The following is a 540,102-nucleotide window of genomic DNA, read 5'->3' on the forward strand; positions in this document are numbered from 1 at the left end:
AAGTAACTTGGGGATTGTTCGTGTTGTGTTTCCTTATTCAAGACTATATATAAAGGTTGCAACGAAATAAGAAAAAGCAAAAGATGAAAAGAGTCGAAGAATATCCTGGAGTAGAAAAAATAAAAAAAGGGGCGTCCAGCGCAGTCGAATGTCAACAACCGCCGAGGTGAAGTGGAGATTTTGTGGCGCAGTGTGCGCGCGTGACCGTCCCATCTCGACCAACACTTCGGGATGTATTTATTATACTACTACTATGTCGAATGGTTATTTTGATTCTCCCCCCCAAAAAAGCTATATACATTATACACGTATTTATATAATCCCGAAAAGTTTCAGTTCCTGCCGCGTCATTGCTGCGCTTGTCTCTCTTCAATCCACTCTTCTCTATGCATTTTTATAAGCTCTTCTTCTTTCTCTCGCCCAGTTGCTCCTCTATAGTGCCGGGCCAACAGTGTGTTTATTTTTATGCCTATTGCCAGCACCTCCTACAACATTCTCACCTTTCTTTTCGTCCTCTCTCTTAGCTTATAGCACAACTGAGCTCTGCTGATGTTTGGCTTCTCCCGAAATTGTTTCGGCACGTTTCGACCGAAAAAAAATAACGGCAGGGGGTTCACGCCTACAGCAGCATGGCCCTTCTGGTGTAATAAAAGTTAAGTCGGCTGATCACACATTTTTCTGTTAATCACAAGAGTTGGCGCGCTTGGTCTTTTACCGGCGAAATTCTCAGAGTTTAAGAAGTAACAAAAACTGTGTCAGAACATTTTTTTAGTTACGGTTATATTGCAGCGTTCTTTCAAGTTTCTTTTTCTCCCGTCGGATATTGCCATCGTTATAACCAAGTTGCCACTATTGGGACTCTTACTTTATATACATTATATTACGAGCTGTGTGTGTGTGAGTGTGTGTGTTGTGCTATTGTGTGCACGCTTGTTTCTATTTGGGGCTCGATAGTTAACGCCTTTCCGGAGCTCGTCCGAACGCTCGTTCCTTAGATTCGTGATTGTGTTATATAACGTGCGCGCACCGTTTTCTTTTTCTTTCTTTTAAAAAAATATACTTTATACACTTGTATATATATATATACAGAGAGAGAGAGAGAGTTAGACGCTATTATGTTTCTTTTCTTTTGTCACGCCGTAAATCACTTTATTTCTCGCTGCAGACTCCCAAAAGAATAAATAGATGTATACTATATTATATTTCCGCTTAAAGGGAGAACACACAGCGGCAAATAACAACAACAACTTTTCTTTCTCTCGTTCGTTTTCGCTTTGCAACAACAATGTGTGTGCTGTATGTATATATTTATAAGCGCGAGAGAGAGAGAGATATAGCGGGCCGCGCCATGTATTAGTCGAGTCTGTATTATAAACACACGTCGTCGTCTCTCTCTCCCGCGTTGTTGCGCAAAAAGGGGCTACCGGGGAGGAGGCCGGCGGCGAACAATTCGCCTCATTATGATGTACACATAACATAGAGACCCACCATGCAGGCACGTCGTGCATCTCTTCATAACAATCGCCAAAACAGCAGCCAGCAGCAGCCAACACAAAGAATAAGAAAATTGTTATTGCTGCTGCTGCTGCTGACGTTGGCTGCCTTTTGTTAAATGATGGATGCGAATGGGTCAAACATTTCCCAGATTCCAAATATACAACACACAGAGAGAAAAAACACATTCTAGCGATGGTTTATACATATATATTTCGAAATGGAAAAAAAGGGCTATTAAAAACAAGGCGACAGTTAGACAGATGAGTACAGTCTACGCATAGCTAGTAGATATGGACAATGTAAAGTGGAGAGAGAAAGTCGCGGGGTCTTTCTTGTTATAATAGCTACTGGCACTTAAACAGCGCCATGGCAATAATAATATTATATCCCCCGAGAGAGAGAGAGTATAATAGAAGAGATACTATAACAATGAAACACAAATCCGCGCGCTGGCAATTAGAAAATGGAACTCGTATGTATGAGCGTCTATATACAACACACACATTCGCTGTCTGCGCTGTGTTATGATGGATGCTGTGTCGACTGTCGACCATCCAGCAGCAGTCTCTCCTTTATTGTTAATTCCATATCACCGTTTTGCTGGAAGCCGGGCACACAGCTGGATCGCATAGATATAGTATATGTACATGGCCACTCGGTTTTTAGACTCTGGGGCACAGCTGGAGATCTTCCAAAATGAGACGAAAAGGAGAAAAATAAAAAAGAGAATGTCTTTAGTAGACTGTGAGATCTGCTCAGCGTAGATGTGTAAACGATTCGCCCATTCATCAATGGAGGGAACCAGTCGAGTTATAAAAAGTTTGAAAACACACACACACAAAAACTTTCTCTCTCTTCATGACATGTGTGTGTGTGTGCTGGTTATTATCATGACGTTGTTGTTGGTTGTTTCGAAACCTTTCATTGTTTGCTCATTGACTGATTGGGGGGGTTCCAGACGGTAGGCAGGCAGAACAGTGGCTACTGGTACACACATATTTTTCCCCTTCTCATTTTGTTCATTTTTATTTGTACACAGGATCTGGTAGACGCCGGATAGGACCCTGTATCATAGCATGGAAAAACAAAAACGACCTTGTCATGAGACCAACGTCCCCCAAAAGTCTCTCCCCGGGTCCCCGCGTCTCCTATATGGTAGCCAAGGACCTGCTAAGGGACCCCCCTCGTGAGGAAGATTAATGAAATAAAACATAAGAGAGAAAGGAACAAAAGGGAAAAGGATCCTCTTCTGTTTTGGTTCTCTCAACATGGGGGGTCAGGCCATCAGTAGGAGCCAACAGCCAGGTCCCAGCCGAGTTAAAATAAAATAGAAAAAGAAGATGGTCACTGCTGCTGCTGACTGTGAATAGATCCTATGCATATTGTTTTGGTTATAAGTGCAGTGTATAGATGTTAGTTTAGCAAAGATCAACATTTACAGATAAACTTTTTCCCTTTCTTTTCAACCCTTTTTGGGTAAAGGGGGGAGATTGTTTTGTTGTCCAGAAAATCTATTCGAATGATATTTAGCCATCAGGGGATGTAGATATGTTTGTTTTCACGCTGTCAGTGAAATGGAGACTGGGCCATTGAGCTGGAATATATACGTGTCTGTCTGCATCTCACGATGGATGGCAGCTGGAAAAAAAGTGTAGCAAACGCGGCGGTCGTGACATCGGGACTAGTGCCAGCGCACGGCCCTGCATGCAACCACAACACAAACAGAGCGGAGTACAAAGAATTCAATGAAGAAGAATGGAAATGTTAGAGATGATGATGATGATGGCGGAAGAGAGAGGAAAGACCACCGTGACGGTTGAATGGAAATCATCTCAGAATTCTGCCAAGGTTCATCGGCTTTTTCATCGACTCTCGACTGCCAGTCGACTGCTCGGCTGTCGTCGCCCGCTGAAAATGTCAAATATCGTGAGTCAAAATTTTGATTTTAGAAATATAAGAATTGAGGAATCTATAAGAGATCTGCTGCCGCCCTTGAACAAACAATCAAACGGATACAGTCAAAATTCAAATTCAATGTTGAAGACGGACCGCCGGAACAATCGAACCGAAACGCTTTTATATGATCGATCGCATAGATTCGTATATATCGAATTATTGCGCGCCGGTCTACGAGTGTGGACCCTTCTGGAAGCCAACAAACAACCGGAGTGAACCTTTTCCCCTTTTCAAAACCAAAAATTTCAAATAATATTCAAAGAAATTGTGTTTTTGTTTGTTAGTTTTTTGCGCAAGAACCGGGCGACCACCAGAAATGTGAAACCGGAGAACTGTTGCTGATGTTGTCCAGCCATTTTGTTCACATTATACAGCGGCTCAGTCGGAGGAAATTGAGACGACAGGATGAAGAGAGGAGCTAAATATACAAAAAAGAAAAAAAAGTTGTGTAAGACATTAACAAAAACCAAAGTCGAAGAATCCGTGACCGCCCACGAATCGGTTGCTGAGAGCTGCCACCCGAGTGTTTTTTGGCCTTTATGTCCCAGCTGGGGCCCCCACACAGCAAGTCGTTTGCTGGCTTTGGTCCATTATAACTGGCCATGCCATGGGGCCGTCATCCGTACGGATGATGGAAAAGCTCCCAACAGTATATCCGATACCGGCACTACATACGCCGTACTACTTTTGTAATGAAGAAGATGGACACTCTTCCGAGTCCCCCCTCTTCACTATACAACACATTGTCCAGCTATATAGACAACAAACAAGGGGGGAACAACCGGCTGAAAAATGAAACCTTTTTGAGGTGATTTTCCTTGGGTTCCCTCATTCTTTTTTTTGCTGTCGTCGTTATGGCCCTACACTTAAGAAAATGAGGTACTAGAGCGAATGGGTTCGCCCGGTACAGGCTCGACACACAATGTTCAGTTGGCCACCAAAACTTATTCCCGGAAAATCAAATAAAACAAAATCTAACGAGTGTTTGGGTGCGTTGTAAAACAAACCATAAGGCCCAGAAGAAACACATCACGCAAACTGAGACACCCTTGATGTTTTACTATATGGCAGCCAGCAGCTTATGTATACATGTATATACGATTTATACGTTCAGCAGAGGGGGTCTTTTATATTGTAGACTTTTTTGGGGTTTGTGTGTGTGGGCCGTAAAAATAATAAGAGAGACGCGAAAATCAAATAAAAAACAAATTTCCCCCAAAATCCCGAAGAAGAAGAAGAAAAACAAAAGATTTTTTTTGAAAAACTGAATCTTTTTCCCGCCTTTGATTTCTTAGATTTTATATTCCGTTGGCTTCGAGATGCTTATCAAGTTGCAGAGACTTTCTTTCTTCTGAGGATGAGGGGTGCTGGGCGGGCGATGGAAACCGCAAGCGAAGCTGTACAACTGCCCATAAATCAATGAGCAGTATATTATATCATCATTATTATATGGGATTTTTGATTCATATTTTCTTTAGAAAATTTATTTTATTGAATCTGATGGGAATTATTATTTCCAGTTTTCTCTCTCCGTTTATCGCCGAGTAAAATGCGCACACGGTCGGAATGTGGGCACATTGAAGGCCGCGTCACGTTGAATAGAAAGAGAAAATGGCGAACGAAATGATGATGACGGACATGCGTGAATCCAAAGAAGAAGAAAACAATAATCATCATTCCGCAGAGCGGAAATTGATTTAAGACGGAAATCAAACAACAAATTAAAAAAAAAAAAAAAAAAAAAAAACAACTGAAAAATCATAAAGCCCGCGCGCTTGTCACGGCAGAGTGCAGACACACGAACCCGACCCGTTTGGCTGGCGCGCAATATAAAATGTGACGAATTTACGGCGAAGAAAAAACAAAACAAAAAAATCCTTGTGAGTCGGCTGTGTCATAAGAATTACGACGTCCGACCAGTTGAGTTGTGTCCCACTGACAACAGTGTCCTTATCCGACATTCTGAAATAAATATGGTGTTGCTGCTGGATTGGATCAACTGCTGCGGAAAAAACGAACTTTTTTGGCGCATTTTGTGCTTGCTGGGCCGGCCGCTCGATACAGTACTCTGTTCTGTGTTTCCTCTCCAGTGAATTCGGCCGGCCATGAAGAAGAATGTTTGTGACACATGGGCCGATGCAGGACAGATACTTTTTTTCTATTTAAAAAAAAAAGAACTCTATGAGGATATGATGCTGATAGGTCTGAGAAGGGGGGGGACCCAACGACGATGGATGTATTCGGGTACACTGTACATATCCGATAAGGATCAAAGAGGCTCGGCAAAAAAAAGAAGAAAAAAGACGAGGAAGCTTCGAGTGCTGGGTCGCCGTCCGGATCCAATCAGCACGGCCCATCTTTTGTCTTCCAGTACTTTTTATTTTTCTCTTCTCTAGAAAATTTTTAGTTTTTATTTCAGCGTGTATATCAGATAGCTGCATCTTTGTATACGTCAGTTCTCCCCTTTTCGTCGGCTGGGCATATCTTCCCGCTATGCCCTCCAATGAAGTCGAACCATCCAGCCAGCCCCAACAACATCCACATAGGCTCTCTTCTCTTCATCCACCCACGGCTCATGTCAACCCCTTTTATTTTTCTTTTCTTTTTTCTTCCGCGTATGCTTTATTGAGCGGCTATGTGGATACACTCGTCGAGTTTGCTCGATCGTGGGGAGGCTCTCTTCCTGGCGTATAGTCTCGATCATCCGTTGCGCCTCGGCTCGTGAAAAAATTGGAAAAATGCCGTTCGTGCGGAATCGTGTCGAGTGGCGGAACCCCACCCGCCAATATCCGGATCCACTCCAATGTCAACAACAAAACAAAAAAAAAAGGAAGAAGGGCATTCCTTATATAATCTTTTTTTCTTTCAAATTTCACAATTTCCAGGGCCGGAGGAGGAAAAAGAAGAAAAAAAATAACGCGATTCCATCAATTTTTTTTTTCCTTTGAACAATTGAAAAAAGAAAAGAAAAATAATAATAAGTCGAGTTCCTATTGTGTCTAGTCTATGCACATTTATATACCTTTTTTAAAAAGATAAAAAAAAAAATAGAATTGACGTAATCGATTTGCGTCCGTCCAGGAAGTCACGTTTTTTGTCTGTGTGTCCGTGCGCGTACCAGATTGTTGTCGTCATTATTTTCGTTCGTTCGGATCACATTGTCGTGGTCAAGAGGTTTATAGACACGAAACTTTATTTTTTTTTTGTGCACCGTGAGTACATATTGAAACGGCGGATTATAAGAACTCTAATAAACTCTCCGTAGCAAATTAAGAACTTTTTTCCGAGCGTAGATTCCGCCGTTGTCTCTTGCGCACTGCATCCGCCTTTGATAGCGCCATCTCATCCGTCCGACGTTATCGATCGAAAAAATGAGCGGAATGAAGCGGAGAAAAATGGCGAGGAAAGATAAACGTCGCCGAATGACACCACTATACAGCGGCACTCACTTTTTACTTTGAATAAATTGCGATATGACGTCAGAGAGTGCGACTATACGATTGAAATTGAAATAATCATTTTCCCGTTTTCTGTTGTTCAGCTAGTTTTTTTCACGCTCCGGCGGGCCGCGTTGCTGAGACTCGTGATCGTCTCCAACGAACCCGAACCAAAAGAAGAAGAAAGAAATGATGAAAACAAGTGTAGACAATGGATACAAAAAGAAAGAAGAAGAAATAGAAAAAGAGAATAGAAATACATTTCGTTTCGGCTGTTTGTGTGCGGATATAATCAAGTCACGGTCCGTCAAGATCATTTGGCAGGTCAACGACGGCGACAGCCATATACTATCGAATAACAGTTGAAATATGTCCGTCTATATTCCCTTTGTGCGTGTGTGTGTGTGCTGGGGGAATAATCTAACCCGAAAGAAATAATGTAGATGTCTAAAAAAATGCATTCTAGATATTACTTTTGGGTTGGTGTGTAGTATGGTAATGGGTTTATACACGGAACTTGTGGTTGGCACATCTGATCTGGCCGCGACTTGACGGGTTTATTTTATTTTATTACATTTTTTTTTTGTTTCTCTGTTTCTTTCTTTCTCTCTCTTATTTTGGGTGTTTCGTGTGTTGGCGGCCATAGAGTCGCTTATATAGTGGACATATGGCCGCTCTCTCTCTCCGTCGTCTCTTTGTCTTTTGCCTGGACACAGGCAATGGCCATTCATCTCTCTTTTCCCCCAGCTCGTCTTGCCTTTTTATTTATAAAGATGGGGCTATAGCACAGGGCCCTAACCCTATTACAGGCGTTGTATATAAATAAAAAGATGGAGACTTTCCACTAATAGATAGCGCGTATAGAAGAGGAAAGAAAAAAGGTCCCACTAATAAATTTCGAGCCTTATTTTCAACTGGTCACTGTATCTCTTTCTCCTATTCTGCCGTGTATGTATACAACAAACAGCCAGTGAAGAGGACAAACAGAGAGGGGCCCACCAAGAGGCCCAGCACAACACTCGGCACTCGGCTCGGCTCGGCTGTTGGTGACAATATGCCGGAGAGTTCAAAACCCCAAGAAGTCGCAGCATCCCAGAAAATTTGAAAGAAAAAGGAAAAAGACAAGAGGCAGCAACAGCAGCCAGTAACCCCCGTAAGGTTCACAGAGTGCTTCCACTAATAAAATAAATAAAAGCCCGGGTCATCTCACCATTAGTTGAGTTGGGCTATCACGGGTCCGCCATCACCCGTCCGTCCATCCGTCCGTCCCCCCTTTTGAAAACTATATAGCAAGCATAAATATAAATATAAATACACACACACACACACAACTGAATGGCTGGCTAAAAGGAGTCCTCCTCACCAGAAATATAAGGAGCTCAAAACCCTATTGGGCGCCTCCTGCATGTCTCCGCACTATAACGCTCCCAGATTGTTATTGTCATTTGGAGTGAAAAATAAAAAGAACAAGTTGAGAGAACGGAGCAGAGAAAATGCTGTTTTCTCTTTTTTTGGTTTGTTTGTTCCAGGGAGCTGCAACTTTCACACACATATCATCCGACGAGATTTACTCACCGTCTTCCGCCAAGTCTCTCTGGCGGACGACGACGAGTTGAATGAAATTTTTCTTGACGACATTGTTGTTCTCTATACGCCGTATCCATTTTAACCGTGCGACACATCCATCAATGCGCCCTGGATGTGTACATGTGTGTGTAGATGGCCCATCTGCTGTGAGACTTGCGCGCCTGGCGTCAAGTAAAAAACATTTCCAGGACGAGACGCGGCCGTAAAAACCAGAAACGAACGGTTGACGGCGGGATAAAACCAGTAACACGCGCATCAAATAAATTTTTTGGGGGTTATACTTTCTTTCTTCTGGTTTGTGTGTGTGCGCATGTTGTTTCTTTGAATGTAAGACATCACCGGGGTCGTGTCGTCGCCGGGAATATCTTTTTTGTTTCTCTTTACAAGACATTTCTGAAGGATATATAGAAAATGATTTCTGGTTTTTTTTGTTTTGTTTCCTTTTGTTTCTGTTTCTTTGCTCTGGCTGCTGCTGATTGATGGAATGAGCTGAGCACAACAGCCGTCAGATGACTTATTCCCGAATAGTTTGTCTTTCATCTTTTCTTGTCTGGCATATTTTCTCTTCTCTCCCACACAAGAAGAAGAAGAAGAAGAAGAAGAAATGTGTGGCTCTGTCATTCTCTTTCCCTTCCGTCATCCACTCCGGTGGCTAATTTGTTCAACACGCAAAGGGATGAAGAAGCTATCATCATCATCAGTAAAAATATGTATATGGCTACTATACTATATAGACAAGACAAGCTCTTTCTTTGCTGGTGCTGCTGCGCTCTTCTCTCATTTCTCTCTCGTACGACACATTTCCGGCCTTGCAACGTGAGATCTTTCACACATTTCCGTCTCCTCCCTTGTTCCTCATGTGACAAATTTAACTCTCGCGTCCCACCCTTGGAAGAAAAAAGAGTACGAATTGATTTCTAGTTCCTCCATCCGGCTGGGTTTTCCAACAGGGCAATGAGAAACCTTCAAATGTCTTTTTTCTATAGCTCCCATTACAACAAAAGACATTATTCTCTCCTCTTGTGGGACCAAATTGGTGATTTCCTTCGACTCGTATTTCTTTTTCTTTTTTTCGAAAACAACTTCAAGATTCCCAATAAGTTTGTCCTGATTCTTTTTTTACACTCCGGGTCAAAAGGATCTACGACTTTCAGAAAATATTTTTAGTTTTAGTTTTTGGTTCTGGTTTTTTCTGTTTGCGGCGCGTGTGTGTGTGGCCTCATCATTAAGCTCTCACCTTCGAGACAAACCGATGGGGGAACATGTACACCTATAGACTAGATAGAGTCGTATATCCTCCGCTATGGATGTTGTATATAACCTATAAGGGAATTCCATGACCGGGTTCCACCACCACCAACGGGAAAAAATCGAAGAAGATGACCCGGTATGTGCACATTCCATCTTCCCCTGCTGCTCGTCCGTTATCCCTATGGCCCCCCGACACTCTAAGAGGCAAACAACAACATTTGTTTGTCTGAGACGAGTCAGAGTTGTTGTTGTTGTAGGCGGCAAGAGGCGCGCAATTGTCAAATGCGGTTGATGGAATGGAAGTGGCATAGGAAAAAGAAGAAGAAGAGAGCGGAGGAATCTCTTTTTTTCTTATCTGAGACCGGAATCCGCGCGCGGGCGGACAATAAATTCCTCGACTCTAACTGGGAGACGAGAGATGCCCAGCATCTACACAGCAAAAACATCACGGACGACGACATACTGTACAACATCTGACGCTATAGACGTCCCTCACAGTCTTTGGGCCATGAAGCGGAACGACGTGATTCCGCATCTTCTCCGCCTGCTGGGAAAATCTAAAAGAAATACATATCACACAAAAAAGTCATCTCTCTCTTTTGATCTCTGTTATTCTTATTCTTTCGCGCATTTGCCAGCACTTTTGCCTCCATCCGAGTTGTTGTTTATCTTGACCGGCAGATCACAATGTCTCGTATCTGTACACGGAGAAATGGGGCGCATCATGCAGATGCCGGGCGATGAATACAACAACAACAACAACCGTACACCATCCGTTTGTAGGGCGATGTTTTCGAAAGGTGGCCACAGCTAGAGAGAGAGAGAAACTGACAGAGTGGGCGTCTCCATAACAACAGACGTCAGTCTTATACTCTTACATAAGAAAAAAATGACTTTCCATATAATGCGTCTATCTTTTTAATTTTTTCGTTCATTCTATTTTTCTAGAAATGTTGCGGCACTCGGATGAACGGGAAAAAAAGAGTCTGGGAATGCATATCATAATACAGACGACGACACTACTGGCAAAGCTTAGATGTAGGCCTGCTCTCGACCGCGCCTCTTTTCGATCTATAACCACACGACTGCGCAGCGTGATACCATAGAGTCATGCTATACAGACATGTGTGTGTGTGTCTATATGCCTTTTCTCTGCGACGTGTTTTTTGTACACAGCAGCAGTACAAACACATATAGACGACAACAGCGACCTTGATGTACACGAGCGAGCGTCTAAAAGAAATGTACATTATAATCCAAGCACACTCGCTCGTCTATAGCTGTGTTTTGATGTTATAGAGTTCCTTTTTGTCGTTGACTCTTTTATCTCTTTTCGCCATCTCTTTTTCACTTAGCAATTCCCCCCTTTTTTTCTCTTTTTGGGCCCATTTTCGTTGTTGTTGTTGTTGTTGCTCCGCTTGTCTCTTTTCGGCCGATCTCCTGCAGCGATAGGGTCTACCGTTTTTGGGCCTATCCTATCTCTCTCTCTCTCTCCATGTGAGATGGTTGAGACCTTCTAACAGTAGTTGACGATCGAGAGACTCATGAGGGGAATGTGGCAGGGAAATGATCGCCAGACGATCGCTCTGAATTCCGACATACCAAACGACATTTCAAGTACTGCAGACTGTCTATACTCCCAGCGTGTAGGCCCTGCTGCCAGCAACACAAAAGAGAAATTCAGACTAAAATATTTCATTCAAATCACATCTATATGTTGTTGGAAGACGTGTGCTGTGTACATTTGCGATCAAAGCCAAATGTGACAATACACCAGAAATGGACTCGATGCGCATCGTCAGCTCAATCAGAGCCAATGCTTTGCCTTGTGGCGTGTCCATTTTGAAAAGTGGAAGGATGTTTTCACCCGATTCTCTCCTATAGTTGGAAAAGGAAAAATAACATCTTCAATCATCGCGTGTCCTCCTTTTTGTGATGCCATCCGCTCTTCTTCGATCGGGAACAAGTTTTCAACATTTTTTCTTGGCTTTCCTGATGACGCGGTGATTGTAGATGCGGGAGAGGGACTTGTTTCCATCGTGTGAACATTTGTTTAGACACACAATTGAACAAATGAAACATTCGGGAACATGAATATACTAGCGTCGTTTTATATTCCCAGCATTTTGTCGGCCGTCACCATTTCTTTTCATGGCACGGCCGTGTCACGATTGCGTCATCTTCTTTCCTTGTGACGTAATATTAGCGATGGCCTTTGAGATTGCCCTGCCAGACAATATACCGAGAAATATAACAAACTACGCCGGCATCGAATGAATTACGTCAAAGTCAAACTCGTTGTCGACGCGCTTGACGTGTCTGTATGTTTCTACATATCGTCGCATCGTCTGCTGCTGGGGCGACTTTCTTCCGAGAATCTCTCAAATGCTTCACAAAAGCCTGTATATGTGATTGTCATCATCTGACGCATTATAACTTATTTGTTACACGTGAAATGGACACACAGGAGAGCGGAGGTGATAGCGTCGCAAACGCGAGGACCCGGTGACATTCATAAAAATTCGAAACTCTTTTTGATTATTTCTTCCATCATTAATATATTCTCGTTTTGTATGATTCGTCTCTCCCCGCGGCCTCTCACTCATCTGTTCTGCTGTTTATTATCAACGTTGTATAATGTAGAACGTATACACGGCGGAGCGTGAAATTCACAAGGCAGCCTCTTCTATCTGCGCACTACTATAGAGTATATTCACTGTAGGCTATTCTATACTACTCTCCCTGATGAATATAAGGATAACAGCGGCAAGATATATATCCTTCGGGAGTGGTGTGAGGGGGGCCTACCACTGCTGTGCTGCAGTCAGCACCGATCTACACACACATCCAGCACCTACACACACTCTTGACTCTATTCTATGTGTGTATGCTGTATATACAAAAACATTCAGTGGCCCGAGATATGTGCACAGTAAAAATAAAAGAGATGGAAGGCGGTACATGAGATTATAATGGATTCCTATATATCCTACAGACAGACAGCAGACTTCTTCTTCTTGCTTAGCTTCTCATTCTTTTTTTTGAGTTTTATTTCCAGTTTCGGGAGCTGCCGCATCAGCAGCGGGCCATCTATTAACGGGAGACGAAGAAGAAAGATGAAAAGCAACGACATGTACTCAACCAAAATAAAAATAAGAGGACCCGGCCTCTTAGAGAGAAGCTTAAGATAGCTGCGTTTATATATTATATGCATCTATACGTTCTTCAAGCCAAGAGAGGCCAAGAGAAAGAGAGAATAGTGCAAGTATAAATATAAAAGAATAAACTATCTATATGGGGAGATTCCAATCTGCATCCTTATTCCTAAATGGATAGACGCTATATAGCTGCTGCTGCTGCTGCTGCACTATTCAATACGCCAAACGTCGTCCACCCAGCGGTCGCTGCTGGTAGCGGTTACACTCCGCTAAAACAAAAAACAAACAAAAAATGTTACGCACACACTCACGCTGCTATACTCTCTGGTGCAAGAAAGAGCCGACCCAGCACGAAACTTGTTGTTGTTGGTGGGAGATTTTGTTCCCCAGAAAATCAATGGGGGAAGATGTCGAAACGTTATATAAATACGGCGGAAAAGACACACAAAAGAGAAGGAAATCTCAAATGGTTATCTGCTGTGCTGCTGAACTATCCACGAAAATATAAAGAAAAGAGGAAAAAAAGAATGAAGACGAACGGGTAGGTATAATATAGGAATCTTCTTCTTCTTCTACTGCTGGAAAAAGGTTTATATATCCAAGGAGAGACTCTTATAATAAAAACGTCTTTAATGTCGCACAGTCGGCGGTTGACGGTCGTGATCGTGCTGATGGCTCAGAAGCTTTCCCGTGTGAATTGATAAAAAAGAAAAGAGGAACCCAAATTGTCATTATAGCTCTTTGGTTTGTTTCTTTTTGTTTCTTTTTTAGTGTGTTATTATGTGGAGAAAGGTTACAAGAGAGCCGCTGCGGAAGCGATCGTCTCGGCTGCCGAATGAGCGCGTCTTGGTCTGTCACCTGTTCGTCGATCCTCCGTCCGTTTTCGGATGTTATTTAATTCTTTTCTTCTTCTATTTTATGTCGTTCTTTTTCTCATCTATCTCATTGACAGCCTTATAGAATGACAGCGTTAAACAGACGACAAATATCAACATTAGAGCGGGAGCAATTTGTTATTTTAATTCCTTTCACGAGCCCGCGCTTTCAATATATGCAAAAGATGTTGCCTCTTTCACAGCAGTTCCCTATAGCTTAAACTTCTTCCTATTCAATTGCGGCTTTTATAGTCTGATGCTGGCGCACTATATGGCAGTCTCTCTCTACACTCACAATGCCTTCATTACCGCCTCCTTATATTCCCATCAGTCGGTCCCCCAGATATGTGCCGGGCATCGCCAGCACAACAAATCCTGTTTGTCCCGAAAAGCGATGGGAATGACAGGATTTTCTCAAATCCCAACAGGGCCAGGAGAGAGATGATAGAAGGGGGCGGCCGGAAAACGTTTCATAATCCAATAATCACTTTGGTTCTATCGCGCTGCTGGGGCTCTTCTTCGGCCGCATTTATATACACAGATAGACCGGCGCTACAGGGGAATAAATATAATAATGTGAATAAATGAATGAATAATAAATAAATAACGATAAAAATACTATCAGGTTTTTCCTTTTTGGAAAATAAAAATAAAAATAAAAATAGTTGGAGTTTCACAGGGTCCGGAGTGAAGAAATCTATAGGCCTATACCACATCACAGAGGAAAAAGCCGAATATAATCATTCGAAAAACACACACAGACAATCTGTCTCTCTTGTCAGTCAAACTCAAGAGGCTTTTTTTTTTCATTTGAGGGAGAGAGGGGAAATATGTAAACGAATGTATAGATAGTAAATACATATAGGGGAGGAAAAAATAGCCGACAGAGTATTTCAAGTTTAAGTGTTTCACATTGTATAGAAGATCTATACAGTATATAGCTAAGATACTATAACCGGCGAGTTTATTTTCGTTCTGGTTTATTATTGACAGTCATTGGAGACCGGTCGCGGTTGTGTCAACATATATAAGGGAAACGGTCGTCGTCCAGCAGGGGCGGACAGAGTGTGTGTGTGGGCAACTGCGTCGCTGTTGATTTATTCAAAAGCTGCGAGTCCGTGATTCGTCCCCCCCAGAACAGAAAAAGGAAAGTCTTCAAAGGAGAACCGGATAACTATTTGAACAGGACGAGAACGTTTAAGAGAAGTTTTTTTTGTTCCAACTTGACATATAGACGTGCACAAACCTTGTGAGCTGCTGTTGGAAAGTTGACTCTAACCATCAGCATAGCGCAAACTTGGCGACGAGAGTTGACTGGTTCAAAAGTCGCCCCCAAGTTTGACTTTTTCCAAAGAAAAAGCCGAAACCAAAAAGGGGATCAACACAGCACCAGCAGATGCTTCAAGTTGATTTACCGTTGCTAGTGAAAATCCTCTGGAATAAAATGTATAGACTTTTTGAGAAGTTAACGGCTTGATTTCGTTACATCTTCCCTTAACCACGCACTCGCCTTTCCACCACCACCACCACGTAGACCATATAGGCTACTACTCAAACTGACACAAAGACAATAGCCAAAAAAGAAAGAAAGAAGGAGGCGAAAGTTGGCATGGGGCGCAATAAATTACCGAGCGCCGAAATAAGAACAACTCAGCTTCAACTATAGCTACAGTCTCTCACCGTCCGTTTCGTGTCCAGCAACAGCCAACGACGCGCAAAGATTTTTTCTCGGGTGACAGGAAAAGAAATGGGCCTTTAAAGAGTCGTATTGTGTTACTCGAAACCTGCTAAAACTAATGACTGTTTCTTTCTTTTCTTTTCAAACTGACTTCTATTCGAAATGTATTTCATTAAAGACGGACTGTGCATATGGTATAGGGGCGGTACGGTCAGCTTATCCGATATTCATTGCTTTCCGGGGTGAAAATAAGATATTGCGGACTTATAAGTATACGCGTAAACTTGTGGATGGCCTATGTATTTCACTCGCCAGACAGTCTCTATAACATGTCCCACGACGACAACCTGAACAATAACGAACGTAGGATACACCTAGCTCTCTGTAAATCCTTCTTCCTGCTGGTGTATGGTGTAGCTATTTTATTTATTATGGAGACTGAAAGAGAGACAAGAGCTGTTGTGACGCTGCATTTCCAATGGAAGCTTTTCCCAACTGATTAATGGTAGAGAGACTGTCGACGTGAAAGTATCATCACACCAAGAGGCATCCCGTTGGCCGCTGCATTCGTCGTCGTGTTGGTGTTTGCCGCTCGTTTGTCACTTGAAACTTCTATAGGCCACAAGTCCCGTTGAATGTTTATGCGTAACCGCTGTTGGAGGCGCCAAAATTTCAAATGTTAGTCCGAAGAAAAAAATAGGTGTATTGAATAGGCATGTCGTAAGTAGGAAGCGAACAAGGAACAATCAAATTATCTTGAAAAAAATAGAGAAAACACTGTCGTAATTTAATGAGATTTTGGCCTGGTCCTTTTCCTGTAACATCCATGTCTTTTCGATCATTAAATTAAATTGGTCATGTGGCTTTAGTTATAACAATGGCTGATAGATGTCAGAAGCTATCGGGACGGGTGTAAAAAACAATTGACTTCAAAAAAAAAGAGACGGGAATAATCGGGAGTTATTACGTAGATATAGTATTTTAAAACCACGACAAAAAACATTGAGTTAAATTAGTATTTACCTAGGCAGCATGTTTCTATGGCTACGTGCACGTCACTTAGAAAATTAAATGATGCGGATGTCGTAGGCGTATTCGCCGGCCAATCGGCCAACCATGCATACCTTTACGGTATGTTTAGGACTTAAGACCTACTTAAGCTTCTTAAAGGAAGAAAATAAACTTAAGGGATGAGTCAGCAAAAAAGCCTTTTATTTCGTAGCTCCTGCCTACTTTGCTGTCTGTTGATAAATCCCGCTGGCGGTGGCCTTCATATTATTGGAAGCGAGTGTACGTACAGCACAGTATATGATGTCTCCTAGCAACAGATAGTGCAACATGTCATTTGTATCATAATCTTCAATCCCAAAAGATATCTATGCAGTGCTGTTAAATTAGATAATCAAACATGCGGCAAACTCAGGTGTGATCAGTATTATTATGTTTGTTTGATTTTTCAGTTTTTTGTAAGTTTAGAAAAGTAAAGTTTCACGTATTAATAGGCTTCTGCAAAAAAGGCAATATTTTCCCTTGGGTTTCCTAAACTTTTTCGTAGTGTCTTGTTGAGTTGTAGTAGCCTACCTTCGCCTGTTAATATACATGTGTAACAATTGCGCTAATTTTGTATCCAAATAAGTGTAAGTAAATTATTGAGAATGATGTAACGCTGACTTCATATTTCAACGTGTAAAACGTGCTTTATTGCGCTTTATTGAACGCTTGGTGTTCCTTTAAAGGACGTATTGAGGATTAATGTTTCGCATGTACGTGATTTAAGGGAAATTAGATTTCCGTGACTGTAACCTAAACGTTTCTAGAATTGCGCAGTTGGACGTCAACTGATCCATTTCCAGTAATGGAAATGTTTGGGTGTATATAAGATTATGTTGACTAGTTAGATGATTGCCATTACCATTGTGTTGCATTGCTATTGGAGCGTTCAGATCAGACCAGAATTTATCTAGAGTTAGCTCTGGAAACGGAACTTTTACACATGCACAAGTGATGCGCTTTTCTTCCAGGTACCTCTGTGAAAAATAATTTCCCACGCGACTTTATATACCTTACTAAGGAATTTCTTAATTTAAAAATTAGAATAAATCTATCAATAATATATTAAGAGTTCTGAAGAAATGACAGGTAAATGTCAACAAAATTGCTTTTCAAGAAAAAAAAATAAGACCAAGGTCTTAGCACAAGAGAATAACGTTAACACTGCGCCGGTGAAATTTATTCGACTCTTTCGTTTTGCATCGAGGAATGACGCAATGTTGATATCCGTATCTGTCACGGCTTCCATATTAAATGGAATATGCCTTCCCCTAATGGTACTCCTTTGGGGAGACCTTTCCAACGTCATCATTGCAAATTATGATCCCGGAACAAATAATACAGACATCACCAACACAACGACTTGCCCATCCCATTCCAATGCAACCCAACATGTCCCTATTTTCACGTATATTTTACTGATCAAGCATTTAAATCAAAGCCCAATTAATAATTCTATATTTTTTTCGTGAATTGCAGATTATTTACACCTGATAGCCGAGATATTATGGACGCTGTCGTCCTCTTTGCGATTGGCACAACTGTTATAGGATTAATCTCAGTTTCGCTGAATTTCATATTCATTACATGTCTGAATATCTCAGCTGAGAACCAAGTGAGTGACGATTCTGATTATGTTTAAAATTATAAATCGTTCTTTGCTGATGTTTACTTACCAGATTTACAGATTACGGAGCTTGGTTGTGAAAGCCATTTTGGCCCAGGAAATTAGTTGGCATGACTCGAGAACAACTGACGGATTGGCGGTTCGGGTTTCAGAGTATAAAAGAGTGATTAATCAAAATCAGGAAAAGTATTTTTATTCCAATCGGTTTATATAGAGACTTGACGAAAATTCAGGATGGAATCGGCGAAAAAGTGGGACTTTTCTTGACGTACAGTTCCATTTCACTGTGCTCTCTTATTGCCGCTTTTTATTTCGGATGGGAGTTGGCACTCATTACATTAGTGGCCTTACCCATTCTGACCATCACCGCCGGAATTCTGGCCAAAATTCAATCCACTCTCACAACCAAAGAGTCCGAAGCTTACGCATCAGCTGGAAGTTTAGCCGAAGAGATCATTGGAGCTATAAAAACCGTGACCATGTTTGGTGCCCAAGAGAAAGAAGTTGAACGATTCGAAGCTTCCATCAAACCGGCACGAAGAGCAGGAATCAAACGAGGATTTGCCACAGGAATTGGAAGCGGATTGGTGTGGATTCTCACTTACTCCAGCTATGCGCTAACATTTTGGTACGGCATCAAACTCATCCTCGAATCGACGTGCGGTGGTGAAAACACAAGCAAGTACGACGCTGGGACGCTGAACATTGTATTTTTCAACATGCTTTATGCTGCTCTAAACCTGGGCAAGTTGCTCCCTTTCGTCGAGGCTTTTAACACAGCTCGAGTTGCGGCCGGAAGTATCTATCACATCCTCGGTCAAATCCCGGAGATAGACAGTTCGTCATCGGCTGGGAAACTCCCGACAAACGTCCACGGTCACATCAAAATTGAGAATGTCGATTTCAGTTATTCATCTCGTCCGGATGTCCCCATACTTCGAGAGATCAGCTTTGAAGTAGCCGCCGGAAGAACAGTGGCTTTGGTTGGACAAAGTGGTTGCGGTAAATCTACTTGCATTCAATTACTGCAACGATTTTACGATCCCATTCGAGGCAAAATAACCATAGACGGACATGATGTGAAAGAACTCAACGTGCGCTGGTTGCGGGAAAATATTGGCGTTGTCGGACAAGAGCCTGTACTGTTCAGCATGAGCATACGTGATAATATTCGGTACGGACATCCTCGCTATGATGGCATTTCACAAGAAGATGTCGAGCTTGCTGCAAGGCAGGCTAACGCTCACGATTTCATCGCATCGCTACCAAACGGTTACGACACGCTAGTAGGAGAACGTGGTGCTCATCTCAGTGGCGGTCAGAAACAGCGGATCGCAATTGCCCGTGCCCTCGTTCGGAATCCCAAAATTCTGCTATTTGATGAAGCAACATCAGCCCTAGGTTTATTTTTTTAAATTTGAGTTTCACCACGGTAATTGGTAAACTATTTTAAAATTTTTATTTCAGATACAAATAGTGAAGCCGTGGTTCAACAAGCTTTAGATCAGGCAAGGCAAGGGCGGACAACTCTAATCGTTGCCCATCGACTCACTACTATCCGCAATGCCGATTCTATTTTGGTTTTCAACAGCGGAGTGATTCAAGTAAATGTATTTGGTTTTATGTTCAATGGTTATTGATAAATGAAAATCGTTTTTAATAGGAAGAAGGCGACCACGACAGCCTAATGAATAAGAGAGGGCTCTATCACCGTTTAGTGGAATCACAGGAACACAATGTCACATCAGACGAAGTAGATGAGCATCAGGAATTCAACTTAGAACCTCTGGAACAAGACAATTCAAACACGGACGCATTATCCCAAATTTCGCCAATAACTCAGCCGCAAACAGAAGAGAAAACTAACATTTCTACACAGCAACCTCTTCCGCTGCAGTCTGTCAACAAAGACAAGGATATTTCCATGTGGGAAATATTGAAATTGAACAAACCCGAATGGGTATACATAACTTTGGGTGTGATCGGTTCAGCCCTACTCGGATTGAGCACCCCGGTCTATGCGATGGTGTACGGCGAACTAATGGGTTTACTTGATCCGTCCCTTCCGGTAGACGAAGCAAAGCAGTCGAACAATACTCTTGCACTGGTAATTACATCTATTTTTACCAACTATTGAAAATTAAACTTTTGATTAAACGAAATTTTTATAAATTTTTAGATTTTCTTGGGTATCGCGTTGGGTACCGGTTTGGGCGCTTTTATGCAGACCTTCATGTTAACCATCGCTGGAGAGAAGCTGACTTTCCGCTTGAGGACACTTTCTTTCCGATCTATCCTTTGGAAAGAGATTGGCTGGTTCGATCAACTCGAAAATTCCGTCGGCTCGTTGTGTGTTCGACTCTCCGGTGACTCTTCGGCCATCCAAGGAGCTACTGGAGCAAGAATAGGCCTCCTCGTTCAGGTTTCAGTCAGCATTTTATTTGCCCTGACACTGTCGCTGGTTTACGACTGGAAACTAGCGTTAGCTAGCGGCATATTCGTACCCATTGTCCTCTTGTCGGGCCTCCTGGAAGTCAAAATGAACATGGGTCAGAATGCGAAAAAGGCAAAAGCTCTGGAACGATCCACTCGGCTGGCGACTGAAGCCATTTCCAATATCCGGACAGTAGCCAGCCTCGGTCTTGAAGAAACTTTTAATGCCAAATACATGGATTCCCTCCACGAGCCCTACAAGGTTGCCAAGAAACTGACACACGTCCGTGCGCTGATTTTCGGATTAACGTGCAACATGTCGTGCTTCGCATCAGTCGTCTGCATGTCCTACGGCGGCTATTTAATTCAAAACGAAGGCTTGGCTTACAAAGAAGTCTTCAAAATCTGTGAAGCGCTTGTGTTTGGCATGGAGATGGTTGGACAGACACTTGCATTCACGCCCAATTACGGCCGTGCCAAAACAGCGGCCAAAAGAATTTTCCATCTCATTGAAGGCAATTTTGCGACTCCGAAAACAAACATCTCTCCACCGCAACCTAAAAATTTAATCGTCGAAGGAAAAGTGGAATTACACGACGTCCATTTCTGTTATCCAACAAGGGCGGATGTCTCTGTTCTGAGAGGCTTATCCACCACCATCTTACCTGGCCGGACAGTGGCCCTTGTCGGCCACAGCGGTTGCGGGAAATCGACAATCATCCAACTCCTCCAGCGTTTCTACGAGCCTCATTCCGGCTGTATTTTGGTCGACGGGAAGGACATCACTCTCCTCTCGGCTGATTTGCTTCGATCAAATGTTGGCATTGTGTCACAAGAGCCTGTGCTCTTTAACCGAACCATTGCGGAGAATATCGCTTACGGCGATTTGAGTCGAACGATAGCCATGCCAGAAATCATTGAGGTCGCCAGACAAGCCAACATCCACAACTTCATTCAATCTCTACCACTCGGGTACGAAACGGCGGTCGGACAAAGAGGCGCCCAGTTGAGCGGTGGGCAGAAACAGCGGGTGGCCATCGCACGGGCGCTCATTCGCCATCCCAGGATCCTTCTGCTGGATGAGGCGACCTCGGCGCTGGATGCGGAAAGCGAAAAAGTCGTTCAAGAAGCGCTGGATCGTGCAAGTCAAGGACGGACGTGCATTATAATCGCTCACCGGCTCAGCACAGTCAAGGATGTCGACGAGATCCTGGTTGTTGATAAAGGTCAAATTAAAGAAAACGGCAAACACGAGGATTTGATTCAGTTGAAAGGAATTTACTACCAGTTGTGGACTATACAGGGTTTAAACAACCAATAATGTAATCAAATTGGTAGAAAAATGCTTTTTCAAGGATGGAAAATAAAAAAAAATTTACGTCAGATGTTTGAACACATAATTGGTTAATACAAAATCAATTTAGATCGTCTGTTTGCATTTCCTGAATTTCATGGTCATATCGCGCATGGTTGCATACTGCGGTACAATGTTGTCGAACGCAAATATTCGTTCAATCTAATGACAGCCTGTTAATTTCATCAATATCTGGATTAGATATTTACATATTGCTAATTGGTTAGTGTGTTTGCATTTTTTGTGTAGATTTTGCGGCCATCTCTCGTGTGCAGTTGATCAAACGTCCATTTTCGATTGACACAAGAACAGTATAAAAAGAGAGTCCCCGTTGAAACTGAGACATACAACAGCGAACTGCATCGACTCTTGTGTACCCGCAACTGCAATTCTCCTCATTTCACGTTCTCAAAATGCGTCTTTTGGTTCAAATGGTATAAAAATTTCTATTTATTTCACAATCAATTTTTGCAAAAACTTTTTTCTGAATTTATCCTAATATGTTCAGCTCCTTCTTGTCGTTATTTGTGCGGCTTACTATCCCGGAGCCTTTTCAGCTCCGAGTAGTGCTGAATACGATGATGAATCTTTCCGAGAACTGGTGAAATCCATGAGGAATGAGGCAGGCGAGCTGGACGAAGGCTTTTTCTCTTTCTTATCTAATCTCTGGAAGAAAATTAGGAATTTTGTTAAGGTGACGTATACCTAATTTCAAATAGAGTTTGATTAGAATAATTCATTGGCGTATATTGTTATGAGTCAAGCATGTAGTAAACGACTTAATTCAATTATGGAAGCTAAAATTGCATTTCTTCCGAGTAGAAGATAGGATGTGTTGTTGCAAAAGCTGGTAAGAAACTTTGCGATTCCGGTTTTCTTGGACGTGACGCAGAATACGCCGACGAAGGTATATATAGTCATCCTGTATTATTATTATTTGTTTCAAATTTATTTCCTATCAAACCCTTCTTGACATACAGTTCTAAGAACGCTGATTAATATGGACCGAAATGTGCCATTGAATATGACGGCTTTGGGCTTTGACGAAAACGAAGAAGTTGATCAAATTACTATCAGTGAAGCTGCGGCAGCGGTGAAGGTAATAATTTAAACTGTTTTGTATGGTTCTGTAATAATATGAGTAGAAGGTACATGTATAATCATTTCGCATTATTTTTTTTATTACAGAAATATGGTTGCCCAGCCTTTGAAAAAGTGAACGCAGTTTGCTAATGATGCCAATCACAGTTCTTCGTTACAATTTTTTAGCATGTGGTCACACACTTCAACGAGCCCAACCTAGTCATTTTTAGTTTTTTGGTTAATCTTTTGCATTGGGATAAAATCTGTAGTTTTTTTACTTGCAATTTTCAAGAATTAATACACACAGGAAAAAAATAGAAGAAAAATTGTAGCCTTACTAATTAATTAGAGAAAAAACAGGTTTTTATTGAAATTTGTCTAAAGTCTTAATAAGAAAAGATCGAAATATCCATTTCGAGAAGCGCACGCATTACAATTCACTCTTCCTGAATTCAAACTACCGAGATGACGTAAAATGTAACGCCTCTAATTCTGCTCGTTCGCGCAACTGGTTGCGAGAAATCTTGCCCATAACATTTCTAGGAATTTCGTCGATAAACACAAGTCCTCCTCGGAGCATAGCTTCGTCGTGAACTCGATCTGAAATTGAAATAAAAAATTATACTTTATTATTATTCTACAGTGGTTTTCTAAATAATAGTAATAGTTGTCAGGGGCGATTCTTAGATGGCGTGTGAGCAGCCAGTGGAGCAGACGAACTCGAGTCGCACGTGAGCAGTTGGAAAGACGAGTGTACTGTATCTAATCTAACGAGTACGAGTAACATATGGAGTCCGTGTGACAGGACAACGCACTGTGTAAAAAGTTGATCAGCTTGGTTGCTTCCAGTTTATCATATCCGGGTTTCTTCATGGCATACGCCATGGGCAATTCGCCGCAATCTTCACACTTGATTCCCACGACTGCAGCGTCCTCGACTCCTGGGTGAGATTTCAAAATCGTCTCGAGCTGGGATGGAATCACCTGCCAAAATCATGTAAGTGCTATATCTCCAACACGTAAGCTCATCATTTATTTTCGTGTATACGTGATGGCCGAGATATTTGATTAATTCTTTGCTTCTCCGGGCGTAAAATATGTCTCCTTCGTTATCGTAGTAGCCGATATCGCCTGTGTGGAGCCATCCGTCAATTATGATATCAGCCGTTGCCTGATTAAGAATATTTAGAAAAATCATTTCCAGGCAACTCTAAACTTGTAAATGAGTGCAACGCTTATATGTAGTACCTCTGGATTATTCCAATATCCTTTGAACACGGAAGGCCCTTTAAAGCACAACTCACCTGCTTGGTTTGGTCCCAACATTTCTCGCGTACATTCATCCACGACCTGAGATAGAGACCTGAGTTTAATTACTTGACTTTTAATGTACACATTTACACCGGCACGGCGGCACCTATAGCATTAATGCCTACCTTCATTTGATTCATTGGACACAATTGCCCAATTGACTCTGGTTTAGAACGATGGTTTTCTTCTAAAATATGGCAACGATTCACCGAGGTTATTAAATATTTTCCAAATTAGTGTAAATGATTCTTACTTAGCACTTCGACGCGGTGAATGTTTTGCTCATAATCGCTGAAGGGCCGCATTGTCGCAATGGCAAGTTCAGTCATACCGTAAAACTGTACTTAACATTGTTAGAGTTTTATCATTTTTAGAAAACAAGCTTTGCCTCGCTGCTTATTCACTTAGTTGACCAATTTAACTTATTGACTATAATTGACTCACCATAAAAAAGGTCTTCAGCGAAGGTAGTTTTAGAAAGAATTTTTGTTGCAAGTTCTTGCTAACTGACATTCCGGCTGTAAATACGGCTTCAATACTAGACAAGTCGCTCGCTTCTGATTTGGGATGTTTAGTTATGGCCAATATGTGAGGTAAGTAGAGCATAGCGCGTTCCGGCTTGATGTCGCAAAAAGAAATTAAGAAAAGGTCAATGGAACGCCCAATTTTTCATACTTTGATTTCCTCAATGGCTTGGAATAACCACTCGTCCTTGTAGGAAGACATCAGGTATGTTTTAGTGTAAATAAGCGCACCTCTCAGACCAAACACGAGACCCATGACATTGCCTATCCGCGGAACGAAGAGCGTTTTCATCCCAGGTCTGTTAGCGTTTGGTCTGTCAAAAGGAGAATACAACTGTTACTATGAGAATAAATGTTTAGGGCTTAAATTTGATATCATACCTTGCAGTGAGGAGGTAACTATAAATGTTTAAATGCGTCAAAAGAATTCCTTTCGGTTCTCCCGTAGTGCCACTCGAGAAAACCATGGATACCGTTTCATTCGGGTCGTAGGGATCGGATCTTTTGAGTTCGTCTACGGAATTAGTGATGGCGGAGTGAATATCAAATATATTGATTTTTAAATATCTGGAGGCTTACCAATAGTAAAAGCCTTCCGTTCAATAAGCCGATTGAAAGAAACGCAGCCCTTGAACTCGCCCAAAACGAACACTTCTAGTTCATTGCATTCAGCTTTAGCAGCCAAGCATCTCTCCGCACCTTCCTGATCGCACAGAAGCAGCCGAGTACGACTAGTTTGCAATAATTTCAACAAAAGATCTAAAGTGCAAAGGAAACAAAATGGTTGACAAACTTTTCGTAACGATGTAACAGTAAGTGAACCTTGGGAGAACGAGTGTTGTAAAGAAGACAATATGCAGCCTGACATCCATGTTGCCAAAAGGAAGCTGTAATAATTGACGTCACTGTGAACCAAGCAAGAGATCACTTCACCAGGTTGAAAGCCTCTTCTCTTAAACTCTGAAGCGATTTTGTAAGCATCTTCAATCAGCTGACTGGATGTCACGCATGATCCTGTGTTCCAGTCCGTCTGAAACACCAAGATGTAGGGATCATTAGACTGGTAAAATACGGCGGACATGGTAAGAGAATTTTTGAACTGAAACGACTTACAAAAAGTTGCTCATCGCCGTAACGTTCCTTAAGTTTCTCAACTTCCGCGACGAGAAAATCAGAAATGCGTTGGTTTGGAAATTCATCTTCTACATTCCGTTGGATGTTAGGAAGCAGAACTTTATTTTCTACTTGGGCCATTTATAGATTTCTCTATTACGAGAATAGAAAAGCTTCCCACTCAACGGCAGCGATCACTAAACTGTCGATAAGTTGTCACATTATTTATACTATAGCTAGTTTTTAATGTTACATTTCTCGATCAAATCCTTCCAAGAACCATGACACTTTTATTTCTGTATGTTTTTGTCATGTTACTAAAGTTGAACACGGTACCATTATATTCGCTAAACAACTTTATTCCTCAACTCCTTCTGTTACCCTGCAGGTATAAGGGAAAGATCCTTGATGGTAAAACAAACTTGTTATTTTTACATTTCTCATGGGTTTTCTGTTAACAAAAATTTCAAATCAACATATTTTCTTGGCTACACAAAAGAACATTGCTGTGTAATCAATCGGAAGTTCCGGAGGCCGTAAATTTCGCGGTAATTCATGCCAGGTAACAATTTCACACCCTGCATTTTGCAAGGCCAAGTTGATCATCTCCCGAGTGAGTTTGATCCTTGGAATCTTTCGGTCTCGAATAAAGTAATGTTCACCTTCTAATCCTCCCTGTGTATGAATAAAAGAAATGTTAGAAAAATGTATTGCCTTAGGAATGATATACCAGGTAATGTTTACCATCATGATGAGGTGTCCAGAAGGATTCAAGAGGCGGACTACATTGGAGACAGTACTCGGATATTCTTTTGGGGATGATACGGCGCATTCAAGACAAAATACCGAAATGATGATGTCGAATGGGGACTCTGTGTGGCCCAAAATCGGATCACTTTGCAGCACGTCACACGGTATTACACATCGAACGGAATGACGGACGCGGTCCAAAACGAGAAATGCGGATTCTTTATCGGCACTAGTATCGACACAAAACGTTTTGGTGAAAGAAATTAAGAATGTTTAAATTCCATGTTACCTTTCAGACTCCAATTGTGCAACATAAAGAGCATACGATGACCAAATCTCGTCAGCCTCCCGTCCATCTGAGAGCCATTGGGTCAACTTTTCTCTGTTTTGTTGGAGGAAGTCGCTACAGACAATTGAATTACTCCAACGACTTGCTGACATTACGTAAAGTGGTACAGGTCCCGAACCAACTTCCAAAACTTTTTTCCTGTTTTTATTTTCCCCACATTCTGCATCAATTAAGTTTTTAAGTGTATTTATGATTTGTTAATACGCAATAAAATCTTTTGCGCAAATTTTTACGGTCGTCATTGCACGTTTACTGTGCATTTTAGTTCAAGTAATTGATGGGCACTGTTTTACCTTGTTCAAAGAATTGATGAAGATTCTTTAGACAGAACTCGTTTCCAGCATCTATGCCCGAATAATATCGATTAATGTAATAATCCGGTTGAAATTCCTCTTGGTACACCTGACTCAACGTTTTGTTCTCTTCTTTGCTTGCCATATTACTGCCAAGGCTTCCTCACCCATTCTATTTGATTAAAGAGTGAACAAATAAGTAAGGTCATCAGAAGAAACCATACAGAAGACCGGAAGACTGGCGCTACTCGCCAGTTGAGTTGTTACAATCAATAAAGCAATTTGATTAAATGACGCAGGTTAGACATGAACGTTTGTGCTAGTTTTACAAATAAGTAGTTTCATGAAGAAAAGAGCAGAAAAAATCCATTTTGGTTATTTGCTTGATAACCTCCATTTTCCTTGATTGTTTTAGAAACAACGGCAATTTGAATAATATGTAAAAAACAACCGCACGATAAGGATCACGACGTCAACGAACGACGCACTCAAATTTTTAAAAATCACACAACGTAACGTAAAAGGAGGCGTTTATTTACCGCTATTACTTCACTGTTCACTAGTTCACTATACAATTCACAAACTGATAAAAATATTTAAGCAAAACGTTAGCTGTCCGTCTGGATTTGTTGCCGAAACCACTCACTTGGTCGCAGGATTGCCGCAGTGGTAAAATTGCATGTCTTGAATCTAATTTTCTATATTTACATTTACAATCGATCCATGTAATTGTTAAGGGAAAAGGGTAGGATTAAATTACTAATTTATTTACTGATTTGGGAAGGCTTTTATGGGTCAAGGACAAATACACGAATGAAAGAGTGAGTCGCAAACAAGAGTCCTTGAGCTTGGGTGGTAATCGGGGGATGGGAAGCTCGTGTTTACTATCAGAATTTTTTCTCTCGACATCATGCAAGCCTTATGTTTGGTGAGAACTAGACATACAAATTCTGCCAGCAGTTAGTTGTCATAAAGGAATTACACTCACGACAAAATGGTTGAGCCAATCTTTGACTATCAGTTCAGAATCATTATAATTGGAAACAGTACTGTTGGCAAAAGTTCACTGCTCAAGTATTTTACTGATGGGAGATTTGCAGAGGTAACTATGTAACATCTGCCTGTGTTTTCATTGTTTAAATGCGTCGTTAGATGCATACTTGATATTTTTATTTCAGTCTAAGTCCTTCTTTTAATCAAATTTTTTTCCATGTGTGATTTAAGTGATTTGAAGAGCAATATTTTGTAAGTTGCCTTTATTTGTTGTTGAGTAAGTGCATGTCTTTTATTATAACAGTAGCAAAGGTCAATTGTATTTAGGCTTAGTCATTGCAGATAAATATCTAGAGTGAAATGGAATTTTGATTTTGTGTTTTATCTATAGGTCTCTGACCCTACAGTGGGGGTTGATTTCTTCGCACGATTATTGCAGGTTGAAGATGGTACAAGGATAAAACTGCAATTATGGGATACCGCAGGTACAAAATGAACAAGTATTAAAGCTACATATTCAATATTAAAGTGTTGTGTTCTTTTATTGCTATAGGCCAAGAAAGATTTCGATCAATCACCAAATCTTACTTCAGAAATTCGGTACAGTTTGTTTAATTCATCCTTTAGAAAAAGATCACTATATTCAACCAATTTCTTTTTCAGGTTGGAGTTCTTTTAGTCTTTGACATTTGCTGCAGAAAAAGTTTTGAAAATGTTCCTGCCTGGATGAATGAAGCCAAAATGCATATTGAGCCACACAGAGCAGTTTTTATCCTTGTTGGATGTAAACTGGATTTGAAAGAGCAAAGAGAAGTTTCCAGTGAAGAAGCTGAAAGGTTTGCTAATTTCAATGAAATGCCATTTGTTGAAACCTCTGCCAAAACAGGTAAATCTAATCTCAATCATATTCAGTACGTCGTTATACATTCAATTTTGTAGGTGAAAATGTTGAAGAAGCGTTCCGTATTGTAGGCCAAGAAATTTACAACCGCGTTCAATTAGGTACGGTGTTTTAAATTTTTATATTCTAAAATCTCACTAAACATATGTACAAATTATTCCTATTGCATAGGGGAATATTCAATTCACGACGGCTGGGACGGTGTTAAAGCCGGTTACCGACGAGCGGGCCGAGATTACGGTCTTGTAGAAGCCGAAGCTGCTAAGACTTCATGTTGCTGAATGAATCCGTTCTTCCTGAGTACCCCTTTTTTAGACCTTGTACATTTACATATGACATGACAATTTTCAACATTATTCTATAGCAAACTTGTACAGTAAATTTAACCAACGACTGCATAGGCTCAATCTTATTTTGATGTTCACCTTTACCATTATTCATAGTGGAGATGCTCCTCAGCAAGATTCTAATTGCTATTATAATTACGTGATCACGTTTCGTCCTCAACCTGTAGCATTTGAATCCCTTATTATGCTTCGTGATTCTTCTTAAAAGTGTGCGAGACCTTAATAGTACGCCTCAATGACGTACAAAATATAAAATTGATATTGGACGTAAGAAATTTTGTATTGATTAATGTATCAGGAAACGCAAGGATATAAAGATAATTAGGCAACCGATTTCCTTAGAGAAACTACAATGTCGTTTGGAAATCGACTGACGGTATACTCAGAAATAACATCTTTCAGGCAGGTTAAGACAAAGATTCACTTCTTTTTCTTCAAGTCCTCGAAACGGCGAGTAAGATCGTCAAAATCAATGTCGTCATCTGCATCTTTCCCGCCAGGTCCATTCAAATTATCTTCTGGGACAGACGGTAGATCAGGAAGATCCATATCTGACGGTGGACTATTCAGTTTTGTTCGGGGACTTGGTTTCGGATGCTGGTTAATCTGTCATTTAAGTAAATAATTTTTAACCAGCGTTTCTTAATAACAATTATTAGTTGAACAAACTACTTGTAAATTTGTGTTTAGCGGTTTACTATTTCCAGTAGGTGAGTTATCTTTTGAGGATGAGTTGCTGTTCCCTCCCAGATTGTTTGGTGGGATATTAAACGACGATGGTTTCTTTTCATCAGTCACTGGATGAGGAGCCGATGCTAAGGGCGGTTTTTCTTCTTGTTGGTAACTTGGCGGCAATGGATACCCATATGGCGGAGGTGGTGACATAACACCCATCGGTGGTCCGTATGCACCACCTGGATAAGGAGCGTAACCTGCCTGGGGAGGTGGCATCCAGCCTTGAGGTGGTCCTCCAACTGCTCCAGCAACAGGCTGCCCTGGATGAACCCAACCAACTGCCCCACCCATTTTTCCTGCTTCAGTCGCGTTGAAATCGATTAAAAGAGCTTCTTCAGCAGCCGCTGCTTCTCGCATTATCTGTTTTTAAACAACCACAATAACAAAACGAATTGATTTATGAGACAATGGTTCATTACCTGAGGATCCGGTTCGTAGAAAACGTTGTAGTTTTTGGCGATTTCAATCAAGTATTTCTCAACTAAAATTTTCGGTGGAGCTTGTACACTGAGTTTGTGCATCAGTTTTGGAGCAACGGTGCCTATGGCATTATCGCGACAAGCTAAACTGTACGGTTTACCGTACTTAACACCTAATTGCTCTGCAATAATTTTCAATTCAGCCACATCAGCTAGCATTCGGGGTGCTACCCAGATTAGGCTTGAGATGGCCTCTGACAACCCTTCATCTAAAGTTTTCATTTGTTGTACAAGTCCAAATCTGGCAAGTAGCAAGTCACAGTACATTTCAAGTATTTCCATGGCTTCAACTAAGTAATCCTCCCTAATGATTTGTTCGACTCGAATTTTAGCTGGAAAAATAAAGAAATGTTGACAAATACTAGAACAATAACAGGTTGAAAGAAAAGTATTGTAACCTCTTTCAGCTTTGCCAGCAGCAATGTAATCTGCTATTTCCTTGCGGGCCTTTAATGCAAGCTCAGTATTTTTCTTCTCCAGAAGCTTGAGACGATTGACTGCCAATCTAAATGACAAAAAATTCTTTAATTTATTATAAAAGTCAAAAAAGTATAAAAAATAAAGTTAACCTCAGGTTGGTTTTTAGTTTACTGTAGTTGGGTCCACTTTCAAACATGATGAATGCTTAATGATCTATATGAAATAAAACGAAATCAAATGAAAGATAGTCGGGACTCGGGAATCCTGAGATTTCGCAACACATGAGTCATCATTTACAACACTGGATGGATACTATGTTAGGTGTGACAACAAAAACTTACCTTTATTATAGAATAAAGACAGTTCGAAACAGTTGAAGCGAACTTTAAAATGACGTATAGTTAACTTTACTTCACAAAAAAGGAAAACAATTTGATTAGAGAGTGTCACTGACAGACCTGTTAGCTATTGCTACAGAAAAACAACAAAATACAAATGCAGTCTGCACTCTTGAATCGTTAGATTGTGTCAAAATAGAAGTCTCTTCTCACTAGATCCCACTAGATGTCGCGCGAAACCATACAGGAAAAAAACAAACAGGAACAGGATACAGATACAGGCATACAGTGCGATAAAATAGATTAAGTCATGTAAATGGGCAAGTATTTTATTTTTTTTTATTTCTTAATTTTTAGTCATAATAAACGGGAAGTTGCATGAATATCTGTTATCTTATTATACACCTGCTTCTTTATATATTTGATCTTTCATCTTTGTTATCTCCCTCGATAAGAGTTGACATTTCAATCATTGCTAATGGCTTGATGATTCAATCGAAAGGAATTTTATGCGCAACTATCTCCTCTGCGATAAAAATCTATTATTCGCAATGATTTCATGCGAAATTCTACGAAAAAATAGAAGCCAATCAAGCCATAGCCAGCACAGAAGAACAATCAGAAAGATAGAGACCGGTCACCGGTGTTGAACGGTGATCGATGTTACATCTTTTTTTTTATATTAATTTTAAAAAAAATACAGAAACGTTTTTTCTTTGAAAATACGAATGTACATGAAAAATAACATAAATTATTTTGTAAGTTACGTAATAATTTCGTAAGGTGTCGCCGACTAACTTCCGTTAAAAATATCAACAATAGGTAGCGCCACCGTAGCTACCTTAACCCCTCCCTCCCTCTCCCTTTCTTATTGCTTGTGTCCTTTTTTCAGATTGTGTGTGTGGTCTGTAGAGAGAGAGAGTTTTGGCCGTAACTTTAAGCATGATTGGGGATATACTTGGGGAAATCTTGTCGAGTGAGTGTTGGTGAATAACTCCATAGATTTTGTTAGTTTAATCAATAGCCAGAGCACGGTTTTCGGGCCGAAGTGAACAGTAGTGAACTCAAGTAACACAATCTCTCTCTTGAAGTAGTCTGCATGTTATTTTCAAAATAGTGAAACGCGAGGAAGGGCGGCTCTTCACAGAGTTCGACAGTCATTAATCGAAGGCTGGTCGGATGGTTGTGATCGAATTCGACGTACCCCGATCCGTCTCTCTCTCCGCGCTGGACGAAAACAATGTGACCCTTAAAGATTCCCCCGAGAATGGGGGACAGGAATCCAACAAGATGGTTCCAAGAGCAACACTCATCTGTAGACCAAATTCACACCCTTTCCAGGTACTACACAAGCCTCTGCTAAAGCATATTTTGATCAAAGTAATAAGATATGTTATGGTTCGCAGGAGAGAAATCTCAGCCTGGAAAGTGCCATGAAAGTTGGGCGCTCAGTGGCAAGAGTGAAGCCTGCTGTCAACAATGCCATATTTGATTGTAAAGTGTTATCTAGGAACCATGCTTTGCTATGGTACAAAGATGGAAAGGTATTTTTAGAGTGTTGTATTCTATATAAGGTGCGAAAAGCATATAAATGTTTAATTTCATTTTTAGTTTTATTTACAAGACACCAAAAGCAGTAATGGCACATTTGTGAACAATCAGAGATTAAGTAAAGGATCTGAAGAATCAGCACCAAGAGAAGTGTGCTCTGGTGATATAGTACAGTTTGGAGTAGATGTTATGGAAAATTCAAGAAAAGGTATCTACCTTGAATTTTAACATATTCCTAGAATGGTGCATAATCCATGATTCTTTGGAATGCTATAGTTACTCATGGTTGTATTGTAGCCACTGTAAAGCTATATTTACCTGATGGCAAAGAAGCCAAAGCCAGGTAAATTAAAAAACAATTTTCAATGATAGCTTGAATCTGATGAACTGTGTGTATTTTTTTTAAGTCCTTCAACTGGAATTCAAGAAGAGGAAGACAGTTGTGAACTTGGCAAACAAGATCTCTATCAGCTTAATCAATGGATACAGGTAAGGAATCTTATAAATGTTTTTTCACTATTTGTTTTATTTTATTATTTTTACTTTTTCATCTATGTTATTCATTCATGTTTATGTTTGTTAATATCTAGGAAGCAGTAATCAGAGAACAAGTATTAGAAACGAAATTAGGATCGTTGCAGCGTATTGTGAGCGCTACTCGTGAAGCAGCTGAAATGGGCTGGACGGCGCTGATGGAGGAAGATAGACTATTGACTCGAATAGAATCTCTCGAAAATCAGCTTGTCGTCTCTTCTAAAGTACGTATTTTTTATTGGATCATGGAAAAATGTTGTATTTATTTACTTTATCGCATATATTTTGTAAAGAACTTTCACGAAGACAAATTACGTGAAGAGATCCGTAAGTTGTATGACGAGAAAAACATTTATCAGGATGTTTCGAAAGAATCATTACGGAAAGTGCTCACAGAGAAAATGGAAACTTTGAAGAAGTTACAGGAAACTGAACGGTGAATACCACTTCATTGTGATTAATTAACTTCATACATTAAATCATTGTGCGTTTTCTTGACAGATCATTGAGTAACGCTGAAGACGAACGCGACAACATGAAAGAATTGAACGATAAACTGAATGAACAAATACTAGAATTAGCCGAGAAATTCGAAAAAGAATCGGAAGAGTTACAGTCGTGCAAGAAAAAGTTGCAAGAAGCCGACAACCAACAACTTCGTCATGAGCAGGAGATGCAATCAAGGCAAGAAGCCCTTCGAGAAGCTCAAGAAAAAGAAACGATTCTTCTAGCTCAGGTAGATTTTCCATTCATTTCATTTCAAGTTTTTATTTGAAAGTCGTTATCTGTATAACAGGTGGAAAGTAGACAAGCGGAAATCGATTTCACCAAAGAGCAGCTCGCCAATCTCAGACTACGTCTCGATTCAATGAAAGCAACAGAAGAATTGAAGAAGGATGAGAACGAAATAAGCGGGGATGAAGTGGAAGATAAGAGCAACGTCAAAGAAAACCAGACGGAAACATTGAGACAAAGGGTGATCCAGCTCGAGTCGCAACTTAAAACTTCCCATGCAAAGGTAAATCAATATCACTGAAACATCTTTAATGAATACTCACAGGTTTTTTGTTTTCCCTTAGAATCTAAATGGAGACTTTGTCCCAGATCCTATTGGATACAAGTCAAAAGAAGTGGATCGCCTACAAGGTATGAGTTATGTGTTACTTTATCTTGAAAGAATGTAGAATTACTTAAGAGAATCTAGAATCTTTAGAGAAATTTTCAATGTGGTATTGGACTTCTGGTTGTTTATTAAGTCTTTTTGTTTGGCTTCATCATTACTTTTTGTGATTCCTTGTGTTATAATGTCTTGCCCTTTCTCTGACTCGGTTTTTTCTCTTTTCCGCCCAAAAAAATTAATCCATTAAACCCCCTAGTGAGCGTAACATTGCTGCCTATCATCGCTTCCGACTTGTTCGGATACTTGACGTTTTTTTGTTAATTGATGTGTGTAGGTTCATGCACGTGGGATTGTTATCTTTACCGCAATCAGTTGGCATGTTGTAGTTTAATTTTACAAGGTGAATTGTACTAACTCTTTCTTGGCTCTACTCCAGCTTTTCATTGCGTTTTTTGCTGCTTGCCCATTTTGTTTTTTTCTCTTTCTTTGGCTGACATGGAACATTTGCTGTCTCTTTTTTCTACTCTGCTAAATTGATCGCGTCGAGCTTTACATTAGCTGTTCGCTACGAAAATGGATGATGGCTAAGTTATTCCTTTGTTTGGATTGGTGCAGAGCTTTTGGAAGAAACGCGCGCCAAGTGCCGTGTACTTGAGTCAGAAGTGGAGAGACGGCAGTTAGAGGCACAAGATGGTTGGTCTACAGCCGCACATCTACAGCAATACTTTAGAAACCTGCACAACGTTCTCAAAGGCTCATCTGAGCAGGAAGATGAATCCGCTGATGAACCATCTGAGCTCGCTGAGCTCGTCCGTTCCAGTATCGTTTCACTCAATAATGAGTACCAAGAACTTCGAGAAGCTAATGCGAAGAATAAGGATCTTATTTCGCTATTGACCTGTAAGCAAGGAATTTGTTTATCACTTTTTTATGCCAAATACTTCATTTGCAACAACGATATTTCAGTACGACTAAGTAATTACGAAAAGGAAGAGAAAGCCAATCGTGTCAGTGAAACCACCGCTCAGAGAGGTTCAACCTCAGAATTGGAATATCTCAGGGACGAAGTTGCTATCCTCACCATCCAGTTGAAAGAGTAACAAGAAACCATTTTCTATCCATAATTAATTTTCTATTTAACCTCTTTTATTTATTTATTTTTAGGATGGAAGTGTCGAGGATAGAGCAAATTGAGGAACGCCAGAAATGGCAACAAGCCTACCAGTCGCTAGCTCTCAGCGTAGAGAATCGGGACAGTGGAGTGGTTAGCGGATTTAGCAGTCCAATCAGTAATCCACCGAGTTCCCGTGATCCTGAAATGAGAGATTCTGGCATCCGGGAACTTAATTCCGGAGAAGATGCTAATTCGGAAGAATATGTTACCATGCAGGTAAAACAAAATTTTATTTGAAAATTTCTTGAGGCACAGTTTTTAATTTATGTTTTTTTGTTTTTGTTATTTTAAGCAATTGTCTGAGGTACGAAACGAACTCGAAGCTTTACGGCGCCACTACGAAAATGTACAAACGGAAAAGAAGGAGCTAGAAGAAGAATTCTCCCAGTTAAAGGACAACTACTCGTTACTATCTTCTCAGTCAAAAACGGTAAGTCCAGTCACGGTCGTCTCCGTTTCTTCCAAATCTTCTTTCACTGTTTTATGCACAATTTTAATTTGTAAGTTTTCTTCATTATTCTTTGGTTCGTTGATAATTCTATCCATCCATTCTTCTTTTTTCTTTTCTGTTCTCTTTATTTTTCTTTTCTTTTGAATGCCGAATGCATTTTCTAGGTTGGCCGCTGGATGTATGTAGTCCCGTTGGCCGTCCTTGTCTTGGCGGTCCTCATAGCTTTCAGGCCATCGGATTGAAATAACGATAAATTAAAAGACAGAAAAGGGGAAGCACCAATTCTATTTCATCCTTTGTCTTCCTTTAGAAAACTAAATGTGTGTGCCTTCTAAAAGACATATTCTTTTTGTCAGCTGAGAGTCCGTCAACTCTTTTTTTTTCCTCACGTGAAACTGAACGAAGAGGGAATAAGAAAAGGATTTGAACACAAAACAAATAAGAAGCTATTTGAATTCTTCGATAGTCTGCTTGATTTTGGATTCTCCTTTTCCCTCTCGCTTAGGTTCTGTTTTCTCACATTTTTTTTTCTTCAGCTGTATTTGTTACCTTCTTATTATTGGCTTTCTTTTCTCTCGTTCGTCGACTTGTGTTTATGTGCCTTCAAAATTTATTTTAGAGATGAATTTATTGTTTTTGTTAGTTCAATATCCGTGGCCAAAAAAACAACGCAAACAAAAACAACAAAACATTTTTCGCTCTGTATGTTTGCTTCGATTTACTTTATTCTTTAACTTTCATTTTTTTTCTCGTCTTAAACTAACACCGCATTGACGTAAGAAATTTATGCTAACGGTGGACATATAGAGAACAAAAAAAAGCTGATCCATCGATTATTTTCCTTTCTCTCTTTTTCTCTGTTTGTTTGTTTTTTTTTTTGTTTTTTTTTGCTGTGCCTCTTGTTTGTTTTTTTTCGTGTTTGTCTGCGCGTTTTCTGTAGGCGACGGCGTTGTGTCTCATGCCCTTGCTCGTATTGTTCATCTCGTTCTTCCTGGCCTTCTACCGCTTCTTCTCGCGGCTGACGGCTACATTCGAGCCCTGAGAGATTTTGCCGGACAACACGGAAGAAAAATAAGGAGAGAGACAATAACAGCAACAACAAAAACATCATCATCATCATCAATTGTTTTTTTCGTGTTCTTCTACCGATTGTAAGCTTTTTTTTTTTCAATTACTTCTATCTACGCAAATGGCGGGATATGCAGATAATATCCCTTTTTTCGTGTTTTCTTTTGAAACATATTTGCTAGCGACAGCAGCTTTTTAATTTTACCAAGTGCCATCAATATGACAAAAGAGTGATGTCATTAACTAGTGTGTGTTTTCCGTCATCGCTACAGAAAATGGCTTAGTCTCCTTTCTGTGTGTGTATGTAAAACGTACAACGTCGGTGGGGAGGGGGAGAGTCGAATCCTCTTTCCTCCACCTTCTAACAGGACCTGTGCAGAGTTATTTTTTCCTTTGCTATCTCTCTCTCTCTCCATGATTTTCTACTGTCACACAAAACACACACCCCTCCGAAGAATGTTGTTCCTCTTTGTTTTTCAAATGCTTAGTTTTACGGCATAGTTGGCGTGCAATAATAGGCTCCCCTCAATGATTTTTCTTCCTTTTATTTTTTTTTTCTTTTGCTGTCCGTCCTACCTCTGTCTATCCACCAGCTCATTATCGTCGACATCTTTCTCTTGTGTGTGAGGGAAAGTTTAATATTTTTCTCACCAGCCAACGACATTATTTTCAGCTTCGCGCGTCTTCGACTTGAAAGAGTAAGAGTGGATCACATAATATTGATTTGATGGGTCATTGATTTACTCGTTCTGCTCTCCAGTTTTGTGTCACTTTTCCTCCTTAAGGTCTTTGGCGGATAACCATCCGGCGAGATGGATAACCATCGCTGGGAGGCCTCGGATCTTAAGGAGTTTATGAAAAATTTCAACCAACAACAAACATGTTCTATGTTTTGTAGTCTAGTCCTCTTCTACGGATATTGTACACACTCCCCATTTTCTCTCTTTACTATCCCACCTGCCCCTGCCCCGTGTCCTGTTATTTAACTCGCCCCATTAAACATCAGCAACAAAAAAAAAGAAAGAAGAGAAAATGAAAAGAAACTAACAAGACAATACAATACTTTGTTTTTTTCTTTCTTGGTCTGGATCTATGACCGAGTATTGATGCTCATCGCGCTGCGGAACCGAAAGATTATCTGAAGACAATCGTGTCGGTTCTGTTTTCGTGAAGTGGATCGGAGCGACTTTTATGTACATTTTCTTCTCTCATGCAAGTAAGTATAGATGATATGCTGTTTCTTCGTGTTGTAGTTCAAGGTGGCAGCGAAAGCGAGTTGCGGTTATATCCCCGACGTTTTCGTAACTTTCCACTCGACACTGAAGAGTATAGCGCACAGCACGATTCGTATGAAATTCCGTTATTTTATTATTCATCGTTTTTTGTTACGATCCAAGATTTTCTTTGCCTTCCTTTTTGGTCAAACTTGATGTGGAATGATGACCAGCCGAGAGCCAGCTGGACAATCGTGCACGGCTGGAAATGAAATCCCGCCGTGCGCTCGGCTATGCTGTTGCCGTTGGTTCTCTGTGTGTGTGTGTGTGGTGCGTCGTTGAGCGTGTTGAGTGTAAGTACTTTTTTCACCTATTTGAACATCGAGCGCGGGCAAAAAGAGATTTTTTCCCTCGACGCGTCTATATAAGGATCGACCGTTCCGGCGGAGGAGAGAGGAGAACGCGGGGAACAACAAAAAAAAAGAATAACGCACGCGTGCAGAGTGAGACGTTGAGTGTCTGTGTAGAATAGATGCGTAGCTTTTCTTTGATGGAAAAAAAAGAAGGAAATCCTTTTTTGAAAAAGTCGAGTTCCAACATCGTAAATAATGTATTATTGTTTCAGAAAGGGGAGAAGAAAAGGTGCGGAGAGAGTACATCATCGTGGTCCGCTGAACCGAACGCTGAAAATGCCTTACAGCCTTCGGGACGGCCAGCGATGGAGGCCGTCGTTGTCTATCGCTGTTGTCGCAGTCGATTGTGAGGAGCGGGTGAGACGTAACGGAACAACTGGAAGCGGCCGCGACATTTTTGTCTGTCGCTGTAGTTGGATTAAAGTTGTGCGTGTGCGGAGGAGGGCAATTTCGAACGACGTGTTCAGACGTCGAATTCCCTGGCCCATTTAAGGTCTTTCCGAATCGGAGTTAACGATTTTGTCAACAGTTCTCAGTTTTTAAGGTATGTGTCTTTTTGTTTTTTTTTCTCTTTTATTTGGTTGCTCTGCACGTCATAGCGATATACGTTTCGAACCGTGAATGAATCATCCCCGTATAAGTAGACTGTGGGGTCACCTCCCCTCGGCTCCTTTTTATTTTTCTCTTCATCTTTTTTGTTTTCCCAACTGCCTCCTATGTGCTGTACCACTTCCTAACCTCTGCCGTTCTTTTCGGGGGCTGTTGTCAGTCGGTGTGGGAGGAATGTCTCTCTTCACTCCTACCGACGACGACGACCACCCCCCCCCCCTCTCCTTCTACCGCCTCCTCCTCCTCCACCCGCGCACGCTATGGCGAAGAATTTCTGAAACGGTGATGGCGTGGGCTATTTTTAAAAAAATCCGTCGTAGAGACGAACGGGATCTATGCAAGAGAGTAGTCCGGAGCGGCTACATTATAAGAGAAACGACGGCGCAGCCCTCCCACCACCCCGAAAAACCTACAAACCAAAAAACCTTTCGCTCTCTCTTCTGTCTACAACAGACGTCGACACAGACACACGCCACTTTTTCTCGCATTCGCTCTCATCGTGCCGTGCAGTGAGGGTAAACGCTTGCCATATTAGCCGTTTTGCGTCTGTGTTGGTCCAGTTGGTCCAGAGAGTTGCAGCACCCCTGCCCCTCTCGAGAACATCGGGCCGTTCGCGGTCGGTAAAAGCCCAGAACAAACGGAGATTGATCGAGGGAGAAAAAAAACAAACAATCGTATCGGATATTCTTAGCAAACCAACAAAGGATTCGTCACCGTCAATTCCGTAAGAATCTTTTAACATTGTTTTTTTTTGTTCACCTTCCTTTCTGTTGTGTTTAAAAAACAGACAAATTCTTCCATTTCGTTATTGGATCCTCGTTTGTTTGCGTCGTCGTCAATGGAATGACGACGACGAGGGCGCTTAGTTACACGGATGACAAGACGTGACAAGTTAGTGGAATCCAATCAACTTTTGTGCTGTTTGTTGATACGGTCCTGGCCGATCCAGCGATCCTCGTACCGGGATCGGTGTCGCTTGGCGCCGCCAGCGCCATCTATGGGCACCCATCTCTTATGCACGTCAGCAGAGGAATGAAGATGAACATGTCGGCAGAAGGCGGCTTTAGGGCTCATTCCGCAATGTTGGGCAATCAATTCGTCAGAGTCCTTTTATGGAATGAAAAGCGAAGGAAAAATGAAGACAAGTTGTTGTAATAATGAACGAAGAAAAGAAGATTGGCAACAAAAGCCGAAATCTCGGCAATATCCTGCCGACTGACCCAAATCTGATAGAGTGCTGACGTACAAACCACCTACTACTGTTTTACACTTTTTTCCCCCCTTTTTGTAAACGCATTCGCCAAATGAAATTGCCGGTAAAATAACATCATTAAGCAGCGCAGATACGAGCGCTTAATTGCTGTCTTGGGGAAGAATAATAACTCGCTGTAGGAAATAACTTAACCTACTACTCCTTTGGGCTTTCAGAAACGAATCAAATCAATCATTTCTTATTTTGGTATGTACCAGTTGACAGGTAATTGCTTTACCGCAGGTGGTGATTGGATTACAACATTGCGTTCGTTTGTTATACCCCATTCATTTTCTGTGCTGTAGTTTCTGTCGTCGGCAATGACGAATTTTTTTAAATTTAGCGGCGAGCTTATAAGTGATCCAGCTGTTCTCATTCCATCCTTAAAGCGGAGGGGGGAAAGAAACCAAACGGAAAAAGATGAAAGAGAGGGGGGGGGGGGGGTGGATAAACGTGCCACCACCAAACCACGCCCGTCAATCTGTTCCTATTTTCTTTTGTTTCCATTCCAACGAAATGAATCATTTATCCCAAATAGATATTTCTCTTTTCTCAATGCTAGAAACTAATTTCCTGACATTTTGTTTCGTCCGTTTGTTCAAGGTTTTCTTTGATTTCTTCCGCTATTAGGTAATATTGCGTCATGTTGCACAATTAATGGTATTTTTTTTGAATTCGATTGAAATTAGACTCAACAGGTGGCGATTGAATCGCCAAAGGAGCGAAGCCGAGAGACAAGCGTGATTGGACCGAACCCATCGGTCGGTGTGTTCGTGTGTGTGCGACTCTGGTCTTGTGGCCTCTATCTGAATAGCCCGGCGGGCGGGAGCAAAGCGGCAGCTACAGGCTTTACACCATGAGTCAACAGGGAGGAGATGTCAGTTTGGCCCGCGACAGCCCGGCCGAGCAGGTGGTCTCGTCCGTCATTAGCCAGTTACAACAGCAGCATCAGCAGCAGCAGCAGCAACTTCAACAGCAAGAAGGAGCAGGCAATCAACAACAGAGCAGCGCCGAAGACGATCAAGTCATGGTGGCAACGGAACGAGATCTGGCCGAGGATGCCCAGTGGAAGCGCATCCAGCAAAACACATTTACACGATGGGCCAACGAGCACCTGAAAACCGTCGACAAATTCATCGGCAGTTTGGAGACGGACCTGTCGGACGGACTCAAACTGATCGCCCTCGTCGAAGTCTTGTCCGGCAAGAAATTGCCCAAGCACACCAAGAAGCCCACCTTCCGTTCGCAGAAGCTCGAGAACGTTTCCGTGGCTCTGAAATTCCTGGAGCATGACGAAGGCATCCGCATCGTCAATATTGGTGAGTCCCATTTCATTTATTTATTTTTATTTTATTTTATTCCGTAGTTTTTCTGTGGATTTTCTGTTCGTCCCACTTTCTTTTCCGCTCGTTTCCAACTGACCATTTGCTTGGTATTGTTGGCTATTTTTTGTTACGAGTCATCGCTCGTTCCGTACATTAGCCTCTTCTTGTTTCTGTTTCCCCTCAAATCAATTCGTCGGGCATCCGCCGTACTCAATGTCACACATCCGAGAGAGTCAGAGACTAGTTAGAGAGAACCAGAGAAACGGAACATTTCTCTGACCCTCTGGGATGGAAGAGACGAAACAAAAAAAAAGAGTCGAGGTGAAATCGTGACTGAGTATATAACCGAGGGAAACATCTGCCAAACTTCACGCGCTCCCATCGTTTGCGTTATGTGTTATTTCAACCACGTCTTCTTCTTCTTCTTCTTCTTCTTCTTGGTTCTTCTCCTTCCAGCATTTTATTACGGCAGGGTTGGCAGCGTTTGTTTTTTGGTTTCCTCGGTGCCGTTTTTCTTTGCACTGTTTATGGTCTAAAGTCAACACGTGCACGCTGTAGAGCAGCAACAACACGACTAAAAAAGAACCCCCAACTATGATTTCTTATCAGGGATATCACCTATATTTTTTTTATATAGTACGGCCATGTTATCTGCTTAGCTTGTGAACTGGAATCTTTGGGCTTGACGGGAGGGTTTTGATCTGGTAAAAAGTCCGTGGACCGGTCGGCGGGTTTTGCCAGTTTCTAACCCGCCCTTTTTTGTGTGATTGTTTGAACGGTCGACGTAATACCAACGGAATGTCCGTGCTGTTGACTTTGTATAAGCGGCGGGGGTAAAGAGAAAAGAAGAGGAAAAAAAAAACGGGACCATGCGAATGAAAAAAAATGGTTGGATGTTTAGAAGAAAGCGGACGGAAGGGATTCTGCAATACGCCCAGGCTTTTTATCAGTGAATGGATCATCGTCGCAGTCCAATCCCAACGCTGGGCAGCTTCTAAGAAGGGAGGGAGAGTCTTTGAAGCAGCTGTCTCGACCGTATCGGGAAAAATGGTGGGGGGGAATAAGTCAGAAAAAGAAACCCCACAAAAATGATTGCGTGATTTCTGGCTAGACACCGTCTACGGAATTTGGCATCGTTCTTCTCTTTTTTTGTGTAGCACACCATCGCCAGTTTTTCCAGTCATGGATGCATTGATTGGACCTCCTCGCTGGATGGTATACAATGGACCGTATCGCTCGCCTCCCGTATCAATTTGTTTTTGCTTATTCTCTTCCATCGTGCGATTGTCCAACCAAAACTCAGTGGGAGCCCAAGAAGACACGCAATAAAATACGCCGGCAACAAACCAAAAAAAAAAAAAAAACCTCCAGGAAATAAAACACACGCCGTTGAATATCAACAAAACCAGAAAAAGAAATAGAAAAAAAAAGGGAAAGTTTCTCTCGTGTGGGATGGAACTGACGTAGACGGTCAGAGGCTGTTGGTACCGTTCCAAAGTGCCAGAAGAAGAAAAGGGTCAGTTGACGCATCGATGGTCGACTCTCTTGCTAGCTGTCAATCTGGGATTTCTTATATTGCCTTGGATTACGCGCGTCTCTTGATGTGTGAAAAACGGCCCATGTGGCATCATCAAATCCCTCCCGAGATTGTCAAACATCCATTTGCGTTCCTAGTGGTCACACTCACGCATTGGGTTGGCGTATTTTGGTTGTTTTCTATTTCTCCTTTTTTATTTTTTCGTCGAGTGGGCGTTCAATGGTGCCATTGAATTATTGCCCGGAGAGAGATTCTTTATCCTTCGCTTCTTCTTCTTCTTCTTCTTCTTCGTTTGCTTCTTCTTCTTTTTCTTCTTCTTCCTCCGTGGATACAGAAGGAAAAAAAGTAGGCGGAGTTTGACAAAGAGAAAAGAACCCTCGTCGCTAGCTAGTGGCCATATATGGTCTCCTCATGATGTTTCCTTTTTTTATTCTCTAAATTCTCTCTTGCGTTGCCCGTCTAGTTTGTTATGGTAGAGGAATAAGGGAGGCTGCCCTGGCCGGCATATAACCTACTTTAAGAGGGCGAGCAGCGTACACCTTTCGCTTGCGTTGCGTGCGTCCCGTTACGCACGCAACGCCACCTTTTACAGTGCGCCCGTAATAACAATAATAGGTACCGCAAGACGTAGTTGCAGCAGCAGCAGGGCTGTATAATTCCATCTGCACGTAGGGGAGTCTGGATGAGAAGCTGCAAGTCAAATTATTTCAAAACGATCGCCCGTGGTCCGACATGAACAAACAAAAAAACCTACACGAAATAGCCCCAGTTTTGTGTTTCCATGATTATGACATTGTGGTTTTTATTTTTGTGGAAAGAAAAAAAAAATGTCTTCCCTTCTTGAAAGCACAATTTATTATCACCAGTATAATATTATAACCGCAAATTCCTCTATGCGGCGTTGCGGCGGAACAGAAGGAGGTCGATTACAATCGCGAGCTCCTGGGTTATTCTCATGTGGTTCGAACTCGGTGTGCATTATACACAATAAAACATGGACAATTTTCAATTGAAGCCTGAAGGAATTTCTTTCCTTTTTTGTCTATAAAATATGACGACAAATGACTCGTAACAGATTGAATGTAATTTTTTTTTGTTTTGGAACGACCCACGCGTTTCTTTGCGTGGGCTTCCATTATGGTCCGTATCCCGGACCTGCTGATCCAATGCTATTTATTTTATTTGGTTCCACAAAACGGGAGAGAAACATGTTTCGTTTGGTTGTTTTGTTTGTATTTTTCGTGTTTCTTTTTTTTATATTTTTCCTGTTGGCTTTATTTCGTCTACTAATACGTATATAGTCTTCCTCCAGTTGTTGCCATTCACTTCATTGTGTTACTGGCAAACATGCAGCAGGTCGGAGACTGCACGCAAGTCTTGACAGTTATCTCATTTCCTTCTTTTGTTTTCTTTACGAATTTATTGGCCTCTTCTTGCGCCTTATTGCGACGACGTTTCTCATTGAAATTGCTTAAATTTATTTGCGGCTTTTCTTCCATTTTGATTCGGGACTTTTGAGGGGGCGGTAATGCGGCCGCACCATTGACTGACTTCATTCCTTCCAGATTATTCAAATCTCGGCTGTGCATGAGAAACACGTACCACACAGCACACAAGAAGAGATTAGAAACTTTCCCTGCTGTGTTCTAAACGATGGTGCCGTGATGATTGCCTTCTTTTTTGCGTATAGTTAAATGCAACAAATCTTCGAGTCACGCCGGTGTTTTTCTTCTGCTTCTTTTGTCCTCTCTATAACCCCCTCGGCTTTTGAGAAAGAAAAAAGATCACACCATCAGTTGATTTCGTAATTCAAATGGCAAGGCACACACCAGAACGGTTAACCAAAACATATATGGTGCCGGGGATGCAGGTGAATAATATTTCGGCCAAAAAAAAAAAAAAAAGCGCAAGAAAACAGACGCCGGGTTAACACTTAAAAGTGTTGTTGCAATATAAACAGAAAAAAAACAGCAAAACGCGGACTCTCGGTCGCCAGTCACGTTCGCCAGCAGTCTGCCATCGACCCTTTTCCCGCAGACAAGTTCATCGGAGAAAATCAACGTGCACGATTTCACTCCATTTCTCCACATATTGGGCATATAGGTGGCTGGTGGTTGCCGATGATGCCTGGGCTACTCTGGATATTGTTATTAAAAGAATTAGCTTTTTTTCTTCGCTCTCAAGTGGGCCACTAACAGGCTCGGCAGAGAGAGCGCGCGGACAGCACTGCTGATGAGTGAGCCACTGAGAGCTGCATTGAAAATGCAGTCCCTCTCTATGTGCTCCACTCCGCTTATAGGACTTTTTTTATTTTTTAAATAGCAACTAAAAAAGAAAATTACAAATTACAGTCAATATATAGGCGGGGAGAGTTGTTCCATGGCTGTTTTTGCTGACTTGTGTTTCCAGCTCCTTTTAAGGTCAACAGATTCTTTCCCGACCGACCTTATTCGATCTCTCTCGGGGCGCATGCGTGCCCGCGCTGGACGACGTCACCTGCAACTTGTTTCTTTTCTATCATTCCTTTCTTCTGATTCTTTTTTCTCGGTATTCTTATATACTCCTCCAATCATTGCCGAATGAAGAAACCCACAGATGTATAATCTGCATTTTTCGTCCTCGCTCTGTCGTCCGGCTTGGAGGTGGACCAACAAAAACCCAAACCAAACAAACAAACGAAAAAGAAAACCGGGACCCACCGCCAGAGTCTTCAGTCTCCGCCACTAACTTGATCTATTGGCTGAATGAAGATTATTATAATGGTGCGGATGAGAAATACCCTACAAGGAGTGGCTAGCTAGCTAGCTCGTTCATTCAAACATGGCGAGTAGGGTGAAAGTCTTGCGGGTAAATAAGAAATGGCTATACTTAAACAAGAGATACTGTCGACCTCTTCCCAGCTGGGACAGTGTACAATGAAATGGACCGAGGTCGCAGGCTCGCGGTTTTGTCAAATCCTTGTATTGACGTCAATGAACGATCAAGTCTTTTTCTCTCTCTCTCTCTTTCTCTGGTTGAATTGAAAAATAGTCGTAAAAACGGCAGCAGTCAGCAACAATCAACAATAACAAAACGCTTTTCCCTTTTGAGTTTCTGGTTTGTTTACAAATTCGTCGTTTTGAATAAATAATAACCGAAATTTCACTTGACCATATCGAGGAATAAGAGTCTGCAGCAGTTATGCATCATTCTAATGCAAAGTATGTCGAAATATTTTCGATTAGGATAATGAGATAAAAAAAAAAAGAAAATAATAATAAATACCTGTCCGTATTCCTCGAATGTTTTTTTTTGTTGTCTACTCTTCGTGATTTTGTTTGGGAGCAGATAACACCTTCCGGCTGTCGGGATTGAAATATACGTTCTGTGCGGTCCCGCCCGAACCCATTGCTCCTCTGCTTTTTTTTAAAAAAAGAAGTAATGCCGTCGAGTTGGATTTCGCGCCCACTCAGTCTTACCTTTATTTGGAGATGGATGGATGGATGGGAGAAGATGAAGAAAAAAAAAACACAGACATTTGAATATTTAGACTTCACCGCGCTATTTTGTGTGCGTGTGTGTTGTGGTCCGTCGTTTGGCCAGTCAAACATGTCGCGCTCTTATTCCCTTTTTTTCCGAACATGTAAACTACTCTGTAAACGTCACGTCGAGCCACCCCTCTAGCATTGGTAACCTTAGATGGGAAAAGATCGACGCCTTTTTATTTTCCTGTTGTTGTTTTCTCCCGAAAGCCGACGGGATCGACATCATCGCCGTCATCCCGTCATCACAGGGAAAGAAAATGTTTCCTTTTACCATCCCCAGAATAAAGAGGGGGCTAGAATGCCATATTTGGTCATAGAGGACTACCCTCTATGGCAAGGCCGTCTACCGACAGACTGACGTCCAAAAGGAAAGAAGAAAAAGTCCCAACTTTTGCCTTGTATGGCCATGCCGGCGATGGCTGAGGTGACCCACTGGGTTTTGGTTCTACCTTTTTCTTTTTCTTTCCTTCATCGGAGGACAGCGACACGCAGCTTATTCGTGGATAGCTTGGAAAGCCAACGATTCCTACATAGATTATGCATAGTGTACGTCTATCACTTTTTTCCCTATGGCCGTCGTCATGACATATACACAGGGGCAAGATGGAGCCCTTGTGATATGTATATGGGTCTCTCTCCTTATTTCTATTACCCCCAAGTTCTATATACCTCGTTATGGACATGTCACGCGTAACCGAATATTTCTTTGATTTGGATATACGGCTGGATGGCGAGCGCGCGCGCGTGTGGCCACCTTATTCGGTTGAGCGTGTTGTATATAGGCTAGAGCTGCCGTACAATTTACATTTGTGGTAATGCAAATAACGTTCTCTGTTGTGTGCAGATTCCAGCGACATCGTCGACTGCAAATTAAAATTGATCCTTGGCCTAATATGGACGCTCATCTTGCACTATTCCATCTCGATGCCCATGTGGGAAGGAGACGACGGCAGCCGCGACGGCAAAGGACCTACGCCCAAGCAACGGTACGAAATCAACTCGCCCAATATTCTATGCAGATTTCCGTTTTCTTTTCTTCTTTTATTTTCCTCTCGCCATATGGTTATATGGCTTATCGCTAAATCATCGCACACGGCTTTTATCATAAATCATGTCTTTTGTGTGTTTTAATCGGATAAAAACAACAGATTGATGGGATGGATCCAGTCCAAGATCCCCGATATGCCCATCACCAATTTCACCAATGACTGGAACGATGGACGCGCCATCGGTGCCCTCGTTGACGGTGTCGCTCCCGGTACGACCAGAATTTCGCGATTTTGTCTGTTTGATTTTGTTGGACGTAATATTCATACTTTCTCTGTCTTGGTGCGTGTGGAACAGGTTTGTGTCCCGACTGGAGCGATTGGGATCCCAAAGATGCCCTACAGAATGCGACTGAAGCCATGGGCTTGGCCGACGATTGGCTCAAGATCCCTCAGGTATGTTAGACGCCATTTGTCTTGACTTTCATCCGTCCTTCTCTCACAAATATGGCGTTTACCCAAAACATTTTCCAGCTGGTCAAACCCGAAGAGATGGTTAACCCCAATGTGGATGAACTCTCCATGATGACCTACCTGTCGCAGTACCCAAATGCCAAACTGCAACCCAACGCCCCTCTCCGCCCCAAAGCCAATCCCAACAGGTAAATCACCGGCCAACCGGTGTGGCAGTTTTCTTTTCTTTTCTTTAAAAATCATTTTTATTTTGGAAACAGGACGAAAAATTGGGGTAACTCGTATTGATGTTTTTCTCTTATTTCTCTTTTTTATTTTTGCGACCATATTTTAAACTCTACGCGAACGGTACGCGTGACAATTTAATGCGAACGGTATTAAAACATTGCGAAACACGTGGGCGTGTGTTTGAATATTCAGACCGGCTCCACCCAGGTACTACTACTGCCCGTGAATTCATCTATCACGTTCTATCTCGCTATCTGTTGCCTCGTGAAATCACATGAGAATCACCCTACATATTTTCACACTTTCATCAGCATGTCGAACCGCTGATAGTCCCGCATCGTGGTTTATCTCAAGCCAAAACCAAAGATCTTTTTAAAATTTTAAACAAAAACCAAAACTATTCAAAAAAAGCGCATCAATAAAAACAACAATCATATCCGTAATCAAGAGCTCTAATAAATGTAAACGCTCGTCCTCGTCATATGTCATCTTTAAAGCAGACTCGATTGCGACTGTTATAGTAATATCTAGATCAATCACGGCTTTATTGACAGCATGTATCTGGTGTCGTCGCAAATTGTACATCCTGTATAGTTTCTCATTATTCATCCTTGGATTTTTGAATTAATTCTGGTTTTTATTTTACACAACCAATAACAATAGGGTCCGTGCTTACGGTCCTGGTGTTGAGCCAACCGGCCCCGTTGTCGGAGCACCAGCCAATTTCACCGTCGAAACCTTTTCGGCCGGTAAAGGCAATGTCGAAGTGTCTGTGGATGATCCCCGCGGTCAAAAGATCGCTGTAAGTTAGTTAGACTCATAAATTCCAGTTGAATTGGTCTAATAAAAATGTTGTTGGTGTTTCTAGGCTGAGGTCAAGTTCAACAACGACCGCAATCTGTCGTACGCGTGCTCTTACACGCCTCTAATGGAAGGTGTTCACCGCGTCATCGTAAGACTCACTTAAACAATTTATTTACAAATCACTGACATGCTCAAATCATTTTCACGTTTAGGTGAAATACAACGGATTGGATATTCCCAAATCACCGTTTGAAGTTAAAGTGGAGGGTCACGCTGGCGATGCATCCAAAGTGACTGCATCCGGACCGGGATTGGAGCCGGAGGGAGTTGTCGTCAATAGACCCACCTATTTCGACATCTTCACAAAAGATGCGGGGAAAGGCGTTCCTGAAGTGATCGTCCTCGATCCGGCCGGCCAACGTAATACGGTGCCAGTTAAATTGCGTCAAATCAGCCCGGAAGTGTGGCGATGCGAATACGTCGCCAGCGGGACCGGAGTCCATTCAATCAACGTGTTTTTCGCTGGACAACCGATCCCCAAGAGTCCGTACGGTGTCCGCATTTCACCCGTATCGGATGCCCGCAAAGTTCGCGCTTCCGGCCGTGGTATTCAACCGAACGGCGTCCGCGTCCGCGACGTCGCCGATTTCCGCGTCCACACTGAAGGCGCCGGAGAAGGCCAGCTCGACATCCGTGTCATCGGTCCTGGCGGAAGCAACGAAGCGGTTAAATTGCGCAAAATTGACGAACACACGACCGAAGCCGTGTACCATCCGACGAAAGAAGGACGCCATGTCGTCATGGTTTCCTACGGGGGACAGGAGATTCCAAAGTCGCCTTTCGAAGTCAACGTCGGCCCTTACAAGGAGACGGAAATTGTTGTCTATGGCCCTGGATTGTATGGCGGTGTCGTCGATCATCCCGCCTTGTTCACTGTCGAGACCAACGGCAACAATGGCGCTCTTGGTATTGCTCTTTTTTTTTCTTCATATTTTGTTCTCTTAGACTGAATCTATTTGCATCCAAATCGAATGCTTAGTAGATGAATCTTTTTTTTTCTGGTTTGGTTTGGCAGGATTCAGCATTGAAGGTCCATCGCAAGCCAAAATTGAATGTCATGACAATGGCGACGGTTCAGCCGATGTTCGTTACTATCCGGTGGCGCCTGGCGAGTATGCCGTCCACATCCTTTGTGACAACGAGGACATCCCCAAATCGCCTTACATGGCCAACATTCTGCCAAAGTCCAACTATTATCCAGAAAAGGTAAACCGTGTACTTTGGAATTATTATTACTTATTAGTTAGTATATGTCTGGAATTTGTTCCTTTTTACCTTTTATCTTTTTCTTTTTATGATAAAAGTAGCTTTTAGAATATCTCTGATCTAATCCTTTTACAATAAATCTTTGATATATTACCTTTCAAAAAGAAACGAGTGTTGCGTGAAACTGAAAACTGTTGGACCCGTTTTTTCTCAGGGTCCTTTTCAAATGTATAATAACACTTGACTGGCTCGTCGTTTAATGTTACGCTGAAAGACGTGTGTAATCACCCGTCTCAAATGTTATCAGCTCTTTATTTGTAACCGTCTCAATTGACATCCTGTCATAACCATCAAAGTAGACGGGAAATCACTGACAGGGAGTCACACGCAATCAAACCAAAATCATCGCGCAATCGAAAAAGCAAAAAAACTTCAAATGTAACCGGTTTCCGCTTTGAATTTTTTCCGTTTTTACCCAGGTTGAATGCTTCGGTCCCGGTCTGGAGAAGACGGGCGTCTTGTCTGGCAAATTGGCTCCGTTCACCGTCGATAGTCGCAAATCTGGTGACACATCGGTGCCCGTCGATGTCAGCGTGATGGACGTCGATTACCACTCTGTTCCCGTCAAGAAAGTCGAGAAAGCTAAAGGGCTGTACGAGTGCAGCTACGTGCCCGAGAGAGGCGTCAAGCACACTGTCCAAGTGAACCAGGGCGGTGTGGCCGTCAAGAACAGTCCGTTCCGCGTCTACGTCTCAGCGCCCACCGATTCCAGCAAAGTCCAAGTGTTCGGACCCGGCGTCGAAAAGGGAGTCAAATCCAACACGCCAACTCATTTTAACGTCGATGCTCGCGATGCTGGACCAGGTCAGCTGATTCTTCCATCAAATCAATGAAATAGGATGATGAATTAATCGATGTATGTCTTTATTTAGGCGATTTGAACGTTAGCATCACCAATGAAAAGAATCAACCGGTACCCGTCCAGGTGGATGATAATGGTGACGGTACCTATTCCGTCGGTTACACGCCGTCCGCCCCCGGACCGCTTAAAGTGAACGTTTTGTACGCCGGAAAACTGATCCCCAAATCGCCAATTGCCGTCCAGGTCCTGCCGCATGTGGACGTCTCCAAAGTGAAAGTCGACGGACTCGATCCCAGTAAGTTTTTCTGTCCTTCAATTTCAAACGTGTTGGGCAAACTTTATTTTGTTGTCGGGAGTTTGGGGGGGAACAATTCTGACGGGCCAGAAAGATCAGTCAGTATGTTACACACAAAAAGAGGTAGAAGATGATGCGTGCCTGTACAGTTGCTCCCGTCAACAGCCCGCAGCAGTTCAGAGTCATCGATTTGGCCGCCGTTGGATACCTGGCCGACGTCGCTGTGGCCATCACGTCTCCTTCAGGTGGCCGCGTCAAGTCCACCATTGCACCGATCCGTGACGGCTCCTTGCCGGGCTACTGGATCGAATACACGCCATCCGAGTTGGGTGACCACCTGGTCGACATCCTCTACGGAGGCGAACTCTTATTGAATCGAGGTGGAATTCCTTATCGCGTTCGTTGCGTCCTGCCGCCAGCCGCCGCCGCCGAGATAGTGCGGGCTTACGGGCCGGGACTATCGGGCGGCATGGCCGGCAGAGCGGCCGAATTTGTCATCGACACTCGAGGTGCCGGACCGGGCGGATTGGGTGTGACGGTCGAAGGTCCGTCTGAAGCGGCCATCCAGTGCCGGGACAATGGCGACGGGACCTGTTCCGTGGCTTACCTACCGTCCACCAGCGGTGACTATCACGTGAACATCAGTTTCAACAATCAGCCCATCAGCGGATCGCCGTTTGTGGCTCGCGTCATTGACAATCCTGTCTCCAAGGTCCGCACCTACGGAAGTGGAATCCAGCGCGACAACGGTACGGGATGCGAGGATGCCTTCACTGCGTGCATCTTGTCATTTCTTCTGCACCACAACTTGAACACGCCAGAAAGAATTCAACGGGAAAGGAAATTCCCGCTGTTTATAGCTCCTCTCCTCAACCACTACGTCCGTTTCTCTTCCATTTGTTGTGATGAATTTTCATTTTGTTTTTCCTTAGACATCTCAAATTTGATGCAACTATAGTCATTCCTTGCTCATCAATTTGATTTGAACCTCGTCTTCGTCTCAGTTTCTCTCTTTTTTCCGACTGGATTCTTCAAATGGATCTCGTCGTATTACATAAATCCATCACTACTTTTTGGAATATGTTGGTTGTTCAATAGCCGAAGCATGTTCCCAATTGGACACCATTTCCCCACAGAAGATTTTTTCCCTTTTATTTTGGAATTTTGCCTTGTCGGCCCCCCTATTTTATTTTTTTCAAAACATTTTTTGATGCATGAAACTGCGTGCGGGATTCGATTCTCTGTTGTTTTGTCGTTGTGGTTTCTATAGTTGTTTCCTCTTTTTCGGTGTATTTCTGTGACCGAATCCTTCGGTGGAAAAACGATTGAAAAAGATATTGTTGCGGAAGTTGTTAATAACCTGAATTTTGTTTTGAATTTTGTAGCGGTTTTCTTGGATTCACCGACTGAATTCACTGTGGATTCACGAGCCGTTCCCAAGAAACCTGGCGATGGCCCGGGAAAAGTGACTTGCTTGGTTCATAATCCATCAGGTTCCTTCTCGGAACCGGTCATCACCAGTCAGCCGGATGGCCAGAACCGTGTTGCTTACACTCCGTTTGAAGAAGGTAAACGGCAGCAAAATTAAAATTTGCCTAAACTGAAATATGATATTTAATTGAATTTTTAATTGTACAGGACCCCACAAAATTGATGTCATGTACGATGGCGTTCCAGTGCCCGGTTCTCCGTTCACTGTCAACGCCCGTCGTGGTTGCGATCCCAGCAAAGTGAAAGCTTTCGGACCCGGCCTGGAACGTGGCGTGGTCAATGAGCCCAACATTTTCACCATCGAGACTAAAGGTGCTGGATCGGGAGGCCTAGGCTTGGCCATTGAAGGTCCTTCCGAGGCCAAAATGACATGCCGTGACAATCGTGACGGTTCTTGCACTGTCGAGTACGTGCCTACCGAGGCCGGCGATTACGACATCAGTATCAAATTCGCCGACCAGTTCATTCCCGGCTCTCCGTTCAAGGTATGCACGCTCGGACCATTATTCATAGGTTTATCTCATTTGCATCAGATTATGTACTAGAAGTAGAATTCTAGCGTGTTCGTCAGTGCTTCCATCATTTATCCCGACTGATTCTGTGGGACATTGCTCTCTCATTCATCATCTAATGAGAAAGGTTGGAATTTCAAGTGGAGGGAGAAATCATATTTTGTTATTAATATTTCAGGAAATACGGTTGCCGACGAGCTCGTTGAGTGATGGTTGATGGTAGGGTGTCCAATAAAAATGTTGATTGCCGCGGTTAGGTCAGAATTTTTTTAAAGCTGCCAACACGTTTACGATAACTATAATATACACGATACATTCGCCTAAGAGACTTCGTTTTTAAAAGACTAGAACGAGATAATAAATTTATTTTTAAGATCGCTGGTCTAAATATTTGGTTGGCCTCGATTGCTGCACGAAAAAGAAGTTTTATCCACTTTTTTTTTGGAACGTAATGAAGAGAAATTCTTTTTGGGGATGGATCGTCTTCCTCTTATCTCCCATCCAACGGTTACTATCGAATGGATTATTCCGCTGCTGTGAGAAACTACGGAAACATAGTTACACGTGTCGGGACGGGGCCAATTTTAGAACGGAGCGCAGACGGTAGAGGTCATTTTTTGACTTCCACCTTCTTCAGCCAGATTTCGGAAATAAATCAAGTCTTTGGCACTGTTTCGAAACCATAACCGTTAAACTTTGTAAGATTTAATTCACCTAGACATAGACAGATTGACTTTACCCATTGTAGAATGGCAAATAAAAATTGCGCACTTGATATCAGCGATATACTAGTTTTAAAAGAAAAAGGGCAAAAGTATGTTCTATCTTTATGGGACAGTTTGAAATGTCAGAATTTGTGTTGTGGTTCTTATATACTGTGTTTCGACATACCCTTAACTCGTACCGCATGTCCTTTTTACTTCCTTCTCTGCCAACAATTCCGACAATTCCGGGAAGAAAAACAGTATTTACATGAGTTGTTGGCAACGCTATGACCCTCACCTACCACCGATGTATTCGCGATTTCAGATCGACTCTGTTTACCGTCTCTACGAAATTAGAAATTTGACTATGCGTCTAACCGTCTGCATTTTTTTCTGTCCCAACGCAGGTGCCGGTCGACCGATACGTAGATGCTAATTCGGTTCGAGCTTACGGTCCAGGTCTGGAGCCGAATAATTGTCGCGCTAACATCCCTCAACGTTTCAAGATTGATGCCACCAAATCGGGAAAAGCCCCACTGGCCGTTGACATCCGTTCCGATAAGGGACCACTGGCCCAGAAACCTGAAATCATCGACCATGGCGATGGAACTTATGATGTCACCTACATGCCACCGCCGGAGAATTCAACTTGCAAAGTCCGTGTCACTTATGGTGGCAAAGATATCCCCAAGAGGTGCGTGTTTCAAATTGTTATTGTTACCAACAATTATGCAAAGCGTAGCTAATTCGTCATATTTGCATGGCAAAAGTCCGTTTGAGATGAAAGTCCGACCTACGGTGGAGCCCAAGAACGTCAAAGTCACTGGCCCCGGTGTGTCCAGCAAAGGCATTCCGGCTTCAATTCCAGCGGATTTTGTCGTCGACACGACTGAAGCTGGCTACGGCGACCTCCAAGTCCAAGTTCTGGTGAGTTCCCCCTTGTGTCCTTTATTTGCTTTCTCCATTAATCTAAGTGAGTGTTCTATAATTTTAACTTTCCAACACAAACAAAAGGGCCCGGATGGATATCCGCGCAAAGTCAAGGTATCCGACAACGGCGACGGAACTTTCAAAGCTACCTACACGCCCGATGATCTTGGCCAGTACAAGGTAAACGTCAAGTACGGCGGCAAGGAAGTCCCGCACGCTCCGTTCAACGTCCAGGCCCATCCTACTGGAAAGGTGAGTGGAAGCCGGAATTTGTCTTCGACCGGAATTATAATTTAGGGCGAAAATAGGGAACGAGATACATTTGTGTTTTAATGGGTAGGCGGAAAGCTGTAAGATTACTGAAGGCATCCAACAGACTCTATCTATTGGCGAAGAGTATTGCATCTCCGTCAATGCCAAGAATGCTGGAAATGGTGCCGTCACTTGCCGAATCCGCGGTACTTCCGGCAGGTAATCATCCGACTGAATCATACCGTCATTTTTAAAAATTTCCTTTCAATTCACGCGCGTATTCTTTTTTCCTCAAAATTACACTTGATGCAGCGACATGGACATTGATATTGATGATAACGGAGACGGAACTTTCAGCGTTTACTACACTGTCAAAGACGCCGGCGAGTACACACTGAGCATCAAGTTTGGCGGCAATCCCGTCCCAGATGGTGTCTACAATTTCACCGTAAGTTTCACGCTTTGACGTTATATTCTCGCTATTTGGACGTGCTATCCAACAAAATAAGCAACAGACGAACACACACACGCACACATTAAAAAAAAAAGAATTTTACTATACGGTTGGCGCCGATGAAAAACAATTTTTTTTACCCTTGGCGTCTCGGTCTCCCGAGACGTCACATTCTTCGTGTTCCGTGTTTCGTTTGAACTTTTATGGGGCGCGACATTTTCCGTTTTTTTTTTTTTTGTTTATTTATTTGCTTAGTGCATTTTTAAAGAAACTGCGCACTTGACAGGTGGTCCAACTGCTGGGCGCTCTATTTGCAGTAGTCCGTGACATAGAGCGGGATTATTTATATGCGACGCATCTTTCTCCGTCGTGTCAATTTCGCCTTCTCTTTCAACGCCCAGACTGCTGCTAGGGTTAATTTTTTTTTTCGAGAGAGAGAGAGAGAGGAACCTCATAAGATATGATTGTGCTTTCCGGATTCTTCGTCTAGTCATGTACACTCCTTTTCTTTATCATAGTATGCACGAATCGTTCCGTCAAAGTCACGAAAAGCCAGTGGAGCGCACAGAGTGTACGTGCCTGAGAAACGTATCGGGATGCTACTAACCTAAATCTGAATGCTCTCATTCAATAAAGGCCCAAAAGCCGACGTGATTGGAAGGTAGAAAAAGGCAATTTAGACGCGTTCGTTATTACATCTTTCTTAGAAAAGAACTTGAAGAAGAAGAAGAAATGGTTTGCAGACGAGAAAATACGAGAAGGACCGTCAGACTGGATCTCATTTAGACGCGTCCGGTTACGTGTGTTGCAATCGTTTCTGTTTTTCTCTTCTTGTTTGTTTCTCTTTCTGTTCAAATTTATTCCAGATGTGCGCATTGGGTTTGTTTGTTTCTCGTGGCACGTTATGAACGCCGACAAATGGCGACAAAAATCTAGAGTTCCATTGGCGGGTAGTTCTCAATGCCAGGCCACACTCCATTAAAAACACGCACACAAACACACGCACAAGGAAGCTCTTTTAATGTCGGCTGGCTATTTTCGTTTTAGCTCCTTGGTTGCTCTCTATTCGGTAACGGCAGCAAATTCTTAAAAAAGATTTTATTTTATTTTTTCCCCTATTTTACTGTTTTGCGTTTCAATAAACGTAGGGCCGGAGAAAAGTCAAATAGCAAGTTGCGTAATTCTTTTTAGCCAGCACAATAGTAGACTGCCAATACTCTAGACGACTTGGTCGCCAATAAAACAGAATTTACTCGAGGCACCAGTTGTTTCGAATGGAATGAGCCGTCTATTTTCGTACGGCTCGTTGTGATTGGATATATTACTAGCTGGCTACAGTATTTTCCGCCCTTGTTCAATTGTTTTTATTTATTTCAACTACGGCTACAGGGCCGTAGAATGATAACTGGAGAAGCTTCCAGCAAATTTTGCAGACATAATGGCTTTAATTGTTTCATGCGCTCAACTGATTCCTCCTAATCATGTGACGTTCTGTAAATGGCGAAGGATGATGGAAGCCCGGTCGTTCACTTAGTTTGGCTCTCGGTGCGAAGTTCGTCAGAGTTCACTTTGGCACAAGATAATTAACGAAGGATTCCAAAGTGATATGTCGTTATTTTGCGCAGTACCGTAATTGTTTTTACGTGTCACGTTACCCCTCTGGGCCTATCCAGCTGAGCGGGAGTATCTCTTGCCAAATTTGACTGCTACCTCCGTTTTGTCCTGTAATAAATTTAGAGGTAATTGGCAGATGGGAATGAGCAACGAGTTGTAATAGATGTCACATAATAATAACCGCGCTAAATCGCACTGCCGAGGGGGTGGTACCGTTAGTTTGCTGCTGTTGACTTGGTTATATGTTCCCCTTGTATCCCAGTTTGCTCTTTGGCGATCTGGAGGAGGCTGTATGCGTAAAGAAGTTCAGGAAAACTGTTTGGACAAGTGCTCGTAAATCCGTCGGGTTCTTGTTGCTCCGCGCCATTGACCAGCTAGGACGATGCAGCAACCGTTCTCATTTTAATGCCCCCACCATTCTGCTATTCTCTCGTTGGTGTTGGACCAGTTTATTTGTAGACCGACCTTTATCTCTCAGCCGTGACCGTTTCTTTTTCTTTCTTAAGAAAAGATTCTTCTCTTTTCTCTTGTTGTTGCTACACTTCGAACTTGCTAGAACGCGTAGCGCATTTATAGGCTCGTTTGGCTTAGGATGAAATCGCCCCCTCGGGAATCGTAAACAATAAATCTGGCGTGCGGTTGATTCAGCAATATTAGTTAATAGGTATTGAATCGTTCTCAAAAATTCTCACGAGGAATTTCTTAGCTTTTTGTTGGCTGTCAAATGATCTATGTACATCTATGTAAGCCGGCGTGTTTCTTATATGGCCGAACGGGGATCTATTTTGAACAGCCGACTTGATTTACTGACCTTCTGGAATGCCGCCTACCGTATTCTCCCTGTTGCCTAGTGTTGACAACTGGCCGGCCGGTCAAATGGATCCATCCGGATAACTTTTCAGAAATTAAAATTGCAGCCTCACGCTCATTTTTTTGTTTTCTAGCTAAAAAGATTTTTGGGAGGAATTTTTCTTTGTGGATTTTAAGAGACAACTACGGATTTAGCGGATTGGTTTAAATAATGGGAATAAAAGTGAGGAGCAGTCGCAAGAAGAGAATAGAAAGGAAAAGTCGTCATGTTTTATTACTTTTTGTTTGCCTTGTTGATGGCTCTACTGTGTCGGATCGCTTGAAGTGGCAACAAGAGAGCGAGAGAAAAGGGGCAAACTCCTCGGTCACGGGTTTGTTGCTCAGACCCAAGTTGTCTTGACAGATCTTGGCAAAGTACGGCCAGCTGTTTCCTCAGCAGCAGCACGCCACTTTTAAAACAGTGAACAACCAACGACGGTTCCCCCTCAATCGCCCGCTTTCGAACAGTAGACTTCTTCCACCACCAACGACTCTATCTCTGTCTTTAGAACTGCTTCCTTTTGAACTGTAGAATTTTTGTAATAAACTACACGCAGGAGCTAGGGAAAAAATTACATTTTTTAAGGCCATGCTCCGGAGAGTTCCTCCCAGAGTTATCCAGCTAGCAGCTTTCATCGACGTCGTTCTTGACTTGACGATAGTTGTTTTGATGACTAAAAGAGAAAAAGAAATAGGTGCGAGTTGATATTAATAGACGAGAGGGCTAGACCGCGGAGTAGTACGTACCTTAAATTTCTTTCCTTTTTCGTCGGAGACTCTGAAGAATAATAGATGGATCCAGCTGATCCAGTGTCGTCCGGATCGGCCAGCAGAGAATCCATCAGCCATATCCGGGGAAGGAGGGATATCATACGTAATATATATACGCCTCGGTGCATCGATCGCATTGTACAGTATACGGTGTAAATATAGGATGGTATGGCATTGTGATAGTGTCCTGAGAGCAGAATTGAGACCTCGGCGACGATCACCAAATAATCTTGAGAGAGTCTTTTAGTTTTTTTATGGGTTGCGCAGAGGCGGACGCGCAGAATCTCGTGAGTTTGTGCAATATGGCTGTTTACAACTGAGCGCACCCGAAAATCTGGGGATGTGCGGGAAAGAAATAGAAGGAAAAAAGAGGAGGGTGTTTGGGTCAAACGAGAGAATCCTCGTAGCTCCGTCGAGGACTTTTTGATCCTCCCACTCTCGCACATCCTTTGCCGGGGACTCATCCGCAGCTGCTGAGGCCAGTCTTCCGTCGGTGCTAGACACGCTCGAGGCCATCATTCGCCTAGCGACACTCTCTCACAGCTGCTGCTGCTGCTGTTGTGCTTATTGACTCTTCCCTAGACTCGTAACACTCAAACCTCGTTTACATTCAAACGAATTAAGGAACCATTTTTCCAATTCAATCTTTCAAGTGGGTTTTAGGATTGAACCACCCCACCGCTACCTTTGCGCTAATACCTCCAGGTAAGGACAACAATCCCGTTGCATGTCGAGTCTCTTGCTATGCCCCTTTTGATATCGTATAAATAGTTGCTCTCACGAGAGAAAGGAGCTAGATCTCAGCCAAAGGTTCCGCTTCGTCATCGGTGGAGGCTCTCGTGCTGCTTATCCTTAAATGGGAAGGTGCTGCGCGCTTCCCACCTTTTAATAGCTTCAACCCGTTGTCACTCTCTGAACGAAAGGAGAGGCGTTTCCCTTATTTGCATCTCTCTTTCTCTTTGACTTGTAATGCATCAATTTGATCACGAAGAAAAATTATGAACGAAGCCAGGCAGAAGAGGGGAGGGGCAATTCGACGGTCGCACGTTCCCGATTTGGTATCGTTGGGGCGGAGTGCATGGACCAGCGAACTAATTACCATTTTGGTCCCAAACCTGTTTTCTTTTTATATATCCCCTACGAGCTATCCATTAACCAACGCCCCATCATCCATCGAATTCATTTGGCATTTCAAAAATGACTGAGTGGTTGTCACGGGTGCAGTGCTAAGATGACGAATTTCTACTTTGTCACACGCCGTGAAATTTCATTGATCGCAAAGAAACGGCGATCCCAATCTTTTTTCGCGTTTATTATTATTATTTTCGGTTTTGTTTTAGTTTTATTTTGCCCAGTCCTCATTCAACACGAAACGTGTGCCAGGCAATGATAGATCTAGATCATTCAATAGCCAAGATTTCTTATACATGTAGTATACATATCCAGCCAGCTTAATGTTTCTCTCCTCTTTCGAGGGCTTCCGTTTTTTTGTTTTTTTGCTCTGTCAGCATTCCGGCTGTTGATCGATCGAATGCGTCGTCAACTTCAAGAGACAAAAAGGAAATTACATAAAAAAAGAAATCGTGGGAGAAAAAAAAGGGACTTTTGTTTGGTGTATAGACAAAGGCTTTTTTGGAAGGGACTTGAAAAAGTATTCAAACAAACAATCTATTCTAGGGCGAAAAGAAACATTACCATCGCAGAATTGCCGATTCGCAAAAGAACGTGAATCCTTCCCCAGGTCGTTTGGTAGTTGGAACGTCCCGGCTAAAGTTTCAAATTTTTTATGTCAGTTGTTACATGCCTTGGCATTTGACGCCACTCTGCCAAACAAATAACAGATTATAAATGCTCGGAATTGATACGGCAACGAAAGATGCGGCGCCATTTCCTAGGCGCTTTTAATCAGGTGGATAAAAAAGTAATGGCCTTTTGTATAGGCCAGATAAAACGTCGGATTCCAAACCCCAAGGCTTTTTTCTTTTTTAATCTAGGGAATTAATGACTTTATGACCCATGATGATGAACGGGAAGTTGCATAATAACAATTTTCGGTTTGATCGATGCGCCTGCCATAACTGAAGAGAAGGACATGTTGATCGAAAGATTCGATCCAACGTTGGTGGAAAGATCGATGTACGGTTATTTCTTCTCTCAACATGGAGTGTCTCCTTAACTCTCTACACATCGACTCATTGAGATTGGAGAGAAATCTGTTTTAGCTTCTTCGGCGATGTTATTTCGTCAGATGAAAGCTGCAGCACGAGAATTGTGTGTTGTCCTTATAAAGACATGCAAAACAGTCAGGGTGGAGGTCGTTCGGTTGTTGCTGCTGCTGCTTTACATCCAAAGCCTTTTAGAATTCTCTCTCTCTCTCTCTTTCTCGACGAGTGAACCACCTAACCTACTACCCAGTCTCGCGAACCCGTCATTTTTGTTGTGCTGATAGGCGAAGCGATTTGGTGGCCAGGTGGCCATTGCGCAAGTGGCGTTTAGGCCGGTTGGTTTTGTCTCAACGCTTCTCTTTACTTTGCCCTTTGCTTTTGAACGTGCGTGCGTGATTCTAAATGGCGGCAGCCAGAGTGGTGTCGCCCAAATCAGTTGGTTATTTGAACAATCAGCCACCAAACCGTGCGTCGATGGCGTCATCAACGTCGCGGCGGATTAGTTCGAGTCCGTCGGCAACGGCGACGAAGACGACGTCTCCCGTCGGACGTCTGGCTGATCATTCTGCACGCTCGCCAAGTCGTCAATCAGGCCCCGTTCTTTACCGAAGGCGTTTATTATTTCTGCTGAACGCCGAAACAACTCCCGAATTCCCGTTTTGTGAAGAGGCCTATCAGGCCCGTTCTCGCATTCACTGGCCGCCATGGCCTCATCGACTCGATTCTGGCCACCCCAAGGTATATTTGATTATGTATACAGTCCCGAGACCCGTTTCGTTAAGATAATTCAATTGAGGGCAAAATGGAAATCAACATTTTGAGTTGGTTAGGTTTTTATGGCTCGATTTGGTGGGCACAAACAGGAGGAGGAGGAGGACTGGGCGTTGTAAAAGGGACTACTAGATCATCGGGCGTGTCCAACATCTTTCGGTCTCTCTCCTTTCCGGATCTGTTGGTTTTCTTTTGCATGTTTTTAAAATTCTCCTTCTTTTTTTTTCTGTGTGCATGGCACGATCCTAACGAAGTCAACCATGTAAAATAGACGACACAGCCACGTCCCAGATTTTGTAACCATAGAAGGTCTCCGCTCCAACACACAAGGCACATAGAGACCGCACACGGCTTTTTGTTTCCCTTATTCCTAGGGCGGTGCGGAATTCGACCGATACGTTACGAAACTTTGTAACTTACGCGCTAACTTCACCTCCGTATATATGAGAGAGCAGAAACTGAGATAAAATGTTTTGTATAGGGCGTCTGATAAGTCGACTAGGCCACCTGGCTTACGAGGTTTAACATATCCTTGTTTCGAAGTCTCCCAATCGTTTTTCGTAATCAGATATTTTCTTCATCAGTTACGTACATGTACTTGTCATTTTTCCTTCTTTTGATTATTTGTTGACGGTTAAGATAGGTAGGCCTTTGTAGTCCATTTCTCTCTTGCGTATTGTGTATACTCCACTTTGGGCGTGGCTGTAAAGCTGCCACACGCATTCACGTCGTAACAAACTGTACACAACACACTAGCCGTCGACGATTATCTGTACAGCGATCATGAACACCATCGATAAGCACGCAATATGAAAACTGAGACGATAGCACGTACTCTTGTTTTTTTTTTTAAAGTTTTGTTGTTATTGTTGTTTTGGTAGAATCTATGACGTGGAGATATTTTTATATTTTTATGATTTGGGAAGGTCATTGGCTGTCTGCATTTTTTCCGTAGTCTAAAATCCTGTGTTGTTGTTGGACTGGGTTAGATTTTGCATAGTTGTCTTTTTTATTTGGCAACTTCACATGTTGTGATATGAGGAATATAAAACAAAAGTTCAAGCTGCCATCGAAAGTATTCATGAAGTTAATGGCAGTAGAGATGCTCCCGAGTTCCATCCTAATTAAAAATTTTTGAACAATTATCTTGCGCTCCCGAAAGCTGCATCTGATTTTTACGGAAATTTATACAAATAAATTCGTTTTTGTGTGTGTGTGTGTTTAACTTGTATTGTTACTCATGAAATCCTGTTTTCAATATAGGCTCAATCCGGAGACGAACCTGTCAAGAGAAGCCCAAGCGATTCGAAATATCGACCGGTTGAGTTACACAATATCCCCTTGCCAACCACCGGCGGTCAAGTTACAGGTATACTCGACCGTGAATAGTTATTAATAGCCAACATATACAAATCACCACCATCCTTGCTATTATACAGGAGAAGTAAAAATGCCGAGCGGCAAAATCGACAAAGCTTTGATTAAGGACAACCGTGATGGTACTGTTAGCATTCAGTACGAACCCCGTGAGGAGGGTCTTCACGAGTTGCACATTCACTACAACAGCGAGCACGTCCAAGGTTTGTACAAGTTGAAAGCAAATAATGTTATTCTCAGAACCCGCAATGATTAACAAACGTTTCAATTTGAAGGATCGCCGTTCAAGTTTTTCGTGGATTCAGTTCAAAATGGCTTGGTGACCGCCTATGGTTCCGGTCTCACTCACGGTGTCTGTGGAGAAGCTTGCAACTTCACCATTTCGACCAAGAATGCCGGATCGGGTGGTCTGTCATTGGCCGTCGAAGGCCCCAGCAAAGCCGACATCGGCTGCAATGACAACAAGGACGGAACCGTGTCCGTCTCTTATCTGCCACTCGCTCCCGGTGAGTACAAGGTGTCAGTCAAATACGCCGACAAGCACATCGCCGGAAGCCCCTTCGCCGCAAAGATCACCGGAGAAGGCCGTAAGCGCAACCAGATTTCGGTTGGCTCAAACAGCGAAGTCCCGTTGCCCGCTGCCGGTCGTGTGGCTGACGCCGAACTCCGCGCTTTGAACGCATCTATCCAGGCGCCTTCGGGACTCGAGGAGCCTTGCTTCTTGAAAATGCTTCCCAATGGCAATCTTGGCATTTCGTTCACTCCGCGTGAGATCGGCGATCACTACGTGTCCGTCAAGAAGTTGGGCAAACAGATCCAAGGATCGCCGTTCAAGATCAAGGTTGGCGAACGCGAAGTTGGTGACGCCAAGAAGGTCACCGTCAGCGGCAAAGCTCTGTTGGAAGGCAAAACGCACACCGACAACACCTTTAATGTTGACACTCGCAAGGCCGGCTACGGTGGTCTGTCGTTGTCCATCGAAGGTCCGAGCAAAGCTGAGATCAAGTGCAAGGACAACGAGAACGGCACCCTGGACATCTCTTACCGTCCGACTGAGCCTGGCTATTATATCATGAACCTCAAGTTTGCCGATCACCACGTCGAAGGATCACCGTACACCATCAAGGTTGCGGGTGAAGGTTCCAACACCCAGACGGAACGCATCAAGCGTGAACGCCCCTCTGTGCCTCAGACGGAGGTGGGCAGCAAATGCCGATTAGCTTTCAAGATTCCTGGTGTCTCCACCATGGATTTGTCGGCTTGCGTCACTTCACCATCCGGCGTTACCGAAGGAGCTGACATCGGTGAAACCGAGGACGGAAGTTATGGAGTCTCGTTCGTTCCCACCATGTTGGGCGTTCACAGTAAGACTTCATCATCATTTGTTACTATCAAATTCTCGCCTGTATAACATATCTCTTGATTTCTTGTTAACTAGCCGTGTCCGTCAAGTATAACGATGTGCACATCCCCGGCTCTCCGTTCCAGTTTACGGTTGGCCCGCTCCGTGACGGTGGATCTCACAGGGTCCACGCTGGCGGTCCAGGTCTTGAGCGCGGTGAGCAAGGGCAGCCGTGCGAGTTCAACGTCTGGACCCGCGAGGCTGGTGCTGGATCGCTCGCCATCTCGGTTGAAGGTCCCAGCAAGGCTCAAATCGATTTCAAGGACCGTAAAGATGGCTCATGCTACGTCGTCTACAACGTCTCTGAACCAGGTAACTTTTTCTCGCCTCCCACCTGGGTCCCTTCCGTTCCAAAGCCGTCCATTTGGGTGGTGACTGGTGAATGAGTGGGTGGTAATGTTATGACAGGTGACTCACTTCCAGTTGCTGGGGCGATTCCCGACTTTCTGAGCTCAGAAACAAACGACTTATATGGAGTCAAGCGGTTTTGCTGCGGCTTTTTTGGCCCTTTCCTCTCTTCGTGAGCCATAATTAGATATTTTCGGTCGCTCCAGTGAGTCCAGGTGTAAACTTGGCCATATTTCTCAATGGCCTGGCGAATGAAAGGAAGCGAGAGTCAAAACCTAAACACACAGGAGTTTAGAAATTTCACTGGTGGTTCTCGCCAGTCGTTGCTCCTACCTCACATGAACCGGTTGCCTGTGATATATTTTTGGAAAGTGCAAGGAATTCATCAATCACAATCATGTCAGTGATTCGCCATTGTACCACTCACGAGTTATACATTCAACAGCAGGATGTACCAAGAGAAGACGATGGTCGACCCTTTGAATTGCCCAGTTAAACTTGAGAATGCCTTCTATATTGTCCCGTTTCTATTTTCCCAGGTGAATATCGTGTCGGTGTCAAGTTCAACGACAAGCACATCCCCGAATCGCCGTTCCGCGTTTACATCAGCCCGGAACAAGGTGATGCACACAAGATTGAAATCGGTCAGTTCCCGGAATCCGGTTGTGCACCCAATAAACCACAAGCCTTCATCGTTCGTAAGAATGGTGCCAAGGGAGAATTCGACGCCAAGGTACATTTAAATATTCCAAAAAAATTATTCACGACGAACATTTAATTTAACAACAACTCGATAACTATAAATAGGTGGTTTCTCCATCTGGAAGTGAAGACGATTGTTTCATTTCTGCCATCGACACTGATATCTACTCTGTGCGCTTTTTGCCACGCGATAACGGTGTCCACTACGTTCACGTCAAATTCAATGGCGTTCATATCCCCGGCTCACCTTTCCCCCTCAAAGTAGGCAAAGAAGATGCGGATCCGGCAGCAGTTCACGCAGCTGGCCCCGGACTTGTTAAATCGCAGACTGGTATGTTCATTTCTTCAATCTTGATCTCTTTTTTGGATCGTGTAAATAATGATTTATTTTCCGTTTGACATAGGTCACAAAACTGACTTTATCGTCAACACTTGCAGCGCCGGTTGCGGTACGTTAGCGGTTACCATCGACGGTCCGTCAAAGGCCTCAATGGATTGTACCGACGTGGAGGAAGGTTACAAAGTGCGGTACACTCCACTGGTGCCAGGCGATTATTTTATCGCCGTCAAGTATAACGGTTTCCACATTGTTGGCTCGCCATTCCGAGTACCCTGCACGGGAGAACTGTTGGCTTCGAAGGGTGTCACAGAAACATCATCCGTCATGGTCGAAACGGTAACCAAGGTGTCCAAGAAATCGTCTCAAGTATCACTTCCCGTGTTCAAGTCTGACGCCTCCAAAGTCACCAGCAAAGGCATGGGACTCAAGAGGGCTTACATGAATAAACAGAACACCTTCAGCATCTCAGCGTCTGATGCCGGTACGTTAATAAATTTAAACTTAAATAATTAATACTAAACGCGATGTTAATTGGTAATTTTTTTTTCCTTATAGGTGCTAACTTGCTCTTCGTGGCCGTCTATGGACCCAAAGGCCCATGCGAGGAAGTTTTTGTCAAACACTTGGGTCACAACAGCTACCAAGTGAATTACGCCGTCCGTGATCGAGGTGATTACGTCATCATCGTCAAATGGGGAGAAGATCATATTCCCGGATCGCCTTTCAAAGTCGAAGTGTAGAAGGAGTTTACACCACACGCTGAATTTTAATCGGTTGACGAGAGATTTCCCAAATTGAAAAAAAATTTTAAAAACAAAAAATTCTAAGTAGATTTTGCCCAAGAAAAAAAGCACAAAAAAATTATTATGTTGAAAACTTACCCCTCCCTTTTCCCAATCCTTCTTTATCGCCAAACTCACCTGCTGATTAGACGAGCAAGAACACAAGAACGACTGGCTATAGACACTGCCAAATAGCACACAAACAGAGGTGGAAACGAAGGACTTGTCGAAATCGTCACCAACTTGAGGAAAAAGATAAAATAAGTGATTGCAGACGAGTGAACATTTATTGTCTAACACAGACTTCCGGAATACATCCTTGCCAGCCTTTTGAGTGCCCTATCTATATCCATGACACCCTCTCCTCCTCTCTTCAATCGCTTGGTCACCGTAGTGCTTTTAAACTCTAATTTTAGAGTCTTAGAGCATGGTAGCGAACCCGCTAAACGTTTTTGTTTTTGTTTTCAAAAATTAGTCTTGTACGAAAAACTGCCTTTGATTTCCCGTCTTTGTCATCTCTTTTTCTGTTTTGACGTTTATTTCTTTTTTCAACGGTGTTTTGGGAAAAATGGAGCTGTCGCTATATCACGATAATGCCTTTTTCCGTATCAATCTCTACTTTCAGTTGTTCAATTTTATTATCCTTATACCTTATTTTTTGCTTTTTCGCTTTTGATAGAACTCACAACTTTTTTTGGCTCTCCCCCTCTCCGTCTTTCTTCTCTTTAGCTCTTTTATTGTATGAGAAATATAAATAAAATACATTCACGGTTTGAAAAAAATGTCAGACCGCATCCGGCCAAAAATAGCAAGTAAATCCCCGTTTGTCGATTCTTAAGGGGATTGGTGGCTCTAGTCTAGTATTGCCACAAGTTTAACTATGGTCTTTGGATTAATAATTCAACTCCGGCATTCATCCGGATTCCGGTGTTCGATCTGAGGGACCGTTCAGTCTATGCTTAGGAATCTGTCGCCCGTCACTAGATGGCGGAGTGTCCATCCACCATTTGCTTTTCAGACAGTAGACACTAGACAGAAATGTGTAAATGTGTTGCTGCTCAAGTGCTCATTACGGTGTATTTCGATTCGATATTTTACATTTTATGAAATGGAAAAAGGTAATTCTGTTATTTTGATTGAAGGTTTGGATTCTCCTAGCCTCCTAGGTTATCGAATGTGAAATATTTTTGTGTGGATTTCATAATTTAATTTCCACTGGGGCGACTGGGCCAAATCATCTATTGCATTTACCTGACAGCTGTCCATTTTGCATTTGCAGATATCATCTCTTGCTACCTTTACTGGCTATTTGTCTCATCCATTGCTGTTTCACTTCACTGCAAAAGTAATTATGTCGATTACATTTTATTGCTAGAAAGCTAGATCCCTTTACAGTCTTGTTGAATTTTAGAGAAGTTGACCTTGGACATGCTTTTATGTAATTCTATTTCCATTTATTTGAACAAGAGTTTTTTTTTTTTTTTTTTTTTTATATAAATGGGGAAAATCTTGGCAGCTGTAGAATCCTCATAAATTTTAACATCAAAATAATTATGAGGGACTGCATAGTTTTTACTGTTCACTACTCTCCTATTCGTTTTCCCATAAAGAAAATGAATATTTCGTCATACCTACATTACTATTTTCATCAAATTGAACAGCAATTAGTTTAAGAACAATCTACAGCCATTAATGATGAATAGTGCCAAATCAAGGGAGCTTATTAGCAGGAATCTAATGTGAAATATGAAAGCAAAATTATCAATGTGAAGACATGCTATTGATTCTATGCCTTTCATTCAAAACAATATAATCTGTTAAGTTGCAAAGTTCAGTGTTACCATGAATGATTTACATCTAAAATTACCCAAGTAACATTTTTTTATTTTAAATATCTTTATAGGGATTGATTTCTGTGACTTAAGCTACGTCATCGACCATTATCCTCGAGTTTCTTGGTGGAGATGGATAGAAGTATTTTTTTCCAGCCACAGGCAGGAAAATTATACTTTTCTTCAGAAAATTGTAAGTTTAATTTTTTTCTTGACCCCCAATACTTTCTGTTAATATTATAGATTTTTATGTTGAAAGAGTTGAAAAGTCTGAAAAGCTAACTAAAAATTAACTAAAAACTGTGTGTATTCGTGTCATAGGGAAAGCTGCTGGAGTAATCTGGTATTGATGCTCATTTGATTAATTTCGTGCCAGGCTGCCAGCTAGTGAAAGCAAAAGGCATGTCGAATTCAAGTTGTTGAGCTGCTGCGTGCTGTCTGCAAGCAAGCAATCCAGATTCCAGCCGTTGCGTTCAGTTATTTGAACAGGAATCTCTTTGGCTGTCAATAGTTGGCTGAAATGTCCACCAGGTAGCGCGAGTGTCTTCAGGGACGCATATCGGCCATTTTGTTCCTAGACGCAGCAGAAATGGGTTGCTGGTCGTGACGTTTCTCACGATGAAAATTAAAAGGTATTTATTGTTAATTTCCTATTGTTATTGAATGTATAATGTTGTTGTGAAAATTTACAGGTGATTTAGCATGTGCAAACCAATTTGCCAAATCATTCAACTCAGACTTGGATCTTTGAAGTGCCTGTACATTGCCGAAATGGCGTGCCTCGTGCGTCTCGCTGCCTGTTCTTAGGCGTATGTCCCATCCCATGCAACAGCAAAAAGTAATTATGTTGATCAAATGTCTTGCAAAAGTACTACAGATTTAGTTAACATGACTAGAGAGTAGACCAATTTGCTCCACTACTATAGATATTTTGAATTCCTTGCCTTTGTAAGATGCATGTGTACACAGTTGTGTTTCTCGAAAATAACTTTCTTTTCTTAAATAGGTATAACAAACACTTCTTTAACGCTGTTGGTTACCTTGTTGCTGCCAAATGGTGAAAGGAAGAAGAGTACGAAGACGGATTGAACCATTGTATGCAGCATGTGGTTGCAGTGTAATCCAGAAGTAGCTGTGATGGTGTTATCCTGAAATTGCTGTGCCTGTTGTAGCTGAGCTGTTCCATCTGGGTTCCTGACTTGAAAATTTTTGTGTTGTTGTTTGCCTGCCAGTATTTTGTGTTGTGACTTCAAATAGTTTGATCTGTCGTCTTTTGAGTTTTCATTCAATCATGCAGTATACGACTGAGGCAACCTGATCAATATCAGGTTTGACACAGTCGAGAACTGCTAGATTAAACAAGCTTTCTGCGCCAAACAAATAATAACTTGCACATAAATTGCATCATGTTATTATCGCGGTAGAGAAAGCGACAGGCCCCCCCCCCTGGGGGCCATAGGAAAAATAAATGTATGTGAATATTAAAAAATAAACTTTTGAAAGAAATAAAATATTCTGATTAAATTTTTTCACAATGAATTTTTTAAAAACTTCGTGTAAGGGGGACTTTTTAAAAAAAATTTTCAAAAACAAAAGTCTGGACTTAGCGAAGCGAAATAATGGAAGGAAAGACTTTGAATTTTTAGGAGAAATATTGGTTGGACTTTGAATTTTAATGATAGAAAATGGAATTTAAATTTTGAAATGTAAAACAAAATGAGTCTTAAGTTTATAATATTGTATTTTGCAGATTTATTTGTAAGTTTACATAGCACTCAGAAATATTTCTCACATCATGCAATTATCAGGAGGAAAGGTACTTCAGATTCAGGAGAAAATAGAGACATACACGTGACTTATCGATCAATCTTGTATTTCAGCAATCTTTCAACACATCCAGAGAAATATTTCAGAACTTCGATGTATAGGTCAGAGCAACATAAGTAGTGGTGACATAGTCAGGAGAATTGCTGGTGAAATACATATGAACCTCAGATGGTAGTAGTTTGGAGCAGGATAATACTTAAATTCCTCGATGTGGTATACCAGGCAGCGTATGTGGTTGTGTAATGGGCGGCTTTTTCGGTGTAGTACTTGGGGCTGCGGTGTTGTAGCTAGGTGTAGCGTAGGTCGTGGTGAAGTAAAATGGAGCATCACTGTAGTATTTCCGCTCGATGTAGTACGAAAGAGCAGCTTCTGTGAAGTAAGTCGGGACTGCGTAATACTTGGCCGCCTCAGTTGTGGTTGTGTAGATCGGGGCAGAGTAGTACTTTGGCGCTTCGGTGTAGTATTCGACCGTTTTGGTGGAGTAATAAGTGGGAACCTCGGTGTAGCAACTGGGAAAAGAGTAGTAATTAGGAAAACATGTGCAGTAAGTAGCTGAGAACAGAGTAATACTTAGGAGCCTCGGTGTAGTAGGATGGGCAGCATACGTAGTCATGTAGTACTCCGTCGCCTTGGTGGTGTAGTAACTCCAGGCAGCATGCGTAGTCATGTAGTACTCCGTCGCCTAGATGGTGTAGTAACTGGGGGCAGAGATATACTTCGGGGCAGAGTTATACTTCAGGGCGTCAGTGTAGTGCCTCGGGGCAGCGTAAGTTGTGGTATAAAACTCCAGTGCTTTAGTGGTGTAGTACTTGAAGACCTCGGTGCAGGAACTGGTCGTTGCGTAAGTTGTGTAGGAAGGCGCCGGCGTTGCGGTTTGGTTTGCACCATACCAAGGAGACATCGGTACACCAGTGGTCGATCCAGCCTTCAACGATACAACACCCAACAGGAGCACGACGCCATAGTTATCTAAACAAGAAATAAATTTCAACATTAGAACAACATTAGAAAAAAAAAAATTGATACAAAAATCAATGTAAAAATAAGTATATTTACCCATAATTGCGAATCGGTTACACGACGAGAAATGCAGTTGGTGACAGATAAGGCACTCGGTTCGGGAACGACTTCTTTTTTTTTAGACGACTCCTTTTACGCACACTAATACTTCGGGACGTAGGTGTAGTAGCTCGGGGCAACGTAGGTTGTAGTGTAGTACTTGAGCGCTTCGGTGTTGTAGTAATGCGGGGCCTCGGTGTAGTATGCCGGGGCAGCATACGTAGTCGTGTAGTATTCCGGTGCCTTAGTGATGTAGTACTTTAGAAAATCGGTGTAGTAGTCCGGCTCTCTAGGGATGTAACTCGGGGCAGAGTTATACTTCGGGATTCGGTGTAGCAGCTCGGAGCATCATAAATTGTGGTGTAATACTCTGGAACCTTGGTGGTCTAGGAAGCGGTTGTTGCGTATGTTGTTGTTGTGTATTAAGGCGGCAGCGTTGCAGTTTGGTTTGCTACATACCCCAGGAGACATCGGTACACCAGTGGTCGACCCAGCTATCAACGATACAACACCCAACAGCATACGACGCCTTAGATAACTACACAGTAAACAAATTCAAACATTAATATTAAATGTTAACAGGCATATCAACATATAGAAAAAATAAAATTGACACAAAACTCTATGTAAAGACAGAATATTTACCCATGGTTGCGAACTGACAATTCGGTGAAGAAGGCAGATAGTGACAGATGGAGCGCTGCAGTTGTTTCCGTGCCGGAGATGCTCACTCGACTGATTTTCTATCGCCGTTTCTCTCGCCTTTTATACGATTTTTTTCTCACCCTCACCTCTAAAGCCTTGCGGTTATTTTACCTGCTTGATAATGATTGCAACACGTGTCGTTCTCACCCAGCCTCTACACCTCTGCATGACACGTTTTACGTAAAGATCTCCGTGACCTTCGAGTGTGACTGTCCTTTCCTTTTGCAGGTTGACGTTGCTGGGGATGGGTCTACACACCAAATGCAAATGGTTATTTAACACGTCTCGTTCTTACCCAACCTCTACATGACACGCTTTATGTAATGATCTCCGTGACCTTCGATTGTGAAGGAAATGCGAATGCGAATGCAGGTTGACGTTGCTGGGGCTGGGTGCAATAAAGTAAAGGTTTTCTTTGGTGTGCCATCTATCTTCATAGTTTCGCACCTAGGAGAAATGAAAAATGGCCGCTTTTTTCTTGTTTTTTAAATCTTAAAAAAAAAACTCGCAAAAGAACATCGCAATTTTTTCGGAAAACGCGTTCGCACACCGTGTTTCGGTAAATTTAAAATTCCAATTGTTTTTTTTTTTTTTTATTATTAAATTAAAATCATGAACAGCCATTCGGGACAACGCAAGTAAATGACAATTTAAGTAAGAGCTCTTTTTTGCTCCGAAGTTTTTTTCAAATTGTAAAGCAGACCGATTCTTTTAATGGCTCCTTTCTTTTCCCCTTGCAATTATCTATTATTCTATCTCGGCAGGCGCTCTAAATTGTCTAGACGATTTCTTTCTCTCCGGTTGACCTCCATTTACCACACTTCCAACTTTAAGGTTTCGTTTCTTTTTATTTTGACAGAAGAATGAAGAGAAAAAAACAAAAGGCTGAGCTAACGATCCGACAAGGGCTTTTAACGAGATCTATCTTGAGAACCGAGTCTTTTTCAATGTTTTTTTGCCACCAAATAAGATGTGTGTGTATTTTGACGAACCGAACGCGACTGAATTTCTAAATTCCAAAAAGCTATTTGAATCTATCCAAATCTATATGTATGTACAGATGGTTGTGTCGACGGTTGCGTTCAATAAGTGAGTTGCTCAAATATTTAGACGGTAGTACAAGAGATACGATGATTTTTGAATCCCGCTGGACAAATAAACACAATACAGGTTGGAGGGAATAAGAAAAAAGAAAGAGAAACCGTCTAAAACAAAGCAAAAAAAAAAAAAAAAAACACAATAAACGAAAGATATCTCGGGAAGGGGGTGGGAGAGAAGTGAAGCATTGTAATCTTTTACAGCGTGTTATTGTTGTTGTTTTTTTGTTTGACATTTTCAGCAATTTATTCCCGATATTTGAAGGCCATGCCGTTCACAGTAACGCAGCTGGGCTTGGCGCATTAAGCGCTGTTTTCGTTCCTGCAATGACAGGCCACGCTCGTGAACCAATTTGCTGAAAGAAGACGCAGCAACTTGTTGCAACTGCGACGAAGCACCCAACGGTTTAAAGTTGGAAGGGCCAGCTTGTGACGACGGCCCCGACGGAGCGCTCTCTACCCTCGTCACGACAGGCTCGGGAATGAAAGGGACAACACCTTCCACTAAATTTGCCACCGTGGCATCCACACTATTAGTGCGACCTACGTACGAAAATAAAAATAGAAACGTTAATGTGTGATTTGATTCAACAAAAAACTAGTTATTTTACTTAGATCGCTCAAAATGACAGCCATCGGTACATGTGGTAGCACTTCTTTGACCTGACTGGCCATCACTTGCCATCGATTGTTGGGTCGTTGAACAGGGCGAGGAGGTTGAGCTTCAAATCGTTTTCTTTTGATTAGTTCAGCCTAAAGAAATCATTTTATTACTATAAACGAATGACCAAAGTTATAAAGAGCAACGTCTTCACCTTGTCTTTGGCTGTGAAAGATGTAACGGTAACGCCGAGGTCTTGGCTGACAGTCGATTCTATCCGATTGACGTAAGCTTCGAGTTCTTCATCTTCACGGCATTGAGTCGGTTCCAGAAATCTAAAATAAAAACCGCCATTAGAATCGCTGGATACTTGAGTCAACAAAGTTAAATTTAGCATTACTTAATGTTGAAAATTGTGCAGGGGCTGAAAAGGAGGAAGAACACATCCGTCCAGGACTGGCTGTCAAGAACTGTGATGGCAAAAGACGGGAAAGGACGTGAAATCCTCAAAGAGAGCGGCTGAACCGGAAGGCTCGGGTTGTTTCGTTTGTGTTGTTCAAAGCTTCTGAGCTGAAATTTGAGAAGTCCTGATTTGGCTGTTGTTGTTTCTTCCTCTGGAAAGGTGGTGATGACTCCTTTCTTATCTGCAATAACTTGAAGCACAATTGAATCAAAGGGGCTGCAGTGATTTGCGACCCAGACAGCATTTTCTTGAACAACTGCCTTGTTTGAGTATTTCTCATTCACAAAGACGCCCAGCATGAATCCACACACCCTCAACAAGTACCTGAACATGTGGAATCAAACATCATGATAGTTTGCCATATTTATTTTTAAATGAGGTAGACTGTTACCTTTTGATAGGTTGGTATGGCATGTACAGAAACATGAGATAGAATTGAATGAGAGCAAATATTCTCATTACTAGCAACAACAGCCCTAAAGGGGTGTAAAATACCAACAACAGCAATGTCCAATCCCATTGTGTAATCCTGGAAAAAAAGAAACAATAAGAATTATAAAATAAAACATTACATATCTAGCAATAACACAAAGTTTTTAAGGGAAGAGAACGATTCCACACAGCCCAAGGGCAAGCAAATCATAACATCTGCTGCTGTATGGGCATATTTCTATTAAGAATCTGTAATGAACGCGATGACAATTTATGCTGACTAAAAGGTCTTAGTAGGACTTGATAATCTCGTAAATTCAAAGTTTAGACCGATCTGCAAGATCCTGTAGCATATTGCATAGCGAAAAACCTACTTGGAACGATAGTTTCATGTCAGACCTTAGCTACAAAATAGAGGCTGCTATTTAAAATTTGTAACAGCAGACTGAAAGATGTTTGAAAATTGGATGAATGTCATACGAAAATTCGAGGAAACTTTACCTTGAATCCTCAAATAACTCTTCTAAATTAGGAGAAGCCATTACTATCGACACGTAAACAGACCCCTGCAAATACGTCGGAACTACTAAACAGCAACCAGTCGATTTGTTGATGACGTCAGAATCGAGTCAATATTGACCAGTCCATTTGTCCAAAAAGAAAGCTCTGTTATCACGCTAATACGAAGCATAGAACGGATTATGTCATAACTTAAATATAGTTGGTAACTTGCCACGATTCTTTAAGACAGCAGCATGTCTACTACCGTACTACGTGTTTCAAATTTTAAAAAAGACCCGACCATCGTCCTTTAATTGTCTGGCCTCATTTATTTACAACACAATTTCAACAGCTTTTTCGGTATCCGAAATTAAACGATACGAAGGCCACAGCGCTTTCTAAAGACACCGGGGATAACATGGAATAAAGCAAAACTAAAAAAAAACCTGCATGCGGAACAGTATAAGCTAATTACCAGCATCCGTTCAGCATGAAGTAATATAAGAAAATCCCATGGGAGATGCGGACTGGCGCCCGTATTATTATTCCGCGACGACGTATTTACAGTAGTGACAGTATACTAAAAGATATTGGACATTGGCAAAAAAAAAAAGTAAAAATTGGGAACGATCCGTAACGAAACGTTCGGCGTCCCTTTTGGGCAAGTGCGCACCTCAGACCGAGGGTCCAATAATATCGCCGATTTTATAATAGAAAAGGTAAGTTTCCTTTTTGTTGTTGAAAATAGAAGAAGAGCCGCTATGGTTTTCTAAAGAAAATGGCCTACCGGCGCATTCGTTCCGCTACCGAAGTAGCAGCATTTACAAGTAATATTCATCCAGCAATTGTCGACATTGCCCCCCAAACTACTTTCGTAAAAGTCGTAAACTTTGACCGAGAAACATATCGATTCGGCAGTAGAAGGTTGAGTATTAAAGAAATAAACTGATGTACAATAAAAAGAATTGGAAAAAATAGGTACTCTGGTCGTTTAAATGGTAAGTGGGGCGTTTGCAACGGAGGCTGATTCACCTGAGAGTCCAACTATAGTTTACGACAAGTATAAAAATATAAAAGAGATATCGTTTTAAAAGAACAGAGGGCGGTATACACTATACACATCTTTGTGTATTCCAGTCTGCTTCGATATTGATCCGAGACGGAGTGAAAAAACACGAAACAAAACATCACCGTGGGAAAACGGCGGAAAAAGCGCGCGAGAGAAATGTAATTTAAAATTGATTCGCCGCAATGGCTCGCAATTTACTCTCGGAATATGTGTTCATATGAAATGTAATCAAGAAAACGTGTTTATTTCATGAAGCAAGAGATCGATATCACATGCGAAAGTATGTGTACTACACACATGTGTGTGACGATTTATTTTCGGCGACCCCAACAACAAAAATAAATGAAGAAGAACCGGACTGAAACGGTTTCAATTATTTGCTCGGTATTTTTGTTCCCATTACACTACGCACGTACGCTTTGAGAGCCCAAACGTGCCGAGAAAAAATTCCCAACATTAGTGAGTTAATTGAATTCCATTGGGTTTGAACACACACTATGGGGCGGATACTTTACTCACATGAGGAATTCATCTGTTTCTCCTGTTATTTGGTTTTAATGAACGCCGCCACAAGACCCTTTTTGTTTAACTTTTCCTTTTTTAATCTGGTATTTCCAGTTTGGGGATATCTGTCGTATCTCACGGAAATTCTTTCATTTATCCGAGGAAATTTTGATACGGATGAAAAGACTAGAATAATGAAAGCGTTAAATCCCTGTAGACGAAAGGCTAAGAGATTCAGCAGGTTTCGTTGATAAATTGTTCAGCAATTGAAGTGAACAAATGGATAAATTCTAGATAATCTAATGGGAGGGCTTCTTTTTAATGATGTACACACCAAGAAACAATAATAAGGAAAAAAATATCCTTATTCTTGTGAAATTCAATTGTCTCGACGGATATCTAAGACGACCGAGAAGTATATTCTAGTCTATAATATAACGAGAACCATCCTCGGGTTGTTGCCTGCCTGCGCCATTGTCTGTCTTCTATCGCCTGTGAAACAAACCGAGAAGCGGAGAAGAAAAGGTGTCGCCGCCATCACAAGAGATGCCAACCCACCTGGGACATTGCCCAAACGTGGGAACATGAACCTGTTTTTTTCTCCTTAACTAAAATATAAGAAGACGTCGGCTGTCCATGGGAGAACTGCATACACACCCTATACCAACCGATCTATAGAAAAGAGTCGAAGATGTATATACACACTAATATAAGGCGGCGGATCAATGCGTCAAAGAATATAGGCGACAGGAACAACGGGAACGCTTCTTATCCTCTCGATATTCCCACGTCCAACTCCCCCCTTATATACTTATTCGAAGGGGGTACGTTGTTTTCTTGACTGATGTTTCTCTTTTTATTCTGTCGTGTTTTGCTTCCGCACCGGAAAATAAAAAGGAAACCATTTTCTCCCCCCTTTTTTTCCCTTCTTCCGTCATATTGCCTGCGTGATCGAATTACCTCGCACTGTACTCTCTATGGTCTCTTTTGTTATTCTTGTTTCTCTTTCGGTGGAGCACCACCGAAAAAGAGAATAACAGGAAGGCGGGTGAAGGAAATCGAATTGTTCGGCTCCTATATACTCACATGAAGGGGTCAGTCGCTATCATCACGATCGAGGTAATCGATTCGTGTTGAATATAATCATTCAGACCACGAAAGAAAAACAATTGGGTGTAGACGAGTGAGATAATAACCAACCAAGTACAACTTGTTATTTCGTTAAAAAATGATTGCCATCGCTTTTTTCCTGTATTGATAATCATTTCACAATTATTTAAAAATTGAAGAAGGGAAAACCAGACACCCACATTCAAACACACACACACACACACACAAAAGAGGAGGGGACGTTATTATTTGTTGAATAAAGAATTTTGGTGTTGGGCAAAGTGATGGGAGAGAGTGCAGTTCGAAAAAGTAGTACAATGTATATCATATAAAGTGTAGATTCGATATAAAACGCAAACAAATAATCTGTCGGACTGACAGCTCGTCTCTCCGATGAACAAAAAAATAATAAGGGGAAGAAACTTTTTCCGTGACATCAAGAAAGAAAAAAGATAGACTCGTCCGTATAAGAAAGAGATGGATATACACACACAACAAAATATCGTACAGCTCGATACCTCCTTTTTCAAGTTTGTTTCCACCCCACCACCACCACTTTCTTTTTTTTTCTCCTGCGTAATAACAGTTTTTTCTTCTTTTAATTTTTTTTTTGCTTATCTACACACAAATGTAATTCACGAACGCTCACTAGAGAAAGGGGAAATTTTTTTTCTTGGGGTTTGAAAACCAAATTACAATAACACGTGAGGCGAAAAAAAGGAAATAAATCTTTTTTTCCCTGTTTCAAATTGTTGTGTGTGTGTTTGTTTGCTGGCTCTGAATTCATAATACCAACAACTCTGCGTTCATTTTGTACACGCCGACCACTGTTTGATTCAAATGATTTGAAATTCTGAATGTGTCGTGATCAATTGGAAAAAGGAGAATATGGACGAAAGGAGAAATGGATGAAAGGAGTTGAAGGGTTTCGAATGCCTGTGACTTTTTGGAGTTAACCGACTAGGGCACCGAGTTTGGGAGGGAGAAAGGAAAACACCATTTCATTTTGTTGACTTTTGGAGGAGGACAGAAAAAGGAAGAAATGCGCATCGGTCGGATTATTAACCTAGGATCGGTAGGCTCGAATGACGTCGCGGATAGGTGCCCGGCAGATGGGACACAATCCTTGGCCGCCGGCTGTTCTCCCGCCGTGGTAGAGCGTCAAAGCGCAATCGTAGCATAGGCACATGTGACCGCACGAGTAGAGGACGCAGTCGACGCTGCGCTCGTAGCAGACGGTGCACTCGCTGCTGGCACCACCGCTAGCCGTTTGGCAGTTGAGACTCTGCGTCAGAGTCTCCACGTAAGACGAGGCCGTGCCGGAAGATAAAACGCCCGCCGGAATGGTCGGCTGCATCATGTGAGTTGCTGACCCGATGCTTTGATAAATCGGCTGTTGTTGCTGCTGTTGCTGGGGGCGAGGCGGACTCATACGGGGCGGTGCCTGGTAGATGACAGCGGGCGGTTCCGGCACGGACTGAGGTGGCGAGATGGTGCCTAGGAGGCGGACGGCTCTGGTGCTGCCGTAGACGTCAAAGATGGCCCACAAGGGTAGGGAAACGTCAACATGCATCAAAAGAGTGGCAGAGCCTCGGTTTCTCATCATCGTCACTTCGCCGCTGTGCGACAGATGAAATTCGATCTCATCGCCCAGGATGGGCCCATGCGCAACATCCTTGGAGATAACCCAATACTCCGGTCTGCAAATAAAAATAAAAATTTGCATATTATTATTTCCATTCATTTTCCATCGCTATTTAAAAATAAGAAAAGCGAAAAATTGGAAAAGACAAAATTTACCGGTCGAGAAGTTGATCGGCATCGTCGGGCAAGTCAGTGGATGACAGAGACGCCGGATTGCAAGTGGTGAATCCGAATCCCATTCCGCCGACGTAGATGGATTCCGTCTGGACAATCTGGACGACCCACGACTCTCCTGGACTGATGGGCCTGGACGAAAGGACGTATCCATTGCAGAATTCGGCGTCGTGGCGGACGGCCGTTCTGCAGTCGGATCCCATGCGGATGTTGACTCCGTGAGTGCGCGGGTGAAACGTCAGCGGCTGGAAAGAGTGATGGCGGTAGTGGCGCAGAGGCGGAGGAGGTGGGAAGTTTTGGAGGACGGCGGGTGGTGCGGGCGGCTGTATCGTGTTGTTGGTCTGCAGCTGCTGCTGGAGGTGGTGGTGACCAGCCGAGCCCGGAATGGGCGGAAGGGGCAAGGACGGGATTTGGTGCGGCCCTCGGTTCAGGTTGAGCGCGTTCATAGAGACGAGGAGGTCGGCCTCGCTGCGCGGCCGTGGCATTTGCTGCTGGTGGTGCATCTGCTGATGGGCCAGGTGGTGCGGGCGTTGGTTCATGTCGTTGGCAGCCAAGGTGCCGCTGATTCCGCTGCTGGATGCGCTCGAATGCAACGAGGTGGTACTCCTCCGTGTCGGCGAGTTGCGCATGGGATTATTGTTCAAACTGCCTCGAGGATCTTTAAAGAAAAAAAAGAAGCGATGGATTAGTTCGTGCGGATGGGAATGAAGGATGGTGAGTGAAGGACTTACCGACAAATTGGACGGCTGTCGTGTTGCCGTAAATGTCAACCATAATCCAAAGGGGAGTGCGGGCATCGACGCCCGTCAAAAAGACGCCCTTATCTTGTCCGTTGACGTTGAGCATGACGTCGCCGCTGGCCGTGAAATGGAACGAGAACAAGACGCCGGCCTCGACGTAGCGCTCGGGCAAAGCCTTGCCCCAAAATCCTGGACGGCTCGTCAAATCTGTTTCCGAAACACACAAAACGTAAATAAGAATTTGCCGGAATGTGACAGGAATTGAGAGAGGGGACGTACCGGGACAAGCGTATTTGGGCAAGACGCCGCTGAAAGAGGCCGGATTGCATGAAGTGAACCCGATGCGGAGTACTCCATTCCACGAGGTGGAACATTCCGCCACACGTAAATAAACCTGGACAATGGCAAAGAAAGAAGAAAAACGGTTAGGAAAAATGTGTTTTTGAATAGAATTTTCTTTCTATTTTTAGAGAGCTAAAAGATGTTGATTTAAATGTTGAACTTGTTTGTTAGTGTTATACCTTTTCGTTGGGACGGACAGTGCGCTGAGAGAAAGCGATGCCTTTGCAGAAAGAATCGACTCGACGAGCCGTGCTCCGATCGGCCGATAAGCGGACGTGCTCTCCGCGCGTGTTGTGAAACTGGAGGACCGGCTGGGACGCGCTGCCGTCGCCATTGTTCGAGCCTGAATAACCAAATAGAAAAGAAAAAGAAATTTAACAAAAGAGTTCTCTTTTTATTCATCCAACGCGTCTCCGATTCCTCCTCCCCCCCTCTCGCTGTGATCCAATTCGATAAAAGCACGCGCATTCCTCCCTATTGAAAGAGACCCTCATTCCGGTGTTGCATGTTGGATGAAATTTTCTTTTTGTGAACGTCATCGTATCAACAATCCCCACCTCCCCTCTCTTCTGCGTGCCTTAACTTGGACCTCCCATACCTTTTTTTTTCAATTCTTTTCTATTTTGCATTCGATTTCAATAGATTTTGGATGTGTCACATAGAATGGGAGAACATCTGCGGAGAAGAGTTGGAGGGGGTGTAGTAGAGACAATTCACCCGGAGGCACACGCCTACGACCGGATGGATCCTCCGGAAGTATTTGAAAAAAAATCACGTCGAGTTAAAATCGGAAAAGAGATTTCAACTTTGAACCACTTGAAAAAAAATAAATAAAACCGGACGGAAGCCGTCACGACCCAAAGACTTTTGAAGCGGGACCCGAACAACAAAAAAAAGGACCGGAAAACGTCATCAGCGGTCAGAAGAAGAAAAGTGGGGGAGTTAAAATTATTAAAAAATATCTGCCCAGAGGCCTGATGGCCAATTATGTACACTCAAAAAAAGAAATTACTTTAGCTGGACCTCGGCCTGCCCGGAAACCGCACAGATTTTTTCTTATTTTCTACATGAAAAATCTCAACAGGAAACGTCCAAATAGGAAAAAAGAGACTCACCTAATCCAATGCGCCCTTTGAGTTTCTTGATGACTTTCATCGCACCTTTGAGCGACTTTGGACTGGACTTGGTCTTCCCCGAGTCGGACGTGATCAACTCGGTCACCATTTGACCAGACAATTGAGTTTGCAGGTTTCAGAAATTTGAACACAAACAAACAAAATGCGAGCCAGCGAGAGCTCGACAAAATCTCAAAATTCCTCGGCTGGTTTTTTAGAAAATTTCCCACGGAAGGAAAATGCAACGGAACTTTGAACACACTCACACAAACCAAACACGGGTGGAAATGGAGGAACTAAAAAACACTGGGTCACACGTACACGGACCAACTTTGGGAGTGGGGAGTAGAGAGAGGTCCACACGGCCGGATGGTCGGCTTTCGAATGGCGCTACTGAACCGGTGGAGCTTGAAAGTCTATTGACGTTCCGGCTGCTGCTGCTGCTGCTGGCCCCTGTGGTGGAAGTGTGCACAGCTGCCGCAAGCCAGTCAGCACGGCTGGAACATGTATACAGCCGGATCGCTTCTGGCAGCCCCTCCAGGCTTTTCAAAGAAGAGGATGGTGGGGGGAGTCGTCAGAAGGGAAGAAAAAGGGGAGGAACAAATAATAAAAGAGGATAAACTATGGACATGAGCAGCTATAAGGTGGAACCCCACCACCACCACGACAAACTTTTTTCAAAAGAAAAAGAGAAGCAGACGGCGACGCTCATACAGAAAGAAGGGGGGGATCCATGAATGAAAAGATCCTGGAACTTGTGGAGCGGAAACGAGACGTGCGCTGCTGTTGTACCGAGAGGGGGGAAGCGCATCATCTCCGTCGGTCCAACATTTCAAAACAGAAAACGACGCCCAGCGACGCCCCCTCCTTCCAACCATGTGACTTTCTTGGGGTTCTAAAATAGAGAAAGAAGCCAGATCCCCCTTTCCTTCTTAACCAAGAAATGAGTAATCGAAGAAGACATAAACAACATTCAAGCCTTTGCCCTCCTCTTTTCTTTTATGTATTGGCCAAATAGATTCTTACAAGGAACCGATCCTTCCGGCCCTCATGAAAACCCTTCCGGTCGACGCTCTACAGGGGTGGGACAGCTAAATGTTTCCCCTACAGAATGAAACACAACACGTGTTTCCGTCCACGTCCTTTTTCGCTCATCATGTACGTACGACGACGTCACAGTCCGTCAAGTGACGGAAACGGAGAAAAAGTTACGTTCCAATTTTAGCGCAACAACTTAATCTGGCTGTAAACATTTCCAGGGTGGGGTGGAGAAGAAATAAAACAATTTTGCGGGGGCGTGATGTGGGCCGGCAGCTGCCCGGGTTTCCACGCAAGGCAAATAATCAAAACCTGATGAAAAACACCGAGGTCCAAAAGTGAGCACAGGGCATCGAAACAATTCCGATCTACCGTACAGCAGGAGCCGAAAGCAGCACAGGAGAAACATATACTCGAGCGAGTGCATCAGTATGTTTATATCGAGTGTGTGTGTGCCGCTATTATTCGATGGAACAGGGGGAGGGGGAACCTTACAACATCACAAGTCTAAGGCCGTCGGCATCTATTGTTGATCGATATTTTTAGGATCGACCGATGGTGTTTCACAGTGTAATGGTCCTCCATATATATAAGAGCAGCTGCTGCAGTGTTCCATAAGGTCCTCAGCAGCCCAACTCGCCTTTTGTGTCTGATAAATGCATTTATATACAGCGCACACATTTGAATGGAAAAAGAATAGAGGGGGGAGAGAGAGAGATAGGGTCGTCGGCTGCTTGTGAAGCAGATGATACACACAGAGGACTGCTGGCTGGCTGGCTGGCTGGACGGACTAAGGGGATTGGGTGGAGGTGTCCGCCAGGTGTTGGGTTTACCAGCATATGCCGGGCTGCCGAGGGACGACGCCATGTGTGTAGTGTCTGTCACGATTTTCACCAGCAGCAGCAGCAGCAGCACAGCAGAGTGTGTGGTTTAACGATTAACACGGAGAGAGGAAAGAAAAAACTTCTCCCTTTGGTCGGTGTTGTGGGCTCCTTACAGGAGGGCCCAAGGGCGAAACAGGCGCGTGTCGTCGTCGTCACCCACCACCGACGAAAAAATAAAAAAATTTGATATTTCTCAGAAAATGGTGTGCGCAGTACATTTAAAAATTAGTAAATCACCTCGACACAATGTCGTGCGATGTGGAAAAAAACCCAGAAAATTCCTGGCATTCAAATAATTAAGTGCGAGTAGTACAATAATGAACGACATTCGTTCGTGACTTTTGCCCGACTTGCTTCACATTTCTCGTCCCTATTGTACTGAGGGCTCTTATCAAAATTATCCGCAACGAGAGATTACACATGACGGTGGACTTGAAACTTTTTTTCGGGGTACCGGTATAACTTTGGGCTTCCGAGTTTTCTGGGGTGTGTATACACAGAACAAGTTCGGTGTACACACACACACCCAGAGAACCGTCACACACTTGATTCTCTATTTATTTTGGTTTCCCGCGACTGGCTAGTTTTTTTTTTCGACGGAACGAATCCCGCACAGGTTTCTTTCTTTTTGCGGGAGTGACCCAAGTGCAGTTCACGATCCACACCCACAGAGACGTTTGCAAACTCCCGACAGAACAACACGGACGCCGCCAAAGTCGCCACTCTATTGCCGAAAAACTTGTGACGTGACGCATCGCACTGGCCAGCCAACCAGCGGCCAGCCCAACTCGGCTCGAGATTTCCAGTCAGATGATGAATCACCAGAACGGAGTTTGCAACTTTTTTCCTATTATTTTGAAATCATTTAACTTTAATCGGCATCAAATTTCCCCGAAGCCTTAAAGCGAATTTGGCGTAAATGGTTCGTGAGCAAGTGATGGGGCAGGTGAACGGGAAGTAGTCCCGGACGGACTAATAACAGAAATGGGCCGATGCCCTTCGACTATGACTATAGGCGAGCGCTACGTATGGAGTCAAAGACTATCGGGAGTTTAGGGCTGCACGCGCGAGCGCTCCATTAAAATGATATTGGGCAATCGGCAGAGAGGAAGGAAGGAAAGAGGAAGTTATATATTTAAGACGTCCGGCCGGACATGAAACCGCAACGCCCAGAAAATGTTGGCGGTATATACTTCTTCTGATGTGTTTTTCGAGAAGAAGAAGAGGGAAAAGAAAAATGGGGGCGATCATCAACGACCAAACATTGTCGGCCGGTGCGCTGCTGCAGAAACTGCCGCAGAAGCGGAAATGATTTTCAATCCATTTTCTGAAAAGTTGTTGTTGTTGTTGGATTTTCCAACCGAGAACAAAAATGGAAGGTAATAAATAAAAAAAGGAAAGAAAAAAGAAAGTCGGGGATGTGGTGTACGTGTGTGTCCGGCGTGACGGATAACCGCAGAGTCACGCGCCGCGGCGTGCGGCGTCTACAGAAACACGAAGGACGACCGGCGCTCGTGTGTCTTGTCTGCGGGTATCCAACAGAAAATAGAAATGGGGAAAAAGTTACGCGTATTCATCATCATATCCAGTTGCACAACTCGGGCATTATTAACTCGACATTTCAAATCAATAGCCGTAAAAATGTTATTCCTTTGTTCAAAATCTCATTGAATTGTACATCAAAATGTGCAGAGAGAGAGAGCTAAGCCAAACACCATTAGCACACTACTCTCTTATAGTTAGTGTGTGTACATATCTATATCCTACTGCCAGTTCGTTAGCGAGGGGATAAAAACGAGAGGCAGCTGCCTGGAACTGGTCGGCCGACCGTCAAACGAGGGTCTTGTGACCAGATGGTAAAGCCGAATTTCAACACATACTCGCATATTGGAAACAGTTGCAGAGACCCTTGGGTTTCTCCTACACGCCTCCTCCACAACCCCATTTCACCCATCGCCTTTTTGCCTGCCCCGTTTGACTTTTCACCATCACGTGCTGCTACTATATACCTCCTCCTTTGGTAAATGTACAAGTTTAAAAAACCCCTGTCGCGTGCCATTTGGCCGATGGGAGTTTACTAGCTCCTGACCGGAACTAGAGCAACTTTTTTGGGACATTTAAAAAATGGGAATAGACAAAACGGACTAGGGTGTGAGGGGCTGCTGACCTAACAGACAACGAAAAAAGTTAGTGCGGCTCTTTTTTTCCTGGAGAAAAGAATATGGCAGACACACACTTAACGATGTCGATAGACCAACAGAGGCCAGTGTATATATATTCTCTCCATTTTTTTATCCAGCAGATAAAAAGTAGCTGGTCGGCACTTTTCCTTCGGCGCATTTTCCTGATTAGACTCTTTTCGTTACGGGTTGGTGGGCGACGACCATGTGGCGTCAAGGGGCGGCCCAGGTAAACGGACGTCAAAAACAACCATCAGCTGCCGCTGTTGTTTCACGTCCTTACACAGGAAACAGCTTGACTTGTAGCGCCCAAGACATGACTGCAATGACTCCCTAAGCTCTTTAGTTCACCTTTTCCCTCCCTAAAACTCTTCTGCTATTAAGGAATCGGTTTCGTAACTTTTCCATCGACAAAGGAATCCCCAAAAAAGAAGGTTCTGCTTTTTTTCGACCTACCAGTTCAATTCCTCACACAATTGGCTCTCTACAAACACCATTAGGTGGTGGGTGAGGAAGAAGGGGTTCATGAAAGAAGGAAAGTAAACAGTGGCAGGTATATATCTTGCCCCAACAATAAAAATAAAAGGATCTGCCTGGCCAGCAATGCTGTTTACACAATGGCATTTCAATAACAGGCGAAAAAGGAAGTTTGAACAGATGAAACATGAGCAGATATACCCTGTACGAGTACTGAAAATGGATTCTATTCAAAACTGATCAAATTCCCACAGCTGTTCCTTGAATTGTACGTATCAATTCATAAATCTGATTGCTATCAAGAATCGGGTTTCAAGCTGTCATCAACATGTGGAGCATCTGCTTATCCAACTAATGGTCTCTAACATCACCGTGCGTGAAGGTTGAAAAAAAAAAAAATACCAGCAGGATGAACGATAACAAATAAGGAAAAGACATTGAGATGCACCTGTCTTGTTTTCCAGTTGGACTAGTGCCAACCTTCCCACACGAAGTGAACCGATCCGACAAAAAATTTCCTTTCTAATAAATAAGAAAAAAACACAACTTACTTGATAAGCTGCTCAGTGTGATTCCAATGGTTTGTCCCATGATTTAAACTGCATTCAATTTATAAAGGCACTATTATCACAGAAATAAGAATCATCAATTTACTGAAATACTGAATTACATCAATTATCAAAATTTTGTTTCGTCTTGAATGACAACAAGTCGTTGCTTCGCCATCTGGCGAAGATTCAGCGAACTTCTAGGGAGTTCATCCGCACACATGAACACGGAAAGAGCGTAAAAAACCACAGTGGGCGATAAGTTTCGCTTGTGACGTAAAAAAGATTGGAGCGAACGATAACAAATCGATGAAAAATTCAATGCGTTCTGTTCTAATCTTAAACGTATCTAGGAATGTCGGGAGTGTGAGTTGAAAACACAGACTGTCAAAGGCTTTGACCGGTTTGTGAAAACGAAGGTTTAGCCGTACCCTAACCTTCTGGCTGTCAAAAAGTCAAAGCAAAAGCAAAAACCTTTGGAAAAAATCGGCCTTTAGAAGAGAAGGAGTTACTGGTGTGCCCTCAATATTATTAGTTAGTTATTCAAGTGCTTTTTCTTAAAGACAATTTAGATCAGTGGCGTGTGTTTTAAAATGTTAAGAACATGACGGAAGAGGAATTATTGGTTAAAGCGGCCGAAGAAAGAGCAGCCATCGTCAACAAATATGATCGCGGCCGAGAAAATGCTGAACAGATAGATCCGTGGGAGGATCCTGGTTTTGAAATATACCATGCCACTGACAGATATGGTTTTATACAGTAAGTATATTTTTAAGTGTTGGGTTGTGAATTCTTAAACATATGTTTATGTCGTCACCTACAGTGATAAACGACTGCCTTCAATTCAGCGGATAGAAATAAGGGATAAGGAGTTGGAGAACAGTCGTCTTAAAAAATGGTCCAAAATGCTTCACCCAAACTCCACCAAAGTGTGGGATAAGGACATGAAAAGTGGCAAGTTGAAAAAACGACTGTACAAAGGTGTGCCTGATGCAGTCAGAGGAGAAGTCTGGTCACGCTTGTTGCATATCAAGAAAACGAAGGAAGAACAAATAGGGAAATATGAGGTAATTGTTTCCTGCCTTTTATCTGCTTGCCCATTAAACATTTCTCTTTCCTTAACCCAGAAAACAAATATCGTGTGGTGTCTATTTAGTGTCTTCTATTTGAAACTTTGCTCATATTCAGTTATTAAAGAATTGGTTTTGATTCTCAAACTTTTGTATGATTTTCCTAAAAATATAGGAAATGCGCAAATTAGCTCGGTTGTGGTCACCGGATCTACGTCAAATAGATCTTGATGTCAACAGAACATACCGGGATCATCTTATGTTTCGAGAACGTTATGGGTTGAAACAACAGGCCCTGTTCCATGTTTTAGGAGCCTATTCTGTGTATAATTCTGAAATAGGTACGACAGAGTTTATTTCATTATTCCATCGTGTTAAAGCATGGCTAATATATTTATAGGTTATTGCCAAGGCATGTCACAAATTGCTGCATTGCTGTTGATGTACCTCAATGAAGAAGACGCATTTTGGGGTCTCAGCAATTTAATGGCTGACCCTAAATGGGCAATGCACGGTTAGTTTGGTTGCTTTTTTCGACTCTCAACGTGCGGTTTACTAACCCCCTTTCTCCTTTTTTCCAACTTAGGATTTTTCATTCCTGGCTTTCCGAAACTACTTCGCTTTCAGCAACAACATGACAAAATATTCGCCAAATTTCTTCCTAAACTGAAGAAACATTTCGACCGGCAAAATATCGACGCGGGACTTTACACCCTAAAATGGTTTTTCCAGTGCTTTCTTGATAGAGTAAGTTTATCATTTGAAACCTTCCATGGATTATATGGAAATTGACCGTAATACGCCCCCTCCCCAAATGAAACATTATACTTTGGTTTCGTTACCAAGTGTGCATATACGTGCGTCTGGCGCTTTTTCATATGGTTTCCGTGTAACCAGTGACTAACGCGTGACAGTTTTCCCATAGTAATATGATCAAATTCGTATCCTTTTTATAGGTTCCTTTCTCTTTGGCCATACGATTGTGGGACATTTACCTCTTTGAGGGTGAAAATTTGCTATTAACCATGTCGTATGGCCTCTTAAAACTGCATCGGCGATCTCTCAGCCGAATGGGGATGGAGGAGATTGTCGAATTTTTACAGATTCACCTTTCCCAGAATTTCGGCTATTCCGATAATGTAGTCATCGAAAATGTGGAAAAGTGCATGGAAGAACTTCGACGAGCGAAACTCGACCAGAATTCCAAGCAAATCCCCGCAAGCGAACTAGCTCAGAACCCATTTGGAGCTTTCGTTACCCCTTCGATTGACGTCTCTATTGGTCGGCGACGAGCGGAATTTTCCGACGAGGAAAGAGTGGCTCGAGCAGCTGTCGTCGCCCGTATGGAGTTGCAGGTTAGTTGTCCCGTTGGAAATAGGGCATTCAACCAGTTTGACCAACTAATTCGGATAACTTGTATTTCAGTCGAGGTCCCAACAACCCGGTTCCTATCTGTCTATCGATGATGTTTCGTTCGATCCAAGCATCGATGACGTCAGTTCCGGTTTGCAACGCAGTTGTCGAAGTTCTTTGGCTGGGACAAGTGTCACGTCTGCGGCTGATATTAGCACCCTCTCCGTCACCACATCTCAGCGTTATTTGTATAACGACAATGATGAAGGCGATTCGGGTTCTATCGGTAGAAACAGTGTCATATCCGTCGATCGAGAAGCAAATGCCCAAGGTTCGCCCACAACTCTTACAGAATTCGCCGTCGTTCATCGGTCACGAGCTGGCGAAGACGTTTTCATCCTTCCACCACCTTATCCCACACCCACCGCATCTTCATTATCATCGCCACAGACCCCAAGTTACCCAATTCTTCCTTCCTCAGAGACCACGCCAACCACGTCACTTGAAACACCTACTTACCCAGCTCCACCACCACTTTTCAGCAATTCATTCCAGAGTAATAGTTTTCCTAATGAGCCGATATCCAAGGTAGTACACTTCAAACCGTTTTCTATTTTTAAAATGTCGTCCTTGGTGATTAATCGTCCGTCTTTTGTATGTTTATCTTAGACTTCTTCAAGGCCAGAGAATAGGGAACAAACTGCTGCTTTCCGAACCTCGAAATCTCCAGACCGAAGAATGGATCCAGACCATACCATATCGCCTGACCGCGTTCGGATTTATGTGCCCTTCAGAGACGACTCGTCCTTCGAACTTCCTACTGTCTTGAACGGATCGAACGTCAGTAACGGTGTCTCTCCTACCAGTCTCAATATGTCGTCTTTAGAAGATCCCAATCGCGTCGTTATTCAAGTGAATGACCGAACGGCAAGTGGGGAGACCTCAATTTCTTCCAGTACGCCCATTAGTAAGAAAAGCAAATCGCCCACAAAGAAGGGAACCAAGTCCAAATCAACTGGAAGTCGCCTCTGAGTCCGACGTTTTCTTCTCATCAAAGGGAACGCAATAAGTCTTTAACATCTCCTCCATAGTGCTGATGTTCATTTCTTTTTAAATACTTATTTTTGTTATCCACCCGGACTGTGTGGAAACAAAGTTGGGATAATCTCATTTCAATCGTGAAATCAAGATCATTTCCCTTTAAAAACTCGAGTTGCCTCGCTGTTGTCATCGTCAACTTGGTACACGCATCAAGCAGTCGATATGTTCTAGCCGTTCTTCGTGTTCCATTCCTTTGTCTTTCTTGAGTTGTCGCCGTTTATAATGTGAAGTTTAATCTTCGTCTTTGTCGAACAGGTCCATCAGCTCGCTTATCTGTTCTTTATTTTTCTTCCTTTATTTTGCGTTGTTGAACTTCTGTGAACACATACATCACGTGACATCTGTAGATAATCGTACCATCTAGGATTTTCCTCTACCTGCTGTTTTTTCACAATTTCTTAATCTCACCTTTTTCATTGAGTGTCTCGATTTCAAACAGCTGTTACATATACATAAGAAAATTTGTAGTGAGATTTGTACATACATTACAGTACAAAATCCAAAAAAATTACCTGTTTAAATTTCACATAGGCTAACATGGTGAAAAACACTAAGACAGTAATCAAAATTGAAAAATATTATTAAGATAAGAAACTTTAAAAATATTAGTAAGCAAAGAAAAGGTAATCAAGGAATAAGTTTTTTGGCTACTCCTCGGCGGGCCTTTTGCGCTGGTGCAGTAGGCGCTACCTTTTTGGGCGGAGTGAATCTTGGATTTTCATCAGCTTCTCGGTTAGCAGGACGACTTCGATTTCTATTTTTCATTCGACAGGTGATGCACTAAAAGAAAGAAAATAGCTAAGTCATGGATCTCATAAAATTAAGAATAGCAGAATTGTGTACCTCTTGATCGAGCCAGTCCAGCAAATCTTGAGCTTTACAACGGATACGATCCTTACGGATTTCGGCAAACAAATATTCGAAAGAAATTGGCTCATACGTTAGGACAAGTTTGTGGATATCTGGACGCTTTTTTAGAAACTCTTTCATGTGATCCTTTAAGGAAACAGCCTTTCGAGGGCTATCGGGTTGGCTATCGGATATTTCTCGATCCAATTCCATAACGATCATACTCTCTTCGTCCTCTTGAGAGTGTCCGCTTTCGCTGTCGTCATAACTAGAAGTATCACGCAAACTTTTCGGAGGGCTTGCTGGTACCGCACGGATCGACTGATGAGTCCGCCGTTGTTCAACGACAGCCCCTCTTTCTGGGGTATCCTGAAAACTGCTCTCGGAATCGGTAACCAATGGGTGAAGTTCCTCGTAGATGTGATGAAGAAGTTTCACGGCGTTTGATCGTTTGAGTGGCTTGAGGCCATATTTGACCAACTCTTGCTACAAAAACAAATTAAAACAAACATTGTTGACGGACTGCACTAGGGAGAATAATACAATATCGAATATCTAAAATCAATAAACTTGACGGATAGCGTGTTTCATACTTTCAGTAGGGGCGTTTCCATCGATTGGTAATCGGGAAGCGGAGTAACATCCATTTTGCGTTTTTTAGCTTGACGAGGTCCTTCAGGAGTATTGATGTCGACAGCAACGCCATCTGCGCTACACGGGATAGCTAAAGATACTGTTGCACGCATAGGCGAAGGTTCGTGCACCTGCCCAAAAATCGAATCAAGCTCGTCAGGAAACTCGTCATCTACATATTGATCGGTTTCGGTTCTTGGTTTTGCAGCTCCAACTTTCTTCTTTTCTAATTGAGGAGACGTTTCTGCCACTGGACTGCCATTGCCAATATCACCTCCATAGCAACTCCACGAAGAGAAGGAATCATGGATTAAGTATGAAGGAGTAGCTCTAGAACACGAGGCCACTACATTGTCCGGAGAATTTTGAAGGAGATTTTTCGGACTTTGTAACAACGATGGACTTTGCAAAAACGATGGGTTCGGAGGACTCGAGGTAATTGAATATTCCGCCACGGCAACGTCCGCCTTGTCCAAAGAATTTTCGTTCATTTCACAAGAACCAGCCGCAGGAGAGAAGGATCGTTCACTTTGTCTGTCCGAATTTGTTTCTTGAGTTAAATCAACGACATCTTCAGCAGATTTTGATTCTTCATCTGAATATGTAAGGGTTTCATGAAACATATCGGGAGATAAAGGCAATATTTTATTAGTGATGTTGCTGCTGATTTCCATGTCCATGGCTGACGTTATCGTCCGCCCCATTGGGTGAATTTCACTGGAAACCTCTTTAGTAGGAGTGTTTTGTACATTTTGATTTGCATCCTTTTCCACATCCAAAATCGACAGCTCTACATTTTTAATCGATTCCGAGTGTTGCGACACGGAAACGGAGCGTGATTCAGAGTGAGCGTCGAATTCTTCTTTATCGTCGTTTTCTTTTTCTTCCATCTCCTCTTGGCTGGTTTCAGAAAATCGCACGCTCTTTTGAAACGCGGATAGTCCTGACAAATCATCTGCAGCGAACGATTCCTTTTTGGAAGATTTCGGGCTGGAATCGAGTTCAAAATTTATTCCCTGTAAGCTATCATCCTCATCTTCCTCACTCGTTCCAGCATCACTTTCATATTGATTAGGGAGCAAATCGATTAGTTCATTGATTCCATGTCGGCGAGCGATACGATATACATCGCGCGCATCTTCTTCGTCGTGCTTATATGAAGCAGCGTAGATGAAGCGAAGTACTTTGAGAGCAGAAGATGCCGAATAAGAAGTCCAGTTGAGAACGAATCCATCGGTTGAATTCTTGTTAACTATGTGGTTTACTATCCTCGGAAAACGAGCAGTAAAAACCAAGCGATGGGCACTGATATCTGTACTCTTGGTCCGAATAGTCATATCACTCATCAACGGATTATTTATGAATAGGGACCAATCGTCAGTTAACTTCGTGACAGCAGATGGTAAAGCAGAAGTGGCAACAACATTTTCAGGAGGATTAGGCTCATCCAAAAATCCTCCTTCTGCTGCAAAAGCCAACTCCTCTAATATACATTGAGTATTCGAAAAGGACTCCATCTGGGAAAAAAAAAATACTATATCTCATTCAAAATTTAAAATATGCTAACCGTGAAATACCTGAGATGAATTCCGCCCTGGCAATTGAGAAACGTGAAACATAATGTTAGTATAGCCACACTTCTTTGTAGGGGGACTTATCACCGAACCAAAGGCACTAACATAGAAGACGTCTAACTGATCAACATTAGACATGTCGTTCAGTGAAGCGCGTTGCCATAAAGACCTTTCATCTTGAGAGTACTTCCGAAGGTAGTTTGAGACAGGTCGAGGATGAGTAAATGTCACCTTAGGAGGCTTCAGAGGATCATCTGGTTCGTGATTTAGCACTGAAGCGGCTCGATCGGCAATTAAACGCTCCCGTTCAGCATGGGAACGAAGAGCAAGTGTATATTGCAATGGTTCTCTTTTCGCAGCCACTTTAGCTTTCGCTTTTCGTCTCACTTTAGTTACAACAGGAACATCGGCTGGCATGGGAAATACATGACTCAAAATGGTCCCGGTACCCTGTTCTTCATCTTTCCGGAGATCTGATATAACTTCCGTGAAGTTTTCCTAAAAGAAAAGGATACTTATAACAATTCTTAACAACTGCAAATGTGTGATAAATTTTCTTTAACTGTTAGCAGTAACTCCTCCTCAAGTTGTTTGGCATTTTCGTTGGCTGACTGCAAGGATTCAGACAAAGCAATCGCAAGAGAAAGGTCACTAGGATCAACCGCTTTTCGACGTGTCGGTTTCCTTCGTTGAAGTTGTGGGAGTCTTGGAGATAATTGTTCACTTACTTTTACGCTATCGGGAACTCCATGTTTAAGCAATTGTGATCTTTCACTTGGGACAACGTTTTTTATAGTATCACATGTTTCAGTTTTCTCTGGAGCACTTAGTATTGTTGAAGTTTCATTTGATTCCACAAATTCACTTTCACTTTTAGCCTGAGTTAATTTTAGTTTCTTTTGAACTAATTTACTTTGTGTTTGATCATCAACACTGCTGGAAACTGATGCACCGTTGTTACTTTTTATAGTTGCTTTCCTTGAAAATTGTTAAAATTTATTTGTTTCTATAAAATATGGTTTTTAAATTCTCACCTTTCTGCCCTCAGTGGGCGAGTTACAATGAAATCATCCATGCTGTCATCCAATGGTGCATCATCCTCATCCTTTTTAAGTTTTTGGCCATGATTTCTGGAAAGCTTCAATAACTTCTTATTTGGTAACATTTTTGTGTTCAAAAGTAAATGCCTTTATTTTGGTCAAACAAAAGAATACAAATTACTACATTCCATCATCTTTAAACACAAACATGTCCATACTACCAGGAGATTTTACAACTCTATTATCTTCGCTGATTTCTTTCTTCTCCAACTAAGTTTACCATGTCTTCTTGTTTGATTTCAACTGATGATTTAAACCAAGGTTTTGGTTTACTTCTCTCTGTACTAGTGACATCAACTCCATACTTTGCAAGACTAGATGAAAAACGATCCCAAGCAGAAAAACTAGAAAAAAACATTTTGACCTTATAAATACTTGTAATAGAAAATATATTACTCAAGCACAAGGGCTTACTTACTGGACTACTAGGCCAATCACAGTTGATATTCCTAAGATTCCAAAAGCAAATTTATTGGCAAGTGCATTTGCAGCAGTCCCTCTTAGTCTTCTTGGCTTAAGTGGTGGCCTATTTTCCATAATATATTTGGTATAAAATATTGTTTGTGATAAGAATGCTAGACTGCCGTTCAGTGTTCAGTTCAGAAGTTCTTAAATTTTAAATGACCAATTCTGTTCCATGAATGTTTTCGCGATCGCATTGAAAATTGAAGAAGAGCAGACGAATGGCTTTCTTTAACGATCATTTGTTTTGTGTAGGCAAATTCCAAGGTTGTAATTTCGATAATAATTAGAAAACTTATCAAAAACAATCCCACTATTCTGAAAAATTGTTTGTAAAAATCAAGAAATGAACAAACGAGATTTACATAACATTAAATTAAAAGATAGATTTTTTTATCACAACATAGCAACGCCACCAACTGGGTAATGTACACGTACACGCGTCAAATCGTGGTTTGACGTTTATCTCAGTTACGCTACCTTTTTGTCCTTGTGTCAAACCGGCTTTGTTTTTAACGTGCGATATAACAAACGCAGTAAATCTATTTGGAAAAAGAAACAAAATAATAAGCTTACATTCCTGAAACAATACAAGAATCAATATCTTTCTAAAAATGGTAAACAATTTTTTAATTTGCACATAAAACTGATAAAAGCTTTGAAGTTATTAAGTATGCATTTATTACATTTACAGATTAGCGTGGAATCTATGAGTCGTTATGTTTCACCAGTCAATCCATCTGTTTATCCACATCTTTCAGTTCTTTTACTGCTGATTGGAACATTCTTCACAGCTTGGTTTTTTGTCTATGAAGTGACCAGCACAAAGATTACCCGGGACCTGTCAAAAGAGCTGCTGATTGCATTTGTTGCCTCCCTATTTATGGGGTTTGGATTGATGTTCCTAATGCTTTGGGTTGGAATATATGTTTGAACATTGCTGCTTCATTGTTAATACAGAAAATCTGAATTCTAGTCAGTGAGTTATCATTTTGGACCATCTACTACCGTGATCTTTTTTCGATGTCAAGGGTTGACTGGTAAGACACAAGTGTAGTAAAATTAAATTATTGTTTTTCAACCAAGATTGAAAGCTTTTCAATTTTGCTGTTTGTCAGTTGTCCTCAACTGATCAACATAGAATTACAAATACTTAAGAAATATTCAATTTCAACTGTTATCGTTTGGCTTCCAAGCCAAAATAAGTACCACCATGTATTCCAAATGAAGCACATGGTTATAGAGCACATGTTAAAAGGTTTATATTGCAATAATTCCAATTACATTATTGTCCTTGTTCTTCATTGAATTCAAACTTTATTTGCTCCATTCTTTCCAGGAAATGAAAACAAAATGTATAAATAGTTTAAATATAGCAAAAAATTCCATGTGGAAGTAGGGAAGGGCAGGTGTCAAACATCTACCGTTTCCAACTTTCCGCCTTTTACCGCTTTTACCAAACAAGTTCGTTGAATAATCTAACAACGTGGCAACGTTCAACCAACGACTTTTACCGCCAGGTGTCAGTCGACAAAAATAAATGTCCACGCGTTGATGGGCTCTTCAATTCCGGCAAAATTTAACCATTTATACGCAGTTTTCTAGTAAGTAACACTTAAAATATGTAAAAGTTCACTTAGTTTTAGTGTTGTGTTGGGTTAAATGTGTACCAGGACAGTTAATGTTGATACATAACTTGCTTAAATAGTGATGGGTATGGCCCAGTCTTCTTCCATACAGCGTAACGTGCAGACGCATGTTGGAGGGCGCGCCATCTTTGTTTAAAGGAAAGGGTGAACCTTGAATACCATTCCTCAACGAGGGCTTAAAAATTGGCCCTATTTGTTTTCAAATTATTTTTTCGGAATTTTATCGGTATCTGATAATTCTATATTGCGATTGTGCTATCGTTAGACGTTTATCAAAGTATTTTTGCATTATTTTCGTTTTTTCATGTCCATCCACTCTTCGTTTTTGTTTTCCATTACGACATTCATCGTCTTTAACAACTGGGTTTCTGTTAGTGCCTCAAATATTTAGGTACTATATTTGCTATTTAGACACTTACGTGTCTAGATGTACGCAAAAGTTGGCTATTTTGCTACATTTTAAATTTTTACGATTTGGAGATAGCCTAAAAATTATCTTACGTTCATTAGTCAAAGTAGTAGAACACGTCATTCTCGTTCAACATCGTGAAAAATAAGATATTGTAAAGGTACCAAAATACGTATTGGATTCAAAGGGCTCTTTTTTCCTAATTATAGATTGTCTTTATTGTTTTCGTATTTTTTGCGTATATATTTAATGTATCTATCATCATTAGCTGTCTATTTGTTTCCATTTCCGTCTCTTTTTTAAATAATTTTTCAAGATTCCTGTGTTTAATTAGGAACAAAAGAGAACATTTTTGTCGTTGTAATTATTCGTAGACCGTAGTTTAACCGGCTTCGGTTACTATGATACATAATAGATGAGTCTAGGTTCACATGAAATTTACTTTATTTACTCAAAAGAGATGTCTATCAGGTTCATAGTTGTCAAGAATGTACATTTTTCAAAATCATATAAAATTTAGTCCAACAATATCATTGAGATTTCAATGGTACAATCAATCTTGGGGGGAGGGGGTAACGCAAATAACGCATTCGGGGCTTCAAATAATCTTCTTTATCATTTTGAAGTTGTATCAACAGCTTTATTATTGGGGTGGGGGGAAATCAGCTTAGAATGTAGCTACTTGAAGAAGTATGCTAATAGAACGTGTCAAGAGTGAAACAAAATTTGAAAATTAAATGTACTCATAGGAGTACATTTCCCTGCAGTTATTCTAGCTTCGAGCTATTCGAAAAGATTGGTTTAGTAAAACACCCCTTCTTTCTTTAAAAGACGCGACTCTCCCCTCTCCGTTTTATCTTGGTACCTGCTCTTTATCCTTGAAAAATTTTTACGTAGTGAAGCTTGTTCTCATTGCTGAAATTTATTTAACATGCGTATGTGAATATGTTATTAAATAGTTCATTTATTTAGAGATAAGAGTGTTGTTAAGCTATTGTTAATAAATTGAAAGTTCTCTTGATTTAATTTTGATTATTTTTGCAGGTTCATTATTTTTATACTCTCAGGCAACCATAAATTCGTATTCGAATTTGGATTGTCATTAAAATGGTTCGCCCCTGCTGTATATGTGGCGTCAAGAAGAATAGCGAGGCAGCAGCAAATGGAATTCGATTTTTCAAGTAAATAAAACAAAACAAAAAATAATAATAATAATAAAAAATTTTGTGTCAATATTTTTATTTAACAGATTTCCAAGTGCTAAAAGCGAATCACATTCTAATTGGATAAAGACAATACGTCATCACTCCACGAAAATCTCACGTCAGTTTACTCCTAGGAGGAATTCCATCGTCTGCTCCAGTCATTTTGAGGACAGTTGTTTTAATCGTAGCTACAGGAAGTTACAATTGAAACAGGGCTCTATTCCAACAATTTTCAAGTTTGACGATTCATCCAAACAGGTATAAAATATTAAAGCTAAGATTTATAGAAATGACGATAAGTTTTTATGTTTAATTCTTAGGTGGCCTTAACTCAATGCGATGAGGCATCCAAAGTGGAAGAAGAGAAAGGAGGTAATTCCGAAGGCAATACCGAAGGCAATACCGAAGGCAATACAGAAGGCAATACAGAAGGAAATACAGAAGGAAATACAGAAGGAAATACTAGCACTTCAGCTATGCGGGACTATGTATCCGATGGATCTTCTTCTTTGTCTCCTCCCGTGCTTGTCCCTCTCCAAGATGTCAATTCAGATTTTGAAGAAACTATCGAAGACCCACCTGACTTAGAATTATATGAAATCAATCGTGGTACATTTTTAAATTTTGGACTAGCAGACGATATTTTATTGATCTCTTTTATGTTTCTTACAGATTATGACGAGAGTACAGGCTTGACAAGTTTTGCCGACTTGGACATGATCAAAATGGACCATATTGGAAGTGTAGCCGATATCTTGGGACCAGATCCGTACATGCAAGATGAAAGTATTGTAATGGATGAGCGACCCGATTCTAGTATTGGAGAAGAGAGAGATGAAGTGGATGGCCAGACCATCTTGTCATTCACGAGTGCAGAAGAAATGCATGAGTTTGCTCACCGAGAAGCAAGCAGCAGATTGACAAAAACAAACGACTTTAGACAAATCAAGGGATGGAGGAACAAGTTCCATCAATTGACGCCTTCATTGTCTCCATCTCCCTGCTCATCACCTGTTTCAATTCCGGCTCGGTCTGCAGTTTCCGCCTCCGAAAATTCTAAGTCACCACTTCCCTCGCACTTTTCTAGATTGCGTGATATACCAAGCACTTCTTTTGAAGTTGAAAATGACAAAAAATGTGCTGCGATGTGTGAAAAAATGTCTCCTAATTCCAACAAACAGAGACCAACTAGTCCAGTTGAGGAGGCTGTTGTTATTCCATCAGAAGAAACGGTTGAGCCATTAGAAGAAAAGGCGAATTCGTCTTTAGAAACGACTGTGCCGTTGGATGATGTAATTACACGTCCAGAAGAAATGGAGGAACCTTTAGAAGAAACAGCCGAAACAGAAGAAACGGCCGAACCTTCAGACGAATCAACTGAAGCTTTTCCTGATCTCGGAGTCGATGGTTCAATTTCGTACGACTATGCCAAGTTTGCTGCGTCAGCCGCCTGCTTTCCTTTTGGTGAAAAACGTGGCAAGGTAGCAAAGAAGGCAGATAATCCTCCTCCTGCAAGTAAAAAAGTTTCTCTTCGACCAAAGAATTCTGCTACTCGTGTGCGTCCAGTTAAACAATTGGTAGTACAAGATACTCAAATATTGCCTAATGTGGACATTGACGAAGTTCCAAGCAGTGACATTATCGGCTTTGACGATTCAATTGAAGATGTTCTCGTCCAAGAAGAGGAGTACGTTGAAGTTTATGGTAATTTTATTCTATTTTCATTTAAAATAAGACGAAAAAAAAATTTAATCTGCTGTTGCTTTTTCAACTAGATGTTCCGGGAAATTTGGAGCTCCCTACCGTTGATTGCGGCCAACTATTCTGCAGACTAGGCTGCATCTGTGACACATTAGTAAAAACTAGGAATCGCCCAAAAATGTCAATGGAGCATTGTGGTTTACCCGAATGCATGCTGCAATGTGTCTGTGGATATCAGCAAGGCAAACCTTCAAGTCGCAAATGCTTTGCCTCGCTACTTAAGGGAAACGAGTCTTTTTACAGCAAGATTAATTGGTCAGGTGAGCGACGGCGACGTGAAAGAAGAGTGCCTGAACGCTTCTCCGAGTTCCACCTCGGAAATGAATCTTCATCGTCTGTTTCAAATCGTTCGTCGGAAGAATTCAAGCCTGTTGAATCGAAGAGCAAAAATAGCCACCATCGGGCGAGTAATTCCAATGCATCTCGTCCATCAAGCCCGTTTAAGAATGCAAGCCCGCCGCAACAAGGTTCAATGCCGCCGCAAAGTGTTGTTCGAGACTCACCCTCAGCGAGTAGGAAATGGGAACCTTTCCGCGTCAAAGTCTGTGCCGACGAGATCAAATTATTGCGCTGGGATAGTTTCGTCAGCCTCTCGAAGGTTTACGTTGCTCCTGATCACGATATTTTCTGCATGGAACACACGATGTACGGCTGCCCCTGCATTGAAACCGATCGAAGAATCATTCGCATTGCGTCAAAATACGTACCATTGCCACTTATTGATACCACTAGAAATGCCGATATCAAGTCACCAACTTCATCTGCCAAAAAATTTAAAGCACGAAATGTTACAAACAGTCCGACGTCCACGTCCAAAAACGTTGCGAAAAAACACACGAATCCCAATATGAGATTTGCCACCAAATCAAAAGTAACAGAGGAGACTGCAGAACCCCCTCCTCAAGAACCGGTCGCTAAAACATCTTCATTGTCTAAAATGCGCAAGTTACTAAGTGACGAGCGCTTTCAATTGCAGAAGCTCATGACAGAAGAAAAAAAGCGTGCGTTTGACGAAGAAGTTGATTTGACCGTTCGACAAGGCCAAACGGTTCAATTGGTAGCTTGGATTCGTTTCCATCGGATTTATCACGCTGGGCGTATCCACATCCGTTTCCTAAGTCGCCGTGCTGGACCAGTTATCTTGGTTATGCGCCCAACTGAGATTGTAGCAGCAGACATAACGTGTGATATTCAAGATATGAAGTGCAACAACAACTCTCCGGAAATCGTGAAAGAATTGCTCGACCCTTGTATTTCACCTGAGGAGACTTCGCGATACGCCTTTCTTCTTTGTGACGGAGTTAAGTGGGAATTGGTGGGTTGTCTTTCTTTGAAGGCTTCCAATGATGCACCGACTTCCACTGCACCGCCTCCGGTTCCATTGGACACTCCGGCATTACCTCAATCTCCTCCGCCGTCCCAACATTCGATCTTCACGAACGAGCTCCCTCCTGTAGTACTAGAAGAACAAGATGCTCAACGGAAACGAATTACCAGTCAAATGAAGTTTCTCGCCAAAATGCCGAATAGGAAAGATAACTCGATCTATCCTTCACCTATTGAACGCTCCAGTGCGTTGGAACTGAAACGTTTGCTGTTGGAACAAAGGCTCAGCGTAATCAATTCAAAGCTTACCTTGCCACAACCGAAACAGAGCGCAAATTCTAAGCAACTAAAACACAGAAGTCGGGCATTAACTGCTCCGAATCTGCCCACTGCTCCGAATTTGCCCACTGCTCCGGTGGTCGAGAAAACAGTCATCGCCGAAGAGTTGCCGCCTTTGTCACTTCCTGAAGCAGATCCTTCCATCCAAGCACCTCCGAAAACTGCCCGGCGCAAATGGAAACGTAAACCGGACATGACTTACCTTATTCCGGATCAGTGTATTTTGCCGGATGACCTGGAAGATGTGCCGAATGTCTCTCTCACTGAAACACTGCCCGAACGACAGCCGAAAAGCAAAATTCACATCTTACCCGATTTGGCGATCGGTCAATTAGGGAATGAATTTAGCCAATCGTTGTATCCTGCAGCCGAGAAGCTTGCCATGTTTTCTCGGCTCATCCAAAATAGTCGAAATGATTCCTTCGGTGGTGGTAATTCTTCAAATTTTGATGACACATCGATGCTTGTCTCGGATCGTAGTCGCCCGGCAAAACGTTCGCATCCGAAAGTAGAACGTCTTTCTCTGCCTGTTGCTGTACCTACTCCACTGATTGCTTCCGAGTGTGCTGTGCCAAACAAACCGCCATCAGAAGTTACTGTATTGAAGCTTCAGCCAATTGGATCATCCCTCCCTAGTGGTGTTACTGGACAGAATACAGTGAGACGCATCCGCATTCTTACACCTCAGTCAAACGGAGGAGGAGGAAACGGCCTTGTACCAGTATTGACATCTCGGAACGGCCTGGAACCTACCGTAATTCAACAACAGCGGCTGCACTGGAGCAGTAAAGGAGTAAAGCCACCGGTCAACACGAAATGCACCCCAACACCCTCAATATCCGAATCTTTGATAACCGTCCTGCCCATTCCGACACCTGCTGTAGTCGGGCAGAATGTACCAGCTCTATCGTCGAAGACCGTTGACGCAAGTGATATTGTACAATGTACCGATCTTATTCCAAACAAAGATGGAAAAACACCTCTGATCACTTCAGCTTTACCGATTCCGGATTGGTCAACCCAACTGTTGATGAAGGCAAACGCAGCCGCTTCAGAAAACGCTTCTAATGGTGGTGTTAAGCTTCTAGAAAAGGAAGAAAGGGTAGAAAAGGAAAGAGAACAACCGAGGAAGTCAACATCTCCTCCTATTGTAATTGCAGAATCATCAACAGAGGCCGAATCATCAACAAGCTGTGTATTCCCCAAAATCTCGACAGCCGAGGTCATTACCGTGAAATCTCCTCCAGGAAATGCATCTCATAGACTGAAAATCATCTTGGAAGCCATGGAGGGCGAGCACCGATATCTCTGCCCAAATCGTGCCAGCATGATTCTGCCATTACATAACATCGATGATCAGTGGTGCATTGTTTCGATCGATCATGTCCCAGACAGTGGATTTCAAGTCCCTGGAGTGACAGTGTTTATTCCACGTGAAATGCTAGGGCGCGCAGCTTCCACAGCGATTGAACGCAAAGCTCGCGTCTCACTTTCATTGCATTTCAAATTGAAGAACGAAGGCTCTGCCCTCAAATCTGGCTTTGAAGTCTATGGCACACACCAACTTCCACGTCATGTTTTTCTCGGACCATTTCCGTTCAATTACCTCGAAAGCTGCGCTCCGTTTCCAATGCTAAACAGCAATGTTTGCATGTCCGTCATCAAATTGACCAAATCTATACCTGCATCAGTTGCCGATTGCGACAAAGAGGTAAAGCAACTTAAACCGACGGAACAGATTGAGGAAGCAATACAGTCTCCTCGTCAACAGGAGTCAACAGTCAATTCTCTTGAGCCTGAAAGTGATTCTCCTACTACCATAGTAGACGACGACTCTGCTATAAAAACTCTCACCAGTTCAATTGAAGCGACAAGCGGAGTTGAGGAAACCTTAAGTAGTGTGGCAACCGGAGTGCCAGAACGCACGCTTTTATGTCATAATCCAAAAGATTCGGAAAGTGACGGAATCGAAATAATCGATGAAAAAGTTAGTTTGAACCCGGATTTCCTGCTTCAACTACCTGCATCTAGTCTATTGCGGAAGCCAACTCAATCTGAAATAATGAAAAGAACACCAATGCGAATGTTCGTCGCGCGTACACCGGGTCTACCTCCTGTCAACATTAAATTGTTCTCCGAAAATTCAGTTGTAGTCGATCACCCTTTCTTGCATGGTGAAAAGAAGATGTTCACATCTATCGATAACGCCAAGACTTGGTTGCAGACTCTGGCCATACGCAACTGTAAGAGTAAAGGATTAAGTAGCACCGCAAGTAACAGTGGAAGTGATAAATCAAAAACGAGTAATTCGACTGAAGATTCTTTTGCCAATTCTGAGTTTACTGAAGACGAAGAAATCGATGTTTGTAGCCGAACTCAGGGAGAGTCTCAAGAGCAGGAAGAAACAATCGACTCAGCATCGACAACGTCTCGAAGCCCTAAACGGATCCGGCGCTTGACAGAGAAAGCCAGAATTTTGGCCGCAACCAAATCAAAGTCGCATCGAAATAGCGATTCTACCCACGCAAGTTCTTTGAGACGTTCTCAAGATAGACCGCCTCAACCGCGCAGGGTGGGACCATCGCGCAAAAACTCGATTCAGCGAATGCTGCATATTCAAAAAGAACAGGTAAACAAAATTACGTGAATTTCAAAATCACTTTCGTTTTTAATATTTGCGTATTTCTCAGGAGCGAAGAGGACTGTTGGGCAAGTTAATTCGAGATCTCGACGAGTTGTGCGCACCGGGTATTGGCCCAAGAGCAAAAATTGTCGTTTTGAAAAACGTAATTGAAGAGTTTTTTTTTTTAATTCAACTTTTCTTCAATTTTGATTTTGAGAAATTTAAATTTTTTGACCAACCCCTAGGCCACTACTATTGTCAAGCACTTGGAACAACAGGCGAAGGCAATGGAAAACGTTTACCATGGTTTAAAACTGCGGCGGACAGCTCTTCTCACTCAAAGAGAGCAGACATTTAACCGTAATTGAAATTTGTTTTCGCTTTGTAAAATTATTTTGCTTTAATTGAAGCTTACATTTATTCTGTTTTCCAATTCTTAGAACTACCGTCCAGCTGCAAACAAATTTTCAGCTGTTTGATGGATTCAGTGCCTCTTCCTTCTCGACATTTAACCATGACTGTGAGTGACCGTTCCAAGCGATGCCGGACTTCTTCACAAACTGATGACCAGCAAAGTCGCAATCGTGTTGCAGTTGTAGGGCCCAACAACGCTCTTTTACGCGAATCTGTTAACCGTGATATGACACAAGGCTATGTCTTGACTGGGGTAGAATCGTAAGAGAGAAAACGATGAAAAGAAAACAACGTGGAGTCTTAGTTTCTTCTTTAAAATTAAAAATTCAATTTTGACTATTTACTTCTATTACATGTAGCGCTTCTAGTAGTCATGTGATTTCTTTACTTTTTTTTTCATACCAAAATTTTGTTTACTGCTTTCTAAATGCATGAAAATGTGATCATGTGGATCAAAAATTTCACAAATAAAAATTCTGTATGTATTTGTAATATTCACACAGCCATTACTTATATCCATGGAAGTTCTCCCTAAAAGAAGGGTTTAACACAACCATTTCATTATGCTCAATAAATGAAGCAAATCTAGCCATGTGAAAAGATTCAAAGAGACCAATGATGGTAAGTCATGATCTCAACTTTAACCTCATCCTCCTCCTGTTCCACAAGGTGGTGCAGCGACTCCACTGACATTTCCTGGTCTACCTATACGTCTTTGGGTGCCACTACCACTTTTTAATGAGCAAGAAACAGACAAATATTAAAATGTATTGATGTTAAGGAATAGAAATAATTTACCTTGCTCCTGGTGTGCCATACTGGGTGACATATCTACTACCTCTTCGGTTAGACCCAGGGCTTACAAGAGTTTGAAAGCTGAAACAAACATGAACATTTAATAAATAAAACCTTTTTTGACACTTTTTTTTCTTTGCTTTACTAACAATAAAAGAACTCCGTCAATGAAATTCCAGAATGTTCTCTTAACTTTCTGGATTGACCAACCGCCATCGTTCTGGACAAGTTGCCCACCTGATGTAACGAAAGGAATTCCATTACTCAGTTTACATTAGAACATTCAAAAAATACATTACTACTACCTGAAGATATGTAAACCATGATTTCAAATTCAAATTCAAATCTATAAAACTAATGGCATAACGAACAAGGTCACTTGCAACTCGTCAGCATCACTTTCTAACGTCGACTGTTGTCTGCTGTTGCAATAATGACAAGCAAATGTCTAATCACAATAACAAACACGACTCCCTCTCGTGGTTAGTCGCCGAACTTCCTATTTTACTTCTACCAATGCGCTTTGCTCCTTGGAGAGGTTCCCGAAGGGCTTTTTTTTTGTGTTAAATGTGGTTTTGTAGTAAAGGTGTAAAGAAAGAAAAAAACGGCGCATTCAATCAAACTCACATTTACAATATTTAGAAGCGTCGAATAGTGAGCTTTGATGAGATTTACTCGTAGAGGATAGATGGAAGAGCCGTTTGAGTTGTGTAAAATGTAATTTGTAAATATTGTTGTATGGTTGTGTTAGTAATTCCGATCTCTTGCTAAGCGCGCGAGTTTCCCGATAGAGGTCGCATAATTTCATCGGGAGTTGCTGTCCTTGGTTTTAAAACCTGAAATGTTTAATTGCTGGTGTTCGGAGGAAACCGCTATCACGCTTGATCAGTAAGCCCCGCTCGGCAAGACTTGCGATTCGCCAAAAAAGGCGGCTTTAGTGCAGCCAAACAATCGAAATTGTATTTCCCATAAATTAATGACACAATTTCGGGTGGTTATTTAATTTTAAATAAGCAAATAATTTGAATGAAAGGCTAAGAATTTCAAGGATTCAAAGTCGGTGAAATTAAAAGTGAGCGAAGCTGAGTCTTGACGGGCTTCAAAGCTTCGACGTCTTCGTCCCAGTCAGTGTCGCTGGGAATGGCCAAGATGTCGTCTTGGTGATTGGCCAACGACGGGCTAATATCTGTCAGTCAGCAGGGTCTCGTACAACTTGGTGGCCGTGATTTTACGAACGCGAGGGAACCGATTCACTAGCAGATTTAACAGGTGAATGATTGATTTAGCGAACGTCACTTGATCACCTCTGAGTAGGTGACAGTACAAATCCACCGACGATATCAACAACTGTAAAAAAAGATGATAATCAACAGTCTAAATTAGATTTCTAAATATTTAAATTCGTAATTTAATTTAAATGAATACTTTTAACGGTTTACCGCCATTAGTCATTTCAGTACGAATCAAGGTCAACAGCGACCGTGACATGGATTTGAAAACGGAATCCAAACATCCGGACGACAAGAGATGGTCCAGGAAGTTGAAAATGTACGGCATCAGTCGGACACTATTCAAATTCTCTTGAAACACGTTTAGAATATCCCGGGTGACCAAATTCAGTTCATCCAATTTGTTCTCGGCCACCAACTGGCGGAGGTAACTCATGAATGGAGCGCTGGAACTTTTAACCTGCGAGACAACAAGTTAGGTCATAAGCAATACTCGAGGTGTTGCTTAATAAATGCAAATGCATACCAAACTCTCCGTGAGACTGCCGATGCTGGAAACAAGTCCGGTGATGACGGCTTTGCGGTAAGTGTCGAGCCGCATCACCTTCATCCACAAATCGAAACATTCCTTCTCGGTCGAAATGTCCAGCGGAGGCGGTGGAATGATGGAACGCAATTCTTCCAACTGCTCAATGTGAGGAATGGTGGGATCACTAAAACAAACATCAATTCGTTATAGGTATTAAAGTAAGAATTAAGTTGTTTTCTGTAAGAACCAGTAGACGAGAGAAGAAAAGAAGTTGGGGGCCAACATCCGGTTACGACGTTCCGTCGATTGTTTAGCCACCGCATGCAATACGGAGCGGATCAGGTCAGCTTCAAGTAGGTCTGGTTGCGAGGTGTTGGTCAATACCTAAACAACATGTAGAAATATTCAAATGTTTTCTTTCGATTTATTTTATTTGAAATAAAAGAATTCTAAACGGAGCCTGAATAGAATACATTGCCGATTCACGAACGAAAGCTCCAATATCTCCACGGCTATCCAACGTGTAATTTTCAAGGCCATCGATGAATGTGCGGAATATTCCGGTCAGTGTCATTTGATCAACCCCACCTGTGAAATAATAAATAAAATTAGGAATGTTGGTCGCAGCACAGCATGTGCATGCTCCATCATTTGTTCTCTCTGCCCATGTTTGAATACGCCGGCCGACAGTTTGAGCTTGACAGTTATTTTCAAGTTGAAAACAAAAGGGCAAACCTCATGAGCCCAATTGATGAATCAAATAGATAGAAATCTTTGACATCAGGCCTTGTAAGATAGATTGCCGATACATAAAAGGCCATGTCCTGAGCTTTTGTTGTCCCAGCCAGGTATTTCTTACAGACATTCAGAATTCTGAAAGAAATTTTAATCATCTTAATTCAAAAGACATCAATATTGTTTAATTTTGTTCTTACCTTTCCATGATTGGCTCTGAAGTGCTGGTGTCAAATCGCTAAAGGTGGAATGGGATTTTAACTACAATGCTGAGCCAGAGAAGCAAGCCGTAATGAGTCTCCTATTTTAGTTGCACACCAGGGTCTTGGTTTTCCAAGTAATGTAGCAAAGGATCCAGTTCGGCAGTCTAGAAAGAATTTTGATTTAGCTGATTAGATCACAGGGAAACTCTAAAGTACATTACCTCATGAGGAAGATGTCTTGCTACAACTTTGTAGCCCCTGACTTTCGATATAAAGTAGAGGCATCGGAAGGCCACATGTTTCACCTCATAATCCAGCCCTTCCTCTCAAATGATGTTGATGATTTTAGTGAGTAGTCCATCGAGGTGTGAATCAACCAAATGTGGTTGCTCTTGGTATTGATCTAGAATGAACGAAAACCTTTACCAGTTTCTCTCCACTAAACGAATATCCGTTTGGTTTGTCTGATGTTGGGCTGACGTCCTCAGTTCGTCAATGAGTTTTTCAACCTCCGAGTGCTCAGTAAATGATTCTTTTGAGTTTTGAGCACCCAAGTCCAATGGGCAATGACATCGATTTCTTTTTCGGTGCACTCATCTGCAACTTCTAGAGTCATTTTTATTTCTCAAAAAAGTTGTCAAAGAAGAAGAAGGTATGAGATTAAGTCGTCTGCTTTGTTTGTATTTTACCAAGTTGAAATTATGGCTGCCGTTTATTTCTTTTTCATTTTTTAAATAATTTAATAATTACGACAAATGGAATTCTATGGCGTGAAAACGTTAACAGAACATTTTTATCCGTAATTATTAATCCTTAAAATTCTTTCCCGAATTAGTTCTATGTACCTTAGGAAAACTCCAAAGCCATCTATTGAGCTTAGCAGGCGGATTTCATTCGTTTCCACATTCCTCCAACCCCACCAACCCCAAAATGCCTCGCCCTAAATCCCTTCGGGAAATTTTGATTACGCAAAACATTGTGAAAGGATATAAGGCAGGATTCTTGTAAAGAATTTTGTTAAGATAAAGAATTAATTGCTGCAATGAAATCTTCCGGAGTTGGTTTTCTGCAAACTCGGCTAACGGAAATGTTGGAATCCTGCAAAGCACGTTCTGTAGTAGAACCTATGCTAATAATCTAAGCAATAAAAAAATGTATTTGTTTTTAAACAACCCTCTAAAAAAATACAAGTTCATACTTTAGAATTGGCGATTAAGCCCAATTCCCGAATGAATGGTAAACTGAAATTCACGCCAGAAGGGCTAAAAAAAACTAGATAATCAGGTACCTGAAAAAAAGAAAAGAATTAGCGACACTGTAAGAATTATATTGTTTTATATTTTACTTTATGGGACAGTTGAAGAACAAAGTCCTGTAAAAGTGGGTGGGGAACAGTCACGTAGCTGTTTACTATTTCAATGGATACATCGTGTTCTGCTAGTGTTCGCGGAAGAGTATCCATCTTTAAGCTACTACACGGAAATAGGAGTGGCAGCGGGAGATAACCATTTTGAAATTCTATATGTTAAATGATAGTATACAAATTTATAAATAAAAAATTATTTTTCTGTCAAACCCTGCACTATTAATGAACTGAGATTCGCTGCATTTCCGCAATCTTGTCCTGCCAGATTCTTTAAGCCAAGAAGCGTCGCAGCCGTTTCTGCGGTTTTAATACCAACACAATAGTGTCGCTTCTCTTTCCATGCATCAGACAAATCAGCAACGGCTTTATTAACAGATTCTGCAGATCTCTGGCTCGTTAATATCATTCCTATAAAAATAAAAATCGAAGTAAATAGCTTATTAAAAACAGCAAATAAAACGGCCAGGTAAAGCGTCAACACCTGAGTATTTTTCCGGTTGATTAAGACATTCTCTTAGATGTTCTGTTTGAAACTGAAATGAGAGTGTTGGGACCAACATTCCTATAAAGTTGTTCTCTTCTAGAATGGATAAGTAGCGATCGTCATTAGAAGTAGTTTCATCCGTAGATTTGAAAAGAGCCACTATGCCTCGTGAACCACCTGACATCGCTCGATTGCAACGGAACCCTAAAAAACAACAATAAAAAATTATTAGATTACAGATCGCCCTTTAAATACGTAAAGCAATTCAGTTGAAACACTAATCAGAAAAGAACAGTCTATAAATTCAAGAACCGAAATAGACCTTGTACTGCGGCAGATAAGACGTGACACCACTCTTCCTTGAGAAGCCGAAAACTAGACACGACTAAAGTGCGATGAGCAGTTTGATAAAGATGAACAACATTTGCGATGAGTCGGATCTCCGAAACTCCGATGACTGTCAATCTGGTCAATCTGTAAATATCATAAACGCTTCTCCTGTTTACGTTGTTACTGAATTGTAATTGATTATTTTCATGTATAATTAAAATAGAACAAATTTTTCAAATTAACTTGAACAAGGTGATGGAAAATGTCATGCAACACTGACGGTTCAATTGCAGACGAAATTATGTCAAGTGTTTCAAAAGTGATTACATAAGTGTAGTCTCATTCATGGGATTTTATAATTATCGTCACTGCCAGTCCTTGAATTTGTGTGTTTTTAAGAAAATTGCCTTACAAATACAAAGCAATAGAAAAATGACAACTTCACAATACATAAAAGAAAACCTGGAATTTGTAAAAGCCAAAATGATGGCAGCCTCTTTGAAAAGAGTCCAAGAGGTATGTACCTTACTGTCTTACTTTAACTTGTAAACTACAATTGTCCTATAAACGGGATTTTTCCTTTACCTTGTAGGCTGCCGCTTTTAAAGCACCTACATTAGTAGCTGTTTCAAAAACTAAACCAGTGGATGATGTCATTGAGGCTTATCATGGTGGACAAAGACATTTTGGAGAGAACTATATTCCAGAGCTGGGAGGAAAATCAACTGATCCAAAAGTCTGTAAATTTGTTAATGATATACTTGAATTATTACTGTTGTTTTAAATCTAAATTGAGTAGTACCATTCCTAGATTTTGGAAGAGTGCCCAGACATTCGTTGGCATATGATTGGCCATCTGCAAAGTAACAAAATGAAGAAACTGGCTTCTGTGCAAAATTTGTACATGGTAGAAACAATTGATTCAGTTAAAATAGCTGATGCTTTAAACAAATCCTGGGTAAAACTTAATAAAATGGAGAAACTGAAAGTTATGGTGCAGGTTAAGACCAGTGATGAAGAAAGTAAATTAAACAAGAAAATTTAAAAATCATACTGCTTACTATTTGTTTCTTCAATGTTTACAGGCAAAAATGGAGTTGAGCCTTCTGAAGCTATTAAGTTGGCCAAATTCATAATAGAAAAATGTTCAGAATTAGAGTTTTGCGGATTGATGACAATTGGCGCCTCTAATCATGACGTTTCTTTGGGACCTAACCCAGATTTTCTTGTAAGGTTTGCGGTATCTATAATTATTGCTAAAATAATACTAATTTTTGTTTACTTCCAATAGAAAATGATTGAATGTCACAAGGAAATCATTTGCATCCCTGATTTACCAAAAGAGTCTTTAGAATTATCAATGGGAATGTCTTCCGACTACGAACATGCGGTAATTTTCATGCCAAAATTTGAAGGAAAAAAATTTATTTTTTGAAATCATTCCTGTAAACTATTTAGATTGAGCTTGGAAGCACAAACGTAAGGGTCGGAAGCCTTATTTTTGGGTCGAGAGCCCCAAAACATGAAAAAAGTAGCAACGAATAATGAAGTGCACATGTTAAACGATGACGTTAAAATGCAAAATCCAGCAATAAAGAAAATCCACTCAACCTAGAGGTTACGCATTGAAATTTTGTTTGCGAAGCAAAGCGAGACGCTCTGATACAATTTGTAAATCTCTAAGTCGCTGTGGAGTACTTATACTAACACTTAATGGAGTAGCTTTACTTTGAGTGTCGGATGGAGTGAATTGTTCCTGAGACTCGACCGCGAAAATTTGGCTAGATTGAGTAGATTTCAGCGTTCCTTCCAGTGTAGAGAGCTCTTCCAAAAGATCTGGTAAAAAATTCAATTTAAAAAAATAAGTTATTGTATGGTACTAGAGAAACGTACTTAATAGTAAACAAGAAAAACATACTTGTCAAATCGAAAGATTCTGAAATATTAGAAATTTCGTGTTTCACTTCCATATCCAGAATGGATTCCTCTCTTGTAGGTATAGTAGTGCAACGAGTTCTCCAAGTTTGTTTTGTATCGATGAAGCGAGACATTTCTGATACATCTTGCTCACTTGTTTCTTGGCAGTAATTTGAATGGAGAATTTTCCGTTTGGGTAAGCGTCCAATTCGTGTTGAGTTGGGATTATATAACAGAGTTGTACCCCGTACACTTTTTACTGGGTCACAGGGTAAATCAATGACGTCATCTGGGAATAGCATGATGGATGGAGTGCCCTTGATTTCGTTTCTTAAAGTTTCTTGTACTGTTAGATGCAGTTCAGATTCCTGCATTTGCTTCATTGAATCAATGCACTTCATTAGGTATTTGAGCACGAGTTCGGCTCTCTTCAACATCGATCTATGACCACTAAGATCGCTGACGTTTCCTACCGCTAACAAGGCAGCACCACGAAACTCCCGAAGGGCTATTAAAATTAACAGTTAAAATACCTAGAAATTATCTGGCAACAACCGTAACGTATTTTCGTCCTACCAAGATGAACTTCCTTTAGATAAATTTTAGCTTTAGTTGCATCGTCCCAATTTTGCCCTTCTACAATTGCCAAACATCGTGTGGTGATCAGTACAATCGGGCGACAGTGACGTTCAAGTAATACCACGTCCTGGACGTAAACATTTTTTCTAAGTTCAGTAATGTGGTTATTCAAAACCTTTTCTGCAACCTAAATTTGAAAATGATTGTAAATAACAGACATAAGAAGTTCTTTTTTCTAACACCGTACGTGACAGAAAGCAATGGGATCGGCGATAGAATCCAAGCTAGTTTGCATGTGCGTGCAGTGCTCTTGGAAGGAACGCCATAGAAATTGTAGGTGGCAACTCGCTGCTTTGTTCGTAGGATCCAAGTAGCAACTGTAAATTGCCGGTACCATTTCAGCTTCAAGTGATTCAAGGAGCTTAAGAGCGCATCTAATTACTTGAATTTCTAAGGCATACAAAATAAGTGGAAATTAAGTTGGTCGAATTACCAAATATTAAAAATTATACTTGGAAGATCTGCGGTCGATGACAGTGCAAAAAAACAGGTTTGTAAGACCCGTTCCATAACCTACAGGGTTTATTTGGGAAACATAAGATTGTACCATGGGTTGATTGTTCTATAATTTTAACTGTGTTTTAAAAATACTTACATTGTCAAATTCTTCCACTTCAGCTGCGAGGTCAGAAGTATCTCGTGATGAATCCAACTCGTTATTTTTAATTGGACATTGGTGTATGAGTCTTCGTATCGGTTCAGTGCAAATAGATAAATTCTGCAAAATTAGGTAATTATTAATAATTTGATAAGCGCGTTTAGATTTCTTAATTAACCTCGACCATCATTCTAAGCAAAGAATGGTTGACACTCTGTTCCATGAGTTCCAAGAAATCACGGAAAATGTCGACGGCCAGTGATATATCACTGGGTGAGTTTTCTAAATTGTGTAGCAAAGATTGTAGTGATCGATATTCGTTCAAAACACGTTGAGAATGAAGAGTTATCTGAATCCGATCTTCTTCGCACGAAAACTTGGATACGGTCATGGCGTGCTGCAGAATGAGATTCATTCGCCAACCCATTTCTTCGTCCTCGAAATGACTACATTCAAGTTGTTCCAATACGTCGTCAATAGCGCCAAGGAAAGATGTGCCATCGCGAATATCTTCAGCTGACTGCTCTAAACCAAGAAGTTCGCTTATCTCGTCAAGCAACGAAACCAACTCTTTCACGACAAACTCCTTCGAAATCTAAAAATGAACGATCATAAAATAAATTCACAAAAGAACTTGTTTAATATATGCCTTGCTATGTTTGCTCCAGGGATAGCAAGCTATGTTCTTGATAACTTCAGCAAAGGAAGTTACTAATTTGCGAATGCAATTGAGGTGAATCCAGAATTCATTTTGCAACTTGTGATCAAGTAAATCTTGAATACGATGAGACAATTTTTCAGAGAAACTTCCAAACCGTATGATGAATTCCTGTGCAAAATAAAATTAAACAATTTTGATCAATTGAAATCTTAATACTAGATATGGCACCCTACTTTGTATAAAGACAGAATTTCATGAAGAAACTGTGTGTTCCTCATATTATAAAGAGGTTCTTTTAAGTAGTTGATGGAATGTTGAAAACTTTTAATGAGCTGCTGATCCCAAAAAACAAAAATCCTTAAAAGAACTTCTAAAAGCCCAGCAATTTTCTCCTGGAATGTTTCCAAACTTGTTTCATCTGCTGTAAGCCAAAGAGAATATGTTGCTGCTTCTTCTGCTGTCATTAGCATCTCCTTGAATGTTTCAAAAGTGTTGATCGAAGGGTTAAGGTTCTTTAATTTCCTAGCGAGAAGGTCACAAAGCTGTTGGGTTGATAACCTGATGCCATCTGAGAGATGTTCTAAGCTCTGTCTCAGATGGGGCTTTTCTTCCAAATCTTTTGTTGTCAATGAGCTGATTTCTAATACCTAAACATGGAAAAAGGTACATGATTAATGCAGAGTAAAACAATTTCTAATTCAAAAACCCTCATTAAATTTGACGGCTTATTCACTAGTCACTACAACAAAAAAGGGTCCATATCGTACTTGCTCGGTGAGTAATTCCAATGCATTTGTAAGAGATTTTGTCTTGATTCCATCAGCCAAATCCTCCATCATATATTTAAATTTTATAAACTTATTAGGTGTAAGCAAAAAGTTATGTTGTTGATATTTAATACTGGAAGCTCTTTTCTGTATAAAAAAACGTCAGAACTCAGAAAATTGACGAACCCACTCCTCCGTTTTTAAACTTCAAAAACATGTTCGATGGCGCGATGTTGCCATTTTCGATTAACGCTCTCTTCATAAAAAAAAATAATTTCTTCGAATCGGATTTCAAAGTTGAAAATAAAATAGTAAATAAATCACTTTATTATTTCCTCACTGAAAAAATCATGAGCAATTATTTTTAATCAGGTGCATCTAAACTTTTTTCTGAAACGTTATTTTCAGTTTCATCAGCTGTTTCTTTTTGGCTTGACGTCGTTGACGAAGGATGTGTCGAATTTGAGACATGTGATTCGCATTCAGTGCTGCAATTATCATGGATGGGAGACTTGAATGTCAAGTGTTTTACGTGTAAATCATCCTTGATCGATGACTTATCAGTATCTGGAGAAACTTTGGAATGGCCAACGTTAAGCATCACTGTCACAGATCTCGTGGTGGTCACTCCATCAGAAGCATGGCGGTGGGCTGGCGATTCAACGTCTTCCACAGGAGCAACATCGACGTCGACAGTGGCAGCACGCTCGTAGTTGCAACAGGTTCTTGACTTGCAACCATCCTTATTACAGGTTAGTACACAGGTTGTACTTTGTGCTGGTGTCAAATTTCCAAACTAAGGTAAAACCATAGCTAAACTATTTAATTTATTATTGATTCATGAAAGCATTAGATTTACCTTGTAGAATTCTGGTTGTAGTGTTACTCGAGTGATACCTTGACCAAGGAAAAAAATTCTGATGGGTTCCTTGACACTTAGATAAACATTTTCGTTCATGAAGACTAAATGCGCAGTAGAAATGACTCGTTCGGGAGTTAAAGCCCATACGTGTAAATCGTGAATGTTAACGACAGACGGGAAAGCATCTTTTAATCTTGTTTTCAGTTCACCAACGTCGATGTGGGCCGGTGTAGTTTGCAAAAGTATCTGTCCGGCTTGAATAACTACGATATTTCAAAAATATAAAGGTTTATAATGCGAATTGATGGGAATAGAGGTACCAAATTGTGTTTTGTAAGCTCACTGAAAGGGTAAGATGTGATGACAAGAATAGCAACAGAAACGATTGATAGAATGGGATCGATTAGTAGAGAAATTAAACTCTCTCCGTTTTTGTATACGACTGCAGCTGAGATCAGGGCGATGACAGTACCTGTAAAAATGACACCGAATTAGAAACTTGATTGGTTTACGGTATTTAATTGACTTTGAATTTTATTTTACTTGCGTTGTCACGAAAGACAGAGTACATTGTTGGCCATCTTTGTGAAACTCTGGCAATAACGCCTTTAACTTTCGCATTGGAGGGTTCCATTTGCGGAATCATGCCATCCACTTCGGTTTCTTCAATATCTTGTGGTTTCCCACCAGAGCATTCATTTCTATCTGTACTTGCCAGACGGCGTAATCCTCGACGGACAGCGTCTTCGGTGGCGACTCCATGCTGGACGACCACATCCCCTCCCGGTGTCAGAGCTAGAAAACTCCCTTGATGATGAGTAAAGCCTACGGTAAGAAAGCGTTCATCCTGTCTAGATTTGTTGTTCCCTTTTTTTCGATAAAAATTGATTTGTATACCTCCGATGAGCAGAATGCAAATGCAGTTGAATACTATTCCAACCCCAGCGACGATGCAGATAATCTCCGGTTGATGCATAGAATCCATGTGATCGGAATGGATAAGAGTTTGAATAGCCTCCACAACCAAGGAGAAATCCAGTGCGCTTAGAAATAGAAGGTTAACCACTGTCGATAGTACCTCCAGACGAGCCTATCATGATAGAAAGAAGGGGGGAATAAACGTGATAAACACAGCCGATTAAAATTCACACATCAAACATTTACAAGCCCAACAGTCACACCAGTCGTAATAATTTTTTTAAATGCGTAACCTTAGAACTAATCTTGGAGCCCATTTATTATTTGTTACGTGCCTACAACAGATAAGAGTTGTAAGTGCTCCAATGGATTTTGGGTTACAAAGTTTACTCATTCTAGTTCAAAGGCATGGTTTCGATGTTTTATGTCTTTGAATAACACGAGCGATTGCGCTATTTTTCTTCAGTTGAAAGCCATTGTTCTATTCTTAAATAATCGTTGAATTCATTATTCCTTATCTTAGTAGCACTCTGTTTCCCGAATTTTGAAAGACCATTAAAACAAAGTTTTGTAAAAGTATTTTTCATTGATTTTTTCAGTAAATAGTTTTTAAATAGATAATCTAGTCCTTGCTTGGATTTCTTATTCAACAAAAAGTAATATAACGTAATGGCTTTCTCAGAAAAAGAAAACATCTTGTTCCTAAAACCTTATTAATGGTGTGAGCTGTCTAATATTTGGTAGACCATGAACAGCAATAAATGCTGCACAAATTTTTTTAATTACCCATCCAAATGTGTTTGACACGCTGGATCCACGTTGGCACATCTGCATTATTCAAAAAAGAAAAAAAAAAGGACATGTTAACAACATGGTAACAACAGCAACAGAACATAATAATTTTTTTTGCGATTTGAATTGACTCTTTGGACTTTGACGATTTAAAAACAAAACTGGACTTTGTGACGCTACGTGCAAAGATATCTTTAAGATTTTATTTGAACTTCGTCGCCGCTTCAATCTTCGCTCAAGTCCAAGTATTGTTTACATTTACGTACGAAGGTTCTCGTCTATGGCGATGCCCTCTTGACATTGAAATGCGCAATTCAATTGATTGTACATTCTGTACACCAGAAATTGAAAATAGGAATTGTTGAATACCTTGATGGTGGTGATGCAACCAACTAGCGAGAATATGTTGTACAGCATGTGGTAGGCGGCCGCAAGGAGCGTGAGGGAATGAGTTATGTGACTCATAATGATTTGAACCAAAAACAAGGCGACACTAGCCACTAGAACACATATCAGCCGGTCTAGCCCGGGCTGCTTCCACAGTATATTTTTCATTTTGTGTTTATTTCTTCCACCTTCGTGCAAATTGCAGCTGAAGGGCAAGAAAAGTACAATGCACCAACACTGAACTTTCAGCTGATCTGCTCTCGAAGCTATCTAGGTCACAACTGGTTTTTTTATTTGAAGGTTTTTTGGAGGGGTGAGACTTGTTGCTAGGCAGTTTTCCGGTTCGCGTCCATGGGTAACCTAACTATGTCCTGCAGTTGACATTTGTGAAATGTTCGATTGTATTCGATAGATAGAATTCGAGTTTAAAAAAAAAAAAAAAAAAATCGGGGAGTAGGTGTCGACTAATTGACAGCCAGCGCACAAGCGTCGGAGCAATCAAGCCTTAAGAGGCGTATCTGAAGCATGGAAAAATTAAGAGAGATAGCCAGTTGGGGAACGCCCATTTTTGCTTCTTCACCTCCGGACGCGACAACTGCTTCAATGGATTTGCCCAGTAGTTGAACACGATTATTCTACAATGTCAGACGCATATCTTTTCTCCCTTGGGGGAAGCCTTGCAATATGTGGCCGGTTTATCGCTTAAAAAAATCAGTCAGACCACAATCTAATATGTACTTGTCGCAAGACTCGTCAAGTGAGATAACCAAAGTGCGTCAATACAAAATGCCCTCATGCCGTCAGTCAATGCTATCAAATATCTGACATGTTGAAACCAGACAATAAATGTAAAGCCTAGGTTTTTTAGCCTAGTTTAAAGTCCGCTGCATGAAAAGAGTTGAAGGTTTTTGTTATCCAAATATTATTCATTCAATGCCGTTCATTCAAGGCTAGAGAACTATTAACGTCTCGAACGAAATAGAAATGCGAAATACAGCGTAATGGTATAATACGTACAGTGCTTGCATTGTCAATTTGCCAAAATGTAGCCCGTGCACGAGGTTTCTATCTGTCAAGAAATTATGCAACTAAGCATTTTGAACGCGATATTGGCTACGCGAAATTCTGCGGTTTTTTGCGATTTGGCGTGAAAAAAGGCGAACGGTTTAGCGATGAAGTGAATCATCAGGAGGTTATAGGTTTGGCTTACAACAAACAAGAATCAACACGAAGAGAAGGAAATATAGAAGGCGGGGATGGAGGAAGAGCGTGAAAGTAAAGAAGAGAGTGAAAAAAATGTTGCGGGAATGTTCATTTTAGGAGTGGCACAGAAATAGCTCGGAACGCACAACCCGTACCAAGAAGAACTAGGCGGCGGCGACGGCGACCGGCCGGTCTCCTATAGCTATGGAGCGCTACCATTCTCGCTGTTTTGTCGCTGCGATTGGTGCCGGGAGCCGCGCTGATTGTTGGTTTTGCCTTCACACAGCAGCTGAAACTGGAAAGTGTGGTAGTAGCTTGTTGGAGCATAGAGGCAGCCGCCCCGGTCCCCCCTCATACCAACCAAGGGCAGCAGCAGCAGCCGAGAGCAGGGCCAGGCTATACGCACACCCACCTTCTTGAATTTCTCTCTAGCTAAAGCCGAGCCGTTAAGGGCCAACAACTAAATATGGAACGACTCAACGGCAGTCAGCTGCGATAGTTCCCCATTTTCTTTTTGCGTTCCCTCAATTCCCGCTTTGTCCTTTGCTGCTCACCGGTGTTCTTCGGGGCGAGGAAATTTGTATCCGGAAACCGCGAGCTGTTTGAAATGGAATCAAGGCTCTTGTTTCTTGTTATTTAACGGATCATTGCCCTCAGATTCCTATGCTGAGGGAATGTAAAGTTAGAACTTTCCAGATTCCCTTTTCATTGCTCAGTGAAAAGTCACTTTTAATTGGTATACCTGTGTAATTATTGTCCGGTAACATTTGTCCGCCAAATAAGCCAACAGTTTGCAATGCATTGTTAACTTTAATACTCGATACTTTTATGAATGAGTTTGAAGTCGATGGTGGATTGCTTAAAAAGAAATTTGATACCAGTCACTCTCTGATTGATTTGAAAGAGTTTATAACTCTGAAAAGTTGCTGATAGGAAAGAATGCTCATTGAAATTCCATTGGAGAATTAACTCGTGTAAACAACGCTTAACGCCCAGGGAATAGTCTTTGATATTATGGGGAACATCCGTAATGAGATCCAAAAACTCTGCCCTTGTTTGTATTGGCATCGCCATACAGTTGATGAGATTTGTATACAGTCTACGCAAAAATAGAGGCGCGGATGACTCATCGGCATCATACTCTCAACTGCATAACTTTGAGTTGGTGTACAAAGTAAACGTGAAATATTTACAGAGTAAAAAAAACTATTCTTAGAGTCGATTTCGAATGTTGCCGGATGGGTTGGCTATATCTCATTATCATTCTAGTTCTTAGATACTTTTCTTTTTATTTGTATTCCGGAAGTGTCCAAAAGAAAGCAAAAACTTGTAGACTTTTCGTATCATTTTGGTCCCTGGATAGGACAGTAAGTCTACGACGTTGGTTTCGCCCAATGCTGTGTGCACGTATTAGGTGTAGAAGAAACGGGGTCGGTAGTGCAGATAGATTTTTATTCGTCCGGACTGTACTACTCTAGAAGAAAGATGCTTGCTGGTCTTGTCTTCTTTGCTCTGCCGTCTTGGTGCCCCTGCTGACGACTAAAAATAGGTAGCCATCCCTTCCGCCCGGAACGGAGGAAGCGCTTACACGGTGGCTTTTGGCCTAATAAACCGAGGAGGAGAGAGTATGGACGGCGTGCAGGTCTTGTGTTGACGTCAGCTCTAACCGTTCCAGCCGCGTTCCGTGCCGTGGTACACGAGTTTATTAGGACTCGAGAACGGATTGTCCCAGTCGCTCTTTGCGTGGCAGCCCGAGTGGTTTCCAGTCGCGAACGGCTCGTTCCAGACTCCGGTGCTGCCTTTACGCTCAAGTCAACTCCACACAGACCATTCGTGTCGCCCTTCCCCCACTGTTTCTTTTTTGATCGTTTAACGTCGAAGCTTTTGTGAGTACAACAACGTCCAAGTGAAAACAATTTTCGTACCCCAAAATATTTAAAAACATAAAAATCACACACAAGCCAAAATCCAAACGGAAGTTTCTGCAACCGACCGGAAGTGCGGATGCAGAAACACCGACTTCCTCCACTTTCAACTTGAACTAACGAAACATTTTTGATTGTTTTTTTTTTGTTTTTTTTCTATTTTGATTTCATTCTTTCCATTTACCGAATTCACACCTATAACGTCGACTTTGGGCTGCAGAAAACTTTTCAACCATGTCTGATGAAGAAGAGTACTCGTAAGTTTGAATTTTTCGCATTGCATTTTTGTGTTTTTTGGAATTGTTAGCGGAGCTGCGTACTTTCTCCCGTTTTACACAAAGTCTAAAATGGGGACCCGTATTTTAGCGATGTATATACGAGACGTGTGCGATAGGGTATATAAAGTTCTTTTGCCCATAGTCGGACATGAAGTCTGTAGCGCGTTCCGACAACTGCGCGTTGGCTATATTTAAACGTGCTAAGCTTAGCAGCAGCAACCCAATTCTTTCTATCCTCATTCCGTCTACTACTACTACTATCCACTACCCTAGCCTCCTACCCCCCACCCACTCTTTTTCTACCACCTTTCGTCGCCCGTCTCGACGAGTCTTGGCCGTCGTGTTTATTTCCATACATCGAGGCGGGACATCCAGCAAATACTCCGTTAGAGCCAACACACACACCACCTTTTGAGTCCTACATTCCTCTCAAATTATTTTCTCAAACACACGAAAACACAGTTATTTTTTTTGTGTAGGCTCTATTAAGTTATTACCTAATTATATTGTGCTATTATTGTATGCAACTGTGATATTTAATGCATTTCTTCTTTTTTGTCTCTTTTTCATGTTACCCAACGGAGCAGTGATGAGGAGGAGGTGTAAGTCATCATTTTATTCTGCCAATTTTATCTTTCCATTACGAAACAGAGACGTTCGTCTACGTCGCACATTATCATTCATGATTACATTTAGCGAAACAATTTCATCTCGTGCTAAAGTTCAGTCTGGCTGTCAGACGATCGGTACATATCAGGAGGGTTGGGACGTGGGAGGGCGTGAGAAAAAGGGCAGAGTGCGTACGTGTTCAACTGGATCGACGTTTATTAGGCACTGTGATTCGTTTCATTAACCCGAGCTTTTTCGGACTGAAACTGTTACTATTCAACATTTTTTTTTTCTTTCGCTGTCCAATCCGGTCTAACAACTTCTGTTACTCACATTTACTTTTTTTTTTTTAAGTAACGAACGACAGATTTCCATTAAATTTGTTCCTGAAAGTCAAATCATTTTCTATTAATACTCACAAACTTGATTTCTTGGTCACTCAAATGATTCAAACGCTTTCTGGGTTCACTTCATTTCAACCGCTTTCATAATGGAATTCATAATTACATTCTTTTCCGGCCGAATTTTCCATATAACTACAGCACTAAATCGTGTTAACACGCCTTTCACACAACACAATCCTGCTTACTATCTATACATTCATGGATTGCCTGACTGCCAATAATAATTCGAATGTTTTTCTCCTCTTTTCTTTCTCTCTTTCTGTTTGTCTTGTCCTTTCTGTTTTTTACAGGTCCAAGTAAGCCATCGTCTCTGCCTTTTTTTCTGAACAACAACGTGACCGTATCGTTTATTAATCGTTTCTATCGGTTGTACATATATAAGTATAGTATAGAGGTCCAGTTAAATAATTCCATCTCAACTGATAATTTACTTAGAAATACTACGTTTATTATGGGCCCCGTAACCTCCTCTCTCCGCAAAACCCGCAAACATTTCCCCTTGTCCAAACACAAATATGTTCAAGTTGCAGGGCTTTCCACGATCGATTATTCTTCGTCGTGATCGAGTGTAATAATATTCTAATTCCATGGCAAAATTCCAAAATTACGAGTAACGAGAACTCTTGGAACTAATCCACATTTCTTACACCCTCTTTTATTATTTCGAAGTATTGTTACTTGTTATTTGATTTACCTTTTATTTTTTAATTTTCATTCGTCGTAAATGAGAATAATCCGCTTGCATTATAGCTTTCACGTATCTACCCAGTCGTAGTGATTTCGACTACGAAACAATTTTTTATTTAAATTTTCTCTCATTTTACTGATTGGCTTTTTTTGTTTAAATTTATTTTTTTCATCCAATTTGTCCACCTCAAAAAAAAAAAAAAATACTCGAAACAAAAACAAACAAACAAAACAAAAACAAAAATACAAACAAAAACAAACATCGCACGGCAGAAAGGAGCCCGAAAAGAAGTAAGTTGTTTAATCAAAAACAGCCATCAGCAAACACACACACACATACATACATACATAAAAGACACGAGCCTATTGCACAAATATTGCACACCTTTTCAGCACCGAAAAAAGGGAAGGTTCACCTGCAGCGCTTGGCTTGCCGCTTTTAAACGACGTATTATCACTTACTCGATTTCTACAGCAAATTAAAGCTTTCAATGTTGACTCGTTTACGTCCGAAAAAAAACAAACAAAAATAAAAAATTTCTCCTATCCTTTCCCGTCCAACTCTGTCAAATCCAACTGATAAGTCTTTCGGATATCAGGAAATTTAATGTTGTGTTATTCTGTTTTTTCTCTGATTCATAATTTCTTTTCTTTATCTATTTTTTTTTTTTGTTCACTCTCTCTCACCCACTTGCTTGTCTCCCCTTCTCCTTTTATTCCGCGATCAATCCTGGGCCAACTCTATCACTCTTATACGATGTAACTTGCGCTCAATTCCGTCCATATCTATCCTGTCGGTTCGTACCTCAGGAAACCCCAGAAAAAGGGGTAAGTTAATACAGACGCCTGCCAAAATGAGTGAGCATGGCTGATGCTGTGGTGTATACACTTTTGATTTCCTTGGTTTTTCATTTTTCCCGGTTTCTGGGTATTCCCTCCACGGAAGACATTTTTATACTACACAGGAGCGTTGTGCAATCCGGGTCTTTCGACTTTCTCTGGTTTTCTGATTTTTGAATTTCCCCCACTTTGCAAGGTTTTTTTCCCCCTAATGGGTTTGGTTTTTATTCTCTCTTGCCCTCCTCCCATCTCCTGATTCCATCAACTCCTGTTTTTAAAAAATCATTTTGTCGGACGAAGAGTTTTGCATGAATCATCAGTCAATCCATCCAATCCAACAAATCAAGCACCTCCTTCCCGATCTATCGTGTTTTTTTTTCCTAGTGTGCTTTCACGTTTGTAAAACTTTGTTTTTACTGGGTTTGGGCTTTTATTGGCCATGTGTTGATTTAGATTCTATAGTTTGTAGTGGTGATGATGTTTTAGATTTCTACCTCACTTCTGTGTCCCTTCTTTAATTATTTTCAAAGAGTGTCTGTTTTTCTCTTCACTTTTATAGAGTCATTATCCCGTCTGAAAACGGATGTCTTTGTGTGATGAATGTGTGATTTGATGCGCGCTGAAGCCAAAAACACATTAGAAATTCCTCCTCCTAAAATTAGAAACAAACAAACAGACAAAACACCTCGAGTGAACGAGGCTGTCGAGTTTGATTGTCTTTTTTTTTAAATAGATAGTCTTTTTAGAACTTGTTACCCCTTGGATAAATAATAGATTTATCCTTTTTATTTGACACATCACAAACACATTAGTAGAAAAAAAATGAATTAGAACATTTTTTTAGTTCCTTTTATGGATTGTGGGTTATCTAATCGTAATGCGTGTGTTTATTAGAGCTCCGGCTCCGGCTCATCATGAAGATGAAGGACCCCAAGGTGCTGATGTCCTCAAGGTACAGACGCATCATTTCCTCTTGTTTGTCATCAAAGCTAATGCCCTTATTTAATCGCAGCACCGTCAAGACCAGAAACGAGCTGAGTTGGAGATTCAGCTGAAGGAATACATCGACGAATGGCGCAAACAGCGCGTCAAGGAAGAAGAGGACCTCAAGCGTCTCAAGGAAAAGCAAGCCAAGCGCAAGGTATAACTCCTCTCTCAAAGTTCTGCTTACTGGATTTGATTAACCTTTTGAATGATGTCAATTGATTACAGGTGTTGCGTGAGGAAGAAGACAAGAAATTGGCAACGATGAAGAAAGAGGAAGAAGACCGTCTTCGCCGCTTGGTTGAGGAGAAGAAGCAAGGTGAGTTGGAGGAGAAACGAAGACGATTGGCTGAAGTTGAACAGAAGCGACAGGCTGCTGATAAAGTCTCCAAGGTAACACATGATTAATTTTGAATTGTTCAGGGCTTGAAACTTAATTCGGACTATTATTTGGGCATTCTAGGACAAGGCCGCCATCAGCTCCAACTTCAAAGTTGTTAAGAAAGGAACCGCCGATCCTACCGCTGCCCAGGCATCCACTGGTGGTATGGACAAAGTATGTGTCGCCCATCACCAGAAACGTTCTATCAATTCCTAGCTAACTCTTGCTGTTGTTTAACTCGATAGTTCTCCAACGTGGAATCGGCCCGTAACGACTTGTTGAAGTCCAAAGAGCAGTTGGAAGAAGAAAAGAAAATTTCGCTCTCCTTCCGTATCAAACCTTTGGAAATCGATGGCCTGGGTGCGTCTAAAAATCCTGTTGTTTCCGTATTTTTTAGCATCACTCGATTGATCAAATTAATTATTTGAATCAGGTTGCGATGGTCTTAGAAAGAAGGCCGCCGAACTTTGGCAGACAATCGTCACCTTAGAAACTGAGAAGTACGATCTTGAAGAGCGCTCCAAGCGTCAAGACTACGACGTAAGATCAAACATTCCTTTCATTTGTTCTTATTTTTTTACTTATAGTTGTTGATACCCTAATCATGACGTTGAAACAGGGCGATTTTTGGTAGAGACCTATAACTTAATTGTGGGAGGGTTGCAGTAAGCTGTTTGCAATTTGAAATTACTTAATTTTGATTTCGGATGTTGTCGAATCTAGTTGAAAGAGTTGAAGGAAAGGCAGAGGCAGCAGAACAGGCAAAAAGCCTTGAAACTTGGATTGGACCCAGAGTAAGTCGTTGGGGATGTCGGTAGTTTTGTAGTGTACAAAAGTGGTTGCAAATAGCGTGCAACAGCATCGAATGAGCCATCCAACCTGTTCATTTTAAACAAAAACAAAACGAGTGTTTAAATAAATAGGAGACGCAAACAGTAGTAGATTGTGCTGTCCCACTAGTGCTGTAATTAGCTGGCTCTCATTATATATTTGCAGTTGTACAGCGCCAAATTCACCTACACCATCGATGTTCACGATAAATAGAGTTTAGATATTGCTTGGTGTATCACAGTTATAGAGTAGATAACTGATGACAGTTACGAACGCGATGTTTTGTTTGTGGTAGTTTAATGAGTGATGACTAATTCTCTTTCACGTTTTTCCCATTATTTTGTCGCCCATCCAATTGATGGTGATTATTAAAAAACACACCTTGTGTGTGTGTTTGTAGCTCAAAGAGCTGAAAGAGAGGCAGAAGCAGCAGCTTAGGCATAAAGCTCTTAAGAGAGGATTAGATCCTGAGTAAGTGATCGTGTCGCCCTTTTATGTGTAACTTCACTTCATTTGTACATCCTTTCAATAACGGGCACAAATTATTATTTCTTTGAGTTTTTATATTACCGACGGCGAAATAATTGACCAGCTTTTTTTTTATGTTCATTCATTTCTCTATCTCTCAATCGGTTCGATTTTTGATAACCGAATTTTTTAGACCCACTTTTTGCGGACCGGCCGTTTCTCCTTGGCAAATTATTAAATTCAGTTTTTTAATAAGATTCAAACATAACTGCCTGCGCCGTTTTATTTTCAGTTTATTGGCTTTTCTCCTCCTCAGCTTGTTTGGCTTTGTGTTGAAATACCTGCGGAATGAATTATGCGTTATCATTTGCATGCGTTTATACTTTCGTGTTTTATTTACCAAACAAATCACAATTCAATTCCATGTCAACTAATTCTTGTTTTATCTTTGAACAGGGCTTTAACTGGAAAGTACCCGGTAAGCTACCATTTTCCATTTTCTAGTCATATTTTACAATTTTATTAGCATTTTACAAAAAAAAACTTATTATTTACAGTAATTTACTCTAGTATACCATTACATTAAGTACCCTAGTTAAGTTGAAATGAAGCAGTGAACCGTTGTTTTAATAATATTCGCTAATCCCGTCTCCAACCAAAAATCAACCGTCATCATTCAGCCCAAAGTCAAGTTGGCTTCCAAGTTTGAGCGAAAGTTCGATCAGCGCACATTCGTCGACAAGAAAGGCCTTTTCGATGGTGTAAGTTTTGTGGACGCGTCGTCTCCACCTTCCTCCAAGCTCCTTCCACGGCCCCCTTCGCCTCCCCCCAAAACAAAAAAGAGTCGAATCAATCCAAACGATCGTTTTTCAACAACATTCCAAATTGACTATTTTTTTTTCTTTCCACTGCGGATGTGCATACATAATTTGTTAGTGCCATTTCGGAAACGCGACGGCACCGCTACAGCCTACAGCACGCGTCCGGTCTTAAAGCACCAAAAAACTGCTGATCTTTATTTTTGACAAAAAAACACGATCACGCGATCACAAAAATAAGCAGAAGCTCAAAACAAAAACAAAAACCCAACAAACAAAACAAAAAATCACACATACACACTTTTAATACGGTACGTGTAGTAACACAAACTGCATCGAACAAAAGCAAGTTGCAAGTATCCTCTTTGACAAACCGACCACACCCGACTTTGTACACCCCCAGCCAAACTACATATACTGCCTTGATCATGTTTGCCAGAGCAAAGCAGAATCGAACTCAAAAAAACATCAGCCAATCGCTGCTGACGGAAGTTAACCACCAAACCTCATGATCCCTCCCTGTACCTCCAATTATGATGTTAGCAAAAATCCCTCCCAGAAAAATCCACCCAACCTCAAACTATTGCGAAAGGAATCAATTAGAAGCTGAGAACATTGACAATTGATTGTTGACAAATCACAGCATTTTGTTTGAACCGAACGCAGTACGATGTATATACATATATCGCATGTTTATATTGTATCATCCACTCATAGTTATGATGGTTATGTGAAACATCCGATAGTCCGGATTCGAATAGTCCCCCCTCTCCTACAAGCAGTTGCAGGTTCCTTTTTTTAAACGAAAGAATCGGTTCCTCGATGCTCGATAGACCTACTTAGAAGTTATTTTTTACGATTGATGATTAAGCACAAGTACAGTACTCTAGTAGAATTATTCGATACAATGTTTTGGGGATTTGATTTTGAACGTATCAATTGCCCAATTCTGATCCCCCACTCTTTTTCCACCATCCACCGCTTGCTGCCTTTCCGGTATGTCGTTGACCACAACCAACAACTAGCCCAAAATCGCACTGGCCTCGAAATTTGAGCGCCGTGTCGACCACAGGACTTACTCGGATAAGAAGGACCTCTTTGCCGGTGTAAGTAAACCCCCACCACCTTTCACTCCATCCACCCTCCACACAAAAACAAAACATTTTAAAAGCCATTATTTTTCTTGCTTCTTTATTCGTCGTTTTTTTCTTTTCTTTTTCATGATTTTTCATTTCCTCTGAAAGATAATTTTCTTTTGTCTTGTTTTTGTCACTTTTCTTGAATTATTTTTAAAAAATTTTCGTCGCTTTTTTATTTATTTATTTTTTCATTTTCTTCGTTCGATATTCGACCGTTGTCCGTTTTCCGTGAGGTTTCATTGGCATTTTTTTTCGTGACCGTTTTGGAGGTGTATCCCAACGTCTTTATTTCCAAATTCTTTGACTTCCATTCTCGGATGCGGTCCCGTCATTCCTCCCGTCCATCCCGCTCCTGTGTATATTTACTGAAACTTGCATGCGGCTTTTATTACTGGCACGCCTTTGGAACGGTATGCATGCAACACAAAAATCGAATCGCTTCATATTTGGCTACTTGTTGCGTGTTCGTTTCCACAACACTTTATGCACCTCAACATAATGCGTATTAACGCAATTGTTTGTTGATTTCCAATTTCATTGGATTTTTAATTGCGTTCCGTTTTCCGCTTTTCTCATCTGTTTTAAAACGATCTTTGATCGAGTTTCACGTCATGTCGACTGCCTTTTTAAAAAATTCAGTCTCTCGTCATCTGTACCGTCCTTTGGACTGATTCGCTCTTCTTCTTGTTCTCGTTTTCGTGTTTACTTTTGTCTTAATTTTTATATTCTCTATTTTTTCATTCATTCATTTTTGGTTTCATTTAATGACACAAAAATGTCATCGTCACACGTGTTCTTCGACACCGTCACCTGAATCTGGCTGAATTCAATTTTGAACACGAAATTTTAAAAAACACATATCAAACACACAAACAAAGGGATGGGACGTTATTGTGAAAGACGTCGATGAAAAGTCCTGGCAGGAGAAGTACACCGAGTATACGACTCGCCCCAAGAGTAAGTCTTTGATGCCCAGCGCATCATCGATTGTAAACTCTGATGATGATGTTCCTTAAGAAAACACACACACACATAAAAAGAGCACTCAGTGATTTTCTTAATTTTTAAGGCTTCCGCTTCCGAAATGCCGATTTTTTTACATCTACACACACTTGCTTTGCTTTTAATTCCCATTCTTTAATTTTTTGTTAAAATTCCCGCCATGTTTGTTAGAAATTGATTGATTTTCTTTTAAAACCTGAAACGGGTGTGGGTGTGTCTCGTAATAATTGCAATCATTTCGAAAATTCCGACTCGCGCCAACTGATCAAAATCTTTAAGGTAAGCGACGGTGTCTCGCCAAAATTGATTCAACCGAGCACGTGTGACGAAATTTTATTATTATTTACTTTTAAAAAACATTTCTTTTATTTCTCCAGTCTGTATTCTACAATTCTTTCTTTAAACTTTTATTTTTACTGTCTGGCACGTTATATCGTTCCTCTCCGACTCTCCTCCGACCACAATTTCTCTCCTTTTTATCTAACTTTTTTAAAAACTGAAACACGAGCCCATCTTTAACTTTCGGATGCTTTTTCGGATATTGGTGGGTATCCATCCCCGTTTCTGTTTTTATAGGGCTGGATTGCCACATACTCTGAAGGCGAAGAGAAAGCCTGGAAGGACAAATACGAGGCTTTCCAGACCCGCGAATACAAAGGTATGTCCTTTCGATCTATCCTCGCCAATTGGACTTATCGAGTGGTTTTTTTTTACCCCGTCTCTTTTCCATATTACCTCTGTCTATCCTCCCTCTCTTACCTTTTAGAATTGTTCAATGCTCGCGTTATTTTCTGTTTTTGTGTGTGAGTTAATCGTCAGTGAGATTCGCCACCTTGTAGCTTATAGCCTTGAATAGCAGACGATTGAGACTCTGCTATTGACAAGAAGTCCAACTAGGTTTATTCCAATGATTGATCGTAAGTATAGTGTTAAGTTTGCGTTCAAATGGGGAATATAATTCCTTGAAACTAAAAACAAATTCATCGTGTGCGTGTGTTCGTTCAACAAAAATGGATCTAACATTGTGTCAAATCATGTTTAAAATTCTCAAAATTTGATTCGAGTAGAATTGTCAATTCGTCCACTAGTCGTGTGATTGTCGTGTGACGCAGTAGTAAACTGTGTTGCACATTGTTGTTGTGTTCAAAGCTTGCTCCGCTGAGATAGGCAAAAAAGATTACGTGTTGATTGTGTTTGATTGCTTATTGGAATCTTATTAACAATTGACTTAACCGACAGCTAAACTCCCCAAATGGTTCGGTGAGCGACCTGGCAAAAAGAAGGGAGATACCGACAGCCCGGACGGAGAGGAAGCCGAGCCCAAGGACGTGGATGATTTCCTGGAACCTCCACCCCCAGTCGTTGAAGAGGAGGAAGAAGAGGCAGCAGAAGAAGAGGAAGAGGAGGAGGAAGAAGAGGAAGAAGAGGAAGAGGAAGAAGAAGAGGAGGAAGAGGAAGAAGAATAGATCCTTCGTAACTCTTCATACTTCAACTTTATACTTGATTCTTCCCTCTTTCGAATTGCTTCGTTTCGTATGTCAAATAATTCTGAAAAACGGACAACCTTATCTCTGCCATTGTATCATTTATTGGTTTAACCTTTTTCTTTGATTGGAAATCTATCCCACCTCCTTTTTTGTTTTTTTGTTGGATTATTTTTCTGAATGGAGCCACTCTGATCGAATCAAGAGAAACCACCAACGTCTATGCGAGAAAATATCAGCAACAAATAAAACGCGTAGTCGTCTCTTCTCTGGTCATGTTATAAGCCTATCTACCCAATCTTTTTTTTTTTTTTAAATTTTACTTTCACTTTTCTAATTCTTCAATGTGTAACTTCTCCTTACAGCTGTTTCCTTTATTCTTCTCTCTTATTTCTATCTCCACTTGATTCTTTCACCCACCTATTTTGCCTTCTTCTCCTCTTTATGTTCTAGGCTTGATTACGGTTGAGTTCACTGTGTGTTGCATATTATATCTATCTTTACCAGACAAGTTGTACGTTATACCGACATACACATGGCTACCACTTATTAACTGCGTTATTGCTGTGTACATTCTATTTTTAAACGGTCCGTTAGTCAGTTTTGTTTTAAGTTTTAATGCCATCCGACTAGATCGACGTTACCCTTATTATATAGCGAACAGCCAGAAAACAGATACGTATTGAACTTTATTTCCTAGATTAGTAGATCACAGACCTTAAATTTCCTCTTTGCTTTCAAGAGGGTCCTGTAGAGTTTTATTTTGGTGGTTTCGGTCTAAAAGTAATTAAATTGTCCGGGGATTTCGTGCAAATTTTTACTTTTTATTTGACTGTGGTAGGTAAGGGGGGGGGGGGGCTTAGTGTAACTATTTGATACTAAAATAATCCCGATCCGTTCAGCGGATGTCGAGCGCGTGTGACTAAACCACTTGCGCTTTTAGTCTTTTACCGTTTGTCATAGTTTTACATGGAAGGGATCGATATAAATTTTTCTATCGATTCCTAAGAAAAGTGTCGTCTGCTTTCGTTATGTTTACAAGTTTCAAAAAGAGAGAGACGAAGTTTGTGTGTTTAAGATTACAAACAAAACGGAATGATAATTTTTCGAAATTCAGCTGAAGGTAAAACACAATTTTAAGTGATTAAATGTATTGTTGAAGTATATCTGTGTTCACAATCTATATATGGAAAGTAATAATGGAGATATCAGTGATATCAGAAAACATGGTAGGCCTAAATACAAAATTTTCTATTTGCTCTTTGCTTTTTTAAAAAGGTTAAAGTTTAAAAAATGTTGAATTTTTAAAACATCACATAGGTTGTTTGTGAGTAAATCAATCCAATGTTGTTCCTACAAGAAAATCACAGGTGTATGTGAAAAACGATCATGTTAATATTAGAAAACATGGTAGAGATAATAGAAACAATTTCATTATTCCATTAAAGTTTTTTTAGCTGTTTTGTGCTTATTTCTGTTTCAGTGTTATCATTGGATATCATTGTAGTTTATAGTTAACTTTGCAAAAATATTCTTGCTTGTAATTTTAAATATTCTGGTTTTATTGGAGGAACAGCAATTTAATGATTATTTATTGAAAAACCTGTGTTTCAAAATTAAGATTGCTGAATGATTTTCAAATTTTAAAAATAACTTAACTTTCAACACTAAAAGCAAAGTGCAACTGGAAAATTTTATGACCGAGACTTCGAGAGGGACCACGCTGCAACGGCATCTCCTCGTATAACTTGTAAATTGTAATTGGATAAATTGTGTACACTCCTACTACTATATCATAGCTATAGATTGACTATAATACTTATGCTTTCCTATCTGGCATTAAAATCATACCAGAATGACTATTACAATAACTATTTCTTTCCTCGAATACTCTCATAAGCTCGCGTTCTCGTAAATTATATGGCTCCCGACACCACCATAGTTAACTGACTTCAAAAACGAAAGTAGAAAACTTCCATTAAGAAACTTAACAGTGCCAAAGAAACCCCGATACCAAGAATGAAGAACGCGCTGGTCAAATCAACGAGCTTTATGGGTTTCTGACGGGCTGATTCATTACTATTCGCCAGGCACTTGTCTACGTATGGTAGATTGTTTTTTAGCCAATGAATCATTAAACCAGTCTCCCAAAGGATCTGAAGCCTAAAAAATTAATTTCGCACATAATTCAGATCAGTTTTATAAGTGTGCTAATCAATTGTAGTACTTCTCGCTAAGTAGTTGATTGAGTTTGTTGCCTTTCTGTAATCCAAGAGTGAAAGCCCCCTCTGATATTGGGATACGACCGGTTACGTGAAATCTACATTTCTTGCTTTGTTTTAGATCGATGTTGATTAAGTAAGTTATGTATGATTCAATCTGTAGAAAGCAAGCAATACTAAAGTATATTATAATTCAAAATAAAAAATTAGTTCAGAATTGAGAAGAAGAAACTTACTGTAGGGAAAACGTACTTCAAAGAAAAGATGTTGGACACGCCCTTTTCTGGCGTGGGGTAAATGCTTTCTGGTTTTCTGCGCATTGCATCTCCTATGGCTTTTAACGTAGCGGAAGTGGTGTTCTGTAAAGTATAACAAAAATATTCCTTAACTAATTATTCAAATTATTTTAATAGTTTAATGCTGCCATTTACAAGAACCGTATTAGCCATGACACTGTTGGCGCTGGCTGTCATAGTCAAATCCTGACTGGCAGCTAAATCTTCCAAAGAATTCACGGTAGGCTTGAATTTTGTCAAAGTTAATGAAGACATCAGAGTTCCGGAGTAGCAGTTGACTAGTACCGTGGCCGCCAATAACCACATCCCGGCCATAACACGAAATGAAGTTTGACGGACATTAATGTTCAGTCCTATGTAATAATAGTTACCGTACCAGGGCACGAGTGTCACATTCTTTCTAGTTTTATCTATTAAGTGCTGTATTCAGCTCAATGAATACCTTGATTTGTACAGACAGAAGCAATGTACATCGCGTAACTACCGAAAATGGTAAACATGTTCTTCTTTGCACCATAAAATTCACTATTTGGCAAATTAGGCCAATGAGAGTAGCACCAAGATAAATATGAGAAAATCGCCAATACAGACACGATACTCAATAGTATGCAACCCCAAACCTGCAATTTTCAAAATCTCAATATTCGATGTGGGAAAAAGAAATAATTTGAAAACAGCTATATAGCTTACTTACCGAATACTGAAAAGGTCTGATCGGACCCCAGAGTCGGCTTTCCTCATCTGGTTTAGGGACCATAAATTTATAGGATTCGATTGCTACCGGATATGAAAATTCCATATACTGAGTTCTACGGAATTAAAAATTTGCAAATTAAGTTAGTTAAATAAATTTCCACTACCGATACTGGTCCGATATAGTTAACCTTTCCAATGTGGGAAGAAAGCAGAGAGTGGAAATATCGACTTCCTGAGTAAATTGAAACATATTTTCATTTGCAAAGTATTCACTGTTAAAATATGCTACATCAGAGATAAGACTAACTTACTTTATTGATGATTTGATTTAGACCTGCTAGAACGGATCCCAATTTAGCAATCTCGGTGTTGTTTACCGGGAATAAATCATACCTAGAGCGAGAAAGACGGGGAAAGATTTGTTGCCCAAATATACAGTACAGCGATAGCTTAGAATGATATCTTACGTAAAATTAAATTTTTCTGCCATCCAGTAGATTATATTGGGAGTGCTTCCAACATAACGAAAGGTTCCATTAGCTTCATAAATCAAAAGTTGATAAGGAGGGAACTGCAAATGAGAGAAAGGTGTGCAATTTAGTTAAAATTTTCCAAACTTCCACATTCAAATTTATGGAAAATTCTTTTATTTGAAACTTACATGATGAGCGGACACTCGAAAGTATGCTCCGCTCAGTCCATTCCGGATAATCGAATTTGAAGATAAAGGATAAAACAACATAAACGTGGTGATAGCAATCTGTAATTGATTTCCTCGCAGAAGTCTAGACATTTTTTAAGTGTAATCGCTGCCGTATCGTCTACTGTATGATGTCTCATTCCGCGGGGCTTGCCGATTTTATACCAGATTCATTCCCAAAAAGACTGTGAGAAAAGACAAGCAACATCACGCAGAAAAAAGTCGGCTACACGACTAACAGAATAAGTCATGATAGGGAATTTAAAGTTTGTTTGGATATACTATTGGCTTTAAAAAAAAAACATTAAATATGGGTTTTGTAAGAATATTTTTTATTTGGTCCCATGTTCTAAGCAGCTGTAACTTTTCTCTTGAGGTTGAAATCCTAATGACCTTTAAAATAATAGTAAAAGTGTATCAAACGTATTTTTTTATTTATTTGTCGCCATGGAAGCTGTATTTTTCCCCCACCGAAACATTCTGTTGTATTTTTCGAATTCTATTTGGTATTTCAGATTCTAAATACTAAATGAAACAGTTGGACGATGCGGAGATGCTACTGTTAGTGTCTCTACTCTCTAGTGTGTGCGTAGCAATTCTTTTGAATAAAATATTAAATATTATCGTCTACTAACATTTTTTTAGTTTCTTTTTGTAAAGTTATAGTTTTTTTAGTTCAGTTTCCTTAGCGACGTTTTGTTTCTATACTTCATAAAATTTTGAAGCGGGGGGACTGCGGGATAAACCGATCTTTTCTTTACAGCGGCAACGTTGTTTCCATAGGCAAAAGGCAAATAAACATCAACACTGTGCCGATTGCCGAATACCTTCAAAGAGCCAATTCTTATGAACTGTGCAGTAAAAGTTGCAATAAATGTTGTACCAAAATGTCCGTTTATTTTTGCAATCTAGAGGTAGCCCTAGTATTAGGGGACAAACTTACCGTTGCCTCTATGTTCACCAAAACCTTTGCGGAGCTGAGAAAAGAGGAACGACACCGGTTAAGTCTGTTCAGCCAACTTCAAAGAATGATCAAGTCGGTGTTCCTTTAGGTGCCAAAGGTATTTTTATCACAAGTCAAGATCAATAAAATACGGTTGTGTAAAACTTATCTACTTTTTTTCAGTTAAAGATGCTGGTAAAACTGTCTGGTATACTGGAATTGTTGTACTCGGCTTCCTTGCAACTGGTGCCCTTCTTTTTGCTGTGTTTAAAGAACTTTTCTGGAGCGAAAGCCCTCAATCAGTATATTCAGATGCTTTAAAAAAATGTACAGACTATCCCAGAATGAAAGATTTGCTTGGAGAACCAATAACTGGATTCTGTGATGGGTCTGGGCGGAGAGGCCGTACTAATCTCAGGTTAGTATTATTCAACAAAAATACTTAGTTATAATTCTGAATTGAACTTTAAACTTTTACTTTAATTAATTAAATTATGACATATTCAGACATAGCTTGTACATTAAGGATGGTATAGAACACTTACAAATCAGGTACTAAAAAATGTTTTGCTTGCTGATAGAAAAATATTTAATCATTTCCATGTTTTCCTTAGGTTCTATGTCAAAGGGATTCGCAACCAAGCCACGGTTCATGCGGTCATGGAAAAGAAAGACGGAAAATTCGAATACAAATACTTGGTGGCAGAGACAGAAAATTACCCCAAAGAGAAAATTTTTTTAATTGATAACAGAAAACATGAATTGAATTTCCAGGAATTTTAAATAGCTTCAGAGAAAAATTGGTAATAAATATATCATTTACTTGTAAATTGTGTGTATTTTAAAACTTTCATTGGCTGGAATTCTTCAGTCAGAAGATGCGATGGACGGAATGGTTTTACATATTTAAGATGCACTTTCACAAAAATGTGTCATTGGAAAAACTACCATTATGAGCGTCCTATAAACTTATAGGCAAAAATTGCTAATACACCAATAAAAATGAGGTTTAAACTGGAACTCAATGAAGATCCTGTCAACTGTAATAAAAAAAGAATTATATGTATAGATTATTACAGTACTCATATAAACAAAACCTAGAGATGTAAGTTGTACCGTAACAAAGTAGTTGCAACGATCACCCTGACAGCATTCTGAACATCTCCAGTCCAGATACCAAATTCTTTCACAATAAGGAAGTGTTTCATTCCAAGTCTTCTCACAGAAACTCTTTGTAGCACACTGTTTTGAGACATAATACTGTTTGTCAGCATTAATAGTCCAATATGGGTGGCCTAGTGACAAAGATGAGCATATGTTATTGGAGTAAGATAATAAAAATCCCAGTTGTGAATGAAATCCTGTTTCAATCACACATAATAACGAGGGTACTTACTTCCCCATGCAATTGTGGTTAAACAATAGTCTTCCCCAGGTTCACAAGTTCTAATTGTTCTGAGACACTTTTCCGTATTTCCATTTTGTGTGGTGCATACATAACATTCGAGGGAATCACCTAAATCAAATAATTTCATAAATTAATGAATCCCAATAGTTGGCATATGTATTTGAAACATGCTTGAGAGGGATACAACTTACCAAAGTGGAGCAATATAACGAAGTAAAATATAGCCGCTAAAAACTTTGTGCTGAAATCCATCTCCGCTGAATGCGAAGAAGTGTTTATATTTTTTACAGTTTTGGTGGAATTCCGTCAATAAAACGTCTAAAAATTTTGATTAAAAAGAGAAAACAAACGAATAAAGAAGGAAAAAAAAACAGTCAGATGCAACGCCCTTGCAGGATGCCAGATTTCAAAATATGGCTGTTCTATAAATCATTCTGCCCGTTTTTCGCATCCATAAAATCCAAATCACCGAATTTTGCTAATTAAATTAAGTTTAACATGGGTTACATAAATATAATCCAATCAGTACACGTAATACAATTTCGAATAAGTTTTCGCGTGTGTGTGTGACATAACAGGAATTATATGACTAATCGAGTAAACTAAACAGTACACAAACAGAGCTCGAAGCGGCGGCGTAAAAGGGCAAATTTGTGGGGTAGTATACTACGGCAGCACGGGTAGTCGGATACTATGCACCACAGGACCAGCCAGCAGCACCTCAAGGGAAATGGAAATCAATGCCGCGGTGGTCTATGCATTACGCATGGTTTTTCTATGACGCAATGAAAGCAGGCGGGGCATACGCAAGACCTTGAAACGAGATTTGCTTTGGAATATCGGGATTCGGGATTCACTTTTTGGAGAAGTTGATATAGCTGCTGTAATAACAAGCCCATTTTAAGCGTGCGTAGAAGCTAAGAAGTATCATTGACACATGTTGGTTTGGAATAGTTTCCCCGTGTGCTTCGAACTTAATTTCGTAATCAAGAATGACTTCACAACAGTTATTTCGTTTACACTGGAAAAACCACTCGCCAAATTTTGTCAGTGTTTTTTCTCAGTTGTTGAATACAGAATCCCTTGTGGATGTCACACTGGCTTGTGATGGAAAACAAATCCAGGCTCATCGTGTTGTATTGTCAGCTTGCAGCACTTATTTTCAGGTATATTAAGTTTCATGTGTGTGAATACTGCAATTTCTTAACTACTTTTTTGCTTATTACTTTAGGAGCTCTTTGTTTCACATCCATGCCAGCATCCAATTGTCTTACTTAAAGACATCAAATTTGAAGACCTTCACACCGTCATTCATTTTATGTATTATGGAGAAGTAAACATACAACACGATCAACTGAATTCAATTCTAAAGGTAAATTCAAACATTTGTTTTGTGAGTGATTAATTCTTTAACAATATAGAGAGAAATCTTTATATTAATTTCTGGATAAAAAGTTTTTGATGCAGTTAATTGTAATTTTTTAACTTTTGCTTGAAATTTACAGTGAAGAAATCAGGCTAAACTAATACTCTTCGTAATTCTACTAATATGACTAATATGATGTTTGTTTGTTCAAAAATGTTTATTTAACTGTCATATTTCTTACAATTTTTAACAGACTGCAGAGGTTCTACATGTCAAGGGATTCGCTGACGTAGCAGATAAAGAATCGTTTAGTGCGGCACTTCTGACCCAACAAAATCAGCCGCTAGAAAATCTGTCTGAAAGTCGACAGCATTCAGAACATTCACAAGAGTTTCTGGACGATTGTTCCTTGGCTGCCAAACGTAAACGCCAAAGAAATGGATCAGGAAGCAGCCAAATGAAATCTGGGTCTCAAGAGCAACTATCGTCTCATTCACCGCTGTTAAAGAGACAAAACTTTCAGAGTAGCAAGGAAGCTACAGACTCATCTATGAGGTTAATTTACTCCACTTATCAGAATTTGTTGATTATTTCTGACATGTAACTCTTGTATCATAGATCGTCAAGTAGTTTAGATAGCAACTCGGTCATCAAATCACAAAGCAGTCTTGCGGGGCAAAGTTCCGTAGAATCTAATGTTGACAACGAATATTTTTTCCCTAGAGAAAACGATTCTAAACCAGTGAGTTGCTATTTTTTCTAATTTTAACTACTATGAAAGCTTATTTGTTTCTTCATTGTATAGCCAATTTGTTCAACTGGTTCTCTGGATACTGCCACCGCTATGATGGAAAATGGCGCGTCCTGTGGTCTACCTCTTTCCAAGCAAAAAAGAACGCGTACTTTGATGCGCCAAGATTGCGTGACGCGAAAAGAAGGTGACAAAGATGCCACAGGCGGTGTTGAAAACGAACGTGCCTCTCCTATTATTCATACATTTCAGCCCATCCTCCCCAAGTATGTATTGTTGGTATACGAGATGGTTTCATATCGATTGTAGCAGTTTTTTGGTTCAAAGGACACAAAAAAGCATAAGTGAGACTGAATTGGCCGAGTTGAGACAAAGGTCCCAAACTACAACAACATATCTTCAAATACCTCCACGACAGACTGCACCGCAATTGACTCGGCAGCGATCTCAACCAATTCAACCTCGCCCGTCAGGTACCACCTTGTCACCTGCCTCGGGCAACGTTTCATCGACAACTCCTCCCCCACCTCAGTCAATGAACATACCTACACTAGCTGTTACACCTGTCAGTTCCGCTCCAAACATTGTAATCGAGCATTACCCTACCATTATACGTTTAGTTTCCATTGAGGAAATGAATACAGGAACAGATCCTCCACCCTCTACAATCCCTACACTTACTAGAGCTTCAAGTTGTACAGGTAAGATTGAAATTATTTTAATGGTAAAAACCTGGTAAAGACGATAAGGAATAAAGCGACATTTTTAAACACTTAACTTCCATAAACGATGCTCCATTCGACGCTACTAATGATTTGTTTTCTTTTGTATAGGAGGTACTTCTACAGATACTTTACAAGTACCTTGTTTTGCTACGGATTCTGTGCCATCGTCTTCCTCTCACAGTCCGTCAAAACTTCGAGTAAGTTTAGAAAATAGCAAAAAGGCTGTAAGAAATTGACTTGACCTTTCAAACTTTTTAATCAGCAGGTTAAGGCTGAGGAAAATTTGAGAAGATCAATTTCTAATCCTGGCGTGTCCTCTTCACCACCCGTCTCGACTCCTAGCACCAACGGCCATTGTCCAGTGCTCCGAACAGGAGCAGCTCTTGGATGCAACTATTGCTGGAACACGAATGATAGCCACGGTCGGATTCTTAGACGGAAAACCAAGTACCATTGTCCAGATTGCCAGGCAAACTTGTGTATTGTTCCCTGCTTCCAGGTAAACTCATAAACATTTCAGGGTTTTGACAAACCTGTAATGCTGCTCTTAATTTTTAACAGGAATTTCACGAAAAGTTTGTTTCCTCCAATGAAACAAAATCTAGTGGATCACAGCAAAAAGGATCCAGTACCAGCCACCAAATGTCCAAAATGAGCTCATTTTGAAATGAAACGGTTAGTGATTGAAGGAACGGTTATTTTTATGCGCTTATCGCAAAACTATTCCTCCATCTTTCTATTTATCGATTTTCTCACAATTCTCTTGTCACGGACCCGGTTCTGTACGATGTCTATCTATCTATATAATTGCACAACGATATTCCGTTTGTTCAATTAAATTCAGCACCTTTTTTAAATGATGAGACATCGTTTCGTGATCACGAAGTATATTTACGATGTAAACTCATTCTCGTTCAAAAATTTAACAAAAAAAAAAAGAGAAATCATTCCGATGCCGAAAGGCCATATATAGTTACTTATCAAAGTACGTTTTTAAGCCATGCATTTTCCACCGACAATCCTTCGTGTTAAGGACTTCCATGTTCTGATGCGCAATCAAGATTTGTTACTTACAAATTTGTCTACATTTGAGTCAGTTAACCAAAGTTCAATTTTGCGAATGCTTTCACACTTGTTCTTTTCCCTCGTCTAGGGTGCCTTTCCCTGTTGTTTGTGTCGCCGAATTTCCCCCTTAAAAAGTTCTTGTTAATTTTGATTCATTGGATTATTTGCCTAATCTACTACTGTATATACGACGACCATTCACCTTCTATGTAGAGTGTACAGTTATCAATGTTTTCAAATTAATATTTTTCCACGCGAGAGATATGTTCTTGCAAAAAATGATTCGTCATTCACATTTAATTAACATAACATTTAATGCACGCGGTGCCATTGTTTCCCCCTTCAAAATATATATAAATGCTTGAAATTGAACAGGCATTGCTTTTCATTTGCGTCTCAAGATTCACGGTATATCTATCTAAAATATAAAATGGAACTTTAAACTAAATTTTATTTTTCATTTCAGATCAATATGATTTGTATTATTTAATGACAGTGATGTAAAACATGAGCAGGTAAACAGACATTCTTTCTGCCCCTCTAGTTGAACTGTATAGTATAAATTCGGTTATAAGAAGTTCTTAACGTCTAAAACTATTAAACCATTCTATGGAATGGCAGTGGAAGCCTAAACTCCGAATAAGTTTAATGGCACATAAGAATTCGTTATTTTTGGGACAAGGAAAAATCCAATCTACATGTTACGACTCAAGTGAAATTTACAACCCTCTGGATGGAGAAACTAGTGACAAAGTATTAAATTAGACATTTCTTTTTTTGTGAAAGCTTATGTATAGCTGGCTCGAACACATCGTTCACCTTTCGGAAGACAAGGTCGGTAGTTTGTCAAGATGCATTCGGCCATCTCATTTGCGGCGCAGCATTGCTCCTTGTCTCCGCAATACATTGCGCGGAAGGCTTCCAGCTACAAAAGTGCGGAATCCAAGCAATAAGTTGCTTGATTGTGTTTGTTAATTTATGTTTTTCCTTTTACCTGCTCATGCGACATTTGAATCGGTTCCTTATAGACAATCCAGATCACACACTCAGAGCAAGGAGGTGTGGTTAACGAACCCAAATATGTCCAATAAGATCGTGGTTCGTTGACTAAAAGGTGTAGGGAAAAAATATAACGTCACAATTTTCTCGTCTTCCGGCGCAACGAAGGATAGAACGCGTTTTCGTTTAAGTCTCACCTGGCATAAGTTTAGAAGGATCTAGTTCTAGGTGATCGTTGAATTTTACTGTTTCATCTTTAAATCGAATGTTATTTAGGGCCGCGATCAAATTATTTGCCTCGCCGTGTTCTTTACCGACCTGGAATTAATTTCGAGTTGTATTACTTCATATTACTTGATTGATATTATGTAGATTCAATTAAAATACCTCCACAAAGACGCCCAATACGGCCAGACCATCGCCGTGCTTTAATGCCTCGCTAAAACTGCCGTACTTTGTATTCCAGTGAACGAAGTGAAGCTACCAGTCGAATTATATTGAGTATAGAGTTAAATTGGATGAACAGAGTGACCCATAAAATTAAGCGTCTCACCTCAGCAGCATAAGCCTTCCCGTCGACCAGATGTTCAGATCCAACATTATCTATTTCAATGCAGGAAATAATGTAATATTGATGCTATTAATTATTTATGAAGGGAAATATTTTACCGTTTACTCCCCAGTGACAATGATATTGTTCTAATTGATACTTGTCCTTCAGTGGACCGCCTTCTAGACTCGATTCTTCGCCATGTACGTGCGCTTTCCAACAATATCCCGTATTGGTTACGTCGACGGTGTGTTTAGGCCAGTTCCAAGTCAGTTGTCGGCTACTCAGTTTAGGATCGAGCGTTACATCGGATGTTTGAATGTCGATGGGGGATTGACGTTCGCCGGCGGCTTCCGCGTAGTGTTCAGCCCAGGTATGAGGTCCTAATTACAGGATAAATTAAGGTGTATTATTCTATCTTAATTGTTAATTGGCTTTCAACCATTTTTGCATTTTGTATATGGTCGATATTTAAAAATTATATCTATCGATTCCTAAGAAAAATGTCGTCTGCTTTCATTTTGTTTACAATAAGTTTCAAAAAAGAGACGAAGACGAAATTGATTACAAGCGAATGAAGTGATTCAAGCAAAACGGAAAGTTCGAAATTCAGCTGAAGGTAAAGTGGAATTTCAAATGATTAAATTTAAATATATTATTGGTTAAGTATTCCTATGTTTGCATTCTATTTGCTTATGGTATGGTAAGCAATCGTGTTGATATGCGAAAACATGGTAGCTAAACACAAAGTTTTCTATTTTGTTCTTTGCTTTTAGAGATTAAAGTTAAAATATGTTTTTTTTTCAAGCTGAAAATGATTCAACAATCTGAATTGTGAAACATACGTAGGTTGTTTGTACGGGCAAATCAATGCGGTATTGTCCCTGCAGGAAAATCACAAGTTATGTGAAAAACAACCAAGTTGATGGTTCAGAAAACCTGGTAAACGTACACTTTTTTTTCATGCAAGTTTTATTTTATGGCTCTTTTGTTCTTCAGTATTAATCACTTTAGTTTCAACAGTTTACTTTGCAAACATATTCTTGCTCGTAATTTTAAACATTCTGATTTTCATGCAGGAACAGCAGTGGAATGATTTGACAACAAACCTATATTTCACAACTTAGATTGATTAATGATATTCAAATTCAAAATTTCTTTTAATTTTAAACACAGCAAAGTGTAACTTTAACATTTTGTGACCAAGAGGGACCTGCCGCCGCAGCGGCACTTCCCCGTTAGAAGTAGGCTATTTCTACTGAATTATTTATATCGACTAATAGAATCTATAAGATGAAATCACGCACTTTGGTGAGTGCTATTTTTCGTGGCAACCAATTACATCCCTCGCGTATCTTGCTCATCATTTATCGTGCATCCAATTTTCTTTCTGTCCCTAACGCGCATTTTGTGATCAGCGCAAACGTCACGCTCGCTGAATGAGGAAATCTGTGTCAGTCATCTGACGGATGTCTTTATACTCGTTCAAGGAACGTTGCAATTGTTATTGCCAATCAAAGAATGCCAGTTTCGTCAGACGGCACTCACTTGAACATGTAACAAAATTTAAATTCAGACTTTGAATTACCATTTGTGCTTTTGTAACCCCAGTTGTGAGCCATGTCTCAGTCGGTTGCTAGTTGTTTTTGGTTGACGGTCGCAATTAGACGATTCACCTTTTTTTTTTGTTTAAAGACACCTGAAGATTGTCGTGAAACGCAAGCGTGCAACTGCAACTGTGACACGATCGAAGGGATTGATCTCTTTAGGATTCTTTGGTCTTTATATAGAATCCACTGACCCGGACTTCCATCTTGGGAGGTGTGCCTTTTATAATGGGCGGGATTCCCGTTCAATTTTTCGCTCTCTCTCTCTGCCTCTGTTTTCCTGGTGAGCGGGAATAATGTCCTTCATTTTGACACGAGCCATCGCCTTGGATAAAAATCACGCGTTAGCGGCGGTGATCCCGTGATTCGTTTTGTTGAATCGTCCTACATTCTAAACAGTGGTGACGGTATTAGTCATCGTCGCATTGACATCGTAATGGCATTACTAAATCGTGGCGTGTTTCTTACTTGATCACAAGAGTGGTCCATTTAATTGCGTGGTCCGTTATTAGCATTTCACGCCGCGTACCAAATTTTTTTAGTAAGACTTTTAGAAGTTTCTCCAATTCGTCCGCCTTTCTTTCTATCTTTTAATTAAGTGCTTATATTATTTGGTGATTGCAATTTACCTGTTTAATTGAGAATTATTCTGTTGTTGGTGAAATTCAGTTTTGGTTAATTGGCGATGGAAAGTGAATATAAGGCGCGTCACGGGACGTCAACTCACGAGGCTTGAATGAAAAGAGACGAGAATAAAAAGCTGGACACAAAATAATGCATCACATGAGAGTGAAGTGAACTGCGATCGGTAGCGTCCGATTGTAATAATAAATTAGTGGGTCGTATTAGAGTTATTAATGAGGTGCATACTAATGGTTTCCAAAAGAAAAAGTCGACTTTCACTTATTTAACTCTCATACACTACGTGCATGTATAATTGTATAGTATTTTCACTTTAATTGACTTTAATTAATTGAAATACGTTTGTCGCGGTTGTCTCTTTAAACCTACTTGAAGTTACTAGCTAAGTCTAAAGGGTGAATCCACAACTCTTTATTGCCAATGCGTTTAAAAGCAAAGTGACTGATTGAAAATTGTCTCTTTCTTGCGTTCAAATTTGAAACCCTGTGGCCTGCCCGTGTAATAGAAACCTTTGTTATTTTCCATACGAATCACGAAATGCAAATCGAGTTAGGCTACTGACTTTTTATGAGCTATATTCATCAGAATGACGTAATCTAAAATATTTCGACTTTGTAAAGGTGTACACATGAATTAATGGCTCTTCCCTACCAAGACAAGTTTTTTGCTATCGAAAAACGATTAATACAGGGTTGTAGATCTTTTTATGCTGATCATTTTTCATATATGGTTTAGGGTGTGCAAATGAGCGGGAGTGCCCGTAAAACGCGTTCAAAGTTTCGAGTTTTACGGGGCTGACGCGCAGCCCACGCCGGCCAGAAAGGGGGTCGAGCGGGGGGGTGGCGCGTACCCATGGGAGAGGGGTGAGTGAAGGGGGGTATACCTGGGCCATACTATACGAGCCCATGTTTCCCCATGTGCTCCCATGTCACCGGTGGTCTAATGGTCAGCATCCCGGGCTGATATGTCGAAGGACCGAGGTTCGAATTTTGTAATGTAACTGTTGATGGGACTGTGATGCAAACGCAATCTAATACGAGCGCATAAGTTACTGTCTTTCCAAAGTTTAAGGTTATTGATGTATCAGCTATGAGAGTATGTGTGTGATTATACATGCGATTAATAACCCGATTATTTTGGAAAAACAAGAAGGACACGCGACAAAAGAGGGACAACTTATGTTTATTGACGAGTCGATCGTGTCGTTGTGCCTAATAAATTTTCACGCTCGGTCTCCTCTCAAGGATTTCGGAAAAAATTAAGCGTTAACGATCTCTTTCCTCTCGATTGAATGCGATGGTCACTACGACATCATGCGTGTATTCGCATAATGACGCCTTATTCATTGGGCAATCAGCGCGCGAGGGAGGCGACAGGTGCGCACAAAGTGTTCGATCGGCCGTTCATAATTCGCTGTGAAATTTCAGAGATCATTTCGCGTCCTATGCGCGCATCAATTGGAATTTTTATCCCGTTTTACACGGGGATCGTATAGTTCCATTCGTCTGTTGACGTTTAAAGGTCAAAGTATGCCTCGATCAAAGTTGTTTTGTGTATTTGTCGTGGGAAATCTTATCTGCTGAAAACTGATAATCACTAGGAAGTGATACCGCCACCTTGTGCATTGCACGAACCATAAAAATATTGCATTTTTACTGTTTTTATCAATTGTATCAGAAATTTGCCCATGGCGTGTTGGTTAGACATCGGAATAATGTTTAATCCGTTATTAGAATTCATTGAAGTCTAGCGTGTATAGGAGAGCCACTTAACTAATATTCTCTCAAACATTTTTCCCCTTTGATTTTGCTGTCATGGTTTTAACAGAAGATGAGTACCGAGAAGCAAAATCTAATTCCAGACTCTCTAATTTGTTCAAGTTACGTAATGTTACAAAGAGCTACATTATTCAGTGCCTGGCAGACAGAGAAATTCAACGTTCTATCAACAACCTAGGGCAGCAATCCAAAGCGTATGGATACAATTGCAAGGTGATCCACTCTCCTGAGATGTACGCTGACGTAAGTTTGTTACAGTGTTCCGTCATAATTTTAACAACTTTACGTCCAAGCGCGTCCAAATCATGTAGCATAAATATTGTATAATGTTATGTGCATGAACAGGTTGAAGCCGTGCTGTGTGAGGGTTGGGATTCAATTAATAACAAACCATGCTGTAAACCACGGATATTATCTCATTTGAGTGCTGGAACTCAAGATGGACAGCAATTAAATAAAATCATAGAATTGAAATCGCAAATCACAAATTTAGAGAAGACCATTATCGACTTGAAAAGAGAAAATTTTCGCCAATGTCAAAAGAATCAGCAAGTGAAAGCCCCTGCAAGCGAAAAGAAAAACTCATTCACAGTTTCAAAAGTACAATCTGCTAGAATTCAGCAACTGGAAGCTCTTGTCGCTTCTAGAGAAAGAGCGATTCTTGCTTTTGAGGCATCAAACAAACGTTTGGAACGTGCACTAATAAACACCCTTAATGGTTCGAATGCCTACAAGGGTGTATCTAATGGATCCAACGAAGGAAATAAGACTCCAAGCGACGCATCCTCTTTGATGAATTTGCAGAATTTATTGATTTCCACCGGAATTTGCTTAATCGTCTATAAAAAACCCGAATTAGTCCATTGGGTCTCAAAGAAATTTGTTGAATTATCAAGAATCATCTCCGTTTATTTTCTTTACAGCTTTATTTGAAAAATGCTTTATTGATCCATTTTTCTGATAGCCATCCCTCTGAATGTAGTTGCAACAAAATAGTTGTACAGTATGTGTAACCCATTGTGCCCCATTCCGCTTTATCTCAGTCCTTTTCGTGTCAGTCCTTTTCTCCGAAAAAATTTAATCATATGCGTTGAGATATGCTTGCTGGATGGATAAATGCCGTCTGCGGCTTCCATTTGAGTGTTAGTAAAATCATACATTTTAGCTGCTGATAGTTTTGATGATTTTCTTTCGCTATTGTCATATTTTACTGACAGCGCACAACACTGTGACATGTGGAACAACAAATACATTTTCAACTGCTTTATTTGAAATGAAAAGAGCGAAAGGAGGCAGTAAGCAAAGCAAGAAAATTACATTTAAATTTTACTCAAGGTTGATCGCCTTTTGCGCGGAACATACCATTCCGTGTGCAACATCGAGAAAACCAAACCCCTTAGGATGCACGCCGTAGACAAATAGAAGCTTTCCCACATTGTTGATACTCCCTGAGTATATTACAGTTTGTTCTTACTGTCTCCTCACTGATCCGATCCGCCATGGTTTTAACAGTAGAACAGTTTATTCAGGCCTGTGAAAAAGTTGAAACTAATTTTACTTTGAATCGTTTGTTTAGTTTACGTACAACTACCAAGAGCTACATTATCCAGTGCCTAGCCGACAGAGAAATACAGAAGATCGTGAAAAAGAATGTGATATTTAATGTAAATGATGGCGATCGAGCATATGGGCATAACTCTAAAGTGATCCACTCTCCTCACTTGTATTCACGGGTAAATATTTTTAAAATGTCAATAATATCTAATTTCACAGTCGAGACTTTAAATATTTATTCGTTGCTGGATTAACAGGCGAATGCAGTTGACGGTCTAGGATGGAATTCGCGAACTTCTCAGCCAATTCAATGCCGCTTGATGCAGAATTTTGCTGAGGACCAACAGAATTTTAAAATTCAGGAACTGGAGAAGCAGCTCGCTGATAAAAATAAGGAGGTTTCTTATTGGAAAATGACCGCAAAATCTTCCAGAGAAAACCAACTCCGGTTAATAAACGATTTGAATAGGAAACAATGCGAAATAGATGAGTTACTTAATCGAATTCAAACTGAAAGTGCTATAGAAAAAGTTTTTAATTTCGTAACATCGTTTTTTCGTGACATTATAGCATTTTGTTGGTTTTTACTTCACGGGTCAATATTACTGTTAATATTCTTGATGTTAGTATCATTCGTAGTGTAATTCATTATATTCGTACTGGCCAAACGTCTTGAGTTATATAAAACTTTTTATTGCTTTTTAAATTATTTCTAAACCTTCATCAGAGATGACTCTGCCTTCATTGAAATTTGAATTTACGCAAAAACTGGAATATAAGTTGTGCGGACCATTTCATATTTTTTGTATATTTTTTTATTGTTTTTCTTGGTGTGTCACATTGGCGGTGAAAAGTTTGGAGAATCGTAAAGCATTAGTTTCGTTATAAATTTTTGAAAAATTTTAAATGTTTGAATAATTTAAGTATTTATAGTTAAGCGTTCACCACGAGTTTAACACTTCATAATTTTTTTTTATATTATAACAATAAATAAATAAGCTTCAGACTGTAGACATTTTCGACAGTCTTATACGTCCAGCTTACGTCTCAGTCTGACACTGTCAGTCTCACGCAGAGAAAGGTTTCACGTCTGTGACAGTATATTTAGTAGTGGGCCTGCCGTGCCTACTATTTGTTTGTCAACTTTATCCGGAATAACTATGGTTATAACAAACGAGGAACATGAAAAGGCCAAATTGGCCGCTGAACGTGATCCTAAATTGACATCTTTATTCCAATTAAGAAACACGACCAACCATTACCTTATTCAGTGCTTGGCTGACAGAGAAATACAAAAAGTTGTTTGGAACGGTCGTAATAACTTGAATACGCTCGCGGTTGAGCATCTGAAATCCAAGGCGTATCAGTACAACTGCAGAATTATTCACTCTCCCCATAATTACGCAAAGGTACAAACGCGGGAAATGTAAAGTATCAATTCATATTTTAAGTTATTGATACCTGTTGATTCCTTAATGGTTAGGTAGCAGCAATCGACGGACTCGGTTGGGAATCGAACACTTCCAAACCATGCGGAAAGTTTCGTTCATCCAGAGACGATACCTTATTAGAAGAATATCTGTTGAGTGATGATTCCAAAAGGTTCAATCGTTTTAAACAAGAATCCGCTTCTGACAAGATTGAACGGTTGCAGCAACTTCTTAAGGAAAAAGAAATAATTATTGAGCGACTGATAACATCCAAGAAACATCTCCGAAATCATGTCCGCAAATCCGGTGCATTCGAGAAAGATTGGCAATGCTGATTGAAAAAAAATATCATTTCTTATTTTTTTTAAACTTGGATTGAAGACCGCGGCGCATTATTTTAAAAACAACTTAACAAACTAAACAATTTAACAACTTATACGATTTTTCAATTTATATGTGTGAATTAAGAATCTACGATAATCACTGAACTAATTGGAGACATTCCCTCATTCCCTGTTGTGTAAACACACACACATACATTCACTGGAATTTTACTTTTTCGTACGGTATGCATTCAACGCCGATGGTCGGTACACTTCCCAGTTGTACAGATCCCTAACGAAAAAGAAAAATGATCAAATATGTCTATTCTGAAATACAGAACAACGTTTTTGTAGTATCGTTCGACAATAATCCTTCCTATTTTAGGTTCATCAAACGAGTTTCGATCGCTGACCCGAACTCGATCTTAACGCGGCCTTCCGTTTGTTTATCATATAATTTGGGAGAAAATAAAAATTATTGTTTACATTATTGAGGTTAGAACTATTTCCTTATCTAATCACTCTGTGCATTATTTTCTCTTTGAAAAAAACAAACAGTCAAAATCAAATCAAGCAATAGATATTAGCACTATGCAGCGCTAGATGGGGATATAAGCATTACAGGGGGGGAAATAGCCTAGTGGCTACACGATTTTCATTTTCTCCATTACCAACAGAGCCATGCAGAGCCATTAAAGGGCTCTGATTACAAGTTGATTGCCTGTTTTGCGCGGATCATATACCATTCCGTATACAATATCGAGAAAACCCCTTACGGTGCACGAGCATGCCTTTGCGAAATACAAACGTTTTTACATTGTTTATTGATTCATGCATACACCCTTCTCCGCATACAGTCAGTTTTTTTTTAATTCTCCTCACCAATCCCATCAGCCATGGTTTTAACAGTAGAACAGTTTAACTATGCCATTGAAAAAGTTGAACCTAATTTTATTTTGAAACGTTTGTTCGATCTTCGTACAGCTACCAAGAGCTACATAATTCAGTGCCTAGCCGACAGGGAGATTCAAAAGATCGTGAAAAAGAATGTGATATTTGATGTAAATGATGGCGATCGTTATCGGCATTCTCTAGCATATGGACATAACTCCAAAGTGATCCACACCCCTCACTACTATTCCCGGGTAAGTAACACAATTTTACATATACTATAAATTTATCTCACGGCCGAGACTTTAAATATTTGTTCGTTATTTCTGGATTAACAGGCGGAGGCATCTGACGGTCTAGGATGGAATTCACGTTTCTCCCAGCCTATTCAATGCCGCTGGATGTTGACTGATGTTGAGGATCAAAATTGTAAAATTTGGGAACTGGAGAAACAACTGGCAGATAAAAATAAGGAGATTTCTTATTGGAAAACAGCTGCGGGATCCTCCAGAGAAAACCAGCTTCGATTTGAAAGTACGAGAGAGAAGTTCGACCAATTCTTAGCTTCTCTTTCTCGTGACATTGAAGATTTTTTTAAAACTTTTGGATGGGCAATCGGCGCAATAATAGTAGTGCTACTATTAATGTACACTTTTAACGGTGATTTTAACAACCGCAGGAATCGACGCTTTGACTGAATAATTGTTTTCTTATTGAGCTTAATTTGTGAATCGAACGCAATAACAAGAATATAAGCTGTCCGGATCATTTTATAATTTTTTCACTTGTTTTTTATTTTACTTTTTCCGAAGGCGAAATTCAAAATTGTATCATACTTTCCTTCACTAATATATACAGGTGGACTCCCTGAATTTATATATTGCCGTCATCTTATATCTTTATCGCGCTGAACGAGATAAGCGGTTTTTCCCTCTTGGCTTCCAAGAGGGATGTGGGAGGGGGGCAATCGAGGAATTAATTATTTTTTTTTTTGGGGGGGGGGGGGAGGTTTACCGGGTAATTATATCCAACAGAAATGGTATTAGATTTCAACTAAAATTTATTCCCTTGTCGTTTTTGAGCGGTTTGGATTTTGAGGGGGGAGTAAGCATGCTGATTAGAAGCAAATTGGACAAGTGTCGTCTGCTTCTTTCAGTTTGAAATTTCGAAAAAAGTCAGAGACAAAATTCAAGATTTATTGTTATAGATTTATTTGTTTTTTAAACCGTCATACTCCATGCTGTTTAGCGGGTAAATAAAACTAAGATTAAAAATAGAAAGATTGTGGAAGCTATAGAAGAGTTGAACCTGTTCCAAATTGGTGAAATGTTAGTTCCTGGCTAGCATTTACCATGTGATTGCCCTTTCGATGCATGGCAGTTTGTTTGTAACGTAACCTTTTTCTTTTTTGCAGATTTTAGGCCTGATCCAGCCATCATAACAACACAATATGCAAGTTTTTCTTGTGCAGCTGTTAACCTGTTAGCAACAATCTCAGGATCATCGCTTGGGTAATGACTTTACTTTACTTTTATCGCTTTTATTGACCTGTGACCTACTAGATATTTTAATGCTGCATTACCTGCATCAATGCAGTGTATTACATGTAAAACTTTAAGTCTCCCATTTATTAACAATTAGGGTTTACCCAGTGTCTCGTTTTCAACTTTCCCTGACTTGTTATTTTTTCGTAACCCATTTTCTATTTTTATTTAGATAAAAGCCAGCAACCCATATAACTACCGATGTCAATCGAGCTACGGATCTCTCTTCTTCCCCCTTCTTTCAATGTCCTCGTGTATGCCCATGTGAATATGGGTATATTCACGAGGACACCCTTTGTCCCTATCCCGTCCGGTGTAAATGAACTCTTCAGCGGATGGATGGAGCAACTGTAGTTGCCTGGCTGTATTTCCCAGGCATATAAAGGTAGGAAAAAATTGATCTCTATTCTTCCTTTTTGACAGTTTTTCGTGGCGTTGATTATAAATCGTTACGTAGTCACGGAGTACGTTTATTCCTGAGCTAGGCGGTTGCTTGACTGCAACCATTTTCTCTCTTCGTTTTTGTTTTTTCTCAGTAATGGTTTACTAAAAATCTCATTAATGTCGAACGACTGCAGATCAGGCCTGTTGTTTTTTGTACCTCACAATTTTGTCTGTGAGTAAACCATCACATTCGAAAATATTTGAACAAAGTGCAACTAGAGAATTTTTTTACCAAGAGGGACTTGCCGCCACACCGGCACCTCCTCGTTTGTTTCGTTATTGCTGGGTTAACAGGTCGAGGCATCTGATAGTCTAGGATGGAATTCACGTTTTTCCCAGCCCATTCAATGGGGCTGGATGCAGACTGAGGCTGAGGATCAAAATTGTCGCTGGAAAGTTGGAAAGAAATAATTGCGCATTGTGGTTAAATAACTATGTCTTTATCTAACCACTCTGTGTATTAATTTCTTTTTTTAAAACATAGTCAGTATTAAAGTATATCAATTCTACCTCAACTGAACCAGCCAGGAACATCAATCATAAACAATATCAATTCATATTATAAATGATACAGAGAGCTTGTTTATCGTCGAAAAAAGAGTGGACATTTTTCTTGTTTTTTATTCCGTCATCAACTTCTGACTATATAGAAACCTACCGCGAGATTGAATAAGTATTTGTTGTTTTGTCTGTTGCTATGGGATTTTACTTCTAATAGTGGCAAGACTATGGATATCCGCCATCGCCTTTGAATTATTTGAAAAATGATTTCCCCCCTTTAAAATTTTATTGCTGATTTGAGCACAAAGCACCTGTCCGGGCAGCATCATCAGATCTCAATAAGTGTCTTGTCAAACTCGTATACAACGATTCCAATTCCCGATGGCAATATTACATGGGGGTTATTGATTATTTTTTGTTTTCTTTTGGCAACTGCGAGGGAAATGGGGACTATATTAGGACTAGATGACAGATATATAATCTGATCAGATCGTGATTTTGTAAGTCTATTTCTTCGTCGTCCTTCATCGTTTGTCATGTTTACAACCATGTTAGAATGCTGAGAGAAATTAAGGCTACACACGCGATAGATAATTCTCTCATGGTCAAATACGTTCAATCACTGGGCGTGTGTATGTTGCGTTCATCCACTTGCTTTTTTCGTCAAATAGTAAAATGCTTCCTATTCAAAATCACATCGTTAATATAATGCCATCACCTACCTTCGCGGCTTTATATCTGTTGCGGTTTTTGGCACGTTGACCAACGCCATCGCTTCAAAAACCAGCAACAACAACAACAAACAACAACATAAAAAGACACAATATTAACAAGACATCAATGACAAAATATCAGGGATTTCCCAATCGCAATAATATTTCCCCCTCTCGTCGCTACTTTTAAAAAATGGAATGGACACAACGGCGTCATTTTCTGGCTTATTCGAATTTGGTTTTCTTTAAGTTGACGCGCTCTGTCATATTTAATATGCCCGTCGCCTTGATTCGATTTGTTTCTTTGATTTCGGATTTTTTTTTTGAATTGTGGCGTGAAAGAGGAAGTCAACAAACACACGTTACAATGAAAAGAACACATTAAAAAACACAATCAGTTACTGTTTTGGTAAATTCAGTAATGTAAACTAGATATATAATATTATATGATGATGCTGGGCAAACAAACAAAAAAAGGAATATCTACTTTTCTCGGCGCCGGTTGTTGCGACACGTCGGCTTGCTCTCCTGGATGCAAGTGGACGCTGGGAGGACGTTGCCGATGTTCACGGTTTTCCAGACGCCACTTCGATTGACCTCCTCGGAAATGTTCATGGCCTTATTGGCACCGCCGCCGCCACCGCCGGTTCCACCTGCCGTTGAACTATCGACAGGGATGTTCATGATGTTTCCGTTGGGCAGCTGGATCTGGAAGTTTTTCCCGCTGTGACTGGTGTAGTCCGTCATTGCCATTTGACTGACCGCGGCGACGCTTGTCCCGCCCGCCTAGAGGTTATAGAGTGTGTTTAATTAGCCTATTATTTTGATTGAAATTATGTAATCGAGAAAGAAATGTTGATACTAGAGTAGTTACTTCTTCGTCTTCCTCGTCCTTGTGCTTCGTGTTACTTTCGGGCATCAGATCGTCCAGCACTTTCAGTTCGTACTTGGTGAAAATGAAATCGAGAGATTTTCTCACGCCAATCATGACCACCAACTGGGCAATCAAAATCATTAGCATTTCAGTGTGTAAGGGGGGAAAAGGTTAGACCGTCTTACCATCAGGGGGAAAGCGATAGAAATGGCGTTGATTTCTTTGACGGCCCACAGGACAATGAAGCAGAGCAACTGGATGAAGGTGAACAGGTGGACGCGGCGGAGCGTCACCTTGCGTAGATAGATGTGGTCCGGTTGGTATTTCGTCGGCATAAAGAGAAGTAAGAGTCGATCGTAGAATTGCATGTCGGCCAGCGGAGAAGTGCCCATGTACAGGAAGACTCCAAATAGAACGGGCATGGGAATATACGTCAGAATGGGCGTCATGAAAACGGACAGGCCAATCATCACAGAGATCATAATCAAAGTCATTCTCTGTTCTCTGTATAATTCAATCGAGAATAAATTGAGAATCTTTTCATTGAAATGAAATTAAATTCTAATGGGTGTTACTTGACTCCCAAGAATTGGGGTTTTTCGCCAGGAGCGGCGCATTCCGTCTGGAGTTTGAGAGCGTTGACGTGATTGATGGAGAGGACGGTAGCGGCCACAAACCAAGGGAGGCCCAGAATTGATTTGACGACGATTAAAATGGCCAACACAAACAAATCCAAGTGATAGCCACACCCTTTCTGTCAATCCGATAAGAAAAGCTAATGACGAATTTGGTTCAATTTTGGTAAAAACAGAAATTTCTTTTACTTTGAGCTTGTTTTCACGACGATTGACGATGACGGCCGTGATTTGCTGATCCATGAAGATGAGAATAGTGGCCAGCATGGCGGGAGCAATCGCAGCAGGAATGGTCCACCATGGATTGTTGAATGGCGACACGACCCATCCGCGCCCTTCCCAAGTCGGTTTAAATTCATCCGGCACGAGGAGTTTTGGCGTGCGGACGTCAGCCAGGGCATCCATTAGAGACATGGAGCAAATGGTGATGAAAACACCGAAATCACTAATCACTTGTCTCACCTGTAAATACGTCCATTCAATTAAATTTAAATAGTATTTAAATGATATTGAATTCTCGTACGCTATTGGGGAAGAAATTTGTTCGCTTCATGTTCTTCAGCGTTACACAGAGGAAGTAGGTGGTGACGCACAGGATAATCGACATCAGAAAGACTGTAAATTCACAATTTCGGGTTTATAGAATCTCACAGAATAATTGAATTATTGATAATGAGTTTACCGTTCGGGTACCAAGGTTTGTTGACAAGGTGACAATCCTCTCCTTCCAGAGTTCCATTGTACACCTTAAAAAAGAATTGAGTGTGACATAATCGAAACGACGAAAAGAGAATAATAATGAGTAACCAACCGATTGGCATTCTTGCCAAGATATTCCCGACCAGCTGGTACTGATATCGTCTCTAGCTTCAATGGTGAAATTGGACGGTAGGCAGCGGCAGTCGCTGATGACGGGTGGATTCATCGGATACTTTTGCCCAATCGATAACACTTTCTCAATAGCCTTCGCGGGGGTTTGAAAAAAAATTAGCGTGCAATTTCGTGAGTTAGAAACCATCAGATTGGAAAAATTACCTTGTAGATGAAAATGGTGGCAATTAGAAGGGCGAAATTCTCTTCGGTAAATCGGGTAATGTAGCAAACGATAGCCGATGCGTCTATGGCCACCAGTACGATCAGAATAAATGCAATCCACATGCCAATCCAAAATCGCAGCCCCAAGTAATCTAGCTCGTTCCTCCTGGTGGGGTTGTTTATAGTTGGGAGAATCAATCAATTAACCACGGCCGAGAAGATATCGACTATTGTCTCATCACTGCTGCTGGCAGCCCCATCTTACTTGCAGAAATCGTAGAGAATGTTTTCAAAGACGAGAACGGGTCCGGTGGAGCCGAGGATGGTGAGCGGCTGGCCGGAGAAAATGCCGTAAACGATTCCGCAGAGGAAGCCGGAGCAGAGGGATTCCATTGTGCCCAAACGGTTTTCGGTGGCGTCGCCCAGCAGACCGCCGAACGTGATTAATGGTGTCAGACAGGCGAAGTAGAGGAAAGTGAAGGCGGCCAGACACTGAATGGACATGGCGTCCTTGTAGTCGGACCAGTACCACGGCACTTTTCGTTTGACGTCGTTGATGAGGCCGCCAAAGAGTCGGCCCGTTCGGTACAGGCCGGCAGTCTCGCGAACCTTACTCTCCTCCTCTTCTTCGTTGACTTCTTCTTTGTTCTTTTCGGGGAATTTTCTCGTGTTCTGTCAATTCGATTCGTTGATTTAATTGCTACTATACCGAGTAAAATTAAGGCAATTAAAGGGGTTCCATTACCTGAGATGGAATGGCTGCCGGCGGTTCAATACGAATCCTGTTTGAATGAGTTTCAAAAGAATAACTCTGTTAATAATTTGATCGCTCACTTATTTGAAACAAATTGCGTTATTCATTACTGGGGATCCCATTCGCCTGGCGGCAAGACGGTGACGGCGTCGAGGAACTCGTCAACGCCGGCCAATAGGTGATCGCGATTCTTGGCCCGGTAGGCGACTTCGTGAAACACTTCGTCTGACATTAACGTGGCCATAGCCCTGCCGACTTCGTGATAACTGGCTTGGCCACCCTAAACACATCAGTTTTATTGTAAATATTGTTATTTGTTTCACAAAAACGTCCAAGACAAAACAGAAGGAGAGAATATGAAGCCGATCGATGGAGCATCACGAATGTGCAGCTGCGCTATTTATATGTGCTATACACACACACGCACTAAAAGATTTATGTTTTCTTCTCGTTGCCGTAGCGACTGCAAGAGAGTCAGAATATGGATATATAGATGCACAGCATATAGGGTAATGAAGCGTGCATGTATATAGCTATAGTAAATCCTTCTTCACTAACCACTGGTCCTAGGAGTATGAAAACGAAGCGGGTCGGGACGGGAACTTCGGTTAAATCGCCCAAAACGACAGGTTGAACCAGCCGGATGAAGGCTGAAACGGGTTTTTCCAGGCAATCGACTTCGCCGACAAGTACATTTGAGGCTTCGGCTCCCGCTGGAATCTTTTTCAAGAACGACGTATTCCCCTGTTGGTGTTATACACACGTCCAAAAAAGAAAATGTTTAAAGCCCGGCATTCTCAATTAGGAATAAATCATATGATGCTGCTGTTATTATTATCATAGTACATCATTACTTTGTGAACGTCTCCGTTTCCGTTGCCCATGTCTTTTTCGCTCGTGTTGCGCAGCATCGAAGCTGCACTGGGACTCGTAGCCATGGCAGCGTGCGAGGCTGTACCTGATACCCAAGCGCCCAAAATATTCGTGTCAGCAGAAGATGATGACATGAGACAGACCGTACATGAAAACACGACGTCATTAGTACCAATATCACAACCAAACATTCGTTTTTTATCGCTCCGAATTTTTTAAATTTTTCTTTACCGATAATTAATCGTATTAATAATATTAATAGACAGTCGCAAATGTCGTCCAAAAAGCTTAATAAGGAAAACACGAAAATACTGTCTGGAAGAAATTGTTCAATTCTATTTGCAAACCACTTTCCTAAAGTGGTGTAATGGTGTTATGCATGCCGTGCTTGAACAAAAAATGTCTTTTTATTATAATATTGCGTGGATGCGTGATTTACGTGACCATGCTTGGCTTTTTGTCTTCTGTCCCGCCGTCTATTGTTGTCGACATGTCGATGATGTGTTTTGACAACTACGTCAGACCACAAACTACAGGTATATTACTATACACAAAAGAGGTGAACGTGCAAAGTCTCTGATCCCGCGTCGGACATTTTGAATCACAGCTAGCCGTTACAGCGTGTCGGAAACTGAACGAATCAATAATTTGATGCAAGGCGCAGAGCTAGCTGGTGTATATATAGAGCTGCAGTGATTTATCGATCCAGTTCAGCCAGTCATCCAGCAGCACTCCAGCTCAGTGAGGGGGGGGGGGGGTCTTATTGCAAATGATACATAGCAGTTATATATATATATCTTTCTTCTCTTTTGAATTATGGGTCGAGATGGCAGCCCAGCGGGTCGATCCCGAAGGAGCCATTCGCCATTCGGGTTGACGTAACTTTTGTTATGTAGTAGTTGGGGGTTTAAATGTATCGAGCGTTTTGCTGAACTGCAGGTTATTAAGGGGGTGGGGGGTTTCTATCGGACATGGGATTAATTAGCTCAAATTAAATGCACGTGCGTCATGGACCCCGGCAAACGGTTAATTGACTGCCAATCGCGTGTGTCGTTGTTTTTAGTAGATGCTCAGTGCTGAAGGCCAGTCATATAAAGATGGTGGATAGTATTGTATTACCCCACGATGACCGCCTATCATTCGGGAGGGCAAGAAACGGGTCGTCCGTTGGCAAGTGATGATGGTCGAACCTAATGCGACGAGTGTTGCTGGCCGTCGGCACGAGATGCTCCAACAAAACGATTTCGCTTCCGTCGCGGCTATCGGCCTCCGTGAGCGTGACTTTTATGGCTGTCATTGACGTCACCGGAACGTCCGTCATCATCAGCGAACCTAATCAATCACGATTGGGCGGTTTGTCTCATCCAATTCAATTGAAACTACAAGGGTTTCCCTTTTGTGGTACCGTGTGTGGTCATTACAATTAATAATATCGTGCAGAAAACCAAAAAAGTCCGTTTGATTTGTTCTTTTCCGTCAAATTCTACCAAAAGAATCTCTACACACCGAGGGTTTTTGTCGAGTAAAGGAAAGAAAAATAGAAACAGAGAGGATGTCATAGAGATGTTTGAGCACCTGACGGCACGTTTAAACACGATTCGGGCGACTGCAATTGTTTCTTGGCATCAGCGGAGGCGGCGGCGGGCGACGACGAGGCCAGCACCGCCCGATCCTGTTCAACGGGATCCTCTTCCGCGATGTCGTCGCTACTTTTCGTGAATGACCGCTTCGCCCCAATCGGAAGATGATGCTGGTGGTGGTGGTGAGGGTATGGAAGCGGGTCTATTTGCACGCACACACAGATAGATACGTCGGTGGGGGGTTTGGCGTTGTTTTTGTTACGTAATGAAGACGGTGAAGGGGGTTGAAAAAATAGTAAAAATAGATGTAGGCTACTAATTTAGAAAAATAAAAAGAACTCGGGGGTATAAGTTTAACAAGCCAACTACTAATTTATGTAATAACAACATTCGGGGAATTGCGTCCGTTTCTCAATCTTGTTATTTGGTTTCGTGTGTTATTTGTGCGAGTCGTGGGCGTTCTGGATTGGCGCAATGCCAATTAACGCGCCGAGACTATTAGAGACCATAGGGAGGGAACTTCTTTTTGATCGAATAAGGAAATAAAAGGTCTTAAAAAAATTAAGGTAATTCGTTCTTTTTTTGTTAGAGCCATCTGGTGTGTTGAGCTTATTTGCTGTTCAATATTACCCATCACACAAGTGAATCTATATAAACCTGAATCAATTGTTGTTCGCGACCATCTCTAGCTCTCAATAATGGATAGGTTGTATACGAATCACTGCGAGAATCACGAACAGGGCCCGGCACGCACAAGTGCAATGTAGCGTGTCATGCACTGTGCGTGCGTGTGTATAAGGATCGGTTTTGAAATTTGGGATAGTAATAGAATGATGGCGGGTACTCACTTCGCGATTGAGAATAATTGCGGCCAATGTCGGCCAGAGAGCGGATAATGGGCAGCTTAGCAGCGCTGTTCTCTTTGTTCTTCTCGTAGAGATGGCGATGGCGTCTGAGAAGAGCCTCGCGAACCTTTTGTGATTCAATTGTTTCAAAATGGGTCGAAATTCGATCGTCATATTATTAGCGCGTCTCGCTATTTTAAAAAATGTATACCCTCTCTTTGGAGTTGAATGGAAGGTGGCCGGAATTGGCCATCATGTCGATGGCGAGATCAGTTATCTGGACGAGTGTCTGAGCATCGGCATCCAGCAGGACGGGTCCGTTGAGCAGGAGACTGCGAAGTTCGAACAGCGAATGGAGCGATAGAGTCGCTACGTGAGGCTTAGACCAACGGCTACCACCTTCTTCCACGTCTTCCTCGAACTTCACCCAACTATTGGAAAACGCCAAAAAGTTAACTCGTGTCGGCCGCCGAATAAGTTTCCCCGCCAGAAATCCGCATGCGGATGTTCAATTAGCATTTAACTCAAGTCTGCTGGAATAAGCTCTCGGACCGTCATCTTTTCATCCACATTTGTGGAAGGCTAATTTGTACGGCCCTGTATACAATTATGACGCAGTCTCACTCTGCATGTCTAAACATGGACTACTACTGACCGTGCCGTTTCGTTCCATTCGACTTCTCCGGCGTCGTGATTGTAGCAGAGTTCTTCCATTTCGGAGAAAAGCGGATGGGCTTCGTGAGTTCCGTCATCTCCGTCGGCCTCTTCACCCAAGATGAATTGAACGCGCTGCGACGGTGGAATGGCCGCTTCAAAAGTATATGCAAATCATCAAAAAATAGAAATAGATCAGTACGGCCGGCGGCCCTCCCTCCCTGAGAAAAAAGATGAACCAAAAAATCTTTTATTAAAAATTCACAACGTACAGTTATCAGCTGGAGAGGCCTCTTCAGCTATGCCGGGCTGATGTTGGTGCCGATGGTGATGGCGGTGCCGCCTGTGATGTGAACGCCGCTTGTTCCCGTTGGACGGAACGTGAACACCCACGTACATAGTGTGAGCCCGGTGGCCTACATCATGAATAATCGTTATATGTTATTTATAACGCGCGTGGAATAAAAGCCATGCGGAAGATTCTAAAGTTGACTCGAGTTTATACCAAAGCGATATAATTGATCACAGTTGGTTTAAACGGTTAGAATTTTCTATATAACAATAATGGACCGTGTTGGCATGGGAAGAAAAGAAAACAATCTGACTTTGACATTGGGTTTTGGCTGCGGGCCCGAATTGGGGGCTGTTCGATTTTCCCTGATTGTTTTCTTTTTCATTTCCGTACCATGTTCTTTCTGTTGGATTTCTTTTCTTTTCTTTTTTGTGTGTGTCGCTATTTTCTCTCGATCGAGCAATTGTCTCGGTTATTTGATCGATAGGGCAAAAGGAACAAGACCATATCTGGGATTATATAGTATAGGAATCTTCTAGCGCGTCACTGGGCTGTTAAGCCCGATCCTCCCGTCATCAATATATATCGCAAACTGTGACTGTCTCCGTCTTATTCGACCGATCGATACAAAAGAAAAGTCCTCGCTGCACAGTGTAGTCTCTTGACTGACGGACCAATAGGAGCGTGAGACGAGAGCTTATCGGTTATTACTGGCGAATAACTCTCCAACGGTTTTTCCTAGTTATGCTAATGACCGTCTCGAGTACCACACACTAACACACATAGAAATCACTTGACACTCGATTACTGGGAAGAACATTTTCTTACCTTCGAAATCCTTTTCCGTGTAGGATTGGTGACAGTTTGACGCGATCCCAGGATCTTTGGGTGCGTCTCCGGGTCCCGTCCGTGGGACCGGCAACGGTGAATTGTCGGCCATGTCGAAGCGCAGGGAGGGCTAGCGGATGATTCGATAACAACTCTGCGATATCAAAAAAAAAAAGAAAAGAAATGGAATTGACTTTTATTTTTTTAAATAATGCCATTTTTTTCATCGTCCTATATCGAGAGATATGAGAACCAGTTTTCGGCCCTCGGGCAAATCCGTCCAATCCGGAAATAAAAAAGGCTTCACTTTGACTGTACGTCCCCTTCTCTTGAACCATGGGCGGGATTATAGGAATGCGCCCAACGGCCTTAGTCGCAGGCCGAAACGGTATACTCGCATAGGTATTACGGTCGACTTTCCACCGTGCTGTTCGATCGATCGATCGATAGTGTCAATTCAGTTCCCTCCCATTCTAGACAGGACCAGAGCTCGCCGGAACACACAAAAGAAAATTCGATATCAAAAAAAGGAAAAAAATGGGATCTAATCTCCGGCAATCCCACCAAAACTAATTCCATAACGTCTTTTAGAATGGCCAACAACTCCCATCGCGGCGGAAGGATTCGCTATAGAATTTTCTTTTCGGGGTAAAAACGACATCAAAGATGAATGGCAGATGAAGAATAACCCCCACACAAGTTTTACACGTGTTATACAAGAACTAGTATATAACATCCCAGGCTACATTATTATGACTGTTGCTGTGTGTGTGTGTTTGATTTGCCCAGCGATGCGCTTTTTTTGTTTACAACTGGTCCCGAAAACAAACCCCGAAAAAGACCGGACCAAAAGTGAAATGTTTATTCCTTTGTACACACGGAGATACTAGAAATCCACTGCTGAGGCTTGTTGTCATGGTCTTTTCTCCTTGCACGCGTTTATGTCTGGACACACTCGTCACCACGTCGGCGAAAAAGTCAACGTGCTTCGATTTCTTTTAGATTTTTCTCTCTCCCATCATCGGCGAAGCTTTTCAACATTGGCGCTGGATTGATACACGTACGGTACGGCGGATGCCAGCAAAATGCTTACGCCATCTCATTTTTTGGCAAATCCCACGCAGATCAAACGAGATAACAATACGTGGTCTAGCATCACGACCGCGAACCTTTTCATGCGCTCACGTTTGATGAGAAACTCGAATGCAAACGTTGAAGATGCAGCGGATGTGACGACAGGAGATCGAGAGAGAAAAAGAGAGAATCGATTGGTAGATGATACATAGACTAAGAAAATGGCAATTCTTATATGTATAAGAAATCCGCGGTTTGCCGAACCGTAGCGAAGGAAGCTCCTGGGCTCCTGACAATGGACGCAAGTCGAGTTCCACTCGGGCTCGTGCCACCGCCGTGTATAAACACAGATCAATACAAAATGGTGGGATAGAAAAGCGGGAGAGAACCGACAGACACACACACAGAGAGGGAAAAAGATGAGGTGAACAGCGGGATAGACTCACGCTTCTTCTATATGAGTTATACAAGCTAAAGTCTATGTACTAGTGGGGCGCCAAATGAAAAGGTTGCAAGCATTCCCACGGCGCGGGAATTCATATACATGTACACACGTCTGTCAAAGTAGTCTACTTGCATAATAAGTCTTCTTCGTCCCCTCAACATTTTAATTTCGTCTAGTCAAAGATTCGTGAGTGGTTGATTTGTGCGTGGCTAATTTCTTCGTTTGGTTCATTGTTCGAGACCCTTTTTGTTCTTGGATGCTATAGGCAAGTCTTTGGCCAGATTTGGACGGTGCGGAGACACACACTCACGGGGGAGAGTCTGCTGTCATATAGGCACACAAGATCGATTCAAAATGTCTACCTTAATCGGAGAGGATCAAAAAGGATGTCCTCGTGTATATCTCGGAGCTTTTCTTCTGTTCTTCTTTTCAGTGGTCCGTTGACAAGTCAGCGGAGGCCATGAAACTTATTCCACTTTGGTTAGATTCGTGGGAGAAGATTTCCAAATTGTATCCGGTTGGTGGGCACAATCTCGGCTTGAAATACGACACTTTTGGCAAAATAAAGCTCGTCAAATGTTGCGATAAATGCCAAACAAATCGACTTGATAGAGAGAAGAAGAAAATAATTCAGATGAAAGAATAAACAAGGAGAGATAGAAAGAGCTAGAATGGACGATGAAGATGCGGCTGGTTGGATGTGACAGAGTTGGAAGCCGATTGAAGACTGGACGAGGGTGTACAGACGTACAAGAGCAGCAGCGTCGGTGGGAGCGTGTGTTTACCCCGACGCTCCCTCCCTTTCTCCCGCCTCCGAAGAGAGACCCTCCTTTTCTATATATCCTCCTGCGTTTGTGTAGAACCCCGTCTCATTTCTCTTCGCCCTTTCCTTTCCCTGGAACTATACACAAGTGGAGAGGCTCTTCTCCTACTTTTGTGTATATTAGAATGGCGCAAAGGCAAGACGGCCACGGTGTATAGTGTAGCACAACATCATGCGCCCACACAGATGTCGTCTCTTTTCCGACTCGCTTTAAATATTTTTGGCTCGCAGTTGGGTGTGTTTTTTCGTCGGTCTTTATATAATTTGTTTGTTTTCTTTTTCAGTCTCATTCCGGATGGGTCTCTTTCACAGGCTGTGACGCCCAAGTCGCACACGTTATCCCTTTGTTTTCACAGGCTGGTAAATTTTACACGGCGACTCTTTTTTGGCAAAGTCACTGTTAGCAATTTGTCACGTCTGACTGAATTTTTTTAAATTCGAATTGAGATCAATACCCAACTTGCCCTTATGAATGCAGTCGCCATTTCTGGTGTTTATATTGGTACGAACTCTGTTTCAATTTGGGTTCATCGCTAGAACGCGTCAGTGTATAACTTACAAAAGTATCGAAGGAAAAAAACGTGGATTAAGACGCACTCGCAGTCTTACTTTGGTGGAAAGCAAAGTTCTTGCTTTCTTATTATCGTTTCAAAGTGCTCTGTAAGGCTTCGTGCCGAGTGAAAGAAAGAAAGAAAGGGGCTAGCGCACGTTCTCCGTTCCCTTCGGTCGTCCAACGACAAAAATAACGTTCGCTTTTTCAAGTAGCTTTAAGGAAAACCATTAATGACGAGAGGAGAAGGAAATGTGTTGAACTTGGGATGTTTCGTATCTTGTCTGTAATGCGCAAAACAGTCGCTACAATGCACAAAGGCAGATAACGAGACAGCTTTATTCCTTAAACGCTTTTTAGACACGTAAGTGCTACCACTCTATTATGCAAATATTTTTTATAGCCAGATTTATTTTCCTTATATCGTTGCTTAGTTGCTCTGTCGAGCTGCAGTCTGCGATTTTAAAATAGGATTAAATTGCTAAACACTGGTTGCAATGTTTTCTTTTGAAAAAAAAAAAATCCTACTGCTTGTTGTTGTGTCCTCCACCACCACTAGAGATATGAAATTGGTATACTTAAAATATGGCTTTCTACTACGTTGATCGCTAGGTGGCAGCTGCAACAAAAACACATGAAAATTGCAGACGATATTTTTTCCTGAATTTTCACAAAAGTTTCATCTTCCACACTACTACGCTGAACACTACTGACTGCCTACCGCCAGGCACTTCAATTGTTAGGTAACATATAGATAAATGTTGGCTTTGTAACACAGAATGAACACATTTTTCAAACTTAGCAAATTAACCTTTTATCGTCCAGTCACTGCTGCTCGTCTCGTAAGATTCAATATCGAAAACAGAGTCAACATGTCACAGGTATAAAAAAATCTCAGTATTTATCAGTTCTTTGGTTTAAAACCCCTATTCTTTGTTTAAAAATTAGACTGCTAATGAAGGCAAGCAAGAAAAAATCCTTCTAGCTCTTGATTTCGACCATACAATTATCAATGACAACAGTGACACGTATGTCACAAAGCTGGCACCAAAAGGAAAGATACCCCCAGAAATCAAATCCCTCTACAGTGATCAAGGTTGGACTCTTTTCATGTCTGAAATATTTCGCTATCTTCACTCCAACAACACCACTCCTGAGCAAATCTTGGAATGCATGACTGAAATATCATTTTCGCCTGGAATGGTTGATCTGTTGAAAACTCTTGATCAATCGAAAGCCGAAACCATTGTTATATCAGATGCAAATTATGTGTTTATTGATCACATCTTGAGTTTCCATGGACTCAAAGATAGGGTTAATAAGATTTTTACAAATCCTGCCAAGTTTAATGATGATGGCCTCCTCGAACTCGAAATGTACCATGTCCAAGACTCCTGCTCCTTGAGCACAATCAATCTTTGTAAGGGCCAAATTTTGGAATCTTACATTGAAGAAAGAGCCAAAGAAAATATTGTTTTCACACACGTTGCATTTATCGGAGATGGCGAAAATGATTTCTGTCCCAGTTTGAGGCTCTCTCCTAAAGATTTTGTCTTCCCCCGAGAAGGTTATTCCCTAGTCAAACATATTGAGAAAATGAAAACCGAAAAAGACCTTCACATTAAAGCTAATATTCACACCTGGAAATCGGGGTTGGATATTCTAAAAGTTCTTTCCGATAGAGTTCCATTGCTCGCTCAAACAACAACTGCATAAGTCAGATGATTTATTTCAAGCTTTTACCATTGTTTTCGATTGAACCCGTGAATAATACAGTACAATTCGTCACTGCATACATCAATTTCAATGTCTTTCTATCAATTGACAGTCGCGATTTTTCACGCTTAAAATTTCCTTTTTCGAATTCGAATCGTTGTCGTTGAGCGCCACCTGTACAGAATGCACCGAAGGGAAAACGGGAAAACCGTCTCGTTGTGGTGTCGTGCCAAAACAATTCAGCAACAACACCGTAACCTAAAAAAAAAAACCACAAGTCTTATTCGCTGACCTCTTAGGTAACAAGTTGGCTAGATAGTAAGGAATAGCTTAATAAAAATACATTCAGTTTAGTCAGGTTGCCTCTTTCATTTTTTAGCCTCTAACGATTATGATAACGATGATTTGTGACGCCGGTTTTTCCATTCGCTTGGCGTCACTGTGTTGGGTTTATTCAGGAAATTGCGAAGCATTGCAACATCAGGCAGCAGCTTAATATTATTCTAACCGTTTGGAGGAATACCTACACATCTCGTATTGTGCAATAGAGGAACTTGGCGCAGCTGGTTTTCGATGGATGGATTTTCAAAAGGTATCGCCCTCCGTTTTCTTCGAACTGAATGCACAAACGCGTTTATTTATATAAATAATCGGCCACTTTTCCTTGACGATTCGCTTTGTCTTAATTTGGTTTTGGTACGTTGGACACGGAATGACATAATAAATTCACCCAAAGTCGCGCATATTGATTTGCTTTTTCGAATTTTCCAGTGTCTGCCAACTGATGAAATGCGAAGAACTTTACTAAGACGTCAACATTTCTCACCAAACTGGTATGGAGGCGGTCGAAGCGAAAAACTAGCTACCATTTGGAAAAATCTCTGTTGGGAGTTTCAATTATAAACCCGGCGAGTCTATTAGAAATGCAAGGTAGAAAATTAAAATCCCACACGTGTGTGAGTGAAATGCCAAATGAGAAAAAGGTATTTTGATCTTTTCAGATGTCATATCAATGCAATACCAAAAGGTGTATTGACATGACATAAGCGTCAACAGCAATCTAATGGTGGCGTCCCAATGTTATCGAATCTCATCACGGTTTGTATTTTTACGGCTAGAGTTACAATACGTATATACCTGTCAAGAAAAACGAATTTCTAAAAAGGATTAAGTAAATAAAAGAGATAAATTGATCAACTTGTGGCGCCGCGTTGTAGAAAGCAATACTTTTTAGGAACCAATGTAGGTTATTTCACTGGAAATAAGGAGGTTACTTTCTTGCTGGCGGCTTTTCATCGAAAGCTTTTTTCGTTTCATTCTAATCATGGTCAACTAGTTCAAATGTGCGTAAAGCGGGATTTTTTGTATTGACACTGCGGGGCGAAATCGAACCGTCATTGATTGTGCACGGGTGACGCCTAATCTCCCAGGGTTTTAAAATAGTCACCGCGACTGTTAAACGGTTTCATCGACGACGCGTCGTTCTTGCGTGTGTGTGTTTTTTTGTTGTTTACGATCATGACCCAATCTCGAATTTCTCGATCTCTTGCGACATTGAAATGTCCCCTCCACTGTCGTAGACGCCAACCAGCCACTTTCTGGACGACGTGACTCATTTATTTCTAGACATTTTTCTCTTATGTTTAACTGTGTCCTGACCTCAATTTTTACCTAATGGAATCTACTCCCAACTGAATAATAGCCTCTCCCTACCTATACCCATGCTTGTTTTTTTTGTGAAACGATTTCATTTCAAAAAGTTATAACAACGAAACTGCGTCCAAATAGAATGACTGACAACAGTCTCGACGAGTGCTATCCGTTGTCAGTGAGTTACAGAGTCGAGGAGAAAAGGGTATTTTTTTATTGTATGCAAATACTTGTAGAGTGAAATGTTGAATCAAAGCTTTCACGACAGAGTCTCGTGCACACAACGGTCGGCTCCGCCTTTCGTTCGTGCAGCCGGCGGTTGGTTTTCCCGTCGTTCGTAAACCAACCAGCCGCCGACTGTCCTGCTGTACCATCGCGTACCATCTACCCTTAAGGGGATTCTTCCTTCTTCTTTTTCTTTATTCTTTCTCTCTTTCTTTAATATTTTTCTTTGGTTTACGTGATCTTACAAGAAGACAAGAAACCAGAAAAGCCGCCGGCTTTTTGTCAGTCCGTGCCACTCTGTCCAAGTTGGGTCTCTCTGTTCTCCAATGGGAACTTTGATCCGAGTATATGTAGAAATACTGCACGTCTAGGCGAAAAGGAAAAAAAACGGCCGAGTTCTGTGAACGGCGTCATGGATCGAACGGGAACAAAAAAGAATGAGGTGACCTGTTGCACCGTGGCACATGGAGAAAGGTGTTTGACAGGAGAGCGACCGTGAAATGAGTTTGAGAAACTGGAAATGTATTCGTAAAATTGCTCTGCCAGTCCTGTAAGTAGAGGACGCTTAGTAAGTAGCCATCGCTTCACGTTAGTTTCACGAAATGAGGCATGCAACGCGGTGAAAAACACTCGAACGCCATTTGAGTAGATGCGTGCGTCGACATCGTCGCATGGCGCATTAACGATTCTTCCGGCTGAAATTCAGGGAAATAAATCACAACAAGCAGTCGCAGTTTAATTCATCGGTGATGTAGACGATTGAAAAGCCGTGGCCTTGGGGGAAAGAGAAATTTAAACGGTCGCAATAGAGTCGCGCAACGTTATATAAGAAAGACTGTGATTGACAATCAATAAGTGTCGACGGTCTTTGATTACTAAATTTTTATTTTTACCAGTTCCAATGAGAATACCTATCACGTTTGTGTCGTCTCATTCTGATACTCTGCGACAGTGCTCACACCATGTTCGCCTGATAGGAACGCCCTTTTTATCTCCAATCGGAATAGCACCTTGCATACTACCTGAGCTTCTTTGCATTTATCGCCGTGGCTTCGTAAACTTTCCAGCGAGAGCTTCGAGGGGTTTGCTATGTGTTCTTTAGCCATCATAATGGATAGCTGGTTTCAACCAGTATTATCCAACATGTCGGCCGATCTCTCTTCCTCTCTGCTATCCTTACATTTCCCTTCCAGCCCGCTTAATCGCGCTACCTTTTCTTATGACGTCACATTCTCTATTCAATTATTTTCTGCCAGTGGCTAGTTGAATGTAATGGTGTCTGCCAAGTCTTCCGACTAAATTCTCTTCTTCCTGATGGACCGGCGCAAGTAACAACTCTTTCCCTCGCCGTATAATATCAGTTAAACCCGTTTGATAGCGTACAACTAATTCAGAATTGGTTGCCTCTGATCTGTGTTTTAAAAAGTGTTAAATAAAAATTTCCATAATGTCTGGTATTTATACACTTGTAGACGTGGTCAAATAATACAAACGACACATTGTACATTCTCGTCGACACAACGACCGACATGTGTGTGTCCCTTGATAAAAGAAAAAAATAATAGCTATGTTTGTTCAAGTGTTTGTTATGATTCGGAAGCCGCGCCTCCTTGCTCAGTCCGTTCCTCCCAACACCAGAGCGAGAATGCCTCACGTAGTACGCACGTATTCATGTGGGGTTTGGTTTGGTGAAGCCGTCCGGCAGAGGTGGTGGTCAAATGCGACTGTCTCCGACTCTCTTACCTTCAGTTTCTACTGGACCGACGTCCACTTTGCCACGAAGAATAGAAGCTCCTGCAAGGACCTAAGAGTCCGCTCAAGTATTCGTCATGGCTACCAATGAGCCGCCCAGCATTCTCTTAGAAAGTAATTATAATTACAGATTTGTTTTAAACATTTTAAGAGTTTTATTTAATCGTATTTTTCTTGTGTAACATTTAAAGGTGAAGCGAATGCAGGAGTCAGGGTTGTGGGCCCGTCTCCTGGCGTCAAAAGACGATCACTTCGCAATCGGAGGTCAGAGGCAATGCAAGGTAAAGAATTAGAACTAAGTAAAATGAATCAGTTTCTAATATTATGTGAACTTTTTAGATTTGCCACCGAGCATGCGAGTTCGCTTTATCTTGGGCGAGGATGCCGATAAACCGGGTCAGAATGAACCACGTCCCGTCTTCTCCGAAATGGAGGAATTTAAAAGCGAAGACGGTACCGGTGGCGAATGGAAGGAAGTTGCCCGGTAATTGGTTCAAGCTCTGAGTATAAATTAAACAAATTGACTTAGACTGTCTGTGAAAATCGTAGCTGGATCAAGTTTGAAGAAGATGTGGAAGACGGTGGCAATCGGTGGACCAAGCCGTTTGTCGGGACTCTGTCGCTTCACGCTCTATTCGAATTGCGTAGTGCGCTGTTAAACGGAACCCTACTGCTGGATGCCGAAGCCACGACTGTCGACGAAGTGATCAACGTCATTGTCGATAAAGTGTGCTCAACTCACCAACTAACGGCCGAACAAAAGAATCAAGTTTGTAACCCTTGATCATTTTATGTTACAGGAAAAAGGACGTGCAATATTAATTCTTGGAATTTTGTTTCTAGATGACGGAAGTCATGTGTTGCCCCCATCGACATCTTTACGAAGTCGTCAAGTCCGCACCACTTTTGATGAGCGAGAAAAGCCGCAACAGCTCCGCAAAAAGTAGGTTCAACGGAATACATTTCATTTAGAACAATGTCTCTAGTCTAGGTCGAAATGTTGGTGGTTGTTGCTATATTATTGAAGTCGTAGCTTATCCGTTATGTTGTTCGAAACGGAAGGAACTCGTATGCAATTATTAATGTGTTGTTTATATACGTGGACGTTTTAAGATTTGACCGAATCCCGTTCGAAAATGGGTCTGGCTTTACCCAGCGTCCCATCTATGGCGGCCGTCACCGGCGCAAAAGTATGCGTTTTTAATTTTTCCAATTGATTCTTTATGGAACACGGGGTCGCTACTTTGTGGCCCTAGTCACGTGAATTGTGTGCTGCGTGTTTTTGTTCGTTTTTTTCAACTCATTTTTTTCTATTTGTGTCACTTTTGAAGGGCAATTCACCGTTCATGAAGAAGATTCCGCCCGGAGCCGAAGTGAATAACGTTCTAGTGGGCGAGGTTGATTTTCTGGACAAGCCAGTTTCGGCTTTTGTTCGACTTTCCAAGGCCACGATTCTCGGTGATTTCGCCGAGGTTCGGCTGCCGTCGCGTTTCGTTTTTCTACTTCTCGGGCCCAAGGTATTTTATCAAATCTAGATTGCTATAGGTGCCACAATTTGAATAATTGGTCAGCATAAGCCTTTCCCGAGACAAACCCAAAAATGGATAGAAAAAAAAATTCCAGTTTCATTTAACTGACCTGAATCACACGAACGCATTAGTCTGCTTGCATGGCACTTGCTTGGTCATGACGGGCTGATAAGCCAGTGTGATGGATAAGGCCGCAAGCATTTGAAAAATGGGGTTTTCGGGCAATAATCCGGGTATTAATCTAGCGCTTTAAACAAAAAAATTTATTGCGGTAAACATAACTTTGAATAAGCTCCCCCTTCTAAATAACGTATCGTCTGTTATCCTTGGGAGTTCAAGGCTCGTTCCTTTTCAAATATGAAAAACAAAACCCGCTGCCCCTCCCGGAGGTTGTACCATCCGGTTACTGTCGCATGTTTGTAGTTTATAACCGTGTCATATCAAAAGGATCATTGGGTTTACTGATTTCAACAGGAGATTACCGAATTATTTTAGTCTGACGTTAACGTCTGTTGGAGGGGGGATTAGAATCTCGCAGATAAAAACAATAACACATTTGCTTATTTTCAGGGTCAATTGGAAGACTATCGCGAAGTTGGCCGTGTGGTAGCCACGTTGATGTCCGATGAAGTCTTCAATGCCGTGGCCTACCGCGCCAAGAATCGCGACCATCTCTTAGCCGGAATCGATGAGTTTATGGATGCCGTCACCATTCTGCCGCCCGGTGAATGGGATCCGTCCATTCGTATCGAGCCGCCGACCAAAATTCCCTCGCAGGAACCGCGAAAGAATCCCGACAAGCCACCTGAAGAAAAAGAAGATCCTGCTTTAGAAGAATTGAAAGTTTTAGAAAGTCAGGGACTCGTCCGCACCGGTCGTTTCTTTGGCGGTTTGATCGACGACGTTAAGCGCAAACTTCCTTTGTATGACATTTTTTAAGGACAAATTATTAATGAGCAGAAGATAATTTATACTTATCCTTTAGCTATAAATCGGATTTCACTGACGCTTTCGCCGTCCAAAGCATCGCGTCAATCACGTTCTTGTACTTTGCTTCCTTGTCGCCGATTATCACCTTTGGCGGACTGTTGGGCGATGCCACCGAAAACCGCCTGGCGGCGCTTGAATCTCTTTGCGCTGGATGCATTTGTGGAATGTAAAAACACGATTTTTTCCTTCAATCTTTTAGTATTCTATCCTTTAATTGAAAAAGAAATTCATCACGACTTCTCACGTTCCCATTCCAGAATTTATTCCTTGTTTGCTGGACAACCTCTCGCCCTGTTGAACGCCACCGGCCCTGTACTAGTTTTCGAAGGCATTCTCTACAGTTTCTGCAGGTAATATTTCATTTTGATTTAGTTTTACCGGTTACAAAAAATGTTAACCCCAACCGTTTTTTGTGTGTTTATTTCGTGAAGTAAAAACGGCTACGACTACCTTTCACTCCGGTTATGGGTGGGTGTTTGGATGGGTGTCTTTATGATCACCCTTTGCGCCTTCGAAATCTCCGCCTGGGTGGCCTTCATCACACGTTTCACCGAGGAGAACTTTGCTCTCCTTATCGCTACCATCTACGTGTACAAGGTAACGGTTCCGTTTTTTTTGGCGTGATGACACGTCACAAAAAATTCCATCCAAACACATTTTTCATAACATGCGAGTCTTAATCATACAGGCGGTAGAGAAAATCATTTACATAGGACTAGACAATCCGCTAAATCCACCAGAACCCAAACTGAATGCCACCGACTGCTATTGCTTTCCGCATAATGATACCATTGATAGCCTGATGGGATCCGTCCAAGGCGGTAGTGGACCTTTCAATTGGACGGGATTGGCAACCAACAGTTGCGCAGAGGTAAGAAACTAATTGATCAAATTCATTCATTCGTGAAAAAATATTTAATCTACATTTTATTTGAATTGAAGATGTGGAATGGCACACTGAAGGGAGAGGACTGTTTCCCGAAGGAGTGGTATCCCAATGTTTTCCTGATGTCCGTACTCTTGTCCGTTTTTACGTACAGCGTCTGCGTGACTCTTAAAGGACTCAAACACACTCTCTACTTCCCTTACAAAGTATAGCTACTTTTTCTACAATTCTTTTCCCATTTTTGTATTTAAATAGCACTTTCCTTTTGTGTACGAAATAGGTTCGCAGCACGATTAGTGATTTCGCCGTCTTTATCGCCATTTGTTCAATGACTGGCTTGGATTACTACGCCGGTGTTCACACTCCCAAGCTTCATGTAAAGAAACGTACTTACTAATCAATTGAAAGACATTTTCTGTAACTGATATAACTTATTAGGTTCCCAGTGATTTCAAGCCAACTTGGTCAGGACGTGGCTGGACTGTCAACCCTATCCATCCGGACAATCCTTGGTGGATCATTCCGGGTGCCATGTTGCCAGCCGCCCTAGCAACCATTCTACTTTTCCTTGACCAGCAAATTACTGCAGTCATCGTCAACCGCAAAGAGAACAAACTGAAAGTGAGTGGCTGTGAAAGTCTTGGCCACTGTTGTCTGTGGCGCCATGACGCGCACGATTTTTACGAATTAAGATTCATCAAGTTTTCTAATTTCGAAATTTTTGTTGTTTGCCTTCAAACAGAAAGGATGCGGCTACCATTTGGATTTGTTTGTTTTGGCCATTCTGACGGCTCTGATGGGTATCTTGGGACTGCCGTGGCATGTGGCCGGCACTGTCATCTGCATCAACCACGTCAATTCACTGAAACAAGAATCAGAGACGGCCGCACCTGGTGAAAAGCCCGTCTTCCTCGGTGTTCGGTAACCAACAAGACATTTTTTCGGCTGGTCATAGCGCCAAATATCTTATTTAGAAAATGTTGTTGAATATTTTAGAGAGCAGCGCGTCACTCACTTGATCATCTTCTTGCTGGTTGGTTTGTCCGTCTTCATGACACCAATCCTCAAGTTCATTCCCATGCCCGTCCTCTACGGTGTCTTCTTGTACATGGGCACGGCACCGTTGGCAGAGATGCACTTTTTCGATCGTCTACGAATCGTGTTCATGCCCGCCAAATACCAACCGGATTTCAACTACTTGAGGAAAGTGCCGCTCAAGCGCGTTCACATGTACACTGCCATCCAGTTGGTTTGCTTTGCCATTCTCTGGGTCGTCAAAACCAACGAAACGATTTCCATTTCTTTCCCTTTGATGGTCAGTACTAAGTAGTCATTTTCTCTGGACACATTTTTTATTTGACCACCACAAAGCTCTTCAATCATTCCTTTTATGATATTTTTAGTTGGTGATCATGATCTTTATCCGAAAATCCTTGGACTATGTTTTCACCAGAGAAGAGCTTCACGTTTTGGACTCTGTTATCCCGCCGTTCCGCAGGAAGAAGCAAGAACCCCTTGTCGAAGTAAGTATTTTTGGCATTTTACTTTCAAAGAGAACAAAATGTTTTTTAACAGTAATTTGTTTCTTTTCTCGCTCAAGTCTGGATCCAAATCGCACATCAATGGCAAAGGACAGAGTTACTCGGCTATTCCCAAAAACAGCTCGAAAGTCAACATCAGTGACGAAGTGGCTAGATCGGGCGCTTGGCTCCACGTCAATCAGAGCAAAGCTTCATTCCAAGAGTAGGTTTTTCGATTGGTCTCAGGTTTGAGTTGGAGTTGAAACTGACTTAGGATTTTTTCTTTTACAATTGTAGCGGTACTGAGATGACTAGCTACCGAAGGAAGGATTATGGTGGTGAAAAAGTGAGCGATGACGAAAGTGAACCCCTGACGTTCTTGTCAGGTACCAAAAGAATTCAAATACAGGTATTGCATACAAATTTTTGGTATTGCATACAAATTTTTCATTCGAATATCCATGTATTTATAAATCGATGTTCTTATTTCTTATTTAGCCGGGCAGTAAAAACAACCAATGAGCCCATTTTGTTATCCACTTCGGTTAAATAAGAAGACGTAAAGAAGATATCAGAAGCCCTCTGCTCGTGAACTATTGGATTCTTCATCCAAATTAGGCAATACATAATTTAATAAGGAGACCGAATCATTCAAATTCTACAGAGGCTTATTACCATCAAGGATGGGATATAGTACAAACTCACGAGCTCTTACTGTATCGAATGTCGAATCTTATTATAATATGCTTCCTCCAATTTTACAAACAAAACACATACCAAGCGCTAGCGTTTATGATATAGTCATATAGCCAATATGGAAGGCTTTTATTACTGTTACATCAGTTGATTTTGCCGATGAAATTTCGTGCATTCGTAGTGGCTTGATCATGTTTGTGGTATTTCATACTTTAGTTCAGGTGCTGTTGTCGCTATTTTCAGAAAATTATTCATTCATTCCAATGGATTTGTAATATACACGATCTTACTATCTCTCTGTCGTATTTTTTCAATTTTCCTATGACTTTAAGCGAGTAGAAAACGTCCAAAATTTTAATGCATTTTTTTTCAGATTCAGCTGCAAGTTTGTTGTGTGGCAACGTATAGCTGGCCTTGCTTTCTTCTATGCAGTGATTCTATTATTATTACGGCAGAGTACGTTCTGAAGGTAAGACAGCCTTCTATTTCGGCTGTTTTCATCGCTGCTGTTCCATATTTTTTGGGGCGTTAACCATCGTGCAATGACTGGTAACTGTTTTCTGTAGCACTTTCTTTTAGTGACCAATTCTCAATTGCAATTGTTTTGTTTTTTTACTAAACGAATCAATACGCCATTGATTTTGCAAAGAAATATTTACTGGAGACGACAAACAATATGTGATCCGCCCAATAAAAGGAAAAGGCCAAGGACGGGACACGCTTACATTCGACGTGAAATGCCAAAATGACGCTCATATTGCATTGCTCAGCAGCGAAGAAATTACGTCACCCATGATTGAAATTTTCATCGGTGGATGGGGTAACCAGAAATCGGCCATTCGTTTCAATCAAAGCCGGCCCGATAAGGCTGAAGAACCAACGCCGGATGTTGTCTGCTGCGAAGAGTACCGTCGTTTCTGGATTCGCTTCCATCAGAACGTTATTCAAGTTGGAAGAGAGGGGGATGCAGATCCGTTTCTCAGTTGGGAAAACACAGAAGAGCCGTTCAACGTGACTCACTTTGCCTTCGCAACCGGTTGGGGTTCCGTAGGAACTTGGATCTTTGACGACGGTCAGTCAAAATGGTAAAAATTCGAAATTTTGTATCCTTTTTCAAATCTGTTATCGTTTCAGAGGAGCAATCTTCGTCGTCGTCTTCTTCTTCGTCGGAGGAGGAAGACCCTGAAAAGATCCGCCAGCGTAAGCGTTCGATTTTTTATTTACATAGACTTTTCCCGTGTTTATTCTTATCTTACCGTTTCCAGGGGGTAAGAAGCCGTTCTATCGTCGCCCGGGAGTCTGGTTAGATATGAAAGATGGGAAAGTTCCGATGAGGGCTGTCATTGGTGGAGTTGACGCATCGGGAGAGAAAATCTACGTTGGTCGTGTCAAAAAAGACGGGACTCTTCTGCCCGGAAAAATTGTTCCCTCACATAACTGTTGCTACGTGGCAAAAGGCGGTGAAGAATTCGGCTCCTCAAAATACCAGGTAATTTTTTTTTCTGTCATCTACCTCTCGAAAATTAAAGTAAATGGTGCTGCCCATCGATAGGTTTTAGTTCGCAACAAATGCTGTGAACTAATTTGGGTCCCCGCAAGTGATGGAAGTATTCCATTTGGAGCGCTTCAAGGAGGATTTTCGACCGACAAAGAATCGGTCTTTATTGGGCGAGTAGTGCACGACGGAGCCACTTCAATTGGATTGGTAATTTTAAATGATTTTCTATTTTTCTATTTCTCATTGATTTTGTCATTATCAGGTGCATCCATCACGTGGAATTTGCTTGTGCACTTATGGAGGAGAGGAGATTAGTCATAACGACTACGAAGTTCTCGTTGTCAAAACTATCCCACTTTAAACTTGGTGTTGACTGAATCTGTGATAATTGGCATCTTTCATTAGGCATTTACAAATGCGCCAGTAATAAATTGGCAACAATGTAATCATGTCAAAAACAAAAAACAAATACTTGTTTACTCTTTAAGGTTGGAAATCTTTTATTAAGCTATCAAAAGCTTGCAGAAATATCTTTTTAAAGTTACTTAAATTAAATTCTTTAGCCGAATTCGAAGCAGTGACCGCAGCTGGCGTTGCTGAATAGGATCTTTGTTTAACGAGGTAGTTCAGTTTATTTTCTATATCTTCCTGCCAAGACTAAGTTAAACATTATCGCCAATTAGAAAGATAAAATCATAAACATAGTGCACTTATTACCTGATCGATATTTAGATGTTCAACAGGTAGTAGAGCTTTTTCAAGTAAATCAACATTTCGCTTTTTAACACTGTCAGTTTCCATTTTGAGTAAAGACAGAATACATTTGAGTGAGCCTTCCAACGAGTAAGTGGCAGTTTCAAATTTCTAGTGGTGAATCAAACACAAAAATGAGTCAATGTGATCCAACCACTTGAGTTTTGTTGACTGATACCTCTTGCAACAACTCAACTTGTTGTACGCAACGACTGACGTGGTCTTGAGCTAACTGCACAGCGGTAAAAGTGCCTTGAGTGAGATCGACCGTCTTGGTATTGAGAATCTTGTTATGGAATACGCGTTGAATGATCTGGAACTGACGGCTGGTTTGGCCAAGTTTCATCTTAAGACGAGGCATGACACAGTTGACGGTTGAACTTGGATACGTGCTTTTGTATTAGTTTTGCTTACCATTTCTTTTCTCAATTCCGTGTAGAGGGTATAGTGAGACTCAACCTGATTCCATATTTCCTGAATGGGAAAGGGTGAGTCTAAATTCACTTGTAGATTTTCCGCTTCGCTAAAGTGAAGACGTAATCGCCTCTGCAGATCATCGACTAGTAAAGCTAGCGCCGCCAAACTGTCTGACTGTAACCGATATTTGTTTGTGGTTTTGGAGACCAGAAGGGACACTATTGTCCCATTACGATGCTTGAAAGCAATCACGTTAGACATGGAATCTTCCACTGGAAAATCTAAAATTCAATTATTTATTTTTTTTTTTTAAATTAAGCTCAGTAACTTAAACATTTTGAGTACCTTGAAAGAGATGGACTAAATTGGCAGCCGGCTGATTCGTCGATAGAGTTACTTTGATATGGGCTTCACGCACCGGCACTGAAAGGCTTGCAACCAGCTGCAATGGCAAGTCGAAATGTCTCGTCATTGAACAAGTTCCTGTCAACATTGTAACGACGGAAACTTCCACACGCAGTGAAGCAACCATTCCGCTTTTTGTTGGGACAGCGTGGAACATGACAGGCAAATCAGCTTCTCCTACACCTATCGTGCAACTCAAAGATTGTTATTTTTGTTTTTTAAGCGGTTAATTTTTTGGCTTACTATTGAGTTGAAGGCAGGTTTCGGAAGGTGTGGCAGTAATCAATGGATCACAGTTAAATAACACTCGGATATTTCCGTGCGGATTTTTCGGCATAGCAATTTTTATATGACCTTTGATTGCTTCTACTAATTCTTGTGTTTCCAAGTATTCGCTACAGTTGCTGGAATCGAGTTTTAGATCCAGTTCCATTTCTTTTTCTTTTGGTGCTACTGTAGTTAATTTAATGTAGAGTTTATAGGTTATTGTCTATGGCTATAAAGATTGAAATGTATTTAGAAAGTACAGTCTTTCAGTTGTCCTGAACGAAGAGACTTTGTAAGTTGTTGGACTTCCTTAAGCCCGCGTTCATAATTAACTGGACGCTGGGAAGCTTCGTGGAGAAAACCGTACTGCACTTGTTGTGTTCCCATGTACAAAACGTTCAGTTGGCCAACGTCAGATAGAGAGATTATCAATCCTTTTATGGACTAAACAAACAATTGTCATTGTACAAGTTTAATAGTGTAGAAGCAGAATCGTGGTACCTGTATAGTTGCTGTTTTAATAACTAACGGCGTAACGGGTAACTTGCAATTCCATTCGACCAAATTGTCCTTATAGACAAGTAAAGTATGCGCATCTGTGCATACTAAAACTACAAAGCTATCAGGGGAGTCCGCTAACGATTAACAAACATATTTAACGACTAAAATTTCATAAAGCTAATTAAATTATGCTGTACAAACGTGGAATCAAGAGAGTGCAGCACATCGGGTGATAGTCTAGTTTTCTAGTCCACACAATAGTTCCGTCGGTATCCTTTAGGCAATAAAGATGTCTTTCGCCCAATGTGACAACATATGTGCCAATGTATTGCACGTCTAGCGCTGCTTCCCCAAGTTCAAATTCCCAATCAGACAAAAGTTTGTTCGATGCACGAGATCCTTCTACCGTCGAGTTCGCCAACGATTGATAGCTAAAGCAAATGCGAAATTGTAATAGAATTAGTTTATTTTTTATTTTTGAATTGTTACTTGTAGCTGTGAAGATTCCAAGACGAATCGCAAACGATGAAGCTTTCAGTTGAAGAAACATAACACATGGGTGACGGAAGAAGATGAAGAGTAGGTAATTTGAAACTCACGCCGACTCTCTCATTCTCGAAAAACATAAGCGTTCCCTCGGTCAGTGACTGCACGCATAGCTAAAAGAGACAAAGCTTTCATTTAAAACTGGCGAATTACGTTAGGCGCCTAATTTAGATTTACTTACCACGTTCGATGGTCCAGCAATAAGCGTGTATCCATGTAAGGGCAGTTTATGCTCGTACATAAAATCCACAGTACAATGAGAATTTAATTGGGTATTCTCATTAATCATAATGCGAAGAACGCGTAAGTGCTTTGGGTGAAGTACGGCTACATGTAATCCCTCAGTACTGTAACGTAATCAATATAAACTAATAAGACCAAGTGCCTAAAAAATAATTAGATTTAATATGCTTTAGGTACTTGTTGAATCGCCCTGATAAAACTGCTAGGACTGGTAGTGCTAATTGTGTTTCGAGTTGTAAATCCGAAGAACAAGAATTCTCATCAGCTGATGATGACTGCGGTTGTGGATCGTAAATTCGAAGGTAGCCCTCCAAACTGCCTACTATGATTATTTGCTTGACAACGCCATTGATTACGCTTTCATAGTCGGCCACACACATGTGAAAGGCACCAAATGTTTCATCTATTCCGCAATTTGTACTCCACCATTCTCGCGATTTGAACAAGGACATGATCACTCACTCCGTTATGAAAACCTTGTTTGTTTTTCAAATTTTTGATGTTACTATGGCAACTGCGCAAATTCGTGTTTGATCGGCAACGCCGGCCGCATGACATTTTGAAAGGAGAATTCACTTTTGGTCTGCTTGGTGAGTTTCGTGCTTAACAAGTAACAATTCACTGTGTACATTCCTCTTATTTTTATCATACCAAAAAGTCTTCCCAGAGGAGCATAATTTGCATAGCTTTCGAAAATGGATGATGAAGAGTTGTCCTCCTTGGTTCAAGCAGCTGAACAGCTTGCCTCTCAGCTTGACGATGGAAGTCTGGGTGAACTTCCTAGAGTTGAACGCAATTTGCGGCAAATTATGGAAGCAAGCAACCAGCTTTGGATAAGAACATCTCAAAGTGGAGGTCAAGAAAGTCAAGGGTACAGATGACTGAATTGTTAATTATCCATGTCTGTGTCAGGCCTAACTTTTTTTGTGTTTCACAGCGCTGCATTGTTGGGATCGGTTGGATTAGATCTTCCTCGTGTAGCCCACAAATTGGATGTCCTGAGCACCATTTCAAACTTTGAGCCTCTGGAGCCTATACGTGAAACAGATATTAAGGGTTTCTTGAAGAATGAACGAGAAAATGCTATATTAGCTGTGATTGAGGAGACTCGGCGAATGGTAAAAAATCAAGCTTTATAAAGTAATTTGAAAGAACACATTTTAATCATTTCCTTTCCAGAGTTTTAATCATGCCCAACAAATGTACTGGGATTCAGTAAAAAGTGAATGGGAGAAAGAAAAGCAGCAAATTTTGAGTGCCCTAACTGAGTCTAGTGATGAATTGTTGGACATTTCCCTTCCAATTGCTGAAGTAATTTTTACTGAATCTAGTTAAATTAATGCATGTAATAACTGTCTGTCTTCCATTCAACAGATGACTTCTGGAGGAATGCTCCCAATTTCCTCAAAAAGTGTTTTGGACTTCCAAGAAATGGCATATGTCAAAGCAGTCATGGAATACAATGATCAGACTTTGAAGGGAGGCATCAAACCTAGCTTAGCTGAAAAATTTGCACAAACTGCCCAAGCTTTTAACGATCAAGTAACAATCATACAGTTTTCAAAGTTAAATCATAGAATTAATTTTTCTTTTTCTTTCAAGAACGTCTCTGACATATGGGATATGGTACGAATGATGGTCGATGTGCCAGTCAAAATCAGTGGTGACAATATCTTGAAATCTCGAGGAAGTGCTTTAATGCAAAGAGCCTTTATGAATCAAGGTCGTCGTTATCTTGAAGATCGGTAATTTACACAAGGCCAAATATTGACTGTAGATTTTATTTTAATTGAATTCAATTTTTTTCAGATACAAATCCTATATTCGTCAGACTGTGTACAGCAATTTAGGAGCGGCCAAATTGGGAGGAATCCCAGGAACGTTTCCTCTTGTGCGGAGTTTTGTTTCTGCACGCCAAATTTCGCGTACAACAGGGTTAGAAGATGGATTTGTCGATGGTGAACCTGTTTGGCCACTGATTTACTACTGCCTGCGCTGTGGAGACGTCAGTGCCGCTTTACAGGCATCCAAACAAGCGGGGTATTTTAGTGTTTGATCATACAACAGGTTTTCATTTAATATAATTATTAACTTCTGCGTTACTATAGGGCTATTGTTGCAGAATTCACGAGACTTTTGGAAGAATTAATCCAAAGTGGTGATCGCAATCTAAGCCCCAGTATGGAAACCAATGCAAAATTGATGTATAAAAAAATAATTCGTACATCGACGGACCCCTACAAACGGTATCAACAAATTCTTATACATTTGTTTAAAACATGGCTTTATAAAATTTTCGAAATTCAGTGCTTCTTATTGTGTCGTGGCTGCTTGTGATGTCAATGATGACCACACTGAAGTAGCGCAATCAACAGATGATTACTTGTGGATTAAACTTTGTCAACTTAAAGAAGATGAGCTGGCTGGGCATGACTCATCTCACGAGCGTGTTACCTACTCTCAATTTCAATCACTTGTTTTGGAAGAATATGGTATTTTGATTTATCTTTTGACAACATCGATTAGATATTTAATATTTTGATTTTATTTGAATAGGTGAACGTCATTTCAAAGCTTACCAGGAACCTTTTCTTTATTTTGAAGTTCTTTTCCTCACTGGACAATTCGAAGCCGCTATTGATTTTTTCGCTCGCATTGAAAGACTTCGTTGTCATTCACTTCACGTGGCTCTGGCGTTATTTGAAAGTCAATTTTTGGCTCTACCAAGTAACGTTCAGTCACCACTGAGTAAGATTCTCGTATATTAGAACTGAAATTAAATCTTACTATAAATATTTATTGTTAGTTTCCAAGGAGCAAACAGACAAACCACCGTTGAGACGACTAAATATTGCACGCCTTGTTATGCTTTATACCCGCAAGTTTGAAGCCACTGATCCCAAAGAGGCACTGCACTATTTCTACTTTTTAAGGTATGGTCTTGAAATATAGGTTCACTGGTGAAGGAATCTAATGAATTCGATTATTTCACAGAGGGATTAAAGGTTCTAAAGGAGACTCTCTTTTCACTGCTTGCGTAAGTGAGCTTGTCCTTGAATCGCGAAACTTTGACTTATTACTTGGTCGACTCGAGGTAGATGGAACCCGAACTCAAGGATTTTTGAACCATTTCAAAGGAACGCAGGTAAATACTCGATTAAAGTATCAATATTGTAAAACATTTTCAATCACTCTTAATAAAACTCTTTATCTAAACTTAGGTTGACACACAAAAGATCATCGAGTTGGTGGCGAGAGATTCTGAGACTAAGGGATTGCATGAAGATGCCGTTCACCTTTATGAGCTAGCAAAAGACGATGCAAAAGTTATAGAACTACTTTGCCGACTCTTGAGCAGCTCTATCTCTCAACCAGCTGCTATTGAATCGGAAAGTTGGAGGGTGCAGAATAGGGCTCTAGCCTTCGCCCAGCGATTAAAAGCCTCTGGATCACTGTTGCCTAATATTGCAGCAACTTTCTTCCTTCTTCTTGATCTCGGTATATTTTTCTCTCTGTATCACGAAGAGAAATATCACGAAGCTTTTGAAGTAAGTCACTGATTCATAAGTTAAATCTGTACAACAGTAATTATATGTGGTTTCCGATATTACTTCGTTTCCTTATAGACAATCGCCAAACTAAGACTCATTCCTCTATCTCCCGATGAAGTTGAGTCTCGGGTATCAAATTTCCGGAACTTAAGCGATGATATCCGTCGGAATATTCCAGATGTTTTGTTAGCGACAATGAATATTCTACACAAAAAATACAAGCAATCAAAGTTCGTTAAACCACAGTTTCCATTTAAATTTATCACTAAAATATTGTTAATCAATTATTTAGGGCACCCAGGGGATTTGTTCAAACTCGAAGAGATGATGGAGATACTGATGAGGTAATTTGAATGCCAGTTTTATCAATTTTATTTCATAATTTAACGTTTTCTTTTAGTTTATGGACCAGATTAGGAAACAGGCACGTGCTTTAACTACGTTCATTGGAATGATCCCCTACCGAATGCCAGGTGACACTCACGCAAGATTGGTTCATTTACAGTCAATGATGATTTGAAAGAATAGAGCTCGAGCTCATAAGAGTGGTAATAGATTTTTAATAAAAAAGGCGAGTTCTGTTGGCCTTGGCCCAACTAATAAAATCTGCGAAAAACCCATTTTCTGTAATACACTTTGCCATTTCCCATGATTGCTTTTCTCTCTAACATTCAAAAGTAATCTGTTTATATAAAATTAGCAGTTATGTAAAAAGAAGTTTGAAGGTTCACGCAGGAATGCAATAGTTAACATACAAAAAGTGTTTTTTTTTTTTCCAAAATAAAATAGTAAAAACAACAAAAACAATTCATTCAGTTAAAAGTGTTTTCGCGCGAAAATGCCATCTAGTGAATGATTCTGACGTTAATTCTTCCATACATTCCATTCATTGCTTTAGTCCTAGATTGGAAAATTGACTTCACCGTCTTCACAGGAGTCAGGTCGTCTTACTCGCGTTGATCAGGGCTTATTATTGTCTGGTTTCTTCCAGATTGTCGAAGCTAAAGCAATCGTGTTCTTTTGTAAGTTGGTAAATTTTACATCATATTGTCGTACTTACGTTAAAAATGTATATGCATAAGTTGAACTACTTTTGAATTTTGTACTTTCATTCGTTATTGTACAGGTCTTCAGAGCTTACGAAAATGTCGGAACCTAAGGATATACCAGCTTCCCCTGGTCTAACGCACAACACCTCATTGGGTTCGATTAGCGAATCACCTTCAGGAAGAAGTTCATTGATTCCGAATCCTATCATCACGAAAAGGACCAGAACACTATCTATGTAATAAAATGCTAACACAAGTCTTGTTATCAAAGATCGAAACTTGAAAACTTAATCAATTGACAGGCTGGAAATGGCAATGGAGAATCCAATAGAACATGGTGTGATCAAAAGTTTTTGCAGAGTGAAGGGCCATGGCTTCATCAAGAAAGATGATGGTGAAGATATATTTGTCCATGTGTCAGAGTATGATTTTTTTTCCATAAATTCTAAAAAAGTTCTCGAAACTTTGTGAATTTATAATAGATAATATTATTTATTTAGCATTGATGGAGAATATGTTCCAAGAGTTGGAGATGAAGTGTCCTTCAGGAAACTGCAAATTCCACCAAAGATGGAAAAATTCCAAGCTGTTCATGTTCAAATAACAAACTTTACTCCTGAAGTTCATCAGCGTTGGACATCCCCTCTTACACCGGAGGAAGGTCGTGAGGGTTCTCGACCGTCATCTCCAACATCTCCCCAAAAAAAGAAATAGATGGACGACGAATGTTGTTGGTTACTATAATGTCCAACAATCTCTAGAATTCCTATCTATCTCTTGACAAGTATTGGAACTAAATGTCTTAGCTAGTCCACACTTTCCTATTCCTAATTCCATAGCATCACATGAAAATGATCTCTGTTGTTAAAAAATTGGGAAACATTTGGAGTAGTTAAACTTGAATTTGATTGTTTTTAGCTTTTCTACATTTCTTGAGAGATGTGGGGATTTTTGGAATTGTTGATGCACAGATCATTGTTGAAACATTGTTATTACAGCCATTCCATCTACAACCGATCTTTCCCAGTTCTTCATTCATCCCCCTAAGTACCCAACCACGTACGAATGACCATTGTTTTTAAACTAGAATTTAGTGTAGTTTTTAACATGAAAGATGAAACCCTTCATTAGCAAAAAAAATAATCTGAATATTTTCATCCGGATAAAGCCATCTAGCGGTAGGTTTGTACTTTTTCAAGAAGAAAGACAAAGCAATCCACTGCCCGTAAGCGCCTCACCGCCTCAGCTCAACGGTTCAACCAAACCAAACTATCCAACCGTCGTGTTACATCGGTGTTATTCAGTTATTGTTAACCGGTGATCAGTGATTCCTGTTGCTGTTATTGACTTTTTGTTTGACTTGTTGGAAGTGTTTGAAATCGATATGTAAGTCCTACTCTTAAATTTTCTATAAGCTTTTAATTTAATACCTTTAAAGATATTCATAAAAATAACTGTCAAAACGCCATTTAGTGTGGAAATAATGTCAGATCAAGAGGACAGACCTTCTTCCGGTCATAATGCTTCTTTAAGCTCGATTAATGAAGGATCTCCTTCGGCACTCCTACCGAATCCCATCATAACGAAGAGAACAAGAACTCAGTCCATGTATTTTTAATTTATTTTTATGTTATTAATTATAAAATTATGACAGAAATTTTTATTGACAGGTTGGAACTAGCTTTAGATAACCCTGTTGAACATGGTGTGATTAAAAGTTTTTGCAGAGTAAAGGGTCATGGCTTCATCAAGAAAGATGATGGTGATGAAATATTTGTACATGTGTCAGAGTATGTAGGCATATATCTTATTATTTTAGTTTCTTTATTAATTGGCAAGTTCTAAAAATGTTCTATTCCATGTGTTATCAGCATTGATGGAGAGTATGTTCCAAGAATTGGAGATGAAGTATCTTTTAGAAAACTACTAGTTCCACCAAAATTAGAGAAATACCAGGTATACAAATTATATATTAAAAACAATAAGAAATAGTTTACTTAAATTACTCATTTTTGTGATTTTCTCTTCAGGCCGTTCATGTTCAAATAACGAATTTCACTCCGGAGGTTCATCAGCGTTGGACATCAGGTATACTTAAAAATCAGTCCTACATCAGTTGCTTGAGACTTTTCCTACCTAATAAAAATTTATTGTTCCAGCTCTTACAGCGGAAGAAAGTCACGAAGGGTCGAGACCAAATTCGCCCAGCAGCATGAACGTAGATTCATAGTCCCAGTTGTCCTTAATCATGACACAAATGTCTTCATAATTCCTATCAACTAAGCTCTACAACTTTTTTCCTGGAACCATTCTATTTAAATAACACCCTTTTTGTTGATTGTTCAGACTACAAATAACATCACTCATCATGGTCTCCTCTATGTTAACATTATGTTTTTCATTCTTAATCACATGAAATCCTGATTAATCTTATAATTTATTTTGATTAATGAAAGCACAACATCTTGATTTGTGACATTGTTAAATTGCAGTCAAATGGGGGAAATCTTTGGAGTAGTAAACATTTAACAAACTTAATTTCAAGTGTTATTTTGAGTTTTAAACAAATGTCTGAATGAGATTTGTGAAATTCATCTTTCACAAATCAATGTTAAATAAATAAACAGACATTCCAACTGCATGGAAACTAAGTATAAGCTATAGAACCATTTTAAATATAGAAATGTCAACTACATTTCCATGCACACACTCCCAGGTTACTGTTGAGAAACATGTAAATAATATTTTTGGTTTCATATGAAATCTCCAAGGCAAATGTTTCCCCCACAACACAATGCCAGGAGGGACCACATCTTTTATCAAGAGTTTCTTTGATCTGTTTAGCTGCTGCCTACATACAACAAATAAAGATTAAAAAACAACTCAATGATTTGTAAGACTCAAAGCACTAAAACCTCATGATTTGAGGGAAATTTTTCACAAGATGCAACGATGATTTCCACACATTCATGTTTTGTTTCTTCACACAAATCTGCATGCTAATGACACATTCAATCAATGGTAGAAAAAAGTTAGCAAAGCCAGTAACAGTAATTAGAATGGTATATTTACCCGAATAAGTGGATAATAATGAATAGCCTTTCTTGATGCGGCCATGTCTAGATCGTCCGCTCCCCGTCTGTTGAAATCTGCGGTTGTTTCCATGATATTATAGGAGAACTTTTAATAAATCAATAGTTGACGTCGAAAAAGTAACAAGTTGATGGGGAGGAAAATCAATTTAGGGTTTACGGCCCACGACTGCTTCTTTGTTTCGTTTCGTGATGCGTTTTATTATGACAACCAATTGTTTTATCTTTCTTATAACCTCAATTGGAGCACTCCTATTTCTCTATTGACAAAACAGACACCTGCCCTGACAGCTAGAATACAAGGTAGACAGAATGCTCGCTAGATGGTGCGATTGATTTAAATTGCAAATTTTACATGTCGTCTACTAGTCTGATAACACGTGCTGATGAACTGTTTCAAAATTTTTTCGAAGTTAAAATTCGTATGTAATTTGAGTATTTCTTTTTTCCAGCAGAAAAGAGTTAACTTTGACTGTTTTGTCATAGCCAGAAAGCTTCATTCAACTGCCATCATGACAGATACTATCAAAACCGAGAATACTTCAATCGAGATCAAGACTGAATCTGATCCTTCAGCTAGTGTCCATCAATCTGTGATAGAATCCCACGATAATGACCAAATATCGGCAGCAGAAAATGTTTCCAAAGAGAAAGCTGATGAAGTTTTACCAGTCAAGGTGGAACAGCCATTGGCATCCGAGGATTTGGAAAAGCTGATCATCAAGAAAGACGATTCTCAGGAAGAGAATACTGAAACAGTCATCAATTCAGAGGTATGTAAGATCTTTCAAGTCCTTTAAACTGTATACATCCAATTACCACAAACCTAGTTCTCCTGGAAACTTCCCGTCATTTTGATAGAAACCTGAATGTGGCAATTCAATCAATTTCTCTAAATCACCCAAATCTTCAAATTTCTTGACGATGGTAATTTGATCTAGCACTTCTATTCAACTGAGCTCTCATTTTATCTAATGGATTGCTGAAGTATGCATTTGTGTTTAAGGACTATCGTGCTGTATGTCAAACTTGCAGTCTGACTTCCAATTCTATTTGAGCTTTGGCCTACAGAATTACAGTTGATGTATAAGTTAGAATAGGGTATCATTGTGTGTCATTATCTCTACTGGCCATCTGCTTCCATTTGGTCCAAACCAGTTTGTTTGTACAAGATCTGAGGTAGCAGCACTTTCTGCTGTACCTCCCCCCCCCCCCCTCCCCCTTGACGCTCACACGCCGCTCGGTATTGTTAAGAGCAGTCAGAAACAACAAGCTGCGTGTTGTAAGCGGCCCAAGAAATCGACTAATACTGCGCCCACGTTCCAGAATATTCCAACAGCGACCCCACTTACATAAGTTTGCGTACTGCCCTTTTCAATTCCCCGTTGACGTGCCTGCCAGGTCACGTTTCCAATTATGGTCGTCAGTATTCTGTATAATGTAATTCGCTCTAAAAGTTCGGTTGTAAGGCGCCTTGATGCTTCCTTGGGACTCTACGTCAAAAACCTTAAGGGCGTGAAAGTCCTAGACGTAAGTCATTTTATCTATCCTTTGAATGTGAGGAACAAGTAAAGCTGCTGCTGTACGTAGTATTTTCTTGGTGGGATCCTCTTGAACGTGCTTTCATCATTAGAATTCGCCTGGCATTTTGGCCTTGCATTTGACGGTTGTGCACTTGTTCCCCAGACTAACCAACCCAGCTGTTACAGCCCTTGTCCAAATGATACTTCAAGTTTCCTTCTGTAATCCTGGAAAAATGGTCCATCTCCTTGTCCAAAATTTCAAAACAGACGGAGCAGCTCGACACCATTTTGATGCAACAAAAAAACAATTTTTGTGATAGTCGTCGCATTCACGAGCTGTTTTTTTTTCTCTCTTCCGTTTGACATCTCATTTTTCCAGCACAGAGGCGCATCGGTTTCGCTCTCTCAACCAAGTGCAGTGGGTAGCACAGTTGCGTTGTCACGACAGCGTGAGAGAGGGAGAGGTTGCAAGTTCAGCTCGGTGAAATGAAAACTGTCTGTGCGTGTTGTTGCATGAGTCTCGAGCCTTTGAAACCTCCCATCGGCCTCAAAAAACGGGGTCTAAGTAAATATAGACTGGGTTACACTTCCTATATCTCAGCTTTGTCTTCCATCCAAGTTCTTGGCAAGCTGCTGTAGGGTAGTAGTAGTAGACTGCTGTTGCCCCCGTTAGCCTTGACGCAATCGTTCGCGACCGACTATATCTGGCTCTTGTTGGTGTAGGGGAACTCGAAGCCCATTAGGTTAGACTCTGCAAGTCTTTGACGTAACCAAGACTCTTGCGCAATCATGCTTGAACGACACCCATCGGCCATAATTCACAACAGACTTCCTGATCTCCACCAACCAATTTATTCTGCCAGGAAAGCACTTCTTGTCGTTTGTTGTTTTTTCCTCCCCGTTTTTATTCGGTTCTTTACTGGATTTTTGTAATGGGCGAAAATGGGATCCCTGCTGACGGTTTTTTCTCACGCCACGATAAGATTCGCCGTAGCAAATCTTTCAGACTCAAAAATTTGAATTTATGAGCCTTTTCTGTTTCAATATCTGCACTGGTGGATTTGGTTGGGTGCAGCTTTACTTCTTAAAGCGTTTTCAATTGTTTTCTCAGCATTTGCTTGTCTTGGTTGTGGTTTCTCGCCCCAGCCTTTTCAATCATTCTGGCCATATTTCTTTCATGTACGCCAAACCAGCCCCAGTACTTTTTTTGGTTGTATGAAAGCGTTGCATTTATATTTTAAAAAAAGTGTCAAATGCAGGCTTTATGCAACGTTTCCTTTCGTGGAATGCGTAAGCCAGATCAATTGCAGAAAGTTGACTTGGTTCTTTCTCAATAACACACAAAAAAAGTTCGAGATCTGGCAGAGTTGAAAATGAAATAAAAACCAAAACAAGATGTGGAGATGGAAGTAAAGTTGACAACTTTCTGGCTGTCCGCCCATCCGCCCCAACTTCTCCAATTTTTTTTTTGTGCGTATGTGTGCAAGATAACTTTAATCCAAATGTTTGTTTCGCGTTGTAAGGAGGCGGTGTCACCTGCCACGATCGAAAAAATGCTGCCTACCCGTTTTTGTTTTGTTTGTTTTAAGAGTTCCGTGGAATCTCTTCTGATTTTTCAATGCCAGTCAAACATTTTTACATTGGTCGATTTCGAAAGATTTTTGACATTTAACTTGATTCGTTCTATTGTTGTTGGTATTTAATTACGACGGCACTTGCTCTTCATTAGCGGCGGAAACGGCAGGAAGGAAGGTGCATTTTCTAATGTCGATAGGAAACAGAGCATGTACGAAAAGTAAACGAGACGGGCACGCACGCGCTGGCCGAGAGGGAGAGAGAAAGAGGATCAGTAGAGAAGAAGGAGGAGGAGACGAGAGTAGTATAGTAGTAGTACCAGTGTGCGTGTGTATATCGATGCCAGTGCGCGTTCTGTTGCGATAGACTTTGGTCGAACCGCTTGAAGCCGCGCTCAGTCGACGCGCTCTGCTCGACACGGCATCATCCTCAATCCATTCGATCCTTCCTTAGTGTATTTACTCGGTTTTTATCACGTGAGAGAGAGAGAGAGAGAGTCTGTTATTGTTGAACCCAATAGAACTTGACTTGAAAGAAAAAAGAAAATCCTTCGGCCGTTTTGTTGTTGGTGTTCCTGCCCGTTTGAACTTTGAGCGGTCATCGTTTTCAAGTGTCGCCGTTCTCGGTCCAGCCACTTGAAAAGAGTCCAGAGGCAGAGAGAAGGAGAGACAAACACTCACTTATGCACGTCTCTTTCCAGTTGTTGTTGTTGTTGTTGTTTAGCATCGGTTGAATTGAGTTTGAAGCGAAACAATTGAAAGGTGACGGAAATGCAGCATCCGTGGCTATTACCGTTTCTTCATCCGTTAACAACAGCGCCGCCCATCCAGCTAACTCTGCCACCACCGCAGCATCAGCCTCATCATCATCCTCACCACCATCCCCATCAGCACCACCACCACCCTCATGCCCATCATATCCAGCAGCAGCCTCAGCAGCAGCCTCATCCGCATGCCCACCATGTCCATCATCACGCTGCCGCCCATCAGCTGCCCTCGACGTCGATGGGACTGACCCTACAGCCAATGCTGACCCCATCGGGGGCTCTGCTCCTGCCGGCCCTGCAACAAAACGCGGCGGCCGCCGTGGCAGCTTTTGCCGCCGCCGCTCATCAACTGGCCGCACACCAGCAAGGATCAGCCGTGGCCGCTTACAGCGCCATGGCCGCCACCAATTCGCCCGTTCTCATGGCCCCGTTTCAACCGCAACGTAGTCGTCTCAAGGTAGTAAACACTCGATCCAGCCCAAAAAAAGGGGGTAGGGAATCAAAAGATGGACCCTAAGACCCATCATATATCAGATGTGTTAGCCTTAACGCTATGATGTACTCGTGTGTATGAGTGTGTGTGCATACCTTGTTAGACGTGGGGTCTGTTTATTTACCCAATGCCTGGCGTGTTGGCTATAGCGTGTAGGAGTGGTGGTGGTGGTGGAATGCTGTCGTCATTCGGACGCAAACAAGTGTCGGGCAAAAGTCATACTCTATATCTAACCTTTTAAAAAATTTGCGCCTTTTGTTTTTGTAAGGCTCGGCGTGTGTGTGTTGATGGAAGCGATAAAATTCACTGGAAATGTTTGCACCTCATGTTCGCCTAAACATGAGTTTTTGAAGGGGTAGGAAGGCGGGCTGACTGCTAGTCTCTTCCAGATGAGCCAATCGATCCAGTTGCCTTAGACCATCTATTTTTTATTTTATTTTTTTGGTGGGGGAAGAGGGGGAAGAAGGGGAGGTGATGGAAAATGATTTTGGCATCCTGGAAAAAAATCGTCTCGAAAGGAGGATCGAATGAAGATGCGATAAAGAAAGAAGATTGCCACCAGGTTTTTTTTTTTTATCGATGGATTTGTGTTTGGTCTGTTGGAATTGATGTACTGGGATTGACAGAAACACGGATCTCTTGTCACTACTCTCACAGTAGAGGGACAGGATTTCTGCGATACAAGTGGCAGTAGGTTTCCAAGTCGATTCAAGACTCTCCTATCGTTTTCACAATCCTTTTGAGCTGCTTTTCTCCATCGACAATCCAACGGTGATTTGCATTGGAACCGATTAGAATGTCTGTATTCCTGTCTTCTTGTTGCCTGCTTTTCTTTAGGCTACGCTACTCCTAAAAAAAAGGCTCAAAGTCTATCTCTCTTGCCTTTATTTTTTTTTCTTTTGCTCGATGAAAACGGGAGCGAGGAATATTCCTCTTTCCGGCGGGAGAGTAAAGGATTTCCGCAGTTCTTTGTGTGAAATCTCTCTTTACTCGTGGTGCAATATATATTTATATGCGTTCCAGACCAGTAGAAAATCGGCCCTTTTTTTCTTTTTCTTCTTCGACTTTTTCGTCCTATTTGTACCGTAAGACGAAAGGGAAAAAAGAGGCTCTTTGTGTGTTTTCGCCTGCGTGTGTGGATGTTGCTGCTTCTGCCTTCATCGCGAAGATTTCGAGAGAGCCAAAAAGAGCCAGTCTGAGAGATCGATCGTTCCCGATCGTCAAAAGAGACAAGGCCGTGAGCGACTACTACCACCGCCGCCAATGCTCCTGCCGCACACACACACACACACACACAGACCCTTATATAGCCGGAAGCGGCAACTCTATTTCTGTGAGTTCCCCAAGTAAACAAGAGAAACAGACACGGGAAACTTCCTGAAAATCAAAACGGAAATTCTTAGATCTATATTTTTTTCTCTCTACTCTCCCTACGACTTTTCTTTGAAATTGACCGAAATTCTTTCGTTCGCTGTTGCCGTTTGTTCGTTATGTACCCTCATTTTTTGTTTTCTTCTAGTTTCATAATTCGACCGAGCACGCGAAAGATGATCTCCACCCAATTTCAATGCGCGGAGAGACGAAATTTATTTTCTTTTTCTTAAAGGGGTTCGGATTTCTCATTATAGGTCCCGTCTCTTTCTCTCTTTCTCAGTCAATTTGATCTTTGGTTAACACGCAACTTATTTCTTGGCCTATTTTTGCTTTTTGTTTTTCGGTTTTGTTTTTTATCTCCCATGTGTCGAGCGCACTGGAAAATCGGAAAATGATGAAGAAGAGTAAGAAGAGGAGAAGATTCTTACTGGTTGGGTTGCTGCAAGATCAGCTCGTTACTTTGATTTTAATGCGGCAATTACAACAGCGCCACATCTTGGAGCGTTAGTAACCTAGGAGTGGCACTAGAGGAATAAGAGCGATATAGAGTGTCTTATGGCGCAAATTTGATACTTGGGGCCCCCTGCTTCGAACGTCAAACATTCTTCACCCATTTTTCACTTGACTTTTACTTGACTCTACCCGTTGTTGGCTCCCGTCTTTTCAGAGATGTGGATCCATCTTTTCGACCGCGGTAATTCACTCCATTCGCAACATCATCATTAAAATGTTTTTTTAAACATTTTCTTTGCCATATGCTGTTTACGGCAAAAAGGAGTTGATCAAAGAAAAAACAAAAATCACGCCCATGTTACTACTCTTCTCGCTGGGAAATCGTCGACAACCGACCATAATAAAAGAAATTTATTTTAAAAGAGAAAAACGGAACAGAAGGAAAAATGTAGTGATGTTGCGCGCATCGCCGGAATGACGGCATGTAATCGGATAAGCTTCCAACCAACGTGTTTGCCTTGTAGGCCCATCTATTTTTTCTTTCTTTAAAAGGAAGTAGGAAAAATAAAGAGACAAATAAAATAAAAAGGAACTCAAGTGAGAAGAAAAAATATATAACCCCAATTTAGGGCTCCAATTTGATGGGATTTTGAAGGGAGACTTTAAGGAGGGAAACAAAAACTGTAAAAGAAAAAAAGATTTTATGTGAGGGGTGGGGGGAGGTTAGTAGACGGAAGTTTCTTTTGCTTACGTAATGATGTCTCTTTTCAGTCTCCAAAGCTACTATACGGTTCGTTAAAGGAATGAGGAACTTTTGCTGATTTTGGCACCCGAGCGCCTGAACGTTTTGAACTCGGTAACCCCTCATTTTCGTTCATTGTTTTTACTGGGTTGGGGGCCGGTTGGTCTGCTCCTGGGCCGTGTTGATGGGTTAGCAAGAGGCTCATTTTGGTGAGTGGGGAAAACAAACACCCCCACACACTCTTTTGGCTGAACGAAAGTGATAAAGACGATAGGAGATCGGAATGATTGCCATTCTGGAACTTTTCAAATCGCCCTATAAATGTTGGGAAAAGTTGTGCGGACGAGTTAAAGAAAAAAAAAAGAAACCAAATTTAATTGAAGGCACGCAGAGATTGGGCAACAGCATCTCGTAACATCTGTTATGCGTTTTTTTTTCTTTCTTTTTCTTGGTTTTTTATAATTTCTCCGAAACCGAGATGTGGAACCGAATGAAGTAAGAAGCCGCCGCATGGTGGAACGCATTCCGTAGATTGTTTTGCTTTGTATTTATTTTTTTCCCCTGCTTGGGGTTTGTGGGGGGGCTTAGTAGTTATTCTTGTGCATTTTTTTTTTTCCTCCAGTGAAAATGAAAAAGAGAAAACAAAAAAGTGCCACTCCTTAGGTTGTGGCTGAAAGATCCCAGTGTAGCAGAAAAGGCGGAATGAATTGAGAAGAAGGAACGTCTTCTCTTAAGTTGCTGGGAGGATACCCGAGGCGCACGACACAGGCCCCGGCATGGCACGCGCTCCACTGTTGGTGGATTCCGGAGGAGGTTTTCCACAACTGATGGATTGCCGAGATAGCTACTTGTCACTGGGCGTCGTTGTTGCAATAGCAGAGCAAAGAGAGAGAGAAAGAGAGTAGCTTTTACTCCGTCCTTCTTTTTCCTACTCACTCCCCCACCCCCCACCCCCTCCTTATGATTATATATATATTTTGTTTTCGTGGTCGGTGTAGTAGGAAGAAAATGAGAGACCGAGAGAGAGGAGATACCAGCGGTGTTGGGAGGGCATAGAAGAATGTCTGGAAATAGAAATAGTTTCCAGCTTTTTTGGCTTGGTCTATGTGTGTGTCGTGTGTGCGCGTTGTGTGGTGGTGTGTGGTGTTTACTGGTCTATAGTCGTTTCTCCGACTTTCCTTGGGCTGGCACAGATGATTTCGATATTGGAGGGGAGCCCACCATTGTGTTTTGGATCTCTCGCCCCCGTGTGCCGACTTTTACCAACGTCAGAAAAGAGGGGGATAGGAGCAAATATTTCCCTTGTTGTGATGACATTCTGACGTCACTGTGATCCATCACGCGGAATGTCACTGATGCTGTAAGCTAAGAATTTTCGGCTCCCGGGGGCCGACGGTCGAAAGGGGGAGAAAATGAAATTTAAATAAGGTTTATTTTTGTTTGCCCCTGTCTATTGGCGCCTGTCTCTTTCCCCTCGGTTCAAATAGTCTCTTTACCTGGTTTGAAGGCTTGTCAACATATGGGCTCCTCGCCACGCCTAAAGAAATCCGGATTTGTGGGAGGCATTTCCCTGTGTGGCGGGGTCCTGTTGTTTGGCCAAGGATCCCTGTTTTTTGAAAGTTTCTTTTTGTTTGCATCTTTCATTCCACCCTCCTATAGCAGACTTTGCCAGAGCAGGCCATTGCGAATTAATTAGATTGCACGCTTCTCTTGTATTTTGCATACCGCTGTTGAATTACGTCATTGTAGCCGTAAAGGTCATCGAGTTCAAGTTTTGATGTCATCGTAAATCTTGTTGGCCGCTCTTGGGTGATCCCCAGAAATATGCTCATCCTCTTTTTTAATTGTCGGTTTCTTTGTAGAGTTTGTGGGATTCTTTGTAGAGCGAGAGACCAGACCAGTCGCCTGTGTTTTATGTTTTGGTTTCTTTCGGTTGAATAAAGTTGGCATTGGACTCCCATTCGGTTGGGCGAATGTGTTTATGATCCGGGAGCCAATTAATTTCTGAGGCCTGTTGCCGTTTCTTGACTTGTAGGCGACGCAGGATTTTGGGTGGGGCACGGCAGGTTCGTTGCCAACTTGAAGTTGATTTGGAACGGTGTCAACTAGTTTGAACATTCGCGAATTTAAATAATTTTGATGAGAGAGGGAGGATTCGATTCCAGAATATGCTCTTTAGAAACTTTGGGTGTGAGTTGTTAATTGGCTCTCCGATCAAACCTTTTCTTTTTTTCTTTTTTGATCCTACCATTATTCTTCACCTTTTGGTTCGTAGTCGTTGAAAGTTGAAATAGTTTTGACGCCTGTCGGTTTCAGCGGTCGCTGTGTGTCAGCTGGAGAGAGAAGCAACTTTGTCCGAACTTTGCTCATTATCCGACAGCCATCGCCCCACAAAAGTATGTGTTCGTGGGTCGAGTCGATTCGTTTAACCGACAAAGACTCTCTCGAGTCGCCCCTCTCTATCCGTGTGCCGCCGTGTCGTGCCAAAAACTTTTATTTTTCTTTCACTCCGAGTCCTTTTTTTTCGTTTGGAGTTCTCGGAATATCTCAATCCTTCGGGACGGAACATTTGACTTTTCCGTCCGAGACACGCATTTCCCAGTGTGTTATATGTTGGGAGGGGGGGGGGGAACCTTTTCTCCTCTTTTCTTTCCGCTCTCCCTCTCGTTAAACGCCAGTAATGAAATCAACGCTTTCTCTCGTCTTATTTCGTATTTTTTTACGGACGCAACACAATAAGGTGTCGGAGCGGCTCCCGGAGTCCCTAATGCCAACTGAATATACAACGACGCATCTATAGCCCGGGCTCTCCCGCTAGGCAACGGGAGACGGTGGTAGGGGGGGGACGCATTTCATCGTGCTCTGTTTTAATGACGTCGTTATTCGGACTGGGGTAGTAATCCTCTTCTTGTTCCTGTATATATATATATATATATTCTTTTTCTTGGATCGTCGTCTTATACGATGAGTGGGAGCTGGGGAGCTATGTAACAAAACGTAACGAGCACACGCACCTTTGTATATCCATCTATTCCCCAGCTGAAACACTTGTGCTGCGTTCTTTCGACTTCTGGCTGCCTTCCTACACCACACATATACCCCCCTCGCAGACAATATCAAAATTAATTGATGATATTGTTTCCCTCCCGACTTGTTTATTGCTTTTAGTTTTGTTTTTTTCGTGTGTCCCGCCCTGATGGTGTAGACTCAGTTGCCCAGGAAACGTAAACCAATTGTCTGGTTTTTTTTTCCCCGAATAAAAAAAAGAAACGAGAGAAAATCGATAGCAAGAGATGATGAAATGCCAACGCCAATTATGGCCCAGTTATCGATTATACTTTATTATTTATTATTGAAAAAATATATGATAGAAGGGAGGCTAAGCATTATTAACAAGATATTGATCGTTTTAATGCAACGTGGATTAGTACCTTATTAATTAAACATGACTAATAATTACAAGTTGGGGACAAACTCCCAGTGTACACTCTCTCGCCGCGTGTGTGTGATGTGCGTACATTTCTTGGGAGTTTCTGTTGATTCTTCGCGCTGCTCGCAACTTTCTCGCTGCTATTTGCTCATCTCATTGTCGTCCTTTCTGACAAGGGCTGGCAGCTCCTCTTGTCTTGTATTGATACAACTCTTCTTACCTACTTGCTCGCCACTCTTGCCCAAGAGCAAAAGAGGTCAGAAAAATAGAAAAGACGTGTCTTGTTTGCATTTGACGCCTTCAAATAATCATTCGTCCTATAAAGACTCTTGTTATTTATTTATTTATTTCCGTGTTTATTCTGTTGGCGATATTTACTTCGTTTTTTTTTCTCTCTTCCCCCGTCCTGTTCCGTTTCGACATGTCAAAAAAAAACGGGACAGACAACTCAAAGTGGCCCATTGAGTAGTTATCCAGACGAAGAAAGAACACGATCCCTTACTCTAGCTCAACTCTTTTCAAGTATTTAAAGTCAGCTCAAGTATTTGAGTCATGGCTATACACTCTGCCAGTGTGCGTGTGAGTGGCGCGGCATTGACGTCAGCTCCGCGATGCTGTGAATGATTCAATTCACTTTCCCCAGTATTGTTTGTAGTATTTTTTCTCGCACTCAGTTTCGCCTGTCTGTCTTTTTATTTTTCTCTTATCACTTCACCCTCCTCTTTTTTTTTCTTCATTCGCGATGATTTATGAGGAATTGATCATGCAAAACTGATGGAGCTTGTGCCTGCTTGCTTGCCTTCGACGCGTCTCATAATCCAGTTGGAATATGAATCCCTCCCTCATCCCCTCATCAACAATTCAAATGCAAAGACGATTTCAGATGGCAACCTCAATATTCCGTTTTGACGTTTGCTTTCATCAACCTGTTCCCTCCTCCCTTTTTAAAAAATATTTTTCGCTCTCTTTTCTTTTGATTCCATTTGGCACTCTCATCATTATCATCGAGTGTATTTGGGAAGCGACGGGCTAACGTTACCCCTCGGTCCCGCTCTCAATGCTTTTGGGATTCATTAAGAGTTGGGAACTCTAGAGCCGTAACTCGTGCCCGACTACTACTACCACTACGCTCGCTAAAGAGTCAAAAGTTCCGTTCCCAAAAGGCTTCGAATCAGACCAAGAGACAGAGAACACGCGCGGATAGTAGAGGATAGAAATATAAAATGTATAAAAGTCCGACATTTTATTTCTTTTGAAAGGTCATCACCTAAACCTCTCAATTTATGTCCTTCTGCCGCTTCGTTGTCGTTTAACGACTTCTGTTGTGACGGGGGGGGGGGGGGAGGAATCATTTTAGACGACACAATCCACCAAATAATTTGATGACACACGGGGCCATCTAGAATTGTCCTCTGAGTAGAAAGTTGTGTTGCTTCGTAAATAAAATGTATTAATGGTGGAATTGTTTTTATTTTTGTTTGCTCAGGTGTCCGAACGAGAGAATCGGCCCGTGGAGGCCAATGGCAGCGCTGCAGCAGTGGCCGCCATGATCAACGCGGGAGTCGCTTCGGAGGCCAAAAGGAAACATCACGATGATCAAATTGAGCCTTTTAAAGATGTTAAGCGAGTAAGTAGATTTATTTTTTATTTTTACTCTTTAAAATTGAATTTTTGTCAGGAAGGAAAATAAATTACTTCGGGGGGCCTTAATTATATTTTCCCCGAAGTTCAATATTTAAAAAAAGAAACTAGAATTTAATGAATTCTCCAGAATCATAAATTCCCCCTTTTATTTCTGGCCGTGACTTTTTTTAATTATGCACAAGGAGCTTGGTGTAGCGTGAGAAAAAGTCTTATCAAAATGTGATTCGAGGTGTGATCAAACGTTTGACAGTGGTGGGAAAAGTCTTAAGCACTATGCTCGTATCGGCTCTCGGCTTTTTGGTTTTTATTCAACAGTTTATTTTTCTTCCATCCTTCTCGGTTGAAGAAACTGTCAAACTTTGAGCCCCTTTGAGATTGTGTTATTATACAGATTGCCCCTATTGTTATTCAAACTTTTTCATTTTGCCTGGGCGCTCACACGAGGCGAGAAATACGGGGAAAATGAGGCTAGCGATTTTGAAATTGAAATGCTTTCGATTGTGTCTCCCAGCCAGAGTCAACTGAATTTCTGATTTTTAAATTGTTCAATGTTTGCTGTTTTTTTTCTTTCGTGTTAAAAGGCTAAAATTGAGACGCGGGCGTTGAAAGCCAAGCGCCCTGGATTTACCGACGAGCGCTACAGCGAGACCGAATACTTTTTTGAAAATGGTAAGTCGCCCTTTTCTTTAAAGCTTTTTTTTTTCTTTTTCTTTGACGCATCCCAGTTTTTGACGTCTATGGACTTTGCCAGCCAAAATCTCTGGGTCCCATATTTTTTGACACTCCGGATGGAGTTGTGCGTCAGCTTTTCTCGATACTTGTGTAGTATGTGTATGTGTGTCCGATTCGCTCCGATGGAATCAAATTTCCTCCCTCCTCGTCGTATTTTAAGGGGAGAGTGAGAGAGAGAGAGGGAGACGAACCTTTTTGGATTGCATCATGATGAATGTCGTGATGGAATCGGAGCGGAAAGCCCTCGCTGGACAATGATCCCATGACTTGGTTGCGTGAAGGGAGAAGGAGGGGTTCTCCGGTTCGGTCGCCCCAACTGGGCGAAAAATAAGAAAATTGAGGGTATGGTGACAAGAGGAAGGCCAACGAAACAAAAGAAATGTCGACAAGAGAAGAAGTGGTCGTGGACATTATCATGGATATGAATAGGGTATGCAGAGGGTGGGGTCGGAGTCAAGTTTTCCTTTTGGTTGGAGTAGTAGTAGCAGTAGTCGTAATAGTGTGGTGTGTACTATATGACTCGCTGGCGATGATGTCTTGATTGCCTTGTTAACGACTGGGCGAACCCGAATGGGTGGTAGACCACATTCGCCCCATTAGCGTCGCATGTTTGTTGGGTGAGCGAGAAGGGGATGATTGGGTATTGAGGATGGGAACGTTGGCGGAGGGCAATGCGCAGAGATTTGATCGTCGAATGCCCAGTTCTTGCGTGTAACCCAGCAGCGGTTGTTTCTTTTTGTTGACTTAACTTGTTTAGCGCTGGAAGAAAATGGATTTGTTGTCTTTTGTTTGGTTTTGTTTGTTTCTCTCGGGGAAATGGGAAGGAGTAGCAAGTGGAGTCTTGACGTGATTTGTTAACCAGACGAATTGAATTTGCCGTCTCGGTTCCCCCCTCCCTCTTGTAGATCGCAGTTGGTTGTGCGGACACAATCCTCGTATCCGGTTTGAGATGCGGAGGGAGGAGGGATTGAGTCGTCGAGTCCGACTCGCTTCAACGAGAGAGACCAGATGACTGGAAATGTAATTCACGTTGCCCAGTTCACCGACTTTGGTGAACCGCTACTGGAATGAATAACGAGATGAAGGAGATTATTATTCCTTCAATCTTTCGTGGGTTTCCCTTTTTTTTTCTTTCTCCGTGGGAATAAGGTCCTGGTCTTTCCTGGTCCCTTTTTGGTTCTTTTTCTCTGATGTTTTCTCTCCCCACGTCTCACGCCAACGGTCTTATTTCTCGTTGTCGCTGGCCAGCTCGTTGGACTGTGGTGGGCAGCGACTCGCACTGGACATTTCACGCATCGTTGCTCCGATCCTCCTTTGACTTGACGTTACATTATTTATTTATTTATTTATTTATTGATGTGCCATTTTCCCTGGAGATCTCGGCTCGTCTCTCTTGTATATGGAAGACCACCTCGGATAATGGAACCTGGCTTCATCCCAGCTCCCCTTTTTTTTTATTTTTTCGTTCCACTATTTTTTCACTCTGGGACTGAATCCACTACGGGTTTTCACGCTCCGACTCAAATTCAGTTTGTTTTCTTCTTCTTCTTCTCTACTTTGAGAACTGCAAATTAGACATTTCTGTCTAGCTGTTCAATTCTCCATGTTTCTCATTATTTCGACTTGTCCAGGACTGCGATATTCCTGTAGATCTGTCCCGAATTTTCTGGGCGTGTGTGTGCGTGTGTGTGTTGATCCAAGATCAATAAATAGCATTCACCTCTCGGTCGGCCCCGAGTTATATAACCGTCAATATCCGCTGTTTGAACGATGAATTTTTTTTCTTTTTCATTTCGATAGGATCGATGGTTTGAAGGGGTGTGAAGAAAAGTTGTTCCGACAGTATGGAAATGAGACTGGGGGGGGGGGGGGGACCGGGGGTCGAGTCATATAAGACTAGAAATGGACAAAAAGTTGCTGGAATAAAATAAACCACCGAAAAGATCTGCATTCGTGCAACACTTGATGCTCCGTTACTGGGTGCGCCCTTTTCTTTCCAGCCTTTTTATTTAGTTTTTCCTCAACGTTTCCTTCTCGAACATTGGGTGTTGGCGGGTTATTTCATCTGCCACTTTTGTGTATTGACTCGCTCCACAATACACTTCAGTTCTTTGGGTCAATACGTCCAACAATTTTCGAGAGAGCCAGCCACTAACTCTGCCAGTCAATTCTTGTTCACGGAGATTTGAAGTAGAAAAAAGGCCGGGGGTTTCATTTCCTTTTTGGCAGTCCAAGATTCAAATTTATTTTTGAGTTTACTCTTTTCAATCACTCACGTTATTGCTGGGCGGGATGATCTGACCAGGATCCAACATCAACAAACAACAGCACCGATGGATGGATTGTTGATTCTCTGAATAGCAGAGAAGTGGGTGAACGTTTGGGTTTGTTGGTCCACTTTTGATTCATTAACTGGACATGGAAAAGTTTGGAAACGTTCAATCATTACTTCACACAATGGACCATTAACCGTTTTTCACTTTTTTTCCCTGTGCGTGTTTGCGTGCGTGTCGTGGAAAAAAGATGATTGACGAATCATCGATTCGATCCTGGAGCCGGAAGTGGTAGCCTCGCTAGGAGAGGAAAAAAAAGACGGTCTAGACTGTTTACTAGGACATGGGTGGGACTGCGTTTTAGTGTGCCACTCGTTGACCCTGCTGTTTTGGTTCTACAAATGCCTTTATACCGATGGACGTGATTCTTTTCTTCCGGGAATCCTCTGGGAGGGACGTAAAAAGGAATCGTGAGTGCATTGACAGTGTTTACCGTCAGCTCGTCCCTGTGTTTACCTCCGCCGTCCATTTTCTCCTTTGTGTGCGTGTGTGTGCAGGGTGATTTATGTTTTATAAATAGGGTCGCGGTACCATCGAATCTCTGAGCAATTCTGATTTTGGTATTTATGAAGGCAGTATATTTCTAGCGAAATCTTGGGTATTGCTCTCGTATTTTATGGAACAGGCAACTTTGTTTTATCACTTTTTTCTTTATTGAAAGTTAAAAAGAAGAAAAAAAGGATTCTTAGATGTGTTTGTTTTTGTTGTTTTTGTTGTTTTTTTTTTTTTTTCGGGTATTTTGTTCGGCGTGAGAAAAGATCGGCAATAATTCCCTTGATCTCTTTCTCTCTCTTTTTCCCCGAAAATATCCGTGGGATTCTCTTGCTTGTTACCCAACAGGCTCTCCCGATCCTGCGTCGGGATTGTAACGATCTGAGAGCGGGGAGAAAAGAAACGTGGGAGGGGGATCTCCCTGGTTTCCTCCCGACAGAAAGAAAAGGGAACCCATCACTTTCTCACACATTCTCAATTGTTCGCCAGGATCCTTTTTGTTGTCCCTGTTATTTATTTGTTTGTTTTCCTTTCTTTCTTTTCCTCTTTTCTTTCTTCTTTTTCCGCAAGAGCTTTGACTGTCGGGAAAAGATTTTCCTGTCACCATATGGAGGCGAAAGGGGTTATCGGAAATGTGCGCTGTTTTAGCCGGCCCTCCCAAACTCTCCTCGTGATTGGGTTTCTCGGTATTCGGTCGTCTTTTGTGTTGCATTATCTCGCATTCTCTCCTTCGACTGGCTCCCCTCTCTTCGTCTTGTGAGTGAGTGCCACGTGATTTCTTTGATGACAAATCACGTCAATGGTTTTGACGGGCGTCAAAGTCGTTTGAAAACTCTGTCGCTGGATTGCAATGGAGTCGATCGGCAGTTGTTTACCGGGCCGCTTAGCTGTTTTGTGTGTGTGTGTTTTCCTGTCTATTTCCGTACGCGAGAAGCATAGAGAGATAATCGTCGTTGCAGTTTTCTATGTTTTTGTGTTTTGGGAGTTAAAAACATTCACGCACGACACCGAGCCACACACGAAACTGTTTTTTTCCAGAAGAGGTGCGGTCCTGACATGTCCTCTCCTCCTCTATTTTCACAGCCGTGAAGAAGAAACAAAAAAAAAAAAATCCACTCGACTCACGCGAAGATTGTAAATCAAAGTGGGTAATCTCCTTTGGTCGTGTGACATTGACCCCTAACTCATTTTTCCTCGGTAGACGCCAGTCTCCCGTTTTCTCTCTCTCTCTCTTAACCCCTTTTTTTTCGTATTTTTGTTTTTTATTTATTTATCTCTCTCACAATCTCATTGGGGGGTGGGTGGGGTGTCTGTTTACGTCTTGCGTCTCCTAGAAAAGAGATATCCTTCATTGTCTCCTCCATTTGTTGCCCTAGCCCGTCATTCCAGCTGCTGCTGCTGCTACTGCCGGGCCGTTTTGCGGTGCTAATCAATACCCCTTCCCTCAGGCTCACTACTACCATTATGATGCCCTTTTGTGAGTGTGTGTGTGTGTGTGTGTTCCACGGTCGAAGAGACTCGACAGAAATGATCGATTCTCTCTATTCGTTTGCGCCCCTCGTCTCCCGCATTACGCGTCTTTTCGCCTTTTGGGCGTCGTCGTCCAGTTTTTCTCTTATTTTTTTCCATTTTTATTTAGACCGTCTCGTTGCTCGCTATTTAATGAGGCCTTGACGATTCGAGAGCGACGCGCGCGTGTGTGTCGTACAGACAACAGGAGCGAGAGCAGCTGGTTGACCGAAAAGCGCAAGAAATAACGAAAGGAGCAAAAAGGAACAACAGAGAGAAAGAGCCATCCGGATTGTTATCTTTGATGTGTCGCTGGCGTGTCTCTTTCGTGACGCCAAATTATGATTGAGGACGAGATAAGAAGGGAGTGGGGTGGGAGGTGATGAGGGCAAGAATTTATTTATTTTTTCTTCTTCTTCCTCTTCTTTCACATTCTCCTGCGCCTTTTAACTGCTCTTTGTTAGTTCGGGGAAGTGTGTTCCACTCTGCGCTGTAAGATTGGCCAGTGTCGCGAGAAAAAACCGGGCGACGGAGATGGAAGGGAAATATTGTTGGATCAATTTCAATTTCATTTTCAATGGCTGATGTTGATGGATGATCGGGCTTGTAAAGAAAAGAAAAGTAAAGAAAAAGATGATTAATTCGGAAGTCTGCTGGTTTTTAATATCCCCCATTTTTCTCTCTCGCCGTGCGATTCCGATGACGTCAGCGCACACACATGGATATAGTAACTATATGGGGGGGGGGGGACTATAATTGAAACCTTATCAAGAGTGGTGTGTGTGTGGGTTTGTTGTTTGTCGGGTACGAATACGATCCCTTCCTTTATTTGTCGGTGGGTCTGTCTGTCTGTGATGTGGTGATGATTGGAGGGGACCACCACCATTGGCTTCAATCCATTTGATTGGCTTCTTCTTGTCCCGTTGGTTTTTATCGGTGGTGATGGTGCGGCGGGGAGGGCTGCTCGCTGCTCATCGTTCGGTTCCGACCCCGCGGGATCCCCACCGACCGCTTAATTACATTTGTTGACAACCCTCATCTCCTTTTCTTTCGCCCTCGCCTCCTACCCCTTTTTCTCTCTCATCTTTTTTGTTTTCGTATTTTTATTTTGTTATTGCCAATTGTCAGCGGGCAAGCGACGGCGGCGGCGGCTCCTTTCGCTCGGCAGTTGTTGTTGTTTCGTCCTGTTCGGGACCTGTAAAATGAACTCTGATCACATCCTGTAACACATGAAGAAGGGAAAAAATGTGAGAGAGAAGATAGTTATTTTAGGGTCCTCTTGTAAACGTTGTGAAACGGAAGTTCCGCCAGCCGGGCCGGACCCAACTCGTCGTCGACTTGACGGTTTAACCGGATTGTGAAACGTTAGTCGGTCGAATTTTGGTTTGTTTGATGTCTGACGTTGTCGCTTGATGTGAGTGACATCTCGGACTTTGAAAAGTTGTTGGTTGGATGCATCACGAGCGGTTAGGTTAGATTAAGTTTTGCGCGCCGTTATTTAAATGATAACGCATCTTACTTTAAACGACGGTCACTTCCCCGGCGTGACTATTCCTGGGGGGAGCATTGCTCACGAGAGGGGAGGATAAACAACAACCCAAAAGGAGAGAGAGTCGAAAGTCTTTTTTTGCGGCCGATGTTGTTGTTGTTGTTGTTGCTGCTGTTGGGTTGAGAGTTGAGGACGAGGACAAATAGCCCGAAATAGCAGCTCCCAAGCAGTTTGCAGGAGCACTGCGGGCAAAATAAAATGGACATGACATCGGACTTGTTGGATTCCCGCACACACCTCTGCGCACACTGCAACGGGGAAAAAATAAAAATAAACAAATAAAAAGAGGAGCAAAAAGTAAAGTGAAAGTATTGTGTCCTGTTTCCTTTCTTTGGCCAAGTGATTGCTCTATCGGGGGAGAGATTGAATATAAGAAGATGAAGATGCCGTAAGGGGGATGTTGGATATTGTGAGCCGGAGCTTTTTAAGCTTGAGCTCTCCTTTCCTGTGGATATTGGGTCCCCGGTTACCCAAACGGTTGTCCGTCCCCCCAACACGATGCAAAGGTCCATAAAGAAGCCAAGTCGCGGACTTTGATTGCGGAAAACAAAAACAAACGACGGGATACGACGTCCGATTTTAGACGCTAAGGCGGCGGCGGTGGTGGTAGTAGTAGTTGGATGTTTGCGGTTACAAAACAAACCGCAGTGGGGGCAAGTTGTTATTGCCCACCGCCGCTTCCTCCAATTGGGCTGCGCGATTTATTTGAATAATAAAATAGGGTGGGCGGCCAACAGCTCAGCTGGGACACACTCGATTTGCTTGTCGGGCGGCTTCCAATCTCAATATCTTTCAAGCCTTAATTATTATGGAGGGACTTGTTATTACCTGCCGACTTCCCAACACGTTATTAGACTGGACGAGAAATGACCCCCATTTGGGTTACGCAACGCCAACTCCCTCCCTCCCTCCCTCCTTCCGTTTTTTTTCCCCCGGCTGATTTAAGAAAATCGTCCGACCAGTGACTATTTGTACGTTTTGTGATTTTAAAGTTTTGGTTTTTCTTGACCTGTCAAACGACCCCCTAGAGAGAAACGGAGGGGAGTCGCGTGTTTCGTTTTCGACGGGAATACTTTGGCATTTTTTATTTGCTTTTCTTGTCCCGGCTAACGGGAGCGCAGTTGAGGAAACTGGCTATATAATTCAGTGGCCGTTCCGATCTATTATTAACGAGTGGACGAAAGAAGAGAAATAATAACAACAACAACACAAAAGAGGGGGGGGGGGGGACTGTTATTTGGCCAAGTCTTTTGCGAAAAGCCGACCTCGTCCGCGTTTACATAATAATGGCGATTCTATCCCGCCCGAGCCGGAACTGTCGTCATCATCATCATCGTCACGTTGCCTTCCAAAAGAGGAGAGGTGGATAGATATGGAAGGAGTAAGGCTGACAAATGGGAATGGCTTAAACTGCAAAATGTTGTCCCAATTTGTCTAACGAAATTATATATCTCCCGTCGCGTTGCTTTTTTCTTTCCTTTCCCAATGGTTGGCCGTTGGAGAGATTTCTCTGAGAAAATGAAATACTTGTGCCCGCCATCATTAGAGTCGACTCGAGGAAAGTTTGTAAACACATTGGTCGAAATTTACAGACACGCCAGGCGTCCCAGAGAAAATAAAGGAGGACGTCGTCGTAATCACACACTTGTAGTCGTTTCCTTCTTAAACTTTAAAGCAGAGGATCTTCAATAGGATTTGTCGGTGGCATGCGTGTGTGCATCAACGGTTATGCAGATGCGCTGGGGAAGGGCAAGGTCCTCCGCAATCTAAATTTAGCCGATGGCACCTCTCAGCTCTTTTTTTTTTCTCCATCCGCCGTGTGGGTTGGTGGTGCGCTGCTATAACCAGCACACGTTACATCAGAGGCCGTTACGCCCATGTGTGGATCTGGTCGCAGGATCCTACGGACTCTGTACAATGTCTCATTTGTTTTTTTCTTTTCCCTCCCTCCGGTTTTTTAATGGGCTCTGTTATGGCCAGCGAGACGGAATTTGATTTCTAGCTCATTTTCATCACGTCCGTTTTATAACTGGCAAGCCACACAACTCTCCGTGCAACATGATGAAGAGTGTAGCAAATCATGTCCTTGTTCTTTTTGTTGTCCTGCTTTGGGGTTTTTCTCGACGTCGTCTTTGGGTCGGATAACAAACGGTGGGTAATTTTCGTGATTTGTGGCATCCAATTGCCGACTGCTTACCACCCGTCGACGTTTTTTGGTGCATGAAATTCAATTAGTTGTTAGGTTGGTTATCTTTAGTTAAACGCGAGTAAAATTTTGCTTTCAAACGAATTCAATAAGGGAAAGATCGAACTTGTTTGCGGTGCGGGCAGACGGCCAACAGTGTCATCTGTTGGCCATTTGTATGGAGCTAAATAGCCGATCAGTTTTGGGCCGGACATGAATGGACATCACGGCAGAATGGCGGCAGCGGCCGGAGCAACCAGGGACGAGGGTTCTTTGGTGAACACACACAAATGAGATTGCCGTCGGTCCATTCGTCCAGGACGGACGGACGGACGGGAGAGTGGACAAAAGTTTTGCTCGTTCTGTCGGATCCTGGCGAGTTGCGCATCCATTGCGTCCTTTCGTGTCTGAAATAAGAGATGACATCGTTCGTTTTCTTTTGTTTTCCTCTTCTTATTCTTCTCTTTTTTCGTTCGTTCGTTCGTTTGTGAGTTCGTTTCTACTCGGAGGAGAGGGGAAATGAAAAGAAATGGGACGGAGGAATAAAAATAAAAAAAAAAGAGTCGGTTGAAGCCCTACGGGATCGGGGCGAGGCGTTGAACCGAGCGAATGTTTCAGTGACAGACATAATACCCCCCCCCCCCCCCCGTCCCTTTCCACTGGGTTTTCCGGCCGTCAATCCATCCGCATCCGTGTAATGAAAATAGGCTGCGACTTGGTTGAGTTAAGTACTACGTAGAGCCACCCACCCCCCACAGTATACAGGGCATTTGTCATTTCGAGTGGATTGTACAGTCCCTTGTTCTTCTTCTTTTCATGCTTCCGGATTGGACCGCAAAATCCTACCCCTCTCCTTTTTTTCTTGTTTTGCCCGTGACTGGATGACAAACCTGTCGTATCAATCTCTATGATTTCGAAAGATAAATTTATTTATTTTGGAATGGAAACATTTGTCAGGATTCGTATTATCCGGTCGAGGAGGGAAGATCTAAAGCTGGGCTAGATTCTTTTTTTTTTCCTGCTGACATTCTTTTTCCCCTTTTTCTTTTCTTTGTTCGCATTTTTTTCTCCTTTTCGTATTAATCCGCCAAATTCCGCAGCTAGAGTCTTCCAGCCCCCTCCTTCCCGTCTTTTCCGAGAATGCCACGGAAGGATTATTGCTGCTCCCAATCGCTTTTACCGTCATCATAGCCTTCTTGTTCCGATTTACTCTCATCATTCGCCGTCTTGTTTAGTTTTCGTGAAGAAGAAAAAAAAATAAAAAAGCCTACGTGGCACACCGTAGGGTTTTCGGTTACGTTGACTCAACTGCGCGTCTCTCCGATTGACGTCATATCCCCAAACCATCTGCGATCCTTCTGCTTGGCTCGACCAGCGACCTGCCCCGTTGTTGAATTATGCACACCGCATCACCCGATATCCTTCCCCTCCTCCTCCCCCCCCCCCTACATTGTAAGATGAAAGCCGTTTATTAGTTGGCCATCCATCCGTCCGTCCGTCCCTGCGTTCGCTTGCTCCCTTTCCGTCCGAGTGCGGCGGTATAGAGAGTAATGCTTCTTAAATAGGGTTCTCCACCGAGGCAAAGATAATCTTATGGTAAATAACATCTCGGAATCATTAGCCTTGCTATTGACTGATGGCAACAGCCTCGCATTCGGTAGGGAAAAGAAGAAGTAGCCTGGGTGGGTGGGATCTCTCTATCGTGTGTGTCCAGGGGTGGGGGCTTGGTTCTTTTCTAACGATGTCGTCTTTTCTTTTTTCTTGGTGGTTGAATCCATTCGTTTTCGACATTTGTAACGCCTTTTGTCATCTGTTTGTTATTGTGCCATAGCAGCGGTCGTGCTCCCGTAACTTGCCACGGGAGATGGGTAGAAAGCGATTCGATCGATGATTGTAGCCGCCGGGATCGGATGTGAATGGCAGTCAATTTGTGCACGAGTTATACGACGGACGGAGGTAGAAGAGCGAGAAAGCCAGGGCTACTCTTGAAGCAGGAAAGGAAAAGAAAAAATGGATACACGGTCAGCTGGGATGAATAGCCAACCATTGATAAAGATCCCAATTTTTTTTTTTTTTTTCTGGCGAGGCTATGTCCATCAGTTTGGCACGCTGACGTCAGTAAATGGCCAGCACCACTAAAGGCCGTATTATTCTTTTGGAGCTCCTTCTTTTCATATTTCATCTCCGAGTAGAGAGTGTACCATACAGTGAAAGCAGAGAGGTGTGGTCCGCCTGTTTGGTGAATGCCAAACGTGTGTTTTTTGGGGCCTTGGCTGTGCCAAACATTGACAGCGTAACGTTACGCGACATTATTTAAGTTTCCTTGGCGTCCTCTTCGGTATTTTGTGCGCGTTGCTAGGGGGTAGAGAGACATTTTTTAAAATATTTTTTAATGTTTTTATTTTATTTTTTTTCTGATCATCATTTTCTTATTTTGAAATTTAAGTGTCTTCGCGTCGGTTTTTCGTCGTTGGCCGACTGTCTGTTCATACGTCGTTTAATGGCCGCGGGGTTATCGTAAAGCTTTCAAAGTCGTCGTACTATGTATATATAGATTACGTAGTACTAGTTAGACATCCACTCTGAGCCACCAGTGGCATTGTGGTGTGTGGGTTCTGCTGATTCTCAAAGGAAGAAAGATGGCGACACTTTGAGTGGAGGGAAAGGCGTTTCAAACGTCAAGTCGTTTACATACTTCATAATAATGCTCATTAAATCTGTTCGCTACTTCCTCGTCGTCTTGTTTTTAGATTTCAACTACTTCAGACACCTTTGTCTCGTCATTCGAATAATCAATGCGCCGCCCAACTGATGGATATATGTCCGACCCTTTCCGTTTCTTCTTCTTTGTCGTCGTTTTTTATTTTCCTTCTCATTCCTATCCATACACACTTGAATAGTAGATGCGATTTTGCTTTAGACTATTTCATATTTAGGAATTTGGAAAGCGATCCCCCTTTTGAAATGTTAAGTCGTTCGACGACGCCAGCCATCTCTTGACTTTTTCCACTTCGCTTGCTCTTGCGACCTTTAGCCGTTGAAATAGTTGAAAGAGAAGAAGAGTGAATGTCAATGTTGTCCGTATTTTTCAATTTTGGCGCGTCTTTTTCATCTCTCTCTCTCTTGCTCTTTATTGGATCGCGCTGTGGCTATAGTCTCGATCCCGCTCGCTTTGAAAGGAAACCAAATTCACGAACGAGACTGCTGCACTATGTGTGTGCTATGGGTCTTGTTTTGTGGCGTCTGTACGCACTATATATTTATAGAAATTGAGTCTCTCCTTCTTCTCTCTTCTCTACAGACGTGGTGGCCGTCGGGCAGGTTGGCATCAGTTCCACTTTTTTTTCTTCTTCTTTTCTTTTCTTTTCTCCCTCTTTTCACATTCTCTTCTTCTCTCGTCATTTAAACCTCGACGTCGTCGCTCTCGTTTCTTATTCTACGCGGAGGCCCAAACCTTATTTTCTTGTTCGCCTTTCCCTCGCGAGTCGTCGCTGCATTCAAAAAGCAGCTAGAAGAGGGGATGTGTACGGAGAGAGAGAGAGAAAGTCTCTGGCAGTTTCTCTCCTCGTCGATATTGCGCGTCTATAAGGCCAAAGAGAAGGAGGAGAAGGGAGGAATCTTGCGTGCTTCATATTCTATGGTGTACATGGAAGAATAAGGGAACCCTCGCACCACCCCCTCTCTCTCCTTCGCATGTTCGTCTTTTCTTGTGATGAGAAGTTTTTGAATAGAACCATAGTTCCCGCCTCCTATTCTTCTGTGTCGATTTTCCACACAAAAAGGAGAAGAAGAAAATGATGAACAAGTTATATAGAAGGGAGGGTGCGGCCGCCGGTTCGCGATCCAATATCATATCTGCTCAAGTTTAGATTTTTTTTTTCAACGTGCAGAGAGTAGAAGACCGAGGAAAATAGGAACTGTGTTGCAGCTAGATGGAAAGAAAGAAAAAAAATTGTCAAGTTTTGCGACGTCGTCGAATATAACTTTATCCGGTATTCCAAGTCCGAGCGTCGATGGGTCGGGAAAACTTCTCCGGGGGCGGTGGTTGAATGTCACATGGTGAAAACGAAGGGCATCACTTTTGTGTGCAGACTCTCGACAATTGAACTCGACCGCGTCTTATCTTTAGAGAAACAGATTGAACTTGACGGGATCTGTTTTTTTCTTCTTCTTTTATCTCCGGTCTAAATATCGTCATCGTAATCGATCTTGGCAGTTTCCTACTTGCAATTCGAGACGGCAGAGGTAGAGGGTTAGTGGCCCGGGAAAAATGGGCAAAATCGATTGGCAAAAGAATAAAATATGAGAAAAAATAAACAGAATCAAGAGAAAATGGGAATAGAGAGAGTGTGCATTGGCCTTATAGGCTAACTATGCTCGGTCGCTCGAGTGTCTACTGTCAATCGAACAACGGTCAGACTGTAAAAGGGTGGGGTGGGAATAAGGGCTATTAGAACAGAGCACTCAATATTTTATGAATAAAAGCGAAAGTGCTCAAAGTACAGTGTACCTACTCCTTGGATATTATTTATTTAACTTTTTATATTTTGCTCAAAAAGAAAAGAAAATAAAAAATAAATAGGAGGAGAGATGGTGTGTACCGTTGGCGCGGCTGGATCGATGAGAGCCAACAATGGCCTAAAAGCCTTCTTCCTCCCTTTTCTCTCCCGGCTCTCTCTCTCTGGCCGACGTAATTGTCACCGGAAGGTTGGTCAGCGGCGCTTTAAGGTCCAAGTAGAAAAAGAAGGGGCCGGGACTGCGGAGAGAGTTGCGGGCAAAGGTTTGCAAGGGGGGCTGGCGGGAAAGAAAAAAGAAATTGGGAAAGAGAGAGAGTCTGGACGACTTCTTTTGGTCTTTTATGAGGCGACGTGTCGACCATTGATAATCAAAAAGGAGCGAGAGACACTTCTCTTCTGTATGTATGTGTGCGTGTGCTTTTCTTTCTGCTTTGGCTGTTAAAGACAGTGAAGAAGAAAGAAAAATAAAATGAGGAAGAAGAAGAAGGCGTTTTTTCTTTGCCGTCTCTTCGTCGTCATTGCACGACAGACGGACACAATGTGTCAGTCTCTGGAGAGAGACGACGAAGGGGGGGGGGGGGGGGAACCGGGCAGGGTTGGCCGGCGAGAGATCGTCTTAGCAACTCGGTCGAGGCTATTTGAAACTACTGAAGCAGCAGACAATGGTCAGTGGCCGTTGAATAGGATGGAGGACTTACTGCTCTGCATCAGTCGGGTCGAGTCTGCTGGATGCAGTTGAGCAATGGAATGGCTATGATGGGATGGGGTTGGAGTGTCTCTCTCTCCTTTTTGACTAGGAAAGGAGGATCTTTCCAGCACTTGAGAATACAGTCTGCACTATTTTCCATTTGCTTCTTATTATCAACTGCGTAAATGACTCTGCAGACTTGCCATTGAACTGGGAGAGATGATGTGGCTTGTTACGATCCCCCGTCTCCTTCGTGCACCCCGGGACCCGGCGTTAGGCAGGCACACACACCATTCAACCCGTTTTTCCCTCGTGTAACAGGATGCTGAAATCGATAGGGGGGACGGACGGGCGGACTTGATGCTGTTGAAAAACGACGCTGCGTCTAACGACGTCACGTCACATTGGGCTGACGTCGCTCGCTCGTCGTACGCCGTACGCCTGGAAAAACTGATGACATGCTTTCGTTTGTTGGCGGGTTTACAGGGCCGGGTTAACAAAACACGAGCAGGGCAGGGCCGGGCACAAAGTAGAGCACTCGAAATCTTGAACGCCGGAAAATCAAACGGGTGTAAAAGGGATAAATAGCCTACAGCCTTTTATAGTAGACGTCGTGGGCTGCTACTGCTGTGCTGCTGTGTTGTGTATATACGTATCAGCAACTTGAGAGAAGAAGAAAAGGAAATGGAGTGTACGGAAGCGAAGGAAAAGAGAGAGAAAAAAAAGGAGAAGAAGAGCTATCCCACGTGAAGCAGAGGTTAGACGTCGATGCCGAAGCTCTAGCTATCCTTCTTCCGCTTGACTTGATCTGGATGTTTTCTTCCTTAGCTTCTTTTCCTCACCCGAGGAATGAATTGATGATCAATGATGGATTGAACTGTGATTAGATTTCATCCCGTAATCGACCGAAACCATTTTTTCCTCCCTCTCTACAGACGCCGAATCGATGGAATTGGAATTCTTCCATCTCTTAACTCTCTCTCCCCCTTCCGTCGTGGTGGGGGGGACTGTATCAAGTTTTTTTCCTTCTATTTGATTACTCCCCAGTTGCCCTTGGGAAGGGAATGCTAAGGTTGTTTTTATGTCTTCCATTTCACGAGCTCTTCAAACTCTTTGCGCTTTGAAAGAATTTGACGACCGTTCTCTTCCGTTTTATTGCGGAACTTTTGGATGCGTCAGTAGGAAAAACGGATGCTGGATGGAGACTATGGGTCTTCCTTTTTTCTTTCTGTCTCTATTTTTATTTTCTCTTTTTCTTTCTTACTTTGTTCTTTTTCTTTGGATAACGAACTTGTCGGTACGTCGTAATTGATCAGTGATGGAACGAAGAAACTCTTCTCTTCTCTTTCTTTCTTTCTCTCTCTCCTCGACTGTCTTGGCGCTCTCTTTCCTTCCGCTATCCCAAAGTGATAATCAAATGACGGAGCGAGTCTTGGTGGTGGTGGTGGTGGGCCTCGCCCACTCACCCGACCCTCCTCCTCTCTCTATCCTTTACACGCCACGGTTTTATATAAACAGGAGCTGGGAGGGATGTGGGGGGGATGTGGGGGCTTCGTGTCGTTATTCTCACTCACGCTGCCTCTTTCTCTCGTCTCTCTTCCCATGTCACGGTTCCGCCTATCATCCGACGTGTTCCACCACCGTTTCCGCCCAAAATCGACTTCTAGCCTCTCTCTCTCTCTTTCTTGTTTCGCCTTTTCCTATTCTATGTTTAACTTTTTCTCTTGGCGGTCTGAAAGGTCAAGTCATCAGCTGCGTTAGAAATGTCTATGTCAACCAAAATGCGCCTTTGTATTCGTGTCGTGTTGAGTTGATGATGAAGTCTCCCCCTTTTACGGCCACCTTATTAACGATTTAGAGCAAAATGTTTTTTTTTGGGGAGTGGGGGGGATGGAACGTGTACAATTTTCGTGGAAGAAAAAAATTCTTTCAGACTAAGCGCAGAAAAAAAAAGAAAAAACAAAAAAAACATAATGGACTAAAAGCTTCCTGACGGGAAGGGAGTGTCGCCAGTTAGTTGGAGGTTTTGGGATTTGACTGAGATCCCGAACGGTGCAATTGCGATGCATGAATAGCATGCCATTGACTACTACTACTACCAACCGCTACTTGCCGTCTTGCACCACACATTTTCCTCTTTGCTTCTTTTTCCACGCCAGACTGGCGGTAACTTGATTCGAATTCTGCTCTCTCGCTGTTACCTGATTAAATCAGATTTATTCAGGTGGAATGGACCGTATCCATAAAACCCCTAGATACATCCGATCCGTGCGTATATTTATGTTCCGTGTGTGTACCATCCGTGTAGCTCAGGAGTAGCTATTCGATTTCTTCCTCAGGTGTATCCCCTTCATTCCATCCTAAGTTTCCTACTACGATACGCGTACACTGACAGACACGCACGAACGTCTAATCATTTCATCCTCCCATTATCTTGGTGATAATGGCGATTGTGTTACACACACACACACACCTAGCGCTCCTTGTTTTCCTTTTTTCTTGCTCCGCTTGTCGCCCAAGGTGTAGTATTGATATATAATAGGGCCGCTAGCATTTCATTAATTCGGATGATGTCGTTATTAATGCTCCTCTTTCCTCGCCTTTGTCCGGCGCTTGTCAAATCGCCGTGCAAGAAGGAAGATGGATGCGGCCCAGCAGATAATGATGGCACGGCCACACTTGGCTGAACTTTGCGATCCTCGGTGAGAGGAAAAGAAAGAAGAGAGCCTTAGGTCATGGAATAACATAGCCGTTTCTTATAGTTTGTTTTATTATCATTTAAAAGGGAAAGCAATAGCGAAAAAGGGGGAAAAAAAGGAAATGCAGTAAATTCTTTTTGATGGATCATTCATCAAAGGTTGCCAGAGGCTTGATTGCACTGCGACACGGACCGCGTCGTCAATGGATCTTCTCCTATTTCTTGCGCTTTCTTCTTCTTCTTCTTCTCTGTACGAAATGTGTGTGTGGGTGCACCTAACGAAAAGGGAATCGCAGGACGATGAGAGACCCGTGGAACGGGCGACATCTTTCTTGCTTGGCCCGTTCGGACGAAATAAGTGGATGGGTGGGGGATGATGAATGATAAAGAGTAGTCGAAGAAGAATCGCCTTCCTCTACTTGTACTTCTCTCCGTTCGCTTGCTTTTCTTTCTCCCGTCTCTCCTCTCCTCCATTCATCTTCTTGTTCTCTACTGAAGCGAGCTATATTGCTTTCTAGTAGAGTATTAGGCTTATATCCTTCATGTTCCTCGTCTTCTTTCATTTTTGCATCGACGAAAACTTGAAGGGGACCAAGACTTTTTATCCCGCAAAAGCTGTTCCGCTTGAATAGTAACGATTAGCCATCCCTTCTTCTTCTTCTTTACGTTCGATGGTCGCCTGCTGTTACGCACTGCTTATAAACTTGTCGTGTCACAGAGAAAAGGAACGAACGAACGAACACACTGCACGCAACTCTAGGCCGGCACGCACATTCAGGAAGATGTCCTCGTTGCTGGCTCGTTGTGTTTCTTTTGTAAGCAAGAGATTACCAGTTATTATTTCCATCCAGGGGCTGGCAGACGATAAAATACAGTTAATGACCAGGAAAATAAAGAAAGAAATATAGCCCCTCTCTTTCTTTCTCTCTATATCTCTCTAGTTTCATTGTCGCATTCTGCAATGTTGATCTGTTGCCAAAACGAAACAACAAAAAAGATAGAGGGGGGGACAAGAAGTAAAGACACAAAAACAACTTTCTGGTTCATCTCTTTTTCTTACAAGTTAGATTGAATGGACTCTTTTTTCTTTATTTTATTTTATTCTCTTAATCTTTGTTAGCATTTGATTCTCAACGACGCAGGAACTCCTGGCTAGTTTCCCTTCTCAACCAATCCAGTTACTATACTATATAACTCCGAGAATGTTTTTCGGATCTTAACTTTATTTGATGTGAATGACAAAAGGGGGGAGGGGGATGTTTGGGTTTGAGGTCGTCAAACAATAGGAGAGAGCACAAATATAATACTACTAAAAGGAAAGGAAGTATAATGTAAAAAAAGAAGAAGAATAGTCGGAGAGAGAGAAAACGGAGAGGTCAATATCAGGAAGTAATTGGTTCTGGGGTTTCCGCTTTTTCCTTGTATGTTGTGTAAGGACGGGCAAGTTAAAAAGGACTTCGAGTGCTGCCCAGGGACAAACCGACCGACGCCGTGTCCAGTCAACGTATACAGTATAGCTTAGACTGGACTTTGTGTGTGTCACGTAAATGGCACCGTCGAATAGGTTTTCAAAGAAAATGAGAGGCAATAGCTGGTCGGGTACTCCTGACGCTGTCGCTTCATCATCAGAACTCGATTGGGTTTATCTTCTTTTATTTTCGAGAAATGAATGAGTCTTTGCATGAGCCGGGGAGTGGCTGGGGCTGGGCTCTGCTGGCCAGATAGAGAATCGATGACTGTACCAAAACTCCCTTTTTGATTTGAAAAGCCACCAAAGATGTAGATGTAGATGCCGTCGTGAAAGAAAAGTCGACGGTGGGGTGGGGAACGTGACTGGACAATAGACAGTCGCCCATCTCGAAAGATGAGAGAGAGAGGAAAAAAAAGTGCTGCTGTGTGTCAATGCCTCCTCGACTCTTTTGAGTCGATAACGAACAAGAGGAGGATATCCAGCAACTCATCAAATGTTGTTTAGGCTTTCACGACGCGCCATTTCCGCCCTTTTGTGCGGATCTCTGTGCAACTCTGCATGTGGGGTGTGTGTGTGTGTGTGTGTGTGTGTTTGACTTGAAATAGTTATAGATTCCCCTATTTATTGTGTGATACCAAACAGAAGCCTTTTCTTGTTTCTCTCTATTTTTTATTACGTTTTCCGTATTGGGGTGGGGTGGGGTGGGGGAACCTTCGCGGGCGGCTGTGGGATATAAATAGAAGTTACAGGAGAGAGACAGGTTTCTTTTGTGGGTGTCGCCGGGAAACGTGTTGGGCATTTTGAGTCGAGGTCAGCACTTCAGAAAAGGCAAGAATTCGTGGATCTCGTGACACGCGGCGCTATCGTCGCCGTGTCGCGTATACGGATTGCGTGAAATGGGTGTCGCAAACATTAACATGACGCGCCCATCAAGTTTTTTTTTCCATCTTTTCGAATTTTCGAAATAAAACAAACACAAAGCGGACGTTCGTGACAGAGTAGGAAAAAAATAAAATAAAAATTGTGCGTGTTTCTACGCAGTTGTGACGGATGTTTAACTGTTGACGAGTTTTTTTTTTATTGTTTAAGTTCGCAATTTATTTGGCGTTTTCGGTGCTTGACCTTTTCAATGTTTGTGATTTTGATTTGTTGGATTTATTTTTGTCGTCATTTTTATTTAGGTCTCCGCAAAGTGTACCCGTACTACTTTACTTTCACGACGTTCACCAAAGGTCGCTGGGTTGGAGAAAAGATCCTTGACGTCTTTGCCAGAGAGTTCCGAGCCCATCCCGTCGAGGAATACGTAAGTCACTTTTGATTTACAGTCATAAAAGTTGTTGTTGAATTTGAAATGTGAGAGATTCGCTCTGCTTTATTTTATTTTATTTTTTATTTTATTATTGTCAACCGAAGGGACTCGGTTGACGGGGGGAACTGAAATCAGGTTTAAACTTGTTATGTCCCTCCTGCTGCGTGTTATGTATACTTGATACTACTACCGTACCCCCTTCTCTATCCGCCCGTTCGTTCGTTCGTCTGTCTATCCGCTTGAAAAGTGGGAAACACGCGCTGTCATTCTTCTTGACGGTAGCAGCTGCAGAAACACGGGGCCTCCTGTCGGTTGACACACACGCGAACAAACGCGTGACTCTTTGGTTTTCAATCTTGTCGGGTCGTCATTTCACGCTTTAGCTGTTCTTTTCTTGATTCTTCTTTCGTTTCTTGTTTTTTTTTGGGGGGGAAGGAGGATTCGTTTTCTTGATTTTTTTCAATTTGATTTTCCCTCTGTGTGTGTGTGTGTTTGCTCGGTTGCCGTTTCCACGGGATGTTATTTATCCCGTCTGCTTTTGACCGACAATTTCCTGCCAGGGGGTGTCTCGTAGGAGGAACGGGTCGAGCGTGATTGAAGGAAAATATTGGGGCGGATCTTATTGGTTTCACGTTTCGAATCGTTAATTTTCGAGGAGAAAATCGTTGACGTTCCATTTGTTGTTGTCGCAGGAGCGGTGCATTAAATCCGGATCGCTGACCGTCAACTATGAGAAGGTGGATATCGACTACCGACTGAAGCACAACGACCTTTTGGCCAACATCGTGCACAGGTAAGAAGCCGCCGCAATCATCTCATCTTTTCTCTTTCTTTTTCTTTGTAGTCACTTTGATCGTGTTTCTTTTTTATCTGATTTTGGAGGGATTTTTATTTTCTGAATTAGTTTTAAAAGAGAATTCAATTGGCTTGTAGCGATCACCGACGTTAGCTCATTGAAATTTCAAACGTCGATGATTCGTGCGAATTAAAAAACAAACAAAAACTCAAACCGGCATGATAGGCTAATAGCTCTATACACGTATCATAGACGAAAACGAGAAACATGACGTCGCTCTAACCACGTTGTTGTTGATTGTGTGTTGTTCTGCTTGCGACCTGCTGATTGAATGGCGATGGACAAACAAACTGTACAATTAAAAAAAAAAAAATCAAACAAACAAACGAACGAAACAAAAATAAAAACGGCTGCGCAGACACGAGAGGCCCGTGATTGGGGATGCAGTGAGCATCGTCCACCTCGACGAGGACTTGGTGGTTGTGCACAAGCCTCCCTCCGTCCCTGTAAGTTGTCACTCTTCTTTAATGATGTTCGTTGTTGTTGTTGTCATTGTTCTTGTCGTGATCGTTCGTTGACTGGCAAATCCCTAAAAACAACCAATCCCTTGTGGCGTCATTGTCTTTCTTCATTCCTCATGACGAAAAAAAGAAAAAATCCTTTTCTACCCCCCTATCCTTGGTCCCCCTATTTTTCTTTTTCTTTTTTTTATTCCTGGAAGATAACGAAAAATTTAATCCCTCCCCGCCTAATCCTCCCTTGCAATCTGGTGCACAACATATATATATATATCTAGTAGTACGTGAAAACCGAACCAATCAGCATTCAGTCGTGCTGGGCATCTCTCTAGTTGTGTATGGAGTACGTATCGAAAATCCCTCAAGGCATCCACAACATCCGTCTCCCCCTCCCTATCCCCATTCCGTTCGTGATTAGGATACGATCCGGAAACGAAAGAAGATTTTGAGGGGAGGTAGACGTTGTGCATCTCTTTGATCCTGGAGAGAGTTTGGAGTGCTGCCGAGTTTGTGAAGGATTTCAAAGACAATCAACAACAGTAGAGAGAGCTAGAGAGAGAGAGCAAAGCTAATATCGCCCACATGATTAGCAACCGTTTCTTGCATCACATCACAGCAGCTTGCGTACGTGGGGCTCGGGAACACATAGGCCCAAACACTTGGACCAAGTGACGGGCGCCTAGAGAAAACGGACGGAGACCTTCCTGCGAGGCATCTCATAACAGATGTCTATATATTTACTGGGGAGAAATAAAGATTGGAAGCGGAGGGGAAATGTGGAATGGAACCCAGACGACTGATCGAGTATCGATCGAGGATCGCTTGACACTCGAGCGAAAATGCTTGAAACATAAAAGACAAGAAGAACGATGGAACGATATCGCCGTCTTGGCCGAGACCAAATGTCTCTCCGATAATGAGATTACAAGACTCGATAGTAGAGTTATCATGTGAGAAACGAGGCGTAACGATGCCAGAGGAGGCAGAGAACATTCTTTTGATCTGATTCTGGCCGCTTCCTGGAATGAAGAAGAAGAAGAGAAAAAGTCGTGTTGCGAGTTTTTCTGTTTCTTCCCTCTCTCGAATTTGAACGAAATTTGTTTCCTCTCAAATCGTACGTTGAAGTCGATTTTTTCGTCGTCATTAACGACGACATAATTGCTCGCATTGGACACGAATTTAAGACCTGAAGGTTGATGGATAATTGAAGAATTGAAATCAACTTGAGTGCAGACGAGAAGAATAAGAATGCGACATGTACATTTCAAGTTGCCAAGAACGGCGGAAGGGACTGCTGTGATTTCGGCGGATGCGCACGGCCTTCATCCGCTTGTCCACGAGAAAAGACGACGGACTTTGGTTCAGCGTCGCATCAATTTGGCGCATAAAAAGAAACGAATAAAAACGCAAGGCGGATTTGTTCCCCTATCTTCTCCCTACTCGCCCTAGTTTCGACCAGATTGAATCGGATGCGATTACAAAAGACACAAAAGAATGGCAGAGTTGTCGTCACGCATCTCGTCGGTTGTCTGCCGAGACGTGGCAGGTGGACGTGTGGTGCGCATCTCAATCGTCTCCATGTTCTATAGGGTTTGGAGAACTTTCACCATCACTCACACCCATGAAAAGAAATGATGGTATTTGTAGTCTTCTTTTCTTTTCTTTTTTACCCCCCTTTTCTTTCCTATTTTCTGTCCCTCTGCCATTTTATTTCCGTGTCTCTTGTGGGATAAGGAACGGGCGAAAGGTCCTGCTTCTGTCTGTTTGAATAAGACTTGGACGTGTTCCGCTTTTCTTCGCCGGCTGTGTCGTCGTCGTTTTTTGGTCTGGCAGAACTACTATGTCATTGTCGGCTTGGGGCGAATAACATCCGTACGGTTTTCTGTGCCCCCCTTTTTTTCTCTGCTGCGCCTCAATAGTCTTACCACCACCAGCCTTGCTGGTCTCTTTATGTCTGTGTCTATATACACCTTGAATCTCCGGCAAATGTATAAGAGCAATGTGTGTAAAAAGGATGCGTGGAATTGGCGATCGATCGATTGACTTACGCCCCTGCGCATACTCGAAGCAACTCGATGGATGTAATGGAGTTGATCTTTTTTTGCTCTTCCTCTCACCCTCTCTCGCGTGTGCTTTTTTTTTCTATTTGTACGCCTTGGCAAAGACTGTGCGGTAGTTTATTTTTTCGGGGAGGGAAAAAAAAATCCAATCAGAAGGCAGCCATCCATTGGTGTAATTTTGAAATAGGAGCGCGAGAATCTTGAATGCGTAGGCGCCGCCACCTATCTCGAGCGACAAAGTCATAAAGTTGTTAAGAGCTACAGCAAATAAGGCCCTGCGATCTTTCCAACTTTTTCTTTTATTTTCTCTTTTTTATTATTTTTTATCATTTATTCCGGAGTCGTCTTTATACTCTGAGTCTTCGCAGTTGACTGGTTCTAGGAGTGTAATGAAATGAAGCCAATCGCCTTGATGAAGGAACTCACTCGAGAGAGACAGAGTGAAAGTCGTCCGTTTACGCCGTTTGCACTCGCCACCTCTTTGTCGAGAGACGCTTGCCGACACATCCGACACGTTTTTTTTTTATTTTTCTCTCTCCTGTCGTTTTTGTTCCCTTTGTGCTTTGCTCGCCCTTCCGCAACTATTGCCATGGCGTAAACAATCGAGAGATCAACCAATAAACAAACGCCTTGCGTTTGCGTCGGTGAGCGCACGTGTTTTCTTTTTTCTGGGGATTGTTCTACCGAATTTTTGCTGTTTATTTTTGATTGAATCTTTTTAGTTTTAGTTTTTTTTACTTTTACTTTTCTTCTTCTTCTATTATATCTTTGTTTTTCCAGTTCTGAATGTTGATGTGTGCATTTTTTTGTTTTGTTTATTTGATTTTATCTATTGATTCGAACCCCCCTTATTGCCTTGCATCCCATCCACCGTACGCGCTTGATGGAAAAATATCGGGACCTTATTTGATTGACGCTGATGCCGTTTTGCTGCTTGGCCGCTCCCATCCGAATATTACCAACGACTCATTCTGGCTTTCCTCGGTTCACAAATGACACAGACATGAGGTGCCGGTAGAGTCGAAGATCATCGAAATCGTCTATCAAGATGACGACATGATTGTGATAGACAAGCCATGTTCCGTACCGGTACGTAAAAATAAAAAAGTCGAATGTAGATTCGGCACGAGACTTAGCCATCGGCCGTCTCTTTTGAAAACGTGCACTTAACACAAGCGCTCTCACTTTAAATGTAATTTGACGTATATTTTGACTCAATTGGAACCATCTTTTCCCCCTCTCTTCAAAGTGGGCTACTTTCTACTTTACTCGGTTGTTTTGACTTGTGTTTGCCAACTGCGGCTCAACTCTTTCCCGTTTCGCTCCCCCCTTCCTTCTTGGGTTTTTATGACCTAAGACATCGTTGGCCTTTTGGATTTGATGATAAGAGAGAAGGACGATGAAGAAGCCTGGCTCTCTCTCTCACTCGACTCTCTTAACGTCTCAATCTTGTTGCAATGTTTCCTCGACTCCACTTCTCTTTGGACGACATGCGATTCGAGAGAAACATATCCATTACAGAAAATAGGATCGCCATCTCTATGCTCCACGACTCGGAACGCTCGATTGCCTCGCTCGGTTTATTTTTTGAGTGTATGGAGTCACTTGGGGGGCCAATCCGAGGGATGATGTTGTTGCTGCTGCCTCGTCGGGAGGGTTTTAGTCTAACACCGACTTGGGGGGAAAGAATAGAACAGATAGAGTAGGAGTAGGGAAAAAACGGAGATTTTGTTTAGTGTTACAAGGGATACTAGATGGATAGACAAGCCCAATCTCGGCTCACGCACGTGCCTCACTGAAGATGATAGTGTACCAGGTTGTACATCCCGATGTTTGTATTCTCTTCTCCCTAATCTTCCTCACCTTACTTCTCACTCTCTCTCTCTCTTTATCCCTTATTTATTTTGCCGTTTGCCAAGGATTGTTGTCTCCTTATTACGACCCATTTTCGTTTCGTGTTGGCTGTAAACTTTTCGCTATTTCCCCGCCACTTTTGTTTTCATGTTCCGACGTGTCACCTTGTCCACGTCTGTAGATAGGAGACGCCATCCTGGCTCAATCGTTCCGGTGACTGCTGGCGCGGGTTGCAATAGCAGACTCTAATCAAATATGCACTCTAGTGTATGCAGAATTGCAGATGATGCTCGACTACATTATCTGCGTATGTCTGCCTGCTCCTGCCACCCAGCAGTCGACATGAATATTGGATTTGGACGTTTTTTTCTAAAGGGAGGGAGCACGTAGAACTTTTTTGGGGAAAAAGGAGTAGAAATCGATTGGTAAATACGGGTTTTCTATATCTGGTTCAGTCTACGGATAGTTCAATCCAATAAAGACGGAAACCCTGGAACGATTAGCTGGATGGCGATACGTGCTTTCGATCTAACCTTTTACCTCCTAGCTTTCGCCCTCACCCCCGCCCATCATTCCGTCTCAATTGAAAATGAAATTCTTTTGATGTTCAACCGGCATTAACTGGTTCGTTTCCGGACGGCGCGTGTATGTGTGTTATTTAGGTTCATCCGTGCGGACGCTACCGCCACAACACGGTGGCTTTCATCTTGGCCAAAGAGCACAACTTGCGCAACTTACGGACGATCCATCGACTGGATCGGCTCACGTCCGGTCTGTTAATGTTCGGCAGGAACCAGGAGAAAGCCCGACAGATGGAAGTGCAGATCCGCACGCGCCTCGTCTCCAAGGAGTACGTCTGCAGAGTCGGAGGCGAATTCCCGAGGTAATTTCACTGACAATTGCTTCCCCTTGACATGCTTTGCTGCCCTTTCTCTCTCTCTTATCTTCCTTCCACTCCCTCCTCCTCCTCCTTCCTTCCTTCCCTGTTCTAATATTAATTGGTTTATTTGTTACAATCAAGCTATGGAGTCATCATAACCGAGTCGGTTCTTTGTATAGGACATGTTTGGATGTCTCGTTATTTTATTGACTTTGCCCCATTGGTCGTTGTGAAAATGCATAGAAGCTAATCCGTGTTCCGGATGATCGCATTCTGTGTACGGCCCTTTGATTTGTTGTAATCATATTCCAAATTGATTTTCGTTTGCCAGTGGACACATCATGTGCACGGAACCGATCGAAGTGGTCAGCTACAAAATCGGTGTTTGCCGGGTCTCCCCCAAAGGCAAGGACTGTCAAACGGAGTTCGAGCGCCTCTCGTACAATGGAAAGACCAGCGTCGTCCTTTGCAAGCCTCGCACCGGCCGGATGCACCAGATCAGAGTTCATCTGCAGTACCTCGGTAAGTCAAGGGAATTTCACGTCCGTCTCGGGGGAATCGCGAGCGACGGGGTGACTTACTTACTTACTCAACAAAAACCTGCACGCCCATTGTTAATTGGATCCGAGGTCTTTCCGTCATGATCACAAGAGTGGAATTTGGATCGCTGAATCGCTGGATCGCTGATTATTCAGTTAAATTGACTTGCCCTCGGTCGAGCGACTTGCATTAGTTAAAATCCTTCTGTACTGGTACTTGACTCAACGACGGGTATAGTGCTTGTTATGCCGCACCCATAGTTGCTTTGAAATTGTTCGTACTTTTGCCCACCTGTCATCTGAAATCGTGCGTAACTAGACGCCAGTAAATGTTGTGCTCACCGGAGACTTAAGGATCACTATCCACTTATTAATCATAAACGTGGAGGGAGGCAGTAACAGTAAACAGTCCTTGGACGATATGGCAAGCTCAAGTCGCTCATTATTATGTGGAGGAAGCGGAGTATCTGGATTTAACGACGCAATATTGTTTTTATCTTTCCAGGATATCCGATTGCCAACGACCCCTTGTACAATCACGTTGTTTTCGGTCCGGAGAAAGGCAAAGATGGCAACATTGGAAAGACGGACGAAGAATTGATCCATGACTTGATCTCGATCCACAACGCCGAAAACTGGCTGGGAGGCGAAGGTGATGACTTTGCCCCCAACTTTTTTAGTGGCGTCATACCACCGGAAGCGACAGGCGTAGCGACTCCGTCGAGCAGCTCTGGGGGAATGGCCAGTGGAGTCTCTAGCCGAAGCCAAACTCCTGATGCCGCCGCATCCAAAGAGGCGCCAACGGCAGTCGTATCGCTTCCGGAATTCAAACCCAACAGCGCCGACACGGAAATTGAGGCGACCCAGGATCAAGTCAGCACCGAGACGCTGACCGATCCGTCTCCCTTGGCTACATTATCCCTATCGCCCTCGGGAGCTGTGCTCGAGTCCGAGTGTTCCGTTAATGAGAAACCGGCCAGCCCAACGGACAACGTCAAAAGTGAGAATGACGGTGTCGCTGACGATAGCGCAGTTAAACCGGAAGAAAACACAGATCACATTGATCGCAATTCACCTGAGGCCCCCAATAAAACAAATGACGGTCAGTTTTGTTGTTAAGTTATTACCATTGTTGTATCGTTTCTCATTGCTATGATTTAAAATCATTATTATAGATTCAGCCGTTGATAGCTACAATTCCGACAAAGTTACATTCGATGAGCATTGCTTCGAATGTAAGACGCGCTTCCGTGATCCCAAGCCTAAAGACTTGATGATGTTCCTTCACGCTTGGCGTTACAAGGTATGGATAAAACAAAAAATGTTTGATAGGGGCCTGGATGGTCGTACGAAACACAGTTACCCACCTGGGCGCAATCCGATTGGCAAAATGACGAATATTAGGGATAATGTCGAAAATCACATTTGTGATTCCTCGGTCCGGTAACTTTGGTCTACCAACTAGGAGAATGAAGAAAGAGGAGTAAAACATATAATTACTAAGTTGAGAATGAATATGTTGTTCAATATTGATTGAAAGGAAAAAGTTAATGACAGTGTCCACTCATCAGACAGTGGGGAACTCAAACTCACGTCTGTAGCGAAAGATTGATTACCTTAGTGGTCATCTACGCGTCTCTTGTCTGTGTGTCATTTGTGCCTTGTTTTCTTTTTCGAGTGCAGTTCGCGTTATTGTCGTATTCCGGCCGATTGAGTTGTGAACATATCAAGAGACAAAATGTTTTCAGTTTTCTGTTCTCCTCAACGATTTACTTTGAAATACATCTGACCCGGCGTAGGCATCCCATCGACATTGTTTCGATAGATATGATCATGCCGGAGTCAATAAATGTTGATTGTCTATCAAAAGAAAAAAGTAGAAGAAAGAACGAAAGAAAGAAAAGATATCCCCCTTAACGAAATCTAAGAACAGAAGTAAAATTATTTTTCAAGAGAAACAAAAGTTGTCGAATGGCAATAGTTCCAGGAATCTTTCATCAACGATTCCTTCGGCCGACAGTCTCCACTATGGTACTCCATTGGTGTTTTTTTGTGAACCTTTTTCTCTTTTCACTTACTTACTTTACAGCTTTCCGTCTTCTTTATTCATTCTTTATTATTTGACACAACTTTAATTGAAATTCAACCCAATGCAGTGCAGGTCACTGCTCGCGCACTGTGGAAAACATCGGCTACCACGGATGTGTCCCTTCCTTTATTACCCGTAGCTTGTTGGGACTGTAATTTCACATTATAGTGATCCTTATTTTCAATTTCATTTCTTATTCTCGGTCCTCTTGTGTTGTGTTCTGTAGTATTCGACTAATACAATTAGCCCTTTAAAGGGCAAGCCCACATTATCCTTCGACATTCGCGAAATGTTTTCTAAAAGTATCATTTCTTAGGACCCGACACTTTGCTTCACTTGTTTTCACTTGCACAAAAACAGCTGTCTAGAAATTTCAACAAAACATTTTAGAGAAAGAAATTAAGTGGATTGATTTTAGTTAACAGGATAATCACTCAGCCATATAGTAAGACATGAGCACTTTGTATTTTGTCATCACCAAATTCACAACTCGGTTTCACTTCAATAATTCATTAAATTTAGGGACAAATGGAATGTAGATTGGGACGGATTGTAAAAAAAAAGGAGTAATCATGTTTAGAGTCAACATTAAAAATTATGTCAATTTTGGAAGATCCGTTGAGATTGGCAAAAAAAAATAAGTATCTTTAAATCCCACGCGTAATAAAATCTCTTCTAGATCCTTCCTCTACCACTGTTTTTAGTTTCAAAAAGTTTCTTAACAAAGTAAACCTGTACAACAAAGCAAGCAATAACCACGACGCACTGAGCAATAGACCAATTTTGCACGTAAGTCTCGTTATCCAATAGAAGATTGTAGTCACGGGCTTCTCTGCTTCTGGCCAATTGCTGCATTTGTAAAATTCCTTGAATTCGTTTATCGACGCCTTGAAGTATATTCTAAGGGGTTAAAATTATGGAAATGAGCACAGTACCGGATGCACGAAATTTCTTTAACTTACTGTGCAGTTTTCGGCACTAACGTCAATATCTTTTAGTTCCTGAGTAAATTTTTCCCATTGGTCATACCTAATTGAGAAAAAAAATAGAATTTCAAACATGGAAAAGTTCCAAATGTGAAATGCCTACCTGAAGGTTGTGATATAAAGATTGACTAATTTGGCAGCAAATCGAGAGAACTGATTGTCCACACAGATCCCATAATATCCACCAGTAGGTGATACTTCTTGGAACTCAGATGCAGGTTTCCATTGATAAGGATGAACTAACTGGCCGCTAGGGTTTCTTATTGCAAATCCAGCCATACCATCTCCTCCACGAAGAACCTGAATGGGAATTAGGGAAATTAGAAAATTAAGGAAACTGCAGAATAACATTCGAGCTAAGAAATGTGTTTACCTGAAAGCTGACATAAATAGTTGCGCCTTTCTGGACAAATTGGAAATAACACTCCTCTTTTCCAGGATCAACATGAACCTTGTATTCCATGGCAACAGCAGGAGCATCATCAGCATTTTCATCAAAGAGTGGCATGGTCATAGGAGGCTGTGCAATATGGATTGGTGGTTGACCTGGATGTGGTTGAGGAGGCATTTGCCCTTGGCCAGGATGAATCGGCATCATCGGTACTTGGCCAGGATGCATTTGTTGCATGGGAACCTGACCAGGATGCATTTGTTGCATGGGAACCTGACCAGGATGCATTTGCTGCATCGGTACTTGTCCTTGGATTGGCATTTGCTGCATCGGTACTTGTCCTTGCATTGGTATTTGCTGTTGCATAGGTACTTGCTGTGGCATAGGTACTTGCTGTGGCATAGGTACTTGCTGTGGCATAGGTACTTGTTGTTGCATAGGTACTTGCTGCATCGGAACTTGTCCTTGGATTGGTTGTTGCTGTTGTATTGGTTGTTGCTGTTGTATCGGAATTTGCTGTTGTATCGGAGCTTGTCCTGGAACTTGTTGCTGCATCGGTACCTAAGTAAGGAAAAATGTTATAACCATTTAAAACTTTTATCTATTTTATGATTCATTTGTACTTGTCCTTGTTGTTGGATTGGTTGTTGCTGCCCAGGTTGAGCATGTTGTCCATTTACACGAGATACAATTAAGAGCATAAAAATTAAAAACATTTTAAAAAAAGTAAAAATTATCCGGTCCGATTCCATATTGTCAAAGCCAGAAGTTGACACGACGTGTACCTCAAAACAGCAAGGCCAGGTATTATTTTAATTTCGTACCTGTCAAAATTAAATGTTTGAAAATATTATGTAACAAATAATAAAATATTACGAATAAAATCCTAAATATAAATAGAGCATGAAAAAACCAGACTATACTGTTATGAATATTCATAAAGTTTGTCCCGAAATAAATTGAACAAGTTGGCAACAGCCACTGAATGCGACTGAAGAAAACATATTACGTCGACTCAAATTCTTTGAAAGTATGAACGGTTCATTCTTAGTTCTTACGTTAGTGGTTATTTGATTATTTACGAATGGAGAAAAGCAAACAACATTCTTATTTGACTAGGCGCAACAAGGCAGCAAATTTTGAAGAAAATGAAAATCCCGGAAAAAAGTCGCCAGCTTTGTCCAGGATTAAAAATGTCGAAACTGCTGAAGTTGCAAAATACATCATGATTTCTGGATATGCCAGTCCACCTTGTAGGCAGCCGAACACATTTAGCCAGCAAAGCGAAAGTGAAGTCGTATGGGACTTGACTTCACCAAGTGCAAGGAAATATCAAGTAATGCTAAGTGATAAAAAGACAAGCACACCAAACCAAACTCCTACCCGTAAAAGGGAGCTGAGACCTCATATTGCTCGATGTAAGAAGAATATTGTGCTTGCAGAAGACAAAAATAATGATGTAGTGAACGAACTTGCAATGTTAAATGATTTGCTCAATAAACAAGCACAAACAATCATGACTCCCCCTCGTTCTGCCAAAGGAAGTGTCATAGACAGTAGTGAGTTGCTGATTGATAAAAATAAATCTGTCTTACAAGGTAAGAAACTTATAATTTGTTTATTTTAAAATTTTATGTAATTGACACTATTTCTGCAATTTAGAGAGCCTGAATACCAGTGATGCATTTGGCAATGACAGCTTCTTCAGTGAATCAGTACTTTTAAGCACTCAAGCTTTGGAAGAGGAAGCAATTGGTTGTAACCCAACTCCATCCAAAAAGAAGAAAAATGAATCTTTAATAACTCCATCCTCATCCCCAACAAACAATTCCACTATCTTTGTGTTTAATCAGCCAAGTCCAGAGAATGTTGCTCGTAGAAGTTTTGATTTGGATTCTGAAGACTTAATTCCAAACAAGAGTCTTGATAATTTTGGTAAGTATTCTTTTACTTAAAACACTTAATCGACATCTCATTAAATCCCTGTATTTTTGTTATTTAGTATCGCCGAAATCAGTTACCACAAAACTTCCGGTTGCAATAGATCAACGAGCAATACCCTTGGCTTCACAACCTCGAACACTTCACAACTCCACAGCATGTGTCAACCAATCTTCTTCGTCGAAAGTGGGAAAACCCAGCACATTTAATCTAACAGAAAAAATTATTCCTAAACCGCAAGTAAACGAAGTAAAACCAACCTACAGGGCCGGAACGTCAATTCCATCGTTAAGGTCCAACCAAACTCCCCAATATGCCAATGCAGATCGCAATAGAAACGTGTGCCCCGACTCATCTAGATCTCAAAAATCAACTTTGTCTGTTCAAGTGAAACCGTTTTCAGGAATTTCTCACGGCATTGGGATTACAAGACTAGTGAATAATCCAGTCAATAATAAGAAACCAGTTCATCAAACCAATTTTGTTGCGCCACCTGAAAAGATTAAATCACAAGATCCATTTGATGACGACGACGATGATCTTCTTTGTGCAATGAGTGCTGTCGCGAAAGAAGCTGAAAGCCAATATGGTAAATTTCGATATAAAAGTATAGTTCAATTCAATTAGAAACTAATTTGTTTTTCTTCTAATTGGTAACTTAGTGCCAGTAACCTGTAAAACAGAATTTGACGATGACGACGACTTTACCCAGCCAGATGTACTGGCGTTTATCAGTCAAATCGAAAGTAATACCTTGTATAAATTTTAAAAGATTCAAAATTTAATTAGCATTTATCTGTCTCTCTTAAACAGCACAAGCAATTCAGACAGTAAAGTCAACAGCCGAACTGTTGGAAGAAAAAAGGCAAGCGGCTATCCGGAAACGCGAACAGAGATTGATGAGCCGCCGTTAAGAGTATTTGCGTTTCCTACCGTACTGCTGGCATGAGCATGAATATCTTTGTTCTTTTGTCAATCAATGAGCATGGTTTGTAAGTTATGATTCAGAATTTAAAATATTTCGCTAGAATTACATAAACTCGGTAAAGTTAAAAACAAACGTCTTATGGATGGCTTGCTTGATACAGCTATATATGTTACTTTGTATTCGATTATAGACTCTTTTCTCATTGTTACCTACAGCAAAGTAACATAAAAGGAAGAATAGAAAGTTATGAAAAGAAAAGAAACCCAACAAAAGAGGCTGATGCGGGGGCAAAGGGAATGTAGTACTTTTGTGTTGTGATAGTAGCTGGTACGATTCCCACTGGGAAATGATCTTCGATCGATGAACCGCGAACAAGAAAACGGAAATATAAGTTGGAGAGAAAGGAAAAGTTACCAGGACACGATGAACGCATTCCCTCACGATTTGTCGTCCATCTCGCAGTTCAATGACTTAATACTACCCAGTAAGTAACGTTAGTAGAATCGAAGCTAGATTTTATATATCTTCGTATTTGGGAACGTTCACGTGAGATAATAATAAGATAAAGTTGTTTGAATACTCAGTTTGATCTTTTGACACCCGAATTAACACAGGAGTCAACTGGAAAAAAAAATTAGGTGAAGATCAAAGGGGAAAAAAATCAGCTCCATCGACCCTATAATTAACATGTAAGATACAAAGCTATATAAGAGAACGCCGGTTGAGGGTATATCGTAACAATCCGGCAAACAGAAAACGGGAAGGTAAGAAAGAATTTAAGACATAATGATACAGGAACACTGCCCTCGAGCTGACAAACAATTTTCCCCCTTGTCATGTTTCCAACAAGATTTTCATATAGTAGTAGTAGTTCTTTTTCGAATTCGAAAGGAAGGAGGAGTCGAGGAATTTAAGTTTTTTTGTATTTTTTCGTGTGTGTTGGGTAATGGAGAAGCAGCAGCAGCCTTCCGAGAATTCGCCAGTCCCGATATAAATGATCACGCGTCAATAAGGAGCCGAGTCGGGGAATTGTGAAGAAGTTTGGTAGGTATTAATCAGATTTGACAGCATAACATGTAATAATTGCAATATAGTAGCATTTCGTGGTGAAGTTTACGATAGGACATTTACCGAGGAGAATGAAAGAGATGTATAACAATGCCATAAACTCAGAAATTCGAACGGAAAGCTCAACGTCGATATGGTGGAAAGGAAATCGATAGAGAAAGAGAGGAAAAGAAGAGGAGCAAGATCGTCCCTGGTTGTTGCGTTTTCTTCCGTATTTTTTTTTTAAAGAGTATATGGGAGGGAGAGGAGAATTTGTTTTTGTTGGGATTTGTTTTTGTTTGGATTTTTTTCAAGTTTTGGTGGTTTACTGCTTCACTTCTTTTGTTTAATTAATTTGTCCGATTCTATTTGCGAGCCTTCTTACGTTCTTCGTGGGCTTTCTTGACTATAGCTAGTTTGGAATGTTTATCACCAGCTGGGAGACCGACGTAAGGAGCGTCCCGTGTCCCGTGAAGCATCAGAGTCCATTCACGTAGCCAACCGCTCTGCTTGGCGCCAGTAGGGGAATTGAAACGGACCTACCACAAATCAATATAGAACGTGTTTTTTTTTATGGGAATGAATTAGTTGAGCAAACAAATCCACGAGTTTTACCTCCAATGTCCAACGCCCACGAGGGTCCTCGCCCCATGTGTGCGTAGTCATGAACGGCCATTTGGTGAATCCATCGCGGCTGTCATCATCATTCGGTCGGCGGCTCAGAATCATGGATCTATGATGCAAGCGAAATTTACATAATTTTGAATATTACACATCTAAATTCTAAATTTTTTTCTTTCCTACACGAGAGATAAGGTAAGAGACTTGGAAGAGGAAAGGGGCGTAAAAATACGAAATTTTACCAAAAATGAGAAAATTTACATAAGAAGAAAGTCGTTTTTTCTAAAATTCAAAATGTTTCTCTTCCCTACACGAGAGGAAGGGTAAGATATTTTACATTTTGGCAGTAAAGAGGTAGGGGGTGAAATGAGACAAAAATTGGGAAAATTTACATAGAAGTCTTTTTTTTTTCTTGCCCTTCCTTTTCTCTGTTGTTCTTTTCGTTTCCCCTCCTCTAAATATTACAATTAAGTACAACCCCCCTCTCAGTTATCGTCATTGTCTTGCTGACTGTCGGTGTCGGATCACGTAGACGTATTGATTTACCTCGTTCCCATAGGTGAAGTCAGAAACATCTCGACTTCGCCTCGACGTGTCGTGTTTAGGCTGATAACGGCCTGAACGTGTTCCAGATAATCAACTTCAGTTTCACTTCCTTGGCATGAACGTGTGTCTAGTGTCAAAATCAGAGAGCCGTTGGTTGGGATTGGTCTGAAATGTGCAAAAAAGAAATTCGTTTTTAGTGAAAGTTAGTTTCATAGTGTGTGCTTCAGAAATTTTTACTTGGGTTGCATCATGGCGCCACCTTGACAATGAAAACGGGCTGGAACCGATCGCCATGCTTTAGCCAACGTGACCATCGAGCCAGCATCCAGGACGCCGAAACCGAAGAGGTGATTGAACTCCAAGCCCACGCCGTTCATGGTCCATTCGAATCGACGCTTGGCATCGAAGAGGGAATTGCGTTTAGATGTCAACACAGTCAAGTGCTGGATGTCCCTCCACGTCAACGACGGACTGGCGAGAAAAAGAAACGACATGAATGCACCATCACGACGCTGCTAAAAGGTAAGTTTTTGATTTCATTTACTTGGCTTCCAAAGCGAGAGCGAATACGCCAGCAGCTTCCGGTGCGGCTGCCGAAGTTCCCGAATGCGTTTTCGTGCATTTACCGTACAAGTCGGTGGTGGCCTGTTTTGTCAAGTAGAAACCTCTCTTTTTTTATAGAGTACATATTTATTTTTTTATTACGTTCATGCACGACACAAGTTTCCTTGGAACCTTTTTCGACGTCCAAGAAAATGTCTCGGTAAAATGACGCCCACCATTTATTTCTTATGTCACAGCAACCAAGCTCGTTTACGCGATAATTTGGCTTGCCAGTCGATGCGAAAAGAGAGTGCAGGCTTTAGAGTGTGGCTTAAGGTAACATGGCTAGAGAAAGCAAGTGGGAATATCGCCTTTTCCGGGAACAACTAGGGGGGCTGGCACTAGCTCGGCAATCAGGACTAAACGCACAATCGAGTACACAGGATCTTGCGACATTTTCTCTCAATCTCCGTCCATTTAGTGTTTTACTCGTTTTACTTCGACTTCCTCTTGGCTTCCAATTACCGCTGCATGTAGTGAGCAGTGGCGGAACCGCCTTATCGACTCTCTCGACAAGGCAGGTCTTGATTACTTTCTTTATTTCCGTTCGTCTCTTCATTCGCTGATGAATGTTGATGACGGTTTTCAATCACGCCAAATAGTCAATGGATTTATCTCATTCATGGCGACGACCTATTTTTTGATTGTCTTGTTGTACTCATCTCTATCCATGACATGTTTGTTCATCCTACTTTTTTATTATAATTCTCGTGAGGATAATCAAATTGTTGTCTATTCTTTTCTGTTGATATTGCGCAAGCTAGAATACGCTTGACTGGTTAAGTTTGATGAAAGGGAAAATGGCAAACGTAAATCGGGTTTTTCTTTGTCATTCTAAACCAGAATTTAGTTTCATTCCGACATGTTGATAAACAGTTTCAATATGTGGGCCTAACAATTTCGGCGATTTTGGAATCCCGTCTCATTTTTCGCTTATTAAGCTCGTGAATTCTGGATTTTTGACATTTAATCAAGGGAATTGTTGTAAGAAATATGCGACACTAACATCATCTTTTTTAAACTAAAAAAAGCCAGGGATCACCATCAATGTCACTTGATTTACTTTAGAGCGTCTATGCCCCTGACTATATCCGTAACTCTTGCTTAATGAGCTTTATCTCCCTCATTGAACGAACCAATAATCATAAATAAACAGTCAACAAAGTTAGCCAGAAAAAAAAGAGAGCGAAAATACAACGAGTTATTGCGAACTTACGACTCCGGTGTTTGGATCTTTGGCACCGTTACTAAATGTCGAAGCCAAGGTGGAAGAACAGCTCTCGTCGTAATGGGCGTTCTGCCCGTCGTTGATTGCCGAATTGATGGATATTGTCCACATTGAAGCCGCGTATCCATCGCAATTGCAATCGTCGTCGGAACCGCCGTCGCCGCTAGCCCACACGTAGATGTTGCCCAGTCCACGTCGACCTTCGTTGACTCCTCGAACAATGGCCCTCATGGTGGCGTTTCGTGGGCCGTCCACTGTTTTACCGTCGTCCGTAGGGCCCCAAGATGCGCTGTAGATGTCAATCAAGTGCGGTTCGTGACCCATCGAGTTTGCTTCAATCAGGTCCGTCATATAGGGCTGATCCAGCATTCGGATTCCTTTTATTTTTTGGTATGGAAGAAAAATGCTAGTTTAATATAAAACCTTCTGCGTCCCTTGCATCCCCCCCCCCCCAGTGTTTTTTATGGCCAAGAGATAAAACGAGACGATCGATAAGTTGTCAAAGACTGCTGCTGTCATCTGACGGACCGATGTAAACCATGGCGGATCCTGGACGGTCTATGCGTCCCGCTTGTTTCAATCATCTTGTCTATCAACTCTTCAGTTGGCTGACGTCACGAGTCAATTTGATCGACAAGTTGGAAGGTTACCTACGCCTCTTTTTTTTATTGAAGTAATTTTATCGAATTTTGAGCTGGGAGGAAAACAATATTGAACATGTTTGACACAACCTTGCGCGTTATTAACTGCTTATACTGAGCAAGTTTATTTCTCCTTCGCCTTTTGTGCCTTCTGGTAGAAACATGTCGTTCAGTCATCGTCACCCAAACTACTTTTCTTTTATGGAGTCGCGTAAAAGTTGCAGGTTGTGAAATAAGCTAGAGGGAAAACAATTTATTTGTCAAGTGCTCAGGTAAAAGTTTCGCCGACATGCTGTGTTTACAGTCGCTTGAGCTCGGTTACGTCTTTTTCTTCGTTGTTTGTGAATTGTTTTATTTACGATATTTTTAGTGTCGGGTATTCTATTTTTGCGAATGCGTCATCGTGTTCAATATAATCGTCCATAAAATATCAAGGTTTCTGAGCTTCGGCCCATCTTTGATAGCTGATTAATCAAGCCGTTGGCTGAGTTACAACTCGAAATTTTTGAGATTTACAATCATCTTGTCTGTTACTGGGGCTCAGTCGACGGTCGGGTTTCTCGGCCGGTTGCTATTTGCCGAGTTGGATATGGGAAACTGGTTCTTGTCACGAATTGAGAGAAGATTGTTGCTTACCTGCCACTTTGGAATCGTAGGCGACGCCGACGCCACACACCTGGTTGTCACGGGCGGCAGACACCTCTCCAGCGCAACGGGTTCCATGGCTACAGAAAAAAGAAAAGCGTCATGACACGAGTATTAGTTTACGGCTAACTTGAAATCACTAACACACTAGTTGTACTAGTCGTAAGCGCACAAGTTTAGAGTTGAGATTCGTGGAATCGGTTCGCTGGGATGACTCGAGATAAACAGTCTATATATCAAGGGGCACAGACGTTGGTCAATAACATGTCAACATGGGACTCGGGACAACTTTAGCTGGGATGAAACGGCAGCGTCTATAATCCTCTTGACTGGGCCCATTGTTGCGTGAAAGGGATGCGAGGGCACCTCATAAAAGGGGGAAGAGCGCAGATCGGGATTTAAGATGTGTGGGAATGGCCTATGACGTCTGTTGATGGACTACATTAGTTGACGTTTCTTTAGACACTTTTTATTTTTACTATCGCTCAGAACATTCTCGGCGATTCCAATTTGGAAATGGTAAAAGAAAAATCACGGCAAACTCTTTCGGGGAAAACGAATCGAGGACTTGGGATTTGTGGAATTTTAGATTTTCTCCGGTTTGTTATTTTAATACAAGTAAAAGGAAACCCAACGGGAGAAAGGCGTTGGATATAATCCCTGGAAATAGGAATGGGGGTGGTGAACACGCATACAAGTTAGTTAACTTTGATGTGTGAGAAAAGAACGAAGAACCCCCGCAAGCTACCGAGTTGTTAATTGTGCACGCCAAGCGTTGGAACTAGCGACTTTAATCTATTAAAAGCAAATGGAGATTCACGGTAGGGTGTCTATCTTTGTTCGTTCTATACACATGGAGCTAGCAGACAGCTGACTGATGTGGCTAGAATAAATCGACCATTGAGGTGCTGAGAAAAGGTTGCATCTTGATTGAATTTTCATAATGGGAAACAAACCGCCGAGTGGGTATTAAATGCGAAGCAAATGCATAGGACTTGACACCCTTTCTAAAGTTGCGTTTAGAGTTCAAAGTGCGCCGCAAGAAAAAAGGCAATTACATTGGAATGAAACTTTTAACACAAGTATACATTCATGAACTGGCTCGAGTCAATATTTGAGCTCCCGGACTTGGAAAGTTCAAAGGGAAGCGAACTGAATTTATCATTGAAATGAATGTCAACAGGACCGACGGAGTAGAACGCATCTGTAATAGATTTTCCCATTGAATCATTCACGATCTCGCAGTCGTTACAGACTCTGGGGGGGGGGGGGGGATCGATATGGGCTAGCTTCTGAGATTGTGTACTGGCCTTGCAAGTTCATATAGGCTGAGGTTACATTTCTCTCTTGTTACAGTGTGTCTGTGGTATGGTATTACACTCTGTACCGCCCCAACATGGGCTCGGTAATGACGGTTGGTGTGTATGAAAGGCAGAAGTACATAGTCTCACAAGAAGAATAGAGTCTGCAGCTATATAATGGCGGCGTGAGTGCAATCTCGACTAGGCGGGGTAGGTGTTTCCGGGCGGTGACGCACGTAGCCTCGTGCCACGCACAGGTAGAGTCCCCTTTTTTGTCGGAATCAGAAAATATTGCGTTTCCTTTCAGATGATTTACCTCGTCGTCTGCTATTTCTAATTGTAATACTATAGCGGGTCGATGCTACTACTACGTCAATGAATCGAAATTGCCTAAAAACAAATTACCTGTTGAACCAATCGTCGGTGTATCTTGGATAAGGGAATGGATCGTTGCTGCTAAAATCGTAGCTGGCTTTGGCGTTCTAAAATTTCAGACAAGAAATGTGTTGTTTTTAATTTGGAATATCGTGTAACGTTTAAGAACCTTACGTAATTGTTTCGGAGATCTGGGTGCATGTAGTCCACACCTGTGCGTCGTAATTTTTGACAAAAGGAAATATTAATTATGCAATCGGATACAAATGTTTGATCTAGAATCAGGCTAGTTTATTTGAAGCCTGATTGTAGAATATCGTTTTTCAGTCATGTGATCTTTTAAATTACTCCAAAGTGGCCGGTCTCTCAATAGCCCGGGAGAGAGCACAGTATAACTGCGTCACTGGAGATGCACGAAATGCACTGGCTCTTTTGTCTCCCGGGAAAATAAAAATAAAAAGGGATATGTGAATTGCCATTCCAGTTTGATTACAGCTGAAAGTCATTTCTCATGGGCTTTTTGAAAAGGTCACAATGCACTTACGGCACTATGGGATCAAGAATGAGAATTGGGGGCCACTTACCGTCATCCATAATAGCCGTTGTGACATTTTTGCCAGTAACTCCTTGAGCCCAAGCCGCTTCTACATTCAAATCCAGTCGAGGTTTGCCTCCATTCTGTCCAGTATTTTTCTGTCGGGGGGAGCAAAATACAATTACTGTTGTTAATAATTTGATTTCGGGATTTCCAACTTCTGCACGGTTGGACTGTGCCGAGCAATGAGCACCAAGAAATCTCTTTTTTTGATTTCCCGGATAAACGGGAAATGCTGGCAACATCACGTACGATTTTCCCTTTGCACCCAAGAGCCCTTGGCAACGAATGCTATGCCATCTGAATTCCCGGCTTAGGGACGACATCAAATGCGATACAGTGAGTTCCAATTTGCGAGCAACGGCGAATACTCATCATTAGTTTAGATGTTACTTGTTGACAGAGAGGCACGTACAAGAGTCTACAACAAACTTCCCGCTACATATATATATTTTTTGTGTGTGTGTACAAGTATGCTGCACAAGACTACTCTCTCGCAATCAGGACCGGCTGAGTTGACGAGAGCGTGCAGTCGAAGGCAATCTATTTGGCTGTATATATGTATATCACGTACACATATAAACTTTAGGTGGGCTCTGGTTTAACTTCTAATTGAAATCGTTTTTTCAATCCCAGCGCTGTTTAATCGAAGCTTTCAATTTGCATCGCGTAGCTACATCATTGGTTTTTGCATTTCAATCAATTCAACTTCACCCAAGATATTCGTTTTGACAGGAGCCAGTCATGCGTGCCTTCGAGTGGGCGACTGACGGAAAAAGCAATAAAGTCTGTTTCGCAGCTGTGTTGGAGGAAGCGCAGCAAACAAATATATATAGGAGAAAAATATATAAACTCTGGGATCTGGAAATGTCTTCCAATCTCTTTTATATACCGACTGAACTGTTCCGGAAGTTGAAACTAATTTGCGGTACGGAATTCTAGGTAAAGACCTGAAGCTTTCTATGGCAACTTTTAAAGGTACGGACTTTTTTTTTAAATTGGAACAGTCGACAGACTGTCTGAACTTGACGGAGGCGGCTCAAACTTGTCATTCTGCTCTCCTGCTCATCAAAGTCGAACGCCATTTTGAAATTGATTTTACTATTTTCCCGTCATGGTCGCCCATTGTGTCTTCAATTTTCTTTAAAAAAAAATATTTAAACGCATCAATTGATCTATTTGCGGTTTCCAATCTGTGTCTGCATTCATCTACTGTTTAGAATTCCTTGTAACCTTTCACGGGACGTTAAGCAACGGTGGAAATAATTTCATCTTGTTTTCATATATATCGCTTTCCCAGAAAAAATCTTTCATAACTTGTCGCATCGAGCTCGTTGTTTGCTCAAAAGTGCGTAAATTTAATCTATGCAGGGCTATAGGAGACTGTAATAAGAATCAAAGTAGCTAGCGTCGTTCTCTCGGCAGCTTTTCAGTAGAAGAGTGTATATCGAGTAACGGGTGTTGCGTACATAGAAGGGCAGAGACCATTTCATTTTGAATCCCGCGACGCGACATCTTATCTCTGGATCACGTATATAAGTCGACAAACTGTTTAAACAGTAGAGAAATTATATGACAGGCGTGTCACTCGAGTTTTCAGCCGCTCTCTTTTTTTTTTTTTTTTTTTTTTTTGTCGTTCAAACTTGCCCTTCTGTTTCACCACGATACGACCGACCTCCGTGCTGTTCCCTCACCAACTCCCGATCAATATTGCGTCCTTCCCGGTGCTGCTGCCCTGTGTGCGCCGCTATATTATAATGCCTGCCGCCATATGGGAAGAAAGAGAGAGAGAGAGCGGGATTATATGGTCGCATAATATATCCAGCGAACGGATATGAGAATCTTTTGTGACTCGACAACCTAATTAGAAATGACGACGAGGAGACTCGATGTTTGCCTAATTGCTTATTGTTGCTATTATTATATATTCCCCGTCGATGATGATCAGGCACTTTTACGGCCTAAATAAGTCCTGATAACTTTTGATGAAGAGTGAAATTGCCTCGTCGGAGCTTGTCATCGTCTTGTGTGCTCTCGAACAAACGTAATCATAAAAATGCTTGCGTCGTTGTTGCCGTTCTTCACGTAACATATTTTTGTCAAAGCAACAATAACGGCGTGACAAATAAGGGTGGAAAACGCGTAGTTAGTTCCGAGGCAATAAAAAACACGAACTTCATTATAGAGCCCGTCTTCACGCAACCTCGATCATTCTCCCGCGCGTACCTCATTTTAACTGGCAACGAACAAAGCCTATATATGTAGCTCTTGTTTGCTTATCAGGTTTAAGTTGGTTTCGTATTGACACAAAGGACCAACAGAGTTTCCCCCCATTGCAAATCACAACAAAGGGGAAACCGGTTTCAAGATTCTAGCTGTTCACTTCCGTTTGCGTGTGTGTGTTCACTTACCAGATACCATTGATATGTGAAGTAGGGATCGGTTGGATCTCTGTGCTCTTTGGCTGCTGCGGCGATGGCTGCGGCCGGGTCGATGGGCGTCGCCAATGGTTTCTTGTAGCCGCGCTTGAACCGACGGAAACCTACTTGCTGAACGGCGCTGTGAATCTGCGTACATAATAGAAACGAATGTGTAACAAGATGAGCATTTTGCCAACAATCCGGAAACATTTTCAAATTGTTTGCTGAGACGCCAGCACGACGAACGGGTTAGATGTTCATTTTATTCCCTTGAAACGTTCTTTGACCTTTTCGTGCAACGCTGAACGCGGTCTCCACGGTAAATAATTGCTGTTTGTTGGCACGTTAAAGCATGTAATCCTTTAAGCATCTCTTGCATTGATCATTGTGAAATTCGTACGCGTCTGTCCCAGTGCTTCTAGTGACAAGGAAAGAAATGTACAATGCAGGAGGCTATGTTTAATTGCATTCATGTCTGAATCATTCACTCGAAGGCCTTTGGTTCTATTTCCGACGTCAAACAGGGGATCGTGAATGTGCCAGGGTCATTACGGTCGTCGTTTATAAATGCACCGAGAGTCGGTCTCCCTTGACAGCGACGACACGCCCCTCGACAAACGCAGTTTCATTGGAAAGTCAAACGACGAAGAGAGAGATGAAAGTCGAGGTTTAAAGCCTGGGGAAAGTTTCGAGGAATTGAAATTTATCTTGGAGAGAGAGAAGCTCTTGCGTACGGGAAATAAGCCAATCTTCGCGTGCGGATTCGATCGGTTTGTGAGCGTCTTGACATGAAAGCATTCCACGAGAGCACCTGAAAAGGGCTAACGGCTAAATTGCGACCGTGAGGAGGCTCGTTTTATAACAGTCTGGCGAGCTGTGTGCGCAGCAGCAGGAACCACTTGACATTTTACTTGAACTATACGACGAGGAAAAAATCAACTTAACGGGCGGGGATCGTGGCGCCAACATCAATTGTCCAATCATGTTTGCGTGACCGGTTAGCAAAGGTAAAAGAGAACCCGATGACGTCCAAAGTTTCTTCTTCATTCAGCAGCCCTCCAATAACTTGTTTTTGAACGTACATTGTCGGCTATAGTCAATGTAAGTCATACAATTCTATTGGACGTACTCTTTAACGTATCCTTCGTAGTTGGAAATTGGAAACGGTCGGTGCTCCTCTTTCCTGTTTCTCAAAATTGAATTGTGTCTCCCATATCTATGGTTTCCTCTTCTTCTCAAAATTGATTTGGCTGCTGCCGCATCCGCATCCGTCGATGGGGAAACTGAAGGAGCAACCCAAGTCGTTGATATACGTCGCATCTCGATCGATCCGCTGTGTGTTGGTCGAAGCTTTGAAGCTACTTCAAAAACTCTCCATTCTCTGCGAGTCGGGATCAAGGGATATTCCGGACATAACTCTAAAGCGGGTAGTTCTTATAAGCGGGTAGTTCTTATATAACTGCGCAGCAGCATCGCGATTGAAAAAAGTATGATCTGTTTGTCTTTCGGATTTTTTATTTTATTATTTTTATTTAATTTTTTTGTCTATTTTTGATTCCATCTGGGGTGAGGGCGGGTGAACTTGCGTGAACGATGGAACTTGGAAGAAAAAATAAGGGACAATTTGATAAAGAAATTGGGCCTGACGGTACACAGTAACGGTTAAAAGGAATATAAGTGGGCTGAAAATAGGTCAATTGGTGTTTCTTTTCCAATTGCTTCGATCGTTTGTGCGGCCTTGGTGATATTGGATGCACTCTCCTTGACGACATTGACTAGACAAAACTGAGCTGCAATACAAGGACATAAATCTGTGGGAGGGTTTTTTTTATTTCCAAGTTGTTGATGAAATATATAAATGCGGATGAAAAATGAAGGTTATGCCGGAAAAGAATGAGTACTCGACGGGATTAGTCGAGGAAAAATGGGCGACTAGTTACATAATGGAGACGAATGCCGTCGCTTACAGTTGCGGCCTTGTTTGTGCTCAATGAATGGTTAATACCGTTTCGTTGTACCGTTTTTCAAAGTCGACTCTACTTATATCTTCCCTTGCTATTTCGTCACCGACTCTCTCTCCTCTATAGCTACTAATGAAATCTTTCAACTTGTCAATGTCCTTCGGGGAGAATTGAACGTTCTTGTTGGAGCGATTTCGGCATCCAGACTGCAGCAAAGAGAGGGGCAATAACGGAAAATGAATTATAATCGCTTTTTCCTGTTCTTTTTTTTTTTTGGCTTCCGTTTTTATCTCAGAAAATCTTTACTAAATCTTTCTTTCAATGTCGTGCGTCAAAGGTACTGTCTTATACTCTGCTTATTTATTGGAATCCACTTTTTTTGGCGGGGGAGTATTCGCGAGTTAAGGCCTATATTGGCAAAGCTTGAAAGAGATTGATGTAGCCTACCTGCATGCAAATAGTCTTAGGCTAGTCTCAATCTTTTCTCGTCTCTAATAATAAGAGAGACAGCAACTTGTTGGATCGATAAAAAGCTTTTGAAAGGTTTTTTTGTGTGTGAGTGGAATTGCCACAAAAGAACAAAATAAAAGTGTAAAAGGTACCGGGCGAAAAAAAAAATATCAAAAGAAATGGCGGCATATTTGGGGAATGGAGGGATAAAAACACATTAGAATGCGACGGCATAGAAACAAAGTTAACAAAACAAAAAAGAGAGTGGTGGTCCATGTCTATATATACATAGATGTATGCAGCAGCTAGGCAAAACTGGATAAAAGAGTGAAGTCTGGTAAAAATGGCATGGCGCATACTACTCACCAGTGGGTCGGCTTTGAGTTGGCGGGTGTGCAACACGCTGCGTTTGGTCCGTGCGTGTGGCAGAGCATGGTGCACAAAGTGGTAATCGTGATCGGAGCCGATAACCTGCAACGAAAGAAAAAGCAGAACAAAAAGAAACATTTGAATGTATTACAATTTTCGCTGGCAGGGTCAAACGGAACAATGAACTGTGCACGACAGTCGTGTATATTTCTCGGAAGGAAATGGTCGGCGAAATTGTTACTAGATTATTGGGATATTTCTAGGTCGTTGCTAGGGGTCGCTTGCAGGATGTTCGTTCGATTGCCTTCACCACCGAAAGGCTAAAGACGGGAGAGAAGATTGATCGCAATAATCAAAAGGTCAGCGCTAATAACTTGTTCGATCTGGTTTGCTTCGACGAGTAAATGTCTTGGGGGTTAAATGTGTCACCTGAATTAAGTAATCTGTTGCGAGGGGAAGAAAGTTGTGTTTTTTTTCGGGAGTAGCTGCTCACGAGGCTTATCGACTTGTTATCGAGGGGATTGCATTTTTGATCAGATGCCTTTTAATCTGGAGGTCTCAACTCGTTCGTGCTGTAGGCGATGACTTTGTCTGACTTTATTTATTCAAGACTCAAGTGCATGCAGTCATCAAGACTTCGTCATCGGGATTAATGCACATGAACCCCTCGTCCCCACCCACGCTGCTTTTTCCTGCCGTGCTCACGGGGGGAAGCACGCATCCCGTAGGCGGAACAAACCCACGCATATGAAAGGGAAGAATTGTTTTTCCAACATCCGCATAATTGCTGCTCACATTTTTCTTTGACGTTTCTGTTCATCGGAAGAAATATATCGCCAGTCACGTTATATCTTTATCGGTCGCTAAATGCGGTAGTTGTTCGATGACTGTAATCTGGTGGCCATTGGAAAGCTTATCACGCCAAGTAGAAAAAAGGAATATTGCCAAACACGCACAGCAAATCACTGCGCGAGTCGAACATTGCCAGGCCAAAATGGTTACATCGGTCGAAAATCGAGGTCAAGACCAGATGACGCTCAATTTGTTTTGCCGCCGTGTCCGATGTGATCGGGTTAACGGAGCACGGCGGCAGCGACGACTGATGGTCTTGACTGGACTAGATAGTCTTTTCAATCACCCACATCCCACAGTTATATTCCAGCAGCGTGACTATGTAGGCCTATGAGCGGCCCACATTCAATAAGAGGCTCAAGGGCTGACCCCGTGTTCTTTATAGCCACCAACAAATCAACCAGACAGGCCACTATACTATCTATCAGGTTATATTTTCGCGGTAGAAAAAAGACCAGCAGCAGCAGCAGCAGCAGTGGCTGATGGAATCAAATAGATAAGAAAGTAAAAAGAAGAAAAAGAACGACCCAATGGTTTTTGTTTGTTTGTTTTTTGGGGGGGGTGCGCGACTGTTGTGTTCCCGTATCGATTTCTCCCGACTGGATTCGGTTCTCTCAGTGGATGTATACGTGCTGCTGTGTGTATATAGGCCCATATATTTACGTGGAGAACTTTGAACTGTTGCGTGCGACTCCCATAACGTATAAAGTTTGATTACTCGCTTCAATGATGGTGCAATTTTATGTAGCGTCTGCAGAGTGAGCAAAACATCTGTGCTCTCTAATGTTATATAGTGTGTGACAGCTATTGGTGCGGGGGATTGAGATCAATCGTTGGGATATGTGTCCTGTCCGTCAGCATATGACGTTGGGAGACGAAACCGAAAGCCATTTTCCTTCATCTTTTGGGCGCAGTAGAGAATAAGGAGCCGATGCATCGATTTTTCGATATGGTTGTGGTGTTACTAGGGAATATAAGGCGAGAGATTCGAGCTTCGTATTGCACACCTTAGTAGCACTTATAGTATTACCTATTACTGGGTGCCGAAACTGCTTTCTATTTCTTTTATCTCGTGCTATATACAATGTACCGTTTCCGTTGCTTTCTGTAACTGGATGCGGGAAATGAGTTATTGATTAGGCAGTGGTGACGGTGGTGTTCGATTTGGTACGCCACCCTCATGTACATGTATATACACACCCTCTTTTTTTGGGGAGGGGATGTTTTTGTTTGCGGTGAATGTCACAGTGCTGCTGCCAGGATGAAACGAAGGATCCTGAGAGGACCACAATGCTCCTTGCGTCTATTGTGCCCAAGCAAATGTGCAGTATTAGGAGCAGCGGAACGTCGCGAGAAAAGAAAGATGGCGTCGTGTGTCGGGTGTGTGTTTCTCGCGTCTATTGCGCCGTTCACACTCTGATGGTCTCGCGTGGATCGATGGTGGGGAGGAAGCAATATGAGAAGAGAAGATAAGAGAGCGGAAGAAGGTTGGGGTGGGGTGGAGAAGACGAGAGAGAGAAAAAGGGATGGAGAACACGGGGCTGAGATATACAACTTTTAGTGCTGCAGAGAGCCGAGGGAGGAGCTACAACCTGTCCACCAACATCAGGATCGATGTTGTTGATTCAACCGGATTCAACATTTTCCATTCACAATCTCGGACTTGTCGATTTATTAGAAAGACATTCTAGCCGCATTTTGCAGAGGGGAATCTAATCGATAATTTAGACAGTAAAGAAGAGATTTGATAATATTTACCGATCCCCAGTTTTCGAATCCATTGCGGCGAGCTATCAAGTCAGCCTGCTGTCGATCCTGTACGCCGCGGAGCTTGACTAGAAACGAGTTGGTAAAGACTTGGGGCAGGGATGAACCGAATCGGCTAGCGGTGGCTGGCGGTGGGGCTGAAGATGATGCGACAGTGACCAGGACGACGGTCAAGCTGGCCAGCAGTAGAGTGCAGCAGACTGACGGCGACGTCCCGGCCTTGCAGGAGCGTGAGGTCGCTCTTAACATGGCCCGCGGATTGGAAACCTCGCGGACGGTTGGAATATTACCACCCGTTTTGTTGTCTCGACTTTCTGACAAGTTGCTGGCCTCTGAGCGAATCAACCGACGTCCTCTTCGACTTCTGGAACGAATTGGCGGAATTTTTCAAAACGCGTGTTTCTCTTTTTCACCATCCGAATCTGTCGCCCCAATCGAAAATAGCCAATAAACCCCAAACAGAACGGAATCGATCGTCACTTGGATCGCACTGGGATGTTTTTTTTTTTAAAGAACAGAACGGACCTCAAGATACCACCCCTTTTCTTGCTGGTATCTTGGACTTTTGAGGTGGGGGTCCGGTCTGCTGACTGTGGTCTCTTGACACAGCCGAATAGGACGGCCGCCTTTGAAACGCACGAGCTGCCGGTCCAACGGAGAAAAAGGGAATGAAGTCTTTGACTTGGATTCACTCCGGGTTACACCACTACACACACACACACACACACTGGATGACGTGTTAGCCGAAAAAGGGGGCGGCATCCAATGGGGAGGGACTTGTTTCCTAATGTCGCTCCTACTGGGATCCTCCTCTTGAACGATGGGTGTCTTTTGCGCCTGCTCCCAATGGTTCATGCTTTTCCGAATCCCTTGTGTTTTTTCCATTTTCTTTTTAAAAAATACAATAGACTGCGAAGCATCACGCCGGCAGCCCTGGTCGTACCGCCCCGCGAGACTAGATCCTTTGATTGAGGCTGCTGGGCTGGCCAACCGAGTTGGCTAAAACCTCTGTGATGCGACGAGGATCAATTATTGCATTTGTGCCAACTGAATCCACAACACTGTAGATAACACAGTTGACCTGAATACTTTTAAATCACGGACAAACCAACCATTTGAGGGTTCTAAGAAATTGGAGAACCCCAAAAACATTGAAATTCTTTGTGAACTATTACATGCTTACTATTTAGATGATCCAATTAATTTTGTGGGCCCTTAATTCTCTCTTAATTGGTACAGACTAGGATTTCGAAAATGCTGCGTTTCTACACGAAGCTTTATCCCCGCACTACAGCGGATTATACACTGTGATTGTCTCTTGCTCGTTGGTTGTTGTCTATACTTGGGTTGTTTGTTGTTGTTTTTTGGTAAGGCCTAATAATGTGGTGCCTGTCTGCTATAGGCGCCGAGTTTGACGATCGATCGATGCCGGTCGATCGGAAAACGATGGGAGATTCAGAGAACCGGCATCATCATCGATATAGAGCTGCTAATCACAAACGTCGACCAGCGATTACTTATACATTTGCGATGATCTCTGATGCTTGTCCTTAATTTCTGCTTGCGTCAGCGCAAATGGCGAAGAAACTTTCCTCTCCCAACGTATATAATGAGTCGACTAACGCCGTACTTCCTTTTTATTTTTTTTTGTGAACCCTACACAACAACAAAGCCATTGCTGCTGCCGTGGTAGCAGCTCCTTTTTCTGACGTCGAGTGTCATATATTCGGATATACTATTCAGCTGATTATCTGAATGATCCATCTACGGGAAAAGGTGCTGCTGTACCGAGTATAAAGTCGTCAGGGAGTAGACCAGTCGCCATGACGAGCACGGCTGTCATATGGGGCTGCCACGAAATTATGGTGGCGCCGCAGCAGCAGCAGCAGGTTCATTGCAGCACAACTCGTCTCTGCTGCCACCGACTAAACATGAATACAAATCTATCATGTCAATCTAGACTGTGCAGCGTAGTGTGTACAGTGGAAGAAAAAAAAGAGCGTCTCGCATGCGGGTGGCTCTAATTTATGGAGGATATGCTGCTGCTGCCCTCGTAAATGTTTAATAGCCCTGGTTACCGTGAAAAACCCCGTCTGATATCCACGCGGATAATCGACACACACACACGGAGAAGTGAACACGGTTTTTGAAAATCGACAAACGTCTAGAGCAGACTAGGCTCTAAAGAACTGGGGGATAAAAGTTTTTCCAAAGCAACTATACTGTGGGCACACACAGAGTGACACCCCGCCTCGAGAGGTTTGCTGGCCGCTCCTCCTGCACTTAGAGCCTCCTCCTATGGGTAACTTGTGTCTCTACTGTTTGCACGACCGACGTCACCGTTGACGTCACGGCATTGATTTCTCAACCTCCCTTTTTACCCCGCTTTGCCTCCTCCCATCCACTTATCCATTCCCGAGCTTCCCGAGACACTCGGCCTTAGCGCGCCAGCAGCCGAGTCCATCCACTAGTATGTGTGTCTTATTGCAATTCTCCCTGACTGCTGGTGAATATAACCTATGCGCCTCCATATAGAGTTTATATACGTACCACACACCGCACGTGCATTTCACCAGTATAATGGATGTACATAAAAGAGCTGGAATCCAAATGAGGTGCGGGAAAGAGATGGAGAGATATAGCATAAATAAAATAAAAGCTCGTGAATCAAAAAAAGAGTTATTTTTTAGAAGTCTGACTGTTTTAATAGTTGATTCGAAAACTTGGGGCCTTCCTTGCCTTCAGGGAGGGTTCTGAACTGCTCCGACTATTTTTAAAAGTAAAAAGAAAAAGATTGCGAGTGGTCGAGAAAATTTAATCTGGGGACCGTGAGAACTTTTGAATGCTGCGAAAAACTTTGGTTTCTTATTTTTTCTTATGTATTCTGAGCTTAATAAGGTTTTTCGGGTTTTTCATATGGATCGAGTGTCTTGAGAGAGATTGATTTCCTTCTAGGAATATAGTGTAGTGTTTTTGTTGCTGCTAGGAGGAATCGATAGTGATTCGATTGAAAAGAAATGCTGGCCCATAGAATAATCTGAACACAAGAGCCATGTTTTCTCAGTAGAGTAGAAAACTAGAAGTAGTAGTAGTAGAATGGTATTGACGTGCTAGTGCCTACTGCGTGTGGTAATGGCGGATATCTCTACCGCTGCAGCCGCTGCTGCTGCTGCTGTTTCCGAGTTGTGTCGTCGTCAATGTACTGACTAGACTATACAATCAAGGCCTCTCGGCCTGGTATCGATTTGGGGGGGCCCCATATAGCCTTAGATGTACAGCGCGCTGTATAGCGTATAGATTGCGCGATATATAGAACGCAATATAATGCGCGTTTTCTCTACTTACATCCCTATCTTGCACACACTCCATTATCAGGCGGCAGTATAGGAAAGAAGGCTGGCGTATACACAGCGTGAACAACACACACTGAACGGTAATGATTTATCGATACGGTCTGCTGCTGTGGCAATAATAATAAGGCTGACGGGGATCCAAGCTTCGACTCTATGGCACTCACCCAGCGGGTTGTTTAGAAAGAGGCCAAGTCCTTCCTGCATATTTAAAGATAAACAGGGACGACGCCCGTGCAACTTTGTTATCATTACCACTGCGACGATCTATAAATCCATTGCTGCATTTTCTTTTTCTTGACGTAACTCTTGGCTATCGGCTTTTTTTTTTGCCCACGCACTCGTGTCTGATATTGACCTGTTTATTTTTATTCTCAAACTTGATGAAAGAAAATTATATTGACAATCGAATTTTGCTGTTCAGAGAAATGTTGAGAAGAGAAGTGCGTCAGACTCTAGAATGAACACAGTTGCTGCTGCTGAGGGATGTAATGAATTAATGATGCATTCTCAATTAGGCGCTCCATCCGTGTATAGTAGAACACGTCGGTGGATAGCTGGGGAAAATAGAAGAAAAGTCGTTCAGCATTTGGTCGGTATGCGGGCCTTTCCCGTCTAGAACTAATCGAATCTATATGCCGGACAGGGCCACATGCATGATTGACTCCTTCTTGTCCGCGTCATACAAAAGGAGACGGCCGGAAAATGTCTACGGCAAAGCCCTTTTTTCTCCCCGTTATTTCCATTCAATATGACCGGTTTCAACTTTCAGACTGCTGGATCTTTTCAGACATTTCTTCGCCTTTTCAATCAACGGGGTACAAGTCAGGTCAGATCATTCAATTTGATGAAAGCGGAGAAAGTTTTTGAGAATGATTAAACTCTCGCGCAGCGTGCCCATCCTTTTCATCTACTGCGAATCTTTCATCGATCCGACACTGGAGATAAATCAGATGACATTTTAAAATTTCAAGAAACGGCGCAATTTTTAACAAATTCACCAAGTGGGAAGTTTATTTCTAGAAATGAACGATCGGTAGTTATTCAAACTTTACCAGGACGTAATAGAATGAGACTGATAATGCAGTTCATGTAATCAGCTGTTGAACTTTTAATCGATCTCTGCTGCTGCTCTTTCGCTGGCGAACTTTGGCATCTCTCGAATTTTTATTTTTTGGACAAAGAATAGATTCCAAAATCCGTTTCACTTTTTGCCGCTGCGCCATAACCGACTGAATATGGACAGATGTGTACTTTTGACTATCTAGCCCGCATCATTCTGTATTGCGGCCATTGTTGCAATGGCTGCTATTCCCAGAAATTCAGAACAATTTGGCGTTTATATAGTACCTCCGTTCAGCGTTGGAACTGGCCTAAAATGCTGCAACTATGTGAAAAGGGGCTTTTGATGGAACTTGTATCGATTTGTATCCTAACAAAAGCAGAATTCAATAGTATTCCCAACACAACACCTTTAAAAAACGGGCAAATTTTTAAGGCGAAAAAAAGTTAAGGGACGGCAGCTTGTGTAACCGTTGCATCTGGTTCTATTTTTGATTGAGGGTGACACGTAGAAAATAAAAGTTCAAACTAAATTGAATTTGACTCTCTCCATTTCCGCGTCCAACGGTGTTAATTTAAAAATCAAAAGCTTATAGACGCGGAAGAGATAAGATTTTGTCGAGTACGTCATTATTGAGATTCTCTCAGACTGACATCAATTTTTAACTTATCTGCAAAGGTGGCAGAGGCTTGCGCAGCTCAAAGTTACGAAAACAACTCAATAATGGAGATGCTAGAACTTTAGCCATGACTTACTTACCTTCTGGTTCCTGAATCGATAAACAAATAGTTGGGGGATCAGCAGGCAACTGCTGGCAACCTGTTCAAGATATTGACTTGGATTTTGTCTGGCGTGTGTAACCTATGGACTCTGTGATAGAAACACGAATCGAATGACATCCATTCCGCCTTCTTATCGATGTTCTTTGTTGGGGTTTACTGATAGGACACGGCCGCCAGACTGGCCATCTCAATGACGGAGGCGATGATAGGGTTTACATCGCGAAATAGTAAGAGACGCCATATATAAAAAGGCGTCCGTTTTTTCCCTTTAGTCACTTCATTCGCTGCAGCAACTCGAAAAAAAACGGCCAAAATGTTGAAAGTAGCCATTGCTTGTGCTCTCCTCTTCGTCGCCGTCTCGGCCACACCCTACAGGGATTGCGGTAATTCTTTATCAATATTGTTTTGTTTTTCACGCCAAGGATCATAGTCGAGAGGAAAGTTCTCCATTTTTAATTGATTTGGCTTTCTTCGCACGATTCAGGATCGACCGCCGCACTGACCGCTGTGCGTGTCCCGGGTTGCAATGCCTTGCCTTGCATCGTCTACCGTGGAACTAACGTGACCGTCGAGTACGACTTCACAGCTGGTGTGTTCAAAATAGTCGATAATATTTTTATATATTGACCGACTAACGGTTGACTTTTATTCAGTTGATCCATCCACCACACTGACGACCGATGTTAAAGGCGTCATCAGCGGAGCAACTCTCCCTTGGTGAGCTGTTAATTAGACGCAATGTCGATTTCAAAGAGCTTTTTCATTAACAGACATGTGATTGATGTGTAGGCCCGGTCAGTTCCCTCCTGCTTGCGAAGATGTGAAAGTTGGTGATTGCCCAGTGGCCGTGGCCGAACCTATTACCATGGCAACTGTTCTGGTCTTATCCCCTGCCTTCCCTTCGGTAATTATTGCCGCCAAAGAAATATCGTTCTTTTTTTGTTTTTAGTTCTTTCAATCATTCGAAACTTGTTTGTAGGTGAACGCAAAGGCAATCTGGACCCTCCGTAATGATAACGACGGTCCTATCGTCTGCTTCGAAGTTACTGTCACTCTTTTGTAAATTTTGTATCTCTGCAAACAAAATTGTGGATTTAAAAAAACTAAAATGCAAATCAATAAATCACCGTGAAATTAAATACTCAGTAATGAGTGCTATTTTACTAGCAAACTACACTTAAATATATAATTGCGAGGCTTGATGGTAATTCAATTTTAAAAAGAACAATTTCCTTTTGTTTTTCTTTCGTGCTATTGACATTGAATGATTTTCTCGGTTTTCCCATTTAGCGCGTGTTAGGGGCGTCACGTCGTCACGAAATTATCTCTGTTTCTCTCTTTGAAATGGAATCAACTTTCGCGGATTTTCCATTGCGTAATCTCAGTATAGGTCAATGGTTGGTCATAGATTATCAGAGAATGAACTGATGACTAGCAGAATAAACGCTTCGCCAATGGAAAAGATCGAATTCATAGCAGTTTTCTGGTCAATCCACACATATAAAAGCAATGATGAAAACTGAGCATGAATGTCAGTCACTTGGTTTTAAGCGCTGTTCTTCCGTCTTCCATTTCTGTCTCGATTAAATCCAGTTGATTGTGTGATTGACATTTTCACGATGGGCTCATCGATGAAGTTATTCACTTTGACGTTTGTACTGCTCGCCTTAATCGAGCTGGGCTTTGGACTTATTTGTAGTAATCCAGAAGCTTATAAAAATACCTTTGTAGCTGATCCTAAAGGTAAACAAAAAGGCGAATGCGTATCCTTTTATAAGGTGAATATTTTCTTCTATTTGTCGGCTTTTTGTCTATTTTTTCTTTTTCGTCTTCTAAAAACCCATTAATTAAGATTCCATGACTTTTATAATAGACGTGTTCGAAAGATCCTCGTAATACTACGTTATGGAGAAAAGGAGTACAAGTGAAAAATAATAAAAATATACCATACGGTACGGGAATAGCAACTTTCACCAATGGAGATCTTTACGTCGGGAGTAAATGTGGCAGACCACTTCCTTGTGGTCACGTTGCGATTTATGTTGGCCAGAATTCACAGGGGATCCAAGTCTGGGATCAATGGAAAAGTAGACCTGTTAGCAATCGTACAATTTTCTTTGATGGCCGCCGCACCAGCAGTAATGATGGAAATCAATTCTATGTCATCAACTAAACTGATTTCCATTAAGATGTCTAAACCCAAGCCGACGAAAATGTTGCAGACCATTTATCTTCTTGTAGTCGTTTTACCTAGCTGAACTCGGGAATCCAAAGGGTAGTGCATTAGTGCAATGTCTGTCATCTTACCTGCTTATGTAGTGTTAAAGAATATAATACATATGATAGAGCATTGAATAATGAGGTAAATCTTCAACTAAACTTTTGAAATTGTATTCGAGTTGCCATATCCGTTTGACGCGCAATATACTACCTTCGTCAAATTTATGTGTACTTCAAATGTCTTCACGCTATTTTTCTCACCAACAGTGGTGAAATTCTATTATATTTAAGTTGCGCAGAATGTAGACATTACTTTAGCTGCTGCGCAGACCTTGGCATGAATGCACGAATATATATCGGCTATTTTATTCTCTGACTGAAAAAGCAAAAGAGTCAGAGTAATGAAATCATTAATACAATTTTTGTTTATTTGACTAGTTTTGTGCCTTCAATTGCAGTTAAATTAATTGTAGTTTGTTGGCTGATTCAATTTTAAAAAGTGTGGGTTCTAGGTTGTCATGCATACAGACAGACGCTTTGTCGTCTGCTAATCTTCACTTCACAAAAAACTTGTTTACATTTCATAAAAATTCGTCTCGTATTTCGTACCTCGTGAGATAACCGGATCGATGGGGGACAGTACTAAAGTAGTCTGTGTTTTAACCTTTTTATGTGGCGTATTTGTTGGCTACAAACTGAAAAGTTGGCGGATTGATTGGCTTAAACACCGAAGAGAGAGACTCGCCAACAAGTTACTAGCAACTCAGAAGGAAATTGAATTGTTGTCCAAATCTGATTAAGTCAACTGTTTAAAACTCATCTACATTTTTTTTTGTCATGAGTAAAGTAGAACCTGTTGTAGTGATTCATGGAGGGGCCTGGGCGATTCCAGAAAAAATTTGTGATGCTAGCAGAAATGGGGTCAAATTGGCTGCTAGAAAGGCTTATGAAATTGTAAAAAGTGGTGGCTCAGCTCTTGATGCTGTTGAAGCTGCTGTGATTCTTCTTGAAAATGAACCTGTCTTTGATGCCGGGAAAGGATCATGTTTAAATGCTGCCGGGGAGATTGAAATGGATGCTTCTATTATGGATGGCACTTCCCTTAAAGCTGGTATGTACGTCTTACGTCTTACATCTTTTTCATGCTGTGTTAAAAGTATTTAAATTTTTCTAGGAGCAATTGCTGCAGTGACTAACATAAATAACCCAATTAGTTTGGCTAGATTGGTTATGGAAAAAACCGACCACTGCTTGCTTGTGGGGGAAGGAGCAAACATGTTTGCCAAAGAATGTAATGTGCCCAGTGTGGATCCATCAACTCTAATTACTGAAGATTGTCTGGAAGAATGGAAAACATTTCAAAAGTATACAAGTGCTGTCGATTCTTTGTTTAACAACCAGTGAGTATTTGACATTATATGAACTGTTGGAAATGAGATGATAATAATTCATATTTTAGAATCAACTCGTTGACGATCGGACATGACACGGTTGGGGCTGTTGTTATGGATTGTAATGGTCGAATTGCTGCAGCTACATCAACTGGCGGCATCACTGGTAAAAGGGTGGGTCGAGTTGGAGACAGCCCTCTAATAGGTACGTGATCCTGGCGATTAATTTTTAGAATGGTTGCTAAATGTATTTTTAATAATGATTTTCAGGTAGCGGAACCTTTGCAATCGATGAAATTGGCGGCGTGTCCTGCACTGGTCATGGGGAGTCTATTATAAAGATATGTTTAGCTAAACACGTAATCTGTTTGATGGAAAATGGTAAGAATTTACAATGTATTGAAATGTAGCAGATAAATACGGTAAATTTTGTTTATGTGCTATTAGGAATGAACGCTCAAAATGCTGTCGAACAATCCCTTCAATTTATGAATTCAAGGGTAAAGGGAGCAGGCGGTGCAATTTGCATAAGCGCTTCCGGTGAAGCTGCTTTTCACTTCACCACGGAACGTATGGCGTGGGCAATCGCCAAGGCGAATGTCTTATCATGGGGCCTCGACCCAAATGAACACAACACGGAAATGATGTCGTGAAGAATAGCTGCCATCATCTGCCTTTGACAACTATAGTTAGTGCAAAGTTACCCAGACAATTTAGGTATGTGGTGGAATTGAGGGCTGGGCTCAGTTTCCCTTTCTTTTTTAAATTCCTATTGTGAAATCGGGAAATTAATATAGTGGAAAAAAATATCTTTTCGGTTACTGTGGCCTTGAAGTTGTATACTCATGTGTCAATTTTAAGCACATGCTTTCGTTGAATTTGCCGTCTTAATATGGCAGTGTTTGTTTTAGAAAAAAATATTAACATTTCGAATGGCCTTGTGTTATATGTGGTTTTAGAATGGACTGATAACTAGGCGGCCTTCAGATCAAAGAAATCGACTAAAGGCTCTGTCGGTCGATTCCCTACTTAGATATTCATCAAGGTTGAAGCTACCCGTATCCCGGGATACGGTCCTAAGACTCCTAACCGTGATTTTTAGCCATGTATCAGATTGGTAGTTACTAGTTAGAACAAAATAAGTGGTTGAAAGAACTGGTTGTGTCTGTTTGCAATGGACTCGTCAACTCCACGGAATTTCTCGTGGTTGGAGGATGGTAAGATTGCCGCCTTGGCTTTCCCTGATAAGCGCGAAGATTTGGAATTTCTTGCCAATCAAGGCATTCGATATCTCGTTACTTTGACCAAAGAATCGAAACCACGCGTGGAAGAAGTTCCGGCATTAATTGGCATTAACATTTGTGTTGATGATTACTGCACTTTCACGTTGGAGCAGGTTCAACAGTTCATTTCAATTTGTGAGAAGGCTTTGGCAAAAAAAGAGGTACTCGAATTATTCATTTAAATTTTGAAGTCAAACTTAGTTGGATTAAAACCTCTACATGTCCGCAACGCTATCGCAGGGTGTTGCGGTTCACTGCCGTGCTGGGATTGGGAGGACTGGAACCCTACTTGCGTGCTATCTTGTGAGATTTAAACAATTAAAACCAGAAGAAGCTATTCTGCATGTAAGAACTGCGCGACCGCACTCGATCGAAACGCTTGAACAAGAGAAAACCGTCGCTGATTATTTTAAATTTTTGTACCTAGAATAAGCCTGTTAAACACAAACGAATGAGACGTTAACTCTTTACTATGCGACTAACAATTTTTTTTTGTAGAATGTGGAATGTAAGTTGGTGGTGGTGGGGGGGGGGGGGGCAGCGGCTTTTGAAGCTTTCAAGTTTGAAGAGTGTACGTCTCTACGATGCATTTTAGATAGGGCGCCTACCGGTACTTTTTGATGACTAAAGCATCGAACTTTGATACTTACACACCTCTTATCGAACTCTTAAAAATTCACTGTTGGAAACGATGTTGGGGAACTTGTTAGGTAATTTGTAATTGATTTCGTAACATTTTCGCATGCTATCTTGTCTTCGATACTTTTTTTTTTTCATCTTGACTTACAAAATTTGCACGAAACTTGCCTTAATTCATTGTTGAAATTTTTTTATTTTGAGATTAATTAATAATTATACATATTTTTTTACTGTTGGTGAGATGCAATACTACCTATCAAACGTTGAAATCTGGCTGTATAGTTTGAAATATGACCGAATAATGTTATCTGTCAAAAGAAGCCTATTCAGATAAATATCTGACGATTCGTCATGAGCGGCGTTCTGGCGCGTAAACTTGCTGATGGGAAGTACGCATGATTTGAATGAAAATGACTTTGCTTTCTATTTCTGTCACCTTATCCCTATCATTATTTTTTTTAGATTATTTACTATTCTGAATCAAAGTAAAGGTAAGTACAATAATCTTAAAAAACTAGAGCACATAATACTATTTTAAATCAATGCATACTGCGCGGTCATAAATTACCTGAACGATTAATGTAGCATTTTCTTCAATTTTCCTGTTTTATCGCCAAGCATTCGCTGAAAAATTGTAATGAGTGTTAAGATTACAGTTAAATCCTTAGTAAAGAGACACCTCACATACCGTAATAAGGTGCTGCGTTACACTCAACGTTATTAGGGATTGGAAACAGAAACGCTAATGTCAAAACATAAATTGACACGATTGATGCTTTCACCCAGGAAACATAACGAGATTGCCCTATTGAACTTTGTGAACTCCTATGTTATTACGAGTGGTCCAGTGATCCATGGAATACGGAAGAGATAATTGTTAAAAAAAAACGTGTCTAACTTCCGCGTGTCATGGAGAATAATACAGAGCTGTCAGAATGATCCCGATGACGATCAGCGATAACTTCTATCAAATTATGACGTTCTAGTGAGGAGCGAATTGATTCCCGAATCGATAAAACTGTGACACAACTCTTAAGAAATGGGCCCATTTTAGACATTACGCCAAGTAAGTAACTCAGAAACAGACACGACCAGAAAGACTTCCGCATCCTTATCAACAATGTAATGTGCACTTTGCCAGACGATGATCGGTATAAAATGAGAGTAATTATTGCCGATACTTCATTCGCTTCAACCTCGAACGAAAACAACCATCGAAATGTTCAAGTTAGCCATCGCAGCCACTTGTGCTCTCCTCTTTGTCGCCGTCTCGGCCACTCCCTACAGGGATTGCGGTACGTAATAGCTTTTTTTCTTTAAATTTTTTTCTTTTTAAAAAAATCAATTTTAGTATTTAGTGACTCAAATTAGCACCGAATTATTTTTGAATTTTTCCCTCTAAACTAATTTTCTCTTCTTTCTACGGAATTAATTAGGATCGACTGCTACATTAACGGCTGTTCGTGTCCCAGGCTGCGACGTTCTACCCTGTATCGTCTACCGTGGAACTAACGTATCAGTCCAATATGATTTTGTCGCAGGTATCTATTCTACATAATAAAAAATTAACTATTTTTGTGACTTACTAAAATGAAAAAATGCTAAAACAGTTGACTCTACCAACACACTGGATAGTGATGTAAAGGGCGTGATTGGTGGCGTTACTCTACCTTGGTATGCGTGATATTAATATAATATTATTTAGGCTATTAAAAATATTATTAATTTACTAACACTTAGGCCCGGTCAGTTCCCTCCTGCTTGTGAAGATGCAATTGTTGGCGACTGCCCAGTTACCGCTGGCGAGTCTATGACTATGTCAACTATTCTGGTGCTATCTCCGTCCTTCCCTTCGGTGAGTGTCACCTGGCTCTTGAATCTTGATTCACTAAACACTGCACTATAAATTGAAAAAAAGAACGAAAAATTTTACATTTGAATCTTATTAATTTACAGGTGAGTGCTAAGGCCATCTGGAACCTCCGTGACGATAACGGCAATCCTCTTGTTTGCTTCGAAGTTACTGTTAAACTTCTGTAATTGGACGTAGCCTAGTTTTGTCGAAAATATTGACTGATTTCTGAGTAATACGGTTCTGAATAAATTTCCTTGTAGTTCCTTGAAGCTGGCTCGTTTTTTTTGCTTTCGTTTGAATTTCGGTAAAATTTTTTTGGCTTTTTTTATTTACAGTTCTCTCGATTGCAGTAAAAATGGCAACATTGTCTTTTTCGTCTGCACAGTACTTTGGAAATGGAAACGAAACGTGCGAGCGCGAATTGGTGCAAATGAATTAAACAGCCCACGCCTGTTACTGTTAGTACTTTGTACTTTTTAGATAAAATTATTTCTACGTACTAGGATAATTGGTACAAGATTCATCTCTTTTCTATTGTCTGTATGGATAAATCATTTACGTGTGAGTACTGAGTTGATGTGTGACATGCAATTTTTTAAAAACTTCCTTTTAAATGTTGTGTACTTATGCTTGGTATGCCAATAAGATTTTTCTAGTTCATCCCTGTTTAAATATATTTTATTTTGCAGTGAGCAACAGCCCATCACCAGTGAAGAAATCTGGAAATGCTCAGCGGGCATTTGAATTAGCGGGTGAGTTGTATAGTCTTGTGCAACAATGGTACCTTTTAATCTCCACTGGCAGAAACATCATAAACAACATTTTACAGCTAAAAGCTGTATCATGGTAACTACCAAAAATATAATTGACTTTTGCAGTTATTTTATTCATTTTGTTTTTGACTGAATAGGAACAATCCAGAACTTTCTGTGAGCAACAATGAATTAGAATCCCAATGTGATTTACTTGGATCAGTTGTTTGTGAAATGGTAATCACCGAATACTGAAATGTTTCTTGTAATTTCACTACACAAATATTATTCCAGGAAATGCTTCCCAAACAATTAGAGAAAATAAGAGATCAATATGTGGCACTAGAAAAACTTGGAGAACTGCAACAAAAGATGGGATCAAGTACAAGTGATTCTTCCACATTTGTTCTGTTTCTCACTTGGTCAACTTCTAAATTTGGTAATCACAACTCATTTTCAACATGTATAACAATGCTAATATTTTGTTGATATGAATGTAGTTGCAGTTGTCACCTTAATTAAAGATGCTTTTGCCAAAGAGCTTCAAGTGAAAAAATGTATTGCAGAAAATGTAGCTCATTGCCAGCAAAAACAAATGCTTGACTTGCATAAAATAAGTTGGGTTCATCAAGTATATGTAACTCCTGATGTTAAACTCCAATTAGAATCACTTTTGGTTGAAACTGGTCAACGCTGAAGGAAATTTAATTGCGTTTGAGGTATGAATATACATGGGCTATTTTGAAAAAAATTGCAGTCTTTTTGAAGTTTGTAATTGAATAATTTTAAGAATCTTAAAAATATCTTAGTTTAATAATAGTGGATACTGAGTCTGTTTATCTTCTTCCTTTCCAATAGTATAGTATTTATTTTTTAAATGTGTCCATGCATGTTACATCAAAATATCTGATTTATTTCCAAGCTAATCGTTGCAGGAGTGAATGAATGAAAAACAAATATATATCAGGTAAAACATTTTTATTGGAAGAAATGTTTCCGAAATTAAATATCTTTAGTATGGTTTACAGGTTATCGCGAAATTTTATTGATTTAAATAGTTTAAAAACTTATTTAAATCATTACTTCGGAATAGTTTCTCTATTGCAGAAATTGCCTCGATCTAATATATATATATTATTTAAAGGTCACACCCAAGACGTTCTATCTCTTCGGCAAAAAATTCCATATCATCGATAGTGACAGCAGAGCTTTGCAAAACAAGGCGGAAAAAGTTTGGTAAATTTCTCAACGGTTGATAGGTTATCATCATGCTGCCCTTTTTGATCATGCGTTCTTTGATCTTTGGAGCGATCTAATTATAGAAATCCAGTAAAATGACATAATTAGTATACTTCATTTATCGACCAGTAGCATCAAGTAAAGTCATGATTTTGTATACTTTGTGCAATTTTTCCTCGTAATCTTCGTCGTGTTGAGCTCCCTGAAGGCTCGGTGGGATATACCAAAAACAAACGTTCACAAATGGGGGCTCTTCGAGTACTAGTTGAAAGCCTTTGCGATTGCGGATAAATGAAGTGAAATAAGCCACATTTTCGAACAGTGTGTCTACATGCTTTTCCAAACCTAGACTTCCCTGTTTTTAACGTTAGAGAAAAAAAAAATTATGGTTAAAGTAACTTGCTAGTAATGATTGATTCAGTATCCCTTTTAAACGTATGTCTTTGGTAGCATAATCTCTTTCGGTAATCTATTAATCTTGTTCAAAATTTCAGTAGTTTGGTAAACAACGAAAAGTTGGCAAGAATGCAGAATGGGGTTTAAGTTTCTTTTCGATGTAGGTGAAAAATCTACCTTTGCTTGCCACATAAACCAAAACTTGAGAACATCAGCTCGCCTGCCGCACTGCAGATATTTGTCTCCTACGTCCCACTTGGGATCATAAAACTTATCTTTCTGAAACAAATAAGAAGCTGATGCGGAATTGGCCTCAAGCAAAAGGTCAGCATGGCGAGTCAGGAAAGTTGAACATTGCTGAGGCACTCCGAGCAATTTGTGTGGATTCCATGTGACAGAATCAGCTCTGAAAAGTACGAGTATTAGGGTTCTAAGTTTTTCCCTTCTAAATTTTTAACATTTACCGTTCGATTCCTTTTAGAATATGGCGATGCTTCGTGGACATTAGCGCCCCACCCCCCCACGCCGCGTCTACATGCATCCACATACCAAACTCTTGACATATGTCGGCAATGCCATCAAGCGGATCAGTCGCGCCTAATACAGTGGTCCCTATGTATGAAGAATAATGTTTATAAGATGTTGGATTCTAGTTATCATTTCATATTTACCTGCCGTGGCAGATACCATGAATGGCCTGGCATTCTCATTTAAAGCACGCTGCACTTCTTGTCGAAGATGAACTAAATCCATTCGACCACTAGTATCCACATCTACCAGATAAAGATTCGACACACCTATTCCCAGAAGAAAACAAGCTTTCTTGATCGAATAATGAGCATCTTTGGAGGTCAGCACTACGAGACGAGGTGATCCAAATGTTCCCGTTTCCTTAAAAACAAGAAAATGTTTGCTTTTATGTTATTTGATGGTTTTATTTGTGAAAAATAAATTACTTACTTTTAGGCTAGGCATAGCGCGATGGCGGGCACATTGAATGCCGTATATATTAGCCATCGAACCGCCCGGGCAAAACACTCCGTCTCCACTACCGTCTGGGAATCCTACCCATCGTCGCATTTCACGAAGAATCTGGTGCTCGAGCAATGTGAAAACTGGAGCAACTTCGTAAGTATAAACGCTGGGATTCAACGAATCTGTGACCCATTGGGCTACAAGTCCGTATGGATCCAGACTAGTTTAATCATAAAAATGATGTAGTTTAGTTAATTAGGTAACTAAAACTTCGAAAACTCAACATCACCCATAATGAGTTAATATAAATATGTACGACTTTTTTTTTTACCTTGAAAATAGCTGGTTAATGAAATGTGGATGACCCGTTTTCACGCTATATCGTACAACGTTCTTGATTAACTGAACTAGTGTTTCGTCAGACTGCGGATTCTTTGGTAGTTCTTTACCCAGTAAGGTCAACAAACTCTCTGGTTCCATCCATTCGATGACTAAGTTGTTTCGCGATGTTCCCTCAAACACTGCTTCCTTTAAAACAATATCCACGACTTTCCGCATGAATTGTTCGTGTTGCTCTTGGGAAGGTTCGGTTTGAAACCAGCCGATTAAAGCCGGATTTTCCATTTTGCCGTCTGATTTCACTTGATTTTCATTTTGCATTCTAAAAGAAACTGTGAGCGCGTTACCTTGATGTTGAGTTTCTGGCAGGCACTATACGACTGTCGATTTGTGTTTTAGGCACCTGGTAGTTTATATACTCCCATCGTTTTAGGATTAGGAGCCATCCAATTCTGATCGCAACGATGCGTTTGTGAACTGGGCAAGAGGAAAAACCAAAGATAATTAACCTTGTCCAAAGACAGGACACGCTCCAAACGAAGGATTTCCTTCGGAACCAATAATTTACAAAGGAAGACATCAATTGAAGATTTTGTCTTTATTTCACGGCGGTAAATCTGATATGATTGATTGTCAATTACTTCCGATCAATTAAGCCTTTTTATGGTCGGCTTTTTTTACGCAACATAAAAATTGCACTGTGGGGCGCACGCCGCTAGAACAGTGAGACTGATTCAATTTCCAAGGTAATTTCTTTCTTTTAATCTTATTCGACGATAAAGAAAGTCTAAAACCCAAATCCCAAACAACTTATCTGTTATCCTGTCTCTTGGTTTGTGATTCTTCTTTCTGCATAAAATATTTACATAAAAAGATAGTCAATTGGAGCATCAATAAAGGTAAAACTGTAAAAGGTGTGCTGAAGTGGCGTGATTTGCTAATTATAGACATTCTATAGACTTGTCCTGATTTTTCTCTTTATTCAACATTCTAACAAATTTTTTTTATCACTTTAAAAATTAGTCGTTAAGCTGAACATTGCAGTCGGACCTCGGACTTTTACCGCTTTAGCTGATTGCCTGATTGGCTGATTTGGCTCTTTGCTAACTCTTTGCTAACAAATAACCGTTGCTGCTGCTGCCTTACAGCCACAGGCAGGAAAATTATTCTTTTCTTCAGATGTAAGTTTAATTTTTTGTCTTGACCCCCAACAATTTCTGTTAATATTATAGATTTTTATGTTGAAAGAGTTAAGAAGTCTGAAAAGCTAACTAAAAAGTTTGTGTATTTGTGTCATAGGGAAAGCTGCTGGAGTAATCTGGTGTTGATGCTCATTACATTCATTTCGTGCCAGATTGCCAGCTATTGAAAGCCGAAAGGCATGTCAAATTCAAGTTGAGCTGCTGCGTGCTGTCTGGAAGCAAGCAATCCAGCCGTTGCGTTCAGTCATTTGAACAGGAATCTAATGGCTGTCAATAGGTGGCTGTCAATAGTTGGCTGAAATGTCCACCAGGTAGCGCGAGTGTCTGCCAGGGATGCATTTTGGCCATTTTGTTCCAAGACGTAGCAGAAATGGGTTGCTGGTCGTGACATTTCTCACGATGAAAATTGAAAGGGTATTTATTGTTAATTTCCTATCGTTATTGCATGTAAAATGTTGATGTGAAAATTTACAGGTGATTTAGCATGTGGAAACCACTTTGCCAAGTCATTCAACTCAGACTTGGAAGTGCCTGTACATTGCCGAAATGGCGTGCCTCGTGCGTCTCGCTGCTTGTTCTTAGGCGTATGTCTCATCCCATACAACAGCAAAAAGTAATTATTTTGATCAAATGTCTTGCAAAAGTACCATAGATTTAACATTGACTTTAACAGATTTAAGACTAGAGAGTAGACCAATTTGCCACGCTACTATAGAAATTTTCAATACCTTGCCTTCGTAAGATTTTAGATATCAAAGTTATTCTGTTGGACTGCATGGTTTTCTGTTACTCTTTGTATTCTTTTGTTATAATGAGTATGCATGTGTACACAGTTGTGTTTCTCGAAAATAATTTTCTTTTCTCAAATAGGTATAACAAATACTTCTTGAACGCTGTTGGTTTCCTTGTTGCTGCCAAATGGTGAAAGGAAGAAGAGTACGAAGACGGATTGAACCATTATATGCAGCATGCGGTTGCAGTGTAATCCAGAAGTAGCTGTGATGGTGTTATCCTGAAATTGCTGTGCCTGTTGTAGCTGAGCTGTTCCATCTGGGTTCCTGAGTTGAAAAATTTTGTGTTGTTGTTTGCCTGCCAGTATTTTGTGTTGTAACTTCAAATAGTTTGATTTGTCGTCTTTTGAGTTTTCATTCAATCATGCAGTATACGACTGAGGCAACCTGATCAATATCAGATTTGACACAGTCGAGAACTGCTAGATTAAACAAGCTTTCTGCGCCAAACAAATAATAACTTGCACATAACTTGCATCATGTTATTATCGCGGTAGAGAAAGCGACAGGCCCCCTCCCCTGGGGGTCATAGGAAAAATAAATGCATGTGAATATTAAAAAATAAATTTTAAAAGCAATAAAAATTTCTGATAAAATTTTTTCGCAATGATTATTTAAAAACTTCGTGTAAGAGGTATTTTTTTAAATTTTTTTTCAAAAACAAGTCTGGACTTAGCAGAAATAGGGGAAGAAAAATTGGTTTGAATTTTTAATGATGAAAAAGTTATTTATTGAAATGTAACAAAAATGAGTTTAGTTTTTATTGTGTTGTATTTTGCAGGAACAAATATTTGTAAGTTTACATAGCACTCAGAAATATTTCTCACATCATGCAATTATCAGCAGGAGGAAAGGTACTTTCAGGAGAAAATAGAGACATACACGTGAATTATCGATCAATCTTTTATTTCAGCAATCTTTCAACACATCCAGAGAAATATTTCAGAACTTCGATGTATAGGAGCAACATAAGTAGTGGTGACATAGTCAGGAGAATTGCTGGTGAAATACATATGAACCTCAGATGGTAGTAGTTTGGAGCGGGGTAATACTTAAATTCCTCGATGTGGTATACCAGGCAGCGTATGTGGTTGTGTAATGGGCGGCTTTTTCGGTGTAGTACTTGGGGCTGCGGTGTTGTAGCTAGGTGTAGCGTAGGTCGTGGTGAAGTAAAATGGAGCATCACTGTAGTATTTCCATTCGATGTAGTACGAAAGAGCAGCTTCTGTGTAGCAAGTTGGGACTGCGTAATACTTGGCCGCCTCAGTTGTGGTTGTGTAGATCGGGGCAGAGTAGTACTTCGGCGCTTCGGTGTAGTATTCGACCGTTTTGGTGGAGTAATAAGCGGCAACCTCGGTGTAGCAGCTGGGAACAGAGTAGTAATTAGGAAAATATGTGCAGTAAGTAGATGAGAACGGAGTAATACTTAGGAGCCTCGGTGTAGTAGGATAGGCAGCATACGTAGTCATGTAGTACTCCGTCGCCTTGGTGGTGTAGTAACTCCAGGCAGAGTTATACTTGAGGGCGTCAGTGTAGTGCCTCGGGGCAGCGTAAGTCGTGGTATAAAACCCCGGTGCTTTAGTGGTGTAGTACTTGAAGACCTCGGTGCAGGAACTGGTCGTTGCGTAAGTTGTGTAGGAAGGCGGCGGAGTTGCGGTTTGGTTTGCGCCACACCAAGGAGACATTGGTACACCAATGGTCGACCATCAAGGCATCAACGATACAAAACCCAACAGGAGCACGACGCCATAGTTATCTAAACAAGAAATAAATTTTAACATTAGAACATTAGAAAAAAATAAATTGATACAAAAATCAATGTAGAAATAAGAATATTTACCCATAATTGCGAATCGGTTACACGATGAGAAATGCAGTTGGTGACAGATAAGGCACTGCAGTTCTGGAACGACTTCTTTTTTTTTTAGACGACTCCTTTTACGCACACTAATACTTCGGGACGTCGGTGTAGTAGCTCGGGGCAGCGTAGGTTGTAGCGTAGTACATGAGCTCGTGTTGTAGTAATGAGGGGCCTCGGCCGAGGCAGAATAGTCAGCATACGTAGTTGTGTAGTATTCCGGTGCCTTAGTGGTGCAGTACTTGGGAGCCTCGGTGTAGTAATCCGGCTCTCTGGTGATGTAACTCGGGGCAGAGTTATACTTCGGGATTCAGTGTAGCAGCTCGGGGCATCATGAATTGTAACACTCTTGAGCCTTGGTGGTGTAGGAACCGGTTGTTGCGTATGTTGTTGTGTTGTAAGCCGGCGGCGTTGTGGTTTGGCCTCCACTATACCCAGGAGACACCGTTACATCAGTGATTCGACCCAGCCATCAACGTTACAACACCAAACAGCAAACGACGCCTTAGTTAAATAGACAGTAAACATATTCAAACATTACTATTCAATAACTTGTATATCAAAAACAAATAATAATTAACAGAAAACTCCATGTAAAGACAGAATATTTACCCATGGTTGTGAACTGGCAATACGGTGAAGAAGGCAGATGGAGAGTGCGCTGCAGTTGTTGCCGTGTCGGAGATGCTCACACGACTGCTTTTCTATCGCCGTTTCTCTCGCCTTTTATACGATTTTTTCTCAGCCTCACCTCTTAAGCCTTGCGGTTATTTTACCTGCTTGATAATGATGCAACACGTGTCGTTCTCACCCAGCCTCTACTCCACTGCATGACACGTTTTACGTAAAGATCTCCGTGACCTTCGAGTGTGACTGTCCTTTCCTTTTGCAGGTCGGACGTTGCTGGGGATGGGTCTACAACAACCAATATCAAAATGAATACCAAATGGTTATGTAAAACGTCTCGTTCTCACCCAACCTCTACACCATTGCATGACAAGTTTTACATAATGATCTCCATGACCTTCGAGCGTCAAGGACATGCAAAAGCTGGCCTTTCCTTCTGGAGGTTGACGTTGCTGGGGGGGTGGGTCTACAATCAATAACCAATATGAAAATGAATACCAAATGTTTATGTAACACCAAGGGTTTGGAGAGGTCTCTCCATGCCCATGGTAAATGGTAACACGTATAATGTAAAACGTATGGTAACACGCATAAAATCATGTATAATGTAAAAATAAATGGCGTACAATCAATGTGCGTACTGTAGTAAAAAAACGCAATTGGCAAATAAATAAACCAATTAAATCTGTCTTTAGAATCTGAACCTGACGGATGTCCGACAACGTTGCCCTACTGTAGCAGACAACTGCCGAGTGCAGACATATACAAACATACTAGCTTAAAACTAGTAAGGTCTGGTAAGGTTTACAGTTTACTTACATTCCCGTGGTATTTTGATTAAAGTCATCTGCGTTTGTTAGTTGTTACTGTTTTCTGTATCGTTGGTTACCTTTGAGCTCCATATCAATGGCAGAAATACTTTTAAGCGAAGCTGAGAAAGCATTCATTCATCATGGTGTCCAGGTAAAATTAAATTCTGTCGGTCTTGCCAGTAAAATTTTTTGGTCTGTAATACTTAAATCAATCAGCTCTTATAAAAATAAATTGTCCTTACTTAACAAAATTCAATTTTTGAAATATCAAAGGATGATTTACGATGTGATGGTAGAACAAGGCTGGATTATCGCCCTATAATTCTTGAAACTGGATTAGTTTCAAATGCCAGTGGATCGGCAAGGCTGAGACTTGCAAACTCTGATATTCTTGTTGGAGTTAAAGTAGAGCTAGCCTCCCCTTTACCTGATAAGCCCAAAGAAGGAAGGCTGGAGTTCTTTGTGGATTGGTCTGTTTAAACAATAAATATAAATAGAATTTAAAAGTTTTTATGTTAATATTACTCTTTGTTAATTTAGCTCTGCAAATGCAACGCCAGAATTTGAAGGGAGAGGTGGAGAAGATCTGGCAAATGAAATTTGTAGATTCCTTCAAAGATCTTATGCTTCAGGTGATACAATTAATTTATCTGAACTTTCTGTCTTGACAGGACAGCAATGTTGGGTCTTGTATGTTGACATATTGGTAATGCTGGTGTGATATTTCTACCAATCAACAATTTCTCATGAAATATTTTATGGCATTAAAATAGATTCTTGAATGTGGAGGGAACCTTTATGATGCAGTTTCATTGGCTGTGAAATCGGCTCTTTATGCAACACAAATTCCTTCTATTAAAGTAGCAACTATGGACGGGGATCAACCTGAACTGGAGCTCTCTGATGATCCTTATGATACCAAGAGACTGAACACAGAGAACATTCCTTGTGTAGTGACTTTGATGAAGGTTTGAAAGTTAAAGTTTTAATTTTGAAATATTTAGTCGAATACTGTGTTTTCACTTTCAGATTGGAAACCATTACCTAGTAGATCCAACACCAGAAGAAGAATGCTGCAGCTCTTCTGGTATTGTTGTGGCGATATCAGGCAATAAAAAAATTACTGCCGTTAGGAAAATTGGCTCCGGAAGTTTGCATCCAGACAGCCTGGTGTCAATGCTCAAGGTTCGAAATTTTTCTATTCTTTACAATCCCGCAGTCTAATGTTTCTTGTTTGAGTAGACGGGAAGTGAAGTAGGCGCGGTGGTCAACACAATTTTGATGAAAAAGCTCCTAGAAGAAGAAACGTTGGAAGTATCCCAAAAAGTTGGCTTCATGCGGTAAATGGTTTTTAACACAAAAGGATATATAATTGAATATTTCAAAGGAATTCTTGCAATTACAAATTTCACGCGACATTTGTGTCCTGCTACTAAATACAATTTCTAATGAAATCACTCAACCATTTGTACGACAATGGTCATATCAGGTGCACGACCAAGCCAAAATAACACACGAAGGCCCCAAAAGGTTAGCCTCATCTGTGTTTTATCCCACCTGTTAAAAAAAAAATTCACTGAGTTATCACGTAAATGAAAGAGACATCTGAAAATTACCACAATCGCCAGTCAAATAGAAACTGTTGCAAGACTCCTTGTAGACGTTGACCAAATGAAGCACCAGGTACGATGAAAAATCCTCGAGTAGCACTTCTGGCCATCAATGTATAACGATCGACAAGACTGCCATGGTCTTTGGTTATTGCCCTAACTGTATTTATGTTCCTTTATAAAAAAAGGAAAAAACAAAACAAAACATAAAATGAATCTGTTAATTTTAAATTAGAAAGCTGTCCTTAGTTAAAACCAGTAGGCTGATACAAATTTATCAATTTTGCTGCATCACACAGCTCTCTAAGGATTACAGCTTATTGTTAATTCAATATCTAGTATTACCTAATAGTTAAAAGCATTGTTCTTGGCATGGAACGAAGGTTATTCATGATCATGTCGAAACGCTGCCCCGCCATTTCTTGCATGTATTTCAAATCAGTTTCAGAAAGTTGATTTAAGTTGGATAAAGCGAATTTCTGATTTCCGATGGGTCTTTGAAGAAGCATTTCAGCGAAGAGCAAATAGTCTATACAAAAAAGACCGCGAAAGAGTTTCTTCGTTTTATCTTATTTAAAGTTTCAATTTAAAACAATTCTTAAATTAACGTATTGATGCAGCAAAATTGAGAATCTGTTGTACACTTCCTGACCTAGTTCTAGACCAACAGACCAACAGTGCAATCAGCTAAATACCTAAAAATGAGCATCAATTGAGAAGGCATGGCCCGGAAGCTATCCATCATCCTTTCATGAATTTCATCCATTTGAATTCGAATTGCTTGACGTTGTTCGGTTGTCATCTTCTGCCATTCTCCTACTTTCGGCCCCTTGTGATCGTAAAACGAAGCAAAGACCTGATTCACTGAATCGTGTTCAGTTGGCCATGGTGGCGCTGAAATATAGCGCTGTGACACGGCCATGCAGAACAATCGGTAATCTAGTCATAATACAAACCCATTCCAACTTTCAAAATTGTTACGAGAAAACATTTGCCTAACGAAGTTTCAAATGACAACGCAAATACTGATAATAGAAAGAGAAACAACTAACCATTCACTCCAAGGGCAGCGGCATGATGCTTCATTCCAACGTGATCGTTTAGTACTATTGAAGACCACAAACGACAAAGAGATTTGCGAACAGTAGACGGAAGCTCTTCATATAATCCGTGATCCAGCAAAACTATCTGTGCGTCGCCTTTTTTCCCTCGACGAACTAAGACTACAAAGAGATAAGTAATTAGAGTCTCACTGAAACAACAAGAACCAATTCTTTGATTACTGTTTCCTGGGTGTGGATCAGCATGGACAAAACCAGTGTGAAAAATTTGTTCTGCAAACATTTCAACCAGTTTGTGGCTAACATCTTTTATTGAAAATCCTGCTTTTTCTAGACTGCCTGTATCACTCACTTTAATCCCATCGATAAACTCTGTCGTTAAGACTCGCTAAACAGTTAAAAAAATTTATAATATACCCTAACGAAGTAATAGTGAAATTAGTGCATATATTACCTTGCTAGTCAGATCCCAAACGACATCTGGGACATAAACATAAGGCAACGATGACAACTCTTTGGCACATCTTTCACCATTGTGTCCTTCATTGACGAAATCGAGTTCTTTACAAAGAGTACCCTTCAGATCCTGCATTAAATATACAAACATCTTTAACCTTAATACATAATAGCACGATTTTTACTAGTTGTTTCGTTCGTACCTTGAGAACCCATTTAAATTCAAATTTTGGATGCATCCAACTGATCAGTTCTAGTAGCAATTCGATTGTAGCAATATCACCATTGAACCGATCCTGCAAGTCAATATACTGAACCTTTACAGCAACTTCTTTTCCATCTTTGCATTTGGCCCTAAACACCTGATCAAAAATTCTGATTATTTACACATGTCCCTGCTATCTATGCAATCTATTACTTAATCTATTACAACTTTATATTTACTTGAGCCAAAGAAGCTGCAGCAATAGGTTCTTCATCAAATGCCTCAAATAATTCTTTATGGTTCTTCCCAAATTCTTCTTCAAACAGCTGCCCAATCTCAGTGGCCCCTCTAGCAAGACATTTGTCCTGAAGCACTTTAAGTGTATTAAGATATTCTTTTGGTAAAATGTGATTCATGGAAACCAGGCCTTGCCCAAGTTTGATATACAATCCCCCATTCCCAAGACAGCCAGCCAGAATTCGGTCTGCAGTTCTTTGGTGTGTTTTCTTTAATTCTTCCTGATATTCAGCAGAGTCTTCATCAACATTTTTCAATGACCACCAATAGTCTGTTGATATGGTTACTCCTATCACAAGGGATCTTGAAATAAAATTTTAATTTTGCTAGATTTCCATGAATAAAAACTTAGCTTATAGTACCTCAAGAACCTTCCTATTCCTTGAACTGTTACTCTGACTCTGCGTTTTTTTTGGTTGTCAGCTTGAAGATACCAGATCCCAGGAACAGCAAAAGAAGCTCCAAATAAAATACTCCATTTATTCTTAGTTACTTTTACAACTTTAACATTAGTTTTTGATAAAGAACTACACTTCCTTATTACAGGTTGACTATTTAAATATATTGACTTAAATAGCTTAATAGTCTTTAGGGATGAAAACATGGCTCTCTCCAAATCTTGATATGGAATAAAATAATTGTTTTAGAAAAAAGAGTATAATCTAAAAACTATACAATCTTGAATCTTTCTTCGATTCACGCACTTTTTAAATCAACTCTGTTATGCAATTTTTTTTTGTCTGCTAAATGTGCTATTCTGCAATTCAGTTTCGTTACAACGGTGTCATACCACCATAGTTCTTTACAGAATATTTATTAAAACTTAATAAACAGATAAGAAAAAAATTTAAATAACTGAAATGATTTTTCATGATTTTTTATTTATTTTTTTTTTATTTTGAAAGATTTTTTTTTTATTTTGAAAGTAACAAAAACGAAATGACAACAATGGTTTTTTTTAGTTGTTATTATTTTGATTTTTTCTTCTGCTAAAGAATAAAACTGTGGTATACTGATATCAGAGTTATCAGAAATATCAAGCTACTATAAAACGTTAACTTCAATGGCTGGAATAACAGCCGGTTCAGCATTAAGAAGAATTTCTTGGAAATGTACCGGGTATTGGGACATATTCTCGAAGCAAAATACAAAAATCTTTCCTGCCTTAAAATTCTATTCAACAGGCAAAAATGGTGATGTTAAAGAAAAGAATTACATCCAAAGATTTCAAAAGCTTGAAAGTGAACAAAGAGAAAGTCTTTCAAGTAGACTACAAAAAGGCATAAACATTGGAACATGGAAATTCTATGTTCAAGACCTTGTATTAAAAAACCTCAAGCCAGACATAGTGCCCTTGTCTTACAGAATGTGCTATCGGAGTGGACTTGAGACTTATGCCAACTTTGGCATCTTGACAGCAGCATTGACATCTGTTTTTTTATCAATAGCAGTACCTTTTTATCTTTTCCATCAAGGATCAACACCTATCCCGTTTGAAGTAGCAGGATTCTTTTTTGGAGGTGTAATTTGTACATTTTCATTGTTTAGTGTGTCACGTCAGGTTCCACTTCGTATTTATTATTCTGAAGAATGTGATGATTTCCTTGTCTACATGCCTAAGTACATACCATATGCCGCAAAAAAACTAAACATTCAACCTGGTCATGTTAAACCACCTACTGGAACTTCAGATTACTTGCCATGGATAAATCTTCAACACACACACACTCAAACAAAGCAAAAGATGCTTATTGATGGTGAAAAGTTTATATTGCCAATGTATTATAACAAACTGATGGGTTATCATTAACATGATTGTAAATCAGCAGCATTCATTAATAAATATGAATAAACCACTTTAAATCAATTGAGTATATAAAGGCACCCATTCGATAGAGCACTTGCTGAATAGTCAAATTTTTATCATTTTAACCATCAGAATATTCACAAAAACATTCTGATGAAAATATGAATGACTGAATGCTCAATTATAACCCCATCTTTCCTTCATATTGACTTCATGGAAATCATTTATGAACATTGCTACTTTTCACGCGTACGGTTAAAATCTTCAAAAATTTGGGATTCGATTTCTTGGAATTCGGCGCGAGCCTCTTGCTCAGCCAATGCGTCGCCCCGCTCCTGAGCGTCGGTAATTTGGTTTCTTAGGTCACGAAGCCTGTCCCTCTTCAACAACACCGAACTCCCTTCATCCTGCAATGATGACCAATGTAAATAATATAAGTCGAACTTTTTCCTGAGTGAGCAAATTATGGTTTCCTACCTTTCTCTTGTGGATATCCAGAAAAACTAAAAGTGATGCCATTTCAAGAAGTTCACTAAAGCCATTTTTTAGAGGAACACTTCGGAATCCCCGACGAATACACAAAAGCTGGGAAAAATAACATGTATATAGGTTTATATCAAATACTTAGGAACTAGGTAGCTAAAATAAAAATGATGAAGGTTACCGGGTATGTGGCTTGTGCAATAAGATGAGAATCACCAAACATATCTGTAAAAATGAATTTTAAATCTTAGAAAAAGTTTTATTTTATTGCTTGCAAGTATATGTTACCTATATCGTATACGGCGAATCGGAGGAGTGCCAGAGAGGGAGACGCAACTTCTAACTGAAAAGTTTCATCCCAAACAGGATTAAAACCATTGTCAGCTGCGGAAGAATTTTGATCATCAGTAAAATAACAAAATTTAGAATTTTTGGCTTATACAATACTTATGATCTTTGTGGTGTGTTTGTTTATGTTGTCTTGTTGGCTGCCAATAATCTCAATCTCTACGCAAGGACTTACTATCCCTCTCTTGGATTTGGTCAGGTGACGGGCAGCGATGACCTGAGTGTCATTAATATGTCATTAGAATTGTGGACTGGTGGGGATTGTTTGATCCTACAGAAAATTACCTTAACAACGACAATTAGAGGATCCTCTGCAGTCTGCAAAGGAGATTCTAGCGAAGTATTTTTCAACATAAAGCTTGGCTTCAATACATAGCCACACTTGCCGTTTTGCAGAAATTTGGCTTCATTCAACTGCATACTTTTATCTTTAAAAAAAAAATGGCAAGATTGAATTATTAACAAGATGTAGAATAGTGATAATCTTAATCACGAACCAGGAGTCTGGTAATTTAAAGCGGCCATCTGTGAGCCAACGTTCCAAAAAGGAACTGGGCAATAATTACTAGAATCAATTCGTTGTCCTTTCGGGTAGACACGGCTAAACATTATCTAGAAAATATTTATACCTATACTAATGTTCCATTAATGAAAATGTTGTTGCTTCATATAAACTTACTTGATGATACCAAAGGAAAAATTTAGGGTCTTGTAGCATAAATTTTTCAGCTTTCTGTTCTGGGAATGAGGACATTTCATACGGGTTTCGCCCATCACGCGAAATACGTTCTTGATTAAACGTTACGGCTCGGCAGTACACAATAATGTCTGAAAGCTCTTTAGCAATTCGCCACGTTAATTCTATTTCACGATGAAAATTTTCGCGGACGCTACAACGCTGTGCGACACTCCTTAAAAAACAAATCAAGATTCAATTAACAACATTACAATTCCAATTTGAAAATTCGAGTAATACTTGATCGTGTTACACCAATCGATAGCGTCTTCTTTGGAATCACAACCCAATTCGATAGGCTCAGAGTGCAAGGGTGACTTCACTCGCAGCAGCCATTCGGGAGCAATTTTTCGAGGATTGAGGTCTGGAGAAGTATCGGGTGGTGATTGGGATCTGGGATGCAATGCCACCAACTCAATTACAGCTCCCGCCACATCGTAGCTTCCTTTCTGTAAGCTACCGAGTGGTGTAACCTCTGTGGACTGTAAAATAAAAATCATAATAATTAATTCAACATTCATCTTCTTCCGCCAATGAATTGATTACGTTCTCGTTTTGAATTTCTTGGGTTATGTCAATTTCTTGTGTGTAATTAGCCGGGAAGAGGAGTTGCCGCCGTCCTCCATAATCGCCCCGCCACCATCCGTTGTCTTCCTTTTTCACGTTATAAATGATGGCGTGTTTGCAAAAACAAAGTTCGTCATCCTGTTGGCTACGGTAATCGTACAGAGCTTTTACGGTCACCTGAACAAGAAAGTGAATTAGTAACACAGCTAGACGACTAAATCAAAAAAGAGTTTGATTTTACCCCTGTTAAAGCGGTTGAATCCATGTAATTAGGTGCGTCTTCTCCATCTTGTGGACTCTGGAAAAAAAGTTTAATTTTTTATTTCAATAATAATTATTGTATAATTCGATTTTAACTATTAGTTTGACTCTGTCAAGGTCATGTGTTTTATTAAACATGCTATTTGTATGACTTGTTTTGTCTCGTCCGGCCGACGTGAAAATAATCAAATTATAAATTGCCTAGACTGAGTCGCATCCGTTTCCGGAAGTTCAGTGTTCGGCTTTTCCAAGTGATCTCGAATTCATGCTGCGATCAGCAGACAACGACCGAAAATTTCAAAACAAATTACCGGTTCAATCTCAATTTTCACGGGCAAAGGGTAATGACCACTATAAGACGGGCTACATGGAAAGTATATAAGATCGAGTCAGGTACGATAACCATCACCAGTCTTGCCTTCCAGTCAATAAAATGAACCGATCGGTAATATTTAAAAAAAAAACTAAATTTGTCTATAACGAAGATTAACAATGTTACATTCTTTCAGTTGGTTTTGTTCACAATATGCATTGTTGCCAGTGGGATCAACGGCCGTCCACAAGCAACGCTTCCTTTGTTCGGCACTCCCTTTTCACCGGTTATTATTCCTAATAGACTACAAGTATAAAATATTTTCCTTGTGTTTAAAAAAATCGTATTGAAATGGCCTTATTTTCCCGCTTTTTAGTCTATCTACATGAGACCAGGCGAACAGATAATTTTTTTAACAGATGGACTACCAATGAATTTCAATGGAGTACCAAAGCCATCGATGCAGATGCCTATGCCGATGCTATTTCCTATGCCTGGTCCTCCGCCTAGAGGCTCGTATTTGCCATTAGCTCTTTGGCCGTATTTCAACAACCAATTCAACTCTCCCATGGGTTCAAATGGCTTGTACAAACAGCGTGCAACTACACCAGCCACTTCTATTTTGTCCGAGAACAAAACAGAAGTTTCCACAACTATTCAAACTGAAGTAGTTTCAGAAACCCCTACAACTGCTAATGAATCACTAGTTGATTTAACATCGCCAAAACCAACCACTGTTGCAGCAGTTGAGGTAGCTCAACAGGTAACTCTGTCACCTATAACTAATCCAACTTCTGCGGTTCCTACAACATCGCCAACGTCTTTGATTAATCTGACACGCAAGGTAACAGTTTATCCTCGCCTTTCACTCGCAAATGCTTAAATGAAAGAATTTAATTTCTATCTACGGATTCAGAGTGATGGAGATTACAACTTCGAGTACAGCGTAAACAATCTACCAACCGGGGATGTCAAAAGTCACGAAGAAACACGATTGAATGGCGTCGTAACGGGTTACTATATGATGTTGGAAGCCGACGGGACAATACGCAAAGTAAATTACACGGCTGATGCTGAGAACGGGTTTAGAGCCATAGTAAGCAAAATACCCGTACCAATCAATAAATAAACTATTTGATTACAAAGACATTTGCCAAAAAAAATAAAAAAATATTTAACTGACCCGGTAGTTGACGTACAAAACTATACGGGTAAGCATTCTTAAAGAATAAATTAACGGGCGACACTTGTAAACATTACTTGAAATACACGAAAGACAAATTTTTAATTGACTCACCACTCCACGTTGACGAACAATCTCCTCTGTCACTGGATAGCGAAGGCGCACTTTTCGATAAAGAGGATTCTTTTCATAGTAGCTAACCAAGTCAATGAGACTCTCGAATTGAGCTGTCCCAATAATGTAAAGACGGCCCTCTTGTTTTATCCGACAATGTTTGATTTTCCCTTCGGCCCTGTACGAAAACATATGTGATTTACGCAAATTAGATATTGATTTAATAGTAGATATGAAGACAGCAACTATTTTTACCTGAATGAAATTGAAAATGTGTTCAACTCTCGCTCGCTGGGTCTGACAAGAAATGCCTGGTTAAAAAGTACGGAATAAATAAATGGACAACTCAAAAGACAATTTAAATAGGTAGACGATAGTGTATCTAAACAGGAAATGTCTTTTTTTACCCCGTCTCTTGGAATCCAACGAAGTAATTCTTCGGCTTTTGCGCGTACGGTTGTCGGATGATACCAGTCCTTACTTTCATGAGTGCAAGGTTGAGGAACTGGTTTGTTTAAAACGATACTGAAACCCTGTAGAAAACCAGATCCAAATGTACTGTTAAACAAGTGACCATTAATATTAAAATTAATTAATAACCTACCGGGCTTCTTAGCGGATGAGTTTTGTAATGAACAATTAAACTATACAAACTATCGTAGCAGTTAGATTCAATAAGGTAGTATTTCGTTCTTCCCCAGTCTTGTCGACTACGTATATGGCAATGGTAGACCTTATTCTGACGCCTTGAATATTTCAAAAGTTTTCATGGTAATTAACATAGCTTTTGAACCAACAATAGAGGATGTTACCAGAATGAGAGGGAGAAATCCCCTACAAAGTTTCCACTTTTCCGAACAAGAAAAGCACCGTCCCCTAAAGAAGGTCCATGTTGCTGCAACAGTTCTTCCGCCCTGGGTCGACCACCAGCAAGTCGACCATGAAACCAGTCCTCGCCGAAATGTAGTTCGTCTTCTGGAACACCCTGTAACGCAAGCATTTTAAATTAATGTATAACCAATAAAAGAAGATAAGGCAATTACTTCTCGAAGCGACTCTTGGGAACTGTTTGAGACATCATCATCTGCTTCTTCCGGCTCGGTCTCTTCCGGGTGAACTTCAGTGTAGTACATTTTGACATCACTCAGGACGAAAAAATGAGAAACCCATTGTCGATCCAATTTATCTTCCAGAAACAATATGCCGTTCTTTTCCGAATTTGAAAGATCCAAATCTTTAACTAACGAGAGAATTGAGAATTTTAATAATTATTTGACAAAAGATTTTGTGACGTGTAACTTACTACTACTATCATCGAGGCGGGTCCCATTAGTCATAGATTCGTCCAGTGAAACAGAAGTGGCTCCTTCTGGTAGTTTTTTGTGCTTAAGAATAATTTTTCGCCGTAGTGCATCGGGTGAGGGCATAGCTATTTCGTTCTTTTCAATGGGTATCGTAAGTAGCATCGAACCGAAAATTTCTTCAAAAATTTTAGCCATCTTTCTTTGTTGCGGTAGTGAGCAGTGGTCTTCGATTGACAAAATGACTGGGTAAGTAGAATTGGTAAAGGCATGCTCTTTGATTGTTTTAACAACATCTAGAAAGCGAATTTTGCTGGTAATAGTGTGACCGTGGTAAATAAAAGGCATCCCGTCTGGTCCATCCCAACAGTCAAGCTCGATACATCGGCAACCTTGATTAAGGCAACGGGCATAAGCCTCGACACTTGATATACTAGAAAATTGGTCGCCGGTCAAATACCTTTCGGGTGTAACAATTGAAATAGATTTTTAATACAGCAGTTTTATAAGGACAGTAAAATGACGTAAGCCTTATTTACGTATTGTGGGAAGAAGCAATCCAGTAACTAGACAGTGGTTGAGTCATATCCTGATTAACGGCGTTGTGCTGAGAATCCCAAAGTTCATTATGATGCGAAAAGAGGTAACTGGTGAACTGACAACGAAAAATAGCGATACACGTGAAATCGACAGTGTTGCATTCTCATTAAATACACATTTCATTTGTCTAACCTCTTTTGGAGTGAAATAGGCGGGCTCGACGTTGCGTCGGAGATCGCGTACAAAATCTCTCATGAAGGCCGTCGTTACATCGGCTTCCATTGGTGCGTCGCCTTGCTCCGCCACAAATCTTTGGAAATCTTCCAAAGATAGTATGCTGCCATCCGATGAATACTTGTGGAAGAAAGACTGGTACATCTGCGAGGCATAACTCAGTGTTGTTCAAAAGACGACTTGATCACCGGTAGAAAGGCATTTTGTACGTTTTCATCGTAGATGAGGATGTGGTAGAGGGAAGCGAATTCGTCGAATGATAGTTCACCCAATCTTCGACAATCCACCTCGTGAAAAGCTTCCTTTAGCCGCGGTTTGGTCATTTGGCAGTTTACTTGCGGCAGGAACGCTTTGACATCTTTCAACGTCACAGTAGTCCTGTCAGTTGTCATGTTACAGAATTCCTTCCAAAGCCAGCGTTCCATTTGTAAAGGATACGAGGACGTGAGGGTGTCACGGGACAAGAACCGTAGTCCTCTTACCCATAGGTCACACTCGGGTCTGGAGAGAGCTATATTCATAATAAGGGATTGAAAGCAGAGTTGGATCAAGAATAACAAAATATGCTACGAGTGTTTTTACCTCCGATGGAAAGAGTCTTGAGACAGAAATCCTGACCGTAAAAAACAACATAGCATCGATTTTCATCAAATTTTCTGGCATCGTCTGGCCACCGCTCAAAATCTCTCGAATTTCTACCGGGTCTTACTTCCTTGACTTCTCTTAAATCAACTGATTGTTTTAAAGACAAAATAGTTTTGAGTTATATAGGCACATCTATAGCAGTTACGACAGTAAAATGAACAAGTTTGTTAGCAATTCTTTTAAAACATGCAACACACTGATACACTCAAGTTTTTAACTTGACAGGATTGTATAGCCTATATACACGATGAAACAAAAGTCTTACCAGCTCCTTCGTAGACATTTCTTTTACTCATTGGCTTGCACCACACAACTTGACGAGTTTCTCTTTTGACAGACAGAATCCTTCTGTCAGGATGTTTCTTCTGGAAAAACTTGGTAACGACAGTGCCCCTTTCCAACTGACAAATGATGTTCTCCATCTCTGGGAGTAACCCGCTTCCATCCATTTCATTCATGTTTCACTGTATTGTTTACGTTAGCGATGATCAAAGGAGAAAAAAGGAACACTCCCTGACGGCAAATGGGAAACAACTATAGGTATATACGAGACAACGGGAAGGACTTTAGACTGTAGCAGTCTTATTGATTCTGGCAGGCCACCAGAAAAAAGTAGCAGGATGCAAATAATTTCCGTACGAATTAAGTAGTTAAGCTCGATTTCTTAAACATTTAGTTAAATTTGTTCACTTTCAGTAAAATGTACATATTTAATAAAACAGCTGATTCCAGCTACTTCAAAGTCGTTTCTCTGCTGTCAACCATTTGCCTGCAGGCTTACTCTTTTCAAAGCTTTGTAGTCATAGCAAAACCTGGGGGCGGAGCTTCACAAAGGGGAAAAAAAAGGCTTTTGCTTGTTGCTGGTTTTCTCAGCTAAAATAAGGCTCCACGCATGGCAGGATAAAGTCACAAAACCACATTCTAGGAAACGAAGATCAAAAAACGGTAACGCACTGATATAGAGAGGTACATTACTTATACTCAAAAGTAGGTGGTATAACTATAAAATAAAAAATAATCGAGATAAGGTTTAAACGATGGTAATTTCCCAACCGGAGTATTTCGGGTTTCGAAATAAAAATACGGCCAAGATTATCCTTTTAAATTTATGTTTGGGCATTGGGCCTGCATGAAGCATGCGGCGAGGTATTATTTTTAAAAAATATCCATTATTATCAAGTTGAACAATGCAATGGAATCAGGTTTAGATAAATACCCGAAAGAGAGAGGAAAAAAAGGCGACGATCGATAGGAACAGACAGCGGCCGGGTTATTACATTAACGATTTTTTATCAAAGCATAGTACAAGGTGGGAATGAAAAAGCACTCAATGTATTAAAAACCTAACGAACATTCTGTGATCAACAGATTTGCGATATGTCTGGTCGAAAAAATCCTGGACGTTTAATCGGAATAAGGAAAACAATTTTCATTTAGTTTACATTCTAAACAATTAAAAAAATCACGAAAAAAAGTAAAAGTAAAGAAAAAAAACACAAAACTAAAAATTAAACTGGGAATTCCAAGAATTTTGCAATCGTTACTTTCGTTGAGCAATCACTAATTGTCAATATAACCTTTATAAGCTTTTAATGTTCTTATCATTTCTGTCGTCTTATCACCATCTCTTATCTTATGGCAAGAACGCAAGATTAGCAAGGCATAGAGTATAATGCTTTTTTCTAGACAATAATAACACGGAATCCTACAGTTTAGTGCGTAGTAGTTCGCCATTCAATGCTAATACAATTTCATTACAATGGTTTTGTCAAATGAGGAATTTAACACAGCCGAAATCTGTGACATTGACGTAGAGAAAGAACAAATGTCGTCGCTTTTCCAGCTGAGACAGAGCACGCACAGTTTCCTTATTCAATGTTTGGCTGACCGGGAAATTCAAAAGCTAATTTATTCCAAGACAAATTATTCATCATCTAAATCAGCTTATAGTTATAACTGTACAGTTATTCACAATCCACATGCTTGGTATCATGTAAGAAATAACGCCCTATTTTTATTTAAATACATTTACAAATTAGCTTACCATTTGCCCATTACAGTTGAACGCAGTTAGAGGTCCCGGATGGAACACTCAAAGACGCCAACCTTTAGACCCAAAGTTAAAAATTGTGCATGTTCTTGCTAATCAGCATTCAAATAAAAAGCAGAACGATAATGATCATTTAAAGACTCAACAGGCGAGAGAACAAATTCGACAACATGAAGAAACTATACGTATTCTTATGGAAGAAAATGCTCAAGTGAAACAGCTTTATTTGAATGCCCTAAAGGACCGCAATGGAAACACTAGGAACCTTAACACAAATAATAACGCATCTAATAGTCAACAGTTAAATCAGCTCCAGCAGGAGACACGAGCTTTAAAAGCTGTTATCGAGTCCCACAAAGGAACAATCCAGATACTTAAAGATCAGAATGTCAGTTTGCAATTGAAAGTGAATAGCTTGCAAACTCAATCGTCTTCCGAAAACCAAATAAATGCATCTAATAATCAGCTTATTTATAAGTTGCAACAAGATATACGAACGATGAAATCGATGATGCAGCAAAAGATAGAGACAATCCGGACACTTGAGAGCCAAAATCTTAGTTTGCAAGCGAGACTTCGAGAAGCGGTAATGCATCCACCTTCCAGTATTAACCATCACAATACTCCTCTCCCGCCTAGAGTATCCAGGACGAGAGATAGTGGTTCTCAAGGTTGCTGTATTATTATGTAAACGCACAAATAACCGCAAATAACGCGAGGCATATATTACCGGTAGTCAGAAATTTCAAAATTTACATGCTATCCCTCAATTCCTAATCTTAAAAAAACAATTAGAAAATGTGTAACAGGCTAACAACACTACATTTAATAAACTATTATAACGTAGAGAAAATTCAATTACAACATTTACAGTTCGGTGCTTAGTTTTTAAATTGATTCGAAAAGAGAAAACCTTCCTTTATTGTACCCACTGTGCCACTAGGGGGTGATACGTGACACAAGGAAGAAGTAAAGGCAATTTCCTCATCCAATGTCTGAGTCTGACCGATCGTGAAATTCAAAAACCTGATAGTTTCCCCTGTCGCGTCGTCTAAAGCAGCTTATCGGTGTAACTGCGCCGTTATTCACGTTCCCCAAGCCTGGTTGGCTGGTTCCATACAAGAAATGCGATAAATTTTCGGATACATTTTTATTGATTCGTGCTCAAACTCGCCCAAAAAAGCCACCATTTGTCTACTCCTTGCTAGTCAGTATTTTAATTACAAACTCTGTTTACTGTAGGAATGGAAATTGTTACATCCACTGAATCTAAATAAAACTACGTTTTACTTTTTCAAGGGTCAAAATTGCTCATTTCCCTTTCCCTCCACACAACTGTCAAAACTAGATAACGAGGACGTGCTATTTGATATGTGAACAGAAGAAACTGAAACCAAAATATACGATTACGCGGCCAATAATTATTAGTAACTACGGGTAAAAATTCCGGGTATTTTGTCTTTTTCTAGTAATAAACTATACTAGTTCAAAATATATGTTTAACAGTGCAATAAATCACGAAGTTAATTTAAAAAAATGATTCTTTCAATGCTACTTCCGAGTTACTAAATCCGTTTTATTCTAAAACTAAAATCATTAAAATTTTGTGATTAACAAAAAGTTTCTATGACGTACAAGGTTAAACATTTGTTTCTGATTATTTGGACATAATTGGCCGCACAACAAGACAACACAGTCACGTGTGAGGTAATGGCAGGAGATTTAAAAATCCTCGGCCAGTAAGATAACATCGATCTAGTGTTCCGAATACAACTAGGATATGGAGCATATTGAATTGGAATACGTTACGGAAATTTTAATCGGAATCCCCCTCACTGTCGATAATGTTTCTTAATCGGCCAAACATTTTCTTGAATGCTGGAGACGACTTTGGCGATGCTTCTTGTTTCTTGGCACTCTGTGGGGAAGGACTGCGGCGGGATGCAAAAGCGTTGGTTGCGGAACGGCGAGATCTCCCTTTAATTTTGAAATGTTGGAAAAAAGGCATTAGAAAAATGTAACACTTGATAGTTTAGTCAAAGACACTAGTACCATTAGAAGCGATGATGTTGCTTGTGTTCAACTCGGAAATTTCCTTTGCTCTTTCAAATTTCCGCTTGAGTTTTTGGCATTTAGAAAGCGATGGATTCCCCTTCAATCCACGTTCGTAAAGCAACTCTAACAGCTTTTGTGCTCGCGCCTTATCGGATTTGCATCCCTGCCATAATGTCTCGTACCTTTGAACTCGAATGCCTATAAGTCACATTTCAAATTGGAATTCTAGATTAATCAATCAATTATTTTTATTTGTGATTTGCTACTGACCTGCTTCTTTTAGATAGCGTTGAAGCCTCGCTATCTTTCCTCCAGGTTTAACCTTTTCGTCCTTTTTAGATTCCTTTTTAGCAGTTTTTTCTCCTTTTAATGCGGCTTTTTTCTTCTTCGGAGAAACATTTTCTGATTCTTCATCACTAGAGGAAGAGCTGCTTTCTTTGATGTCAGATTGCTTAGAAGCCGAACCGGATTTTCCTTTGGCTTTTTTGGTGACATCCTTCGATGCGGCTTTTTTCTTCTTCGGAGAAACATTTTCAGATTCTTCCTCACTGGATGAAGAGCTGCTTGATGAGGATTCAGATTGCTTAGAAGCCGAACCGGATTTTCCTTTGGCTTTTTCGGGGACATCCTTCGATGCGGCTTTTTTCTTCTTCGGAGAAACATTTTCAGATTCTTCCTCACTGGATGAAGAGCTGCTTGATGAGGATTCAGATTGCTTAGAAGCCGAACCGGATTTTCCTTTGGCTTTTTCGGGGACATCCTTCGATGCGGCTTTTTTCTTCTTCGGAGAAACATTTTCTGATTCTTCATCGCTGGAGGAAGAGCTGCTTTCTTTGGTGTCGGATTTCTTAGAAGCTGAACCGGACCTTCCTTTTGCCTTTTTGGTGACTTTCTTTGCTGTTAAATCATCGTCACTGTCGCTTTCAGAGTTTTCCGAACTGCTTGATTTTTCTTGCTGTAGAATTTTCTTTTTGCCCTTGAAAGAAGTTGTGACTGCATCCGAATCCTCATCACTGTCGGAACTTGATTTTGCCTCTGTGTTTTCTTCCGTTTTTTGAGGTTCCTCCATTTCTACATCTTCTGAAGAGCTGCTAGCACTAGTTCCGTTGGAGTCATCATCAAGTGTTTCCAATATGTCACGTGTATCCAACTTTTTGGTCTTTTTAGGATCAGAAAGCTTAGAGTTTGGAGTTTGGTTCTTTTGGTCAACGCTGGACTCGCTTTTTGTTGGTGACACAACACTCTCATTCTGAACAGATTCATTCTTCTTACTGCTAGCAGGAGCTGATTTCTTCTTGGTCATTGTAGAATCTGCTTTATTCTTTTTACCGGTTGTAGGGGTAGGTTTCCTCTTCTTTGAAGCTGGGAATGGTGTAGCACTTTTCTCTTTAACAATTTCATCAGAGTCACTATCAGATGACATATCTAGTTTTCTTTTGATTTTAGAATTAGCTTTTTCTTCACAGTCAGATTCGCCGCTTCTTTTTCTTTTAAGATCAATTTTCTTACTAGTTTCAGTCTTCTTAGATGCTTTCTTGGTACTGCTCTTGGGTATTTCACTCTTTTGAATATCAATATTAAAACCAGAAGCATTATCAAGAGCCACAGTGTCAGAACTGTTAGCTGATGAAGAATCAGATTCGGATACAAGTTTTGATATTTTCTTCTTGCCACTAATGACAGTCTTTTGTTTTTCCTCTTTCTTTTCCTTTTTCTTAGGGGAACCTAAAAATTTAATTAGTGGGACATCACTCGAATTAGAGTCATCATCCACTTTTGACAATGAAACTGGTTTGCTATTTTGCTTCTCATCTTGATCAGTAAAACTATTAGATGAAGAATCAGATTCAACTATGACTTTCAGCATTTTCTTCTTGCTGCTACTGCGAGCAACAGTCTTTTCTTTTACCTCAGTTTCATTTGTCTTTGCGGAAGCCACAAATTTGATGAGAGGAACATCACTTGAATTTGAGTTGTCATCTACTGTTACCAATGAAGCTGGTTCGTTTTTTGGATTTGAAATATTGTTCTGCAAACTCAAAGGAGATTTTGCTTTCAATGCTTCATGATCATTCAAGCAAAGTGAACCTGAGCTATTGTTAGCAACAGGAGATTTGATGTCTTTTAGTGGTGAATCTGGAGTGTTAGACTCTGACTCGGAAGACGTTCCCGAATCAAGGGCTTCCATTACTTCATCGTCCATTTTGAATTTTCAAATATTTAAAATACGCTAATAGGTATACAATAAATTTTACTTGTAAACTCTAAACGACGAAATAAAACAAGTAATTTCTAAAGACTGTTCCAAAAAACCTGGGGAAGTGAAACTGAGCGTGTTTGGCGGGAAAACGACAAAACGTTAACGTGTTGAGCGTGGAATCGTGAATTTGTGGTCTGCTAAATGCCTATATTCGCCATCTAGCGATACTTTTTAGAGTCGATTAGCCTATACTGAATTAAAATTTGAGAAATACTGTCAGCAATTTATTTAAATTCGCTGTTAATATACCATTTTACCATATAACGAAATTAATTACATGAACTCATAATGTAAATCAATAACTTGGGGATAAATATTCAAAAACAGATAAAGACTTATTTGGGGTCGTCTTTTATAGCTGCTCCAAATGCAGAAAGAGCCAATGTTTCGACAAGCATTCTGGCATCTTGAGATTTTGAATGTTCTCTTTTATTATTGCCAACTGTTTCATTTATGAATAATTGCTTAAATTGGCGTTTGAGACGACGGAGCAAATTTCCAGAGTTCCAAACTTTAGTCATCTCTTGACTCAAATAAGTTACAATGCGTGCCGTCTCCAAATTAGTGGGAATTTTACCATCTTGGCATAATTTAAACGTGACTAATGCTTCGTCAGGTCGAATTTTCGTAGGCTTAAATCGCACTCCTACCAGTTTCCCTCCAACTTCCTAAAAAATATCCAAAAATTTGGATTAAAAAATTCATTTGAATCGAACAAGTTGTTGCTAACCGTCATTCGAAGTCTAGCGGAAAGCGGAGGCAACGATACGCGAGATTGTGGAGGGAATCCTGGTTTTGCATCCATAAAAAAATGGAGTGGGCCGATTATTAATGTAGCATCGACATTGTGTGTGGTAGAATTTTCTCTCACTCCAATCAAAACATCGCCCTTCCTTTTAATCTGATCAATGCCTTCCACAGTAGCACTTGGTCTGCGTGAATTGCGTCGAGATGAACCTCGTTTACCCTCCAGTTTCTTGACCGGGCGGCCAGTGTCATCTCTGTAAACGAAAAAGCAAATTAAAATGAAAGCTGTAATTTCATTGCTACGTATTTAAGTTAGATATTACTGAAATTTTTCTGATGAAATATCCTCATTGAATTCCAGTTTTCTTTGCTTAATGTCGTTTTCATTGAGCAGCTGAAGATTGTACTCGATAGTGCCGTCGTCGAGCACAACAGGAGATGGCTTTTGGGTCCGATAAAACTGGGTTGCATTAGTTTTATGTGGTTGTTTTAAATTAAGGGAAATTTCTGTGGCTGTTTCATAATCATCGTCGTCGTCATTCTCTTCTTCAGTTGCTATGATCTCTTTTTCTTCCGAAACAGTGGAAGACTCTTCAGCAATACTTTCGGTTGCGATTTCAATTGCCGCTTCCCCTTCCACATTCGTCTCATCATCATCGACGTCTTCGTCACTTTCAGTTGCATCGCTTTCAACTGCTTCCGTTCCGGGATCCCCAGCGGCTCTTTCTGTACGAATTTTCCTTTCCACTTCGGTTGTTTGCGTTTCATTTATTGCAAGGAAAGCCCAAGGAGATATTTTCATGTCCTCGCGAAAGTTGCTAATGACGAGAACAATACAATGTAATGAGTAAATGTCTAGAAAGTTTTTAGAAAATTATAATAAACTCACTTCAATTTTAGTGAAAACGTTGATGAATTTTCGTTGGCTAAATTTAGAGACAAACTCTCGAGCATTTCATCCAGAGCTTTGTTCAATTGATCTGTACTAGACGAACGAGCCAAGTATTGAATTGGTTTAAAAATGGGTCGTTTATTCTTTCCGTATCCTTTCTTGTCATTCTGTGGGCGGCGTTTGCGTCCATTGGGTTTTTTACCTAGTGATTCAGAAATATGTACAATATCACTAAATAAAATTGGGGCTTTTAAAAATTACCTTTCTTCCTCAGTTGATTAATACGATTTTGACGTCGCTTATTATTTCGACGTTTCTTTTTCCTGCTTTGCCTTCTCTCAACACTTGTAGCTGATGAAATTTCTTCGACATTGACGTCGGCTGATTCTACTTGAAGATCCGGAAGTAACAATTTCGTTTCGTTCTTTGCATTGATCACGGATGTTTCGATTGTCAGGCTGCCCTCCAAACTCTCGTCTTTTTTCTCTGTATTAGAAAAATGAAATGAAATTTGTTTGTTGCTTGATGAACAAACTTAAGTTAAATTTACAGTTAAAAACTCAACTAAAGTGTTTTTAACTGAAATTATTTTCAGTTAACGCCCTTTAATGTAAGGGGCAAGGCACTTGCAAGCGATAGCAATACAATAACAGTTATCAGAAAACTTAGCGTGAGAGTTTCCGAGTAAGGTTATTTGAAGGGTAAAATTACGACATTAACGGACTTTTCAGTGAATTCCTTACCTTCACTGAAATGTGACAAAACAGGCGTTACAAACAAAAAAACTAAACATAGAAGGAACAATCGCATGATGAACTCTCAACAGCGAATGACGACACCCCAATTAAAAATGAACTCGAAAATCAAAAAGTCTTGTATACTGGCCGATGACTTGGAGCCGTCTGTTGACTAACAGCAGTTGTCTTTCTTTATAGCTAGCTGTAACATCATGCTCTGTGGTGCCTGTAAGGAAAAAATCAAATGTCTTTCCGATTGCCGGTGGCGTCAAAAGAAGAAGACCCTAGTTTCCCTCTTACGGGAAAGCGTGATGTTTATCTATCGTGAGGATGGCCTCATTCTACCCACACGCTTTTTTTAAAATATAAGATAATTTCTTTTCCGTTGAAAATATAACATGTTTACATTATAAAACGTTTTAAAAATTTAAAGATATTTTACTTGAATACTTGAACTTTTTTTTTAGATGGAAGGCCTACCAACACAAAAAAAAAAAAAAAAATTAAGGAAAGATCATCGTAGACGCAACAATGATAGTCGCGGAATTTTCCATGATTCCTTTTGCTCAATGCCTCAGTTAGTTTAAAACGATGAAAATAAATAATAAATGAAAAGGATTCTGAACAAACGTAATTACATTTGATGCTAATAACATAAAACATAAATATTTAATATCGATTAGCTATAGGCTACAGTGAGCCGAGCGAACCAACGAAGTAACGACCATATTAAGCGTATTAAAGCTGGTAACTACGAAATAGAGATATAACGGCCAGTACCTTCGGATGCTAATCGTTTCCAATTCTAGTTTTCTGTGATTAATGGCAAGACAATAAATCTGCAATCTGCATATTGTGAAGCAGTGAAGGTATGGAGATTGTGGCCATGTGCACATTCTATTCCGACCGAACATTTCTATTATCAAATAACTAAGAACAAATTATATCGTTTCTTAAAGGCTTTGCCGATTAAATGGACGAAAAATTCTAACTAACTCCCATCAAAATACCTCGAAACATTGAAAAACAAACTGAACTGACCATTGCCAAAGATGGAGACGTGACTGGTGCTGGTCTTCAAACGTGTTGAAGAAGTTCACAGTGGGTTCAGAAACATGAGTGACGATGACTAGGCAGTAGTCACATTATTTATACACCGGAAACCCACAAAAACTCTTGTTTTGATGGTACAGAGAGAGAGATGCCTGGAAAATCTGGAATTAAACACAAGCTGGGACTGAATCACTGAATATCTATTTTGAATAAAAATAACAAAAAAAACAACGTCAAAATTAAAACTCATAATGGCAACATGGCTGCGTGGTTGTCAATTTTACGAATTAAGATCTGTCGCTTACCGACTGACGTGGGTATTTTCTGACATTCTGCAACGTCAAAGGTTTCGTGAATTTCTCTCGTTTCATATAGTTACGGCTCACACAGAAAACACAACAAGCCGTTGTAATACAAAGAAATCAAGGCAAGTCATCCGACATTTTGGAATCGTTATTCAGTGTTCAACAAATACCATCGTTATAGATTTCGAATGGGTTGCGGGTCGCTGTCACAATAACATTTCATCGAGCGTAAACCGGTCCAAGTTTTCACGATTCATGTATTGTTTTGTTTTTACAGATGTCTGTGACTGAGCAACCTTGTTATACCCTCATCAGTACTCCAGATTCTGACTATCCACCTCCAGATCAGCTGCGAAAAGAGTTGGAAATTGGAGATATCAAAGCCAAGATTGATGCTTTAAAAAAGGCCATTTACATAATTTTAAATGGAGAAAAGATTCCAGGAATCCTCATGGCTGTGGTCAAATTTGTGCTGCCACTTCAGGATCATAATGTCAAGAAACTTCTGTTGATATTCTGGGAAATCATTCCAAAGACTTCAGCAGATGGAAAACTCTTGCATGAAATGATTCTCGTCTGTGATGCTTACAGAAGAGATTTGCAACATCCAAATGAATTTATTAGAGGATCAACATTACGTTTTCTTTGCAAGCTTAAGGTTAGCCAATTTCTTTTATACCTTAATTTATTGATAAGCTAACCTTTTGTAATTTACTTTGTAGGAACCTGAAATCTTAGAACCGTTGATGCCATCGATCAGGTCGTGTTTGGAGCACCGACATTCTTACGTTCGGCGCAATGCTGTTTTGGCAATTTACACAATTTACCGCAATTTCGATTTCCTCATTCCTGACGGGCCAGAATTGATTGCCAATTTTCTAGAACGTGAACAGGACATGTCCTGTAAACGTAATGCATTCATGATGTTGATTCACGCTGACCAAGAAAGGGCGCTCTCCTATCTTACCTCTTGCATCGATCAAGTAATAGAACTATTTTAAGGTTTCCAATTTTCAAGCAAACTTAAAGAAAAAAAATCTGTTAGGTTCACTCCTTCGGTGATATTCTGCAATTGGTCATCGTTGAACTTATCTACAAAGTGTGTCACGCCAATCCTAGTGAGCGATCGCGTTTCATTCGTTGTATCTACAGTCTCTTGAATGCCACCAGTCCGGCCGTTCGCTACGAAGCTGCTGGCACTCTAGTAACCTTATCGTCCGCACCGTCGGCTATTAAAGGTATTATTCATATTCCCTTAATATTAAATTTGGGTTTCCAACTTAATATTTTTTCTCTTCTTCTTGAGCAGCTGCTGCTAGTTGCTACATCGAAATTATCTTAAAGGAAAGCGACAATAATGTGAAGTTGATTGTGCTGGATCGTTTGATCGCCTTGAAAGAGCAGCCGAATCAAGAACGTGTCTTGCAGGTATCTTGAATTTAATCATTCACATGTTACAAAATATTAATTACGCAATTCATTTCAGGAATTGGTGATGGACATCTTGCGGGTATTGGCTACTCCAGATTTGGAAGTACGAAAGAAGACGCTATCCCTTATACTTGATTTAGTGTCTTCGCGAAACATAGAAGATATCGTGCTCGTTTTGAAAAAGGTAAGAATTCCGGTGAAATGGTAAATCGATATGAATAATTTTCTATTGATGAATTATCTTGTAGGAAGTAACAAAGACGCACAACACAACTGAGCATGAAGATACGGGAAAGTATCGGCAACTTTTGGTGCGCACTCTTCACTCGTGTTGCATCAAGTTTCCTGACATTTCTGCGACCGTCATCCCTGTACTGACTGAATTCCTTTCCGACACCAACGAGCTAGCAGCCGCCGATGTTTTGGTCTTTGTTCGCGAAGCGATTCAGAAGTTCGAAGGACTTCGTCCATTAATCATCGAAAAACTTTTAGAAGCCTTTCTTTCCATCAAGTAAGTTTAAATATAACTCCATTTCGTTTTTACTGGCAGCAATTCTACATTAGATGTTTTTTGTTTTTTGTTTTTTTTCACAGATCCGTCAAGGTGCACCGTGCAGCAATTTGGATCTTGGGCGAATACGCCACTTCGGCTGATGACATTCGTTCAGTTATGTCCAAAGTGCGACAATCGCTTGGCGAAATTCCAATCGTGGATGACGAAATCCGAAAAGCAGCAGGAGAGCAGACCGATCCGGAAAATCCTTTAGCACAGGGAACTGGGAGCGTTACTAATCCTGTTGCTTCTAGCGCCCGCTTGGTAACTGCAGATGGTACATACGCTACGCAGTCTATCTTCAGTGCTGCCGTAACAACCGCCAAAAAAGAAGAAAGGCCTCCTCTTCGAAAGTATGTCAATTCTGTTGATGTCGTTCCATTTAGCATAGTATTGCATAATTAAATTTCTTTGTAGATATCTGATGGAAGGCGATTTCTTCATTGGTGCATCAATGGCTACAACTATGACAAAGCTGGCCTTACGTTTTGTTCAACAAGTGTCGAACCCGCAAACGCAAAACCAGTTTTGTGCCGAAGCCATGCTAGTGATTGCAGCGATCCTTCATTTGGGTCGTTCGGGACTGCCTCAGAAACCAATTAGCAATGACGATGCTGAAAGATTGGGGCTTTGCCTTAAGGTAAGCTATCAATGGTAAAAAATTAGTGAACCCCCATTACAATTTTCTTTTTCGACATAGGTGCTCTCGGATCGATCACCGATTTTAGTAGAAGTATTTACCGATGCCTGCCGTAGATCCATTTCACTTATGTTAGCTGCCAAAGCTGAGGAAGAAGCTGCTGCCCAAAAGAACTTGGAAAAGAACAGCCGATCAATCCAAGCCGACGACTTGGTCTCTTTCAAGCAACTGCTTTCACGCAATGAACTTGGTGGCCTCGAAGACGTATTTGAATCAAGTTTGTCGCAAGCTTTGGTAGGATCCGCTCAGCGAACTGGATTAGATCTGAGCGTCTCAAAACTGAACAAGGTGACGCAGTTGACTGGTTTCTCTGATCCTGTATACGCCGAAGCGTACGTAAACGTGAACCAATACGACATCGTACTTGATGTTTTGATTGTCAATCAAACGGCCGACACTCTTCAAAACTGCACGTTGGAATTGGCAACTCTCGGTGATCTGAAACTGGTAGAAAAGCCTTCGGCTATCATTTTGGCTCCGCACGATTTCGCCAACATTAAGGCCAGCGTTAAGGTATGCTCTTTTTAATTATTACTAAATGAATTATTACTAATTGTTTTTCATGCCTGTATTTATCCATTAATTAAAGGTGGCATCCACGGAGAATGGTATTATCTTTGGAAATATAGTCTATGATGTGACTGGCTCGACATCGGACCGTAACGTCGTGGTACTGAATGACATTCACATTGATATCATGGACTATATCATGCCTGCCAGCTGCACTGATGCTGAATTCCGACAGATGTGGGCTGATTTCGAATGGGAGAACAAAGTCACCGTCAATACTAATATCAACGATCTAAATCTTTATTTGCAACATCTGCTCAAGTAAGTGGGATCATTTCTTTTGTCCTTCTAAATTCCTAGTATAAATTAATTTCTTTGTGTAGATCGACAAATATGAAGTGTCTGACTCCAGAGAAGGCACTAGCTGGTGATTGTGGATTCATGGCAGCCAACTTGTATGCTCGTTCAGTTTTTGGAGAAGATGCGTTAGCTAATCTCAGTTTAGAGAAACCATTCGGTAAACCCGACGCACCAGTTACAGGACACATTCGAATTCGTGCCAAGAGTCAAGGAATGGCTCTCAGTCTCGGCGACAAAATTAACACGATTCAAAAGGCTTCTGTAAAGTCTCCTGTGGCTTAAAATGTAATTGTAGAATTTTCCTCTACAATTATTTCCATACTTTTTTCATTCATTTTCTATGATTCAAAACTTTTCCCAAATTCAAATGTCTATTTGTTGCAAGTATTTTCCCCTCATCTACATTCTTTTAGAAATATTTGGAATGCAGTTGTTACTTGATTAGTTTTGCATCATCAATATAACTGTGGGCTGTTATATTAAAATGTAGTTCACAATTGCTGCTCTTTGCATATAAAATTAATCAATGCATGCAAATACGGAACTTTGAGATAGGACCAAAATTAAATTAAAACTAGCATACTTGTGCGCGATATTGGGAAATGCTTAACTTAAATTGACGCCATTTCTTTGCTGTCTCGATTGTTCCCTTTGTCGTTCAACATAATCTTGTTAGCACCATTTACAGTGGTGTTCTACATATTTTAAAATCACGAAAGTTAAACAGGCGTTAAATAGGACAAAGCATTTAAATTTCACATTACTTGGTCGACTAGTAGTTTTGGATAGTCCATCTGTTCAGGATACAGCCATGGCTTAAAACCCGGACTATGTAGCTGTTTCCATTCTAAATATCCCCGACATGCTTTGTGCAACGTTTTCATCATCTATAGTAGATTCCAGGAAACAACTTCACAGTTATTAACTTTCTGATTTCAATAAATTTTTATTTCTATTACCTTTGGTGCAAAATATTGAGTGCCTTTATTGACGGCCCAAGTGGGAATTGCTCCTCTGGGATCAGTTGCAGACACATATGCGAGTGTCAGGCCCTTGGATTTCCCCGGTAAAGGTTCAATTACGTAGCCTATGCAGAACAACTTTGCGGTTAAGTATTGCTGTGAAAAAGAATTTGTGAAAAAGAAACCTGTTATGTAGGATATTCCTCTGACGAAATATTTTTTGGGGGGAAGGTCTTTGTGCGTAATGGAATGATTTAGGATAGAAATTTTCTTGGGAGTGGCTAACCACGAACGTTGAAGGACGAAATCGCGGTTCTGAATCGGCGGCGGGCACGACACTACATATATCGACCAAACCGTTATTAGGCTTTGAATAGAGAACTTTCCCCAACCTTCAAAAATACTCACTGGCATAATAACCAACATCATTGTTGGGATTTAAGAAACCCAAAGTATAAGACTCAACCATAGCAGTATCCCAGAGTGAACGATACTCCCCATCCATGAGGAGGTCAAATAAAAGCCACATATCAACATCAGTAAAAGTTGTTTTCACCTAGAAAAAAAATTTATAGGTTAAATTTTAGATTTTAGGGGTTTGTAAGAGTGAATTTACTTTTATCATTTTTAAATCTGTGCTGCTTGAATGTTTGCTCCATACATTAATGTCTTCATGCTGATATTCTAGCTTCCAAGAGTTATCTGCGACCATTTGCCAAAGCTTCTCGAAATCCTCATCAGCTGCAACTTGCATCATTCCCTCTTCCATCTAAACAGTTTAAAGGTTTAAATTTGCAAAAATTTCAATAACTAGGCAAAACGAGGTTACATTGCTTGAATAATAAGTGCAGTCAGTGCTCACTGACTTGAAATGCTTTCAAGAATGATTTTAATGCACACAGTATTGGTTCGGTATAGTCAATGTTGTGCATAGGTTGATTAATTGCACATTGCAATGATATCTGTAACGAAAAAAAAATAGCTAGTATGTTTTGTATCCATAATGTATCACTGCTAAAATGAATAATAACAATAATATAAATACAATTTCAAAATATTTACTTTAAGAGTAAGCTGTATACCACACTTCTTTTGCTGGTCTAGCTAACAATAAGACTGCTGAGCCCCTATCCATGAAACGATAAAAGAGGGATGGCTTCTTCGTCGTGTTTGGCCTTGGATTACAAAATTAAAAATCCAATGTCGGCACTACATCATAAACGCACTTTCAATTCAAATAAGGGACTGCTTCTACATTCGTAACCCCAAACATTAACTCTTCTTCTGTACGGTAATTAATTCAGTTTTTCAACTACAAGTTGTCTTGTCAGCTGTCGTGTAGGTGACGAGGACTGAAACCCGATGAGACATCAGCAGGTGATGACAACAATCCCTAAACACAGCTGGATATGACTTTTGACTTTTCGGGTTCAACAGCTTATTATCTTTTCAACCTATTTTAAAAGAGTTATTGCACTGCGAGGACCTTTGGTCGCCCTATTAAATCCATCGAGCTACTATTTTATTTTACAGTTTGGTTATTGTTGTATTTCAAGGATGCGCTGTCCGCTCCGTTTGGACAATGTTAAAAATTTATAAACAAATCGAAACAAATGATGCGTCTGATTTTATTTGCGTTCAAAGGTTCCCTTGAACACAACATTAAATTCAATGAGGAAATCACGAGCAGGGCGTTTCAACAAAATAACAATTCGAATTTATCTATAATTGGTCTAGAAAATATTTTTAGGGATCAATTCGCTGTGGAACGTCTGTTGGAAGCAAATGTCGCACAGATGAAGAAAATTCTGTAAACTCGACACTGTCTTTATTTTTAATACGCAAGCGGATTTGTGGATTACGCGCTGAATCATTTGAAGATCCGTTCCCGCCATAGTCAACGTATAACTGTAGCAAAGCTCCACGTGGAAAGCCGTGAAATTGTTGAGAATTAGAGAGTAGGCTTACCACCTCTCGTTCCACTTCATACTTGACACTTCGGGCTCCGTAAGCCACATTGTACCCAAGGCATAGTGCATCCAGTACTTGTCCGTCCCACGATAAGTCCACGTCATACCGATCTTTAGCCTAATTATTAAAAAGTTTTCAAATAATCTCTTTACCTTCAAAGAATTGTCTGATTTTACCTTTTGGGCCCAAAAGTCCAGTTCTTTTTTTACAAGCTGGTGGAGTTCATTTCTGTTTGAAAAAGCAACTTTGATTTAAACATTTTCAGAAGACGGATAAATTTATGAATACCTTGAAAAGGGGAAAAAGAAGACGAATTCATTTATTCTCCCTAGAAATTCATCACGACCAAAATGGCGCTAAAATCAAAAGATTTCATAAATATTATTTGTAACTCTTTTAAAAAATTATAAATACCTTGAGGATTGGACGAACAATGAACTCGCAGAATTCTCGAGAAATGCAAAGAGATATGGAAGGCATTTCGGCTACAAGTAGTAAGAGGAGCAAAACATTTGAAATAAAAGCGGGAATAAAAGATGAATTTCATTTTTGATACGCTACATCAATAACCAAAATATCCAACCTTCTTTATCACTTTTTGTTCGTTGTTTAGCTGCAACTTCAGCTTCATGACGTAGTTGTAGGGCATGGTCGGCGATCTCGTCATTGGCTAAATTTGAAGTCATAATGAAAATGGCATCTTTGCAAAATATCGTTTTGCCTCGTCCGTCTGTAATTCTTCCCTACAGAAAATTTAAAACATTAACTCATTTTCAATGCCACACTTGAAACTACTAGCCCAAACCTTACTTCGTCAAATAGCTGGAGTAGAACAGTCAATACATCGGGATGTGCCTTGTCTACCTCATCAAGTAACACGACAGCCTAAAAAACAATCGTGAAATATTTTTCCATAAAAAATGATTTAAAAAACAATGTGTTTACGTTAGGGCATTTTTTAAGTTTCTTTGTCAGCTGTCCGCCTTCTTCATAACCAACATAGCCAGGAGGAGATCCAATTAATTTGGCGACCTAAAAAAAAAAAATTTCTGCATGATATGAATCAATTAATTACAAAACGTAAACAGTACTAAGTATTACCTCGTGTTTGTTCTGATATTCGGACATGTCCAAACGAATGAATCCTTCGGAACTTTTCGGGTTCAAATAGTTTGAAACCTGAGGAAATATTTAAAAAAAAAAATATTAAAAAACAATGGCTTTCTAAGGTTTGGTTTCTGTTGTAACTTGTTTAGCGAGTTCTGTCTTTCCAATTCCTGATGAGCCGAGGAAAAGAAAAACCAAAGGATGCTCCTCGTCGATCCAACCACCTTCTTTCCTTCGTATAGCTATTTAAACCAAAAGAATGAAATTTACTATAATACAAAGAAAGCACATGGAAAATATAGCAAGTAAAATATTTGTACCGGACGCAACCGTAGCAATTGCCGCCTCTTGACCAATAATGTTTTCTTTTAATCGTAATTCCAACGGATATTTACGTCTCTCTTCTGCAGCTCTTTCTTTCACCATGTCCTCATACTGTTTAAAATTTTATGTCAATTTAAAAAAAATTAACATGTAAAACATTTTTATAGAATCAGTTACTTTTATAATGTAACTTTCTAAAAGTTTTCTCATGGCATCACTATTAGCGTAATCAATTGGCTTGTGTCCACCGAGATTTGCAAGTGATGGATTGGCTCCTGCATCCAATAATGCTGCTACACAAGCTGCAAAAGAAAATTAAGACACTATAACGTGAAAGTGCCAGACGTGATTCTTTTTTTTTTTTTTACCGGCGTCGTCAATGATGCACGCATAATGCAACGCCGTGCATCCACTAAAGGTGGCGCGATTATTAAGACGGTCCGAAAATTCTTCTTCTCGAGTTTCCATTACTTGATGAATAAGAAATTGAAATCCTTTGTCCTAAAAAAACTTATTTATTAAATAAATGAAATAAATTACCACCCAACCAGTGAAGCCCTTTTTCTCTTGCTTTCAAATTGAGATTGCTGAAATCATCTCCCAGATCTGGGTTAGCTCCACACTACGTAAAGAACAAAGAAGTATTTTACACAGTAGTTTATAAAGTGATTTAAGTATTTTACTATATGGTACACTACCTTCAACAAAACTTTTACAACATCAACATTTCCTTGAACTGCTGCAACATGCAGTGGAGTCCATCCTAAAGGATGTCTATTTTAAAAAAAATTTTTAATGCCAGAATGTTTCTTTTAAAAAACACTTAGTAACACCAACCTTTGATTTGGATCTGCGCCATTCTTACAGAGACGTTCAACAGCAATTGCATTTCCTTTTCTGGCAGCTCTGAACAATGGGTGATCTAACACATTGAATATTCTGAATTAAACCTCCACACACATGTCTGCACAACATACCATCTGCATACCATAAACAGTACTGAGTTTGTTGTTTCCATCATCTTCTTTTGCACAATGTGCAACCATGATGCCAAAAGCCATAAATGGTATCACACGGAAATTGTCATTTGGAGAGTTGTAACTGGAATGGCGAAATCTTCGGCCGTTGTATTTGCTCAATAAAAAACTGTATGGCAGTAGAGAAGACTCACGCTGCCGATAAAATAACTGGTAAGACTGTTTTTTGGAAAGATATCGAAATTCCCTTAACAAGTTTTGAAAATGTTGCATTTTGGTCAAAATTATTTTCACTCTTTCTAGAAACGACTTTCTGACGAAACTTGCAGGTTGCAAGATCGATTCGTAATGAACGATGAACCTAGCAGACTACGTGTTCTAAAATTGTAAACAGCAGCGTCAGCGACACCTAACGTTACTCTCGGAAAAATTTCCTTTAGATAAGAGATTCAAAAATAGAAAAAGGGGCTGATAAAAAAAGTTTAAGTAATAACAACTAATAACCCGGTGTAGTAATTTCATTATTTTCATAGGCTATAATTGGTACGCGGATCATTTATCAATAGAAGACCAGAAAATGAGTCTTTAACCGCAAATAAATTAGACATTAAGTACTTACGCTGATTAAAATTGTTATTGATTGCCTTCTCAGTAGTGTTGATTTAAAACGCAATTTCAGCGCATTAGGAACTCTTATGGACACTGTGTAAGTGGTAATAGATGGAAAGAATGCAATATTTAAAAAAAAAAGATGTATGACTTATTATTTGACATGATTTATTATGACTCAATGGCAAACGTGTATCCCCGATAACAAAAGATATCTTTACCAACATCGCAATAACATGAGTAAAGTGTTAGAAAGGCCCATATGAGAAACGGAAGAAAAGGTGAAAGGAGCCTCCTGAAAAGTTTGAATTCCAACAACATAAGCGTGCCGACAAATATATTTTAATTAATTTTCATCTCAAGTAGACGACAGAAAATGTTGAGTTTGGTCGGAGCCAGTTGACTGTGGTTGAGAAGCATAAGAACTGCAATCAAACTCTGATTCGTCATGACTGTTAGATGGCCTAAGAATAAAATTATTTTATAATATAATAAGAATCAAATTATAATATTTATAAGAATCAAATTAAGATGCCTAAGAAGAGGTCGACGAGCTGTGCGATGGGAGCCTCTGCGACGTAATCTCAACTTTTGGAATTTCTGCTGCATCAAATCTTCCTCTGATTGCGCGACTGTGGCAGCGCTGTCGTCGGGGAGGACTTCTTCGTTGAGAACTTCTTCGTCTACTTCCTACATTTGTCAAAATTCAAAACATTTTTGCATAAGACATTGTAAAAACCATCTCAATCAGTTGATACACTAGCCCACTAGATGGCCCTGAAAAATGTAGACATCAATCGGTTAATAGTGGGAAAGCGCCGAAAGACAAATGGGAAACCAAAATAGAAGCTGTTGGCCAAGATTGACCTCTACAGTATTTCTAAACCGTGCGAGGGCAATACGGAACCATCAGATGTCGCGCTTATGTGACTCAACTAGCTGGTAAACTTGGAAACTTTTCAGATTATCAATCATCGTTACCTCCTACGCCGAGTCAGTTAGAGGATGAAATGACTCACGATCCGCTTCTCTGACATTTAGCAGGTTGGTAGTACTATTTTTGATGGAAAAGGACCTGATTTAATTTAAAAGGTGACGAATGACGAAGTTAAGGAGAATTCCTTTCGCCCCTTTTTGCTCATGTGTACGTCGGTTGTTCGCGTTCACCAATCATAGAAGTACCGCAACGCTATACAGCAGGGTTGATCACCAACTGGATGGTAACGCAGCTGTTGAGCGGCCTCCACGAGTTCTTAAATTAGTTTGCTTGTTTTTTTCATCTTCTGCTTCTTCTTCTTCTTACCGTCTGGTTTTTGGACGACCGTGTCGAATGAAGAGCTTCACATATACAACAGTGGCCCCCTATACCCTAACGAAGGCAAAAGGAAAAAAGAAATGGAGCATGGATGTACCTTGATTTCATCGAAGGTGACGGGCTGCGTGCGGTAACGGCCAATAGCTCCGGCCGATGGCTGCGCCTCCCGATACAGGAACCTCCGCTGGTTGCGTCGATTCGGAGTTCCGTCGGCTGCACCGCGATGTAGTCGAGATATGTGCTCGGGAAAAACGGCGTCTACCTCTTTCCTAAACTCTTGGCAAGCCATTTCATCTGACCAGGACCGAGTATGATGATGCGTTACCGATTTTTCCCTCTCGACAGTCTTCTCCGAGTTTCACGCCTCTCGCGTCTTCCCAAAATATCACGCGGTATCACACGATAACGCCTTTTGATTTTGCCCCCAACTTGGTTCTAGATAGTATTTAATCAAGAATGTAAATGAGCATTTGTTGTTCAAAATTACCTAACAATCTCAAAAGTGACTTCACCAAAGCAAGATTTCACAAACATCTGCCCCATTGCCTCACAACCATATTTCATGGGTTTTAAAAAATGGTTGTCAAAGATGAGAGATGGAATTATTTTTGAAAACAAATCGCGATTGATCATTAGAGTTATTTCACGGGCCAGTTTGACATTTTCTAATTTAACCAGGCTTAATTATTCTAGTTTAACAGCATTTGTTTTTAATTAACAATGAAACAAACAAAAAAAAATCATCAGAACGTGATTCTGAAAATCCGTGAAAACTACACGAAATGTAATTCTACAATGATTCCAGTTGATAAAAATAGCCGGTGACGGTTACGCGGGGTAGAAGCCGTTAAAGGTTACTTTAAACAAGATCCAACTCAACAACAATTCCAAATTTAATAATCCTTTTACTCACCTTAATTTCAGTTGGGAAATACACTTATGACAAGTAAGGAACGCTCGTCAGTCGGATCTAAAAATACTAGATAAAGCTTCTCTTTCAGGCGTATCGACCTTCTTCTCTAGAGTTTAGTCTTTGTTCGGCTTTAAAACGATGATTATAAATTTAGAGCATTAATGAAAAATAGAAGAACAGTTGTAGACGCAAGCGCGCGCACTTTCACACTAGCAAGCAACAGCTCTTTACATAAGTGGCTGAGAGTAGCAGCGATTGAGAAAGCTGAGGCACGACTGCTACTGCAAAGAAACTTACACGCCGTCTTAAAAAAAGGGGAAGGTTAGAGAACCACGGCGCAATCTGTTCTATTCTTAAAATAAGACGCACCGCGATGACTCGGAGCCGTCTGTTGGCTATACGAGCTCGTGCGATAGGAGAGAGCAAAGAACCATGGCCCAACGCAGTCTGGTATCGTATGGTTCGTTAAAATTCAATCTGCGCAAGGAGATTCGGCATAAATGCGAATTGCACGAGACTGCAACTTCATCATTGCTTCTATCGTGTAGAATTACATAATAATAACTTGATTGTTATAATATTGTTAGTTAGTGTTGAGGAAATAGGAAAATTTATAATACCATCATAAAAACAATTACTAATTGAAGAAATGGTTTGTATTCACATCAGATGTAACTTGGAGTAGGATGATGGTTTGTCATCAGGGTTGAATGACATGTTTATAGTTGTGACAATGACATGTTACTTTTCAAGTGGAGCATAATTCAAGAGTTTTTCAATCAAGTCCACATGGCCCAGCAACATTCGCCGACAACAATATCTCTTCAGACCAAGGGCATCAAGAGCATCACTAAAATTGTAGGAGAAACATTAAATTAGTAACAGAATTTAAGCTGTGATTATTCTAAACAGGAAATTATGATCTTCTTCTTCAATATTACATCAACTTTGTAAACAAGCTGAATTTTTTTCAATTATTGTCAGGTACCGGTACCCATTTCACAATTGCTACCATTATATTTGTATCATTAAATTTTTCCTTCGTGACTCTGAATAGTGATGAAATAAGACAACCATTACCCTTCAGTGTATTCGGCTTGCAATAAGCCAAGATATGTCTCCCATTTGTTGCCGATTACTTTTCCGCACGTAAAACAGCGAATTGGAATGATCATTTTACTTTTCGAGAGTTCTATTGAAATCAATTGATACAAACAATAACTTCAGCAGTAAATAGGATGTTTTTTACAATGTTTTACTTGTGATTCAAGCAGTTATCAATTAAACACACGCGGGCGAAGACGCGATTACAAATTTTCCAGAAGCAGTATCGTGCTATCGTCTGCGCCTCTGCGGGTTTTATGGATGGACTAAGCAGCAACTCTCAATCTTATAAAATCTTTTCTTATAAAGTTCAAACGAATTTTTATAAAATAAGATAATTGTGTTCCCACAAAAATAAAAATTTAGTTTACAATATTTTTAAGTAAATAAACCTCTATTTATCACCTTGATAGCCTATTTACATTTTTTGTATTCAAGTTGTTCGAATTTTAGGCACCAGGGAGCGAAATTTTGCGCGGTTTCAATTGGTCCAGCTGATATTTGTTTTTCTCAATATCTCCGTCTTTATTTTTTAGCTTGTTACGTATTAGGGATCAAAGGTAAAATTTATTTGATTGATTTTGATTGTGTCTAGTCAGATAACGGTCATTTACCTAATAGTTGTGTGTGTTAGATAGTTCAATCACATTCAATTAATGGTGATTTGACACTTCAAACCTGCGCATTATGGCGGCTAAACAGACTACCCAAATTCTAAAACGTCTTCGGAGTTTGATGAAAGATACAACTTTCGTTACGGAAGCTATCCAAGCTTACATTGTACCAAGTGGAGATGCACATCAGGTTGGCTGGTCTTTTGTCTCAATTCTCATATTTTAAGATGCAACTGTTACATTAACCATAATTCACTTAATTGAGTGTGTCTTCTTCTCTAAACTTTTATAGAGTGAATATTTAGCTGACAGTGATCAGCGTAGGGCTTTTGTCTCTGGGTTTACTGGTTCAGCTGGTACGGCTGTCATAACAGAAACAGATGCATGCCTGTGGACTGATGGCCGTTACTTCAATCAAGCTGAGAAACAATTGGATGCAAATTGGACATTAATGAAAGAAGGTATATATTTTTAAAGAAATTATTAATGAAATTACCTAATATAATATTTTTCATTAGGTATACCTACTACTCCAACTCAAGGAGCTTGGCTTGCCAAAACATTACCAGTAGGATCAAAAGTTGGTGTGGATCCAAGACTATTTTCCAAAGACCAATGGACTCCTTTATCAAAAACTCTAAAATCCAATGGCCACATTCTGGTTCCAGTGGAAAGGAATATAGTAGATGCCATTTGGGATGATAAACCCCCACCTCCATCCCATGTTATTCAACCTCTTGGAATTGAATTTACTGGTAAGTTTTATTTGAATTAATATGTTACTGACAAGCGTGTTATTTAATCTTCGTCGTCGTTGCACCAGGTAAATCTTGGCAAGACAAAGTTAAAGATGTCATTCAAGAAATGGATGCCAAAAACTGCTCCTTGTTATTACTGACTGCTCTTGATGATATTGCATGTAAGTGAAAATCAATGGATCAGCTAGAAGGAGACTAACTATTAGCCTATACATTCAACTGATTTAGGGTTGCTAAACTTACGTGGTTCTGATATTCAGTACAATCCTGTATTTTTCTCATGGGCGCTGGTCAAAACGAATGGAGAAATTCATTTATTCGTCGACCCATCTAAAGTGACACTCTCGGTTAGACAGCATTTAAATCTGGAAGCTGACGTTGAAATGGCAGAACTGGTTTCGTCTCAGACCAACAACAATGTATTGGCTATTCTGCACCCGTACGAGGATGTTGACGGATTCTTGGCTGCTGAAGTACATTCATGAGCGATCATAACCAAGAAAGAAAAATGCATTCTGACTTGTTTTCTTTGTTTGTTTTGGCTGATTTGTCGACAGATTCCACAGCAACCGAAGAAGATCTGGATAAGCGACAAAAGTGCAGTCGCATTTTCAAATCTAGTTCCTGAAGATATCCTTTGTAGTGATGTGTCGCCTGTTGTTTTCATGAAAGCGATCAAGAATCCAGTCGAGATGGCCGGTATGACGTTTATTTCCTTATATTTATTTGTGTCCCATCATCTTTAGTCTTCTTTTGGTGAATGTGTACTATTGTAGGCATGGAAAACGCGCACATCAAGGACGCAGCTGCTCTCTGTTGTTTCTTTGCGTGGTTGGAGAAAGAAGTTGAATCGCAGCGAGTTGTGACTGAAATATCTGCCGCCGATAAACTAGCTGGCTTTCGTGCTGAGCAAGCCGATTTTGTTGGTTTGAGTTTTGACACGATTAGTTCGTCGGGTTCCAACGCAGCTATCATTCATTACAAACCCAGTCCTGAGACGGACCGTCCCATTAATGACCGCGAAATTTACCTTTGTGATTCCGGTGGACAGTACAAGGATGGTACAACTGACGTAACACGCACTGTACATTTTGGATGCCCTACACCCTTTGAGCGCCAATGCTTTACCCGCGTTCTGAAGGGTCAAATGAGTTTGGCTACCTGCCTTTTCCCATCCAAAATTAAAGTAACACGTGCCCGTAGAGTTTCTAGAACGAAGGTTGCTTTTAACATTTAATACAATTTCCACAGGGCAATGTATTGGATGTTTTGGCGCGCAAGGCTTTGTGGGACGTTGGCCTTGATTATCTTCATGGCACGAGTCACGGAGTTGGTCATTACCTCTGCGTTCACGAAGGCCCAATGGGAATTTCTTGGAGAGTTTACCCAGACGATCCGGTATAAATCCTGTTGACGTCACCTGTTCTTGTTATAATTTACTATTTCATTTGGTAGGGTCTAAGCGAGAATATGGTTCTTTCAAATGAACCAGGTTTTTATCAAGACGGAGAATTCGGAATTCGCATCGAAAATTTGGTTAAAATAGTGTCAGCCAAACCCGAGAACAATTTCAAAGACCGCAAATTTTGTACTTTTGAAAATCTAACTTTTGTCCCCATCCAGCAAAAGATGTAAGTTTAATTTATCAGATAAATTCGTGAGAGCATTTTTAAAAGAACAGTTTTTTTCTTGCAGGATCATTGCTGAAATGTTGACCAAGGAAGAGGTATTATCAACTTTATATTCGTATCATAAATTATGACAAATAACCTGTGTCGTTATTTCAGGTTGCTTACATCGACCAATACCATACCCAGTGTCGTGATAAAGTAGCGCCTCTTTTACAGAAGATGAACAAAAAAGAAGGCTTGAATTGGCTTATGAGAGAAACGGAACCGGTTGGCTAAAATGTGGTGCCATCAGAAAGAAACAATTCCTTCTTCCTTCTATGCTTTGTAACTTACATCGAACAACATCTTTGGAGTTTCAAACCCCAGTTTATTTTGTGTTCAAAAAGTACAAACAAGGATTTCAGGACGAATTTTTAGGATGAATCAAATACATAACTAATAGTTGGTGAATGAAAACAGGTCATTTGGTAATTGTTCTTTTTTATTATACAGTTCAAATGTTTCAATAGAGTTTAAAAAGTCGTTTTAAGTTAAAAGAACGTTAAGTAGCCTTGTCCAGGTAATATGAGATTTAATAGCAATTACCTGCGGCACTACTACTTAGCGACCTCATAACCAAATTTACACTAATCGGTCACTTGTTTACACGACACCTCACCTGGACGACAGCAGCGACTGTATTACAGGGACCGAGCGCTACAAATGAAAACAGGAGTAACTTCGAGAACTGTTCGACGGAAACATCCGAAGTAGAATGTGCCACGTTGTCCCACGGTGCTTCAAACTAAAATGATGGCCAAATCGTTTTTCCAGCTTAGAGAGTGATGTAGCCGACAATGCAATACTTGTACGTATATACAACAGAGCGCCCACAGATGTGTGGTGGCAGTTTTCGAGGGTCCCGTGCAAGTGTGCATTACTCATCCCCTCCCCCCATCCGTTCCTGTCTCTCCCTTTCACTCTCTGTACAATACCGCTCTGATGCCCACATCAGTTCGAAGCATCTCTATATACGATGTGTTATCCCGGCCAAACACCTGCCCCTCTCAACCTCCCTTTTGAGCGGCCTCCCCTCTCCCTCCCCCCTTTCACCCGTTACAAAAACACATTGACAGTCGTTTTGACCGTTCTTTTGTATTCACGATTTAAAAAAAGACCCATTATACCCCCAACTGAGAGAGAATGCTTTTGACCAGTTTGTTACTTCCCCCTGTGCGTTATCCAGTGTGGTTTTCCACTTAATTGGATTCCACTTAGCATTTAAACAATCTATAAAGAAGAGTAAGTAAGCGCTTTTCTATCCGATTACGTAGCAAGTCTACAAGTGTAATAGAAGTCGAGATGTGCCGAAGCAAACGAGAATCTCCTTTTTATTTTTATTTTTTTGGCTAGGAAGCCTTTCAGCACGAAACGTGAATGCTGCACGCAATCAATATTGGCCGACACACCTGTACAGGTGTGAGTAAGACTGGAGGGAATGGTAAAAATGTGCGTACACGTCAACGTCCACAGACGAGTTGCGAGGGAGAAAAAATGGAGAGGAAACTTACAGCGCATGTTGTACGGTATATCCCATGTATGTATTTGTATATCGACCGCTCCCCTGCCAAATGAAATTGAATCTAGGTTCTCTTCCTTTCCCTCAATCATAATCGATAAATAAAAACCTAACAATGACGAAAAGAGGAAAAAGTTACCCACATCTGCCTGTCCGCTCTACATGTATGGTCTTCTATTTTGTTAGCTATTACTATTCAGTTTGCAGTTCTGTGAACTTGGCATCGGAAAGATCGTAATCGACTGGACCTGTGGACCGTTACTGTGAAGTGGGATATACTATGCTATAGGCTTCCATGTGTCAAGGGGTACTCGGTATTCTCTCCCGTAGATAACATGAAGATTGGCGCGAAAGATCGTAGAGGCTTTTCAACCGCATATTTCGTTTTGTGATAAATGGAAAAAAGCCAGCCACTCCAGCGTCCACTTAACAGATGTATATTTGTCGTTATTTTTACTACCCCACCGTGTCGGATTCATCTAGGGTGGAGTCTACAAAACTCTACATAAATAGTTGTGTTTCCTTTTGTCTTTTTAAGCGATGGAAAAATGGGTATCGCACGCGCGGTTTAGTAGATGTAATGCCACACCTGGTTACAAATGAAAATTGCCATGAAACTATCAACTGCACAGCAGCGCTAATTTTGAATAGTTTAATTTATTTTTTAAAAGGGGTTTAATTGTTGACGGTGAGTTTGTTCCCTGTATTTTGTACGGTTGTGTCATATTTCTCAGACTGATTCTCCCCATGCAATAAACAGGGTGAAATACTAACCCCATTGAACGCAAAAACGATATTCAATCCAGTCTAGTAGTTTTTGTTCTTTATTGGCGCAACAGATAAAGGAAGGCCAATGTACCATAATCTATTGTGGCATGACTATCGAAGAAATTCTATAGTATGTAGATACAATGAATTGCGGTCAACTGGAAACTGGAAAGCGAAATCGTTCACGTCTCTTTAGCGACGTCCTACGCCTGCCTGTCTAACGGCTACAATAATAATGGAAATTGTAGGATTGAAGCTCCATTAGACTATAATAAATCTAAAGACAAAGTAATAAAATGGCTTTCACTTAGTCAGTGAAGAAGTGGGACAGATCTTTTCTTCAGAACAATACTTTAGACTATTAGACAAGAAGTACGAATCAGCGATCATTTTTTTCTTGGGAATTTTGGGAATGATCGAGAATCGCTTTCTCAAATTATCCAAATTTCCTCTAATGTTACAAAGAAAACGAGCGAAAGTGTCACGTGATCAGCGGTACTCTATTTAAACGGATTGAAAACCAAGTCTATCATTATTCACTGTTCACTAGGACTCCTAGCTACACAATCTTCAATATGGTTGCCAGATATACCAGCATCGTTTCCATCGTGAGTATATTGCATCTTTTTTAAAATAAAAATACCGACTAAAACAAGGATCTCATCCACTAAATAATTAATTTCACGCAGGCCGTCATTCTTTGCTTGGCTTGCGGAGTACAAGCCGGTACCCCTCTTGTCGGGTATGGAAGTAACACTTTCAATGAAATATTCTCCACCGGATTTCAAAACGGCCTAGGCGGCTATGGAGCTGGGTAAAACAATCCGCAATTATGCTCTAAAGAAGGCAAAAGGAATAATCTAATATTTTATTTTGTGTTGATAGTACTGTTGCCGGAGCCATTGGTGCCTACGGTCAATTCACTGGAATCGGTACCGTTGGAGTTGGTAAGTAAAACCCAGAATGACTCATATGCTTGTCAACCAAATCTAAATATTTTAAATGTAAACAGGTCAAGCGCTGACTGCCGGAAAAGGCTACAACCCCTACGCCGGTGGTGGTGGTAATATTTTCATTTTGTCTTTAGCAAAAGAAATCGTTTGAACAATTTCTTAATAATCTATTCTCCTTTTCGTAGGCTCTGGCGGCAATGGTTTCGGTGGTTTCGGAACTGGGCAAACTGGTAACTACCACTAAAAGCCAACTGACGACGACGTCACACAATTTACTTAAGGACGAGTGCGCCGGACGAAGTTTTATCACGTTTCATATTTCACCGCAATCCTATGCAATGCCTTCTTTAATACTCGGAAAAATATTTTGTTATGTGTCTCAAAAGCTCTTTACTGGATACAGAGCTTTAGAAACTTTCAAAATTGCCGTTGATTTTGTGCTGAAATAAAAGTTTAGATTCAATTCTTCAGTCTATTTAAAGCTACTCATTTATTATTATTTAAAAAAAAAAGCTTTCTATCGAAATAGGGTTGTCAAAACTCATTCAAACGCGGTGTATTCTCATTGGCTGTCGGAGAATGAAACAACGTCTCCCAGATGGCGTAGGTGTCGTAATCATTGCCTTGGAAACGAAGTCCTCTAGCAGACGAAATTTACCAGAATTTTCAGTTGAAACTCAAAAAACCATATGTGAATGTTATATTTTGCATGGTCAAACACATGAAAACGGGGCAAGTTCAATATGTTTGCAACGAGTACCCAGCGTAGTTTTTGGATGTTTAAAGATGAAAATGATGTTTCTAATGCCCGGCTCAGTGCCAACATAAAATATATTTCAAGCCGAGGGAGAAATATGACTGTAAGTTGCTTCCAGGAAGTGTGACCAACATGGCATGATAATCAATGTGTACTATTTAACAGGTTGAAGAGCAAGAACTCCATTTTTTGAACGTGACAGAGGAAAAAATTTTGATTATGAGTTATGAATACCAGCTCAGAGACTTTTGCAGAAAATTCCTCCCTCCTATGCCTCGCTATGTGATAGGAACAGCTTTGCACTACCTAAAGCGTTTCTATGTCAACAATTCTGTCATGGACTATCCACCCAAAGAGATCCTGTGAGTTATTTGTTAATTAAATCCCTGAATTTGCAATAATCATTTATTCTTATAGTGTTACTTGTGTCTACTTGGCTTGTAAAGTGGAAGAGTTCAATGTTTCTATGGATCAATTTGTTGGTAACCTGAAAGGAGACAGAGAAAAGGCTGCTTCCATTATTTTGAACAATGAACTTCTTCTAATGCAACAACTTGACTATCAATTGACTGTCCATAATCCTTTTCGACCGTATGTACATTTCATTGTCTTTCCCTTTGCTGCAATTTCTTTTGCTCAACATTAATCCTGATTTATAATTTTGCAGGCTTGAAGGCTTGATGATTGACATGAAAACAAGATTTCCAACCTTCAGTGACCCTGAGAGACTGAGATCAGGAATTGATGAATTCCTCGAACAAGTTTTTTACACTGACGCTATTTTGATCTACTCCCCGTCTCAAATTTCTCTGGCAGCCATCATTCATTCCGCGAGCACTTCTAAGGAAAATGTCGACGAATACATTACGAAAATTTTGTTTTCCGAAGACCAGAAACGCTTATTAAATCTCATAGAAGCAGTGAAAAGTAAGAGTTCTAACTTTCCTTCTATTTTTCTCGTAATAGAGATGGTTTTTCCGATTGCCGAACTTCATTGTTTGCTTTCACTTTTATCAAAGAAATCCGTGTGATGGTGCGGAACGTTCAAACACCTCATCGAGATGTCATCAAAGCTTTGGAAAAGAAGCTTCAACTCTGCTGCAATCCCGATAACAACAGTGAAAGCCCAGCGTAATTGCCATTCTTATTTTGTCAATTCAACGTGAATTTTAACTGATCCATTCATAACTTTCAATGTGTTTTGTTTTAGATTCAAGAAGAGGATGAAGCAATCTTTTGACGACGAAGAATCTTTCGAAGATGGACAGTATCCGTCCACCAACTCAGATCAAGTTCGCAGTATGTTAATGGGAATGTCCGAAATGGGTAAAATTTAAACGCATTCCCCACGTTTTTTCGACCAGACATCCTATAAAATTTACAGTGCTTCCTGTTCCCACACTTATTCCGGCTTGTGCGTCGATTTCTCGAGTTCCCGTGTGCTGCAAATGTCTGTGCGCTGTACATTGAATGTATGTCTGCCGCACACAATAAATTCAATTAGATGAAATTCAAATACATTCTTGATGAACTGAAATACATGAACTTGGAATGGAATACTTACATGGAATACATATCAGGCGATGGTGTGATTACAAGTTGCCGTTGAGACTAGTAGTAGTTCTCATGTATACCTTGTTCTTTTGGCGTAACGTTTACGGGTTCGAGTGTCACACATTATTGAATCACGAAATCTATGGCAGAAAATAATCAAGCGAAACGAAGGGAAGTGAGATAATAATAGATGTACTTGGAATAACTCTGATGTCACGAAAAATCACAGGATTTTGAAAACGTAACATGTGTTTATAACATCAACGCGAGATCATGATGTAAGATGCCATTTGTTTCGGTCCGAGCTTTTCTGGAACACAGCAACATCAGAAAGATATGGAATTTGACAAAGGGGTAGGGAATACTACTAAGATTAAATCAGTCATCGAGATATATGGTCATCGAAGTTCGGTTGATCAAACCGTATTTTTTCTAGCTATCGGTTTAACCGAACAAAAGCGATCTACATTTCAAAAGGGAATCGGAATTTGTCAAAGTTTTCATTCATAACTTGAAAAAGCAAATTTTTTATTTTACCAAGGGCATCTAGATGGCGCAACGAAAGTGTGGGGTTTGAAAAATAAAATAATTTGATAATTTCCAGACGGTAAATGTTGGCTCCGCTTTCTATCGGGCGCTTAAAGTTCAATCATGTCGACGAAGCACGGAAGAATAATAATTCATCCCTTTCTCCCGCTATGTTGCAGATATTCAGCTGGACATGAGGGTATGAGGGTTGACCTTATAGTCTAGACTGAAATCTGCAAAAATGATTGCGTCGCCTTAAGGCCAGTATCTACCTGGGAGCCCGTCACACTTCATCGATTCACGTAGTGGATGCATTATCAGTGTCCGATTTGTTTCTCATGAACGATTTTTCTCGTTTATTATGAAGAGCAGCGATCAACGAATGCCATATAAAGTCGCTGCATTATTAACAGGTTGTTGACAAACCTTAACAGCAAAGTGAAATTTTGTTTAAAACATCCAACACAAATTGCCAGAAGGAATCCTTTTAACATTATTATTCTTCACAAAGTTACTCCAGTTTTTACGGCATTTAATGCTGACTTGAGGGCGTTGACGATGTAGACAATAAACCTGGAGTTTGAGGGAACCGAGTGGGCACCAGCGTTTGATGACTGATCTTAGGAAGTCGTAACGTCTGCACACGTATACGCGCTTCGATCTGTATCGCACGGCTCTCTCCTTTCAGATGGAAACAGAACTTATTGCAGCGGCGCCTCCGCCGAGACAAAGTTTTACCTGTCAACCTTAATCTTATCGCCGGGTTGCGATCTCTTGTCACATTTTTATACCTAAGGAAAAACAAAAACACTTGGGGCATTTCTTCTTTACGTAGAAAAACAAAAGAAAAGTCCGAGATTATTCAGGAATCTGGAAACCAATAGATTTGATACTTTAAGAGAATCTCTTTATTGTCTACCTGGCCCTTGAAATTCGCTAGCGCAGAGGATAAGAAAAATCTCATGACGAGAAAGCGTCCGCTATGTCAGCTGCCGTCGTGTTTGCGCCAGTCAGCAGGTGATCTCTTGATCGTTGAAGCTGCCGCCATACAGCTCAGTCCCTTGTTTTACGAAACATTATGAATCATTTTTATTGGACCCGTCAAGAATTCCGACAGATTTCGATATTCAACGAGTAAAATACGCTCGACTCTCTTTCCTTGTTTCTTTTCAAACTAAATTTCATGCACTAATGAAAAAATCTGCCTTCAATCAGAGCTTGGCTCCATTCAGTCAACTATTACACGTCGACTGACATGCCCAGATGCGGTTTGAAATTGAGTGTGGGCTTTTTGTAAGTTGCTTCTTTTTGTCTTGTCCAAGATTTTCACCGCACGCAAGTTTCGTTTAATTTTTTTTTTTTTTTTTGTTTTTCTATAAAAGTAGCGACGACAGCTGAGCTTGCCTTTAAAAAACTTGAGTGCTAATGGGTTCTGTCCGGAGCTCTGGAACAAAACAACCCAAAAAATGTGTTTTGTATTTTTCTTCCGTACGTTCTAGACGATACGAGTAGTATACCGCTCCAGTCATTATATCGTGTGTACATATCGTTAGGCTTGGAGTTTGGCGGTCGAGTCGTCGCGCAATATCTGCAAAAGGGGCTATACTCGACTGGCAGGGGGCGTCCGATGGCATCCTTACATCATCAGAGAGCCCAGTAGACAAAATCTTTTCCCGCGCCTAGCTCGTTTCTTATATTTTCTTCCCTTTTGTTTTTCGGTTTTTTACGATCACTTCTGGGACGGACGGACGGACGGACGGATATTTGGTGTTGGCTTGTTTTTTTGTTTTGTTTTCGTCTTTTTGGTTTCACCAGCGCAGCAATAAAAGAAAAACAAAAAAGGCTAATCTTCTACATTTCCCAAGCTTATTTCATACCGTATTATTCTCTCCCCCCCCCCCCTTCGCCATCACTTCCACCCACCGATACGAATTGAAGTGAGTTTGGTTGGCTGTTTGTGTTTTTATTTTTCTTTTGAATTTTGTTTTATTTAAAAAGGGTGGAGTAGACGTGTGGGTGGGGAGAGAAAGAAAAAGAAAAGAAAAACGCCGACGAAGATTACAAAGGGCTGATCATCTTGACTGATTGAGCGGTGTGCTGGCGTATGGCCGCCATTCCGGCGGAGTAATCGTTATTTTCTCAAGCGCTACTACTACTCCTGCTGCTGCTGCTGTGTACTCGTGTATCTGATGCAGTGGCTTTTAATCGAGGCTACCGCATCGGCTACACGTATTTGTATACAACTCAGTCCGCAGTTAAGAGCAACTGGACATTTTAAAAATGATGGAATTTTCCAGTGGGCGGTATAGAACCAAATCGGCCAGGAAAAAAGTAAACAAAAACATACAAGGAAGAAAACGTTGGATGCTATATGGTTTGCAACGTGAGTGGAACGCCATAAAATTGAATGCACGACAACGTGAATTGCTGTTTGTTTTTACAATCCCCTGTGCACTTTGGAGCTGGTCATCAGCCGAAAAAATAAGCAAAGCGACACCGACCAACGTCAGCACCGGCCTCGACTGATTGCAGACCGATTGAACCTTTTACTTTTCCAAGCGACGGTTGACCGAGCTCAAATCATTTTAACCGCACTCGATCGAGAGTTACTTTGTTGTTGTTACTCGGACAACAACAACAACAACAGCTGTTTCCATCACTCTGATACACGCCAACTCATCGGGGAAGGTGAATCAGACGTCTTACACTACTTTGCCCAACGAATGAAAGTGCTGCTGCCTTTTAGAATAATACGTAATCGTGTTCATAAGGATATCTACTGGGCACGATATTTTCCTCCATGACGAGCCGAAACGTTCACGAAAATTCAAGTGGGAGTTGTTGTGGCGTGTCAATGGTCCTCTTGTAGGTCTGGTGCGAAAGGGAAAATCACGAATCCGCTTATACAACAATTGACGCAAGTGGCGATGCCCTTGCGGCGTATAAGGATGGTTACGGGAAAAAAATCAGTTTAATAATGGCAGATATATTCATTCGTGACTTGTTGCCCTTTGGATGGGTTGTAAGGAGCTGCCGACGTGCGGCTAAAAATAAAAAAGGTCCAATATGAGAGGGAACGTAATGGCGGGTATTTCAAAATGGAATAGCACGGGCCGGCGAGAAATTCGCCCAGCAATTTAATAATGATGATTTACGCGATGCTGTGTGCGCTCCTCTTTCTTCTTGGCAATAAGATGCGGGTCCTCATCATCGCGGTATATGTCTAGTTGCACGCACGCGCGGTGGGCGGCCGGTAACATTTTCCGGGTCAGTCGATGCCGATTGGCTGCTGATGAAACTATGGATTACTATTTTTACGATGCCTTAGTGACTCGCTTGGACTTTTTGAACTTGGGTTTTTTAACACTTGGTGAGATACCCCGAGGATCCCCAGCACAGAATAATAAATGTGTAAAATATTTTTTCCCATTTTTGTTTAGTTTTTTAGACATTCCTTGCGGATATCGACATGAGAGAGCCGGAGTAGTGGAGGGTAATTAAATTTCGCCAAAAGATGCCATATTTGTGACACATGCAAAACGTCAAGTCAAATAGAATTTCCTTTTTTTAACGGTCGTATCGGTACCCAGAAACTCCCAACAGACACTGTTGTCCGGTATACAACGAGAGAGTTATTCCAAAATGTTTTGACGATAATGCTCAAACCTCGTACATAATAATTCAAAGCTATAATATACCTTTCAATATCTACAAATGGTTGTACAGCGCCGATTTTCCCCCGAATGCCAGAACTTTGTCATCATTTTGCTCTTCCATTTTCGCAAAGATTTCGCAGCAGAGGACAATATTTTATTGTTTGTGGCAAAAATCCAACCCAGTTCAGTCGAGCGTACAGCATCAGGGCATCAGCATCAGTACTCATAACAATCCATCAGTTCAGTGGGAACTACTATTTGTCTGCGATAACGACTTGCAGTAAAAGAATAACAGGACCAACAGGACATTGACAAGCGATTGACAACCTCGTCTGACGGAGGTTTGGCCAGTTGCTGGCCACGTCATGACTTTGGAAAAAGACAGAAAACATGTAAAGTCAATAATGTCCCTTTTGAAGTGTCCCATACTCCGCTATGAAGGTCTCTCGCCACAGTCGACGAGGGTAAAGCGATATTATTTGATTGCTTTCGACTGTCGTTTCATTGGGGATAGATAATATTATACTAACAATTTTTAAGTTACACGAGAGGTTGTGGTACTCTCTGCGGGTGGCATGTCCTCAAGAGTTCATGTCAGTGACATCAAGAAATGCACCAAGTATTTTATTGTTTTCTAATTATGAACGGTTGGACGATCCGAAGCTCTCGGTGGCTACTAGTGTCCTTCGTTGTTTAAATTTGAGGAAACCAGAAATTACAAAACAAGATTTATGTAGGGAAAAGAAAATAATCAAGTCTAATATTATGGTATATGCCGTTGTGTTGGAGAGCAGATATCTAGTTGAACAAATGATGTCGCTCGGTTTTCCTCCCAACTCTACGTATTATATACGTATGCATTTATATAAGGTGTATTCTTTCTTATATAGGGGACTTGTAGTTCTTGGTAATTCACCATTCATGGCAGCTGGGGAATAATATACGCGCGTGTTTCTGGAACCCATTCACATAGTGCCAGTAGACACACACACACGTTCCCACATTACGTCCAAGTTTTTCTTTTCGGGCATTCAATTAATCCAGTTGGCGGCTAACCGGTGCGCTCGACTCTCTAGCTCCCACAGGTTAAATCGTCCATTTTTCCAATTTACCTTTTTTTTTCTTTTCTCTGTGCCAATGTATATAATCTACTTTGAGCGTTTCAAAACGAACTTGTCGAGAAATGGAAAAAAGAAAAAGAGTTGATGCCCGGCAGCACACGCGAAGAGAATCGACACTTAATTCGAGGTCCAAACACATCAATTTTTTAAATATTCCTTATTTTTTTCAAACCAAATGTTTTTACAAGACACTTTCCATTTCATGAAATCCAACTTGGGGGGAAATATAGTTATAAATTTGATTCATCAGAAATGGGCGTATGAAACATCGGGAAGAGCCCCCGAATAAAAAATAAATAAAATGGGACCCATAAAAACCGAATGAACTTGGAAGCTTCGGTTCCATTATCGACAAGAGTCCATCTTCTTCTTTCCCAAAGAAAAAAGTGTGGCGAATGATGATCCTGACTGGGCATTTTATTGCTTCCCCTCTTTTGATCATCATCACACTCCTCTTGGCTTCTTCTTCTTATAAGAGATAGATCCTGGACAGAGAGAACCCCGGCACTACACTACTCGCCTATATCTAAAGAGTCCAGGCCGCTTGTTGCACCACACGGTCTCCTCCCCCTCAATCAGTCAGCTTTTGTGTGGGCAACACACACACAGCCAAACTCTCTCTCTCTCTCTCTCTAGAGGCTATATACACTGCTGCGTGAGTGAGTGTTTGCGTTCGGTGCTGCGGTTGCCTCGAGTATAGATGCAGTTGAAAGAGGAAGAAGAATGAAAAGGAGGGGGAGAAGTAGAAGAAGGAGGAGGAGGCTATATAGAATAGAGGAGGTGTTTCCTCCTTCCAGAATTCTTTTTTATCTTTTTGGGTTGCCTGTTTTTTCTCTTCTTCTTCTTTGCCTTTTTGCCCAGAAGCAGGTAACTATAAACTATAAGCCTCACTGGCCCTCCCACCGTTCATCCAGTACACCGTCAGCAGTCGGTGCAGTCACACGCTCTTATCGCTCCACACGGCGAGAGATAGGACCGTCATTTCCTCGACGCACTTAACACACACACGCGCATTCACCGCCACCACAATTTTATTTATTTTTTAACAATCACACACACACCGGGAAGAAATAAGAGGGGTTTTTTCTTATTATTATTCAATTTTTCGTGCGGGAGTTCAACACAGCACACAAGATATTGAATTGTCTTGTTCGATATTTTTTAAATGTCGTCCCACACTCCCCCCGAAGACGGTGATGAAGATCCCCAAGTGATTTGAAATCCCCAAAGTGCTGCTGCTCTTCTTCTTCTATTTTAAATTTCCCCCCCATTTTGCCAATCGAAGAAGAGAAACGAAATTGACGTTTGGAAAAGAAAAAGGTTTTAAACGAGTTTTTAGTAGAAGAAGAAGATAAGGAAAAGAAGACAAAAAAGAAAGAGGACGAAATGTCTTTGGAAATGTACTCTCAGTTCGGCTCCAGTGATCTGATGGGCAACGCGGACGCTCATGGATATTACGCGCCGGCCGCCTACGTCGTTCACGACGTTTACCACCACTCGACGGGTTTTACGGCCGAGGAAGGCGTCCGCATCAGTAGCAGCAGCAACAATACCAGCGCTACCAACCACGGAAACAATCATGGCGGCAGCAACAACAACAACAACAACAACAGCTCGGCTTCTTACGACGACACGAATTGCCAGAGTCCCGTCTCGGCTCAGTCGTGGGCCAGTCTGAGGTCACCCAGTTCATCTCCGCGGCTGCTGACGGAATTGACGCGGACCGGCAACGACCCGCTGCCGCATTCGCATCAGCAGCACAGCAGACTGGCCACTCCGGGACCTTCCAGCAGCACCCCCATCGGATCCGTCGATTATTGCCTACTGGGCATGGATGGCGGCGGTGGTCCGGCGTCGGTGGTGGCGTCCGACGACAAGTACAGCGCGTCCGTCGCCACCGATCAGGAAGAATCGAACACCGGCGAGTTCGGCGGACCTTCGTCCTTGTGGACGGACGACGGCGAGTCGGAAGCGACGATGGAATCCAATTCGGCAGCGCTGGAATCTTGCGCCAGCCCATCGGCCGAAACCAAATCGTCGTCGTCCGCCCAGCAGAAACGGCAGCGCAAGACGCGGACGCCGCGGACGCCGAAAAACAACAGCGGCGGAAGCAACAGCAGCAGCGGAAGTCGACGTCGCTCGACCAAAGTGCCGACCGTCGAGGTGGTCAAGAAGCGCCGGTTGGCCGCCAACGCCAGAGAACGGCGGCGCATGAACAGCCTCAACGACGCCTTCGAGAGACTCCGAGAGGTCGTGCCCGCGCTGGGCAGCGACCGCAAACTCTCCAAGTTCGAAACGCTTCAAATGGCACAGACTTACATCGGCGCCTTGGCCGAACTTCTCACGAGGCACTGATGATCCGCCGTCCGTCTCCATAAGGCCTACTACATCCCAATAGGCCTACAATGTAACGCAAACTTTGCAGCAATATTCATTCATAGTTATTATGTAACCACAAAAATGAAAAAATTTAGCCTTTTATTAATGTACTCTACACACCATCTCCAACCGATTCCACACTTCCAAATAAGAGCAGCTAATTCTAACGAATTAACTATATAATATAGGAAATGAATAACTATAACTAAAAAAAAATATATAGAGAGTTGAAAACGATCTATAATTTTATTGTGAGATATAGCAAATTTTTGATAGTTATATTATAAATATATTGGATTGTTGTTATTATATCGTTTCTCGTTCCAGCCGATTGATGAGAACGTATTTGTCCCCCCCGAATTGAAATGCCACTTTTTGTTCAATTTCGTTTTTCGGTTCAAAATATTTTGTTTTGTTTTGTTTTGTTTTGTTTGATCATTGGTCTTTAATTGTTATTGCCACTTGTTGCTGAGACTTATTATTATGATTTGTTACGTGCTGCTGCTGCTCTAATACCGATGATGACATATTGAAAATGGAAACCCTTTGGTTGTGTTTTGAACGATATAACGTTGTGCGATATTTTGTTGTTATTTCGGCGATCCCATCGAATGGCGCGTGATCGGCTTCAGCGAAGGAAAAAATTAAATGTTAAATCGTTAAATCCCCCCCCGAAAAAAAAGAAAAAATGCTCGAGATCCAAATTGTGTTTGGTTTTAACCAGATCAACCCTGAAAAAAGGTTCACTAGTCCCTCTACATATATGACGCGATGATGATGAAGAACAAAAAACTCCTCACAAAAGTACTGATGATTATATATTTAATGCGATTACATGATAGAGATTGCCTTTTTTCGACTTCTTCTTCTCCTTCCTCCTCTTATTCTTTTGAATCGAATAATTGGATAGTTGGAAGTAAAAAGCTTTTCTGTTCTTCTTTTTTAACCTTTCTGCGCTCTCAGCTGACAAAAGCAATCCAGTGTTAATGATGATGGCATTCTTTTTAATGTCTTGTCCTTCTCTTCTCTCTACTCTCCTCCTGCCCGAAAAAAAAAATGATGACCTTTTTCTCTCTCGTGTCTCTCTCTTCTTGTTTGGCGCAATAATACAAAAAAAAAGAGAAGATTATTTGGTGATTCAAAGTCCGTTTTATTTTATTTTTTTAAAATTCAAATTCTCGTAGAAATAAAAATTTTTTTTTCGCGAAATTCCATGATGCTCTGAAAACTGAAAAGAGAAAATCACGCACATCGACTTGTATAGGATAGAAACAAAGTTACTGGGCGATTTGTCGGTGTGTATAGATGTGAGCAAAACCGAACGTTTGGAAATGGCATTGGCCGATTGCCCCACAGGGGCAACCTGTTTTCTTTTTCTTCCAATATGCAGATGCGGATTATATTCCTATATGTCGCCCTTTATATTTTGGACATTTACATTTTTTACTACCGAAATCCTGTGTGTAATAAAACGCCACAGAACTGATAACTTTCTTCGCTCACCATCGAGACGCGAGATATATTTCTTTTCATTTCTCCAACGAGTTCTTTGGGTACGATTTTTTCAAATCTGTCATTTTCAACCTTCCATCTTATTCTTGAGAAAAAAGAAGAAAAAATAACGAACGAAAGAAGTGAACATGTCACATTTTAATTGCGCAACCAATTTTTCGTCATTTTTATGACGGCCGCTGCGAACTTTTGTTGCATCAGAATCGATGACATCACCAATATGATGCATGGTGAGGATTATATTTGATGGATTATTGTGAAAAATATTCCAATGGAAATTTGGTTGTTTTTCGTCGGCCGGATATCATCTAGAGTGGCGCTGGGATGACCGGACGGCTATATGCTCCGTGTGAAACGAACGAACGGAAAGTCTTAAAAAAACAACAACCGAAAATTACCCAGCGATATGGGTGGGGTGTTGTTACATTGTGTGTGTGTGTGTGTGAGCGTGTTCTGCGTGTGTGTGGTCGATAGTCCAGGACCGAGGGAAAAACAACGCGCGGACGAAATGGTTTGTTTTGGCGTTTCTTTTTTTTTTTCGGAGAAGCGGAAGATAGGACAACTATCGGGAAATTCCGACCGAAAAATTTGAAGTTTAAAGCTCATCAAAAAAGAAAAAGAGCGGCCATAACCCACAATAACGTTCGCTGCTGATGGCCATTTGAGAAATGAAAAACGGAAATAAAAAAAAACAACCAAAATGAGGACCGACATTCGAAAACCCCCAGCACACAGCAGTCACGAAGAGGAGAGATATAGACGGGTAGGGTTGCGCCACAGAGCCACAACAGAAGATATGGAGTAATAATCATAAGCAATTTCATATAGTAGAATAAGTTCGCGCTCCGGCAATTTGAAAGAGAGTGAATTAACATCACAGCAGCTATAGCGCAAACTATTCAAGACGCATTAAACAAAAGGGAGTTTTGCTGCTGCTGCTGGACTGCTGCTGGTGCTACTCTATAAGTGTATTGTTATGCGTCCAGATAGATGAGAATAAGAGGCCCACCTACCTGTATTACCTGCACAGCGGCCGGGCGCGCCAGTCCGAGACGTTCCCTCAAGAGAATAAGAGCCTTTTCTTATTTCCTTCTTGATAATATTTTAGACTGTTTCATTCTTCGAGTATATTTTTATTTTGTGAAAAGCCCTGCAATTAGTTCGAAGCGCGGCAAAGAAGAGTGTAGTACTGCATATACCTGGGCAGACGTTATATAAGAAGAAGGAATAAAGAAATTGGGAAACAAGAGATAAAAATAAAGAGAAGAAGAAGAAGAAGAAGCTTTTTTGGTGGCCTTCTGGCTCTGGCTGGCCCCTCTTCTGATTAGACCCATTGACGTCAATATTTCAGCAATAAACTTGATAATAGACTAGGGAAAACAAGACATTGACAGCATTTACGAGAGAGAGAGAGAAAATACAGGGACGTACATTTTATATAAGTCCCTGGAAAAAGGACTGGGCGCATCTATAAGAAAAAATGAAGCGCCATAGCTAAAAATAAAACTCAACCATCCAACATTTTCCACCTTTCATTTTTTCTTCTCCCCCCTGTGCTGCGTGTGTATATGTTTGTGTGTATGGCTCTGTTAGGCTTCTCAAACGAGGCTGGAAAAAAATGGTCCATGTTTTGTCCCGTGATGGCCGGTATGAACATAACGTCGAGAGACACGCCGAGAGTGAGGGACCGCTGTGAGTAAATCTACATGACCATGGGCGCACTCTGCGGGCACCACTGGCGGGCAGTTGCAACTATCATACAAATGGGCTGATCAGCGGCGTGATGTCGACCTTTTTTCTCGATTCTTTTTATCTTTCTCTCTCTCTTGGCCGTATGGGACCTACTATCTAACTTGCTGGGGGTATATATACTCTCACATATAACCGTCCGTCGGGGGTTTTGGGTGGTCGAGGCCCCCACCATTTCGTTTGACGTTTCAATCTTCTTCTTCTTAGTTCTGCGCGCATTTTTTGGGGGCTTGTTTCAAAAGAAAACGGCGCAAAGATAGAAAAAGAAAAAGTTTTGTTATCTTTTTAATGAACGAATTTCCTGTGGTTTTCCTGCCCATCAAACAAAAATCTTTTGTAAACCACTCGGCTGCTGCTGCTGCTGCTGCCGTGTTAGTCCGCGTTTTGTTATTACAAGAATGTTTCGTGAATAATTACGAGAAAAAAAAAACGTGTTGTGTGGCTGCGCTTATAAGAATACGATCGCCTTATTTTTATATCTTTTCTGATGTATGCTGCAACCCCTGAAGATCAATTCGTACGCCCGGAAGGACTGGAATCTGATGACCCCTTCATTACACACACGAGAGACGAATGTAATGACAGCTAAAGGAAATGTTCAAAATGCCCATAAGAAATGTATAACAAAACTCTCGGCCGAAAATCACTCGCAATGTTATCGTTAGTTATTTAACCCCCCTCTGGTTTTCCTTGTTTTTTTTTATTTTAGCAAACGACCGGACATCTGTGCTGGGCAGCACGCACGTTCCCGTTGCTTCGTTCGAATCCAGTCAGGTGTATACTACTACTACGATATATACACACAGTTGTATAGACTCAACCCAAAAGTCTATACGGAGAGATTCCAGACTTTAACGACGGGGGCATCTTCTTATCATCAAACTGTTGTGTAGGACTGAAAAAGGTATCTAACCCCTTTCGATATAAATCACAAGAAAAAGAAAAAAAAATGGGAGATATGAAATAAGAGATGATGAGTCGCGCGGCCTTGCGCGCGCTTCGGGCCCCCTCGGTGAGCCCGGCTCCCGTCGTATCGTGTCGGCCCATTTCTTGATTATTTTTTAAAAAATAGAAAATAAACAAACCCCCCCACGGACAAGCTGAATCCCCCTTCCAACGCAATCCTATATACCGGTAGATATGTGCTGTGTGTAATACGCTGAAAAATATTCTGCTGGTATTATAATATCAAATAGATGATATGTTATTCCCATTTCGAAATTTTTTCTTGGCTTTAGTCTCTCTAGTAGCTCGTTTTCGGTACGTTACACGCAAATGATTTGGATTTTTCTTCTCTGGAAAAATAAACAAAAATAGCTGGGCTATAGTCATCATCATCATTCATCATCATCATCAATAGCTCAGTCTCTCTCCCGAGACTCTCAACCCAAAGTGCATTCACCGTTTCTCGGTTGTGGTGGTAGGTAGGTAGGTGTAGCTTTGGCTGGACTATATGCAGGTTTACGATCCGCCTCTTTTCTGTGTCCAGACTATGTCCGTCCTCTCTCCCCTTCAACTTCTTTTTTTTCTTCGGTTGGGCCGTCTCTCCTGTGCGTTTCGGTGTTTGGGGCGAGTGACATTGGCATTCAAATTCCCTTCAAAGTGAATAATACAAGAAAATGTCCATAAAAATAAAAGAAGAAGAAGAAGAAGAAGAAGAAAGAGAAAAGAAAAGGCGAAGTTTGGCCTGGGAATTTATGCAAAGCATTCGGACTTTGATTCACACCCTATCGCACACCGCGACCACGCCACCAGCCAAGGGCTGCTAGCTTATTTTTTTTCTCTTTCTTTCTTATTTTCGTATATGGATATAATTTGCTCTGGCGATATGAAATGAACGCTGGGAAGAAAAGGGCCGGGCGATTCAATTTGGAGAGAAAGAGAAAAAAGAAAGAAAAAAAAACTGGAAATTGAAAAATAAAAAATAAAAAAAAGAAGAAGGAAGAAATAACACGGACTCTCCCAGTGTACTGTACATGTCTCTTGCATCGTTCGCTCTTATATAGAATTACACACTCATTTCTTTCGCTTGGCTGAAGTTTACTGGATCAAATTAGAGAGCTATACACGACCGAATGACCACACACGAGCGTCGACTCACACGGGGGGACAGACACAAGAAGAAGAAGAACAACGCTCAAGCGACCTACTAAAGAGTTAAGAAGAAGTCGCCGGTAGTTAGGAGAACATTCAGTTTGGATATAGGACCGGAGGACCACCTCCCAACGCGCTTCTCTCTCTCTTCCCTGCAGTCCCATTTGCCGATAAGATGAACGACGACGGTCTCTTGCGAGCTGAACAAAAATATAATGTACGCCTATATCTATATAATCCACAGCAAATATCCATATTACAAACGAGATACATGGTATTTCTTCTTCTCTTTTTTCCAGGGAAAATAGAAAACCGGGAGAATTACCGAGAAAGAAATAAGAAGAGGGTATGGCACAGCCGAGAGACTATAAAGGTACAAGTTTGGTTTCACGTCTGACTGATTGCCCGTTCGTTTCGTGGAGAATCCATAAGGAAGTGTGTGTACTGTACTGGAAGCCAGCCTGCAAGACATTAGAATAAGATATATTTGCGTGGTGGGAGGAGGAGGGCTACTATACTACTAGAGTATAGGATGCTCGACTTTTCTTAATTACAAGAACACACATATCCGTCACTCGGTCGGAGTTGCGCGTTTGTTTGTTTCTCAACGGTTGCGCTTCTCGACCGAATCAACAGCAGAGAGCCGCTGCTGCCTGGATAGTACTTCGTAGAAGATACGAAACGATGAGGTAATTGACAGGTTTCGGACGGTGGCGATTATGCAGTGGCCGAGCGGAACAAACGCCTTCAGAAAATTCTAAACATTATGCAACACCGCGCCGTGTGGTACTGTATATTATAATACGTAGTATACATCTATATATTCATATTGTCTTGTGTAACAAACGAGGGAGAGCTTCTATACACACCCCCGACGCTTTCGTCTGTCACGTACGCACACACCAATCAGTTTGAAAAATTTTTGTTTCTTTTTCTGGACGACGTCGTTTGCATTACCGCAATAAGGGTTCTTATATTATCTTTCCATATACTCATTCTTCTTGTTCCATCAGCGGTTGTTGAGCATGTAGATGTCTATACCGAAAAAGTTCACCAGCATTCTAACGGCGACTAACTGTGTGTGTGTGTCCACTGTCATTTCCATAACATTAGTTTTGTTTTTGTCTTTTGTGTGTGGGGGGGTTTGATTTTTTCGATTTTCATTCGGCGACCATATAGCGCAGTTTTGTTTGTTTGTTTCTCACGTCCCCAACGGAATGGCAAAGATTCTTCTCGTGAAGAGAGAGAGAGAGGGAAAAAGACCAAGTGTATATACAGGATGCGATGCGTAGTGCGATCCCAGAGGCGCTATTAAAAATAAAAAAAATGTTACACACAAAAGCGCAGCAGCCGTTTTGCCTGGAGAGACACGAGGAAAAAAAAGAAAAAGTGGACGACAACCAACGAAGAAGCGCAATGAAAAACAAATCTATACGGAGACGAGAGACCAAATTTTTCCTTCAATGGCAACGAACACAAATTTGGGAATCCTTTTGAAACGAGGCGACGGTGGGTGAACACGGCAGCGACGGCCTTGCGCGTCTCACGTCAAAGGGCATCACACAACGGCGAGAAGTTCAATTGCTGAACGCGGGAATATAAATTTCAACCGGAATAATTCTCTCACTCTCTCCGTGACAGTCCGGAAATTATTGGTTTCCAGCGCAGGGGTGTCCAGACTATATACGTGAGCTCGACTTTTTCACTGGCCACAACTCTCCACAAGGAGCGCAAGAGATGCGCTATATGGTTTAACTGCACGCTCGATTATTCCTGTCTCTTCTTTCTTCTTCTTCTTTCAAATTCCTTTTTTTTTCAATTCATTTCTTTCTCTCTTAATGGAATCAAACCATCCAGAAACAGTTTGGCCTCCAGCAGAGTACCCTGTACCACCAGCTAAACAGTGTGCACCTACCACACTAGACACACATGTATAGGATAAAGTGAAAAAAGTTGAATTTATATTTAAGAAGATGGTGCGCTCCCGGGCGGCTGGGTGAAATCATTGGAGCTGAATAACCGGTTAGCCGTCCAGTACATGTACAGATAAACATTGTACACTGCAGCAGCCACTATATATAAGCGCGCTGGGTGAGCCCTGTCTGTTTTAATACGATCATGGTGGCGGTGGGTACTGCCAATAATGTTATTGCGTATCCATCTAATAATCCAATACGTAGAGAGAGAGAGGGTTGCGCAGTACATCTAGAACATCCGTTATTTTATTATTTTATTTTAGTTTAGACGTGTTTCACTTTTGCGGTCTATATAAAAATGTAATACGTATTTATAATATGGTTAGACTTTAATTTTCTTATACGCCTTTTTTTCGGATTGATGGGTGGGCAACAGATGCGGTAATTGTTTAGTCGAGTTACATAGATATACCCAGTTGCGGGACAGCACATCTTCTTGCAATAACGCTAGGATTTCTTCTTCCTCGACAGATGTGCTATATAGTTTCAAAGTGCTTAAAATAAAACTAACTGGTGATGAAGTGATGAATTCTTATTTTAATTCTTATTTTTTCTCACATCACGCGGGGATTTTCGGCTTTGCTGCTCGGTTTCATTGCGGTAAAATTCAATTGATGTTGATTGTGGGCGACTATCCCATTTCACGAGCGGAATGCAATATAGATATTCGATTAATCTTGCCCGTTGTAATTACCTGTCAGTCTGCAGGGACCTTGGATCTCATACAATTGCAAAGTTGACCCATTATGCGTACGTTTGAAATATTATAGCACTCGTTTTGATTGAATAACTTTTCCGCTAGTCAGCTACACAGACATTAGCCGGTCAGTGTAAAACACACGAACAAGCAAACCCTTTTGGAATGCCAATAGCGCTACGTAGCGCTATTATCGCAAATCTGTTATTATTACTAAACCAGTTCATGGGTCTAAAGTTACGGTTATGAATAAATATTGAATAACCATAAACAATGTTATTCAAGAACAACCAAAACAAAAAAAACAAGTTCTACACATTTCGTGTTGTCCAGTCCACCCATTGGTATAACTGATCGCATACACAAAATGAATGTAATCAAAGGTGTCGTTGTCCTCAGTAACCTGGTCAAAATATCTAACAGTACACTTAATTGCAACTTGCAGAAAAGTCGAGAGTTGACTTGATTGATGTTATTTGAACAGCAGCAGTGTAGACATGTGCAGATTGTTTGCACGACACTTGCGTACGTCATTGTGCTGATGCTGCGGCGCTGGATAATATTAGTGAACAGCGTGTATAGAGCTGGTGGCCAAAATTTCCCGTGTGGGCCTTGTAGCACGTCAAAGATAAGAATAGAAAAAAAAAGAAATAATAATATAATGAAAGAATGGACCGCGATAAGAATAGAAAGGAACATGAATAGAACAAGTAACACACACAAGAACCCCAATAAAATAAAAACGAAATGTCTAAGGTAGATCTATAATAACAATCAAAAATGGAATAAAAGAAAAAGTTAGACAAAATTATAAGACAAGACAGCGTCCGTCGCATACTTATATACTCTGTAACGTTTCATTTTGCAGCCAAAATCACCGTGTCGCATCGCGCGTCAACGGAGACTCTCTCACAACGCCGGCTCGGACCTCACTCTAATTGGGAGACATTATCCGCAGCTGATATACGATCGAGCGCTCGACTCTTTGGCTCTTGCAAAGAAAGAAAGAAAAGTTTGTGTATCACTCTCTTTTGCGCTGCTGCTGCTGTGCTATAGCTGCCCGTTTCTTTTATTACAATTCGGTAGCGCGACAGGGCCGCCCGCTTTGGACTAGTTTTTGTTATACCTTTTTTTTTTTAGCCCGTCTCAGTTGGACGGCACCTGTCCGTACAACTATAGCCCCCATATCACTATGGAATGCCAGTTCGGCTATTTTTTTTTTCTTTTTAAAAAAAAGTCTTGGTCTGGTTCCCCTGACGCTAATAAGAGAAATGACCCGCTGGTTGTATAATAAAAAGAACTGCTCTGATGGGGTCGTTTTGACGGCTCAATCATCATCCAAAAGGCGTAAATGTTTATTTTGCGGACGACGATGATGATGACGTGCTTTGGGTATAAGGGCGTTGACACTTGTCCAACATCTTTTTTCACATTCGTCGGTTACAATTTCCATATAGGAGAGACAACGAAAAGAAACTGTTGCAGTAAGGTGATGATGTCTCTCATTTCTAAATGCGTGGCTCTTTGTTTTTTTTTTTACAACTTTCATTTGATATTTTTTACACGAACGAGGACGAACTTCTTTTAAAAAACTGAAAAAATTCAGACAAAAGAAGTCACGAAGAAAAAAGAAAATGATGTCGAATATATGGAAGGCCAGACAAAATCAAGTCTATAAGGATATGAATCTTTCTCTCGGCGCAGATATGAAATGGCATTGTCACGAAATAATGATTGACCCTAACCGGTCAGAGGCTTCCAAGTAAAAAAGAAATGTAATCGTCTTTTTTTTTTTCAAATAAAAAAGAAAGAAGTGAGAAGTTGTTGAAGATATAAAGTTAGAAAGGTCTATAAGTATTATACTCTGTCCCTCTTTCTTATGTATACATCCCAAGACTTACTAGCACACATTGCTATGCATCGAGAAAGATAGTGATTTATTGCACTTGCGGTAAATGCTCATTTTCGTCCCTCCCAACTCGCCTTTTTTTTTATTTTTTAATTTTCCCTTTAAAAAATGGAGAAAAGAGAAGGGATAGATATGCATGGCTTTCAAAAAGAAAATATAAGTCGGAAAAAGAGATAGAATAAGAAGAAGCGAATGGGAGGTAGGAAAAATCTACTTGTATAAAATCGCGGGAGAGCCATGCTGAAATTTGCTGATGCATCGTGCGAGTGGCTTTTCAACGACTTGATTACATCTGGCTGCTGCTGCCGTTGCCCAGTGTGGGCCAGCGTGATGGGGCCGGCCGTCGAGTCATTATTCAATTCCTCGAACAGGGGCAGTACACGCGGGATTGCAGCACCAGCAACAACACGACAGGAATCGGGTCTGGAAATAGTAAAAAGGCGCTAGTTGTGTGCGAGTTTTTCCCCTTTTCCCAAAGTCCCAACTGCCTGGACAATCTTCAAATGATGGCAAATGTCGACCAATCAGTTCAGTGTTCACATCTTCTCGGAAGTTTGGGCGCTCCGTGATTTACTATATTTCTGTATTGAACTCCCAGGCTCTAAAAAAGATAGAAATAAATCATAAAAACATTTTTCTTTTGAATCGAGAAGAAGGAGTCATCAACTTTGGGATTATTATTATCAAAACAGGGATTACATCTTTGATGTTATGTACATTCTTTGGTGGGTGTGACGGATCTATAAAGTCGTAACTCTGCTGCGAGGTGACAGGATCCGACGTTGCGTGACCGAAACCTCGCAGCGCCATTATCATTGACATTGTGCAGGTAATTTACAAAAGAAATGGGTAGACACAATCGAGAATGAAACCTCCGTGTCGGCTGGGTCATTGAATTCTTTTTCTCTTTCCTTCTTAGCTATAAATATGCCCCCTTGTTCTCTGATTCTTTCGCTCTCAATTGCTGCTCGATTGTCTTTTGTTTCCTGTAAATTTTTCACCCCCAAAAATAAAATCCGTCGTCGTCGGTAGCGCTAGAGTTGGCCGTTATCAATAGAGATTTCTTCACTCCATTCACCATCGGATCCGAGCGGAGGCGCCAGCGAGTAAAAAAAAAATACAATTCCGTCAATTTTAATTTTAATTTTTTTCTTTAATAATTAAAACAGCGAGGCCGTTGCAACGAGTCGATGACCAACTTGCAGCTCTCGAGTATAAAAATAAATTTATTTTATTTTTATAAAACAGTTTTTTGAGCCCTCCTCCGGAAGTGATCTTTGTACACAATTAAAGGGTGGTTTCCCATTTTTCGACTTCGGCACGACGTCCGCCGCGATCCTGCCACTTACATAATATGAAAAAGTTCTTTTTTTTTTCAGACGGCCCTGCGGCTATTGTTTCTTCTTCCCAGTCTCTCTCGCTCCAGCAGTTCCGGCTTCCCTCGGCATAGACATAGCGCATAGACAGTGTGGAGCAACGGCTCCCCTTCGCTATAGCATACGTAAGTTTTTAAAGCTAGTTGGGGGAAGACGAACAAATTATCATCCCCGAAAGAAAAAAGGAAAAAAAGAAGAAATATATAAAATAAAAACGAAACAGGAACATGACAAGCCAAAGGAGCTGGAGGAAAAGATGACGTCAAAGAAACCGTGAGAAACAGCTTACGTCAAATTTATCAGCATTTTTCGCTGTTTGTTATAAATACATAGTAGTATATTTATACACGCTCAAACTGTCAATGTGTTTGTCATTTTAAAAATTTCCCTGCTGGGAGGGGGGGGGGGGGCGCTGCGACATTGCGTAAAAATGAAATTTCGTTCGTTTTTTTTTTTTCGTTCTTTTTTTTGCGCGTGAAATAAATAGAAAACCGGGACTTTGGTCCGGCTCGTGAGTGCGAGCGTGTCAAGTCGAGCGTGAGGAGGAACGAGCACAGAAAGTTGACGATCCGGCAGAGTAGAAAAAGGCGGCCGGAGAAAATATAGAAGGAGGAGGAGCGATCAGTGAAAGAGAATATAAGAGAGAACCGCACAATTCACACCGGAAATTGGCAAGCATTTATCAAAAATTCAATAATGGACGACCAAAAGAATAAAGGGGGGGGGGAATGAGAACGGCCAACGACGTGAATTGGTTATATCGCCATTGACGCAGTCGGATTCCGTACCCTACAAATTAAAAAGAAATTAACATTTAGTTCAGTTGTACAGTAAGTACCCAGCAACAGAAATGAAATCTTGTTCATTAGAGACGTGAAAACAAAACTATATGGTCCGTCCGGATTTTTTCGCTGCTGGAGATGCTATGAAGAGAAACCGAATTTTTGTCTTCTTCTAAAATAAAATGAAAAATGACCCGCCATCTCGAGTTTCTTCTTCATTTACTTACATACTTTTTTTTTATTGGAATGATCATAAAAAAAAATAAGAAGTATAATTTATTAATGCTGGCAATATGTCTTGAAAAGACGAGGATCTGCTGGGCATGAGGATGCTTCGCTTATTGTCTTAAAAAAAAACATTTCCCAAACAGCAGCGCACCACACATCCCTTTCCTAGGCTTCCAGTGTGTCGTAAAACGTCATTAACTACTGGACTAGTCTTTCGTCGCGGACCCCATAGCGCCATAGCGCATCCTATTAGATTATATTCACGATTTCTCCCGCTCTTTTTTTAAAAAAAAAAAGAAAGAAAAGAAATTATAATATTAACTGGCTGTTCTCTGGCTGCTCTCTGGCGCATATACACATAAGCTCATCTAATAGTCATCATCATCTGCGCTGAGCTCTAACGCGTGGCCATCAAAGTGCTGTCTGCTGTTGTTGTTCCCGATCCGCTTTTCTATGTAATAACCGCCGTCGTGCGGAAGAGTTTTCCGACCGGGGATCTATTCCTCTATATAACCGTTTTCATATTGTAAAACATTAACGGAGCATCATCTTCTGACATAACGCGCAATAATCTATAAATCAAATCGACTTTTTTACGGGGTAGATTTTTGATGAGCTGAAGGAATATCTGCTCTTATCCTTTTATATATACTTGTAGTTATTCTTTTCATCGGAATCGCGGTTGATGTAATAGTGATTGATGATTCAATTGACCATCTTCCGATCTCGATAAATTTTTTTAGAATAAAAGTAATATAAAGAAAAAGCCTGCAGGTCATCATTGCCTGGGATATGACCGAGCATATTTTTTCTATTTTTTTGGTCCAGCTGGAAATTATACAAGACCATTCAATTTCGGTGAACAGTTGTTTCTCCAGCAGCATCTGATTTGCCATCATGAGCTACTGCACGTCTCTAGGCGTTACCCCTATCGACTGCTGGTATTTATATATTCGTCCCGCATCATTCCTTCTCCGCATCTTCTCATCATCATCACGTCTTTATTTATACATTGACAGACTCTCAATCTCCAAGGCCTGTGTAATTGCCCCTGTCAAACACATCAAAGCAGCTCGATCTTCAGTCTATTCACTTCCAGTGGAAATTCCTTTTCCGCACCTCAAATGTATGGATGATGTCTTGATCTCTCACCAAAAGGCCATCCACATCTAAGCGCGTACCGGTATCCACACACAACACAAAATTGCTCGAGATGTTTGTGGTTTGGTACACACAGGGAAAGGCAGCAGCAGCAGCAGCAGCCGGTTGGAAATGTAATTTGACGTCGGGAGGGAATAAATGAGAATGTAGTTAGTGTGTATGGCGCATACAGTCGCCGAGACCCACCATTGATTAATCACAGCGGGTGGTGCGTCTAATGATATACGCGCAGACACATACAGCTCGCTGTGTGTAGTATATAATGAGATAATCATCCTCTTTTCTTCTCTCTCGTCTTTAATAGGGGATCCGCGGCTAATGAGCTTATCCTCTTTAATAGAGATGCAGATTGGGCGCTTAAAGAGTTAAGTCGATCCGTCTGTGTTGGACACCGACCCTGAATAATGCAATGCACTTTCTCTTTTTTTTTTGTCTTCTTCTTTCAAAATTAAAAACAAAAAAATGAAATTAAGAAAAACAAAAAAAAAAGAAAAGAAAAAGGACACGGAGAGAAAATCACAAATAATTAAACGCGCTGGGAAATTCTTTTTGGCTGCCTGTGAGCGCGGCTCTCGGACTCCAGCTCTATATAATGATGCTAATTGGACGAGAATTTCAATTACAGCCAGTTAATTGCGGCTTTTTAGTCTGTGCTGCCCCACATATTCACGGCGCTCCTCCGCGAGCACCAGTCGATTATATGTACATGGGGTACGCGCCGTGATATTACAATCATCACAGCGCCAACCCGGTGGTTTTTTCCGAATATGATTGTAATCAGCCATCCCGGAAGGAAGGAAATGAGGGGGGGGACCCTATACTGTGCTACGTCTCGCCCATTTGAATGTATACAATAATCTTCACAGATATGCTGCCAGTTCGATGGAGAATGAACACGGTACGCCACCGAGACCTTCCTATATTCTTTCCTTTCTTATATTTTTTGAATAACTGAAAAAAGCTGCGTTTGTTTTTTCACTGGAACTGCGCCAGGTTCTCTGTTGTTGTTGTTGTTGTTTTTTTCCGTTTTTCCTGTGTCGATAAATCAAAAGTGGAGCGGGCGGTTTTTTCGGTCGGCAACTGTGAGAGCCTTTTTTCTTTTTCTTTCGTCCGTCCTTTATTATTTTTTCCTAGGCGGATGGGGGTCTGAGTGTGTATAGCCACTGTGTATAGGCAGCAAGGGCTTTAATACCAATTGGTTGGCTGGGAGTTGGCGGACGCCGGCCAGTGGCCCAGAAAGTCTTGTACTTATAACGTCATTAGTTGACATAAACGGGCGGTAATGCGCGCGCACTGGCAGCCCAGCCGACGAAGCAAGGCTATAGAGGCGGAGTAGGTCCGCCAACTTCGCATTGCCCAGCACAGCACACGCACTACCGCTATATATCCAGCAGAACGAGCGCTGGGCGCTATGGCAATAAGTTTGCAGCTTCTCACAGTAAATCACGAGTGACTTGTTTCCCTTCTTCTTCTTATTTTTCTTTTCTTTTCTTTTATAGATTTATCTTCCCCTGGACTATTATTTACTTTTTAAGTTATTTGTTGGGCTACCCATTCATTTCTGGGGGTTTTTTTCGGCTGTTGTTGTTGTTGTTGTTCCCTCGCTCTTTTATCCCCCCCCCCCCTTCTTCTGTTTTCTTTCTCTTTTTATTTATTTCATTTCTTTTGTCGAGAGGCGCAATTGTGTAAACTGTGTAAAAATGGCGTTCAAAACAGCAACAGGTTTTTCTTTTTATTTTATTTTCCCGCGAGTCTAAAATAGAAAAAGAAAAATTCAATGTGTCGTTAATTCTATATTTAGGCATACACGCACATGTATAGCATAGCCGGACTGCTTAAATAATAAACAAAAAGTAGAGGAAATAAAATTTACTTACGGGATATATTGAATTCACCTTCGATCCGTCGCATCAGACACACGTAAATAGAAGAGCAGTAGCAGCTGGGAGGGAATTGGGCATTACCAGGTGTCAAAAAAGATCTTCCGAAACGACTGGAAAGGAAAAGGGGCCGACCGAAAAAGGAGGTGAATCTGCTTATATCGAAAAATGGTGAAGGAGCCGGGAGATTTTCATCCTCCCAAAATTGGATATAGGTTCTTATAGTGCGTGTACATAATGTTGGCTGGCCTCATCGGAGAGTGTCGGTGTGTGTGTGTGGTGGTGACGTGACGGCAGGGGGGCGGCGGCGGCAGTGGCGGAACCAATCGCAAACGACGGGCAATGGGTCGAATTGCTTGTCTTCCGCCTGTCTCGTCGCGTTTTCTATATTTATCCATTTGTCTTTCGTTTTTCTTTTTTGGCGTGGACTCTTTCAACCCTTACCGCGCATCCGTGGGGGATTTATCATTGGACCGGGACCTTTGCCCGGGACCCCATCACCAACGGTCCACTCTCCCTGCCACACACAAAAGATGACGTATCGCCATCCGGCAGCCTCAGCCCCACACTGAAGTAGCAACATCTTTTCTAACCTGTTGCTTTTTCACTTTGATATTAATGAGCTGCCTCTTGATTTCTTTGACGCCATTTTCATAGAGATTGTTGTACACAACACCTTTGGAGGTCTTCTTCTTTTCTTTCATCCGTGTGCTGGGGTTATTCACAGAGGCCCACAGCGCAGCAGTTCACAAACAAAAACGGTCTGGTCGGCCATCCATCATCGGGAGAGATAAATCCTCCCGACGTCAACTCGTTTAACAGCCCAAACAAAAACATCAGACGCAAAAATGGAAAGCGGAAGAAATAAAATTTAAAAGAAAAAACGGGAGAGAGAGAATAACACACGACACCATTCCCAGGCCTGTGTGGTGCTGGAAAAAATGACAAATCTAAAGAAAGAAAGAAAGACAAACACGTCGAGTTAATAAATTACGGTTGATGCCTCGGCTGCCGTGAATTGAATCCTCGACGCTAAAAAACTGCCTCCTTTTTGCGCCACCCATCCGCACGCATATTATATATGTACGTATATATATGTACATCGGGCAGATGGTGTGGCGCGTCTTTTGATTCGACGTCCCGCGACTTTATTTTAAAAAAAAATCCAGCGCGGACTAATATGCGTCCGCGCGCGGCTTTTGTGAAACGCGCGGGAGGAGGCGGGTTGTATGCTGTTATATTTTTTATTCTTTTCCAACTCTCTCTCTCTCTCTTGCTGCTAAAAAAGAACTTTATTTAAATATTCCTGGCGTTGTATAATATGTCTGAATTTTGAGAGAGAGGGTCCAGATGTCGGAGCGACGGCGACGGCGACGCTGGAACTTTTTTTTTATTTTTATTTTTTCTGGCTGCGCTGCTGATTTACAACGGCGTATATCATCATCATATCCTTGCAAACTGCTGCTGTGTGTGTGTGTGTGTTTGCTCTTCACCAAATTGCGGTTCATCGGGGAAATTCTTTTTTTTTTGCGCCCATTAAATGCGCGTCGTATAATATCACAAGCTCTCGATTCACTTCCATCGGGCTGTCCATTACATATATATACCCACCGTGGCGATAGAGATGCGCACACGTGTGTCGATCGTATTATAGACCCAACGACCTTCTCTCCCTATTCCTTTTGACTTTGCGGCTTTCGTCGCTAGAAGAAAGTAACAAATCTTTTGGCGCATTCAAAATAACTGGACGGTTATGTGTTGTCTCAGCTGATGAGAAGTTGCGTGAGCGAAACGACTTTGCACAAAAAAAAAAAAAAGGAGAGTAGCCAAATAATAAGATACGTAATAACCAACTCTAGAGAAAATTGCTATTATAGTTTTATTTCGTTCATTTTTTGTTGTTGTTGGTTGTTGCTTGTTTGTTTTCTTTGCGCTGCTGGCTGCTGCTCTTTCAAATAAATATTGATGGGCTCCGCGCGCTTCATCGTCGTCGTCCCTCCTATATTTGTTGGCTTTTCTCTTTCGTCTTCTTATACCAACACAAGGCGATCTAGATTTATGGATCGAATCAATCACTGGCGCTCACGCGGCGCTCCTCTCGCACGACACACACACAGACACACTCGAATGGGGAGGAGAGGACGAATTAGCTACTTCGACGATATAGAAACAAGGAGCTATCTCCAAAACTAAATAACAACAGGTTATCTTTTTTTTTGAAAGGAAAAATAAGAAGAAAAAAGGGAGGCTTCCCTTGGCTCGCGTGAGAACAGTCGATCGAAACGTCCACCATCAAGCGATGACCAATTCGTTCATTTCTCTTTTTTACAGTTTTGGCAGCCTAAAGTCAACGTGTGTCTTGCGCGTTTGTTATTATAAGGGACGTGTTGCGTGGCGGCCAGAAAACGAGAAACACAAAAAATATATTTAAAAGGCCCCGGTCGATCGTAACGGAAAGAGAATATCTATACAGAAAAGAAAACGTTCAAGCGGCTGTGGCTCTTGTGGCCATGGTAGGATGCCGACTCAATTTGGACAGGACGATCGGTGGGCGGATATTATCCATCGAATGTTATGTTATGAGCCTTTTTATTTCTTTCTTGTATTAGATTATTCGTGTGCCGGCCCGGGACTTTGGCTGCTGGTTGCTAGTGTATATGCCTTGGACGTTTATCTTATTCGTCTGATTCACGCGATGCCGATTTGCTGGCCGCGCTTCTGGGTAAATGTAGTCGGCGGAACTTGACTTTTCTTTCGGCAGTTCACACTCGGCGGAGCGGGTTGATGATTTCTATAGCCATTGCCGAACAACTCTAGTCATGATAAATTCACTGGCTACAACAACACAGTGGCAATAAGACCGTAGAGTATTTCTTGCTGGTCCGGCAGTTGGAAAAAGATGGCGCAAGTGGAGAACGTGGGAGACATCGTGCAGCACTTGCGACACAAAACGACAAAAAGCAAAAAAAAAGTTCTTTTTTTCTTTTTCTTGATTGTTGAAACGCCACATCCGCCTCCTCTTCTCGGGACGCGTTATGACATCGACGGCGACCGACCGACCGACCGACGTCGCCCACCGTTAAAAGTCATCAAGTCGCCCGCCTCCTCGTTACTAACATGACGGTGTGGCGTCGCGACGCGCCTCGACGACTTCCTAACCCCAACTGCTGCGCCGCTGCTGGATGAAATGACTTGAAGACGCAGCTGAAAGAAGCCGGGAATATACATTGGGTTCGGGTTTTTTCTTTTGAGGGGGGAGACTCTTATATATCCCGCGTGATATAGCGGACGTCTCCCACACACAATCGAGTGATGTAGACTTGGCTATACTTTACGGTCTGCACATTATATCAAACAAGAAGCAAAAGTCACTGGCTTGTGACCGGTGTATTATTCTTAAAAAAAGAAAAAAAGGAATACAATATGTATATACCTGGACAATGATTCAATTGGCCCAGTAATTCATTCACATGTCAACGGTGGTGCACTTTGGTGCTATAAAAGTCCGTAAATTAGGAGAGAGAAAAAAAAGACTACCGGAGACAATTGGGAAAAAGAAGCTAATACAACTATATAGGGAATAAGCCAAAAAGTTTGGTTCTAGTTGTTGGCTGGTTGGATGATGAGGGCAGCTAGGCAGCACGCTCGGATCGCGTCCATTACCAGCGAATTAGTTCCAGTACAAAAGAGAGAAGTTTGTGTGTGCTGTGTGTCACTGGTGCGTTACACAAGGCGGCGACTTGTATGTGGTGGTTCGACGGTCATTGCTTTGTTTTTTTTTCTTTTTCTTCTTTGGAAATACTATTTTTCCTTCCTTTATTTTTTCGTTGTTTCCCAAATTTTTTTTATTTTCTGATTAGTGACCGCGCGGCGACTTTGGACACCTCTGGACCTCGGGAGAGTCGACTATAGTTTTATATCCATTTCTTTTCCTTCCTTTTTATGTAATATCGCGGCATGGGAAATTCTGTTTTGTTTCCTTCCGTCCGTTTTTTTACTTTTGGTTATTATTATTTCTATTTTTCTTGTGTGTTTTTATTTTACTGGCCGATTGCTTTGCGCATCACTGCCCAGCCGCCGTCGTCATCTTCCGTTTCTTTTTGTCTTTTCATTTCGAATATACGGCAGCATAAAAATCCTTCGTCATTAACTTGAGGGGTTGAAATGTGGGACGCCATATCTAGCTAGCCATCACCGAGTGGAAACAAAAAAACGCTTTTGCGGGTGTTCATTCAAATGGGTAATGGTCGGTCGCGATAATAATGGCATCGAATCAAGAAGCCAAGGGAAAAACCCCTTTTCCCAAAAAAATAAAAGAAGTTTTGAGGTTTTCAGTACACAAACTCACGATCCTCCCCCCCGATATCGATACAGTTTCTTTTTAACCATCAAAAGCCAGTTATTATTTATCAATAGTCGAAGGAGCCAAGCGATGAGAAAGGTGGGCCAGTGAACCTCAATATCTGTCGCCATAGATTCCCATAAGTACATATATCCTCGTCGGTCACAGCGGCACAATAACCAATCGGGTGAAGAAAAAGGGAAAGTTATATCAGGATAGACTCCGCGTCCTATTTAGAACTGACGTTTGGCGGTGAGTGATGGGCTCTGCCGGCCATCCGCGAGCGGTTTGGCAATGATTTGACAACCGCAACAATTCCGGAATCCGGGAAATCCAACCCAAAAAAGGTTTTCGATTCCCGCGATTCCGCGATTGCGAACCTTGGCGATCTCTTTTGTGCGATTGCCGTTTTTTTTTCGCTTCAAATGGCCGATTTTCCCGTTGTTATGTGGCGACTTTTACGCACGTTTATATTATCTGTCGGTTCCATCAGCGTTCCAAAACGTCGGATTTGGGCTCAAATTGCTGAATGAATCGGTGCAGCTTTGAACAATCTGATAAATGCCACAGCAAGAAGATGAAGGGCGCGATTGGAAAGAATTCTATTATAAATAATAGTATAGTTTTGCCTCTGATAAAATTTTTGCTTGGGTGAGATAGATATGAAAAATGGCGCTCGAGGAAGTTTCCGTGCTACAGCGACCGGGGAATTCTTTCAATTCTGCGTGTCGGATTATTACGGCCATAAGAAGATAAAGAAGAAAGAGAATCAAGTGAGAAAAAAGAAATAGAAAGACCGCAATGGTTAAAAAAAAAATAAAAACTGATTGATTCGTCTATTTATCAAGTCAGGGCGATGGGAGAATAGATCAATCACTGGCCGCCAGAACGCAAACCGAAAAAAAGGACATAACTTACATACGTATGTACACACACACACACTTCCCTTCGTCTACCGTACCATTTATTAAATATCTATTTATTATTTCCCCTCTCTCTTTCTCTTGGCTTCTTGGTCGACGACCACTGTCCAAAAAGGCTGGATTATTTCGCTGGCCCAACAAGTTACAAACAAACGGGATATGGTGTGTACACACACACACACACACACTGGACACAACCAGAATAGGCCAGCCAAAGAAAATTGTTGTCTTATTTTCCCAGGCGTCCGATTTTCCCATGGCGTCTTATAAAATAAAAAATCAGAATTGTTTTCTTCTGGGTCTTCTTCTTCTTATATTTCCCTCTTGCTATCAAAATAATTTGACGTGATGTATCAGTGCGAGATAATCATTTTTTTGTTTCGTTTTTCTTTTTCCCCCAAAATATTTCCCATTCCGTAATACAATAATATTAAATAAAAAAGAAAACGCATAAGAAATGTACAGCGAAAATCTCGCGCACCGGTCACTTTTTACAGACAGCACTTATGGCAATCCGTCTGCGGTTTTTACTTTATTTTTGGGGAGTCACCGTTGAAAATCTCATATTCATACTTGCGAATCCGTCCGGCCAGAGATGTACGCATACGATAGATGTTCCGTATAGTCCAGCAAGCGCGCCCCTCCGCCCAGGAATTTTTGGCTGGGATAGAGTCGCTTGACTGGACAGCGCAGATAACAGCAAATAATATAAGAAGAAAGAAACATGCTGAATAACTATACGTATGTGCTGTATACTAACATGCATGAAACAAGACTATAGCAGTACACACCCACCGGCTGGACACACATGGTTATTATCAATGCGCCAAAAAAAAGGGTTATTTTTTCTTTGCTTTCTTCACAAGGGAATTTTTGCACGTCATCAGTACCTCGTAATCACATCTGCTGTTGAGAAATTGAAATCTCCCGGCTAAAATTTGTCTTCATTGAATCATCACAGCGCAAATTTTTTTAATAATAAAGTTACACGAAAACATTTGGGCAAAAAAGAGAATAAAATTAATTCCCACTTGGGTTCCAAGATTTTGAGCGATTAAATCGCTTTTTTATCGTTTTTTGCGGTTTTGATTTAGGGAAGGGGTCGATTTTTGATGAATTCTAATCGATATCTTAAGTATTGCTAATTAGAATATTAGTGTCGTCTGCTCATCAGATATTCGAAGATTTCGTTCCTTCCTTCCATTAACAAGTTCGACCAGTTCGACAATGAGACCACAGACAACGATAAAACTAACATTCCAATTAAAAACGGAACGATCACTTTTTAGAACATGGATGCACGAAAATTAAGTTACAAAAATGTGGTCATCGTCATGTCAACTTTGGTGTCGCAGCTTTCCATGCTCTCCACTCCATGCTGTTTTGGCGGGTAAATACTCACAATAAAAATGGGATGATTGTTGGAGCTTTAAAAATAGTAGAGTTAAACTTGTTCCAAGTTTGTGAATTGTTACTTCCTGACCTGCATTATTTATCCCCCTGTCGATGCATGACAGATTGTTTGCACTAAATGTAACCTTTTACTCTGTGCAGATTTCAGGCCTGAGCCAGCCATCGTAACAACAAAGTTTTGCTTGTGCGCCTTCCAGTCATATGATTTGACTGTTGACCTCCTACCACCAGCAACAATCACAGCATCCTCACTTAGGTAATAATTCTCGTTACTTTTATCAACCTGCATGTGACCTGCCAGATTTTTTAATAATGCATGACTTGCACAAATGCAATTTACTACAGGGAAACCTTCAATTCCCCTGTTTATTAACAATTAGGGTTTACCCCTGGTTTACAAATGTCTTATTTTCAACTTCTTCTTGCTTTTTATTGTTTCTGATGTAAATATTTTTCGTAACTTATAAATTTTTTATTTAGATAAACAGCATCCTCTTCAATTGGAGAAACTTCCAGTGTCGACCGAATTAAGGATTTCTCCTTTTCCCCTTTCTTAAATGTTCTCGTGTACGCCCATGCGAGTGTGGGTGTATTCACGAGGACTCCCTTTTACCTATCCCTCCTCTGGTGGATTAAACTTTTCTGTGGCTGGATGGAGCACCTGTGGAAGCCTGGCCGTATTTCCCAGGCTTAAAGGTAGGACAAATTCATCTCTATTCTTCCTTTTTGACCGTTTGGTGGGGTTGATTTTAAATCGTTGCGGAGTACGGAGTACGATTATTCCTGGGCCACATCATGCAGCTGGCTGAAACTGTTTTCTTTTGCTTTTTTTTGTTCTTGTCAGTCAGGGTTCATTAAACAGCTCACGTTTTGCAGAACGACTGCAGATCAGGCCTGTTTTTGTATCTCGCAACTTTGTGGGTTTCAACAATCAAATTCAGAAATATTTGAACTTGAAACACTTGAAGTAAATCAACTTGAACAATTTTTTTTCCGCCAAGAGGGTCTTGCCGCCACACTGGCACTTCATGGCAACCAAAGGTGGAATGCCAAAATAAATTAATTTTTGTCCATTTGATTACATTCCTCTGTTATGTAGATATGATGATAGTATCATATCTATATGCTGTGAAAAACAAAGGGCTGTCAGGTTTCCATATCGCTAATCGCCATATCTACTCGTATCACGTAACAGTTAACGACAATAACGACTCGAGTCGACCAAGTTTTTTCGCCTTCATTTCCAACTGTCAGGTCATTTTTCTCTCTCTCCTCTCCCTGCGTTGCATATGGAAAACGAGAAGTGGAAGAAGAAGAAAAAGCGGAGCGCCAGCAACAGCAGGAGTCGACATTCCTCGCGTCTATTCTTTTATCTTTTTGTTCTTTTTGTTCTGCAATTTCAGCGCAATCAGAGAAACCATAGACGTCATATACTCGGGCGGTTATATCTCGTCTACATTTAAATTCTTTTTCTCTAAAACTTTTTTTTTTATTATTGAACGATTGCCGAAAAATGCCGGGAATTACAGCGCGAGACCCAAAAGGCCACAAAAAGACGCAGAGAGAGTCAAGTGGATGGAAAATTTAAGCGACGAGAAGGTAAATTGCTCATTAGCACGCCATCGACCAGTCTAATAAAGACGCCAGCCAAAGAAACAAAACAAAAAAGTCTATTCGTTTCTTTTGGGACGAGAACGATTTGCTCGGTTGTATAAGAGCGCGTCCCGGCCGCTATTGTCTCTCTAAGCTAGATGATGATGATGAGAGTCATCGAGGAATATACGATCGTGTATAGGCTAAAGAAAAAGAAGAAAAAAGACAACGGCAGCAGTACATATAACTCACGGGTGGTCAACAGAAGGAACAGCCGTGCCGGCTTGATGTGGTGTCTAATACCATCTCTGGCGATAAAAGCGACTAAATCCCACTCGTTTTTTTACTGCAACTATTACTGTACGTGTATCTCTGATGTGTGGAACATTCGAATGACTCTCTATATCCCCCCTCTTGCAGTTTAGACATTTGCTGCTCACGCTGGGAGAGAGAGAGAGAGCTACCCGCAGTGGAAATCTCTTGAGAGAATATCGCCATCAATGTTTTTGTGTGATGATGTTATCTCGGTCTATCGTCCCGGCTTTTATTCGCTCCTCATTTCTCGGTCGGTTATGTGTCTGCTGATGAGCCAATTGGAAACGGTTTGATTCGGTTAACCGTTTTGAACAGCCCAGCGTCGTCGATTTCTTTCTCCTTTTTTCCAAAAAAAAGTCGGCGCGGCTTCTTCTTCTTCCTCTTGTTTTGTTTGCGATGGTAAATTGTACGACCGTGATAATCACAAACGGCCGCACCGTCGCGGCTCTTCTTCTTTTTCTTCTCCCGTCTGCCACCGTTTCGCTTTTCACACAACCGGCGTGTTGTTGTGTGGGTCCCGGCTGATCCTCCTGTTGGCATTCAAATCACCCGCGACGGATGTGAATGGAGAGAGGACAATCCGTCAACTGGAGAAGAGAAATGTCGCCTTCACAGTCGTCCTTCCTCTTTTGTTGGTCATTTCCAAATTTATTTGTACAAACATCTTTTGACTCAATTCTAAAAGTGTATATGTATAATATAGCCGCACCGCGCTGTGTTGCCGAGGACACATTTGTCTGAATATCCCGCGGTTTATAGAAATAGATTATATAAATAGCATAATACACCGCGTATAGACCTATACGTGCATGGGAAAATACGTCAGGTGAAGCCTAGGAACAGCAGCTCACAGACGTCATCATCAAGAGAAAAGAGCCGAGTGCACATTTGCCAGCACCTCCCGTGGCGGGCGGCAGCCGAGAGAGAGAGAGAAAAAAAAATCAAAACAGATTGCCTTGTCACACTTGTGTGTGTATCCATATGCACACAGAGTCTACCACGTCTTTTTTCGGTTGTGGCTGTACTTGATGCTGACGTCTGTGGAGTCTGGGGGGATTTTTTTTTCTCGGAAGTGGATAGAAATGTGTGACGTTACGCAGAGTAAAAGCATGGAGCCCTTGTTGGCTATTGTGTGGGGACTGAACATGATGAGGCTTTCGAATCATCATCTCTCAGTGTGTCCTCTACGTTGGGGAATTATCTTTGAGATCCTCTTGAGATTTTCTGGTGTTGAATGACCAACGGTGACCGCTGCTGTCGTCACATTCAAAGATGAATCCGCACTTTACGTCCGAGCTTTTTCCGACTGACAATAAGCTACTTGCGTCTGGCGAGATACACAGCAGCAGCAGCATAGGTAATTACACGTTTGATACAACGGGAAATGACAAGGTTATTACTCTATAGGGTTCACAACAACAGCAGCAGAGAATATAGCTACTATAATACTATACTGGCAGATATCAAAAGGTGATTTCACTTTGGCTTCGTTATATCCACAGCAGCATCTCAATTTTCGAATGTGAATTTGGCTTTTGGAAACTGACGGGGGGGACCACACGGCGAGATTTTGGGTTGAAATTGTCTCGATTGCCGCTGTGTGCTGCTCCTGATGATGTCGTTATTATTATTATTTTTTTTAACATCGACCAAACTCTGCTGGCCGCTGTTGGCCAGCAGATGTTGGACGAATGTTCCTCTGCGCAGGTGATGTGAAAAACACACAGGTATATACACAGGGCTCGTGGTGAGTACAGGAATATATGGAAAGAAAAAAGAAATTCTTCTGAGCGCGGAGGATAGCTCAGTTTCCCAGAAGAAGAAAAGAAAATGGGCGAATCAAGATTTGATTTGTCCATTGGGCGGTCATTAATCACGACTCTGGGTTTTATATTGGACGGCCAACAGTTTTCGGGAATTCCGCCGAGAGTGATGTTTATAAAATAAAAACGACCATATAGTTATTTCTTTGCACTCGTCGTAACGTCCGCGCGCCGCTTTCCGTTCGGGATATTTGATTTAAAAAAGAAGATCGAAAAGACGTGGAAAACGGCAACCAGTCAGTTGAATCTAAATCCCCGCACGCTCGCGATTGCTCACGTCCACATAAATTAAATTAAGAAATTAAAATTAAAGAAAAAAAAACTAGCGTCGCGTGATTAATGTTTTTATATTCCGAGTTCTTGTTATAGTATGTACAGGTACAGGTGCCGCCGAATTCTTATTTTACTGACTCCGGTTGGTAGGTTCGTTCTTCTTTTCTTTTTTATCACGCGGATTACGGATTGTTTACCCTCACGGTCAAGTGGCTGTGTGTATAGGTGCGGATGATGTTTTCTTGTATGATAAGCCCCTCTTATCAATGGATGTTGTTGGCTACTTGGCTGTGCCGACGTCACATCGAGAGTGGCCGATTGGATGACTCTGCTAATCTGGCGACAACAAGAGAGCGCCGGCACCTTTATCGGCCTCCTCTTTTTCGTCAATAAAGACAGAATTGAATAAGTGTACTCGGTATTTTTGGTTCATTTGGGTTATTTTTACACATTCGAATATCCCAGACGAGGATTACGGTTGTACGTAAATCAAACTCGGCGCCAAAAAAAAATCGAGTATTTAAAAAAAAATAATTATTCATTTTTTTTAAATACTAGATTTACTAAATTGGAAATCTTATTATTCTTAAATAAGATTTCCAATTCTGAAATTAAGAAATGCTGGGGCATGTATAATAAGATTCCACTCGTCAAATTACAAAAATGGCCAATCTCCGTACAGCCCAAACAAAAATCTATTTTTATCTTGCCACAATACGCGCTTGACTGGCAAGCGCTTTTGGCGGTGATGGTCTCCCATCATCGCTCGAATTGATCGAATCCCGTAATCCCCAAAACGAAACGCAGCGGGATCGCAATGGTATTATAATACACCCTATCACATCAGCCGCCGTGGCTGGTGGCTGTCGTTATTCATCCGACATGCGGCACCGACACCGCCCGACACAACAACAACGCAAAGTGGACGATGGGAATAATAATAATAAGGAGCTCTATCGTATAGAAATTTGCCGACACACAAGAGTCAACACCTGAAACAAGAAAAAAAAAGGGGCCCCGTGTCTATACACACGTATCCTAAATACTCTCTAGACAGCCGTATCTCGATGTATTATATGGCCAATTACACGACGTGCTGCGTCTCAAAAAGGTGTACGGGAAACGCAATTTCGAGTCTATCACCGCAGAAGAGCGTCCGAGAGACATATCAGACAGCAAATGCTCCGTAGTAGAGTGGCAAGGTAAAGCAGCACCTATTGCTGATACCCATTTATGCTACTCATACTCTATGTGTCTAGTCTCTCACACGGACGTAATCTAAACAAAATTTCTGGCGGCTGGATTTAAAATAAAAAAATGTGTGTTGCTCATTTTCTTTTACGAGGAAGAGGAGAAGAAGGAGGTGCGACGGTGGGAGAGAGAGAGCGGCGGCGTTGGCGTTGATGGCGTGTCGTCAACGTTTAATGAGTCCGAGCTCTGGAAAAAAAAAGTATTTGAAATAACCTCGCCATAAGTCCAGCAGCAGTCGACCGCTCTCTTCATTCACTTGCATAAAATATTATATAGTATATATACTTGGATATGTTTTACCGGCCTTGTGTGTATATCAAGGCAGACGGACGGGCTATGGCCATATCTCCTCCTACTTATACACTCTCCGGGGCCCGGTTGTTGTTTTCTTTTAATAAAAACACAAAACGAGACGAGGATAGACGTTATTACTTATTAGCTTCTATGTTTTTTTTCCAACGGTGCGACGGTATGGCACACCAAAGTCTAATGGAGCTTGTAAACGGTGTGAATATTTTTCTGGGGATGTACAAGCGCGTGAACGGATATATAAGGCAGAGACGAGCGACGCCGGTATAGTTATAATAATCACCCAATAAAGAAAAGCGCATCTTTTTTTTATTTATTGTAACAACGCGGCGCATGATATCATTTTTTGGATGGGACCTGCTTGTTGTTTTTTTGTTTGTCCCGTTGAACTGCGTCTACGTTCAACCTCCTTCCTTTTTTTTGTAATTTATTTGTTTTCGCGTTTCCTGTTCTGCATCTCCGACCCAAACAAAAGACAATTGCTGCGTCTATGCTAATAATGCGAAAATAAAAAAATAAAAAAAGGAAATAATATTTTCCAGTCTCATCCCAAAGGAAAGAAAGAAAAACAATGAACAGGTACATATAAGAAGAGATTAGGTAAAAAAAGGGACTATAGTATAGCCATGCGTGAACTGACCTGAGACGTCGTGGGCCGTGGGTCCCAATGAGTTTGCGGTCAGTCGGGGAGGGAGGCCATTGATCGAATGTGTGGGAACGGACGGGAGTTAAAAGAAGTAAAAACAAAGAGAGAAAAACCAAAAAAAGAAATGCCCAGCTACAAGTAGCCTCCGTCGCAACAAAGTTCTTGGCACTTTGGTTAGACGCATTTGCCTACATATAGCCCCGGCCGTGCTCTATGTGGAGATACGCGGGCCGGTTCCTATTCGGGTCTGCCCCTACTACCGTGTGTGTGCCCACAGCGCCGTGCATTATATGCTGATTGCATCACAACTTTGAGAAGAGAGAGAAAAGACAAAAAAGAAAACCGAAAAAAAAAAAAAAAAAAGAAATAGCGTGAGAAAACCGCCGACGTCCGCTAATGGCACAACTTCGTTTATTAGATGAATGTGGGATTCCTCTGGGTACGCAGAATAAGAGGAACAAGACACAGAAAAAGAGTCTAGACTACTACCCCCTCCAAAAAAATATATTAAAATGGACGACAATTTGTTTTTAGAAGAAAAAGTCGTTCGGATTTATATTTTTTCTTTTCTTGACCGCCGGTCGTCGTCGTCGTTCTTCTTTTCGCTCCCGATCGCGCCATTTATTCCGAGGGGGAAATCAGAATTTCTCACGAACAAATATTTTTTCGTACTTGGCTTTTTTTCTGGTTGCTCGGCAGATATTTCTTCTGTTCTCTCTATTAACGTTGTATTGTTCGTCCCTTTTTTATTTTTATTTTTTTTTTGAAAATTGGCGCGCCGGGTAGTCCTCCGTGCTCAGTGCGTGCGGGGCGACTGCCGGTCAATTTGAGCCTCTTATTGAAAGTAACGAACGAAAAAGAAGTGGGTCCCGACAATGCGCTGCGATATCCCAACAAGAAAATGAATCCCAACGTCACACAGTTAACAACCGTACCCATACGGCTGGTACACAAAAGGCGGCATTGAAGCCAAAGTCACATCACATTCTTCTTCTTCTTCTTTTCATTCCATTTCTGTCAAAAAAGGAAGGGAACTATCTCGCAAGAGAGAAAGGACAGGAGATTGCCAAAAAGTCGATGTGCCGGGACTACTATTTTCCACTCGGCAACCACAACGGTTCAGCAGCATGGATAGTATTATAGTACTATGCTACTATATTTTTATGTTAATACCCACGTCCTTGATGACGTGTAGCCCGAAATCATTAAACGTGAAAAAAGATATGTGCGGCTGAAACGTTTTCTTCCTCGACGGGAGAGAGAGAGAGGAAGAAAAATTGCCGATCAAAGTATCACGGCAGAATTGTACACACACACATATTTGTGTCACTCCATAAATTTGAATACGTACGTGCATATCTTTACATATGCATATCTCTCTCTCTTATGCGCTATGAGGTAGCACAACCCGTTTTTCTTTTTTCCTGAAATTTTTATTTCACCTTTTTTCTTTTCTTTTTTTTTGAATATATATATCGGACGGCTGTTAAACGGCAACCGAATGTGCCGAGCTTCTTTTATATTTAGGAGTGTCTGTAAGTTGCTAATAGCCCCCCCCCCCTTCTCTTCTCTCTCCCGCTTGTAATAGTCTTAGTGAAGATGTTAACCGCCACACCAACAAGTCCACTTCTTTTGAAAATGGTTTTTCTTCTTCTTCTTTCCCTCCTCTCATCTTATAGACATTACCCAAACCCCCTCGTTGTTGCATATCTTCCCAGCGTCTATAACCTCGTAGATGCAGCGGGACTATATGTAGTAGGTATAGAGCGGGCGGGTTTTTATTAGAATCTTCCGTGGTGTAATATCGTTGCGGAGAGAGAGAGAGAGAGAGAGAGAAGGGCTATATTAGAAAGGACCTCTGGCTCTTTTTTCTCTCTCATTTCTTCTGATATCTCTTTTAGTGTATCTTAATAGCGTGTGATCATCTCTCTCCGCTCTCATCCAACTCCTCTACCATCAGAGGCATAAAATCCCAGGGTCCACACTCCTGGAATGTCTTGATGCCCTTTTGCTCAACATCAACCGAATGAAATCTTATTTTTCGGCCGAGCTGGAGAAATGTTTTTATTTCTTTCCACACACACACACACACGAAATAGGAGAAGTTGTCAAAGACCCGAGGGCTCTGCAGTAAAAAATAAAAGAATAAGTCGATGCTCGTTGAGTATACGTCATACATTTCCCCATTCAGCCGTAATTATTCAGAGCTATAGGCATTATTGGGCAAGGGGTTAAGATGAATTAAGAAGCGTGACCTACACTATAGATCACCTGCTAGTTCCTTTTACGCGTGATTGGGGCTGACAAATGATTATCGGGGCCAGGCACAGTCCAAGTTTGACCGGCCAGGCCAGCAAACTTGTTGGTGGTGATGATCGCATGAGCGGACCGTTAAATGCTGGACCTCATCGACTCTCTCTATTTCCACACACACACACACGGAACATTGTAAATAAATATGAAAAAGATTGCAGCTTTTTATCACCGTCCGATCATCGTCGCTTTGACGTGCGCGGACTATCGGCTGGGGCCCTGCTCCGACTCTCTCCCAAAACGGGGAACGATCGTGCGGCACGCTTGGCCAGCAGATCTCTTTTCTTTTTGGCCAGCTCGAGTAATTGCTTTGGAAATGTTTCTCTCAACAGCGCTAGACGCTGGACTGGCCCAACTTTGCCTTAAACTAAAAGCTATAGACTGTGCTGGACGCTGAGCTGACAGCAGCGCAATTCGTTCCGATGTATCGCTGATAACCGACGAAATTTAACCATTCTCCTTTTCTCTCTACGCTGCTCTTATCTATTCCAGTGTAGATCTAGTGCAGCGTCGAGCACACATGTGTCCAAAGGCGATCGTATAGTATATCGGCTGCCGAGTATTTTACCTTTTTCATTTTTTTATCTCTCGTCCGAACTTCATCTTTCCTATAGACGCGCATAAGTTGACTGCCGTGAAAAAGAGTGTCGAGCCACGGTGCTGGACCGCCCGGGACCCGGGCGACAAGGATTCGTGTATCTATACAGCCTTTTTCTTTTCATTTCATGGAAACGGATTCGGTGTATCACGGGCCATGAAACAGTGAATCAGCCCGGGATGAACCCACCCGCGGTGCCCATGTCGTTCATCTACCAAAAGAAATGGGAGAGAACCCTGAATAAAACATTAAGTTTAAGGCAACCTCAAAGCAATATCTATAGCTAATATACTACGGATTGGGAAATCTTACATATAGCAGCCTTGGCCAGCGCAACGATTGAGCGGACGATTTCACGATGACCGCCCGCCACTATAGCCCAGGCAGCCCACCGCAATCTGAGTCCCGGATATCACGTCAGAGGCGTCGGATGGCTCGTTATTACATTGGCAGACGAGTTGTATTGAAAAAATTTCTTTCCTGACAGGTCGTTAAATATAAATCAGCCATTGAAAAAAAAAAGAAAAATAAAAATGGGCCTGTCCATTAATTTTTGTATAAAGCGCCAGTTCAATTAGCGGACCTGTTTTCTTTTTCTTTCTTTCTTATGTAACTATCAGAAAGGTCGGATCCGGTTCTTCTAAATTCTAATCGGGTGGTGATGTACAAACACGAGCAAAGGCAGTTTTGTTCGCCTTGACTCCGTTTCAACCAAAACGATGAACAGTATGCACGTCGCATTCTATTTTTCGTTGCCCGGCGCATATCATCGCCGTCATTATGACTGGATGTGACGGCACGTTTAAACATTTCCGACCGCTTTTTCCAGAACGCGGGTGCGCGCATTCCGATTGCGCGCAGCGCCATTCTTGCGCCGTCCGTTTTTCAAATTTCTTCTGCCAGTGGAATTCGGCAGCAGATGAAACTGCTTCAGTTGTTACGTCAGAGCGCAATAAAAAGGATATACCGAATTCCCTCTGTGAAAAATGAATTTGATAAAGGACGAAGCCAAGATCCAGTGCTGCATTTGTGTGATATAATATGCACTAAAAATAGTCCACGAAAGGGAAGAAGAAGAATTTGTTTGGTTTTTTTTTGGCCGGCGGCCACACCTCGATGGGACGGAAAACGGAGATGGTTATGTTAAAGTCCGTAATAGTTTATACTGTTGTCAGCAGAAAATAACGTACAAGGCTCATATTTCTAATCGCAATTCGATTCCCGTCGTCGTAATATTTAAAAAAAAAAAAAAAAAGGGAAAGAAAACGATGAGGGCCATTCAGAATTGCGCCCAGTGGCGATCAATAGATTGTTGTCCTGGGCAAAGCCATAAAAACGAATGAAACAAAAAGGAAAAAAAGAAAGAAAAAGAAAGAGAGAGAGAAAGAAAAGACTAATTAAGACATGCATCCAACAATCGATGCATCCAATTTTTTTTCCCTCTTTCTCCGTACATATCCCGCTGATTAGATATTCGTAGAGACTTTCCATCTCTTTCTCTCGACCCTTTCTCTCCTCTCGCCGTCCAATCGCCCTTTACATATCTAAAAAAGAGATCCTTTTTATTCATATCACAGGAAATCTATGGGAATTACATAGATCCGGAGATTTTAATTTCGAATGGGCCATTGCAATCTGAATGGATATGGAACGACTTATTTTTTTTTTTTTTCAGGTGTTTTATCTTTTGATGCGTACGCGGTCGAATGAATCAACCCAAATAACAAAGCGCGCGTGATCGGAGCTGAGTTGATTCCTTCGATTAGATTCCCGGCTCAAAGTGTGTATGTTTATTTATACGCTATATACATACATACGTATGAGTCGATTCCTCTCCTCTATATATAGAAACCAAAAGGGGTACATAATAATCATCATCTAAAAATATCGGCTTATTTATTTGTCTTTTCTTATTCCCCCCACTTCTTCTTCTTTAATCATAAGAATATGCAAATGCGTCTTTGGGGGCATATCCTGCCACGATCCATTTTCGGATGTGTTGAGGTTATAAAGGTGGCAGAGTCCGGCCGCCATAAAGGGCCGCAAAGAGAGATGAGAGAAGAGCGTGGAAGATCTAGCGTGTGTGGTGTAATAAATCAAAGGGGGCTAGCAGCCAAGGTGCCCAAAGGGTGCCTCGGCTGCTCCGATCGCTGGGATCGGTCCAATTAACTTCTTTTTAAAGTGTGCTAACTATTTTCGTGTCGAGGACCCTCCCTCTTCACGTGGTGGTAGTGCGCAGCGCATATTTACCCATCTCTCTACTATACCTTGCCCCCTACCGCCGAAACCTGTATTTTGTATTATTGTATACATAACGTGTCCAGCGTAAAGAGACGAGAGCTGTAGATCCTTTCCTTTCTCCTCTACTATTTAAACACGTAGCGGGAATCGAAATTAATGGCTCACTGACCGCTCATCGGAAGAATGCGGCGCCCTATTTTGTCTTGACTCCGAAACATTCAAACGGATGGCGGCTACTAAAGCCAAAGCTTTAGCTGAACAATAATAAAGATAACGATTTCTGATTGTGTAAATGGTAGCGTGTGCCTATATAGATCGCCAGATGTGCCGCTCTTCATTTAACTGGCCAATGTGCACGACTAACTCACCGTATATACGTCATCCCCATTTTTCTTGTTTGCATCAAATGTTTTGTTGTTTTCTTTTCTCCGGAACGATTAAAAACCGCCGCCGGTCATTTACCTTTTAGGAGGTATTACTATAGTTGACAGAGAAAAAAATAAAATAAAAGATAAGGCCTTTTATTTTATTTTTCGGGAGCACATGTTGTGTGTGTGTTATTTCATAGCGGTGTGATGTGTGTGTTACACAATGCCCATCTGGGTGCGGTGTAGACTCGCTGTGTGGGAGGACGGAGATGATGTAATCAAACCAACGGTTGTCTGCTATGGGACTAGGCCAATTAAGCGACGCTTCAATGAATCGATCGATGTCGTCATCGGGGGGGGGGGGGAAACCCAGACGTGAATTCGTCGGTTTCTCATTTTGGCACGTCGGCATATTAATTCGTCTGGCTGTTATTAATTTCCCATCATCGTCGGGGACTGATTTGAATGCGTGAATTTTCGCCAACTCATTTCGGTTATTCCTTTTTTTCCGCGCCGTCATTAAATTTTCCATCAGCCAACGCGGTCTGGTCGGAAAGTGTAACACTCACGGGTGGAACTTTACTTGGATGTTTGCGCTACTTTTTCTTAGCCGAACCAATTGGCGCATATATTCCCTGTGACACTTTTTAACCGAAGTCTTTTTTTCCCCCATTGGAATTATAACCATCCACGTCCGCCTGATTATATAGGCAAACCGCCCGTGATTATGCCGGGCAGGCACCTATATCCAGTCGCTTAAAGTAGATAACGGGCTAATTAATGAGACAGGACCGAGTATCATCTAAGTATAAGGTACGGCGATAATTAAGCAGCCGAGCGCTTTATTTTGTGTTGTTGTTTTGTTTGGCTGGTGGACTACGTGACTTGTGTTGATGCGCTGGGGGTGCGCTAGGGCGCAACTGAGACCCTCACGTCCACCGCCAACATATTCCGTGAGCCGCAACTTGGAAGCGCGGCCCATACCCGAGTCATTCAACACGGTCGACGACGCGGACAAAGTGGACATTAGCCGGCCCCAAGGTGATTATTAACTGCGGGACTCTGCTGCTGCGTGATGTGCAAGAACCAAACTTTTCTTTCTTTCTTATTCCTTCCCCCAAAAATGTTGATGGGGATATCGGCCATCGTTTGAGAGAAGAGCGGCGGTTCGACGATTTCTTTCGGAAAAAAATAACAACATTTGGGGGGAGTTTTTAATTTGGTTTGATTTTAATTGAATCACTTTTTAATCGCCTGGGCGGTGTTATAACCCCAGTGGTGCCTTATTTCATCCCGACACTGCGCACATTTTCGTCTTATTTTTTTTTCTTTCTTTTACCTGGAAAAAGAAAATCAAAAATAAATAAATAATTTTATCAGGCATCTTTTTTTTCCGACCTCGTCGTGCCACTCGGACATAAACTTTTTGGCCTCAGCTCCTACTCTCTAGCTCAGACTTTGGATGAAATATAAAAACGCGTATATATGCTAATGCCAAGACATTTGAGACATTGATGACGGCTCGTATCGTCTATACTGGCGTAATTTCTTCTTCACGCCACAGTCGCCCCATCTTTCTGTTTTCTCGGCCCGCTCAGCACGGCCCCTTATTCCCCCGGCCGGCTGTATAGAACCTATTAACGGCCACTAAAGCGACTGCCCCCTTTTTAGTGTTCAACTGCAGCAGCAACAACAACAATCACCTCGCAACTATTAAAAGGTTCACATTCTGTATAAATTGTAATTACGGCGCGGACGTGATCAAAGAAAAAATCTCTCGCCAGAGATAGGGACGGACCAAACTGTGCAGACGGACGGACAGACGCTCGTGAGCTGAGGTGAAAATGAAGGTGGAGGAACCCAAAGAAATATACCCCTTCGGCCCTCTAAGATAAGATAAAACTCTCTCTCTCTCTTTGGCTGGCCGTCAGTGAAAATAACATAGTGACCGGTTGATACTCGGCGGATGGACCGGGACGGGCGATCTGCGATGGGCAGCGGGGGGGCTTTAGGGGGGGCTGAGCCATAAACGGAGTATATACATCACGTGTGGAGGGAATTTAATATAATATGTAGTGTTGCAGCAGTCGCTGGACGGGCTACTATACTACTTGTTATACCTATAAATGTTTCCAGCCATCATATAACCTCGAAGGCCATCAAGGCCATGAACCGATTTAAGTCAATATCCTGCGGCCCCCTTCAGAGCTCTGTGTACTGCCCTGGTCTGGCCAAAAAGAGCTGCAGCCCCGTGTTAGCTGTGAGTTGGTTGTGCTGGGCGACGTCATTTCTTGATGGATCGGTTCTAATTCTACCGAGGAGGAGAGCGCAGCAGTCACCTTCCACCACCTTCTCATTTCGTATGCATGGATTGCGCATGGCATGCCGTGCAAAGTCGTAGCCGCTTAAGTTTCCAGCTAGATAAACCAAAGACCTATTTAATATTCGTTTGATCGTCGAAAATCAGGCTGAAACCAAATCGGATGGTTTGGATGATTACCCAGATATGGGCAAATGTGTATCACTTCCTTATGAACGACCGACCTTTAGATCAGTTCTCTCACCCAAAAAAAAAGATGATGGAAAAAATTATAACGATCTGGAAGCCCAAAAACAACGAGAAGCTTTTAAAAGAAAAATACTTTCACCTGAATCATTGTTTTCTGGACTAGGGTTATGATTTCGTTTTCGGTTGGCGAGTCACACCTATATCAAATGATTTGTAGCTCCGGGGTCAGATTCTCTTATTAGTCTGCTGCTATATATATATGCTTGGTTTCCATCTCCGTCTGGGTTGGGATATGCACGTTCCAAAAGGCGTGCTGGAGTGTGTCAGTCTCCGAAAGAGAATCTCAATCAAGTTTTTCAAAAACAAAAAAACAAGTTTGTGATTCATTCAGAAATTGTGTGTCGACTATCTTTCGGATCTCGATCAAGACTCAAGAGGAGAGTTGAGTGTTTATTTCACTAACAAAACGAAACAACAAAAAAACTGTCTGCATAGCTTAGAGGTTATTACTGTTGTCGGGTGGGTTTTTTTATTTTTAAAATCATTTGCTTTTGTCTTATTGTTTTTGCGCCAAGAAAATTATCCCTGAGACCGTGACTTCACCATCAGACGTAATAACATTCAATTCAGTTATTATCGGTAATTTACGAGCGCCAACTGCGGAGACTGGCGCTGGATGGACCCCATAAAAATATGAGTCTAGAAGCGTGTCCTGTTGGCGCATTCTTATAGCGCCAGAGATTTTTTATTTATTTTTTTTTTCGGGAGAGTCTGACACACAATATGGGCCTTAATGAGATGGTGGCTAGATTGAAATCGGGTGTTGAATAGATGAGGTGGACGGCAGTTCCGAGTCAGCCGAGTGAAATCTTTCACGCTATGGCCACAAACGCGGACGTTGGCCGACTGCTGGTCTTGTAACTTCGGGACTTTTGGGACTTCTTTATTTTTTCCACGGCCACGGATCCATCATTTCAGTCCATGGAGCAATTTCGTCCTAGTGGCTTCTGCTGCTGATGTCGTTGCTACTGCATTTGTCTTATTTGATTCCTTGCTTTCGGTCCGGCTGGATGGAGCACGTGATAGCCATCAGATACGGACTTGAAAATGTTTTAATGAACGACACGAAAAAAATGAAATTAAAAAAGGCCAACGAGTGTGAAGGGCTTTTTTTCTTTTTCTTTTTTGCGCACTACATTAGCGGACGGAATCCAACATGCGATGGCTGCCAAAGATAGAGACTCTACTATGGCCGGTTACATGTGTGTGTGTGTATTGTGTCGTGAGTACTATTGCTGCCTGGCTGGTTGCACGCAGAGCACCTCATTTGAATCAGTAAATCAGCAGCGAAAGCTTTTTTGAACTAAAATTTGACGCTCAATAAAACATTGACCACATCAAAGATTGCATCGCGCCCCGGACACCTGCTCTGCTCTCCTATAGTATATTATATTATATAAATGTATATTACCCAGTAATCAACCAGTCGACGTAATAAGCCAACGCAAGTGTCGCCCCGTACACGTTCCAGTGAGTCCATCAAAAAGGACCCAACGGCCCACAGTCCGAAATTTGCGGGGGGGAAAAAAACGACGAACACAAAAAGATTTGTGAGAAAAGACATCAAAATACGTGGGCTCGGTCGTTGGTTCGTCCCCGAAAAAAATAGAGAACTAATTAATGTTAATGAGCCACTGGGGGAAAAGGGATAGAGGAGGAACACACACACACGCACCAACCGGGATATAAATATAATACAGTTGACGAGCCCCAAAGAAGAGGAATTATTACATGTTACCAGACCTCGAAGAATATATAGGTGATGTTTCTGTTCTCTGTATTCCGGCGGTATTCCCCTAGATGATGGAAATCGGTTGGAATATAAAGAAATAAAATGCGTCCGTGTCGGTTGGCTTTGCCGAGGTGGGATGGACAAAACAAATTTGGTATTGTAACAACAGGGGAAGAACCGGGGAGACTACTGGAGCAGTTCCTTCCACTCTCATCGTTCGCCCTTAATCACCGTCGGCTCAGCACTGTGTTATTTTTTGTTTTGTTTTTCTGCGAGAAAAAAACAAATGAAATGAAATGAAAACAAAGGTGAAAATTGACGACGTGGAAGGGCGAAGAAGAACAAAAAAGGTTCGAAACAGAATAGATGACCGACCCCGGTATTTAGTGCGTTATAGAGCCATCCAAATTAGATGCGCGTTTGCCACTCTACTTTATTATTGTGTAGGCGCTGTTGTAGTGGTGTGTATTATTCTTGTGTTTAGGCGCTGTTGAATGTTTTTAAGTCCCGCGTTCGTTACCGCCCCGTGCTGGTCGATGGCCGCGCCTTCCTTATACATTTCCCTTGGATAATACGATGAGCAGCAGACCATTTCCGCTGCACTCTCTCTTATAATAATTTTTCTTTTTTTCTCTGTCTCGTCTATTTGAGAGAATTTAAAAATATTAAATGAAATTGGAAGAGATCTGTGTGGTGGTGCGGATGATCACCAGAGCGGATCGCTGTTTTTTTTTGTGCGCTCGTCCTTTTCTCTGGCGTATAAATAAACCAAATAGAGAAAACGAGATAGACGCCGGATTGTAATTTGCTTACATAATGGACGTGCTGCCGAGCAAAAGTGCTGGACGATAGCTATTGCTGCATCGCTTATGTCCCTCATCCAATTGTAAATAGCAGCAGCAGCCATAGTTTTTTTTTTTGCTTTTCTCTTTGCATTCAACGGCCACTTAAAGAAAATAATAATAAAACAAAACCAAAACTCTTTTTATAGAACCCAATCAAAACGGTTGTTGTTTTTATTCTCCCGAACACGACTCAATCATCTCGACGCGCTTTCACGTCTCGCTTCCTTATCACCTGGCGCAGTTTATCTTCAGCCGTTTTGTTGGCGTCCTTTTTCTTATTTATTTATTTATTTATTTGTTATTTTTTGTTTTGTTTTGTTTCGGTTCCTAATTTGTTTGTTTCAAAGTTTCTTATTGGATAGTCGTCGGTTTCTATGGTGGCCGAGGCCGCAGTGTTTTTTGAAAAGATATTTCCGCTCGAGGCGCATTGGGCTTTTTATCCAGACGGTCGTTTATCACTATTACTTAGTAGCCTTAACGCTCATCAGGTGTGTCTGTGTTTATTTCTCATCCATCCATCCACCATCCATCCACCATCCGTCCGATTATAAATTAAACAGATTTTTAATGACGTAGGCTATGTCTGAAGTTCTGCACTATACAGCGACATTTTTCTCGCCTCTCTTGGCGCGTTTACCTTAATTTTTTTGAAAATTTCATTTTACGATGACAAAAGTGAAAAATCCATTTTTGAGGATAAGCGTCCCTCCCCGCAGCCATTCCGCGCCTGATTTCCATTTTTGTTTTTAAATTTATTTTGTCTCCCCTCGTATTCCCTTCATCACTTTCCCATATCTCCACGGTGTGATAAAAGACTGGCCCCTTCAACATCGCCGCATGAGGCCAGTTCTTTCGAATCATTAAGTTCGTTTGGACGTCTGGAAGAGTTAAAAAAAAAAGAAAAGAAAATTGAGGATGAAGCTAAGCGACAAATATCCTAGTGACACGAGGGTCCAAAGTCCGGAGCTGGTTGGCGACCTCTCACGCGGTTGTACTGGAATGATATTATTTATAACGAGCGTAGAATAGACCAAAGTAAATCTCAAAATAGGTAAATGAAAAATAATACTTATAAGGTATTCCTTTTTTTTCTCATCGTGACAAACGATGAAGGAAACGCTTTGGCGTTTTATTCTGTGTCCGTGTATACAACAACATACACTCACAACCGTTTAAAGATGTACAGCAGCTCACAACGCGGAACACACAAGAAGATAATGACCGCCCTTGTGTGTGTGTGTGTTACTTGTATATATATAGAAGTAGACGTGAGTTCTTCTTCTTCGTTTTCAGCAGAAACATTACGTCCGGATGGCCGAGCCTTTTTTTTTTCTCTTTATTCTCTTTCTCGTTTCCTTGTTTATCGCCTTGGTTCTCTTTTGATTTCGTTTTGTTTCGGGGATATGCAAGGGAGGAGACGAAAGGAGAAAGGGTTTTTATAATGAAATGAAATGTATGCAGTTATGCAATTTTGGCCTGTTGCCGGCCAAACTATTTTTTATTTTATATTTCGTGTGTCTGTGTGCTCTATACGCAGCAATACTTCATCGTTGGCCCCTGCGGTGCTCTTCTTCTTTTGGGGGAAAAAAAATATAAGAAATTCCGGTTCTTTCTCTCGATGACCGATCGCCTGTAATGAAAGGGTTTATGCCAAGTTTTGTTCTCGTGTTTGGGTTTCTCTAGGGTTTTTATTTGTAAATATGATGACAAGTTTCATAAGAGTCGACGACACGAACGCTCTTCTTCTCCTGCTAGTCATAATTCCCCACCGTTTGTTATGTGTCGTTGAATGAGCCAAAAAAGTTCCACACGGCTGAACTCGACGCCCAGCGCTATGCAGCACGTACGACGTGACGAGTTTCTTTTTTATTTTGCTGATCTGGTTTTTTTGTGTGTTGGAAGGTTTATCTGATTTTCCGGTTTGATTATCCCGTTGAACCTCAACGAGGTCCCTCTTATCGATCGATGATACATCACGATAAAATTTATTTTCATACATTTCTATCAAAATGGCCAGCCCCACTTGGATCACACAATAGACGACAGGAACAGATAATCATCTTCTTAGTCCAGTTTTACGGTACCGTTTTTCTCTCCCCGTGCACGTTTATAACTAAACAGTAGCGATCTTTTAATAGAAAATAGGAAACTGTCCAGATGAATTAAAAGGTCTTGGTCGTCCGGAGAGAGAGAATAAGAAGGAACCGGTGCGGAATATATTAGACATAAGCGGTGCCGTTAGTAGCGTGACGTGATATCCGCGGCGACAACAAAACGAAACGAACGGAAGAGAATCTCTTCACGATTATAAAGAAGAAAAAAATATAACCTTTGAAGAAGAAGAAGAAGATATGGTGTTGCAGAGAGTGCTGATTCACAGTGCTGCTCTCTTATGTCTGTCGAGGAAGGGGCATTGAGTGGTAGCTAAAAGGGAAAATGGTTGAAGGGAACGCCACATTCAATCTCGAAAAGAAAAGGAATAGAAAAAGAATATTGTAAAAAAAGGAGATCTCCCGCTGATGCGAGACTGCTGCGCTATTAGATTCTATTGCGAGGCGCATTTGAAGATTTCCGGTAGCGTCAATGGAAATCTAGTGCGCAATTTTCTCTTCTTTATTTCTTCTTCTTTTTTTATTTTCACGAACGATGAATTGAAAATAAAGAAAAGAAATTAATAAGGATGACCGGGGGTGACCCTTTTCGCCCGCAAATTGAAACCGGACAAAATACCCGTGAGGTAATAAACAACCAAAATATGTGATGGGCTGATGGCCGGTCCAAAACGAGTTGTTTTATGGAAAAGTTCCATCAGGAAATGTAGATGATCTTACATATCTTTTCGTGCTATGGATATTAACCGATAAGACGAATAAATAAATGTTATTCATGCTCTTATTATTAGAATTTATGCGCTATAGTTGAATTATTCACGTATTATCTCCCTCTCGTATATACAGCCATTTCTCTCAGGTTGTGCGCTCTCGGGGCGTGAATCTAAGACAAGGTACTTGACCTTCAGTCTCGGTGATCGAGTCGACAACCCATTTCGATACACATTCTATTGCACCATTCTCGACCGCATCCAACGGGGGTTCGTACAATTCAGGGCTAATAGCCGGACGGAATGAATTGCGGGACGAGTGCTGGTAGTTCAATTCTAAATTCCAATTGATATGCAGCCAACTCGTTTCCAAGCGCATTGTTTGTACCTATTTTTCAACATCAACAGCACTGCCCTACCCTACTTAAAGGTGAAGAGGATTAGTTCTAACCCTTTTCGGTTGCCCATTTCAACGTTTGCAACAATTCACTTGATTTATCCAAAGAGCAAGTATCGTCCAATTTCCATCGTACAAATTAAAAACGCTTTTGTGGTGTTGAAGAAATTTTTTTTTTTTAGACTTGTGGTAAAAGTTCTCGTGCTCGCCCTATTATGCTGAATAAAATAGACTGTAACAATCCGTTCAGAATATAAGAAGGGGAAAGGATGGGAGTATACATGTAGAGAGAGAAATCTTTGTTATGCATAAAAGCGAATGGCATATAAAGCCATGACTTTTCCTTTTTTACTCCACATCAATTCCATATTCTTCCTCGCACAGAACTCGATATTATTATGATAATGCTGTTACAGCATTCCTTTCTTGTGTACCAGATTCGTCAGCGGACAGAAATTCTTTATATTACACGCCGAGCGTGATGAACAAAATGCGAGCGTGCTGATCTTTTACCGAATCTGACCTCCACCCAGCACACCCTTCTATATATACAAGCACGTCATTTGACAGTCAGCTAGGGCGCGCTATGCTATTACTTCCATCAAGTACCTGTATGGTATAGATATAATAACTGATGACGGTATACATAGTAGAATTCATTGTATATTTCTTGACCAGAACCATTTTTCCCCTCATTTTTCTTCCCGAAAAAGTCTAAAGCGACCCTCGAGTCGGCTGACACAGCAACTTCCGAGAGAAGTGATTATGTTGGTCCAGCGGAGCGCATCCGCACGGTGCGTTGGTAGAGATATATACACGTGCAGAGCAACACTTTGCCAGTTCACCATTTCGGATGATGATGAATTGGTAATGGCCTCAAAATCCTCCAGCTCTTCTTTGGCCAGGGTTTCTTCTTCCATGTAATTCGTTCAAGTACGTCCCGATCACGGACGGCTGACTGCTGATGTCCATCAGACCAAAGGATGTATAAATAACTTCAATTGCGCGTGTAGTAGTATATAACCCGCTGGTTCGAAGTCGCATCAAAGCGGAAATTCTTCTCCTTTTTCGGATCCGGAGAAGAAGATTCTACCGAGCCCAGAAAATCTCTTTGGACGAGTTATAGACCTTTGACTTTTTGTTGGTTGATTTCAGTTGTATAGAGATTTTCTCTTTGGGCTTTTCCGATAAAAAAAATAAAACAAAACAAAAAAAAGCTATTGGAGATTGACAGCAGGTCGACTATAGGCGGAAGACTCTCGGACCACCCACGAAAATCCCCCAGAACAAAATACTAAAGAGATACCAATCACCACACGATACTTTCTCTCTTATTACATCATATCTGTCTGTGCCCCAGCATCCAATGAGTATTGCTCGGAAAAAATCCCAAAAAGAAGAGAAAAACCCAGGAGGCCACTCGATAGGTATAATACGCCATCATCAGCCAAGACAAGACAAAACATGGTCTATAATAGAGATATAATAACGATGTTGATATCAAAACAAAATAGATAGTTCTTCTGATTGACGAGCCAGTCAGAAATAAACCGATGATGCACGGGTCAGGACGAAGGCGGCAAGCAGCAGCAGCAGCAGTTCCTGCTGCGTTTCGTATATGTATTCCGATGGCCAATTTGATCCGCGCGCGGACCTTTCAACCTGTGCGGCCTCGAAAAATGCCTGGAAAGCAGCACGCGCACGCGAACCTCGAATTATATACGCAGACGAACATGTTCTTAACAGACCCCACGACGAATGTATTTACAACTTAACAACGCGCATTCGATTTGCTCATTGGCTTTTTTTTCGACTGGTTTTTATATATACTAATCATTCGTGTTTGTCTATGCTATTATCGTTTTTTTTTCTCTTTTATCTTGCGTGGAATTTCTTGCGCTGCCCCCACCTCTTGTTGTATGTAATTCCACAAAGACACCACCAGCAACAAAGATAAAGTCCCGAGCTGTTTGTCGACTGCTATGGGGGTAATTAGAGAAATTCTTTGCTCTGCCATAGTTTAAGGAAAGCCAGCAAAGGTATGTGTGTGTTGCACCGCTGGGCTGTCGACGCCAAGAAGAAGAATGGTTTGTGCGTAGGGTTACATCTTTATGTTGTGCAAGTTTTGTTTCCCATTTTTTTCTTTTTTCTCTGTGTGAGAAATATATAAAGCCGTTGCGTGCTTAACCGTAATGACTGTTCATTAGACGCGACCTCCAGAAGCTAAGGGCGAACCATTTTGCCTCTTTTTTCTTCTTCTTCTGGTTTTTTTGTATTTTGGCTTATATTCTCGCCGAACAAATGAGAACGGACACAAAAGGGACGTGCCATCCAGACGTGTTATAAATAATACCCCTCTTTTTTTCTCTCTCTAGCGCTCTGTGCTAAAAACTTTCCTTTGGGGGCACCGTTTTGAAGAGAGAGAGAGAGAGGGAAAAGAGAAATATAAGAGTTCAGATAGGTGAGATAAAGATCCCAATTGTCCAGGCGAGGATGGCCGCCTTCTCGACTTGCCTGTTGGGTTTAGAGAAAAGGCAAATGAGCGCTGTGGCCCGTCCGAATTCCGTCGTATGGATAATGGATGTTCGTTCATCCCTATCAACTCGATCATCTCGAGATTATGCTCCCAATTGTTGCCAATTTGCCACGCATTTGACCCTCCATTTTCTAGAGCCTTTCTAGCTGCTATGGGGAATTGGGGAACAAAGTTTACGCAGTCCAAGAATTTAAATATCATCATTCGACTCTAACGGATGCTGCTGGAAGGGTACAGCAGAGAGAGCATTCAGGTGGAAGATTGTTGACTATACATTTGAACTTTATTTGGTTTAAAAACTGATTATAACACTTTTTAGATGGCCAGTACAACGAATTAGCATTTTTTTAGAATATTTAAAAGGTTGAACAAACGCCCATACTTTTTCTGCACGCCCCCCTGGGCTAGGTTTATCTCCATTACATATGCGCCGACGAAAAATCCGTCGAAAAACGTGCAGACTATTGTTATAGCTCTATAGCACAATGGATGAAAAGATCAGTGTTGCCTTGATTTGAGCTTTTTATTTAAATGGAACTGGAAGAATGGGGGAGGTGGTGGGAGGATCGTATATAGACTCTGTGTGTGTAGAGGAGAAAGGCAATTTATTATTACACGTCTTCAATTTATTACAACAACGTAATTGTGATTGTAACGACGTGTCAGGGCGCGTTACGGTCTGTGCCCCGCCGGTGTCAGCGAAAGGTGCGCAATCATCGCCGCTCTGATACGGGGCTGGCCCTTAATAAGGGCACTCACGAATCATCATCATCTTCACTTAAAAAGGATAATTACACTTTTGCAGCAGAGAGAGAGAGAGAGAGAGTCTTGCCAGATTAGATCTGTCCACAGCAGCAGACTCCACGACTGATGACTCTCTTTATTTCTCTGTCTCTGTTATAATAATCAAATGTTCGCCATTTGGTTTCACTTATTTAATTTTTTTGAAAAAGCGACTAGAACTAAACGCCTCCCGGATTTAAGTAATAGCGCGTATATAGCATGGGAAGAATTCGACCAGGTATATAGTTGTTACATTATGGGGTATGTTCTATTGATACAGAAAATAGAGAAGGTTCAAAAGTTCTTTTATTTTATTTTATGGATGGCGCCATCACCAATTTTACGCTTCCTTCTGTATCTATTTGGCCGTTGTCTTCTTGTTCATACAATCGCGAGGGAGATGATTTCTGTTTTCCCAGCTCAGCCAAACAGCCGAAATGGGAGGCGAAATAAGACAATGAAGTAGCCTATGGATGGTAACCAACACCACACCGAATAATTTGCTCCAGGACGAATTTATCAGCATTTATCACCCCGCGCATAGCTAATCCGCCGAGCCCCTATTGTTTCATCGTCGGCTTTTCGGGTTATTAAGGAGATTTTTTTCATTTGGGAGAGAACCAAAACAAGCGTATTAAAATGCTTAACAGAGTTCTCTCGACGATAAAAATAAACCAAAGGGAAATTTTTGACTTTATTTTATTTTATTTTCAACTCCCCCCGTCTGCGGCGGCCAATTTAATTTGTCCTAAAGGAATAAAACAAACAATAGTACCCAATTCTTTCGGTTTTCCTCTGAAATAACTCTGTCCACATATCCACATTTTTGGTTTTGTTGTTGTAAGAAATTCTTTTTCTCAATCGTTTCGTTCGCGGGAACTTTTGAAATCGTCTCGGCCGTTCAGAATTCATTTCGGGTTGCCTTTCGAAACACTTTGGGTTTTTTTAATATTTTCCTTTAAAAGGAAATTGACGGATGGCATAGCGATCCCTTTCCGTTTGGTCGCGCGCGGTAGGCAAGAAATTCTCGTTTTGAACAGTAACGACCGCCGAGTCGAAATGAATAGCAAGAGGAAAGACGAGAATCTCTTTGCGCGGGCGTGAGATTCTTTTCGCCGCAAAAAAAAACGGCCAGCCCCCAGCCACCAGCAACAACAACAACGCAAACCACCCGGGTGGGCTGCAATGCACCAAAATAGAATTTTATCCCTGCCAATTAGACGGGTACGTTGGGTGTATAAAAATTAGAGATATATGTGTATACTATATTCTTTTGTGAATGCATCGGCGGTATATTTTGTACACAAGTACCTTGGGTATATTGATGGCGTGGAGCGAGAGAGAGGCTTTATTTTTATTGTTCGAAGAACGAGCCCAGAAGAATAAACAGGAAGTTTGTTACGGTCGAGACGGTGGGTATTTGTACCAGACTCGGTTGTAGTTTATCCTAAAGGAGGACAACAAAATATGAAGTCGAATTGAACGAGAAAAAAATGAGAAGAGAAACTCTTTTCGAAATATCAAAGAAAAAGGAAAACTGGAAAACTGACAGAAGGTAAACAAAAAGGAAGAAAAAAAGAAAAATGACGAGTTAATTTGGTCGGACAGCGGGGATGAGAAATAGAGACGGGGTTGAGGTGATTGAGCTTTGTGTATAGTATATTATATCCCCGTTATGTCATGGAATTTCCCTTGTTTTTATTTTCCCATTCGTTTATAGTTAGGCTTTTATCCACTTTCTAGGGCGGTTAATTTTTATTTATTTTCTTCCTTTTGATTGGGTGAACAGGATCGATGGCATTTCCACGCGCATTTTTGTTGTAAAATTTTTTTTAAACTTTTTTTACAACCCAAAAATGGGATTATGGTGACCATTTTTATAAAGTTCAGTGGGAAAAATTTTTATTTCTGTTTTTTTTTTTCGTCTTTTAGTAGCTTTTAATTAACAGCCCTATTAAATATATTATATTATTTCCCAAGTCGCGCTGGATTCTTCTCGGTGCTTTGTTCCGGTGTTTGGAATTCTTTGCCTTGTTTTCTTTCAACTGCGCAGCAGAGATTGCATCCCGATTTTTGTGTTCGATTGAAATCAAGCGGAAACGGAGATATGGAGAAAAATACGAGATGATATCAAGACTACACAGACGCAAGGGGGAAAAAATCTCTGTAGACTGCGGCAAATTTCCGCTGATATACCCACACACACTGGCGCGGTCAAGACGTTCCTGCGTGTGTGTGTGTCTTGTGTGTGGCCGCACCGTCCATGGGCGGCCGTGTTCTGAAATACCTTTTCCATCAAAAACCGACGTCTCATCAGGTGGGTGGGTGTAATTTACGGTCCTGTCGAGTTCGCTCATTTCAAAAGATTTTTTTTTGTTTCCCTTTGGTTCTTGAATATTTCAAGTCCACTCGACTCACTGCACTGCACATAGTCGACCAACTATCCCCACCACCAAAAAAAAGACCCTGAAAAAGAAAAACAAAAGAAAAACAAAAGAAGATTTTCTTTTTTTATGGCTCAATTCTGGTCGGGAATAGAAAAGGGAAAGAGATGAGACATGAAGAAGGAAACAAACGACCTGGTGTCTTCAAAACGAGACGTTTTCGGCATCTCCGGGGGTCTCTGGTCTCCTAATAATATAATACAGAAGACTGGTGAACGCGCGGGTTTCTTTTTATTTCTTCTCAGACTATACGACGGGACTGGACTCGGCGCGTATATGCTCACGCTGCTGCTGCTGCTTACCGCGCTCCTATACTGTTGATGATGTTTAATAGGGGCCGACCGCTTTAATTAAGGAGCTAGAGGCTTTAGTTCTCGACGTCTATAAAGGTCCATTTATCACGCTGTAGAGCTCCCGGACGAAAGGCAGCGGCCAGCAACGTAAAAGAAAAGAAATGAAATGCCAAAAGATGTTAAACACGGAGATAAGGAATAATATCGAGAAAGACAAAAGGGAATATAACGACGAGCAATTACGCAATAATCTAAGCCAGTCATCTGACGTGTTCCTTTGAAAGATGGCGATCCAGTATAGATAACAGAAGATGACGCAGCAGCTCCCTAAGAGAATATTCACACATTGATCAGCAGCGGAGAAAACTTATAACCGGGCAAACGGAGCGGAGTTACCGGTGGCTTATTTTACACTTGTCCGCGCGTCTGAGGATGCGGTGAGCCAGTCGAACCCGCAAAGAAAAAGAAAAAAAAAAAAAGACAAAGTCCCAAAATGCTAGACAGAAGGAGAATATATAACGTCAAATGGGACGACGTGAGCTATGACTATACGGCGAACGTGTAATTGCTGCCGTCATCCCGCTGGAACAATTCTTCTTTTTCCCACTGACTGGAAATGGTGGAGAGAGAGAGAAGGAGAAAAACCAGCCAGAGATGGAAAGAAGAAAGACTAACAAATAATGAGAACCAAAAACTTATTTGTCCTCAATTTTTTTTGTCTTTTTTTTCTCTCATATTATTTTCCCTAAGACGAAATCGCGCTAAGTGTTATTCCAAAGAATCAAAAAAATTGAAGAAATGTTAAGCGCCTTTTTCGTTTGTAATTTTTGCGGTCAGCCAGCAATGACGTCTTTTTAGCGAAGACGACCTACGCACCGCTCCAGGGAAGAAGACGGCCTGGGAATTTCTTAGTTCCCTGGTCTTCCAGGGAAGTCGTAATAACAAAAAAAAAGAAAAAAAACTTACATGGGTAATTATTTCACTGTCTTTTTTTTTTTTGTTCAACCCGAAATTTTTCTTTTACAAAGAGAAAAGGAGAGAAAAGAAAAATCCCCTCAAAATGCGGCATATGTTTTTGGTTTTACGTTTGTTTTCTTTTTTCAACATTTTTTTTTGTGTGTGCACACATGAAACATTTATATTGCATCTGTGCGGACAGTTGCCAATCTTCATTCTTTGAGTCGTTATTTTCTTCTTCCCCCGAAATAATATACATAAACCGGCGTGCTTTCTTTACCGTGAAACGCTCGGCTATATGCTGTGGTGTTCTATACCGTTGGCTGGCTGTCACTGGCAGCAACAGTTTTTTTCTTTTCTTTGGGGAGGATTTCTCCCGTGAATAAAAGGCGGAGACCGTTCGGGATATAATAAAAGAAGAAGAAAAAACAAAATTCTCCCTCATCCGAAAGGGAGAAACCCAAAAATTTGTGTGTGTGTGTGTATAAAAGGAAGGCGTTTATTTCCATCGCTGGTATTGCATGGAATACGGACAGTCCCTGCTGGACTGTCTGTGGCGCTATAATCAAAGGGAAATAAAAAAAGGAAGAACAAGAATAGAAGAGAAACTGCACACTCGAATGGCATATACTTTTAATGAAGGAGAAAGATCTAATAAAACGGTTTCGGACAGTTATATTACACTACTCACACAAACCAGGATTCTAATGGATGGAATAAACAACACCGAAAATAAAGTGTGTAGGAAATATGAAGCCAAAAGACCATAGAAACGAAATGAAAAATAATTCTACAGATGTGACGAAAAATATGCACAGTCTACTACCCGGCCTGCTTGAGCAGCAGATCGTACACCATTCTGACCAGCAAAGAAAATTCGAAAGACTCGGAGGTAAACATCAGTTGCGCAAAAACCTCAAATTCTCAAATTGTGTCTCCCATATTCTTGATGATTATAATTTTCAGAAGAGAATAAATGCAAGAAAGAAAAACGATCCCTGTCAGACAGACGACGAGTTCGTTGTACTGCCACGCACTCTGTGGCTCACGCCAAAAAATAAATAAATAAATAAATAAAAAAAGGGGAAAAGAATTCGTATAATATAAAAATTCGGACTCGGACTTATTGTAATGGAGCAAACGGCCAATGCTGTAATGGCCGGTTGTTTTTCGTTTCTCTAACCTCTCCTTTTTTGGGGGTGGATGTTGCTGTGTTTTTTTTTTTTCTTTATTGAGTTATGTGACTGATTTCAACGTAAAACGAAACCTACAAGCTCTGCACAACAAACCCGGAATATTTACACCGGCCGGAGCTATACAGGACGACGGATGGACTCATCCATCATTTCTCCTTCTCTCTCTCTTTCTCCGTATTATACACTGGAGCTAGAAGTATCTAGAGAGAAATGAAAATAACTACCAGGAAGATTTCGTGCGGCTCCCGTGGTTGTTGGGCCTCTTTTTCTGCGTGTATTATATAAAGAAACGGAGAGGAATCTAATAGACGAATAGAGAAGTGAGAGAATTTTAAAAAGAAGAAGAAGAAGAAGAAGAAAAAACTTCACGTCAGTTGCGTGTTATTGTTTCGAACCCCTGGCCGTGATTCATGACGTCCAATAGCTTCCTGTCAGCCTCAAGAGTCCGGCTTTGGTCTTTCTAGTGTGTTAAAAAGAGGCTGTAGGCAACCACGAGAGAGAGAGAGGCTCTCCCATAAAGATGTAGACTACTAGGCTATGGTACTATATACTACTACCTTTACACCTGTGCCGGAGTCGAAGAAAAGAACATATTTATTCCCTCTTGGCTTCCAAGAGGGTCCTGGGCAGAGAAAAGGGGGGTGGGAATCAAATTTGTTGAGAAGAACAAATTGATATGAAAATAATCCCGATCCGTTCAGCGGATGTTGGCGATGGCGATTAAACCGCTTTGATCGTTTTTGCGGTTGGGATTTTGGGAAGAGGTCGATTTTTTCTTGGTTGGGGGAATTACCGGGGAATTATGAATTATATACCCAACAGAAATGATATTAGATTTCAACTAAAAAACTTATTTCTTCAACTTATTCCCTTATCATTTTTGAGCGGTTTGGATTTTGAGGGGGGAGTTTGATTTTAAAATGATTTTTCATTATTTCTTATTTCTATCGATATCGTATTATCGTAAGCATGCTGATTAGAACTTATTAGAAGAAAATTGGACAAGTGTCGTCTGCTTGCGTTTAGTTGAAAATTTCGAAAAAGTCAGAGACATAGTTCAAAATTTATATTCTTATATATTCTTATAGATTTTTTATAACAGTCATACTCCATGCTATTTAGCGGGTAAATAAAACTATGAATACAAATAGAATGATTGTGGCAGGCCTGGCAGCTATAAAAATGTTAAACCTGTTCCAAATTTGTGAAATGTTAGTTGACTAGCATTTATCATGTGATTGCCCTGTTGATGCATGACAGTTTGTTTGTACTATATAACCTTTTTCTTTTTTGCAGATTTGAGACCTTAGCCAGCAACCATAACAAAAAGCTGCATGCTTGTGCAGGTGTTAATCTGTCATCAGCAACAATCTCAGGATCATCGCTTGGGTAATGATTTCCATTACTGTTATTGACCTGTGACCTGATAGATATTTTAATGCTGCATTACCTGCATCAATGCAGTGTATTACATGTTAACCTTTAATTCTCCCGTTTATTAACAATTAGGGTTTACCCAGTGTCTCATTTTCAACTTTTCCTGACTTGTTTCTGTCAACATTTTTTCGTAACCCATTTTCTTTTTTTATTTAGATAAAAGCATCCCATTACATATTGGAATGCAATCGAATGCTTCGTCAATCGAGTTGCGGATCTCTTTTTTCCCCTTTCTTTAAATGTCCTCGTGTACGCCCATGTGAATGTGGGTTTATTCACGAGGACATCCTTTTTACCCTATCCCGTCTGGTGTCATTTTTCAGCGGATGGATGGAGCAACTGTAGATGCCTGGCTGTATTTCCCAGGCATATAAAGGTAGGACAAAATAGATCAAATATTCTTCCTTTTGGACAACTTTTGGTGGCGTTGATTATAAATCGTTACGTAGTCACGTGGGGTATGTTTATTCCTGAGCTAGGCGGTTGACTGCAACTGTTTTCTCTTTCCGTTTTTGTTTTTTCTTAGTAAGGGTTCACTAAAAATCTCATTTATCGAACGACTTCAGATCAGGCTTGTTTTGTACCTCACAACTTTTTCTGTGGGTAAACCATCACATTGGAAATATTTGAACTTTAAACACTTAATAATAACGCAAAGTGCAATAAAGAATAAGACAATTTTTTACCAAGAGGGACCTGTGAAAGTGTCGCCACCTGAAAACGTCCATGCAGACCGCAATTGTGACTTGTTGAAGAATCTTATTTTTACACCCCTCCCCCCCCCCCTCTAGCAATACACGCAGGAGGAGGAATGTGTATATAGAGAGGGAAAGGACTGAAAAGGGTTGGTGAAAACTCATAAAAATAGAAGAGATAACAATAAAGAGAGAGCGAGAAAAAGAGCTTCATTAGTGACGCAATTGAAACTGTTACGCGGTCAAACGGTGGCCAAATAACGTCCGGCACCCCCTTTTTTTTATCCCAATAACGTCAAGCGCTCACGATATAGTCTGTGTTTGTAAAGGCTCGTATACATTTCACACGCTAGCGACGACTGCGATGGCGACGACGGACTATCCCAGGACACACAACTAACAAACATTTTCTTTTTAATATCTCCAGTCGCGGAAGAATCGAAGGGAAAACCTATAAAAGTAAAGAAAATGTTCGTGTGTGTGTGTGTCCTCCAACGTCTTCGAACTCTTTGCCGCCGTCGATGAAGCGCGGCCAAGTGTGAAAAATTAACTTTTTGGAAAATATCCTTAAAAAAAAAGAAAAAAAAAATGGGAAAACAAAAGAAATTCCACACATCGAAAAAAAGTAAATAAAAATGGGCACAATGTGCTGTTGAACTGTTCGCCGGCCACGGGACGACGAGATCTATAATTATTATTCTTGTGCAGTTTATATTGCTATCATGCACATTTATAATGGTCTGATAGCACGATCGCCCATAGGAAAATGAATCGAAAAGAGTTATACAGTATAGCATTTTGTTTTTGTTTTTTTCGGTTGGGTTTTTTCTTTGTTATAAATATTTCTGACTGCTGGAAAAAAAAGGTTATTTTCCTCCCTTTTACACAAAGTTGGTCGCTCGACGGAGGGCTGTTTTTGCACATTTTTTTTAATTGCCACGGACGCCGTGATCATCGCTAAATATAGATATAGAACCCATGTGATGCGCAGTTGGTTGAAAAAAGTGATTTGTTGCCTCTAAAAATACAATAAGGGACAACAGTTTACAATTTATTGGCTGGTTTTCGAGATAAACCGCCTTCACCCGGGGAATTCGTACTCGCTACCCTTCTACTGCTGCTGGGCTCGTGTGCGTGCGTGAGTGTCGGTTCGTTTTCAGAGAATCAGGTGGGCGTACATGGCGAACCACGCCAGAAGAAGTGGACAGTATACATTGTTTTCTTAAAACCAAGTTTGCCATCGGAAACGAAACGATTTGTGAAATCAGTCGAGGGCATAGAGCATCTACTCGTATGTACATAGTTACTTAGTTAGTCCGCACTGATCAACAAGCCAAAAATCGCGAACTCTTTTTGATTAATATTGCGTAGACAGCCCGTCGGCTACAGATCTGCAGAGTGAAGAGTCCCCGAGATATTTTTCGCGTCAAAAATCTGGTATAGTTTACGCTATAAATTCAGGTATGCAATTAAACCAAGCACGAAAAAAAAAAATTATCAATTTTGGAATATTCAAACAATTCAAACACACCTATATGTTATAATCCGTTAGACAACTTCATTAGCGATTGCGACTATGCTCGTCTTCAGAGAAACAGCCGGGCGTATAGCGAACGACGCCAGAAGAAGAGGACAGTACGTTTGAGTACATTGTTTTATTAAAAAAACCAAGTTTGCCATCGGAAACGAAAAGATTTATAAATGCATTCGAGGGCGTAGAGTACGTACATTATTACTTTGTTAGTCCAAACTGATCAACAGTTCAAAAATCGAGAACCCTTTTTGATTAATATGCGCAGACAACCCGTCGGCTACATATGCAGAGCGAGAAGAATTCCCCGAGATATTTTGCGTGTCAAAAATCTGGTATCGTTTACGGTATCAATTCAGGTATACAATCAAATCAAACACGAAAACAAAATATCAATTTTGGGAAGCTTCACACAATTCAAACACATTCGTTCCGTTAGACGACTTCATTTGCAACTATGTGTCTTGCCAAATTAACAGGTTGTAATTATTATTCGCGGCAGAAAGGAGACGACAGGTTATACGGACTACGAGACTTTCTTCTTCTTCTTTTTCTTTTTTTGTATTTAACAAATTTTAAAGAAATGGTCCGCTTTGTGTGGTCTTTTGTGTCCAGTGGCAAAAGCGTTTGGTCTTCTTCGCATTACAACACTATACAACAGTGATGTTAAAAGGTAGAAAAAAAGGATCAGAGGGCAACAAGGGGGGATTATAACTGTCTGTGGGTTCAACCGCCCTTCGCCGTATTCTAATAACTGTGTAGACAAGACGGTCAGGTTTCTTTCTTTTCATTTCTCAAAAAAAAAAAAAAGAAAAGAATAATACAGAGGAATATTATTCAGCTCGTTATGACGAGTCCAAATAGCGACGAAGGAAAACCAGTCGTAAATGTGCGAAGCAATCATGCAGATCGTTCATTTTCTCTCTCCAGACTATCCTACCCAACTTCTCTCACTATATAACAATGGCAAGATGATGGACCATCTTTTCTATCCGTGTGTATATATGTATGAACCCTCTCTCATAAGATGAATGGCTAGTGCCAGTGCAGCCGTTTTCACCCATTAGACTGGCCCTGAATCGTCTATATCCCCCTGTTCTGGCTGTTGTCTTTGCGTGTGGCTGCAGTGTTACATTCGACCGACAATCGAGTACTCAAGGCATTTTCTTCTTTTTTTTTTTTTTTCTTGATGATGGAAGAAACCAAGCAACTTGTAATTGCACTCAATTAAAGCAAATAACGATGGAATATTTTCTGGGAGGTTTATCTTTTTTTCCAACATTTAGCGATAGCTGTAATAATAGCAGCACAATCATATAAATAACATTCTTTGACTAGAGAGAATTGGGTGGAATTGAAACAAGAAGGCGGAGTTGATTATTGGACATTTTTTTAAAAACGAGAGAAAAACAACAAATGTGTAACCCTTGGCCCCATCACCGTCACTATATCTAGACGCATCTCCATTATACATAGCCCCATCGGTGTTTTGCATCTCATTAACAACAATAACAATTTGGAAATAGATAACGGTGGGGGTCAGTGATGTTTAACCAGTTCGTGGAGGGCGTTGATGTAGGTCTGGGCCATCTGGAGTGTCTCAAATTTGGAGAGTTTGCGGTCGCTGCCCAGCGACGGCACAACCTCGCGCAGTTTCTCAAAGGCGTCGTTCAGGCTGTTCATGCGGCGACGCTCTCGGGCGTTGGCCGCCGTCCGTCTCTTCTTCATGACTTCGACCGGCGGAGCCGCCGTCGACGCCGCCGCCGCATTGGTCGCCGTTGTACTTTTGTTGGGGCTACCAGCGTCGCTGCCGCGTTTGCTCCTGGAAGCGTTCTGGCCGTTTGCCACGGATTTTTTGGCATTTTTCTTCCGGCCAATTTGCGGGTTATTCGGTCCGGATTCCTGTTTGATGGTCTGGTGCTGGGCTTCCAGGGCTACGACGACCTCCGGTCTAGGTGGCTTCCACGTCTCGTGGTCGGACAGCGGTCGAACGGGTGGCTGCTGCTGGATGGAACACTTGGCTGGCTCGACTGGCTCGTCGAATCCGGCCGCCGACATCCCGTTGATTGAATTATGGCGAACGATGCTGGTCAACTGGGTGAAATCAGACGCGTCGGTCGGGTAGCCACCGGGTGAATTACCTCCGCCGTCACCGGGATTTGCGCCATCGGAAATCGGAACTGAGGCGTGTGGCGGCGGCGGCAGCGGTGGGAATCCGGACGGCTGCTGATGGATGGCGATCGACGGAGTCCGGTAGAGATTCTCGTCTCCGTGGTGCTGGTATCCACAACTGGGCAAATTTGGCGTACTACTGTTGTTGTAGTAAGGCAGTTCGTCAGCCAGCAGGAAATGCGCACTTTCGCCCGGCAGAACGGCCTCGTCGCCCGGATAGAACAAACGCTGCGACATATTGTCCAACCGAAAAAAGAAACTGTTCAAAAATCACTCGAGATGGAAGAAAGAAGAAGAAGAAGTCACTAAAATCTAAAAACAAAAAACAAAAATCACGGAGCTGTTTTTCGCTGCAATCCGTCCGGTTGTAGCGTCCACCATCAAGTCCCGGCCACTTGGTGCATTGACACTTGCAGCTAACGTTGCCCCGTGTAGATGAGAGACGATGAAATGAGCCAAATTGAATTTGTTTTTTCTTCTTCTTCTTCTTCTTTCTTCTTATCTTTCTTTATCTTTTCTTTTGTTTTTCTTTCATTTCGGTTCCCTCTTTTTCTACCGAGTTTCCCAAGTTTAAAAGTACCGCCCTGTTTTCCTCCTTTTGTTGTAGAAAAGAAGCGAAGGACAGAAAAGAAAACCGAAATGAATTAACAAAAGAAGAAGAAGAAGAAGAAGGTAGTAGCGAAAAAAGGCTGTGGCAAAGCAGCCGAGCATGCATTATGACCATGCACGCCCCTTTCGTCCTCTTCTCTGCCAATTGCTCCGTCGGGACCGGGTCCCAGTCACGTGATTCGGTCACTGGCCAACCCAAGTCGCTCGTCTGTTTTTTTTTAAGGAAAGAAGAAAAATGAAACAAACAGCCGAGTTCGCATATTTATTCTCAGTTTAGTCAAAGTTTTTTCGGTTGTTTCTGCTGTACAATTCCGGCAACGAGCGAACGACGATGTTTCATATAACTGAACTGGCCATGAACGAGATGGTTAACGATCGTCTAATGCCGGGATTCCGTTTGGGAACTCATTTTTCTGCTCTCTCTCTCTCGTCCTTATTATACTTAAAGTTGTTGTTGTTGTTGTTGTCTGGGCCGTTTCTTTAGTATTCTTATATTTCTTCCGCTCGGCTTGCAGAAAAATGAGCGCCGTCTTGCTTCCTCTCCGCCCACTTTTGGAGACTTGGAGGCCGGTCCCAGTGTCTTTTCGACGCCTATACGTATGCAACACGGAAGCCACTGACCTGATTGAGCCTCGGCTCTATACATTGACCATGGATTTTTGTTTTGTTTTTTTCCTTTAAGGGAAACTCACACAGCAGAGTCTCTCTTTACATATATGCTATGCGTGTATGGAATCTATCTACACTCTTTTTTATTTTTATTTTTGGCTTTTGTTTTGGTCATTTCGGGGTTTTCTTTTCCCAGTGTTTAAAAAAAAAACCAGCCACCGGAGTCTACATAACACGATGTATAGGAAAAGAAAAACCATTCGACTGTGGAGAGAGAGAGAGATATGGATAATACACATAGGTTTTTTTTGTGGGGGGGTTCTGAAATTTTATTCTCCGTCGTACCTCTCTAACGCTGGGTGGGAGGAGGTACATATCCGAGTCCCACGAGTTTTGTTAGCGACTCCTTCTCTCCCCCAGACTGAATGCTATATTATTTGGAATCAGGGTTTTTCTTTTCATACTATAAGTTGCTGGTTGTTCCTTTCGATATGGGATGGCGGTGGTCGGCGGTGGGAGGAGAAGGAGAGTGCTGGGGTCTTATCCTTCTCTTGACAGTGTTATTGTTTTTTTTTCTTTTCTTTTCTTTTTTCCTTCTTCAAGGTGGGGCCGTTCCACTTTGGAATTACACTTGCGGTTTTTTGATTATCGGGATTATTCGACGTCGGGAATTTTGGGCCGAACCCAAACCCAAGAACTTGAGAGTGAGGAGGTGGGTGGGTGGGGGGGATACAAGGCGATAGGGGAGGAAGCTATATGGTTAATACTTGTAATAGATAAAAATCAAACACCATTACACGATCATATGGTTTAGCTTTCTTTTACAATAGCGGGACCCAAACAGATTAGTATTGGAATTATAAGACGATGTTCTCTGTGAGAGAGAGATATATGTACGCAGGTGCAACAACTAAAAGTGCATATCTTGTGACTTGTGCGTGTATATCTCTGGCGAAAATCTGGCAATGTCAAAAGAGAAGAAGAAGATTAAACACGACTGTTAGATGCTGTGTGTCTCGACAGCTATCGTCCAGTCCGTCGTCAGAGAAACGGCCGGGAACGAATGGATGTTGCACGGTTAGGGGGTAAGAAATAAAAACAGGGAAACACACACAGGACAGAAGAGGACCAGCAGGGCTAAAGACCTCTTGACGAGGCTGTTTTGATATTATGAATTGGCCCTTTATAATAACTTTTTTCTTCATTTTTCCCTTTCTTTCTTACTTTTTTTTCGCTTGATGTGCTGATGCAAGAATCTCATTCCGTCAGTCTCTTGAACGCATATTTCCCTCACTGTTATTACGTATATATAGTGAAAAGAGAGAGAGACCATCTGTCGTCTTTTTAAAGTGCCGGGCAAGCGCATTGCTGAGCCGCCTCTGTGTCTGTGCATTGTGCCATATTCTTCTTCGTATAACGGCTGCTGTTATACTGCTAAAACATGAACTCTATATGCATACATATCTGCTGGCTGTTTGCGGCCCTGTAGGTGCTGGTTAGAGAGCCTATCCGGTCAGCACGGCTCGCTATAAGAGATTCTGTATATAATCATAACCGTTTGATACAAACAATTTAGCGTCGTTTTTCCGGCGAAAGTCTTCCATCTCTCTCTCGGGTACACATTGTGGGTCCATCATCCATCAAAGCAAAAGCTCTTCCTCCTCCCATTTTCGGGAGGAGAAATCTCCATCACGCACGCTCTTCTTCCAATTATACTTGCCTACAGAGACCAGCGCAGAAACAAAAAAAAGAAAAAGACTAAATTGATAAAAGGAATATAGGAGCAAACCGTATTATTATCGAAATCGTGGAAAAAACAACAACAACAGCCAAATAACTTGACCCAACAACAAATGGAAAACCTATTATAACCAAAAAAAAAAAACACCGTTTAGTCTTGAGACTTTGCCAGGACGCGCCATTTGCGTGACATTCGAAGTCAGGTAGGCAATTTACAGTATATGCGGCGGACAGAAGCGATGAAGACGACGTCGACGTGATATGCCCGGCCTGATGCCGTCGTCTAATTTGGGATTGCATTTAAAGGGCTATTTTACGATATCTTGAATAGGGCAGCGTGAGTGTCTAACTACAGTAGAGTCTGGCAGAGTTACGGGTTGATGTACGTAGTATATTCGCCCCATTTGGGATGTACATTATGGTGATTACTTATTGTGTGTTGTAGGGTGAAATTGAATGGTCGGAAGCGTATTTTCCCAGTCGGTTCGCAGGATCTGTACGGGGTTTTTTTTTCGGTGCCTTTAATTCGATGATAGTGTTCCCTTTTTTCTCTCCCCAATTAAGGTTTATCCCTTGACTGAATATTACATGTTCTGTTTTTGTTTTCTTTTAAATAATTTTGACTTGGTTTTCCGGTCTACTTGTTTGCTCCTTTTTCTTTTTTGAAAGATCTAAATCTTCGATGTCACAGAACAGCCACAAGTCAAAACTTGGTATTATAAAGCGTTCCGCCATATGTTATATAAGCTCGGGATATAGTTTATCACCGCAAGTACATTATATTAGACCATATCATTCTAATACCCAGCGGATATCAATGAAATTCATTTCCTTAAAAAAAGCTGGTCAAAATAAACGACTGTAAGATTCTTGGGACACGACAATCTCCGGTGCATGAAACTGCGAAAGGAGATAGAAAGAGAGAAAAAGAACCCAGGGGTGGATGGTTATAAAGGACATCATTTTATTGAGATTTGTGAACCGTGAGTGTGATTGAGGAAACGTTTCGCTCAATCGATGAAGCCACATACAATATACAGCCCCCTTATATAATAGTCTAAATACCTTTCCGAGAGCAGCACTATATGCTCTCGTCTCGTCGCAATCCCGCCGTGGTTTTTCTTTTGGAACTCGGCGCAGCACAAATGAAACGACCAAGAAACGAAGCCCGGCACCACCGACACGCTACGGTGACATTCGAGTACAATCGACTCGTGCGGTTGACTGTTGTTCAACGGCACATCGACGGCTGATGAGTTTGACCACCCAAGGACGATTGAATCATACACTCGGAAATAAGTATAAGGGACCCGGCACGTTGCGGTCACGCCGGTATACATCAAACTATTCCGAGATCACGTTGGTTCATCTCCTTGTCGACATCATCGTCGAGAATACATATTTATTGGTGTAGTAGGCAGTAGGCTCTACGTCTATTTCCCTTCTTCGGCCTATGTCTATCTCGCTACTTTGGTTATATTTATCCAACTCATCAACATACTTTTCATGCACACGGCCCTTTCTATTCTCGTCCATCCACAAACAGAAAATATAGGATAGTACCGAAATCCCCGCAATTTATTAACTAGATAGAGTTGACTCATCTTGCGGTCGATAAACCCCCGCAACGGTTTCTGTGTACACAACACATATTCCGAAAATCAAACGATATGATGATTTTGATGGCTAATCTTCTTTTTTTTTGTCTGGTCTCGACCACCCAAAGACTATCCCATCAGTTTCATGGATTGTTGAAAAACAATAAGTTTATTTTTTTTTCCGGCCTTCCATATTACATAAGAGGAAAGAGAGAGAGAGAGGCGGACAAAATAGGTCTAGTCTCACAATAATACACCGACCACCAGCAGCAGCAGCAACAATTCGGCATCTGTTTTTAGTATCTGGGATTCTTTTATTATTTTCTTTTTCCGATCGTTGAGGCGAAACGCGATCTCACCAGGCGAGCGAAATCGGCAATTGCTATTTTTTTTTTCTTTTTCGTACACACCATCTTAGCCATATATATACACAACACAATGTCGCCCATAAAGACAGTCCTCTATTTACCGCGACTCTATGCGTATCACCTGAATGGGTGTCGCGCTGGTGGCAGCCAAGTGCAATGTCCTTCTCGTTTCGTTGCGTCTCATTAACGATTGCGTTTCAAGCAAATAAAGTTCGTCCTCTGTGCGAGCTATACGGCAGATTCTTCTATTCTAGACGAAAATGGCAAATACAATTTCGCTACTTTTTTCCCCTAGCTGCTTTTATTATAATCCCGTTTTGATATAAGTAGTACATTCAAATGAATAACAAACGTTTGTATTTCGTTATCAAATGTATTTATATACGCGATTAATTTTTTTTTGCCCATTTCATAAATGTCTATGTGGCATATGTTAAATAATCTGCATACTTATTGAGTCTATCTGTCTTATATGTCTGTGTGCGGTTCACTCCCCGCCACCAAGACGTTCTCTTTCTCCTGTTCGGGAATCTGATTTTTTGGCATAATGCGATATCGTTTTCCTGCGATGAAGTGTGACCCCCAATGTTTTGATAATACCCTAAAAAATGCGTGTTTCACTCGAGAAAACAACATGAATGGCATTTTATACCAACAGCTATTTCTAACGTGAAACTGCTTTTGAGATATATCGAATCAAACTATAAACATTCCGGATAATAAACGATATCGATCGATCGTCCTCTTAATCAGATCCAATTTAATCGAATTTTTTCCTCTTCGCTTCAAAGGACTCTTGACGTTTTGCTTAAAAAAAAACGTCTTTAAATTATGTAAGTAAATGCGATAACAGCGTGTGTGATACCGAACCGATATCATTATAGGCGAAACTACGATACAAAATTTTCTAAATAGCACAAACGAATTCCAGGCTATATTTACAAAAGAAATACCAAAAACAACATTTTTCTTGGCTTGGCTTTTTCTTTTTTGCGTCAATATTGCTGATATCCATATCGATACAGCTGTACTTCCGTTTGGATCGATGCCGTCCTCCGTCTCCTCCATTCATACGCCGCGGTAGTTTATTTCGAGTATTTCACGACTTCGTTCACAATTTGGCTCCGAGTTCCGCTGCCGTGAATAGCGAGTCAGTTACCATGTCGAACGTGTGTAGTAAACAGAAAAAGGGGGAAGGAAAAAAGGCACGACTCATTCAACATAATTTCTATACCCGTAGCTTTAACGCTTCTTATTTATTTATTTTTTTTTTTTTATCCACTCAACAAATTTTCGGGGCTCACTGAATTCGAATCAATTCAAAAGTCATGTTCCTCTTGCCTGGCCATGATTTTACCGTGCGACGTGTCGGTTTTTTTGGATGGATAAAAGACAAAAGAGAAAATCGTGTATAAATTATATTTTAATAGAGAGTCGCAAAAAAAATTTATCGCATCTTCTCCGGGATTGCATAGTAGTAGCCTACATTTTATACCTGCAAACGATGGAGTGACGGACAGCCGCGTTTCACTTTAATAAAAATGCCGTACAACTGTTTGCCTTTTATTCGAAAAAAAAAAAGAAAACATGATCGGGTTTTGCGGGCTTATTCTTATTATATAACACATGCCTTGAAAAGCTTATTCTTATTTTATCGACGGTATAGTACCGCGCCGCGCATAGAACTAAAGCTCGGAGCATTTGTGGCGCGCGTGACAGAATTTTATGTCCCTGTTGTTGTTTCAAACGCCCACGGCCCACACAGGACATAACGCAGATTATCTCTGATGACGAATTCATCTGGTCCAGACTCTATCAACATTCTTGTGTGTATAGGGATTTCAATCAACAAGTAGTAGACTAATTAGTAAAGACCATTCACATTCGTATGCAAGTATCACCGAAAGCACGGAGAATGAATGGATTCATTTCTTTTAAAAGTCAAAAATCTTAAATATTATACAAAGTTGAACTACTACTCGAATTACTATGCAACCATACCAAAAGAGTATAGCCGAGATGACCGTTCTTTTGAAATGACCATAAAAAAAAAGTTCTTGGCTGATGGCAAAAGCGACGTGCTGCTGAAGGAAACAGTAACCGAGTGAGAACGCGTCGCCCATTCAGTTGAGAGACTATCTCTTTTTTTGAAGGCACCCTTGAGACTTCTATATTTCTTATTTTATTCCAGTCGGGGGATATGTCTGAAAAGGTTTGACGTGAGTCGAATTGAATCCAGTCAAGCGTTAAGAATCAGAAATGGAAGATGTACCGTAACGCTTTCTTTTTTGGACGTCATCGACCAGTAGCATCACGTAGATAGTATACATATAGTAATGCACAGTAATATTTTGAATATCAAGATCAACGAGGCACGGAACGGCGGCGGCGGCGGCGGCCGCATCTTCTTCTTTGCGACCCTGATGTGTATATGTAATTGTTGTCGGCCGGCCTGGGAAAGTTTTTCTTTGGCTCCGTAATTTCCTATTCCTTTTTTTAACAGTAGAATTCAATTCAATATGAGCTAACGGCTTTCTCTCCAAGGTGAATGAAAATCTGCTCGCGTTTTCTATTTAATCGTGTGTGTCACTTTTTGGCCGTATAAATTTTTTCGTGACTGTATTGTTGTGTGTGCGGTCTGCATGGGAAAACGAGTGACATCCGTTCATATGCCAAAATAAGAGACATTAACTAAATAATAAACATTAAAAAATCAACAACGACAGGAAAACTTGGAAATGTCGAGACCGTGAAATATTTTTCTTCCCCTCTTGGACGGTGCGTAATATGTTATGTTGAAACGATGACACGGCAGTTCCGGAATTTGTTCTTCCCCCAGCCATAGCATTTGACCGAAATTATATACGCTGGCCGGAATCTGTTTAAGGATCTTTTTCTCGGTTCAAACGGAAGACTATTTTTCCCCCATTCCCATTCGATTCAACCCCCACCACCACCTCCTCCATATTTAACGCTACACGATAATGAACGAGGAGGAAAAGGATGACATTGTAAAGAAACTTTGTCTAATGGATGTTCGTCATGTTGCTCTATCACTCTCACGTCCGAGATGAGAAAACGGTGATAAACAGTCCTTTCACGCTGTTTGATTGAATTCGTTGATACTTTCATCGCAAGGCCATCACAGAGAAGACGGAGAGTTTCAAAAGAGGAAGAAGAGTGCGGCTATCATGCGAGTCTTTTTGAACGAATCTGCCTACCTCATTCGTCGTTGACGACCGGGTAATCAATATACGCAGACAGGTTGCCATCCTTTTTATTTTATTTGATTCTTTTTGCTGAATTATTCTGCGGTGAGAACGGACTTCAGTACCACCACGAGATTATTGAGAACAGCCAATTAAAATCGTTGCAACGCACATTACATTCATGCCGTTTCCCGTAACAACCGGAAAAAAACCACTAGATGGCGCCACCCAGTTGTATATTATTCAAGGGATTTCTAAAATAAATAGCACTAGTCGAGTGCTATTATTTTAGGGGGTCATTTGGCGTTCCGTATTCTAGTGATTAGATTTAAAATTGCGTCGTGGGGTTTCACCATTTCACCGTCGTGGGATTCAAATATGTATAGTTTATATCTTTTTATTTCTTATATTTTACGTCATAAGTATATATTTCCTACGGGAACCTCACAACCCAAATTGATGTATTTTTATTTGTCATTACAAATTAGCACCATTTTGAAAAAGCCGCCATAATTATTCTTTATTGGCCACCTAGTAGTGGAATTTTGAACTGCTCTATCGAATCATGATTGCTTGTTGTCGTCTGCCTTATTGACTTATTTCCGCGTGGCGTGCTTTATTGAACTTGTTGGTTGGTTGAAATGGTTATGACCGAAGAAAAGAAACTTGAGTTGATTTCTTTATGACTATTCCATGAAATATTTGTTGTTAAGACGATGTGAAATGGAAAGAATATAAAAAAACGGACATAGACAAAGAGTAAATTAATTTTTTAAGATTAAATTCTGTTGGTTTGGGTACAAAGTGCATTAACAAAATGTTGAGAAAACAGCAAGTTTTTCTGTTGGATGTTGGTTAGTTTACTAAATTTTCATTTATTAATTAACAGATTATGCACACATTATGCAGGGAAAGGGAATTTTTGACACAGACCTGTCTTTACAAAGTCCAAAACTACTTTAGCGTAAGTATCAGTAATCACATTGGTTAGGTGAGCTAAAATTAGTTGTTTGTATAGTTGAGGTAAACCAAGAAGAAGATGAGCCAGCCATCACATTCAAAATTTAATTAGAGCTTATTAATTGTATTTCTTTAATCATAGACCACATAACAATACATTAGAGTCTGGTTTTTTAATTAAATATTAATATTTTACCACATAGGTAAGGGCTGGAAGACCTGTCAATTGAAGAATGTCAAAATTGTCGGAGATAAAAAAAAGAAAACAGAAGACGGATGGTGACGTCTCTTACTTAAAGATACAACACAGAAGAATATTGTTGAGTCTGGACCTTACCCCAACAAGTATGGTGAAGGAGTCTTGTCCTGTCCTATTTTCCAATTGTTGACTCTCTAAAAAGAACATCCCAATGGAGAAGAACATATCTAAAAAGTTACATGAGTTTTCAGCTGCAATGTTGGTGGAAGAATAATGCTGGACAGATCAAGCTGAATTATTCACATCCAAATCCAAAACATCAAACAAAGAAAAAGTGAATCATATTGTTGGAAAATGTTTAGTGACTGTATTCTAGGTAATTGAATTTGTACAAATTTCTATTTTCTAAGCTAATAAAACTGTCTTTATCTTTTGTGATAACGAATAAGCCAGGTGCATTATCTACGACTCTACGTTATCTCCAATAAAAACCGAATTAGCTTGCTCTTCACTCATCAAGCACGGTATTACAAATTATTCTAATTAAAAAAAAAAAAAACAGTTTAAGTTATAATATTTCTAAGGCTAAATTATTTCGACGCAATGAAATGTATTTTATTTATTTATTTTTATTTATTTATTTATTTTTTCATAGAAAGATTGCAGTTAATTAAACAAAGACAGAGTTTGTTTCGCCATAACAAAGAGTCTAGGGAAAGCCCCGGACAAACCCGTTCTTGTTATAAGAACACGAAGCATTTAAGGAAATGTTTGCTTCAGCCATAATATTTGCAGCTGCTGTCCCACTGGTATTGGCAAACAACGCGCCAACCTATTCTAGTGATGTCTCCAGTACGGCCGACAATTCGTGTGAGAATTATCCTCCGCTTAGTGGTGCAAAAGTTCCACAAAATGGAAAAGCGTCTAATTCTTCTTATCCTGATGATGGCTGTGGAGACTATTCTGTCCGATTTAAGGGCGATGGATACCGTTATTCACTTCTGAAGAAAGGACCTTGTGAGAATGTGTTATTTTGGATTACGGTCGACCCGTATACTTACGAGGTGGGATTTTAATTCTTTTTAGAATTAATAGTTTGTTTGTATTTTATCAAACGTGATTTTTGTGAAACTTTTAGGGAATATGCACTCCTCGCCTTTGTGGCAGAGAAAAAGTGTTCGTCGGTCGAGATGGTCTTTGTCACGATGTTTACGATACTAAAGAGTGTCGCGGAGGTAGGCGTCTTTATTACTCGGCTTACGGAGATCCAATTTGTGATTGTCCTATTGGGCAATATCCATTCCCATCGGAAGAAGACGATTGCGTTCCTTTATTTACTCAAGGTGCAGTAAACGCCAATTTTCCCAAATTATTTGTTAATTAATTTTCTTTTATCATTTTTTTTAAGGGCCGTGTCCAACCAATCAGGTTGTATCCGTTAGTTCATCTGGTAAATTAGAGTGTTTCCCCAACACTTGTCAACTTGTTGATAGATATCAGGACTGCCTCCTGCAATTGGTCCCAGTTAAACAATCAAGAATAAGTAACGATGACAACGGCGATGAATATGGATACTGCTATGGGTTAGGCACTCGTGGACCTTGCTCACCTTCTGAACTTTTTGGTTACAACATCTTTCACTGTCAGGGAGAGTGTGTTGACATGCCCTAGAACGCCTTACTTTTCTTCTCCGGAAGAGAATGCAATTTTAGATGATGTCTTTGATCGGGCCGCAAACGAACCCATAAAAACAAAGAATAACAAAAGTAATACGTTTTTATGTGCACAACGGTTATCAAGAAAACGAAGACAAGGTATCAATACTTTTGGGATATTCCAACAGACAAGTAGAATTCCAACATCTCTCCTAAATCCCTGTCAACCTGGCGGTCGAAACGGAAATAATTTCAAGTGTGCAAATCCTTTGGTGTAAGTTATTTATGCCCGCATTTTAGCAAACATTTAAGGACGCTTGATAATTTAAATTTATGTAATAATATCTTCTTCAGTCCTAGTAGACCCATACGTGACGTTAGTAAGCCTGTCAGTCCTGCTTTCGGTTGCCGACCAAATGATTTCTTGCGAGCTACTGGACAATGCGGTAGCAACCGTGTGCCAGCTAGCTGCGGACCTTCTTACAAATTCATCAAAGCTACAAACCAATGTAGACCAATTCGCTTTTGAATCAAATTCGCTTTGTAATTAAAGAATATAGTGGATAATCCTGAAATTCAACACAACTAATTTCGTAATTGATGCGAAAATACAAGTTTCTTAATATCGTACAGTTAGTAAAATCACTCAAGTTTTCTTTTGTTCAAGCTGACTTAATTTAACTAAGAAATTTTATAGTATACGTATACCAACATGATGAATAGGTGACTGCTGTTTGAGACGATTTCTGCGAAATGATATATGGAGAAGGTAAGCGGTGAACGTGATTAGGAGCACATTGTGTGTACGGACCGATGCAACTCACATTCAGACTATAAGCACAATATTTTCAAACCGATTTTTTTAACACTTAACTTCGGATTGGAGGAAAGAAAGGTCCAGAAATCCCCCACTAGGTGCCAGTGCAGTTTAACAACAACAACAGTTAAACAACAATGGCTGCCATTCCCTATATTGCTAACTGTGCTTAGTGGTCTTCTGTGCCGTTTGTCTTTCACGTTTCGATGCAGTGTTAACTGTTAAGGTGAATATTTTAAAATGTTTTAGCAGATTAAGTATTGCTAAACCCAATTAGTGGGTCATGCCGACTACTTCCGCGTATTTAAAGTTCACACAGTTTAAGTGAGTGCTAACTAAAAAACTAAGTGTTAACTCAACCCAAAAAAAAGTCGCAAGTCACCATGTAACTTGGAGAAAATATTACGTGAGTATCAAAGTTACTTGCCTTTAATTTTTATTTTTTTCAAGTAAGTGTAAACGAGCTAGAGCGGACATTGTTTTCATGTAAACGTTTCTTTTTCCTGGCGCTAGACGGCAAAGCCTTTGATCATTTTCCGCTCAGTTTAGTTTCGTTAACTTTGCACACCTCTCAAGAAATTTCTCGCTGCTACCACAAGGAAATTTTGGGTGATGGCTGACAGTTTCTGTTTCAGCAACAAAGCTCACTTGTTAGTTTTTAATAATAATGTGCTTTTTTTCTACTTCCGGTTTTCTCATTTCTGTCAGTAGTTAAGTAAATATTCATCTGACGCACAAAAGAACCACATATTCGTGATCCTCGTCAAATTTGTGGTAAAGTTCATGTTGTTTTTTTTACGTACGCGTACTTCCGGTTTCAAGAATTTTCCTGAACAATAGTTCAGGAAAATTCTCGATTTTGGCCAAATTTTGGATTTCGTTGAAATCACACCTAATCGACCCCAAATTTCATGGAGATCACGAATATTTGGTTTATTTGGTCGGCAGCTCAATGGTTAAGGCGCTATCGCTTACTTCCGGTATACTTCCGGAAAATTTGCATGAAAGTAGCAAGTGAACTTTGTTCTCTGTACAATTCTAAGGATTGAATGCTAGATTTTAGCTAACAAAAATGCTTTTTTCAAGTTTTGTGAGTATCTTAAGACTAGTCCTTCAAATACTGAGTTTTGAGACGTGTCAAAAATGTCAAATAGATGGCGTGTTCATTGTGTTATGGAATGGCAGTTTGCTGTCAAAAGTTAAGCTATCCTTTCTTTGACAATTACCAATGAATTCATAGGTAAATTCGAGTGATTTCGTCTCTAACTTGTCGGTGATGTGTTCTATTCCGTGTATATGTTGGATAACCTGAATGTTTCTCATCAACTTATAGGAGTTAACGTGAAAGGGTCGTGGCCGTAATACAGCCTACTGCCTACCGTCAACTATTATGTTCAAAATCATAGTATTCTACTGAATGTGCCATCGAAATTATACAGGTAACAACCAACACTAGCTTTATCCATTTCATGTATTGCTGAAACATGTATTCTTCTCGTCTTTTATTAGGAGTCATAATTATCTGCTGTTTGTATTGGACTTGCTAGATCACCAACCCCAGCATAGACCAATCTCTCATTTCTTTTTCTCGAGAGAAGATCTATGACTGATTGGTGTTTTCATGTGTAGGTTCACTTATCATGTCACTGAACTTTTTCCGTTGCAGTCTAATATGTATTTAAAGTATTGATCTCCACTTATGTCTATCTAATGTTTAAGAGACGCTTTTGAGTGTATACTGATAATTGTTTATTCTTTTAGATCATAGACGTCAAGCACATTGATGACAGAAATGATAAACAAGTTGATTTTTTTTTATTTTTTTATTTACAGGTTCTAAACTCTAAATTTAGTCATGTCCTTTCAATAAAGTCAACAAGGTCCCTTGTTTACTAACCTGTTGGCTGCTACCCTTGAATCTCCCTTTTTACTTTCTTAAGCGGGCCATCTTTATTTAAGGTATTGCTTATTCTGTCGCTACAATCTTGCTTGAATATTATTGCCATCCAAATAAATGTTCATTCTGCTTACAGGGTATTCCTTCGCTACTTGTCATGGACTTCATCCACTGGTGAAAACCGACGAGAGAATGCAGTAATCCAAGACTGATAAATTGTGTAGTTAGGTTCAATTACAAGTGCATATCTGGGCTCCCTTCTTTTCTGTGGCCCCGTTTCCCTAACTAACCACTAACCAACGCCCGCCGGTGGTCACTCACCCGCTGTGAAACCAGGAGGAGGGGAGGGCTCTGGTCGAACGGGGACTTGGAAGGCGCATGATCCGACGAAAACTTTTGGAGGGTCATGAGTCTAACCCGGAAGCCTAGTATGACTACATCTCCCCGGAAAAACTTGCCTCGTACTTCTCTCTTCTTCTCGGTCCAGATAAATATCTCTGGGGGCCGTAGACATGTCCTATAACAGCATGTGCGAGTTAAACAAAGCAACCCACTACCCAATGAAACAAAAAGCCATGGTTTATTATTTGCGCAAATCTCCGTCAGTCAAGTTACAAATTTTTCTAATTCAACAACTCACGTAAAATTTTGCATCTAGTCTTATTAGTGCAAATCGCGATTCCATCATGTGTTTGGTAGTTAAGAAAATGGTTGTTTAAAAAACAAACAATGGGGTGTTCTGTGTAGCCAAAAAAACTCACCATTGTATGTTTTTTAAACAACCATCTTCTTAACTACCAATCACATAGGATCGCTATTTGCACCAGTAGATTAGATGCAAAATTCGACAGAAGTTGTTGAGTTTGAAAAATTTGTAACTTGACTGACGCAGATTTCCGCAAAACTAAACCACCGCTTTTTGTCTCATTGCCGCAGCGGTGGTGGCGGGTTGCGTTTAACTCGTACAGAAGAAAAACGTCTTGAACCGGACGCTCTGTTTATTGAATTTTTTGAACATTTTAACAAGAAAATAAAAAAATTGGTTCATATAATATATTTATTTTTATTTATTACAGATATTACATGGTTAAGGTTTAACATTGGTTTATAGGGTTAAGGGTATAAATTTAAGGGTTAGTGGTGTATGTTTTCGGGGTTTGAAGGATTGGAAGGTATATGTTTGTGGGGTTTGGAGATTAATTGGTAGGGCAACATTTGTAGGGTTATAGATTAACTGATTTTTTATCCAAACTTGAAATATCCTCCCCCTCTCCAACATCCTCCACTTTCCTTTCCCAATCCCGAAAACATGTTTATTATTTGTTGACATAGACATCCCATATTTGTTTTTGTTGCTTCTTAACTTATTAACGGTAAACTGCAGTCACGATGACAATTTAACAAAATAATGATGCGATTTCGGTACCACGACACCAGCAGTCCAGCACCAAGGAACGGCTAATTGAATTTGATGCAGAAAGATCTATCACCAGCAGAGGCTGAAACAACGTACCACAGCGGACAGCAACAACGCGAACAAACACGATAAACCTGTAACCATAATGAAATGAATTAATTTTCAGCATCAATGGAAATGCTGTCAATGAAAAGATGAATAAATGTCACTTTATGTTATTCACTAGAGTTAACACAAATCATTAGCTTACCATTAAGAAAATTGTACATGTCAAATTCAAAATTCTGACTGAAAAAATCCATGTGTGAATTAGACTGGAACGGAGAAGAAGGTGAAGACAAGATTTCAACTAGCTGTTAATCCTGCTTGTAAAAACTAATTACTATTGAGGAATTAATTCTGATGTGATTCTCACAAAAATGACAAGTATATAGCTTATAACTACACATCCTCTCAGAACTATTCTTAGAACTTTTACAAAATAATCTACAGTTGACTAGCTTTAATGAGAAATACAATTAAAAAATTTATTAAAATAATTACTTCAATAGTTCTTAAGTGTTTCTTCAAGGGACTGAGCACACAACAGTACAGGAAGCAAGCGAAAAACCTTTACCTGCCGCTTTATGTCAAATCCATGTGAACATTGGGCAGCAACAAAGAAGCTCATACTTCACCAGGCTGTTAATCCTATTAAGAAAAAAAATACCAACAGAAAACAGTATGTGACAGCATAGTTACAGAAGATAAGTTTATACAATTCTTCAGAATTACTTTCAAAGGAATTACAGTTGGCAAGTTTTTCCTTTGTAAACTAGACTGAAAATTCTACAACAGATGAGCAAAGAACAAGTCATCAACTAACAATATTGGTAGCATTTAAATTAGAAAGCTGATCAACATAGTTAACTTCATTGTTCTGAAGTGTGTCATACAAAAACACTTAACAGAATGAAGAACAGAATTTATATTACCATCATAAAAAGCAAGCATCAGCAAAGAACTAGTCATCAACTAATAATATCGGTAGCATTCAAGTTAGAAAGCTGTTCAACATAATTACCTTCATTCTTCTGAAGTTCAGTTCATTCTGTTCAGTGTTTTTTACGATAAGAAACATACAGCTGGTACAGGTAGCAAGAAAAGCACCTATCACCGGCTGGCTGCAACAAACCCATCTGCACATAGCACATTGGACTGACACAAAGAAGCTCAGAATTCACCAGCCTGTTCTAAGAAATATATGAAAAAAAAACAATTCAATGAGTTAAATGCTCATCACAACAGTTAACTGCAAAATTACCTCAGGTGCGAGTGACAATTTGTCAGCGTCCAGCTATTAATGTGCATTACTTGACATTGAAAACATCACGAAAGGGAATGGCAGCAAATTAGCACCAACTCCACATCAACAGTTAGGGCTAAATTCTTCATCTTAAGTGTTGTCATATCTGCAAAAGTCAATAAGATTTCATTAGATATGGATTTGGAAAGAGATGAAAATGTTTCCTCTTTACTTGATATATATGATGTTTTATGTTGTTGAACCCTCTTCAGGATAGTCCTGGGCTATTTCAAACATTTAGAACATTGCCTGCTTTGTTTTAACCACATTGTTGAAGGACGGGAGGATCCTACGAGGCTACGATTGAGCAATCGATAAAAAGAGCTCTTCTTCTTTAGCAGACTAAAATACAAAATTCGTCGCCATCTATGATTCACATTTACAACTACTGATATGGAACAATAAGTCTTCGTTACGCAAGCTAGCCGCCATTTTTTTTTCGAGCACTGATTGAAAGCGTATCGTTATCCGTATCCGTACGGCGTATTTTCCTTCCTCAAATTTTCTTCATAAAAATGGTATTTCCCGTTTTGATTGTTAGATGTTACTGAATCCTAATTATTTGTGTGTGAATTTAGTAATTTGTGTGGTAACCTAGCCTATAATTTCTACTTGGAAATTCCAGCTGATCATGTGGCCTGAGCAGAACCTGAGCATCTGTACATTTTGCCAAGATGTCGTCTCTTTTTCCTGTACCGGCTGTTTGTAAGAATCACTTCAGAACAAATCAGGTAAATATGTTCAACTTTCTAACTGTGAGACTTAGTTAGTTGGTGACTACTGACTATGTCTTAACTTGCCTGTCGTAGAACTTTAGTTGTCTACCTTGGAAAAGCTTGCTAGCTGTAGGTTCCTTTGCAACGTTTTTTCTGAAGGATTGCGTAGTTAACTTTAACTTCTGTCATTTTTGTTTTTGTCATTTGAGATGCTTGTGTCCTTGATAGTAATTGAGTTTTTTTTTGTGATTAACAGTCTGGGAAAGTCTGAGCTTCGTCGTTGCTGCCAATGTACACATGGATTTAATGCAGCCAGGTGTTCCTCTTGCTACCTGTACTGCTGTGTGTTTCGTCAAATGAAGAAACATGAACAACTGAAGTAATTATTTCAATCAACCTTCTTATTGTCTGGCGGTAACAAAAAGCTCGCTAACTGACAATGAGAGATGTTTAGCTGTACTTGTGTCATTTTTTCTATCGTCGCATGAGAATTCATTACTTGATAGTAACTAATTTTTTTTAAAGCAGGATTAACATAACATATTCGTTGTTGCAGTCTACATCACACATTTTGTTTTTGTTTGAACAATAGCTATCAGATATTGTTTTCCAAATATTTGGTATAACTAAAACCACATAAAGTGACATTTATTCATCTTTTCATTGACTGATTGACAGCATTTCCATTGATGCTGAAAATTAATTCATTTCATTATGGTTACAGGTTTATCGTGTTTGTTCGCGTTGTTGGCTTGTTGCTGTCCGCTGTGGTACGTTGTTTCAGCCTCTGCTGGTGATAGATCTTTCTGCATCAAATTCAATTAGCCGTTCCTTGGTGCTGGACTGCTGGTGTCGTGGTACCGAAATCGCATCATTATTTTGTTAAATTGTCATCGTGACTGCAGTTTACCGTTAATAAGTTAAGAAGCAACAAAAACAAATATGGGATGTCTATGTCAACAAATAATAAACATGTTTTCGGGATTGGGAAAGGAAAGTGGAGGATGTTGGAGAGGGGGAGGATATTTCAAGTTTGGATAAAAAATCAGTTAATCTATAACCCTACAAATGTTGCCCTACCAATTAATCTCCAAACCCCACAAACATATACCTTCCAATCCTTCAAACCCCGAAAACATACACCACTAACCCTTAAATTTATACCCTTAACCCTATAAACCAATGTTAAACCTTAACCATGTAATATCTGTAATAAATAAAAATAAATATATTATATGAACCAATTTTTTTATTTTCTTGTTAAAATGTTCAAAAAATTCAATAAACAGAGCGTCCGGTTCAAGACGTTTTTCTTCTGTACGAGTTAAACGCAACCCGCCACCACCGCCGCGGCAATGAGACAAAAAGCGGTGGTTTAGTTTTGCGGAAATCTGCGTCAGTCAAGTTACAAATTTTTCAAACTCAACAACTTCTGTCGAATTTTGCATCTAATCTACTGGTGCAAATAGCGATCCTATGTGATTGGTAGTTAAGAAGATGGTTGTTTAAAAAACATACAATGGTGAGTTTTTTTGGCTACACAGAACACCCCATTGTTTGTTTTTTAAACAACCATTTTCTTAACTACCAAACACATGATGGAATCGCGATTTGCACTAATAAGACTAGATGCAAAATTTTACGTGAGTTGTTGAATTAGAAAAATTTGTAACTTGACTGACGGAGATTTGCGCAAATAATAAACCATGGCTTTTTGTTTCATTGGGTAGTGGGTTGCTTTGTTTAACTCGCACATGCTGTTATAGGACATGTCTACGGCCCCCAGAGATATTTATCTGGACCGAGAAGAAGAGAGAAGTACGAGGCAAGTTTTTCCGGGGAGATGTAGTCATACTAGGCTTCCGGGTTAGACTCATGACCCTCCAAAAGTTTTCGTCGGATCATGCGCCTTCCAAGTCCCCGTTCGACCAGAGCCCTCCCCTCCTCCTGGTTTCACAGCGGGTGAGTGACCACCGGCGGGCGTTGGTTAGTGGTTAGTTAGGGAAACGGGGCCACAGAAAAGAAGGGAGCCCAGATATGCACTTGTAATTGAACCTAACTACACAATTTATCAGTCTTGGATTACTGCATTCTCTCGTCGGTTTTCACCAGTGGATGAAGTCCATGACAAGTAGCGAAGGAATACCCTGTAAGCAGAATGAACATTTATTTGGATGGCAATAATATTCAAGCAAGATTGTAGCGACAGAATAAGCAATACCTTAAATAAAGATGGCCCGCTTAAGAAAGTAAAAAGGGAGATTCAAGGGTAGCAGCCAACAGGTTAGTAAACAAGGGACCTTGTTGACTTTATTGAAAGGACATGACTAAATTTAGAGTTTAGAACCTGTAAATAAAAAAATAAAAAAAAATCAACTTGTTTATCATTTCTGTCATCAATGTGCTTGACGTCTATGATCTAAAAGAATAAACAATTATCAGTATACACTCAAAAGCGTCTCTTAAACATTAGATAGACATAAGTGGAGATCAATACTTTAAATACATATTAGACTGCAACGGAAAAAGTTCAGTGACATGATAAGTGAACCTACACATGAAAACACCAATCAGTCATAGATCTTCTCTCGAGAAAAAGAAATGAGAGATTGGTCTATGCTGGGGTTGGTGATCTAGCAAGTCCAATACAAACAGCAGATAATTATGACTCCTAATAAAAGACGAGAAGAATACATGTTTCAGCAATACATGAAATGGATAAAGCTAGTGTTGGTTGTTACCTGTATAATTTCGATGGCACATTCAGTAGAATACTATGATTTTGAACATAATAGTTGACGGTAGGCAGTAGGCTGTATTACGGCCACGACCCTTTCACGTTAACTCCTATAAGTTGATGAGAAACATTCAGGTTATCCAACATATACACGGAATAGAACACATCACCGACAAGTTAGAGACGAAATCACTCGAATTTACCTATGAATTCATTGGTAATTGTCAAAGAAAGGATAGCTTAACTTTTGACAGCAAACTGCCATTCCATAACACAATGAACACGCCATCTATTTGACATTTTTGACACGTCTCAAAACTCAGTATTTGAAGGACTAGTCTTAAGATACTCACAAAACTTGAAAAAAGCATTTTTGTTAGCTAAAATCTAGCATTCAATCCTTAGAATTGTACAGAGAACAAAGTTCACTTGCTACTTTCATGCAAATTTTCCGGAAGTATACCGGAAGTAAGCGATAGCGCCTTAACCATTGAGCTGCCGACCAAATAAACCAAATATTCGTGATCTCCATGAAATTTGGGGTCGATTAGGTGTGATTTCAACGAAATCCAAAATTTGGCCAAAATCGAGAATTTTCCTGAACTATTGTTCAGGAAAATTCTTGAAACCGGAAGTACGCGTACGTAAAAAAAACAACATGAACTTTACCACAAATTTGACGAGGATCACGAATATGTGGTTCTTTTGTGCGTCAGATGAATATTTACTTAACTACTGACAGAAATGAGAAAACCGGAAGTAGAAAAAAAGCACATTATTATTAAAAACTAACAAGTGAGCTTTGTTGCTGAAACAGAAACTGTCAGCCATCACCCAAAATTTCCTTGTGGTAGCAGCGAGAAATTTCTTGAGAGGTGTGCAAAGTTAACGAAACTAAACTGAGCGGAAAATGATCAAAGGCTTTGCCGTCTAGCGCCAGGAAAAAGAAACGTTTACATGAAAACAATGTCCGCTCTAGCTCGTTTACACTTACTTGAAAAAAATAAAAATTAAAGGCAAGTAACTTTGATACTCACGTAATATTTTCTCCAAGTTACATGGTGACTTGCGACTTTTTTTTGGGTTGAGTTAACACTTAGTTTTTTAGTTAGCACTCACTTAAACTGTGTGAACTTTAAATACGCGGAAGTAGTCGGCATGACCCACTAATTGGGTTTAGCAATACTTAATCTGCTAAAACATTTTAAAATATTCACCTTAACAGTTAACACTGCATCGAAACGTGAAAGACAAACGGCACAGAAGACCACTAAGCACAGTTAGCAATATAGGGAATGGCAGCCATTGTTGTTTAACTGTTGTTGTTGTTAAACTGCACTGGCACCTAGTGGGGGATTTCTGGACCTTTCTTTCCTCCAATCCGAAGTTAAGTGTTAAAAAAATCGGTTTGAAAATATTGTGCTTATAGTCTGAATGTGAGTTGCATCGGTCCGTACACACAATGTGCTCCTAATCACGTTCACCGCTTACCTTCTCCATATATCATTTCGCAGAAATCGTCTCAAACAGCAGTCACCTATTCATCATGTTGGTATACGTATACTATAAAATTTCTTAGTTAAATTAAGTCAGCTTGAACAAAAGAAAACTTGAGTGATTTTACTAACTGTACGATATTAAGAAACTTGTATTTTCGCATCAATTACGAAATTAGTTGTGTTGAATTTCAGGATTATCCACTATATTCTTTAATTACAAAGCGAATTTGATTCAAAAGCGAATTGGTCTACATTGGTTTGTAGCTTTGATGAATTTGTAAGAAGGTCCGCAGCTAGCTGGCACACGGTTGCTACCGCATTGTCCAGTAGCTCGCAAGAAATCATTTGGTCGGCAACCGAAAGCAGGACTGACAGGCTTACTAACGTCACGTATGGGTCTACTAGGACTGAAGAAGATATTATTACATAAATTTAAATTATCAAGCGTCCTTAAATGTTTGCTAAAATGCGGGCATAAATAACTTACACCAAAGGATTTGCACACTTGAAATTATTTCCGTTTCGACCGCCAGGTTGACAGGGATTTAGGAGAGATGTTGGAATTCTACTTGTCTGTTGGAATATCCCAAAAGTATTGATACCTTGTCTTCGTTTTCTTGATAACCGTTGTGCACATAAAAACGTATTACTTTTGTTATTCTTTGTTTTTATGGGTTCGTTTGCGGCCCGATCAAAGACATCATCTAAAATTGCATTCTCTTCCGGAGAAGAAAAGTAAGGCGTTCTAGGGCATGTCAACACACTCTCCCTGACAGTGAAAGATGTTGTAACCAAAAAGTTCAGAAGGTGAGCAAGGTCCACGAGTGCCTAACCCATAGCAGTATCCATATTCATCGCCGTTGTCATCGTTACTTATTCTTGATTGTTTAACTGGGACCAATTGCAGGAGGCAGTCCTGATATCTATCAACAAGTTGACAAGTGTTGGGGAAACACTCTAATTTACCAGATGAACTAACGGATACAACCTGATTGGTTGGACACGGCCCTTAAAAAAAATGATAAAAGAAAATTAATTAACAAATAATTTGGGAAAATTGGCGTTTACTGCACCTTGAGTAAATAAAGGAACGCAATCGTCTTCTTCCGATGGGAATGGATATTGCCCAATAGGACAATCACAAATTGGATCTCCGTAAGCCGAGTAATAAAGACGCCTACCTCCGCGACACTCTTTAGTATCGTAAACATCGTGACAAAGACCATCTCGACCGACGAACACTTTTTCTCTGCCACAAAGGCGAGGAGTGCATATTCCCTAAAAGTCACGTTTGATAAAATACAAACAAACTATTAATTCTAAAAAGAATTAAAATCCCACCTCGTAAGTATACGGGTCGACCGTAATCCAAAATAACACATTCTCACAAGGTCCTTTCTTCAGAAGTGAATAACAGTATCCATCGCCCTTAAATCGGACAGAATAGTCTCCACAGCCATCATCAGGATAAGAAGAATTAGACGCTTTTCCATTTTGTGGAACTTTTGCACCACTAAGCGGAGGATAATTCTCACACGAATTGTCGGCCGTACTGGAGACATCACTAGAATAGGTTGGCGCGTTGTTTGCCAATACCAGTGGGACAGCAGCTGCAAATATTATGGCTGAAGCAAACATTTCCTTAAATGCTTCGTGTTCTTATAACAAGAACGGGTTTGTCCGGGGCTTTCCCTAGACTCTTTGTTATGGCGAAACAAACTCTGTCTTTGTTTAATTAACTGCAATCTTTCTATGAAAAAATAAATAAATAAAAATAAACAAATAAAAATAAATAAAATACATGACATTGCGTCGAAATACTTTATCCTTAGAAATATTATAACTTAAACTGTTTTTAAAATTAGAATAATTTTTAATACCGTGGTTGATGAGTGAAGAGTAACAAACGACTGTTACGCCAAAATGTCTGTACAAAATACCTGTTAAAAATTCGAATAAAATACAAACAAAATGTAAACTAGCAAAAATAAAAAAATAAATAATAAAAATAAATAAAATAATCAAAATACAAGATAAAATACAAAAAATAAAATAACAATACAAATTACCTGTACAAAATACTTGTTACGCCGAAATATGTCGGTGGAATTCGTTCTTGAGTTGAACACTCGATGGACCCGTCCACAGCCAAACGGGGTTTATATAGACTAACCAGTCCACTCTTGCTCCCACCTCGTTTTTCGTTCTCTCATAAAAGAGATGTTGGTTGTCACCCTTTGATGGAAAAAGAAAAAAAAACCTTACTACAGTTCTACAATCGAAAAAGAGAAAGGCAAACACCATAAGCGTGTTGCGTAAACTGGTGTAAACATCCTCGACAGGTTGGCAATGGTAATTAAACAGGTAAACAAAAAAAAGCCAAATCAGTGTACGGGATCACCTTGAAATAAGCATTAATCGGAGGAAAGAAATCAATCTCGTACCAGAAAAGGTTTAAATATTATTAATAAGGTCATGAGACGAAAGGCCGATACCCACTCCACTTTGCAGTCACACCCAACTTTGTTGGGCGTTTCAACTTCCGATTGGCTGACCTTCCTTGTACAACTTCTTCTCACTTCAAGATCGTCTCTTCAAGATCTTCGTTTCAAAGATCGTCACGTAGGACCTCCCCTGATGTATCTAAGGCATTTGATTTGATTTTGACTGTCTAACCATGCTTGATGGTCCCCGCACCGCCGACCTTCTTGTACAGCACCCAAAGACGCGGAAGTCTTGCGTATTACTGCATTGTAAACAAGCTTGAGTTTAGTGCAAATATTTTCTAATCGTATTTGTTCCTTCTATGGTAGCTATTTACTGTTACCTCGGCACATTTTACTCAACAGTTAAGGGAAATTATTTTAAAAAGTAAATAAATTTTCGGTAAATCAATTGGAAATTGGAATAATTGTTCTAATTAACAAGAATTTGAGGCCACTACCACATAATTGTTGCATAACGAGAGAGGGGGAATAAACAACGAGCTGTTGAACACCCGGGAATAGAACTTCGAAAGAGTTTTTATTTTACCCTAAGTTCTTGTTTTAGAAAGTGAAGCGCAGTTCTTCGTTGAAAAGGGGGGGGGGGGGAAGAGAAGAGCCAGATAATTGAAAACAAATGGTAAAAAAGGCGCAATAAAAGAGAACTTTCTAAGTCTAGATCTATGAACAGCTTATGTATGCGAGAAATGTAAATGCACGGAGGAATACCACACGCTCTAAAATGCTGATTCTGCATGACTAGCCACAACGAAAACTGGCGTAGTCTCTTATTAATGTAAAACAGACTAGTTACTCTGGTATTTCTGCTTCAAATTTTAAGAGATTTTGTCTGATCATCCAAATGGTCAACTATATGAGTGAAAGGTGTTGACAGTTGAGTAGAAGGGTAGTAAGGGAATCGGAATGAATAGAGATCAACTAGGATAGTAAAAAAAGGGATATTAAATTTTACGGTACAAGTTGGTAGCGCTATTACAAAAAAATATCAGGATTGTCGAAATATAGCTACTTCATAAACCTATCACAGCATCACTTCATTAATCTCTCGGTAGCTGAGCGGAAATGAAATGGTTTCGTATTCCTGTACCTTTGCTATTGCATAGTACGAAGTTGCGTGTGGGACTTGACGGTACAGGGACAGAGCGTTTTGCATATGTCAAACATGTAATATGCATTCGTTTGTAAGATAACTGAGCAGTGGTATTGATAACCACCATATGCACATGCTGCTGCAGCATGGCCACCGGGGCGAGTTCAAATCTTATACAGGGGAAGTTGACAAAAAATATTGTGCTACGAACGGGAAAAAAAGCCCTTCACTCCGCATCTTGTAATTGGGTTATATAATTAGCACAGATGCGAGTGGCGTTAAAATTCTATGGTAAAAGCAAGTACAAAGGGTAGTTGCAGCACTAACCTGATTAACGTTTCGTTTCGTTTCTAATTTCAGTTTAGGAAATGTGAGTGTGAATCTGAATGATTGCCCACTTTGCTTGTGATTAGTGGCTTGGTATCACGAGGGAAGACGTGTTATGGCAGAAATTAGAACAGACCGAGCCTCAGCCAACGTTCGATTTTTCTTCTGTAATTCTAAAAATATAAATTCAAATCAGAGAAAGAAGCATGTAATTTTAAATTGTGACATACCAAACAAATCGGCAAGGATGGGTTCTTGTAATTGGGGCAGAAGTGACGATGGCTGCCAAATTATCGATTTTCGCTGAAGGACCACCAGAGAATTACCCATTTCCAAATAAGCATTTTTGAAAACAAATTCGGGGATGACGTCAAGTGCAAAATCTTCTGCAATAGCACTGCCTGCCGATCACGTGTCACGATAAAACGATCAACTTCTTCAGTGAACACGTGAGCGTATAAAGATTCGTCGAAGTCGGTAATTTTTCTTCGGGCGTGTTCTAGTTGCACGGATGGTCGACCATCAAAGACTCTTCTAACGTAGGCCGAGAACGAAGTTTCATTTTTCAGCAGGAATTGATGGAAGGCTTTGACTGTTCAGTAATGTTATCAAGTTCTAAACCTAGATTCGTCTGCTGAACTAGCAGTCGGGATAAACCATTTTCAAAATCGTCTCTCGCCTGAGGTCCGCTTGCGTAGTTGTCCTTTTTTTATGAAAACGAGTCGTCAATCGAATTCAGCAATATGTGAAGACTCGTGTCACGTGAAAGCCATCGGGTGAAGCCATTAAAAGAAGACCTGGTTCTCTCTTCTTCTGCAGTCAGGGGATTAGTGCAACTTTATCAACGCCCTACATCGGTTGCATTTTCTTCTTCCGTTGTAGACCGAGACCAATAAGATGTGGTAGGCGCCAATGAATGAGAACTCTCCAGTTTTGACCCATTGGAATTCCGTGTTTCAGCTCTTTCTCAAATGTTTTGAGAGTTTTCTCTATTCAAATCCTTTTCAAACTTTAAGTTACACAAGTTCAAGGGTTGCTTGAAGTTACAAGTGTCAAGTTCTGTGTCAATTCTTGATTTTGGGACAACTTTTCTTCAACTATTGCCACTGCATGAGAATGAGATCTTTCTTTCCTGGTTTTATAGAATTGTGTGGAGTCAACAGTCAACACACCCTAATCCATGAGCTGCACTTCATTGCGGAAGCTTGATTTAACTTTCAACAGAGATGACTTGTTCTGGATTTTCTAGAGTTGTCAAGTTGAAAATTTAGTTGCAAACAGAAATGTTTCATAAAATCAGAAAGAAAGAGGAAATGTTTACCTTCAATAATTTTTTTGTTACTCGGTTTGGATTCTGTTGCAATTAATCCTCTTAAATCATTGTAGTAGTGATTGCAAATTTTTCAATATCGGAAAATGTTGTAACCCCAATCTTGCATTTCTTCTTCAGCCTGTAGCCCACAAGCTCTTTGTATATTTTCCTCTTGAGCATTGAGGACAATTTGAATGTGAAGGCTGGTTTGTTACCTAGTTTTAAAACAACTTTTGAAATTTATGTCCATGTTTGAACCAGATTCAAACTGCAATAATTTATCACTTTGAACTTTCCTGATACTTGATTGATTGAACCTTCACATAATTGTTTATTTATAAAATGATTAATTTCCTTCTATTCTTCAACGCAGTGTAAGTCACTCACTCTTCCCAATGTTGGGAGAAACAATACGAACGAACAGATCAGACCAGAACAAGCCACAGACGAATTGACGAATGATGCGTACATGCGATCCATATGAGTATATGACGTTGCCAAACAAAATTACTTCAGATATGTGTGGAAAAATTGTGATGATCAGAATTCAGATTCCAGATATGTGTCTTTCAAAATTTCGAAAACAATAAAAAAATAAAAAGACTAAAAACCAAACTACAATAACAACAACCTAAATTGTTACCGAATATTTACTGTAATAAAACTAAACCATCGAGTAAAACACTAATTCAAACTAAACTAAAACTAAATCAAAACTAAACTACAACACTAATCCACCGTCTAGAACACTAAAATAAAACTACTAAACTAAAACTAAACTAAAACTATAAATAAAGTAAAACTAGACCAGCAGCAAAACCAAAGTGACTACTGTTTCTAGACCATAATGATATGCCATAATTGTGGTTAAGGTGGTTCAGGTTATATTGGAGAGGGAATAAACAAGAAAATCATACTTACACAAACACACATTTAACACAATAAAACACTCACACAACCTTAGGCAAGAAAAAGTAATACCGTACCATTTAAAGATCTTCGAAGTCCTTTGCTGCGGCGGAGACGATCTTGTAGTGGCGGCGGCGATCCTCCTTGGTCCTGGGTCCCATCTAGAGTACATAAAAAAAGTATGGTTAGACACTTAGAAGAAAACAATATACCTGAGATCCATTGGCGAAGGTCCTAGCGTGCGGCGATCTTGAAGCGGCTCCAGTGGTGACGGCGGCGGTGGCGGCGGCGATCCTCTCCAGTCTAAAGAAAATAAAAAAAAAATTAATAAAAGAAGTTTCAGCATTTAAAATCAATTGAAATCTACCTTCGACCCGTGGGCCAGGGTCCTATCTTGAAGCGACGATCTTGTAGTGGCGGCGGCGATCCTCCTTGGTCCTGGGTCCCATCTAGAGTACATAAAAAAAGTATGGTTAGACACTTAGAAGAAAACAATATACCTGACATCCATTGGCGAAGGTCCTAGCGTGCGGCGATCTTGAAGCGGCTCCAGTGGTTACGGCGGCGGTGGCGGCGGCGATCCTCTCTAGTCTAAAGAAAATCCAAAAACATTAATAAAAGAAGTTTCAGCATTTAAAATCAATTGAAATCTACCTTCGACCCGTGGGCCAGGGTCCTATCTTGAAGCGACGATCTTGTAGTGGCGGCGGCGATCCTCCTTGGTCCTGGGTCCCATCTAGAGTACATAAAAAAAGTATGGTTAGACACTTAGAAGAAAACAATATACCTGACATCCATTGGCGAAGGTCCTAGCGTGCGGCGATCTTGAAGCGGCTCCAGTGGTGACGGCGGCGGTGGTGGCGGCGATCCTCTCCAGTCTAAAGAAAATCCAAAAACATTAATGGAAGAAGTTTTAGCATTTAAAATCAAATGAAATCTACCTTCGACCCGTGGGCCAGGGTCCTATCTTGAAGCGACGATCTTGTAGTGGCGGCGGCGATCCTCCTTGGTCCTGGGTCCCATCTAGAGTACATAAAAAAAGTATGGTTAGACACTTAGAAGAAAACAATATACCTGACATCCATTGGCGAAGGTCCTAGCGTGCGGCGATCTTGAAGCGGCTCCAGTGGTTACGGCGGCGGTGGCGGCGGCGATCCTCTCTAGTCTAAAGAAAATCCAAAAACATTAATAAAAGAAGTTTCAGCATTTAAAATCAATTGAAATCTACCTTCGACCCGTGGGCCAGGGTCCTATCTTGAAGCGACGATCTTGTAGTGGCGGCGGCGATCCTCCTTGGTCCTGGGTCCCATCTAGAGTACATAAAAAAAGTATGGTTAGACACTTAGAAGAAAACAATATACCTGACATCCATTGGCGAAGGTCCTAGCGTGCGGCGATCTTGAAGCGGCTCCAGTGGTGACGGCGGCGGTGGCGGCGGCGATCCTCTCCAGTCTAAAGAAAATAAAAAAAACATTAATAAAAGAAGTTTCAGCATTTAAAATCAATTGAAATCTACCTTCGACCCGTGGGCCAGGGTCCTATCTTGAAGCGACGATCTTGTAGTGGCGGCGGCGATCCTCCTTGGTCCTGGGTCCCATCTAGAGTACATAAAAAAAGTATGGTTAGACACTTAGAAGAAAACAATATACCTGACATCCATTGGCGAAGGTCCTAGCGTGCGGCGATCTTGAAGCGGCTCCAGTGGTTACGGCGGCGGTGGCGGCGGCGATCCTCTCCAGTCTAAAGAAAATAAAAAAAACATTAATAAAAGAAGTTTCAGCATTTAAAATCAATTGAAATCTACCTTCGACCCGTGGGCCAGGGTCCTATCTTGAAGCGACGATCTTGTAGTGGCGGCGGCGATCCTCCTTGGTCCTGGGTCCCATCTAGAGTACATAAAAAAAGTATGGTTAGACACTTAGAAGAAAACAATATACCTGACATCCATTGGCGAAGGTCCTAGCGTGCGGCGATCTTGAAGCGGCTCCAGTGGTTACGGCGGCGATCCTCTCTAGTCTAAAGAAAATCCAAAAACATAAATAAAAGAAGTTTAAGGCATTTGAAATCAAATAAAAATTTACCTTCGACCAGTGGGCCAGGGTCCTATCTTGAAGCGACGATCTTGTAGTGGCGGCGGCGATCCTCCTTGGTCCTGGGTCCCATCTAGAGTACATAAAAAAAGTATGGTTAGACACTTAGAAGAAAACAATATACCTGACATCCATTGGCGAAGGTCCTAGCGTGCGGCGATCTTGAAGCGGCTCCAGTGGTTACGGCGGCGATCCTCTCTAGTCTAAAGAAAATCCAAAAACATAAATAAAAGAAGTTTAAGGCATTTGAAATCAAATAAAAATTTACCTTCGACCAGTGGGCCAGGGTCCTATCTTGAAGCGACGATCTTGTAGTGGCGGCGGCGATCCTCCTTGGTCCTGGGTCCCATCTAGAGTACATAAAAAAAGTATGGTTAGACACTTAGAAGAAAACAATATACCTGACATCCATTGGCGAAGGTCCTAGCGTGCGGCGATCTTGAAGCGGCTCCAGTGGTGACGGCGGCGGTGGCGGCGGCCATCCTCTCCAGTCTAAAGAAAATTAAAAAAAAAACATGAATAAAAGAAGTTTAAGGCATTTGAAAGCAAATGAAATTTACCTTCGACCCGTGGGCCAGGGTCCTATCTTGAAGCGACGATCTTGTAGTGGCGGCGGCGATCCTCTCCGGTCCATGATCCTAATTACATCAACGACAAATGGTGGATAAACTTTATAGTTTTTTTTTAAACCACAATCAATTAAGCAAAAATAGAAAATATACAGCTAAAACATTCAATTTAGATTCACAATTTCCTGAAAGTGAAAGAAAAAGGATTATTAGTTGACACGTAAGGGTTGGGGATTGCTAAAGACGAATTTTCCACACCACAGAGGCACCACAGTAAATTGGCAACTAACTCTATCGTGAACTTAAACCTTAACTTAGCTTAACCTACAATAGCTTTAGGTTAGCTTAACGTCTTAACCTACAATATCCTTATTTTATGCTTAACTTTAATCTTATCTAGATTGGCTTACTCTAATTAGGTAGCTACTGGTGTGGACAACAAATAATGTGAATCAATCTACGAACACTACAAGACTATTTTAGTGCAGAGGCAATTTTGCTGATATAGTGATGAGATAGTAAAACGAAATCTACGACCATCAACGACACAAAACACTACAGAGAAACCACGGCAAATTGTGTAAGCAATGCATAAAACGCAATTAATCCAAGTGCAAAGGCGTGAAGATGCAAAACTACAGCAGCAAACTAAGAGACAAGTGTACACCTTGCGAATACGTGGACTACTGAGCATTTTTTGGCCTCTGGAATGCCCATCGGCACGCCGATTTCCCGCAGCAAAACCCCTGGTGGTATTTTCCAGTATTCGAGGTCAGATGAAAATGGAGCAATTGAAGGGAGGAGTAACCTTTATTGACCCAATTTGAACTCAACATCGTTTGGTAGCAAACAGCCTTGATACAGTTATTTTGTCTCTCCTCCCCTTTAACCTTGTTTTGACGCTGGCTTAACAACACCATCTCAAAATTATGCGTCGTCAAAGTGTCGAGTCAACTCATGTTAGTAGGTGTAGCCTAAGTGTGTTAATCTCAATTGTTGCTTCAAGCATGACGAGGTAGAAAAATCTAATGCACAAATCTTGACCTAATTCGGTTTTATTGGAGATAACGTAGATAATGCACCTGGCTTATTCGTTATCACAAAAGATAAAGACAGTTTTATTAGCTTAGAAAATAGAAATTTGTACAAATTCAATTACCTAGAATACAGTCACTAAACATTTTCCAACAATATGATTCACTTTTTCTTTGTTTGATGTTTTGGATGTGAATAATTCAGCTTGATCTGTCCAGTGTTATTCTTCCACCAACATTGCAGCTGAAAACTGCTGACATGTAACTTTTTAGATATGTTCTTCTTCATTGGGATGTTCTTTTTAGAGAGTCAACAATTGGAAAATAGGACAGGACAAGACTCCTTCACCATCCTTGTTGGGGTAAGGTCCAGACTCAACAATATTCTTCTGTGTTGTATCTTTTAGTAAGAGACGTCACCATCCGTCTTCTGTTTTCTTTTTTTTATCTCCGACAATTTTGACATTCTTCAATTGACAGTTCTTCCAGCCCTTACCTATGTGGTAAAATATGAATATTTAATTAAAAAACCAGACTCTAATGTATTGTTATGTGGTCTATGATTAAAGAAATACAATTAACAAGCTCTAATTAAATTTTGAATGTGATGGCTGGCTCATCTTCTTCTTGGTTTACCTCAACTATACAAACAACTAATTTTAGCTCACCTAACCAATGTGATTACTGGTACTTACGCTAAAGTAGTTTTGGACTTTGTAAAGACAGGTCTGTGTCGAAAATTCCCTTTCCCTGCATAATGTGTGCATAATCTGTTAATTATTAAATGAAAATTTAGTAAACTAACCAACATCCAACAGAAAAACTTGCTGTTTTCTCAACATTTTGTTAATGCACTTTGTACCCAAACCAACAGAATTTAATCTTAAAAAATTAATTTACTGTTTGTCTATGTCCATTTTTTTATATTCTTTCCATTTCACATAGTCTTAACAACAAATATTTCATGGAATAGTCATAAAGAAATCACTCAAGTTTCTTTTCTTCGGTCATAACCATTTTAACCAACCAACAAGTTCAATAAAGCACGCCACGCGGAAATAAGTCAATAAGGCAGACGACAACGAGCAATCATGATTCGATGGAGCAGTTCAAAATTCCACTACTAGGTGGCCAATAAAGAATAATTATGGCGGCTTTTTCAAAATGGTAATGACAAATAAAAATACATCAATTTGGGTTGTGAGGTTCCCGTAGGAAATATATACTTATGACGTAAAATATAAGAAAGAAAAATATATAAACTATACATATTTGAATCCCACGACGGTGAAATGGTGAAACCCCACGACGCAATTTTAAATCTAATCACTAGAATACGGAACGCCAAATGACCCCCTAAAATAATAGCACTCGACTAGTGCTACTTATTTTAGAAATCCCTTGAATAATATACGCACGTGCGGCTGAAGGAAACAGTAACCGAGAGAGAACGCGTCGCCCATTCAGTTGAGAGCCTATCTCTTTTTTTGAAAGCACCCTTGAGACTTATATTTCTTATTTTTTTAATTTTATTCCAATGGGGGGATATGTCTGAAAAGGTTTGACGTGAGTCGAATTGAATCCAGTCAAGCGTTAAGAATCAGAAATGGAAGATATACCGTAACGCTTTCTTTTTTGGACGACCAGTAGCATCACGTAGATAGTATACATATAGTAATGCACAGCAATATTTTGAATATCAAGATCAACGAGGCACGGAACGGCGGCGGCGGCGGCCGCCGCATCTTCTTCTTTGCGACCCTGATGTGTATATGTAATTGTTGTCGGCCGGCCTGGGAAAGTTTTTCTTTGGCTCCGTAACTTCCTATTCCTTTTTTAACAGTAGAATTCAATTCAATCTGAGCTAACGGCTTTCTCTCCAAGGTGAATGAAAATCTGCTCGCGTTTTCTATTTAATCGTGTGTGTCACTTTTTGGCCGTATAAATTTTTTCGTGACTGTATTGTTGTGTGTGCGGTCTGCATGGGAAAACGAGTGACATCCGTTCATATGCCAAAATAAGAGACATTAACTAAATAATAAACATTAAAAAATCAACAACGACAGGAAAACTTGGAAATGTCGAGACCGTGAAATATTTTTCTTCCCCTCTTGGACGCGTAATATGTTATGTTGAAACGATGACACGGCAGTTCCGGAATTTGTTCTTCCCCCAGCCATAGCATTTGACCGAAATTATATACGCTGGCCGGAATCTGTTTAAGGATCTTTTTCTCGGTTCAAACGGAAGACTATTTTTCCCCCATTCACATTCGATTCAACCCCCATCACCACCTCCTCCATATTTATCGCTACACGACGATAATGAACGAGGAGGAAAAGGATGACATTGTAAAGAAACTTTGTCTAATGGATGTTCGTCATGTTGCTCTATCACTCTCACGTCCGAGATGAGAAAACGGTGATAAACAGTCCTTTCACGCTGTTTGATTGAACTCGTTGATACTTTCATCGCAAGGCCATCACAGAGAAGACGGAGAGTTTCAAAAGAGGAAGAAGAGTGCGGCTATCATGCGAGTCTTTTTGAACGAATCTGCCTACCTCATTCGTCGTTGACGACCGGGTAATCAATATACGCAGACAGGTTGCCATCCTTTTTATTTTATTTGATTCTTTTTGCTGAATTATTCTGCGGTGAGAACGGTCTTCAGTACCACCACGAGATTATTGAGAACAGCCAATTAAAATCGTTGCAACGCACAAATTACATTCAGGCCGTTTCCCGTAACAACCGGAAAAACTCGCTGGCAGTTGGGAGTTAAAATTAACTCGAATTGACGTCACTGAGTTGGTTTGGTACATTTTAGATGCACGACATGTATGCAAGATTTATCCTCAAGGGTTACCTGCAAGTTTGCGACCATGAACTGGAAAAAAAAAAAAATTTGGAAATATCGTAATAAGTTAATGTCTGGTGGTTCTGTGAACTCTAGTCCATTCTAGAAACTATTTCTATGTTTGATGTTTCAGGAAGTACGCGCTCAATTTATTTAACCCCAAATTAATTGTTGAATTGCCAAATCCTTTTTAAAATATTAATCACAAACGTCAAAAACATTTTTTTAGCCATAAACAAACATTTTTTTGTTTTAGCCAATTCATCGATTTACGTTCGTAAGTAATCGATTCACTGAGTTAAATTGATGAAAAGTTAGATATCGATTGTTTGTCTGCGTTAAAAAAAAAAATACACAGAGCCCGAGGCAGCTAAAGAGAACAGTACATTTACTTCTTTTGGCTTTTCATTGAACCTTGATGCAACCGTTTGATACAAAATGTCGAGAAATTAGGGCATCGAATTACTGTTGAGCATCTTAACTAAAATGCCGTCCAACAGGAAGTATCGTCGAGATCACAGTGAAGTTAGTTGTTGTTTAAAGTATCTCATTTTTGGATTCAATGTCATCTTTTGGGTGAGTAACCTGCAAACAAAGACTTAATGTGCTCAATTAAAGTTCATGTGTGTTTCTATTTCTGTAATTAGCTTACTGGACTTGGAATTATGGCTGTGGGCATCTGGGCCTGGACGGAAAAAGATACATTCAGCAACCTTCAAAGACTTACGAATGTTGCTTTAGATCCAGCTTTCATTCTCATCGTAGCAGGAGCAGTCACTTTCATTATTGGATTCACAGGCTGTGTGGGGGCACTCAGAGAAAACACTGTTCTTCTCTCTGCAGTATGGTGTTTTAAATTTTGTTTGTTTCTCATTAAGGTTTACCTAGTCCTTTCTCCTTTTCAGTATGCAATCTTCCTTGCAATTCTATTGTTACTCGAAATGACCGCAGGAATCCTAGGTTTTATATTTAAAGATTGGGTAAAATCATTCAAAATAACAAACAAAAGTTTTACATATTTAATCTAAAGTTAATTTTGTGTTGTATAGATCAAACAACAAGCCACAGGAGGATTTCAAGCATTTATTGTACATTATCGGGATGACCCTGATCAACAGAATTTGATTGATTGGATACAAGAAGGATGGGTAACTAAATTATCCATGTTTACATTGTTTGTATATTTCATTTTAAAAATTATTTCCCCTAGCTGCAATGCTGTGGCATTGAAGGACCCAAGGATTGGGATAGAAACATTTATTTCAACTGCTCATCTGCCGAAGTAGGAAGCAGAGAAGCTTGTGGAGTTCCTTTCAGTTGTTGCAAACCTCAACCCAATGTATGCATAATATGTTATCGTTGAGACATTTTTAATAATTTATTTGAATTACCCAAGCAATTTAATGCCCATATTTTTCCTGGTTATTATTAGGAGATTATTAAAAACAAGCAGTGTGGATACGACGTCAGGAAACCGGATTATGTAAATATGATTTCTTTCTTAATTTTTTAAAGTTAAATTTCACCTTAAACCATTCCAGCACGCTTTTTTTGTTGTATTTTTAATGGGTTTTGGTGGAAGTGCTTGGGAATTTTTGTACCAACATTTCGTCCCTTATCCGGGGTAAAAGGCCAAGGCCGGGGTAGAAGTACGTATTTCTTGTGCGTCCCATGTCCCATTTCTTCAGTTTAACGTGCAGTATAACGAAAGACATTTATACGACTGAAAGAAAAATCGAAACAGTTGGTTTCACTCTTGAACTATTCATCTTAGTCAAAATGAAATGGGATATTAATTTGCACAGATGCCATTCTTCTACCACTAACGCCATGAATTTGAAACTAAACACGATATATAGTTACGTTATCTCACATTAAAATCCTTTAACTCGGATCACTCTAATCACATTATTTCGCCAAATATTTATCAACACCTTTCACTGTGGGTAGCACTTATAAATTAAGCATAAGGTGTTGGTGGCATATGGAATCTTTAATCTCACCTTCTTTCCAAACCAAATTTTGCTTGGTTAACGTACAGCCAGGCGATCGGAGTACGGTTGTATACGAGCGGGGCTGTTTGAGGGCAGGGGAAGAATGGGTCGAGTTTAACCTCATTCCAGTCGCAGGAGCAGCAGTTGGTATCGCCATTTTACAGGTACAGTAGCGAACTCGTAATCATAACTTTATCTGTATGTTTAGCGACAGTCCAGCGATTTGGGCGTGTATTTGATTATAGAGGTAAGTGGCTGAATTTGGTTTAAGCACGTTAGTGTAAATTTGAAAGGAGTTTGCACGAATATGTAGTACATTTAGTATCTTCTATGATCAGGCTTTACTCTCTCCTAGCTTCGGTGACTGGGACGGGTGATGGTTTCCGGAGGTTGTTGAAATCTTACTAGGTGGGTGGTTGCTGGATCGCTTTTCTCCATTCCCTCAGTGATATACATAATAGCATCAGTATATTGTATTACTCAAAACATTCTCTCTCTGTATCCGTCCCTCCACTCGTCCTCATTAGAACTATGACGTGGCGAAAATCATCAACGATAAAGGCTGCTTACCTGCAGGAGAAGAATGGCTTGAAAGAAATCTCCTAATAGTGGCTGGCGTGGCTGTCGGCGTAGCTTTTCTCCAGGTATTTTTTTATTTGATTATTACTAAAGCATGGAAGGACATATTAGGGACTAGCAAGATGCCTTGCAAAGTCGAAAATACTTCGGTATGTATTTTTAGCTCGTGCTCCTATGGGACTGTGCATAAGATTTATATTTTCATGTGATAGAAAGGTTTACTTTATAGTTGGCTGATTGACTGATTCCCCTTTAATAATGAACATATCCTTTCTCCCGCACCAGATACTCGGCATTTGCTTTGCCCAAAACTTGCGAGCTGACATTTTCGCTCAAAAGTCCAAATGGGGTCGTTAGTGAGAAGAAGAAATCTTCGCAATCCCGCTAGCGAATTACCTACGTCCAATTTCATCCTCATCTGGTGTGTTTCAACTTTTGTAACTCTATTTCTTCTACCTATGTGACCGATCTGCACGTCCATAAGTGGATTCGTTGACTCGTTATGAATTTTCTCTTTGGTTATAATATTTCGAAAGATACTTAAACTATTAATTCTTCCACGCACACTTGTAGCAACAACATTATCGAAATTATTCGAACAAATATTTGTACAGAATAACGAATTGAACAAAGCCGCTTTGCAGTATTCAGACAGCGTCCAAATTGAATGCGCCACTTATAATAAGTTGACGACCAGTTTATTGTGGCATCAAAATGAGCAACTAATATTCACTAGATACATTTGAATTGCAGTTCAGGGCTAACTTTCGTTATCTTCTCAAGCCTGTATATCTCATCTTTTATTATTCCTTTATTAACTCGTGGGTCTTGAATGTCACCGGGATGTTTTCTATGTCTTAACAAACATAACACGCAAAATCTTCGTATTCAAATTCTTTTCCAAAATTGCTTTCGCTTTAGAAGAAATTTTGTCTTGGTTGTCTTGGGACTGATTGAATTTTCAAGTGATCTGACCGTTTTTATAGCCTCAACAATTCAATACATTGTTTTCTTTACATGCGCTCTGTCATTTTTCTTCCGTGTATGCTGAGATCCGGAATCTGATTTACACAAATATTGGATGAGGCCTCTAACCTAACGTCATGGTCGTTGAGATGCATCATCATCAGCCGTCTGTCTTTAGGAATGGACACAGTCAAGCGCAAGAAATGAATTGGAATGTTGAATTTTTTTTAACGCCTGGAATGATCGGATCTACGGTTCTACGCCGTACAAGCGTACAGTATTTTTTGTCGAGTGACTGGACCATTCTTAGACCAGAGTTGATAGATGTCATGGAACCAAAAAGTGGCTTAAATCAGACAGTGACTAGCGAAGTTTAATTTCAAGTCTAGTATCACAAAAGTCACAACTTGGATTTTAAGACAGACGCAATGTTTTACACATGACGTAAGCAAATTACATGTTAAGGAGAAGAAGATTATTTGTAATTTGTCCAAGGATGGCAAAAGGAAATTACCAGTTAGCAAAATTGAAACTGATGCTTTAATAACCATATTTTTATTGTGACTACCGGATGGTCATTTTTGTTGTAGCGCATGTCGACTAGAATATGTTAACTCATATGATTGTTGCCAAAGAAAATGAAGGGTGAAGTCGCAGACGTCTTGTTTTCCAAGAATTGTTTTCGAGACTTTTTTTTTAAATTGTTAAATTATCCTTTGACAAAGATGATGAATTCATTTCGTTATTTTAAAAAATGGACAGTCGCAAGTTATCTAATCACTTAAATTAATGAGTTTTGAATTGATAGGATTTCTGGACCGCAGTTAACGTTTAATTTAATATTTGATCAGCGCTTCTCCGTTTCGCCATTCATAAGCTATTCTGGGAAAGTGTTAAGTCCTATGTATAGAATACGTAATCATGGCTTTGGCTATGACTCAACATTCTTATTAACGAACAAAAAAATCTCTTATCGAAATGACACGATGAGGCTGTCATTTTTTTACTGATTAATATTTCCGTTCTTGATAACGGCGAGATCGCGAGCTAGGAAGTAAAGAACATGCCAAAAAGGATCTATCAACAGCAAGGGCTGAAGAAAAAAGCGGTGAAACGAGAAACGCGGTCTCACTCAAAGTCTATTTATTTTCTCCGAGCGAGTTGAGTGTTCCAAGAGTTCATAAAAGTTCTCCGCGAGTTTCAAAGGAGAACCGAAAACATGTTACTTGACGTTTACATTTACTCAGAATTTTGCAGTTCCGGCTACAGTGCTACATGTAGGCCACTTTAACTTAAACAATTTTCAATCTCTTAAATTACGTGAGAAACGGAAATCTACCCTAGAAGTCAAATCTTGATACCCTAGTCCAAGCGCTAAAAATAATTTGACGGGTGTTGTAGAGCCAAGTTTAAAGCACTCGTCTAAATTTGAGCCTCAGGTTCCACTCGATCACTCATAATAAATCAGATTAGTGAGATGTGTAGAGCAGGTTGCTCCAAAATGACAAGTTGTCGCTCTTTATGTTGACAAAAATTTTATTTCGGTATGAAGAGGCTGGAAGAGGCCTGTAAGTGGCAAAAAAAGAGGTGTTAACGAATCGCTGATAATAAACGATCCTTCCAGTGATGTCATAAGCAACTATATTTGATTGCACTAGGGCCTACACGATTTCTAGCTGTTGAAGATACGGGCTACGGGTACTGGCTGCCAAGCAGAAAAATCTTTAAGTGTCACCCAAATTCCCGTGGCGTAGGCGGGAGATAGGATACCGTATCAATTAATAGTGACGACAGTTTTGCCAGCTATTAGCTTACATTTAAATTAATGGATACGGTAAATCCCAACGTGACTTGTACATGGATGGATTAAAAGGATTAAAATTCCCCAAATAAGCCCATTAAAATCTTATTATTATATCTGTCCGCCTTGGTGTGCATACCATTGTCTAGTCTCTAGCCTTAGTTGTGAGATCCTGAAATAGATGCAGAGGTCTAACTAAACGTACTATTCGTTATTTTGCCTTCATTTATTCAGTTGTAAACGTTGATTTGAATGCTGTTTGGTTTTGAAAATGATTGATGCTATTGTACTGACGACTAACGAGTTTACAGTTAACACAGTTTAGAATAGATTCTCTCTCGGGTAAAAATAAGCAAAGGAGTGTCGCTTAAAAACTACTAAATTACAGTGTTTATTGCATTAGTTTTCCTAAGGGATGGCCCCCAGCTGTATGCAACACTTTTAGACAGATTGTGGTGGCGAGCATTTTTCCATTCCTATGGGGATGACCAAAATCGATGCTGTCTTCACTCTATTCGAGTCTAATTCGAAACGCTGGATTTCCCCCCTCCCCCCGCTCTCATTTCAAGCACTAAAAGCCTAAGGTCGTTGAGGGTTAACACGTTATCGCGTCGAGAACGATGCATGCAGCGATGCGGAGCGTGAATCACGTGACAGCCGGAACGCCAATAAGGTGACAGCGGAGTAGTTTGCGAGCGCCTAGGACACGCTCTTAGGCCAGTGGATCCAGTCCGACTACTCGCAGTCTGTGGTCATAATAGCGCTAATCATGGCCGCTCCTAATCAGCCTCAGCAATGGACCACGCTCGGCAAACTGAGTTTTCCTCAGTCTGCCCAAACCAACGCCAAAAGTGTCGAAGTTTTCGTTTTCCAAGGACTCTACGACGGCAAAACACCAGTTACCGTCAAGCGGGCCAAAAATTCGCTCGCCGTAGTCGACAAAAAAGTGCTCAAGGAGATCAATCACCCGAGCATCACTCGTTATTACATCACCGAAGCCGACGACGAGTTCTAGTAACGGTTATTTACCTTCTCAAAATCCAAAGAATGTCTTTACTTAATAGAAATACCTTTTTCTTGCAGCTACATTGCGACTGAAAACACCACCGATACTTTGGAAGTCATAGCTCTCAAGGGTGTGGAGGGACGGAAGAATACGGAACCGGAAACGACTAAGCCGGAGATCGGCACTCACAAGGAGATTCTCCGCCAAATCTCGAGTGCCGTTGCTTACCTCCACAACAAGAAGATCATCCACGGAAACATCAATCCACAAAGCATCGTCATCTGCGAGCAGCCACCAACGCTCAACGATCTGAAACCTTCACCCAAAGCCAAACTGGGAAACTTCGAAATCGAAGGGTAGGATACAGGATCTTGGATATTCTGTTTTCTTTTCTTTTGGGGGGGTTCTGTTTTCTTATTATCATTCCTTTACCGGATGAGAAGTCTATATCTGTCATTGTCATAAAAACCCGCAGAGCTCGAGACGGTTGGAAAGCGCCCGAGTACGAACTGAAATCAGAGGATCTATCTCCGGCTTCCGATGTAAAAACAAAACAACAAAAATATTGAACTGTACATTTGGGCATCAAATTCGGTGGGTTCTAATGAAATTCTTGCGCAGGTCTTTTCGTTGGGTATCGTCTTCGCATATTTGCTTTCCAATGGCCTACATCCTTTCGGTCCTGTTCACCTTCAACAGAGCAAGTATGCAACAATTTAATTATAGCCGCAATTTTCAGCCTTTTAAAATACCCGCTTAAAAACACGGAATCGTTTTGGCGAATTAGTATTCTGTTTGGATTTCTACACTTGTCCGAGGAGAAGCTGAACGATCCGAATGCTGTTGATCTCATGAAGCGTATGCTCGACAGCGATCCAACAACTCGCATCACCATAAAAGGCGTCCTAAGTCATCCGTACTTTATGGGAAGTGAAGAGGCCGTGGCGTTCATCTGCAAAGCGGTGGACGAAGTTTTGAAACCGGAATTGGTTAAGGTCGCCGAAGGAGGCGAGAGTTCCATCGTCGCCGAATTGAGAAACGGAGAGCAGCCCATCATTCGTGGCTACTGGAAACAATACCTAACGCCTTACGTAAAGAAACTCATCGAGCGACGCAGTTACGACGCCAAGTCATTGACCGGTCTTTTGTTAGCCATCCGGGACAAAGTACGTATTTAACGCAGACTCCGTCCCGTCTCTCGGGGACGGGATTACTCAGTCAGGATTTTATAGCTCGGAAATATGTGTCTCCGCTTTCGTCATTTTATGATTTCCAGGCGGTGCAGTATGCGGATCAGTCCCCGGAAGTCAAGGCCGAATTCGGAAGCAAGCCCGAAGGCTACTGGATCTACTGGTCGACTTTGTTTCCTTCTTTACTCATCCACACATGGAGAGTGATGGCAAACCGGCTTGGATCGACTGTTTGAATTTTCGAATTTACTTTTTGCCATTTTTATTTTTCGCTTCGTTTTCACAATTGACTATAGATAGTAGTGACAACATATAGCCCGAGCAAGCTGGGCATATTATCTCAGCACTGTGTAACTGATTTAATTTTGTTGTGAGAGTAAACGAAAATAAATCGACATCATCTGCTGCCTTCCCTATAGTGTTGAGCAAGCTTTTCCGGCAAGTTGAATACATACCACAGAAGACAGCGAACAAACCGCAACTTTACCGTATAATCTCAAAAGCGGCTGTTTGTTGTGGCCAAGAATAGAGCATTTATTGATCCGCCGTTGAGGTGACAATAACAAACTAGGATCAGCTGTTTCTAAACAAGTTTACGACTTTCGAGTCGACAGCACGGCAACTGTCGAGGGGTGGTTAAACAATAAGACGAGACGTAGCGGAATGCCAAGAATGGAACTATTTTGTCTGTTTTTTTTTTTTTTCCCCTTTTTATTTTCGTGAGCGCCAGCGACAAGAAAATGCATCGCCCTGTTTTAAAAAGCAAAGCAAAAAGGTTTTTTGTTTTGTTTTAAATTAACTCAGACTGGGGCATCATTGGCTGGGGATAGCACAATAGTGTCGTTTGCCAATGAAGATAGCACGCAGACTTTCTACGATTTGCTGAATGGCGGAATGTTTCGCTTCGTGCAAGTGTTAGATACCGGCTGTCGGTTGTCAACAGTCTCCGGTACTCGTTTCATGCGGAATAAATCAGGGTATTTCAGAACATTTTAAAAATCGCGCGTCGAAAAACGTTGAGTGACAACAATGTCCGTTAGGCGTAAAAAATGAGTTTAAATTATTTGGACACGTCCAGCAAAAGTGCAGTCCGACTGCTATAAATATCTAAAAGTAAAATCAAACATAAACCAGGAAGTGCCAGTGTGGCGGCAAGACCCTCTTGGTGGAAAAAATTGTTCAAGTTTCCCTTTGCTTCAAGTGCTTCCATTTCAAATAATTCTGAATTTGATTGTTGAAACCCACAGACAAAGTTGCGAGGTACGAAAACAAGCCTGATCTTCAGTGGTTCTACACGTGAGCATGAACCCTGACTGAGAAAAACATAAACAGCAAAATGAAACAGTTTCAACCAACTGCATGGCCTAAGAATAATCGTACTCCGCAACGATTTATAATCAACGCCACTCAATAGTCAGAAAGAAAAAGCAAAAATGAATTTGTCTTACCTTGAAACCTGGGAAATACAGCCAGGCATCCATAGGTGCTCCATCCATCCACAGAAAAGTTGAATCCACCAGAGGAGGGATAGGTAAAACGGAGTCCTCGTGAATACACCCACATTCACATGGGCGTACACGAGGACATTTAAGGAAGGGGAATTGAAGAGATCCTTAACTCGGTCGACACTGGAAGTTTCTCCAATTGAAGAAGATGCTGTTTATCTAAATAAAAAATATCAACAATGAGTTACGAAAAATATTTACAGAAACAATAAAAAGCAAGAAGAAGTTGAAAACAAGACAGCAGTTGTAAACCAGGGGTATACACTAATTGTTATTAAACAGGAGATTTGAAAGTTTCCACTGTATTTATGCAAGTCATGCATCATAAAAAATCATGGCAGGTCACATGCAGGTTAATAAAAGTAACACAAATTATTACCTAAGTAATGATACTGTGATTGTTGCTGATGACACGAGATCATCAGTCAAATCATATGACTGGAGGTCCAGCATAAGCAAAACTTTGCTGTTACAATGGCTGACTCTGGCCTTAAATCTGCACAGAGTAAAAGGTTTAAGGGGATAAATAATGATAGTCAAGAAGTAACAATTCACAAACTTGGAACAAGTGTTACTCTTCTATTTAAGCTACAACAGTCATCCCATTTTTATTTCGAGTATTTACCTGCTAAACATGGAGTGGAGAGCATGAAAAGCTGCACACCAAAGTTATTCACATGAGACGATGACCACATTTTTTGTAATTTTATTTTCGTGCATTGACGTCCCAAAAAGTTATCGTTCCGTTTTATTAAGAAATGTTAGTCTCCTTTTCAAAACTTGTTTCATGCTTGTAAGATGTAAACGAAAACGAAAGCAACGAAAAAACGAAAGCAAAAGCACAAAGCAGATGACACTAATCTTCTAATTAGCAATAAATCGATATCGATAATCAATTAATGGAGTATGTGACATCTTAATTCTATGCATCGATTTCCGGTACGACACTTTTTCATCAATATTTAAAAGAATATTATGAGGTGCGGTGGTTGCTATCATTAGAAACAATACTATATTTCTAATTGTTCATGATAATAAAATTTATTTCTCAACTCTCTATGCAAATAATTATTGGGAATGTATATGTTATTAGAAGAAATCGTCGATATTAATTCATGGTATGAGATTGGTTTTTATCGTTCTAGTAAGCTCCAGTCGAATATTCCTTCTTGTATGGTGCTGGTGCGGAGTAAGAAGGAGGTGTGTATTCCATCTTGTATGCGGGTGCTGGAGCGGTGTACTCGGGTTTATTGTAAACGGGAGCTGAATATGGCTTCTTGTAGGCGGGTGCTGGTGCAGAGTACTCGGGTTTGTAAGAGGGTACTGGGTAAGTTGGTTTTGGGTATGAAGGAGCAACGGCGTAAGAAGGTGCGGGCTTACTGTAAGGCGCAGCAGCTTTGTATTCGACTGGGTAGGTTGGAGCGGAGTAAGTGCCAGTCTGGTATGCTGGGGCAGTCTTATATTCGGGGTATTTGGCTTCTCCAGTGTATTTGACGTCAGCGACGTAGCCAGTGTAATCATCAGCCTTGTAGGTGACGGTCTGAGTGCGACCGTCTGGGAGATAGACGCTGTAAGAGCCGGTAACGTAGCCCTTATCGTCACTGCTCTCTTGGTGATTATAGTTGTTGTAAGTGTAATCATCGTTTACGTCATAAGCGAAATGATATGCCTTCGGCGTCTATCAAAAATGCAATAAAATTGATGGCAGATTCATTTTTGAGAACTTTTACTGGAATGATTGGAAAATAACACCCACGTCATAGCTCTTTCCGTAGTTGCTTTCTTGCTTGTACTCTGTATTATAAGCCACAGGGTATTTCTGATGATATGATCCTCCGGCAGCAGCAACGGCAAGCAAAGCGGCAAAGATGAAAATCTAGTAAATCAAACGAAAAGTAAAATGAGACTTTAAATATCAAGCAAACTAAAGTTTACTGTGAAACACAGGACAAGCAAGAAGAAATTTACTTTCATGTTGAGGCTGTGATAGTTCAGACAAAACTGTACTGCTTCGGTGTTCCCTCTTGATGTTTATATACCATGCACTGACTGAGACCATGCACTTATACCTCCTAGTGACCTGAGTTGGGTGCGGTTGAATACGTATAACACGGCAGGATTCTTTCACAATATAGCGCAAATATAAACATGTCTCGTTTTTCAAACATTTGAACCGAAAATAATCATTTCTATGTCCCGATCACCCTCAAAGTCTCTCTCGTATTCTAGTTCGTACAGGAGAAAGTGGGGTTTGAACGATAAATGACCATCCATTCCCACGTCATGCCAATTGAGGTGGTACACATCTACTTGACTCCGCTTGAATCGACATTGTTTTCATCACTGGTCTCAGTGAATTGAAGGTTATTATGCTTAAGTTTTTAAATTCTGCAATAGCTTCTTATTGTTCAAAAAGTAATAGCTCAGACGGATAGAAATAGATCGAGAAACAAAATTTTTTATAGCCACTTTAGTCTCTATATACGTACCAGCATACATTGTGTAAGATATTCTTATGCAGTCAGACAGCATTAAATTTGTCAACATGCCTTCCCCTTTGTGTATTGCGCAACTCTTTCATCGTAGTAAGTTTCACCATGTTATGGACTTTTCCATTCATGTTAAAAAACTAGAGCAGACTTTGATTTGGAACCAATGAAGAGATTACCCGCAGTATAACCTCAGCTTGGAAATTCAGAAGGGTCGAGCAATAGGTACATGGAGCCCATTTATCCACATTGCTCAAAATAAATTCTCTACAGCAAACGTTAATTGAACAATTAAACTAAATTTAGCAGAGCTATTATTGAACCGAGTATTGCATTGTGGTATATTTTTAGATCAGTGTCAACTTTCCCCGCCACAGAATAAGTATGGGAAACCTTGCAAGACCAAAACGGACTGATTATTCGATACGTAAACTGTTGAAGGAGTTTGAAGCCGAAATTTTTTTCCATGCTCTAAATCAATCCTTAACGGCTGCCACCCAACTCAGGTCACTAGCAGGTATAAGTGCATGGTCTCAGTCAGTGCATGGTATATAAACATCAAGAGGGAACACCGAAGCAGTACAGTTTTGTCTGAACTATCACAGCCTCAACATGAAAGTAAATTTCTTCTTGCTTGTCCTGTGTTTCACAGTAAACTTTAGTTTGCTTGATATTTAAAGTCTCATTTTACTTTTCGTTTGATTTACTAGATTTTCATCTTTGCCGCTTTGCTTGCCGTTGCTGCTGCCGGAGGATCATATCATGAGAAATACCCCATGGCTTATAATACAGAGTACAAGCAAGAAAGCAACTACGGAAAGAGCTATGACGTGAGTGATATTTTCCAATCATTCCAGTAAAAGTTCTAAAAATTGAATCTGCCATCAATTTTATTGCATTTTTGATAGACGCCGAAGGCATATCATTTCGCTTATGACGTAAACGATGATTACACTTACAACAACTATAATCACCAAGAGAGCAGTGACGATAAGGGCTACGTTACCGGCTCTTACAGCGTCTATCTCCCAGACGGTCGCACTCAGACCGTCACCTACAAGGCTGATGATTACACTGGCTACGTCGCTGACGTCAAATACACTGGAGAAGCCAAATACCCCGAATATAAGACTGCCCCAGCATACCAGACTGGCACTTACTCCGCTCCAACCTACCCAGTCGAATACAAAGCTGCTGCGCCTTACAGTAAGCCCGCACCTTCTTACGCCGTTGCTCCTTCATACCCAAAACCAACTTACCCAGTACCCTCTTACAAACCCGAGTACTCTGCACCAGCACCCGCCTACAAGAAGCCATATTCAGCTCCCGTTTACAATAAACCCGAGTACACCGCTCCAGCACCCGCATACAAGATGGAATACACACCTCCTTCTTACTCCGCACCAGCACCATACAAGAAGGAATATTCGACTGGAGCTTACTAGAACGATAAAAACCAATCTCATACCATGAATTAATATCGACGATTTCTTCTAATAACATATACATTCCCAATAATTATTTGCATAGAGAGTTGAAAAATAAATTTTATTATCATGAACAATCATCTGAAATTCATTCATATTTGTTTCCATATTCACTAGATAGGCTTAATTTAAGACATTCCAGGAATTAACTAACAAAAGCGAATGCAAAATTCAATGTATTAGTACTTTATAAGTTGAAACTTTGGCTTCGTTTGGTTATCCGGATTTCGCCATCTATATAACCACATCTTGAACGTATTAAAATATAACGTTATTGATTTATATGCCATCGTTAATAAATAAGAATATAGTAAATCATTCATAAATTTTGCTTGACTCTGCACGATAGCAACTTACTTGACTGGCTGACAATTTCGGAAAGGAAATTGTTTCAAAATTAATTGAAGAAAAACGAAATATTTGAAATTACACAAGAATCACTTTTACAGCTTTCTCTTTTCTTTAACATTCACTGCTGTCCAGCGTGCGATGATGCATTTTCTGCCGCTTAATTATTTTATTCCGTTATAGCTGTATAATTGTTATTCAAGCATTTTCAACTACCTCAGATGCGAACAGATGCGCGCTTGATTTTTGTCGAATATGAACACATTCCTCTGAGGACGATTGAACTCAACGGTCATAAACATCAGTCCCACGATGAATTTACACAATAGTAAAGCATGGTCGCGTGTCTCTGCAATTTACAAATAACAACCCAACATAAATTTAAAAAAAAAGATTTCAGGCATCGACGAAGCGTGATGGTCCTTGGAATGGCAATAGGTAACACTGAAGTTTGACAAAAGTAAAAGAAGTGCATTAACTGGCTTTCTATTAAGCTGCTATTGTAATTTGTATTGCATAAATAACTTTCCATCTGTACAGCAATAATCACCACCATTTTAAAAAAGAAGAAAAAGTAAAGGTCACTCCATCTTATTCAAGTAAAGACGAAACAAGAACACTTTTGACAGAAGAAAAAAATCTGATCGACCGATAACAAACAATGATAATAGCTGCCTGTCACCAGTCGTAAATGGTATTCCAACAAGAAGGAGGTCTTTGTTTGCCATGGCTGTCCTTCCTTGCTGCATTATAAAACGCCCTGCATGCACTTTTTTGAATTAGGAAGGCGCAGGCAAAGACTGCTCAAAAATATAATAGAGAGCAATCAAGAAACCTCGTTCCAAATCTTCTCTTGAATTTAGATTGCGAATTCCTCGGTTTAACAAGTGCGTGCTAATGGCACACGCTCGTTTTCTTTCTTCCCTTTATTTTTCCCTTGAGCCAATTTTGGAAACAAGGCGAACGGTTGGGTTGTGCTGGGCCTGAAAATCCTTTTTCAAGTCTAACAATTTCATAACGAAATCCAAGCTGTGAATTTTTGGAGATAGAGATAAGAAGATAAGAAAGTATCACACGCGCGTCTCTCATTTCTATTTGCGTTTGCGGTTTGGGATGCGCCGAATTGAAACAATTGCAATGCTGCGTTACCTCCTCTGCTGCCTTACCTGCTAGCGCTGCTAGGATGGGATCTCTCTTCATTAAACCGAAGAGATTATTACATAGTCACGAAATCGAATCTTTGTTTCCAGTATGTGTGTCAATGGCCTGTCTATAACGTTGGGCTATAAAACAAACTTTCGGCTGATTAAATCGTTTCGATTTTTTTTTCTTTTTATATCTATCAAAAATTGAATGGACGATGACCTGTAACGTAGCTAAACAAACACACCGGGCATTCCACACTGCTGTTCGGCTATATTGTGGGAAAAGAGACCGTAATTGAAATACCGCTTTGGTCTGATGATGCAACCGATATTGCAGTTTTGGGTTTGTGGTTCAGTGTAGACAAAATCACTGCTGCTCATTGGCCACGAGTGGTTGACTTCAAGGACATTCGTGAGTCGTTCTTATTTAAAGTGCGTATCCTTATACGGACGCAGACCAGTCTCCCTTTCATACGTCAATTGTGTACGCAATAATGTCAAAAAGAGAAAAGAGAATCAATTAAGCGCTCTTGTTTCTATTTTCGTACTTGAATCATGTCTACCACGTTTGAAGTGAAACTGGATCAGATTGTAAATTATATCACAGATGGGAAATCCCCGTCTATAATTTATCATCGTTATATTCTTGTTATATTCCGTTCACAAGAATGGCCTACGGAGTTTTCGCAACAAAAGTTTTTAACATGAATTAAAAATTCAACCCAGTTTATTTTTATTATTATGTATACATAAGCGTTATTTGATGTACCAGGACAAAATTTGTAATTAAAACAAACAAATTCAGTATACCTGTTTGGTATTTCGAGAAACATATTCCCGCACCACCAATCTTTCACGGTAATAAATAAAAAGTCACAGAAACAGGAATAACGAAGAGAAACATCGAGAGGTCCGCTGCTGTGAAAGGAAAGTACAAGTGTTCAGCACGCGTATCTACTGCGAGGCTGCTGGCCCCACCACTCGCAATGTGCCAAACAAATGAATCGCGATAGATAATAAGGATTGATGGGAGAATCGTGCAGTGCAGCATGCGTTGACGTCATTACTGTATATATGACTGCAGCGAAGGCGCATAACTTTCTCGCGGGTGCGAGGAATGCCCAACGGGAAGGCCTTTGGCAGGCCGCCAGTGTGAAGCGCTCGCTCTGAACTCGGGTAGAAAAATGTGTCAGAGAAGTGCACACAGAGCAAGTGACTGATCTAAGCGTGTAATAAAGGGGCATGACCAAGCCGGTCGTGCAACTCCTCTCGAACCGACTAGGAGTATAAAAGCTCGGCAAAGCAGCGTTTAGAAGCATCAGTCTCATCCAAACCATCACAACATCAACATGAAGGTAAAGTGACATCTTCAGATCCAAAGCTAACATCTTGATTTTAAGTCTGAATGTTTTTATTATTATTCGCTTAATAAGGTCTTCATTTGCGTCGTTCTCATCGCTGTCGTTGCTGTCAACGGCCAGTCTTATCCTAAGAAGCCTGCTCCGGCTTACCCTTCTCCGTCTTACCCATCTTACCCAAAACCATCCTATCCTTCTTATCCTAAACCATCCTATCCTTCTTACCCTAAACCATCGTACCCTCCTGCGGATTATGCCAAGCCAGCATACCCGACATATCCTCAAACTTACGATGTGAGTCCTTAACTACTTTTATCACACTTGATGCTTGAAGTTTTTCTCTATAAGAATGTTTAGTTCGACTAATAATTCTTGTCGTTTGCTGACAGGCTCCGATGCCCTACAACTTCGAATGGGCCGTTAAAGATGACTACAGTAACAACAACTACAACCACCAGGAGACCGGTGACGACAAGGGCTACGTAACCGGCTCTTACAGCGTCGATCTCCCCGACGGTCGCAAACAGACTGTTGAATACAAGGCTGACGACTACACTGGATACGTGGCCGATGTGAAATACGAAGGCGAGGCCCAATTCTCCGAGTCCAAGCCGGCACCATACAAGCCAGCTGCTGCTTACCCGGAATACAAGCAACCGGCTTATCCAACTTATCCAGCACCTTCGTCATACCCAAAGCCAACTTATCCCAAACCAAGTTATCCCAAACCCGCTTACAAGTCCGAGTATCCAGCTCCAACTTATCCTTCTTACCCTCCTCCTACTTATCCGTCTTATCCTCCTAGATACCCCACAAGATATTAAATTATTTTCCTGAGAAATCCCGGAGAAATCTATGACAATGCAATAACCTAAATCCCATTTTATATAACTACTATGTGAAGAAGAATATTTATATGCAATAAAATTATTGTCGCACAATTTAGTACCGCATTTGAAAATTTTAATCACTGAAGTTTTCACTTTTTAAAAAATATTACTTGTGGCGTAATGACGCCAGAGTTCATCCAGTTCTAGAGCCTCTAACGACATTAGGTATAGGCTTACGTATCAATCTAGCGAATTAAATAAAGTTTAAAATTTTTTCTTTGATTTTATTCTTTTTGTTAAGTGCAAATAATAATTATTAGCGCGTGACTGTAGATTTGGTGTTCAGAGTCGTTTGGATTTTCCAAAAACTGGAAGAAAGGAATCACAGCCATATATATTACATCGCATGGATAAACAAGAGTCGATCGATTCACTCGTTATGTGGTTGATTTTCGCAAATGCCGTGACACGAAGTTCGAGATTACTTTCACTTTGACGTGGAGAAATCGCAGGAATAACAGTATCTATATAGGAAAGATTCGCCGTCGCTGCTGTCATATTATATAATCGCATAATAGAAAGTGAGTTGTTTACCGCAAGTGCGAACGTAATAGTCTAATAGGTCACAAAGAGTATGTACGGCAATCGTAACTGTTCAGGAAGCTGAACAGAAAGTGCGCGTGTCTTATAATCTGTCACGTCAAAAGAAAAAGGCGTTCATGTGAGATCATTCAACTCTGTTAATAATCCTGTTGCGGTTGTCGATCGCTTACAGCAAATTCAATTCTCGGAAGGCTAAATTTTCCTTTTATTCACCCCAAAAATTGAAAACAAATTTTAACGTTATTTTTCCGAATAGGAAAGTGACTTCCCGATCAGATCCCCATCAGGCGAATTTGATGGAAATTAAGAGTTGAGCAATTTATCCCCTCGCTCAGAATGTTTTTGCGAATATTTTTGTGAATGCTCGAATATATGCCCAAACGGATGGAATTTATAGGGTCACGAAAAAAAGCATGTTGATATAATTTCATTCGAAAAATTAACTTGCGTAAAATTTTGCAGTATATCACTTGTGGACACATTTTTTTTTGTGTTGTTTTTTTGTTATTGCGTTGTATTAAGTTATTAGCCACCGTTACGTCTCGTGAACAGGCGCCGACTCCCAGAGAAAGTTGATTTCGGTTCTGAAAAAGGGAGAGGGTCCCAGTCCCTATTATTCCGTTCAAGTCTAATGCCTCCAGTATAACTTGGCCGAAATAATGTTTGCAGATAACAAAGAAGCTTCTTGCCTCGGCGTCGTCACGAAACATTGTCTGCCCAACTGGTCGTTTGTTGAAATAACAAAACAAAAATCAGACATCCACCTGCTGGTGCGCAAAGTTCTTTTTGTGTCATCTTTCTATTTATGCGGATTTTTGCTTTGTTTTGTTTCCACAGGTTTCTTCAAAGTCTCAACGAGGGGAATCATTAAAATGTACCGATCCACAATGTAGCAGCTTTTTAATGTCGACATTGAGAAAAACAATTGTTTGTTTGCACGCATATCACTTTCTTTTGAAATTAACATTGTGTACGTGGCGTGCTGCTGATCATATATACATATGTGAACCCGAAATTTATAATTCTTCTAACTTCGTATGTTGTGACAGATAATCGTTGAGGCAGTTCTACTAAGCATTAGTTAATACTGGAAACGAAATTAAAACAAAAGAAAGGATTTGCGCAAATTTGTCTTACTGACGATAGAGTTGTATTGCATTCGAGATAAAATTTAGTAAAAAACGGTATACATTATTGAAACCAATCAAAATGACTTAATATTTGGTTGGGTATTTAGGAGCTGGGTATGCTGGGCTTGGGTATGCTGGGCTTGGGTATGCTGGGCTTGGGTAAGCGGGGCTTGGGTAAGCGGGGCTTGGGTATGCTGGCTTGTAGGCGGGCTTGTACTCCTTGGCTTCACCCTCGAATTTAACATCGGCAACGTAACCAGTGTAATCATCGGCCTTGTAGTTGACGACTTGAGTGCGGCCGTCGGGAAGAAGGACGCGGTAAGAGCCGGTGACGTAACCCTTGTCGTCAGCGGTCTCTTGGTGAGCGTAGTCATTGTAGGAAGGATCGTCCTTAACGGCCCAGTCAAAGTTGTAGGGCATCGGGGCCTGAATGTTTTTAAAATGAATAAAAATATTAATAAATCGATCGAAACAAAAAGTTGTCTTGAATAATTACGTATTCGGGGGTCTTGGCGTAAGCTGGAGATGGGTACGCTGGTTTAGGGTATGCTGGCTCGGGGTAAGCGGGCTTTGGGTATGATGGTTGGGGGTAAGTGGGCTTTGGGTATTGCGGCTTAGGGTACGCTTGAGAAGCGACAACGGCGACCAGTGCAGCGAGAATTAAAACCTGTGATTGAAATTGAGCGAAAAAGTAAGATGAATATCGCTAGAAGTAAACCATTTTTTTTTTTTAAATCCTATTCTGAAACGTATTTCGTTTTAAGACTTTTTTTTACCTTCATGTTGTTGCTTTGGAAGTTGGAACAGAACTGTGCCTTCTGAATGTTAGTCTACTGGCTTATATACTAGTGGGAGAAAAGAAATCGAGTTTGGGTTGGGTCAACTCGTGCCTTTTGTGAAAATATTGGCTTATGTGTTATGTCCATGGGCTGTGAGTGGTTCAAAGGGATTCACAGTCCTTTTTCTTTTAAACTTCATACATTAAAAAATTTATAGCGGATTTATGGACCGATTTTATTGTGTTTGGGTTCAACAACATATATTCTATTTATATCTTTTACATACAACGGGCTGCTGAGCAATTTTTCATAATATACTGAATTTTGCTCAATTTCGCTTATTGTCGATCGCTGATATTAATTACCCCATTTTCTGAAAAAAAATTATCTTCTTCACAGTAGTAATAGGGACCATTTTCTTTTGCCCATTAAGAAATAATTGCTCAATTTGACAATATTTATTTTGTCCTATGTATCAGGAATTTCAGTTGAAATCCAAAATAATCTCCTGTGACAACAGTTTTATACACACAATATTGACACATTTTTTAATTTTTGAAAAAAAAAAACCACAATGATAAACACATTTTTGTTAGAGAAAAGAAATCGGAAGAAGAAATTTAGCATACGGTACTAAACGAATGAAAGGGTAGCATAACTTGTTTTGTAAACGTGGATTCATGAAAGAAAGAAACGAAATCAAAACATCTGACAGACGTCAATGACTACGTAACTACCTTCAACAAATGTTGAAGAGGAAATGTTATAGGTTCGAACGGACTGTTGAAACCTATTACTCTTGCTATTACTGGTGTGTTTCAGAGATTCAAAGAAATAGATCTCTTATTTTAGTTGCTCTTGCGATATTTGATAATATATATAATTCGTCGAATAACCGTAAAAAAGAAATAAGAATCGCGTTTTTTTATGGATGACAAAATTATATTTGAATTCAAGATAATTTATAGTTTACAAATGAAACTTTGTGTAAAGTGATTAACAGTTATATATTCTTAATATTTGGTTGGGTATTTAGGAGCGGGGTATGCTGGGCTTGGGTATGCCGGGCTTGGGTATGCTGGGCTTGGGTAAGCGGGGCTTGGGTATGCTGGCTTGTAGGCAGGCTTGTACTCCTTGGCTTCGCCTTCGTATTTGACATCGGCAACGTAGCCAGTGTAATCATCGGCCTTGTAGTTGACGACTTGAGTGCGGCCATCGGGAAGAAGAACGCGGTAAGAGCCGGTGACGTAACCCTTGTCGTCAGCGGTCTCCTGGTGAGCGTAGTCATTGTAGGAAGGATCGTCCTTAACGGCCCAGTCAAAGTTGTAGGGCATCGGGGCCTGAATGTTTGAAAAATAAATAAAAAGATTAATAAATTGAACGAAACAGAAAGTTGTCTTGAATAATTACGTATTCGGGGGTCTTGGCGTAAGCTGGAGATGGGTACGCTGGTTTAGGGTATGCTGGCTCGGGGTAAGCGGGCTTTGGGTATGATGGTTGGGGGTAAGTGGGCTTTGGGTATTGCGGCTTAGGGTACGCTTGGGAAGCGACCACGGCGACCAATGCAGCGAGAATGATGAACTGTATATTCAAGTAGAACAAATTTAAATCAATGGAAATAAATATTGCTAGATATGTATCAGTTTAAAATGTCTAAACTAAATCCGATGTGATTCAAAAAGATGTTTTTACCTTCATGTTGTTGCTTTGGAAGTTGAAATGAAACTGTGCCTTTTGAGTAAGAGTTCTCTGGCTTATATACCAGGCGGCGAAAAGAAACTAACTTTGGGCTGGGTCCACTCGTGCATTTAGTGAAAATATTGGCTAATATCCAAGGTCGTCGGGTTTTTCAAAGGGTTTCACACCCTTAAAAAAACTTGCTCCAATGTATACATTCAAAATTTACGGTGCCCAAATTTTTATTTGGGTTCAACTACATCAATATGCCAAACATTAAAATAAAAACAGATTGGGAACTATTTGTATTAAAACAATAACTTTGTGTTACCTGCTGTCTAGTTTTATTGTCGATCTCTGAAGTAATTTTTTACATATATAATGATAATGCTTTCTCTTCTTCACAGTAATAGGGGACCATTTTTTTACGCCGTTGATACATAAAATGGCTTAATTTGAACATCTTCTTCCTTTCGTTTTATACAAATGCTGCAACTCAAACAGTTGGAATTCGCAAAAATTTCCTGCAACACCATTCTCAATTTATTTTCAGAATTTTTGAATTTTTGAACAAAACCGCATTACTAATATTTTTTATTAAAAAAAAAATAGGCCTAATAATAATAAAATAAGCTAAACGACGATTTGTTCGCGCGGATTCACAAGAGGAAAGTAAAGAAAAAAAATTTTCTACTCTGTTCTAACAGGCATCAGTGACCACTACATAATCGTCTTCAACAAAAACGCACTTCTATTTACAACCTATTATTTGTGGTTATCAGTGACCATTTCAGAAAAATAGATCGCTTATTATTTGTTATTTATACTTACTCATTATAGCGACATTTGATGAATATCGTTGTAAAACCGTAAAATATATAGCTAGTAGCTAATAAAAATTGAGTGTTCTTTTTAAATGGATGGTAGAATTGTATTTGAATTCAGCAAGATAATTTATAGTTTACAACTGAAACTTTGTGCAAAGTGATGATGAACCTTTAGACTCTCTTAATATTTGGTTGGGTATTTAGGAGCTGGGTACGCTGGGCTTGGGTATGCCGGGCTTGGGTATGCTGGGCTTGGGTAAGCAGGGCTTGGGTATGCTGGCTTGTAAGCAGGCTTGTACTCCTTGGCTTCACCCTCGAATTTAACATCGGCAACGTAGCCAGTGTAATCATCGGCCTTGTAGTTGACGACTTGAGTGCGACCATCGGGAAGAAGAACGCGGTAAGATCCGGTGACGTAACCCTTGTCGTCAGCGGTCTCCTGGTGTGCGTAGTCATTGTAGGAAGGATCGTCCTTAACGGCCCAGGCAAAGTTGTAGGGCATCGGGGCCTGAATGTTTTAAAAATAAATAAAAAGATAAATAAATTGATTCAAGCGAATTTTCTTGAATTACTTACGTATTCGGGGGTCTTGGCATAAGCCGGAGATGGGTACGCTGGTTTGGGGTATGCGGGCTCGGGGTAGGCGGGCTTTGGGTATGATGGTTGGGGGTAAGTGGGCTTTGGGTATTGCGGCTTAGGGTACGCTTGAGAAGCGACAACGGCGACCAGTGCAGCGAGAATTAAAACCTTAGTTCAAGTCGAGAAAAAAAGTTGAATCAATATCGCCATAAGTGAATCATTCTTTAAAAATCCTACATATAGGTCTACTACTAAGACATATTTTTTTAAAGAGTTCTTTACCTTCATGTTGTTGCTTTGGAAGTTGGAACGGAACTGTATCTTCTGAGTGTTAGTCCACTGACTTATATACCAGTTGGCGAAAAGAAATCGAGTTTGGTCTGAGTCGACTGACTCGACTCTGAACATTTGGTGAAAATATTGGCTGATGCCCAAGGGCTTTAAACGTTTTTTTAGAGATTCACACCCTTTTCAAAGAAAACTTCGCCCATTTAAAATCTACAATCCGAAATTATTTTCTATACATTCTACAGATGAAATAATGTCATTCTTTAACGTAAGGGCGACTGAACAACTCAGTATTACAAAACTAACTTTGTTGGCTTACTGATTGCCATGATCACAGAATTTAATTTCTGTAGATGAATATGATTTCCACTTTTCGCAGTAAAAATGGGAACCAATCAAAACCAATTTTCTATCAATTGAGATCATGGAAGTTGAGAAATTATGGCTTAAACAGTTTGAAGATTTTCCATTCGTTATATATACGCAACGTACTCACTTGGAGTTGGAATACATTTATTTTCTAATTTTCTTGAGACATCATTTCAAATTCATTTCCTAGTTTTAAACTAAAAAAACCCTCTATTAGATTGCTAAGGGAAAATTGAAAGGAAAAAGAAAAAAAAAGAAACGAAACGAAAGAAGAGTATTAGATAAACCGAACGATGATAGGTAGCGACGTAATGCGTTTTGTTCACACGGATTTGTGGAGGATAAAGGAAACGACAAAATCAATTTTCGGTTATAATAAACTCTCTAACAAACTGCCAATGACCACGACGTATCGCATTCAAAATACCACAAACTCAATTTTTTGTGTCCGTTTCTGTGAAAGTTCAAGACAAACACATATCTTCATTTCCCTTTTTATATTGAAGAAATTATTTGCATATGATTTAATGTACAACTGTCCCACAATAAAATAATTCAGGTTAATTTTTTTTAATGAAATATTGTATTTGAATACAAGATAATTTATTGTTTACAACTGAAACTTTGAGAAAAGCGATGATGAGCCTTTAGACTCTATTAATATTTGGTGGGGTATTTGGGAGCTGGGTATGCTGGGCTTGGGTATGCTGGGCTTGGGTACGCTGGGCTTGGGTAAGCAGGGCTTGGGTAAGCGGGGCTTGGGTATGCTGGCTTGTAGGCGGGCTTGTACTCCTTGGCTTCACCCTCGAATTTAACATCGGCAACGTAACCAGTGTAATCATCGGCCTTGTAGTTGACGACCTGAGTGCGGCCATCGGGAAGAAGAACGCGGTAAGATCCGGTGACGTAACCCTTGTCGTCAGCGGTCTCCTGGTGAGCGTAGTCATTGTAGGAAGGATCGTCCTTAACGGCCCAGTCAAAGTTGTAGGGCATCGGGGCCTGAATGTTTTTAAAATGAATAAAAATATTAATAAATCGATCGAAACAAAAAGTTGTCTTGAATAATTACGTATTCGGGGGTCTTGGCATAAGCCGGAGATGGGTACGCTGGTTTGGGGTATGCGGGCTCGGGGTAAGCAGGCTTTGGGTATGATGGCTCGGGGTAAGTGGGCTTGGGGTATTGTGGCTTTGGGTACGCTTGAGAAGCGACAACGGCGACCAGTGCAGCGAGAATTAAAACCTGTGATTCAAGTTGAGCAAAAAAGTAAGATGAATATCGCTAGAAGTAAACCATTTTTTAAAATCCTATTCTGGGACGTATTTCGTTGTAAGAGGTTTTTTACCTTCATGTTGTTGCTTTGGAATTTGGAACAGAACTGTGCCTTCTGAATGTTAGTCTACTGGCTTATATACTAGTGGGAGAAAAGAAATCGAGTTTGGGTTGGGTCAACTCGTGCATTTTGTGAAAATATTGGCTGATGTCCATGGGCTTCGAGTGTTTCAAAGGGGTTCACAGTTCTTTTTTCTAAACTTCATACATTCAAAAATTTATAGACCGATTTTATTGTGTTTGGGTGTTTCAACAACATATTCTTTTTTATATCTTTTACATACAAATGGCTGCTGAGCAATTTTACATAATAAACTGAATTTTGCTCTATTTGGCTTATTTTCGATCGCTGATATTGATTACCTCATTTTCTGAAAAATATTTTCGCAGTAGTAATAGGAATAGTAACCATTTTCTTTAGCCAGTTAAGAAATAATGGCTTAATGTGACAATATCTATTTTGTTCTATATATTAGGAATTTCAGTTGAAATCCAAAATAATCCCCTGTGGCACCAGTTTTGACAAACAATATTTACACATTTTTTGATTTTTGAAAAAAACCCACAATGATAAACTTATTTTTGTTAGAGAAAAGAAATCGGAATAAGAAGAAATTTAGCATTCGGTACTAAACGAATGAAGAGGAAGCGTAACTTGTTTTGTTAACGCGGATTCATGAAAGAAAGAAGAGAAATCAAAACATCTAAGAAATGTCAATGACTAGGTAACCACCTTCAATAAACGTTAAGAGCAAATGATATAGGTTCAAACGGACGGTTTGAAACCTATTATTGGTGTGTTTCTGAGATTCAAAGAAATAGATCCTTTTATTTTAGTTGTTATTGCGACAACATTTGATCATATAGATAATTCGTCGTATAACCGTAAAAAAGAAATAAGAAGCTCTTTTTTTTAATGGATGACAGAATTGTATTTGAATTATTCAAGATAATTTATAGTTTACAAATGAAACTTTGTGCAAAGTGATTAACAGTTAGATTTTCTTAATATTTGGTTGGGTATTTAGGAGCTGGGTACGCTGGGCTTGGGTATGCCGGGCTTGGGTATGCTGGGCTTGGGTAAGCAGGGCTTGGGTATGCTGGCTTGTAGGCAGGCTTGTACTCCTTAGCTTCGCCTTCGTATTTAACATCGGCAACGTAGCCAGTGTAATCATCGGCCTTGTAGTTGACGACTTGAGTGCGACCATCGGGAAGAAGAACGCGGTAAGAGCCGGTGACGTAACCCTTGTCGTCAGCGGTCTCTTGGTGAGCGTAGTCATTGTAGGAAGGATCGTCCTTAACAGCCCAGGCAAAGCTGTAGGGCATCGGGGCCTGAATGTGTTTAAAATGTATTTGGAGTTAAAATTGATTGAAACAAGGTGTGTTTTTTTAATAACTTACGTATTCGGGGGTCTTGGCATAAGCTGGAGATGGGTACGCTGGTTTGGGGTATGCGGGCTCGGGGTAGGCGGGCTTTGGGTATGATGGCTCGGGGTAAGTGGGCTTGGGGTATTGCGGCTTGGGGTAAGCTTGGGAAGCGACAACGGCGACCAATGCAGCGAGAATAAAAACCTGTAATTCAATTCGAGAAAAAAAGTTTAATAACCTCCAAAAGTAAATCATTAAAAAAAATTGCTGTACAGTAATAAGACGAAGATGTTTTTAAGAATTCTTTACCTTCATGTTGTTGCTTTGGAAGTTGGAATGAAACTGTGCCTTCTTAGTGTTAGTCCACTGACTTATATACCAGTCGGCGAAAAGAAATCGAGTTTGGGCTGGGTCGACTGAAAGCATCTTGTGAAAATATTGGCTCATATCCAAGGGCTTCGAGTGTTTCAAAGGTATTCACACCACTTTTTAAAGAAAGCCACGTATAATACATAATCAAAATTTCCGTCGAAATTTGTGTTTGACGTGTATGCAAAAATAAAAATGTCATTCTTATATGCTGGGGCTGCTGAACAACGGGATTCACTTGCTTTATTACCTGTCCGATTATTGATCAGTTTAACTACATTTTACATACCCTGACGATAATTTCTCCCTTATTTAACAAATGCTAAATCAGTTTTATTTGTTATGGCGATCCAAAGGTGATAAACAGAAAATAACTTAATTTGAAAAATTTTCCTCTTGGTAAAAGATATTGGAACTCACTTAGAAAATATGTACCGGTATAGTATAGTTTCCTGGAAAAATATTTTCTATTGCTTTTTTCATTCGTATTTTACGAACCAAAAGCAAAAATCCCCACTGATATCTATAATCTGGTTAGTGAAAGTGTAAGAAAAAAAGAAACGGAAGCAGATAGTTACAATGTTACATATATAGCTAAACGTTAAGATACCGTATTCGGTTTTGTTCAAGCGGATTCGTGTAGAAAAGAGAAAAATAGGAAAACAAATGTTCTGTCACGCTCTATGAGGCATTAATGGCCGTAGCGTATATTTGGAACTTGAATCTACAAATGAGAACGAAGGTTTCTACAAATTTTTGTGTCCACCTGTGACTGTAAGAGATGTTTAGCCTATTTAAATTTTTATTGTCGATATATAAATCAGGCTTGCATTTAGACAGTTGACATATGCACAATAATTAAATGATTTGTTTGTTTTATCGATGGCAGACTTGTATTTCAATTCGAGATAAATTACAGTTTATAATTGAAACTTTGTTCGAAATTGGACTCTCTTAATATTTGGTTGGGTATTTAGGAGCGGGGTATGCTGGGCTTGGGTATGCCGGGCTTGGGTATGCTGGGCTTGGGTAAGCGGGGCTTGGGTATGCTGGCTTGTAGGCAGGCTTGTACTCCTTGGCTTCGCCTTCGTATTTGACATCGGCAACGTAGCCAGTGTAATCATCGGCCTTGTAGTTGACGACCTGAGTGCGGCCATCGGGAAGAAGGACGCGGTAAGAGCCGGTGACGTAACCCTTGTCGTCAGCGGTCTCCTGGTGAGCGTAGTCATTGTAGGAAGGATCGTCCTTAACGGCCCAGGCAAAGTTGTAGGGCATCGGAGCCTGATAGTTTTGAAATAAAATAATTAATAAATTGATTGAAGCTAAATTTTTTGAATTACTTACGTATTCGGGGGTCTTGGCATAAGCTGGAGATGGGTACGCTGGTTTAGGGTATGCTGGCTCGGGGTAAGCGGGCTTTGGGTATGATGGCTCGGGGTAAGCGGGCTTTGGGTATGATGGCTCGGGGTAAGTGGGTTTGGGGTATTGCGGCTTGGGGTACGCTTGAGAAGCGACCACGGCGACCAATGCAGCGAGAATGATGAACTGTAATTCAAGTAGACAACAAATTCAAATAAGAATATTGAATTTAGACTTAGTGGATCACTTTTGATTTCCACAGAATTGCGAATTTTCTTTTTCTTTTTCATTTTCTTACCTTCATGTTGATGCTTTGCAAGTTTAGATCAAACTGTACCTTCCCAGTTGTTTACTAGACCTTTATATACTACACGTGAAAGAAACCGAAGCTGTGGGCTGGGCTTGTACGGTATAGTGAAATCAATGGTCGACTTTTTTGAGCGGCTAGTGTCTGGTATAGAGCAACTATCGCTTAACATGACGTCATGTCATGGCGTTACACTTGTAGCTTTTACCTTCAAGCGGTTTCGGTACGGCAGCTAAAGGCTGTGTCTCACTGTCTCAGTGCAGCGATGACGACGGCCTCGCCTTTGGGTTATCGTGAAAATAACGTAACAATGGAAGTCATCTATGTTTTTAGTTTTCTGACTGTGCCTCTACAAACGACCGATTTTGTTTTTACACCAAAAGTATTTGAAGGTTTTTATCGAATATTGCAAAATTTTCGCTTCTTCCCTTTCTCTTCCCGAAAAATTCAACTAAAAAAAAATTCTAAGAATAATATTAATAAGATATTGTCTTTTTTCTACCCAATAACCCACGAGTAAAACACATAGCGAGTTTCCGGTTTCAAGCCTCTAGACACAACACACGCGTATTAAGCTATCGGGTGTTTCATTTTTGTTGTTGAAAGTTTCCCGCCGACCGTTCCAGATTATATTGAAACCGATATCTTTCCCTTCCCAATTAGGTTTTCTTTCACATTTTATTTTTTCTGTCTCTGTTTGTTTAGAAATTCCGAGTGTCCATTTCCCTATCTTTTGATTTTATATTTTTTGCACATCTTGATTGAACACCTTGTTTGATCGTTTTGATGATAAAGGAAAGTTGAAACGGTGACTTTGTTACATGCGCCGTTCCCGTTGTTGCGTAACGCATTTCCAACTAAACAGCAGTCAGATGCTGTAATGGGCGACTGCTTTAAACTGGAGAAACCGACAACACACCTTTTTTACTTAGAATTATTTTGATAGTTGAAAAGGTTGCTGGGTTGGATGTAATAGGGGTTAGTGTTAAAATATAGGTGCGAATGGAGACTTTGATAGGCGAGGCGGTTCGCACGACCTGTGGCGACACTCAAATGATAGCTGAATATAACCTATATAATAAAGAAGGGGGGGGGAATCGAATTCAGCAGTGGCGTCCTGTGGCAATATAATATCCTATTATTTTTATTTTCGCCCTCTCCCCGGTGGCCTCAAGGTACAGACGAAAGTAAAAGTTGGTGTATACCTTATCCTACCGTAAACTCTCGTTTTTTTTTTATTTACTCTCGTTTTTCTTGGCTTCTTTTTGTCCTTTACATTTCGGTTTTATTCTTCTACTTCGCCAACAATACTCGCGTCGTGCCGTGAGAAGGAGGAATTATCAAAGGTTATATTTTCCATTCTGTGTAGTTATATTCATCTTTGAGGTTGTGGAGCGCGCATATAACCACCGGCTAGTATATATCACCGCTATGCGCCACATAAACCGAGACAAAGTGGTCGTTACACATACGCTATACCGAGGTTGCTGGTAGGCGTGTCGTTCATTTTTTTTTATTGTTATCACGCTTCTCAGTTCTCAAGGCGAAAATTCGTAATTTCAAACCTGAGATAAATCACGGCGTCTGGGTGTTGCCCACCACCTCAAAAAGGGTGCTGCGTATTCACCGCTGTAAGTTTGTTGTTTGACAGTACATACAATATAAAATATTAAAATCATATAACCGCATCAAATTAAATCATTTTGCTTTCAGTTTCTATTGGAAATTTTGAGTGATCGTGTGAATCAATTTTTTCCCGATAATCCATAATTCCATTGCTCCGATGAGGTTGAAGTTGGGTGAAAGTTGCTGCTCGAAAAAAAAAAAAATACAGAATTGAGGTAGTATTCATCCATCACGAAGGAGAGTGATTGCTTTTCCGTGCAATCATCATTTACAGATGACTGGTGCGCGAAAAACGGCCGTTACTTTTTGTTTTCTAAAACGTATTGTTCCTATCCTCGCATCTATTCACTGCGATGAGCCTTAAAAAAAAAAAAAAATCTTTTGTTGTCGCCAGAATATCTCGTCATGATTTTGTTCACCTTCTTCTTTTTTTTTCCCCTTTTAGAATGCAATGTCTCCGTCAGGAGCGTGCAGCATCACAATTCAGAGATCCGTATTCCCAAACATCATGATCGTGCCATTTTCTTTTTCATCGTTCTAAGCACCTCTAAAAATATCCTCAGAAACAGAATGGTTGGGCCGCAAAGATCAAGGTCTCTTTCATCAGTTTTCTTTCAAAACTTATTGTGTGTTTGAATTTGTTTTTCTTTTGTCATAATTTACTGGCTCGGCTTTTTGGCGAAAGGGACTGCGTTGACGACGAAATACAAATTATTGAAAAGAAAAAGGGATAATTCTTTAGCATTTTTGGTGATGGGGGTTATGGTATGTTTCCAGCGAGAAGCCAAACTAAAGACAAAATGTGTATCTGAAAAACAACACAAAATACGCGGGAGGTGAAAGGTTATTCAATTTTTCTTTGCTTTTATATTTTAATTACTTTTAATTTTGAAAATTATCCCGTTTTATTCTCGTTATATAACCTTCTCTCCTTCGCCTACTTCTCTTTTAAGTGCCTTTTATATATTTGGCTTTGCATCATACGCTGCAGTACGCAATTGACTTTTTTTTCATTTCTTTGGTTTATCTCTCCCAGCAGTTTTTGTTGTTGTTAATTTCTGTCACATATTTCTTCGGCTTTATCTTCACTCATTTGTATCCATTCTTCCCTTCTTTGATGATCGCTGCACAATTTGAACTGCTGTCTTCTTGGTTTGATTCATATCCTTGCCCATTTAAGGGACGTGATTCACGAACGAAGAAGAAAACAAAAATTAGATTGTCTTGCGCGTCGTACATACCGCGTAATACTCTCGTTTGGGTATTAAAGCAAAATTACCCGACAGTTTTGTTTCATAATTATTTCACCTTTCATCCGCATCTTAATCTCTATTTTGTAAATTACACATAACGTGCAATTGTCTTTTTGTTTTTTAGTCTTTTTATTATTCGCTTTTCACTTTCTTTTGTTTCTCGGGCTATGCAAGTTTCATGTCATTTACATTTTCTCTCCCATTTTTTTTTGCCATCATTTTCGTCTTTATTCTCGATCTGCTATGGGTTGTTTTCTTAAGGCCAATCCGAATATTAAGCAATGCTTATTTATTTCAGTTTCGACTCACCTATATGTGCGCAGATTTCGCACACCCCAGCGCTATGGGGCGCAATATCAGATTTGACCTCATTCAAAATCGCAGCAACCGCGTCGCATTTTTGATCACCAACACAACAAGTTTCATGCGGAGTAAACGAAGGCGGATAACGATTTGTTGCTCTGTTTTCCCAACTAGAATATACATTCAAAACCTTCACATATTAGCTAAACAAAACATTAGTTCGCTCGGGGGCGCCCTTTCAGCGTCTTTTCTCAAAGTTCAAAGTTGCGTCATGCAGGAGCAAATGAAAGGAAGTGATCAGAAAGTGGTACCTACTACTTTCTGGTAACGCGGAAAAACGAGACAAGCCAAAAGTAAGGCCGTTATACAACAATATCGACGTCCAACATGAAATTTCGACTTCACGCTGGTGGGATTATCCGTTCCGTTTTCTACACTTCCCAGCGGCGCGCAATTCCCACGTCGATACCGACTCCAGACGCAGTTATCGTATCAAATAGCCCGTGTATGAGATCTAAAGTGTGTTGTCGCCTTGTCGGTGCAACCCACACAAAAACAAAAAGAAAAAAAAAAGAAAAAAAAAATTGGAAAGAAAAACAAAATTCGTGGCGTCATTATTGGAAGTCGTTAAAGACAACACCTCGACGATGATGGTCGTGATGACGGTGGTGATGACTATGCGACGACGAGACCGCACATGTTGTGCGTGTGCAACAGTGCCAGAATTCAATGTTTTGGTTTTCTCTCTCCTCTCACTCGGCGTCACGCCACACTCTTGTTCTAACAGGATGAAATCGAATTTCTCCCGTGACAGTAATAACGATGGGGAAATTGATGATCTTGGATTGAATGTAAGCTTACAGGTAAAGCCCAAAAAAGAACCTAATAATAACCCAAAAAATGTTGCTGTCTTATATCCGACCATAAACCATGAACTGGAACAATGCGGCTGTCAATTGTCAAAGTTACTTCAAGCAATAAGTTACCGAAAAAGTTCACACTGGTTTGATACATTTTGGGTATTTTTATTTTCGGGCTAGACCACCGCCAAGGTAAAAGGTAGGTATTGAAAAATCTGTTTCTCGGTGGGCCAGCTATATATTTTACAGAATTCCATGGCCGTTGAATCATCGCACAAAAGAAAAGAGAGAGAGAGGCACGAAAAGAAATTTCATTGGGCCAGCATTTTCTTTTCTTTTTCAAGAAAATTCGAGATTCTTGATCAAATCACTGGTGGTAAAATATAATATTTATCGCATTGTTTTCTAAATACGGCCTATGATACCCGTGAATAACGTAGCGTGAATACCATAAAGGAATTATAGTCGGAAAAGGTCAAACTATTCAATATAGACTCTCTCTCTAGTCTCTCTCTCTAGCTGCCTTTCCATGCAGCATTGCATTTTCGTCAGACACAAAATAGAACCGCGACGGGAGCAAATGGTATGTCGTGAGCGCGTCGTGACTTTTCCGAAATCAGGGATGAGAATAGGCGAAACGAGGTTACACCAGATTGGGAGCGGCTCTCCCCCCACCTGGCTTTTTTTTTTTATCCGTGTATGCACACGCAGTGCATCGCAATTTTTAGGTATATACCAACGGGGAAAGGGAAAGTCGAGCTCCATCGCCGCTTCTCCTCGTCGACTCTTTTCGTGCACGTTGGCGTCGCTCGGTGACGGTGAAGAGCGGCCCGAAACCCGGCCGCCGACGAAAGCGAAAGCACGCGCGCGCCTGCTCGTTGTTATCCACAGAATAACCGCCATACATTCTGATTAGGAGGCCCTCCTCGGCGACCACTAGAACGAGCCAATAAATTCTTGCAAGCACAATAGCGTACGAGACAGACTGTTAAAAATAATGGTCGCAATTGTGTGCAGACGCCAATACCCAAGAACGGATGCGTTTTCAAACGACGTGAACGTGACGTCATCTCTACCAAAGGCTTTATATTGCTACCGAATTCCGTTTAAAGCTTTCAATGTCCGTTGCATCAGTTATATAAGCGCGCGTTCGATCGACACGCATTCGAAAAGAAATAAAACAAGTCCAAACGACAATGTATTATAGTCAAGGGCAGCATGTTTCAAGTAATAAAAAGCTCTCACTTTATAGCGGGTGGTATTATTCACCATGATATTAGATAACGTTTGCATCTAGTCAAATTACTGACAGCTTGTTTGCTTCTGTGGGTTGTGTGACTAGACAAAAAAATCTGTTTGGCTGTATAGCATTTTGTACTCCGTGATGGATGTATCAATTAAGAATGAATTCGTTTTTTTTCTTCTTTCAACGCCGATAGCGTTTCCAAATATAAACGTTGAATTCCGTTATGTTGTTGGAATTTTTTTTTCCTTTACACGCCGCTGCTTCAGATGATGCAAACGATCAAAGACGTCGGCAAAAAGGTATATGTTGGGTCTCCCAGAAAGAAATGGAGAGCAGAGTAAATGATAGTGCCGAAAAGGCAAAACTTAATCTGCCTAATTGCCCGAAAACCATATAACAGGTCGTAGAGACCGAATAAGACAAGTGAAGAGAAGAGAGAGAGAGTCTCGGATTGTTTTCATGTTTATAGGTCTATTGTAAAGAAGCGGTCATTTTTTCCGAGGACGGAGAAAATTGGAGCCATGTCCAATCATACGAACAATATTTTCACTCACGAATTGTACGTTTGTAACATGTTTTCTTTTTTTTTTTTTTTCGTAGCGGTTGACTTTGGGAATTTTGTTGTCGTATGGAGTATAGCGACAAGCTCGAACGAACATTTTTTTTCAACATAATTTTCATAATATTCGATTCATTTGGAATAGGATGAAGGTGATACCTAATGATGTGGATCTTGTTTTTTTGGACACTGTACATTATTTCTCCCATATTTGATTATAGACAGGCATCGTAATGACGGAGACCCAACTACGCAGAATAGTGGAGAGTCTGAGGCCGACAGAAATGAGGTCAGTCCACGCCCTGAAATATTCACACGCAAATAAGGTACAAAATGAAAAATGGCTTGCTAAACAATAACATGCGAACGTTATCGCCAAAACGGCCGTCATGGTAGAAAAATGTTTTGAAGATAATGACCTTAGACCATAAATAGATTAGTTACGCTCAGACATTGATTCATCCGGCGGCGCATACCGCAACCGTTTTGTTTTCCAAATCCATTTTTCTGCAGAAAAACAGAATAAAAATGCGAAACGGTTCGAATAATAGATGGAGACATACACATAGCGTCGCAACTTGAACATTGAATCTAAGTGAAACTAACACGCCCTTATTCGAAACAGAATCGTTTTATTTTTTATTTCAAGATGTTTAAATTATTCTTTTAAGTTACAGCCGTTGACAGAAGAGGCCATTCATTTCAATGTCGTCGCCTAGTATTTGCTGGGGTAGGCCGGGGCGGGGTAGGCTGGGGCGGGGTAGGCTGGTGCGGGGTAAGCTGGTGCGGGATAAGCGGCAGCCTTGTATGCGGGTTTATTGTATTCGGGGTATTTAGCCTCTCCGGAGTACTTGACATCAGCAACGTAGCCGGTGTAGTCATCAGCCTTGTAGTTGACGGTTTGAGTGCGGCCGTCGGGGAGAAGGACGCGGTAAGATCCGGTGACGGCGCCCTTACCATCGGAGGTCTCCTGGTGGGCGTAGTCGTTGTAGGTGTAGTCATCCTTCACAGCCCAGGCGAAATCGTACGGCATCGGCGCCTAAATCATTTCGAAATAATTGACAAAGAATAAATAAACGTTCCGATCTTTTGGGATATTCTGAAAATAACTTACGTAATCGTAGCTCTTTGTTGGGTAGGCGGGTGCGGGGTAAGCTGGGGCAGGGTATGCCGGCTTTGGGGGATAGACACTGGCAGCAGCTGCGGCGGCAATGACAACGGCGAGGATGATGATCTGTATAGAATATAATTGTTATAAAAGTTAAACAAGACGATTATTTTTGTTCAAGACAGTCGAAGCAAGTTTTACCTTCATGTTGAGTCGAGTATCTGGTTGTTGTACAACTGATAACATTTCGAAGTTTGGCTTCGATTTTTATAGGGAGTTGGGCCAATTCTGTTTCGTTAGCTCTGCTGGAGAACTTCGACGTGGCGTTTACCGTTCACATATGGATAAAATCACACCGATGGGGAAATAATCATTAGCCCTTGCTGAGATGGGCGCGGTTCTAACCAAACTTACATTTTGCCCTTGTGATCATTTGAGCGCACTAAGATCTGACCTCATTCTCACTCGAAATGTTCGCACCCCTTCCCGTGTATGTTCGTCCACTTACTTTATTCTAGTAAATTTTCGAAAACGATCCCTTTACTCTCGTTTAGTGTGCTGTGCGTCCCTTTCTCTCTTTTCCTCAAGACCTGCTGATGGCGCTGGCCCTGCGGAGGCGATGAATTTCTATTTTTCGATTGCCCAGCATTTAACGGGCGTTGGGTATAATAGGAGCAGGCAGAACGGATGTACTGCATTATTATCACAACTGGATCTGATGATTTCGAGACGTTCGATTATCGTCGTCCTTCGAACGGCCAATCTAGGTATGTGTTAACCGTTCTTACAACATAGTCGTCTCACTCTCACGGCTGGAGATAATATACAGAGGAAAAATGTAGAGCAAGGTCGGCGATCTTCTTCTCCAGCTGTTCAGGCCATCACATAAGAAGTGCTTAGATTCTGAATGTTACGTATATCTGATGATGAAACCATGAATCGACTTACACGGGTGCACCTTGAAAAATACTTCGACACGTCTGGTCGGATTTCCGCATCGAGCTTTCGAAAACGAACGAGTTGAATGGAAATGCGGGAATTTGGATATGTATAATTCCGACATAACTTACCATATCTTTTTAAAACTTTTTTTGATATAATCAGGTCTTAATCGTGAGTTCGTGAAGAGCATTCAACAGGTGGGTGGGGTGCGTTGTTCCGTTCGATTCCGCAGATTTGAGTAAAATATTAGCCGCATAAATCTTCGCCGAGTCAAGGCGAAGTTGCTGAGCGGAGTCACGATTGCCAAGTCGAGCCAGCGAGAAAACGGCAGATTTTGCCATATTTCGTAACGAAATGCGTATAGCAAACGTATGAAACAAGGAGAACCGTTACGACTCTCGCAACTGAATACAGACTATAACACGAGTGAAACAAGATCGTGATGGTCGCCCCACAGCCGATATTAAACGTGATCCACTTTCGATGTTTCTGTGCGTCGACCTTGCCGATGCTTTAAAGTTATCCGTGTTTCAGTTTCGTAAAGGTGGTCATGCTGTTACGAGGCGTCGTATTTAACGATGAGTTATTGTTTGACAACGCTATATTTACGCCTCTCTGTCGTGCAGCCACCAACCTTGCCAGTGCTAACTGGCCATTCCTCTCTAAACACATGTTTCTTGTAGATTTCATCGATTATTTTTTTTAACCTGGATTACTTTTAGGAGGAAGAATGGAAGTGGCGACTAACATCTGCGAACAGCAAGTGCACTTTTCTATTTTCGCTTTCTTTCGATGGAAGTCAGAACAAACGATGCATACACAATTTACACATTAAGCGAAGTACAATTCAAGGCTGGCGTATATGTCTCGCACTGGGCGAACCTTTCTTTCTGGATAAGACAGCAGTTACCGGCCGTAATCATTTTCCTTTCGTTACAATAACCAAAAAGGGAGGAAAGCAATTTAAGAATGAGTCCTCCGAATAACGTTTCTGTATATTCCTACCTAGCGGCCTCACCCATCGACCTAGCCTTAAGGTGTGTTTAATGCCGTGGCCACGGGCAGTTTCACCCAAAAGGCTTGCGTACGTGTTCTTCTAAACGCAAGACTAGTTATAGGGAAAAGTGAAACCTTGCAGCAGCAGCAGCAACAACCGTGTAATGCTCCTGAATAGATTTTGTATCCCAAACACATGAGGGGACTAAAACGTAGCTAAATGCAAGATGCCATACCGTATAAAAGTAGCCGAAACTTTTCAAATGGACATCAGTTGTTTACTCAGCACAAACAAACCCTCAACATGCAGGTGAGCTTCTAGTTTCAGTCAAATGGCAACCGCTAAAAGTTTTACGCAACTTGGAACTTTCCAGCATCTAATAGTCCATTCTGACTTTTCTGGATCACTTATAACCCGTTTGACATTTCTGTTTAATTGGAACAATTCAGGTCTTCATCTTCGCTATCTTGATCGCTGCCGTCGCCGCAAATGTCGCTTACCCCAAGCCCGCATACCCCGCACCGGCTTACCCCGCCGCCTATCCACCAAAGAGCTACGATTATGTAAGTCTTAATCAGAATATTTATCCCTAAAGAAATTTCAACCCCCTAAATATTGTTTTTTACGTTTTTAATTTTATTGATTGATTTCATTTTCACAAAATGTTATTTGTAAAGGCCCCAATGCCCTACAACTTCGCCTGGGCTGTGAAGGATGACTACACCTACAACGACTACGCTCACCAGGAGACCGCTGACGACAAGGGTTACGTCACCGGATCTTACCGTGTCCTTCTCCCCGACGGCCGCACTCAGATCGTCACCTACAAGGCTGATGATTACTCCGGCTACGTCGCTGATGTGAAATACGAGGGTGAAGCCAAATACCCCGAATACAATAAACCCGCATACAAGGCCGCCGCTTATCCCGCACCAGCCTACCCTGCACCAGCCTACCCTGCTCCAGCCTACCCCGCTGCTTACCCTAGTAAATACTAGACTGTTTGCCGACAAGCCCTGAATATTTATGGAGTAAAGTTAAATACAAGCATTTTTTGTGTGTAAAGGAAATAGTTTGAATTTATATTTCATTGGTTAACAACACATTGGATTCCACATCTGGTATAGTTGAAACAGTGGAGGCCGAAATTTGTTGATACATAATACTTCTGTGGTTTTCCGATACGTGTTCACCATTTATTACATTGTCACGAAGAGTTGCTATGGGTTGTGTTGTGTTGACAAGCGTTTTCGTTTCGGCTTATTTAGCAGACTATTTGGATGGATCGAATTTGGATGTGTCTTGGATCTGAAACGTACTGTTTGTTTCACTAATTGTTCAAAATATTCACTCTTCATTCGAAAAAGAAAAACAACGAATTTTTGGCGCATTGTTGTGGAAACCCGCAAGTGCTTCTTAATAGTCCTGTCTAGCACATTAGTCATCGTTGGTGTCGTTTTAATAGTTACATATGTTTCGTACCGAGCAGAAAATAACCAATGGGAACGGAAAAATTGCAGAAGTGCATTTTCCATTTACAGTAGTAATAAGTCTTGATTCAAGGTTTCATTGATTCATTCTTAATGTATACTGATAAGGTATGTATAGATCATTTGGTTTCACTCCTCAGCAACGACATTAATATTTGCAAGAGAAAAATTACATTGAATCGACGAGTTTGTGAAAATTTGAATTAAAGGGTCATGAAAAAAAAATCATTATTAAAAACCGCTGATTCAATTCATTGTATTTACACGTTAAAAGAGAATAAAACGATTCCTGGAAGCAATGGAAGAGTAATAACATGAGCAAAGGGAGACGATTGTTTTAGTTAATTAAGACACCCAACAGTTTTGTTTGAATCCGTTTTAAGGCTTGAGGCAACAATTATTAATGGCACGGCAGTTGCAGTGGAGCAATATCAAAACGAAACGACAAACGATTCACATTCAGAAAACCCTTTCACGCGCAAATTATTTACAAACAAACACTTGTCAAAAGAACGCACTAAGAAAAATTTCAGTAATTTTAAGAACACCTTGGTCAAACTTCAGATTCAAAGACTTGCAATGTTACAACAGTGAATTAAACGGATGGTAGCATTTCTTTGTCGTTATACTTTTCGATGTACATGTACATGTCAGATTCGTCGTTGATGCGAGTAAGAGATTTTTTAACGCGTAAAGCCGTCAATCGGGCGGCCGGATTTTGATGCCAACACTCTTGCATCACTTGAGCTAAAGTTTTCAGGGGCTTAAGGGCACAAATAAAAAATATAATTAGGAATATAAAAGTATAGTAGATTATGATTTTAGGCTTACCTCCTCGGTGAGCCAGTGCGGTTGGATATCCGGTCGCACTTTCTTGACACACACCACGTTGTACATGTCATCGAAAGATGGATCAGAAGGAACGCAATCATAGTACGGTTGTTGGTAGTCATCGGGGCCATAGGTGACCAATTTCTCTTGGCTCTCGTCTGTTATGATTTCGCTAACTGTGCTTAAGGCCGTATTACATCGACGAGCAATCTCCCACAAAACAAGACCGAACGAATAAATATCAGCTGTCTTAAAGGCCTCGAAAGAAAATTTGTTTAAGCTTTCGTCTAACACTTCAGGAGCCATGTAGCGACGAGTTCCGACACGGGTATTTGGTGCAATATCGATCTCTTGGGATTCGCTAAATAATAATAAAAGAAAAAGCATGAAGATTACTCGGTTGTTTGCTTATTTGGCTGTCGAATTCGTACCTTATATATCTGACAGCCAAACCAAAATCAGCAATGGCACATGTCCAATCTCTTTTCACCAAGATATTCTTACTCTTAATATCTCTGTGAGCAATGGCCGGTTTTCCTCTGGTACCAAAGATTTCCGTGTGCAAATGAGCCAATCCGCTAGCGGCAGTAAATGCTAACCTTCCAGCTGCTACTCCGTCAGGAGAATATTGTTGAAGAAAATCGTGTAAAGATCCAAGTTCATGATAGTCGGTAATGAGTAGCATCTGTGTCCAGGAGCCTGTTCCTTTGATATCAGCAGCAATGAAACCTAAAGTTTTTGTTTTAAATTAATAATTAATTTAAAGGGTACCAAATAAAAATATATTTAAAAACTGTACCAAGAATGTGTGAATGTCTCATGAGTACAGTCTGATAAATGTCTGTTTCTCTAAACCAAGAAGCTTCTTCAGTTGTGAAAAACACCTTGACAGCAACCTTTTCTTCCCTCCATTTGGCCATCCATACTTCACCATATCGACCTTTACCTATGGAATGGCCCATAACTAACTGCTTGGCTATTGTTCTTTGAACCTAATTAAAAAAAACAAAACAAACAAACATGGTTTAGCTTATTATTAAATTGATAAATTAGAGCACAATTTCTTACAAGTAAAGGTAAACCAGAACCAGAACCAGAACTCTGGCTATGGTCCACCATGTCCTTGATTGTTGAATTTCCTCCAAGGTATGGTACACAAGGAGCTTTGATAATGGAAACTTGTCTTTTATCCTCTTTCTTTTTGTAACTGTAAAGTAATAATATTTAAACTTGATAATTTTTCAGAACATTAGATTAAGAAAAACAACTTACTGCAGATAGACACAAACAACCATAACAAACAGAATGATCACACTGGCTGTGACTGAAACTAGTAAGGCCAAATAGTGAACATTTTCATCAGACCCCAACCCTGAATTGGGATCAGGTGTAGTACTGCGTATTTCATACATAGGAGATAGCAATCTGTTGCAATGGTCAGACTGGTAACAACATTGTATTGATTTGGGTACTAAATGAGGAACAAGGTGGCCTTTGCACTGTAAACAAATTCATGAGAAAACTGTAAGTGAAATTCGTTGGTCAAATAAAATGAAAGAACATACTTGCATGAGACCTTTTTCTTCTGGTGGCAAACAGCCATAAGTGTATTCAGGTTCTGGCAAACCTGTGTCAGGATTGTATACCTCTTCCACCGCAGCAAAGCACTGGCTGAAAGGTCTAGCTTCACATGTGCCATTAAAATTGTCATTAGGACAATGCCCTTGACAATAGCATGTGAGACCATATCCTGAAGAGACAAATAAAAACATTGGTAGTTCTAAATATTTCAATAGACAAAAAAAAAACTTTTTCCATTCTTTTAAAAAATTTGCAAACGTGTCCTACCGCATCTGATATTTGAAGTCAACACCAGAACCCATAATAAACAACTCTGATATTTTTTGTATGTTTCTGATATGTCAGCCATTTTGCAAAACTTCTCACGGGCACCTCCAAAAAAGAAATCTACAGAACTATGGCGGGTCGGCGGCAGGGTAAGCATCATAAGAATAAGGAAAAGGAATGTCTTGAAGAAAAAAAGGAAGAACTTAAGGGGATAGAGACATCTAGCGGTAAGATTAAATATTGATTTCACCTAGCGATAGATACTGCTGACCCCTAGATAGATCAATCAAGAATAAATCTTGGAATTACTAGAAATGTCAATAGTTTCCAAAAAAGCCTATGAAAGGAGCCAGCAAATCAAGTGGAGGATTCATTGTTATTCATCGAACGAATCGTGTCTCGTTATGCGCAAACGACGTTGTGTCAAACGACGGTCTCGTGTTTAAAAGTCGAATGCTTAGCAGTTGCCTTCACAAGGTGCGTCTCCCACCATCGCTCATATAAAAGTCAAAATGCCTTCAGCAATAAGAAAGAATGTTGTACAACATTGCAACGAGTTGTTGAGCAATGAGCTGTGCAACTCGTTAGTCGGTCGCTTCTCGTTGTTATCTTGAATGTTATTCTTCTTCAGCCAATTAATCTTGATTATATACGCAAAGAAGTTTCCGTTTCTTGGAATCGCTGCAATCTTTGTTCTGATAAATTCTGACTTATACTATGTCCAATTATCCGATGGATATAATGACATCAGTTTCTTGTTCGAAATTATCAATTTTCATTCTTCGAGAACTTTATCAAGTAGCGCCCACTGATTTTTGGTCACAGTTGACGATCAACTACGATCAAATGTAATAAACAGCAGCCTAACCACAACCCCAGCAAATAAAAACTAAGCGATCTTCATTGTATACTGTTTATTGATCACGTCAGGCATTCCGTTGAATAAGCTTGACAAAGTCGAAGACATTTCTTGCCGGATACGTTCAATCAATATAGAAAAATAGAACGCCTGTGTATCCTTTTATTGATCATGGACTTTTCTCTCTTAGTCTCTACACACTTGAATAATTCATTTGTCCAAAGTTTTCAGAACGAATTGCATTTACATCTAACTTTTCTCTAGTACTTTCCGAACAAGCTCAAAATCAGCAAGTAAATTGTCAATTCGGAAACTTTTTTTCTCTTTCTCCACAGGAAACAAACGAATGAAACGGACCATTCCCTCTGTCTGTCGTGTGAGAAGAATGCGACCCAGTTGCTTTCCCGTTCCTCGCTGCGTACGTATGTATACACGCCTCCTTTGGGTTTACACATCCGACAGCTGGAAGGATGGATAGATAGAATTAGGACCGTCGTCCTTTTTGGTTCGCATGTGTGTGTAGCTGCTTTCAGTTATCCGCTCTTCCATATATACTATAGTAGTTTAGTCTCTCAGCACAGCAGGCAGATTATTTGGCCGGCCTGCTGGATAGCCGCAACCCTGCAATGCAGCAGTTGAAAAGCGCTTGATCTTAGTCTTCTATACCATATATCTATTTATCGATTGATGCCAACGATATAATATCGGCGATTCCAATAAAGTTGCATCTTTGGATTGTTCATTATGAAGACGATCCATTAGTTTTACAAAGTTCTTCCAACTTTTGCTAACGCGCGCGAAATACAAAAACCTTTTCATTTTGATTTCTCTTTAGCAACTTTCCTTTCGGTAAGCAATCTTTAGAAACATTGTCATTCATAAGAATGAAAGAGTTTGAAATAAGCAAAGTTGTTGTTGCATGATGAATTGATCGACACTAGCAGTCGCCATGTCACCAACATTAAAAAAAAAAATACTTACAATAGTCTGACAGGAAACTAGTAGGCTATTTCCTTGGCTATTTCCATCAGCGGATTTTGGCGATCCACTTGCGTAACGTCATTCAAAACACCCATGTGCTAAGAAACATCATTCCGCCTATGGATCTCTTTGCATAGACGCAAATCCTCTTTTCATATACATAATATGAACACATTCGGGATTCTCTCCAAAAGGGCAAAAGACGACAGATTCGGATTATCCCCAGCAAGAAGACGATCATTAGCGTGCTTGACGCCGACATGTAATATTATTTTCGGATCGTCTAGCTCGTTTCCATCGACCGATGTAGACATATACCAGACACACGGAGTGGAAAGTTGACGTTCCCATAGCCTTTAATATGAAAATGAAATAGCTTATCGTATACATTTGCTAGAATCATCACGCAATATATTAATTGTCTGGTTCAAAAGGCTCTTGCTGATTCTAATATAAAACTTGTTTTGCTCCAACGTTGTAATTATACTCTTGAAAGGTTATGTGACCGTTAAAACCCATTAAGGATTCGAGACGATATCAGACATATGTATTTTCAAAATAAAAAATTAACAAAAGAAAAAATCCAAGTGCCGAAACACACCAATGTGTCTTTTTTGTTATTTTTTTTTTCTTCCACTGGTTCTTCCACTCCGTCCACCACAATCAAGACGGAGAAGAACAACCGTTACAAATGTGGGTCTCACCAATGTGGCATCTAAGCGTCTACATCAGGAAACATGATATCATCGTTCAAATTAACGTATATATATATAATATTATCATCATCAGTCCTTTTTTTTGTTGGTGTTGTTCTTGTTCTCATGTCGAATCCGCCATCTCACTCTAGAATGTATAAATACGACCTTCATCAATTTTAATTCTAGCCGTTTGGACGCACATGCATACTCGATGGGGAGAACCAGCAGAGGGTATAGCATACAAATTTTGATCCATTCTTAAATTTCAATTTTCGACATATTTGATTGTGTTATGATGGGGCGAGCGAATGAAGAGGAGGGACAACAGGAGGGATAGGGGGGGGGGGAATAAGTTGGATTATTCGATAATATACTGTAAGGAATGTAACTGCTGTGTAAACACACACACACACCCACCCACACATACATCCACAACATGCAACTGTACAACATTGTATAAGGGGATCATCATTGTGTCTAGCGTCAGTGTGTATATATTTTTATGTGTGTGTTCCAGTAGAAATTTTTTTTTTATTTAGAAATATATATAGAAGAGAGAGTCAAGGAAGGAAAAGCTGTGTTACATGATAATAATCTTGATTGTTGTAATTTGGTATACAAAAGAAAGAGATCAGCGTCCTTCGAGGACTCTAATAAAATATAAGTGAGGAGGGTAAAATCAAGGTGATTTGGTTTAGCTTCATATCCTACTTCTTATGTCTATTTTTAGTCTTTAGTTCGCCATTACGCATTAGTTTCTTGCAAAAAACTTTGATTACAAATTTCACCTTTCCTCCTTCTTTCCTATAGTATACCTTTACTGGAGAAGAAAAAGAAAAGTGGGAGATTATGTATATGTATATAGGAGATGAGAGTATATAGCTGGGAAAGTGTGTGTACTAGGGCACGTTTGGGGGGGCAGAGAGAATATAATTTGTACAATAGAGATGGGAGAGAGAGAAACAAAACTCTCCCAGTCAGCGATGATGAAAGAGGTCCGAAACCAGAAGTTACAAATTATCAGATACATTTCCCGAAAAAAAAAAATGAGAAAAATTTAAAAATAAACGAAATCCCACGGCGAAACTACCGCAATTGTCGATTCCACGACAGGTATCGATGCAACAAAAGCAATAGGGTTGCAAGTAGCACGTAGTGTTGAAATCGGGCGCCTGGTTGCGTGCGTGATATGCCTCCATGACCATGTTGCATTGCAGCCGGATGTTCACCTAGAACAAAAAGAGAATACAAATAAAAATAGAAAGAAAAGAAAATGGTAAAAAACAACAAGCTCAAGAAAGAAAAAAAAATATGAAAAAGTCAATTGAAAAGTAAGACCGACACGTTGGGATTCAATCAAAATATAGCGCCCGCGCGACAATAGCACGATATCGTGTGTGTGTGTGTGTATATTGTGCTGCCTGTCCTTAAACCCTATAGAGGAGAATCAATAACTTCCCATCTGTAATCCCCCAGCCCGGCTAAAGGAGGGGGATATATATCCTGTATATGCGTTTCTCCCGCTCTACTACGAAAACTGTCACGATTTTCTTAGATTCCCAGTTTTGTTTAGCTTATTTCCCGACGTTCGCTACAGCTCTACTTCTGTTTCTTTGCACGTTATTGTGGCAGCCTTATATATATGCAAGCTCTCACGTTCCATCAACTCACGCCCTTCCCACCCGGTCTTTCCAGCCATATGTTCTAACCGGAGAGCACGGCCTCGCGTTCAATCTAAACTTTACAAAAGAAGCTAGACAGAGAGAAAGCCCGAACTGACTTGTACGAGTCATCGTATATATATATAAACAGCGTCAGCAATGCATTCGATCGTGAATCACGACCAGAAGTAGCTCGACTTTGAGGAAGGTGGGTGGGCTCGCTGGATTGGATGAGTGGGTGTGTCGGAACTATAGTATCAGAACACACCAGCAGGTTTCAACTAAGCACCGTGGGACGGTATATGGACTATACCCACCTTAAACGGACCCCCCTTCGTACAGACATATAGCTTAAAATAAGTTCTATTTGTGTACAATAAGTCGATCAACTGTTTCTCTTCTGGGAAGAAATTTTTGGCCAACGAATTGTCAAGTTGCGTGACGAAAAGCAAGAGGACACAACAAGGCAAGCGCCCCACTCTACTCTGTACTTCGTCATATATTTCTCATAATGAATGGATAAATGAAATTGTTGACATACCGTTCAGAACATGGACGACGATGCTGGCTGGCTCGGCGCCGGCTGGAATGCAGGTGTAGTTGCCGGAATCTCCGGCAACGGCATTGCGTATGAGGAGCAGATTCTCCAGCCCTTGTTGACTCGTTTCAATCGTGACTTTCCTTCCCGACAGCGACGTCATGATGGAAGATTTACCAAAGAAACTCGTCTGCTGCTTGTTGTTGTTCTGGTGTTGTTGCTGTTGCTGCTGCTGCTGCTGGCCATGTCCCTGGAACAGCTGATGGCCATCGTTGCCGCCGGTGCTGAAGATCTGTAGCCCCTTGTACCAGGTGAAATGTGTCGGCGGCTCGGGCATGTCCTTGGCGACGCAAGACAAGCTGATGTCGCTCCCGCTCCGGATGTACATCTCCGGACTGCCGTGGATGTAGGCTTGTGAAACTGGAATATGACACAACGGTATTGATTTATCCATCAAGTGAACGGGGATTGCAATAACATTTTGATGCTAATCGAATGATGAGGACACGTTGGTTGACGAGTGGACGAGATTGGGTTGATCAAATGACCGGCTAATATATATATAGGGCCGCCGCCCCTGGATTCGACCGAGAATTCCGTTGAATCCGCGCGCGTAAGCTCCCGAAATTCAGTTACATTCTTTGCATAATTCGAGTAGAGTTGCAGCAGCTCTGTTGTATTATTGCTGCTGCTGCTGCTTCTTTCTTCTTGTATTGCCTCAATTACTCGCGAGCTTGAAAAAATACGAGCGATAGAGAGAGAGAGCTACTCTATACGAGCGCCGGTCTACACATATAAGTACGCTGCTCACGGTGGTCCCTAATAGAGACAACCCAAACCTTGCCCGAGTGTATCCCACGTATAGTTCTATGCTGCTATGTACGGGCGGTCGATGGGCGACGATACATAAGTTCATCATTTCCCAGTTGGTCCCCGCACGTCCCACCGGCAAATGCCCCGTTCCTTGTTGTACTCTGCACTACCCACCACCATTGCTTGTATTATGTCATTACGATTTGCTTCACAACTAATGGATACGATAGACACACAACACAGTACCCGAACCGATGCATCGCTAAAAGTATGTTGTCACACACACATGCGCCCATTTTTCTTCATTTACATTATTTAACTTTAACTATCGCGGGACAGGGCCGCAGCTCACGCCAGGGAAAAGAAAAAGCTTCCCCTTAGCGTGTGTACGTCAATTCTCTGCGGGATAATATCGATTTGAGATGAGGCGATAGATCTAGAAAGAGAAGCGCCATCTAATTCTAATCATAAATAAATAAATTCTAACGAGGCAATTCTTGTAACGTGCATGACGGACATTTATTCCCCCCTCCCCTTTATTTGTTATTCTTACTGTAACTCTGATAACCAAATAAGTTGACGATGGACTCGCACAAGCGCCGTAGTTATTGGCGTCCGTTTAGTTTGGCTCGTAGGCGTGCATCACGTCGGTGGAGGACTTTTGGAAGCGTCCCATTAATGATGTAAATCTGTCACCTATCGAATTGGATTGCCGGCTATAGTCGATTGCTGCTGCATGTCATTGTCTCTTATTTATTCGGCGATGTTGCGGTCGGAGCATTCAAAGAGGAAGACTGACATTTGTCTTCAACGGCCGATCGATAATACAGAAAACCGTTAGAGCCCTCATTAGCGGAGAAAAGCGACGTTTATTTATACCATTGAGCCTGCTGCCTGCATTACTTGAGATACAACAATTCTGAATGACGCAGAAGCGAAAACAAAAACTCTACCGGACAAATGTCTGTCTGTGGAAATATTTATTTTTCTCCCTCTACGTTTTTGTATATATAGGCTGAATAAAATAACGAGGAAGAGGAAACCCTCAATGCAACTGTTGTTATTCATCCAAGTTTTGAGTCTAACATAGCACTGTGAGCTCTGCGATCCAATTAAAACGATACCCTCCAGAGCGAGAAAGAGAGAGAGAGATGGAGTAAAAGGATACTACTGTACAGTATACATACACGGATATAGGACTCTCGTCTCCGTGTTCATAATGCACGTCATAGTTCAAAGTTGCTGTGGAATACGCATGTGAGCCGGCGGCGATGCTGTCAGGGGCCCAGCAGCCGCCCAAACTATACACAGCACACGATGAGTCTAACTACTAGACGAGATATGCCCTGTGCATTCCCAAACTCTCGTTTTTCCATCAAACTATAATGTTTAATATTCTGGCGGGTATCCGTTGTACGCCAACTAATAATAGTAAACAGGGGAGTCCAATGATGGACAACAAGGCCGATTGTCTATGCCGAAACGGACGCAACAGTGGCGTTGCAAATTTAGTTCCAGAAAAACTCAATAAAACAAAATTCAATAATTTGGTTTTTCAAAAAAAAAATCCAAAAATTAATTTCTAGTCCTCAATCTTTTTAAAAAACCTTTACATTGTTCAGACTTCAGAGTGTTTAAGTTACTTCATCAACGAAAACCACCAAGTGACTTGTTCAATGGATGATGTTGTAAGACAAGAAAACTCTGATGCCTGAAATGATGCCATCATCAATTCTATTCTAAGTTTTCTTCTAATTCGACCATGATGACCTCAACCTGGCCCCTGACAAGAAAAAAAGCTGCCTGTGTGGCTGTGTCTGCCTCTGCTAGCTTTATATACTACAAAATAATTTGCACTCGGGTTTACAAAATTAAGACAAACATACCTGACAAAATAGTAGGACGTCCATTGTGTAGTGCACAAACTATTTCCTTCTATGCTTTATCTTTGATTTCTAGTATTTTATTACGCTCTCAAAATAAAAAATAAATAAAATGTATTGTTTGTTTAATTGTCGTCTGCTCGGATGGTTTTGCATTTGGCCATTTGCCAGATTGCGAAAATGAGTCGGAAATCGACTAAATTTTTTTTAAATTATTATCGAGTTTTTTTTTTATTGAATTTATCTTAAAAAAGAAAATAATCAATAAAAATAACTGAGTAAAAACTAAATAAAAATAGATATTGGCAAAACTAGATTTGCAACGCTGGGCGACCGATAATTTATAGTAGATACGAGGGGGCGGCCGGCTGCCGAATGAATCTAGTCAAAATCGTTCGATTCTATTTGAGGAAGAAAGTATCTAACAGTCGACAGGCATCTTTTAAAAACGTGGACGGACAACAGACAGCCAAGGGGGTGTACTCACCGACAACTTTTAAGCGAACGGCTTTGCTGATTTTGGGTTCGGAGCTAACTTGGCATTCATAGAGTCCAGCGTCGCGCAGCTGAACCGAACGGATCCGCAACGTCCACAAGTCTCCCGTGGCTGATTTGATGACAGAGAAACGGGCGTCGTTCGTGTAGGTGACTTGACCGAAAGTCAGAATGTGTAAATCTCTTTTCCGTATCCAAGAAACCTGATGGAATATATACAAAAGACGCAATATATATATAAATATATAGCTGTGCACAGCAGTCAACATACGCGTACCTAATAAAACACACACACACATCCACCGTATATACATAATATTTTTATAAAGCTGAAATGTTATACTGATTGTATATGTATAATACTGTATATTTGATGATTTACCTTTTGTGAGAGTTACCCAACATCAGAATATATAAAAAGAAGAGAGGGAGGGAAAAAAAGCGTCGTCCAACTTTTTTCCGCTAACTATATTTTGTCTGTGCACAGCAATGCGCATCATGCATTCGATATGATCTCGGTGGCAGAGAGACAAAAGTATATAGACGGTATAATAGCATAGCTACACAAAAGCTATACGGTAGTCATATAGATAGATCCGGCGGATTTGTGTCTGGCCATATGTTTCTTCTGGTTGCCAAGCGAGCTGGGCTGATGACGATCAACTGATTAAGGATCTCATTTATTATTTAGGTGCCTATCTTATAGTAGGCTGATGTATAGTTTACGTCAAGCTGGAAACATAGTTTGGCGCATGAACACAATTAAAACCAATCCCGTCAACTGCCTGAACTGGAAATAATGCTCAGGGCTCACGTCATCATCATCATCTATGCATTTCTCAATTTGAAACTCTGCAGCGTATACGAAATAGATGTGATGTGCCATCACGGCGGAGAGTTTTCCGACGAGTCAACAAGTTCGGGAATCAAGCAGCAGACGTTTCCCTTATATGTATATATACACAAGTCCATCAGTTCCTTCTTCTTTTATATACACTCCTCACACTCAGCATTTTTTTTTTGTTTAGACGTCGTCGTTCGACATTTGGCCAGAGATGCTTACTATGCAAATAGCCGGGTTGGAGCGTGAAATGAGTTATGCAAATACACACTCTTATAGAATTTCCACCGACTGCCTTATTTGGCTGCTCCATTTTGATTTTCTTTTTTACTATGGTGCCCCTCTTGTTTTTTCAAAGGGAAAACGGTAGCTGCAGACGTCGTTTTTTATGATTATTTTATTATTGAAGATTATTCGATTTAATTCGCTTTATATAGTGCCCTCCCCCTCCCGATGAAGTACGTACGCACAGCAGCCACTTTGGGGGACCCTTTTGGCCCTTTCCAATATTCACGTCATCTTTTCTTTTCGAAATGGCCGTCGCAGTCGCCGACTGATTGCGGTTGTGGATTTGTGAAGTCACGAGTCACGCCAAGAGAGAATGGGATGACAGCATCAGCTCATCGGGACGAGAGAGCGGCGGCCTGACGCGCTCGCTGGCACCCGTCTGCAGTATAGCCTCGCCCGGGCAATGAATTATAGATCAAACCAATCGCACTGTAAAAAATTTGCCGGCTCTCCGCGCTCTCTCGCGTCCTGCTGCGCCTATTTGCTTCCAGATCCTCTCGTTAAAGTGTCGCCGTGATGAGCTCCGGCTATTTTATTCACTTTTGGTTGGTTTTGGCGGTAGTAGAAGGGACTCTCTCTCTCTCTATATCCCTCTTTTTTTTATTGTTATCTTCTCCTATAGAATATGTAGTACGTAGTTTATTTCCCCATTTTTTCCCCCTTTCTATACTTTTCTCTCTCTTTCCTTTTCAGCCTCCGTCGTACTACATCTTTGATATTCTCTCAGTCGTGCAACGGTCGCCTGTGTAGAAAAGAGATTATCGATCGACGGAGAACGTCGTGATGGATGAAATGGAATACATAACATCCAGAAAAGAAAAAGAGAGCAGAGAGATAGAGAGAGAGTGAATGAGTGATGGAGAGAGAGAGAAGAACATGATGGCAATCCTGCGGCCAATATTATCGAATGATTATCATAGATAGAGAGAGTCTATACTCGAGGCTATCTCCAACCCCTCCGCCGAATTATATGCACGCGAGCTATAGGGAAGCAGGAAGAACTAAGGAAAACATTTGCGAATAATAAAAAAAAAAAGATTGAATTGCTTTCTCCTATATAGCCCGCGCGTATAAAACTGTGGGGCTTTCGTGACACGACTCTACAAAAGTCGGGAAAAAAAACTGATTGCACTTGTTGCCCCGCCCTGGAAAAGAGACTCTGCTGGGTAAATCTTTTTCTTTCCTATACATAATACATTGGTCGCCTTGGTCCAGCGGTTTAAATTTTCATCAACTCTTGGGTGCTGTGTGTAGTATATCGCTGGTTGGACAGCGATATATGTCCGCCTGGGTGGTCGTCAATAATAGTTCTAGGATTTCCATCATCGCAACCCCGTCGCGTGATTCGTACCGCACGGAATTTCCGCTCTCCTGAACCTATTTTTTCCTCTCTTCGTTCTCTGTCAACCGCAAATAGGCAACGTGACCCTTGCGCTGGCCTCTTCTTCACCGGCGTCTTTTCTTTTGCTTCAGGAGGGGGGAATAAAAAAACATTCGACCTCCTAGATATAAAATATCACAGCACTGACTCCCTCTTTCTTCAGTACACGGAACATTTTTCTCCGTAAGTGGATCCTCTTTCTCATCATTTCCCCCGCCACCCCCCTCTTACATAAATTATACCACCCAGCAAGTACCGTTATACGGTCTTTTTTGTGTTATTTGGGGCTTTTTCGGGATGTTGTTACATTATTGTGATCAATTTCTCCCTTTTCAGTCGTTGACGTGATATCATTCCGGCGATGACGGTTCCCTTTCTTGTATAACTCATTTGTTTTCTTCCCCCATGTACTTATTATACATGTGTATTATGATTTCCTCTCCTATTCCTTTTTTTGACTTTAACATTGTTTTACACTTCTTTGTGTAAATATGCTGTTGCGGCTTTCTCCGCGCTTGCAGCCAGCCAATGCTGCCTTTCGATCCGTGCCATAAAGGAATGAAACTTTTAGACATATTCTTTTTCTATGGAAACGCGCAGACATGATATGTGTCTCTGTTATACCCCCCTGCCATCTCCGCCGCGGCGTATATGGCCGTGACTTTGTTTGCCTATGCAGTCAAAAGAAGAAAAAGAAAAGAGAAAAAATGATTGAAAAGAACTTTTTTTCTGGAGCAGAATGAGAGTGACTTTTCTTCGTCCGATTTCGCCTTGTAACAACAACGAAGCGGATCAATTTGATCGTTGAGTAATCCATCCCATTAGCGGAATATAATGGTAGTCTAGAGAAAAGTTCGGATGACGTTTTCTTGGAATCCCCCTCCATTTTTTTTTTTCTTGTTATTATATCAATAGAGCCCGTGAACAAAAGCGCTCTGTTATGGCGTAATAACGATTTGGTTTTGGTGGTGTTCACCAGTTCATTGGGTCAAAGGCTTTGAACAGCGGAGGATTCAGCCAAACTTTTGATTCCATTCCTCGACACTCGTCGTCGCTGTGATAAATGAATATTTTGTTCAACACGACTGATAAGATGTGATTGCAATTCACAAAGTAGGTATATACATCAATGTTCAAGTTGAGCTATTATATATGACATAAATGCACACGTAACCACTGATTACTCGACGATCCGAGAAAGTTTTAGACGGATCCTTCGCGTCGGGTCACATATCTATCCGGCAAACGTAATTGAAGTCACCAAACAACTTGTTTCTTTGACATCAACTTATAAATGTACTAATATGTATACTAGTAAATATATCCAGGCAAAGGTTGATGGGAAAATAAATTAAGAAATAGAAAAAGCAAACAAGATTACATGTTCAATAAGAAACTCTATACGCAAGACCGAAGTCCCCGGAAGTCCCTTTGGTAACTATAATTTATTACGCTTCAATTGCATCTATATTACGTATGGGCTTACTATGCATGCATGTGTGTTCTTTCCATAAAAAGCGGTGAAAAAAAGTTAGAGTTTAGTGAGGTTATTTTTTATGCTCATAGTTTCCCCAATGCTGATGGCTGTAGGTATATAAATTTTCTAAGGTATTTTCAATGCTTGATGGACAGAGACACAGAGATTAGAAGAAACGAATCACAAAATAGGCGACCGACTTCGTTTTCCATTTATACCAAGGGGTACGGAGTCCACCCAAAAGGAATAGACTGAGGGGTCAATGGGTTAGCATAGTACATATATTCTCTATTCCCCCCTATTCCGTTTCTTGAATATAAAATGAGATTAAAAATGACGCTACGAGGGCTATACAAGAAACCTATAAAAGATTAATCGGCCTAGAATGTGTGGAATTGGAATAAGGCTAATCATTTCGCTAATTCTATGAAACTTTCTTGTATAAGGATCACGGGGTTCACACGGTTTTCACTTTCAATTGCAAAGCTTCCTGCAAAAAAAGGTTTAGAGGACACGGATACGTAATTTTCTATTTTGTTACAGCACAGTATATATAATTATATTGCGCTTATTCCCTTATACTATAAGTCGCCTTATTCGATTGGTTTTCCTTTGCCATCTTATATGTATATCTGACGGGCCTACGATTAATACTGTTTTGGCATTCATTTCCAATTTTTGAATTTAATCCGATTTAATCATTCATCAGCAGTTGCTAGATGAAACTGACATATGTTCCAAATATACACCGGCCAGTAAGTTATTCTCTTTGACATCTGAGAGTTCACTTATATTCCTTGACATTTTCCATTTCCCAGAGGACAGTCTATATCCCACTGAAACTGCAATTTGAATGTATTTTTTTTAAGTATAGTAAATAGAAAAAGGGCTATTTTGAGGTTGGAGCGGAAATCGATTGGAGGCTCACGATTGATGTCCGTTCTGTATAAGACGTGATAGAAAAAAATCGAGGGGGAGTATAGAGAGTAGTCTAAGCTTTAGCTGGAATCGTCACCCAATATCGTCCACTTTTTTCCCCCGTTAGCCGCTCTCTCTCTCTCACCAACTTCAACTTTCTTTTCTGGTCTTTTTTTTTTTCTTCCCCGGAGTACTCTTTTTGCACTCGCCAAGTGTGAGGAAAAGACGAGAGAGCACATATATACAGCAGACTAAAGTGTGATGTCTATAGTGTGTGAGAAAAGCCACTCGGTCGATCGGCGGCTTATCTGTGGCCTGCTTTGCGGCACATCATCCCATTCTTTGTCGCCCAATTTTCTTTTTTCTTCTTCTTGTTTTGTTTTGTGTTCCGTCGTCTTCTTCTTAACGCGGCGTATATATACTTATTGGCTGCTGCTGCTCACTCATCAATCAATACTATACGTAGAGCTTTTTGATTGTTTGACTAGCTGGCTCTCTCTCCTCTCTCTCTCTCGGTACGTACAAGAGAAAAAGTGCCTGGCATATATATCTCTGGAGATCTTCAGCTGGCCGGATCTCCACGCCCAAATCAAAACGGGAGAAATATAAGAAAAGAAGCTTATTCTGGCTATCTTCACCCGCTGTACTAAATATCTATATACCTTGTGCTGCTGCTGCTGCTGTGCGTGCCTGTGTGATGTGGCGGACAATTAGTTTCACGATGACGAGTTTCACTTGTCCTTATATAATAAGCCACTATAACCCTGTACTTATTGTCCTCTCCTTCGACTATCAAACGACTTCAACTTAACTCCTCAATTTCCAACTTTTGTCATTTTTCTTTCTCTTCGTCTCCAGTATATAGCTCCTTTATTCTTTCCCGGTGCGATCTAAAGATTATATAGTCCGCCGCGTTCGTTCCTTCTTTTGCGCCCTGGAGATATCTAGTCACTTGACGTCGAGTCGTTTGGAAATGGTTGCAAATCAGAGGGAGAGTGATCCGTCTTGAGAATGACAAAGAAGATGACATCAGCAGTAGCAGCAGCCGCAGCAGTAGCAGCACTCTCCCGCGAGGACAATGCCAAAAACGACTTTGTAATACCAAATGAAATAACACGCGCACAGCGCAGCAAGGATTTTGACATATTGTATACGTATATAACCATACCGCAAAATCGTCCGCCCGGAAAATAGTACATGTAGGAAAACGAGTGCCGCATATCGGAGCTATTCGTGGCTATTCGCCTACTACTATATACTACTAGGACACTTTCCGACGTCGCCCATCTAATAGATTACCAGGAAAGGAACCAAAGAAATATGTATTCCATCCGTTTAGATACACGCCCACATCCGTACGGAATATGGGCACGTAGTACAGTGTACGCTATATGTATACCTACCAGACAAAAGTGACATTTGACAGATCTCTTTCGATTTTCAACCAGAAAGAGAGAGAAAGAGAAAAGAAAAAAAAAAGTTTGACTTTATTGAATCAGTGTGTCCGGGGTCCCGATTTCCTTGAATATCGTCGTGCATGTGCACGTATATATATATATATATAGTCTATGTAACTTTGTAGGGAAGTCTATGACGAAGGTTGGCCTTTTATGTACTTGGGTCAATAAATCTCTATTACAGCGAGACTAGAGGACAGATTTCAAACGGAATAGTGTGTGTGTGTGCTGTGCTGCATGTTTAGAGACATTCGAGTTGCAGATATTATGTAACTACGTTGCAATAATGTGGGAGTTGCTGGGAGAATATATATGGTGCTGTGCTGGAGGGGAGAGGAAACCGGCTAAAGTGAATGCCGGGGTGTAGTATATGTATGGGAAGCCCGCGAGTGGTGGGATTATTTGCATTTTTTGCATTGATGACATCACTAACCTTGCGATCCCCGAGCTGACGAACGCGGCAAGCCAAATAGGCTGTGGATCCAACGGAGACGACGACTGATTCCGGTCCCGTGTCGAAGGAAGGTCCAACCAAAGCCCCGTCCCACGGTACATCCGCCACGACCGACTGCGCCTCGCTCTTGGCCGATATCGATCCTGTGTTTTATATTTTTCCATATACAGCCAAACAAACAGAAAAAAAAAAAACATGAAACATTTTGAATAATGAAAACAAGTCAAAAAGTCAACAGCAATTTCTTATATTCATCAGGAGCCATGGGGAAGTGAGTCAAATAAAAAACCTTTCGACGTGATTGAGTGTGTAAATTATAATGTTGACACAATGCGCTTCGCCGCTGTCTCCGGTCCACCATTACCAAGAAAAATGAAGTCGACATTTTCAAGCTCTCTCCTCTCTCTCTCTCGGCACTGTATATATATGTATGTATGTATATATAAGCGCGCGGGGCGACATATCCGCACCCAGCTGCGGTCATTTACGACTCACATGACAAGAAACGAGTCTTTGATGTCGGCCAAAACACGTCCTGTATCCTAGATGGACTCTTGCGGTACATTACGCAGAGTGACGACACGTTTGGCCCCCAGCAGACTAAAAGATGATGGTCAAAGACTTTTTTGCCTTGCCGTCCCATTTGGTTCGGCGCTGGCCACAAAAACAAAAAGGACAGCACATGACCTCATTCCCGCTCATTCCTCTATATAGTGTGGCCTCCTGCCACCAATGGCAACTGCAATGTGTAGGCAGAGGGTCGGGGGCGAACTTATTGCTGGAATACGTAATAATAACGGCGGGCGCGCTGGCAACAAATTGAGACATGCAATGTCGACGCACACACAACTCTACGTCATGTGTGTATCTAGCGTAAGCCGCACGCTTACGCGGTGACAATCATCTTTTATAGGACCAAGAAAATAATGTTTCAAAAGGTGCTGCTGGGCCTCTCCGCCCACGGTGCTGTGCGGCAGAGTGTGATGCTGACAGATAGCGGCGTGGTTATAAGAATAGCACATCATCTCCATTCGGAACATTTATGCCGTAAAACTCCCCCCGAAAGTTGTTGTTGTTGTTGTGTTTTGCCAGATCGAATCTTTCAGCTGCTATATAAGACATCACCTTGTCCTGTCAGCACCTTTCTTATATTCTCTATATCTTCCCAGCAGGTGTAATATAAATGCTGGTTTTTATAGCTTTTCATCACACATCCTGCGCACTGGAGATCGTAATATTTTTGATAGGAATAGGATTGACTTCAATCTTAAAATAACATATATAAACGCCAGTTTTCCAGGAAAACTAATAACCTTTCGCCAGAATGAGTTCTGTGCGCGTGATTGTGTGTGTGCGCTGTACTGGCACAATACTGTCGGCGCAGTGTTTTCATTGGAATGTGATTGAATGTAAATAGACGAATGTGTATAAAAACCAAGCGTGTCAAAAATAAAGCAAAATAAAGGTTCAAACTCTCTCGGTTGAATATAGCCGGAAAGGATTTTTCCCATTGAAACTTTATATTGATACGCGATCTAAAGCAGGCCTTGTATATATATATAGGTATAAGCTATCTCTCTCTACAGATTCATTCTCTACAGCTCGATTGCTGAACTGGGATGTATAGCAGCGGCGGCGGCGGATCGACGCTCTCCAACGCGGTGGAACAATATCAAAGCTGGAAATTGTTTTGTTGCTGCCGTGCTCCCAATATTGAAACACGTGATTGATCCTTTGACTATTCCCTTCGCTCGTTTCTATGTGTTGCTGCAGGATCAGCAGGGCGAATAGATCGTGTGTGTGGGAGCCGGGTGCGCGTGTCGACGATAATGCAACATCCTATACCTCCCCTTCGTCTATATATTCGCTCGTGTGGATTTTCGTGACTTTGGGCTGGGCAAATCCACACCAGCCCTCCCCAGCAAATAGCTAGGACACACTATATCACCTAGCGGGCGCCCCGATGAACGTGATGACGTCCACCAAGTAAAAAAATAAAAATAAATAAATAAATAAATAATAAAAAAAAATAAAATAAAGTGATAAAATAAAAAAGAGCTTGGTGAGCTGGCCGGTTGAAAATCGTGTGCCGAGCTCTCTCGGACACAATCCATCAGGATTCCACGGCCAACCGATTCACTTTAGATCTCTCGAGTCTCGACGGGACTGGGAGATTATTCTCTCTGCTGCCGCCGCTGCTGCTGCTGTTGGCTCTTGCCTTTTTTTTCCTTTGGGTGACGGTGGGCGTAGTCTCTTGTGTCGGCAATTGTAGGCAAACGGGAGGAGGGAAAGAGGGCGGGAGCGGCTGCTGCTGGAAGAGATGGAGCATCATCCGCCTTAGATATATTTCCTTTCTCCTTTTAGATATCTCTCGAGCATGTCACGATCCCACGGCTCCATCCTTCTCTTCCATTTGACGAAAAATCCTCCTTCTCTCTCTCTCATCTATCTCCTCTTTGCGTTCAAGTTGACCGCGTGTGCGGCGTGGATTTCCTTCTTTTTTTTCCTTCTCTCTTTCTTCTTTTCTTATTCTTTTTGAGCGTCTCTGACTTATTCGGGGCGTCACAGTCGACATGGTCCTGGCGGTCAGGGACCTTCAGGTTCTCGTGTGCCACTAGATGGGCGCGTCTAGTTCGAGTTTCCCTCTCATTTCTTTTCTATTTGATCCCAGCCAGTCGCTGTTTTTGTATAGTGTCTCTCTGAGGCTCCCAGTAGGACTATATAGACTGCTTGGGCCATATGGCGTCTGCAGTGAGACAGTAGTCTATAGTACACTGGGCTCTCGTCCGTCCGCCCGATAGTCTACACGGCGACTGCCGCCGCTGATGCGGCAACTATTGTTAGACAATGGGCCAGCAGGCCCATAGTTCCGTCACGTTCAACATCTCTTTGACAAGTAATGGTAATGGACTTCTCTGCTTTCGCCCCCGCCAGTGCATATGTACAGCAGCATCAACTGGAAAATCGTAGCAAGATAATGCCTGTCTACGCAATAATCAAAATAAAAGGCTAGTCAGTGGCCTATAGATGTTCTTGTGAATATGCAGGACTACCGTACAGTCTTTGTTCAGTCATCACAATCTCCTTTTTTGTGTAAAGGGACTGCGCATTGGCCGCAAGGATTTCTTTATTTTTCATGCCGGATTGCGTCTATTCTCTCTCTCTCTGTTACAACACGCACGGCAAATATGGAAACTCTGTGAGTTCGTAGTACATATCAGATACTATACAGTATATACATGTGTAGGCCTACATATATACTGGGGTATATAATGGCGCGGGGTTGCTGGCCTACTAGCTGCCCGACCTCTTAAGAGTCCGTTTGATCCACTTAGGAAAAGAAAGTTCTATATATCCTTTTCTTATTCGTTCCTCGGCGCCCGCCGGGGCTTCGTTTCTGACCGGGTTTGAATTGTTTGATTCCCGCTTCCTAGCAGCTGTGCTGTGCTTGTGATCCAGCTCTGCTGCTGTGTTGTTTGCCTCTATTCTCTGTTCTTTTTTCCTTTTTTTTTCTTTGATTTCTTTCGGTCCGGATCTCTTTCCGTCTGGATGCCGCTCGTGTTTTGCATATTTGAACGAACCTTGTCCGCGCGCCCTGCCGTGGATGACAAAGAGAAGATGAGAAGAAACCCCGGCGCAGCATCACTCGTCTCTCCTTTGATTCCGGAATTCAGGTGGAAAGTTCACCCAAAAGGCCCTAAACAATTCTGAGATCTTCCCACGCTCATTCGAGCTCTCTTTTGTGTGTGTCTATACGTTTTGTTGTCTGGGCAGCAAGCAAGCAAAGCGATCCGGGAAAAATCAAAGCAAACTATAGTCCGAAATTTTCCCTAATTCATTTAACGGGGGAAAAATAAAAAAACAAACAGAAGTTGACGAAAAAAATATACAAAGAGAATGTTTGTCTCGAGCGTTATTATTTATAAGAGCGCCAAAGTCTGCAGCGCTGTGTGGTATGAATGTCGGTCTGATTGCGTACCTACAGACTTTCTCTCATGGGTCCACGTAAGTTAAAGCCTCTGTTCTCAGCTCGCCATGTGGAACAGCAGCCAGTATAGTATAGTCCTGGCCTCTGCCAGCAGCTTTTCGCCTACGCTCTTTCATCATTATCAATTAGTTGGAAAACCAGCTTGTCCTTGTCCTATAGCTTTCTGCGAACCACCACAAGGGAAGTCAAAAGACCGGATGGGAGGGGGGCTGAAATGATTATACAAGTGGGTGGGAGAGTCCCGGATTGCGCCAGAAGCTGTGTTTAGAGATGGTTAATCATCATTTTCTTGGGCCAGTTAGCAATAAAGCTAAGAATCATCTCGCCTATGTATTTATTTATATATATCGCGTTAACGTCGTTTTCTCCCTTTGGTTATGTGGCCAAGTTAATCAATAAGGGACCAGATCGGCGCCCAACAACATGACCTCTCTACATCCGCCTTATATATCCTGTCTACGCATCTACCACAAGACTCCGTACCGAAAGACCCTCAAAGGTATGCACTGTGCAAACACCACCGTCTAGTGTTAAGTCTGCTACAGTTTCTGTGTATGTGTGTGTTGCGGTGACAACAGACACGGCGGGGATGAAGGTGTATAGCGACAACGCTCCTAGGAAATGAGATCCTGTGGCCGCTTTGCTTCATTACAGACACCCTTGATGCGATGGGTTGTACAGCAGTTGCCAAGCAGTTGCAACTGTTCCGGCGGTGCGCATGCCTAAGTCACCTGACACCGCCATCAAGTCGGCCGTCGTCGCTGGGCTCTTTTTTCTTCTTCTTCTTCTTCTTCTTCTTCTCTGCTGCTGTGCTGCAATTGAATTCCGGATGGAAATGTCTGACTATATATACTATCTATCTAGCGGCGGCTCACGTACTCCAAGTTGAGAGATGTTTCCAAAGTCTTATGGACTTTTTCCCTTATTCTCTTCTTCTCGTTGCACACTCAATGAGAGGCTTGATTGGAAATTGGATTCCGTCTGCTGCTCTCCCATGGAAGCATCGTATATGGGGCAGCAGCTGGACAAAGAAAGCGAGTCCGGCAGGAGAGAAAAAAAAGTGGAAAGGAAAAGACCGCAGTCAAAATAATATTAAAAAAGAAACACATCATCAAGTGATCCTTCCCAATTTTCTAGCTTCAAACTTTTTGGGCTCTGCTCTTCTCTCCCGACATCAAAGTTGGCTCAAAGAAGAAGGTATAATATTATCTTAAATTTATTTAAGTCTGTGTTTTTTTTCTTCTTCTTCTCTTCTCTTCCTGTTTATTCTCCCATCCGCTGTGGTCTATCAAGTATCTTTTTTTTCATCTTCTTTGCGTTTCATTTAGATATTCCGTTGGCTATTTCTTGTTTTTCTAATGAACATTTTTTATTTTTTCCACGGAAAAACCAACAAAACCAACAAGGCCGAGTCTCACACAACTCTCACGCGGCTGCATCATCAAATAATCGTGAACCGCTGCATGTGTAAAGAGTTTTGGGGGCGACTTGCGGGGATTTCATGTTGGAGATGCGATGTCAGTGTGTAGTTTCTACGTATATATCCTAGCCTTCAACGACTAAATTGAATTAGCTCCATTTTCAGACTTTGAAGTCGTCGATTTTACTACCCCCCCCCCCTCTCTCTCCATCCGGCTGTCTCCCCTTTGGCCCTGTCCAGTGAATCCCATTCGTTTCTATCCGCCATGACATCGGCAGACAGTTCTCAGTATCGCAGTTGGGCATTATACATATAGAAAATCTACACACAGTCAAATAAGCTACTATAACAGAGAAAACGGGAAATTCAAAGTTGTTGTTGCTGCTGCTGCAGAGATCTGGATCTCCGCAAGTTTGACTTTTGGTTTCCAATCGAATCCCCAAAGTCCTCCTCCTATATCTCAAAAGAAGGAAAGGCTCACAACTGCTGTTGTGCCGGATCACCTATTATGACGTCCAGCTCACATATACCGTCATTTCAACGGTATCAATTTTAGATGGAGGATAGAGACAACACAACCGGATTTTCATTCTATATCTCGACTTGGCAGACGAAATAAATAAAACCAATAAAAGGGCGCAAGGACTTATTCTCATCTAATATCAATTCGTCTATATAAGGTCGAAAGCCGCTTTTATTTTCTGCTTTTTTTCCCCTCATCATCAGGCTCCTGCTGCTGGCCTTTCGCGAGTGAGTTGGGAGCCCAGCAGGAGCTAGGCTAGCTAGCACCCTTGGGTCTACCCATCACGCCCAATATACGAGCGCGTATTACGTGATGCAGGTTTTGTTTTGTCTTGGGTCTATCTCCCGTTCTTCAGCTCCGTCAAGGTTTCACTTCCTCGAACTGCTGATGCGTTGCCGCTTGCCGCCGCCGCTGCAGCAGAGAAAAGAGAGACTAAGGAGAATATCAATGTTGTCAGGGGGCCGTCAGCCTCCTCCTCTTTCGGCGGCACAAAGAGAGAGAGAGAGAAATAGTTATAGAGAGAGACCTTTCGCCGTGTATGCAAATCAAGCGAGGGTAGGAAAAGAAAAGAGCCAACGTATCTAAAAAAAATAAGAGAAATCCCATTTCCGATCCGTCTTTTTTTTGCTTGAAATACTCCGGCGCAAGATATATGGCATTTTTCAAGTGGCTGTGCGTTTCCGATCGCGGCGCGCGACCACTCGCCCAGTTATTTGTACGATTTGTGGTTATATAAGGAGAGAGAGAGAGAGAGGCTAATAATCGATCGCTCCGCTCGACTTTTAGACGAGAAATAACTCGCGAGACTCGTCTATATAAGGAGAGGAGAGAGCGCGAGCTCGCCTATATAGCTGTATATGTGTGTAACACTCGGCTGTAGCTATTTACACTAGCTCAATTCTAAGCCATTCTTCTTCTCCGCTGCGCTATTCTCTCCCCGTGATTGAATTAGCTAATTATTTAGCGCACGACTGCGGGCGGGAGAGAGAGAGGGGGGGAAGGACGGGAGTTGGCTGGGCTGCCGAGGGGTTCCGCCAGGGAATCCATTTCCCTTTTTGTTTTCTCTTTTATTTTTAAAACAAAACAAAAACCCAAATGACGATGAGGAAACAAGAAGGAAATGGAGAAAAGAAAAAGGAACTTTGCCCTTTTCTTTCCCCTCGCTCCCGACATTTGAAATTTGATTTTCTTATTTTCGCCACTGATGAAGTGCGTGACCCCATGTCTAATATAAACGGAACGGCGGGACCCCGAGTTTCCATCATCGCTGGTCGGCGCTAATTTACTCCGATCCAGTGCACTCGTACTTAGTGCACTGTGCATGAACACTTAAACAAAAAACCTGCATTTATATACATACCTAGTAGATGTGCAAGCTTATAGACTAATCACATGTCTTTGATGCAGTTAGATTTTGGAGAGTCCAACCGAAACTCTCGTCAGCTGCTTTTATTTTTTGGGGTTCTTGTAAATTCAAAGCCTCAAAGGTGTTGCATAATTCTAAATACTATAGACACTATTTACTCCAACACGACAGCAGTCCCTCAACGTGAAAGCTGCATAGCCTGCAGCCAGAGAGAGGTAGGGAGAAGTCGAAAAGTGATTTCTCTGTCGACTCTAACACAATTCAGTTGCTTTTTAAAAAGATCTAACACAGTTAGCATTTAGCATCAAATAAGCTTCCTTTCGTGACTGAGCAATAGATAAGAGACAGCAGCAGCAGCAGCTCCAATATATGTTGAGTAATAATACACACAGCGCAGACAGCGCTGATGGCATCACCCCCTGAACTACGAAGAGCAAAGCAGCGGTGGTGGAGGGTAGCGGGGACTTTATTCCACTTTCGGATGGACTAATTATCTATTGATCCTCTTTTCTTTCCCATTTTCTGCAAAGGGGAGGTCGGAGGATTGGGAAATTCCTGAACGCGGCAGCTGACGTACACGGAGTAGCACCTTATATATATAAATATATAGACATCGAGTATTAGCCAGGAGGGAAAAATGAATAAAGGCCGCGCTCTGCCGAACCTTTTCCATGTTATCCGCGGTATATATTGCCCAAGAGCATGTATTTTTTTAAAAATAAAGATTTCGTTACTTTCGTTTTTTTGCCCGTTTGTAAAATTTATGTTTAACGCCGCTCTTTGACAAGAAAAGTGAAAAAAAGGGGGGCGTTCCTATCTTGCATCATATCCTCGCAGCCGCGCTGAGCGGGATTTCAACCTCTCAATATATCTAGACTACTTCCCTCCCACGTCTATTTAGCAGCGGCGAAACCGGTTATTACACACATACACATAGACATCCATCTCGAATATATATAAGCATTAGGAATTAGCCGGGATAACATTGGCAAAGCTCACCGGTGGTGAGCGTTCAAGTAATGCGGCATGAATGTCGCTCTCCTCACAAACACACATACATATAAACGTACATATTTATATTAACGTAACAGTGTTGTATTGCGTAAAGACTTATTGCGGTGTGGCAGAGGTCAGCCAAAACAGCTAGCTCTCCGTTAAAACTGTGAAAAATGGCGTAGACATCATCAGTCTCGATCGCTCTTGTTGGATATAGTCTAAAACAAAATTATAGTCAATCTACTAGACAAACAACAGTGTCCTTCGCGGTGATGAAACTCTGGTTCCCATTGCTAGAAACATTTCCCCGTTCGCTTCTCTAGGAGATCGGAGAGAGACAGTGCTGCCGGTCTGATCTGACATGATGTATGTATCGATTGAGGGAGGGGGGCGTCGTCTTTATATATATATATGACAGCAGTTTTTTCCCCTCGATGATGTGAACACAACGAGCTTTTTTCGAGCTATACGACGCGGAGGAGGAGTCTTGGTAGAGCAGTAGGACGTCCGTCAATTAATAAGCAGCTGTCTATTTTTCTGCACACACATGGTATTACTGATGTTGCCATCTCTACCTCAGCTCTTTCCTTTCTTCTTTATTTCTCCCTTTTTTTTCTATTTCTTCCCCGAAAGAAAACCAACGATGACAGCAGCACGGACAGGTCTTCTTCTCTTATCTGGTTCGACTCTCATTTTTTGTTTTCACTTGGTCCTTTTCTGGCAGATCCTGATGGCGGATCGAATTGTGCTGTGCTGTTGTTATGTGTGCTGCAGCACAGCGACGAACCAAAAACTGTTTGCTTCTTCTTTTTTTTATTTTCCTATATAGACAGCATCGGGACGGCCGGGACTATTTCGCACGAAGCGGATCATAAGATTCAAGGGCTTGACGTCATCCGATTGCACTTAAGTCTTTTCTTTTTATTTTTTTTTCTTTCAAACATAACAAATCTATTCCTTGTTGCTGCACTTTTTCCTTTTATTTAAAACGAAAAGTTGACTTTTTCTCCACGGCGCAAGATATATATAATCAAGCTCGGGCAAACTAATAACTTATTTAGCCCGTATTAATATATAGTATACCTTCATCATTTACAAAATAAATAACTGGCTCCTCCTAGCTTCCCTATAAGTCTGACAGGGCAGTCAAAAGGACAAAGTATTTAAGTGCTTCAAATTCGGCCTTAAAAAAGAAATAAAAATAAAAAAGGATGATATATATACAAATATGCCGGCATAACATGTTTTTTCCATCTTGTCCCAATTTTTTCTTTTCGATTTCGTCTCTCCAAAACAGAGCCTTTGATGTTCCTTTTCCAGTGACGCAAAAGGGGATAGACTTGGGACAAGAAAAATGAGCCCCATCATAGTATTCTTCCTGTGTCTGCCTCGGCTGGTGAATAAGAATGGGAAATCTATTGTTATATACTTCTCTGTTATCTACAAGATGCCCGGTGTACGTATAGTCCGCTGCAGTAGAGACACACTATGTCTAACTACATAATACCGGCGTATATATATTATACCCTCTATATACACGCCCTACGATCCTGGCCGGAGCCAATAAAAAACCGGACTGCATTTGCTTAACAGTCGAGACGGAAGTTTCTCTCTGATGACGATGATGATTATAAAAGTCTTGGGCCATATCTGTATATATAACGACGTTAGCCCGTCATATATAATCGTCTTGTTTTCGCCATCACATCTCCGCTGCTCCTATATCCTTCGTATATGTGTATCCGCCTGCTGGCTTCGCCCTGTTTGCTGCTGATGCCTTATCCTTTATCATTGTCATCTGGTGCGCATCACGACACCAAATCTCTCTCTCTCGTTGGTCCGTTGTCGTGTACAGCCTCACCTTTTCGCCGTATTGACCATCAGCGAAATATATACGTTTTCTTCTTTTAATCTTTTGAAATCTTTTATTTATTATGTTGACAACATCGAATCAGACACGCTGGATGTGTCTTTCATTAAAATGGTAAAAAGGGCAACACGGCAACAGCAACGAGCGCCCACCTCCGGGGAAAGGCGGGCGTATAAAATCTCCCGGGCAACAACAACAACGAGACTCAGGCCGCCTGGCACTTTCAATTACAATGTCAATATTCAGTAGCACTGTCAAAAAACGGAGATGGCAAAAAGGGAAGGGCAGCAGGGTAAAAGGGAAATAAAAAAAGAAATTCGTCTGAAAAAGAGTTGTGTGTGTGCACTGTGCCGCGCAACACAGAAAAAGAAAAGGAAATAAAGTTGGACGACTCGAGCGCACAAAACTGAATCGAGCCATATCAAGTCTGATGTGTGTATATGATTCGCATAAGGGAAAAAAAAGTCTTATAAGGTGCGCAGCATATTCTTATTTCATCAACATCATCAGCAGAGTAATGCGCCTTTTTCTTATTGCATTTTCGCGAGCAGAAGAAGAAGAAGAAGAAGAAGATCAAGTTTCGTGGAAGGCTGGCTGGCTGGCTGGCTGGCTGGAGAGAGATGGGAATGATCCATTGATCTCGGCATTGATCTTCGCTCGAGCGATAATCATTCGATTTGAAAAAGTGGAAATTTTTTACCCCCACCAAAAAAGAAGAAGAAGAAGAGGATTGAAAATGTGGAATATTCTATAAGGAAAGAGAAAAGAAAAAAGACGATTGTGGCTTGCTACACTTTGAGTACAAATGCGGAGCCCTATATAAGCCTATATAACCGGCACAGCAGCACGAGTCTGAGAGGGAATATAAAGCAATACGGGCGACTTACCGACTGATGGAGCGCCCAAAATCCAGCTGGAAACGATCACTATTCCGACCATCTCCAAATACTTGAATCCCGACATTTTATTTCAAATTTTCTATAATTTTTTGATTTGCCAAAAGATGAATGGATTTCCCCCAGTCAAAGGGAGAGGAGGAAAATTCAAGTTTCTTTCCCGTCTTGACTACGCGATGGCAATCGGCAACTGATGGCAACGAGTGCAATTGAAAAATCAAAACCAAAATCTAAAAAGAGTTTCGAGTTTTCCGCACAACAAACACAATAAGGGGCGACACGATTTTCCTGCCCGTCAGACAGCAGCAGGGCGAGGAGCGACGACGTTGCTCCCGCTGCGATCGAGATGACGTCGAACGGCCGAAGTTGGACGACCAGTCCCGACCCGACGAGCCATTCAAGCGGACACACGTGTTATTGAGGAAAGAATAATCTCAAAGTGGTCGTAGAATAATAACACGCGTCGAGTTCACGAGCCAAAATATAAGTCTTGCACCGCAATTTGACTACTGTCACAACTTGGAAAGTCACACACACACATCAAAATAAAAAACGTCCAATAACTTTTTTCTTTTCTTCTTTTTGATGCACGCTGGACTATATCGTCGTCAAAAGAGAAGAAATAGATCTCGGAAAAAGATCTGGGCTGATGGACAGCGAGTCTAACAGTGTCGATCTAGAGACAAGTCACGAAAGGACGAGGGAAAACGGTATTGTTATAGACTGGCCAGCGTGTATATCCTCACTGCGTCGCGGGTGAAAGCAAACTGGGCGGCCCGACTGGGACTCACTGCGTTCAATATCAAAATGCCACCAGCAGCGGGACGAGAGAGGGAGCTGTGAGGGCGCTCCTGTTCCGCCCAGGATGCGGCTGGGAGAACCGCGTATACGGTAGACAAGGAGGAAATAATGCCTTTTCTCTCTCTGCCCGGTATAGACACACAACAGAGTCTACACGAGCATCAGAGACTTTTTCATTCTGTGCACAGAAAAACTATACAAGATGCTATAGTCGCCTATATAATACTTGGCTGAAGACGAAGCTGTGTGTTTTGTTTTGATTTAGACGGCCTAAAAGTGCACGTGTGGTAGACTGGTAGGTCTGAATCAGCACTACAGACAGCGATTTCATTTCCGGATTGTTTTTTTTTTTTTTTTTTTTTCGGTTTGATTCCGGCAGCGGCGGGCCATATCCGCCATTCACGGTATACACACCCAAGTCATTATGAGAGTCACCATATAGCTATATCGCCTCTGTGCTTCGCTCTGCTCCATCTATGGTCTTAATCATTTCACGTGTCCTTTAATGATTGAAACTCGACGCCAGTTGAGAAGGACGATACAGCTTTTGATGGCGGCAAGCCCTTTGGCTGAGTGGCCACCTAATAAACAATTGACAAATGCTTGCAATTAACACCCGGGCAGCGCAGCAGCCAGCCAGCAGCAGTCGCCGACTATATATATAATACGACGCAGCACAATAAGAGAGAGAAATATACATGTATAACAAGAGGGAAAGAGTATTAAATCGGGCGACTTTGACTCCCTCTCGGGAGGAATAAGATGCGATTCATACAATATATATATATATGGCAGCGCATGGAAATTGTGAGGTGGAAGAGATTTAGTAGCGGGCGGGATGTGCGGCAGACGCGTGCAATCCGTCATATTCGTGTTGCACTCCATACATAAGCCATCTTGCTCACATTGGCCTATAGCGGCCACGGCCCAATATACCGCCAGACAAGTAGAAGAAGTTGCGCAAATAAATGCAACAAAAAATAGACAAGACAAGGCCCAAAAAAAAAAAATAAAAAAGAAAAGATGAAGTGAAGGATATAAGAGAGAAGAAGGCCAAAGTTGTCCAGCATAGACAGAATACAATCCCTTTATATATAATGACTAAGTCTTGTGATCGCTGCCCCGCGTCCTTATATACATTCGATGGGAATAAAAACAGGGGAAAGGCCAGCAGCATGATGTACACGCTCTCGGGACGCAGGAGCATCTCGGCCCAAACAGCAGACCCCCTGACTCATCATCATCGGCCAGCAGAGGAACACAGTCCATTCTTAATGAAGACGCATCGGACCCAACTCAAGTGTACAACATAGTCAGGGGCCCCGGCCGTGAGTCTCTCTCTCTAATATTACACGTAGACGTTGAAAGCCCCAGCAGCAGCAAATGAAAGCGGAAGAAGAAGAACACACCGTCATGCACTTTGTTCTTTTTTCCCTTCCACATCCGAGCTTCTTCTTCTTCTTCTTCTTCTTTTGGGAATTTTTCTTTTTTTCTCTTATAGATATCGTCGAGGAGTAGATGACGTGCGATCTATTGAAAAGAGCTGCTATATCGTGTAGCTTCTATATAGTCTACTATAGTATATACTCGGGTGCAGCTATTATATATCGGCTGGATCACGTCATATTTCCCGCCCCGTTGTTATCACGGCAGTGCTCTTCCCCTTCAACGGAGGCTTGAGAGGAAATGCGTGAGATCGTTCAATAGAACCAACGTCGGTCCACTTCTATAGAAATGAAAAGACTTGACCTCTCTGCTAACACAAAATTTTCATTTGAGAGAGACAAGAAGATGCCGCCTCCACCGAGGACGAGAGGTCCGCGGTTCCTGTTTGATCATCAAGGGCTCTGCTGGTGTGGCAACTGCAGAGATTTTTTTTCATGCTGACGCTCCAGGAAAAATGCTCTTGTGAAATAACCTTTTTTTTTTATTATCATATTATCATCAAGTTAATTTATTGGGAAAATGACGCAAAAGATCTGAATAACGATTGCCGCGACTTTCCTCCTTTTGTCAAATTCATATTTGATTTTCCCACTATTACGCGGCGGTGGTCAGGTGTCACCTTTACAAATATGTTTGTCTTGATATATCCACGACAAGAATAAAAAAAAAGAGATGCGATAAAAAAAAAAGTCCCGTCTCATTTTTCTTTTATTTCCCACTCTATTCGGAAATTCAATCCCGACTGCTTTTTTTTTGCGGTGAAGAGGTCAAGTCTACAGGATCTACCCCTCCCCCCTTACATGATATATAACAACCCACCGCCGGGTGTAGCTATACATGTGATAGAGTGTGGGAAAAAGAAAACTAGCAATGACGTTTGTTCCGCTGTAATTGAGAGGACGGCAGTCTCAGCACAGCTCAGAAAGATAACAAAAGACAAGAATCGAAGGAAAAACAAATTTGGTAATAAATATAGAAGAAGAAGGGACAAAGGCGACCCGTCCAGGACGACGACTCTTGTCCGCTCTTCTCGTGTTTCCCAACTCTTCTCTCTCAGAAATATACTGTGCTGTGTACACATCGCATGATAGATATATGCGATGTAGAGGTGGACGCGCGCGTAATCGGATCTCTATGCTGCGGTCTGACCCAACCCTACCCACCCCCCACCCGGTCTGCTGTGCACTTTTGATCATGAGAGACGCACCGGGGGGAGGTGCTGTGTGGCCGGTGTGGTGGCCACACGCGAAGACGCTTCAATGATACCTCGTTTCTACCTATACCTCCCTTGTATACATACTAATGCCAAAGAGATAACATTTCGGGGCTATCACGAGTCTATACCGAGAATAATCAATAATGTCATGTAGAATCAAATAACTCTCCTCCCAAAACATGTCGACTTTGCTTCTCTTTTTCTATTTTGCGTTGCATCATTTCGGCCTTGATGCAGTGGTCCTTTTTATGTGTCAAATCTCCATACAAACACGCGAGTCATGTTTGGATGCAAAAATATATCTAAACTATTTGAAGAAATCGAGCGAGGGACGGAGACGAGCCAAAGGATTTTGTGAGTGTCTCTGGATTAAAGTTGCGCCATTCTTTTTTTTTTCGAATATAGGGGGGGGGGGATAGCAAGGATTTGACTGTCCGGTTCACGCCTGGCCTAAATGCTTACTCGGCAGTCTCAAATGTACAATTGAAGATTTTCTCCTTCTTCTATTTTTGGGGGTTATCTTTCTTTCTTATTTTTATTTGTTAAGGGCTAAGGCCCTGGGCGGGGCCTTTTTATATGGCGAGTCGTACACGTCCAGGGTCCGCTCCTGGGGGCTCCGTGTAATAGTAGCGCTATAGTGGCCGTCGTCGCTGTCGTCCGTTCCCGGTGAGATAATCAACTTTTGTTTTGTTTTGTTTTTATTATTTCGTTTCCTTGTTTGTCGTATATACTTGGTTGTGTTTTTATACCGTCCTTCCCATGTATGTGTACACACTATAGATGGTCGTCGCCACCGTTGTGTCTTACACATAACGTGATGGCCTATTTGGTTCTGGGGCCTCGATATATAGGACTGGGACGGCCGTTTTTCTTCTCCTCGGCGGCCCGCCTTTATCCCGCAGCCGCTTCACTGGCGAAAATTATCGATCGCCATCGACGACGTGCTGGACGCTCACTCGACCGAAACGGGCAACTAAGGAGGAGGAAGACGACGACGAGAGTTGGTACGGTACACTGTAAATTGTGTATCTTGTGAGTGAGGTGACTTGTCACACAGCATCTCAGTCTTCTATATAGTATCCCAAGTTGCCCTTATATTCCCTCCCATCCAGCATGCTGCTGGTTGGTCCTTATATTTTGGGGACTTGTTCCACCTCACAGGACGTCGAGAATATATACGACTGGGAGTGAACGTGATCAGTCGCGGCACGAGGCGCTACAGGACGCCGACGAGCAGTGGGAGGGGGGAAGAAATAAAAAAGAGGAGAGCCACACGCCCGGCCTGTCAATGAAATTTAAAAAAAGGCCAATGTTCAAAAATAAAACGTCAAATGGAAGCAGAAGGAGAAGATGTGTACTACACATTTTGTCTATTCTTTTGACTTTGTTTTTCTGCTGGGCGACTCAATTGAATCTCCCACTGATGGAGAATGGCAACTGCTGCCGTACTCCGCCGCATTTTGTTATTTCCTCGACATTTTCGGATGGCAGAAATGTTCAATTTCTGACGTTTCCCACGAGAATGGTCCCGCGCGTGTCTTTATCACGCCATTTTGTATCTAGACTTACCTTTGACTTGTATGAACCTATTTTGGAAGAAATAAGAAAATTTCCAAAAGAGAAATAATGACGAAGCGACTTGTTTTTATATCGTTGCATCAGTGTGGCCGAGTAGAAAGAAAAAAAATATTTATTCAATTACTTAACAATTTATATTCTCAACTTGTTCGGCTTTCCACCTCCAACCTGACTAGATTAGTTGTCTCGCTCTTTCCTACGTCTTCCTCACAACTAGACACGCCTATGATAAATTCCAGGTCTCGATCGATTCCGTTTGTCGCTGTGACGAAATGAGACTAAAGTCCTGCACGTCTAATAATCGCCAAATAGATTACACAGCACATTCCGCCGGCTTCGCCTCGACCAATAACTCTCCGCGATGCCTATACGCAACATTCGTATACACATGGATGTGTAGAGCATAAGCTACTCGACCAGCAGCCAAACACAAAGGACAAAAGATCACCAGCCCGAGTCACACAACACACAGCACAGCACACACAGACCAACAATCTATATATAATAATAAACTATACTGTAATAATGAAATGAGACCGTGTGTACGGCCCCGGCCAGCCAATAGATCAAGGCATCAAATGATGGATTATTTATTTACATTCGGAGAGGGGCAACAGCGCAAATGTCTATGTATCCTCCTTCTCGTCACTTTCATCTTTTATCCATGTACGACAGCAGCAGCACCGAAGGGCAGTATAATATACCATCCGCACGACAATGTTGATAGGCCGCCCGTACACACCCGGTAGCGAAAAAGAATGGGGGTCTGCAGGGCACAGAGAATATCTGAGATGGCCCCGTCTAGTTATACACACAGCAGCACTCGCTTTTATAGACGTCGACGCTGCCGGGTTCGTCGTCGTCGTCGGCTATATCCAATCGCACCCGAGGCTCTCCTATACATATATACATGCGTTCGTGAGTTATGAAACACCTTCTGTTTTTTTCCCGCGCCCTTCTTTTCTTTCTCTCTCCTTTCCCGGTCTAAACGATCTTCTTGTCTTGTTTTCCACCCAAAAAAACAAACAAACAAACAAAACAAACAAAATTCGCATTATCTTTCGCGCCTGGGCTGCTTCTATTCCATTTAGAAAACACACGGGAGAATATACTGTGTATAATAGTGTCTAACCTTTTCTTTTCTTTTTTCTTTTGTATTTTATTTCGTTGAGCGTTGAGCCACGCCTACTGAAAATGGGGTTCCCGTTGTAGGTATATATACACCATCCAGAGAAAAGGGACTCGTGTATATTCTTCAGAGCCAAGGCTCTCGGCTGATGAACGATCGGAGCTTCTTCTTCTTTTTCTACTTCTTTCTTCTAGAAGCGAACGCGCTTCTACTCAGATATATAAGAGAATGAAAGGTTTTTTTTTTTTGTTCACGGGTAATTTTTTCTTTTTATATTTTATTATTCCCGCGCCCGCGTGAGTCGCTACGTCCCAACGCCATCGTCCATCTAGCAGAGTGCAGGCGTAAACGCTGACGTCAGTCGCTGCCAGCAGGAAGAGGAAGTGAGAGACGATGCGAACGCATCCAAGCATCATCGTCCCATGGCCGCCCCTGCGCACAGCACAGCACACCACCCCATATAGGCTGGCCTGTGAGTCTACTGAAATGGATGTCGAAATAAAGAGACTTAGCCGGCGACTGGGAGAGAAACTTGATGGCACAAGTGCTCGCTGAGGTGTGAGTTGGCCAGCTAGCAGCTATAGCGGAAGCTAGCCCAGGATTTAGAAAAGTGCCTTTTTGTTCTATCGGCTTCCGTAATAGTAAAGCCTTAGAGATGTGATTGATGTTCTATTCTCTCACACTTATATTGTACAGCATAAAGTGCAGTAGACAGTGGCTAATAGCATAGAGGCATTATCCTCCTCGTCCGAGCGCCCACTGGACTAGAAATTCATCCACGTGAGCGTATAGCCTATTTTATACATATATGTACAGCGCAGCAGGCGGCAACCAGTGCCAATATATAATAGACCGGACAGTGTGTCCGGCCGCTTTATATACTCGAGTGTTTGAGCTATAGCAGAGACTCGGATACGTATATGGTAGTATAATAACGGGATTTCAAAATCGTCACCGCGTCACACTGGCTGTTGTTGTCACCGGACTCCATTCCAAATTGTCATTATATTTGTTATGGGCTATGCGATTTATTCCTTCGTTTGCCTTTTGCGCTGACGTCCGCCCGTTTCTCTCATCTCTCATCTCTCGTCTCTAGTTTCCCGGCAATCTTTCACAATCATTCCTCGGCGTATAATAATACATCTCTATCCTTTTGTCCTCTTTTGTGTCATTTGTTTGTCCAACAAGAGCGAAAAGTTGTCGTTCAGCCAGTATCTCTATGACGCGCGCACACACAAAGTCAATCGCACACAAGTCGATACAACAAATAGTTTTCACTCCGTGTTTGTTTTTTGTTTTTTTTCGCTTGCGCTATTTTCTTCGTCCGGAGAAAAGGAAAATCAAATAAAACGAAAAAAAGGAAATCAATCGATATCCCTCCGCGCTAACTTATAGATATGTGTGTGGATTACATATATTGCCTGTGTGTTGCTGCTGCTTCAAACCATCTGTGGAGCCCTTTCGACTCGAACGTATTGATTACTAAAACACTCTCTCTCTACATGTGATAGTCTCGATACGTTTCTCTAAGCCTATTTGAACGGGAAACTTATTCACGCTTGTATATCGTAGTATCTAGAAAGGGGGAAAAAAGGAAAGACTCTATAACGAAAAGGGATAATAATAAATAAAAAAGGAAAAACAAAACAAGGAAATGTGAGACTTTTCAAAAAAGCACTTGACTTTGCGAAGCCGTCGATTCGGGCGGAACGCGACCGGTCGGCGTGTTGAGCGTGTGATTAGAGCTTAAGCGCAGAACGAGTCCCGCCGACTTTGTATAGTCCTCTTGTCTTTTTTTTATTTATTTGTTTTTTTTTCTAGACAAATTTCATTTAGGGACGGCGTGATGTGCCATCGGCTAACTAAAGTGATCCTGAGATTGCGCTCCTGGATTAGCTGTATTTGAGAATTAGCCTATAGTCAAGTTAAAGGAGCCGATGTATTCAAACCAGAGTCCATCAGCTGCTTGTTTTCCTGGAAGCTTCAACGGAAAAAAGGGATGTGTTTTCCAGGATCGACGTCGATATTTCGCCGAAACATTGTAGTAGATGTGTGTGTCTACGACGTCTGGCATTCTCAATCCGAGCAGTTGCGTTATTGGACCATGCTCACACACATTGTGTTGCATATTATGCGGAAGCTCTGTCTCTCTCTACTCTCCCCTGCATGTGCTCCTGGGGCATATCAGAATTATTTAGTTTGCATATCAAATGGGCGGCAGCGAAATATCTTTGGTATACATATGTCGTGTAGTGCTGGAGGAGCGTTCGTGTGTGGGATATATAGCCGCAGCACTTTGTCCCCGTCCCTGTTCGTGAGGTTTGATTTGCAATTCACCAATACAAGAGCGAGCATTGCAGCTTGCCCTTTTGGTTGCCATTCTCGTCATCCTCAATTTTTATTTGCCTGTCACGCCGACGTTCAAAAAGTTCCTCGACATGATTCCACCCGTGAATTTAGACATCGCGCCCGTTTCTATTTGCACCCCACCAGGTGTACATACATGTACACTTATAGGCCTGATAAATGAGTTATATAATCCATTGGAAATGCCGCGCGCTCGGATGTGTGCTGTGCATAGTTCAGAAAGAGTTTCGTTCCTCCTCTCCAAGTGCACGAAGTAGCTACAGAGAGAAAGACTGTGTCATGCACAGCCGGGCGATCTATTGAGCTGGGGCAGAGTGTGCACATAATAAGCTAATGAAGTCGAATGCACAAAAGGGAAACAAGGCCAACGGAGAGACGATTGGAGCTTTGTGTTGCCCAGGAGAACATTCCCTTTTTTAAAGATTTCAATCGATGATGACGATGCTGCTGCTGGTCTTATTAGACGCCCGCTCAGCTATATATATACACACCAGCAGCAGCAGCTACTTTGATATCTATATTTTTTCTTCCTCCACCCCAGAGCTTCATTTTCCATCGTCCTTTAACAAAAAAGAAAAAAAAGAAAACAGGGGGGAAACTTTGAAAAAATAATAACTTTCCAGTCCTGGGTTATATTCTCTCTCCGGTATATTTTTTTTCCTTTTTTGTGTTGCTTTTAATCTTTTATTGGGTTGCCATTGTTTTCGTTCTATCTCTCCAACCTTTTCTTCTAGCTCTCTCTTTCTTTTTGACCATTGTTTCTTTTTCGTCTTTTGCTGCGTCGACTGGCGCTCCCAGCGTGTCTATATACGCACAGCGAGGTCCGTGTGTTTCCTTTTTCGAGTCTCTTGTATTATAGTCTGAGGGAGATCCGATCCGCTTTCACGTCAGCCTATATTATAAAGTCCCCCCTTTGCCTGTGTGTCGTCCGTTGCTGCTGACACGACGGCGACGCCTCTTGAGGATTTCACAATCGATTGGCAAACAGACGAATACACGTCACCAAAACTGGAAAAATAAAGAGAAGAAGAAATATATAACAGAAATTCACGACATAGAAGAAAATGGACGACGCACAAAGTGTCAGACGAAAAAATTTCAGACGAATTATTGCGCACATCGAATCGGCGTGGCCCAACCCAAAAATAAAAACCCAACCGTGGCGTCGCGTATACTTTTCTTTAGCGAATTGTGCGGGTTCCTCCTTTTCTTCTTCTTTCCATATGGATGGGCGAGTGGGTGGGTTGATATTCGATCGAAAAGGGCATCTACAGTTTTTCAAAAAAATATAAAAAAAAAAGAACAAATGGAAGAAAAAGTGCTGCGCGCATCAGGACGAAATAAAGAGCGAGGCAGCGACGTCAGCTTGATGAGCAAGTTTGATAGCCTAATTCGGCGCGCTGGCCGTGCTGCCGGCCCGAAAATAGAGACAAAGAGAACCAAGCGACATTCTATATCCCAGGAGAGAGAGACGGGAGAAAAAGGGAAATATATAGACGAATTTATACTCTAAGAAACTATGTGTAACGAGTTGCTGCCGAATGGAGACGACGACGATAGAAACAACAAACAAACGCACACCGGCCAGTGCTATATCCGCGGGTAATTTTATTGGGCCGACGACGACGACGCCCTTCTGTGTGTGGGTGGGTTGTTGAATGTCGTGATGGCGAAGAAGGATGACGACGATGATGTCGTGTGTGTGGGATCTAGAAAAAGAAGAGAGAGAGAGACCAATAAACTGATGTGTTTATCTTGGAAGTGAGCCGAAGCGAACCGATGTTGCCGCCGTCGCCGTCGCGTTGTCTGGTAAGACAAGACAAGAGGCCCTGGAATTGGGTCCTGTTACGGGGATGAAAAACAACCGAAAACAAACACGTTGTCTGTCGCTCTAATTCTCGTTCCACGAAGACGGCCTCAACACACGGAAGATTTTTTGATCAATTTCCTTTGAAAAAATAAACTTGCCTTCATTATTTATGTATAACCTTTATATATACCTGCCCTTGTCTGGGCGGGTCTCATCCGAATTGTGATGTTGATTCCCTTTTTAGACGAGTTTTTTATAGAATCGAAAAAAAAGAAGAAGGAGAAGAAGACATGCCGCTGATTAGCCCCGCTTCTTTCGACTACGCTGTCTAGGCAGAGCCCCAAATCATTGTCAGTATAGATATACTATAGTGCGGATTATTAAGCTCGCGCTCTCCTTCCACTGTTTAGGATCGAGAATAAGAAAAAGGCTTCCACCAAACCGACAAGGAGAAGGTTCCTTATTCCCTGATCCCACCCCGTTGCGGTTTATAATTGGTTTTTACGTGACGTCACTACTATATCCGCACGGCGCTTGCAAATGTCGCTCACCTAAATATAGAATATTATATAGAATGTAAGCAAGCGAACGAATTTCAAAAGCCCAGCCGGAACGGATAATTTATTATTTATTATTATTATTATTATTATTATTTTTTAATTATTATAACTTATAAGGAGGATTGAAAAAAGATTGGCAATGGCTTTTTTTATTTTGAGGGGGCTGAAAGAATGGGGGAAAAAGAAAAAGAAAAAATGCGGCGGCTTTAGTAATCGCAAGCCCAAAATCAATCCTATTAGACGGAATAATAAAAAAAATAAAAAAGGAACTAGCGATTTTCTATGGCGAGGTATTATATATTTTCAGAACCTGGACCGCCGCCTGCTGTGTGATGTTGATACGCGGCGATTGAACGCGAATCAACAACAAACGGTTGTCATGCCTTTGATTTTCTTTCGATTTCGACTGTCGTGAAAAACACACACAGCAGAGCACGATCGGCGATGAATGGGTGGGTGTGGCAACATACACATCAAATCCCGCCAACGCCGAAATAAGAGAGAGCCAGACAGCAGTTCAGATCTAGTTTCATAGAGATTTAAATTTCGGCATCTCGTTAGAGAGAGATGTATTCCGTGACTCTTGTCTAGCGCCCAACATTTTGGGCTAATTAAAAAGACTTTGAAGTTCTATTTCCCTTGATAGTTTCTGCTTTCGTATCTATCTATCTATATATATAGATAGTATCTAGATAGATAGCGTATAGCCATCATTGTTGCATCATCCGATTCACTGTAAAATTGTCTTATTCTTCGTATCTAATGGGTCGTCGTGTTTGATAGAAAATGAAGCCTAGCTCGTCGCATTAGATTTGCTCGGGTCCGCAGCCTTGAGCGACAAAAGGTTTCGTGATTGCATTTCAAACGAATATCTCTCAACTGCTGATGAAATTGAAAGCAATAACATTACGCCGAACTTGACAATGGCGAAACGAAGCGACGAGTTATTTGATCGATGCTGCTGCCCAGCAGGCGCGCCCCTCCCTCCCCAAAAGGTCCAATGAATACAAAGTTAAACGTCTGATGGCGGTGCCAAAATGTCATCAACAGCAGAAGGGAGGGCGGTGGCAGCCCGGGAGGGGGGGGGGGCGTGAGCGGAATACCTACACGGCATATTTAGACGGGAATCAACCCCATATTTCTGAGGTGTTCTTTAGCGACATTGCCAGAGACAAGCGGGATCGAGCGGGGTGGAAAAAGGTGATGGAGTTGATGACCAATAACCTTAAGTCGCACACACCACCACCACCGGCGATCTGTAATGTCCACATATAAGGTCCCTTCCGGGTCCATCTAGTTTTATAAGAGACATGCTGGATGGCTCCGCCATATGGCCATGCAGACGATATGTTTACTTTACCCGTTCCACTTGAACGACCACACAGCAAACTCCCCCCCCCCCCCCCCGTCGCTATATAGCGACAAACTCAACAAAAGGGGTGCACCCTATTCTTCCGGCCGGAACTTTTTTTCTTTTCTTCTTTTGGTTTTTTTTTTTCAAGTGCTGCCGCCATTTTCAAGTGAGAGGCGCTCTGCTGCTGCTCGGTTCTCTGCCCGTCGTCGGTTGCTGGAAATCTATAGCGGAGCGGGACAAAGTCTAGCACAGGCGAGCGAAACAATCCTGTTATCAACTGGGCGACGAATGTATATAACTCGATCAGTACGACGGCACGGCATAAAAAGGCGTCTGCTGACATCAGATATCATTCAAGTGCGCACAGAGAGAAGAAGAAAAAAGAGAGAGAGAGAGAAGTTGTTTCCAATCAATCGGTCGTCGTTGTCGCTACATCCTGTACGTTGTTCGTTCAATCCAATTCTTTCTTTACAAGAGTTCGCGTGTACGGGGGCCAAATCAAATTATAGAATAAGGACTGGTGAGAATCAATCAACTGATGGCGCCCATAAGAATGGACCCGCCCGCCCACCCCATATCATACGGACGCATATTTATATTGATATTTATATACAATCGAGAGAATTCACTCTGTTACACAATCTCCCTTTTCTCTGTGTGTATACACCCCAGGCACCCGCCAACTGCCCACACTTGTATAGCTATATAAGGAGGCTTCAATCATCGTCAAACGTTGCGTGCATCACCCCTGACAACTCCCATTCTGTTGGTTATATCGAGTCACTACTGCAGCTGGATATAAAATATAGTTTAGACTCTCTGCTGCTGTGATGTGTATTAAATCCATCCCTTTCCTTTACTCCATCATTTTTTCGGCTATATGTGAATGATGCCGATTCATGCGCGCGGCACCCTCTGTGTAAATGCACACAGTTGAGACGCTGATGTTTCACCGTTGACTGGAACGCGTTTCGTATATAACATATATAAGGATCGATCTCCGCACCCTCCATCGCTCTCTCCGGGGCTGACGAATATAATTTTGTTTGTTTGTTAAACGTAGACTATATCGACGTAGACTTTAAATGCGCTGCACAGCAGACACTTATGTGCAAGAGAATTATATATATTGACGCGGTCGATAATTCTCTCGTTTGATTAACGATGATTTAATAGCTTCCTTATAACAAAGAGGTGAAGGTCTGGTCGACTAATAGTTGTATGGTACCTCAATACCTTTTCAAAAAAAATGGTCAGGAATTTTCCCACCCACACCTTGCTATAACTTATAGTGTTTTAGATATATATATAATGTATAGTACGTGTACTGTTGGCCATCAAAGCATATAACCAAGATAAATTGTCGACTCCCAACTGACCCAAAATAAAAAAAAAAGTCTTTTTTATTTTGGTTGTTTCCTTTCTTCTTTCTGGCCTCTTTGGGCTGACCATCGATCGTCGTCGAGGCGGTGGCTCCTACTTTTCGCCACATTCGCCTCCGGGCCTTGTTTAACACACGCTTGCTGTATATATCTATCTATCTATATATATGTGTGTGTGTGTATAAATATAAGGAGCAATAAGAAGAGGGAGAAAAGAAAAGAGAGGTGCCGGGTCTATAGTCCGGTCGACGTCGAGCGGAAGAGAGACGAATGGACGGGCGCGGTATTTGCCAAAGGTATATATGTCGGGGCGTCAGGGGCCGTGATTGCTCCGTGACAAATTGAGCGAACGCCGTCGAGCGGCAGAGAGAAAGAGAGAGAGAGTGAGTGCACATCCTATATATATGCTGCTGTTGTAGCCGGTAACGGCTGTTCCTGCTCCTGCTTCACTCACGTTTTTCTTTTGCTTTCTCTTATAATCTCAATAGCTCTCGGATTCCTTTTTTATTTTTATTTTTTTTTTTTGTCTTGGCCTCCCCCCTCCCGTTTACGGCGACGTGATTGGCCCTGGCCCCGGCTACCCTCTTTCCTTAATGTCCTGCATGCTCTTAAGCTAAAGGTTCCAAACGACCTGATGGATTTTAAGTCGGTCTCCTGCCGGTGATTCCACCCCTACTCCCAATGAAAATTTAGAGGGAACCAGGGATCGAGTTTTATTTGGATTTTATTTTGATTTCAAATTATTTTCCCATTGAGACGGGCGGTCAATGACTCTTTGATACATCAAGGCGTGGCACGAGCGTTGTTGGATCGATTTCAAAAGGTCTATAGTAGCATATATATTTATTAGCTGTGAATTAGACCCCTATTGAATTGAAATGATCTTTTGGCTTTCGGCTTTCGTGAGGTGAGTGCTTATACGGCCTTTGAAACATTTTCAGCGTACACTGAAATTGACTGCTATAGCTGCAGGAACGCGTATTTTATTTCCACTTTTGTTCTAGACTCTTATATAACTGCGAGAATTGGAGGTGAAATTGGTTTGATAAAAGTGCTCACATATTTCTCAGCAGAGTTTAGAGTGGTTCTTCTTCTTCTTCTTCTCCCTCCCTTTTGTTTTTTTGATTTTATTTATTCGACTCATCATTGGGTTGCCATTGACAACACTGCAATCATATCGGGCCATCACCATGCCTACAAAGTTGTCAGTTCGATTGAGGGGAGGACATACTATGTGATGTGACCAGCCATATAGAGTTATAGACTATGCTATAATAATATGGGTGCGGGGGAAATGTCTATTCCTCCGATGACTCTAACGTCGTCGGTAGCACAAGTTTGTCTTTCGAAAGAGCTGAGCGACCCTTTGCATCGTCAGTGAACTCTCCTACTTCGTCATTCTGTCTATAATAGAAGAAGGGCAATATATGTCGGAGAGCAACACGACGAAATGCACTCTCACGAAATACATATACAGCAAGGACATGTACCATATGACAAAGACCGAGCCATTGTTCACCTAAATAACTGGAAAATCTTGTTGATTTTCCTTATTATCTGCGCCAGAGCTCAGCAGCGATATCTACGCATATCTAATCTCGAAATGATTAATTAAATAATGAATGACTAAGACACGCGGAAAACCGTGTTACACTCCTACACATAAGAGCTCAGGTAGGGGGGGGGGGGGGGGCGGAAAAGGTGAAATTACTTTTCACCTTTTAATTTACGTATTTCCTGGAATATTGCGCAAGAGAGGGGGGAACAAACACTGTGCTGACCATTATAAGCAGCTAAATGAAATATGGACTGTTCTCCGTATTGTAATGAACCTGTCCAACTTACCTTTCTGTTCCCGCTGTGCTGCAGTCAATGAACGCAACAATTCGAGTATAAATACGTAATAACAACTTGGACTGTCAAAATGTCCGTTTGCAAACAGCATCCGGGAATATGTTCACTACCATATATAACGCTCGAGAGGCAACTAATTCAGGAAAGTTTAGACGTGTACCCCAGCAGCAGCTGAACCTTCGACAACATACTATATAGAGGCAAGCAAATGTTTTAATGCCAATTTGCTTATTATATCGAGTACCCAACAGCAGCAGTCACTTATTTTGGCAGATTATTTTATCGTGAACCTTATTCTTCTACCTTATTTTTATTGACGCATTATTATAAAGAGTTCACAGGGTATTTTGAACATTTTTTAATACATCACCAAAGTGCTCGGTCGATGGAAAAAAATCGGTTCCTTTAACCTGCGCAACAATATCAAATTGATTAAATTTGATATTACTATGCAGTTTTTTATTGCTGGTGAATTTTGTCATTTCTAAAATTCTCGGCCGGAATTTTATTCTTCAAAATTGATGCGGTGTGCACCAAATGACGTGCGTTGTACTTGTGTGAAAAAAAAAATGTATTATGCAAGCAGAGTCTATCGATATCGACAAAGATTCCCCATTTTATTCATTGTTGTGAAACATTCACGTCAAATCCAAATTCGATCTCTCTCTCTACCTCGTGAATTTCTCATCATCTTGAGATCAAACTTGCGCTCGCAAGATATTAGCTATTATTATTCAACAACTATTAAAAATAGCTCGGGCTTTGGGAACCCGCCGTGTTGACGCAATCTTTGTGTTACGGCCCTCGGCCGTTCCGTGTGCGTTTATATCGCGGGCGACGGCGGGATATATGTCCTCTTGCCCAAGTTGTACGACATCAGCAGGAGACAGACACGGTACTCGTGTCGTCGTGATGTGTCGTCGCTATATACCTCGGAGAGAATGGCATTGGGTTGTCCCGCGGCGGCTATAGCTTTCCACAGCAGTTTCCGTGGCATATATAAGTTTAGCTGCTGCTGGTTATGTCTATACAACAAGAGCTCACCTTTGCAATATGTCCTACCTATAAAGTCTGCTGTCTCGCTAGCCTCTCGCCTTTTCACTCTATTGTATTGCGGCCAGTTATAGAACTCACTTGGCAATCTGAAAGTTTGTGCACACGATATGGTGACGTCCGCACCGCTATTGTAGACGCAACGAGTTGATTCGCTCCTATCCATGTATTTGACACGAGGAGGAATGTTTATTCACGGGCCCCTCTCCGAATACATGTATATAGTAGAGATAGTATATACTCCCTAATATCGCGCTATATTATAGATGTTGTGTATATACGAATGCATCGATTCTTCATGCAGCCAAGGCGCTTGAATTATTATTACTGATCAATGTCTGCTTCGGAGTGTATTGTATCCATATAGAGAAAATGTAATTTTATTTCTTGAGCTGAATGTTTTCGCTGAGCTATATAAAAGCGACGATGGATGCGATGGAAATAACACACGCGGAGGGACATCAAAAGCGTGTCGTCGTATATGTATACCCCTCGTCGGATGGATATGCTGGAAACAACAGCGACCGACCCCACCACCACCACCAGATATACTCAACATCAACTTTTCCCCCCCATTTTACTGATGGGCTTTGAGCGTGATGCATGGCTCGGGACTCGATGCGTCTCTCGGAGAACATTCGGAATCGGCGGGCGGAGTGAAGGGGAGAACGAAGGAGAACTGGAGACGATGAGAGGAGTGTACATGCGTCATCAACAGCCAGCAGCCAAGTATAGAATTAGAAAAAAAAACCCAAAAAGAAGAAGAAGAGGGAAAGAAAGAATATAACGGGTGAAAATGGTCCCCGAGGCTTTCGGTACTTCTATACACAAGTCGATGTCACGTGAGAGGGGGTGGGGGGTGGAAGGAGAGTGGAGGCGCAAGATTTTCCCCGTTTTAAACACAAAAAGGTTGGCCCAACAACGCTATACCGAGTTTTTCCACGAAAAAAAGCTCTTTCGTCATGGACGCGTCTAACCGTTTTTTTGTTTTGTACAACAAAACAGTACGCGCTTTTATTGATTCGCTTTCAACTGAGGCGGAAGATTGTTTGAGGATTGAAAAATCTAAAGAGGAGAGAACAAAAGAAAAAAGGAGAAGAAGAAGAAGAATATATAAGGAGGCATTCCGGGAACCGTTTAATTGTCATTGCCCTTTATAATATGTTTATTTGATGTTGTTGATGTTTTCTTGAACTCTCTGCGTATATACATTACATATATGTATATACTACAACAAAAGCGACTGAATAAACAAGACAAAATTTGCCTTTCCTTCTTTTATATTACATCATAGAGCTCTGCTGTTTTTGTTTCGTTGAATTCGTTGCGCCAGAGCGAGACGATATCTTGTTTTTAATTGATTCCTTTTTTTCTTTTTTTGTTTTATAACTTTAGTACTCGACTTTCTTTTTGTTTGTTTTTTTGTTCGGACGAGTTTTGCGCCATCTTGATCGAGTTCCAGTATATAACGTATCCATCATGTTTTTTCTTTGTGTTTTTTTTTATTTTGTTTTTCTTCTCCGGCTGGATGTTGTTGGATATCTGCCGCATTGTGCGGAATTGAAGCCGAGAGAGTGGCGGGACGAGCCCGCCCGACGGGACCAGATGTTCCCCTCCGTCAAACCTGGCGGCCCATGTGCTCCATTTGTTCGGGACAGACTTCCCGTTCGATTTGAATATTCTTCCATTTTGCAACTGTTATTCCTTTTTCTTCCCCGTTTTCCTATCCTTATAATATTATATACCATACAGGCCGTTGGATATTTGAGATGTGTCAAAGATATATATATATATATACGAGATTTCGTGATTCCTCCTGGCCGACGCGTCTTATGCACATCTTTTCATATCATTTCTGATATTTGGTTCAGATATGTACATGCTCCGGGTGGGGTGGGTGGGAGAGAGACAGGGAGAAAGGAAGGATGTCTTTCTCTTGATTGCGTTCGCTATACATATTGCCATATTTGAAAATATCCAGTACTACCGTTGCCATCATACTTTCTATATCTCTGTCGAGTTTGCATATATTGACTGTAATAGACTGTCCCGGGCGCTGATGCTGTTTCGGCTCCCGCTTTTGTATTGATAAAAGTGACGGACATTCGTTCTGGCGCCTGATATTTAGACGTTGCCTTATTTTCTCTTTAGCACTGCTCATCTCTACTGCGCTGAGCCTGGCCGTCGTCATGTGTCGCCAGGCTCAGTGTGAGTCGTTGAAATTTTTGTTATTTCAATTTTTTTTGATTGCATTTGCTTGTGTTTCTCCGCTCGATCGATGGTTAGACGACAGAAACGAAATGTGTCACTTGTGACTGTTTGGTCTCTTGATTTATTGGTTTTCCGGCCCCGTAGAGCTGCTGGACTCTTCTCTCTTCATTATTTTCCATCCAGAAAGGACGGCCGCATTGGCTGTTGGTGCCGTTGCGAGTCAAAGGAAACGATTGTCAAATCCAAACAGAAAAAAAAAACGGACGACGCTCTAATAGATTTGCCAGCGTCGTCGTCGTCGCCGGACTCGCGGGAATTTGGGCTTCTTATCTTACCCGCTCTTTCCCGCTGCTGCTGCTGCTGCTGCTGTTGCCTACCACCCCAGAAAAAAACACAACTTTGCACTCAACTCAGGCTGGCGGTGGGGACACAGCCCCTCACAGGGTTGACTGATTCGTTTTTCCCTCTAGCTGCGTATAATATCGTCCGTGTACTGTCGGTTCACTTTCTGTACGTCTCAAAGCCCCCCTCTTCCCGACGCCGCCGCCCGTAATGTCTATCCCCAATTCGGACATCTATCAATTGCAAACGCTGCTGGGTGCTGCTGCTGCCGCTGCTGTTGCCATCCACTCTGTGTCGTACGTCACACGATCTCTTGATGGTCACGCTCTTTAGCAAAGCAAATTTTCCTGATGCCCTGTATGCATCTCTCTCTCTCTCTTTGACGTCGGGCTCGCCATCCCTGCGTGTATGGTGTTCATGCACTCCCCTACATACACGGATGGGCTTTTCATACATTTTAGAGCGCGAGTGCGAAATATATTTATATATATAAATTATAGAGAGAGAGAAAAAGCTATAGGGAAAGCGACGCAACTTGTTTTTAGATGGAGTGTATTAGTTCTCGGAGATTTATGGTCCAGCAGAGAGCCGCAGGAAACGCGTCCCACCCAGTCAAAAAAGAAGAAGAAGAAGCGGGCAAGAGTTGGCGTGTGTGCGTGCTGCGGCCTCTCTATGGCAAACTGATGGCTGGCTGGCTTTATATGCTCTAGACTTGTCTATTGAATTAGCCAGGAGGAGTTGATATGTGACGTGGGCTAGGCTTAGATATATATCTATTTCCCGCGGCCCGGCCGGCTCCTTCCGCTTTTCTCGCGAAAAATATTGGAAGCAACTGCGTAGAGTCGTCACGTCTAAAGGGGCCTCGGCCGCCACACGTTCACGTGTGTACAATAGCGGATGACTCACGTCTCGCGTAGGTAGATCTAGCCGTATTAGGATCCCAGCCGAGACTATTAGCTCGCCAGTGGCAGCAGTATATTGAGGAGAGTGTGCCAACTCGACTCTTCTTCCGTCAAACTTTCTAATTCAATCATTATAAAGGTGCTAGTTGGCCGGCGCTTGAGTGGACGTGGCCGGCGCGTCGACTATTATAGACCGTGCAGGAGACGCGCTATAAAGCTGACGCTTGGCCGGAGCCGTTTCATTTGCCAATGACGTCCCCACAAATGGTGGGAAAACACGGAAACGAGCCGGACCAAATTTTCTTTTTTGGAATCTTTTTTGTTTCGTCTCCAGTTTCTTGTGGACACGCAGCAGCGGCAGCACCGGTTGCTGTAGAAACGGAACCGCTGGATGTTTCATTGGTGGATCGACACTGCACCAGCGCACCATCCCGCGTTCTATATAATCTATCCAGGTCCTATAAAATATCAAATATATTTTTATTTTCTTTCTTTCCCAAGGGGAGAGGAGGACAATAATAAGACGCCCGGCGACCGACAATAGTTGTAGCGAAACATCATCCAGCACGACCACTTCTTCTTCTTCTTCTTGGTCGTCGTCGTTCCTGGCTGTTGCTTCGTAGAAATATAGAATGGATGGATGCGGATGATGGAAACGAGATACATCCCTCCAGCCTACCTCTCAGTTGAGCATAACTCGATCAAAGTTAATTCCAATCATTTCCAATTTCGGGCAGGAAATGAACAAAATGATTTCACGTTGCGTTTCATCTCCTGTCTGTGTAGATTTGATAGTGTGTGTCTCCTTACAAAGTGTCGTCGTCGTCGTCGCACATTTATATTAGACAATGCCAGAAAAGGAGAGAAGGTCGACACCTTCCAGTGAAAGAGAAACATTCCCAGGGCTATAGGCGACGGATGATAAGGGAAAGAGGAGACACAACAATATACGCAAGTTATTGCGAATCAAAAGCGCGTCAACGATTTCAATATGACACAACAAATAAAAATAGATAAATATACACATCGACGACGACGACAGTCTCAGACAAAAGTATATAGTGAATATAGAGTTGTTTTTTTATTCTTTTTGATAGTTGTTGTTTCCCTTTCCTGCTCGTGCAATATGCGACGGCCGTATAGACGAGACGGATCGGAGAAATATATTAGTCGATGATGCGCATCTTATTTTTGTATTTTGTATTTTCTGAACATATATGACAGGGCCCTTCAGCCGTCAGCCTTTGAGGCAGTTGACTTTGCTGGAAAAGAAAAATAATAATATCTAAATAACAAAATATTATATATAAGAAGAGCGCGTTTCTTTAATGGAAGGAATATAGGTCCCCCCCCCCTTTTTTCAGCGTATTTCTCGATAAAGTCTTGATATCAAAAGATGGAAATCTATCACTGAGTCGACGGCGCTGCTGCTGTATGAGTGAGAGAGTGCCTCTGTTGACTTTTTGGGAGCCTGTATAGGATAAAGAGAGTACGAATAAAATATCGCCATGATGATAGAGGAGGACGAAAACGCTGCTGTACAAGGGCAGAGAGATGGAGAAAAGGGGAAAAAAAAATAGTCAAAAGAAGAGATCAAGACTCGGTCCATTTTTACATATGCATGCGCAGGTTGTACGGTAGACGTTGTCATGCAGATGTTGTGCTCTGCGTCTATATTTATATAAGCCAATATGTTCTAGCTCTCTTTGACTATACCTCGCATAGATCTACTATATAATATGTGAACTCTCTGTACAGGATGTAATAAGATGTGCATTATTCAGGGCTTCTCGGCTATATAGAACCTGTCAACCAGACACGGAGTCGACAGAAAATGAAAAAGCCCCCCACAATTCCTTCAATGGTTTCTTCGCCTTCGTCATTTCTTCACGCGTGCTGTGTATTATTATTGTATAGGCTATATAGCTACTCCACTATAGAAGTGTAATACCACACACCAAATCGCATTTCCAAGTGGAGTGAATTCCATCCAGTGTCGTCGTTCGAATTGCTGGCAAATATAGGTCACCTTACCTTATTATTAAGTGGCCTCGCTCTACCATTATATAAGCCGAAATCTCGGCAGCAGTTGCCGTGTTGAGTTAATTCCAGCACCGGCACGGCAAGCGCTGTGCTGCTGCGGCAGTTGTATAGCGTCCGTTTTTCACATCACTGCTCCCGCATTTATACAGTATATATAGACAAATATACACACACAAAGGCTGGCTGCTGGCTGCGACGTAACTATATAACTAAATACGTCATAACAGTTTCATGGCAGGTCGACGATGTGGCAAAAGCTGCTGCTGCACTCACAAACACACACGGCAGTTGTTATACGGTCATTAGCGAAAGTGGGAGATCATAGTCTAGAGAGAGAGAGAGAGAGGTGTGCACATATAACAGGATGGAGCGCGGACTTCTTGCGCGTTTTCTTGTTGGCTTTTCCCATCATCGTTTTGATTAATTGCCGTCTAATAGCTCGACTGCACTCGTCCCAAGAGTCGTGTGTATATACAAGTCCCATCAAAGTTCTTGTCCCATGTTATACACTTGAAGGATGGCTTGAACTATATATGTACATGTAGAGATGTGATATCTACTATATTATTCCCCCAGATTATACTGAATTCATCCGTGTTATTTCGTGTGCGTCGCGGCCGTCCTGCTGCTGCTGATGCCATTCATTTCTCCCGCGTTCAATTTGAGATTCGCGGTCGCCGAGCAACGCCAGGAAATGATTTCGCCTTTTGTCAGCCGCCAACCGCAACAACAACAACAACAACTCCGTGATTTTCCCTCGGCTGCATGTGATGCGTTGACTCTAGCCCGTTCCGTCCTATATACTTTTTGAATATTAACCAACAAACGGCGACGGCGACATCCTGCCTTTGCATACAAGTAGATTTGCTTTTCGCCCAAAAAAAAGGTCTACCGTATTGACTTTTGTATAGATTTCAGGGTTTCCCTGTTTTTAGTTAACCTACATACATGTAGGCCGCCACTGCAATGTCGGACACGACCAGCATACATCACAGCACTCGTATAAACATAGGTATGGAGTATACGCATACGTATGTGTATAGTGTGTGTGTGTCTGTGTTAGAGCTAAAAGGAAAAGAAATAATAATAATCAAAAATAGGGCGAGAGCGAGACGAGAAGACGAAGGGAGAAGGCGCACAAACTCTTGATTTGATTATAGTTGGTGGGGCGGCCAAGGAAAATGGCGAGACTTTGCAAGTGCCACTACTACTATATCGCGTGGCCACAGAATTTTTTCCTTCATCGATTAACTCTGCTGTATAGACGTGTTATGTTATATAGTATATATTCTGTAATGTCACATCGCATTTAATTTAGAGCGCTGTGACTCCTTAGCCGCCAGCCTGCCACCTCCGCCGATCTGATGTATATAAGAAAAACAAATGGGTCCGTGTTGCGCACTGCTGTGCGCGGCTATATACTTATTATTATTTCCGGTTGTTCTGGAAAGGTGCCCATCGCCTTCGCCTCTCCTCTTCATTTCCGATGCAAGGTCAATATTTGTTTTTGATTACACGATACCTAGACATGATCACAGTATAGTATAAGAATTACGTGACGTAAGAATGTATGTAATATCATTCCACCCATTTAAAAGGGGACTACCTATGTGGAAATGCCCGGACGGTGTGTATATTCATGTATACTCACATGTGGGTTGTTACCGGATGTGCTGAACACGTCATATTTGTGTTATTCTGTATATCTCCCCACCCACCCACCCCTTCGAGATGTTTTTTGTTGTTGTTGTTGCTGTTGTTTCAGTCGAGTTGCGTGTGCCATTGCCGGGCCAAGTCCATTAGGCAGAGTGTTTTCTATGAGTGTTGTCTAGCGTTTTTTTCCCCCTTCCTATTATTGATTAACCGTATATAACTATGACTCCAGCATATAATACAATGCCATCAATCAATTTTACAATTTATAAAAGGCCTATATATCGAAAAAATATTAAAAAAAATAATGAGCCAAAAAAAAGTTCAAAGTCCGACGAGAAATTTTCTCAACATTTGATGCGACCCGATCACGCACCAAAGTTTCTTCTCATTCCTCGGCGGCCTCCTCTCATCACCTTATATCATTGCCGACACTCGTGTGTGCGCACACATCACCGCTGTCAGACGAACTGTGACGTATATAAGGAAAAAAGAGTGAGCGGCATACGTCACATTCATCGCGTATACATCACACAACCGGATCGTCCGTAGCAACCAAGTATATGACAACAAATAACAAAATGTCGAAAAGAAAAGAGCTGCTGCTGTAGTGCTGTACCGTACATACAGGGACAGGGGAATGTAATTTCAGACGGCCACTCGAAAACTTGTTCGTCCTACGCCGCTAATGTCCTATTGCGTCTATATATCTACGGTATACTATACTATATATATATATATATAATATGTGCGCTCCTGGACATTGCCGGAAATATTACGCGTATAGCGGATAGGGATCCTTTGTCCTTTTCAATATATAAAGGTGGAACAGGATCTCTTTCCTTATGACATATTCTCCCCTCTGAAAATTAGTTTCCGCGAAAACCGGAATGAAAGACTATGTTGTGCATGGCAAACTATATCTATACTATTCCACGTGAGGAAATGGTAGACAGTACACGTAGAACGTCAGGAGTCCAATTTCGAAGGAAATCCCCAATGCGGATGACGCGGGAAAAACCCTGCTGGAAGTCGAAAAATATATCTAAAGTACACGAAGAGAAACCAAAATGATGGAGATGATATATTACATGTGCTTCAAGGCAGCACAACACTATTTCCTTTTTCGAAACAAGACAACAAAACATAAATCTCTCTAGCCGGAGAATAGATGCTAAGCAGATGGGAGAGGGCATTATATAAGCTGCGTGTGCCAGTGTAAACAGCATATAGTACATAGAGGATGCTGCGAGAAGATGTGAACATGCTCCATGCAGCAGCAGGCAGGGCGTGTAATGCGCCTACTGTATTTCGTGCAGCAGCTTCGCTATGACACGCCAATTAGCCCATACAAAATAAACTAGAATCAAACCAAAACTAGTCGAGAGCTAGAGAGAGAGCCAAACCCCGCCTTTCTTTTATTTTAAGTCCTCCATAACCAATTATAGACTGCCTTCTCTCTCCGCGTTTGTGTTTTGTTTTATTTTTCTTCTTCTCTTTGCAACACGCGCAACTGACTAATCGATATCGCACATCCTGTTAATTGATGCCAGAAATTTGCCTCTTCATTTCCACGTGATATTTTTCCCGGAAATCTAAACAGCGCGGTTATAAATGGCCGCGAAAAAAGTTTAACAATCGATCCCTTCTCGAATATGTTGTGTGTCGTGAAGGATATGTTTGATGGCCTTTCATGCTAATAATAATACGCGCGCACCAGCGATATCGATTAGTCTCTATGTGGTAGACGGAGTGAATGCTCTGTGTGCATTTAAAGAGGGATGTACACCATATCAGTTGGGAGAAAAATCCGGGGTTTGGTGCTGGTCTCCGTCTCGAGTGGCCGACCGTCGTCTCTCCCCTGACGACCAACTTCCTCCCAGCATCCCCAAGTCTAGTGGTTTTTCTGTCGATAGGCCTATACACGTTCACTCTAGCTCCCTTTTACCCTATATACATCTATTCTGTGATGTACTATATCGACGTTAAAAAGAGGCCAGCAGGCCGGTCGGCCACATTGAATAGGGAAAGGCATCAGCGAGCCCCGTATAAAACCTCACAATTTCCCATGTAGACTTTTATTCCTCTTTCTTATTCTATTCTTTCCATTCTTCACGAAATGCTGCGAAATCGATTCGATGGCAAAGACGAGTGACGGCCAGCCGGAAAAAAGCGAGGAAAAAAGGGTCTTGCCCTTGTTGGTATCCAGCTGTTGTTATATGTGTGTGTTTGCGTAAGAGACGCAGAGAATTGGTGGTGGGTGGCTGCTGCGGTCGGTGTCGAGATGTGAGTGTGTGTATAGTCCATGTCGCCGTCAATATCCAGCCAATCAGAGAACAGGAAACGGAAATGAATCCAATAAGCTTTTTCACGTTTTCGGTTGTTAGAGTCGTCTGGCGCCCGGGTCTAGCGCGCGGACTAGTCGGGCGAGAGAGAAGAGAAGCAGCAAAAAGGCCAATAAATGCTGGACGGAGACGAAAAAACCAACAAATCCGACAAACTATTTAGGTCAAAATGAAACGCTCGCATGATAGCCGCTGCTATGGCTTCGTTGATTATCAGACGCCAAGGAAATGAAAATATAAGAAACAAAACCCCCCCGAAAAAATGGCAGGTCTCCGCCCTGTTGCTTCCCCCCCGTGTGTGGTTGTAGTGGCGGCTGATGAATTGAATTACAATCCGGCCAAACGGCAATGCGTCTTGATTATATCAAGGCTGCTATTGTTGCCGGGCAGGGTCTACATCAACTCGTATACACGGGGCAGCTGGCTGCTGGCTCTATATAGGGCGACATGCCAAACCCACGCAACTGAGAGACGGGCGGAGAAAATGAGCTGGCGGATGCTGAACCCTATTAGGGCGAGAGCGGGCGAGAGAGAGAAGGAAAAAGTTAGACCAGGAAGAATATAAGATGCCCCCCCCCCTGGCCTATGTGCAAAAAGGACTCAGCCGGTCACACATCAGCTCTAAACTGGGCAAACCTCTTCCCCCCTAACGAGACGAGATAATGAGGATGGAGGCCGCAGCAGCCATAAACAGCGGCAGACAATACGGCACAGATAGATATAACATCGGATACGCCACAGCCAAGAAGAACCCCACCACCACAGCACCAGCAGTCGTGTTGGAATAAACGAGGAGGATCATCAGTCTTGTGCATGTACGTTCTTCCAACCCCTGCGTCTCTTTTTCTTTTAGGAGGGCGGATATGTAACGAGCCGAACCCATCGGTTCTGTGAAGGGGGTAACCCAATCCGCCGTATCAATGGAGATAGACAGCAGAAACAAAGAAATAAAGAAGGGACTGTGCTGCAACAAATTCTCAATCTCCAAATAATAATACAAGACCCACACTTATTCACTGTGTAGGTTGTCTGGCTGCGGGGGCTGATGGACGATATTATTACAATGAATAAACTTGCGGTTTGGCCAGTGTTTTTTTTTTTCACTTCTAATGTGCGCACGGGATAGAAATGATACAATTGCAGAGCCGTGCGAAACACAAGCAACCCACGTTTGAATGTGTCTCGCGCAAAGAATAAATCAACAATGACACTAATAATGCGGCGTTAGATTAGTCGCGCAGCTCGACGAACCACAATTGTGCTGCGGGAACGTTATTTCTTATTTCCGGATGAGTATACATTATAAAAAGAACCGTGCAAATCGAAATGCTAGACAATGTCATTACGTCGAGCTATACACCGTGAAAATCCCTTTGGCACAAGAAGTTTGCTAGCATCCCAAGTCGACGTATAGCGACGGAATAAAAATTCGGGCTGCAGGCAAGAGGTTACACGGTGCTGTTGAATCAATTAAAAAAAAAAAAAGGTTTTCCGCATTGAACTCCATCTGTTATTTCATCAAGTCGATATTGAAACAACTCGTTTATAGGCGATATTTCCAACGCTATATATGCTGCGAATAAATAGAGCTGACATTCCCCCCCCCCCCCCCCTGTCTGTACGTCAATCTCCAGTGTCTTGAGGCATAGACGACTTGTGTGGGCTGTCTCTTGATTTCATGTTGCCCTTGGAAACACGTCAATTTGCATGTAGGACTTCTTTTGATATCAACTTGGCTTATGCATGCCGTACGGTATAAGTTGTTATATATATCCACATCTCGACAGCTTACATAATGGAGCACACATAAGCTAAGGGGGGAAAAACATTTTCTTGGCCTATCTTAACGGTCGGCCAATGATTTCATAAAAGTGTAAAAGAGTCTGAAAGATGAACGCGGATGATATAATACACACAGCAGCAGGGTTGAGAAAAGACGAGGACTATTATATACGTATTGAAGCGTTGTGTATTGCTCCTATATACGTATATAGCAACGGGAACCGTATTATATTATGCTATATCTATAGTGGTGCGCAAAGGGGAACCTTTTGATCCTGAATGGAGCTTAACTTTGCCAGCGTAATAGACTGCGGTTTTAAGGACTTTTCGGCCGCAAAAGGTGCTATGCCGAGCCACGGGATGTAATGCAGTTGATAGTTGCTCCGCCATCATCACCAAGTTTCGAGGCCAGGAGAAAAGCCACCCACCACCTTACACTAGAGAGATGAAATAAGCGGAGATGTATTACGTCCGTGAGCTATTTCAAGGCCGTGATGAATTTCGCCGAGTCGCCAAGGTCCGTTAAAGTGAAGGGAAAGCCGACCGGATGCGCAATGCTGCACATCAGCTTCCGATGTACAAAGATCTTGAACATTGCGTCTGAAATAATCTGACCATCTCCGCAACATAACATAGCACACACACACACAAATAAACAATAAATCTCCTCCTTTATGCACAATCAAATCTCAAATTCACTTTTTGTGCTACTACATATTTGAAAAACCGGATTGGCCGCATATATGTAGAATCGGCGAACTGAATTGAAGGGTAATGGATCCCATTCAGACGTGTACAACATAAGCGACATTTTTTTAAAATATCTATACAGACACAAACAGCTGCGAGTATACACACACAGCACACAGTTGCTGTGCCAAGGAGCTTGTTAGGCGCAGGAGCGGGAGAAAGCACCTTACGGCAATCGGATCTTGTCTTTTCTTATATTCCTCCGCGTTCTTGCATAGCTGCTGGAGCCTGCTGAGTCATATGTGCGCGTTATTAGGCTTTACTTTGTGTCGCTGCTTGCTATATTGTATCTACTATATGTATTTATTACTGCTGTTGGTTTTCTTCTGTGTTGTATACGAAGTCTGCGCAGGGAGTTGGTGTAGCCGAGCATGTATAAACCGATGTCTTCGTGGCATGATATAGCCACAGCCGGCAGCACTGTCGTGTCATGTTTTGTGAGCAAAAGAATCAAGAGATTAAGACGATATGCTGGATAGAGAACTGCTGCCTTGAAGAAGAAGAAGAACATAGTACATAAGCCGATGGGTGGGGATAAGGAGGGAAAAGAAAAGAAAAGAGGAAAGACTTTCTTGTATTTATTCCGTGTTCGGTAAGAAGAAGAAACGATTTTCGGATGTTCTCCAGTTGTCGTGACAACCGGCAGTCTTTTCCTATATGTATTCACTCGTTAGATTTCGATTCTTTTTCTGTCTCGGCGTCCTGCTGTATGTAAGACGGTCGGGAATTCTGATTGACGACCTCAGACTCTGTCTATGGTAACCAACCAGCTGTAAAATCTTGAACTTGATCGCTGAGCTACTAGTTCATCTCTTTCTCCTCCTTTTAGTGCAGAAGAAAGACCCAGCGTATATTAGAAGAAGGGATCTCTCTAGTCAAAAGTAGAGAGAGAGAGAAACTAGTGGCCTGACAGAGAGACGGGCGCGGGGAAGGGCAACTTTCTCTGGGGCCACTTCTCTTTTCCCTTGATCTCTCCATCTACTGTCATCATCAGTGTTACTATAGAACAGCAGCGGCAGCAGCAGGAGCATAGTTTCACTGCAGCTCGCATAGAGTAGCTCTTCCTATATATACGCATCTGTTTCTTTCATCATCAAGTATAAAAGTTTCCCTTCGTCTCATTTGATGCTCATTTCCTTTGACATTCTGCATAGAGTATACCCGCATGTTATAGCAGACGCTTATATCCTCGCCAACGCCCTGCTGCTGATTGTCACCCAGCCGCGTATCTTTCAAGTTATTCAGTTCCGATTCACATCGAGCCACAGTGCTGAATAATAAGGGTCTCTCACTCATAACGATTGGACCTCGTCCATATATAAAGACGAAACAATACAGGACACTCTCTGTCCACGCAGAAGCTTCATTGAGCTAGCTCATTATGTGTTGTGCCGTCATAATATGCTGGGCATTTAAAAGATCGGTTCTCCGATAATTCTTTGCTCTTCTATTCTTCCCCCCTGTTGTATAATAAATGTTAAGTACTACCCTGTTATACATAGTTTAAAGCGTTTGAATAATCTACGAGGGTGCCACACTGCTTGGACGTCACGTAATTTCCATCGAATAGCTGCTGCTTATAGCCATAGAGATGCCCTTGAATCTCGTCAAGTATTTCTTTTCTCACGCAACCTCTTTCAATAATTCAAAACTGAGCTCTCCGCTATTCTCTCGTGATGGATCATTAACGTTTCATAATGGACATTTGCGCTCTTGACACTTCATCACTACACAATTAGACACACTAGATGTTATTATATATTCTTTCCTACAACTATAATTTCTCATGCTCTTTATTTATTCAAGTAGTTCATGGAATTCCGTTCGGAAAATAAAAAGTGTTTTGTAAATTGTAACATCTAATTCGTCGACGAATTATTAAAGCGATTTTCCCTGAATTTTCCGCGGTAAATTATTTGAATGTACATGTAAGAGATGCACAGCGCATTATTATTACTCTCGTTCGTCGTCGTCGTCTCTATCTATAACTACTCTGCCAAAGTTTTCAACTCCGGGGCGAAATTTCGGTTCAAGTTTGTTTGTTTTTCATCGAATGCACCGACGAGCGCGTTTGGGGAATTCCCGCGGTGAAGTATACAACACATCCCGAGAAAAAAAAACCGTCGTCTATATATTGCTGGAGTTGAATCTGTCGCGCTCTACTGCTGCATGCAATCGTCTTAAAGAAAAAAAAAAAAAAAAGAAAAAGGGAAGAAGAAGCGGCCAGTCACGCGTGTTGAATGACCGTTTTGCTCAGCAACAATGGCAATTCTTTTCACTGTGTATATACTCGCTCCGTGACAACTTGTTTTTCCTCCATTTTCTTTCTTCTTTTTTTAGTCTTTTCCTCTTTTCCGTGTTGGATTTGTTGTCAACTCGCTCCACCTCGGGGATTTCGTGCGTGGGAAACGTTGCTATACGATAAAAGCCAAGCGGGGGGAAAATGGAAAAGGGGGGGGGGGGAAGCCGCGGTGCAACTGGAACGAAAAAAAAATAAATAAATAAAAATCCCGTCCGTGCGGATTGCACAATCCCGCCGTATCGAGCGAAATGATTTGTAAACGATTCCTCGCTTGGGCTTCCGTACTCTCTTTACCGCCTCTTGCAGTGTCAAAATTGCCATTTAAAAGCAGAGAGAGAGAGAGAAAAAAAAACCCAACATAATAATAACTTGAAGGGTTGCTTTCCCTCCCAGAAAACGGGAGTGAACGAAAAATCACGAAGCTCAGAAGACCCCTTTTTTCCCTTTTCAAATGTCATTCAGGCATGAAATCTATGTGTTACCCATAAGACTTGCGTGTTTTCTCAAATAATATTGCCCGCATTCTTCCTAGGTGGACTTACCAGTCGAGTCTTACCGTACAGTTCGCTGTAGCTCCTTCCCGTTCTCAATTATTTGGCATTTAAAAATAAAGGGCAAATTAGCTAATTAGTAATCTGCATGTCAGTAGTGCGAGTCTATCTCGAAAATTGGACGCGTTTCGAATTAGACAGTAGACTCTGTTGTGTGTGTGCACACTTTATAGAGATAAGACTATGGCTGGCTGCTGGGATCGCAATTGGCAACGCATCTCGACGACAATAAGGGCGTACATAATGCATTTGCGCCGGACGCTTATAGTATAGCAGTGGTTATGCGAGCAAATAAACGGACTGCTGGACAACACGGAGACGGACGGACGAACACGCTTTTGCCGACTAAATCTACCACAGCAGCAGCAGTAGCAGTGGTTAACTGGTTTTATAAGTAGCTAGTAGACAAGCGCAGAAAAGGGCTGTGCTGCTGGGCTGTGTCCATGTTGTCGGTTCTAATTTACAACTGGGTCAAACTTGTGCAAAGAGCGCGACTAATCGAAAGTGGCCAACACGAGCGAAAGAGCACCAAACCAGAAAGTATAAGAGTCTGCTGATCACGTGGAGAGACCGGAGCCAGCATAGATATATTATAACCCCTGCATGTATATAGAGAGAGCGAACCGACTCTCCCACTCACTTTCTCTATTTATCTCTGCTATGTTATTCATCATCAAAGCGCCGGTTATAATCTTCTTGGTATTTTGCTGCCATCGTGGTCCTTTAAAGCGACACAGAGCCCCTGTTAGTGTATACATAATATCCCCCCAAAACATGTATATATATAAATAGACTCTCCTTTCTTTATTTGCTGCCAAAAGTACATTCATTTTTTATTTATTTCGACTTGATTATATAATGTCTGGACTCTTGTGATCGTCTCAGCGCAGCAGCCGGCCAGCACTTTTGAAATTTAAACCGGAATGAAGTCGTTCAACTCTCCTGTCTAGGATACATTTTTTTTGTTATTTATCCGTCTTTATAATACTTTATTGTAATAATGAAGACCACCGTCTGTGAAAACAAACCGCGCACCGAAAAACAGGGTCCCCCCTTTTCTTTTCGATCGTAGATTTCCCCCCTGGATAGTTATATACCCGCGCACGGCTGATGGATATTGCGTGGCATATGGCCAAATGGCCTACCATTATTATCTATGCCCCGCTGTTTGTCCAGCGATAAGAAAATCCATTAAGAAAACGGACAGGAAGGACGAAGGCCCAGTGCAGTGGGTGTATCCTAGCTTCCTATATGCTATATGCTGTTAGACCACCGCGACACACAACACGCAAAGCCAACACCATATAGACGAGAGAGATACAAAGTCTTCGCTCTCTCTCTATCTCTTTAATGCACGTAAGAGTACTTTAGATATTCCGAGAGTTCCTGATATAATACAGTTAGTATGTATATAGGAGACAACCCGGATTTTTTTTCATTTTTACTGTGTCGCAGAGCACATTGAGTACACAAGGATTTATTTGCTTGTGCTGCTATTCTCGGTTTTCTCCCCTGCATAGATGTACCACATGCATGTTATTCAGTTGTTCGGTTGCTTGTTGGTCTTCCTCCCACTCGCATTCCTCGACGTCCTGCGATGAACCGGGCGGGTCTCTGCTCTCCTCTCCCTTGTAATTCACTTCATGTCCTGCCCGGAGTACAATATATCTTTCGCTCCCTCTCTCTATTTTTCTTTTTAGATTCAATTATAACCTGACGCCAATGTGGGGACAACACACCGTCCACATTGTTCGTGGAAATGACTAATTACAGTTGCTCTAGTTGACCTTTGATTTTTTGTTACATCAAATAATAATTGTTGGCGAACTCGGTGAACTCTTTGCTTTGCGTGCTGTCGAGTCATTAGCATTCCATTCAATCTATTATATAGATAGATGTGTACATATATACTTTCAACCCGTCACCCAGCAGCAGCCCAGCCTTGTATAATACGTCCAAATACCCTTCTTTACGTGTGTGTTGTCGTGTTGTCCGTATGGCCTTTTACTCCCAATTTTAGTATTTTATTTATTTTTTCGCCGCCGTCTTCTTATCTGGCGAGCATGGGCGTTTGGTTGGCATTTGGAGGATTGGATTCGGTCGTTACACGCACACGTACGGTTCGCCGATGCTATATACGCCGTCCACCATAGCAGCGATGAAGGGGAAAAGGTTGAGTCTCTAGCGGATTATTCCGCCGTGTTATACGTTGGATATATTCCCTTCATTTTTTTTTTGGCCCATGCTCTCCTACGTGCTTCACATCTAAACCCCTTTTCACTGATTCACTCTCCAAGGCAGTTGGGGTGAGGGGGTTGGTTGTGGAATCAGGAAACCAATGGCTGGTAAATGATGAACCTTATCGACGACGTCTTATCGTATAGTGGATGCACAAGTTAAACACTGGAGCTGCGTAGGAACGTGCTTTAAGACATGATGACGGTGATGTTAGACTGGCTGGCGATAATTTTCAAAGCAGGGAGGGAGAAAAAAAGAGAAAAAAAAAAGGTGGACCTTATATCGACGATATTAAATTTATCTTCGTGCCTGCCGGCCGGTAGGTCTTAACCCATGTGCATGCGCCCTATACGGTTATTAGGGACTATGAATTGTCATATTTCATTCTGCCTACCGGCCGGCCAGAAATTGGGGAGAACATGTTCTTCAATGTTGTGAATTGGGGCTGTCGCTAGGCCAAGCACAAGGTCATAGGCGTCCTGCCGTCGATTAGAGGTCGTCCATTCTGACTCGATTAAATTCACTTCGAGATGTGCACTCAACGAGCATCGGTCACCATCTTCGCTTCGCATCAAAATGACCCGCGTTCGATTCCTAGTACCTCTCAATTATGTAATACTCCCACTGTAATTGTGAATATAACTGTGTGCCTTGAATACTGTGAATGCTCTTCATCAATATACGGTCTTCAATAATAATATACGGTGGAATAATAGTCGATGAATCAATATATCTCACTTCTAAACTCACCTCCCGATCTATTAGACGCCCTGTTGCTATAAAGGACGTATATCATAAAGATCGTAACCCATACCCCGGTTTCTCGACTTGCTGGTCACAATCTGAAGTTGTGTGCGTTAGTCTTACGCTTAGCCCCTGACGATAGTCGACGGTTGCCGTTCACTCGGTAACACTAGACGGTCGAATTAAGGCCCAGTAGGCAGCCAATGAAGTAAGAACGTGACCTCAAGTCAGATACCATTCCCAAAACCTTCCCTTTTAGGGTTCATTGGTATACTTTTATTTCTTTTGAATCTATTTTCTTTTTCTATATTTCTATATTCTATAGTATATAGTGTAGGACACGGGTATAATATAAATATATAATACAGAATAGCCACCGTCTAATCAGCGTTGATCAAACGACGGTTATCTTAGTGGATTCACTAAGTAAAACACTGGGGCTGCGTAGGAACGTGCTTAAGACATGATGACGGTGATGTTAGACTGGCTGGCGATAATTTTCAAAGTACTCAACATCCCCACCGTCCAAAGAGAAAAAGAAGGCGATCCCCTCGTCTAGTATATACTTCTCCCCCCACTCACTGCTGGTGTGTGCTGCGTGTGTGTATGTGTGTATATATACAATCAGATATGGGAGATCGGTGGGAGGATCAACAAAGCCCTTAGCTGGGACGACTCCGTTGAACTCCCGACCGAATCAAGTCGATAAGTCACCCCCCCAAAAGTATAGCGCGTACATAACAGACCCGGCCATGTGTGTGTATAGTATATCTGCTCGGACCTCAGACGTCTATAACTGCTGATTCAATTTAGATATCAAGCGCCCAAGAGAAAGAACGAAAAACATCTCTCGTCCCCTCAGTCTATATTATATGTAGTTGTTTTTGTTCAACTCTTCCAAATGTATAGCCTCAAGTGCTGAGCCCGGGCCCATAATGTCTATAGGCTGACATTCGTTTCTGGGAACAAGTTAGACACGTTTGTAGGTATCACCTTTTTATATATTTCAACCGTGCAAATGGCAATGCATCACAGCTTACAGAAAGATTTATAAAGGCACTCTTGTCAATGCTAGAAAAAGAAGTTTCAAAAAGAGCTTTCGGAGAGGTTATTTAAAAAAAATGATGGCGATGCACACAACCAGAAGCCAATTTAAAAAAATTCCCCCAGTTTATGAACTTGACTCTGTAACCTTCCTTTTCACTTCACCAGTTTCCACCTTAAACTCTGGTCTTTAACAAGGCATAGACTGCGCTAAAAAGAAAAACGGCACGTGATGTTTCTTATTTTTTTTTTTGTTGGGAGATGAAGAAAACTTTCAGTCGTCAGGGACCCATCATATTATAACCGAGACGCCTGGCAACTGGGCTTCTGGCAATATTTTTTTTTTGTTGTTGTTGCTAATTGAGCAACTGACGTTAATGCACATCTCGTTTCGTTAATGAACGAGTTTCCAGTCAAATGTGGAACGGCAGACGCAGAGCAGACAACTTTGATACACATGTGTACCAAACGATTTGCGCAGTCTAGCGCAACCATATTATCTGCTGAAAACACAGGCATGAAGGGGAAACTTTGATATCAGCAGGCTTCTGAATTTTTTAAAGGAATTAACTTAAGCTGTTGTATATATGGCGCTGGAGTTCTCCTATCACCCGTCACCTGTCAGTTGGACTAGACAGGATTTGAAAATCCCACGTTAGATCGATCGGCGTTTTTCGAATCGGTTTTGAAATTACCGCCACGTCGGTGCCTAGCCGCTTTCATTGGCCAAATAACGTTAATAAAGGCAAGTTAATCGAGGACATCGTTTTCTTTTTTGTAAAGGTGTGTGCACGATTGTGTGCTGCTATAGAGGAGGGGCCTGGGTGACGGGACGGGAAATGGGGAGCTTTATGGATTATTTCCTATAATAGAAAAGTAGATTCAAGCGGCAAAGTCATGATGAATGGCTACAGCTCAATGGCGAAGGAGAGATATAGTGTGCAGGGTCTATACATTTTTTTTATTGGGATTTTCACTAGATATTCTTGTATTTATAGATAGACTAAACGAATCGAGCGGAATAAAGAATTAGTCCATCGGCGCGATCGATCCCCGTGCACTCAGATGGCGACGCTCTCTACAAGGTACGCACAGTGCTCTCATGGAAAAGAAGAAGGAAGAAAAAAAAGGAAAGAAGAAAATATAACGAACAAGGAAAAAAAAAGATTAATCGGCGCGCCAGGAGAGACACACAGGGAACCGGAGAGCATGGTATGGTATACAGCTAGTCGTCGTAGTAGTAATGCGCACGCCGTTAATGAGACTACGACGCATTTCGGGTTGCATCAAAGGATAATCCGAGTGGGAAGACTGCTGGAGCGCGGAAAAATATCAAAATTAAAAGATCTTTTTTTCTTCCTCTCTCTCTTTTTTCCTTGTACATGTAGTCAGTAAAAAAAAACTCCAAGTTCGGAGAAAAAGAAAGATATGGATACATCAATTATTTCTCACTTGTTATCGCCAACTTGGTTTCTGGCATCATAGTTTGCAACTGTCATTTTCAATTGAATTTTCATTTTTTTTGCCTTTCTTTCTTTCTTTCTTTCTTCCTAAAACAGTTGAGAAGGAAACTGAGTTGAGTTTAGAGTCAGGCTCTTTAAATACTTGTCATTTGTACACACACACACAGGGCCGCTGTTATCCCTTGGCTCCACTGGAGCCCATGTGTGCATTTATAAATATATACATAGATAGATATGTATCTATCTACTAGGCTGACTACACCGGAATAATTGCTAACGTTCTCCCATGGGTCGGAGATGATGACGTCGTCGTCGTCGTCTGTATCCTGATATGAATTCTTAAGGTCACGAAACGCACGATGAACGCTTCGAGTTGGTTGAGAAAACGGGCAGATGTGCGGATTTCGCCCGGACAGAAGCATTGGCTGACAGCTACTTGGGTGAGGGGGGATGCTCGTCCTTGTTTGACTCTCTCTCTTTTTTCTTTGCCCTCCTTTTTCATGTGTCCCGCCGACCCGTCACACTCCCTATAGCTCAAGGGAATGTTCTCATTTGCATTATTAAACGGAGCTTTCCTCGTCGTCGGTGAGTGGCTTAAGAGTGGGGCCATCTGAGCCACTCGCAGGGCAAATTTGAATTAAGATAAAAGCCATGGAATAAGGAGATTTGTATTTATCATTCAGGAATAAAATATAAATGGATCAATTTCGTGAGAGTTGAGCATCGAATGTGCTCAGCAGCGACGCTGTGCGGTAATCAAAGGCGCGCAACCTCAGTCTGAGAACGAATAAGTCTATTTATCCGTCGTTCGTCCTACCCACAAGGTACAGTATATCTCTATCTCTCTATTCGTCATTAGCGAAATGGGAATAACGTCAAGTTCATCGCGGGACGCGGCCCCAAACGGACCCAGCGGCCAGGGAATCTCATCAACTCGGTTGTATCATGTGTTTCTAGGTAGACACAGTCACGCCGAGCAGTACACTATATTTAGTGCGTCACTCGCTTTCCCCCGGTCTATACTTTTGGCCTCTCTCCGCTAATTTCATACTTGCCTAAGCCTTTTGTTGGGATTCCCTCCTATAATAAGTAGAAGACGGAGGTTAATCAGGATTAACCTGAAGGGACTCTCTTGGTGAATAATTTCTGTACGTTCGCCGGGCTCGTTAAATACACGAACGCAACTGGAGACTTGCCAATGAGTTTGAACTACTTATTTTTCTTTTTTTACTATTATTATTTTGGGACGAATCGAGATGTGCAAATAAATAACTAGGCATTTGAAACTTTGGCTATTAGTATGTAAGTGTTGGGAGAAGAAGAGGAGAGAAAAGTCGAACTCGATAACCTTCGTCTGGTGGGGCGGGTCACAGACGACGAAGAAACGCACACCACACTCGTTGAAAAGAAGGAAAAGGCAATGTGTCAAGCGCTTTAGATCCTTTTGCCTTCGTTATATTGTATATATATCTCACCCATTTCCTTTCGCCTCAGACTATGCCTAGTATATAGAGCTCTCCTCCTTTCCCAATTCTATTGGCGAAAGTTTTCTTCTTCTTTTTTTAGGGGGGTTATTTCTCTCCACTCTGAGCGCTAGGGAAAGAAGAGAAAAGCCAAAGTCGAGAGGGATGACATTTCAATCAACAAGGTAACGAAATGAACGCCGCCCCGAGTGACACCAAAGAGCTCCGCAGCAAAAGGAGAAGATGAAAAACGCAGGCTCGGGGATATATAGATTTGTCCGTGTGTGTGTTCCTATTATTATTATATGCTGTGCCGAGTTCCCTGCAGACCGGTCGAAAAAAAAAAGGAAATATCACGAAGAAAGAAAAATTTGTTTTTCTTTCCTTCGTTCGTCGTGTCCGCTTATATTTATCTATCTATCCCCCCTCTGCCCGTATATATAGCAATAGTCTATTTCGTCATTATTTTTCTTCTTTTGCTGCCCTGGCCATGTCACGAGATCCAAGCCAGGAAAACCGACAAGGAGCGCTCCGTGTGCAACAACACACTCACCATCCGAAATGGAAAGATCACACGCTGCAGTAATTGTCTGTCGATTCTCTCTTATATCTTTTCGCCATAGAGCTGCGGTATCATTGCAAAGCGCGGCGCACTCGACTGCCGCGCCCGGTGCCAAAATACTAACTCCTCTCACTCGCCTCTTGACACACATCTCTCACGCCGTAGATGTATATCCCACGATGTCCTTGTGTTTCTTATTTGAAGGAGCCTCTTTGATTTGCCTCGCCATCTGTATATACCAACACCTTTAGAAAAGGAGAGTGTGCTGTGTCTGCCGATATATATACTAAACACTTCAACTTCTCTCTTCTATTCGACCGCCTTTCCCTGGGCAAAATGCGTCGGAGAGAAACCTGGACCAATTAGTCAACTCTTATATATGCTATATATCTATCACATCTAGTTTAGGATACATAATACGTTATACGTAATAGGTTGTACACGCAACTGGGTGACCCACGCGAGCTTCTTCTTTTCGACTTGGTATACTAGCTGCGTGTATTAGAGTCTATACAGTCTCTCCAGCGGCACTATTGCTTTATTATACGCGACGAGTTTCATCTCTTTGTATTGCTTCGTTTTTTTTTTTTCGGGGGGGGGGGGGGGAGGGGTTGTTTGTCGCTCTCCAGCAAATAACACACACACACACACTCTCTCGTTCTCTAGCAGGTTCTTATACATTTTTTTTCGGGGGGTTGTTGTATTTCCTTTTCTTGTATCCCTTATTCTTTTCATCTCTCATCGTCTGGTCTTTTTTTTTCTTCTACTTCTGTTCTTTTTTTGTGTGTGCGGGGTGTACAAGATATGGGATCGCAGGCACTCTGCCGTACACAAGTTTTATCCCGAGGTGATCAGCACACGCCCGCCAGCCACAGGAAACTCAGCTGAGGCTTGGGTCCCTCTTGAGCACACGATTCACCCGACATCTCACAGTTAAACAAACAAACAAGCAAACATAAACAACAAAAGAAAAGAAAAGAAAAAAGGGGAATAACGTCGTATAGTACTATACTACTGCCACCCATCCACCGCTACATATAATATAGAACTCGCGGGATATTAAATATATATATTATATCCTGCTATGATGCCCACATTATCATCCGCGTGCCAAGTTTCTGTTGCGGGTTTTTGGGCTGCTGCTGCTGCTGCTGGTGCTGGTAGTATGTGTCCCGACGTATTTAAAAATACAGAGAGTAGCGCACTTTATGTTACGTTAGTGTTCATATATCCCCGCGCGTGTATGACGGAAACTGTGAGAAAAAAAGATAGTGTTTATCGAGTGGCTACAAATATGCTATAAATAGTTAGAGGATCCTACATCACCTTTTATACTTGTACATACTATGGATACTGCCATCATCCAATTCTCTCTATCCATATCTATCGAAATCGAGATGTTTATTATTTAAAGGCTTGTTTATTCCGCACTGATGCTGCTGCTGCTGCTGCCACTGCACGCAAGTGTGCGATGCATTAATCATAGCCGGTCCCGATCCACTTGACACATTATACACCGCTCCTTCCCGCTTATACATTCCTGTATACGTGTATGGATATTCAAGTGAAAGGATCTGTTGTAGACTGTGTATATCCTGCTGATTTTATCACAACATGAGCTGAGTGTACAGTATCTCTATAATCTTTCCGGGAGATGACAAACGCGCCTGCAGGCACGTTTTCCGCACATCTTATTTTTGTTTTTTAGACGTGAGCAATTCCACAAGTATGAGACTTGAAAATCCATTATTAAGTCTATTTACTACCGAATGTTATGGGGCCCAGCTGTGTTGTATTTATAGAAACACGTAGGATCGTTTTCACGTTGTCGAGAGGAACATATACACAACGGATACGTTGTTTTCTCACACATCAAAATCAGCGCTGGCAATATTTTGGTATATTCACGCTCTCAAGTGTGTATAGGCCTGGTCCTGTTTTGTCGAGATTCATCAGGAGAGAAGAATGGCGGCACGTGATGTTCATGACCGCGCTGGCTGACATTGGAAAGTGTCATAGACACGAGAGAGAAAGAGAGAGCCATGTCTGAAGTAGATGTCTCATTTCACGCTGTAGAGGCCGACGAGGATCATTCAACTTCTCAATGGGAGCCCATCAAGGCAGCAGACCACAATCATACAAGGACGCCAGCGTAATATATATCCTTTTATACAGCCACTATATAATACCATTCTCTGTTTTTGTTTTGTTTTTCTTCCCTCCTTTCCTTCTCTTTTAGATGTATAGAAATGAATAACAATCAAATAAAGGAGCTATGCAATTCTCGGGTTTCCTTGGCTGGATAGAGCAGCAATTCTTGTCCTTTTTTCCTTTCCGCTAGCTCCTTTCTTTTTTAAGGGGCGCGGTGTCGTTCGTCTGCAAACGGAGACTCTCTTTTCGTGAACGACTCGGCTGGCTGTGTGATGTTAACAAGGGAGCATCACGCAGACTCTCGTCATACGACCAGGTGGAAACCAAAAGCAACCCCGTGTACTGGTATGTACTATATAGTACAATCTACCGTTATCCGTATGAACCAGCCGGAAGCGATGGATGGGACTGCCTGGCCATCGGCCTGTGTAAAACTATACAGTTCCGTCGAACACGAACGGCTCCTGATTTATGGATGTGTGTACTACATACACGCCCACGGTCGTCTTGAAGATCAAAGCTCGTGTGCATGCAACAACATCCCATTTAAAAAAAAAATCCATTGATGTTATTCCTCGATTCTTTACCGATCCCGAGAAAAAAAAAAAAAAACGTTATATAATACAATGATGAAGCGGCATGGCATCGCTTCGTATAGATTAGCGCGTGGACTGGATAGGCCAAGGTTATATAGATATAATAAATAATCGTTTAAATAAGAGATGCGGGTAAAACTCGATTAACGTGACACGAACTCAATGCCTCCGCTGTTTGACTTCAGCTTCAGGGGTGGATAACGGCTCTTCCTCTATTTCATATTTCATTCGCTTTTTGCCTAGTTCTTATTTTTCCTATTCGGTTGCTATATACTCGTCATCGGCCGGGATCCACCAACGGCTGCATATTACATAGCATATTACATACTACATGAAGATCAGCGACTCCGCGCGTCTCCACGTATAGCTAGCACGTATAGGTACGTTACAAGTTGCGTCATCGTCGTTGATGTCCTGCCCGTTTCACGACAAGTACCGCCACTGCCGCGACACAAACCCGTGCTGAATAACGCCCGAGGTCTATATTTATAGAAGATATGACCAGACTATAAGAGAGGCGGCCGTTGGTGCTGATGTGGATCTATCAAGTCCCACAAGTAAACCAGTCAAAGTGCTGTGCATATCTAGGCACACGAGTTTCGCTTGTTTTGCGGCTTAATGCCGTGCGCCGGCCGCCACGATCGTGGGCATAACAAATTCAGACAACTCCCGCAGCACGGGGAAACATTTAGACAAGTTTACACAAGAGAGCGGCGTCGAGACATGTTCGGAAAAAGGAAACAATGTCGAGTGCAAGTGTCCCGAACGGCATTATAAGAACGACGACAGGATTGCATACATTTTTGGGTGAAAATAAAAACAAAACCAAAAAAACAAATTCTACCCGGCGTTGGTAAAACAAAAAAATGTTATAGCAGGGACGACCATAAGTGGCGCGACGGAATCATTTGTCATGTTGGCTAACGACCGGCTAAACTGAGGCGGCAGCGATTAGTGATATCCGCTCCGTGTTATCTATAAAAGTGGAGAGTATAACAAGGAATGATAATGAACGCACCATATACCCCCCGGCAAATGACAGCAGAGCCCAAAGAAGAAAATAGGAAAGACAAGCCGAGAGGAGCTCGCAATCGAAGCATTTGGGGAGCTGAAGATGGGCCCACTGGCCATTAGTGTCACGTTCCAGCGTCTAGCTTTCGTTGCAGCAGCTCCTGACCGCCTTTGGGTACGACGCGCGAGATCAGCGCAGCGGCTAAGGCCTTCGTGCTGGTCGGTTCCTTTCTAAAAGAAAATAATAAAAGACGTCCGAAAACAAGAGAGAGAGAGAGAGGTCTGTCTGATGGCGGAGAGAGCTTAAGCTGTAGGTGTATCTGTGTACATTTTATCCATTAGCAAAGAAGAAGAACTGTGTGTGCTGGCCGTGTAGGAAACATGCACACGCACAAGACTTTTATTTATAGGCCAGCTGTAGCTACTAATGACTGAAAGTCATTCGTTTGCTGCCCGAGAGTATACGAGAAGTCGACGTGGAAAGAGAAGCACACAACACGGCAGGCCGGCCGGCCAACAGCTGCCCAGCCGAGCTTCTTCTTTCCGCAACTCGCCGCCCTATATATGAACGCTCGGTCCATGTATAGACTACATACACCCGCAATAGAAAACCGCACCCGATTATTCGCTGCACGCGCATTTTCCTCGCCCTCCCCGAAGCCAATGCGCATTTCCATCCGGAAGCCATTTCCGTGTTATTAGACGAGGTAAACAATTAGGCTGAGGAGAAAAGATCAATACATTTACATTAGGCCTGTACATATATATATAGAGAGAAAAGGAGACTCCTTGTATTCTTTTCTTTGGCTCAATCTTCTGCGGGGGTGGATATGGTTCTCATTGACGTCAATGGATTACAAGTGGGGTGGGTGGATAGATAGACGTTCTTAAAATTCGAATAAATATGGTAATGTAATTTCCGGTTTACATCTTTCTTCCAATTTGAGAAGAAAAAAAACAAGGAAGAAATTGGAGATTCTCGTGTATTAAGTACGGGTATCGAGTATAAGTTCACGAGAAACACGATTGAATAAAATTGGCTCTGCTGGCGGAGATTGTGCCGACATGGCAGTTTTTGGAATCTGTTATCGATTGATAGTAATAGGTATACGCTTTGTGCGTGCTACTGTGCTGTAAATATATCCGTATTACGTATAGACAGCAACAACTCATGAGAGACTGATGGTTGATGATTTGAAATTGCTCGCCTCGAATGTTTCTATGAATGCAGCCAGCCAATACACATGCAGCTGGGCTATATCGGTCCATGCCCTACACCACCACTACACACACAGACGGAGTCGAGAGTGTATTGATGTGCAACTATGCGGGCACATATCACGCACGGGGAAAACCTTACAAAGACGAAAATCCCTGAAAGGCACGCTACAATATCTTTTCCATCTCTCGCCGTCGAAATGGCAGTCGGCAGCAAAGATTTTCAGATTTCTATTTTTGGATTTATTATTTTGATTTCATTTGTTTTAAGCAGCAGCGTATAGAGACGGACTATACTATACATTGTATATACGAGTGTATAGATAGAAAGTCGTCCGGGATAAAGTTACCTCAAGGGGTCCGTGGGACGGGAATTTCCACTCGACTCGATTATTTCTTCTATCTCATCCCTATACCCTAACCAGTTGGCTTGTCCCTTTCACAAAGTAAACAAAAAGAGTTGATATAGGAGTAGGAAAAATGCTGCACGTCAGAAAACATATTTTGACAAGTATATAAATAGAAAAAAAGAAAAATTGAAAGTTCGCGGGAGTTGTATGGGAATATCAGAAAAAAAAAGAAAACACGCCAAGCAGCCAGCAGAGATGACGTCGCGACGCAATCTGCCATTCCATCGCTCTCGTGTGTACACGTATAAATGAAATACACCAGCATATACCCGCCGACCTCTCCCGTTATCAACCTCATCTGGCAGCTATACATGCATGTGTCTGTATATGGACTTATACATATATAAACTGCCTTATCTTATTATTATGATTATGATTGTGCGACCGCAACCACTCTCGTCGTTGTCTTTTATTTTCCTGCATATAACGATGCATAGACACACACAGTCTATATACTCTCTCCTTGTCTTTCTCATACTGTCTGTATTAACTATATATATGTTGTGGGTTGCTGCTGCTGCTGCATTTCCTCTTGCCATCCAGCCCCTTTGTTCTTTGATTTCCTGACTCGTATACGCTGGAGATGTAGTATACAGCAGCTCGCAAAAGAATAGAGGAAGCGCTCGTGGGGGGGAGACCAAAAGTCGCCGTCGTCTTGTTTTCGACTCTCTCTTCTGGCGGCTGCGGTTGCATGGACGACTTTTCGGCGTCAGCGGATGCTGAATATCCGGCCATCGAATATATAACTAGCAGAGAGCTACCGGTATATTCCAAAAGAAACAACAACAACAACAACAACAACAATAGCGAGCGGCTGTATATAAGAGTGCTGCTGGAGATTAGACGCAAACGCACGTACACACGGGGACCATGATGATGATGAAGGGGTTTTAATAATAACTGAGACGCCAAATCTTAATATAATGACCGCCATAAATTTCCAGGGAATGCTCACAGTGTTCTAGCTCTCTCTCGTGGGCCCCTTTTATGTAAACAGCGTTTTCTTATCGAGACTCTCAAATCCACTTCGGGTAATTTGTTTTAAAAATTGAAAATGACGCACGTCGCTCATCATAAGAGATAATTATACAAGTATAGGCGACTGATGATGAGGCAATAAAAATGTAGAATCGCTTGCTTTTTTAGGTTGTAGATCACGTCGTCCGTATTGGCTCGTGTCGAGTTTCGGAAAAACAAACTAAAACTTTTACAGTTTCAGCGTTATATTGTAGTCGCTTCATGTTTAGGGAAATTTCATTTCGTGCCGTTTATTGTAGCCATTAATTCTATGATGAACGCTAAATAATTAATCAATTAAAAAAGTCATGAAAATGCGCATCACTTTCCGTTCGCATTTAAAATAAAAGTTGCTCTGCTCCCCGCTCCACAAAAAAACAGACGGAATATACGAAATAATAGAAATCCTATCGAGTCACTGTAATGCCAGCAAAGATCACAAACATTTAGGAACGGGCGTCTTGTGGAAAGGCCTGTCGTCCGACTAGAATATGCATGTCATGGGCTATCCATTAATCTTTCATCTTAAAGGCAGAAACGTGTTCAATCTTAATAGAGGAACTTCCAGGGACTCTTCATTTGCCAGAAGCTTGTAGAAATAATTAGAGTAGATGCAAAGCAGCCCTTTGATTTTATCCGAGGTAAGGGATCCGCTGTGAGTGGGACGGTGGACATTTTGTATTCCATCAGATCACTGAATCCCTCCTCGATGTTTCTCCATCCGATGCGTTCGAGTTACATCAGGCAGACGGGAACGACTTTGGGGCTCGTCTAACGGGCAGAGGAGGAAAAGCGTTACACGCTGCAGTTGCTAGGCCATAACAACGCCGTACGTAAGTTGATCAGGTTTCAGTTCAATCTCATTCGCTTTCTGGAGTCGGTGAACACAAACTTGGATGGAGCGCGTTTCGGCCGCCTAATTAACGGAGAGAAATCTTTTTTAAGTTTCTTTTTTTTTTTTAAATACTTGTTCCGATCTATTGGCGAGATGACGTGCTCATATTTTATAAAGAAAAAAAAAATGGGGAAAAATGTTGCTCATTATAAAAGTTGCTCGTTTTCTTTTGGTTCGAATCAGTTTCATCGGAATAATTACCCCCTTGTATTCAGGAATTCTAAACTTATCAGACTATACTCATCAACTCAGGGAGGAAAGAACTCCGTGTATAGGATTCTTATTTTCTATATCATGTCATGTCATCTGAATCCAAGTTCAACATATTCAACATCATATTGATTTTTGAAAATAAAAAGATAAAAGATCGCAGCGATATTTAGGTCGTTGTTATTTTTTCCTCCCTCGATCCCCGTGCGTCTGTTCTTTATTCTTTTGTTGAATTTCTCTTTACAGAGTACAGCATCTCCAGTTATTACAGCCGAGTCTATAATAATAATGCGGAAATGTTTTCTATTCTGTTTGTTGTGACCGTCCGTTTGTTCCCAAATAAAAAAAGACGCTGGACGCCTGCAGCCCTGCCCAAAGTCACATGTAAGGTAATACTGCTGTTGCTCTTGCGTCAGTATAAACTAACAGACATATCCGGGCGCCGAAAGGATTGAAAAAAAAAAAACTGTCAGACGACGTGATTCTGTACTCTCCTTAACTCGCTCCTTTCCCAACGAAAACTCTGATAACCTTCTTCGCCTTTTAAGTAATATCCAGCAGAGTATATAGTGTGTCCAGTCTTCTCTAGCTCTCTTTCACTCTGAAAATGGCTATTGTAGAACATCAAACTACTACACACATATAGGCCTATAATACAATTTGTCGTTTACGAACTGATAGTCCCATAGTGTATACTGTGTATATATATACGGCTGGCGAACCAGCGCAAAGAGGATATAGAGTTTGGTGATTTTGTTTTTGATGGGACTCTATCCACCTTAGCTGATCAGCTGCCTTTATTATAAAATGGGCGCTGCTGCTGGGAAGGAGAGAGTCTATATACAACAACGCGGGTGACATGGCGTGGCTTGATGTTATTTCCTGTATTATGGGGATCGAAAAGAAACTTTGGAAGGAACAATCTCACCCGGGCACGCCCGCATATATCCCCCTGATTTAGAGACGGCTGATTGATTAAGACAGATATGTTCCAATCTGCTTAGACTGCCTGGCTGTGAGATAAAAACACAAAATAAGAATGCGGGTCTAAAAGGGTTCCGTACAGCTCAGAGGAATCCCTTTTCTTCTCCTCGCCAAATATCTACTCAGAGTTTGGGACTATCACTATAAATCCCTGCCTAAGCTGGTCTCTATTCTCTAAGATCATTTATATAAGGGGGGAGGAAAAAAGAAAACAACAAAATAGTAACTCCACCAGGAGAAAAGTATAATAGAGCCGTCCAGGATGAAAATATAGAGAAAACAAAAAAGGAAATCCAAAAGAGCTGCGAACTCGCAGCCTGCTGAGCCGCATCCGATATCGTTTATCCTCTGTGACGGTTCATCTTATCATTTCTTGTTATCGTAATTGTATGAAATTGATATGTAACGTAACCAAGTTGAACAACAATATAATGCACAGGGAGCTACAAAGGAATAAGCACGGAAGAAAGAAGGTGAAGTATATCCTTTAGGTCCTTTTTAGAAGCATCGTCGACGACGGGGCACAGAGGACGCAACGCGGTTATCGCATTTGAGAGTGTCATTTGTGCTATAATTCGCCATAGTTACCGATTTTCTCAAGGTTATACTTGGGAAAAAATGATTGACCGTCATGGCTTTTGCCATACCAGACGGCCAGACAGACACTCGCCTGCATTGACACTATGGATACAAAATTCAATTGTCAACAAAAACGTTTGGCCATCCCCCTTTTTTTGACATTTTTTGACAATAAATGACAGCGGATGTTCGCCTTCCTTCACTATTTACTTTTTTCTAGTGCACTTTGCGATGTGAGGCATGTGTACATTTAAGCCACTCATATATACACAGTGTGAGAAGTGCACGTGTTATTTGATATATTTTATGTTAGCAGAAAACTTCACTTGCAGAGGTAAAAAAAGGTTTGCCATAATAACATTTTAAAAATAAAGTCTCGCCAAATTTGGAACCCAAATCGGACATCAGTGCGGTAGTTCGCTTGGAGCAGCGAATTGTAAAGGTAGTGTGTAAAGTTCAAATTACTATTGATGGATTTCAACGAAGTTGGAGCGCTATCAGCAACATTGATGGATTTCAGAAGCAGATCGATTGCACCGCATTGTTATATAATACAACCGACCTTTACAATTGGCCCAGTGTCAAATCTTTAGCTCCTTTCTGCAACGAATCCAAATTTGGGATTATTTATTATTTTGATTTCATGATATAAGTAACCAACTTTTGGCATCTTTTCAAATATTTCGAAGTTTTTGATCGGTTCTTAAATATCGATTCAAACTGCAACTCGATTCCTAACAGAAATCGATCATTTGTCGCATTTGTCTTGTCTGCTCATGTGTTGTTTTGACATTTCTTCCTGGGGTTGCAGTTCTTTTCTTTTCAGTTTCCACGTAAACCACTGTCATTTCAAATATGGGACGAACAGTCATTGCCGAAGATGGAATTGAGGCGTACGTAGCATGTTTGGCATCAAAAAAAGAGTTGGTCGTTGGTTTAATTTTCGGCCAAGAAATTACTTCCCAAAAGTCGTGTGTAATTCACATGGCTCGAACGCCGGAACCCGTCCCTGAAGATAATGAAGAAAACGAATTGGAATCCTCCTCACACACCAAAAATGCAGACAAAGGAAAGCTGAATACTGAAGATTTCGATGATTCTTTAGTGCTTGACCATGCTCGACAGGTTACCTTCAGCTCATGTTTCAGTTCTTTCCACAATCATTGTTATTCTGTTTTATTTAATAGGTGATGAGATCTTTACCTGGAGGGATCACAATATTAGGTGTTTTTATGGTTTCAAGTGTAGATCCGTTTCAGAATTCCACAATGAATAATCGTCTAAGAAAGCTATTGACTTCAATTGATCTTATTGTTGGGAAAAGTTCTGTTACTGTCAGACAACAATTGACATGTGAAAGGATTGCGCTACACATTTCGAACACCAACATTAAGTAAGATTTATAACATAGTTTGTTAATTATCACAAACAGCAATAATATGTAAACATTGTTTTATGAAGGTACAATTGCAAAACCTTAGACATTGCTAGCCCAATTGCTTCTCCTAAACCTGCTGATTGGAAATTTGTTAATGCTGCTGGTTCTCCTTGGATAGAACTACAGTGCACAACAAATGTAGAGTTTTTTATTGGGTTGTCAGATTCAGAATCTTCAGGTACCCTGAGACAACAGCTGGAAGTATTATAAATATTAATAATAATTTACCTTGTGTTCTGCCATAATTTATACGTTAAATTTTTAAAAAGACCGGGATAGATCTGTATAGCAAAGCTGTCAAGCAATGCATCTCTCTTTTTGATGGGAAAATCCTATCGGATTCGGATTTATTGGATGACGCATCAACCGAAAAGAGCACTGGAAAAAAGAAGTCCTCAAAGCAACATAATAGCAGCGAGGAACGAATGAAAACTATGAATGTTCAAATCCTTATTCCAGAGGCAGGTTATTTAGGTCATCGTCGCTAAGACCTCTAAGCTCATCATTGTTTTTTAAATATTGTAGATCGAAACTAAGCAAGAAAAGCAAGAATGTTCTTCAGAGCTGAGATTTGGAGGCCAAATGTGTATCAAGGCTTATGTGCACGGAAAGGCTACTGTTCGGGAAGCAGGCCAAGTAAGTCATCACATTCCCCTCTGGAAATCTTTGTTTTATTGAATGACGAAATCGTTACAATCGATCGATAGGTCATCAAGGAAGATATATTGCGCTCGCTATGGGCTCGATGTGACATGCATTGCGATTCGTTGATTGGAGAAGAGCAGCGAGGGCAGCCGGATGGTATATTTTTTCCTGTCTTATCTTCGCCGGTTGTCGTTTTCACGGATTTTAAACCCTGTCATATTAATTGCAGTCAAAGCTGTTCTACACGAACCTCCAAGAAGAGTCTTGGCTCCTCTCCCGTTCAGTCCAATATCTGTGTCTGATTACCTTTTCCCCGGAGAAGGACCAGCAGACTCTTTGGCATCTCTGGCTGATCTGCTGGACTTGGGCACGCTATTGGATGGCGACGTTCAGGTATTCTTCATTTCCTTTTATTTGTGTCTTTTCGGTGATAGTTGGTTTCTTTTACTCCGACCGATTCTTAACTAATCATTATTTGTTCGTTGCATTCCAAAAGGATTATTGGGAAGCAGCTGCAGAGGTAAATGATGCCGAGCTGCAGATCCAATCGGATAGTACGCTCTTGGAAACGTCAGTGACTAAACAGATTTTAGCGACGCCTTCCACTAATTCACGCGCCATTTTGCTCTCCGGTCTCATCGCTCTTCTGGCTATAGTTTTTTCATATTTAACTCTACAAATATTCAAAACCAACTGATAATCTTTTTTCAGTTTGAAATTGCCTTTGTTCAAGGTTGGCTTTGGTTAACCTGGTGATATTTCTTACTATGGTTTATAAAATTTTTACACGGTAATAAAAAAAGGGGTTGGCTATACACCGTTTAACTTTTTTTTTGTAACTTTTAAGGTTTATTGTGCTCCAAAGGTAATATCTGCAAATGACGAATACGAATAATAGTTAAAATTTTTTGGCGCAATTAGATGATGCACTTTTTTCGACAATAAAGAAAAGGGAGAGCTTAAGAGAAGAGGAAAAAATTACGTAGAAATGAAAACACTGACGACAATGTGGATTATTCACACGTTACACGTTACCAAACGTCTGCTGTTCTTCTCCTTTTATAATTATTATCTTTTCTTTTTTTTTTTTATTACCTCTTAGTTGTATCTAACACTTTGTTGGGATTTGGGCAAATCCTCGTTTTCGTTCTCGTCAATAGCTACATAGGCGGCGGAGAACCCCTTGCTGTTGATGGTATCGTCACTCTTGAAGCGAACTAGAAGGGCTTCGTTTAACGAGACGATCTCTGGAGGTACCTAGAATCACAAAATAATTATCGTTTTATGGTTCAGAGAAAAATGATGGGGACGTTCAAAGGAAACCACGGTTTTCCTCTTGAGACACAGACACAAGAATTCTATCGTGAAAAACGTTTACTTTAACGTCTAAGGGGAAGTTTGTATCGGCGGAATATTTTAATTACCCGATTGCCGCAGTAACGACCGTTGGTCGGACCCGAGTCATCGAATCCTTGGTAAACCTCAATGGAATCATATCCACACTCGTGTTCATCTTCCAGCTCAAAGGTGAGGAAAGTCAAGTGAACATTTTTCCCAGCCGGTGCCTCGATAATCCAATCACAATCTTCCTTGTTTTCGTAGTTATGGTCTCCGTACTTGGCGTGAGAGTAAAAGTGCTTCACACCAGTCGTTGCCTGAAGGTGGCCGCCGCAAACTATTGAAACAAATGGAAAAGTTGCAAGAGGCTGATTTTTTAAAACAAAATGAATAATACCGGTTGCGTGGGTAGCTTGAAAGCCTTTACGTTGAACGGAGGCATCCGATTTGAACACCATGTAAAGCTCATTGCCGGACGCCACGATGGGATGAGGGGCTTTTAATCCGCAGAATCTACCCAATGTTGTATCTTCACTGCTATCGCCATCGAACAAAGCGACATGGTCATAAGCGCATTCGTGGTGAGATTCGATTTCAAATTCGTGGAATACCTAAAAAGAAAGGCATTAAACAGTTATAATTTCTGTTATTATTGAATCTCTTTGTCTAGAAATTGTAGTTACTAATTTGATGCGATGGCCCGGAGTTGTGGTGAAATGCCAGACGCATTCTTTGCGTGCTGGATACGGATGAGGATAATTAGGGCTCAGGACCTCGCCGTACGGAGCTCGAATTTCATGTTTGCAGCCACCTTCTTTACAATCGTGTCCATTTTCGTGAAGTGTGAATCCGTTATTGCAAGCGCAAACGTAAGAGCCGATAGTATTGCGACATTCCTGTTGGCAGCCGCCGTTGTTCACTGCGCATTCATCTTTGTCTATTCACACATTAAAAACAATTATTAATATTACAGTGTCAATAGAATGAGAAGGTCAACTAACCGGTAAAATAAACGGCCGCAAAGCCCGTCTTCTGAACGGAATTGTCTGAAGCGAACTCGATGCGAAGAACATTTCCTTCTGAAGTCACAACGGGAGGCAGGTGGGTCCCGCAGAATACGCCGTGTTTCCTTAATTCATTCTCGCTCAACTTGCTCCTCACTTCCACGTGATCGTACTCGCAGTCTTGCTGCAAAAGAAGTAGAAATAAGCATAATATGTATAATTATGTTTTGCAAAATCTCTCTCAAGGTTGGAACAATCAAACAGAAATTGCCAAATTGGCGAATTCAATACCAGGTAGTTTGCCCATAATTTTCACTCATTCAAATTAAAATCCCATCATCTAAAGTTTCTCACTTACGTTGTTCCCTTCCAAGTCAAAGTGCGTGAAGTTGAGAGTAATTCGATACTGAGGTGGGGCGAATATTTCCCAGATGCAGTGCTTGTTGCTTGGGTACAAATCAGGGAAGGACGGGCTGATTATGGTCCCGTTGGGCGAGTCAATCAACCCACCGCAGGCATCTGTGGTGAATACACATGTAAAAATTGTGTGTTAGTTGACGCATAAATTACCGAATCGCCCTCAAAACACAAATAGTCTGCAAAGTCAAGTTACCTTCGCATCGTTTCCCATCCGAATGCAATTCAAAGCCGATTCGGCATTGGCATTCATAACCTCCTAGGGTATTGACGCAGCTGTGCTCACATCCATGATCCAGTGAAGCGCATTCGTCAAATTCTGAATGTTCAACATAATCACGTTATTCTCTTGGTTAAATAAAAGATGACAGGGAAAAAAGATTACCGTTCATGAAAATAGCGGAAAAGCCGGCCTTTTGAACGGAATTATCTGAAACAAATTTGATCCACATTTTGTTGCTACTCGATTTGATATCCTCTGGGATATTGTAGCCGCAATAGACACCGATAAGCGGACTAGTTGGCTCGTGTCCGTCACGGATTTCCAGAAAATCGTAGACGCAATTGTCGTGGTTTTCAATTTCAAAGGATTGAAATTTGAGGGCCACCTGATAGTCGGAGGGGACAGTGATTTTCCAAGTGCACTCCTTGTTGGGTTGATAGTCGTCGGGGAAGTTGGGTGACTCGAGATGACCGCTATCCACGTTCAAATCCCCACCACACAGCGCTAAACGATGAGCCGATTTCCATTAAAATGACATTATTTACCTAGTAAAACCCACTAACTTGTGCTTTGAATTTTAAGTTACCTTCGTAAGAGGCGCTGAATCCTTTGTAGCCGATCTGCCGGGGAGAACTTTGGAAAGTAACCAACATCCGACTTCCGCTGGACATGACCGGATCGGGCAGACGAGTGCTGCCGCAAAAGCGACCTGTGCGTGTTTCGTATCAGTTTAAAAGTTGGAAATGTCATTAAAAATGTATTCTCGTTGACGTACCGAGTAGGGGCGACTTGTGCCAGTATCCATCGCGAATTTCGACATAGTCATACTTGCAGTTGTCTCCTTTGAAGACATCCAGTTCCGTAATGTTGAGAACAATGCGTTCACCATGCGTGGCCGTGATGCGCCACTCGCACCGTTCACCGTCTTCGGACACAGTGCCGGGCGGGAAAACCGGCGAGGTGAACGAAGCTTTGTTTTCCTGGAATGTACGTCCGCACTCTGCCAGAAGACTGGAAATTAGATCTCGCTCGCTTCGAGTTACATTTTAATAGACGGTTGACCTACTTGGGCATTTGTAAAGTTTATTTGTCTGGGAGATGTCGCCCTCGCTAAGACGAATGCGCTGGCCAATTTCGGGTCGTGATTTTGTCTCGGGATCTGCTTGCGGCAGAATCGTATCCAAATAAGTCCCCTGTTAATTCAACCATTTTTATTACGGCTGAGATGTTGCGGGATGAATAACAAAAGCGTAAATGATACCTTAGAGAAAGTGTTGCGGGCGTAGTGCATGATGGAATCAAAGTCGTAGGACAAGCCCAGCGAGTTAACCTCCTCGGATGTCAGTTTGTTGAAATTGTACTCTTGACCTAAGACAAACAGAAAAAAAAAAGGAAAATGTCTTTTTTATGTTCCTTTTTGTAAAAGTTTTGGCTGGAAAGACAAGAACCGACTCGACGTGGCAAACGCCACCGCGTTCAAATATTGATGCATATCGGAAAAATGTCTTTTGCTATAGCCAGTGGCATCTTTCCAAAAAGGAGCCGTCGCACTCACACAGAGTCATAAAGACTCTGGCGAACAAACAAAACGATAGCGGCGCGGGGTTCTATACTGTAGAAGACATATCGATCGGGGCTGGAAGAGGGTTCGATAGTATGCGTTCCGCTGGATTCATTAATTCGACTTGGCTCGGCTGACGGGCAAATGTATACACAAGAAAAAGGGAGAGAAGACATTTGGGAGACAAAAGAGAAAGAGACACAAAAAAACGAGTTGAAGCGCCGAGACGAAAGATAACAATTTACAATTGAAAGACGAGGATCGTGCGGCATTCTTGTTGGTGCATCTTCATTGCTCTGGCACACAAGATCGTCTGTCGATCACCTTGACACTAATCGACTAGACGAAGGAGGCGGGACGGAGGAATGAAAATGTCTTTGCACCATCACAGCCAAGAGTTTGATGGACTCTTTGGTAGAAAACGAAAGCCAGACACGGTGTAGACTGATACGCAACACTTTCGAGTATAGCTTATTGGCTCTTGTGACGTGTTCCTTGTAACGTCTATAGCAGCTGGAAACTTGGCTGTCGTCCTCTTGGTGCTGTTTCGATAGCTCCCACTTGTTTTAAGAGTCCAATAAGTCCAAACAAAGGACGCCCAATTTACAAATGATGGCGAGCCTTTCCAATGCTGCCTTTCTCGATAATTGATAGTTATGTCGCTTAGGAATGGCGACGGTGCAATTTGCATTTACTATCGAACGTTACTGCGTTTGCTTTCTAAAAGCCCTTTTTTGTTATCCAACATAAGCCTCTAGTATTAGGGGTAGTTGTGGAAGTAACGAGCAACCAAAATTATATGGCCCAGCCTCGTTGTCATTCTACGCTCGTCGACTCGTTACGTCGTCAAATGTCCGCCTTTTCGGGCAACGACAAAATAAGAAATCAACAAACATACCAGCCATGATGTTTTCGCGGATAATGTGCACGTGATTGTCTCTGTCTGGTCTTGTGTGTTCGTGCTAAATGAGAGAAAAATTAGAAGAGTTACACGAGATAACGAGTGGTTAACCAATTAGCAGCAAATAGATAATTACCCAAAAGCCGACAACGTGACCCAATTCGTGGACGACGATCCCAAATTTATCGCAATTTTTCCCAATGGAAATGGCTTGTGCTCCGTTACCTCTTTTCCCGACGAAAGAACAGCATCTGAAAAGGTTTTTTAGAAATTGCTTTTAAAGGAACAATTAAAACACTTAATTGCTGTAGACGCGTAATATACCCGCAAGCGCGTTCCGTGAAAACGATAAAGTGGGGATGATCTGCCGTACGTTCAACAAATTTGACGCAGGTAAAGTTTTCCCAGTGGCGCATGGCCTGTTTAAATAGGGCCTTGTGGGCCCCAGAGAAATTGGCGTCAATTTCGTAGGGGATGACTCCAAAGTCCCAGATGCGCTCCTTACGTGCCGTGGCTGCCCGTCTGGACCGGATCAGCGCGGTAGGTTTCTCGGTGATCTGTCTGATCCGATCTTTGCGCTTGTTTTTCTTGGCCTTGGTCATCTTGGATTTCGATCTCTTTGTCGTCGACTTGTCGTCAGTGGAACGCGACGGCTTACTCTCGTTGTCATGGCCGTTGCCATGTGCCTCGTTGCTGGACAGAGTCTTTGACCCCGCCAGCGCATCCAACTCCACCAACTCATCCTCCAGATCGCTCTTCCTCTTATGTCTAAGACATAAACACAACAAAAAAATAAATAAATAAGAAAATGTGAACGAGAAAATCGAAATAAAAGACAAATGCTGAAAAAGAAGAGGGGAGAAAAAGGATATCACTCGGAATAAACTGAATTGCTCTTAAAGGGATCCAGAGTATCACCAACTGGGAGTTATTGATTTGCTCCAGACACAAGGAGAGGGGGGGGGAATCGAGTCAGTTGTGCACTCTTGTCGTATTTTCTTTCCTCTCTTTCTCTCTCTTTCTCTTTTTTTTTTTTTTTTCTGAGATGACGACCCCGGAGTAGCTGAAAAGATTTGCAGAGTCAATTGACAGGAATCGTTGTTCCCTAGTCTGGTCTGGCTCCGCAGTGATGGTAGCAGGAAGTTGGATGCCATCACATTGAACATCTTCCGCGAGGCATTCATAAATCCTCCTCTCCAAGCTGTATATTCTCAACTTGTTCTCTAGCTCTTCTTCCTTACATGTTTGGTATATTGAAATAAAATAGATTGGACAACCTCCGTTGCAACCCCCCCCCCCCTCTCTCGTTCTTTTTTTCCGTTCATTTCCTCTCTTTGTTTCCAAATCCTCTTGTTCCGCAACTCCTGAATGGTCAGATCTTTTCTCTTGTAGCTGGTTGCGTGCTTCGTGTCGCCTTCCAGTTTGTGCTGAGCTGATTAGCAAGGAAAAATATGTTCTTCCAGCAGGGTTTCACCGAGCGTTAGTGATCGGATCAATATAGGCTGCTGCCCGGATTGGTATCCATCGGAAGGGTTTTTCTTACTGTACGGGAGATATCTCGATCTAAACAGCCCTGAAAGTAGCAGTCCCGAAATCCCGCTGCTGCTGCTGAAGTGCGCGCCGCCCAACAATAGGTGGAAGAAGAGGAATTGGGAGATTTGTCATGAGAAAACGAAATATTTCTGATTACTTCTGTTGGCAAGTTGGAATCGTTCGAGCGGAAAAAGAGATTTCTTTTTTAAGATTGTCAGCCCTTACTGATCCTGCTGGCGATGCTGCGTTGCTACACTATGTGTATCTATTGAATAAAGGCAGAATTTGATTAGAGTGCCACGGATTCACGAGCTGGAGAAAATGGATTTGGGACGTTGGCATGGGTCCGTACACCCTGCGTAATCCATCATCCATTGGAGAGGATCGAAAACCCGTGCCAGTGAACATGTCTCTGATATATTACTCACAGACAGCCACAAAAAAAAAAAAAAAAAAAAAAAATCATAAACGTAAAAATAATTCGAAAAGAAGAAGATGCTGGACTCCATTCCAGTTATCGATTGCTGATTCTTGATCATATTTTTATAGCCGTTATTTATATGTACATGGTGAATGACTTTGAATTGGTCTATATCGATAAAGATATACGGAAGGCTCGATCTGAATTTTTCTTCCTCGTTCAGACTCTATTTGGCATAATCTTTGGAGAAACCAATCGAATTCTTTACGGGCGACTTATCCTAACGCAGCGGATGGCAAGGCAAAAAAGAGTCCGATATGGGTGTCCGATGTAAATATGTGTAACACAGGAAAAGGAAGGGTGGGAAAGAGAGAGAGAGAGAGAGGGTGGAGGAAAACGGATGACTTACTCTGTGATGGATGCTTGCTTCCTGCCTTGGCGTTGCCGACCGCCCGGACGGGCTTGCTGGCCATCGTTGGATGTCTCGTCCGACTGCAGTTGAGCAGAATGATGGAGACGATGCGGCTGAAGGGTGGATGAGCCGTTGATGAAAGCTGTTGGTCGATCGGCTTCTTTCTCGGCTTCCGCTTGATCGCCGTCGATCTCCCAGTCGATGAGCACTTGACCTGTTTTGCTGGCCAGCTCTTTATCTCGCCTCGACTGCAGCTCGTACTCCAACTCGTAGCGAACGTTGGGCAATGCAATATCACCGACAAAGCCCTCTGCAAAGAAGAAGCAAAACAGATTTTGTTTGATGTCTAGCCTTTTGTTGCGTTCGCCTCATTTTTTCGGATATTGGACAATGCAATTAACTGCGCTCTTAGTTACAAAACAAAATCGCGGCATCCAATTACGGTCCTCCTAGGCTACGCTAAGAAGGGGCGACCTTATCGCTGCTGCATGACTATTCAACTAAATAATGGTTGAGGAAAATAAGTGAATTACCAAGCGAAGCCGATCGTATGCACAACACACCATCACGGTTATGGTTTCCTCTTGGCTTTTGCTTAGTTTATTATCCGGGCTGTCGTCGCTACCTTCATTTCCCTTTTATACCTTCATCTGTCTATCGATTCGTAGAAAAAATCCAAGGGCTTCAATCGATATTTAATCAAGGACATCTTTTAAATTGCATTTTTGCGTTCAACCGCTGCTGCTGAAGCGACTTGGACGCGTAAACGATGCAAAGAATTTCTCCGTCGAGTTTAATTTCTCTTGGCTATTTTGTTTTCGAATTGGTAAATGCTCCATGTAGCTCTAACGAGAACCGCAGCGAGTCAAGAATTCCGCACTTGGATTCGCTGCTAGACAGTTTTAAGCGTTTCGCCATTTGATGTTTGACGTTCTTTTCCAACCTTGATAGCAGCGTGAATTGCTGCCGCAAAAAAATAAGAGAGAAAAGGGGGTCAAACAGTCAACGCATTCGACATGTTTTATTGGTCTGCTTTTCCCTGGAGGAGGGAAAAGGAATGTGAAACAGTCTGCGAAACATTAATAACGCCCAAGTTTTTTCTTCTTCTTCTTTTCTTTTTTCTGAGAAGATCGCGTGAATCTCAGATGAAGGCAATACTTAAAATATTCAGGGCAACGATCTCTCCGACACTCGACAGGCATCAGTATGGCTCGTGGCGAAATCGTCGATAATAAATACCCAGAAAATAAGCCAGAGGAATGCTCTTTGGATTTATCGACCCTGAAATGTCTTATTCACGATAAGAGCCAAATGACGACGTTCGGCTTATTTCAAACCGGAATAATGATGACGGACGCTCGGTAGACGTTGTTCCATCAAACAATGACTTCAAAGCTTATTCCTTGTTGATAGATGTTTGCCATGTCATTAGCTGTAGCCCCCAGAAACTTTGAAGGTAAGCAAATATGTACGTCGTTCGGGTTTGTTTGTCAAAGGCAGTGAATTGCAATTCACGTGCAACTTTCTGTTGGATGTTTGGTTAGAAGAAAAATAGGATAGTGTTTTATTACCTGCTTTACAAGGATCCAGGTAAATGTCGTCAGATATCCGATGAGGAAAGCGTTTGGTTAAGAGTTGCTGGATACTGAATTCTTCGGCCAAGTGAGACTCGACCGGTTGCGGACCGACCAGCAACGCCGAAGCGACGACGGCAAGACCCACATGAAACAAAACGATGACGGGCGGCCGTCTGACAGCGGTCCGACTCGTAATGGACGGATGCATCTTGAACAATTCCCTCGTACTGATTTGAACTACAAAAAAAAAAAAGAAGAATCACTGGACTTGTTTTGCTTTTTTGGCTCCACAGTCGTTTGCTGACCCCCCGCACCGCTCTACTTTTCTCTCTGTAGTCGGAACGTACGAAAGTCGAAAACGCTAAAAGAAAGAAAAATCGACTAACGCTATTTTTAGTTAGGCTCGCAATCGGCTTCCTTTTTTCTTTCTGTCTTCTTTTTTAATCGCCAGACCCACCGGGATACTTTTTGTCCACCCTAACAAAACGTAGCAGCCAAACGAAATTAATCAACTTTTGGGTTTCGCCTTGATCTCAGCAGATTCTCCTGTGGAAAAGAGCAGTGCAGACTGTTGACAGGTTAGATGATTGATGATTCTGACACGGGAGAAGAACTCTCAATTGGTCGGTTTGTGTTGATCACTGGAAACCGAAGACTCTCCGACCCTATATATGTATTAAAAAACGACGGGGGTCGAAAAAATGGAGGCTCTGTTTGACACTGACACCGAAACCACTTTGGAATAATAAGGAAGGATCACAGCCGCTGTTGTTGTCGGGGCTCTATACTCGTTGATGGGACAAATCGATCCGCTTCAAGTTCCCATGCCCATGTCAGCTAAAAGTGTTCCAGATTTGGTTTGTTTTTTGGTTGTGTTCCACAAGCCGAAAGATGAACTGACAGCATACACACAAACAACACGGAGGGGCGGAGGAGACGACCGAGCCGGGCAGAGAGTGAAAACAAAATAACTGGACGAGAAGGGAAATGGGCTTGTTGTTCTTTTCTTCTTCCCCTTTTTTTTCGGCGTATGTCTGTGCTTGAATTGGAGACAAGAGTGGAGGATCGGGGTGAGTCTGCTGACGTCGCTGAGAGTGCGTGTGGACAACACCACTGCTCAGCGTC

General features: G+C 41.3%; 78 protein-coding genes and 11 long non-coding RNA genes across 176 annotated transcripts in view; 44 read left to right on the forward strand and 45 right to left on the reverse strand.

Moving 5' to 3' along the window:
* Positions 1-16,581: 16,581 nt before the first annotated feature.
* On the forward strand, positions 16,582-21,876 carry LOC124326986 (ATP-dependent translocase ABCB1-like). 2 transcript variants are annotated; one of them, XM_046785742.1, is made up of 7 exons: positions 16,582-17,897; positions 17,969-18,104; positions 18,169-18,269; positions 18,331-19,517; positions 19,584-19,720; positions 19,780-20,223; positions 20,296-21,876. In XM_046785742.1, exons 1-7 carry the CDS (start codon positions 17,572-17,574, stop codon positions 21,868-21,870), a joined length of 3,906 nt encoding a protein of 1,301 aa, XP_046641698.1. In that variant the 5' UTR covers positions 16,582-17,571; the 3' UTR covers positions 21,871-21,876. The 2 variants fall into 2 exon arrangements, with proteins under 2 accessions (XP_046641698.1, XP_046641699.1); XM_046785743.1 differs by having other exon boundaries at positions 16,583-16,862.
* A 356-nt stretch (positions 21,877-22,232) lies between these two features.
* LOC124327330 lies at positions 22,233-23,291 on the forward strand. The gene is made up of 5 exons (XM_046786339.1): positions 22,233-22,337; positions 22,412-22,597; positions 22,726-22,810; positions 22,884-23,002; positions 23,092-23,291. The coding sequence occupies exons 1-5, from the start codon at positions 22,317-22,319 to the stop codon at positions 23,134-23,136; spliced, it is 456 nt and encodes a 151-aa protein (XP_046642295.1). The 5' UTR covers positions 22,233-22,316; the 3' UTR covers positions 23,137-23,291.
* A 57-nt stretch (positions 23,292-23,348) lies between these two features.
* LOC124327162 (4-coumarate--CoA ligase 1-like) lies at positions 23,349-25,734 on the reverse strand. The gene is made up of 11 exons (XM_046786091.1): positions 25,644-25,734; positions 25,401-25,580; positions 25,203-25,335; positions 24,973-25,135; positions 24,742-24,915; positions 24,551-24,635; positions 24,423-24,484; positions 24,235-24,336; positions 24,035-24,157; positions 23,802-23,970; positions 23,349-23,586 (listed from the first exon to the last, which is right to left on the reverse strand). The coding sequence occupies exons 1-11, from the start codon at positions 25,687-25,689 to the stop codon at positions 23,444-23,446; spliced, it is 1,380 nt and encodes a 459-aa protein (XP_046642047.1). The 5' UTR covers positions 25,690-25,734; the 3' UTR covers positions 23,349-23,443.
* A 538-nt stretch (positions 25,735-26,272) lies between these two features.
* LOC124327276 (nicotinamide N-methyltransferase-like) lies at positions 26,273-27,960 on the reverse strand. Its single transcript, XM_046786270.1, has 5 exons — positions 27,866-27,960; positions 27,327-27,498; positions 26,974-27,193; positions 26,679-26,913; positions 26,273-26,609 (listed from the first exon to the last, which is right to left on the reverse strand). Exons 2-5 carry the CDS (start codon positions 27,469-27,471, stop codon positions 26,406-26,408), a joined length of 804 nt encoding a protein of 267 aa, XP_046642226.1. The 5' UTR covers positions 27,472-27,498; positions 27,866-27,960; the 3' UTR covers positions 26,273-26,405.
* A 219-nt stretch (positions 27,961-28,179) lies between these two features.
* Positions 28,180-29,833, forward strand: LOC124327300 (ras-related protein Rab-39B-like). Of its 2 annotated transcripts, XM_046786299.1 has the most exons (7): positions 28,180-28,428; positions 28,711-28,804; positions 28,873-28,919; positions 28,983-29,205; positions 29,259-29,321; positions 29,392-29,520; positions 29,585-29,833. In XM_046786299.1, the coding sequence occupies exons 1-6, from the start codon at positions 28,321-28,323 to the stop codon at positions 29,499-29,501; spliced, it is 645 nt and encodes a 214-aa protein (XP_046642255.1). In that variant the 5' UTR covers positions 28,180-28,320; the 3' UTR covers positions 29,502-29,520; positions 29,585-29,833. The 2 variants fall into 2 exon arrangements, with proteins under 2 accessions (XP_046642255.1, XP_046642254.1); XM_046786298.1 differs by having other exon boundaries at positions 29,392-29,833.
* LOC124327194 (IST1 homolog) lies at positions 29,829-31,720 on the reverse strand. Of its 2 annotated transcripts, none has more exons than XM_046786151.1 (6): positions 31,543-31,718; positions 31,351-31,414; positions 31,180-31,286; positions 30,722-31,113; positions 30,240-30,662; positions 29,829-30,173 (listed from the first exon to the last, which is right to left on the reverse strand). In XM_046786151.1, exons 2-6 carry the CDS (start codon positions 31,395-31,397, stop codon positions 29,988-29,990), a joined length of 1,155 nt encoding a protein of 384 aa, XP_046642107.1. In that variant the 5' UTR covers positions 31,398-31,414; positions 31,543-31,718; the 3' UTR covers positions 29,829-29,987. The 2 variants fall into 2 exon arrangements, with proteins under 2 accessions (XP_046642107.1, XP_046642108.1); XM_046786152.1 differs by having other exon boundaries at positions 30,145-30,173; positions 30,266-30,662; positions 31,543-31,720.
* A 671-nt stretch (positions 31,721-32,391) lies between these two features.
* On the forward strand, positions 32,392-38,511 carry LOC124327035 (sarcolemmal membrane-associated protein-like). Of its 3 annotated transcripts, none has more exons than XM_046785845.1 (16): positions 32,392-32,880; positions 32,946-33,083; positions 33,151-33,298; positions 33,367-33,433; positions 33,498-33,579; positions 33,681-33,848; positions 33,918-34,060; positions 34,126-34,360; positions 34,421-34,642; positions 34,704-34,770; positions 35,079-35,144; positions 35,360-35,644; positions 35,711-35,840; positions 35,909-36,134; positions 36,211-36,348; positions 37,310-38,511. In XM_046785845.1, the coding sequence occupies exons 1-16, from the start codon at positions 32,719-32,721 to the stop codon at positions 37,409-37,411; spliced, it is 2,379 nt and encodes a 792-aa protein (XP_046641801.1). In that variant the 5' UTR covers positions 32,392-32,718; the 3' UTR covers positions 37,412-38,511. The 3 variants fall into 3 exon arrangements, with proteins under 3 accessions (XP_046641801.1, XP_046641802.1, XP_046641803.1); XM_046785846.1 differs by having other exon boundaries at positions 32,394-32,880; positions 36,534-38,511; XM_046785847.1 differs by lacking the exon at positions 35,079-35,144 and having other exon boundaries at positions 32,394-32,880.
* A 907-nt stretch (positions 38,512-39,418) lies between these two features.
* LOC124326969 (filamin-A-like) lies at positions 39,419-67,847 on the forward strand. Of its 4 annotated transcripts, none has more exons than XM_046785702.1 (29): positions 39,419-39,608; positions 41,615-42,244; positions 48,156-48,297; positions 48,460-48,569; positions 48,656-48,753; positions 48,832-48,959; positions 49,192-49,206; positions 49,663-49,801; positions 49,868-49,951; positions 50,016-50,769; positions 50,879-51,069; positions 51,549-51,933; positions 52,002-52,226; positions 52,376-52,975; positions 53,612-53,794; positions 53,865-54,202; positions 55,341-55,627; positions 55,704-55,860; positions 55,948-56,115; positions 56,204-56,334; positions 56,428-56,563; positions 64,003-64,108; positions 64,179-64,319; positions 64,392-65,480; positions 65,555-65,830; positions 66,406-66,599; positions 66,674-66,899; positions 66,973-67,389; positions 67,464-67,847. In XM_046785702.1, exons 2-29 carry the CDS (start codon positions 41,782-41,784, stop codon positions 67,646-67,648), a joined length of 7,368 nt encoding a protein of 2,455 aa, XP_046641658.1. In that variant the 5' UTR covers positions 39,419-39,608; positions 41,615-41,781; the 3' UTR covers positions 67,649-67,847. The 4 variants fall into 4 exon arrangements, with proteins under 4 accessions (XP_046641658.1, XP_046641661.1, XP_046641662.1 ...); XM_046785704.1 differs by lacking the exon at positions 39,419-39,608 and adding an exon at positions 40,150-40,397; XM_046785705.1 differs by lacking the exon at positions 49,192-49,206 and having other exon boundaries at positions 39,420-39,608.
* Positions 67,848-71,378: 3,531 nt separating this feature from the next.
* LOC124327297 (mucin-2-like) lies at positions 71,379-72,253 on the reverse strand. Of its 2 annotated transcripts, XM_046786293.1 has the most exons (3): positions 72,066-72,253; positions 71,920-71,993; positions 71,379-71,858 (listed from the first exon to the last, which is right to left on the reverse strand). In XM_046786293.1, exons 1-3 carry the CDS (start codon positions 72,248-72,250, stop codon positions 71,452-71,454), a joined length of 666 nt encoding a protein of 221 aa, XP_046642249.1. In that variant the 5' UTR covers positions 72,251-72,253; the 3' UTR covers positions 71,379-71,451. The 2 variants fall into 2 exon arrangements, 1 of the variants encoding a protein (XP_046642249.1); XR_006915985.1 differs by having other exon boundaries at positions 71,379-71,845; positions 71,920-72,253.
* Positions 72,254-72,276: 23 nt separating this feature from the next.
* Positions 72,277-73,191, reverse strand: LOC124327396. Of its 2 annotated transcripts, none has more exons than XR_006916091.1 (3): positions 73,054-73,191; positions 72,406-72,937; positions 72,277-72,318 (listed from the first exon to the last, which is right to left on the reverse strand). It is a non-coding gene; the product is annotated as an uncharacterized LOC124327396 (long non-coding RNA). The 2 variants fall into 2 exon arrangements; XR_006916090.1 differs by having other exon boundaries at positions 72,406-72,946.
* An 868-nt stretch (positions 73,192-74,059) lies between these two features.
* LOC124327197 (lipid droplet-regulating VLDL assembly factor AUP1-like) lies at positions 74,060-76,312 on the reverse strand. The gene is made up of 6 exons (XM_046786155.1): positions 76,208-76,312; positions 75,666-75,803; positions 75,212-75,598; positions 75,026-75,146; positions 74,822-74,963; positions 74,060-74,753 (listed from the first exon to the last, which is right to left on the reverse strand). Exons 1-6 carry the CDS (start codon positions 76,246-76,248, stop codon positions 74,449-74,451), a joined length of 1,134 nt encoding a protein of 377 aa, XP_046642111.1. The 5' UTR covers positions 76,249-76,312; the 3' UTR covers positions 74,060-74,448.
* Positions 76,313-79,487: 3,175 nt separating this feature from the next.
* On the reverse strand, positions 79,488-88,187 carry LOC124327059 (protein neuralized-like). 2 transcript variants are annotated; one of them, XM_046785908.1, is made up of 6 exons: positions 88,036-88,187; positions 81,970-82,133; positions 81,728-81,842; positions 81,440-81,655; positions 80,691-81,366; positions 79,488-80,590 (listed from the first exon to the last, which is right to left on the reverse strand). In XM_046785908.1, exons 1-6 carry the CDS (start codon positions 88,073-88,075, stop codon positions 79,957-79,959), a joined length of 1,845 nt encoding a protein of 614 aa, XP_046641864.1. In that variant the 5' UTR covers positions 88,076-88,187; the 3' UTR covers positions 79,488-79,956. The 2 variants fall into 2 exon arrangements, with proteins under 2 accessions (XP_046641864.1, XP_046641863.1); XM_046785907.1 differs by lacking the exon at positions 88,036-88,187 and adding an exon at positions 82,906-84,591.
* A 92-nt stretch (positions 88,188-88,279) lies between these two features.
* Positions 88,280-91,932, forward strand: LOC124327048 (USP6 N-terminal-like protein). Of its 2 annotated transcripts, none has more exons than XM_046785879.1 (8): positions 88,280-88,791; positions 88,856-89,099; positions 89,278-89,443; positions 89,503-89,616; positions 89,689-89,849; positions 90,059-90,457; positions 90,528-90,786; positions 91,125-91,276. In XM_046785879.1, exons 1-8 carry the CDS (start codon positions 88,637-88,639, stop codon positions 91,145-91,147), a joined length of 1,521 nt encoding a protein of 506 aa, XP_046641835.1. In that variant the 5' UTR covers positions 88,280-88,636; the 3' UTR covers positions 91,148-91,276. The 2 variants fall into 2 exon arrangements, with proteins under 2 accessions (XP_046641835.1, XP_046641834.1); XM_046785878.1 differs by having other exon boundaries at positions 88,284-88,791; positions 90,528-91,043; positions 91,125-91,932.
* Positions 91,854-96,590, reverse strand: LOC124326999. The gene is made up of 9 exons (XM_046785775.1): positions 96,131-96,590; positions 95,874-96,056; positions 95,647-95,799; positions 95,176-95,590; positions 94,616-95,110; positions 92,999-94,555; positions 92,400-92,891; positions 92,069-92,336; positions 91,854-91,995 (listed from the first exon to the last, which is right to left on the reverse strand). Exons 3-8 carry the CDS (start codon positions 95,775-95,777, stop codon positions 92,184-92,186), a joined length of 3,243 nt encoding a protein of 1,080 aa, XP_046641731.1. The 5' UTR covers positions 95,778-95,799; positions 95,874-96,056; positions 96,131-96,590; the 3' UTR covers positions 91,854-91,995; positions 92,069-92,183.
* A 1,087-nt stretch (positions 96,591-97,677) lies between these two features.
* LOC124326974 lies at positions 97,678-106,475 on the forward strand. Of its 3 annotated transcripts, none has more exons than XM_046785713.1 (9): positions 97,678-97,778; positions 99,277-99,413; positions 99,482-99,695; positions 99,758-100,046; positions 100,110-101,141; positions 101,213-105,492; positions 105,554-105,649; positions 105,732-105,846; positions 105,927-106,475. In XM_046785713.1, the coding sequence occupies exons 2-9, from the start codon at positions 99,340-99,342 to the stop codon at positions 106,163-106,165; spliced, it is 6,339 nt and encodes a 2,112-aa protein (XP_046641669.1). In that variant the 5' UTR covers positions 97,678-97,778; positions 99,277-99,339; the 3' UTR covers positions 106,166-106,475. The 3 variants fall into 3 exon arrangements, with proteins under 3 accessions (XP_046641669.1, XP_046641670.1, XP_046641671.1); XM_046785714.1 differs by lacking the exon at positions 97,678-97,778 and adding an exon at positions 97,841-98,049; XM_046785715.1 differs by lacking the exon at positions 97,678-97,778 and adding an exon at positions 98,116-98,214.
* On the reverse strand, positions 106,360-107,155 carry LOC124327344 (selenoprotein K-like). The gene is made up of 4 exons (XM_046786354.1): positions 107,001-107,155; positions 106,845-106,932; positions 106,699-106,776; positions 106,360-106,631 (listed from the first exon to the last, which is right to left on the reverse strand). The coding sequence occupies exons 1-4, from the start codon at positions 107,017-107,019 to the stop codon at positions 106,547-106,549; spliced, it is 270 nt and encodes an 89-aa protein (XP_046642310.1). The 5' UTR covers positions 107,020-107,155; the 3' UTR covers positions 106,360-106,546.
* A 425-nt stretch (positions 107,156-107,580) lies between these two features.
* Positions 107,581-109,396, reverse strand: LOC124326896 (tubulin-specific chaperone D-like). Its single transcript, XM_046785614.1, has 7 exons — positions 109,389-109,396; positions 109,313-109,326; positions 108,932-109,041; positions 108,701-108,837; positions 108,451-108,637; positions 108,135-108,384; positions 107,581-108,042 (listed from the first exon to the last, which is right to left on the reverse strand). The coding sequence occupies exons 1-7, from the start codon at positions 109,394-109,396 to the stop codon at positions 107,996-107,998; spliced, it is 753 nt and encodes a 250-aa protein (XP_046641570.1). The 3' UTR covers positions 107,581-107,995.
* A 952-nt stretch (positions 109,397-110,348) lies between these two features.
* Positions 110,349-111,771, reverse strand: LOC124327283 (uroporphyrinogen-III synthase-like). The gene is made up of 6 exons (XM_046786276.1): positions 111,564-111,771; positions 111,239-111,445; positions 110,968-111,165; positions 110,737-110,909; positions 110,590-110,679; positions 110,349-110,528 (listed from the first exon to the last, which is right to left on the reverse strand). The coding sequence occupies exons 2-6, from the start codon at positions 111,423-111,425 to the stop codon at positions 110,409-110,411; spliced, it is 768 nt and encodes a 255-aa protein (XP_046642232.1). The 5' UTR covers positions 111,426-111,445; positions 111,564-111,771; the 3' UTR covers positions 110,349-110,408.
* On the forward strand, positions 111,608-113,181 carry LOC124327262 (pyridoxal phosphate homeostasis protein-like). Of its 2 annotated transcripts, XM_046786251.1 has the most exons (7): positions 111,608-111,717; positions 111,824-112,087; positions 112,164-112,307; positions 112,383-112,593; positions 112,657-112,799; positions 112,863-112,961; positions 113,030-113,181. In XM_046786251.1, the coding sequence occupies exons 2-7, from the start codon at positions 111,917-111,919 to the stop codon at positions 113,114-113,116; spliced, it is 855 nt and encodes a 284-aa protein (XP_046642207.1). In that variant the 5' UTR covers positions 111,608-111,717; positions 111,824-111,916; the 3' UTR covers positions 113,117-113,181. The 2 variants fall into 2 exon arrangements, with proteins under 2 accessions (XP_046642207.1, XP_046642206.1); XM_046786250.1 differs by lacking the exon at positions 111,608-111,717 and having other exon boundaries at positions 111,769-112,087.
* On the reverse strand, positions 112,980-116,389 carry LOC124327034. The gene is made up of 10 exons (XM_046785844.1): positions 116,154-116,389; positions 115,620-116,033; positions 115,375-115,554; positions 114,904-115,320; positions 114,723-114,845; positions 114,580-114,640; positions 114,315-114,517; positions 114,065-114,254; positions 113,490-113,996; positions 112,980-113,407 (listed from the first exon to the last, which is right to left on the reverse strand). The coding sequence occupies exons 1-10, from the start codon at positions 116,223-116,225 to the stop codon at positions 113,190-113,192; spliced, it is 2,385 nt and encodes a 794-aa protein (XP_046641800.1). The 5' UTR covers positions 116,226-116,389; the 3' UTR covers positions 112,980-113,189.
* Positions 116,390-116,462: 73 nt separating this feature from the next.
* On the reverse strand, positions 116,463-119,682 carry LOC124327125 (zinc transporter 1-like). Its single transcript, XM_046786042.1, has 7 exons — positions 119,095-119,682; positions 118,720-118,761; positions 117,913-118,105; positions 117,559-117,840; positions 117,359-117,487; positions 117,013-117,278; positions 116,463-116,949 (listed from the first exon to the last, which is right to left on the reverse strand). Exons 1-7 carry the CDS (start codon positions 119,278-119,280, stop codon positions 116,518-116,520), a joined length of 1,530 nt encoding a protein of 509 aa, XP_046641998.1. The 5' UTR covers positions 119,281-119,682; the 3' UTR covers positions 116,463-116,517.
* Positions 119,683-121,993: 2,311 nt separating this feature from the next.
* On the forward strand, positions 121,994-132,715 carry LOC124327186 (troponin T, skeletal muscle-like). 13 transcript variants are annotated; one of them, XM_046786136.1, is made up of 17 exons: positions 122,003-122,201; positions 122,461-122,497; positions 123,106-123,120; positions 123,822-123,827; positions 125,029-125,046; positions 125,953-126,010; positions 126,071-126,199; positions 126,271-126,435; positions 126,506-126,598; positions 126,670-126,784; positions 126,858-126,964; positions 127,148-127,218; positions 128,180-128,201; positions 128,404-128,484; positions 131,259-131,340; positions 131,922-132,055; positions 132,086-132,715. In XM_046786136.1, exons 2-17 carry the CDS (start codon positions 122,475-122,477, stop codon positions 132,146-132,148), a joined length of 1,182 nt encoding a protein of 393 aa, XP_046642092.1. In that variant the 5' UTR covers positions 122,003-122,201; positions 122,461-122,474; the 3' UTR covers positions 132,149-132,715. The 13 variants fall into 13 exon arrangements, with proteins under 13 accessions (XP_046642088.1, XP_046642086.1, XP_046642082.1 ...); XM_046786132.1 differs by lacking the exons at positions 127,148-127,218; positions 131,259-131,340 and adding exons at positions 127,656-127,726; positions 130,559-130,637 and having other exon boundaries at positions 121,994-122,201; positions 131,922-132,715; XM_046786130.1 differs by lacking the exons at positions 127,148-127,218; positions 128,404-128,484; positions 131,259-131,340 and adding exons at positions 127,656-127,726; positions 129,567-129,647; positions 130,559-130,637 and having other exon boundaries at positions 121,995-122,201; positions 131,922-132,715.
* A 476-nt stretch (positions 132,716-133,191) lies between these two features.
* On the reverse strand, positions 133,192-135,461 carry LOC124327236 (glutamate receptor ionotropic, delta-1-like). Its single transcript, XM_046786204.1, has 6 exons — positions 135,379-135,461; positions 135,127-135,304; positions 134,820-135,037; positions 134,625-134,747; positions 134,394-134,545; positions 133,192-134,329 (listed from the first exon to the last, which is right to left on the reverse strand). The coding sequence occupies exons 1-6, from the start codon at positions 135,439-135,441 to the stop codon at positions 134,119-134,121; spliced, it is 945 nt and encodes a 314-aa protein (XP_046642160.1). The 5' UTR covers positions 135,442-135,461; the 3' UTR covers positions 133,192-134,118.
* Positions 135,462-135,540: 79 nt separating this feature from the next.
* On the reverse strand, positions 135,541-136,770 carry LOC124326897. Its single transcript, XM_046785615.1, has 5 exons — positions 136,208-136,770; positions 136,042-136,142; positions 135,848-135,951; positions 135,692-135,773; positions 135,541-135,612 (listed from the first exon to the last, which is right to left on the reverse strand). The coding sequence occupies exons 1-5, from the start codon at positions 136,218-136,220 to the stop codon at positions 135,541-135,543; spliced, it is 372 nt and encodes a 123-aa protein (XP_046641571.1). The 5' UTR covers positions 136,221-136,770.
* Positions 136,771-136,813: 43 nt separating this feature from the next.
* On the forward strand, positions 136,814-137,853 carry LOC124327302 (mitochondrial import inner membrane translocase subunit Tim21-like). The gene is made up of 4 exons (XM_046786302.1): positions 136,814-137,141; positions 137,207-137,441; positions 137,531-137,575; positions 137,638-137,853. The coding sequence occupies exons 1-4, from the start codon at positions 136,955-136,957 to the stop codon at positions 137,804-137,806; spliced, it is 636 nt and encodes a 211-aa protein (XP_046642258.1). The 5' UTR covers positions 136,814-136,954; the 3' UTR covers positions 137,807-137,853.
* On the reverse strand, positions 137,842-139,027 carry LOC124327332. The gene is made up of 4 exons (XM_046786341.1): positions 138,623-139,027; positions 138,420-138,539; positions 138,140-138,318; positions 137,842-138,063 (listed from the first exon to the last, which is right to left on the reverse strand). The coding sequence occupies exons 1-4, from the start codon at positions 138,681-138,683 to the stop codon at positions 137,974-137,976; spliced, it is 450 nt and encodes a 149-aa protein (XP_046642297.1). The 5' UTR covers positions 138,684-139,027; the 3' UTR covers positions 137,842-137,973.
* A 165-nt stretch (positions 139,028-139,192) lies between these two features.
* LOC124327080 (protein bric-a-brac 1-like) lies at positions 139,193-142,710 on the forward strand. 3 transcript variants are annotated; one of them, XM_046785947.1, is made up of 10 exons: positions 139,193-139,597; positions 139,663-139,803; positions 140,051-140,352; positions 140,416-140,539; positions 140,603-140,814; positions 140,876-141,021; positions 141,169-141,249; positions 141,382-141,470; positions 141,536-141,772; positions 141,835-142,710. In XM_046785947.1, exons 1-10 carry the CDS (start codon positions 139,424-139,426, stop codon positions 141,937-141,939), a joined length of 1,611 nt encoding a protein of 536 aa, XP_046641903.1. In that variant the 5' UTR covers positions 139,193-139,423; the 3' UTR covers positions 141,940-142,710. The 3 variants fall into 3 exon arrangements, with proteins under 3 accessions (XP_046641903.1, XP_046641901.1, XP_046641902.1); XM_046785945.1 differs by having other exon boundaries at positions 139,194-139,597; positions 140,876-141,249; XM_046785946.1 differs by having other exon boundaries at positions 139,194-139,597; positions 140,876-141,249; positions 141,539-141,772.
* A 59-nt stretch (positions 142,711-142,769) lies between these two features.
* LOC124327273 (carbonic anhydrase 2-like) lies at positions 142,770-145,656 on the reverse strand. Its single transcript, XM_046786265.1, has 7 exons — positions 145,476-145,656; positions 144,007-144,270; positions 143,891-143,940; positions 143,725-143,817; positions 143,535-143,655; positions 143,333-143,445; positions 142,770-143,263 (listed from the first exon to the last, which is right to left on the reverse strand). The coding sequence occupies exons 1-7, from the start codon at positions 145,507-145,509 to the stop codon at positions 143,126-143,128; spliced, it is 813 nt and encodes a 270-aa protein (XP_046642221.1). The 5' UTR covers positions 145,510-145,656; the 3' UTR covers positions 142,770-143,125.
* On the forward strand, positions 144,370-152,882 carry LOC124327278. Of its 5 annotated transcripts, none has more exons than XR_006915982.1 (6): positions 144,370-144,506; positions 147,964-148,157; positions 148,260-149,647; positions 149,726-150,602; positions 151,717-152,366; positions 152,451-152,882. XR_006915982.1 is itself a non-coding variant. In XM_046786272.1 (3 exons), exons 1-2 carry the CDS (start codon positions 147,951-147,953, stop codon positions 148,845-148,847), a joined length of 795 nt encoding a protein of 264 aa, XP_046642228.1. In that variant the 5' UTR covers positions 147,128-147,950; the 3' UTR covers positions 148,848-149,647; positions 152,451-152,882. The 5 variants fall into 5 exon arrangements, 1 of the variants encoding a protein (XP_046642228.1); XR_006915980.1 differs by lacking the exon at positions 144,370-144,506 and having other exon boundaries at positions 147,128-148,157; positions 152,451-152,646; positions 152,743-152,882; XR_006915981.1 differs by lacking the exon at positions 144,370-144,506 and having other exon boundaries at positions 147,128-148,157; positions 148,260-149,425; positions 149,491-149,647.
* LOC124327346 lies at positions 150,468-151,391 on the forward strand. Its single transcript, XM_046786355.1, has 2 exons — positions 150,468-150,877; positions 150,952-151,391. The coding sequence occupies exons 1-2, from the start codon at positions 150,629-150,631 to the stop codon at positions 151,231-151,233; spliced, it is 531 nt and encodes a 176-aa protein (XP_046642311.1). The 5' UTR covers positions 150,468-150,628; the 3' UTR covers positions 151,234-151,391.
* Positions 152,883-153,537: 655 nt separating the features above from the next.
* On the forward strand, positions 153,538-168,369 carry LOC124327210 (pyridoxal phosphate phosphatase PHOSPHO2-like). The gene is made up of 5 exons (XM_046786172.1): positions 153,538-153,623; positions 153,829-154,041; positions 167,189-167,319; positions 167,379-167,457; positions 167,525-168,369. Exons 2-5 carry the CDS (start codon positions 153,976-153,978, stop codon positions 168,290-168,292), a joined length of 1,044 nt encoding a protein of 347 aa, XP_046642128.1. The 5' UTR covers positions 153,538-153,623; positions 153,829-153,975; the 3' UTR covers positions 168,293-168,369.
* LOC124326994 (electroneutral sodium bicarbonate exchanger 1-like) lies at positions 155,092-165,985 on the reverse strand. 4 transcript variants are annotated; one of them, XM_046785758.1, is made up of 21 exons: positions 165,566-165,985; positions 163,685-163,838; positions 162,837-162,980; positions 162,566-162,719; positions 162,122-162,341; positions 161,914-162,037; positions 160,605-160,817; positions 159,467-159,570; positions 159,171-159,356; positions 158,723-158,892; positions 158,604-158,640; positions 158,124-158,530; positions 157,859-158,024; positions 157,635-157,787; positions 157,506-157,569; positions 157,347-157,438; positions 157,013-157,285; positions 156,764-156,942; positions 156,374-156,692; positions 156,177-156,311; positions 155,092-156,100 (listed from the first exon to the last, which is right to left on the reverse strand). In XM_046785758.1, exons 2-21 carry the CDS (start codon positions 163,794-163,796, stop codon positions 155,798-155,800), a joined length of 3,555 nt encoding a protein of 1,184 aa, XP_046641714.1. In that variant the 5' UTR covers positions 163,797-163,838; positions 165,566-165,985; the 3' UTR covers positions 155,092-155,797. The 4 variants fall into 4 exon arrangements, with proteins under 4 accessions (XP_046641714.1, XP_046641715.1, XP_046641716.1 ...); XM_046785759.1 differs by lacking the exon at positions 160,605-160,817 and adding an exon at positions 161,061-161,267 and having other exon boundaries at positions 165,566-165,984; XM_046785760.1 differs by having other exon boundaries at positions 156,189-156,311; positions 165,566-165,983.
* A 3,473-nt stretch (positions 168,370-171,842) lies between the features above and the next one.
* Positions 171,843-177,836, forward strand: LOC124327001 (sodium bicarbonate cotransporter 3-like). 2 transcript variants are annotated; one of them, XM_046785777.1, is made up of 21 exons: positions 171,843-172,033; positions 172,111-172,200; positions 172,259-172,403; positions 172,469-172,688; positions 172,763-172,862; positions 173,033-173,109; positions 173,251-173,436; positions 174,019-174,371; positions 174,434-174,604; positions 174,696-174,788; positions 174,870-175,035; positions 175,127-175,309; positions 175,381-175,530; positions 175,605-175,700; positions 175,763-175,945; positions 176,067-176,245; positions 176,321-176,639; positions 176,728-176,847; positions 176,925-177,067; positions 177,136-177,253; positions 177,343-177,836. In XM_046785777.1, exons 1-21 carry the CDS (start codon positions 171,997-171,999, stop codon positions 177,364-177,366), a joined length of 3,153 nt encoding a protein of 1,050 aa, XP_046641733.1. In that variant the 5' UTR covers positions 171,843-171,996; the 3' UTR covers positions 177,367-177,836. The 2 variants fall into 2 exon arrangements, with proteins under 2 accessions (XP_046641733.1, XP_046641734.1); XM_046785778.1 differs by having other exon boundaries at positions 171,844-172,033; positions 177,142-177,253.
* A 134-nt stretch (positions 177,837-177,970) lies between these two features.
* On the forward strand, positions 177,971-179,875 carry LOC124327227. 2 transcript variants are annotated; one of them, XR_006915964.1, is made up of 7 exons: positions 177,971-178,089; positions 178,190-178,612; positions 178,675-178,740; positions 178,806-179,029; positions 179,093-179,245; positions 179,301-179,526; positions 179,602-179,875. XR_006915964.1 is itself a non-coding variant. In XM_046786195.1 (6 exons), the coding sequence occupies exons 1-6, from the start codon at positions 178,083-178,085 to the stop codon at positions 179,397-179,399; spliced, it is 972 nt and encodes a 323-aa protein (XP_046642151.1). In that variant the 5' UTR covers positions 177,971-178,082; the 3' UTR covers positions 179,400-179,875. The 2 variants fall into 2 exon arrangements, 1 of the variants encoding a protein (XP_046642151.1); XM_046786195.1 differs by having other exon boundaries at positions 179,301-179,875.
* LOC124327043 (protein PTHB1-like) lies at positions 179,732-182,631 on the reverse strand. Its single transcript, XM_046785872.1, has 11 exons — positions 182,348-182,631; positions 182,109-182,274; positions 181,871-182,040; positions 181,583-181,812; positions 181,382-181,515; positions 181,141-181,324; positions 180,857-181,066; positions 180,554-180,796; positions 180,206-180,489; positions 179,970-180,137; positions 179,732-179,902 (listed from the first exon to the last, which is right to left on the reverse strand). Exons 1-11 carry the CDS (start codon positions 182,620-182,622, stop codon positions 179,732-179,734), a joined length of 2,235 nt encoding a protein of 744 aa, XP_046641828.1. The 5' UTR covers positions 182,623-182,631.
* A 118-nt stretch (positions 182,632-182,749) lies between these two features.
* LOC124327029 (nuclear pore complex protein Nup93-like) lies at positions 182,750-186,373 on the forward strand. Its single transcript, XM_046785836.1, has 15 exons — positions 182,750-183,041; positions 183,108-183,288; positions 183,350-183,481; positions 183,545-183,712; positions 183,773-183,915; positions 183,980-184,210; positions 184,279-184,416; positions 184,478-184,662; positions 184,727-184,918; positions 184,977-185,103; positions 185,165-185,315; positions 185,392-185,718; positions 185,797-185,951; positions 186,014-186,065; positions 186,122-186,373. Exons 1-15 carry the CDS (start codon positions 182,866-182,868, stop codon positions 186,239-186,241), a joined length of 2,478 nt encoding a protein of 825 aa, XP_046641792.1. The 5' UTR covers positions 182,750-182,865; the 3' UTR covers positions 186,242-186,373.
* A 216-nt stretch (positions 186,374-186,589) lies between these two features.
* LOC124327325 (cold shock domain-containing protein CG9705-like) lies at positions 186,590-187,783 on the forward strand. Of its 2 annotated transcripts, none has more exons than XM_046786332.1 (4): positions 186,590-186,743; positions 186,848-187,006; positions 187,073-187,192; positions 187,271-187,783. In XM_046786332.1, exons 2-4 carry the CDS (start codon positions 186,867-186,869, stop codon positions 187,482-187,484), a joined length of 474 nt encoding a protein of 157 aa, XP_046642288.1. In that variant the 5' UTR covers positions 186,590-186,743; positions 186,848-186,866; the 3' UTR covers positions 187,485-187,783. The 2 variants fall into 2 exon arrangements, with proteins under 2 accessions (XP_046642288.1, XP_046642289.1); XM_046786333.1 differs by having other exon boundaries at positions 186,616-186,751.
* A 136-nt stretch (positions 187,784-187,919) lies between these two features.
* Positions 187,920-189,308, forward strand: LOC124327329 (cold shock domain-containing protein CG9705-like). Of its 2 annotated transcripts, none has more exons than XM_046786336.1 (6): positions 187,920-188,156; positions 188,232-188,378; positions 188,441-188,560; positions 188,642-188,726; positions 188,801-188,858; positions 188,930-189,308. In XM_046786336.1, exons 2-6 carry the CDS (start codon positions 188,254-188,256, stop codon positions 188,998-189,000), a joined length of 459 nt encoding a protein of 152 aa, XP_046642292.1. In that variant the 5' UTR covers positions 187,920-188,156; positions 188,232-188,253; the 3' UTR covers positions 189,001-189,308. The 2 variants fall into 2 exon arrangements, with proteins under 2 accessions (XP_046642292.1, XP_046642293.1); XM_046786337.1 differs by having other exon boundaries at positions 187,920-188,155; positions 188,242-188,378.
* On the reverse strand, positions 189,078-190,151 carry LOC124327341 (dynein axonemal light chain 4-like). The gene is made up of 3 exons (XM_046786350.1): positions 189,843-190,151; positions 189,686-189,769; positions 189,078-189,621 (listed from the first exon to the last, which is right to left on the reverse strand). Exons 1-3 carry the CDS (start codon positions 189,933-189,935, stop codon positions 189,457-189,459), a joined length of 342 nt encoding a protein of 113 aa, XP_046642306.1. The 5' UTR covers positions 189,936-190,151; the 3' UTR covers positions 189,078-189,456.
* Positions 190,152-193,301: 3,150 nt separating this feature from the next.
* On the forward strand, positions 193,302-229,604 carry LOC124326898 (RNA pseudouridylate synthase domain-containing protein 2-like). The gene is made up of 11 exons (XM_046785616.1): positions 193,302-194,183; positions 201,705-201,845; positions 202,444-202,531; positions 221,218-221,339; positions 222,038-222,138; positions 225,721-225,808; positions 227,236-227,456; positions 227,785-227,975; positions 228,498-229,094; positions 229,168-229,295; positions 229,533-229,604. Exons 1-11 carry the CDS (start codon positions 193,731-193,733, stop codon positions 229,602-229,604), a joined length of 2,202 nt encoding a protein of 733 aa, XP_046641572.1. The 5' UTR covers positions 193,302-193,730.
* Positions 229,605-230,524: 920 nt separating this feature from the next.
* LOC124327326 (transmembrane emp24 domain-containing protein B-like) lies at positions 230,525-232,019 on the reverse strand. Its single transcript, XM_046786334.1, has 4 exons — positions 231,441-232,019; positions 231,171-231,367; positions 231,044-231,110; positions 230,525-230,981 (listed from the first exon to the last, which is right to left on the reverse strand). The coding sequence occupies exons 1-4, from the start codon at positions 232,011-232,013 to the stop codon at positions 230,757-230,759; spliced, it is 1,062 nt and encodes a 353-aa protein (XP_046642290.1). The 5' UTR covers positions 232,014-232,019; the 3' UTR covers positions 230,525-230,756.
* A 427-nt stretch (positions 232,020-232,446) lies between these two features.
* On the forward strand, positions 232,447-234,455 carry LOC124327135. Its single transcript, XM_046786053.1, has 5 exons — positions 232,447-233,056; positions 233,121-233,393; positions 233,461-233,988; positions 234,062-234,145; positions 234,213-234,455. Exons 1-5 carry the CDS (start codon positions 232,543-232,545, stop codon positions 234,311-234,313), a joined length of 1,500 nt encoding a protein of 499 aa, XP_046642009.1. The 5' UTR covers positions 232,447-232,542; the 3' UTR covers positions 234,314-234,455.
* Positions 234,456-234,482: 27 nt separating this feature from the next.
* LOC124327055 (neuroendocrine convertase 2-like) lies at positions 234,483-250,435 on the reverse strand. Its single transcript, XM_046785900.1, has 13 exons — positions 249,740-250,435; positions 247,127-247,231; positions 244,341-244,496; positions 241,919-242,027; positions 241,509-241,546; positions 241,365-241,441; positions 239,650-239,738; positions 238,361-238,749; positions 237,086-237,186; positions 236,779-237,012; positions 236,542-236,706; positions 235,990-236,107; positions 234,483-235,913 (listed from the first exon to the last, which is right to left on the reverse strand). The coding sequence occupies exons 1-13, from the start codon at positions 249,995-249,997 to the stop codon at positions 235,740-235,742; spliced, it is 2,013 nt and encodes a 670-aa protein (XP_046641856.1). The 5' UTR covers positions 249,998-250,435; the 3' UTR covers positions 234,483-235,739.
* Positions 250,436-255,179: 4,744 nt separating this feature from the next.
* Positions 255,180-257,298, forward strand: LOC124327335 (NPC intracellular cholesterol transporter 2 homolog a-like). Its single transcript, XM_046786344.1, has 6 exons — positions 255,180-255,326; positions 255,428-255,532; positions 255,597-255,660; positions 255,733-255,847; positions 255,923-256,721; positions 256,817-257,298. Exons 1-5 carry the CDS (start codon positions 255,257-255,259, stop codon positions 256,004-256,006), a joined length of 438 nt encoding a protein of 145 aa, XP_046642300.1. The 5' UTR covers positions 255,180-255,256; the 3' UTR covers positions 256,007-256,721; positions 256,817-257,298.
* Positions 257,299-257,701: 403 nt separating this feature from the next.
* LOC124327232 (isoaspartyl peptidase/L-asparaginase-like) lies at positions 257,702-259,363 on the forward strand. Its single transcript, XM_046786200.1, has 5 exons — positions 257,702-258,274; positions 258,338-258,563; positions 258,623-258,759; positions 258,825-258,935; positions 259,002-259,363. The coding sequence occupies exons 1-5, from the start codon at positions 258,001-258,003 to the stop codon at positions 259,205-259,207; spliced, it is 954 nt and encodes a 317-aa protein (XP_046642156.1). The 5' UTR covers positions 257,702-258,000; the 3' UTR covers positions 259,208-259,363.
* Positions 259,364-261,614: 2,251 nt separating this feature from the next.
* Positions 261,615-262,600, forward strand: LOC124327333 (NPC intracellular cholesterol transporter 2 homolog a-like). Its single transcript, XM_046786342.1, has 5 exons — positions 261,615-261,771; positions 261,913-262,017; positions 262,087-262,150; positions 262,217-262,331; positions 262,433-262,600. The coding sequence occupies exons 1-5, from the start codon at positions 261,696-261,698 to the stop codon at positions 262,514-262,516; spliced, it is 444 nt and encodes a 147-aa protein (XP_046642298.1). The 5' UTR covers positions 261,615-261,695; the 3' UTR covers positions 262,517-262,600.
* Positions 262,601-262,706: 106 nt separating this feature from the next.
* LOC124327311 (cyclin-dependent kinase 2-interacting protein-like) lies at positions 262,707-264,297 on the forward strand. Of its 2 annotated transcripts, none has more exons than XR_006915990.1 (6): positions 262,707-262,892; positions 263,021-263,177; positions 263,242-263,320; positions 263,378-263,522; positions 263,584-264,050; positions 264,112-264,247. XR_006915990.1 is itself a non-coding variant. In XM_046786310.1 (6 exons), exons 1-5 carry the CDS (start codon positions 262,874-262,876, stop codon positions 263,778-263,780), a joined length of 597 nt encoding a protein of 198 aa, XP_046642266.1. In that variant the 5' UTR covers positions 262,707-262,873; the 3' UTR covers positions 263,781-263,802; positions 264,228-264,297. The 2 variants fall into 2 exon arrangements, 1 of the variants encoding a protein (XP_046642266.1); XM_046786310.1 differs by having other exon boundaries at positions 263,584-263,802; positions 264,228-264,297.
* LOC124327127 (cysteine sulfinic acid decarboxylase-like) lies at positions 264,045-266,425 on the reverse strand. Its single transcript, XM_046786044.1, has 7 exons — positions 266,025-266,425; positions 265,679-265,913; positions 265,390-265,609; positions 265,183-265,330; positions 264,896-265,124; positions 264,483-264,677; positions 264,045-264,395 (listed from the first exon to the last, which is right to left on the reverse strand). Exons 1-7 carry the CDS (start codon positions 266,351-266,353, stop codon positions 264,222-264,224), a joined length of 1,530 nt encoding a protein of 509 aa, XP_046642000.1. The 5' UTR covers positions 266,354-266,425; the 3' UTR covers positions 264,045-264,221.
* Positions 265,008-268,540, forward strand: LOC124327375. Of its 8 annotated transcripts, none has more exons than XR_006916050.1 (10): positions 265,008-265,131; positions 265,200-265,334; positions 265,402-265,587; positions 265,685-265,846; positions 266,432-266,643; positions 266,752-266,778; positions 267,056-267,213; positions 267,332-267,648; positions 267,709-267,847; positions 268,105-268,540. It is a non-coding gene; the product is annotated as an uncharacterized LOC124327375 (long non-coding RNA). The 8 variants fall into 8 exon arrangements; XR_006916049.1 differs by having other exon boundaries at positions 266,757-266,778; XR_006916045.1 differs by having other exon boundaries at positions 266,432-266,778.
* A 374-nt stretch (positions 268,541-268,914) lies between these two features.
* LOC124327382 lies at positions 268,915-271,225 on the reverse strand. 4 transcript variants are annotated; one of them, XR_006916061.1, is made up of 5 exons: positions 270,863-271,225; positions 270,496-270,798; positions 269,866-270,387; positions 269,452-269,781; positions 268,915-269,390 (listed from the first exon to the last, which is right to left on the reverse strand). It is a non-coding gene; the product is annotated as an uncharacterized LOC124327382 (long non-coding RNA). The 4 variants fall into 4 exon arrangements; XR_006916063.1 differs by having other exon boundaries at positions 269,487-269,781; positions 270,858-271,225; XR_006916062.1 differs by having other exon boundaries at positions 268,915-269,377; positions 270,858-271,225.
* Positions 271,206-272,784, forward strand: LOC124327255 (exosome complex component RRP42-like). Its single transcript, XM_046786241.1, has 7 exons — positions 271,206-271,307; positions 271,371-271,473; positions 271,596-271,792; positions 271,863-272,028; positions 272,096-272,290; positions 272,352-272,507; positions 272,565-272,784. Exons 2-7 carry the CDS (start codon positions 271,417-271,419, stop codon positions 272,664-272,666), a joined length of 873 nt encoding a protein of 290 aa, XP_046642197.1. The 5' UTR covers positions 271,206-271,307; positions 271,371-271,416; the 3' UTR covers positions 272,667-272,784.
* LOC124327082 (uncharacterized aarF domain-containing protein kinase 5-like) lies at positions 272,672-275,707 on the reverse strand. Of its 3 annotated transcripts, none has more exons than XM_046785952.1 (9): positions 275,314-275,707; positions 274,894-275,254; positions 274,653-274,811; positions 274,448-274,579; positions 274,216-274,381; positions 273,985-274,155; positions 273,278-273,461; positions 272,939-273,106; positions 272,672-272,879 (listed from the first exon to the last, which is right to left on the reverse strand). In XM_046785952.1, the coding sequence occupies exons 1-9, from the start codon at positions 275,553-275,555 to the stop codon at positions 272,777-272,779; spliced, it is 1,686 nt and encodes a 561-aa protein (XP_046641908.1). In that variant the 5' UTR covers positions 275,556-275,707; the 3' UTR covers positions 272,672-272,776. The 3 variants fall into 3 exon arrangements, with proteins under 3 accessions (XP_046641908.1, XP_046641907.1, XP_046641909.1); XM_046785951.1 differs by lacking the exon at positions 273,278-273,461 and adding an exon at positions 273,628-273,871; XM_046785953.1 differs by lacking the exons at positions 272,672-272,879; positions 272,939-273,106 and adding an exon at positions 273,628-273,871 and having other exon boundaries at positions 273,274-273,461.
* A 995-nt stretch (positions 275,708-276,702) lies between these two features.
* LOC124326988 (1-phosphatidylinositol 4,5-bisphosphate phosphodiesterase gamma-1-like) lies at positions 276,703-284,288 on the reverse strand. Its single transcript, XM_046785746.1, has 23 exons — positions 283,749-284,288; positions 283,421-283,570; positions 283,048-283,349; positions 282,797-282,982; positions 282,604-282,719; positions 282,067-282,524; positions 281,807-282,003; positions 281,576-281,748; positions 281,368-281,509; positions 281,171-281,296; positions 281,019-281,074; positions 280,764-280,941; positions 279,134-279,190; positions 278,872-279,069; positions 278,566-278,807; positions 278,269-278,500; positions 278,087-278,201; positions 277,875-278,017; positions 277,689-277,806; positions 277,530-277,625; positions 277,423-277,466; positions 277,236-277,343; positions 276,703-277,165 (listed from the first exon to the last, which is right to left on the reverse strand). The coding sequence occupies exons 1-23, from the start codon at positions 283,939-283,941 to the stop codon at positions 276,995-276,997; spliced, it is 3,801 nt and encodes a 1,266-aa protein (XP_046641702.1). The 5' UTR covers positions 283,942-284,288; the 3' UTR covers positions 276,703-276,994.
* Positions 279,504-280,754, forward strand: LOC124327275. Of its 2 annotated transcripts, none has more exons than XM_046786269.1 (4): positions 279,504-279,598; positions 279,663-279,776; positions 279,843-280,229; positions 280,383-280,754. In XM_046786269.1, the coding sequence occupies exons 1-4, from the start codon at positions 279,587-279,589 to the stop codon at positions 280,593-280,595; spliced, it is 726 nt and encodes a 241-aa protein (XP_046642225.1). In that variant the 5' UTR covers positions 279,504-279,586; the 3' UTR covers positions 280,596-280,754. The 2 variants fall into 2 exon arrangements, with proteins under 2 accessions (XP_046642225.1, XP_046642224.1); XM_046786268.1 differs by having other exon boundaries at positions 279,505-279,598; positions 279,843-280,310.
* Positions 284,289-284,982: 694 nt separating the features above from the next.
* LOC124327245 lies at positions 284,983-286,376 on the forward strand. Its single transcript, XM_046786219.1, has 2 exons — positions 284,983-285,476; positions 285,544-286,376. The coding sequence occupies exons 1-2, from the start codon at positions 285,243-285,245 to the stop codon at positions 286,222-286,224; spliced, it is 915 nt and encodes a 304-aa protein (XP_046642175.1). The 5' UTR covers positions 284,983-285,242; the 3' UTR covers positions 286,225-286,376.
* A 712-nt stretch (positions 286,377-287,088) lies between these two features.
* On the reverse strand, positions 287,089-289,979 carry LOC124327040 (dentin sialophosphoprotein-like). Its single transcript, XM_046785869.1, has 3 exons — positions 287,859-289,979; positions 287,586-287,786; positions 287,089-287,510 (listed from the first exon to the last, which is right to left on the reverse strand). The coding sequence occupies exons 1-3, from the start codon at positions 289,789-289,791 to the stop codon at positions 287,350-287,352; spliced, it is 2,295 nt and encodes a 764-aa protein (XP_046641825.1). The 5' UTR covers positions 289,792-289,979; the 3' UTR covers positions 287,089-287,349.
* Positions 289,980-290,059: 80 nt separating this feature from the next.
* LOC124327099 lies at positions 290,060-292,460 on the reverse strand. The gene is made up of 6 exons (XM_046785973.1): positions 292,231-292,460; positions 291,749-291,973; positions 291,485-291,689; positions 290,919-291,413; positions 290,579-290,849; positions 290,060-290,516 (listed from the first exon to the last, which is right to left on the reverse strand). The coding sequence occupies exons 1-6, from the start codon at positions 292,295-292,297 to the stop codon at positions 290,184-290,186; spliced, it is 1,596 nt and encodes a 531-aa protein (XP_046641929.1). The 5' UTR covers positions 292,298-292,460; the 3' UTR covers positions 290,060-290,183.
* A 1,104-nt stretch (positions 292,461-293,564) lies between these two features.
* Positions 293,565-297,635, forward strand: LOC124327013 (coatomer subunit beta-like). Its single transcript, XM_046785796.1, has 12 exons — positions 293,565-293,704; positions 293,860-294,240; positions 294,305-294,565; positions 294,628-294,820; positions 294,892-295,010; positions 295,069-295,197; positions 295,262-295,524; positions 295,608-295,919; positions 295,984-296,206; positions 296,267-296,779; positions 296,856-297,097; positions 297,160-297,635. Exons 2-12 carry the CDS (start codon positions 293,860-293,862, stop codon positions 297,416-297,418), a joined length of 2,895 nt encoding a protein of 964 aa, XP_046641752.1. The 5' UTR covers positions 293,565-293,704; the 3' UTR covers positions 297,419-297,635.
* LOC124327279 (START domain-containing protein 10-like) lies at positions 297,489-299,472 on the reverse strand. Its single transcript, XM_046786273.1, has 8 exons — positions 299,161-299,472; positions 298,928-299,060; positions 298,715-298,867; positions 298,507-298,654; positions 298,284-298,436; positions 298,096-298,223; positions 297,901-298,023; positions 297,489-297,831 (listed from the first exon to the last, which is right to left on the reverse strand). The coding sequence occupies exons 3-8, from the start codon at positions 298,865-298,867 to the stop codon at positions 297,748-297,750; spliced, it is 789 nt and encodes a 262-aa protein (XP_046642229.1). The 5' UTR covers positions 298,928-299,060; positions 299,161-299,472; the 3' UTR covers positions 297,489-297,747.
* Positions 299,473-299,712: 240 nt separating this feature from the next.
* LOC124327065 (caseinolytic peptidase B protein homolog) lies at positions 299,713-302,838 on the reverse strand. The gene is made up of 16 exons (XM_046785921.1): positions 302,489-302,838; positions 302,338-302,422; positions 302,199-302,274; positions 302,041-302,122; positions 301,869-301,970; positions 301,678-301,802; positions 301,497-301,611; positions 301,318-301,418; positions 301,171-301,248; positions 301,015-301,101; positions 300,880-300,954; positions 300,653-300,812; positions 300,484-300,554; positions 300,358-300,425; positions 300,246-300,297; positions 299,713-300,186 (listed from the first exon to the last, which is right to left on the reverse strand). The coding sequence occupies exons 1-16, from the start codon at positions 302,748-302,750 to the stop codon at positions 299,845-299,847; spliced, it is 1,881 nt and encodes a 626-aa protein (XP_046641877.1). The 5' UTR covers positions 302,751-302,838; the 3' UTR covers positions 299,713-299,844.
* A 399-nt stretch (positions 302,839-303,237) lies between these two features.
* Positions 303,238-306,055, reverse strand: LOC124327331. The gene is made up of 4 exons (XM_046786340.1): positions 305,315-306,055; positions 304,499-304,836; positions 303,622-303,776; positions 303,238-303,550 (listed from the first exon to the last, which is right to left on the reverse strand). Exons 2-4 carry the CDS (start codon positions 304,688-304,690, stop codon positions 303,445-303,447), a joined length of 453 nt encoding a protein of 150 aa, XP_046642296.1. The 5' UTR covers positions 304,691-304,836; positions 305,315-306,055; the 3' UTR covers positions 303,238-303,444.
* An 815-nt stretch (positions 306,056-306,870) lies between these two features.
* On the forward strand, positions 306,871-309,880 carry LOC124327062 (xaa-Pro aminopeptidase 1-like). Of its 4 annotated transcripts, none has more exons than XM_046785915.1 (12): positions 306,871-306,978; positions 307,053-307,222; positions 307,325-307,493; positions 307,551-307,787; positions 307,856-307,951; positions 308,019-308,263; positions 308,348-308,489; positions 308,567-308,976; positions 309,042-309,188; positions 309,246-309,421; positions 309,486-309,516; positions 309,578-309,880. In XM_046785915.1, exons 2-12 carry the CDS (start codon positions 307,106-307,108, stop codon positions 309,695-309,697), a joined length of 1,890 nt encoding a protein of 629 aa, XP_046641871.1. In that variant the 5' UTR covers positions 306,871-306,978; positions 307,053-307,105; the 3' UTR covers positions 309,698-309,880. The 4 variants fall into 4 exon arrangements, with proteins under 4 accessions (XP_046641871.1, XP_046641870.1, XP_046641872.1 ...); XM_046785914.1 differs by having other exon boundaries at positions 306,879-306,978; positions 307,040-307,222; XM_046785916.1 differs by having other exon boundaries at positions 306,889-306,978; positions 307,057-307,222.
* Positions 309,881-312,274: 2,394 nt separating this feature from the next.
* Positions 312,275-313,163, forward strand: LOC124327342 (keratin-associated protein 19-2-like). Its single transcript, XM_046786351.1, has 5 exons — positions 312,275-312,355; positions 312,437-312,561; positions 312,633-312,694; positions 312,760-312,810; positions 312,886-313,163. The coding sequence occupies exons 1-5, from the start codon at positions 312,323-312,325 to the stop codon at positions 312,942-312,944; spliced, it is 330 nt and encodes a 109-aa protein (XP_046642307.1). The 5' UTR covers positions 312,275-312,322; the 3' UTR covers positions 312,945-313,163.
* Positions 313,164-313,345: 182 nt separating this feature from the next.
* Positions 313,346-314,973, forward strand: LOC124327224 (cyclin-H-like). The gene is made up of 6 exons (XM_046786191.1): positions 313,346-313,560; positions 313,623-313,819; positions 313,875-314,048; positions 314,125-314,384; positions 314,477-314,588; positions 314,668-314,973. Exons 1-6 carry the CDS (start codon positions 313,444-313,446, stop codon positions 314,792-314,794), a joined length of 987 nt encoding a protein of 328 aa, XP_046642147.1. The 5' UTR covers positions 313,346-313,443; the 3' UTR covers positions 314,795-314,973.
* A 6,267-nt stretch (positions 314,974-321,240) lies between these two features.
* On the forward strand, positions 321,241-322,778 carry LOC124327229 (protein atonal-like). The gene has a single exon (XM_046786197.1). It carries the CDS (start codon positions 321,703-321,705, stop codon positions 322,669-322,671), a length of 969 nt encoding a protein of 322 aa, XP_046642153.1. The 5' UTR covers positions 321,241-321,702; the 3' UTR covers positions 322,672-322,778.
* A 55,147-nt stretch (positions 322,779-377,925) lies between these two features.
* LOC124327258 (protein atonal homolog 1-like) lies at positions 377,926-379,302 on the reverse strand. Its single transcript, XM_046786244.1, has one exon. The coding sequence runs from the start codon at positions 379,110-379,112 to the stop codon at positions 378,243-378,245; it is 870 nt and encodes a 289-aa protein (XP_046642200.1). The 5' UTR covers positions 379,113-379,302; the 3' UTR covers positions 377,926-378,242.
* Positions 379,303-387,544: 8,242 nt separating this feature from the next.
* LOC124326899 lies at positions 387,545-389,838 on the forward strand. Its single transcript, XM_046785617.1, has 7 exons — positions 387,545-387,862; positions 387,918-387,972; positions 388,172-388,543; positions 388,621-388,691; positions 388,827-389,231; positions 389,306-389,510; positions 389,576-389,838. The coding sequence occupies exons 5-7, from the start codon at positions 388,935-388,937 to the stop codon at positions 389,836-389,838; spliced, it is 765 nt and encodes a 254-aa protein (XP_046641573.1). The 5' UTR covers positions 387,545-387,862; positions 387,918-387,972; positions 388,172-388,543; positions 388,621-388,691; positions 388,827-388,934.
* LOC124327386 lies at positions 389,839-390,452 on the forward strand. The gene is made up of 2 exons (XR_006916067.1): positions 389,839-390,096; positions 390,177-390,452. It is a non-coding gene; the product is annotated as an uncharacterized LOC124327386 (long non-coding RNA).
* A 307-nt stretch (positions 390,453-390,759) lies between these two features.
* LOC124327391 lies at positions 390,760-392,788 on the forward strand. Of its 4 annotated transcripts, none has more exons than XR_006916076.1 (5): positions 390,760-391,045; positions 391,973-392,078; positions 392,149-392,264; positions 392,473-392,598; positions 392,673-392,788. It is a non-coding gene; the product is annotated as an uncharacterized LOC124327391 (long non-coding RNA). The 4 variants fall into 4 exon arrangements; XR_006916079.1 differs by lacking the exon at positions 390,760-391,045 and adding an exon at positions 391,180-391,248; XR_006916078.1 differs by lacking the exon at positions 390,760-391,045 and adding an exon at positions 391,206-391,289.
* A 787-nt stretch (positions 392,789-393,575) lies between these two features.
* LOC124327393 lies at positions 393,576-395,562 on the reverse strand. Of its 3 annotated transcripts, none has more exons than XR_006916081.1 (6): positions 395,471-395,562; positions 395,257-395,404; positions 395,017-395,185; positions 394,570-394,643; positions 394,204-394,315; positions 393,576-394,087 (listed from the first exon to the last, which is right to left on the reverse strand). It is a non-coding gene; the product is annotated as an uncharacterized LOC124327393 (long non-coding RNA). The 3 variants fall into 3 exon arrangements; XR_006916080.1 differs by having other exon boundaries at positions 394,728-395,185; XR_006916082.1 differs by lacking the exon at positions 394,204-394,315 and having other exon boundaries at positions 394,728-395,185.
* Positions 395,563-395,722: 160 nt separating this feature from the next.
* LOC124327367 lies at positions 395,723-397,258 on the forward strand. 4 transcript variants are annotated; one of them, XR_006916031.1, is made up of 5 exons: positions 395,724-395,816; positions 395,877-396,029; positions 396,271-396,393; positions 396,540-396,634; positions 396,739-397,258. It is a non-coding gene; the product is annotated as an uncharacterized LOC124327367 (long non-coding RNA). The 4 variants fall into 4 exon arrangements; XR_006916032.1 differs by having other exon boundaries at positions 396,543-396,634; XR_006916030.1 differs by lacking the exon at positions 396,540-396,634 and having other exon boundaries at positions 395,723-395,816; positions 395,924-396,029.
* Positions 397,259-398,045: 787 nt separating this feature from the next.
* On the reverse strand, positions 398,046-400,072 carry LOC124327390. Of its 4 annotated transcripts, none has more exons than XR_006916072.1 (5): positions 399,789-400,072; positions 398,756-398,861; positions 398,570-398,685; positions 398,236-398,361; positions 398,046-398,161 (listed from the first exon to the last, which is right to left on the reverse strand). It is a non-coding gene; the product is annotated as an uncharacterized LOC124327390 (long non-coding RNA). The 4 variants fall into 4 exon arrangements; XR_006916075.1 differs by lacking the exon at positions 399,789-400,072 and adding an exon at positions 399,586-399,658; XR_006916074.1 differs by lacking the exon at positions 399,789-400,072 and adding an exon at positions 399,545-399,633.
* Positions 400,073-400,381: 309 nt separating this feature from the next.
* Positions 400,382-400,995, reverse strand: LOC124327385. Its single transcript, XR_006916066.1, has 2 exons — positions 400,738-400,995; positions 400,382-400,657 (listed from the first exon to the last, which is right to left on the reverse strand). It is a non-coding gene; the product is annotated as an uncharacterized LOC124327385 (long non-coding RNA).
* A 12-nt stretch (positions 400,996-401,007) lies between these two features.
* Positions 401,008-411,096, reverse strand: LOC124327363. 10 transcript variants are annotated; one of them, XR_006916022.1, is made up of 22 exons: positions 410,986-411,095; positions 410,781-410,855; positions 410,211-410,581; positions 409,043-409,120; positions 408,751-408,974; positions 408,474-408,685; positions 408,197-408,408; positions 407,909-408,132; positions 407,334-407,844; positions 407,047-407,270; positions 406,760-406,983; positions 406,470-406,695; positions 405,493-405,698; positions 404,402-405,416; positions 404,172-404,344; positions 402,746-402,996; positions 402,552-402,651; positions 402,333-402,485; positions 402,131-402,190; positions 401,592-401,996; positions 401,324-401,528; positions 401,008-401,258 (listed from the first exon to the last, which is right to left on the reverse strand). It is a non-coding gene; the product is annotated as an uncharacterized LOC124327363 (long non-coding RNA). The 10 variants fall into 10 exon arrangements; XR_006916020.1 differs by having other exon boundaries at positions 401,592-402,000; XR_006916019.1 differs by having other exon boundaries at positions 402,320-402,485.
* Positions 411,097-413,289: 2,193 nt separating this feature from the next.
* LOC124327267 (tetraspanin-5-like) lies at positions 413,290-416,531 on the forward strand. 4 transcript variants are annotated; one of them, XM_046786259.1, is made up of 9 exons: positions 413,290-413,518; positions 413,590-413,784; positions 413,848-413,922; positions 413,992-414,090; positions 414,153-414,281; positions 414,375-414,425; positions 414,984-415,100; positions 415,464-415,580; positions 415,801-416,531. In XM_046786259.1, the coding sequence occupies exons 1-9, from the start codon at positions 413,429-413,431 to the stop codon at positions 415,870-415,872; spliced, it is 945 nt and encodes a 314-aa protein (XP_046642215.1). In that variant the 5' UTR covers positions 413,290-413,428; the 3' UTR covers positions 415,873-416,531. The 4 variants fall into 4 exon arrangements, with proteins under 4 accessions (XP_046642215.1, XP_046642213.1, XP_046642214.1 ...); XM_046786257.1 differs by lacking the exon at positions 415,464-415,580 and having other exon boundaries at positions 413,291-413,518; XM_046786258.1 differs by lacking the exon at positions 415,801-416,531 and having other exon boundaries at positions 413,291-413,518; positions 415,275-415,526.
* Positions 416,532-418,984: 2,453 nt separating this feature from the next.
* LOC124327188 (serine/threonine-protein kinase/endoribonuclease IRE2-like) lies at positions 418,985-420,889 on the forward strand. Its single transcript, XM_046786137.1, has 6 exons — positions 418,985-419,296; positions 419,366-419,644; positions 419,764-419,830; positions 419,910-419,992; positions 420,076-420,454; positions 420,565-420,889. The coding sequence occupies exons 1-6, from the start codon at positions 419,052-419,054 to the stop codon at positions 420,712-420,714; spliced, it is 1,203 nt and encodes a 400-aa protein (XP_046642093.1). The 5' UTR covers positions 418,985-419,051; the 3' UTR covers positions 420,715-420,889.
* A 2,119-nt stretch (positions 420,890-423,008) lies between these two features.
* LOC124327289 (adhesive plaque matrix protein-like) lies at positions 423,009-424,061 on the reverse strand. 2 transcript variants are annotated; one of them, XM_046786285.1, is made up of 3 exons: positions 423,952-424,061; positions 423,740-423,859; positions 423,009-423,661 (listed from the first exon to the last, which is right to left on the reverse strand). In XM_046786285.1, exons 1-3 carry the CDS (start codon positions 423,955-423,957, stop codon positions 423,125-423,127), a joined length of 663 nt encoding a protein of 220 aa, XP_046642241.1. In that variant the 5' UTR covers positions 423,958-424,061; the 3' UTR covers positions 423,009-423,124. The 2 variants fall into 2 exon arrangements, with proteins under 2 accessions (XP_046642241.1, XP_046642240.1); XM_046786284.1 differs by having other exon boundaries at positions 423,919-423,972.
* A 946-nt stretch (positions 424,062-425,007) lies between these two features.
* Positions 425,008-426,033, forward strand: LOC124327292 (adhesive plaque matrix protein-like). Of its 2 annotated transcripts, none has more exons than XM_046786287.1 (3): positions 425,008-425,090; positions 425,183-425,302; positions 425,381-426,033. In XM_046786287.1, exons 1-3 carry the CDS (start codon positions 425,085-425,087, stop codon positions 425,915-425,917), a joined length of 663 nt encoding a protein of 220 aa, XP_046642243.1. In that variant the 5' UTR covers positions 425,008-425,084; the 3' UTR covers positions 425,918-426,033. The 2 variants fall into 2 exon arrangements, with proteins under 2 accessions (XP_046642243.1, XP_046642242.1); XM_046786286.1 differs by having other exon boundaries at positions 425,070-425,123.
* A 2,619-nt stretch (positions 426,034-428,652) lies between these two features.
* On the forward strand, positions 428,653-429,755 carry LOC124327298 (adhesive plaque matrix protein-like). Its single transcript, XM_046786294.1, has 3 exons — positions 428,653-428,807; positions 428,886-429,104; positions 429,200-429,755. Exons 1-3 carry the CDS (start codon positions 428,802-428,804, stop codon positions 429,632-429,634), a joined length of 660 nt encoding a protein of 219 aa, XP_046642250.1. The 5' UTR covers positions 428,653-428,801; the 3' UTR covers positions 429,635-429,755.
* A 1,605-nt stretch (positions 429,756-431,360) lies between these two features.
* LOC124327318 (adhesive plaque matrix protein-like) lies at positions 431,361-433,893 on the reverse strand. 3 transcript variants are annotated; one of them, XM_046786319.1, is made up of 3 exons: positions 433,845-433,876; positions 431,870-432,040; positions 431,361-431,799 (listed from the first exon to the last, which is right to left on the reverse strand). In XM_046786319.1, exons 1-3 carry the CDS (start codon positions 433,848-433,850, stop codon positions 431,458-431,460), a joined length of 519 nt encoding a protein of 172 aa, XP_046642275.1. In that variant the 5' UTR covers positions 433,851-433,876; the 3' UTR covers positions 431,361-431,457. The 3 variants fall into 3 exon arrangements, with proteins under 3 accessions (XP_046642275.1, XP_046642274.1, XP_046642276.1); XM_046786318.1 differs by lacking the exon at positions 433,845-433,876 and adding an exon at positions 432,150-432,237; XM_046786320.1 differs by lacking the exons at positions 431,361-431,799; positions 431,870-432,040 and adding exons at positions 433,089-433,492; positions 433,563-433,733 and having other exon boundaries at positions 433,845-433,893.
* Positions 433,894-434,735: 842 nt separating this feature from the next.
* Positions 434,736-438,981, reverse strand: LOC124327299 (adhesive plaque matrix protein-like). 3 transcript variants are annotated; one of them, XM_046786296.1, is made up of 4 exons: positions 438,900-438,981; positions 438,624-438,794; positions 436,640-436,891; positions 434,736-434,882 (listed from the first exon to the last, which is right to left on the reverse strand). In XM_046786296.1, exons 1-4 carry the CDS (start codon positions 438,903-438,905, stop codon positions 434,838-434,840), a joined length of 474 nt encoding a protein of 157 aa, XP_046642252.1. In that variant the 5' UTR covers positions 438,906-438,981; the 3' UTR covers positions 434,736-434,837. The 3 variants fall into 3 exon arrangements, with proteins under 3 accessions (XP_046642252.1, XP_046642251.1, XP_046642253.1); XM_046786295.1 differs by lacking the exons at positions 434,736-434,882; positions 438,624-438,794 and adding an exon at positions 436,962-437,132 and having other exon boundaries at positions 436,465-436,891; positions 438,900-438,928; XM_046786297.1 differs by lacking the exons at positions 434,736-434,882; positions 438,624-438,794; positions 438,900-438,981 and adding exons at positions 436,962-437,132; positions 437,236-437,276 and having other exon boundaries at positions 436,465-436,891.
* Positions 438,982-439,833: 852 nt separating this feature from the next.
* Positions 439,834-440,724, reverse strand: LOC124327316 (adhesive plaque matrix protein-like). The gene is made up of 3 exons (XM_046786316.1): positions 440,617-440,724; positions 440,304-440,504; positions 439,834-440,240 (listed from the first exon to the last, which is right to left on the reverse strand). Exons 1-3 carry the CDS (start codon positions 440,620-440,622, stop codon positions 439,914-439,916), a joined length of 534 nt encoding a protein of 177 aa, XP_046642272.1. The 5' UTR covers positions 440,623-440,724; the 3' UTR covers positions 439,834-439,913.
* Positions 440,725-447,084: 6,360 nt separating this feature from the next.
* LOC124327322 (cuticle protein 19-like) lies at positions 447,085-447,894 on the reverse strand. The gene is made up of 3 exons (XM_046786324.1): positions 447,782-447,894; positions 447,587-447,706; positions 447,085-447,511 (listed from the first exon to the last, which is right to left on the reverse strand). Exons 1-3 carry the CDS (start codon positions 447,824-447,826, stop codon positions 447,188-447,190), a joined length of 489 nt encoding a protein of 162 aa, XP_046642280.1. The 5' UTR covers positions 447,827-447,894; the 3' UTR covers positions 447,085-447,187.
* A 1,817-nt stretch (positions 447,895-449,711) lies between these two features.
* LOC124327317 (cuticle protein 19-like) lies at positions 449,712-450,584 on the forward strand. Its single transcript, XM_046786317.1, has 3 exons — positions 449,712-449,828; positions 449,969-450,082; positions 450,197-450,584. The coding sequence occupies exons 1-3, from the start codon at positions 449,739-449,741 to the stop codon at positions 450,515-450,517; spliced, it is 525 nt and encodes a 174-aa protein (XP_046642273.1). The 5' UTR covers positions 449,712-449,738; the 3' UTR covers positions 450,518-450,584.
* Positions 450,585-451,249: 665 nt separating this feature from the next.
* Positions 451,250-453,850, reverse strand: LOC124327086 (bone morphogenetic protein receptor type-1B-like). The gene is made up of 8 exons (XM_046785958.1): positions 453,689-453,850; positions 453,406-453,590; positions 453,113-453,339; positions 452,909-453,047; positions 452,640-452,832; positions 452,272-452,569; positions 451,841-452,201; positions 451,250-451,772 (listed from the first exon to the last, which is right to left on the reverse strand). The coding sequence occupies exons 1-8, from the start codon at positions 453,846-453,848 to the stop codon at positions 451,605-451,607; spliced, it is 1,731 nt and encodes a 576-aa protein (XP_046641914.1). The 5' UTR covers positions 453,849-453,850; the 3' UTR covers positions 451,250-451,604.
* Positions 453,851-456,053: 2,203 nt separating this feature from the next.
* LOC124327217 lies at positions 456,054-480,289 on the reverse strand. The gene is made up of 5 exons (XM_046786183.1): positions 479,483-480,289; positions 468,412-468,575; positions 461,609-461,819; positions 458,429-458,845; positions 456,054-457,455 (listed from the first exon to the last, which is right to left on the reverse strand). The coding sequence occupies exons 1-5, from the start codon at positions 479,556-479,558 to the stop codon at positions 457,313-457,315; spliced, it is 1,011 nt and encodes a 336-aa protein (XP_046642139.1). The 5' UTR covers positions 479,559-480,289; the 3' UTR covers positions 456,054-457,312.
* LOC124327439 lies at positions 460,816-461,263 on the reverse strand. Its single transcript, XR_006916151.1, has 2 exons — positions 461,125-461,263; positions 460,816-461,021 (listed from the first exon to the last, which is right to left on the reverse strand). It is a non-coding gene; the product is annotated as an uncharacterized LOC124327439 (long non-coding RNA).
* A 47,988-nt stretch (positions 480,290-528,277) lies between the features above and the next one.
* Positions 528,278-530,405, forward strand: LOC124327153 (protein odr-4 homolog). Its single transcript, XM_046786078.1, has 8 exons — positions 528,278-528,632; positions 528,695-528,900; positions 528,969-529,146; positions 529,215-529,406; positions 529,471-529,581; positions 529,653-529,746; positions 529,820-529,983; positions 530,087-530,405. The coding sequence occupies exons 1-8, from the start codon at positions 528,363-528,365 to the stop codon at positions 530,285-530,287; spliced, it is 1,416 nt and encodes a 471-aa protein (XP_046642034.1). The 5' UTR covers positions 528,278-528,362; the 3' UTR covers positions 530,288-530,405.
* A 241-nt stretch (positions 530,406-530,646) lies between these two features.
* Positions 530,647-540,102, reverse strand: part of LOC124326995 (tolloid-like protein 1) — an 11,445-nt gene continuing 1,989 nt past the window's right edge. Inside the window, exons 1-18 of one of the 2 annotated variants that reach the window (XM_046785763.1) lie at positions 539,364-540,102; positions 538,972-539,214; positions 537,398-537,710; positions 535,359-535,802; positions 535,171-535,285; positions 535,032-535,095; positions 533,834-533,940; positions 533,639-533,765; positions 533,348-533,572; positions 533,159-533,281; positions 532,735-533,076; positions 532,546-532,668; positions 532,291-532,451; positions 531,930-532,116; positions 531,612-531,865; positions 531,326-531,539; positions 531,015-531,265; positions 530,647-530,847 (exon numbers count right to left, since the gene is read on the reverse strand). The exon at positions 539,364-540,102 is cut by the window's right edge and continues 9 nt beyond it. In XM_046785763.1, the coding sequence (XP_046641719.1) occupies positions 530,689-530,847; positions 531,015-531,265; positions 531,326-531,539; positions 531,612-531,865; positions 531,930-532,116; positions 532,291-532,451; positions 532,546-532,668; positions 532,735-533,076; positions 533,159-533,281; positions 533,348-533,572; positions 533,639-533,765; positions 533,834-533,940; positions 535,032-535,095; positions 535,171-535,285; positions 535,359-535,802; positions 537,398-537,710; positions 538,972-539,185 (3,423 nt within the window). In that variant the 5' untranslated portion in view covers positions 539,186-539,214; positions 539,364-540,102 and the 3' untranslated portion in view covers positions 530,647-530,688. The remainder of the gene's footprint in view (positions 530,848-531,014; positions 531,266-531,325; positions 531,540-531,611; positions 531,866-531,929; positions 532,117-532,290; positions 532,452-532,545; positions 532,669-532,734; positions 533,077-533,158; positions 533,282-533,347; positions 533,573-533,638; positions 533,766-533,833; positions 533,941-535,031; positions 535,096-535,170; positions 535,286-535,358; positions 535,803-537,397; positions 537,711-538,971; positions 539,215-539,363) is intronic. The other variant, XM_046785764.1, reaches the window with a different exon arrangement.

This window comes from Daphnia pulicaria, chromosome 2, assembly GCF_021234035.1.
Source record: "Daphnia pulicaria isolate SC F1-1A chromosome 2, SC_F0-13Bv2, whole genome shotgun sequence".
Taxonomy (NCBI): domain Eukaryota; kingdom Metazoa; phylum Arthropoda; class Branchiopoda; order Diplostraca; family Daphniidae; genus Daphnia; species Daphnia pulicaria.

Coding starts and splice junctions, on each gene's coding strand:
- LOC124326986 (XM_046785742.1), top strand. CDS start 17,572: ATGACAGGTAAATGTCAACAAAATTGCTTTTCAAGAAAAAAAAATAAG. Junction 17,898..17,968: donor CAACATGTCCCTATTTTCAC/GTATATTTTACT, acceptor CGTGAATTGCAG/ATTATTTACACCTGATAGCC. Junction 18,105..18,168: donor ATATCTCAGCTGAGAACCAA/GTGAGTGACGAT, acceptor TTTACTTACCAG/ATTTACAGATTACGGAGCTT.
- LOC124327330 (XM_046786339.1), top strand. CDS start 22,317: ATGCGTCTTTTGGTTCAAATG. Junction 22,598..22,725: donor AAATTAGGAATTTTGTTAAG/GTGACGTATACC, acceptor TCTTCCGAGTAG/AAGATAGGATGTGTTGTTGC. Junction 22,811..22,883: donor CGCAGAATACGCCGACGAAG/GTATATATAGTC, acceptor CTTGACATACAG/TTCTAAGAACGCTGATTAAT.
- LOC124327162 (XM_046786091.1), bottom strand. CDS start 25,689: ATGTCAGGCTGCATATTGTCTTCTTTACAACACTCGTTCTCCCAAG. Junction 24,337..24,422: donor GTCCAATGAATCAAATGAAG/GTAGGCATTAAT, acceptor TCTCTATCTCAG/GTCGTGGATGAATGTACGCG. Junction 24,158..24,234: donor GATATTGGAATAATCCAGAG/GTACTACATATA, acceptor ATTCTTAATCAG/GCAACGGCTGATATCATAAT.
- LOC124327276 (XM_046786270.1), bottom strand. CDS start 27,471: ATGGCAAGCAAAGAAGAGAACAAAACGTTGAGTCAGGTGTACCAAGAG. Junction 27,194..27,326: donor TCATCAATTCTTTGAACAAG/GTAAAACAGTGC, acceptor TAATTGATGCAG/AATGTGGGGAAAATAAAAAC. Junction 26,610..26,678: donor CTGGACACCTCATCATGATG/GTAAACATTACC, acceptor ATTCATACACAG/GGAGGATTAGAAGGTGAACA.
- LOC124327300 (XM_046786298.1), top strand. CDS start 28,321: ATGGTTGAGCCAATCTTTGACTATCAGTTCAGAATCATTATAATTGGA. Junction 28,920..28,982: donor AATCTTACTTCAGAAATTCG/GTACAGTTTGTT, acceptor TTTCTTTTTCAG/GTTGGAGTTCTTTTAGTCTT. Junction 29,206..29,258: donor TGAAACCTCTGCCAAAACAG/GTAAATCTAATC, acceptor TCAATTTTGTAG/GTGAAAATGTTGAAGAAGCG.
- LOC124327194 (XM_046786151.1), bottom strand. CDS start 31,397: ATGTTTGAAAGTGGACCCAACTACAGTAAACTAAAAACCAACCTGAG. Junction 31,287..31,350: donor AAACTAAAAACCAACCTGAG/GTTAACTTTATT, acceptor TTTGTCATTTAG/ATTGGCAGTCAATCGTCTCA. Junction 31,114..31,179: donor TGCTGGCAAAGCTGAAAGAG/GTTACAATACTT, acceptor TTATTTTTCCAG/CTAAAATTCGAGTCGAACAA.
- LOC124327035 (XM_046785845.1), top strand. CDS start 32,719: ATGGTTGTGATCGAATTCGACGTACCCCGATCCGTCTCTCTCTCCGCG. Junction 33,299..33,366: donor TATGGAAAATTCAAGAAAAG/GTATCTACCTTG, acceptor GGAATGCTATAG/TTACTCATGGTTGTATTGTA. Junction 36,135..36,210: donor AAGAATATGTTACCATGCAG/GTAAAACAAAAT, acceptor TGTTATTTTAAG/CAATTGTCTGAGGTACGAAA.
- LOC124326969 (XM_046785702.1), top strand. CDS start 41,782: ATGAGTCAACAGGGAGGAGATGTCAGTTTGGCCCGCGACAGCCCGGCC. Junction 56,564..64,002: donor ATGGTGTCTACAATTTCACC/GTAAGTTTCACG, acceptor TTTTCAATATAG/GCTCAATCCGGAGACGAACC. Junction 64,320..64,391: donor CAACAGCGAGCACGTCCAAG/GTTTGTACAAGT, acceptor TTCAATTTGAAG/GATCGCCGTTCAAGTTTTTC.
- LOC124327297 (XM_046786293.1), bottom strand. CDS start 72,250: ATGTCTCCTTGGTATGGTGCAAACCAAACCGCAACGCCGGCGCCTTCC. Junction 71,994..72,065: donor AAGTATAACTCTGCCCCGAA/GTATATCTCTGC, acceptor TGCTGCCTGGAG/TTACTACACCACCAAGGCGA. Junction 71,859..71,919: donor TACTACACCGAGGCTCCTAA/GTATTACTCTGT, acceptor CTCTTTTCCCAG/TTGCTACACCGAGGTTCCCA.
- LOC124327197 (XM_046786155.1), bottom strand. CDS start 76,248: ATGGCTTCTCCTAATTTAGAAGAGTTATTTGAGGATTCAAG. Junction 75,804..76,207: donor GAGTTATTTGAGGATTCAAG/GTAAAGTTTCCT, acceptor CTTTTTTTCCAG/GATTACACAATGGGATTGGA. Junction 75,599..75,665: donor CCATACCAACCTATCAAAAG/GTAACAGTCTAC, acceptor CCACATGTTCAG/GTACTTGTTGAGGGTGTGTG.
- LOC124327059 (XM_046785907.1), bottom strand. CDS start 83,014: ATGGTGACCGAGTTGATCACGTCCGACTCGGGGAAGACCAAGTCCAGT. Junction 81,656..81,727: donor GCCCAAATACGCTTGTCCCG/GTACGTCCCCTC, acceptor TTTCGGAAACAG/ATTTGACGAGCCGTCCAGGA. Junction 81,367..81,439: donor GACAGCCGTCCAATTTGTCG/GTAAGTCCTTCA, acceptor TTTTCTTTAAAG/ATCCTCGAGGCAGTTTGAAC.
- LOC124327048 (XM_046785878.1), top strand. CDS start 88,637: ATGACGGAAGAGGAATTATTGGTTAAAGCGGCCGAAGAAAGAGCAGCC. Junction 88,792..88,855: donor GACAGATATGGTTTTATACA/GTAAGTATATTT, acceptor CGTCACCTACAG/TGATAAACGACTGCCTTCAA. Junction 89,100..89,277: donor AACAAATAGGGAAATATGAG/GTAATTGTTTCC, acceptor CTAAAAATATAG/GAAATGCGCAAATTAGCTCG.
- LOC124326999 (XM_046785775.1), bottom strand. CDS start 95,777: ATGTTACCAAATAAGAAGTTATTGAAGCTTTCCAGAAATCATGGCCAA. Junction 95,591..95,646: donor CGCCCACTGAGGGCAGAAAG/GTGAGAATTTAA, acceptor ACAATTTTCAAG/GAAAGCAACTATAAAAAGTA. Junction 92,892..92,998: donor TGGAAACGCCCCTACTGAAA/GTATGAAACACG, acceptor TTGTTTTTGTAG/CAAGAGTTGGTCAAATATGG.
- LOC124326974 (XM_046785713.1), top strand. CDS start 99,340: ATGGTTCGCCCCTGCTGTATATGTGGCGTCAAGAAGAATAGCGAGGCA. Junction 99,696..99,757: donor TTGACGATTCATCCAAACAG/GTATAAAATATT, acceptor TTTAATTCTTAG/GTGGCCTTAACTCAATGCGA. Junction 105,650..105,731: donor AAATTGTCGTTTTGAAAAAC/GTAATTGAAGAG, acceptor ACCAACCCCTAG/GCCACTACTATTGTCAAGCA.
- LOC124327344 (XM_046786354.1), bottom strand. Junction 106,777..106,844: donor ATTGACGGAGTTCTTTTATT/GTTAGTAAAGCA, acceptor TGTTTGTTTCAG/CTTTCAAACTCTTGTAAGCC. Junction 106,632..106,698: donor TATGGCACACCAGGAGCAAG/GTAAATTATTTC, acceptor CTCATTAAAAAG/TGGTAGTGGCACCCAAAGAC.
- LOC124326896 (XM_046785614.1), bottom strand. Junction 108,838..108,931: donor GAGCTTTCGTTCGTGAATCG/GCAATGTATTCT, acceptor CATGTTGTTTAG/GTATTGACCAACACCTCGCA. Junction 108,043..108,134: donor TACTGAAATGACTAATGGCG/GTAAACCGTTAA, acceptor CTTTTTTTACAG/TTGTTGATATCGTCGGTGGA.
- LOC124327283 (XM_046786276.1), bottom strand. CDS start 111,425: ATGTCAGGTGGTTCACGAGGCATAGTGGCTCTTTTCAAATCTACGGAT. Junction 111,166..111,238: donor TCAACCGGAAAAATACTCAG/GTGTTGACGCTT, acceptor TTATTTTTATAG/GAATGATATTAACGAGCCAG. Junction 110,529..110,589: donor GCTTAATCGCCAATTCTAAA/GTATGAACTTGT, acceptor TTTATTGCTTAG/ATTATTAGCATAGGTTCTAC.
- LOC124327262 (XM_046786251.1), top strand. CDS start 111,917: ATGGGATTTTATAATTATCGTCACTGCCAGTCCTTGAATTTGTGTGTT. Junction 112,088..112,163: donor CTTTGAAAAGAGTCCAAGAG/GTATGTACCTTA, acceptor TTTACCTTGTAG/GCTGCCGCTTTTAAAGCACC. Junction 112,308..112,382: donor GAAAATCAACTGATCCAAAA/GTCTGTAAATTT, acceptor TACCATTCCTAG/ATTTTGGAAGAGTGCCCAGA.
- LOC124327034 (XM_046785844.1), bottom strand. CDS start 116,225: ATGATGGAGGATTTGGCTGATGGAATCAAGACAAAATCTCTTACAAAT. Junction 116,034..116,153: donor TGGAATTACTCACCGAGCAA/GTACGATATGGA, acceptor TTCCATGTTTAG/GTATTAGAAATCAGCTCATT. Junction 115,321..115,374: donor CCTGGAGCAAACATAGCAAG/GCATATATTAAA, acceptor GTTCATTTTTAG/ATTTCGAAGGAGTTTGTCGT.
- LOC124327125 (XM_046786042.1), bottom strand. CDS start 119,280: ATGAAAAATATACTGTGGAAGCAGCCCGGGCTAGACCGGCTGATATGT. Junction 118,762..119,094: donor GTTGCATCACCACCATCAAG/GTATTCAACAAT, acceptor TGAATAATGCAG/ATGTGCCAACGTGGATCCAG. Junction 116,950..117,012: donor TACAACCAGAATTCTACAAG/GTAAATCTAATG, acceptor GTTTTACCTTAG/TTTGGAAATTTGACACCAGC.
- LOC124327186 (XM_046786126.1), top strand. CDS start 122,475: ATGTCTGATGAAGAAGAGTACTC. Junction 126,011..126,070: donor AAGGTGCTGATGTCCTCAAG/GTACAGACGCAT, acceptor ATTTAATCGCAG/CACCGTCAAGACCAGAAACG. Junction 127,727..128,179: donor AAGAGAGGATTAGATCCTGA/GTAAGTGATCGT, acceptor ATCTTTGAACAG/GGCTTTAACTGGAAAGTACC.
- LOC124327236 (XM_046786204.1), bottom strand. CDS start 135,441: ATGGTCCCTAAACCAGATGAGGAAAGCCGACTCTGGGGTCCGATCAGA. Junction 135,305..135,378: donor TCAGACCTTTTCAGTATTCG/GTAAGTAAGCTA, acceptor TGAAAATTGCAG/GTTTGGGGTTGCATACTATT. Junction 134,748..134,819: donor TCATGGCTAATACGGTTCTT/GTAAATGGCAGC, acceptor TATACTTTACAG/AACACCACTTCCGCTACGTT.
- LOC124326897 (XM_046785615.1), bottom strand. Junction 135,952..136,041: donor TTCGAGTGTCCGCTCATCAT/GTAAGTTTCAAA, acceptor TCTCATTTGCAG/TTCCCTCCTTATCAACTTTT. Junction 135,613..135,691: donor TAAATCAAATCATCAATAAA/GTAAGTTAGTCT, acceptor CAATTTACTCAG/GAAGTCGATATTTCCACTCT.
- LOC124327302 (XM_046786302.1), top strand. CDS start 136,955: ATGTTGTACCAAAATGTCCGTTTATTTTTGCAATCTAGAGGTAGCCCT. Junction 137,442..137,530: donor AGAGGCCGTACTAATCTCAG/GTTAGTATTATT, acceptor TGACATATTCAG/ACATAGCTTGTACATTAAGG. Junction 137,576..137,637: donor ATAGAACACTTACAAATCAG/GTACTAAAAAAT, acceptor TGTTTTCCTTAG/GTTCTATGTCAAAGGGATTC.
- LOC124327332 (XM_046786341.1), bottom strand. CDS start 138,683: ATGGATTTCAGCACAAAGTTTTTAGCGGCTATATTTTACTTCGTTATA. Junction 138,319..138,419: donor AACCACAATTGCATGGGGAA/GTAAGTACCCTC, acceptor CTTTGTCACTAG/GCCACCCATATTGGACTATT. Junction 138,064..138,139: donor GTTGCAACTACTTTGTTACG/GTACAACTTACA, acceptor TTTTTATTACAG/TTGACAGGATCTTCATTGAG.
- LOC124327080 (XM_046785945.1), top strand. CDS start 139,424: ATGACTTCACAACAGTTATTTCGTTTACACTGGAAAAACCACTCGCCA. Junction 140,353..140,415: donor GCTACAGACTCATCTATGAG/GTTAATTTACTC, acceptor CTTGTATCATAG/ATCGTCAAGTAGTTTAGATA. Junction 140,540..140,602: donor GAGAAAACGATTCTAAACCA/GTGAGTTGCTAT, acceptor TTCATTGTATAG/CCAATTTGTTCAACTGGTTC.
- LOC124327273 (XM_046786265.1), bottom strand. CDS start 145,509: ATGGCTCACAACTGGGGTTACAAAAGCACAAATG. Junction 143,656..143,724: donor TATTGGGCGTCTTTGTGGAG/GTATTTTAATTG, acceptor AATTAATTCCAG/GTCGGTAAAGAACACGGCGA. Junction 143,264..143,332: donor TTCAAATGTCGCATGAGCAG/GTAAAAGGAAAA, acceptor GCACTTTTGTAG/CTGGAAGCCTTCCGCGCAAT.
- LOC124327278 (XM_046786272.1), top strand. CDS start 147,951: ATGGTTTTAACAGAAGATGAGTACCGAGAAGCAAAATCTAATTCCAGA. Junction 148,158..148,259: donor CTCCTGAGATGTACGCTGAC/GTAAGTTTGTTA, acceptor GTGCATGAACAG/GTTGAAGCCGTGCTGTGTGA.
- LOC124327346 (XM_046786355.1), top strand. CDS start 150,629: ATGGTTATAACAAACGAGGAACATGAAAAGGCCAAATTGGCCGCTGAA. Junction 150,878..150,951: donor CTCCCCATAATTACGCAAAG/GTACAAACGCGG, acceptor CTTAATGGTTAG/GTAGCAGCAATCGACGGACT.
- LOC124327210 (XM_046786172.1), top strand. CDS start 153,976: ATGAACTCTTCAGCGGATGGATGGAGCAACTGTAGTTGCCTGGCTGTA. Junction 154,042..167,188: donor TATTTCCCAGGCATATAAAG/GTAGGAAAAAAT, acceptor GTTGATCGCTAG/GTGGCAGCTGCAACAAAAAC. Junction 167,458..167,524: donor ACAGAGTCAACATGTCACAG/GTATAAAAAAAT, acceptor TTTAAAAATTAG/ACTGCTAATGAAGGCAAGCA.
- LOC124326994 (XM_046785758.1), bottom strand. CDS start 163,796: ATGGCCGACAATTCACCGTTGCCGGTCCCACGGACGGGACCCGGAGAC. Junction 162,981..163,684: donor CACGGAAAAGGATTTCGAAG/GTAAGAAAATGT, acceptor TTCATGATGTAG/GCCACCGGGCTCACACTATG. Junction 156,312..156,373: donor CTATCGCTTTCCCCCTGATG/GTAAGACGGTCT, acceptor TTGATTGCCCAG/TTGGTGGTCATGATTGGCGT.
- LOC124327001 (XM_046785777.1), top strand. CDS start 171,997: ATGGCTACCAATGAGCCGCCCAGCATTCTCTTAGAAA. Junction 172,201..172,258: donor GAGGTCAGAGGCAATGCAAG/GTAAAGAATTAG, acceptor TGAACTTTTTAG/ATTTGCCACCGAGCATGCGA. Junction 176,640..176,727: donor CCATTTCTTTCCCTTTGATG/GTCAGTACTAAG, acceptor TGATATTTTTAG/TTGGTGATCATGATCTTTAT.
- LOC124327227 (XM_046786195.1), top strand. Junction 179,030..179,092: donor TCGGCTCCTCAAAATACCAG/GTAATTTTTTTT, acceptor GCCCATCGATAG/GTTTTAGTTCGCAACAAATG. Junction 179,246..179,300: donor GAGCCACTTCAATTGGATTG/GTAATTTTAAAT, acceptor TGTCATTATCAG/GTGCATCCATCACGTGGAAT.
- LOC124327043 (XM_046785872.1), bottom strand. CDS start 182,622: ATGTCCTTGTTCAAATCGCGAGAATGGTGGAGTACAAATTGCGGAATA. Junction 182,041..182,108: donor TTGCTGGACCATCGAACGTG/GTAAGTAAATCT, acceptor TGTCTCTTTTAG/CTATGCGTGCAGTCACTGAC. Junction 181,325..181,381: donor TTAAAACAGCAACTATACAG/GTACCACGATTC, acceptor TTGTTTGTTTAG/TCCATAAAAGGATTGATAAT.
- LOC124327029 (XM_046785836.1), top strand. CDS start 182,866: ATGGATGATGAAGAGTTGTCCTCCTTGGTTCAAGCAGCTGAACAGCTT. Junction 183,289..183,349: donor TTGAGGAGACTCGGCGAATG/GTAAAAAATCAA, acceptor TTTCCTTTCCAG/AGTTTTAATCATGCCCAACA. Junction 184,417..184,477: donor TCGACGGACCCCTACAAACG/GTATCAACAAAT, acceptor TTCGAAATTCAG/TGCTTCTTATTGTGTCGTGG.
- LOC124327325 (XM_046786332.1), top strand. CDS start 186,867: ATGTCGGAACCTAAGGATATACCAGCTTCCCCTGGTCTAACGCACAAC. Junction 187,007..187,072: donor AGGACCAGAACACTATCTAT/GTAATAAAATGC, acceptor ATCAATTGACAG/GCTGGAAATGGCAATGGAGA. Junction 187,193..187,270: donor ATATTTGTCCATGTGTCAGA/GTATGATTTTTT, acceptor TTATTTATTTAG/CATTGATGGAGAATATGTTC.
- LOC124327329 (XM_046786336.1), top strand. CDS start 188,254: ATGTCAGATCAAGAGGACAGACCTTCTTCCGGTCATAATGCTTCTTTA. Junction 188,379..188,440: donor AGAACAAGAACTCAGTCCAT/GTATTTTTAATT, acceptor TTTTATTGACAG/GTTGGAACTAGCTTTAGATA. Junction 188,727..188,800: donor CAAAATTAGAGAAATACCAG/GTATACAAATTA, acceptor TTTTCTCTTCAG/GCCGTTCATGTTCAAATAAC.
- LOC124327341 (XM_046786350.1), bottom strand. CDS start 189,935: ATGGAAACAACCGCAGATTTCAACAGACGGGGAGCGGACGATCTAGAC. Junction 189,770..189,842: donor ATTATTATCCACTTATTCGG/GTAAATATACCA, acceptor ATGTGTCATTAG/CATGCAGATTTGTGTGAAGA. Junction 189,622..189,685: donor AATTTCCCTCAAATCATGAG/GTTTTAGTGCTT, acceptor TGTTGTATGTAG/GCAGCAGCTAAACAGATCAA.
- LOC124326898 (XM_046785616.1), top strand. CDS start 193,731: ATGCAGCATCCGTGGCTATTACCGTTTCTTCATCCGTTAACAACAGCG. Junction 221,340..222,037: donor CCCATCCCGTCGAGGAATAC/GTAAGTCACTTT, acceptor TTGTTGTCGCAG/GAGCGGTGCATTAAATCCGG. Junction 229,296..229,532: donor TTCACGCTTGGCGTTACAAG/GTATGGATAAAA, acceptor ATTGATTGAAAG/GAAAAAGTTAATGACAGTGT.
- LOC124327326 (XM_046786334.1), bottom strand. CDS start 232,013: ATGCAGCAACAAGTTCCAGGACAAGCTCCGATACAACAGCAAATTCCG. Junction 231,368..231,440: donor CTATTTATGTCAGCTTTCAG/GTAAACACATTT, acceptor ATTCCCATTCAG/GTTCTTCGTGGAGGAGATGG. Junction 231,111..231,170: donor CTTTATATCACAACCTTCAG/GTAGGCATTTCA, acceptor TTTCTCAATTAG/GTATGACCAATGGGAAAAAT.
- LOC124327135 (XM_046786053.1), top strand. CDS start 232,543: ATGGAGAAAAGCAAACAACATTCTTATTTGACTAGGCGCAACAAGGCA. Junction 233,057..233,120: donor AAATAAATCTGTCTTACAAG/GTAAGAAACTTA, acceptor TCTGCAATTTAG/AGAGCCTGAATACCAGTGAT. Junction 233,394..233,460: donor CAAGAGTCTTGATAATTTTG/GTAAGTATTCTT, acceptor TTTGTTATTTAG/TATCGCCGAAATCAGTTACC.
- LOC124327055 (XM_046785900.1), bottom strand. CDS start 249,997: ATGTTAAGAGCGACCTCACGCTCCTGCAAGGCCGGGACGTCGCCGTCA. Junction 244,497..247,126: donor AACTCAAAGCCGACCCACTG/GTGAGTAGTATG, acceptor TTATGTACGCAG/ATTCACAGCGCCGTTCAGCA. Junction 241,442..241,508: donor CAGATCTCCGAAACAATTAC/GTAAGGTTCTTA, acceptor CTGAAATTTTAG/AACGCCAAAGCCAGCTACGA.
- LOC124327335 (XM_046786344.1), top strand. CDS start 255,257: ATGTTGAAAGTAGCCATTGCTTGTGCTCTCCTCTTCGTCGCCGTCTCG. Junction 255,327..255,427: donor CACACCCTACAGGGATTGCG/GTAATTCTTTAT, acceptor CGCACGATTCAG/GATCGACCGCCGCACTGACC. Junction 255,848..255,922: donor TATCCCCTGCCTTCCCTTCG/GTAATTATTGCC, acceptor ACTTGTTTGTAG/GTGAACGCAAAGGCAATCTG.
- LOC124327232 (XM_046786200.1), top strand. CDS start 258,001: ATGAGTAAAGTAGAACCTGTTGTAGTGATTCATGGAGGGGCCTGGGCG. Junction 258,564..258,622: donor GATTCTTTGTTTAACAACCA/GTGAGTATTTGA, acceptor TTCATATTTTAG/AATCAACTCGTTGACGATCG. Junction 258,936..259,001: donor AATCTGTTTGATGGAAAATG/GTAAGAATTTAC, acceptor ATGTGCTATTAG/GAATGAACGCTCAAAATGCT.
- LOC124327333 (XM_046786342.1), top strand. CDS start 261,696: ATGTTCAAGTTAGCCATCGCAGCCACTTGTGCTCTCCTCTTTGTCGCC. Junction 261,772..261,912: donor CACTCCCTACAGGGATTGCG/GTACGTAATAGC, acceptor GGAATTAATTAG/GATCGACTGCTACATTAACG. Junction 262,018..262,086: donor CCAATATGATTTTGTCGCAG/GTATCTATTCTA, acceptor ATGCTAAAACAG/TTGACTCTACCAACACACTG.
- LOC124327311 (XM_046786310.1), top strand. Junction 263,321..263,377: donor GATCAGTTGTTTGTGAAATG/GTAATCACCGAA, acceptor ATATTATTCCAG/GAAATGCTTCCCAAACAATT. Junction 263,523..263,583: donor TTGGTCAACTTCTAAATTTG/GTAATCACAACT, acceptor ATATGAATGTAG/TTGCAGTTGTCACCTTAATT.
- LOC124327127 (XM_046786044.1), bottom strand. CDS start 266,353: ATGCAAAATGAAAATCAAGTGAAATCAGACGGCAAAATGGAAAATCCG. Junction 265,125..265,182: donor ATTCTAAAAGGAATCGAACG/GTAAATGTTAAA, acceptor CGTACTTTTCAG/AGCTGATTCTGTCACATGGA. Junction 264,678..264,895: donor GGTTTATGTGGCAAGCAAAG/GTAGATTTTTCA, acceptor CGTTAAAAACAG/GGAAGTCTAGGTTTGGAAAA.
- LOC124327255 (XM_046786241.1), top strand. CDS start 271,417: ATGGCAGAAATACTTTTAAGCGAAGCTGAGAAAGCATTCATTCATCAT. Junction 271,474..271,595: donor TCATTCATCATGGTGTCCAG/GTAAAATTAAAT, acceptor GAAATATCAAAG/GATGATTTACGATGTGATGG. Junction 272,291..272,351: donor GTGTAGTGACTTTGATGAAG/GTTTGAAAGTTA, acceptor TTTCACTTTCAG/ATTGGAAACCATTACCTAGT.
- LOC124327082 (XM_046785951.1), bottom strand. CDS start 275,555: ATGTTTTCATCCCTAAAGACTATTAAGCTATTTAAGTCAATATATTTA. Junction 274,580..274,652: donor AATTTAAATGGGTTCTCAAG/GTACGAACGAAA, acceptor TATTTAATGCAG/GATCTGAAGGGTACTCTTTG. Junction 273,107..273,627: donor CAATTGATGCTCATTTTTAG/GTATTTAGCTGA, acceptor TTTTTTATAAAG/GAACATAAATACAGTTAGGG.
- LOC124327275 (XM_046786268.1), top strand. Junction 279,777..279,842: donor TTATTCCTAATAGACTACAA/GTATAAAATATT, acceptor CCCGCTTTTTAG/TCTATCTACATGAGACCAGG. Junction 280,311..280,382: donor TGATTAATCTGACACGCAAG/GTAACAGTTTAT, acceptor CTACGGATTCAG/AGTGATGGAGATTACAACTT.
- LOC124326988 (XM_046785746.1), bottom strand. CDS start 283,941: ATGAATGAAATGGATGGAAGCGGGTTACTCCCAGAGATGGAGAACATC. Junction 281,510..281,575: donor GATTTCTCCCTCTCATTCTG/GTAACATCCTCT, acceptor GAAATATTCAAG/GCGTCAGAATAAGGTCTACC. Junction 280,942..281,018: donor ACATTTTCAATTTCATTCAG/GTAAAAATAGTT, acceptor GTTTTCGTACAG/GGCCGAAGGGAAAATCAAAC.
- LOC124327245 (XM_046786219.1), top strand. CDS start 285,243: ATGGTTTTGTCAAATGAGGAATTTAACACAGCCGAAATCTGTGACATT. Junction 285,477..285,543: donor ATCCACATGCTTGGTATCAT/GTAAGAAATAAC, acceptor TGCCCATTACAG/TTGAACGCAGTTAGAGGTCC.
- LOC124327040 (XM_046785869.1), bottom strand. CDS start 289,791: ATGGACGATGAAGTAATGGAAGCCCTTGATTCGGGAACGTCTTCCGAG. Junction 287,787..287,858: donor ACGCTATCTAAAAGAAGCAG/GTCAGTAGCAAA, acceptor TGTGACTTATAG/GCATTCGAGTTCAAAGGTAC. Junction 287,511..287,585: donor CAACATCATCGCTTCTAATG/GTACTAGTGTCT, acceptor TCAAAATTAAAG/GGAGATCTCGCCGTTCCGCA.
- LOC124327099 (XM_046785973.1), bottom strand. CDS start 292,297: ATGCGATTGTTCCTTCTATGTTTAGTTTTTTTGTTTGTAACGCCTGTT. Junction 291,690..291,748: donor TAATCAACTGAGGAAGAAAG/GTAATTTTTAAA, acceptor CTGAATCACTAG/GTAAAAAACCCAATGGACGC. Junction 290,517..290,578: donor CCGCTAGACTTCGAATGACG/GTTAGCAACAAC, acceptor GATATTTTTTAG/GAAGTTGGAGGGAAACTGGT.
- LOC124327013 (XM_046785796.1), top strand. CDS start 293,860: ATGTCTGTGACTGAGCAACCTTGTTATACCCTCATCAGTACTCCAGAT. Junction 295,198..295,261: donor TCGTGCTCGTTTTGAAAAAG/GTAAGAATTCCG, acceptor ATTATCTTGTAG/GAAGTAACAAAGACGCACAA. Junction 295,525..295,607: donor GAAGCCTTTCTTTCCATCAA/GTAAGTTTAAAT, acceptor TTTTTTTCACAG/ATCCGTCAAGGTGCACCGTG.
- LOC124327279 (XM_046786273.1), bottom strand. CDS start 298,867: ATGGAAGAGGGAATGATGCAAGTTGCAGCTGATGAGGATTTCGAGAAG. Junction 298,437..298,506: donor TGATGTTGGTTATTATGCCA/GTGAGTATTTTT, acceptor CGATATATGTAG/TGTCGTGCCCGCCGCCGATT. Junction 298,024..298,095: donor CTCAATATTTTGCACCAAAG/GTAATAGAAATA, acceptor AATCTACTATAG/ATGATGAAAACGTTGCACAA.
- LOC124327065 (XM_046785921.1), bottom strand. CDS start 302,750: ATGCAACATTTTCAAAACTTGTTAAGGGAATTTCGATATCTTTCCAAA. Junction 302,123..302,198: donor TTGTAAAAGTTTTGTTGAAG/GTAGTGTACCAT, acceptor TTCTTTACGTAG/TGTGGAGCTAACCCAGATCT. Junction 301,419..301,496: donor AATTGCTACGGTTGCGTCCG/GTACAAATATTT, acceptor TGGTTTAAATAG/CTATACGAAGGAAAGAAGGT.
- LOC124327331 (XM_046786340.1), bottom strand. CDS start 304,690: ATGGCTTGCCAAGAGTTTAGGAAAGAGGTAGACGCCGTTTTTCCCGAG. Junction 303,777..304,498: donor TCACCTTCGATGAAATCAAG/GTACATCCATGC, acceptor TGACAAATGTAG/GAAGTAGACGAAGAAGTTCT. Junction 303,551..303,621: donor GCTCGTCGACCTCTTCTTAG/GCATCTTAATTT, acceptor TTTTATTCTTAG/GCCATCTAACAGTCATGACG.
- LOC124327062 (XM_046785915.1), top strand. CDS start 307,106: ATGGCGGCTAAACAGACTACCCAAATTCTAAAACGTCTTCGGAGTTTG. Junction 307,788..307,855: donor TCTTGGAATTGAATTTACTG/GTAAGTTTTATT, acceptor TCGTTGCACCAG/GTAAATCTTGGCAAGACAAA. Junction 307,952..308,018: donor TGCTCTTGATGATATTGCAT/GTAAGTGAAAAT, acceptor CAACTGATTTAG/GGTTGCTAAACTTACGTGGT.
- LOC124327342 (XM_046786351.1), top strand. CDS start 312,323: ATGGTTGCCAGATATACCAGCATCGTTTCCATC. Junction 312,562..312,632: donor CTAGGCGGCTATGGAGCTGG/GTAAAACAATCC, acceptor TTGTGTTGATAG/TACTGTTGCCGGAGCCATTG. Junction 312,811..312,885: donor CCCCTACGCCGGTGGTGGTG/GTAATATTTTCA, acceptor TCCTTTTCGTAG/GCTCTGGCGGCAATGGTTTC.
- LOC124327224 (XM_046786191.1), top strand. CDS start 313,444: ATGTTTGCAACGAGTACCCAGCGTAGTTTTTGGATGTTTAAAGATGAA. Junction 314,385..314,476: donor TCTCATAGAAGCAGTGAAAA/GTAAGAGTTCTA, acceptor CTTTTATCAAAG/AAATCCGTGTGATGGTGCGG. Junction 314,589..314,667: donor AACAACAGTGAAAGCCCAGC/GTAATTGCCATT, acceptor GTTTTGTTTTAG/ATTCAAGAAGAGGATGAAGC.
- LOC124327229 (XM_046786197.1), top strand. CDS start 321,703: ATGTCTTTGGAAATGTACTCTCAGTTCGGCTCCAGTGATCTGATGGGC.
- LOC124327258 (XM_046786244.1), bottom strand. CDS start 379,112: ATGTCGCAGCGTTTGTTCTATCCGGGCGACGAGGCCGTTCTGCCGGGC.
- LOC124326899 (XM_046785617.1), top strand. CDS start 388,935: ATGTTTGCTTCAGCCATAATATTTGCAGCTGCTGTCCCACTGGTATTG. Junction 389,232..389,305: donor TCGACCCGTATACTTACGAG/GTGGGATTTTAA, acceptor TGAAACTTTTAG/GGAATATGCACTCCTCGCCT. Junction 389,511..389,575: donor CGTTCCTTTATTTACTCAAG/GTGCAGTAAACG, acceptor ATTTTTTTTAAG/GGCCGTGTCCAACCAATCAG.
- LOC124327267 (XM_046786259.1), top strand. CDS start 413,429: ATGCCGTCCAACAGGAAGTATCGTCGAGATCACAGTGAAGTTAGTTGT. Junction 414,282..414,374: donor GTTGCAAACCTCAACCCAAT/GTATGCATAATA, acceptor GGTTATTATTAG/GAGATTATTAAAAACAAGCA. Junction 414,426..414,983: donor ACGTCAGGAAACCGGATTAT/GTAAATATGATT, acceptor GTTAACGTACAG/CCAGGCGATCGGAGTACGGT.
- LOC124327188 (XM_046786137.1), top strand. CDS start 419,052: ATGGCCGCTCCTAATCAGCCTCAGCAATGGACCACGCTCGGCAAACTG. Junction 419,297..419,365: donor GAAGCCGACGACGAGTTCTA/GTAACGGTTATT, acceptor TTTTTCTTGCAG/CTACATTGCGACTGAAAACA. Junction 419,645..419,763: donor GGAAACTTCGAAATCGAAGG/GTAGGATACAGG, acceptor AAAAACCCGCAG/AGCTCGAGACGGTTGGAAAG.
- LOC124327289 (XM_046786284.1), bottom strand. CDS start 423,957: ATGAAAGTAAATTTCTTCTTGCTTGTCCTGTGTTTCACA. Junction 423,860..423,918: donor TGCTTGTCCTGTGTTTCACA/GTAAACTTTAGT, acceptor TTGATTTACTAG/ATTTTCATCTTTGCCGCTTT. Junction 423,662..423,739: donor ACTACGGAAAGAGCTATGAC/GTGGGTGTTATT, acceptor CATTTTTGATAG/ACGCCGAAGGCATATCATTT.
- LOC124327292 (XM_046786286.1), top strand. CDS start 425,085: ATGAAAGTAAATTTCTTCTTGCTTGTCCTGTGTTTCACA. Junction 425,124..425,182: donor TGCTTGTCCTGTGTTTCACA/GTAAACTTTAGT, acceptor TTGATTTACTAG/ATTTTCATCTTTGCCGCTTT. Junction 425,303..425,380: donor ACTACGGAAAGAGCTATGAC/GTGAGTGATATT, acceptor CATTTTTGATAG/ACGCCGAAGGCATATCATTT.
- LOC124327298 (XM_046786294.1), top strand. Junction 429,105..429,199: donor CATATCCTCAAACTTACGAT/GTGAGTCCTTAA, acceptor GTTTGCTGACAG/GCTCCGATGCCCTACAACTT.
- LOC124327318 (XM_046786319.1), bottom strand. Junction 431,800..431,869: donor ACGCCAAGACCCCCGAATAC/GTAATTATTCAA, acceptor AAAAACATTCAG/GCCCCGATGCCCTACAACTT.
- LOC124327299 (XM_046786295.1), bottom strand. Junction 436,892..436,961: donor ATGCCAAGACCCCCGAATAC/GTAATTATTCAA, acceptor AAAAACATTCAG/GCCCCGATGCCCTACAACTT.
- LOC124327316 (XM_046786316.1), bottom strand. Junction 440,241..440,303: donor ATGCCAAGACCCCCGAATAC/GTAAGTAATTCA, acceptor CAAAACTATCAG/GCTCCGATGCCCTACAACTT.
- LOC124327322 (XM_046786324.1), bottom strand. CDS start 447,826: ATGTTATCAGTTGTACAACAACCAGATACTCGACTCAACATGAAG. Junction 447,707..447,781: donor ATACTCGACTCAACATGAAG/GTAAAACTTGCT, acceptor TATTCTATACAG/ATCATCATCCTCGCCGTTGT. Junction 447,512..447,586: donor CAACAAAGAGCTACGATTAC/GTAAGTTATTTT, acceptor GAAATGATTTAG/GCGCCGATGCCGTACGATTT.
- LOC124327317 (XM_046786317.1), top strand. CDS start 449,739: ATGCAAGATGCCATACCGTATAAAAGTAGCCGAAACTTTTCAAATGGA. Junction 449,829..449,968: donor AACAAACCCTCAACATGCAG/GTGAGCTTCTAG, acceptor GGAACAATTCAG/GTCTTCATCTTCGCTATCTT. Junction 450,083..450,196: donor CACCAAAGAGCTACGATTAT/GTAAGTCTTAAT, acceptor TTATTTGTAAAG/GCCCCAATGCCCTACAACTT.
- LOC124327086 (XM_046785958.1), bottom strand. CDS start 453,848: ATGATGCTTACCCTGCCGCCGACCCGCCATAGTTCTGTAGATTTCTTT. Junction 452,833..452,908: donor GTTCTGGTTTACCTTTACTT/GTAAGAAATTGT, acceptor TTTTTTAATTAG/GTTCAAAGAACAATAGCCAA. Junction 451,773..451,840: donor CGCACTGGCTCACCGAGGAG/GTAAGCCTAAAA, acceptor TGTGCCCTTAAG/CCCCTGAAAACTTTAGCTCA.
- LOC124327217 (XM_046786183.1), bottom strand. CDS start 479,558: ATGTCGGGATTCAAGTATTTGGAGATGGTCGGAATAGTGATCGTTTCC. Junction 461,820..468,411: donor GTCAGCTCGGGGATCGCAAG/GTTAGTGATGTC, acceptor ATATTCCATCAG/GTTTCTTGGATACGGAAAAG. Junction 457,456..458,428: donor CGTCGTCCATGTTCTGAACG/GTATGTCAACAA, acceptor TTTTTGTTCTAG/GTGAACATCCGGCTGCAATG.
- LOC124327153 (XM_046786078.1), top strand. CDS start 528,363: ATGGGACGAACAGTCATTGCCGAAGATGGAATTGAGGCGTACGTAGCA. Junction 529,407..529,470: donor TTCAAATCCTTATTCCAGAG/GCAGGTTATTTA, acceptor TAAATATTGTAG/ATCGAAACTAAGCAAGAAAA. Junction 529,984..530,086: donor TATTGGATGGCGACGTTCAG/GTATTCTTCATT, acceptor GCATTCCAAAAG/GATTATTGGGAAGCAGCTGC.